The sequence below is a fragment of the Mustela putorius genome, unplaced genomic scaffold, assembly GCF_011764305.1.
Source record: "Mustela putorius furo isolate JIRA1106 unplaced genomic scaffold, ASM1176430v1.1 tig00003858_pilon_pilon_pilon, whole genome shotgun sequence".
In the NCBI taxonomy this organism is placed as follows: Eukaryota; Metazoa; Chordata; class Mammalia; order Carnivora; family Mustelidae; genus Mustela; species Mustela putorius.
In genome coordinates, this window is record NW_025422010.1 from 42474035 (window position 1) to 43038406 (window position 564372).

General features: G+C 47.2%; 5 protein-coding genes, 2 long non-coding RNA genes, 2 other non-coding genes and 1 pseudogene across 48 annotated transcripts; 5 read left to right on the forward strand and 5 right to left on the reverse strand.

The window, feature by feature from the left end:
- Positions 1-82188: 82188 nt before the first annotated feature.
- LOC123387638 lies at positions 82189-88610 on the forward strand. Its single transcript, XR_006602114.1, has 2 exons — positions 82189-82827; positions 88096-88610. It is a non-coding gene; the product is annotated as an uncharacterized LOC123387638 (long non-coding RNA).
- A 4527-nt stretch (positions 88611-93137) lies between these two features.
- ACAA2 (acetyl-CoA acyltransferase 2) lies at positions 93138-123112 on the reverse strand. Of its 3 annotated transcripts, none has more exons than XM_004752179.3 (10): positions 122959-123112; positions 116160-116326; positions 108166-108294; positions 106562-106678; positions 104466-104613; positions 102325-102500; positions 101642-101771; positions 97132-97202; positions 94853-95007; positions 93138-93543 (listed from the first exon to the last, which is right to left on the reverse strand). In XM_004752179.3, exons 1-10 carry the CDS (start codon positions 122972-122974, stop codon positions 93459-93461), a joined length of 1194 nt encoding a protein of 397 aa, XP_004752236.1. In that variant the 5' UTR covers positions 122975-123112; the 3' UTR covers positions 93138-93458. The 3 variants fall into 3 exon arrangements, with proteins under 3 accessions (XP_004752236.1, XP_004752235.1, XP_044921550.1); XM_004752178.3 differs by lacking the exon at positions 122959-123112 and adding an exon at positions 122811-122919; XM_045065615.1 differs by lacking the exon at positions 122959-123112 and adding an exon at positions 117770-117803.
- On the forward strand, positions 108398-115663 carry LOC123387660 (annotated as a pseudogene).
- LOC123387639 lies at positions 122537-139591 on the forward strand. Of its 3 annotated transcripts, none has more exons than XR_006602115.1 (4): positions 122537-122869; positions 126401-126591; positions 136911-138228; positions 139322-139591. It is a non-coding gene; the product is annotated as an uncharacterized LOC123387639 (long non-coding RNA). The 3 variants fall into 3 exon arrangements; XR_006602116.1 differs by having other exon boundaries at positions 122540-122869; positions 137318-138228; XR_006602117.1 differs by lacking the exon at positions 122537-122869 and adding an exon at positions 124745-125728.
- On the forward strand, positions 123658-123800 carry LOC123387699. The gene has a single exon (XR_006602206.1).
- Positions 123878-123960, forward strand: LOC123387696. Its single transcript, XR_006602203.1, has one exon.
- Positions 132372-472836, reverse strand: MYO5B (myosin VB). 2 transcript variants are annotated; one of them, XM_045065614.1, is made up of 39 exons: positions 472331-472836; positions 326647-326757; positions 313895-314066; positions 310353-310497; positions 275338-275494; positions 268959-269102; positions 267544-267625; positions 262759-262866; positions 258669-258778; positions 253083-253348; positions 242781-242862; positions 242140-242280; positions 233403-233525; positions 232102-232185; positions 220196-220351; positions 219233-219330; positions 213432-213518; positions 201131-201242; positions 196870-197081; positions 195681-195837; positions 193444-193683; positions 185774-186007; positions 172893-172977; positions 171571-171716; positions 170341-170460; positions 168220-168360; positions 164704-164769; positions 160916-161155; positions 159788-159888; positions 150850-151048; positions 150496-150589; positions 149227-149370; positions 146968-147119; positions 145292-145381; positions 143361-143511; positions 141748-142033; positions 140980-141154; positions 139134-139214; positions 132372-132727 (listed from the first exon to the last, which is right to left on the reverse strand). In XM_045065614.1, the coding sequence occupies exons 1-39, from the start codon at positions 472355-472357 to the stop codon at positions 132575-132577; spliced, it is 5472 nt and encodes a 1823-aa protein (XP_044921549.1). In that variant the 5' UTR covers positions 472358-472836; the 3' UTR covers positions 132372-132574. The 2 variants fall into 2 exon arrangements, with proteins under 2 accessions (XP_044921549.1, XP_044921548.1); XM_045065613.1 differs by lacking the exon at positions 472331-472836 and adding an exon at positions 361784-361849.
- Positions 472837-498624: 25788 nt separating this feature from the next.
- CFAP53 (cilia and flagella associated protein 53) lies at positions 498625-536668 on the reverse strand. Its single transcript, XM_013048550.2, has 8 exons — positions 535639-536668; positions 531721-531950; positions 530806-530979; positions 513869-514172; positions 510822-511040; positions 503837-504053; positions 501974-502076; positions 498625-499032 (listed from the first exon to the last, which is right to left on the reverse strand). Exons 1-8 carry the CDS (start codon positions 536038-536040, stop codon positions 498804-498806), a joined length of 1878 nt encoding a protein of 625 aa, XP_012904004.2. The 5' UTR covers positions 536041-536668; the 3' UTR covers positions 498625-498803.
- Positions 536669-536807: 139 nt separating this feature from the next.
- Positions 536808-550314, reverse strand: MBD1 (methyl-CpG binding domain protein 1). Of its 34 annotated transcripts, none has more exons than XR_006602118.1 (18): positions 550132-550312; positions 548589-548723; positions 546086-546200; positions 545829-545995; positions 545659-545741; positions 545455-545495; positions 544936-545082; positions 544703-544831; positions 544451-544525; positions 544193-544312; positions 544041-544109; positions 543307-543474; positions 542649-542945; positions 542418-542555; positions 541941-542075; positions 541793-541854; positions 538579-538874; positions 536808-537094 (listed from the first exon to the last, which is right to left on the reverse strand). XR_006602118.1 is itself a non-coding variant. In XM_004777730.3 (18 exons), exons 2-17 carry the CDS (start codon positions 548696-548698, stop codon positions 540571-540573), a joined length of 1896 nt encoding a protein of 631 aa, XP_004777787.1. In that variant the 5' UTR covers positions 548699-548723; positions 550132-550312; the 3' UTR covers positions 538736-538867; positions 540539-540570. The 34 variants fall into 34 exon arrangements, 32 of the variants coding, with proteins under 32 accessions (XP_012903997.1, XP_012904000.1, XP_044921551.1 ...); XM_004777730.3 differs by lacking the exon at positions 536808-537094 and adding an exon at positions 540539-540610 and having other exon boundaries at positions 538736-538867; XM_004777729.3 differs by lacking the exon at positions 536808-537094 and adding an exon at positions 540539-540610 and having other exon boundaries at positions 538742-538874.
- Positions 550315-551363: 1049 nt separating this feature from the next.
- Positions 551364-558155, reverse strand: CXXC1 (CXXC finger protein 1). 2 transcript variants are annotated; one of them, XM_004777717.3, is made up of 15 exons: positions 556831-558154; positions 555866-555984; positions 555665-555765; positions 555137-555372; positions 554869-555045; positions 554433-554459; positions 554110-554355; positions 553832-553939; positions 553474-553658; positions 552972-553179; positions 552783-552893; positions 552605-552654; positions 552362-552458; positions 551892-552044; positions 551364-551808 (listed from the first exon to the last, which is right to left on the reverse strand). In XM_004777717.3, the coding sequence occupies exons 1-15, from the start codon at positions 556831-556833 to the stop codon at positions 551662-551664; spliced, it is 1968 nt and encodes a 655-aa protein (XP_004777774.2). In that variant the 5' UTR covers positions 556834-558154; the 3' UTR covers positions 551364-551661. The 2 variants fall into 2 exon arrangements, with proteins under 2 accessions (XP_004777774.2, XP_004777775.2); XM_004777718.3 differs by lacking the exon at positions 554433-554459 and having other exon boundaries at positions 556831-558155.
- Between the last annotated feature and the right edge of the window lie 6217 nt (positions 558156-564372).

Sequence of the window (564372 nt, forward strand, 5' to 3'; positions counted from 1 at the left end):
AGTCATCTGAAGTTGAGTGGGTTGGGGGGAATCTACTTCCCAGGGGGCTCACCCACATGGCTGGCCAGTTAGTGCTGGCTGTTGGTGAGAGATCTCTCAGTTCCTTATCATGTGGACCTCTCCACAGGTTTGTAAGATGTCTTGAGGACACAGGTTGGAACCCTTCAGAGTGGCATAGCCAAGAGATCAAGGTAGAAGCTACAGAGTCCCCTGTGCCAGCCTCGGACAGTCACACACTATCACTTCTGCTGTGTTCTGCTGGTCCTGCAGAGCTGCATAGAGGTGGGGGCCCAGGAGGTGGAGATCACTGGCGGCATCTTGGAGGCTGCCATGATGCCAGTGTCTCTAGCTGTTGTGCTCTTCCTTCAGTAACTCCAGGGCTAACTTCTGTGTTCCCTTAAGATCTTTGTCCATAATAATCCTTATCAGAGAGGTCTTTACAGACCACCCCTTATAAAATTACACCCCCACCCCTTGACATTCTTATCCTGCTTTGTTTCTCTTCACAGCACTTATGATACCCAAAATGTTTTGTTAGGTCTAGTGTTTGTCTCTTGACGGTAGAATGAACCCCCAGCATGGACACCAGTGTGTGGTGCATGGAAAGTACTTGATATTCTTCATATTAATGAATAACCTCTAATGCATTAAATATTTGTTGAAAGAAGGAAATCTTATCTCTTTAAATAGACTTCCTCACTTCACATCAGGGTATACACGATCAACATGGTTTAGCACTATTGATCTTGACCTTGATCACCTGGCCGAGGTGGGTTTGTCTGGTTTCTCCACTGCAAAGGCCCCAGGTTTTCCCCTTTCCCATTCTGCCCCCATCAGAAGGAGCTCACTATGTGTTGCTCATACATCAGTGTGGGGGAATTATGCTCCCCTCCCTGAGGATGGATGGTCTGCATAATTTATTTGGAATTCTTCTGCCAAGATTTGTCTCTTCTTGTTTATTTAGTTATTCAATCTTTTTTTTTTTTTTTTAATCAGCATGGATTCATGGATATATATTTTATACTTTGGGTTACAATCCAATGATAGTTGATTTTATTGCTCCAACTGCTCCAGCTCTGGCCATAGAGAGCTCTTTCCATTGACTTCTGTATTCCTTGGACATATTCCTATGCACGTGCAAGGGGTTTGTTTTGTTTGTTTTTGTGTTTTATTTATTTATTTTTTAAACATTTCCTTTTTTTTTTGGCACTGCAAGATGCTCTAGACTCCTCTTGTTTATTTCTTGCCCCAGGCATAATGTCTCCAAAGAGCTCTGGTTCCTTTTACTGGAGCCTCGTTATTAGAAACCAAGACGTGCGAGTGTCCTTCGAAGGCTCCTATCATTTCCTCAGGCCTAGTTCTTGCTAGACCACCGGCTCCCTTAGTGGTGCCCTGACCACCACCCACGGTATTGCTTCTACTTTTGCTCTGTCCACCCTTCTCGTTCCTCCCTCAGTAGGCAGCAGCCTTCTACGCCATGCATCTGAGTGCGTAGAGACTTTATCAGACGCCATTGCTCTCAGGTTGAGGTCGGAACTGCTCTGCACGGTGTCAGACTCCCTTTCTGACCTGGCTCCTACCCACCTCCGGGCCTTGTATCTTCCTGTCGCCACAACCTGGAGGCTGCATCCAGGCCAACCAGAGCTTGCTTTCATCTCTGTGTCTTTACTCTCTTCCGCACAGGATTTTCCCATGCCTGGGAGACAAACCCTTAGCCCAGGAAGTGTTTGGTACTATTAAAGCATCTCTCTGTCCTTTCTTTTGTTTGGAATTGAAATATAAAAGGCCCCTATGATATGAAAAGTAAATATTTGGTCTTTTCCCCTGGCTCCTGGCACCCAGCTCCTAAATCCCTTGGAATTTCCTGAGTAATAGGATTGTCTTTTGTTCTAATCAGGCCACTCTTGGTGGGCCCCTGGGTAGCTTCAGGATCAGGGCTGGTCACCAGAAAGACCCAGGCATGATTAGAGGGTTGGAACTTTAAGCACCGCGGCGCCACCTTGCAACTTCTAGGGAGAAAAGAGGGCCAGGAGATTGAATGAATAACTAATGGTCAGCGATTAACTCAATCATGGCTACGTAATGAAACTTCCATAAAAACCCACAAACGGGGTGCCTGACTGGTTCAGTCAGTGGCGTGTGCCACTCTCGATCCTGGGCTTGTAAGTTCGAGCCCCACATTAGGTGTAGAGATTACTTAAAAAAATAAAATCTTTAAAAAAAAACCCCAAACACATAAACAGTGGGATCTGAAGGGCTTCTGGGTTGGTAACATGGTAATACACCATGGTGCTGGGGGTAATGTGCCCAGAAAAGGGGGGCTGGAAGCTCCCATTCCTCGCCCTACTCATCTCTTCCATTTGGCTCTAATAACCTTTATAGGAAACCAGTCAATGTAAGTAAAGTGATCTCCTGAGTTCTGTGTTCTGTTCTAGCAAATTACCGAAACCGAGGAGGGGGTCATAAGGACTCCTGATTCAGCTGCTCAGTCAGAAGCATAGGTGACAACCTGGGATTTGTGGTGCATCTCGGGTGGGGGCAGTCTTGTAGGACCTCGTTCCTTAACCTGCGGGGTCTGCGCTAACTCCGGTAGTCTGTGCCAGAACTGGAAATGAATTGTAGGCCACCCAGCTGCCGTCTCAGGAGCTGGAGAATCAGATGATAGGGGGAAAACTCCCCCGTATTTGTTTCCAGAAGTGTTGAAAGTAAAACCAGTTCACCGCCCTGCTGCTAGTTTGCTGTGGTCCAAACTCCGTGATATGGTCTAGAAACGTGCCTGTGTGTGATTGTGTGCACGTGTGTGTGCATTTGTATGTGCGGCATGTGTGCGTGTGTGCGGTGGGCATGGGGCTGAGCTGGTCTTGCCTCTTATTGTCCTGGACCTGTGTCTCATGAAGGGGGAGACACTTGTAATTCTTATGGTGTCAGCATCTGGGCACGCCCTTGCAACACAGGAGATTGTCAAGTATTTGTTTCTTAAATCATTAGCAGGATGAATAGCTGAACCACAACAACAAAATGATTAAATGTAAGGATGGGTAAATGAACAGATAGATGAACTGGTTGTCTCTTTATTTTCCCTCTGGGTCAAGAGTGGTTTCCAGATACTGATTTTTTTTTTTTTTTTAAGATTTTATTTATTTACTTGACAGAGAGACACAGCGAGAAAGGGAACACAAGCAGGGGAAGTGGGAGAGGGAGAAGCAGGTTTTCCGTTGAGCAGGGAGTCCTACTTGGGGCTTGATCCCGGGACCCGGGGATCATGACTTGAGCTGAAGGCAGATGCTTAACGACGGAGCCACCCAGGAGCCCCTCCAGATGCTGACGTTTTGGACACTGTTCAGGATCGAAGGGAATTTTGAACACCACAGTAGTCCATGGGGGCACATACATGGGCACGAACACTCATGCACTGGTGGGCATCAGCTCCCCTTTCTCCACAGTATACCAGTGGGGAAAGTGGAGTGCAGCATGTGAGAAGCCTGCATTAAGCTCATGCCTGGGGTGGGGGGTGCTTCTTGGGGAAGTGAGGTTTTCTTTGTGGCTTAATTAGAAGCAGCACCTTCAAAGGCCACACAACTTCTCAGATGCTGAGAAGGCATATGGGAGGACTGGGTGGGACTTTGAGGAGGACTGTGAGCAGTGCTGGGATCTGAACAGGTGGAGAGGAACGTGAGCGAGGCTGGGGAGATGGTGGAGCAGGGCCCCAGCAGGGGCGGGAGGCAGGAAGGTGGGGTATTGGGCCCTTTAGGAAAGGGCCTTGAATGCCAGGTGAGGAGCTGAAGTTTTTGCTAGAGAATTCTTTTTTTTTTTTTTTAAATATTTATTTATTTATTTCAGTGCCTGAGATCATGACCTGAGCCAAAATCAAGAGTTAGAAGCCTAAATGACTGAGACACTCAGGCACCTCCTCCCCAGAGAACTCTTTTAATACAGATCATCAACAAAGAAATACACCGTTATTTTTTATTTTAAAGTAATAAATATTAATTGCAAAAATATTGAATGCTATGGGAACGAATAAAGACAAAAAAAATCACACACCAGCGCATCACCCAGAAAAAGCGGTTGTTAACCATTTGATGTTTTTCCCTCCAGTAATTTTTAGATGCAGTCATATGTGTATGGCGGTTTATGACTTATTTTTAAAATGTAATTAATAATTTAAAAAGAAAAACAAAAAAATTTAAAAAATATATAATCAACATACATAAGAAACAACAGGAGTTGGCGAGGCTGTGGAGAGAAAGGAACCGTCTCACGCTGGTGGGAATGTGAAGTCGTACAGCCCCTCTGGCAAACAGTGTGGCATTTCCGCAAAGCTAAAAATAGAGCCACCCTACCGTCCAGTAATTGTCCTACTGGTATTTACCTGAAAAATACAAAAACACTAATTCAAAGGGATACATGCTTTGTTTATAGCAGCATTATTTACAATAGCCAAACTACAGTGACCGCCCAAGTGTCCCTCAATAGGTGAATGGAAAAGAAGATGTGGGTGATGCACGATATACAGTGGGATATGGTTCAGCCGTGAAAAAGAATGAAATCTCGCCAAGCGCGACAGCGTGGATGGAGCCAGAGAGTATAACTGAAATAAGTCAGTCAGAGAAAGACAAATACCATATGGTTTCTTTCCTATGTGAAATTTAAGAAACAAAACAAATAAAAAAGAGAGAGAGAGAAGTAAACCAAGAACAGTGTTTTAACTACAGAGAACGAACTGATGGTTACTAGCGGGGAGGGGGATGGGAGCAGAGGTGATGGGGACTAAGGAGGGCACTTGTTCTGTTTTGTTTCATTTTTTAAAAGATTTTACTTATTTATTTGACAGAGAGATACACAGTGAGAGAGGGAACACAAGTAGGGGGAGTGGAAGAGGGAGAAACAGGCTTCCCGCTGAGCAGGGAGCCCAATACCGGGCTTGATCCCAGAACACTGGGATCATGACCTGAGCCAAAGGCAGACGCTGAATGACTGAGCCACCCCAGCGCCCCTAAGGAGAGCACTTGTGACGAGCACTGGGGGATATATGGAAATGGTGCCTCACTATATCATACACCTGAAATTAATGTAACATCGTATGTTAACTAACTGGAATTAAAATAAAAAATTAAAAAAAAAAGACATGGATGTGTTATTTTTTTTTTTAAGTAATACATTGTGAGCATTTCCTATGAAGCAAACAATCTTTTAAAACGCGATTTTTAAAGGCTGCGTAGGATTCTATCTATAATTTATTTAAATAATGTCCTATTAGTGGTATCTGTCAATTTTTCAAAGTATAAATTATGCTTCAATGGCATTCTTGTATATGCACATCTATGTGCACCTCTGATTATCTCTTAAGGGTAAGTTTCCAGATACAAATCAAAACCACAATGAGAAAAAAAAAAAAAACACAATGAGATAACACCTCACACCAGTCAGAGTGGCTAAAATTAACAAGTCAGGAAATGACAGATGCTGGCGAGGGTGCAGAGAAAGGGGAACCCTCCTACACTGTTGGTGGGAATGCAAGCTGGTGTAACCACTCTGGAAAACAACATGGAGGTTCCTCAAAGAGTTGAAATAGAGCTACCCTACAACCCAGCAATTGCACTACTGGATATTTACCCTAATTACATTACAAATGTAGTGATCCAAAGGGGCACATGCTCCTGAAGGTTTATAGCAGCAATGTCCACTATAGCCAAACTATGGAAAGAACCTAGATGTCCATCAACAGATGAATGGATAAAGAAGATGTGGTATGTATATACAATGGAATACTATGCAGCCATCAAAAGAAATGAAATCTTGCCATTTGCAACCACGTGGATGGAACTAGAGGGTATTAATCTGAGCGAAATAAGTCAATCAGAGACAGACAATTATCACATGACCTCCCTGATATGAGGAAGTTGAGAGGCAGTATGGGGGGATTGGGGGGTAGGAAAGGAGTAAATGAAACAAGATGGGGTCGGGAGGGAGACAAATCATAAGAGACTCTTAATCTCACGAAACAAACAGAGGGTTGCTGGGGGGAGGGGGGTCGGGAGAGGATGGTTTGTTATGGACATTGGGGAAGGTATGTGCTATGGTGAGTGCTGTGAAGTGTATAAATCTGGCAATTCACAGACCTGTACCCCTGGGGCTAATAATACATTATATGTTAATTTTTTAAAAAAGAATAAATTTCTAGAAACAGAAGTACTAGGTCAAAGCTTCTGTTGATTTCAAAGGCCTTTGGTGCCTCAGATCCTGGGGAATGACTGCAAGTTTTTGAGAAGAAGAGTGATCTGGGAAAGGTCTTCTTTTCTTTCCATGTTTGCTGATCACTTTCATCTTTGTGAAAGACAGTCCGGGGGCGGGTCTTCTGCCTGACCTGCACTCTTTTCCAGGAAGGATCCAGTGTCCAGAATGCCCAGGAAGAGGGGCCCTCCCCTTCCTGTTCCTCCTACACATGTCCCCTCCCCCTTCATCCTCCCCATTCCTGGCGCCACAGATGCTACCTCTCTCCCGCCTCGCTGTTCCCATCCCTGACCACACATTTTCTCCCGACCATCCTCCCTGTCCCTGACCATGACCTGTAGGGCCCAGGGGTGGCCAGGTTGGGTAGGGGCTGGGGCCAGGGGAGCTGAGGCTGGGTGGGTAAGCCATGTGCTTGCTGAGCAGCGCTCCCGCCTTCCCCCTGCCCATTAATAAGATCCTCCTTCACCCCATATCCTGGGATGGCAGACGCCCTCCCACAGTGTCTGTGAATCTCCGGGCCTATGTGTCCTTGAGTCACTCTGGCTCCAAATCTTCCCTTTTTTCTGTCCCTTGTCTTTGACCCTCACCACCTACTCTACCACCCAGGGACTCTGAGTGTCTTGTCCTAGAAAATGTAACTGGCAATTCAGGGATTTTTATTTATTTATTTATTTTTAAAGATTTTATTTATTTATTTGACAGAGAGAAATCATAAGTAGATGGAGAGGCAGGCAGAGAGAGAGAGAGGAGGAAGCAGGCTCCCTGCCAAGCAGAGAGCCCGATGCGGGACTCGATCCCAGGACCCTGAGATCATGACCTGAGCCGAAGGCAGCGGCTTAACCCACTGAGCCACCCAGGCGCCCCAATTCAGGGATTTTTAAAAAATTATTTATTTATTTATTTGACAGAGAGAGAGAGAGAGAGAGATCACAAGTAGGCAGAGAGGCAGGCAGAGAGAGAGGAGGAAGCAGGCTCCCTGCCGAGCAGAGAGTCAGATGTATGTGGAGGGGCTTGGTCCCAGGACCCTGAGATCATGACCTGAGCCAAAGGCAGAGGCTTTAACCCACTGAGCCACCCAGGTGCCCCAATTCTGGGATTTTTATATGAGGAGAGTTTTATTGCAGTTTCAGACAGTGATTACATTAAAGCCCAATATTCCTGTCTTTAAAGTCCCCGCCCCTGCCCTCCACTCACTTCCATAGTTCCAGCCCCCACAGACCTGCTCCAGCCACCTCTCTTCCCAGCTCAACTCTCCCTCCCTCCCTCTCTCTCTGTCTCCTTCTCTCCCCTCCTGGTTCTCTCTCCCCCTCCCCCACATGCAGAACAGGCATATGGATAAGGATTCCCACGTCACAGAGGCTGCTGTCCGTCTGCTCACATGCGGACTGGAGGCAGAGGCCACTGGCTTCCCAGCTCACTCGCGGTCTGAGCTGGCCGAGCCGGTGGCCTCCGTCAGAGGAGGAAGACAGCTCTGCGGTGTGTGGCCCTCGGAGGCTGCCAGTTCCAGCTTCGATCACTCTCTTGCCTCGTAACCTCGCTCTCCTCTTTCTTGCCCGCCAAGTGCCCTGTGCACTGGGCAGAGTTGTTCTAAAGACGGGATGAGTAGCGGGTGATGATGATGAATCTTGCAAACTGGGAATAACTTGAGATCTGGTTAGGACTAGTCTTTAAAAGGTCCTTCCAGGGGAGGCTAACTACTAAGCCTGAAACAGTAAGAAACTAAAGCCAAGGTCTGGGTAAGAAGAACTTTAGGAGGATGTAGAGGTGTATCGCACACCGCAAGTTGTATTTCTTGATGACCTGTTGGGATGTGGGTGGTTAGTAGGGTCCGGGCAGTGTGCTTCAAGGGGTCATGGCCTGGACAGCCCCCAGAGCCAGACCCTCTGCTTCAGACCCTAACATCGCCACTCATCAGTCATGTGATCTTGGGTGGGACACTTAGCCTCTCTCCGCCTCCATTCCCTTCCCTGTGACATGGGCCTGATGATACTCATCCCAGAGAAGTAAGTGAATTTATTCATGTGAAGTACTTAAAAGAGTGTCCGGTACTTAATAAGTGCTCAGGAAATGGGCTCTCTCACGATCATCTGACACAGTCGTCCTGGCCTTGTTCTAACTACTTGTGTGATCTTAGGCAGATGATTTCACACTCCTGTGAGGAGAGGACGTGTTGGACTTCTGGCCCAGTGGGCTTCTCAGCATTGGCACCATTGGTATTTTGGGCCAGATAATCCTTTCCTGTGGGTAGTGGTCCTGCTCACGGCCCACTCACTAGATGCAGGGGCCCGGCTGCCCTGGGTCGAGAACACTGGACTAGGAGCAGAGTGCCCGGGCTCGGGGTCCCGACGATGACTTTTGAGGAGTCTGTGAACCTCCTGAATATTGTATATGAACTCGTGTGTGTTGGGGTGTGTGTGTGCGCGCGCGCACATGCCTGCTTGTGTAAGCCACACGAGTAAGCTCATGAGTTCATTTTTCTCAGGAGAGATCCCCGGTTCTTATTGGTGTGCCAAGGCAGTCTGTGACCCCAAAGAAGCCAAAACCACCAGTCTTGAGCCCCATCTAGCTCCGAAGTTATGCTAGTCTATGCTCTGGGGCGAGGCTGGAGAAAAGGAGGTGATTTTTAGAAAAGCACCGCGTTCCTCTGGTCCCTGTGGGAAGCTCAATGGTTTTTCCCTCCGAGGCTTTCTGATAACCCTTTGCCTCCAACCCCCCTTTCTCCTCCACAAAGCTTCTCCTTATGCTCCCATGTCGGTGATTTCAGGGGCTTTTCCTGGAAAGTCTGAGTGTACCCTTCAAAGAGCCAGCTGCTCCATGCCAGCTCTCCCTCTGTGCCCTCTGAGTGGGATCTTCCTGGCAACGGTGGGTGGCAGGGAAGGAGGAGGAATAGGACTGAACAAACATAGGAGGAGGGTGTCCTTGGTCTTAGGCTGGCTTTGTTCATGCCCTTTCCTTGTTGGTGGTCCTATCCTTGTCATCCTGGGTGAAGCCTGGAATGCCAGCAGCTTCTTGCCTGAGACCGCCCTCCTGGAGGACGAGTATTTTTGTTGCGTCTGGGGTGAGGAATGAACGTATTATGTTCTTTGTTCTCAGCCAGGCTCAGCCCTGGACCTCTTCTTGCCATGGCATCAGATTGAATACTCTTGAGTATTCCACTAAGAATTTGGCTCTTACCCAAGGAAACCTGTTCTCCTTTTCCGTAGAATCGGAACCCCCATTTGGAGTGGATCAGGAGTGGAGGAGAGGGAAAGAAGGGCCAGGCACTCAAAAGGTTCCTGGCTTAAACAAGAAAGAGGGGCGCCTGGGTGGCTCAACAGGTGAAAGCCTCAGCCTTGGGCTCAGGTCATGATCCCAGAGTTCTGGGATCGAGCCCTGCATCAAGCCCCGCATCGGGCTCTCTGCTCGGCAGGGAGTCTGCTGCTTTCCCTCTCACTCTCTGCCTACTTGTGATCTCTGTCAAATAAATAAATACAATCTTAAAAAAAAAGAAAGAAAAAAGAAAGATAGAAAATGTTTCTGGCTGTGTCCTAGTTTAAATGAATGAATGGTGAGTAGGATGAGAAGAGCAACTTCATTCAAATACGATCCTGCTGGTGAAGGTCACCTTCTAAGGTGCTGGAGCCCCGCTTCCTGTTCCCACAGGGAGGGAGTGGATGGAAAGCACCTGCCATTGTCAAGGCTCTTGCTCTCCCTTTTCTTCCCACTTTTGCCTTAAGGCATGGCTTAGAAGGACTGGTCCCTCCAGCGGTGAGTCTAAACCTGAAGTATTTACAAGGCATTCAGACCGAAAAAAGGCAGATGTAGAATGGGAAGGCTTGGGTGTCTGTCCGAGGCAGCTGGCCCTGTGATTCTCTGCACTCATTGTTGCTTTAATAATCCAGGGCTCTTCTTTCCACAACACGGTTGGGTCATGTAAGCATGGGGCAATCTGGATTTGCAAAATGGGCGAATAGAGGTGTGATTGTTCACTTCGCAGTTTAACCTTCACTGGTAGGAAAGTAGTTACTAAAAGGTTTTTATTTATTTATTTAGTTGGTTGGTTGGTTGGTTGGTTGGCTCCATGTCCAGTACGGAGCCCAACAATGAGGCTTGAACTCATGATCCTGAGATCATCTGATCAAGAGTCAGATGCTCAACCAACTGAGCCACCCAGGAGCCCTATCATTAAAAGGTGTTTAAAGATTTTATTTATTTATTTGACAGAGAGAAATCACAAGTAGATGGAGAGGCAGGCAGAGAGAGAGAGAGGGAAGCAGGCTCTCCGCTGAGCAGAGAGCCCGATGCGGGACTCGATCCCAGGACTCTGAGATCATGACCTGAGCCGAAGGCAGCGGCCCAACCCACTGAGCCACCCAGGCGCCCTAAAAGGTGTTTAAAGGCAACTCCCTTACATGAACATTTAATAAGGTTTGATGTCCAAGAGTCCCAGTGCACAACATTCTTTACAGTGTGAAGACTCGAGCCACTACAGTTTCCAACAGCATCACCGCCTTCAACCAGGACTTATCAGATGCCCAAGGGATTTCCGAGGCTGGCGCTTCTGGAGTTTTCTGGGTTCACATAATAGGTCTATGGCACCTTACACAGGAGAAGGGAGGGAGCTATGCGGTGTCTGTCAGGCTCCCTTTCCCCTTGCCTGGGAAATTAGGGCAATGTGACAGAGCATGCTCAGAACAGTTGTTAGAATCAAAAGAGACCCTAGACGTGAAAAGAGAGTTTTTCCATGGTGGCGTTCAAGGTGCGGTTAGAATAATACACAGATCGGATGGTACATGGTGTTAACTTATCCAAAAGGCTCAGTGCAACAGAAGAGATGAAGGGAAAAAACAATCATTACAGGGCAGTCAAAATAAGCATATTAAAGCTACGGAATGTTTTTTATGTGAGAGGTGCTATAGATATTTTACATATATATAAATACATATTTACATGAGACAAGGCCTGTACAGACATAATTTCCTTTAATCTCCGTCTGTGACCTAGTCATTACCACTGCCGCTGATGGGAGAGGAAACGAAAGCTTGCATCCAGCTTATAGACAGGCATTCCAGAGCCCACGTGCACGTGCATACGGTTACAGGAACACAGGAATGCCCTCACCGCAGCCTGGATCCCCTCGGTACATTGCTTCCATGGTTCTCACAAGTTGGTAGCTGGGTCTCCAGCGTGCCGCAAACCAGGAGGTGGTGCAGAGCAGGGTGGTTGTGTGGTAAGGAGAGGAGGTCGACAGCCCCACAGGGGGTGCAGGGACAGCAGGTCTAGGAAAACAGGCCTAACAGCCAAAAAGGCAGAGTGATCTGGGCCAGTTAGTGTAGAGAAGAGCCCTATCCCCTTCATGTCATCAGCCCTCAGGGGAGTGCTGTGTCCCTGTGTCCCAGGCCAGCGCGACTGCAGAGGCTCATCACAGATAAGCTAACTTATGCCGAACGCATTTCATTTAACAAGATAAGAGAGTGTGTGCACTCATCGACGAGAGTTCCCAGGAAGCTGGGCTGAACACAGAGGCTGCCGCAAGAGTGAGGGCTTTGGGGCAGGGTTAGGGAGAGGAGTACACTGGAGAAAAGACATAGCAGGGAGAGTCGGGGAGGCGCCTTCCCCAACCCCACCGACAACGAGGCTCTGAGTTTTGCCAAGGGTTCTCCCTGAAGGTTCGATCTCTTGCTCACTTTACCCTCTTGCCTTCTCTTCTGGCTCCTGGATGACTCTGGGCTGTAGGACCTGGCACCATGATGTCTTCAGGCAAAGTCCATTAGTCAACACTTGGGGCTTCCTTGGTTCAGACTGGGATCCCAAGTTATGCTTCCCTTATTCTTCTGCCCCAACGACCTCCATGTCCAGGGAGATCTCTAGGATCAGGCTAGCCCCACTCTTTGTGAACAAAATGACTTACAGGGCCAATATTAAGGTTCTTGTGAGGACAAAATGAGGTGATACATGCAAAGTTTCTAGCACAATATCTGCCATGGAGTAAGCACCCAATAAAAATGAGTTATTATTTTAAGAAAGAATAATTATTATTTCCAGCGGGGCTGAAGACTACAGCACTTGAGACTATACTGAGCAGACATAGCTAATGAGATTGTAACCTCTTCAGAAGTAAAGAAATTGGATAAGCAAGAGAATGTTGTAATAAAATGAGTATTTTCTGACCTCAGACTTAGGGAAGCTGGGGCGGCATCATTTGATGCCTATGACCAGAAAGCAAGGTTTATGTTCTCGTGCCAACCCAGAGATTAATGCCATAGCCTCGAATGAATTAGCCGTATCCCTCTAATCTGGAATCAGAATGATACCATCTACCTCCTTGGGTGGGATGAGAACACGGACTGTCTGGGAATCCAAAGCCTTGAAGATCCAAAGAGAGATTTGTAAAGTAGATATCTCTCCCCTCTGGTCTTGTCCACAACTAGCCCAGACTTGACCTGACACCCAAGAGTGAAGGAGATCCTACTTTAGGTAACCAGCAGAGTCATGAAGACTAACTGAAAAGTACATGGGAGAGCAGGATTTGGGGTAAACGAGAACTTGCATGGGATGAGAGAAGAGCTTTTGGATTAAAATGGTGAATCAGAGGCTTTGGGGGATTAGCTTATTTGACATTTTTGGTAAACCCACCACAACAAGACTCTGGGAGCCCCCATGAAAACAGGAACTAACTATGAATTAGGATTTTCCAGAGAAACCGAAGCAATGGGATGTCTCTATCTCTGTGTCTGTATCTATCTTCTACAGAGGGAGATTTATTTTAAGGGACTGGCTCATGCAGTTGCAGAACCTGGGGAGTCCAAAATCTGCAGGGTAGGCCAGCAGGCTGGAACACCAGTGAAGAGTTTCAGTCTGAGTCCAATTCTGCTGGTAGAATTCATTTTTGCTCAGGAGGGATCAGACCTCGTTTTATTAAGTCTTTCAATTGATAGGATGAAGTCCAATCATCTTATGGAGGGTAATTTGTGTACACAAAGTCTACCAACTTAGTAGTTCATCTCATTCAAAAACCACATTCACAGGAAAATCTAGAATAGTGTTTGACTAACTGGGCATTATGACCCAGCCAAGCTGGCATGTAAAATCCATCATCACAAACTAAAAATGCAAGGCTGAAACTATTGGTCCTTAACTGGTGGTGTAATGCTTGGAGATAGGAGCGTAACCTCTGATGAACTTCCAGAATGCCTCATGTTCATGCTTTCACAGGGTGGGAGGTGGGAGTACATTTCCTGGGTCAGAGTTTAGTCTCCTGCTTCTGGCATGTCCAAGTTCATGTTCTTTCCTCTTGACTTGAGATGAGAAGAGAAACTTGAATCTTCTTAGTGATTTGTCTGTAAAGTTTCCATCTCTTTCCAGAACTTAAAAGGTACAGTCCTAGTGAGGTAACTTGGCCATTTGGCATTGAGATATGTGGAACAGATTTTCTCTGCCAATGCAACACTTGGCAACCATTGTACAATAATTTTATGCTTATGTCCAGCCTAAACTGTGAACAGTGTAGTCAGTGTTATGAATTCATGAATAGAAACCCTGGCGCTTTAACTGCCCAATGCCCAGTTCCCAAGCATGGGAAAAGGAGCCCTTCTTTGGAGCAGACATAGGGGAACATTCTTAGCAATTCTACTCACAGACTTCAGGGTGAAATGTTGTCAGTAGAAGGCAACACCATATGAAGGAGGTTCTCATGACCTTATAGCTCCTGTAGCTGGCTTGGGATGACCTCCCCCAGGGCCGCCTGAGAGTCCTGGGGAGCCAGGCAGGCGATTTCATAGTGAGCAGGTTCCTGGCTAATCAAAAAGTTTCCCAAGAAGGCCAAAAGTTGTGTGTGAGAGACACTGAAGTAACAAGCATCCTATCACTTCAAGAGCTAGTCACGTAGCTGGGAGAAGAGCATCCAGCTGATGGTCTCCCCAGATGGTCATTTCAGTGAACACAGAGACTCAGCTTTGAGCTGAGTCTTTCAGCCTGAAGGTTGCCAGGAAATGAGAGGAACAGCTCCCTTTCCCACCAACACTTCCTCCAAAGCACTCCAAATAGGCTTGGTCAGGCCACTAGGAAGTTCTCCTCCAAGACTGGTGTAGGGGGCAAGCATGCCCCCTGTGTTGATGGGCAATTCTGGTTATATTTGCAGAGTCACAGGTGTCCCGAGGAGCAGGGGATTGTTGTAGCAACATACTGTGTGGAATCAGAAGGTGCACTGCCTATCCCCCGTGCTCACCTCTCATTGTTTTCCGCCTCAGAGGAGAATTTATAGTCCCCGACTGTTACACTCCAAAGGCTGTGTGTTCATCTGGAGCACAGGGAAACAATTCTGCTTCTTACACACAACCTGCTAGGGCCAAGAACTCACACATGCCTTATAAATAAATATAAGTGCGTTTTGCTACTGGTCAGCTAATTCCTTGATTATGAACGTTGGTCAGACAAACTGGCTAACAAAGTCTGCAAAAGGATAGAAAGACATTAGATACTTTGGATCATGAATCCTAACAGACCCAGCATTTGGCCCACAGGAGGAAAAGGGCCTTCAGGTTGGTGTGCTTGGTTACAGGAACATTCTAAATTGGCCATGAAAGAAAATGGCTCTTTTGTTCTTGGGATACCGCATGTTTTAAAGAATTGATCCAGGCCTATCTGGATTTGTTCTGTTTGAATTTGATCTGATTCTGTTCCGTTTGGTGAATTAAATTGTTGGACACCTGCTATTTGGAAGGGACAAAAAGAAAGAAAAGAGAATATGTTCTGTTTCTTTAAGGAGCTGATAGAATTATAAGAGGTACACCATTGACACAGTCAACAGCTACAAAAAGTGCTTGACACCCAGGCGCCCTAATGGTCAAATATTGAATACAAGCAGGAGAAGAGACATATCTTTACAGAAGCATTCCACACAATGGATGTCAATACTCTCACTTTGGGGACAGGGGGTGGGCAGGGAGGAATTTAACCTATTCCTGTCCCTACCCAACTTGTGGACCAGACTTAGGGACTTGCTTCCAAAGACAGAGAGCAGAGAGGGGAAAATAGTAGGTTCACTCAGGGGAAATCTGGTAAACACCACCTGATCAGGTGACCAAAGTTGTGACATCTCTGGTGAAGTTGATGTCATGGGTCCCCCTTTGTATGAGTCAGGCTTTCCAAAGAAATAGAGAAACAGAACCATATAAAATATGAGACAGAGATATTTCTTATAGTAAGGAGATTTATTATTGGCTCACAAGGTTTTGGAGGCCAAGAAATTCCATGATCTGCCATCTGCAAGCTGGGCAAAGCAATGGTGTAATTTGGCTTGAGTCCAAAGGCCCGAGAATCAGGGTCTGTGGTGTGGGTTCCAGTCTGAGACCAAAAGATTGAGAACCAGGAGTGCCAATGTCTGAGGCAGGGGAAGATGGATGTCCCAACTCAAGTAAAAAGCCAATGTGCCCTTCCTCTGCCTTGTTGTTTTATGTGGACCCTCAAAGGAATGGATGAGGCCGACCCACATTGGACAGTGCCATCTGCTTTACTCAGTCTGCTGTTTCAAATGCTAACCTCTTTCAGAAACACCCTCCCAGACATACCCAGAAATCATGTGTTACCAGCTTTTCAGGCATCCCTGCGCCCAGTCAGCTTGACACATAAAATGAAGCATCACACCCGATAGGATAGGATGTGATGGGAAAGACACTTCGCTTCTGTGTATTCTTTTCAAAAAGCCTGTAACCCCAGTCCAGTTGTGAGAAAGCATCAGACAATCCCAAACTGAATGTATTCTGCCAAATACCCGACCGGAACTCCTCAACACTCTCAAGGTCATGAAAAACAAGGAGAGGCTGAGAAATTATCAGAGACCAGAGGACCCGAATGAGACCTAAGAGCTCACACAGTATGGGACCCTGGATTGGCCCTGGAACACAGAAGAAAGCACATTTAATGGAAAAACCAGTGGCTCCCAAACAAAATGTGGAGTTTAGTTAATAGTGATGTGCCATATTGGTTTGTTAGTTTTGACAAATGTATCGGGGGAAGGTGATTCTATTAGGGAAACCAATATGGGGCAAGCAGTGTGTGGGAACTCTGTACTAGCTTACAACTCTTCCATAAATCTAATGCAGTTCCAAGATAAAAAGTTGATTAAGAAAAAGAGGGCATTTTCCGTAGAACTAAGGTTTTGGAACTCTTTAGGTTTGCAGGCTTTTTCCCGTCCATGTGATGATGAGATCGTTGTGTTTGTAGCATCTGTGGGGTGAGCGAATGCAGATCAGCAAACAGCTGGTATAGTGCAAGGCTCCGAGCCTACATACTGGGGCCAAATCCTGTCTCTGCCACCTACCAGCTGTGTGGCCCTGGGCAAGCCACCTAGCTTTTCTGAGTCTCAGTTTCCCGTTAAGTAAAATGGGGATCATAACAGTAATTTAATTGTACTATTCTCCTAGGGCATTGGGGGAGTGAAATGAGTTGATCCATGCAAAGATCCATGTATCTTAAGACAGAGGCTGACAAAGGGGAAATACTATGTACATATTATTGTCACCAAAAAGTCATTCATTTTTTTAAGTGACCTTGCCTTTTAATCATAGCAATATCAACATACATTTAAAATTTAGGTGTGACACGTACTATTTATTCAGTATGTGAGAAATATGGGTCAAGGATTTGTATGTGCAAGGATAGAACCAGGTCTGCATGGTTTTTCAGGGGTTTTTGCAATAAAACTTTGCCTCACCCGACTTGCACCCCTGGGCTAGTCTCCACAGCAGCATGGTGACGTGGTGACATCTCCGGGTAGAGGATGTGGATATCCTGGGTCAGGTGCAGGATAATCCGGGACTTCAGAGAGCATTGGGTCTCAGTGGAGAGGAGGAGGATGCTGGTCAGAGCCTAGAGTGGCTCCCCAAAACAGTACCTGTATATTTGGCAAAGAGAGCCCTAAGAGGTCTGAATGATAAGTACAGGGGAAGAAAGATCAGGGCTCCAGGACCAAGATTTTTTTTTTTTTTTTTAACCACAAAGGAAGACATGGCCACATAAGTCATATATTTTGTCTCACTATGAAATGAACCAAGATCCACCAAGAACCTCTTTTAAAAATTTCAGCTTTTAGCTTTACGTTCGTGGAAACACATTCTCCAACCCCCATGCAAAGATTGCATCAAAAACATAAATGCCTTTCCCTCCTTCTGAGAAGTATGACCTGATCAAAGAGATCATGAGCTCCGGGGATGAATGCCCAAGTGCCATTATTGGCTCTACCGAGGCCTGTGTCCCCTCGGGCAAGTTACTCAACCTCTCTGTGCCTCCATTCCTTCTTCTGGCAATTTAGGCTAATAAACAATAGGACCTTCCTCACAGGGTTGTTTTTGATGAATTGAGATAAGAAGTGAGAAGACCTTAGAATGCTGCCTGCCATGATAAACTTAGGATAAACGCCAGGCAACAGTTCTGAGGGCTGGGGATCGGGTGGGGATAGAAAGCCAGACTGTGGGAGACAGGGCGGTAAGTGAACACACATAGTTCCTTCATATTGTTTGTCTTTAGAAATTTTTTTTTTTCTTTTTTGAGGGGGCTGGAGAGGCAGAGGGAGAGAGAGAATCTTAAGCAGGCTCCACACCCAACATGGAGCTGGACGCCAGGCTCCATCCCAGGAGCCTGAGACCATGATCTGAGCCAAAACGGAGGGTCAGATGCTCAACCAACTTTGCCACCCAGGCGTCCCTTGCCTCTAGAAATTCTCAATTAATCCTCCTTTGAAGTTGGAGTGTTCTTTAGGGCTTCAGAGCACAGGCACACCGGGTGTTCTGGCTTTCTTGTTGATCCTGTAAATCCTTGGTTCTGCCGCCTCTAGGCTTCTCGTTACTTCCGCAGCTAGAGATGCCCAACTCCAGGAAGGGGACCCTGAGGGTCAGAAACTTCCCCACCACCTCCCTTCCTGCCTGGCCAGTTGCCCCAGGGAAACCAGCAGTGGCCTCTCATCCAGCCCCAAGAGCAGGCAGGAAGGTGTTACATCATCTCTTAGCTCATTTTGGTTCGGAACCCTGAGCCTGTCTGGGAAGGCAAAGGGAGCCAGTGGAGGTGGCAGGAAGCAAAGGATATTTTCATCAGGAAGGAGGAAGGGAATGAGGAAAATGAGGCTGTTTTTGTGCCCTGAAAACGAAGCAAACTTTTCTCTCAGAATTCCCCCAGGCTTTAGGGACAGTCCTAGATCTTTCCTGGAACAAACCTCCAGGACCTGGTTGTTTCTCCCCTTGAATGTGGCCGAGTGGTGAACTAAAAACGTGCCACCTGACCTGATTACAGAGGTTTGCAGTGCTGTTTATTTTATTAATTTTTTTTATATTTTATCAATTTTATTTTATTTTTTATTAACATATAATGTTAATAAATGTAATATAAATATAATGTATTATTTGCCCCAGCAGTACAGGTCTGTAACTCATCAGGCTTATTTCACAGCACTCACCATAGCACATACCCTCCCCAATGTCCATAACCCAGCCACTCTCATCCTTCTCCCCTCCAGCAATCCTCTGTCTGTTTCATGAGATTAAGAGTCTCTTATGGTTTGTTTCCCTCCTGATCCCATCTTGTCTCATTTTTTCCTTCCTCACTCCGCATAACCCCCTGCCCTGCCTCTCAAATTCCTCATATCAGGGAGGTCACAGGTTGACTTATTTTGCTCAGCATGATACCCTCTAGTTCTATCCATGTCATTGCAAATGGCAAGATTTCATTTCTTTTGATGGCTGCATAGTATTCCATTGTATCTATATATACCACATCTTCTGTAACCATTCATCTGTTGATGGACATCTAGATTCTTTCCATAGTTTGGTTATTGTGGACATTGCTGCTATAAACATTCAGGTACACGTGCCCCTTCGGATCACTACATTTGTATCTTTAGGGCAAATACCCAGTAGTGCAATTGCTGGATCGTAGGGCAGCTCTATTTTCAACTTTTTGAGGAACCTCCATGCTGTTTTTCAGAGTGGCTGCACCAGCTTCCATTCCCACCAACAGTGTAGGAGCATTCCCCTTTCTCCACATCCTTGCCAGCATCTGTCATCTCCTGACTTATTAATTTTAGCCATTCTGACTGGTGTGAGGTGGATTTAATTGTGGTTCTGATTCGTATTTCCCTGATGCCGAGTGATGTTGAACACTTTTTCATGTGTCTGTTGGCCATTTGGATGTCTTCTTTGCAGAAATGTCTGTTTGTGTCTTCTGCCCCTTTCTTGATGAATGAAAGAGGAGAGATCACAACCAACACCAAAGAAATACAGACAATTATATTATAATTATTCATGAGGATGACCGAATAATTTAACTAGAGTTAGGGTGGACTTGTGTCTCCCGAAATTCATATACTGAAGTCCTAAGCTCCGATCCCTCAAAACGTCACCTTATTTGGAAAAAAAGATGGGAACTGATTGGAACTGATGAACTGATTGGAACCAGGACAATAATCGCTTGAAATTCAAAATGATACAGAAGATGGTGCCACATTAGTCTTGTCAACTGTCCACTTCTCCAAAGTGTATGCTTATGGGACATTCACCATGTCCCAAACTGGGCAAATTCTTGGGCTGCTGACCTGCTTGGGATTTTCCAGGTGTTAATGTGCCTCTCTCATTTGAAACTATCCCACAGAGCAGGCAGGCTGCTGGGCCGGTCTGAGTCTGACCCAGAACCCCTGTCAGAGTCTACAGTGTCTGAGCTGTATGGTCTAAGGTTAGTCAGGTTACCTCTCTGGGCTAGTGTTTTTCTCTGAACCCTGGGGCTTATGATACTTACCTTATGGCTTTTGAAAGGACCAAGGGAGGATCTGATGGAGAAATGCTTAGAGAAGAGTAAGTGCCAGCAAGACGGATGGCTGCCGGCTCTCTGCTCTGTCCGCTTTTCTGCCTCCCATGAGGTGGCTTGGCTGTGGGCAGAGATAAAGCCTGCTGGCTCCCGCCAGGAGCCACCCTGCAAGTCAAAGTTTTGCTGTCATTCCTGAAAACTTAATGACATGGAATAGGACTGTCCTGTTGGAACAAGGATCCCTGGGCACTGTTCTGACTAGGACCTGCCAATCTCCAGGCTGGTATTGTACCTACTGAGAGGGTGTTGGTCACAGAGAAGAATGTGGGTTGGGTAGAACAATTTCAGGGACAAGGGGAAAAACATACCCCTTATTTGGGTCTCCTATCTGGCTTGATAGACTTTGAAAATGCCCACTTAGAAATGCGGTTCTTGGTTTTCACTGAAGCGTAAATCCCCTTGGAAGGAGTAATCGGATACCAGTGTGAACCGTATATGTCAAAGGTAGTGAGTCTGCCAGCTCTCTGCTGGTCCAAGAACCCGAGAGTTGGGGGGGAAGAAAGAACAGGGAAGGGAAGAGGGAGAGAGGGGAAGTGAAATGCAGACCAAGGATAGAGGATAGGATTGTGCAGTTACAGAGGTTAGCACATTTCTGGTCTGAAATAAAGTTTGGGAATTGCCTGTGACTTGAAAATGGCTAAGATCTCCTTTCTCTTTGGCATCCAACAATTTTGAGTTAATTGGATTTATTTTGATGTTTTGCTATTTATCAATTAATAATTTAATTTCCAAGATAAATTTTTATCCATTTAGAGGAAACCTCAGATGCATTTTCTCCTAAACGATCTACATGGCGTGCCTGGATATTGAAGTGGGTTGGTCATCTGACTCTCGGTTTTGGCTCAGGTCATAATTTTAGGGTCATGAAATGGAGCTCTGTGTCCAACTCTGCCCTCTGTGCCGAGTCTGATTAAGATTCTCTCTCCCTCTCCCTCTGCCCCTTCCCTAGCTCGCTCTCTCTAAAATAAATAAATATATCTTTAAAAATAAATAAATGAACTGGGCGCTAGTGGTTGCATGGTGCTTTAGCAAGTATGATAGCATATTGACTCACATTATCACACATTCTGCAATAACTCCCCAATGATTTCTCTGCTTGATCCCCTTGCCAAGTCTTTGTGGGAGTTCTTGTTCTTTTCCTGGAAGGGTGCTTTATAAATAACACATCTTCTATAATTTTTTAAGGTGGTAATGATGATGAGAACGATGGTGCTTTAATGAGCCCACCTCCTCATTTGTTTTCTTAAACAATCTCTGTCTCCTTGACCTTCTTTGGTAGCACACAGCAGGAAAAGAATGGGTCCCCCCCAGCCCTCCCCAAACAGCTTCAATCCATCCAGATTACTTCCTCTCTCTGAGTCTTGGTTCCCTCATGTTAAAATGACACCAGTTTGGATGCTTACAGGGGTAAAGCAAAGCGAGTGAGTGAAACGAGACTGGTGGGGACTGTTGCAGGCTGGAGAGGCTGTTCTTGTGTAAGGGGTGGTGGCTATTGGGTTCCAGATGTTAATTCTTATAAAAATAAAGACCCATTTCTACCACAACACTTTCTCTTTTTCCAAAGAAATTCTGAAAGTCATATTTTTTTTTTTTAAAAACCATCTGATTATTTAAACGTTGGCAATGAATTCAGATTTTTTAAAAAGGGCTGCAAGTCAGACAGAGCTCAAACTGAGAGTCAACAACAGCCTGTTATCTCGGAATGGAACAATTCAGAAGGCCCCCCTCTATAAGCAAGCAGCCTGTGGTTCTTTAGATAATGTTAATGCATGTTAAGAAGGGAGACTCTGATTCCCTTTCTAGTCTTAAAGCTAAAGCTTCCGCAGTTGGAAGGGGCAGAAGTCTCCACCCTGGCTAATTATCAGAGTTACCCAAAGAATTCGAAAAATTACTGATTATGAAGTCCCACTGCAGACCCACTGAGCAGGGATCTCTGGGAGCAGCACCAAGACATTTTTATTTATTTATTTATTTATTTTAAAAAAGATTTTATTTATTTATTTGACAGACAGAGATCACAAGTAGGCAGAGAGGCAGACAGAGAGGGTGGGAGGAGCAGGCCCCCCGCTGAGCAGAGAGCCTGATGCGGGGCTCGATCCCAGGACCCTGAGATCTGACCTGAGCCGAAGGCAGAGGCTTAACCCACTGAGCCACTGAGGTGCCCCTATTTTTATTTTTTAGAAAGATTTATTTGAGAGAAAGGGAGAGCATGAGCAAGTGGGGAGAGGGACGGAGAAGAGACGGAGAGAGACAATCCTTGAGCAGACAGCATACAGCATATTCAGACCACTCTGAGTACGGATCCTGATGTGGCCCTACTCGGGCTCCATTCCGGGACCCTGAGATCATGACCTGAGCCAAAATCAAGAGTCTGATGCTCCACTGACTGAGCCACCCAGATGCCTCAAGGGATTTTTATTTTTAAAAGGCTTCCCAGAGGACCATTGTTATAAGAGGTTCACAGTTTACGTCTTGAGAAAGACTATTTTGGGGACTCTCATACTCTAATAAAATAGGCATGGGGGCGCCTGGGTGGCTCAGTGGGTTAAACCTCTGCCTTCAGCTCGGGTCATGATCTCAGGGTCCTGGAATCAAATCCTGCATCAGGCTCTCTGCTCAGTGCGGAGCCTGCTTCCCCCCTCTCTCTGCCTGCCTCTCTGCCTTCTTGTGATCTCTCTCTGTCAAATAAATAAATAAAATCTTAAAAAAAAAAAGACACCTCATTTTTATTGCGAGAAGGAAGCGAGGAAGGATAGGATCTAGTACGCAGTGTGTCCGTGGACAAGGAGCGCTGTGGAGGGACTGGATGTCTTGGGAAACTCTTCCTCGTGGGTAAAGCAGACTGAGTTCCTATTTAGTTCTAATTGTTGTTTTCCTCTCTCTCGTGAGGTGATTCTATTCTGGAGCTATTCCTGGCGGCGCCCTCCCACTACCTGCAGGTTCAATTAATCTTGCCCCCGTGGTCAGATAATTCTTAGAATCAGTTTTGGAGCCAAACAGCTGAGTGGGCCTGGGGAAGGTTCTTAGTGTCTCTGAGTTTCAGTTTCCTAGTGTGTAAAATGGGGATAATCATACCACGTCGGAGCACTGTGACACAGATTAAGTGCGATAGTGTATATTAAAGAGCCCAATGACACCTTGGCATATGAATATTCAGTGTATGATAAAAGTGACATTTCAAACTACTTGAGCAAAGACCTTTTTAATAAGTGGTGCAGGGGCAACTGAGGAAATACTTGAAACAAATAAAATTAGATCCCTACCTCACTTCATACACAGAAATGACCAGCAGCTGCCAGGTACATGTGGTAGTGGAGCACTTGGAAGTGATTAGACTACTGGGTATTGACCCCAAAAATACAAATGTAGGGATCTGAAGGGGCACCTGCATCCCAATGTTTATAGTAGCAATATCCACAATAACAAACTATGGAAAGAGCCCAGTTGTCCACTGACAGATGAATGGATAAAGAAGATGCAGCACACACACACACACACACACACACAATGGAATATCATGCAGCCATCAAAAAATGAAATCTTACCGTTTACAATGACGTGGCTGGAACTAGAGGGTATTATGATAAGCAAAATAAATCAATCAGAGAAATACAATTATCATGTGCTTTCACTCATATATGAAATTTAAGAAACAAAACAAAGAATCACAGGGAAAGAGAGGAAAAAATAAAACAAGATGAAATCAGAGAGTGAGACAAACCATAAGAGACTCAATCAAAGGAAACAAACTGAGGGTTGCTGGAGGGGAGGAGGAAGGGGAGCAGGAGTAACTGGGTGATGGGCATTCAGGAGGGTGCTTGATATAATGAGCACTGGGTATTATATAAAACTGATAAATCACTGACCTCTACCTTTTAAACTAATAATACATTATATGTTAATTAATTGAATTTAAATTTTAAAAAAGGAAAAGTGATTTGTATGAATTGAGATCTATCATAAGTGTAAAATGCTGGTATAAAAAAAGCAAAATACTGATTACATGTTGAGATGATAATATTTTGGATATACTGGGTTAAATAAAATAGATTATCAAATTAGTTTAATCTGTTTTTTTTTTTTTTAAACATGGAAACTAGAAAGTTCCAAATTACATATGTAGCTGACCTAGTACCTCTACCAGGCAGTACTGTAAAATTTTCCCAAGGCAGATAGTCTTCCATATGCAAAAGTTGCCCAGTGGGCTGTCTTGTGTGGAGTTTTCTGAGAACAAAAACTAGAGCCAAATTTGGTGACAGGGCATGAAGACAATCTTCACTGATTTAAAGAGACTAAGGGTATTAACATCCAATCCTCCATTGGGACAACATGAAGAGGCTTTTCCTTCTTTGGGGATAAACTGAGATAGGTTTTTTACAAGGGCTCGATAAATATTATCAATTATAGTTTTTACTCCTTTAACTTTGAGTCTTGTCATAATATTCCCTAGAAAATACTAGAATCATTTCTCTAAGATTGTTAACAAAGAATGGTCTCCACAACATTCAACATTGTATTAGTTAACCATACAACTAGATGAGAAAAATGAATTATCGGTGTAAGAACTATTTCTTTTTAAGTAAAAGAAATCAATTTTCTTCTTTAAATTTTTAAAAAAAAATATGTTATTTATTTATTGGAGAAAGAGTGAGAGGGAGAGAGCATGAGAGGGGAGAGGATCAGAGGGAGAGGGAGAAGCAGACTCCCTGCTGAGCAGAAAGCTCAACACGGGACTCAATCCTGGGACACCAGGATTGTGACCTGAGCCAAGGGCAGACGCTTAACTGACTGAGCCACCTAGACGCCCCAGAAATCAATTTTCTATTTGCTGAAGATATGCTTTGGTATTTGGAAAACCCTAGAAAATCAATGATAAAACTGACTCAAACAATAAAAGAATTCACTAAGGTGGCAAGGTATAAAACTGATGTACAAAAATCAAGAGATATCATATACACAAATAATTCCTGTTAAACGACATAATGGTAGAGAAAATTCCCTTTATAATAGTGGAAGGGAAACTTAAATATTTTAGGATAGACTTTGTTTATTTTTGCTAGAAGCATACAAAATCTAAATGAGGAAAAGTTTTAAAGACATCTGAAAAACACAAAAATAGACTTTAACAAATGGAAAAGACATTTGTTGTTGTTGGATATGATGACTCAACACAGTAAAGACATCAGTTCTCCCTGTATTAATTTATAGATTTAACACAACCCCCACAAAGACACCAACAAGCTTTTTATGGAGTTAAACAGTTTGATGGTAAAATTAACATTGAAAAGCAAGCATATAAGAGCAGACAGGGAGGGGCACCTGGGTGGCTCAGTGGGTTAAGCCTCTGCCTTTGATTCAGGTCATGATCTCAGGGTCCTGGAATCAAGTCCCACATCAGGCTCTCTGCTCAGCAAGGAGCCTGCTTCCCCCCCTTTCTCTGCCTACCTCTCTGTCTACTTGTGATCTCTCTCTGTCTGTCAAATAAATAAATAAAATCTTAAAAAAAAAAAAAAGAGTAGGCAGGGAAACATTAAAGAAAAACTTTTGAGGAGGATAGGCCCGGGAGGCACTAAAACACAATACAATGTATCCATAATTAAAACCTCATGGTACTGGTGCAGGAATAGATAAGTAAACTAAGAGAAGAGAGCAGAGAGACCATCTAGACCCAAGAACACATACAATTTTAGTATATGAGAGAGGTACATCTCATATTACTAGAGCAATGATCTTTTTCATGTTTTAAAAGATTTATTTATTTATTTATTTATATGAGAGAGAGAGCATGAGTGACAATGGGGCAGAGGGAGAGGCAGTGAGAATCTTAAGCAGACTCTGTGCTCAACGCAGAGCCCAGTGCAGGGCTCAATCTCATGACCCTGAGATCACAACCTGAATTAAAACCAAGAGTAAAATGTTCAACCAACTGTGCCACTAAGGTGCTCCTAGAGTGATGATTTTTTTAAAAAAAAAATTAATGATGCTGGGACAACTAGAAAAAGGTAAAATCAGATCCCTATCTCACTCCACACATGAGAATAAATTCCAAATGGATTTGAGATCAAAATGAAAAATACAACAATGAAAGTACTAGGGGAAAAACGGAGTGAACTCCTCTTAACCTCAGTGAAGAGTTTAACTCAACTTTGAGTCAAAATCCAGAGACAATAAAAGAAAACAGAACAATTTGACTAAAAAAACAAACAACTGCATGGCAAAAGGTTACCATAAACAACTCAAAAGACAACTGACAAGGGGAGAAAATATTTGCAATATATATCACAGATACATGAAGAACTCCTAAAGGGACAAAGGACCAAAAACCTTATGGAAATACGGGGCGAAAGTCACAAACTTTTATATATATATAAAACTATATGCAAACACTGTACTCTAGTTAGTAACTTTATGTCTCATGGGATATGAGATTCGGGTTGGCAATTCCGAAACTACTTTATGTCTGTACTAAGATTGAACAGTAAGTAAATAAATGATGGACAATGATAGCTAGGTTTTTTTGTACTTAAAGAAAAGTTACAAATAAGGGAAGTAGAAGGATAGAATAGAACACACATATGCACAGATAGATGGATACAGAAATAAATAGTGTGGATGCGTGTAGGGTTTCCTAGGTCTGTCTGCAGAGGGGACCTAGAAGAAATGACACCCCATTCACAATGAGAACAGCTAGTGTCAGATCTTGGTCTCTAAATTTCACTCTCAAATAAAAGGAACCCAAGCACACTGGAGAAATGGTTGATTCCAGGCTGGCCCTGGAAAAATACATGAGCTTGAAATGTCTTATGGTCCCACAAAATAAAGAAGTTGAAGAAATTGAAGTTGAAGGAGGAGGAGGAGGAGGACACCAGACTCCACTGGAAGGAGTTCCTAATGCCAAAGGTGGAATAAGTTGAGTAACAATGATAATAATATTATATTATAACCCATGAAGTAAGTAAATATCCATTAGTACATATTGTTATAAATAAACAACAAAATAAAGAAATACTGGAGGAGAAAGGACAACTCTGTCTTAGAGAATTCCAGTTAATATCTGCAAAGGAATAAGGAAAAGAGCAAATCACCAGGGAGGAAACATCACACTAGTAACTGTTAAAAGCAAGATCCGTCAATGGGTGCTTAAATCAGTGGGCAAAAGTGTGATGAGAATCAGAATGTTTGCATAGTCTAGAAGTATCTCCCCATAAGATATCCATTACTTACAAAGCAGAGAAATGGTTACTTCGTAGTGGAGCAACTTATCCCCTTAAACAAGTGGTCAAGGCTAACCTCCCCAGTGATAACATCATATACCCCTGGTACCATGCACAGAGAAAGGCACGGCATCTTTTCTGTGGGGTTCTTGCCCAAAATGCGTGGTCTCTATCTAATCATAAGAAAACACCAAACCCCCAAACTGAGGAACTGTCCCAGACCAGAGGAGACTTCTGTAGGCATGAGGACAGCCTGCTTGTGGGGTTCTGAATGCAGTCCTGGACAGGAGCAAGGACATTAGTGAGAAATGTGTTGAAATCCAACAATAGTGCAATTAATAGTATGGAACTGATGTCAGTTTCATGCTTTTGTTAATAAGAGTGTTTGTCTTATATAAAGTATTCACATCAGGGGAAGCTGGGTGAAGGATATAGGGATAATCCTACATTATTTTTACAAGTTTTCCATCATCTGAAATTACTCAAAATTTTTTTTTGAAAAAAGCCTCCTACGTATTTGCCTGGTCAAAGATCCGGAGTCAGGTACAGACAGATGCCTCATGGCTCCCCTTAGCCCTGTTCCTATCACAGGGTCACTGAGCTACTGCATATTTAGCTCATTTTTTATTATATGTCCAGTCTGTAGTCTCTACAGACCCAATCCTAGAAGACCCAAGTTAAAATACCATCATGCATTGAAAGATTTATCCATGGCAGTGAAAACACCATGGAGGAAAACAGAATAAAAAGCTGGGGAGAAAAATAAAAGTAACTTCTGTTCTAACTTCTTTGAAGGTCAGCATAAAAAGAAAACGTGCTTCTGCATTCCTGGGAGACAGTTGCCTTAGAAAGCAGAAAGAGATGGAGTGAGTAGAACTGAATCCCATCGGAATTATCTGATTCAGCTTGGTTTCCCTACATGTGGTGCGTAACTGATCCCTGCTTCCAGAGCTAAATAATTACTCCACCCCTCACACTCCAGTGAATCTACCAGTTACGTCCCAGGGGAAGCAGCTTTGTCAGAATGAGTTGGCTGTGGCTAGGATGAGAGTAAACTAATGGAAAAAAACAGAGAAAGGGAGAAGGGCGTGGGAGTAAGAACCCGAAGGACCTTAGCTGAGAGCTAATGGTGCCTGGAGACCCACTCCCAGGAACCTGGAGGGGTTTCTGCAGAATTTCTGCAGAAATTCCTTGTGTGGGAGGGATGGCCCCAGAAGGTGTGGGATGGAGGGCTGCCACCAGCTGGTCAAGGGTGTTTCTGAGGCAAACAAAAACGTCAGGAACACATGAGCCTGTTTTTCTAGAGCATTTCTGGTCCGCATTTCATATACCTTTGCTAGTGGCTCCAAAGTCAGACAAACAGAGGGTGTCCGTGTCCTGTCTGGGGATTGCTTTGATACGGAACTGACCCGGGAGCCCTAGAAGGGGAAAAACCACCATGGCTGGGCCACAGAATGAGCTCTAGCCTGAGGGATGCCTCCGTTCTGATGGCAAAGGCAGGTCCCAGCAGCTCAGCCCGAGTCTGTCTCCTAAGACAAGTCAGACCCACCAGCCTGTGCATACGTAGGCAGCCAGCTACATGCTTCTCCTGCTCATTGGGTCCCTGATACTCCACATCACGGCTTTGTCCGTTTGGATTAGTAGTGCATGGATGATGGGTGATGTGTATTATGGGGTGTGAGGTGGCTGAGTCACCTTTCCTTCTAAGAAGTCAATTTTAGTGGGACAGGGGGACAGGATTTCATAGGAATACGGCTACTGTCCCAGGTGAGCATCTTGGGGTGGGGGAGAGCTCTGAAGGGAGAACTGGGACAGCTTGCAGGTAAGCGGGCTTCGAGAAAGAGCTGGGCATCCCTGGACAGGGAGGGAAGTTGCTAACGAGAACAAACCTGGCCCAGGTCTGTGGCAGTGACAATATCAGACTCTGGCAGGCTTTTCCAGCCAGGGGAGTCTGTGGGGCCTTGTGGTGGCATGGCAGCTCCAGAGTCCCAGCGTGGGCAAGGGCAGGAGAAAATGCCTCTCCACTTCAGAGGAACCTCGAGGTTCTGGAACTGGGTGGGCAGAGGTCAACAAACCACAACCCACAGGCTTCTTGTGGCTCACTGCCTGTTTTTGTAGACAGTTCCTCTGGCACACAGTCATACCTATTCTCGGACGTTTTGTCTGTGGCTGCTTTTAGGCTTCAGTGGCTGCCAAGTTGTTGTAACTACCTGAGGCCACACGGCCAGCAGAGGCTCTAATATTTATTATCTGGCCCTTTATAGAAAAGCTGTGCTGACCCCTGATCGAGGGTGTATTGGGTTCTGCCTGTGCTTTCTAAAAAGATAAAACCCTCCTCTAAAGAAAACCCCTCTTATGAAGTACCCCAGATTCTGTTTTGACTGTTTGACCAAATGGCTCTAGTGGCCAAGACCCCACATTTCCTCCCAGCACCTAAGGAAGTCACAGCACTGCTGGGAGCACAGATGCCTTCCTACAGGGGCTGAAAATAGGGTCATCTCTTAGGACACTTTGGGGGATGACGGTCCACAAAGAAAGGAGGAAGAATAAGAGGAGTCGGGCGTAAGGGTTGGAATTCTGTGAAGCAGCCAGTGGATGTGTACTATTTTTAATCTCAAAATAAATGTGTTTTCCCTCCAGAGGGACAACTTTTGCTAACAATAACTCACTGCTGACAGATCCTCGGTGAGAGTGACTTATTTCTGGGGACGCCCAGAGTCCCAGGCAGGAGGTAAAGGCTTTGGGAAGGAAAGTTGGGAGCTGACGTGTGGGGCAGCAGACCTCAGAGTTTCTGAGAGTGCAGAGCTGTGTCATAGTCCCCAAAAGGAATTACACTTCCAAACATTGCAAGCTCTTTCTAAATTAGACCTGGAGTCCCGGACAAAGGGGAATTATTCCAGCCTTAAGTAGCCACTGGGGACTTAGAATGCACATAGTCTTCACAATTTTCCAAAAGCCAATAAGATACACTCACCAGTCCTTGGCTCTAGATGGGGCCTAGGTTGAGCTAGGTATTAATTGGGATCTGAGAAAGTTCTAAGACATCACTTCCTCATCAAGAGACATATAATCTGCATAAGAAGAAAGATACGTGTCCATGAAAAATAACAAAGCATTACTGCATATATTTGGGGTTAAGTTCAGCTATAGGTAACAAAAAACCTCAAGACAGGATAGAAAGTGCCCAGGTATGCCTTCAAGAGCTGGTGGGTAGCTCTGTTCCATGGGCCCCTTAGCCCTGCACCATCTCTAGGCTCTGGCCCCCATCCCCTCCGTCCAAGGCACTGCTGCATTCCAGGCAGCAAGAAAAAGGAAGACAGTAGAAACAAAGATTGTGGCTGTCATCAAAAAGACAAGAAATGACAAAGCATTGGTGAGGACGTGGGGAAAAGGGAACTCGTGGGCTCTGTGAATTACCCTATGATCTCGGAATTCCTCCTCTGGGTACTTATCTGTAGAAAATGAAAACACTGGGCACTTTCTAACACACACAATGACCCGTAGACTAGATAAATGCATGAATACTCCCATTAAGCGCTTTTTTCTGTCTTCACTTCTTTTTCTTTCTACCCCTATTCCCTTTCTGATTCTTTCTTCTTCCTTCTCCACTTGTGCCCGGTGCTTTCTCAGACACAATGGCATTGTATGGTCCTGCTGGGTTTGAAAGATTACTGACCCTCCAAAGCCCAATGACTCGGTATCATAAAATCTAAGTTTTCTCCTTTTCTCTGCCTTTTCAAGAAGTGTGTTCTAATTTCCCTGCAGGAGTGGAAGCGATCAGGACAGTTGAAATGTTTGCACAGGCAACAAGAGAAAAGAAGAGGGGAATTTGAAGGAGTGAAAAAGCAAACCTTCACAGAGGTTCTGACCAGTGGGAGGAAATTCAGCTTGTGTTCAAAGGCAATTTTGCCATTGATTGTAATTGTCATCAAGCAGGGTGCCAAGAAAAAAAAAATTATGCTGATTTTTATTCATCAATTTTAACATCTAAACTCATTAATTCATCAATGAAGTGGGACTTCCTCATTTGCCTGCGAGGGACCTAGAGACGGATGCACAGTTCACTGTTAATTGGAAAATGAATAAAATGTCAACAAATAATTTGTTTTCCCTAAAATATAATATCTAAAGTAGCACAGTGCCCTGATTACCACCCAATACATGCATTCAGGTTGAATGAGCTCAGTTTTAAGCACATGGGTAACAGCTGAGCAAGTGTATTATGTAGCTATTTCGATATTAATAATAGTGACCTCCAGACTTGTCACATCCCAAGAAAAGAAACACACACACACACACACACACACACATACACACACACACGAGACTAGGAAGGGGTCAAGGGTGTAAAATGCCTGTCTCAGGGAAGGTTTCTGATAGCTGCCACGAGATAGTTTTGGTAACATCCCATTCACCCAAACTTAGACCACACCTGGCTGTATGAGAGGCTGGGAAATAGTCTTTCATCTGTATGACCACGTGACTCGCTAGAAATATCAATGACTATGAAAAAAAGTAGCGTGCTTCCTCTTTGTCATGAAAGAGTTGTTTTTATTTTTGTTTTTGTGGGTAAATTCATTTTGTTTTAGGGGCGCCTGGGTGGCTCAGTTGGTTAAGTGTCTGCCTTCGGCTCAGGTCATGGTCCCGGGGTCCTGGGATTGAGTCCCACATTGCTTCGTGCTCCTTGCTTGGCGGAGAGCCTGCTTCTCTCTCTCCCTCTGCCTGCCTGCAGCTCCCCCTGCTTGTGCTCTCTCTCTCTCTCTCTGCATCAAATAAATGAATATTTTAAAAACAAAATAAATAAATTCATTTTGTTTTAATAATAATATTGTTACACTAACAGTCTTTTGATTAACATTTGCATGACATACTCTTTCCATTCCTATCTTTTTCAGCTTTTCTGAATGGATTCATTTAAGCCAAGAATCTTGGCCATAGCACGTAGCTGGATTTTATTTCCTTTTCTATTCAATCTGACAATTCTGTCTTTAAGTAGGTGACTAAATCCACTACCTTTATTGTGTACAATTTTATTTTTGTTTTCTGTTTACTATCCACTTTTTCTTTATTTCCGTCTTTTCCATCTGTCTATGATGGCTGTTGAGTTGAGTAGAGTTGTATAGATCTTTCCATGCCCCCATGCTCAAAGGAATTCAGATTTGGTTGAGGAGCCCATGAAAGTCCCTGGGATGTGCTTATTGGTTCTGATCAATCCATCTAGTGCCACGTGTATACTCCCAAGCCAGTCATCGCCACTGGGATGGGAGTGTGGGTGGTGGTGGTACTCTCCTTGGCCATGCTTGGTCATGAACCAGTTTCAGAGTCAGGTGGAGGGATTAGACTCACCCCATAAGAGAGAAGAGACATGGAGGAGGGGTACTATTACCAAAAGAAGGGGGACTAGATGTCTGCCCAGGAGAATCTATTCTAAGTATACACATACCTAACAACAGAGCTTCAAAATATATGATAGAATTGATAGAGCAGAAGGAGAAATAGACACATTCACAATCTGTTGGAAAATTCACAACTTTATTTTTCCTACAACACTGGAAGACTGGAATAGAATTCATTTTCTCTCACCTGCTTGAACAGTTAAAAGATTAATAGCTCCTTGCCCTCAAGGTAGGGAAATATATTTTTTCTTTTGCTAATTATTCTGCCTTAGAATTTAATGAGCCATGGAGAATGGTTGTAAAAGAAAAAGTGAAAGAAAAGCATGCCTTTGGGATGAAGCAGAGGAGAGAGGGGGATTTTACCCAGAACAAGGTCAAATATGGGAGTAGGTTTGAATCTAAAGCAGAGCGACATCCCATTCAGGGACACAGCCCAAGGAGGCCTCACCTGAATGGCAGTAGGGTGCTGTAGGAAGATGGATCTGCAAGCGCTGAGAGAGGCTTTCCAAGGTTTCCTGCACCCACATGAACAAGTGCTGCCGGAGTAAAGGGAATGTGTGAGCTATGACAGCGGATGTCTAGGCAGTCATTAACGGAGACAGATTGCTTATGAAGGGAGGGGCCTCCTTGATGTCCTGGTGTGGCCTAAGACACCAGAACCTATGCAAAATCAGTAGGAAGTGGGTGGAAATATCTAGTAATGAATGAAACTGGATTCTCATCATAATTCAGTGAGAGCTTAGAATTGAGTTCCTGTATTTCTTCCTTTTCACGGTATCTTTCCCTTTCCTTCCTTCCTTCCTTCCTTATCCCCTCCTTTCTTTCTTCCTCTCTCCCCCACCCTTTCCTTGATGCAGGAAGGACTAGAACTTCCAGTATGATGTTGAATGACAGTAGTGAGAGAAGACATTCTTATCTTATTCTTGCTCTTGAGGAAAAATATTCAATCTTCACCATTAAAAATTATATTTGCTATAAATCTTTTGTACAGACCCTTTCTAAGGTTAAAGAAGTTTTCTACTCACCCCTCTCTCCTCCCCTGCAGTTCCCCCAAGAGCTTGTTATTATGAATGAATGTCAAATTTTGTCAAACCCTTTTTCTGCATCTATTCAGATGACAATATAGTTTTCTTCTGTTAATATGGTGAAATATTTTGGCTGTTTTCAAATGTTGAACCTGCTAATTATTCCTGGACTAAACTTCTCTCAGTCATAATATACTGTCCACTCTGTGTAGTGCAGGATTGTATTTGCTAGTATTTTTGATAACTATTTGCTTCTATGTTTATGATTGATATTGGCTTATATTATTGCAAAGTCTTTGTCTGGATTTGACATTAGGGTAGTACTGACCCCACAAAATGAATTGGGAAGAGTTCTGGGATCCTCTGTTTTCTGGAAAGAGTACATGGAATTGAGTGAATTTTGGTAGTTTGGATCTTCCAAAGAATTGTTTTATTTTTTGTAAAGCTATCAAGTTTTTGAGAATAGAGTTGTTTGTAGAATTCTCTTTTATCCTTTTAATGTCGTTGGGGTCTGTAGTGATGTCCCTTCTTTCATTCCTGATACTGGTTCTTTGTTTCTTCTTGCTAAGTCTGGCTTAAAGTTTAATCAATTTTATTGATCTCTTTTTTTTTTTCAAAGATTTTATTTATTTATTTGACAGAAAGAGATATCACAAGTAGGTGGAGAAGCAGGCAGAGAGAGAGAAGAGGAAGCAGGCTCCTTGCTGAGCAGAGAGCCGGACATGGGACTAGATCCCAGGACCCCGGGATCATGACCTGAGTCGAAGGCAGAGGCTTTAATCCACTGAGCCACCCAGGTGCCCCTATTGATCTCTTTAAAGAACAGCTTTTGGTTTCATTTTGTTTTATTTTCTTTTTGTTTTCATTTTCATTGTGCTCTGATCTTTATTATTTCCTCTTTTTATACTTGCTTTGGGTATAATTTTTTTTTCTCTCCAAGTTTATTAAGATGGAAGCTTAGACTACTAATTTGAGATCTATTGATTTTCTAGTATATGCATTCAGTTTTGTAATTTCCCTGTAACCATGTTGTTAGCTGCATCCTACAAACTGTGATGTTATATTTTCATTTTTATTTACTTCACAATAATTTGTAATTTCCTTTGATACTTTCTCTGTAACTCATGAGTTAGTGAGAAGTGTTTTTTAGTTCAAAAATTTGAGGGATTTTCCAGATGTTTTTCTATTTTTGGCATCTACCTAATTCTGTTATTGTTTGAAACATCTTTTGCATAATTCTAGTCTTTTAAATTTGTTAAAATGTATTCTATGACCCAGAATATGGTCTATTTTGGTGACTGTCCTATGTGCACTTGAAAAGAATGTGCAAGGGCACCTGGGTGGCTCCGTTGGTTGAGATTCTGACTCTTGATTTCAGCTCAGGATTGTAGGATCAAGCCCTGCATTGGGCTCCACATTGGGTGTGGAGCCTTTGAGATTCTTTCTCTCTATTCCTCAGCCCCTTCCCTGGCTCTCTCCTCTCAAAAAAAAAAAAATATATATATATATATATTTTTTTTCTTTATATATATATATACTTATATTTATATATTCTTTATTTTATTTATTTTAATATATATATATGTGTATATATATATATATATATATTTTTTTTTTTTTTTTTTTTTTTTTCCCCTGCTGATGCTGGATGGAGTATTCAAGAAATGTCAGTAGGTCAAGGTGGTTGATAGTGTTGCTCAGGTCTTTAATTTTCTTACTGATTTTCTGTCTTCTTGTCCTTTTGATTACTGATTGAGGAGTACTGGAGTTTTAATTTCTAACTGCAGATTTCTCTATTTTTCCTTTAGTTCTATTAGCCCTTGCCTCATGTTTTACGATTCTGTTTTCTGGTACATATACATTTATTTATAACTCTTTTGTCTTTTTGGAGACTTGGCCTCTTTATTATTATTTAAGTTCTCTTTTTATCCCTGATGTTCTTTGTTCCGAAGTCTTCTTTTTTTGGTATTAATATAGCTATTCTTGTTTTTTTTTGGTTAGTGATGACCAAATTACTATATCTTGTACCTGTGTTTTTATACTTATAGGGAATTTCTTGTGGAAAGCATTTATTTGGGCCTTTCTTTCATGTTCAATTTGGTAGTCTATGTCTTTTAATGAATTATCTAACCATACCAATTAAAAGACAGAAATTGATTATTGATTATTATGTGGTTAGATTAAAATCTACCTTATAGCTCAATGTTTTCTATTTGTTTCTTCTCTTCTTTATTTTTTCCTTTGTAAGTATCCTTTTGGGTTAATTAACTGAACATATTTTATGATTCCATTTTGTCTAATAATGTATTGACATTATTTATACCTTAAAATTTCTTTTTGTGGTTACCTCAGCATTTACAATATACATCTTTAATTAATCAATGCATACCTTCATATAATACTATATTGCTTCATGTGTACTGTAAGGACCTCATAACAATATATTCCTAATTTCCCCCTCTCCTCCTTTGTGCTATTACTGCCATGTATTCCACTTACCCATAAGCTATAAAAATATATTATTTTTGCTTTGGACAAGCCATATATTTTTTACAGTAATTAAACTTAAAAAGATACTTTTATTTCATCATCATTTGTTCCATTTCCTTACTCTGCATTCTTTGTGTAAATCTAAGTTTCAATTTAATAGCACATGCTTGTGCCTGAAGAACTTCTTTCAAAATTTCTTGTAGTATAGGTCTGCTGACAATGAATTCTGTTTTTGTCTGAAAAATTCTTTATTTCTCTTTTATTTTTGAAAAATATTTGTGCCAGAGATAGATCTCTGGGTTTACGATGGGTTTTTTTCCCCTCCTTCCTTTCTGTACTTTATTTATTCATTTCTTAAAAAGATTTATTTATTTACTTGTGTGTCAGAGAGCGAGAGTGCAAGCATACGAATGTATGGGGGGAGAAGCAGAGGGAGAGAATCTTTAAACAGACTCCTCACTGAACATAGAGCTGGATATGGGCTCAATTTCATAACTCATGAGATGATGACCTGAGCTGAAACCAAGAGTTGGACACCCAACCTACTGAGCCACCCAGGCGCCCCTTTTCAGCACTTCATTAAAACTGTCACTTCTTGGGGCACCTGAGTGGTTCAGTCCATTGAGTGTCCAACTCTTGGTTTCAGGTCAAGTCATGGTTTAGGGTCCTAGGATTGAGCCCCACATTGGGGTCCACACTCAGCAGGGGAGTCTGCTTGAAGATTCTCTCTCCCTCTCTTTCCATCCCTCTCCCACTCACATGCATACGTGCTCTCTCTCTCATAAATAAATAAATCTTTAAAAAGACAAAACCTGCCACTCCATTATCTTCTGACTTTGTGGTTTCTGACAAAAAGAAAATAAAAGGAAATAATTTTGCTCACTCATGTTTGTGGACTGAATTTGTAACCCCTGCTCATATAGCATATTGCCATTTGGTTTGTACCATCCTATTAGGTAAGGAATTACTATTCCCATGTACAGATGAGATTCAGAAAGGGTGAGAAGAGGAGGTAGGATTCCATTGGGTCCTACTGAATTGCACGGGACCACCCCCCCGGGGGGCCTTCTGGGACTGTGAGGTGTGAGTGTGAGAATCAGGATCAGGATGTGGCACTGCCCATGCCCTCAGCCTGTACTAAAGAAAGCTTTGAAGGACTGAAGGGGTTGAGGGGAACAGAGGCATTTAGGGTGAGGGGAAAGAACTAGTATGGCTTAGAATGAACGGAGGCGGGGTGGGTGAATCTGGTGGGCTTCCCACGTGGACTCAGTAGGAAGCAGATCTTGGGGGGGAGAGGGGTAATGACTGGAGATGTGTGGCTTTTCTACTTGTTCCCATGTGAGAGGGGGTAGAGTGCTCATAACCTTGGAATGTGGGCCCCAAACCAGGGCAGGGGTGGAGCGTGTCCTGATGTTGAGGAATCCAGGCTCTGGGGACTGGGGGTGAAGGTGTATGAACGGGAAAGTGATGAAGAATGGAGCTGCGGTAACAGCCCCATGACTTCTGCCCACTCAGAACTCACTTCCCTTCTTCAGAGTCACCCCAGCCTGTAACTCCAAGAGGAAAGGATGGGGGGAAGGGAGCTGCACCTCTTTCTTTTACACACATACATGCACACACACCCCTCCACACACAATCCTTTTGTGCCTTCTGGTAGGTTTAATTACATACTCGTTCATTCATTTCTTTATCCATTTCTTTATCAATAGATATTATTGCCACTCCTACCGTGCAAACTGATTTTCCTGAATGTGGGGTGGGGGTGGGCAAAGCATGCTGCTGAGTGGCTCACAGTTCCCAGCTCCCCTCAGAGATGACCCCGAGTAAGATCCGCATGCGAAGCTCAGTTTTCTGGGGGCCCCTGCAGAGAAGTAATGCCCTGGTGGTATCTGGGCAGCTGGCCTGGCACTAGGTCTCTGCTGGGGCATGAGCAAGGTTCACCTTTGAGCCCCCATCTCCATACATGAGAAGTTGCTGTTCTTCGCTATTCAATACATTGAGCGATTTGTCGTAACCCCCTCCCTTCCTCCCCTCCTTCCTCCTCCTCCTCCCTGGGGGACCAGTCTGCTGGACCACCTAGTCCCAAGGCTGGCCTTCCACTTGTAGGCATCCAAGACTTCTTGCCTCTCCACTGCCCATCCACACCACCATGCCCTTCAGAGTCCTCCTTAAAGACCACCTCCTCCAGGAAACCTTCTGGGAATCCCATAACGGAATTCATCACGTTAACCTCTTGGCTCTCATATCAAATTGCTTGTACTTCTGTTCCACTGTTAACCTGGTTTGGTCTATTTTCACTAGCGGCAGGTCCTGGAGAATGGATTATCCCTGTTCTTCCCAAACACCAGGTGTTCTCTACAATGTTGAGACATGACCAGGCCCTTCTTGTAGAAATGCTTGGTGGCCTCCCTTTGCTCTGGAGATCAAGTACGAGTCTGTGAGTGTGATCTGGCCTCCCTCTCCCACCTCATCTGTAAACCCCACAAGAGCAGGGACCAGAGGAGACCACACTGTGTGCCACTTATCCCAAACAGCAGGGCAGACAGAGCTGACGGAGCTCAGCCCCAGTCCCAGCATGGGGCTTCTGGGGGCTCTGCCAGGCTAGAGTGGCCTGGAGGAAAGATCCCCACTTTTCTTGCAAGAGTAGTGAAGTGAGGATGGGTCCCCAGAGAAACCCTCCTCTTGCCACTTCCTGGAGCATGAAAGACACACAGGCATGCTAAGCCCTTCCCCTCCAGCCTTTCCTGGCTCCGACAGAGTCCAGGGTTGCAGAGAATTCTCTGGAAGAACACTCTGCAGCTGTGGAAAGTCCCCTGAGTAATGCTTCCTGACCTCTTGGTCTAAATTGTCTGTGATGTCTGGCTTCGCAGGCTCTAAAAGAGAGGTCCGCATATTTGTGATATGATTCCATCTGATGCTAACCTGATATTTCTAGCAGCTTCCCTCCCCTACCACCCCAGGGAGGTGGAAGTCATGAATTGGAGGAGGATATGGTCACGGCTCTGGAATCCCAGGCTTAGAAAAGCACAAAGACTCAGCATCTAGTTCACCCACCTTGGAAATCGGGCACATTGCAATTTCAGTTTACTTCATCTATAAAATTATGTAGTAACTAATAATAACTGAAAAAACAGCTAGAAGGAGAGTTGGATGTTCCAACTCTTTTCCCATGGCTATGGAAACCTCTTTAAAGAAACGCTGTCAGAGGAAGCGGCCGCATGAGGACATCCTTGGAGCTACAGCTGCATTGGAAATGGGGACAGGGACTTGGTTTCCAAACTCCCTTCCCATTCGAGGGGCTCCTTTGGGCTCTGTTTTACAAAACCATTACTCTGACTCATTCATCCTGCTTCTAGGTATCAAGAGAAATGCAAATAGGTCCACACTTGCACACAAATGTTCATTGCAGCCTTTTTGGGACCAGCTCCAAACAGGAAGCAACCTCAATGTCCATCAGCAGGTGAATGGATAGGAGCAAATAATGCATTCGTCCAACAGAATACCTCTAAGTGAGGACAATGCATGGATGAACTATTGATGTGTGCCAGACCACAAGAAGTATATCCCATACAATGCATTTGTAGGAATTCTAGAAAACACCAAATAATCTGTAGTGATAGAGACTGGGCCAGTGGTTTGTTGCCTGGGGATGGGCAGGGAGGGAGGGGGACCAAAGGGCATGAGGAAGTCTTTAAGGAAATGCTCCATATCTTGATTAAGGAATGGTTTTTAAGTATATATGTTCTATATATGAAGACATATCAATAGTACACTTTAAATGCATACAATTTATTGTATGTTAATTATACCTCAATAAAATTCATAAAAGGGAAAAAAAGGCCACCAGATTGTTGCATCTTAGAAAACTAGCTCAAAAGCCACAAAAATTCTCACCAAATTGCCACTAAAGCTAGTCCTGGGGCCTTGTTCTCCCCAGAGCCCTGTGACCAGTGTTGAACCCAATGTTCATCCCGCTAGTGTTCCCCAGCTGGGGAGAGGCTCTAGAGATTTCCAGGAGGATACATGTGAAGACCTCTTTGTCTTTTTGCTAGCAAAGAACACTAGAACCTGGAGTTTTCGGACTGTGAGCGGCTTCTTACAAGAGTCCCAGAACCTCACTTCCAGCCCTTTCACAGGCAGGCCCAGTCATCTCCCATTGAGAGCGTTTCCAAAAATCCAGGCCCCCAATCTCCTTCACTGCCGAGCTCCATTTTCCATGATCTTCAAACCACCTTCTTGGAAGGAGTTGCTCCCCCAGGGTCTTGCTGAAGACGGGTGTCAGGTTTATGAGGACCTGTCCCCTGGGAGCGGCTTCTCTGGGAAAGGGGTCACCGTGTGGTCAGCATTGGAGTGGGGTGCGGGCTATGGGTTTTCCAAACAGTGGAATGAAATGAGAAAACCCACACTCATGCTACCACAAGGTAGCATGAGAAGAAGTTAAGCAGAGAAGAAGGCAGACATTTATTTATGTCCTCTGCCAAGAGCTTCTCAGGAAAGACTCGGAAACGAAACACAAAAGTACTAACCAAGCAATGGGTGTTTTGGTTTGATTGTTTTAGTCTTTGCTTTTGACTGCTTTCCCGGTACCCGGTAGTGCTGGGAAATGCACGGGAAGCTCAGAAATGAGAGGATGGGTGATCCACTCAGAGATAAGACGGGTGTGAGGAGTGGAAGTGGGGGGGGGTGCGACCGGGGTCATGTGCTACTTTGAGATGACCCCAAACACTTTCCAAATTTCCTTCTGCCTTGAAACTGTTAGGAATTGAAGAAAAGAGAAATTCTTTTGGCCTAGGATTATCAGCAAGGAGGAAAAGGGGTTTAAGGAATAGAATGAAAGAAAACCATGAGGGAGAGAAGAAAGGGTAAGAAAGTCCAATGATAAAGCAAGAAATCAATGTAAAAGAGAGTAGAATTTCATTTGATTGGACACAATGCTGAATATGGCCATAATTATGTGAAGATTAAATAAAACCCAGAAATACATTCATTCATATGTCTCTGTACATCACTGAAAATGCCCACACACCATCTAGAGGGGTATGCTTCAGACCGTAGACAATGGGAGTGTTAGTCAGAGTGTGGGGTAATCAAGCAGGAGTTTTTGTTTATCTCTATTGTTTAAATATTTTATCATTATTCCCAAGACATCTGTGCATTTTTCTTTCATTATCTATTTTTCAACTTTTTTTATGGTGGTAAAATATATGTAACATAAAATTTATCGTCTTAACCACTTCCAGGCACATGGTTCAGTTTCACCACTGTGCATCTATTCTTCTCCAGATCTTTTCCCTCTTCAACCCCAATGGAAACTCTGTAGCCATTAAACAGTAACATCTCCCAGACCCTGGTAACCACCATTCCATTTCCTGTCTCCTTGAAATTTGACTACTCAGGGGCACCTCATGCAAGGGGAAATATACAATTGTCCTTTGGGATCTGCCTTATTTCATGGAGCACAATATTTTCTTTATTTTTTTTAAGGTTATTTATTTATTTACTTATTTGACAGACAGAGACCACAAGTAGGCAGAGAGGGAGGAAGGGAGAGAGAAAGGGAAGCAGCCTCCCTGCTGAGCAGAGAGCCCGATGCAGGGCTTGATCCCAGGACCCCGGGATCATGACCTGAGCCGAAGGCAGAGGCTTTAACCCACTGAGCCACCCAGGGGCCCCTCATGGAGCATAATATTTTCAAAGGCTGTGCATGTCGTAGCACATGTCAGAATTCCATTCCCTTTTAAGATGGAATAATATTACGCCGTATGGATAGACTACATTTTGTTTAGCCATTCATCCATCCATGGACATTGGGGTTGTTGCTGCCTTCTGGCTGTTAGGAAAAATGCTCTGAACATGGGTGTACAAATATCTCTTTGAGACCCTGCTTTCCATTTTTTTTTTAAAGATTTTATTTATTTGAGGGTGAGAGAGTGAAGGGGAGGAGCAGAGAGGGAAGGAGAGTGAGGGGGAGAGAATCTCAAGCAGACTGTGCTGAGCTTGGAGCCCAAGGTGGGGCTCGATCCCATGACCTCGAGATCATGACTGAAGCTGAAACCAAGAGTTGGACACCTAACCAACCAAGCCACACAGATGCCCCCTTTGCTTTCAATTCTTTGGGTGTACACCCAGAAGTGGGATTGCTGGAGCCCACAGTAATCCATGCTTATTTGTGCAAGCAACCACTGTACTCTTCCCCAGCGACTACAGCCTTTTATCCACCAGCTGTGCATAGGAGTTTCAGTATCTCCACTTATTTGCCAACACTTACTTTCTCTTCATTTTTTTGATAACAGCCATCCTAATGGGTATGAAGTGGTAACTCATTATGGTTTTGATGTACATTTTCCTAATGATTAGTGATGGTATCATTTCATGTGGATCTGTGAATTGCTTTTTTTAAGTTTATTTATTTATTTTTAAAAAATATTTTATTTATTTATTTGACAGAGAGAAAGAGAGCACAAGTAGACAGAGAGGCAGGCAGAGAGAGAGGCTCCCTGCTGAGCAGAGAGACCAATGTGGGGCTTGATCCCACGACCCTAAGACCATGACCTGAGCCGAAGGCAGAGGCTTAACCCACTGAGCCACCCAGGCGCCCCTATTTACTTATTTTTAAGTGATGTCTACACCCAACGATCTCAGGAGCCCAACTTCATGACCTTGAGGTCAAGAGTTGCCAGCTCTTCCAAACTGAGCCAGCCAGGTGCCCCATCATGTAAATGTGAGAATTTTTTTAAGTAATAGAATATTCAGAAGATTTCAGCCTGAGATGTGACCTTTCTGCGCTGGATGGAGGCTGCCCTCCTTCTCCACACTGGTAGCTCGACACAGGTGTAAGGGTCCAGGATGTGGGAAATAGGGGCCAGGGGTGTGGGAAGGTCGAGGAGAGAGGGTAGGAAAGTACCCGCGATCAGCATATTAGATAAGGACATTACAGCCCTCCTGAGCAAATACACAGCTATTTCGCTTCTAGATGGGCAGAAACCAGCCCCTAGATAGGGCTGTCCAGCTGCCTTGTGGCTGAAAGGCAGCCTCTGCAAAAGTTAAGGGCAATTTGCTGGTGGGAACAAGCTCATTCCCAAGTTGTGTGGAAGACACAGTCCAGGCAGGGTGCAGATGTGCTTGACCTCTGGAGAGTTTCTGGAAATGCTCAGGTAACAGCTGTTAATTAACCCACACAGTTTAAAGAGATTTTCCGAAAGGGTGGGGCAGCCTGGCTACCGTCACTTTATCGAGAGCTTCCTGTTTGCAGAGTGAGCTCAAGGCTATTTCTCCATGTCCACCCACCTTTCTCTCTGGTCAGCTCTGGTCATACGGGTTTCTGACCTTGGGCGGGGGGGTAGATGGGGGAGCGTTGTGTAAGTGGCAGCCAAAATCAAAGTCAGCAGTAAGACTTTGTGGCTGAGATTTTGTTACCTCTGAGTTCAAAAGCTGAAGGCTTTTCAGTAATACGATTTGTCCTGGGTGTAACACTTTCTTAACAAATATTGCTCAAACCAGAAGTCAAGCTGGGTATTCGTGATTCAAACCCTTTCCTGTCTTACCACATCCAAACCTAATTCAGCTTCCTGGGCTTTTGCAGTGTTTGTTAGTTTAAAAATAAACACCCCCCCCCCCAATAAATAAACAAAATCCCTTTGACATTCCCACAAAGAACAAGTCACTGTAGTGGGAGGTTTGCAGATGGGGAAAGTGACCTAAGAGACGGACTTACTCAAAATCTTGATGTAATTGCAATTCAGTTAAGCTGGAAGGTTCCCCGCTCTGAGGCGCCTGTGCTCTGCCATTCCATCTGGCAAATCAGCCCTCCCACCTGCCATCTTTGTAAAGCCTTTTTCTGCTCGCCTGGGCAGTTAGAAACTCCCTCCTCTGGACTCATTCAGCACCTCGAGGGCACTTAGCACATCCAAGTGGTGCCTCATGTAGATACTTCCTCTCTCCGATTAGCCTAGAACCTTGCGAAGTGTCCAGCACACAATAGGTCTTCTGGAATCTCTGAAGAGCCAAGCCAGCTTCAGCGTGGTGGTCTCTGATTTAGGCAGGAACCAGGCTGGACTAGGCTCCACAGTATTCAACCCCAATTTCTACTGAGCATAGGGGACTGAGGAAGGCCCACCAGCAAAGCCCCTGGTGGGATCCAGGATATTCCTGTTCCCAGTCCTCAGGAGGATGCTGATTCCACAGCCAGCCCCATTGGGCTTCCCATACTCAGGGTGGGGGGGAAGTGTGGGTTTGCTACTGAGAAAAGCCACAAATCAACAGTACTAAGCACTTTTCTAGAAACTTGAGCCTGACCCGAGGACAGCACCCCGCCAAGCTGCTCTGGGCCAGCTCCAGTCTTGGTACTTCCTGGGGAAGTACTCCGGAAAACATGGCTCCTCACTGCCAGTATCAGGCCTTCAGGATCTGGGAACTGCCAAGGGGCTGCAGAGCTGCCCAAGGGTAGGCTCCCTCTCCGCTGAGATAGTGGAGGGGAATGTGAATTGAGGAAATACCCGTTGTGGAATGCCTGCAGGCTGTCTGCTCCCACCTCTGCCCGGTTCCTGTGCTTTGGACCACTGGGAGCCCTTGGTAAGGTTTCTGGGCCAGATGCAGCAGCCCTGGGCTTTTTTGTTTTCTTCTGTCACATTTGCTTTAATATGAAGGACTATGTTCCCCGCCACCCCCCCCCCCCTGCATTTGGAACAGAGACTCAGCAAACACTTTAACACATCCAGGGGAACTTTAAGTAGCTTCGATGTGACTATTATGATTCTTCATATCTTTTGTATAACTTCTTTGTGTCCCTTCCATGCATTTATAATTTTTTTAAGTTACCGAAACAATAGAACTGGACAAGGAAAATTGGAAAGTACCAAAAAAGGGAAAAAAAACTGGTTTACTCAAAATCCCATCATGGAAGCAGCCATTGAGGTGTATATGAGTTCTTTCTCAGGCGAGTGTCTCTGCTTAGCCGAAGTCAGAGTGAACGTGAAAGGCTGTGACTCGTTCTTTCTGTCACATGGAGCTGTGAGCGGCTTTCCCTTGAAACTCTACGTTCACCATAAAGCGTTTTAGTATTTAAAGACTATGAAAGGATGGAATTTCTTCAAAATCGTTCCTTACTTGTTTCTTGAAAAGTTTACTGCTAGCGGTGCCTGAGTGGCTCAGTCGGTCAAGCGTCTGCCTTTGCCTCAGGTGATGATCTCAGGGTCCTGGGTTTGAGGCCCTCATCAGGCTCCACATGGGGTTTCCTGATCAGCTGGAGCCTGCTCCCCCCTCTGCCTGCTCTGCCTGCCGCTCCCCCTGCTTGGGCTCTCTAGCTTGCTCTCTCTCTGTCAAATAAATAAAATCTTAAATAAATAAAATAAATAGGTAAATAATTTTACTTCTAAGGAATTATTCTTTAAAAAAAAAATATGTTGTTGGGGCGCCTGGGTGGCTCAGTGGGTTAAGCCGCTGCCTTCGGCTCAGGTCATGATCTCAGGGTCCTGCGATCGAGTCCCGCATCGGGCTCTCTGCTCAGCGGGGAGCCTGCTTCCTTCTCTCTCTCTCTCTCTGCCTGCCTCTCAGTGTACTTGTAATTTCTCTCTGTCAAATAAATAAATAAAATCTTAAAAAAAAAAATATGTTGGCTTATCGTTGGCAATGCAAGCTGGAACTGGCAACTGCACTGGAAAACAGTATGGAGTTTCCTCAAAAAGTTAAAAACGGAACTACCCTATGATCCAGCAGTTACACTATCAGGCGTTTATCCAAATGATACAAAAATGCTGATTTGAAGGGTACATGCACCCCAATGTTTAAACCAGCGATGTCCACAATAGCCAAACTATGGAAGGAGTACAAATGCCCATCAACTGATGAATGCGTAAAGAAGGTGTGGGATATATGTATATATATGAATACTATGCAGCCACCAAAAAGAAAAAATCTTGCCATTTGCAACAGTGTGGATGGAACTAGAGGGTGTTATGCTAAGCGAAATAAGTCCACCAGAGAAAGACAAATATCATATGATTTCACTCACATGTGGAATTTAAGAAATAGAACAGATGAAAATAGTAGAAGGGAAGGAAAAATAAAGTAAGGTAAAGACAGAGATGGAGATAAACCATAACAGACTGTTAACTGTAGAGAACAAACTGAGGGTTGATGGCGGGAGGTGGGTGGGGGATGGGTGAGATGGGGGATGGGTGAGGAGGGCACTGGTTGGAATAGCACTGGGTGTTTATGGAAGTGATGAATCATTAAATTCGACTCCTGAAATCAATACTACACTATATGTTAACTAACTTGAATTTAAATTTAAAAAAAATAAAAATAAAATAAAATTTTTTAAAAAACACATCTAAAAAAAATGTGTTGGCAGAAATGAACTACTGGGACTTCATCAAGATAAAAAGCTTTTGCACAGCGAGGGAAACAGTCAACAAAACCAAAAGACAACCAACAGAGATGGAGAAGTACATTTGCAAATAACATATCAGATAAAGGGCTACTATCCAAAATCTATAAAGAATTTATCAAACTCAACACCCAAAGAAAAAATAATCCAATCAAGAAATGGGCAGAAGACATAACAGACATTTCTGCAAAGAAGACATCCAAATGGCCAACAGACCCATGAAAAAGTGCTCAACATCACTCGGCATCAGGGAAATGCAAATCAAAACCACAATGAGATACCACCTCACACCAGTCAGAATGGCTAAAATTAACAAGTCAGGAGACGGCAGATGGTGGTGAGGATGTGAAGAAAGGGGAACCCTCCTACACTCTTGGTGGGAATGCAAGCTGGTGCAGCCACTCTGGAAAACAGTATGGATTTTCCTCAAAAAGTTGAAAATAGAGCTACCCTATGACCCAGCAATCGCACTACTGGGTATTTACCCCAAAGATACAAATGTAGTGATTTAAACGGGCACATGCACCCAAATGTTTATAGCAGCATTGTCCACAATAGCCAAACTATGGAAAGAGCCGAGATAACCATCAACAGATGAATGGATAAAGAAGATGTGGTATATATATACAATGGAATATTATGCAACCACCAAAACCATCAAAAACCCAAATATTTCTATTTGGGTTTTTATCCAACAACATGGATAGAACTAGAGGCTACTATGCTAAGTGAAATAAGTCAGTCAGAGAAAGACAATTATATGATCTCACTGATATGAGGAATTTGAGAAACAAGATAGAGGATCATAGGGGAAGGGAGGGAAAAATGAAACAAGATGAAGCCAGAGAGGGAGACGAATGCTAAGAGACTCTTAATCTCAAGAAGCAAACTGAGGGTTCCTGGAAGGGAGAGGGGTAGGAGAGATGGAGTGGCTAGATGATGGACATTGGGGAGGTTATGGGCTATGGTGAGCGCTGTGAATTGTGCAAGACTGATGAATCACAGACCTGTACCTCTGAAACAAATAATACATTATCTATTAATAAAAACAAAACAAAACAAAACAAACAAACAAACAAATGCGTTGGCATTCTCTCCCCATGTCCAGCTCTTGATGTCCCGTTCAGTTGTCTTTGTCTTGGTTTTAGTATCATCTAGGTCCCTGGAGAGTCTACCTCTTCAGGGCTCCTCCTTGTAGCCAGCCTGCCGGGAAGACACAAGCACAAGGAACTGCTGGGACTTCCAACCTGTAGGCCTCCTGCTCTTGTGTCCCCACGCTGAGCAGCGGTAAAGACAGACAGTCAGACCCATGGAATCAACACATGGCCCATTTCACATGGTTCCTGACCAGCGGCAGAGAAAATGTAGCCGGTCTGCATGTGGTCAGGCAGGCAGATTGATGATGATTTTTTGAAGGCCCCTGAAGAAGAAATAAAAGATTAAGTTAAAGGTCCCAGAGCAGCCTTGGCTAACAATTACAGGAACTGACAAAGGGCTGTATACACAATACCACGTGGGAGATAATTTTTGGAAGATTTAAGGGATTTTCAAGGGCAATTTTTATTTGACTTTCTATTTTCACTCTGACTTTTGAACAAGACATGACTCCATGACTGTTGGGGACAACCGAAACTAATTTGGTGGCTTTTCTAACATAGGTCATGTTCTCTCGGTAACCTCCAGGAAGGGAGAAATGATAAAGGTCATTCATCCCCTTCCTCCAACTTCTCCATGTGATTGCATGTAACAACAAAAACAAGTCTTCCGGGGCGCCTGGGTGGCTCAGTGGGTTAAAGCCTCTGCCTTCAACTCTGGTCATGATCCCAGGGTCCTGGGATCGAGGCCCGAATCGGGCTCTCTGCTCAGCAGGGAGTCTGCTTCCTCCTCTCTCCCTGCCTGCCTCTCTGCCTGCTTGTGATCTCTATCTGTCAAATAAATACAATCTTAAAAAAACCCCAAAAAACAAAGAACAAGTCTTCCGCCAAATTCTGCTAAGGGCACACCTGCATAAAAGCAGTCTAGGTAACCAGTTCTTGTAGAGTCAGGGATGGGAGAATCGGCCAGTGTTCTGTGTGTCCAGCAAAAGAGCCCTCCATGACATGGGAGAACCCAGGACCAAATAGAACTCAAGACTTAGGCTGTACTCCTGAGGGGTAAGCCTGGTCTTGCAATGGTGGTGGATCTCCTAAGCTAACCACAGTGAGCAACGTTCACTGACCCAAGAAAAAGTTAAAACTTTCTTCTAACAGCCAGCCCTGGAGTGTGGATTCCTAGTTAGACTGCTTGCATTGTGAGGTGCCGACAAAGGTCGGCTTACACATGGAAACAGCCAAAACATCCACCGACAGGGGATTGCTTTCACAACATTGGGCACAATCCTATAATGAAACCCTCTGCTACTGAAATAAAAAAATAAGGAAACTCTCTGGGAATTGGGGAAGCAAAGCTTCCAGGATGGAGGAATCAGTGGAGAGAGCAACATGCAGATGCACTAGTGGATAATAACCTCCATTTAGTGCACATGGACGTGGAGTGAAATAAGAGCTAATATTTGTACTTGCTTATAATGGCAAAAAGAGTCTCTGGAAGGATCCCCCAGGAACTAATGAGTTACCTCTGGGGATAGGGGTGGGAAACAGGTTTGGAAATGCGGCCAGTAGGCATAGGTGGGAAGCAAGACTTTCCACTGTAATATATTTTATACTGTTTTGATTTTTAACTATGTCAATGTATTACCTCTTCTAAGCAAATAAATATATGACTTAATTTTCACATGCATACATCATACTGTTTCTACCAAAGTATTTTAAAGTAAATTCTGGCACAGGCAATGCGACAGTGGCCATCCGTCCTGGTGTCTCTTTAAGGCGGTGCTTCTCCAGCTAGGGGGCCAGGCACACAAAAACCACAGGACAAGTATCTTGCTGGAAGATCTAGAAGGAAAACAGACGCAGAGGTATTCTGGAATAGAAGGTAGCTCTGCAGGGAACCTCCTGGCTTGCTGCGTATAATCAACTATTGGGCTTCAGTTCTGTGGGGTGATGTGAACAGTAATCGGGGGATCTCTGTGCCCAGCATGGTGTTAGGGTCTGCCCTTGGGAGTTTTCAGCTGTCTGGGGCTTTGAGACTTTCTAAAGCAAATTTCATTTGGTTTCCCCAATGCCTCTGAGAAGTAGTAAATACTATACTTGTTTGACGCAGGAAGAAATAGGGCTCAAAGGCTATGAGATTGGATGAAAGTAATTCGACTACAGTACCTCTCAGATCAGGACTTTTATTCTGACACATGAACCATGGCTCTGCCCTGTTAGGAATTTTACGTATATCTGGATTTTGTCATTTAGGACAAGAGCTATCATTGTCTTGCACTGGGCCTCTGTATTTTGTTTTGTTTTGTTTTTATTTATGTAGTCTATTTTCCTGAGGGTTTCTCCAGGAATGTGTACATGCACACACCAAAGAAGGTCCGGGGACAATGAGAGGACGTAAAAGAACTTGAGGCCATGAGGCTTCCACCCCTGCAGCCGAAGGGTCACTAAAATGGCCTTGACCTTTCTGACGACCATTGCTGAAAGGGAATGCCAGCTACCCGTCCCAGGCTCGGCACCTGGAGGAATGCTGGCAGGCCGTGCAGACCTGTGACAGCCCAAAGACCTAACATCTCTGTCCACAAGTAGAGAGAGAAAACAGAAGTCTGGAAGTGGAGAGGTTCTTCCTTACCCTTGGTCATTCTTATATGAGAAACTCCAGACCTGCTTCCTGGACAGGCTGAGGTATGGGCTGATCTGTGATCACTCACTGCTCCTTATCAGTGTTTCTGACTATGACTCAACCACTGCCAACACTCAGTGCAGAGAGGTTGTCGCCCTGCAAAGGGCAGGGCTAACTAGGGCCACCTCACGGTGCCATTTGCTCTCTGATCTCAATGGCATATTCCTTGATGCTCGTGTAGGAACTAGGACGTGGCATTTCCTCACGTGATTCTGACAGGGGAAGACAGGGGAACGTCAATGCCTTCACTGTAGGAGAAACAAGACCTAGAACAGAGGGTGGAACCAGGCCTCAAATCTGAGTCAGGAAATGCTTGTCTTCCAGCCACGACAAGTGCCAGTGCAAAGAGTCTTGGGATCAGGAGCTGCCTGTGCTCCTGGCCACAAGAGACTGTTCTGGTCTGCTGCTGTGTCTCCAGTGCCAGCCAGAGTGGCAACCTTGGCAGTCACACCGTCATGTGCTCAGAAAGGCCCACACTTGGTTTAATGTTCTGCTGTCACCACCTGGAAATCCCTGATAAATTTTGCCTTTAAAAAAAAAAAAGAAAGAAAATGTATTGTGGTAAGATACACAGAATATAAACTTTGCCATTTTTAAGTGTATAGTTGGTATCATTAAGTACATTCTCAGTGTTACATGGCTATCCTCACTATGCATTTCCCGAATGTTCTCATCGCCCCAACCAGAAGCTCTGAACCCTGTCTCTCCCCATCCCCCTCCCAGCCCTCAGCCTCTAGGCATCCCTATTCCACCTCTGTCTCTATAAATGTTACTATACTAGGAACCTCACATGAGTGGAATCATTCAGGATTTGTCCTTTTGTGTCTGGCTTATTTCACTCCAAATAATCTCTTCAAGTTTCATCCATGTTGTAGCGTGTGTCAGAATGTCCTTCCTTTCTAAGCCAGAATCCTCTTCTGTTGCGTGACTTACCGTATGTCATTTCTCCAGCAGACGTGTGGGTTGCCATTTTGGTTTTGGCTATTGGGCACAACGTCGCTATAAACAGCAGCCTATACGTTGGTTTTCGTTTCTTACTGTTTTAAAAATGGAAGATACTCTAATAAATGTGGAGTGTGGTAGGTTCAAAACCTTCAAAACCCAAAGCCAGTGGGAAGAAAATAGCAAGGATCGTGGGTGGTTAAAATATAGGGAAACTTGCTCAAGGGCAAGTTGTTTCCTGGTTGACTTTCTTCCTTGTTCATTTGCGTCAAGCTGTTTGTCCTTAACCAGGGGTCAGACACCTTGTTGGTTAAATAATAGCTTTGGGTAGGGGGAAACAAACATTAAATTAAATCTACTGACTGTAAATGGATCCCAATTTCAGAAATGCTTCACATGGATAATTATGAAAGCTGGAGGACATTCACCACACTGTGCTTTAACGTCTGAAATTTTAATAAGAAAATAAGAAATGATTTGGAAAATTTAAAAAGTGTATCTTGAAGGAGACCAAAGAGGGTCCATCCTATTTCCCGACTCAGACCACCATTCCTGACGAGTTGGAAGTGTGAGACCTGGTTCCCGTCCGTGGGTCCTGTCTGTGCTGGGTCCCCCCGGAAGGCCTCCCGGGGGCCAGAAGGTTTGTAAGCAAGTTGCCATGGAATTATTCAGCTCCTCTCCACGGCTGGCCCCATACACTGAGCTGAACTGAATTCCAGTGCAATTAGCCTCCTGGATGGAGAAGCAAGAGGAGGAGGGGGAGCCCCCCCCCAGCTTTGCTCTTGGGAAGGGATTCTGTCTCCTGCCACCCCAGGAGGGCCGGGAAGGGTGGAGCTGCCTGGGAGAGGGGGCCCCACACTGTAAACTGATGCTTCCTTCAATCCCCAGCCCCCACCCTTCCTTATATTCGGAATTGTAACAAAAGAAGGAACATTAAACCAGATAGTAATACTCTGCCAGCTTTCTTGTGGTCCGGGAACATCTGCTTGAGAAACTACACATTGTGGGGTGAGTCACTGGGGTCCGGCCTGCTCATTGGCTGAGACAATCTCCTGATGCTGGAGGAAAAACTCGTCTTTCTCCCATTGGAAGGGAACAAACCCAGGGTGTCCTGCAACTGCGTGGCTCGGGTGATGGTATCGTCCACTGCTCCCACTGCTGCCTCTCCGCGTCTCTCCAGCCCCTGACTGTGTGCACGGCCTCCTGAGATCGCTAAGTTTGGAAAAGGCTGGGAAAACAAGAGACGTAGTTGTGATTGAAAACCTGTGATGGCTTCTTAATCCTGCAATAAAAATCCCACTTTCCAAGGGAGCAGCAGCCCGTTCCTGGTTTGGATCTGAGGACACGGGGCTGGCAGGCGGCTCCCCAAGCAGCTCAGCGAGGGCAGGGCTCCAAGACTGGAGTGTGGCTTATTGTGGGAAAGGCAGTGCCGGGCCCTGAGCCGCGTGGCCCTGGGCAGGACACTTCCTCTCTTGGTCCTCAGTGTCCCCATTGGTGAAATGCCTGACTCTGAAGAACTCATCCAGGCGAGAATTTTGGGGAGACAAAGCCAAGACATCGCTGGCACTCTCTCTTCAACCTCTACAAGAACTGCCCCATTCTCTCAGGGAAAAAAAAAAGGGGGGGGGGTGGGAGGAACAAAATGACCCATGGTCATGGAATGGGTCTTTGCTGGTCTGTATCAGGCAGGAACCCTGGCAGAAAGGAACAGCCCTGCGCTGCCCTCTCTCTGCCCTGACCAGCAGTCTTCCAACCTCTCACTTCACATTCTGGCAAAATAGAGTGGGTCGGAGCTTTAGGGGTTCTGAGTTCAGCCCTGGCCGTTGCTGTGCTCAGTCCCCAAGTCTGTCTGAACCCGTGTTCTCACCTGTGAAATGCTGGTGTGTGTGGGGGACGGTGGGGGGGGTGATGAGGGCAGGGGAGGTGGGGCAGAGCGGAGCATTCCTGTGCTAATGGTATTGTGAGAATCAAATATGAAAGCGCTTTTAAAAGGATAAAGTTCCACTCCTGTTTAAAGGATTATTATTTACTTAATTCCTTGAAAGAAGATCACAGTGAGAACTTTCTCTGTTGGGGTTGGGGGGGTGGAGTTTTTCGGGGATAATCTCGACATCATCTGGTGGGACATTTACACCTGGCCTAGCTAGTCAAAACCTTTCCAGGTCAGCTGGATCTTGCTCTTTGCTCAGAATATGGCAGTCTCACAGCTGTCTCAGCTCAAAACTGCCAATGCCAAACTCAAATTTTTACACACCCAACTTCTTAAAATATAACCCAAATAAATAAATTTTTAGCTACTTAGGGCCTACCTATTTTTCATACTCCATGAAACTGCACCCAATGTCTACTCACCACAAATAAGACAAATCCTGTGAAAGATCACCACATCGAGGCTGCCTTCTGGAACTCTCTGACCGGGAGACCACCCCCATTCTTGCCACCTGGGTACATAAGTGTCCTTTCTGCCCCCAGGAGTTTGCACGATCTGGTGACCCTCTTGTGGTTGGCTTCGTGCCTCTGTCTCTGGAAGGTCTTTTGCTGGGATAACCTTTCCTTCTGCTTCCGCATTGTCCGTCCGAGGGCCCTCCAGTGAGGCTTGCTGCGTGTCACTGCTCTGTGGTCCTGTGTCTTCCTTGACCATCCCTGAATTCCTCAGACTTACCACTCACTCAGCCTGTTCCTGAGTCAGAAAACCTCAGACATTTTTCCAGCAGCTCAGCTTCAACGTTTGTGCAAACATCAGCAAACCTCCTTAGTCTGGAAATTCTCCGCTTGGAGCCATGCTCCTCCTCAGTGCTCAGGGCCTTCCGAACTGGCAGCAGCTCCTGAGAAACCAGGGGGCAACACCCCAAACCCAACCCAAACGTCTGGGCTTCAGGCATGCCATGAGACCTGTGATCAGACCCGTGTGCCTGGAGGTGGGCACGACCGCGCTCTGGACAGGGATGGGGTTGGATGGGAACCTGACAGGTAATTTACCCAAAAGACATGACTGAAGAAGGGGGAGCTGGAGCTGGAGGGCGCCAGAGAGAATAAGAACAGCTTCATTTCACAGAAAAGGAAATTGAGGTCTGGGAAGTTGTGTGAGTGACTTGCGTGGCTCACAAACTAATTTCTGGCAGAATGGGGGTGCAGAATCCACGGCTTTTCAACCACATGCAGCTGAATCTTGCACAGAGCCAGGCTGTACCTGTGGGCATGACGTGCCAGGAGAAGGGTGCCTGCAGACAGGCCGTTACCTTCATCTTACAGCTCTAACATCTGAGCATCTCCTTCCCCAGCCCCCGCGACCGGTTCGGGGCGAGAAGCATGCCGGCAGAGCCTACTGTCATCAACATCACTTTTGCTGGAACAGTGGGAAGAGTGCGTGTGTTCTCCTAGCTAGCCACAAACCTGGACAGCATGGGCAAGACCTGCCATCAGCCAACCCTTCTCTCACACACAGACAGCAAAGCAATTCCATCCAGAGAACAAGAGGTAGAGACTGAATCCTGGGGATATTGTTTGCGCACCCGGATGGAGCTTCACCTGAAGTCCTCCTGGGCTCTTTGGTCAAGAAAGACCTGGAGTAACTCTTTCCCACATAACACATTTGAGTCAGCTCTTCTACCCTTCTGAGCTCACACTGGGGTGTCAAATTGGCCATCTCCTTGCAGTTATTTTCTGCAAATATTCTTTGGCCATGGTCCTTCTGAGCACAGTACTCATGCTGGTGCATCTCCTGCCAGAGCCCACCTGAGATGTTCCCAACGCTCAGCTTAGCGCCACAGACGTTTACTGGACTTTCACTGTCCGCCGGGCTGTGTTGTTATGCTTTGGGAGAGAAACAAAGATTAGAATACAGTTAGTGCTTTCAAGAAATTTATATATTCATGGGACGCCTGAGTGGCCCAGTCGGTTAGCACCTGCCTTCCGCTCATGTTGTGATCCCAGCATCCTGGGATTGAGCCCCACATTGGGCTACTTACTCAGCGGGACGCCTGCTTCTCCCTCTCCCTTTGCCTGTCGCTCCCCCTGCTTGTGTTCTCTCTCTTGCTATCTCTGTCAAATAAATAAATAAAATCTTTAAAAAAAAAGAAATGTATAGATTTGGAACTTGTTATTAAGTGAACCACAACACACAGTACTATGTGCACTTAGCCTAAGTCCACGCAAAGCCCAGGTAGAGCATCTAGAGAGAAGGAACTCTGTGTGGGAGGTGGAGGGGGCTATACGAACCGGACTCTGAATGAGGCGATGTCCTTGCGGTGTGGACAGTTGTTCCCCAAAATCAGTTGGCCCTGCAGTGAGGAACTGTAGGTCGCTAGCCCTCATCCTAATGGGCTAGTTCTTTCCAGTGAATGATGCCTTCTGTAGAGAAACTGACACCAAGTTCCTCGGGACTGAGCTAAGGGCCATTTGGCCATGTGAACCACTCCGGGGCTTTCAGGTTGGAGAAGAGATAAATACATTCAAATGTATATTTCGGGAGCTTGAAATTCATATTCGTTTACCTGAGGAATCATCCGTGGAAAATAAGAAAAGAAGAGAAAAGGAAATAAGAAAGCATTGCATTTATTTGAGAGGTCTTAGAAACTGAGACAGGACCAAGTACAGGTAGACTTTACTGGATCTTTTCTTTCTAAGGCCCTGGTGAGCTGCCTCCCCTTCCCTCCTGCCATACCTCCTGCTTCCCTGACCCAGACACATGTGAAGCTTGAGCGGTACTGAACTGCTTCCTGCTTCCAGAAAACACTGATTCCCTTACCTCCACATTGTCCTCTTCCGGGAATGCCTCCTTCTTGGTGACCAGCGTGGGAACTTCTCATTTACTCCCCACCTAGAACCTTCCCACCCCTTCCTGAGACACCTATGTATTCCTTCTCCCCTATTCCCACAACCCACTATACACCCTCTGTGGGGAAAAGGGAAGAAGGGTTGAGACCCTCCAAATCAGGAAGGTGTGAAACTGAGAACATCGCAAGCTCCACAGGGCCGGGATATCTTAGTCAGACAGAACCCGTCTTTGCTCCCCCGCCACTGAGCATCAGCGCTGTCACCCACCCAGGGCTCTACTTAGAATGACATCACCTGTGCCCTGAGATGATGTCAAGGCCCTTCTGGCTTAGGACTTAGCTCAGCTGGACAACCCCTGCCTAACTGCTGAAACCATCCCTAAGCCACCTGTTACCGCAACATCATAGTCATCATTAGATCATGTTATTGGCATCAGGAATGTTCCCCTCTGGATTACAAGATCCTTAGGAGGGGGACTGTGTGTTTTCATCTTTCTGTCCTTGAAACACAGCACAGAACTTAGCTTATAGGCAGCATTCAATACATGAACTAAGAATGAGTCAGTCAGTGAATAACACAGAAATGAATGAATGAGTCTCTCCCGTGGATGGAGACTGGTGATAAAAAGAAGAACAATAGGTCCCAATCAGCCTCACAATGGTTTTTCAAAGCCTTATCTTCCTGACCTGAAAAAATAAGGAGAGTGCACACCCATAGCCATGCTTCAAAATAGCCATTCTAAGAGCACCTAACTTTCTTAGAATGTCAAGTTTCCCCAAGGAAATCTGCGCCTCTTGAAAACCTTTTAGTCTGAGGATTCCTGTCAGAATCCTGCACAGTCTAGAGGATCAAGTGCCGACCCCCCAAACCTTCTTAACGCAAAGGCTCTTTGCATTGGGGGACCCACGCTAGTTAGGGAAGAACTGGACACTCCATCCAGTTCTCTTTCTAGAAGACCACATTGCCCCATTACACTGACGATACCTAGAGGACAGCAGACGTTTGAAATATGCCAAGCAACTCCATAGACATGGGTGCCATTGCCAGCCACAGAGGAGACCGTAACTAGAGGGGATAAGGGAAGTCGGTTGAGCTCCCTGGAGATATAAAACCAAGAGACAGACTACTGGGGCTTCTTGGAACCTGTTTGGGGTGAGAAGTCAGAGAAAGTAAAAAATGAAAATGAAAGAAGAGAAGAGTTTGAAGAGAGGTTATTACTAGAATCTAGCCAGTTGGTTTCCTGCTTGGTTTCCTGCCAGCAGCCATGGCCACGAAGTGGCTGTTGGCTGAGGAGGCTTGCTTGGGGGAGCACAGGGGGATGGGAGGTTGGGCTTGTAGGGCTTGGGGTCATTGCTTTCAAAGTTAAGAGGGCAGGAGGCTATTTCTCCTCGATGTGAACTCCTAAGTCCATTGGACCCTGTTGAAGAACTGGTGGAGGAGGAAGGTGGGCTGCCCTGGAAAGATTCTAACATATGGCAGTGTGCGACAGATGCAGAGTAAGTTTCAGCATCCAAGAGGCCTGCTTTTCCACCTCATGATTGAGACCAGGAGCTGGTCTCAAGAATGCAGAGAACCAGAGAAAAATTTAGTGTCAGATGTTCACTCCAGAAATGGAGGAGTTTAGTTTTCCTGGTTCTGTGACCCCAAGAGATTTTGGTTACAGCGGTATTTTTGAAGGCATGTTTCTGTAGTTAGATGTTAGAATTCCAAGTGCAGAGGTTAAGCATATTTCTTGCAGGCTGCATGTGGCAGACACTATTAATTGGCCATCCCTCAAGGCTCTCCAACCCCCTTTTCCCTTTGTTCTTTCTTGTAGGTGTGGGGGCACATGACCCTGTTCTAGCCCATGAGATATATATGGAAGCCTACAAAGGTAGAAGCTGAGGGGTTCTGAGGAAGCTCAGGATTCTATGATAAACAAAACAAAGAGTCAACCTGGGCTTTTCCCTTCCTCCTTCCTCTCCCTGCTGTAAATACAGATGTGATGGCGAGAGCTGCAGCAGCTAGCATGTAATTGTGAGGGGAGATCAAGAAAATGGCAGTGACATCTGCTCTGGCGTGACCAGTCCACTGAACCGAGGTCACAACCACCTCTCTCCAGGCTTCTTATTTAGAAGAAAAAAAAAAAAAAAAGGCAAAGCCCTGTATTTGAGTTTTCTGCTTTCCTAACGGACCCCCAGGACTTCTCAGTGCAGTTCATATGCCAGTGTGCATTGCAAATCTCCAAGAAGGGAGGAGCACAGGCAGTAATTCCAAATGTATTTAACTGAAGTATTATTTTTTAAAAAAATAATTTTGGTGTGGGACTAGTATTTCTTATTTTTAAAGATTTTATTTATTTATTGGACAGAGTGTGAGAGAGAGGGATCACACGTAGGGGGAGAAGCAGACTTCCCACTGAGCAGGGAGCCCGATGTGGGACTCGATCCCACAACCCCGGACCCCAGGATCATGACCTGAGCTGAAGGCAGCCGCTTAACTGACAGAGCCGCCCAGGCATCCTGGGAGTAGTGTGTCAGGTGTACTCTTTGGGAAACTTTGGGCTCGGCCTGGTGTGACAGACAGACCTGGTGTGATTACAGGCCTGGTGTGACAGACAGACCCTAGGGTCCCTGCGTGTTCATGTCCAGCTTCATCCCCTCCCTTTGGGAGTGGGTGCCACCTGTGACTTGCCTCTAACCAGTAGTCTATGGCAAGTGACGCTCCCACGATGATGTGACAATTACGTAGAGAGGAAGTGTAATTTCTGCTCTCCCTGGAAATCTCACAGGAAGGCCTGTATTTCGAACGTCAAATGAGGACAGAGAAGGATGACAGATAACCAAAACAGCAGGGAACCGGCTTCTCCACTCTGCAGGGTAAAATCTAGTCTTTAAGAACATTGTCTGTACCCTGTAGTGAGAGGACAACCAGTTTGTCTCTCTCCAACCAGAGGAAACATGGAATGAACTGTCCATTTGAGGCGACTTGGCGTTTCTAATGACTCGAAGGTCAGAACAGCATGTGCTTGGAGCTGTTCCATTTGAGGGTTTCTATTTTCACTTTGCTTGCTAGATTAGAACATCTTATTGGAAGAAAAAGTCCTCACAGAGGGACGCCTGGGTGGCTCAGTTGGTTACGCATCTGCCTTCAGCTCAGGCCCTGATCCCAGAGACCCAGGACTGAGCCCTGTGTGGGCCTCCCTGCTCGGTGGGGAGTCTGCTGCTCCCACTGCTTCTCACCCCGCTCATGCTCTCTTTCTCTCAAATAAAGAGATAAAATCTTTAAAAGAAAGAAAAAGGAAATAGCCTCACAGAAAAGTAGGTGAGACCAGGGGAGAGCCCTGGCTTTATCAACCGTAGACCCTGTATGACAGAACCAGCCTACAAGCTGGAGTTTTATCCTGAGAGCTGGCCCTTTCCCAGGTGTGTTTGTTTTCTTGGTAACAGTTAGCATAAATGCAGCATTTATTTTTTTTAAGATTTTATTTGAGAGAGAGAGAGGAGCAGAAAGACAAGCAAACTCTGCACTGAGCAGGGAGCACAACGTGGGGCTCAATCCCAGTACCCTGAAATCATGACCTGAGCCAAAATCGCGTCAGATGCTTGGGACGCCTGGGTGGCTCAGTCGGTTAAGCAGCTGCCTTTGGCTCAGGTTGTGATCCCAGTGTTTTGGGACCAAGTCCAGCATCGGGCTCCTTACTCCACGGGGAGCCTGCTTCTCACTCTGCCTCTGCCTGCCACTCTGCCTGCTTGTGCTCTCTCACTCTAACAAATAAATAAACAAATAAATAAAATCTTTAAAAAAAGTCAGACGCTTAACCGACTGAGTCACTCAGGTGCCCCATGAACACTGCATTTAAAATGACATGCACATTTATGATCTCACAGCTTCCATGGGTGAGAAATCAGTACAGCGCGGCACGTGAGTGGCTCAGTCAGTTCAGCATCTGCCTTGGGCTCAGGTCATGATCCCAGGGTCCAGGGATTGAGCCCCGCATCAGGCTCCCTGCTTGCAGAAAGTCTGCTTCTCCTTCACCCACTCCCCCTGCTTGTTCCCTCTCTCATTGTGTCTCTCTCTGTCAAATAAATAAACTCTTAGAAAGAAAGAAAAAAAGAAAGAAAGAAAAAAAAAGATCCATACAGTTTAGCTGTTCTGCTCTGGGTCGGTGTCCTATGGCAGTAATTAAGTCAGTGGGACGGCTGGCTATGTTTCACCTGCGGACTGGGGTCCTCTTCCAAGCCCATGTGGTTGTTGGCAGAATCCAGTTCCCAGGGCTTGTGGGACGGTGGCCCTCAGCTCCTAGGGCCACCATAGTTCCGGCCATGTGACCCTCTCCATAGGTGCTTCACAAACGGCAGCTTACTTATTCAAGAAGAGCAGGAGACTCTATCCGCTCCTTGTGGTTCAGTCAAGAGACGTTCATGGAGCACGGTCCACGTGGCAATTCGTTCTGGCTCCTCAGGTTAGTCCTAGAGGAACAGAGCCTTCCTGCTTGTGAGTTTCTCTTCCTTGCCTTCCTCAGACAGCGGGATCCCCCATAAACCATTTCTATACTATTATGGACATTTCTGGGCTCTGCCATCACCATGAGGGAGTTTCTCTGACGTCATCCAAGACATTGTGGGTATTTTAAGTTTCAAGATCATTTTACATTCTTCAAGCATAGGAGTAGCTCCAATTAATAATGTCCAATAGCAAGGTAGTAAGCGTCTCTCAAATTGAAATTCCTGAGGCACCTGGGTGGCTCAGTGGGTTAAAGCCTCTGCCTTGGGCTCAGGTCATGATCTCAGGGTCCTGGGATCTAGCTCTCTTCCGGAGCTCTGCTCAGCGGGGAGCCTGCTCCCCCCCACCCACCGCCAACCGCCCCCACCTGCCTCTCTGCCTACTTGTGATCTCTCTCTTCCGGAACCACTCCTGGAATTTCCATGTGTTCAACAATCCAGAATCTCTCTGGACTACTTCATGATGAGGCATGATTGATTAAATCATTCCCCACTGGTGACTAAATTTAACCTCTAGTCCCTTTTAGAATCTCTAAAACAAAGTTTTATTTGAGCTGGAGTAAGGTCAGCTGCCTGTGGGAAACAGGTCCTTCGCAGGGAAGAAAGTGCTCGGGGAAGGAACAGTTTTTTACAGAGTTAAATACTTCTTCCTTCTTGTAAAAACTCAAAAGATTGTAGATTAGCATATCATAAAGGAATGCAGAGAGTGGGAGCATTGATTTATATCTCAAGGACGAGGCGGGTTTCCCTCAGGCTACATACGCCATCACAAGGTGGTTGTACAATGCTTGTGTGGGGCCATAAATCAGGCTTTGGGCTTGAGCAAAGTTTATATACAATTGGGTTGACTTAGAAAGAAATCTAAAATGGCTTCCCTTGAGCAAGCCTTTAGAGAGTTCTTCTGTCATCATAATCAGGAAGCCAAAGATTTAAATCGTGCCCGTGGTTGGGGCCACATTTTATGCAGGTCTTTATTCTTCATATTGAGACCTGGTCACTACATGTTGCCAAGTGGAAAACGGCATGGTCCTACTTACCTCAGACTGCATGTTGTTCATCTATGACGGCATATGGTCTAAGTTATGCCTGAAGAACTTAGAGACAGAGAGAAGGGTTAGAAAGATGGTCACTGTAGCTCCTTCTGGATGGTGGGATTTGGGGTTATCTTGTTCTCACTTATGAAGTCTGAGTGATCAGCCTGTCCTCACCCCATCCGCACACAGCTCCCTGACAATAGCCCCTGGTCCTGCTCTCCTTCAGCTACCTGGCTGACCTGGTTTATGGGGGTATAGCCACATTAGGAAAGAAGGCCATTCAAAGGAGCACAATGGAGATTTTTGCCTATGGAAAGGAAAAGAAGAAAGTCATTCATTTTATTTATTTTTTTAAAGATTGTAGTTATTTATTTGACAGACAGAGATCAGAAGTAGGCAGAGAGGCAGGCAGCGAGAGAGAGAGAGAGAGAGAGAGAGAGGAAAGCAGGCTCCCTTGCTGAGCAGAGAGCCCGATGTGGGGCTCGATCCCAGGACCCTGAGACCATGACCTGAGCTGAAGGCAGAGGCTTTAACCCACTGAGCCACTCAGGTGCCCCAAAAGTCATTCATTTTAATACCAAAGAACCACTACCTTGGAAACTATGAGAAACTCCCTGGACTAGACTACTCTAAGAAGACCAAAGTTAGTCACTTATGTGGATTTTCAATATCTTTTTTTTTTCCTTTTCTTTCTTTCTGGAGCATGTATCCATACCTCCCACTCTCTTAGATTGTGCTTTCAGTCTTTTTTGTTTTTTGGGTTTTTTTTTTTCCCAGAATGAAAATTTTACATGTCCAACTCAACCAAACTATAGGAAGTGTTCTACAAAATGGTGTTTCCTTAGCACAGCACCCTCTACACCACCTGGACCAACCTGGAGGGGTTTGGTGCCCTTGCACATTTGGGAACAGGGAGAGTTTCTTCAACTTTCCATTCTGCTTTCTTGAAACAGCCGGGCTTCCTTAAACTGTGTCTCGATTGGAAAGCTTTATATAAAACAAAAATGAGATTTACTTCAGAATCAGTTTTATGATTTGTTTTCCCTGGACCCAATATTCACTACAAGGGGAAGACTAAAGAAGAAAAAAGAAAGAAAAAAAAAAAAGACATGTGAGTCTTGGGTTTTCTCTCAAGAGAGAAACAACTGATGTTCTAAGGCCTTTCTTCTGCTCAAGGGCTGCAAACCCTTAAGGATGTGGAAATCGGTGGGTGGGGACTCTAGTGAACTAGATCTTTTAAGGGGCAACCTTAGCGAAGAGTCAGGGTAACACCTAATCCCTGGGATTTGAAAGAAGGCTGAGATTAGATTTTCATGTCAAATCTCCTGATATGTAAATATGGGTAATTGATTAGAATATTTAAAAGCTATTGAATGAACCGAAGAAATAGAGCAGGATAAACCCTAGAGATCATTAAATCAATCATTTTGGAGATAGAAATTTGAGGGCAGAAGAAATGACTCACCCGGATGACACCAAGAGTCTATAGACCTACGGAATCATGGTGTACTTTCATCAACGGATGGCTCTTTCGAGTAACAAAAGCCTAGTTAGTTGGGTTAGTTCTTCTTCTCCTGCACCCGCCATGTTTTTTCTCCCTCCCCCTCTCCTCCCTCCTTTTTTTTCCATTCTTCTATCCATTCCTGCCTGAATCGACTTTTTCATTATTTTCTGGACAATTTTAAATTGAAATTCCTCTGATCCAGAAGACATTCAGGAGTGTTTTTAATTCTAAGTACTTAAGACTTGTGAAGGTATGTTTTCTTTCTTTTTTTTTTTTTTTTTAAAGATTTTATCCATTTGACAGACAGAGATCACAAGTAGGCAGAGAGGCAGGCAGAGAGAGGGGGAAGCAGGCTCTCTGCTGAGCAGAGAGCCCGATATGGGGCTCGATCCCAGGACCCTGGGACCATGACCTGAGCTGAAAGTAGAGGCTTTAACCCACTGAGCCACCCAGGTGCTCCTGAAGGTATGCTTTTTCATGTATTTTTAATTTTATTGTTCTAGGTTCAGGAAATTTGTCTTGTAAATCACCATTTTTTATATTTTGTGGAGGTTTTCTTTGGAGCCAAATATGTGATCAATTTTTATAAAGATGCCAAGGGCAAAATAAAATAATGTTTATTTTTCATTAGTGAGACACTGAATTCTATGTATGTACTAAATCAAGCTTGTGGATCATAATATTCAGATACTCTATGTCATTTATTTCTGTTTTACTTGATCTGTCAGATTCAGAAGAAGACATGTTAGAGTATTTCACTACATAAACGTGTGTACGTGTGTGTGCATGCTGTAAATTAAGTCCTTGTATTTTTAGTAGTTTTGTTTTATATATTTTGTAATTATACTGTTGTGAATATCAAAATTTATCACTAGTATGTTTTTATCCAACTGTACCTTTAACCATACTGTAGTATCTTTCATAATTCTGATGGATGTTTTTGACTTTAAATTCCACTTTGTCTAATGTTAATATCTGTTTTTTGAATGTATCTGTTAGATATCTTTGTCCACTTTATTTTCCTTAAATTTGCCATTATTTTAATATAAATGACTCACCTTATATTAAAAAATTTTTTAAGTACAGAAAAGGCAGCACCTGGGTGGCTCAGACGGTTAAGCATCTGCCTTCGGTTCAGGCCACAATCCCAGGGTCCTGGGATCGAGCCCTACATCAGGCTCCCTGCTCTTGGCTTCCTGCCCCAGGCAGGAAGCCTGGATCTCTCTCTCCCTCACCCCTGCTTGTGTTCCCTCTCTCACTGTGTCCCTCTCTGTCAAATTAAAAAAAAAAACTTCTTCAAAAATAAATAAATAAAAAATACAGTTCAGAAAAGTATGAAGAAGAAAGCAACAAATTACTAAAAATTCTACCTAAAAATAACTGATGATGAGCTTTGTTTGACATTATTTCAGACAGTTCCCTATGCAAATACAGAACGAAAGATTTAGAGAAAGACAGAGACTGAGAGACGAAGACAATCGTAAAAGGATGGTATCATTCTATATGTAACATGTTATTTGAAAGATAAATACAGCATTTAATTAATTTTATCTTTTGTATTTATTTTGATTTTTAGTTTAAATTCAATTAATTAACATATAATATTAGTTTCAAAAGTAGAGGTCAGGATTCATCACTCTTATACAATACCTAGTGCCCCTTATATCACGTGCCTTCCCTAAGGCGCACCACCCACTTACCCCATCCCCTCACTCCCTTCCTCTCCAGCAACCCTCGGTTTGTTTCCCATGATTAAGAGTCTCTTATGGTTTGTCTCCCTCTCTGATTTTGTCTTGTTTTATTTTTTCCTCTCTTCCCCTAAGATCCTCTGTTTTGTTTCTTAACTTCCACATATCAGCAAGATCATATGATGACTATCTTTCTCTGATTGACTTATTTCAGTCAGCATAATACCCTATAGTTTCATCTACATCATTGCAAATGGCAAAATTTCTTTTTCTTTTTTTTTCTTTTTTGGCTGAGTAGTGTTCTATTGTATATAGATACCACATCTTCTTTATCCATTCATCTGTCAATGGACATCTGGGCTTTTTCCATAGTTTGGCTATTGTGGACATTGCTGTTACAAACATTGGGGTGCAGGTGTCCCTTCAGATCATCACATTTGTATTTTGGGGGTCAATACCCAGAATGCAATTGCTGGGTCATAGGGTAGCTCTATTTTCAACTTTCTGAGGAACCTCCATACTGCTTTCCAGAGAGTGGCTATACCAGCTTTCATTCCCACCAACAGTGTAGGAGGGTTCCCCTTTCTCCACATTTTTGCCAATATCTGTCATTTCTTGATTTGTTGATTTAAGCCATTCTGACTGGTGTGAGGTGGTATCTCATTGCAATTTTGATTTGTATTTCCCTGATGATGAGTGATAATGAGCATTTTTTCATGCGTCTGTTGGCCATTTGGATGTCTTCTTTGGAGAAATATCTGTTCATGTCTTTTGCCCATTTCTTGATTGGATTCTTTCTTTTTTGGGTATTGATTTGATGGAAGGATAACTTCCAAACATAGAAAGAGTTTGGAAGTTATCCTTCCATTTCTATTTTTAAATTTCCTTGCTGATTATGAGTCTATTCAGGTTTTCTTTTTCTTCCTGGTTCAGTTTTGGTATTCATATGTTTCTAGGAATGCATCCATTTCTTCCAAATTACCTAATTTGTTACCATATAGTTGTTCATATGTTCTTTTTTTTTTTAAGATTTTATTTATTTTTTTATTTGACAGATCACAAGTAGGCAGAGAAGCAGGCGGAGAGAGATGAGGAAGCAGGCTCCCCACTGAGCAGAGAGCCCGATGTGGGGCTCGATCCCAAAACCCTGGGATCATGACCTGAGCTGAAGGCAGAGGCTTTAACCCACTGAGCCACCCAGGTACCCCACTCATATGTTCTTATAATTGTATTTCTTTAGTGGTGGTTATGATCTCTCCTCTTTCATTCATGATTTCATTTATTTGGGTCCCTTCTCTTTTCTTTTGGATAAGTCTGGCAGGGTTTATCAATCTTATTAATTCTTTAAAAGAAACAGCTCCTAGTTTCTTGATCTGTTCTACTGTTCTTTTGGTTTCTATTTCATTGATTTCTGCTCTAATCTTTATTATTTCTCTTTTCCTGTTGTGTTTCGGCTTTATTTGCTGTGCTTTCTCCAGCTTCTTTAGATGTAAGATTAGGTTGTACATTTGAGACCTTTCTTGTTTCTTGAGAAAGGCTTGTGGTGCTATATATTTCCCTCTTAGGATCACCTTTGTTGCACCCCAAAGGTTTTGAGCAGTTGTGTTTTCATTTTCATCTGTTTCCGTGAATTTTTAAATTCTTCTTTAATTTCCAGGTTGCCCCATTCATTCTTTAGTAGGATGCTCTTTGGCTTCCATGCATTTGGGTTCTTTCCAAATTTCCTCTTGTGATTGAGTTCCAGTTTCAAAGCACTGTGGTCTGAAAATATGCAGGAAATGATCCCAGTCTTTTGGTACCAGTTGAAACCTATTTGTGACCCAGTATGTAAACTATTCTGGAGAATGTTCCATGAGCACTCAAGAAGAATGTGTATTCTGTTGCTTTAAGATGGAATGTTCTGAATATATCTGTGAAGCCCATCTGGTCCGGTGTGTCATTCAAAGCCCTTATTTCCTTGTTGATCTTCTGCTTAGATGATCTGTCCATTGCAGTGAGGGGGGTATTAATGTCCTTTATTATTATTATATTATTATTGATGTATTTCTTTAATTTTGTTATTAATTGGCTTATATAATTGACTGCTCCCATGTTAGGGGCCAAAATATTTACAATTTTTAGATCTTTTTGTTGGACAGACCCCTTAATCATGATATAGTGTCATTCCTCATCTCTTAGCACAGTCTTTGGTTTATAATCTGATTTGTCTCATATAAGGATTGTCATCCCACATTTCTTTTGATGTCCATTAGCATGAAAAATTGTTTTCCACCCCTTCATTTTCAACCTGAAAGTGTCTTTGGATCTAAAACGAGTCTCTTGCAGGCAGCATATTGATGGGTCTTGCTTTTTTTAATCCAATCTGATACCCTGTGTCTTTTGATTGGAGCATTTAGCCCATTTAAATTCAGAGTAACTACTGAAAGATATGAATTTAGTGCCATGGTATTATCTATAAAATGACTGTTTCTGTATATTGTCTCTGATCCTTTCTGGTCTATGTAACTTTGGGGCTCTCTCTTTCCTTAAAGGATCCCTTTTAATATATATATTTTTTTTGTGGGGCTGGTTTGGTGAGGACAAATTCTTTTAGTTTCTGTTTGTCCTGGAAGCTTTTTATCACTTCTTCTATTTTGAATAAAAACCTAGCTGGATAAAGTATTCTTGGCTGCATATTTTTCTCATTAGGCACCCTAATACCGCATTTGATTTTAAATTAATTTAACAGAAACACACATGTAAATCAAACTTCTTTAGATAAGGAAAGTAAGTTCCTAAAGGAAGCAACTAAATGTAAGGGAGTTTAAGAAGTTGGAGTCATTGTGGGGTGTTTTTGTTTTTTGTTTTTTTGTAGTTGTTGTTGTTTGTTTGTTTTTTAATGTGAGTTTCTGTATAGACAGGAGTAGCTGATTACTCCTTGGAAAAGATAAAGGTTAATACAGATATATCCTCCATGCTGCCCTCTCCTTCCTCCCAGTGGTGATGATTATATTGCTGTAATTTTGTTGGATTTCACATTTGAATCCTGCAACTATAATTATCTCAGATGTTTAATAGCATTTTTAAATGTCAGTAGAATCTCTGCTTCCACCAGGCCCATCTCCATGGCTTTCTGGCTTCAGAAAAAGAGGCCTCTTTATTTCCACTGAACATTCAGTGAGCAAGATTTCACCAAGTAGCTTTTTCAAAAGGGCTCATAGATGCTGTATTTTCTGGGTCCTTTCATGTCTGAAACGTGAGATCCTGCCTTTCTACTTAAGCTCCAGCTTGGCTGGGTAGACCCTACTTGGATCGTACTCTCTTTTCCTTGTAGACATTTCTCTTTTGTTCTGGCACTCATTGCTGCTGGAAAGACATCTGAAACCTACCTTATTTTTCTTCTTGTATGTGAATTTCTTTTTGTCCTGAATGTGAAAAATATACATACTTTTTATATTCTAAGTTTAATAGTTTAGCCAGAATGTGTCTGAAGTTTTACTGCTATAGCTTTTTTCTATGAAATGACCTGTATTTTCAATCTTGCAGGTTTAGTCTTTATTCTCATGCTCATAGGAGTTCACATTTTAAATATAGCTCTCTCATCTGTTTGGAATTTATTGTGGTGTATGGTATGAGAGATGGGTCCATTGTTATCTTTTTCCTAACAACTATCCAGGTATAGTTCGGGGTATGGATTTGAATTTGAGGTATGGATGGAACATGCAGGTGAAGCTGCCTCTGGAATCAGGCTGGAGGGGGTCCAGGGTCCATTCCCCATTTGAGGGTCATAATAGTGATGTCCAAATGAGAGATGAATGGGATTGACAGGTGTCAAAAATCCAGAGGTCACTAATAAAACCCCACCCATCAATGACCACTACTTAGTTAAGAGTTTACTGTGCATATGAGAACAGTATACCCATGGGAATTTTTGAATTCAGAGATGACATGGTGCTGAGGGGCACGAGGTGAAAATGACAAAGCTATTTAACCTTTCCAATGACCGGTTATTACAGTGGGGGTTTCCAGATGGCAAGGGATTGGTTTAAAGTGGTTATCGCACATCATTTTTACAAAGAGGACATAAGTTTAGAGTTTTGTTTTGTTTTTGTTTTATGATTTTCTGGAAATTACAAGAAGTCACCAAAGTTTACTTTTGTTTGTTTTGCAGAATAAGCTAAATTAAATTTCACTTACATTGCTTAACTGGTTTCCTCCACTTGGGATTTTCAAGTCCACTCTCCATTTTGCGCTTAAGTTTAACAACTCTCCCCTCTGGTCAGTAGGCTGAAAATATGATCAATGAAGTATAGTGTTACTCTCGGTTACCCCTGTTGAAATCAAGCAGAAGAAATCTTCAGTTTGCTGTCTCTGCCAATGGAGTGGACAGGCTCTGGGTCACATAACCACTGTCCCCAACAGCTGCCTGGGCATCATGAATGTGGGGGGCCAGATCGTTGAGATCCTCCAGTTGTCTAATCCTGATGGATAGATCTAGTTGATGTGTGAGTAGCTGCAGAAAGGCATTTAAAACCCTTGAGAGAATACAGCATACTAGAGAGGTTAATAATGACAATTATAAGGACAGTAAAGCACAAGAATTAAAAAATTCCCCAGAGCAGGGGCACCTGGGTGGCTCAGTCAGTTAGGCATGTGCCTTTGGCTCAGGTTGTGATCCTGGGGGTCCCACATGGGAGGGGGTCTTTCTCTGCCCCTCCTCCCAGCTTGTGTTCTGTCTCTCCTGCTCTCTTTCTCTCTCTCAAATGAATAAATAAAATATTTAAAAAATAAAATAAAATTCCACAGAGCAGGGGCACCTGGGGAGACACAGTTGGCTGAGTCAGCAATTCTTGGTTTCAGCTCGGGTTCATGAGCTCAGGGTTGTGAGACCGAGGCCCCACATGGGGTTCTGAGCTCAGGGTGGATTCTGCTCCTGGGTGTCTTTCTCCCTTTCCCTCTGCCCCTCCCCACTACATTCTCTCTCCCTCTCAAATAAATAAAATAAAATCTTAAAAATAAAATAAAAAATAAAAATTCCCAGAGCTGAGATTCCCGGAAGCCAAGATTTAACTTATTAAATGAACCAAATGAGTTATAATCAGATTCAGGCTTTACCTTTCTAAGTCAGTCCACATTTCGGGGGATAGTGTTCAATCGTGTTTCATTTTTTTTTCTGAGTCAGTTACATAGGCCCCACATGTAGTACAAGCAATCATGGGTGTTCCTTGGGACAGACAGGAGGGACACAAGGGTGTTTTATTTCAGGAGGCAGTGTTGTAAGCGAGGCCACCTAATTCAGGTCTCTGCATGATGTGAGCAAGTTAGTAAGAGGCATTTCTATGGAAACAGAAGGAAAACAAAGGTTAGTCATTGGAGCAAATTATAAACATAGTTTCTGAGTTTGGAGAGCAGCCAGTTGAGAAAATTTCTAGATGTGAGTGGAAAGCATCTTTAAATGAAGGAACAGGGATGGCAGTTTCTATGTGATGGGCCTTCCTTGTCTGCATTTTGAACATCTCTGATGATCCCCTTGAATGTTCCAGTGAACTCCCTTAAATGGCCTGACATCATCTTTTGAGGGGGTTTCTCTGAAGCTTACAAGATGACAAAGCCTCAAAGACTGTGGCTAGGAGGAGAATCTGGTTTTCTACTGAAACACAATTTTTTATAGTCATCCCATTTTTACCAAAGATAATTGTAATTATAATGAAGCTAATTTGTTTGTCAAAATAAGTCTAATCTTAGTAAAATTGGCTTGATTGGGGTGCCTGGCTGGTTCAGTCGGTTAAGTGTCTGACTTTGGCTCTGGTCATGATCTTGGGGTCCCGGGATGGACCCCCATATTGGGCTCTGTGCTCAGTGGGGAACCTCCTCCCTCTCCCTCTGCCCCTCCCCCCACTTGTGTGCGTGATCTCTCTGTCTCAAATAAATAAAATCTTGGAATAAAATAAAATTGGTTTGATCATTTATACAATTGTAGTAAGAATAATGATTCTATGTATATTCTCAAAATACGACATTCTAGCCAGAGCTCTGGCGATATCCAAGGGGCTTTATTGGTTCCATCAAGTCAACCTTAGTTTTTCAAAACTCCCTGGTAATTAGGAATCTCAGATTCCGTCTTTAAAAGTTTGTTTAGGCTGGGGCACCTGGGTGGCTCAGTCGGTGAAGCATCAGCCTTTGGCTTAGGTCATCTAGGATTGAGCCCTGCATCACGCTCCCTGCTCAGCTGGGAACCTGCTTCTCCCTCTCCCTCTGCCCTGCCCCTCCCACCTCTCCTTGTGCTCTCTCCTCCTCTCTCTCTCTAAAGTAAATAAATAACTACATAAATAAAATCTTTAAAAAAGTATGTTTTGGCTTAGAAGTCAAGCTAAGGACTTATTCAATTGTGTCCTGTTACAAGAAGATCAGAATCTTAATGAATTTATATAAATACATATATTGTCACGGAGAATAAGAATATTTGAGAATAGTTTCTGAATTCTGGAGGGATCAGATTGGGAGAAAAAGATAAATGTTTCAACTGTAGTTTATAAAAATATGTTTTACTAAATTGCTGTTAAGTTATTGACACCTAAAAAGAGAGGTCTATAGGGAGTTCTTTCATTCTGGAAAACAAGACATTAAAAAACAAGCAGTGTTTTAAATTAAGTCATAAAAATTATAATCACCTTTATCAGTTCTTTCATTCCTATGTAATGAATTCTTGTTTTGCTTGGTTTCTTGTTGCAATTTTATAAATCAATCAGCTTTCCACAGTTTTTGTCAGAATCATTTACATGAATCTCTTTGAAGAAGACATATTTTTACCTGTAGTTGATTGTGAGTGCTTTTAGAGAGGAATGCAAAGTAATATAGTAATTGTCTGTGAATGATGGCAAAAGATTAAAAGTGGCCATAGTTATAGATCTGGTGACGGTTTACTAAAGAAATTTAAAAAGAAAAGAAAAAAGACAATCAATCTATCTGTCTATCTACTTACTTATCTATCTGTAATTGACAAGTAAATTTGGTTATTTCCATGATATATATTATTTTAATAGCTGGAATTATGACTGATAACATTATGCTAGGACATAAAGACTTTTAGGACTTTCATATAATTTCTGAATTACTTATATTAAAAATATGTACTCACATAAGTACAATCCAAGAAAGTTAAACATTACTTTTTAAAAATAATGTTTCCTATGCAATACCAAATAAACCTAAATAAATTAATATTTCTCCTTTTATAAGAAGAGAGAGCCCATCTTTGAGGTTATTCAGAGACCGTCTGGAAAAATCTCCAAGTCAGTTCAAGGTCAAAAAGACTTCAGGGGTACCTCAGTTGGTTAAGCATCTGCCTTCCACTCAGGTCATGATCCCAGCGTCCTGGAATCAAGCCCCGCATTACCTCCCAAGGTTGCTCTAAACTGCTGGGTCCAACCAAGGATGGAAAGTGCCCTGAGGGCAAAGAGGAGTTTGCAAACCACTGAAGACAGGTGTCCCGGTGAGTTGCACCACACCTGCCAGCCCGGCTGGCTTTCAGCAAACCACATAACTAAGAAGAGAGGAGAGCATTTGCTAAGCAGATGAGCTTGTGATCTTCGCCATCATCATGCTTGCTACCCCTCCTGACCCTTGTGTGCCAGCATCGTGCAAACCCTTGATTACACAGTACATCAGCTGGGAGCCTGAAGCCCTTGGACGGGGCCTGCCTGTAATCTGGCCACTGACCACCACCTCGTGGACTCCAGACTCCTTCCCTCTGCCTCCATCACTGCCCTCGAGCCTGAGAGATTCCCCCATGTCTGGAGGATGTCAAGCCTCCCCATGCCCACCCTTCCCTTGCCTTTCCTCCTGCCTGGGAGTCTGCTCCCAGAAATTGCTGTGTCCTGGGCCTGTTCCCAAAACAGTGCTGCCCACTCACCTGGGCTTCTCTCACCTCCTCACCCAGCTGTACTTTTTTCTTAAGCTCATCAATATAGGACACTGGAGCGTGTATCTATTTGTGATGGAGCTGCTTCCCCTGTTAGAACCGGAGTCATTGTCTTCATTTGAAATCCCAATCTTCCTTCCTGTCCCCAATCACTAGGAATTTCCAGAATCTACAAGGATAGAATGGTGATCTCTCTAAGAGCACGTTGGGCTCTCTTTCTCTGCCTTTTAAGCTGTGGTTTTTAATCTGGTGAATTGGGGTTTAAAATCATGTGACTTTGTGCTCTGCTTTGCTGGGATTGGCCTGGCCTAATTCATGACCACTGTCCTGGCTCCCCTCTCACTCTCAGAAGGGTTCCTGTTTGAAAATAAAGTATATGATCACCGTGGCTAAAAGGATTATCAAAGGCTGCCTGAGAGAGGGAAGAAGTCAACCAAGGGCAGTCTAATCTAGGTTTGTCCCACCGTTGGCCTTGGGCAGGCGGATGGATAGGGTCTGCACCCTATGAACTTCCTGTCCCTCATGGAAAGAGCCAGGCCCACCTACTCCAGATCCCACCTGCTGCCTCCCTGAGCCCCTGCTGTCTGCCTGGTCAATCAGCAGCTCTAGTTAGTGCTATCCTGAGGTTGGGTTCTGACTTTGAATTAAATGCAGCTGGAAACACCACACAGTTACTAGAAACAGAAGATCCTTCTGTCTGAGACCTTCTCCTCTTTGGCCTTTCTTGGGGATCATTTTCTCTTCCATCTTGTCTCCCTCTGCTGTGAATTGCTGCAAAGATGAAATAAAGCATTTGGGCGACCAAATCAAGCCAGTGGCTGACCGATGTGTGGTCCTAGACGAGCCAGGTGAAGGGAGGTAAGAATCAATAAACTCGAGAGCTGGAGGCTGATTGGGAGGCCGCCTTGGGACTCGTCTTCAGATGAGGAGGTGACGTTCAGAGAGGTCACTGACCATTCAGCGTCCCTTTGTCAAGTGTCCATTGTGTGCCCGGCGCTGTCTTTAGCAAGGGCGTTTAGCGGTGATGACAGTAAGAGCCTCTGTCCTCCTGGGCCTGACATTCTGGTGAGGCGGCAGGCCAAACCAAGTGCAGAGAAGTTAGAAATAATGCCGACCTTCAGGATATGAGACCTTTCATGACGCAGTGGTTGGTGGCAGGCAGGTGGGTCATGGGTGTTCCTGCCGGCACTCCGAGAAGGAGAAGCCAGCTGGACAAAGAGAGGGCAGCTGTCGGAGATTGGAGCATGTGGCCCCGGGCCCCGGGAGCAACGGCAGCCATGAGGGCAGCCCCAGGCCAGTCTCTCGTGGGCTCCTCACACAGATCTGCCGAGGAGGCAGGGCCGAGGTTACTTAGCCCCTTTTCAGTGAAGGAAGTTGAAGTGCAGGGAGTGATGAAAGGGCTGGTGCAGCTCTGGACCTGGAATCAAATCTGGGCCTTTCCAATCCTGTCCGAGCGCACCCTGAAACCCACGCAGGTCAGAGGATTCGGTTCGAATGGACGTAGTATATGGCTTTGGGCTTCCGGAACTCACTGCACTGAGTTGGCAGCTCTCGGAGGAGGAGGTTACAAGCTTGCATGACCCGTGGCTTCCAGAGGACCTCCCTGACCTTGTGTAGACTGGTGGGTGCAGGGAGACACCCTCATGCTTGAGGGAGCATTCCCCACGGTCCCCATCCAAAACAAGAGCACATTTGCTTAGATTCCCTGGAAGGAAATTACACACACATACACCTTGAAACTAGGCCAGTATGAATGAGCCCTTGGACCCAGCTTCAGAGTTTTTCTGGCAGTCCCCACAAATAGCTGTGTGACTTGCAGAGATCACTTACCCTCTCTGGGCCTCAGTTTCTCGAACCAGCAAATGGCAACAGTGTTTGTCCTGATTCCCACACAAAGCTCTTGTGAGGATCAAATAAAGAAATGGATGTGAAGGAATCCTGCAAACCGTACAATGTAAGGCGTTTTTTCATTACTCAGGTACCAGATGGCACCGAGCCGGAGTTTTCTGATTCTCCCCACCCCCATCTCCACCCCTGCCCCCACCCCCCGCCCCGGTCCCATTAAAACCAACTCAGGATCTCCCACAGGAGGATCTTGCTGCTTATTATCCAGAAGCCTGACTCAATCTTTTCTTCTACTGCCTGATCTGCCGTGTTTATCCAGAATGTAAACCGCCCACAGGCTGTAAGCAAGTTCAAGCTAATCAACAACAAGGGAGAAGGGGGTGGGAGACTGAATTGAGCTTGTTAGGGATATGAGGACCCGAAATCTCGGGAGGTTTATGCCATTCTTACAAAGCTTCCTTCTGCTGCTGGAAACGAAGATGATTTAAACATCCTCCGTTTTGGGCCAGGCTGAATTCTGTCGCTCTAGGAAGTCGTTCTCAACATGGGTTCCCTTGGGATACTCAGCGAGAAAACATTTGCTCCCTGGTCACATCCTTTTGGGAAATGGCTGCCTCTCATCCCCATCCAGGTGACCAGGGAAGCACCCAGCCTCTTTAAGGCTCTGAGAAGCCCTAAGTTTAAGAAACCATATGACTTGAGCTTGCTATTTCCCAAACTTACTTTGCCGTGAACCCTGGCCCGTCTTTCACCTCAAGAGCTGTCGCAGGGGTGAGGGGAAGCATCCGCCGAGGCCATGCAAGCCACCTGCCTGTCCAGGATTGAACAACAGCCCGGCTTATCTAGGATCAGACTTGTCTGGGAAATCCAGACCTTCGAGGCTCAAAGAGCACATGATGGGCTCCAGCTATAAGGAGCTTATGTCTGGCCAGAGACCACTGACCTTCACATCAACTGTGGGGGCCTGTGTCTGGGTGCAGGGAGTCTGCTGGGGGTGGGGGGAGGGCTTGGAGTGCCCGCCCCAGGGGACAGTGTGTCCAGGACTAGGCAGGGGCTGAAGTGGGGTAGGGGGTGTCACTGTGGCAGGTATAAGGGTCTTGGTGGCCAGTCTGGCTGCATAGTTCCAGTCCTGCCTCTTCCACCACGAGCTGTGATGCTGGGCCTGATCTGAAAAATGGGAACGAGGATGATAGTAATAATGATCCCTGCCCCCGAAGGTGGTGGGAGTTTGGAAGGCCTGTCGGAGGCCCCCAGTAAACCTCAGCTGTTACTTACATACGAATCCCTTTTTCTTTCTCTCTTGCCTTTCAAGCTGCCTCCTCCTCAGGCGCCTCCATTACCAAAGTCAGCCCATCTGTGGAGGCTGAGGGAGACGCCATTTTAGAATTAGCGCACAATGTGCTCCCGAGGCGAGTGTGAGGCGAAGGTTACTCGACCTCTTCCCAAACGGCTCCAGCGGCCCCTCGGAAGGCCTCGTTGGTCTGGTTTAGGTCACCTGTGTTGTGCTGAGGTGTTGGCTAAGAAAGAGTTTTGTTGTTGAAAGCGCTTCTCACAGGCTTGAGGGTCAGAGGTGGGGCTGGGGAAGATGGAGCAGCCTTCCCTGGACGGGCTGGCAGAACCCACAGCCCTACCTGGACAGGTTCCACACACACACACACGCTTGCTCGCTTTCTCACTCTTTCCAGGGCCTCCTTTGCTGCCTGTTGACCAGTGGCCTGTGGAGAAGGACGCCAGGAGAATGGCCACAGGGTTCCTCTGTGGTTCTGGCAGCTGGGACGGCCCTGGGCTGAGGCAGGAGGAGCTGAAGAGGCCCAAAGTCTCTGTTGAGCAAAACATTTTCTATCTTTTTTTTTTTTTTAAGATTTTATTTATTTGATTGGTTGAGAGAGAGAGAGAGCATGAGTGGGCGAAGGGGCAGAGGCAGAGGGAGAAGCAGGCTCCCCTCTGAGCAGGGAGCCCCGTCAGGACCCTGGGATCATGCCCTGAGCTGAAAGGCAGACCCGTAACCAACTGAGCCACTCGGGCGCCAACCAAAACATTTTCATGCAAATGCCCGGGATGCCCAGAATTCTACTGTTGAAAGACTCTTTGGATTAAGGCCATTGGGCCTCCAAACAGGCCCTCCGTGTGCTGGTATGTCCCTGAGGCAGAGCTGCAGGCGAGCACATCATCACGGGGACCCAAGAAGTGGTGGTGGTCGGCTCCGAAGAGTCAGAGGTGGTGGAGGCCCAAGAGGACGGAGCTGCTGGAACAGCCTGAGGCCAAGGAAGAGGCTCGGAGGCCCGCATCCTGGTTCCGTTCTTCTGAGGATAAAAACACAACCCTATGGGGCAAACGTGGGAGCCCCTCACAGGTAAACTGAGGCAGCAGTTTAGATTGTCGCCAGGGTCCACCGGTGATTTAGGCCTCACGAAGGACTGTCTGGGTTAACTTCCAGTTTTTCTGGTTCTTTGCTGCCAGAAGCGCCCAGGGTCAGTGAAGCACCACGGTGCCCTGTGGGGGACCGAGGGAAAGAAGCCTCCGAGGCCCTGGAGTCCCTGGCGTTGGGCCCAGTGCCCCCGACCCCCCACTGCCGCCACTGCGAAGCCGTGCCCCTCCTGGTGATGGCTGCGGGGACTCAGGTTTCCCAGGGTGAGCGGGGGCCCGAGGCCCAGCGGCCAATCTCCAAGCGGCTCCCCTCCTGCGCCTCCCCTGCCCTTCTCTAGGCCTGTCCTGCACCCCAGGGCTGGAGGGGAGCCTACCACCCTCCCCTGCTCACCCTCCCCTTCCCGCTCCCACACTCCCCATCCCCCCAGAGCTCCCCACCCCTCCCCTCGTCACTTCAGTTCACCCCACCCCTCCCCTCCTCCCACCCTGTCTGGGAGGTCCCACCCTCCCCCTAACCCCCTACTTGGGCCTGAACAAGATGAAAAAGCTTGGGGAGATTGGGCAGGACATATGGCCACTGTCCGAGAACCTCCCGGCCACCTGTGGGACCCGCCGGCTATCCCAAGGGCCTCTGGGCTGTGCAGGGACAGTAGAGGGGAGTCAGGAGTGGGGGCAGGAGGACATCATCTCCCACCTTTGAAGGAGCAGTGTGCTCAGAGAGGGCCTCTGACTTCAGCCACTTTGCCCCCTCCCGCACAGAGGATGCCCGGGATGGGTGGCGCCTGGGAACCCTCACCTGTGCCCCCCACCCCTCCCTTCAGCACCTCTCCCTCTGCCTCCCTGCTCTCCTTGGCTGCTTTTTCCCTTTGCTCATCTCCCCTGCACCCCCTTCAAGCCAGAAAACCCCAGGCCCAAGGTTTCCCTTACTTGTCCTGCCCTTACATGGGCGATTTCCCGAGTCCCTCCCCAGCTCTGCCCCAGCTGCCCAACAGGGGGGATGGCTGTGGGGTGGGGTTGAGGGGCCTGCTTTGAGAGGCTCTTAACAGAGCTCAGAATGCGACATGCCCTGAGTTAGGGACCACAAAAGAGAAATCCACTTAAGCTTAGGTTTTCCTGTGTTAAATAACAAAAACTCAACTAAGTAAATTAAAGATCTAAGTGGAGTTATTAATGGGTTTATGAATCAGGCAGTATCCCATTTGGCAAGTAAAGGGAGCTCCAACGGGCTGCAAGAAAGGATGTTTCTTAAACGTAGAGAAGGAGCAAGGGGAAAAAAAGGAGATTATTAGCAAAGAAACCGTTATTTTAAGTGGGGTCTATCAGTGCCTAGTGCTGACCAGGAAATTCTCAGGTAGACTGGTTAAATGTTACATTTCAGGGGTTGAAACCGCAGTCAGGTTAGGTCCAGAGTTTTGCTTTACTGACATGGGGTCTCATCCTAAGTGATGCCACTTGGGGTGCTTTTCTTTTTAACATTAAGTTTCGCTGTTTTGATCAGATTCTCAGCTTTACTGAGAGAATCCAAATTTAAGGCCTTGATGCCGCTTTTAGCTGTGCTTCCTAGTTCTTAAGGCTTTTGGTCAGCTTTTCTGTGATACTCACAGGGTATAGCCCCAGGTTCAGAATTTTTAAGTCCGTTGTCCTCTGCTCCTCTTGTGACATTCCGGTCTTAGAGAATCTGCTTAATGGTTCGCAGCTGTGAAAGTGATTTCAGCTTCCGAGAGTGTATCCCGTGCAAGGGGGATTATGATGATTACTCTAAGCAGATCATTCCCGAGGTTCAGAGCATAATCAAAATAAAAAAGTCAAAGAAAGACCCTGCTGAAGGAGTCACTCTTTTAGGCCAAGCAGGCTGCTCAGGGATCTTATGGAATTGGGTTTCGGTGTCCCCAGAATTGTTAATCCAGGAGATAGCAGACGGCGTTGGGTACAGCGGATTCCTCCTGGTTCCCCTACAAGACCATCAAGGGCTATTCCAGTATCAAGAACAACTTCGGCCAGAGAGTCTAAGGGGTCTTAGCTGGGCTGTTATTGCTTAGTTGTGGATCCTGCAATGATTTTAAGGATTCCAGAGAAGTTCCTGATCCTAGCCTCATTTCTGTTTATCCTTAATGAGGGAAATAGGGATCTGCCCAAAGGGGTGGATTCTGAATCCCGAAAGCCCCTGGTGGGTCCTTCCCAGCTCAACCAGGTCCGTGCAGGGGAGTCGACCAATGAGAGGTCTTGCTTTGCTTTTCTCCTAGGCTGACCTAAAACGCTGTTCTGGATTCCAGAGGTCACTCCCCTTTAGCCAGGGCCTGGGAGATGGAGTTGAGGGTGTCATCTTTGCAGGCCAATGCCAGAGGAAAGAAAAGGAAAGGAAAAGCAGGAGAAAGGGTTTCATATTCAGTTAGGGTGAAGTCTCGATCTGTTGCCTTAGGCAGAAGCAGTTTACTTCCTTGTCAGCTCCTTCTCTTCTGATTTGGAGGCTGCCGGCATCTAGAAAGGACCAGGTGTTAGCTGGAGCCATCCTCAGCTGTGTGATGTGTACCCAAAGCCCACTACCTGCCCCTTTTGCAGCAGTGTCAGGGGTCAGGAACACCTGGTAAGATCCCTTCCAATGGGGCTCGAGGGCTGTCTTTGATGACATTTCCAGAATACCTAATTATAAGGCTTTAAACTGTGACCAACAGGATCCTTTGAATTGAGATCAAGAAGCCTTCTTTAACCTGATGATGATGGGTTTGAGCAGAAGACATTAGAGACAGCAGCTGGTCATAGCAGCATGAGACAAAAACTCCAAGAAGTTTGCAAGGTTTTCATTGGGGGTTTTTCTGATTTGCCCAGTGAAGCAGATGCCTTGAGCGCTGGAGACTGTAGAAGGTCTATCCCAGGTGGAAAACACATTTTCTAAAACTTATTTTTTTCTGGGGTACCTGGGTGGCTCAGTCGTTGTGTCTTCCTTTGGCCCAGGTCATGATCCCAAGGTCCACATTGGGACCCCTGTTAAGCAGGAAGCCTGCTTCTCCCTCTCCTACTCCCCCCGCTTGTGTTCCCTTTCTCGCTGTGTCTCTCTCTGTCAAATAAATAAATAAATAATCTTAAAAAAAAAAAAAGATAATTTTTTCCACAGGGAGCAACTTCCACAGGAAGTTTCAACTCATCTAGAAAACATACAATAACAGGGACATCTTAGTAACCTGTACCAAGTGACAGTTGAATAAGGTGTACAAAGGTCCATAAGGAAGAGGTCTGAGGCCCCTGGGAACAAAAACAGGTTTCCCAAGATTGTGGACCTGACAAGGCAGCCACTGCCGATAGACTGTTTTTGCAATGTTATAGAAGTCTCCCCACTAATGTCTATTTATAATTGGAATTGTCTTAAGTGCCCTATGGTGGGTGAAGGAATGTAGAAACCAAAACATGGGGTATGCCAGGGAGTCAGGAAGAACCAAGCAGCCATCTTGGTTTTCCCATAGCCCAGACTTGTTCATTTAATTTACAGCCATGATTTACCCACCTTCCCTTCTGTGATGGCAAAAGTCTGGCGACCAGGGGCCATTTTTGCAGAAGCAAGATGGACTTGATCCACCGTGACACAATCTTATGGATTCAGTTGTGCTGCCTTGACGAAAGCTTGATCACATATTAACGTTTTTTCCCCCACAGATTCCCTTTCCATAAGCCTTCTACAACTTTCTTACATTCAGATTTTGTTCTAAATGTTTCCTTTTTAAATAACCAACCTCCCTTTAGGACAAAATTACTTGCTTTTCCCTCAACAAAAACGTATGTCCCTCCCTCGTGTTTTTCTTACAGCAAACACAGATCCTACTTTTCCTGTACACAGAGTTGTTTCCCTTATGATTTCCAGGAGTCTTAGTTACATTTATTAGAATTCTTAACTCTTAGAAACCTTAGTTTCTCATGAAAGAGAGTAAGTAAGCAGTTGTGAACTGTTACCCTAACATTCTTTAGATTGGCAAATTTAGGAATACATTTCATCATTTCTAGAAACGTGCTTCTTCTTAGCACAGTCTTTCAACAAAGCATAAAACATGTTGACTAACAGACCCAAATTTATCTTTAGTTTCTCTGTAATAAGGAAGCCAAAAGTAGATAAACCTGTGTTCAACAATGAATGCTTCAATATTTTGTCTGATTTGGAGAAGGAAGCCAAAAGTAGATAAACCTGTGTTCAGCAATGAATACTTCAATATTTTGTCTGATTTGGAGGTGATCTACATATCTAATGGCTTTAACTTAACTCATCACTGAGCCTAAGTCAGGAAAAGTTTAAAAAGTTTCAGGTTAGGGGCGCCTGGGTGGCTCAGTGGGTTAAAGCCTCTGCCTTCGGCTCAGGTCATGAGCCCAGGGTCCTGGGATTGAGCCCCACATCGGGCTCTCTGCTCAGCAGGGAGCCTGCTTCCTCCTCTCTCTCTGCCTGCCTCTCTGCCTACTTGTGATCTCTGTCAAATAAGTAAATAAAATCTTTAAAAAAAAAAAAATTTCAGGTTACCAGGAAGATTTGGGAGACACTTTAAAAGTTTGCCCTTGGTGCCCGGCTAGCTCAGTCAGAGCAGGCTCCTCTTGACCTTGGGGTACTGACTTTGAGCTCCATGCCGGATGTAGATATTACTTGAGAAAAGAAGTTTGACTAAAATTTTACTTTTATTTATATCTATTCAATCTACTTGTTTTTAAAAATTATGCTTAATTACCCATAAAAACTTCACAAGACATCAAAGTCAGTCATTCTCCCTAATGATTTTTAAAAAACCTTTTGTAACAAAGAACATCAGCTTGTTTGATTTTAAGTAAACACAGGAGGAATAAAAGTTTAAACTTTAAGGCTGGTAACTTTAAAGACATGTCTATTTTAATTAAACAGAATTGTTCAATTATTTTTCCAGATCACATGAACTTGAAAAAAACATTTGAGTTAGTTTCTATCTTTCTGAGAGTTTTAGAATGCCCTATCCTTTACAAGCACTTGCCTTCAAACCAACTAAATAGAGCTTTCACTAATTTTAGCAATACCATCCAGAGGTAGAAAAATATCTCACTTTGACAACATATACACACAACATACACTATATGTACTTTATACTGCATTACAACATACACCATAATATATATATTTGGACACACACATAAACACGCAGGTATGGAAAGACTCCATAGCCACTAATATTTGTTGAGAAGATTTTTCAGATTTGCATTTGCCCCAGGAAATAATCTTAAGGAAGTTGTACTGGAGTTTGGGTGCAAAGGCTGCCTTCCCTCTTCCGGCCCTTCAATCTAAGGTGATTGTAGGCTGTGTTTACATTTCAATGGCATGATAAGATTTATGACTTCAAGGGTCAGAGAGAGAGATGAAAGTTCAAGTAGGACTTTGGTTTCCTAAGGCGAGAATTGACACCAGACCGTTGGTGCTAAACAGGGGAAATGTGCCGGTAGGTGAACTTTGACCGGCCTTAGAGCTGCCTGTCTCATTTTGCAAAAATTTGTAAGATAAGGATTAGTTAAGTTGCTTTAAGCTCCTCAGAGAATTGGATTGCAAGTTGAAAGACATTATTTTCAATTTGCTTCTTTCCCTCTGGCTACATAGTTCTACTTTTAAATATTTCTGGCAGTATCGAAGAGCCCTCCCACACCCCCCTTGGGTGTAAGAGGGGTCCCCCAAAAGGGTGCAAATGATCCTGACTTAACCTTCCTAAATCTAGAGTCCCTCCCAATGAGAACCAAAAAGAGAACCAACAATGGGCAGGTCCTGGGCAGGCAGAAAGCCCAGTCTGGTTACGCAGGTTACACAACTGGTAAAGCAAGAAGTCATTAGCTGACTGTGGGACAGAAGGGATCAATAGCCAATAGGTCTGGATTTGGAAAGCAAGGGCCAGTGCACAGCTCTCTCTCTTCCTCTCCTCAACTACAGACAGATACTCGGAAGAGCTGACTCTGGTAAGAATTTTCACCCTTTGCTGGTTCTGTGTTCTACCAATTACCCCTTGGCTGTTTAAGGGAATAATGTAGCAGTGTACCAGAAAATTCTTGAGTTTTGTCAGTTCTTTGAAAGTAGATATGAGGGTGGCTGTAAGGCTATCAACTTGGTGGACCTTTGTTGACCGGTGTGCAGTCTTCTCAGAGGGGGAAGCCAGTTCAGCCAGAAGAGTCATAGAACGAGTGCTCAAAGGAGGAAAGAGGAGAGCAGTAGGAGTTATGTCCTGGAGTCTATTGTTTTCGCTACCTCTTGCATCTTGAATTTTTCATTAGCCTTGTACCATAACTCTTTCCATTTTCTGGAAACTGCTTTGGGATTTTGAAACCTTTTGGAGGCTTCAGCTTGCCAACTATAACAGTTACCCTGTTCTGTTTAATCTGGGAAGCCTTGTCTCAAGTCTGTTCTGGAATGATCTTATCTAATTGGAACATTCCCCTTAACCATTGTATTGCTAGGTTATAATCCCCCTGAGGCTGGCACTCGTTTGGGAGGACCCTAGCTACAGAGGGAGTTAACCCACATTTCTGTCCAGCCTTATTTGGGGGCCCCCAGCCTGATAGTCACCAAGCCAAGCTCTTCTGGAGCTCTAGCTCACTAAAACAAGCTTAGAGAGATTTTGCTGTTGCTAGTGAGATACTCGCAACTTCCAAGACTCTAATTCTTAGATGTAAACTAAGCAGAAGGTGGCCTTCTAAATTCTAAATTCTTTAGAATTTAAGGATCCCATTAACAAAGACTTGGGGTTTCTTGGAGCCAGACTAATACCTACAAGGGACTGCCACTGGGTTGGCGATTGTGCCTGTTTTAGGGTGTACCTTGTTGCTCAGAAGTTTTCTCGAGGCTGGCTGGGGACTAGTCTCAGTCCGACCTGTTTCACAACCGTCTTACCCATCAGGAGAGTCTTTGCAAGGTGGTGAGCTCTAAGAGCCTCTAAATACTTGACCAGTGTCTGCCAACTTTTTCAGCTTTCTGGACTCCGAGATTCCCATTAGCAGTAGCCTTTATCTACACAAGATAAGATAAACACGCGTGCCTTAACAAACGGGCAGTAACGGGGAGATGTCGCTGAGTCCTGGCCATAAGAAGGTCTTGTGCACGTGGGTGCCCTTGAGTCTCCTGGAACCTTGGATTGGGGGAGGGATTGAACCAGCAAACCCCAAGGAATGGAGACTGTGGACTGATTCCAAACAATGTGGAGAAATCCAGCTGCCACCAACAGTTCCTAGAGTGGAATCCCAGGACAGAGCTGAGTTTGGGGTTTTCTGTCCCCCAGGAATTGTGGTCTGAAAAGCTGGGGGCTTGGCTCTGGTAGACCTTTCTGCCAGCTCATCAGTGGGGCTCTGGGCAGAGCCCTCTGCCAGTGCACGCTGACATGCTCTGTAAAGGAAGGCCGGTTAGATCGGGATTCTGAAGCAGAAAGAGCGGACCTCAAACTGAGAGGAGCTCACCCACGGCTCTTGGAAATGGCCAGCGAGACCGTGAACTCAGGGAGTTTCACGGGGTACAATTCCCATGTTCTTGTCCCCAAATACCTCCAGGAAATTCATTTTGAATCTCATCACTGCCAACCAATCTGTGAAATAACAAAAACTCAACCAGGTAAACGTTAAAAATCTAATTCACGAATCGGTTAAAATCCCATGTAGAAAGTAGGGAGAGTTTCAAAGGGCTCCAGTAAAGGAGGTTTTTAAAGGTAGAGAGGGAGCAGAAAAAAAGGAAATATTAGTCAAGGATCCATTATTTTAGGCAAGGTCACCCTCCTATGGGGAACTGTCAGGAAAGGGGTCTACCCGTAAATTTCTTAGTGCCGACAGGGACATTTCTATGTCAGCAGGTTAAAGATGACAATCCTGGGGAGTTGTAACTGCAGTTATGCATCAGATCTTAGTTTTCTGACAGGGCCTTAATCTAAATGATGCCATTTAATCAGGTTGACGTCTCTGGACAGAGCAGTATCTGGACAGAGCAGTCTCGCCTAGAAGTAGACAGACCTTTTTAAGGTCCTCATGCCACAAATCCAGAGTTCGCATGTTTTGGGAGAGGGGTGTCCCGGGTCGGAATGTTCTTGGGAGGACGGACGTGGGAAGTTTCAGGAGTGAAGTCTCTGTAGATTCCTTTTAGGAACCTCAGGGGCTGTATTTCAGCATGTTTGGCCCAGCCATAAAAGGCATCCTGGGAGGTCAGCAGATGAGCTTTGAGAATTTACAAAGCAAAAGAGAAGGAGATAAAAACGCCAGGCTGTGTGGGGCTTGACCTTTGGCACGGCATCCAGAGCTGGAGAGAACGACCTGCCTACTGCTGGGGAGTCAGGGCGCATGCCTTCTGCCAGCTCAGCTGGTGATGGGAGCCACGATCTCGGGCAAACCATTTCCCGGCTCTGGGCATCAGGGTCCCCAGATAAGGTGGGGGTTAGGCCTGCAGGCTTCGAATGATGGTATTCCATGTGGACAGTAAGAGGGGGTTCTCCATTGTGCCTCTCCCGGCCAACCCCAACCTCTGCATCTGTGTGCATGGTTTGTCCTCCTTTAGAATTAACTGAACTCATAGGAATGTTACTGATAATTACCCTTCTCTCGGTTTTTATGGTTACTTGAAGATGCTCACTGAGTATTTGGAGAATGAGGCCTGGCAGATGTCCCAGACTTGGAGGGTCAGATTCGATGTTGCACTGAGCCCAGAGCTGGTTTCTTGTGGGATGTTGGTGCCTGCTGTGGGCACTGGGCCTTCCATCACTGGGCCTGTGTGTTACGGAGCCTTCTGCCTCCTCCTAAGGGGCAGGCACTCAAACCATGGGCTTTGCCCCTGGCCTGTGGCTGGGCCGAGGGGCTGCTGAGACCTGTGCGCTGTTCCCATCCTCAGCAGATGGAGCAGCCCAGGGGCTCCAGCCTGAAGGTGCCCAGAGGCAGGGAAGGCTCCAAAAGTGAGGGTGCAATGGATAGAGGGTACAATGGAGGGAGGGTGCACGGAAGGTACACTGGACGGATGGAGAGTGCAGGGGACGGATGGAGGGTGCAGTGCATGGCTCTCTGAGGAGCGCACAGCTGTGGTGTCAGGCGCAGCACCCCAAGCAGAAGATAAAGATTTAATGACCATGGGCATCGGGCACTGCTCTAATCTTTTGAGGCCCATGTCAGAGTCGACCTCCTCTGTGCAAAACTGTGCAACTCAAAAAAAGGAAAAAAAGGGAGGAAAAGCAACCCCTCCCAAGTTCTCAGCTGGAGCTTTCCCCAGACTCACCAAGTCCAGAGCAGCTAACCTGGGATTCTCTACTGTCTTGCATTTAATAATTTCATGGCTTTTTCAGTGGGTTCCCAGAGTGGATATGACCCTTCCAGGGACTTCATGTCCCCTGCCTGCAGGAGAAGCAAGAGAGCCCCTCACAGAAGTACCGAGGGGGGCATGTCTGTGGATTAGGTGATGACACATGTTCACTCCCCATCACCCTCGAGCCCTGAGAGGCCTGACCTGTGTGTCCTGCGCACCCTTCTCCATTCTCTCCCATTTCCACTGTTCCCAGTATGTGCCTTTTCCTTGCGCCACACGCTCAGCTTTTTTTTTTTGCCTCTGGTGGCTTCTTGATGGCAGTTTTCACGCGCAGAGATGTTTCCTCTCCTGCATCTGCTCTGGGAGGAAGCTACTTTCTCTGCCGCCTGCCCTGCTGGAAGGATGCAGAGAGCCCCAGGAGACCACAGAGACTTGGGCGAGCCCACAGGCCTTCAGCGATACTCGAGCTCTCTGAACTCTAAAATTAGAGCCACCCTCGTCCATCCAGGCGCCAAGGCTCCTTCTGGGAGAATCTCTGAAGTGGGGATGTGTCGTCTCTCAGGGGAAGCTGGCTCTTCCAGAGAGGGCTGTGGCCATTTTTTTTTTTTCTTTCAAGATCATATTTAAGTTCAGGTTCATTAACATTGCAGTCCCTTTTGTTGGGCACCTGGGAACCACTTAAAGGTCTGGGCTTCAGGGTTTTGGGTGCCCACGTGGGTGCAGCGCACGGACTGCAGACCCGTGCGGGGCAGAGCGTGAGGTTCACACTTTCAGAGACTTCTTTCCCTTCCCTCCGCCCAGTGACAGGGTTGAGTGGAAAGTGACCGTGTGTCCTTCACCACGAGGCGGGTTCCTGACTTGGCCCCACCTCACGGAGCCCTGGGGTGTCCTGGCTTTACGCCTGTGAGAGGTGCTCCATTATTTCTTTCTCAGGGACCCATGAAACGCTTCTCTAAAGAGTTCCTAGGCAGCTTTGATTTGGAAAAAAATATGGCCTGTGATTTATTAACCTCTGTACTCGTTTGGTGACCTCCAGCATGGCGGTGGTCAGCGGGGATTCTTCTGTGGACTTCCTACACAGCTCACCAGACTTTAGGGGCCAGTCCCAGGCCACCCAGATGTTTTTGAGTCTCCCCAGTGCCGCTGGGCTTGTTGGCTAAGAGCAAGTGCCATCAGACCAGTCGAACAGGGAGTGGCCACACCCGGGCAGCCCCGGCCCCACCCGGACGAGGCTGAGGCCGAGGCGCAGGGGATGGATGGGTCAGCTGCCATCTGTCCGGGAGCGGACACGCCTGGCTCACCTCCAGGGCCGGGGCGTTTCCAGGGTGGTGAGAAAGCTCTGGGAGGGGCCTCCGAAGCCATGCAGTCACCCACCCAGGGGTGGCCCGGCTCATCCTGCTTTCACTTCTCCCTTCCGGCTTTCACGGTCAGGACCTGCTCCCCACGTGGCACCCTGGAAGCAGGAAGTGGACTTGGAGGTCAGTGAGTCACTATCGGTGCAGAGGGTACTGACCGGGCAGCCTGCCCGTGACCTCCCGCCCTCAGAGCCACAGGCCAGTTTACCAATGGCTGCGTTGGCTTTGCCACCTATCTCTGGTCAGTCTGCTGTGGACCTGGGTCACACGCTCTGCAGCGCAGAACCTCCCCTGATCACTTTTCCTCAAGAAGGGCTGGTATCACTGCTCAGGAAATGGCTTCACCCTAAGGTGTAAACCCATGTCCCAGGAGGACTCGTGCGTCACCGTCCCTGGGCATTGTCATCGTTCCTAGGTGCTCTGAGTTGTAACCAGGGATCGAGTTCACCATGTGGACTGTTCATTTTTTAAGTTTTTTTAAATTGAGATGTCATCAACGTATAACATTATGTGAGTTTCAGGCATATAACTCGATATAATGACTCGATATTTGTACAGATGGCAAATGTGCTGTTCTTGTTCAACTCTCCTTTTCTTTGATTTCTTCAGGCCCCTTGGCTGGGAAGCGACACTCCTGTAAATTCTACGGTGCCCACGTCCGCGAGCATCTTCTTCACCATTTTGAAAAATGGCATAAATGGCACCATCATGGATCCGCTGTATCAGGCCCACGATCCACCTAGAACAACGCGACTCCGATGAGGGGTCGCCGTGTATATGCGGGAAGGCCCGCTGGCCACTCCAGCTTCCTCAAATAGTCCTTCATCTACCCTTGGTTCCCTTTAAGCACCCACTCTGTCACAACCCAGTAATTGTAGAGCTCAGTGGATTTTTACATATGTGTATATCTGTGTCACCACCACCCAGATAAAAAGGGAGAACATTCCAGCACCCTAATGCACACCCTTGTGTCCCTCTCAGGAGCGACTCCCTCCAAGGGAAACCACTGTTCTGACCTCTATCATCATGGATTAGTTTCACTTGTCTCTTGAACATCATGTCAATGGAATTATAGAGTATGCATTGCTTTTGGTCTTTTTTCAAAAATATGCTTGTGAGATTCACCTGTATGTCTCAGAGGTTTGTGTCATTGCTACGGAAGGACTTCCGTTGCTGTATTATCTCCCCCCATGCCACCCCCGCCATCTTGGCATGACCACCACTAGCATTTTAATGGAATGACCTATCCATTACATGTCCTCTGCATATATACATACATATATATATATATATATATATATATATATATTTTAAATTTATTTGTGAGAGTGAGTACACAGAAGGGAAGGGGCAGAGGGAGAGAAGCCTTAAGCAGTCCCTACTCTCTGCATTCCCCATTGAGTACAGAGCCTGCCTCAGGGTTCTGTCCCGTGATCCCGAGCTCAGGACCTGAGCTGGAACCAGGAGTTGGACACTTCACCAACTGTGGCACCCAGGTGCCCCTGCCTATGTATTTTAAAACCTAGTTATAAGGCAGTGTGCAATAGTTTACAGTTGACATTTCTGGTCTTAAGTACATTTCACTTTCACCCTCTACCATGTCCTGGAGAAGACTTGCTGGAGTTGCTTTGTCCCCATGTGGAGAGTTCTTCCTCCTATGTGTTCTAGAACTGCCATTTAGAAAGCTCAGCGGGGCTCAAGATGATGGCGTCCTTCGTAACTTGGCTTGTCCTCACTTGGCCGTCATCCCTCCAGCTGGAGATCTTATTCTCTCCGCTGACCACGGGCAGTGGGAACAGAGTGGTGGGTCCAGGCTCATGCCAGGGAGCTCACGCCCAGGATGGGCACCCAGCAGCGTGTGGAACACAAGTCTCCCACCTGGCACGTGGCCCTCACTCAGGGTTGGCTCTCCCTAGAGATGCGGGCCTAGAGCCCTGGGGGACGGTCAGACTGAGGTCCTGGCTCCCCCCATCCCATCGTTTCCCAGCCTCACGCCCATGGTCAGAACTAGACAGATCTAAGGACTGGCTGGGCTAGGAGTCCATGGGCCCCGTGGGCTTCAGCTGCTGGTGACTTTGCTTCTTACTGCCTAGATGTGCAGTAGGACCTGTGTGTGTGTGTGTGTGTGTGTGTGTGTGTGAATAACCAGCACAGCTTGCTCCTTGCTTGCGGTACCGACATGTTCCCTCATTCTGTAGTTTCTGATTTTATCTTGTCTGATACCTGAAAGGCTCCTGAGAAACTGCACATTCAGAGCCCAAGTCTGGCTTTTACTTCCCTCCGAGTTCCTGGTGTCTGCAGTGACTTCGGGCCTCTCGGGCGTGTCTGCAAACACCCCCGCTCCTTAGTCCCCTTTGCTCTGACTTACCAGAACACGGCGCACGGTGGGGAGGGTGGGTGTCACGACACCCACACGGGGGCCTTGTCTCCCGCTCAGGCCACCCTCCCGAAGAGCTTTGCCTCCGTTAGATGCCTGCTCCTCTACTGAGACTCTTACAGCAGAGGCACTGCCGTGTGTAGGGAGTCCAAGGCTGCGCTCCTGTCCCTGGGGAAGCAAGGCCGGGCCCAGGACACACAGCTCCCATGTGTCTTTGCTCCATGTCCCAGCTGCTCCCACAGCCCTCGGGCCACACTGGTTCTGGCCCCATCGGCTGAGATCAAGGGTGGCAGAATGCAAGCAGCTCCCTGAGCCCTTGCTCTGGCGGCAGCCGGGGCCTCTGGACTAAGTAGGGTCTGGAGTGCGGAAGAGGAGCCCCGCAGGTTCCAAGTGTCCCTGAGGGTGCAGGGGGCAGGGACTACCATGGTTGCTGCCTCATCAGCTCTGCTGCTCCAGACTCTGTCCCCAGCCCAGTCTCCCTGTGCCCCCACTGGCAGGGGTGGGGCTGGGGCAGGGTCCAGAGCCTCACAGAGGCTTGACCAGTGGGTATACCCCAGTTAGCTCTGGGGCTTTGCTTCTTGCTGTTTCCACTGTGGAGCGATAAGGGACAGTGTCCTTGGCCAGAGGGACTTCCAGATTCCTGCACTGGGACCCGCACTGCCAGCAGGTGAAAGAGATTTTTGTCCCCCGCCTGCATTCCAAATTTTCTTCACTGCTAGCTCCTTCTCTCCCTCTAGTCCCAGGAGGTGAGGAGGACCCAGAGTGGCCAACTTTGCTGAGAAGCATCATGGAGATGCTGCTGAGAAACGGACCCAGGACAGCACAGACCTGTAGTGCCACCTAGGGGACAAGTGTCCCTGGGCTTCAGGCTGGTGCACACAGACTCCTCATTCAAGTTAACCCAATTTACAAAACCCAGGATTCACTTGAAGAATAAAAAAGGGGGGGGGGGCGGCGCCTGGGTGGCTCAGTGGGTTAAGTCTCTGCCTTCCGCTCTGGTCATGATCTCAGGGTCCTGGGATGGAGCCCCATCGGCTCTCAGCTCAGCAGGGTGCCAGCTTCCCCCTCTCTCTGCCTGCCTCTCTGCCTACTTGTGATCTCTGTCAAATAAATAAAACCTTAAAAAAAAATCATTTCAGTGATTTCTCCTTTACATAGGCACGCCTTTCAGAGCACCTTTAAAAACGTATGCCCCCATCCTACATTTTAAGTGATGATTTAACAAAAAAAAAAAAAATACAGTTTTTTTCCATGAAGGCGGGAAGAGGTGGCACTTACTGTGTGGAGTGAGGAGAAACTAGGAACGCACTGGATCAGTCTTCAGAAAGGCAATGCAGAGATACTTGGTTTTACATATTATTCTCATTCTTCAAGCTTTTCTTTAAGTCATGAAAATGAAAACCAAGGAGTATGTACAGGAGGAAGAACTGTTCCTCCCTTGCTTCGATCCATCCAGGGTAGAGGCCACTCATTCTTGATCACGTCCTATTTAAATGCCAGTGACTTACAGATCTGCCCCCACCACGCGCCAGACTCCTTCCCCCAGGTGCCCGTTCAGCATCTCCGCTGGGATGTCTGAACCCAACTTTCCCCTCCCCGCGGCTAGGAAGCGCAGGAAGCACGGGAGCCATCCTAGACTCTTTTCTCTCCCAACCAACAGCCAAGCCAGGAGGAGATCTCCAGTTTCCATCTTCAGAATATAAGCAGAGCCTGGCAGGTTCTCGCTGCCCGGTTGCCGCCTCTAGGTCCGACACCAGTGCTGTTGCTTGGCCTGGATTGCGGCAGTGCCATCCTGACTGGTCTCCCTGCTCCCCACGCTGTCCTTCCAAGTTCAACCAGGCAGACTGAGGCATCCTTTCTGTAAGTCAGGTGATAGCTCTCCTTGACTCAAAAGCCTACAGTGGGTCTGTTTTACTCAGAATAAAAGCCAAAGTTCTTACAGTGGCTTCTCAGGCCCACGTGATATGCACGCAGCTGCTTCTCTGCCTCCTCTCCCACCCCTCTTCATCTTGCTCCCCCGCGCGTCACGCTGGCTCTTTGCACATGAGGCCACTCCGGCTTTAGGACCTACTCTTCTCCCAGGTGTCTGCAGTGATCACATCCTCTGAGTGTTTGTTCAACTGTCAGGACAGCGAGCTGTCTACCCTGACCAACTCCTTTATAATCATCGAATCCAACAGTCCTACTCTAACAGTATCTGCTCAGCTTTCTTAACCTTGAGGTGGTCACTGACATGCACTTTGGTTAGTTCAAAGTAGGGCGCCTCTATGTCCCCATTTGCCTAGGATATAGTTCCAGGTGACACTTGTTGCCCCACAGTTATAATAATAACAATAGCATCCCCTTCACTTTCCGGTAATAAATATACCATTTATTGGTATCAAGACTTAAGTTCAGTAATTTGCTCCTTGCACATTTATCTCAGAATGAATTCTGAATATCACTTAACAAAGTTAAACTGGTGTTCAAATTAAAAAAAAAAAAGACTACACCAAAAAAGAAACGATTCAACTTAAAAAATGGGAGAAGGACTTAAAATAGACTTTCTTCAAAAAAGATGTAGGGATGGTCAATACGCCTGGGAAAAGATGCTCGACATCACGGATCGTTAAGGAAACGTAACCCTGAACCACAGGGAGGTGCCCCGCACCCCACCAGGATGGCTATTCTCAAAAACAGAAAAGGACAAGTATCTGTGCAGAATGTGGAGAAATTGGAACCCCTTGCGCAAGGTTGGTGAGAGGGTAAAAGGGTGAAGCTGCTATGGAAAACTGTCAAGTCCTAGAAATATTTCTACTTTGGGGAACATGCCCAGAAGAACTGAGGGCAGGGCCATGAAGAGATACTCATCACAAAAGCAACGCAAGTGTCCACGGGTGCATGGAAGGATAGACATCGTCTATACATACAATGGAGTGTTCTTAGAAAAGGTGGCAGTGCAGACACGTGACAGCACGTGACACTGGGTGAGATAACCCAGGCCCAAAAGGACAGCTCCTGTAGGATTCCCTTTCTGTGAGGGGCCTAGAGTAGTCTAAAAGCAGCAGAAAGAATGGTGCTTGCTGGGGGGCAGAGAGGGGGGCTGGGAGTCTGTATTGAATGGGGCAGAATTTCAGCTCTGCAAGACGAAGCAAATCCAGAGGCTACCGGCAGTTGCACAACAGTGGGAATGTATTTGATGCCACTTAAAAATGGTTAAGATGGTAAATTCTATGGTATGTGTATTTTTCCTCAATTAAGAGATTTCTAAAAATCCAAGAAAGACATTAAAGGATCAGAAGTTAGAGCAGTATTTATTCCATTTTCTTGCAATCGTATTATCTAAGGCATTTGTGGTAATTATATGGCAAGAGAATACAATTTCTTTTAAGGCCTCTGTAGTTGGACTTTTGTGCAGAAATATATCATATTTTGTATGCATTTGAGAGAGCTTATTTTATTCATGAGAAATACATCTTTGCCTCATTATCCCTTAATCACACTCAGCCACTTGCAGTAGAGGGCACGTCTCATTTCGTAGCTGCTCCGAAGATCCCCTGCTTTGCTGTGGCCCGGCCCAGACAGTACGAGGGGGCCTCGCTGCATCCCCTGCCCCTCAGGCCATGCTCTCAATGATAACGGCAATGCCTTGGCCACCGCCGATGCAAGCTGACCCAACAGCGTATTTCCCGCCCCGACGCCTAGAAGAGAAAGCAGTGGCTGAAATCTACTCAAATAAAAAACAGAACTCATTAGAAAATTAGAAGAACTAGAATTAATAATGACCACATCTGCATTATTCATCCTCATTCAGCTCAGTGTCTCAATCTTTTCTCCAGGCCTCAATACTGATCTATAGTCACAAGGTAAGGAATTCAGGAAACAGTATTTTTATTAAAAGAAGTTGTTAACAAAGAAGAGAGAAGCTGAAACAGATCTAGAAGCTGAGGTGTGCTCTGAGAAAGGAGAGGGGCCAGGAGGTCACAGAGATGAAAAGGAAGCTGAAGAAGGGCCGGCCTCTGATTTTTATACAGTCCAGATTTTCATGGCACAGGAGAGAAAGGGCAATCAGTGAGGTGTGCCCTTGTGAACGGGTGGGTGATTTAGAAGCATTTCTTGTCCCTTGCATAAAAATTAGATTCCTCTAGACCACGATCTATTCTTGTTCAATCCTAGAGAAACCACCTAGGAACTTTCTGGTGCACATTACTCATTTCGACTCCGTGAATTATTAAATGAGGGGCACCTGGGTGGCTCAGTTGGTTAAGCAATCATGACCTTCAGCTCAGGTCATGATCTCAGGGTCCTGGGATTGAGCTCTCTGCTCAGTGGGGAGTCTGCTTCTCCCTCTCTCCATGACTGCTTGTGCGCTAATAAATAAATTCTTAAAAAAAATAAAAAATAAAATGAAATGAAATGAATCCCATTTACCTTAACCTTACAGGAGCCAGAGTGATTTTTTTTTTTTTTTTGCTTGACTTATTTCGTTTTTTGCTTCTTCCTAATAGAGCAAAATGGCCCAAACTACATAGTACCAGAAGGAGGAGCTCTTGTATTAAAACTGAGAAGTATCATACCCACAGAAGGGCTCTTCTGGAACCCTGGCACTGGTGAAGGAAACACTTAGCTCAGACCCAAACGAGCAGTTTGCTCCGGTTTCTTAAATGACAGCACCTAGCTCAGAATCCTCCCAATATTCTGTTTGTTCTCCTAAAGAACCATATCTCACTCTTGTAACTGGCACGAGAGTGGTAAGCACAAGACGACAAACAAGGCCTCGGCAACACAAGGAAGCGTGCACATCCCAAGTGTAGAGCCCTAACAGGTCAGCTGGGTCATCTACACTGTCAGCCGCAAAGGGTGTGGCCATTATAACACGTTCCTGGTAAGCAGCAGTACATGGGGAAATGAGGACGAATGAAAAATGCCGGACTGTTCTGAAGAAACCCAAATCCATGCATTTTTAACCAAAGATGGCAAATATGAAACGTAACAACTTCTAGCAAATACCTTAATTCGTGAACCAGGTGTGCCATAATTCTCGATCCAGATCCTCCCAGGGGATGACCCAGGGCGATGGCTCCACCATTCACGTTGGTCTTACTTGGGTCAAGACCCAAACTCTTCTCGACTGCTAAGTACTGAGGAGCAAAAGCTTCATTCACCTAAACATAATCAAAACACAGATAAAAATCCTCGCTCATAAGTTGATTTTTAACTGAGAATGTCCAGTCCTACTGATGACTAATTTTGCTTTTTTTCCTATTTAAACTACCTTTTATCTTCAACCACTCTTTGTGAAGATAATCAGGTTTGAAAATGGGTGTAATTTACTAACTGATACTTAAGTCAACTGCATCCCTCGGAGAAAAGCCCTCAGCAATGTTGTAAAAGGATACCTAGTGGAGGCAGTGGGAGATGGCCCACAGGTTTCGGAGCCAGACGGATGGCTCAAATCTTGGCTGTATGCATGTTCTTTAAGCTCTCGACACCGAGGTCCCTTCAACAGTAAAATGTAACTGTAGTGCATCCTAGGAGTTACTGTCAAGGTTAAATGAAATCGTGGGTATTAAGTGTCTGGTGTTATTACCTGACACATACCAACCACTCAGTAGATGGTTTGTCCTATTATTTTTATTACTACTCAGTACTACTAGCCATTCTTCTAAGAATAAACTGACACACAACGAGGATAAACCTGCAGAGCCAGATAAATAGAGGAACTGTTACCGTGTTGGAATCTAGCAGATCTGAGAGGATCATATTGTATTTACTCAGCAAGGTTGGCTATGAGAATTACCTTCCTTCAGGTTCATAGCACTATAGTTTTATATGATCTTAGAAAATTTTATAGGTTAAAAAACTGATTTTAAGAAAGGTAACTTTCACAGAGTCGAAATCAAAATCTAGCCTTGTGCTTTTCCAAGATGGTGTTTTGTTTGTCCTTAGGTCCTGCATTATTTTCCCATTTTATATGGTCATGTTTAAGGTGGTACTAAGGGAAGTGGAATATGAACCAGCGAAACTAGGTTTCTGAATCAAGGTAAAACTACCATGATCATCAAAAGTCCCAAAGACAATCCTATAAAGCTATGTCCTTGAGCACATACATATCTATAAATGATTATGAACAGCTTCGCAGAGCTGACATATTTAAACAGAGCTTTAAGTGTGAAATCTAGAGTCAGAAATCCAGGAATATTATTTGTGAATATGATAATTAAGCAGCCGCCTTGAGGCTTTAAGAATGGAAGAAGAGCTTGAAGGATAAGCTGTTTGTCTAAAACCCTGGTTTCCTGGATGAGAGATGATCACACCTGTGCAGAGTGACAAGCCCCTTCTCTACCAATTTAGAGAGACTTCCTTTGTTATGTTAGTTATTTCCCAAAGTCAAGAAGCAAAGATATTTAATTACCTAAAATTTTCGAATAGTCCCCAAATGTAAAATGTATATAATCCAGCTTTATTTTCTTTTCCACTCTTCCTTTTAATTGTGCTAAATGCTTAAGATGCCTTTGCTCAAAACGAACATTAAAAAAAAAAAAAAAAAAATCGTGGGGCGCCTGAATGGCTCAGTGGGTTAAGCCTCTACCTTTAGCCCAGGTCATGATCTCAGGGTCCTAGGATTGAGCCCCACATCGGGCTCTCTCCTCAGCAGGGAGCCTGCTTTCCCCTCTGCCTACTTATGATCTCTGCCTGTCAAATAAATAAATAAACTCTTTTTAAAAAATCACCATACTTATAATAATAAACTTAAGTTTTCTATGCCAAAAATTATCACACCCCAAATCTAGCCAAAACTATGGTGTAAAAGACAAAGGTAAGTCTGGGGGATGGAGAGTTTTAACTTGGTGCGAGGGCAAGAAACCAAGAAACTTCTAGATTTGGCACCAGATATTAATTTTTCTATTATGTCAATTCTTTGCTTATATATTTTTTCATTTTAATGCATCAGAGGTCGAAGTTATTCTCACCCACCTCATAGAATATTCAATTCAACAAACACACTGGTAGTCTAAAATGAAATATTCTTGTAAGGTCCTAAGACGTTTCTAGGAATTCATATCTTAGTAGGAGAAATCAGGCTATTTTAATTATTTGAATATACGTATTTTAATCAGGTAGAGAAAAGTACCTATTCAAAGCACGTAGTGGAAGTAATACTTGGACACATGTAATCTGGAAAGGCTAATAGCACGGAAACAAAAAAAGCTATAAAATACCAAATTAAAGCCATTCATGCTATACATGTTAGTAGCTTATTCATGTACAATAGTCTTAACACTTACCTCTACCAAATCCATGTCCTTAAGACTCCGTCCTGTTTTCTTCAGTGCCCCGCTGATAGCAGGGACGGGGCCTACATAAGAACAAAATCAGTTCCATCTTATGTGGCAGGTATTAGTAGCCACAAATCTTACCACCTTAGCACATTATGCAATGATGGGACCATAAAAAACCAGAAAACAGAACCAAAGTGAAAAGATGGTTGTGCAAAAGTGCAAATGAGAGGCTCACATGGAGACTTCTGCCAGAAACAGCTTTAAAAGCTCAGACGGGGGACGCCTGGGTGGCTCAGTTGGTTAAGCAGCTGCCTTCAGCTCAGGTCATGGTCCCAGAGTCCTGGGATCGAGTCCCACATTGGGCTCCTTGCTCCGCAGGGAGCCTGCTTCTCCCTCTGATTCTGCCTTCCACTCTGTCTGCGTATGCTCGCTCTCGCTCACTCTCTCTCTGACAAATAAATAAATAAAATCTTTAAAATAAATAAATAAATAAATAAATAAAAATTAAAAAAAAAAAAAAAAAAAAAAAGCTCAGACAGGGGCACCTGGGTGGCTCAGCTGGTTAAGTGTCTGCCTTCGGCTCAGGTCATGATCGATCCCAGGGTCCTGCGATCGAGCCCTGCATTGAGATTCTGCTCAGCAGAGAGCCTTCTTCTCTCTTTCCCTCTGCCTGCCACTCTGCTTACTTGTGCTCTCTGTCAAATAAATAAATAAAATATTAAAAAAAAAAAAAAAAAAAGAGTTCAGACAGCCGAAGGAGATATCTATGGGGTTCTGCAGTCATTGACAGAGTGTGCCTCCTACCGAAGGTCAAGGCAGACTGAGTGCTCTCCTGGGTCACAAGTAATATGCATTCCCAGTAGAGAAGGACTGGGAGAATGGCCACTCTGAATTTTTCAGGTCCATCTGGACGGAAGACAAGAAACGGCAGCTGTATCTCCACGAGGGCACAGCAAGACAGGAAACCACAAGGCACTTCAAAGAAAAGATACCTGAAGCAAAGGAGCGTTTCTATTGCCAGTGGTAGGCAGAGATTTTAAACGAAACCACCCCCATGGCAGAAATGCAAATCTACCTAGTAAGACTTCTGAAACTTTAGCTCCCAGATTACTGATGATCACCAATGACAGTTAGTTTAACGCTGCTCAAGATTTTCAAGTTATACTGGTATTTTCTCCTGAAAGGTAAAAAAGCTGGCTGAAGAAGATTATCTACTTCACTATTCTGAGAGAATGGAATGACCATGTCTAAAAAATGTATGCGTTATGTTCTATTGAGTTAAAGTAGTCAGATACTCTGCAACAAGTGTCATACATGTGCCTAAGGGAATATAGGCAATCGGTCTTCATAAGAAGAGCATGATGCAATCCAAACACAGTGTGCTTTGTTTTGTCACCTAAGTTAAAATGTTCCTTGGACAGTCGTCTGCTTACTGGCAAAGGGCATCGGGTTAGCGCTTTTCAATCTGGCTACCGATATAACATAAAACCTAGTTCTAGATTCTCTTTGAATGTCTAAGGCACAAAAATAGGACAGTCAACAGCGGAGCCAGCAGTTAGCCAGCATGGCCGGGGATAAAGTACTCTTACAGGGGTCAGAGACACACGGAACCAAAAGCTGAGGGGCTAACTCGCTCGACACATCTCCTTGTCCTCATCTCCACAGTAAGCGTGACTCAGTGCATTCTTATTAACTCAGAATCATTACGGTCAATTGTTAAAAATACGCAGGGTCACAGTCTGACTTTTAAAGGACTGTTCCCGTAACACTGTTACTGGACTTCACAGGGACCCAGAAAGTTGTAATAATCTTGTTGGGGAAAGGAGACCTCATTTCTAGTCCTGCCACTAAGCTATGTGACGCTGAGCACCTGTTTTGGGCTGTAAGCTTCTCATCACAAGTGCTCTGAACTGGGTTTTAACCTTCTTTTTAACCACTGGAATCCTCTCTACAAATTAAGCCCAATAAAAGATAAAACCAGAGCTGCTATAGCTGCAGAGGTTCAAGGTTTCCCCCACCACTGCTGCCACGGGGGAGTTCCAGGGAACACTGACTGTCTTTCCGTGTGTGTCCTTCCTGGGAGCCACTGCGAGAGCCAAGTCCCCGCTTTCCTCCCTTTTCTGGGTCAGCAGCTTCTCTGGAAAGGCTAAGGATTGCCTGATGTTGGATAACTACATAACCCAGGGCACCATTCTTAGCAACTGGAGTGATGAATCAATCCCCACCACTCAAAAACCACTCTCCGTTGTTTATTCCTTTGGGGCAATCCGTGCAGTCACCTTGTTTAATCCCGTACAACAACTGACAGACAGCTGTTTAGTGAAGGGACATCTGACACTGGGGCATTTGGCATTTATGGCTCTGCTTAAGCCCTGAGGGAAAAAAGCAATCCTTCCACAATGGTATTCACTGTACTGCAGGCGCCTCACTTAAAAAATACTAGTGCTGGAAGCTTTGTCCTGTCCCGTCTGTACCCTCATACCCCGAAGAAAAGGCTACAAAGAAAAGGCCAGCATCCAGACCCTGGAACACAAGAAAGGAAATCTACATTTTCTTCTTTTTTTCTTTTTCCTTTTTAGATTATTATCTATCTAACAGAGACACAGCGAGAGAGGAACACAAACAGGAGGGGTGAGAGAGGGAGAAGCAGGCTTCCCTCTGAGCAGAGAGCCGGATGTGGGCCTCGACCCCAGGACCCCAGGATCATGACCTGAGCCAAAGGCGGATGCTTAGTGACTGAGCCACCGAGGCGCCCTGGGAAAACGACATTTTCTTCGCTATGTTAATGTACCAGAACCTATCCAGTGATATTAAACTGAAAAGAACTATAAAAGAACTACTTACCTATATCAAATAAATTTGATTGATCATCAAGACGAGCCAGGTACACTTAAACCCCACACTCCCCAGGCTTCACCCTAGAACTACTGAAACAAAATCTTTTGGGGTGGGGTTATGGGTAGATTTTGATGATCATTTGGGGTCTGTTCCAGACACTGAAGTGATAAATACCATACTTTTTAAAGCTACTTTCCATCTCTAAAGCAAAAGCAGTGTTTTGGTGAAAGCAAGGAGCTAAAAGCTAATTAAGCTTTTAAGCCTGAAACATAGAAAAAACTGACTTTTAACAGATGGTCACATAGCTTATGGTTTTGGTTAAAGTAATCTGAAACACAGTGAAAGTGACAAAATATAAACAGATACAGTTGGGTATTTACTATGTCCCCAGTGAGCATAGATGCTATTACTTGAGAAGAACTTTGAGGGACAGACCGAAGGATCTCCGGGAACACAGGTCAGCAACAGGTCGTCCCCCTTCTACCCTGGATCCTACTTCAAAATCCAATTTAGTTGGAAAAGGCCTAACTGCGCTCATAGAAAAACCTCTGGACCCATCGAGAATCTAAATCTAGCCCCAGAGGAGCCTTTTCTTTGGGGTATGAGGGTACAGACGGGACAGGACAAAGCCTCCAGCACTAGTATTTTTAAGTGAGGCGCCTCATCAATTCTGTTTCCTGGAGAATGATGAGAGACATTACTAAAATTCAGCATATCTGAGGTTCCTAGGAGCACATCCAGCAAAAAGCTGTTTCTTTTCCTAATTTGTATCTTTCAAGCCAAAAGGAGCATACAGCAGGCCCTTGAACAGCACAAGTTTGAATGGAGCAGGTCCACTTACGTGCAGATTACAGTACGATGAATGTATTTGCGTACAGTTTTCTTAAGAACATTTCCTTTCCTCTAGTTTACTGTGAGAACACAATTCGTACTCCACGTAACATACAAAGTGTGTGTTAAAAGCTTATGTTACGGGTCAGACTTCTGGGCAACAGGAGGCTCTTAGTGGTTACATTTCATGGGAAGCAACAGGTACTTGGACTCCGGCTGTGTGACGGTTGGCACCCCTTGTGCCCACGTTGTTCAAGGTCAACTATACACACTTGTAGGGAGCTCTCCTCATCTCTGCCAAACTGAGATCCACGGGAATCCTTCATTTCCTATGAAGTGGCAGCTGAGCCAGGTGGGTGTGACTCTGACTTCCGGGACAGCACAGTGGGAAGGGCACTGGAATTAGAGAGGCCCGGTTCCCATCCTGGCTCCATCACTTACCCGTCTGGAACTTGACAAGATAACCTCCCTAAGCCTCCATTTTCTCCCTCACAAAGGGGTTGTGGGAAGAGGAAAGGAGACACACCAGTGGCTGCATGCACGACACCCAGCGTTCAGCCATCTCTGTTTGGCCCCAGGATCCCTCCTTGCCTCGTGTCTCCTGTAGTCAGCACCTTGTAATTCTTCTGTTATATGCTGGGAGCCAGTCTTAAATACAGACAGTGAGATGTGATAACTGCCCACGAGCAGTCTTGGTTTTCCTATTGGGCCCGGCACAGGTTTTCTAGATTTGTTTAAATGACTGATGACCAATCATTTCTCCACAAGTGACCTTGATCTGGCTACTGTTTCAGGTATCTGAAGGCCAAAGACAACTTCTCTCCAGAAACATACACAACAAACTTACCAATACCCATGATGGAGGGATCACATCCAGACACGAAATAGCCCACAATTCTTGCCAGTGGTGTGAAGTTATGTTTTTTAACAGCATCTTCACTAGCTATGATAACAGCTCCAGCACCATCGGATACCCCCTTGGAAACAAAAACAGGAACACTGACTAGATGGCAGAAGGACCCAGTTAATCAAGGTTTGAGCTAATGCGGTAGTGTTAAGATTGTGGTACTATGTAAGAAACAGCATCACAATCTGGGCTACGATGAGGGCTCACAGTGCTCCAGGAACTGTTTTAGGCACAGAATCTAACCTCACCAAGGGAAAACAGGAAACAATGTCCAGGAAAAGATTATGTCCAGATATGGGGAGATGTAAGGAATCTGCTGAGTTGTATACATCAGAAAACCAACAAACCAACCAACGAACCCAGGAAAACTGGAATAATAACCAAGCAGATTTCCTTCTACAGTCCTTGTAATATTTTGAAAAGACTAAGAAACTGGAAGAGTATTATATGCGATTAAAGTATTTTGTTTGGGACTATGAAACCCCCAATTAACCGAATATGAACGCTGCCAGTTGAAGGTAAACAGCTAAAGACTAGCACGAGAAGTCTCCAAAAGACCCCACAGGACTACTTGGCACTGAACACGGCAGCAAGAGTTCAAGGTGAGCTGTGGCGTCACCTACCGAGGCGTTGCCCGCGGTCACGGTTCCCTCTTTCTTGAATACTGGGGGGAGTTTAGTTAACTGCTCCAGGGTCGTCTGGGGCCGAGCGTGCTCGTCTACCTGCATTGTCTGTTTCCCCTTCTTCGTCTTCACCTCAATGGGTGCCATCTCATTATTAAAGTAGCCAGCATCGTTAGCTGAAAGAGGAGCAAGACCATCGTGAGAATGGGAGAAAAAGAAGATACAAGAAACCAAATCAAACACATCCTTCAGTTTCGGCTCTACCCTTTCCTCGCAGCCGACTTTAACATAAGCCTCTGTTACAGGTACAACTTACGCTGCCTCTTGAAGGACTTAATACACTGCCATCAATCTATGCAAATGTATTCTGCCTCTTTTTAAAATTGTAATTTTGATCTTTTTTACTGTAATTTTTTTTTTAACAAGGTTATCACTAGACTACTAGCAGTCCTTGTCTGTTAGCTACAGATAGAATAGCACTAAGTAAACTTAATGTCTCATTTAAACTGTTCTGGGTGAGGTAAGAAGTAAATTGAAAAGTCACCAGGTCGTACAACAATAACGTATTGTACACTTAAAAAAATTTAAGGGGGTAGAGTTTATTTTAAGTGTCTTTACCACAGTAAGAAAAAAGAAGTTGTCTCCAAAAGAAGTTATCGATCTAGGTTACCAAGTAATCTATCACTGAAATTTAATGACAAGCAACCCAAAGAAATTCTACGAGCGATTACCGACACAGTTATGAGTGAAACAGCTGCCCTGCTTCCACCTCCACGGACTACAATGGACCGCAGTACTCTACAGCCTCCAGAAACAGAATACGCCAGGAGTGAGACCACCTTCCTTCTGACAGCCCTTTACAAGGGCAGGCTACACACTTCCCTTATTTGGTTTTCATAACTCTTAGGGGAAAAGGGGAGGCAAATCTTCTTTATCTCAGTTGTACAGACGCCCAGTGAAAAAAATGACTTGGTAGAGGTTGGTTAACTTGTTTATGAGGCAAAGGTAGACACAGAGCTGGTGCCTCCTGGCCTCCGGACCAGCATGCTCCCACTTTAATGTGTAAGAAAAACACAGAGAATGAGCTGGCCGGAATCCGCTCCGTCCCACTTCTCCCTCTGAAGAGCTAAGATGAACTTCATTCTCACTACTCCGAGTACTTAACGCCCCTGAAGAAGAGTTGCTGCTCATTTATAATAGTTTAATTTAAAAAACCTTTTTCAAGAGACTTCAACTCACCATACTGTCATGTTGCCCACCTTGGACTGGTCTGACAGTAGTGAGAAGTGTTATACCAATGGCACCAGAGCTCTGGCCGCAGAGAGTTCTGAGTCTTCAAGTCAGCGCAGCGCGCAACGATTCTCAATTAGGAATGGGAGGAGGAAGGCGCACAATGGGTCCTTTCCAAACATACCATCCCTTCCTCGTGAACAGGATATGCCTCACAGAGGAGAACACCCTCTCTGGGCCCGCAGCTTCCGGGAGCCATTGTCTCTCACAGAGTATCAAAGCCCTCGCAGCAGAGTGTTCTACGTGTTCTACTAACATCAGAACCACGGAGGACAAAATTCAAGTGGCCAGATAAGGTCAATTAGCAATGCCACTTTTTATGTAGCATTACTGTATTTCAAAAGAGAAACTCCCGGTTAATTTTGCAATCATTCACAGAACATCTAGTCATCTAAACGCAAAGGAATGATGAAAAAAAGTGACTTTCAAAAGGTACAATTTTAAATAAATATTATTATATGACCATTATAATCCGAAAACGACCAAAATCTTCTCTATTTTTTTAAACCCAGGTATAACTGATATACAACATTATATTAGTTTCGGGTATACAACCCAACCATTCGTTATCTGTGTATACAGGATTGCATAATGATCACTGCTCTAAATCTAGTTAACATCTGTCCCCATACATAGCTGCACCAATATTTTTTCTTGTGACGAGAACCTTGAAGACCTACTCTACTAGCAACTTCACGCACGCGCTCTACATTGTTATTAACTATGATCACCATGCTGTATGTTACATCCCCAGGACTTACTTTATTTTATAACCTTTGACTCCCTCTGCCCATTTCACCCACCCCCCCAAGTTTTCTTCTGTTGACACTTCCAACATGCATCGCACTGACCAGCTTTCCACCTCTGCTGGGACTGCAGGGCGTACTTGTCACAGTCTTCTCTGCTTATGTTATGTTTTGCAGCAAGATTCTCCGCGGTGATCCCCATGGGGAGCCGGATGTGCTCATCTGTTAATCCTGACCACAAAGCATCTTCCAGCTATTGAAAGACATGAGTAGTAAGGTGATTTGTTAAAGTGTATCTTTTGAAAGTAATATCTCTACATTTAATTAATTGTCCCAATAAATGAAAGTAAAACTATGTTTTCTGATTATTATTATTACTATTACTATTATTATTATTCATCTTTGGTTCTGGGACATTTTAAAAAACAGGCAATGCCATAATCAAATGCACGCATCCTCACTGTTCAGGGAGGGGACACAGGAGATCATCCTACAATCAAAAACGAAATGACCGGGGTACCTGGGTGGCTCGGTTGCTAAGCGTCTGCCTTTGGCTCAGGCCATGATCCTGGAGTCCAGGGATCGTCAGGCTCCCTGTTCAGCAGAGAGTCTGCCTCTCCCTCTCTCACCCCCCTCCCCTCCCGCCGTATACTCGCTCACAAATAAATAAATAAATAAAATCTTAAAAAAGAAAAAAGGGGCACCTGGGTGGCTCAGTGGGTTAAAGCCTCTGCCTTCAGCTCAGGTCATGATCCCAGGGTCCTGGGATCGAGTCCCACATCGGGCTCTCTGCTTAGCAGGGAGCCTGCTTCCTCCTCTCTCTTTCCTTCTGCCTGCCTCTCTGCCCACTTGTGATCTCTGTCTCTCAAATAAATAAATAAAATCTTAAAAAAAAAAAAAAAGAAAGAAAGAAAGAAAGAAAGAGAGAAACCCTCCAGGCTACATTTTTAAGAAATCTAAACCTAACACGGGGTCCTCATGCGATGCTTCCCTGTAGCCACCTATGACCCATGATTCTGCGCTCCGCAGGAGTGTGCCTGAGCTCCTTCAGTGACAGGAACAGCTGGTTCTGTCAGCTACTGGGAGGTGGAAAACCCCACACAGGTTCCTTGAGGAACAGAAAAGTTACTTATTATCCAGTGGGTCAGTCTCTGATAAGGAGGCTCCCTTGTGTCTTCTCCACTGCCCCTCGTCATCTTTGAGTCACTGACCTGTCTTTCCAAAGGTTTTCTTAATGCTTGGTGTCTAAAATACTATTTCATATTTTCTAGGTCTTATTCTTTCCAACTTTCAAAAAGGCCAGGGGATGAACTAGGTGAAGTGTGAACCAATCATTGCTGTTGGAAAATGCTAGCAACAGAGAATGTCATTAGCCCTTTCCCAGGGGAGGGACAGCCCACTAGTGCCCTCTGTCAGTACTGTCATTCCCGTGCCAGAGCTCTCAAAGATGCGAAGGTCAGTTTTTGTCTGACTGACTCAGGACAACATCATCTCTATTCAAAGAGAATCTTTAAAAAAAAAAATTTAAAGAGCAAAATTAAAAAAAAAAAAAATCAATAAAACAGAGTAGGTTTTCTGTGAAGAAGATACCTATTCAATGGAGACTGCTCCAGGAACAAAACTTCCATAAATCATGGTAAAGATTTAATCACTGGGTGTACCATTTATTCAGTAGAGAAATTAATTATTTCAACCTGTGCCGACTTTGTGATCGGCCTCCTCCTTTCCTCTGCCTCCCCAGTGTATTGATTCCATGAGATAAAGTGAGATAAAGTCTATGTGGATTTTTTAAATGCGGGTTAAGACGTCAAAACTAAAACCGGACTGGGGGTTTGAAATAGTTTACAAATTTCAAGTCATTTTTGTATTTTGTCAATCCCCTATTAATGAAACTGGTTTCAAAATCCGTTTTCCCTCTCCCCAAATGGTGTTATTAAAATTATTAGCACAGGGGCGCCTGGGTGGCTCAGTCATTAAGCAGCTGCCTTTGGCTCAGGTCATGATCCCAGGGTCCTGGGATCGAGTCCTACATCAGACTCCATGCTTAGCGGGAAGCCTGCGTCTCCTTTCTCCCACTCCCAACTCTCTGCTTGTGTTCCCTCCCTCACTATCTCTCTGCCAAATAAATAAATAAAATTTTAAAAATATATATTAGCATAAATGCATGACAAATCATTTTTAAACATCTGAATGGTTCCAACCTTGAGATCTGATCCAAACTTGGTTCCAAAGCGCACGTTTCTGACACAGTATGGGGACTGGCTCATGCTTTCAGTTCCTCCACATAAGACAACTTCGGCCTCTTTAACACAAATTTCCTATTGGAAAACGAATGCGCAGCAATAACAATAAAACTTTTATTGTGACAGAGGTTTGTATTAAGCAGTAAACTAACAGTAAATGTAATGGTTTACAGTCTCAAAATGAAATACTTGTCAAATCATGGTAAAGCACATGCCACAGTACCCATCCCCAAGACACAAGGGGAGAAAAACCTAACAGACGTCAATTGTGTGTGCGCAAGTGACAAATTCTACCTATGTTTTGGCAAGGAATGATAATTCTTACCCTGGAAATAAATACTGAAAATCAGCAGAGATATTAATGCCTGGTATAATATATAGATTATCAGCGGAGGATAAAGAATAAATCCTTTAAAAAGGCGGAAGAAGAATTTATCCCATTAATGCAGGAGTCTGCTGCAAGTAACAGACCACACACAAGAACTGAGTTAACTGAGGAGGATCAGAAAAGGAAACCCATTTCTTCCTTCTAACACCTCCCACTATTTGCATTTCTCAGAAAAGAAGCAAGAACAAGCCTCCAAAGCCAGTATTCACAGTGACTGCTGAGAGAATCAGGACCACTGTTTCAGATACATTGTTTCAGAAATAAATTAACATGAAAATTATTCATCACAATATGTCCACGTCCTTCATTCTGTAAGAAAATGAAGATCTGGACAAATAAAATTGGATTTCACTGTATCCCTTTCCCTGTGCTCACGGATCAAATGTATTTGTCCAAGTACCCATCCCTTAAAAAGGAATGCACTTCTTACCATCCCCTAAACCCTCCAACTTTCTTCCTAGCCTATAGTCTTTATTCCGTGTTTCACAGGCCTACGTTCAAGTTCTGTCTCTGTAACTTAGTCACCTTACTGATCAGTTTCCTTGTCTGTTAAATGGGAATAGTGATAGTTCCCGTCTTACCGGTTGTGAAGACTAAGTAAGATACTGAATGTAAATCTAGCATACGTCAGGCACACAGGAAGCACTCGATAAAAGTGAGAGTCATGATTAGCTTTAAAAAAAAAAAATGTGATAAAATATACCTAATTTCAAATTTACCATTGTAACCAATTTTAAGTGTATAGTTCAATACGTGCATTCACAGTGCTGTCTGACCAACCACCACCACTCCTCTCCAGACGTCTTTTCGGCTCTGCAGGCTGAACTCAGTACCTGTTAAACACGAACTCCTCCTTTTCTCCTCCCCCAGCCCCAGCAACCACCATCCTCCTTCCTGTCTCTATGAATCTGACTACTCATATGAGGGAGATCATACAGTATTTGTCTTTTTGTGGCTCATTTGTTCCACTTCGTTTGTCTTCAAAGATCCGTGAACAGCTTTTAAGGAACTGTGGATTCTTGTATTCCTGTGTACTTTTCCAAGAAAAATCAAATACTGACCTTTCCTAACGAAGCACTATAAAACAAAAGCCTACGGTGTTCTACTGAAGTGGGGCATTTTCTCCAACAGCTTTTAGCATTATTTTCAGAGGAGTAATAAAACGTTCCCATACCTGACATCCACTCACAATGGACTGGAAACCAGAGCCACAGAGTCTGTTAACAGTGAGAGCTGGGACCTCTTTTGGGACTCCCACCCGCAAACCAACATGCCGGGCCAAATATGCAGCATCTGAAGAACTCTGGAACAGAGGGAGAAGACAAAGAATGTCCTCTATAAATCTTGGCAACAAGGAGGACAAAATACACAGAAATGTTGGCAATCTATCAAAAATAATAAACTACATGGCTCTAAGGTAGGACACAATGTATACAGGTATAGCATGTATTTTATGTAATACATGTGTTTATTATTTGAATAAAAAACACAATGCGGTCTGCTGGTTTTTAAACACACAAAGTCCGAGAAATCCTTATATTACTATAGTTAAAATAATTCTTGTATTAATAGAAGATAGAAATTGGTAACAATTACAAATGTTTAAAAATAAAATGGGCTATCTTAAAATAGTATGTTCCTTAAAAGAGAAAGTATCCGGGGTGCCTGGGTGGCTCAGTGGGTTAAGCCTCTGCCTTCAGCTCAGGTCACGATCTCAGGGTCCTGGGATCGAGCCCCGTGTCAGGCTCTTTGCTCAGCATGGAGCCTGCTTCCTCGTCTCTTTTTGCCTGCCTCTCTGCCTACTTGTGATCTCAGTCTGTCAAATAAATAAATACAATCTTTAAAAAAAAGAGAGAGAGAGAGAGAAAGTATCCAAAGCTGTAATTTTCAACCTTTGTTGCATACCGGAAAACCAGGACAGCTTGACGTACGAATGCTTAGCGTAACCAAACCAATAAAACCGGAAAAACACAAGCAAGGCAAGGCTATCAGTAGATACTTTTAAAAGCACCCAGGGAGGGGCGCCTGGGTGGTTCAGTGGGTTAAGCCTCCACCTTTAGCTCCCGTCATGGTCTCAGGCTCCTGGGATCCAGCCCTGTCTCGGGCTCTTTGCTCAGGGGAGGCCTGTTTCCCCCTCCCTCTCTGCCTACTTGTAATCTCTGTCAAATAAATAAATAAAATATTAAAAAAATAAATAAATAAAAGCACTCAGGGGATAATGTGAAACTGAGGCTGAGACCTGTTGACCTAGGGAGGAGAGAGTTTAACAAGGACCCCAGGTTCCAAAGCAACAGTGCTGGCCCGGCTCTGGGGTCCCAGAAGAGCAGTGATGGCAGGTGGTCTGCTACAGATTTACCAGCTGGTTACAATCTGCACTTCAGTGTTTTTATAGGTTTCCTACCCTATAATCCCAACCTGTGTATTTGTTCTGTGGTTTTGGTCTCCTGTTTATTTATTTGTTCTTTTTTAAGATTTTATTTATTTTGAGAGAGAGTGCGCACAGAGGGAGATGAAGACTCACCGCTCGAGGAGAGCCTGATACAGGGCTCCATCCAGGACCCTGGGATCATGACCTGAGCTAAAGGCAGACGCTTAACCCACTGGACCACCCGGGTGCCCTTGGTCTCCTGATTAATGGCACACAAGTAATACTACCAGGTAACCAGAACCAGGTGTCAGTGTGTTGAGACTGTACTGTGTTTAGCATGATAGGAAAATTGTGAAAAAACACATACAAAAGATATAGTGGCATAAAATGCAGAGCTGGAAGCGGACTCCCAAGGTGTCAGACTTGGCGTGGGAGTGGGAGCGTGTAACGAGCTTCTCATGCCTGCACGGATGCAATCAGTGTTCTCGGCCTTCGGGAAAAAACTGGTGGAGTGGGTTCAGCCTAGATAAACCTGGTGGAGTGGGTTCAGCCTAGATAAATCGTAAAGGACAAAGGAGTAAATTGATACCATACACAGCAGTGCTAGCTCTGTCTGGATAAACAGAGAAATGGGCTGAGCCACAGAAGTTTAAACCATCTGGTTGTCCCACACAGTAACACAAACCAGGACTTGGATGCACCGTTGTATCTCATGTCTTATGGACTTCCAGGCTTTCCATCCTAGGCACTTTTGGACAAATCTTTGTCCTTGCTCAAGGCTTTATTTTGGGTTTTGTGGGTATTTGCCACATGGCATCCCTCAGCTTTACAGGTAGACAGATGTGATTCAAAACTTGTGTTCAAAGGTGTTCCTTATTGAGGGGTAATTGCTTACTTGTTGAGGAATAAGTCATGCTTCCTCACTAAAGGGGGCATGGGGGTGGTAATGCACAAGACAAGCCATGCCATAAGCTACTAGAAGAACTTCTTGATGGGAAATTTTAGCTTTGCGTTTTGTTGCTTTACTTCCTAAAATAACTTGGACATGTTCCTCACTGGTCCATCTGATGTGGGAAACAAAGGCAGAAGAAAAAAATATTAAATTTCCTTACTACTCACAGCTCACTGACAAGTCCTTGAAACAGACCGACAGTCCTCTAAGAACTCAGCTGCCTTGATGTTAATAGTTTCCCAATGGCAAAAGGCAATCTTAGCCCCATGCCCAGGATCCTGTTAAGCCTACTTCAACATATAAAAATTCCTTTTGCCAGGGTTTTCTGTTTTGGGAGTCACTTCCCTTATAATACTCTAATGTCCAGACTGGCAAAACAGGTTGTTTTATAAAATCAAGCAGTAGTCTGAGGTAATACAAAGATTATTTTTAGGTCAGGAGTCAGATCTGGATTGGAATCTAGACTCTGTCATTCACTAGCAGTGTGAACTTTGGTTTACCTAACTTTCAAGTTCCTCCCATGGGAAGTTATCTGCAAATGGATTCCCAAGTGCCATCTTTGTAAATAAGAGTAGAGTAGTTACGATTGAGTTGTTAAATTCTAGACCAACTGACTGAATAAAGATAGTTTATGGAGATCTCGCTGATGGCATACATACTTACTTGTATGGATATTTTGAATATGGTCCTACCTGATGCTTAGAAACCAGGTATCTTCTACTTTGGCCACTGTATTCCAGAAAGTAACTGATAATTTTTCCTTTTTTTTTTTTTTTGTTACATATTCTCTAAGTGCTCCCAAGAAATGACTCTACGTCCCTTTTAACACCAAGATTTGTGGGAAGAGCTTAGTACAGGTGGAAGAATATTGAACCAGAAGTCAGGAGCATTCCAGCCCAGGACTATTACAGATCACCACTCCGCAACACTGCAACTTCCCTGGAGGTTTCCTCATGTGTTAAGAGAGGCCTGGAGTTCTATAAAATCTCTAGGGTTTCTTCTGACTTTTCAATATTCCATAAATCTTACTTGGAACTTAACCCTTTTTAAAAGTTCCTATTCCTGTTTTATTTTTCAACTGAGGTATAACTGACATAAAACATTAGTTTCAAGTGTACTATGTAATGACTCAGTATTTGTATAGAATGCAAATGATCACAATTAAGTCTAGTTAACATCTGTCATCACATATATGATGAGAGAGCAGAAGGCTAGCTGAAGACAAGACATAAGCTGACACAGGGCAACCTCCCCCTAACCCCCACTCTGGGGTGGGACATGTGGGACATTCTTCCAGTAATCTCCCAATTATGTTAACATTAATGCCTTGCCAGAGGGAAAAACCACCTTAACTTGAGAATGGCAAGGTCTCTGTCTTACAGGTAGGTCTTCTTTAACATGAAAACCCTTTTGAAACTTTCCTTTTCCTTACTTTTCCCAACTTCCCCTATATAATAACCTATATAATTCCTCAAGACTCTGCCCACAGGTCCTGTCCCAGTGCTTTAATAAAACCACCATTTTGCACTGAAGATGTCAAGACTTCTTTCTTGGCTGCAGACTCTGGACCTCGCCCCACCAAAGCTCACCTATCTTCCAAAACCACATTATATAGTTAAACAAAAAAATTTTTTTGAGGACTGATGTGAGGCTGGGAGCAAATGGTCAGAATTCTTGAGACACTTCTGGTGCAAAAAGGTACTTTTATTTAAGCACAGGGACAGGACCCATAGGCAGGAAGAGCTGCACTGGGGCTGTGAGTGATTACATACCTTGTAGTTAGTGGGGGTTACAGACAGCGTAAGTCCCTATGGAATTTGGAAGCAGAGCCTATCCAGGACCTTGAGGGGCTGGCTGCTGCTTAGATAAGGTTCTTTACTTTTGTCTAGTAAAACATGAGTCTCGAGACCTTTCAGGTGTATGTAAGTGGCGTCTGAAAGATGACTGCTCTCTTATCGGCGGAAAGATCAGCGGCAAGTAACAGGAACAAGAACAAAGCTGCAGTGGTAAAGTACTAACCCGTCCTTGATGGGGCGGGAGGGGTGTTAGAATCCCTACCTCAGGAATTCTGTCTGGAGACTACAGCGGCAGCAAAACACAGCCTTTGTTCCTGTTTCTCCCATCAAGGACTTTTAATACTTATTAGCACCTTTCAAATGCCCGGTACAGTATTATTAACTATAGTCATCATGCTGTTTCGTTACAGCCCCAAGACTGACCGACTGACTTAGAACTGGAAGATTATACCTTTTTGACCTCCGTAACTCACGTAATTCTTCTCATATATGAGAGCTGCTAAGGACAGAATACTTTAGTGCCTTTAAAACCTCTCAGAACATTACTTAGTCGATTCCCATTATTCGTAGATTCTATACTCGCGAATTCACCTACGTGTTAAAAATTTCTTTGTATGGGCACCTGGGTGGCTCAGTGGGTTAAAGCCTCTGCCTTCAGCTCAGGTCATGATCCCAGGGTCCTGGGATCGAGCCCCGAATTGGGCTCTCTGCTCAGTGGGGAGCCTGCTTCCATTCCTCTCTCTCTGCCTACTTGAGATCTGTCAAATGAATAAATAAAATCTTTAAAAAAAATTTATTTGTAACCCCAAAAGTAATACCTCCAGCACTTCTGTGGTTATTTCCAGATTATGGGCAGGTTGGAGGAACACTGAGAAAATTTAGTCGCCTAAAATAATATATACTTTCCTAGCTGAGATGAACAAAGGGACACTCAGCCTTCTTGTTTTAGCTCTCATGCTATAAACAAGTGACCTTTTAGGGCGCCTGAGTGGCTCAGTCCATTGAATGTCTGCCTTCCGTTCAGATCATGATCCCAGGGTCCTGGGACTGAGCCTCCTGTGTAGGCTCCCTGCTCAGCAGGGAGTCTGCGTCTCTGTCAGCCCCTCCCCCTTCCCTCCTGCTCTTACACTCTCTCTCTGAAGTAAATAAAATCTTAAAAACAAACAAAAACAAATCTCCTTTTTGTGATCTATTTATTGCAACGTTTTTTGCATTTTTGTGCTTTTTGTTGGAGATTTTGCTGTTCAAAATCGCCGCAGGCATAGTGCCATTGAAGTGCAGTGATCCACAGAGCACACTGCGGAAGCACACACTGGGGACCTCACCTGGACCAAAGGAAACCAAAGGTGGTCCAAGAGGTAACTGCTGCCATCAGGGACATCTTACACAAACACTCCAACAAGTACGAAAGTACCAGTGCCACTCTCGCTGGATGAAGCAGACCCACGAGCAGCTATGATTTGGATCGGGGCAGAGATGAGTTACTGAAGAGCTTCCCAGAGGGTTTTCCTGATGAGCCCAGGTGCAGCTCACTCTGCTGACTGCCACAGCGAAGCTGCTTCTCAAGCAAACACCAGAAACACAGGAACTGCTACAACAAGTCTTGAGTTTGACAACACGGGATTCTGATAAACCTGACCTTCGAGACCAGGGCTATATATTTACTGGTGTCTTCTCTCAACAGACCCTGTCACAGGCAAATTAGTCGTCTTGTGTGAGAAGCCACTGACCCTGAGACAGATCTTATTGTGCTAGCTCTGCTGGATGAGCTCATCTGCCACACCAGTCTTTGGACCTTGGTGTACCATAAGCCTCCCAATGCTTTTGTAGAAGGAAGTCATGGGATCCGTCGCAAACATGAGCCAATACATCATGGGAGCACTGATGTCGATGACAGCCTTTGGCACCACCACTGCCACGATCTTGGAACAGCCTAAGGTTAGCCCCTCTCAAGGTGACCTTCTAGACCTTCTAAACCTTGACCTCAGTCTCCCAGTCAATGTGCTTCAGGTGTCCTCCATACAGATGGGAGCAGCAGATCTCCCTGGAGGAGGACTAGATGGGCCGGCGAGACGGTCTTTCATCCCATCCTCAGGGCCTGTAACCTTCGCTCCTCCACCTGCTCCCACTGGGGTCAGCACTGGTCTGAATGACGTGTCAGCACTCTCCATGGGACAGGCATGGGACCTGCTGGATGGGTGGTGCCTAAGGCTGTCTGGCTGCCTGCAGTAAAAAATAATGGTCTGGAGATTTCCAGGACATTTACTCACTGCCAAGGGCACACCTACACGGAAATGAACTTCACCAACAATGCTTTGCAGCACATGACAGACTTTGCAATCCAGTTAAACAAGAGCAGCTTTGGGGTCATCCCCAGCACTCCTCTGGCCAACCACACACCACAGATGCCAAAGCAGCGTGTGGATGTCTCCCTGCCTCTGAACACCTTAGGTCCTGTCACGAAGATGGAACCTCTGAGTAACTGCAGGTGGCTGTGAAAAACAATGTTTGTCTTCTCCTTCAGCTTCTCACCCCACTCAGGGTGCGCTCTGTAGAAGATTTCAAAATGGTGCGCCAGGTCTTCCTTGCAAGTGGAAGGCCATTCCCAGTGAAAAAGAACTTCAGTTTCAGATTAAGGACTGTCCATTAAATACTGACAGTTTCCAGCAAACTGCAAAACAGCAATGTTTACTGCCTTGCCAAGAGGAATGTGGAAGGGGAGGACATGCTGTACCAATCCTTGAAGCTCAATAATGGCATCTGGAGTTTGGCTAAGCTATGTATCCAGCCAGGAAACCCACACGGCACGGTGTCGCTGAAGTGCAGAGCTCCCGAGGTCTCCTAGGACGTCTGTGAAGTCTACGGCAGCATTTCTGAAAAGCTAATAGACGGGTCTGGTGCCCTTTGGCCATCCTGTGACTGGTGCAAGCCAGGAACTCTTAACTGGAAGAAATCGTTTTGCCACGTAGACTCTGAACCCAAACACGCTGATGCCACACCCCAAGGCAGTGACTGGTCTAAGCTGTGCTGCCATCACGGCACAACCTGCTGCATAGTTTCAGCTTCTCATTAACATCTGTAAGCACCGCTTCAGTCACTTCCCACCTCTTGTCACATACCGCTGCCACCTGTCCTTACTTGTGAGCTTCACCATAGTGTGTCAACAGCTGGAATTTTTGAGCGGTTTGATATTTTGTAACTGAGAGCTCATTTGGAAAGCAGAAAAGGACAAAAATTATTAAAGGAAAAGTGTCACTGAAGAAAAAAAAATGAATGAAGCCCTTCAGACTCCACTGCAAACAAAACTGGTTGTTGCTAGAAGCGAAATCTCTATGAGTCATGGCTCCGGAGCGGAGGTGGGGGGTGGAAATAATTGCACACCCGTTCTGGAGCCTTATCCCTGCCCCAAGAGCTGAGCACGTGGTGGAGGTGGTGGCAGCAGCCTCCAGTCTTCTCGGCCTGTCCCTCCTAGTATGGAACAACCACTTTCTGAGCCAGCAGAACAGTGACAAGGAACTTGCAGTGGCAATGCACTCTGCATGGAGCTTCTGTTAAGCCAAGGGCCAGGAGGAAGAAGGAAGCCCCATCTCTTTGGCAATACTTCAAAGAAATATACAGCTTTCATTATCTATGAAATGATGTGATCTATTTTGTTGACCTCAACATAGCAATATAGAAGGTAAAGGAGTTTCTTATTTCCGTAACAAATACTGACCAAGGTCCTGCTGGTTAAGAAATTATAGGGGATGTCTTACACTGACCAGGTTTTCTACCCTTCTTAGTTGGTAAACAGAGAGAGCCAACTAACTTTAGATAAGTCAAGGAAATGAATCTGACAGAGAAGCAATGAAATGTAACTCCAATGGGATAGATATAGAGCTTCTAGATTATATGGTGGCTTTGATGTATGCCATCACTTCTAGAGTCAAGGATTACTTAAATCATAAATACATTTAACTATTAACTAGTTCACTATTAAGACATATTAAGTTATCTTCTTAATAACACGAAGCAACAAGAATGAATACCGACCTCCCTTCTGCCCTACTGACCTGGATGACATTGCCTACAATGACACTGTCAATGGTCTCAGGTGAGACCTTGCCCGCAGACAAGGCAGCCTTGGCAGCAAATTCAGTCAAGTCGGTAGCCGTGAAGTCCTTCAGAAGACCTCCGTATGCTCCAAAAGGGGTTCGCTTAGCGGCAACAATGAACACACCTGTAAGCAGAGACAGATTCCTCAGTGTCCCGAACATGCTTTAAATAATCTCACTATGAAACCTAGTACTAGGTACTGCTTTCAATTAGAACTTAGACAATTTTTGTCCCAGAACAGTACATGGAACAAGTCCCACTCACAGAAGCAATCTTTTAAGGAAGGGGTATCAGCTGGAGCAGTACCTACATGCTGGCCCCCAGAACTGCACGCTGCAACATAAATCCATCCTGGTAGACAACATTCTTGTCCTCCGGTGAGCTACAAAGCTAGAAACATTTGTTTAAAACTAAAATACTGGGGTGTCTGGGTAGCCCAGTAGGTTAAGCGTCTGTCTTTGCCTTTGACTCAGGTCATGATCCCGGGGATTCCTGGGATCCAGCCCTGCACTGGGCTCCGTGCTCAGCGGGGAGCTTGCTTCTCCCTCTCCAGTTCCTGCTCCCCCTTTCCCCAGCTTATAAGCTCTCTCCCTCTCTCTATCAAATAAATAAAATATTTTTAAAAAATAAAAATAAAAAAAATAAATAAAACAAACGCTGGGACAGCTGGATGCCCAATTGGTTATGTATCTGCCTTTGGATCAGGTCATCATCCCAGGGTCTGGGGATGACATTAAGCTCCCTGCTCAGTAGGGAGCTGCTTCTCCCTCTGCCTGCCGCTCCCTCTGCTTGTGCTCTCTAGCTCCAACAAATAAAATCTTAAAAAAAAAAAAACCAAAAACCAAACACAGGGGCACCTGGGTGGCTCAATGGGTTAAGCTTACTCTGCCTTCGGCTCAGGTCATGGTCTCAGGGTCCTGAGATCCAGCCCCGCATTGGGCTCTCTGCTTGCTTCTCTGCCTACTTGTGATCTCTCTCTCTGTGTCAAGTAAGTAAAATAAAAAATCTTTAAAAAATAAAAAATAAAACAAAAACAAAAACAATGCTTCTTCGATGTGCTGAAGTATATTTCCTAGTCACAGACTCAAAGAATCTCCAAATTAAAAGTTCTCTTGAGGTTTGAGGACAACCACTCACCCCACAGAAAATTCCTGACACAAGAGACAAAAATTCCTCTGCTAGAAAATTTACAGTAAGGCATACTCCACCATGTGAAGCAGTGTGCCTATGAATGGACAACCTAAAGTATGATTTTTTCCTCCTACATAGCTAAGTCAGCTTACCCAGTCTTCCATCTACCAGCTTACCCAAATGTATCCCAAGTCTATTTCTACAGGAAAAAAAAAAAAGGAAAGAAAAACTGTTTCTAGAATTGATAATGTTTTGAATGTGAACTACATATGCCTTTAACTTTGGAGCCATAGGATGACTAAAATACAAATTTCAAATAATATGAACCATTCATTTTACAAAGTGGACTATCTTTTACACAGAGAGCCCCTCCAGATCTAAAGTCAGCTAACCTGTAACACCTCCCATCTCTTAAGTAAATAAAAGGCATTCTTACAAAACTTCTTTGACATCATTTCTGGTTGCTTTCTTCTGAAGACACTCTAGTTTGCCAATATCCTGTTAAAACATGTCTCTTAGAATACAACAAGATTTCCTGATCCAACCACAAAGAATATAGAGGAAATTATCTATACACACAGTAATGTAAATTAAGAGTAAAAAATTATGGTATCACTATTAGTTCAACAGATGTCCCTATGCAAATAAATAAAAATCGCTAACTGAGGCACTCTACCGCCACCTCCACCGAAAAAGGCTACAGAAGTCTCCGATGATGGGAGTGATACTCACTAGAGCTGTATGAGGCAAAACTTGCACATTGGGAAGCAGCACCCAATATAGTCCGTTTCATCCCACTAACATTTATTAGGCACCAACTAAGCATGAGACATTTTATCACTTTTCATTATCTAATCTTCCTAACAATCCTGCAGGTCAAAAGTAAAGTGCGTACAGGAGGCACTCAGTATGGGGTGGACCTCATGCTTGGTGCTTTGCATACATAGGCTTCTCCCAAAACAATCTGAGCTCACATTTCCATGTCCTGCCAAGAAATGATGGGACTTTTAACAATGGGTTTGTGTCAAGATATTAACCTGTAATTGAGACCATACAAATATTATACCACGCTTGGTATTTAAGTACAATTCTCCTGATTACGTTAGTGGAGGCTATCTCTTTTGTGGAACAAACTCAACCTATCCTAAAAAAACCCAAAAAACAGAAACAAAAAAACCCTCCCAGAACCAAAGAAAACAAAAAACTTCAGCTTCTCCTTTCATCCCTACTTTGAGAAACTCACAGTCTAAAAGAATTTTAGGAGAGGCACCTGGATGGCTCAGTCAGTTAGGTTAGGCATCAGGTGGTTAAGCATCTGACTCTTGATTTTGGCTCAGGTCAGAATCTCAGGGTCCTGACATGAAGCCCTGCTATGGAGCCACTCAGAGTCTGCTAGAGATTCTTTCTCTCTCTCTCCCCCTCTGTTCCTCCCCCTGCTCATGCACTCTAATTTTTAAAAATCTTAAACCCCCAAACATTAAAAGATAAAAGAATGCTACTCCTAAAATGCAATTGTAATTTAGAAGAGAACCAATTAATCTTTACAGATACAATATTCAGATATTTACAAGCCCATAAATATTACTTCAGTGCATTACAGATCTTTTGTTCTGATAGATGGGTTTCTCTGTGGCACTATACCTTCCTCAATTTCTGCCAATGTCCTCTAAACTTCCTTGCCTGGGGTGCCTGGGTGGCTGAGTTAAGTGCCTGCCTTTGGCTTAGGTCTCGATCCCAGGGATCGAGCCCCATATTGGGCTCCCTGCTCAGTGCAGAGCCTGCTTCTCCCTCTCCAACTCCCCCATGCTTGTGTTATCGCTCTATCATAAATAAATAAAATCTAAAAAAATAAATAAACCTCCTGGCTTTAATATTTTACCTATTTTTATACTGGTATTTTATTTCGGTTTTCTTTCCCCTTCCTATGTCTTCTTCCTCATTTAATTACAGCCTGATTGTCATCATGGCTCCTATCTGATCACCTCTCCTGCAAATAACAATGATGGTATAGAAAAATGACTACTTGACAGCCTTGGAAAATGAACGAAACTAGACAGGTATGGAGGAGATGTGGAAGAATGGAACAGTACAGGGTGAGTGTTCAATTTATTTATAGCCTCTGACTTTAAGGCAAAGAGTCCACATTACGTGAATGGCTAGAACTCAGAAACTGTCTTACTGGCTTAAAGACTCAGAGAACTGAGTTCATGGCAGTCACAGCCACTGGTAAATAAGAATGAAAGTGGGAAAGGAAAGGACCACAGGCAAGAGCCCAAATCATACACACGAACTCCGCTTAAGTATTTGGCTGGCCCTGTAACCATGATCTACAAACACCTTAGCTAAGGCTAACAGAACTGAACTGAGATTTGAGCTGTTGTCCACTCCCAGGGAAACAGTTTACCGATTCCAAGTTCAGCTGAATTAACTGCCTGCAAATTAAACAGCCAACCAACCAATCAATAAATTAACAGGCTTTGGAAGAACATAACAGAATCGGGCTCTGCAATGTTTCATATGCAACGTTCATGCTACGATCTAAAATTAATGCACATATGAAGAGCCAAGAAAATATGATTTTTTAAATTTTATTTATTTTATTTTTCTTAACATGAAGAATTCTTAAAAGACAGTCAACAGAGACTAACCCCAAGATGACCCAAATGTTAGAATTAGCAGACAAGGATTTTCTAACTATGCTCAAGGATATAAAGCAAAGTAAGCTTATAACAAAGGATAGGCCATCTCAGTAAAGAAACAGAAACTGTTAAAAAAAAAAATCAAAATGGAAATTCCCTTTTTTTTTTCCCCCCAAAATGGAAATTCTAAAACTGAAAGGTATCTGAAATAAAAAATCCACTGAATGGGCCTCACAGAAGAATGGAAATGAGAGATTCAGTGACTTTGAACATATGGACACAGAAATTTTACAATCTGAAGAAGAGAGAACAAAAAAACATGGGCAGAAGCTCAAAGTCTGACAAAGGAACAAAGGTAACTCAATGGAGAGAGGGCAGTCTTTTCAGCAAATGGTGCTGGAGCAACTGGACATGGACATCCATGTGCAAAAATAAAGTAATAAATTAATTAAAAAATAAAATCTAGACGCAGACCTTAAACCTTTCACAACAATTAATTCAAAATGGCTCGCAGACTTAAATGTAAAATGCAAAACTATAAAACTTCTACAGGATAATATAGGATAAAATCTAGGTGACCATGGGCTTGGTGGTAACTTTTTAGATTCAACACCAGAATTTTATCCATGAACGAAAAATGTGGAAAGGTGAATGTCATTAAAATTAAAAAATTCTGCTCTGCAAAAGACCATAGAAGGAAATGAAAGGAACAAGCTACAAACTGAGAATATTTAAAACACACTTATTTGATTAATGACTGGTATTCAATATACACAAATGATGTGGTTTTGGAATATAGGAGAGTTTTGGTGGGGTGAGGTCCAGAGCCAAGAAGTCTTTGGTGCAAAATGGTGGTTTATTAAAGCACAGGGGACAGGGCTCTGTGCAGAACAGCTGCTGTGCCAGTGTCTTAAGGAGTGGCTGATTGGGGCACCTGGGTGGTTCAGTGGGTTAAGCCTCTGCCTTTGGCTCGGGTCAGGATTTCAGGGTCCTTGGATCTCTACTGGGCAAGGAGCCTGCTTCGTCCTCTCTCTGCCTGCCCCTCTGCCTGTTTGTGATCTCTCTCTCTGTCAAATAAATAAATAAAATCTTAAAAAAAAAAAAAAAAAGAATGCCTGATTATCCCCTTGGGAGTTGTAAGGAAGGAATTGGGAGGTTTCAAAAGAACTTTCCTATGCTAAAGAGGACCAACTACAAGGTACCTACAAGATACCACAAGTTCAGGTTGTTTTCCCCTCTAGCAAGATATTAACGAGATGACAGTTGGAAGATTCCTGGAAGAACATCACAAAGGTCCCATCCAAGAGTGGGGGTTGGGTGGAGGTTGCAGGCTGTCAGTGTATGCTTCAGCTAGCTTCAGCTAGCCTTCTGCTCCCTCACCACATATACATCTTAAAATTCAAAAGAAGAAAACCTACAACCCAGTGAAAAAGTGGGTAAGAGAAAAATCTTAACACACCCCACAAAAGATGATATAAAGATGACAAACAGCCGTAAGAAAATATACACAACATCCTACGTCATTAGGGACATACAAATTAAAGTAACGAGAGAGCACTACACAACTATTAGAATAGCTAAAATCCAAAACACTAACACCACCAAATGCTGGGGAGGATGCAGGGCACAAGAAACTCGTTGCCGCTGGTAATGCAAAAGACAAGCACTTTGGAAGACAGTTTGGCTGTTCCTTATAAAACTAAAACAAAACCTACCCTATCCACATGATCTAGGAATCACTGTTCCTATGCATTTATACAAATGAGCCTTAGACTCACGTCCACACAACCTGCACACGAATGTTTACAGCAGCTTTATTCTGAACTGCCAAAACTTGTAAGAATCCAAGATGTCGTTCAATAGGTGAATGGATGCTGCACAGCCATACAACACATATTCAGCAATAAAAATAAATGACCTGTCAAGTCAAGAAAACACACGGAGGAAGCTTAAATGCATACTGGTAAGTGAAAGAAGCCCATCTAAAAGGGCTACAGACTATGATTCCAAGTATATGCCACCTGGAAAGGGCAAAACTATGGAGGCAGTATAAAGATCACTGGTTGCCAAGGGACTTGCAAGGTGTGCTGATGTGACAGCACAGGAAAAAAAATCCCACTAGAATGCAAAACAGGAACACTGCCTTCCTGTCTGTCTCAGAGAAAATATTAACTTAATTAGAGCAATGACACACAACAACCAGAACAAATTAAGGGAAACTGCTGCTACAGCATCCATTTCAGTTTCTAGATTAATTTGGCAGGCACGCCTAGCTGCCTTGAAAGGATATATAAACAATCCCAATAGCCAAACTGCAGTAAGAGAACGATTTCTTGGGTGCAACGGAAAGCATGCTAAAAAAGAAAAGAAAAGAAAACAAAAGCCCCTGGGGTACTACTGTTCTTGTTCCTGAAAATTAAAGTTCTATTGACTGTGACCATTTGTTATGAGACGAGAGTTTGTAATTCTTTTTTTAAAAAGGTAGTAACCCTAAAATTTATGTACTTAGTGTTGCACTTTCCTAGAGTCAACTTAAAGTAATGGAAGGGAAAGGGAATAAGCTGGTCTTCCAACAGAATGCCACGAAGTATGTGGCGGAGCAGGTCACTGGGGCAGAAATTCCCCGGAGACCCCAAGAGACCGTCAGTGCGTCCCCACAAGATTCTGCATCCGAGAACCTGTTTAGAGGCGGGGGCTCCTCTGCGAAGCACCCCCCGCCTCCCAGGCCGCCCGGTGCTTCCGGCGCCGCCCCAGTTTTCTCCAACTGCTGCAAACACCGGGCGCGGGCGGGGTGGTCTGCGCGACGAAGGGAAATGACCTTCAAGGTCAGAAGCAAACCTTGGTTTCGACCCTCAGCTGGCCACTGCATCGGAGTCGCTGTCGCTAGTGCCTTACACGTACGTTTCCTCCTTGACCCGGGAGAATCCTTCGGGTTGGGCTTTCATCAAATCCCTCTCCCCCCATGAGAGACACCACCGACGCTCACCTCTGAGCAGGGACATGGCTGCGAGCGGGGACGAACGCAGGGCTTCCCCTCCAGCGATGAGGAGGGGCCCCTGCCCACCTCCCGGCCTTAAAGCCAGGGGCGGCGACCCGCGAGGCCCCGCCCCCGCCCTTTCACCCACTTCCCGCCTCTCCGGCCGGTCGGGGCTCGTCGCCCCCGGCGAGATGCCACCCTCCGTGTGGGAACCCCAACCCTGCCCGCAGCCGGGCCTTGCAGAAGAGAGCGTTCCTTGCCAGCGCGCTTCCTCCTCACTCTTGTCTTTAAAGACTTTACCTCCCTTTTCCCCAGCGAGACAATGACTTGACCCTGCCCTTGTCCCTCCTGCCCCCGGCCTCTATAACCCGCCCCGGAATCCTGTACTGAACGTCCCCTTTCACCCCGCACCGGATCGCCTTAGTCCCTGGACCAGGCGTCCCGACACCGAGACGCCCCCCACGTGGAAGGGACTCGAGGGGAGGGGGCGCGCGGCCGGAAGTCGGGTGGGCCGGGCGCGAGGTCGCCGCGAGGGGATTGGCTGAGCCTCTGTCGCAGGCTGCGCGGTGCGGCTGCGCGGAGAGGGCGAGGGCGGCGGGGCCCGAGAGGGGCCTGGAGGCCGGGCGCCGGGTGGAGGTGGGGACGGGGCGGACGGGCGAGCGGGGCGGGGGCGATTGCGGCGCGAGGGAGTGCAGCGAGTGTCGGAAGGCAGGGAGTCCCCAGTGTATCCCGCACATGAGCTCGCGGTATTTTCCTTATATGATCGGGCCCCGTTGCTGGCGGCGCCGCTGGCCTGGAGCCCGAGAGGATTATGAAAACGCGTCAGGCGAAGGGTGGCTGGGGACCGGGGCGGGGAGATGAGGGGCAGCGGGCTAGGCTGGAGGGGAGGGAGAGTTAGGGAGGCTTCGGCCGCTGTGACTGTGAGCCCTGGTCGATGATGACGTGACCACTGCGCAATCTGAGTTCTAGGAACCAGGTGATGGAGTGTGTGCTGAGAACGGACTGAGACCGGGCGAGCAGCGCGGCCGTCGGCGCCGGGGCCCGGGGCGGGGTGTGTGTGCTGGGGGCGGTTCCTGTGCCTGCGAAGCTGCGGCGGATCACGTCCAGGTTTTCTGTGAACCCTCAGGGCGTGCCTGCCCTAGACGACTCCTGTAGCCTTCTTGCAAGGTGTTAAGTCCGTCCTTTTCTTTATGAAAACATTTGAACATACAGAGAAGTGGAAACATTTCTGCAGAGAACACCCATACATCCACCACCTGTATTCTGCAGTTGTTAGTTTTGGTGTATTTGTTATATCACATCTAACATCAAACTACCTTATTTTCCTAATGCAGAACTTAATACAGTAGTCTCTGCCCCCCCACCCCTGAATGGGAGGGAGACATGGTCCCAGACCCCTAGGGGATGCCTGAAACCAGATAGTGCCAAGCCCCGTGTTTTTTTCCTGTATGTACATATCAATGATAAAGTTTATGATTCAGGCACAGTAAGAGATTAATAGCAATAATAAGAAAGTAATATACCCTAATAAAAGTTATGTGGGGGGCGCCTTCGTGGCTCAGTCAGTTAAGCCCCTGACTCTTGACTTTGGCGCAGGTCATGATCTGGGAGTGGTAAGATGGGGCCCTGGTTCAGGCTCCATCTAGGGGTGGAACCTGCTTAAGATTCTCTTTCTCTCTCCCTCTCTGCACCTGCCCCCCCTTTCTCTTTCTTTAAAAAAAAAAAAAAAGTGAATGTGGTCTTTATCTTTCTTTTTTTAGGATTTTATTTATTTAAGAGAAAGAGCGAGGGCACAAGCAGAGGGAGGGGCAGAGGGAGAGAGAGAAGCTGAGCAGGGAGCCCTAGGTGGGACTTCATCCTAGGACCCCTGGGGTCATGACCTGAGTGGAAGGCAGATGCTTAACCAACTGAGGCAGAACATTTTTATGAGGATATGAGGTGATAAAAAGCCTACCTGACTTCGTGAAGTGAGGTGAATGCCTTGGTATTGTGACATAGCCTTAAGGCTACTATTGTCCTGACACCTCAGAATAATCCTTGGCTTCCCAGACCCTGCTTAGCGGCAGATGACCTGGGTCACTGAAATGGAGGAAAGTGAAGTGGCAGATGAAAGGGTTAAGTTATACACTTCACTCTGGGAACACTTGGCTTGGGTCCTATTAGATACCAATATTTATTTCTGGTTTTTCTTAAGGCAGAATTTACATGTGGCCATGCGGTGAAAATCTTAAATTGGTTGAATTTCACAAGTGTATACACTCTTGTAACCCATTCTATCATCGGCTATAAAACTATAATTAAAACATGTCCATCGTCACAAAAAATCACTTTATTCCCCTTCCTACCTTCTACCTCCTCGTCACCCATTTTCTTGCGATCTACTGCAATTTGACCCTTAGATTTATTCCTTTTCTCCTTTCTGTCACTTTAAATGGAATGAATGCAGGAAATGGATAGCTGATTTAATATATAGGTAAGCTCTGAGGGTTATTAACTTTTAAAAATATGTAAACTACTTTCCCACAACGAGTATGTATAGTCAATAGAATTCTGACCAAGATCAAAGCTTCTCACCTACCAGATGATTTTTTTTACCTGCATCTTCTGGATGATGAACAGGGAGTAATAATACTGTGTGCCCAGCATTGTGCCAGGGCCTTACATATGGTGTTTATAAATTTTATACCCAGGTGTTATAATAATCCTATAAAATGGAATAATACACAATTCACATATATTGGACAAATCCTGACTGAGGGACAGTTTACAACCCCATGAGGTAGGTGGGGTTTTTTTTTCTCTTCTCATTTTATAAATGATGAAGCTTAGCCTCAGAGAATCCAAAGACCTTGCCAAGGCCTCCAATCTAGAAATTGCTGAATTAGAATTTTGAACATGTGATTCTCAAATGCCCAAGGCCTGTTGTCTTCAGGACTCAGAGGATATGGAAATATAGGAGTGGGGATAGAGAAGCTGACAGGTATCATTAGCTAAGGTCTCTATTACACAAAATGAAAGTAGGTGAATGTTAAGTGAATCTTCCTTGGAGGAAGAAGTAAAAGTACTTGGGAAGAAAGCCTGTTAAGAATGACTTTCTATATTTTCCAGTGTATGGTGGCTTAGGTTCTGAAGATTTATTTCCTTTTTTCTGCATGGGAGGGTCTGTGGTGGGGGGAGTAGGGGAGATAAAATGGTTTCAGGTAGGTGGAGAGGTGAGGCAATGTGTCAGCAGTAAATGTTCACACTTACCCAGCCAGAGTTCCTGCGGGAAACAATATGAGAAACTTTTTTTAAATCCTCTCAAGGACGATACAGAGCACGTACTATTCTAGGTGTAGGAATTAAGTTATTACATTATATTTAATGTATTTGGGTTTGACAGTAACTCAGTTCTAATATTTTTTTTGTCATCATAGTTGCTGTGTTAAATAAAGGCTTATTTTTCCTTTAGGGCTAATTACCAGTTGGGCTGTTTTTGGCTGCAAATAACAGAAGACTTAAAATGGCTTAAACAATAAGGTTTTTTATTGTTCCACATAACAAGAAGCCTCCAAGTATTACCATGTCATCAAGTATCCAGGCTTTTGGTTGCTACAGCTGTAGGCATCGTGTCTGCATGAAACCATGTTCAAATGGGGGAAGGTGGGTACTTATTGATGTGGTTTGGAGTGGTGGGGTGGTGGGGTGGTGGGGTTCAGAGCCCATGGCCAAGAAAGAATTCTTGAGATGTCTTTGGAGTGAAAAGGTGGTTTTATCAAAGCACGAGGACGGGACCCATGGGCAGAAAGAGCAGCAGTGGGGTGTGAGAAGGGACTGTATATGAAGTTTTCTATCTTGTGGACGGGAGGGTGATGTTAGGGAGATTGAGTCTATAGGTTTCTAGAGATTGCTTTTTTCTTGTAAATCCCTAAGACAGTTGCAAACTGTTGGAGACTCATATCCTGCTGACTGATCTCTATCATTTAACCATTTGTTTTCCCCTTTCCTTTATTGGAGGGCAGCCAGGAGTGCCTGGGGAATGTCACATATAGGGGTGTGGAGGGGTAGGGTTCTTTCTGGAAGTAGGGACAATTCTTTGGATGATATAATCCTATCTAGGAGGAGGCAGATCCAAGCTAGACTAACTTGGCTGCTGGTGAGGCTGCTTTCACTCTTATTGGCTGGGAGAGGCTGGGTTGGAATCAAGTGGTTTGCCCGTGGTCTTGTCTCTATACTTAGACAAAACCATCAAGTGGTCTTCAGTCAGATGTTGTCTCATTTCATCATAGGCACAGAGCAGCCTTGCCCGATGTTGGTGTCTTGTGAGATTGGGCACCAGGGGAGGACAGCCTGGCCTGGCTGGGAGGGCCAGTCTAGCTTCTCATACCACAAGTGCCAGACCAGGTCCCTGATGTTGGGCTTCTTTGCTCTCTCAACTCTTAAGTAGTTAAGTGTGTCTTGTATGAAATTTGACTCTTCGTGGACAGTTTTCTTGTGGACGCCTTGATGGTAAGCCTAGACCTCTCTGGGCATGAGGGGAAGGGTTTCCTGAAGAGTGACCTTATTCTTCCATCAGCCACCCAGAAGAGAGGTGAGTCCATCCTTAGGTAGGAGGTTGGGTTTTATTATTTTTTTAAGGCTTTTGAGAGAGAGAGCGCCCGTGTGTGCATGAGCAAGGGGGAGGGGCAGAGGGAGCAGCTGACTCCCTGCTGAGCAGGGAGCCCAATGAGGGGCTCCAGCCCAGGACCCTGAGAATATCACCCGAGCCCAAGGCAGATGCCCAGCTGACTGAGCCACCCAGGCACTCCATGGAGGTTGGTAACTTTTAGAGGTAACTTTTTTTTTTAGAGGCAACTTTTCTCCAACCAGTATTTCTGTATCATGAAGTGTTTCATGGTGGTTCCTAGTGATGACTGTTTAAGGGCACCGTCCCTGGAGAAACCTTAACCTATACCTACTGTTGGGGTTGCTGACCTAAGTTTCAAAGATTTCCAGGTGATTTTGGTGTGTGCTCTTGTAGGTAAGAAACAGCCTACCCGTGTTTCTGTATCTATGTTTAGTTTTTGGGCTCTCTATTCTGTTCCAGAGGATAACTGGTCTGTGCCATTTCTACACATCTCACATCTTAATTACTAAAGTTTTATATTAAGTCTTGGTACTTGTTGGGAAAGTTTTCCCTTTAAGGAAGGTCTTCCTTATCGTTGGGTCTTGGCACTTCCCTATCAATTTTAGAATAAGTTTGTCGATTTCCCCCACAAAAATACTGTTGAGATTTTTTTTTGGTTCTTTGTGTAGATCAACTTGGAGACAACCGACTACAGTTTTGGTATTTAAGTCTTATTATCTGCAAACGTGATATAATTTCTCCAGGCTGTCAATGTTTCACTTATGTTATAAACTCCATACAGATCTTGTAAATATTTTCCCACTATTTTTTTTTTTTTTACACATATGCAAAGCTATACATGTGACTGAGTTTGTCCCTAGGCTCTGTGTCCTGTGCCATTGATCTACTCGTCTTTTCCTCTTCCAAACTACTGTGTTTGAATTCTGTGGCTCTGAGGCAATTGCTCATTAAGTCTGTTATTTTACAGGGAAAGTTTGCTCCCACGCCCTACCTACAGGCAGAAGTGCCAACCCCTGGTTTAAGTGATCATGATCCATGTTTGAATGTAGGCCCCTAGAATCAAGTTTCTCAAGCAGGCATTAAAAATAAGCTTTTCAGCCGATATACAGCTGCAGAGTTCTAAATTTCATTTAGATTTGGCACACCACTTTCTTCAAAAGTATTTATTTCCACAAATTTTTATCCACAGCTGAATATTATAGTAACTAATACAAGCATCTTTTTCTATAAACAAAGGTGTACTTTACAGATTTGTTCAAAATGAAAAAATATTTTTATCAGTAGTATTTCTTCTTACAATGTTAGATTTACTCCGGCATATCATGTGAACCCTCTTCGGAGAAGCAGTCCTTCATCTAAATAATAGTTGCTGGCAAAATGTTATATCCAAATCTGGGTTATTCTGATATAGTATCATCTTAGAAAATAGCTTAAAATCATTTGATTGCTTTATTAGAATTAGAAATTTCTTTAGGAAAACCAATACTTAGTATCAACCTAGTAAGAGGAAAGAACAGTCCTATATTTGTCATTGCCATTCACCTCTAATTTTTCTATACCCCCTAATTCTCTAATTATGGCACCAGTGTGTGCAAAAAAATGAATTTTGGCTATTCGGCTCGTGCAGCAAATTAATTTGAGAAACTGCCTAGGAATACTCTAGGAGAAAAAAGGACAGGGACCTGCCCCCATGCTGTCACACTGTAGTGACTGTCCAGTCCCCTAGGCAGGAGACAAGTGCTTCAATTCCGGATACCCCTGCTGCCTAGAAGGAGGTCCCATGTATGACAACCGTTACCTATATTGTAGGCAGAAGAAATGAATTCTAATTTATTTCCTGTAATCTTGATGCGGTAAGGCTCTAAGAGTGGTGAATTGATGGTAGCAGGGTTAAATTTTTCCTAAGTGTTCCAAGTTCCTAGGTTTCTCTTTTGTCTTGTTTTTTACAAAAGCCTGAAAATTTTGAGTATAGGAAAATCAAGGGAAGGTGCTCCTACGGACATGCCCCATGGAAAGCGGAGAAACAACCTCCATAAACTTTGGGTCTCATCTGCTGCTCAGCTGCCACAGAGCAAACTGCAGCTGTGAAGACCCAGGGAGAACGCAGAGAGGGGCGCGCTTCCCAGCTCCAGCAACAGTGACTGATCTGCATTACTACCGGCAAACAGAGGTCCCCCATGATACTGAAAACACAGGCTGTTTATAAATATTTGATTCTTAAATAATCGTTAAAATGCTCTTAATGTTTCAAGAAACAAAGGAAAACTCCACCATGACGTCCCTCTACAACTCTTGTTTCCGAGAAATAATTGACAAGTCAGTTATCTTAGTAACTGCCCAAGGCATGGGGTGAGAGTGGGTGTGGACTAAATTTTGAATAAAAAGGAGACAGGTATCCAGTGTGGACTGAGGTCAGACCTTGGTGTTGACTTAAATTACACGAAGTCATTGATTTCATGAAGTCGGAAAATGTTTAGCTTTAAAAAAGCAAAGAATAAAAATGCTAATAAGTGATTAAAGTTTCTCTAAAAGTGCTTCTTTTCAGTCTCCAAGTGTTAAGTTAAACAGGGCTGACCCAGGGCTGACCCAAGCATTTTCCAGTCACTGTTATTTCTCTGTTGTTAGTACTCTATTAAGTACAGCTCCAGTGAAATGCCCCTCTCTCCTGGAAAAGGACTATTCATACCCCCCTCCCCCTCCGCTGCCACATTTATTCTAATTGCCAAGCTTTTATTTAATGAGTCCTTGGCACCTATGATTAACGGTGACAGCAGTAGTGACCCATGGAGATGGAGAGAGTGAGGATATAAGACAGAATGTAAGGACAGCAAGCCGTTACATTTATAGAATCACTGCTTTTCAAACTCCTCAACACTCGAAACAAGGCCATTTGGGGTTAACTTGAAGATGAAGGTCAGTCCTTACATGAAAGCTCAGTTTTAAACTGAAGTGCAACATCAGCAAATTATACTTAATAAATGACTTTAAAAAGAGGTAGCCACAGACCCACAGACTGGCCTTCCCAAGGAAGTCACTGTGTGGGCTGAGGGGGTGCATTGTGGGTTTCAGAGGACATAGCTGTACCCGGCGAATGGGGGACAGGTACAGCTCTGCGGATACCTGAGAGCGGCCCGCCATGGTTTCCGTGAACGAGTCGTGCTGGGGTTGTAGATTTGGACGGGATGCTCCAGAGTCTGCCCAGGCGCTGGGCCTTGTGCCCTAGCAGGCCCAAGAATGGCGGAGCAAGTGGAGCCGAATGGACACAGGACCATTCAGGTCTTGGGGTGTGAGGTGTTTCCAGCAGCTTTTGGAGTTGGCTGGCTGATAGACAGGTGGTGCTTACGTGTGTGTAAGTGTGTGCGTGTGCATGCGTGCGCATAGGGGGACGTTCTACCTGCCATTCATGGGGTAATCTTGATGTCATATAGAGGCTCTTCTCAGTTTTGCAAATACCATCTCTTCTGGTCATGGGAGCAACATACTGTTATCTGTTAGAAATACGGGAAAAAAAATCACCAAAAAGTGGGTTTAGAGAATATGCAGGGCTTTCTAATTGAATGCCTACTGTTGAAGAGGCAAGGAAAAAACCTATAAAAGCAGTGAACATAAAATTGGCTGTCATATTTCACTGAAAACTGTTTTAATCCTTTTTTCAAAGCAGAGGTATTTGCCGTGTTTATGTGGTGAATTTAAAAGTTGTTGAAAACGGATGCCTGGGTGGTTCAGTTGGTTAACCATCGGCCTTTGGCTCAGGTCATGATCCCAGGGTCCTGGGATGGAGCCCCACATCGGGCTCCCTCCTCCATGGGAGTCTGCTCCCTCTCCATCTGTTGTTCCCCCTGCTGAATGAATAAAATCTTTAAAAAAATAAATAAAAAATAAATGTTCCAAATAACCTGAAAAGGGAGTGTTGACCTAAGCTACTCTCACTCTTTAAAAAGAACCTACACTTATACAAACATACAAACCCAAAAAGACTTTTGGACGATAATAATCCCTGAACTGAATATTTAGAAAAGTTTTTCAAATAATCGGATTCTCACGTTCATTTTCTTTTACTGTTTCTGGTTACCTGGAATTAACAGTGCATTATGTGATGTTCTTATTGGGAGTTTCATGGCATTAAGGGATTACAGGCTTTCATACTGACTTGTTTGGTTTTTTTATCTGTAAATAAAACCAAAGTTGGTATTCTTTTCTAATATGTAGATTACATAGATTTTTGTGAAAGTTTTGTGGACTCAGGAAGCACATGGACTAGCACTGGAAACAAAGACTCCGTGTGGCTCACACTTTAAGTTTGGGACCGGAGCATTTTAAGCAGGACTCTTCCATAAACCCAAGACTATGCAAAAAGGGTTTAAGCATAGGAGGGACAGAGTCTTCTAATTTTGCTTTAGAAACCTGTCCTCAGAATGTTTGGAGGTTAGTTATACCACTGTCTCTGCATCAGCAGGCTTTCAGGATACTTTCGAAAACTTCTCCGAAGGCCCAAGCCCTGTATTTTTGTTCTCTGAACATCTCCCCACAAACTTATTTGCACTGGTGGTTTGTAGACCTCAGGAGATGGCCCCACTGTGCAACAGCTTCATGTTATTAGTACCATTATTTGTTCAAAGTCATTTGAAGGCAACTTATGTGGCATATTTTCCATATGATTTTACTTTGGGCACCCTCCAGTTACATGCAAAGATCAAAACTGGGCAGTTTCCATTTTAAAGACTGACACCTTTTATATGGGCCATGGGGGCTGCTGGGTGGCGGGAGAGGATTTTAACATGTATTTGTTTACATTGAAATCATATACTTAAAAATCTTCCATACTTCAAGTGTTTTTATTCTGAGCAGTACGTACAAAAAATAATGCCAAATGTGTCTTATTCCGTATCGTTTAGCACTCTGTACGGGCTCTCAGTCTTTTACAGATTTAACAGACCCCTCACTTCACCATACATAAGAGGCTTCCTTCTTGCCCTCACTGGAAATGGAGCCACGGGCAGGGGCGAGGGCTGTGCCTTGTCAGACCTCGCTGAGGAACTCCAGGTTCAGATAGGCCGGGATGTGGATTGAGTCCATGGTCAGCGAGGATGGGTTGAATGGAAACAAGACGGGAAACATGTGCTTGGAGTCTAACAGCAGCTGCTGAGGGTCATTCCGCTCTTGTAGCTGTGCCTGTGAGGGAGACGACAACCACATGAAAGGCCACCCCCAAAAGAGCTGGTTTAGAGGAACTCACAAAAGTGAAGTAGCATGTATCATGGAAACATTTGTTAAGACAATTAGGGTGGGCTTCGGGAGAACGTGGCCTCCCTGTCCCTGTGGCATTCGTCAGGGAGAGGAGCCCTGGTTTCAGCCTGTTGGAATCCAGATGACCTTAAGCTCTCCCCAAATTTTGGCAGTCTTTAAATTTTCCAGCTAAAGGAGAATAGAAAAATACATTTCAGGTGCAAATCGTGTGGAGAGGTACTACAGTGAAGGGCTTAAGACCATGGGCTCTGGAGGCAGACAGCCTGAGCTCTGATCTGGTGGGCAAATTCCTGAACCTATCTGTGCCTTAGTTTCCTCATCTGTAAACCAGAATGGGGAGAGTGACATCACACAAAATGGCAGAGTGAAAGCACTGGGCCTCAGTCCCTCCATTGAAGCAGCCACTGAGCTGGAAAAAGCAATTGCTCTTGGAACTCTAGAACCTGATTAGACACTTAGAACCAGCAGGAGCTGAAGAAGGGGGAGGTTGCTTATCTCTGCAAAGGGAGCAGTCTGTGTGAATTGGCCACTAACCTAAGTCTCCAGCCCCTGTGTAGCTGAGGGACAGAGGCCCACACTCTGGGAGAAGCCAGCCAGTGCAGCAGGCCAGACAGTGGGACCTCGTCCTCCAAAATCTGAGTTCCTGCCCTTGCTCTCATGTTCCCTGATGGATGGGCACAGATGCGTGCCTTGATTTTACCTTCTCTTGGGATACAGTGGCTTCCTCCAAAGGTATCAAGTGGAAGATTTAAAGGGACACAACCCCTCCTTCCCCCCACCTAATTTGGACCCAAACATTTTAGGAAAAGTATAGTAACTCAAATGAAACTTTTCAGTTCACCAAAGGGGTTCAACAGCAGACTTGAGCAGGCAGAAGAAATGATCAGTGAACTTGAAGATAAGGCAATTGAAATTATCCAGTTTGAGGAACAGATAAATAAAATGGATAAAAGTAAACAGAACCTTAGGGACCTGTGGGACACCATAAAGCATACCAACATATACCTCATAGTAGTCCCAGAAGAGGAAAAGAGAAAAGGGCAGCAAAATATTGAAGACATAATGGCCGAAAACATCCAAAATCTAATGAAAAACGTACACCTGTTCCCCCTCCCCAAGAAGGAAAAAAAAAAAAAATCCAAATGGGATAAACACTCACACTGAGACACATTATAGTCAGATTATCAAAGTCCAACAACAAAGAGGGAGAAAGGACTCCTCACTTACAAAGTATCCTCAAGATTATGAACAGATTTTTTTCATCAGAAACCAGAGGCCAGAAGGCATGGGGTAACCTATTTAAAGTCCTAAAAGAAACTCTTAACCAAAAACTCTATACCCAGCAAAACTATCCTTCAGGAATAAAGGAGAAATTAAGTCACTTCCACATCAACAAAAGAAAGTCCTGCAGGGTGCTTGAGTGGCTCAGTCGTTAAGTGTCTGCCTTCAGCTCGAGTCATGATCTCTGGATCCTGGGATTGAGTCCCGCATAGGGCTCCTTGCTCAGTGGGAAGCCTGCCTCTCCCTCTGCCCCTGCTTATGTTCCCTCTCTGTGCCTTAGTTTCCTCATCTGTAAACCAGAATGGGGAGAGTGACATCACACAAAATGGCAGAGTGAAAGCACTGGGCCTCAGTCCCTCCATTGAAGCAGCCACTGAGCTGGAAAAAGCAATTGCTCTTGGAACTCTAGAACCTGATTAGACACTTAGAACCAGTGTGTCTCTGTCAAATAAAACAAAAATAAAATCATAAAAAAAAAACGTCCTGCAGGCTGACATGGAAGGACACTAGACAGTAATTTGAGGCTGTAGGAAGAAATAAAGAACACAGCCAGCATTGTACTTCTGCTTGTAGCTCCTTCTTACATAATTTATGCAGATGCAGAAAACAGTTAAGCATTTCTGTTAGTGGGGACATCATGTACAGCAGATGTGGCAGTAACAACATAGTGGCAGAGACAGGGATAGGGGTATGTATGTAGCAGCAGAACATGTGTACTATTGACCTAAGTTGGGATTATTTATATTAGGTAGTTCCAAGTTTAAGATGTTAGTTGTGATCAGCAGGGTGATAAAAAAAGTACACAAAAAAGGAAAGTAGGGAATCTCAGTGGTACACTACAAAAACTAAACACACACAAAGGCAGTGATGAGTAACACAAAACATAGAAGGCATACAGAAAATAAGTGGTTCCCTAGCAGAGGTCATGAATGATAGAGTTAACTAGGGTAAAGCAGAGAATGGTCTCTGGCACTAGGTGAGTCCCGTGTGGGTGGCTAATGCTCCTTTGTTCCTTCTGTTGGTTCACATCCCATCAACCTCTGAATTAGGAACCCAGGTGGAGACGTCCTTACATGAAGGCCACAGAGACTAGTTAGCTATGAGTGTTGCCCAGAGGAAAATCAATACATCTCGATCTTGTAAAAATACAGGCCATCGACTACTAGCTTAAGCGATCAAAATTTTTTTCCTCCTTAGGAAAACTCACCGCTAGGCAGTGGTAACATTTGGTATGTTGTAACTTTCTAGAAGTTTCATCATTATCCTGTATTAGCCAAGACCAACAAGAGATCTTATATGAACTCATTAAGCCTTTGCAGGTCACAGGCGACTATTACTCATTATAGCTCTGCGTTTCTAAAGCCTTCAAGTGGGGCTGAGGTTAGTAAATAACGCAGGAGCATTTGAAAAGTGCTGGGAAACAGATTTTTAGAACAAAATCTGTGTGAGCATAGGACTGTGAGTCGATTCTATAGTGGCTGTGGAATGCATAAAGGTGAACCTGGATAATAAATGGAAAACTCTTTAAATTTCCAGTTGTCAAGTAAAAAAACCTCCATGTGGTTGGTATCACATGAAACGTGGGCCAAAATTTTATATATATATATATATATTTGGAGGGAGGGGATTGTGTATGTGGAGGGGTGGGGGGGAGGGGCAGAAGGGGAGGGAGAGAATCTCAAGCAGACTCAGTGCTGAGCACGGAGCCCTATGTGGGGCTTGATCTCACAACCCTGAGACCATGCCCAGAGCTGAAATCAAGAATCAGATGCTCAATCCACTGAGCCACCCACATGTCCTGGGCCAAAATTTTGAAGTAATTTTAACAGTTTGAGAAAGTAGCTTGAAATAATGGGAACAGTTTAGCCGAAGAAAGGACATTTAGAGACACATAAGCAACTACTGTTACTAATTTAAGATAAAGATACCAAATAGTGGGTCTGTTGAGAACCTAACAGAATGGTCTCTCCAGGACCACTGAAGTCCAAAAGTGAACTCAGCTTGGTTGTATTTATTATTACAAACCCGGTCACACAGCCTATAAAGGTGTACATAAAATGTGAAAGGGCAAAAGGCTCTTAAAAATTGTTTTGTAGCACTTAAATGTCCTTTTATTTCTCAACCTCAGATCAGCAGGTTCTACTCTTTAAAGGGTTTGAAGAAATTGTAAGGGATTGAGAGGAGGGTATAAAAATTTAGAAAAGTTAATACCTATATTATTTATAATTCAGCAGCAAAAGGTGCACATACTTATTTAAAATTAACAAGGTAGTCATCTTATAGGCATTATCCTGTGAATCCTTCTGTGAGTTTAAGAATCCCCTCAAATTTACGTTTTTAAAGGTCAGCACGTTCTGCCCATATCACCCAAGCAAATGGTTTGCTTTAAGGAGCAAATAGTATTTATCCCACATTAGATGTGTGCAAGTACAGGAAGTCGGCACAAATCATTCCACCCTTTCCTCTGTGTAGCCTCTGTCTCTGGAGACACAGAACATAAAACTACAGCTGGCAAAAACAAAAAACAAACAAACAAAAAAACAAACCAAAAAACAGAACCCCCCCCAAAAAACAAAACAAAACAAACCAACAAACAAACAAAAAAAAGAAAACAAAAACAAAAAAACACCAGACAGAATTTTTTGATAGAGTCACCAGCCACTGAGAGTGGTGGCTGAAGCGACTCAGAACCTGATTCTGGCGCTGCAGAGACGATCTGACCAACCTCTGCTACCTTTTTTCCCTCTGCCCTTAATGCAACGCCAAAGTTTGATGTGGCAAAAATTCTTTGACCTTTGGCTTGACTTCCGACTCTTCTTCTCAACAGCGCCCCTGTCAACCCAGCAGCGGTTCCAACTCTCCCTCTGATGTGTGTGCTAGTATTTAAAACCAAATAAGACTTTCTGAACTTGTACTTTGATTTGTGTAAATTATCAGTGCTCCACAAAAACCCGTGGGGACTCCAGAGAACCCGGTGGCTTTTCTTTGTCATCGAAAGGCTTCCTCTACTTTCAGTAGCAGACTGTGGCTGTGTCCGGACTGGATCTTTTCCATCAGCACCCCGCCTTCTCGAGCTATCTGTGGTGCTCCCTCTCCGCCTGCTTTCCCTGTGCTCCGCATGTCACCGCGTTGCCTTTAGAAGAACGGCCTTCCACCTGACTTGGCATCCTTCCTTTGACCTTCAGCCTCTGGTTTCACCTCAGACACAAGGCTGAAATGTTCATTTGTCCTTAGACACGGCTGACTTTCTCAATCTCTGGATCTCTACGTGGCCACGGTGTAAGGCGCTCGGAAGAGAAATCCCAAGACTGCACTAGAGGAAGAGCGTCTCCTACCCCCTGTGTTCTCCAGGTTTTTGAGTGTCTTTTTGATAAAGCCTCATTTCAATTCCCCTTTTCCTGCCTCCTCTGCTCACTTTCGTCCATTTCTTTTGATCCTGGTTTCCTATGCTGGGATCACAGTGCAGTGGCTGGCTAAGGAGGCTTAGGCAATGAGAAAGTGTTGTATCTCCTCAAGGTGTTCCCCACGGTGGGTAATGGGAGAAACGGTCACCGTCCTTCTGAGTCATCTGGACGTGGCTACAATCACACTTACAATGCTACTATTGCTACACTATTTGGAGCCTGGAAAATTTCCCCACATGTGTTGTTACGACATTACAGTTAACTCCTGCAAGGTCTCCCAATTAATAGGGGACACTTGTGATCCATTAAACATAACCAAGATATCCACTGCTATTTGAAAAAATTGGTAATTGGGGGTCTTATCTAATCTATCACAATTTGGAGCCTAACTTGTTTCATGTTTCTCCTTTTGCATGTGCTGATGCATGTACCATTTGCTGGCCATCGTGCCCCCCTGGAGCCATACTGCAAGCCCCTGGACCGACTCCTGGATTGATTCCAACTGCCTCATAGCCCACCGCCCCATTTCAGCAGGAAGCAGCCAGAGTTGTCATGCTCTGGTCCCTGAAGGCAGTCCTTACTATTCCAGGGGGAGGGAGGAGGGAGGATCAGGTGGGGCTAGGTAGGGAGAGATAGAAAGGGGGCTATGTGATCAGGCTCACAGAAATCCCAAAAAAGTGGAGGTGTGGGGAAACCACAGGGAAGAGGACAAACCGGACCACCCTACCCTAAGGGTGTGAGGTGGGTAGTGTCTCTACAGATAACCACTGTGACCAACAAAGAATAACCAGGCCCTAAAAAGGAAGTAAGCCATGGAAGGTGTTATCAATAGAGATGTTAAAAGGATTTAAGTTCCCTGATTAGCTTTCTAGAAAAGACAAACCCTAAAGGCCCTCATTGGCAACCCAGTTAGGACCCCTCTCACTCTTGAGAGCTTTTTCTGTATCTTCACTTAATAAACTTCTATCACTGTAGTAAAATAAATAAATAAATTATATATATATTTATATATATATATATATATATATATATATATATATATATATATATTTTTTTTTTTTTTTTTTAAAGGCATTCAGCCAAATCACCTAAGGCTCAGCTTTAGGAAGCTCATCTTTTAAAAAAGAAAAAAAAAAAATCCCACAATCTCAAGACAGATTTAAATAATCACTTCCCTAATACATTTTCTTTTCTTTCTTTCAAGCATGTACCTAAGGGCAAATGTTATGAGTCTTAGAGGCAAGACTGAGAGCTCAAATTGTTTTCTTAAAATAATATTTCTTAGTTTAGTTCATGGGTGGGGATGATATTCTGCTGACTTTGTTAATTCCACTTGGCGCTCTAATTCAGTGATGTGCTAGTAGCAAATACGACATCTAAAATCCAAGCAGAGATTCTAAAAGTTCAGTCTTTTGTGTATACAGCTAAGTTATTTATGCGTGATACAGTTAGTATTTACCCAAATGAAAAGCCTTAGGATATAAGGTCTTTTGGCTTAGAATATAACCAGTGATTTATTAATACAGAGAAGCAAAGTTAAACTCTAAACTTTTATTTCCTTTATTAGTTTTAGGTGAGAGCTTTATAAAATTGATTCTAGTTTTGGACCAGGACTTTATAAAATTGATTAATGTTTTAAAACTCACCTGGATTGTTCGTATAAAGGCCACGGTTACCCGTTCTTCAAATTCATTCAGGGGAGTATAAAGGTTTAAAATTTTGACAATCTGTTGGAATAAAAGCAAAAGCTTAGCAAGACCTAAAGGAACATACGACAACTTTTGGATTTCAATGAATATAGGACACTCACAAGAGTATACTCTTCTTTACACAGGACCCATACCTTGGAGCTGGAGTGAAATCAAGGAGAGGAGCCTACAGTTTGTAAACTACAGATCAGAGGCTTCGTCTACTAGACCTGAGCCCTTACTCCTGTCTCCATCATGCCTCCCCACCCCCACTCCTGGCTTAAAAGATAATGGTTCTAAACAGTATGGAGATTCCTCAAGAAATTAAAAGTGGAGCTTTCCTATGACCCTGCAATTGCACTCCTGGGTATTTACCCCAAAGATACAGATGTAGTGAAAAGAAGGGCCATCTGTACCCCAATGTTTATAGCAGCAATGGCCATAGTCGCCAAACTGTGGAAAGAACCAAGATGCCCTTCAACGGACGAATGGATAAGGAAGATGTAGTCCATATACACTATGGAGTATTATGCCTCCATCAGAAAGGATGAATGCCCAACTTTTGTAGCAACATGGACCGGACTGGAAGAGATCATGCTGAGTGAAATAAGTCAAGCAGAGAGAGTCAATTATCATATGGTTTCACTTATTTGTGGAGCATAACAAATAACATGCAGGACAAGGGGAGATGGAGAGGAGAAGGGAGTTGGGAAATTGGAAGGGGAGGTGAACCGTGAGACTATGGACTCTGAAAAACAATCTGAGGGGTTTGAAGGGGCGGGGGGCGGGTGGGAGGTTGGGGGAACCAGGTGGTAGGTATTAGGGAGGGCACGGATCGCAGGGAGCACTGGGTGTGGTGCAAAAACAATGAATACTGTTATGCTGAAAAGAAATTAAAAAAAAAAAAAAAAAGATAATGTTCTAGGAAACCTGCCTGAAACTCTCAGCCTCTTACCTACTAGTCATTTAAAGATTTCTTAAAGAGTACTGGAGATCTTACCTTAGATAATGAAGGTGTCATTTTTACCACACCTCTCTACCTCCTCCCACCCCCAAATCACTTAATAAAAGGAACAATTTTTCCTAATTGAACAGAGAGGATAATCTTCTGTCTGTCTGCCGACTGTTGGGTGGAAGTAGCCTGCCCAAATGCAAAGTGAGGCCAGCTGAACTCTAGAAGTAAACTTCGGAGAGCAAAATATATTTAAAAGGGGGGTAAAGTTGGCAAACTTGCAGTACGTCTGTAGAAAGAAGCAGTTCTCTGAAGAGTTTGTCATTTCATGTTATAGTGGTTAGTGGGGAGGTCAGGAAAGGTATATTTACGACACCGAGTTTGGATTTTGTTCTTTAGGTGCTCGACAGGGAGAAGAAGGTGTATGATCTAACTCAGAAAGTCAGGTTTGGGGGTGCCTGGGTGGCTCAGTGATTAAGTGTCTGCTTTTGGTTCAGGTCATGGTCCTGGGATCAGGTCCTGCATTAGGGTCCCTGCTCATAGCGGAAACTGCTTCTTCCTCTCCCTCTGCCCCTCCCCCTGCTTGCACTTTCTGTTAAATAAATAAATAAATAAATAAAAACTTAAAAAAAAAAAAAAAGAAGAAGAAAGCAAGCCTGATTTCCTTGTGCTGGTCTCATTTTGTGAGGCCGCTTTGTGCTGGCCCATTTCTAAATAGGCATACTCATGGTGGAGGGCAAGCCATCCCAGGTGTGGGCAGGATTTATCTTCTGACAGTCTGGTCACCTCTCTGCAACCGAGTCCTAGTAGGCATACAGTTTGCTGGGGGAGGGCAGGCAGGGCAGGGAGTACCTGCTGCGTGCTGAGAGAGGTGCACAGGGAGCAGATGGCCTCCGCATCCTCCGGGGTTTTCTTCTTTAGCTGCAGAAGCTGGGCTGCTTGGATCAGGGGTTCCATGGTCTGGACAGCTCCGCTCTGGTGAAGGTTCCTTCCCCGAAGCCACTCTTCAAGTTGGCTTATGTTGTACCTTAGACACAGGTCAAAGGGAGCCGAGTTAGGCCGGACTTCTAAGGGCCAGGGGCGAGCACACCTGGCGGCAGTGCCTGTGGTACCACCCGGCTGCAAACAGTGGGATCGTGCTCTTCACCCTCACGAGCTCACACGGAGCAAATCTTGAAGAGCACTTTGCTGAATGAATACAGCAATGAATGGGTGTTTAAAATGAAGCAAAGCTGAGGGACGTGAAGTGTCTGTGTATTCGATCTACCGAACTGAAGTGATTGATACTTCACCTTCACAAACATACTTCTACGTGAGCCTTCTCCAGTCTCTAGCCTCGCTGGAGTTTCCCCCTGACCTACCCACACTGTCTTTACAGTCTTTCGAGTGCGTCAACGTCGTTAAAGCTCTGAACTCATTGGTTTCCCAGGTTACCGCCTCGGTGTGGAGTTCCACCAACAAACGAGCAGGTGATGGAACTGTGTCTCGCACTGACTGTGACAAGGACCGGCAGCTAGGTCTGGATGTCACTGTCAGAGACAAAGGCCCCGGGCTCCGACTCTAGCCAGCGGGGGAGGGCCCCTCCGGCCACGAGGCTCGGGCAGGGCACCCCGCTCCTACCTGAGCTGCATGCCGGTGCTCCACGAGCAGACGTCCTTCCGCAGCAGCAGGTTGTTGAGGGTCACGGCGTTGATCATGTAGAACAGCTGCTTGAACACCTGCAGGATGATCTCAGGGTCCAGGCCCTGTTCTCGCATGACCGTGTGGAAGGAAGTCATCTGGCGGATGACGGCTTCCAGGCAGTAGGAGTTGTCCCCGTCCACCATGCTGGAGGAGCGCTTCCGGTAGCCCGTTGGCTTCACACCAGAGAGACCCTGAATGCTCTCATTTTCCAACATGGCGGAGACTAAAAGAAAAGCATGGTTGGAGAAGCTGGCGTGTTCCCCACAGAAGATCTGTTCTTGGACCACTAAGATCATTCAGCGCCTTGGGCTTTGGCGATGGCACCATCCACCGGCATACGATGTTGATGTGCTCAGAAACTCACAGCATTGAGCATCGGATTGCTAATGTGTTGGAGTCTATGTGGAATGAGGTTTGCCTATAGAAATGTTGGACCAAATTTGTGCTTAAATTCATTATGGGACAAAAATAATGGGCACGTACCAACTCAGTTCTGTACTGGTTTCTGTGCTAAGTACAAAGTTTGAGAACTGAGCAGCTTGGGTATAGTACCGGCCCAGCCCTTGACTTCGTCTTGGACCCTGAGATCATCCTCCTCGTTTTCAAAACGCTCTTTTCCATGAGCCACTGACCATATAAATCTCAGGTTAGCTGGTCTTCTTACACTTTCTACCCAGTGTTTAACTATGTGCCTTTATACTCAGGATTTCTTTCCATCTCCCAACAACCCATTTCCTGGTTACAAAACTGAGGCACACGGAAGTTAAAATTACTTGCCCAAGGTCACACCACTAGGAGTCAGCAGGGCCAGGATTTGAATCCAGGTGTGTCCAACTCCAGAATTGTTGCTATTAGCCATCACGTGATTCGGAATAATGAAGCACTCCCAGTGTTCTCTACGCCCTGTGCCTCATAAGAAGGTTCTCAGGAATAACAATGTGGAATGAACCTTATGCTAGATAAGGTTCTGGATGGCATGGAGTGCTCTGTCCAACTTGGAATCTACAAATAACCTATCTGTGTTGTAAGAACCCAGGGGAAAGCTTTACAACACAGGCACAAGGGACAACTTCCTCCCCAGCCTTCTTGGAGCATCCTGAGTGATATGTGGATGTGTCACTCCTGACTCAAAAAACAACAGGCCTCTCATGTTTAAATTCTGATTTATTGCTAAGTGCCCAAGTCTACTGCTTTGGACAGAGTGTTCTGTAAGTACTTATTGTATGAGTACTTGCCACTGTGTTTCTTCATGTGCCCCTGCTTAATGCTTTTATTTTTTTTCATGAATAAAGTACACATATGGGCATGAGGATTATATTTTTTCCTCTATATGCATTGATAACCTTTTGGATTTATACTTAGTACCTGTGGAAGACCTCCTAGCTCTTCTGAGCACACAGCACACACCTCCTTGCTGCCTTCAGTGGGAAGGTTCTAGTTTTCTGGAAGCCACGCCTAAGGTATGGGCTTCCCTGACAGCAGGCGGTGTCCACCGTCGCTTCTGAGCCCACAATGAGTGGGGAGCTGGAGATCTGCTGCCACCCGCTTACCTATCATAGGCTGCAACACACCCTCGGCGATTTTGATGAGCTGCTGATAGATCTGAATGGAAAGGTCACTCAGCACCTGACGGTATTCGGTGAGGTCGAAGTTCTTAAGACAGTGCTCATTCTGCTTGGGCGTATTCTGAGTCATGAAGCCCTGCAGAGAGAAAGGGCATTTGAAGGAGGCTCGGCAGGACTTCCGGGTCTCCATCTCATCCATGACACCCTATCTGGGGGTTCCACCAGCCTCTGTTAACATGATGGTCCACAAGAGCCTGTCAGTTCCTTGAGGCCTCAGTGGGGGGCCCTTGAATCTGAAGGCAGAGCAAAACCTCAGCATGATAGAGAAGTCGGAGCTGTTTGAATTAAGAGGCCCGAATCACTTAGTCCACATCTTGAGGTGATTTCCCTGCAGCAGCAGACCCAGCTTGGTGTGAGCTCCAGGGAAAGAGGCCTCCGACCTGAGTCTCTGTCCCTCTCTCCTAACAGGCCAGGATACCTTACAGTGTGAAATGCACAGCCGCGGAAGGAGTACGGCCGGGTCAGATGATGCTTTTATAACGGGAAATTTTACATGGATTCTATTGTTGGGCATCAGAATTAATAGACAAACAGAAATGATCTCACAGCTACAGCAGCTTGTCCCCTTAGCTTTCTACGCGAACAAGAGGAAATAATGTGGTCAAGAGTTGCTAGTATCGAGGGGAGTCGGGGGACCAACAGCCCTTTGTATTCAGGCCAAGGTACACCAAGGGCAGCCAGAAAGACCAAGTCTTCCAAAGAGTGACCATCCCCAGCGAAGTCTCTCAAACCAGGTCCTATTACAAAGCATTTTTAAATAAAAACTAAAAAGCAGGTGAAAGAAGGAATCACTGTGACAGCTAAGATACATATTTTTCTCCATCTTTATTTACACTACACTGATCTGGCTATACTGTGCTTCGGGTCTTATGCCCCTGCCCCCATATATTATTTTGAATAAAAGTGAAAAAGGAAGGGCAGAAAGGAAAAGTGGAGGCACCCCCCGCCCAGGGGCCTGGGAGTGGTGTGTGGGGAGAGGTGGAATTTTTACTGGAGAAGCCAGAGTGAGGACATGGCCTGGGTCACCGAGCTATGGGGCTAAATGCAGAGCATGGGCATAGTTCTTTCAGGGACCAGTGTTGGGAATGGTGGGTTCCAGATGAAGCTGGGCTCTCGAGGGCCAGAGCAAGATAGGAAATAATGCAATCAGTTGGGCTGCAGGTCAAGGAATCAAATTTGGTTACAAGTAAGAAGCTGGGCCTCCAGGTCAAGGTGTAAAAATGTGGTCTCATCACATTGTGCCCCTTCTCGGTGTCTGCCTTAAAATGGACAAACTACCGGTTGGCTTAAAAGACAGTCTCACACATGAGACAACTGACCGGGCTTTCTTCCGGCATTCAAGGAAACGGGGCTCTTCCACAGATGCTTCCAAAATTTAAGGTCATAAGGCTCTCCCTGGAGAGTCCCAGGGGTTCTTGGATAAAGGATGGGTCACGTAAACTCATTTCCCCACCAATTCTACTTATTTGATTCCAGGTGCTTTCTGGGACTGCTGGGACTGTCAAGGCCACCTAGAGGAAGGTGTGCTGTGGCCGGCCTATCCCTGAGTCAGGTAGAGGAAGGTGTGCCCTGAGCCCTGCCTATCCCTGAGTCTAGCTACCAGGTAGAGGAAGGTGTGCCCTGAGCCCGAGGTCCCAGAGGGTGCTGGACAGACCTGACATGCTCTCCTCAGGGTAGAACTGCGTTTGGACAGAGCAGGGCTGCCCTCCACGACAGCCCAGTCTCTGAGCTGACATCTGCTCTGAAGCAGGACACACATTGCTCTGTCCAAGGAAGCGAGTCGGTCTGGCAGGGGATCTGGGGTGCTTTAATGGTTTTTGAGTGCCCTTTAGGCGTTGGGTTATCTCAACACGTACCTCATCCCCACTGTACTGCTTCAAGCAGTGAAGGAGGCGGCAGGTGTTGGATAACCAGAATGATGTCATCTCGAAGTCCTCGTTGTGCTTCTGTGGAAAGAAAAAGACCTCTCTCGTTAGTAGGGGCTCCCATCTGGTTAAACACTCACCTGCAACCTGTCTTTCCAGGTTTCTAGAATTACTCAGCATGCCCCAGGCAGACACGATGGCCCATCATGAAGAGGAGATCCACTGTCCAGGGGCTGTGTTACCATTCCTCCACTGCTGGGAGGGGCACAGAGGCCCCCACCCTGGTTCCCTGAGCAGTGGTGCACCTCTGTGCAGCCCTGGGCTGTATGCTGAGCCCTGGGCAGCTGGCCCCGGCAGGCTCCAAACCATCACTGATCCAACCCAGGAGATGGGAGGAGCACGCCAGTGAACATTCTGGCACTCCATTTATTGAGAGAGCAGATGTCCAATGGGTTCAACCCTCTGGAAAATGACTATAAACTGTAACTTGGTGAAAAAGGCTGTTGTACAGCCCAAAGAGCTGAGACACAGCTTCTACCCTAAGGCCGATAACTGCACAGAGTTCGTTTCGTCCAGTAACACTGCCCCTGTTTAAACGTCAGAGATGAGAGCTTCAATGACAATAAAACAAAGGGGTCAGACAGAGAGTGACGGGTAGGGCTGGGCATTCCGGTGGAGCCTGGTGATTAGGGAGGGTTTTCCTGAGGCAGTGACCTCTTAAGTCAGCCTTTGACTTGCCCAGACCAGCACAAGCCTCTGGATGAGCTCGAGTGAGGGGTCGAGGCAGGAGACTCAGCCCCAAGAGTTGGCAGCATGTCTGTTTAGAGCCAGGAGCAGATAAAACTGGGCAGGAGGTGCGGTAACTGAGACACAGCTGGCACGAAGCCAGAAGCTACAGGCTGGTGTGACACACTCCCAGAAGGATAGGGGGGGCAAGTGACAGCGGTCTAGATTCCGTGCTTCTGGGGATGGCTTACGCCACAGAGTGGCAGAGCGGGTGAGAACGGGGGGGCGGTCTCAGAGCAATGCCGCTTGGGGTGGGGGCCTGTGCCGAGTCATAAATCTCTCTTACAGAGGGCTGATCTCCCTCAAAAAGCTTACCTCTCCCCATAGCTTCTATGTGGCCCGGCCTCTCCCCTCCCTGCAGGCCAGCCTCCTTCTGCAGAGGCTGTCACTACACTGGTAAGGGGCCTCATGCCTTTAAGTGGAGTTCCTCCAGTGAGGGCCCCATTAGCAGCCCTGTCCCCGCCCGGGGCCTCCTCACTTCAGAACCTGATAAATGTTTACACCCTTCCTTGGGCCACTGCCCTGCCTGGGCAGCAGGCACCCAGCTCCTTGGAAAGGTCTGGGAGGAAGTCTCTATTCGGGTTGTGTTCCTGCATGGCACTGCAGGGCAGGGTCAGCCTTCCCTGGAGTGGAGCACGGCATTCTCCTGGCACCACAGGCCAAGGCTTTTGAAAGCACCAGGGTTCCCTGGAGGCGTCTGGACAGCAACACTGGATTTCTGGGTGTCCTGCCATTTCTGAGCCTGAGCATCCGGGCTCCGCAGGTGAGCTGCACCTTCAGAGCTGGAGACGCGAGGAAAGCCCAGACAGGGTTGAGCTATGGGGAGCCGTAGGCATCCCTCTGTCCGCTGCCAACCACCACCTCTGGCGCGAGGCACCTACCTTCAGGACTTTCTTAATGCCGTTGATGGTGGAGGTCAGCAAGGAGTGCACCTTGAGGTCATCGTTGACGTAATCGGCGTGCCTGATGCACATGTAGAGGACGTAGGCAGGAAGGCAGGGCACAGTGCCCGCCAGCGTCTGTGGCTTCAGCTCTGACAGCAACAAACGCCAAGAGTTAGACTCTAGCAGATGCCTGGGGTTCTGAGAAGCCTGCTCTGAAATATTTTCTTTCCTCTTTTTTTTTTTTTTAAGATTTTATTTATTTATTTGAGGGAGAGAATGAGCAAGAGGGCACACAAACTGGGGGAGAAACAGAGGGAGAGAGAGACCCGGACTCCTTGCTGAGCAGGGAGCCTGATGCGGGACTTGATCCCAGGACCTTGAGATCATGACCTGAGATGAAGGCAGATGCTTAGCTGACTGAGGCACCTAGGCGGCCCTGAAATACAAGTATTTTCAATATTTTCCTGGAGCTCCTCTAAGAGTAACCTTTCAAGGGGCCCGGCAGCTGGAGGAGGAGTAGGGGAGAAGCACATTCCTCATTGTTTGGCCAGAACAATAAGACAGGCTCCTAATGCCTGGTCCTTAGAACATGAAGGAGAAGAGCCCACAGGTAGCTCTCTGCCAGGTTTCCACACAGAGGGCCCAGGCCCTGGGCCAGCTGCAGGCAGGAGCCGGCTCCCCAGCCAGTGAGAGAGCTCGGGGCGCTTCCTGCTGCAGGCACACCGGACTCTCCCACAGCGGACTGCGAGAGCAGGTTCTGGGAGAAGCTGGCAGACCGCAAATTTCCAAAGCCAGAGCCCATGTGCCGGGGCCCGGAAGGCCACAGGGACCTTTAGCCCACTTAACTGTCCATTTGGAAACTATGTACTTGGCAGCAGCTGCCTAGACCTCCTCAGAGCCAAGAATAGATCAAGTAGGCTGCTGAGTGGCCACGGCCATTCCCCACCCCCCAAGGGCCACACTGTGACACCTGTCTCGCCAGCCTCTCCAATGACGGGTGGCCTAACCTGCGTACAGCTTGTCCTGTCTTGGGCTGTCCTATCGTGACCTGAGTCCCATGTCTATAGACTCACTTGGTCTGCCCAGCTAAGTGTTAGCATTTGGGGCAGGACCAACGGCTCGACACATCTCTATCCTCCACAGCAACCGCTTGTGCCAGGGACCTAGGAGGAGGTCGGATGGTGTTTTGGCATTTGTTTGGATGACTAGAGGGAAGGAGACTGGGTGTGACATGCAGGCAGCTTAGGGGGAGATGGCCTCGTCTGGGGCTGCCTGAGCTGGGACAGTGGGGAGGAGCCACGTCTGCTGGCACAAGCAGTCCCGTTCGTTTCGGACTCTATGGTTGGGAACTTTGACTTTCATTCCCCAGAGATGAAAGGCTCATTCCTAGAAGCCTTAGAATCAGATGCAGCCTGCTGAAGGAAGAGGGGCTTCCCATCAGATTGCTGGGCAGCTCTAGGGGGAATTAGCCTTTAGAAAAAGAGCCAAAGCACTCAGTCGCTAGAAATACCCAACGCAAAGAACGGAGGGAAAAGCTGCCCTAGGCTAGAGTCCACAGCATTTGGCCCTCAGCAAGCTGCTCAGCAGGGTGCAACTCTGGCAAACTCACATTTCTCTAAAACAGCCCTGACCTCCTAGTTGACCATCTCGTGCCCCTGCAAAAAGCAACCATTTCATATTCGTCACACTGAGAAGAGTCTGTGACTTCAGCATAGCACTTTCTCTGGTCATATTTCCCATCTATTGTATTTCCCACGTCCGCATTTTACAGAACATCTAAGGCTCCAAGTAAAGGAGCTTGTAGCTCAGGGTCCAGAGGACCATCTACCCAAGATTCTTCCCTTTTTTTTTTTTACCCAGGACTCTCTCCTCCAAGCCTCTTCCTCCTACTCTGCAGGCAGCTGCTGGACTGGGCTGGTTTGGGCAGAAAGGCAGGCCTGGGGAAGCCAGGTGGAGCAGGACCAGAGGGGAGAGAGCCGGGCCACGTGGCAAACCAGGCTGTGGCTCGGGGTGGCAAGGAGAGCCGCACCCAAGAGCCTGGCATGTGGTCCCCATAGCATCACAGCATGAGCATGGCCTGGGGAGGGGATGTTGTTGGGAGCTGATTAGAGAAGCAGCCATGGGAAGGGAGGGTGACGGAGAGCCAAGGATGGGTGGGAGGTGGCGGGGTGCAGAGTGGGGGGTGGGTTATGCTGGGTTGGCCACGCAGCTGGGGAAGGAGCTGTGTGGGGGTGGGATGCCACAGAGGGTCCCGACCTGTCACCAGGTTCCGAATGAGAAGGGCCTCGTCTTCCTTGTGGTACTCCAGCATGCCCTGGAAGTCCTTCTCCTTCCGTTGGACGGTGACCTGCCTGTTGAGCTCATGTCGCTTCCGCTCACTCTGGGCCAGTGCCTGGGCGGCTGGGCAGGGAAGAGACAGGAAACATGAAGAGAGAGCTCTAGGCTACAGGCCCGAGAGGCGGGGGTGCCTTAGGTCAGTGGTGCTTCGCTCTGGGGATCCAGCATTCCAGGTTCTCTGAGCTCCCACACCCCTCACGTGGTCTGTCCTTGTGGCCCAGACCACACTCCAAGGAGCTTAGCACCAGGCACTGGGGCCCCCGCGGGATAAGAATTCAGAAGAATGAATGACAGGTCTTCAAGACTGAATGAGAGAGAGAAGCCTGAAGCCTGAGAGGCCAGGAGAAGAAGAACTCAAAGAGAGCAGAGAGATTCAGGGATGGAGAGGGGCTGAGCAGAACACGCAGCCTCTCCTCCTAGATCCTCCTCCAAAGCAGCAGGTGGGCATAACCAGCTGAGTAAGCAAATGACACCCGTGCTGGGTGCTGTGCCCAGAGGCACTTGGTATTAGGACGAGAGATGGGACTCAACCCTGGGGACACAGCTCTTGAGAGGAGAGTAAAAGGATGGGGGGGGGGGTCCAGGCGGTGGGGGACCCAGAGAGGATTCCATGCCAGGTGGCATGTGTCAAGGACCGGGGCTGACAGATTTATAGCAAGGAGTCAGAGCAAGCACATTCTGGATGTTTCTGGAAGAAATTTAAAACTGCCTGACCTCTCTGGGCCAGATTCAAGGTTAGAAATTTAAGGATAAAAATCATAGGACTGACCTTGTTCCTTCCTGACTACCCGTCACATGGAGTGAGTGAGGGCTCTGTGGTCGGGGTCTGTGTGTTATGTAGCATTTTCCCCCACACCAAAAAAGCTTCGCCTCCCAGCTCCCTTGAGGGCAGGGCCACAGGGCCACGGTCTCAGTGCAGAGCTCAGAGGAAGCACCCAAACACCTGCCGGGCTGACTTATCTTCATCCAGATTCCAGCCACCTGAGAACGTGTGAGCCTGTGGGATCTGACTTGGTCTATCCCACAGCTGGACTGGGCACAGGCACCAGAGGACGGGGGAAGCAGGAAGAACCTGCAGAGGGAAGCGGCCCTTCTGTTCCCTTCCCTCACTGAGCTCGAGCACACGCAGGCACACACACACACACACACACACACACACACCCTCTCTCTCTCTCTCATGGGCCTTACCTTCTAGGTCCTGGACCTTCTTCATGTAAATTTTCAGTTGTTTCTTGAGCTTCCTCTCATTCTTTTCCAGCTTTTCTACCAGTTCTTTGAGGTCCTAAAATCAGAGGGAAGCAGTGTGAGAACAGACTTAACCCGGCCCCGGAGGGCAGGGGCTAGAATCCTGGGGCCCAGGGTGGCCCTCGGTAGCCACCAACCCCAGTCCTAAACCCTTACTGAAGGGTGGTCTCTAGATTCTGTTCCTGCTCTGGGGCCAAGGATGGAAACCTGGCCCATTTAGCTAAAGGCCATCGCTGGCTCCAACTGTTTCCAGAACGTGACTTTCCAGAGTGTGATCCGATGGGCAACATCACTCACCAGGTTCTCGTTGGTCAGCCGGGAGATCTCCTGCTGGACACCAAACTCCACCTGGGCCTCCGGGGACAGCAGCAGTGTCTGGCAGAAAGTCTGCTGCTGCTTGTCCAACTCCTCCTTCAGGGCTTCCACCTGCGCCTTGAGGCCCTCCACCTCCTCCTCGTGCTCGCGGCTCTGGGCCTGTAGCTGTGCCTCCAGCAGCCTGCACCAGGGGGAGGGGGGCCGGTGACCGTGGGGCTCAGGTCAGCGCCCCATGTGAGGGGCCACAGACGGACACGCCATGGGGAGCAGCCAAGCACACAGCAGCAGCAACTGCACAAACCCAACGGGGAAGACGCCGAGGGGAGCAGTCTGGCAAGCAGCCCAGCCCGTCCCGTCCTGTCCGAGGATGGGAACTCGGGGTCAAATGCGCACCCCTGGTCCAAGGCCTTTTCCTTGCCACCCCCTCCCCCATTCCGTTCCTCATCCTACACAGGCGATTGGTTTCGGATTGAGAGATTGTCTCCGTGTCAAATTGCCACCCACAAAAATAAATTTCTTACAGCACCATTTACAGAAAAGTATCCACATCTGTACCAGCTTCACAAGAATCTCCTTGTTAAGACAAAAGCCTAGTAGACTCAACTAGTGCCTGCGTATTTCCTCTATCCTAGATTATCTGCCTGTCTTAGAAAGGCGAAACCCGAGCGCCCTCCTTTTTCTCGTCACCACCACCTCCACTTTGTCTGCGGCCATAAATACACAAATTCTTCTCTAGTCAAAACAGAAATTAAGACTCCTGGCGAACCATCTGGGGGAAGCTTTCAGATCAGCTGGTGTCATGAACAGAAGCAGAAGAATCTTGAGAAGATCTGGGCAAGGTTGGCAAGAAGTCTCAGAAGACTCTGAGTCTGAAAGCTCCCCCGGCAATTCTGGGAGACGCCTGTTCCATCCGTCATGAGAAGGCAAGGGATTCTCGAAGCTTCCCAAGCAGCTTCCTCCTCCCCGGGAAGCACTAATGGGAACGAGGTGCTACCTTCTTGGGCTCAAGAGCAAATATTCTGATTCAGGGTAGTGAACATCACATGAAAGAAAGGTAGGACGTCTGGATGAAAGGTACGCCAAAAGCTGTCTGACAAGACCCACATGCTCGAAAATTCTCTTCGGTCTCTCCCAGGGGTGTGCCAAGACAGTGACCAGAGCTTAGACTCAGGAACCTGGAAGTGCCTCAGAAATGCCAGTAAGAGTCCCCAGCTGCCCTGGAGACACCTTTTTTGTTTTGTTTTGTTTTACAGTTGTGCTAGTTTGGCCACAAGAGAGGATGGACCAAGTTGCCAAGGGAGCTAGAGATGGGGAGTCTATGCTGTCAACGCCTCCATGGCTGTGCCCATGTCTTCTGTAGCTCAGTCAGCTCCACAGTGACACGGGGAGCAATGCCTGACTCCCAGGGGCTTCTCAACAGATTCATACAAGTGAAGAAATGCTGGAAGACTGACTCACCCACGCCACACGCCGTGTCAATCAGCTGAAAGCACTAATGACGTGAGGATTAGAGGGAAGAGCTCTGTGATTAAATAAGCATTTTAGAGGACACAGGATATTTAGAGAGCATCTTGGCTACAATACACTAAAAGCATCACCAGAAAGTTATAAACATCTCAAGAGAGAACAGAAACCACTAGGTTCTAAGGACTCTCCCTCAGGATTCGGTTCCTGACTTGGGCTGTGAGTTTGTGCCGGTAGCTTTCTTATTCTCCATCTAGACTGTAGTTGGGTGGCTTCAGTTCTGGGCAAGATAGGAGAATCCCTAGACAAGCACCGGGCTCGACACACCTCCTCTGAGGCCAAGAGTTCAGGGGCCTCAGCCAGTGACGGAGCTGGTTCTAGAAGCCGGGTCTCCTGATAGATACGTCTGACCTTTCAGTTTTGTTAATGCATTCATTTGCTTATTAAAAAAAAAAAAAATCCAATCTGCTGATAGAGAGCCACAAGGAATCACCTGGTTTTACATGGGGCTTCCCTCCCCAATAAAACAAACTTCTCGCTGGGGCAGGTCTTACTGAATAATGGCCATTATAACAGAAATATCAGACAACATGGGTCCTATGCTTACTATGCGCCAGGCACATGCCAAAATGCTCCACCTGCCTTAACCCTATTCCTTAGAATGACTCCGTGAGGCAGGTCCCATTCTGATCCACATCAGAGCAGCGAGGGAAGAGACCGAGGTCGCCTTGCTCACAGGCGGTGGGGCCACTTAGCAACCTAGAGCCAGGAGGCACGCTGCCTCGAGGACCAGCTGATCTGGACCTTCTTCTCCCAAGAACAGATTCTTGTTGCTGTAATGGGCCCTCCAGCAGGTCATGGGCAGGGAACACTTTGGAGGTAGTATGGGAGGGCGTCAGGTTCCCACCTGGCCCCATCACCGCCAGGCTGAGGGGCCTGGGCCACCACGGACCCCACCGCCATGGCCTCTTCTGGGACACAAGCCTGTGGACCATTGCTGCTTTGGTTGCTGGGGGGCTCAAATTCACCAAGCTATGCCACAGACCCAAAGGGCCACACGCTGGCAGCCAAAGTGGGACAGGACCATCACATGGTGTCTAACCTCCCTTGGTAAACTGCTCACCCACAGCTCAAGGCCAGTGGCTTATTCAGATTCTGGTACCACGTGGAGGGTTCAGGTTCTAGATCTTCCACTGAAGCGGCAAGTCCCTTGAATCCTAGAAGCATCAGTGAGTGTCCTGACCCCAGGAAGGTTCCCCTGAGCCTTTAGCTGCTGTTGCCTAGACCCCTATGAGCAGCACCCTGGGCCTCATCCACACAGAGCCCGGACACAGATAGCCAGCCAAGTGACCCGAGGGGCAGCCCACGGCACCCCCGAGACTCGGGCCCTGGCCTCCACTCCAGGGGAGAGACAGGTAAGCGTAGACACGAGCAGGCGGGACAGACAGAGCAGGCGCAGGCAGGAAGGCGTATGCGTGACCTGGCAACTTGCTTTAGGCCTTGGTAGGCCAAGCCGAGCTCTCCATCTTCATTCAAATATCCCCAATCCTCAGTCTTGCTAGAAATAAATGACAAAAAACAGGGCATCGAGTGTGGAGGGAAGAGACAGGGAGGCAGAACGTCCAGGAACGTGAGGCCAAGCGGTGGAAACAAAAAAAAAAAAAAAGGAAAAGCTCGAACTCCCAGCTTCCCTTCTTCCTTTGCAATCACCAGCCCCTGAGCACCTAAGAACGTCCCTGTTCCCGAGGCCGGGTCTCAGAAGGGGGTTCGTGCGCTCTCATGGGGGATTGAGGATCACGATGGGAGCCAAAGGCTGCACTTGCCCCAATAAATTCTGTGAACAGCAGTGGTCCTCACCCTCTCCACACCCTCCCCCGGAAGGATTCAGAAAAGGAAAGAGAATGAGGAGACCCGCAACCAGAGCAGGGAGGCGAGGCCTGTGCTCAGTAGAAGCCCCAGAGGGCCTCCGGGGAGGCAGCATCTGCTGTGCTCTGACCGGGGCCACAAGGCTCGGTGACATTGAGGGAGACAGCTCCATGCTGTCTGCTTTTCAAGGCTGTTCTCCACTTTGTCACTAAGGATGCACAAGCATCAGCTCACCTCACCTCCAGCCCTCACGGCAGTTGCATAGTTGCGCATAAACCATGAATAAAGGCCAAGCAGGATGCCTGCGGAACTGTCTCTGCCCCCACCCCAGGGACTGGGTGGCATCTCTCTTATTCACTCAACCTGGAAAGCAGATGGCCAGCTGCCGTCTCCTTGCAAATCCTTTGATCCTCCCCAGGGGCCCAGTGCCTGCCTAGTGCCAGATGAGTCCCTCCTGGAGGTCAGGCGCGTGCCCCCCATACCCCCAGCCATGTACCTCCCTGAGGCACACACAGGAGATCCTCAAGGGCCGGTGGGAGGGGGCTGTAGGCCGAAGACTGAGCCTCTTGAGCCTCTCGCACCTGCCAGGAGGCTGCCCCCGACTTTCTGTGTGGGGATCCTCCTCGTGCTGGTTGGATCCCTATTTTCCTGGCAGGAATCCCGGAGGAGCCGCAGACGGTGTGCCCACTGTGCCCGGATCGGCAACCCCGTCCTCACAGCAGGGAGACCACCTTCCCCCGGAGGAGTGGAGCTGCTGTGTTGCTCCTGCTGGGTGCTGGGTGAGGTCTGGGGGAGTAGCTACCCCGTTACCCCCTCCCCGGAGCGCAGCCTCATGAAGGGCGGCCCCAGGCCTTGGCAGGGCTCACACAAGCTGCTTCTAGAGGGAGGCGGGTCATGCGGCTCCTAGGTCCCACCCTGAGAAGCTTGAAGGAGAGGGAAGGGGCAGGGACCGCTGGGCGCATGCGGGGCTCCACGCCTTCCTTTCAGGGCTGTGCTACCTCCTGCTGGGCAGCGAGCAGATTACTGCCAAGAAGTCCATCGTGGGGGCCTCTCCTCTTTAGGACTCTGGCTTCTCAAATGTCCAGAGCTCTCACGGAGGCCTGGCCTCCCCAGAGACTGTGTTGACTGGAGACTTTGAGCAGTCCCCTTCAGTTCCTAGCACAGAAACCCCCTGTGTGTTCCACTTATCCCAGCAAATCCAAAAGGGACCCTGGCCATGTCAAGTGGGAGCTGGCAAGCTAGTGCCTGTCCCTTCTCAGCTCCTACCACATTTAACTAGGGCGCTCAGTAGCCAGTACTTTGCTCACCAGGAATGCAGGACCTTTTCCGTCACCTTGTTTGCCATGAGTGAAGGGATCCCAAGAGGGAGAGGACCTGCCTGGCCCGGACAGCTGCCCATCCTGGCTGGCCCTCCGGATGCCCAGGCGGAGGGAGGGGGCTGCTGGCTCTGGCCGGGAGGGTCACGGTGTTCCTATAGTTCCCGTGATGGCACATGAAGTCCCACCTCTCACCCTCTGGCGGGTGCCTGTGCGTTGCTGAGTTACACAGAGAGGAAGTTAGCATTAATCCCTGCTCCGAGGGAGATGCTCTCAGAATTCTTAATTCTGGAACAGGCTGGGCATGATGCACAAAGATAAAAGTAGAGACTGTGCGGGCTCAGGAAGTCGGGCACACCGGCTAATGAAAATGCAGTCAGCCAGCTCAGGTCGGAGCCCTTGTTCCTGGATCAAAGAGGACCGGTTCCTCTATGGGGACTCTCTCCCCTTCGTGGGGTCTCATGGGGGGAGGCCTGGGAGGGAGGGCCACCTAGTGGCAGGAGAAGGAAAACCCAAACGCCAGCCTAGGAGAATTTTTTAAAAATAAAGTGCAAGAGGTCAGTGAACAAATCAACAAACATTCAAGGAGGATGGGCTGTGTACACACCACTGTGTCGAGCCCCATTCCCGGTGAGCAACCAGCAGCTAAAGTCTCCAAGTTGCTCCAAGAAGGCAGCAAGACCGCATAGAGGAACCCGGCTGGAGAACCAGGCACCCCAAAGGCGTGGTCGTGGTTCTCGCCTACATGTCCTGCACCTGGTTCATGTGTAAAATGAAAGTGCCCCGCTGACTTATCTGAGGTTCCTTCTAGATCTTTAATGACATAATCTTGTTCACTGTAAAGCTCATGCAGCCGAAAAGGCGTGGGGGAGTCTTTGCTTTCTCTCTGTGGACCCTGTCCAGAGAGCCCCGTGAGGACTTTGACCCAACGGCCATCCCTCTGTCCTGGCTGGAGGCCCTGCCTCCTTGTAAACGGAAACAGGCAAGGTTCCTAAGAGCAGGAAAATGGTCGGTTTCCAGGCTCTAAAAACCTGGAAGATATCCTGCTCCATGGATGTCCTTATTTCTGCAGCTCAGCTGGATGTTCTGCCCGACTGCCCAGGACGATCCCCACAATCTCCGAGAATGGGAGGCCGTAACCCCAGCACCATGAATGAGAGAAATCTGAGCTACAGGCGGGGCCCGGGAAGGTGAATTGTCTCGGGATAAATACGGCCATGCCTCTGAATTACAGCGGACAGGAGCTATGCTGATGGTTTGGGACCCAGTGAATTTTGGGAACCCTTATGAGGGAGTCACCGCCCCACAGAGTTTCCAGCTGGGAACAGTGACAGTGAGGATTCAAGGAAGGGAGCTGGGGAGGCTGAGGCTCAGTCTCAAATGAGCCATGAATGCCAAGCCTATCCTAAGAAATGTGCACACACCCTTTTCTGGTTAAACAGGATCTCCCCTGTCCCCAGCAGGCTCATTGTAATAACCCCGGCTTTGCCTGTCCAACAGGCAAAGCTACCTTTTGTGCCAAGGGCCTCCTGTTGTTTCCTGAAACCTGCCGGGAAGAGGGACGGCGAGGTTTCCTGGGACCCAAGCAGAAGTCCAGTAATGCACTCTAAGTTTCTCTTTGCAGTTCCACAGACTTGAGTGGAAATAGCCAGTGGCCAAAGGTACACTGTTCCCAGAGCTAGACCTGAGCCCTCACCACACTCCTGCCCCTACCTCGCTCTGTGACCTGAGTGCACGCCTGGAGGTGAGCCTAGCCTGTTCTGCTACCCACTTTCCCAGCGCTTCCCCCCCTTCAACCCTCCAGACACCCACCTGTGTCTGCAATAGCCCATCCCCGGGGGCAAGGACGAGCCCTCTCTTTAATTTGATTTTGGCCACAGATGAAATGGTCATAATGTTGCTGATTTCTCTTAGCTCCCAGAACGTGGAAATGAAAGCACTTTCTGGAAGCAGAAGAGCTATCCATCTTCCTGCAGTTCCTTCCCAGAACAGACCCTCATTACTGGCTTCTCTCCCAAAGTGGAGAACAAAGAAAGAGGCACAGTCATAAAGATGAAACAGAACTCTATAAACTCTGGAAGTTAGCACGTGAAAAAAGTTCCAAACTGGGGGACCCTGGACTCTCAGAGGAGCTGTGACTGGGCGTGGGGAGTAGCCCTCCAGAAAGCTAAGCAAAATCCATTGCCTGAGAGTGTAAGCTTTTTCTAGATAGAGGACAGATTTTTGTAACCCCTCCACCCCAAAGCACAAATGCATTCATGCAACTTCTGTTCCAACCAGAACACTCCGTTACAGGGAAATCGCAGGCTGGGTCTTCGGAGCTCTCTTATGGCAGGGGCTGCCCTTGTAAGAATTGATGGCCTCACTACCGGGGCCCGGGAATCGCCGTCTGCACCCCCCTGCCCTGCATGCCCCCCACCACGCTCCTTCCTCACTGCTGCGGTTACCAAACCTCGAGAGGCACAAACCCATCATGGTCTGGTCGGTCACTTTCCAGCTGTGGCAGGCACTGGGGACCGGATTCTACAGGCTTCCCTCCATGAGGCAGCTTTCTGTACCTAACTGGGGGTCACGGGCTGGGGGTCCCCTATTGTACCCCGGGCTTGCTGGGAGTGCAATTCTTTTAAGATATAAGAAAAGCTATTTTTACTTTACCACACCATGATTATTGCTGCAAAGGAAGACAAATCCACAGTAAGTAAGCAGCCTCCGGGACTGGATCCCTGACAAGCACTGGGGTGAGCAAGAAGGCAGCTGACAGCTGCTGAGAGCCACGGTGCAGATCAGAAAGACCCGCACTCGTGCTCCCCCATCAGGGTCCAGCTCGCTTCCTTCCTTCCTTCCTTCTTCCTTTAATTTCAAATACTACACCTGTGGTCTGTTCTCTTATTCAATGCATTTCTTCACTCAAGATACATTTCAAGTGACTAAATCTCGACTCCAGTTTCAGCACCGAGAAGCTTGCCGTCAGTTCCTTCTCTCTCCTTTCGGGGACAGAACCGCAGCGCTCCGGGAACGGACTCTCCTCCTGGGGGCCCGCTAAAAGGCCTTCATCTTGTGATTACCTACACAGTGCGCTGGGAGCAGCCCAGCCCAGGAGTCAGGCCTTCTGGATCGTACCTTGACTCGGTTTCGGGCTGGCTGCATGCCAGAGCCACTCACCCCTTCTGGGCCTCAGTTTCCCTATCTGCAGAAATGGGGCGGGAAGACCTAGAAATCACAGCACTAAGTCTTCAGGTCATTTTGTGACGTTCTCGCTGAAAACATCAGGCTGCATTCTCAGTGACACCTACTGACATTTTCTAGATATGCTTCCGGTTTTCAACAATTCTGTAAAACACTTAGTGACTACTGGGACACTCGGTTGAGGCGAGAGAGAAAGGCAGCCAGGAACAAGGCTGGCTCTGCTCTGACGAGTAACCATAGGGGCACAAAGAGGCAAAGACGTTAATAATGGCAGTCAGTGTTCTCAGTGCACTACACAGACCATCTCACATGGTCTTCTCCATCACCGTGCGTGCTGGGACTGTCCCCAGTTCTGAAGAGGAAACTGAGGCATGGAGCAGTTGCAAGTTACTGAGGGAGTTACTGCATAGCTAGTAAGCGAGTGGAGCCCAGGGTGCACATTTGCCAGGTGCTCTGCCACACTGCCTGGGCGTCTCCTCCGGGCCCTGCCGCCTCCCCTGGTCACACTCTGTTGCCTTAACCTGGGGGAGCTCATCCTTAAGGAGGGACTAGAGGTTGGTTAAGTAAAATTCAGGGAAAACTCATGTTCGCCCATCTGGCAGTGGTTTAATTCTCCCATCCAGCCTCTGGGGTGTCTAGCTTGGGTTCCAGCTCTTAAATGCTGGGCACTGTGGCCTACCAGCAGGATTGAGTCTGGCTAGTATTAAAGCAAAGAGCCGCAGCCGGCCCCTCCCACAACTCTGTTGGGCTCATTTGGCGCAGGCTTCCCCCTCAGTGCAACGAGCCACTCTCACCATCTTCCCCATTCCTCCCGTCAGCACTCCTCCCAGGGAGGGTCCCTTTCCTCAGGCCCGTCAGAGGGTCTACCTTGGAGGCTCCAGCTGGGTTCTTGGAGTCTTGCAGAAGCTAACAAGTGGTTTCCTATGGGATTCAGGGAGTCTGTTCCTTCTTATTTGCCTCCGGTAAAAAGTAAACCCTGATGCTGAAGCACGGGGTCAGTGTCTGAGAAGCAGACATCACACAGCAGCTTGGGGAAGACCCCTTCCCATCACCTCCTCCAGGCCGAGTTACCGTGAGGTGGGACTTACCGGTTTGTCTGGCAGACCCCGTGATAGGCCTCGATGGCGTCTTCCTGATCTACGTGCTTTTCACTGTTAGGCCAACTTGTTCTGGCATTAATGTTCGGCTCCTAGAAGGTCCCAGATTAAAATTACACTGGTAACGTAAACAACTGTCATGAAACAACTTCATAAACTTTACATACAGAGGGATAAAAACAAGTTTTTTGGGTGGTGGGGTGGGGTGCCTGGGTGGCTCAGTCGGTTAAGCGTTCCACTCTTGATCTCAGCTCAGGTCTTGATTTCAGGGTTATGAGTTCAAGCCCTACGTGGGGCTCCCTGCTGGGCCTGGGGACTACTTACAAAGAAAGAAAAAAAAAAAAAACCAAGCTTTTGGGGAAAAAACAAAGGCCTAGGATGACCTCAAATAAGAGCCGTTAAACCCACGCAGGAATGTGACTTCCAAAGGCACAGAATGATAAGGCCTGGCTGTAAAAGACCCTGAATGTGGAATGGTGGTTGGGGGGCCATGGCGGGGGTGACAGTGTCTCTGGAGGTGACAGCACCCCAAATCCAAAGGTCTGTCTCAGCATTGATCCTCCACACTCATGACTACCCAGGACTACCTATGTATCCCCCATGTCACCCCTGGGCCATACCTAGAGAGATCCAGGTCCTCTAGGGTCCCTGTCCCCTCCCCCTCCCAGTCTCCAGTCTGTCCCAGAAGGTGAAACTATAAAGAACAAATCCTAAGCCGGACTTGCCCCACAGGGGAGGGCTGAGAGGAAAGAATTTCTCTACCTCAGAATCAAGGTAAACAGCAAGGGGCAAAGCATGAGGTGAAAAACAAGGCCAAGGGGACTGCTCAGGCCATGGCTCTTGCTTCTCTAATTCTCTGCCTTGTTCTTTTTGAACCTATTCATACGGAGTAACTTCAGAAGATTCCAGAAATTTCCAGCAAAGTTAGCCATGAAAGGTCACGCTGAAAAGGCAGAAAGTATCCTGCTTTGCCCTTAGGGGAGAGACCCCTAGAGCAGAAGAGTTTGCTCTTTTAGGTTTAAGGTTCTCATGGGTAAAGATATGTAAGAAAAACTCCGCCTGTATTACCACCGAGGGTAACCCCCTCACCAGCCCAGCGGGGGGCTGCCAGATTGTTACCGTGCTCTTGCCGGCAAGTCGGCGCTGGTCGGCACTGACGATCTGGGTCCTCAGGATGAGCACCTCCTCCTTGCGAACCTCCAGCTCCTCGTTGGCCAGCTTGAGCTGGTTCAGCAGCAGGTGGTAGCTGTCCGGGGAGCCGTGGGTGGAGTTGTTCTGGGTGGCTTGGTCCGCCACTGCTTTCCTCAGCTCGTTCAGGTCATTCTTCAGCTTCTTGTTCTCCGACTCCAGCTCTTGCCTCTGGAAGACAGCCCAAGTGACACACTCCCTTTCTCCCTGGACCTCGGTTGGGGGTGGGGGTCTCCCCATGCCATCTTCCCCCTCCACCTTCCTTAACCAACCTGCCCTGACTCCCAAGAAGTGAACAGCAGCCTTCTGGTTTTAACAAGAACACGCACTGTAAATGTTATGATTGGCGAAAGGCCAGTAGTTAAAACTGGATTTGAATCCACAGCCCTAAGTTACTGGCGTGAAGCATCGCACACGAGGCCTCTATGATAGCATTCCCTGAAGTGACTGACAGTGTTCATATTTCTAAGTGTACTTGGCCATGAAACCCCTACCTATCCTCGTGGAAATGTCAGCTTAATTTTACAGAACATGCTTTTAACACTGGACTTCCTAGAACCTTAATACACTAATGCACTTGGTGACTTTCCAGAGAGTATATAGACTGCAGGATTTCCTAAACTTATCTCTCAAGAGATCACTGTCCCCCCCCCCCCAATTCTAAGGAGCACCACGTGGACTAAAGTTTTGGAGTATATTTTGGAGTATACCAGGAATACTCTTTTGTTGGTTGGGTCACATGGAAAACCACCAACAGTCAATGCCAGTGGAAGAAAGAAAAACCACTTGTGTATAGAGTAAAAAATACCACTGAAATTCAACTTTAGGATGTATTTTGCGTTTTCTGGGCATAACATTTAACTTGGTGTTGGACAAAGTCAGACCATATATAGTTTGATAATCACACATATTATGCTTTTAAGGTCTTGCTGTATATGGGATTCAAAATTTCCCAACCCCAACTGCCGGCCCCCAACAAGTGGCTAAGTGGGGGACTGGCTGCAGATTACAGAAGCCACAGGACCCCAGAACTAGGAGACCATATAAACAAACAATGTCTTTGTTTTCTGAATGAGGGCAAGAGAACAGAGCTGAGAAGGCTCACAATAAATTTAGAGGCCCTGCCAGGACTAGCACCCAGGATTCCCGATGCCTGGTCCAGGGAGTCTCACCTTCCAGCCCCGCTACATCACATCAGGCCTCCTTGAGCAATGCTCTGCAGGTGTGGTGGGCCTGCGGACCCCTCCAGTCCCTCTCATCTACAGCGGGGGATGTCTAAGCCTGGAGCCCAGTACCCAAATGGTGTGCTTCTAGCCCCTTCATGCACTAGAGAAGGATCGGGACCATTTCTAAAACTCTGGTAGAGGGAATTCAGAGTATCAGCAAAAACCACTACTCGTGGTGGTGGGGGGGTCCTCCTGCAGTTGCCTCATCTCCCCCCCGTGCACTTGTGGGCAGGCTTTTCAAACCTGGTTTGCTGAGGATTGGGTCAGAAAAGATGGCTCAGTGGCCAGGTGTGTAGACTCACCATCTGCTTAGACCTCTGCTCAGGCCAAGTCTACACTCTGAGAGGGCATGGTTGACTTCCCGCCCTCCATTCCCTCGGAAAGCAGTGGCCCGCTAGATATGGGTTGGCAAAAAGCCTCATTTTTCCTCTTTTCCCTCAAGGTCTGGGTCTGTTGAGAAGCTTCGCAGCCAGCCTCCCCAGCATTGGTCTCTTGCAAACCCATGGGTCCCCAGGGCCAGCCTCTGGGACAAAGGGCACAGGTTGAGCCCAGTCTCACCAGAGACAACAAAGGCAAAACCAGGTCTTGTAACCTCAGAACCCTGGCCTAACAGAGCAGAGGGGTCATGGAGCTTCAAGAGTTTGGGACAAGTATTTGTTGAGGTCTCCATGAGCCCAGCCCTGTGCTGGCAGTGAGATGCAGCCTACAGGACCCGAGGGAGCACCTTCCTGAGGGGGCAGCTGAGAGAAGGGGGAGCTTTTGAGCAAATTGGGAGCCCTGCGAGCAGCCCTCTGCGCTGGAGTAGAGCCGTGGTTCTCAGGGTGGTGTGGGTAACAGAAACCTCACGAGGGCAGGTGAAAACCAATGGATATGGCAGGGCTGGGCTGGGCATTTGCCTTTCTAGCATATCTGCAGTGATGCTGTTCCTAGACCACTCCTGGAGACCCACTGGGCTAGACTGTCTTACCGGTTCTAACGCAGCCTAACAAGTTCGCACGCTCGGGGACGGCTGTGGAATAATGGTGTGCGGAAGGCCCGTACCGCAGGCATCTACCACCAACACCCCCGCAGTGCTTTGAAGCTTTTAAGTATCACATGAGAAAAATAGGTCCTATCAATAATTCAGAAAAGAAAGCCCCCACACTTCTGTGGCTCCTGTTGTTCAAAAAGCCATGGGCACGATTCTGGGCTGTTCTCCTGGGGCAATGAAGCTGTTGCCAGAGATTTCCATGGTCCTATGAGTGCAACCAGACTGCCCACAGCAGAATGGATAAATTCCCAATTCCCAAGTCTCTGGGAATGGGAGGGGCGGTGGGGGAGTGCTCTGACGACTCTTTTCTGTACATTCCCTCCCAGCCCCAGAGCCTAGTCCTCCATCATTGTAGTCAACATAGGCCTGCTTGCCCTGGGACCTTCCACTCGCTGACCTCCCAGCTCTCATCAGGCCAGCTCTGAGAGCACGGGGCATCTCTCCATGCAGGTCTAGATCATTTTTCAAAGTGAACTCATCCCACTGGTCACCTACGACTTCAACTGGAACTCTATCAGGTAGGTAAAGACATATGTGACATAACAAATACATATGTGGTTCTGGCCCTGGTTCCTGGCCCAGAGCTTCAAAAACTCTTGTGGTTCCTACTGATAGAGATGAGAGGAACAGCTTTCATTATATTTGATCTCAGGGCCTGGTTCCGGACTCAGGGATGCTAAAATCCTTGGCATTTCTTCTAAGTCCTAACAAGCCCCTTTCAGCCCCACCGAGTTGATGCCAGCCACCAGGGGAACCAGCCCTGAGAGCACTGCAGCTTACCACCCCACCCCAACCAACACCCTGAAAGGGAAAGAGGAGGGCTGGAGATCTAGCTAAACACCCAAGGCCAATAATTTTATCACTGGTGGCTGTGTAATGGAACCTCCACAGAACCCTGAGTAAGGAATTCGGAGGGCTTCGGGTTGGCGAGCATAGGGAGCTGGTGGGGTGTGGGGTACGCGCCTGGAGATGGCCTGTGAGCTCTTGTGCCCCTTCTCATACACCTTGCATCTCTTCCGTTCGGCTGTAGCTGAGTTGTATCCTTTATAATCAACCAATAATGGTACATAAAATGCTATCCTGGGTTCTGTGGGCTGTCCTCACATATGGTCAAACTTGGGAAGGGGATTATGGGATCCTCTGATTTGTAGCCAAGTTAGACAGAAGTGTGGGTCACCTGGGGACCCACCCATCTGATTGGTATCTGAAGTGGTGGCTGTCTTGTGGGACCGAGCCCCTAACCAGTGGGGTCTGTTCTAACTCTAGGAAGCCAACCCCTCATTGGTGTTTCCTATGAGCACAGACTATAGCTGCTTGTGGTGAATATACATTTCCTCCATTTCTGAGAGGAAGAGACCCAAGGGGGCCTGGTGTGCTGATGGCTCCACTCGAGAACAGACTCTGTCATCCATCCTCCCTGCAGCAGGGGAGAGTTCGAGAATCTCCTGTGCTAACAGTCTTACCTTCAGACTATTGTAGGCTAGATCTGCATCCTGGTCCAAGTCTAGGTCATTCTTCGCTTGCTCCCCCTGCACAGATGAGGAGACAGCAGGTGAGCCCGGACCACATGCAGGGTTCTGCAGGCGTGTTTCCACCCCTGGTCCTCGAGCTTGTTTGCACAAGTGTCCATACCCGCTGCCCCTGCCACCCAGCAGGACCACCTCCTTCTCACCTCTAAAACACAGCTTACAGCTCCAGGCCACCAGGAAGCTCTCCACAGATGACCCCTCTGCCGGCCCTCACCCCCTCCATGACTTTATTCATGGGATCCTCATGTATACAAACATGTATACGCTCTGTTGTGGGTTGAATTATGTCCCCACAAAAGAGACGTTGAAGTTCTAACTCTTGGTCCCTGTGACCGTAATGTGATATAAAACGGGGTCGTTGCAGATCAAATCAAATCAAGATGAGGTCATTAGGACAGGCACGAAAGCGTTCTCACAGGAAGAGAGAGGACGTACACATGAGCGCACACACGCCACACGCACGCAGGGAGGAGTGCCGCCTGAAGATGGAGGCAGAGACAGGAGTCATACGGCGCCAAGTCAAGGAACTGGAGCTGAGGCATACCCAGGGTTTCCAGCAACACCAAATGCTCAGAGAGAGAGGCATGGAACAGATTCTCCCGCAAGGCCTTTAAGACAGTATGGCTCTGCTGAAACCTTCATTTTTGACTTCTGGCCTCGAGAAGCATAAGAAAAGAAAGTTCTGTTGTTTTGAGCCATCCAGTTTGTGCGACTTTGTTCCAGCAGCAGGGGAAACCAGCAACATAACACGTATGTACTTAATAAGAAGTTTAATCAATAATTTTGTCCTTATTAATGAGATTCAGGAGTTACTTTGGGGTGTTTTGGGTTTGTGCACAGGTGTGATCTGTTTTCCCAGCTGCTCCCTCCATGTCCCCCTCCAGGAGGGGGTCCAGCAGCTGGCCCCTACAGCGCTCAAATGCTGCCTGATACTAAGTTCCGAAAGATGTGGACAGTGGCACCTGGAATGCTAGCCCATCAGGACTCAAGGAACCCAGGACTCCTATGGTTATTTGGCAGCTATTGGACTTGAACTGTCAATGAGAAGGGGCAGGAACACCCTCATAAAAGGGGTGCTCAGGGCGATTTCAAGCAGCGGGTGACGGTCCTTAAATAAGATAGGTTTGGTAGCTAAAACCTGACAGTGCTTCACTGGACTATCTGTGCGTTAGCAGCCTTAGGTCCAGGCTAAGGCCATCACCAGCCATGCATGGATCAGGTGCACCCAGGCAGAGGGCCCAGGCAGAGCACGCCGAGCACCTCCCGAGGACGCTCCCAGACTCAGGCTTGTGGCGCTGACCACTGGACTCCCTGCCCCCGCAACCTGGGAAAGCCGCTGTCCAGGGTACCAGTCTCTGCCTGGCCTCCCGCCTCAGCACTGGTCTGGGTCTGCTCCTCACAGGCTGCCCAGTAAGAGGCCTGCACTTGCGTTCCATGGAGTGGGGGTATGACGCGTGGCCATGGATCACTGTGGAGTGAGTTTGGTTCTGGGAACATGGAGATCGTCTGCAGTCTGGGGGGAGGCGTTAAGGTGGATTGGTAGTTATGTTTCTAAATGGGCAGCCTGTTGGGATCACCCTGGTGGCAAAGGTGACTGTGTCAGGCCTGGGGAAAGGGAGCTGGATGGACGGGAAGCCCAATACAGGGGCAGCCCAGTGGTCACAGAGGCCCCCTCCTCACAGCAGGCTAGCACTCCCACACTGATGGCACAGGTTATAGACATCTCTGTCCCTCCTCCTCCACAGCATGGCCTCTCTCAAGAGGCCACCCCACGGTGACAAGAGTTGACACCCCGCGGCACGTCTCTCCAGGGAAAAGACCCAGTGGCTTAGGATCCCTCTTGCAACCAAAGGCAGATCCAAGAACATGATCTTGGCAAGTTCAGTTTCAAGGTGCTCTAGAGGGATTCCAGAACTTCCTTCCCCTGCTCCACTCTTGCCTTTCTTACTAAACTCTCAAAAATAAGATCCTTCTCCTTAAAGGAAGACCCTCAATTTACATCCAGGGCTGGGTGGCAAGCCTATGTTCTAACTCTAGTTCAGTGATTGCTTTCAAAGAAATGGATTTTTTTTTTTTAATTTGGTATCAAAGAAAAATCCTAAAGCCAAGATTTTAGAATTATTTGGCATTTCTGTGATGGGTGAAAGTCCGGGGATAGCTGGGTGGGCCAGGGACTTCGAGGTCAGGCACTGTCTGGTGTCGTCGATGTGGCTTTTCAAACATCTGACTTGTGCAGCCTGTCAGGGCGGCTTCTCTTCTAACGGACTGAATCATTGGTAAACCTAAACCTTTTACTCTCCATTAGGAAGCTAATCGACCTTAGAGACTCAAGTCCACCACAAGATTCACCTCCCCACTCAGTGTTCAGAACACCCAAGAACACGCTAGCGATACAGACCAAGGTCTGTATTACCTCTGAAGGGAAAGGAAGCCAGGTGTTACCAAAAGGAGACAGGGTGCAGAGGTAGGAGCGGGGGCAGGGCTGAGATGCGGGAAGGGGGTCAAACCCCATAACGGGAAAATCAGGCCTAAGAACAGAGCACAGGCCTCTGACAAAGCCACCAGGAGGTCAGCTAACGACATGACCCATGTCAGAACGGGTCTTCCGCCCCATCAGAACGGGTCCTTCTACTTCCCAAGACTCGTGCGGCTCCTCCCTCCGTATCACTGCTCACTTCCATGGGCTCTGTCCACTCCCACAGCACCAGTCCACACCCAGCCTTGCATGGGTGTGAGCGCTTCCGATATTATTCTTTCTTTTTCACCCGTGTTATGCCTGGTCCTTCCAACCTGGATCACAAATTCCTCGATGGCTAGGGAGTTTCCTGACATTTTTTTGTGTCCTTTCCTTTCACAAGCATTTTGAAAACCTGCTATGAGCCCAGCGCTGAGTGCTGAGCAGGGGCCGAGCGGGTCCCAGACAGAGAGGGGACTAGATCCGGGGACACTAAGGGTTCAGGCAATACCCTTTCGAGACGCAAGATACGGATGATCATCCGGGCTGAGGCCAGGGGGCAATCATGGGACAGCAGGGTGAGCGCCTGCCAACCTGGGCTTCCTCACCCGAGTGGGGTTAAACTCCAGTCCATGCCAGACTCCACATAAGGGGCGATCACTCTTCTCTGCTAAAATTCAACTGTGGCTTATATTTATACTTGAGTCACACATTCCAGTCCTCTTGGTGAATAGGGGCCAAGGCCACAGCACCTCCCCCACCCCCGGCCCAGCCGCTTTGCCTCTGAAAATCCCTTGCCCTGGGGTACTTGGCAGAGCCTCCTCCTGTCCACCTGGGGTGGTGTGGGGGCACCGGCAGGCAGAGAAACTCAACAGGACATCAACAGGAGAAGCAGCTCTTCCCTGCTCCCCAACACCCGCAGGACCCCAGAGGTCACAGCCTGAGCCCCGGGAGGATGTGGGGCCGCCCTGCAGGCTTGCCGCCCCCGCACGCACCTGCACCTTCCTGCCGTCCAGCTGCTCTCTCTTCTCCAGCTGCACCTGCAGCTTCTTCCGTTCCTGCTCAAGCTCCCGCACTCTCTTCTGCAGCTTCAGGAAGACTGTCATGTCCATGGCCGCCTTTTCCAGGCCAATGTCCTTCGGGGGAACACAGGGAGCCGGGAAAGAGGTTTCAATAGCACCAGTGCCTTAGGGGACATGCAGCCTGCCTCTCTGAGCTGCCTCTCTTGCCTCTCCGCCCAGACATCAATCCACGCCCCAGAGGCAAAGCCAGTGCCAACCAACCATCAGTTCTCCTAGTAAAGTTGGCACTCCAGGCTCATTTTCTGTCTCGATAACATCTGAGTCTTGGCCATTTATATTCCTGTGAGAGCCACTTAAGATAACCGCTCATACATTCCCAGAATAGATAAAGACACAGCCATTTTATTTGGAAGTTAAAAGAGCTCGCTTATGGAAACAGTCTCATACCAGAGAAACAGTAAAATGCAGGCTTTAATGCTCCCTGACTAAGAACCGATGCGGTTACCTGTCCCTGCAAATGTGTTGTCTAAACTCCACTTGATGGCACCTTGAGACAGAACCAACGCTGCCCGGCCACCGGACCTGTTTCTTCCACAGACTGTAGAGTGTTAGTTTCCCAGATATCCCCCTTTTCGATTCAGGCCTGGCTTTGCCCCCTGGGTTCTGTTGTGTGCAGGTGTGTCCGCACGAGCATATCCATGTGGACATTTAAAGTCCACGTGCCCACACGGGGGACAACAGAACTCGTTCCACACGCATGTCAGGAGTGCACGGAGCTCACCGCTCTGGCTCATCCCAGGAACCAGCCTCAGTCTCCTTGAAGAGTGAAGTCCACCGACGGAAGCCCTTATGTCTACCCAGAAAAGGCCACACATACACCTGGGCAGCCCGTCTGGAGCTCAAGTGGCCGAAGCCTCCGGGACCCAGACTTAGGCGATCGCAATGGTAGAACCAGGGGCCCTAGTGAGCATGCTTAGGCACTTGCCAGGCATTCATGGCCAGCAGCCTGTCAGACAGACCGCCTTCTTGTCCCAGGGGCCCCTTTTCCATCCTCCCCACCTTTCCTCTGTCACCCGCCGTCTCTCATCATATGCATCACAGGTACCCGCAGTTATAGTCCAAACTTCCCCTACCACCTGACTGTCCCCTGACTCTGCACCCGACAAGCCCCAAGAGAGGCCGTCTCTGGCTCGGTGACTGCTCCTTCTCCAGGGCTCACCCGCGGTGCGTGGCACCAAGACGTGCTCAGGGCACATTCGTGTTCGTGACTGTCTCTCCTCCAGCTCTCCCGTGTGCTCTGTAAGGTCTCATCTGCTTGTGGATTCTCTTCTCTTTAAATGCCAGAGGAAAAATTGTGTCTATGCACCCCTGACAAAACCACACACAGGTCACCAAGGCCAGTGAGTTGCACCGTATTTAGACAAAGATGTAGTCACTTAGCAAACATGTGTGGCTTCAAATAGTCCAAATAATTCTTCTCTGAGTTTGATCCGCTTCTCGGTCAGAGAAAAAATAAATTCTTGCATATGTATGGATATTCTGTATGTGCTATGATACTAAATAGGGAAGATAATCTCTATTTTAACAACTATGCTATTCCTTCTTCTTTTTTTTTTTAAATTTGAGAGACAGAGAGGCGCACAAGGAGAGGGGAGAACCTCAAGCAGACTCCACGCCCGGCACGGAGCCAGACATGGGGCTTGATCTCACAACGCTGAGATCATGACCTGAGCTGAAATCAGGAGTCAGACGCTTAAATGACTGAGCCCCCAAAGTGCCCCAAAGCTGTTCCTTCTTAAGCCAGCCGCTTTGCCTTTCTGCCACGGGTTCTCAGTTTTATAAGAGCGACAACCAGGGATGTACCTTCTTTCTTTCTTCCTGGATAGTGGGTAAGGTGAACAGTAATGTATCCCTTTTCAGAGTAAATATTAACTCCAGGGTCCTGTAAATGCACTACAGGCCAAGTGACGCCTCCATCAGGAAGAAGCCCCAGCCAGCAGCAGAGGAAGTCCCCGCACAGCTGGTAAACCTCCAACTTTGCCTCCCCCCGCCCCCCGCCCCCTCCCAGCGCAGCCACTGTCCTGCCTTACTCACCTCCACCTGCTGAAGGGTGTCCTCTGTGTCTCCGACCTCAGATGTGGAGATGGAGGGGTAATTGGAGTCAGACTCTAAGCTACTTTGGTTTGATGGGTTCCGCCTGTGGCCTGGGGTTTGCTGTTGAAGGAGGAAAATGGGAGTGCTCATAACGAACGAATGTTAATGAGAACGGCTCCTTTTCAAAGGCCAGTAGATCCCAGAATTGGACTTCTGCCTTATTTGCCTACAAGAGCAGGTATCCCTGTTTCTGGGAACAATGGCTACATGGAGCTATTCCCACACAAACTTCACTGACGTCCATCTAGCCAACAAAATGACCATGAGAAGGGAACCCCGTGGCAGGACGGAACTCCCTAATGAGTCTCCTCATGACATCCAAATCCCTGACACTGGCCGATTTCTCTGAAGGTCCTGTGGAAACAACCCATATCTCCTGGTCTTGCCCTGAAAGTGCAAACACACCGTCCTGTCATCGGTCCCCACCCCCCGCCCTGGAAAAGAATGTTATAGACCTGCCCCCAACTGGCTCATACTGCAACTTGTGCTCCCCCAATTTTATGAAAATAGTAAGCATATTAGAAATAGAGGTTACCATTTATACTGTTCATTTAAAAATACTTTTTCCCCCCTTGCATATGATTTGGCTTTGAGAGTAAAAACTGATCTTGGTCAGAAAATTCTGTATTTATATATGTTCCTATTTAGTTTCTCTTCCTGGTTTCTATGCAATTAACTTATCAATCTTGTCTGAAGACGCATTTTTGGAAGGAATGTTTACGTGAGGTAAAAAAGAATGATAAATCCTGAAATAGGACATTTCTACGTCTACTGCATTTCATCTAAGATTGGGAAAAATAATCAGACCCTGGGGGTCTCTCTGCAGTACACACCATGGACGCAGAGGTCAGAACTCGCCCCCACACCGTCACTGTTTCAACTCAGGAATTCCCCAGAACAGGGAACAAGACAGCATACACCTAGGTAGGATTTTCCTTAGGCTCCTGAGAACTCAATGAGACCGCAAAGCTGGGAAAAGGAGCCATCCCTGGGAAGGATCACCCGGCCCCGTTACTTCCATGCATGGCAACTCTCAGCAGGAAGGGCAAGGGCAGGGGCAGCGTGGTGGCCCGACGGCAGTGCGGGGGCCAGACTGCGCAAGAATGGCATGCAGTGACAGAAGTGGGGCCGGCTTGGGGCTGGGACCGGGGCCAGGACTGCCCTCCTTGCCTTGATGATGCTCATCTCATCCCGGAGATTGTCATATCTCTGCTCCAGCCGCGAATATTCCTTCACGAGGTTCTGGTACCGGGAGCGCTCCTCCTCCAGCTCTCTCTTCATCAGATTCTCCTTGACAGAGTTTTGGGCAAATTCATCTGGAAAGCAAGCACACTAAGCTGCAGTTTGGCTTTCTGAACGGGTTCATCTCACGCGTATTGATTGACTCGTGCTTTCTGATTCATCTCTTTTTAAAAGGCTGCCTGTGATGAGCTAGCTCCTTTTATGGACCCCTGATGCCTTTATCCAGCAACCTCACCCACCGTAGAGCAAAGGGCTGCTGCTTCTGGTGGCGTAAGTCTTCAGAGAAGGGGAGAGCCCACCCTGCTTTCAGGAAAGTGCGGGAGAAGCAGACAACCTACATGACATCCCTTCACTTAACACCAGCTTCTCTCCTGGGAACACGGTCCCGGCAGCGGCTAGCGCTGTCCCTGGGAGAACCCAGGCTTTGTTCCCCAGTTTTGTCCCCATTCCTGATCTTCCGTGTTCTTGAAGTGTAGGGAGACTGAAGAAGAGAAGGCAAATAGATCACATAGAGGGCTTTCCCCCCACCCAAATTTATTATTTATACCAGTAGAAAGAAATCATTTTAAAAGGGAAATTGAAAAGTTTAAGTTTTCAAGGAGATCTCAGGGTTCGGGTTGGGGACAGACCTAAGGATGGGAGAAGGTGGGTGACTTAAGGAGCCCACTGAGCCAGGCAAGGACTGGGGTCTGCGGAAATTCCCCATTTCTCTTAGGCCAGATGGCCCATGGGGGTCAATGGTGGTGTAAGGTTCGCTGGGGTCAGACCCCTGATTTCTCTTTCAGCAACATTAACAGAAGAAATCACAACATGCATTATGGACGTTATAGTTAAAAGAAGCAGTAATGAGCTTTAGGTGCTCATTATGGGTCAAGCATCAAGCTAAGTGCTTCAGACGTCTGAGGTCTGTACTTTTATATCCATTTCGCAGATGAAGCAGAAGACTGCAGTTATTAAGGGACTTGCTCAAAGCCAGGCAGTCATATATGGTAGTCATTCTTCGAGTGCAGGTGCCCTGGGCTCCAAAGCCCATGCACTACTTCGTCCATTATGTGCGCATTTCACTGCATTCAACTCTTGAATCCAAGAGTCATGGCAGCGTCATGAAGACCACCCTTCTTTCATATGCATTAAAGCCTTTCCTCCAGTGCACCATCTTGACCGTGTCCTTGCTAGGAGTCTTTGGGGGAAAAATCAGTGTGGAAAAGAAACTGAACTCCGAAATGAAAAATCAAGCACTTTGTACTTACCTTTCACTTGGCACAGGATTTGGTTGTTAAGCTGTTCTTTCTCATCTTTTAAGAGAGCGTTTTCTTGCTCCAGGACTGCAACTTGCTGAAAGGGAGAACAACAGGAGAAAATGTTTGCCCTGTGCAGCTGGGGCAAAGGAAAGACTCCTTTTGAGAGGTCTGAAGTTCACCTGGTATGTCCAAATGCTCTTTTTAAGAAAATCAAGTCAGCTGATATAAACGGCCAACAGACCCATGAAAAAATGCTCCATATCACTTGTCCTCAGGGAAATACAAATCAAAACCACAATGAAATGCCACCCTACACCAGTTAGAATGGCTAAATTTATCAAGGCAGGAAACAACAAATGTTGGCAAGAATGTGGAGAAAGGGGAACCCTCCTACATTGTTGGTGGGAATGCAAGCTGGTGCAGCCACTCTGGAAAACACTGTGGAGTTCCTCAAGACCTTAAAAACAGAGTTACCCTATGTCCCAGCAATTGCACTACCGGGTATTTACCCCAAAGATACAGATGTAGTGAAAAGAAGGGACACCTGCACCCCAATGTTCATAGCAGCAGTGTCCACAATAGCCAAACTGTGGAAGGAGCCGAGATGTCCTTCAACAGATGAATGAATAAAGATGTGGTCCATATACACAATGGACTATTACTCAGCCGTCAGAAAGGATGAATCCCCACCATTTGCATCGACATGGATGGAACTGGAGGGGATTGTGCTAAGTGAAATAAGTCAAGCAGAGAAACACAGTTATCATATGGTCTCATTCACATGTGAATATAAGGAATAGCACAGAGGATCTCAGGGAAGGGAGGGAAACCTGAATGAGAAGCAATCAGAGAGGGAGACAATCCAGGAGAGACTCTTGACTCTGGGAAACAAACTGAGGGTTACAGAGCGGGGAGATGGTTGGGGGGACAGGGTAACTGAGTGATGGGCATGATGGAGGGCACGTGATGGGATGAACACTGGGTGTTATACACAACTGATGAAATTACTGAACATCACATCTAAAACTAATGATGTACTACATGCTGGCTAATTGAATTTAAATGAAAAAGAAAAAAAGAAAATCAAGTCAGACAAAACTGCTTTCATTTTGAGGGGAAAAACAGACCGAAAGAAAAATCCCATTACAACAAGACAGATGAGCTCCCCACTCTTTATGGTCTTCCAGGGCCCACAAAAACCTCATGAAAAGTCAGCACCACGCTCACATGCCGTGTGCAGGAACTGACGATAATAGGCTTTCACCTCCTGTGTTTGATTGCTTGTCTTGGTAAATTTTGAGCTCTCAAGTCTGAGTGTCAGGAGAGCCCAGAGCTCGCAATGATGCATCATCTCTGGCCTTCATCCCACTTGCCCTTGCCTGTCTCATGGGGCCAGCACACAACCTGGGTGCTGCAGAAGGAAAGGGAACTCTAGTGTTTATCTTCTTCTTGAGACCCCCAAAGGAAGTATGAAGTGAATAGTATTGAAAATGGCACAGGAAGAAGATAGTAATTTAAAGAAAAATCCTCATCTGCTCATAGAATGAAGAATTAAAACCATGTGTGGCAAGCTTTTTAAAAAATGAAAATTTGTGGCTATTCAGGATCGGGGCAAATATTTGTATAGATTTAAAAATGGAACAATGCAGATGTGTTCCAGGAGAACTAGAAATTATTAGTTGTCATTCAGGAGAAGGGGAAAGGGGTCCATCTCTTTGGTACCATGGGCGTTCAAGTGCAATGGCACGACATCTGCATTTTCTCTCAGGACCCCACCCAAGGACCCACTTTGCAAAAGGGCACTGAGTTGTTTTCCCCACCAAGATTGCATCCCCGCCTTCATGACAGAGGCAAGGAGGTAAGAAACTGGACGGGAAGAGGAGGAGGAACACGTGCCCTTATTTCAGGCATCCAGACTTGAGTCCCACTTCCTTGGAGGTCCTCTGAACCACTGCCAAGTCAGCAGAAAAAAGAACGCTGTGATCACACCACCATCAAAGCACAGCAGCTCTGGCCAATGGCAAAGACCAGGAGCTTCTCAGCCACAGAGCACTCCCTCTCCACACCGCGGCCCCCCCTCTGTGACATGGACATGGAAAGGGCATCTGAAGAAACCCATGACATTAGACTTTATGGTGAAACACAGACTGCCTTTTGCATCCATGGTCAGGACAAACACGAGGATGCTTGCTCTCGACGAAACCAGTCAACGCTGTACTAGAGATTCTAGATAGGCAACTGAAGAAGAAAAACAGTTCAATGAGGAGAGAATAGTCTTCTCAACAAATGGCTAGGACAACTGGATGTCCACACACAAAACAAAATTGGACTCCTACCTCACACTATATACAAAAACAAGCTGACGTTGTATCAAAGACCTAAATGTAAGGGTTAAAACTATAAAACTCTTGGCAGAGAATATAGAAGCAAACCCCTGTGACCTGGGATTAGTCAATGGTTTCTTAATACAATGCCAAACACATAAGCAACCAAAGAAAAAAAACATTTAAGTTGGACTTCATCCCAATTGGGAACTTCCATGCTTCAAAGGATACTATCAAAGGCAAAGGGCAACCCAAGTATGAGAGTAGATATTTGTAAATTATTTATCTGAGGTGGGACTTGGACCCTGAATATACAGAGTATTTACAACTCAACAGATAAAAAGAAATCCAATCAAAAAATGGGGGGAAAATTGAATAGACACTTATGTGGTCAATAAGCACGCGACAAAAATGTTCAACGTCATGAGGGAAAGGCAAACCAAGGTCACAATGATTTATCACCTCACGTATACCATGATGTTAGGATACTAAAAGAGAATTACATGTGTTGGTGAGGATGTGGAGAAACCTGAATTCTCGTCTCCCCCTGAGGCAATAGGAACCAGTGCAGCAGCTTTGGAAGCTCCTCGAAAGTTGCATTTTAACTCTAGTAAGACCAACCGTTCCATTCCTAGGTTTCCAGGAGGAAGGAAAACCCATGTCCACACAAGAACATGTACACCGATGGCTGCAGGAGCATTATTCAAGAGGGCCAAAGAGCGGAAATAGTTCAAATGTCCATCAATGAACCAATGAACAAACTATGGCGGGTCCCAGTGATGAAATACTTTTTAGCAATAAAGAGAAATAAAGGCGCACCTGGGTGGCTTGGTCATTAAGCGTCTGCCTTTGGCTCAGGTCTTGATCCTGGGGTCCTGGGATTAAGCCCTGCAATCGCAATTGGGCTCTCTGCTCTCTCCCACTCCCCCTGCTCTCTCCCCCTCCTTCACTATCGATCTCTCTGTGTCAAATAAAATTTTTTTTAAAAAATAAAGAAAGAAAGAAAAATAAAGTACTGGTCCATGCTACAACACAGATTAATCCTGAAAACATGATGCTCAGTGAACAAGGCCAGTCACAAAAGTCACATATGGTATGATTCCATTTATATGCAATTTATATGAAATGTCCAGGACAGGCAGATCCATAGAGACAGAAGATGAGCAGTTGTCTAAGGCTGGGGTGGGGAGTGAGGGGGTTGAAGAGGGTGTGACTGTTAATGGATACAGAGGTTTTTTGGGGGGGGGGTAGGATAAAAATATTCTAAAATTAGACTCTGCAATAGTTGTAAAACTATTTTAAAAATACTGAATCGTACACTTTAAATGGGTAAACAACAGGTTGTGAATTATATTCAATAAAGCTACTAAAAATTGTTCCACAAATAAGCCAATCCACTGAGCACAGTCCCCTGTGCTCAGCATGACGGGAGATGAAACGGGGAGTATCAGACAGCCTCTGAGGGACCAGCTTCTCCACACACAGCCCCAAGACTGGTGAGTGATGCAATGAATGACCTCTTCCCCGGTTCAAGTCCTCGCCTCTGCCATGTTTGGTACATTTCATGATCTACCGGTGGTGGCGGGGGTAGGGGGAGAGGTTAGGACTCCTCCCAGCCTGTGTAGAAAGATATCCTTGGCACAACACCATGTTCACTGTAGCTGAGCCTAGAGGGTGACCTCCAGGGACCATTGTCTAGGAGATAGGTCCCTGATGGACCCGCCTGCATCCCCATCAGATAAACACCTTTCAGACTCTGCCAGAGCCCTGTGGCAGTAGAAGCAAGAAAGGAGGTCCCAGGGATTCTGGCTAAGGGGCAGAAACCTTCCTGATGTCTGAATTTCAACTATTTATGAGTAAATGCTACCCTCCCTTCCCCCCAGTTTGAAGTTCAGCTTAAGGGGCCGGGAGGTGAGGTAAGAGGACAGCTTCGCCCCCCACCTCCCCTGCAATGCTCAGCATGGTGTGGGAAGGGTCAGGAGAGAATTTCAACAAGGCTGGAGTCCAGGAGTGGGGTCCCCTGCCCTCCCACCTCCGTGGGGGCTCGGAAGGCAGCAACTGTCTCAGGTGCGTCTGCTACTCGGGGGGACAGACGGATCCGCAGACGGCTGGCGTCCACGGCTGCAGAGAGAGAACTGCAGATGCACAGCATCTTTGGAGGCTTACAAAAAGCTCCAAGTACTTACTTCATCGACAGTCTTTTTAGACAATCCAGAGCCTTCCAATTTCAGAGTTTTCAACGTCCTTCAACAGGTGGCTAAAAACTCTGTTCCAGGAAGCTGTCCCTTCTCTGCCACACAGTGTTGCTGCTTTTTATTCTCTCTTCATTCAGATGGACTCGGTTTCTAGCATGAGTTCTTCTGCGGATGCAGGGCTCCGAGCTCCAGCAGCGAGGCTCTGCCCACTGCGGGTCACCCTGACCCCGCTCTGGGTGTCTCACAGAGCCCACGCCCACCAGCCAGAGTATGAGCCCTTTCGTGGAGTCAGTGAGACAGGTGTGCTCTGCTGCCCCCCCACCCCCACCCCAGGATTCCCAACGAGAAAAGGCTGGTAAAAAGACTGATGCATGTAACTAACAGCACCACACTCTTCTTCATCAGCCAGTTACTGCCTATTGTGATGAACACAGCTGATGTGTGTGTCTGCGGATACTGCAGCCTCCTCTGCCGGGGAGGGACGGCTCCAGAAGCAGTGGCTCCGAGCGACGCCCTTTACCGATCTGGGCGGCCGCGCACCGAGCCTCGTTCTAGCCCCCCGGGTGGACACACGGCAAAGCCGTCCCTCGTCCATCAGACCCTTCCTGAGATGACTCTCCGTGCCAGGAGCTGGGGAGGCAAAGTGAGCAACACTCCGGGTAGCCGCCTTCTGAGACCGTGTCCCTCGGCAGGAGCGAGGGACAGGTGTGTGGCAGCAGAAAACCAAGAAGGTCCGAGGCAGACTTCTGTCCGTGGGGTTTCTGAGCCGTGGCACCATGGACATGTTAGGCTAGAGAATCTTTGTTGTTGGCTGGGAGTGCTGTCCTGTGAGACACTCTGCGGCGTCTTGGCCTCTACCCACCAGGTCCCGGTGACTCTGCGGCTCCCCTGCCCTCAAGCCAGCTGTGACCGCCGAAGGGTCTCCGGACGTTGCCGAAGGTTCCTTGTGGGCAAGGAACCACTGCTACGAGGGGATTTAGGATAAACGGAGGTCACAAGGAACAGAGGGAGGCCCCAGGAGCTCCCCGGGGAGTTGCAGGTTGTCTCAATCAGACACGCGGGATTTGCAGGGAGCCGAGGGAGCTCTAGGTGGAAAGAGAACCTGGGGCAGAGGGACGGCGGTAGCCATGGTTTGGGAGCAGAACGGCGCTGCGGTGCTGATGTGTGGTTTGGAGGGGGGCTGCGGTGGGTAGCTGAGAAAGGACGAGGCTGGGTGGGGAGAAGTGAGAACTGGAGAATGCTTCACTCCCTTTGTCCTCGGGATAAACTCAACTCCTCCACACGCCTCCCTAAAATGGCCCAAGCAGGGCCCAGCTTCTCCTGGTTCTGGTTTCCACCCAAGTGTGTCCCTACTCCCCCCGCTGAGTTCTCTTCCCCAGCCTTCCTGCGGGGTTTTCTCCTCCTTGTCTAGCTCTGGCCCGTGGTTCATTCTTCCAGGAAGGCCTCCTATCCTGCAGGTGTGGAGCGAGCCCCCCAGCTCCATGCTCAGCTTACAGGGCCTGCCTGTCCCTCCAGAGACCCAGCCAGGCTGCTCTGTAGCCTCACCTACCTGCTCAGCCTGGGCCCAGGTGGCATGTCACACCCGACACGCCCGAGCCCGCGAGGAGCCTGCAGCTCCAGTCAAGGGGCCTGTGCTTTCCTCAGTTGGGAAAAAAAGGTTCCTTTAGTTTTTGTTTGTTTTGTTTTGTTCTCAAATGAATGGGTTTATGGTCGATTAAAACATCTAGAACGCAGGCGCTGCTTAATCAAACGACAAAAGAGAAACACAATCTGGGGGAAAAAAACACACTCCTCGAGCATATCTGATTTCCTCTCACTGAAGACAGCTCACCCCAATAGCACATTTAAGTTAGCTTGGCAAATCCTCAGAATAGCTTCCCATTCCTCAACGCACATGCTGAAAACAGTCCTCAGAAGAAACCACGAGGGGCGTGGCGCGACAAAGAACGCCTGGATGCTGCCTCACGTGAAGCTCCACCTGGCATGTCCGGAGGGCAGGACTCCGGTCACCCTTGGCCAAGGAACGAGGCACAGGGCCGGAGCCTCTGAGTGACCTGGTTGAGTCACCGTGCGTCAGGTCACCAGCCTGCTTCCTGAGACTCACTCCCTGAAAACGCAGATGGCTTCCAGGGCACGTGGCCAGCCGCGCAGGCGTCCCAGCTCCCTCCCCGTCCTCATTCCCCCTTCCTTGGGGCCTCTACAGTCAGTCATCGTCCTTCTGCAAGGGAACACAGAAGTCAGGCAGGCCTGGGCAGGACAGCGTGCCTGCCACCACCACTAGGTGGGACCCCAAATCCCCATTCCTGGGAAGGTAGTCTCAGAACAGTAACTTTATTGCAACCGCTTATGATCAAGGGGGAGACTTGTGGGAACAAGCCACGGTCAACGGCATGTACCCTCTGACTTGTTCTACTGTGCCAGAGTCTCCTTTCTTCCCTCCGTCTCCCTCCAAGGCTTTGAGTCATGCGGGCAGGCCCCTGAGGCCCCCAGCTTTGGTATTCTGAGCCATACATTACAGAGACAACTGGGAGCTTTGCTTTCTTCCTGCCTGCACAACTCTGGAGGTAGGCCCACGCTCCAGCTCTTCAAGCCCACACTCCGCTCCGCACCCGGGGAGGGCAGCGCGAACGCTTCCCCATCACATGTCCCCAGCTACTGGCCACCCCTCCGTCTTCCCAGCCAGCTAGCCCACTCGCAGGCACAGCAGGTGACAAACTTCTGCAGCTAAATGGCCTCCCTTCTGCCAGCGGTCAGGAATGCAGGCTAGAGGGAAAGACACTGAACACAGGACCAGGCAGGTGTGCTCCCTTCAGCATGATAAAGAATACCTTTGCTCGGGTTTGCGACTCAAACATCATTCAGCAGCTCCATTTTCTCTTGGGCTGGGGCAGGGGGCGGAGGCAGGTGGGTCTCCCTGCTTGCAGGGCAGTGTTACCGGGAGGGTTTCTTCTACAAGGTTACTTGGGACAATTCATCAGAACCAATGCTGAGGCTAAATCCCATCACGACGAGGCTAATTTAGTTCCTGCTAAGCTAAATGAAACAAATATCCCAGCTTCATGTTTAAGAACTGTCTTTACTAATTAATCTTCAGGGATATGAATTTATCTCTGAGCTTTTGATTTTGTCTTTTTCCGAGTTAAAATTTAATCTGTAAAAAAGGCCAAGGGCAAGGTTTCTAGTAGAAAACCACGGGAAGAACTGGTTAGATGGCGCCTATCAGAAAAGGTTCTTGGGCCCCAACAATGAGTCGCGAGTCCCTGGTCCTCCCTGCCATGCACGGATCATCTAGTAGAAAGTTACAGGCATGGCCCTTGGAAGGGGCGACACTTCTAATTCTGCAAATTCCTGACAGGGTTTCTGGTCTGTCCTGAGAGGAAGGTAAATGGCAAGCACATTCTAAGTGGGGAGTTATTTGGTCAAAGGGAAGAGGGCCTCAAGAGGGAAGAGAGAGGTGAGGACGAAGAGACCCCCCCAGAGGACTGTGCAGAAACAGAGTGGGAGCTCACCTGGGGCGCACGGCTGTATCAGGCAGGAACACAGCGAGAGAGACGAAGCCACGGGAGGACGCCCTCACTGTTAGAAGGAAGCGGCTGTGCCACCATTCACACAAGAGCCCCATGGAGGCCCCAGCAGAGTCCAGACCCCTGGGCCCTGCATCCTGGGCCTGAGAATGAGGGTGGGGTCCATGCAGGATCAGGTAGGAGAGCACGACCTCCACACGTTACAGGCGAGGGGAGAGTGAACATCTACTGAGCTATTGCTATGTCTCGAGCACAGTTATAAATCGATTTTCTACTTTGATATAGGTACCATCCATGTTTGCTTGTAGGGAAACTAAGGCACAGAAAAGTTAGAGACCTTGTCAAAGGCCACACAGCCAGGCAGGGGGTATAGCTGACCTTTGCCCCAAGCAGTCTGGGTGCAGGCCCCGCAGTGAACTACTATGCTACCATGTGTCCCGACAGTGCAGAAGGCTGGCATACGAAGAATGGTGATGTCAACAGTCTACAACAGGCCGCAGACGACTGGTTCCCATAGAAGAGTGACAGGAAGACACTCAGGGCAGGAGAGAACTAGTGTGCACTCCAGAGCCTAGTGCCTAAGACAGAGCAGTTCTCTGTGGTTGCAGTTCTCTAATGGTGCCCTCAAGGTCAGGAAGTCCTTCAAGGTCCGATGGTCCTTCCCAATCTGTCCTCCTCCTTCCGCATTCACTCTGCCTCTGCCCAGTGGCCTCCTTGTAGATCCTCAAAGCTGTCCAGCCTACTCCTACCTCAGGGCCTAGGCACCTGCTGTTTGCACTTGTTACCTGCCCCTAGAAAGGCTCATGGCTCAGCCTCAGACGGTCTCTGGCCACTAGAAGCAAAACCATACCTCTCCCTGCCCCCACGTCCCGCTCTATCCCCTTCACTAGGCTTTATTTTTCTTTATGGCACATGACAGATAATCTGTATTTGGTTCCTGTCTGTACATTTTCTCATAGCCCCCAATATTTGAGCTCCGTAAGAATGACAAGGACTTTAAAAATATCATTTCCTTTTGCCCTAGTGTGTAGAACAGTCCCTAATACACACAGGCACCCCAAAACTATCTGTTCAGTGAATAAAGGGCCTGGACTTCCAACCTGTCTTCCACAAGGTGATGTCCTTCCACACAGTGGGCGTGGGGTCCACATTCTAACCACCAGCAGCCTCCTTACACACCACAAGCCCTGGAGCTCTGGGAGCACAACTGTGTGTCTCCACTGGCCAGAGAAGTCTTCTCCGCATCTTTAGGGAAAGAAAGACTCAACCCACTGTGAGAATCCCACTATCCCAAGTCAGCTCTCTCCCCTTCTATTGGAAAAACTCAAAACCTTGACCTTGGAACTTCCCAAGGTCCGTAACTAGTGGCCCACAGATCTGGGACAGATGAGGTACAACTTAAGCTCAGCTACTGAGCACCCAGACCTAGACGCTGTTCTCTGCCCCTCCCAAGCATCAGGGACCTTTACTCAGAGCCAGGGCCCGCACACCCGCACTGAGCCCGGCCTTGCTGGCTCCACCAGGCAAGTGCTGGGGCCGATTCTGGATAATGAGTTATAACTGAACATCAAGGATAGCCCTGGGGGCCACGTCTCTGCCATCACGGACACGGAACAGCTCCACCATCCCAGAAAGCACAGCTGCACACGATGGTCAGCACGGGGGTCACGGAGAGCTTTAGAAAATGAACCCATCACACAAGCTAAGAGGAGGGGAGGCTGACAGCCTGGGTGCAACTGCCCTGGGGAGAGGTCCCTAGGGCAGAGACCTTTAGCGGAGAGGGTATGTGTGGACATGTGCCTGGGGTGGGGGCTGCCCCAGGTCTGCAGCCACAGGGGAGGAGGGGCGGGGAGGGGTCCTGCCCTCAGGGAGACCCAGCATCTCCCAGCTGGAGGCAGCATAGCCCTGTGGCCAGACAATGAATATGGTCAGTGGTGGGAAGCCCAAGGTTTTCCAGGCCGCCGGCTCCAATAAAGCATTGGCTGACGGACATATCAAACCCATTAATTAACATCCACCCGCGGTCGGCTCCTCACGGTGCTCTGACTGTCTCATCAATCTTGTTCAGGGCACAGCAGCCTCCAGACAAGCCCGAGAGGAAACCAACTGTCTGGTTATTCAGCATTTGTTAATATTGGACACAGTGCCTTTGATAAATATTAAACCCTGACCAGAGACAAAAGACGAAGGGGGGTGGTGTGGAATAAAAGCTAGCCCCTCTCCCCACCTACTCTCCATGGCCTCCAGAATAGAAAGTTCTGGAAGACCCTGGAGAAGGAGGTCACTTTGCTTCCACTTTCTCTCTTCTTGGAGGGGGTGGACATTGCGCCTCATGAATCATCTGGGGCCGGTTCTCTCTCCTGTTCCCAGCTGAGGATTGGCTCCACATTGTGGAGTCAGAGAAGGTGCTTTTCTTTCTCTGCCTCTGTGCCTGTTCTCCTCCTTCCGGTGTCCTTGAATTGTTTTCTCTTGGCAGTTCCAAGTTCTCATTGTGTTTACGAACTAGCTCAACACACCCCCAGGAAACATTTTTGTAAGGAGAAAATGTTATGCTGTGCCCAGGAACAGTTTCCTATCACAAACCCTTAGGACAAGGCTCGACGCTGACATTTTTAGAGCGCTGAGTCCTCAAGCCGCAGTGCCCAAGAGGAAGCAGGTAGGGAGGCTCGGTGGCTGAGGAGTCGAGGCCTCTCTGTGGCATGGAGACAGGAGATACCCAGGTTTTTGTGGGTTCATTGGGTGAAGACTTCCCACATGCTTCACCTCAAACAGGGGCCCATGCAGGGAACTTGCTTTTGTTTTTCTCCCAGAGTCACTAATCTCAAGGGTTTCCAGTTCTAATCCTGGCTTCTTCTCTGCCTTTGGATTCCCCTGCCTTGTTTTTTCATCACACGGAAGGGTCACTGTCCATTTGTTCCCAGAGCCAGTAGACACAGGGAAGAATTCCACGGTTTGTGGGTTACAGGCTTATAGCTACATTGTAATGGGAGCTTCCTAGTACCACATGCTTTCTCCCAAAGAATGAAGTCCACATCCGGCCTCGTGGTGGGTGCGCAGGCAGGTCTGCCTGGTGACACATGGGGGCCAGAAGCTCCCACTTTCCTTGGCTAGGCTGGCCGCCTGCTCCGGAAAGCCCCACGTGTCACTGTATTCATCACCCAATCCGCACGTGGACCCCGTCTCTGATGCTAGGGAAATCCCCGGGCCCAGGCAAAGCAGTGGCCGGTGGTCGGAAGTTCAGCCTGGGACAGGGAGACTGTGTTAGGCAAGCTCACCACGGGCCGGCCCAACCGCTCTCTGGGATTGCATCCACATGGCAGTCTGCATGCTCCCCAACCGGGCCTGAGGGCTCGGGCCAGGAGAAGGTAACGGGGCAGAGGAAGAGGGATGTTCTATAGAGCAGGTTGGGGTCCTTTCTTCTAGAGCCTTCAAATACCGTCTCATGGAGTTGGCCAGTTAAATGTCCAGAAGAATCCTGAGAGATAATCTACACTTAAAAAAAATAATAAACAGCTGAAGGAACTAAGGCCAGTAAGCTTTCCCATGTGACTTGGTAATGGCAGGACAGGGAGCAGAATCTGGCCATTTCAATGTCTACGCCAGAACACTTTCTGTGGTGGCAGTTAGCCAGCTTTTCTTTTCTTTTCTTTTAAGATTTTATTTGAGAGAGTGAGCATGTGAGAGCAGGGGGAGGGGCAGAGGGAGAGAATCTCAAGCAGACACTGCACTGAGCACAGAGCCTGACACGGGGCTTGATGTCATGACCCCGAGATCATGATCTGAGCCAAAACCAAGAGTCAGACACTCAACCAAGTAAGGCCACCTAGGTGCCTCTTGTCTGCTCTTTTTATGAAATATTTGAGAAAGAGAGAGAGAGCATACACAGGTCGGGGGAGGGGCAGAGGGAAAGAATCTTCAAGCAAACTCCCCATTGAGAATGAAGCCCAGTGTGGGGCTGGATCCCATGACCCATGAAATCATGACCTGAGCTGAAACCAAGAGTGGGATGCTTAACTGACTGAGCCGCCCAGGCGTCCACGGCTCTAATTCTTAAACACTCAAAGTTATTCTGACATTAGAAACACTGAATCCCTCCCCTTCCTTAGTTTCTCAAACCCCATGACTGTCCAGTACTGGAGGCATGGAACAAGTACGCAAGGTGCTATTTGGCCTGTGGGCTGCGGGTCACTGCAGAGACACAGGAGCAGACAGCAGTGGCCTGCGTCCATAGGAGACTCTCCGAAAAGCATGTGGCATTCCCTGGCTTGAACAGTTCACCTAGTTGAGGAGAAGGAAATCTGACTTTTGAGTTGGGGGAGTAGGGATGAATCTTGGGAAGTTCTAATTTATGGAATACAGAGATAACCTAGAGAGCCCCCCAGCCAGAATGCGTGAGGCAGGCTGAGGCTATCCACACAAACTTAAGGCAAATACCCCAAGTAAGATTACTACGAGGTTGCCCTAATTCCTGCGATGTCAAGAAAAGCCAGCAGCTCTGTACCGTGCCTCTTGCTTACGAAAACGCGGGCCACAGAGCTGACTCAGCGGCTAACTCTAGGCTATGAGAAGGATGCTCAAAACTCATACGGGCACTCCTTTCAGGGGATGCCACTGCGTTCAGTTAACGGCAAAATTTGATCAACATGTCTTAGGTGGATGAACACGAGCTCGTGTGGGCTCCCCCAGCACGTGAGCACTTTACGTCTAAATACAGAGAGAAGGTCCATTCCTGGGCACAAGCCCCAGTGAAGCCCAGGGCAATTTTAGAGGAGGAAGAAGAAAACGCCCTGAAGGGGTGCTCTGTTAGCCCGCCCACTGCCACGGCGCTCCCTCCGGCCTTGACATACCTTTTTCAGCTCATCCTTCTCCTTGGTGTGGGTATCCTCCAGGATCTTGCGCTCCGAGTGGGCTCTCTGCAGCTCAGCCCGCAGGCTCTCGACCTCCTCCTGCAGCCTCAGGCTGCTGTCCCCGCTGTGGCCCTGCTGGTAGCGGGCCAGCTCCTTCTTCAGCTTCTCTACCTCCATGGTGTGCGTGGAGGTGACCGCCGACAGCTGCTCCGACAGCGTCCTGAACTCTTTATTCTGTGAGCGCCCCGGCAGAGGAGGAGAGAGGAGAAAGAGCGGAGAGCAAGGTTATAGAGGCAGGCAGAAACCACGAAGGCAATTAAGGAAGGAGCTTCCAACGTGGAATTCGAGTTTGCAATCACAGCACGCTTGAGTGCTCTCCTGGCATCCCCCAGCAGAACTCTGTTGGGAACCTGGAGGCAAGAGAGGGAAAGAAAGAACTCACTGAAGGGACGTTCAAGAAGCGTCCGTGAGCAGTGGCAGAGCTGGAAGCTGGCTGACGGCGGTCAGTCTTGTGTGTGTGGCTGGACAGACCTCACAGCCCATTTTTAAATTGTCGGAACAATTTAATAGCTGGCTTCACAGATCTGCAGCCTTTGCTTTTCAGGTTTTCGTGGTCTTTCACAAGGGGCCCTCCCGCCCTTGGACTCGGGACTCGCTGGCACAAAACACTGCAACCTAATCGCTAGCTCTGAGACAAAGGACCCCTTCAGCATCCCCTCTTCCAAGGAGGCCCTCCATGGGGCCAAGGGATCCTTCTCGCCACCTGTCAGCTTGCCCTGGCGGACTCTGACGCCACACATGGAGGCTCCCGCAGATTCTGCCCGTGCTGTGTCCCCGCGGACTGGACACGCAGACCAACAACAGGCAAGCGAGCAGCCCCCCAGTGTGCCCGGTGCAGATTTGGAAGGGGACAGCACCCCAGATGGGCTCACACAGAGGGAGCACCGAGGACCCAGAACCAGTATCAACAGCTCGTGTCAACACAGGCAAAACCTCATGCTCCAGGAGGCGAGAGGAGCAGCTGAGAGTGGCCAGTGGGGACAGGGAAGAAGGGGTTCTCCAAGTAAGCAACAGATTGTCACTCATTATTCTTCATTGGCTGCTCTCTGGTGAGCTCCTTGTAGACCAGAGCTGTTGGCTGAAACACCAGTAAGCTGGGGCATCAGGAATGAAGCTTCATGGAAAAGCTGTGCAGAGTAGCAGAACAGAGGCTGGCGGACCCCGGAGGGTGCCATGCCTGCTGTGGGACCTCCAGCCCGAGACCTGCTGTGGGAGTTCAAGCAGAGCGTGGCTTGCTTTGAGACTGCAGAGAGAGAGATCCTCATACAGTCCAGGCACACCTTTGGTTACAGCCTGACATCACCCTAGGTCTGTTCTGGCAGCCAGCCTTGCTGGAAGTAATCACAAGAAATCCAGTTAGAGGTCATCTGTTGAGAAAACTCAGTCCTGTCTGTACCTCCCACCCCAACCCTGGCCTGGGTCCCCCACCCCAGAGGCTGAAGGGTCCCTGCCCAAGAAGTGGGTTCAGGGAGAAGACAAGTCAGGTCAACTTTTCCCCACTCGGCCTGGGAGTGGAGTGTCACCTCCAGGTGGCACACTTGGGTCACATCACCAGGAGAGTGGCGCAGAGGACTGGGCGGTGGGTGTTTCTAGCTGGAGCTAGTGTGGGATATGGAAGGAGGCACAAAGTGTGGTGGTGGACAGGAGCACAGGCACAGCCTGCTCCTCTGGAAGAATGTGAGGACGAACTATGTTCTGCAGACAGGCAGATAATGGCAACCTACTATGAACACAGAGGACAACCTAGAACCCCTATGCAAAGAAAATGTGTTCTTCTGGGAGGCTAGCTCTTTGTGGCTTCTGACACCCAGGTGGACACAGGACTCAGGACAGAGTGAGTGGCTGGAGGCAGACAGACCTGTGTTCCTATGCCAGCTCTACCCTAGATCAGCTGTGTCGTCTGATCACGTCCTTCCACCTCTCTGTGCCCCAGCTCCCTTGCGTGTGCAAGGCGGACTGATAGTAAGTCTTTCCTTGGAGTTTTTATCCAGATGCAGGGAGATCTAGTGCTTTGCCGGTGCTTGGCACATAGTAAGTGCCCAAAAAACAGGGGCTGTCGCCTTCACTCAGCTCTGCAGGGAGTCCCGAGCAGAGGAGCTCTGAACACTCTGCTGGCCCCTGGAGGTAGTGGGGAGACTCCTAACAGCAGCACCTGGCCAGCTCCTTAATTCATCAGCAGCATCCAAATATAATCACTGGGGACTCACTGCAGCTGCACAGTTCATGTCCCAGAGGTACGATTTCAGAAAGGAACACCCCAGAAGAGCCCAGCAGATCCCCCTCTTATCACTCCTGATGTCCACGTCATGTGCTCACAGCTATGCAGCTAAGCCTGACACGGCAGGTGGTGTGGTGCACCTTCTCCCTCACAGATCCCAGAAACCCTCCGTGCAATGGCAGGCTGAGCTCCTCAGGGCTGCCTTTGCTGGTGTGACCGGGAGACCTGGTCTGCTGTGTCCTGCAAGTGAGGGCCTGTTCCTAACAGCAGAGCATGGGGATTTCCAGATAGACCCATATTCTTCGGCTTCCTCAAACATCCTCAGAGGATGTTCTCTCTGCCTCTACCACTGAAGGACACAGATCTGTCCTCAACTGCCAACAAGGAACTTGTCTGTTGTTCATTACTTTCTCAAAAGCTCGTATTTTTTTTCCTCTCAAAGATTTGCTTGGTAAGATTTTTTACGCTTGAAATGTTTCCCCACCTGAAGGAGATGGCATTCACCTGTTCCTCTGGTCCATGGTCCTAAGCACTCTGCTGGACCTCTACAGCACTTGTGTATGAACCAGAAAATTCACCACCTCTAGGAGGATGAGCTCCACAGAGCTGCCTCTCTGGGGGAACATGGGCCCAGGGGTGCACAGCTTAGAAAAGTGGACACCTCTTCCTTAGGGTAGCAATGCTCCAGAGCTCATAGCCAGATGAGCAGAGCAGAGGATGGTCTTCGGCTCTATGTGTCCCCACAGCCAACCACACTTGTGCAGTGTACAACCTGCAGAACTGCATGGAAGAGGTTTCAAGTAGTTCCCAATCAATGGCCTACAGACCCCTAGGGAAGGGGGTGAGCGAATCATTGCAAGACTGCATCATGAAAAGTAACATGCTCCACACATGCTACTAGTGCTACCTGGCACTACCTGGCTGGCACTGTACTACATAATTCATATATACACTAACTCATTCACTCCTGAATATCCTAGTTAGTGAGACTGATTAAAATCCCCATTTCAGTTAAGGAAAATGAGGCACTGGAGGTCATAAAGCTGCAAATTATACTATTTTTTCAAATATATTTGGATGCTCTTGTGAATCAAAATATCGACTAATTTTACGTATCTACTGAGTGCATATTAAGCATATTGAGTCAAACCGATTTAAAAGGCTACCAATGGAATCCATAGAATGCTCTCATGATTTTTCTGACAAAATATTTAAATACAGCATTGTACTCATAAAAGTCTAATAAGCTTGACCCTCATTGTAAAAGAAATGGTAGACTCAACTGGCCTGGTCATTCTACATGTTGTGCTTGAGTAAAGCCAGAATGATAGAAAGCCAAGTTCACTGGCTACATCATTTTGGCTGAAACATGTCACAGCCCAGGCCTACATCAGGGGCACCATAAGAAATGGTCCCAGGAACTGTCACTGTATTTATTGTTGAAATATATTATGAAGGATGATGTGTCTTATAAATACACAGATGACGAAAACCGCAGGAAAGATGTCTCAGTACCCGGGACAGCTCCAACCCTCCTAAACTGTTCTCTGACCACTGAAGTGAGACTCTAATTTCCTTTTTTCTGTTTGCTTGGGAACTTGGTGCCAGTTTTGTGTCTTGTCACTTTAGCTAGGTGCACAAAGCCTTAGACATGAATTTTGGTGCACGCTTACCCTGGCTTTATTCTTTAGTTTCCTCCTTTGCTGACCTCTTGGCAGTGGGGACATCTCTTAAAAAAAAACAAACTTCCCCCAGGTAATCCTACAGTGCCGTGCAGCCTGGAGTCAGAAGCACTGCTTTATCCACATCATGGTATCAGTGAATTTTTGAGCTAGAAGTTACTTTAGAAATCTTGGGCCAATCTCTTTGAAAGAACTCAAGGCCCAGGTATAGATCCGGCTGTAATCCCAAGCTGTCCGGTCTTGTTGCAAATATAATGGAGACAGAACTCAGGCTTCCATCCAGCTGGGACTTTGTCCACTACCCCATGCTGTTCTGACAAGTACTTTGGGATGTTTCTGCCTCACCTCTCCTTCTGGCTTAAGAACCTTGCGTGTCAGGAAAGCAGTGAACAGAGTTGTCTCCAAGGCACAACATAACAGAAGAACATTCAATTCCAAATGGCTAGCCCCACCAAGCATCTCTGAGGACCTGGGGCCAGGACCATGCCGGTGATCATGCTGGCGCCTCCTCGCACGACAGAGCACACATCCTTTGACAGTGGATCACACAGCCCTCCGTAAAAGGCCAATCGGGCCAAGGACGACGCCATCTTTATGCGAAGGAACCCAAAACAAAACCAAGCCTTCCTTGGATTGAGGAATTCTCCCATGTCCAGAGAGTCTCCAGATGTGCAGGTAGCCTGCATTTGGTTGGAGGGGCCAGTATGTTCTCTGGAACCAGACCGCCAGGTTTCAATCCCAGCCATGCTACTGCCCAGTGTGTGGGCTTGGGTGGACTGCCTACCTCTGTGCCTCAGTTTAAAGTGGGAGAATTATCATCTCAACAGGCCACGGTGAGGATAAAAGAAATGAACATATGCGGATGGTGCCTGTTGCATATATCCGGGCAATGCGGGGAGGGGTACCAGGAAGCAAGCTCTAATCCCACCCTCCTGCCTCTTCTGCTCACCCTCTGCACAGAGGGCACCCCGCCCGGGGTAGAGAGCACCTGCCACCACTCACAGATGTTTGCCAAGCAGGAAGCTTAAGGCAAAATCTCTTTTTAAAAATAGGCCTTTTAAATCTGCTTCTTTTTGATGTTCTAGCACGTGGGTTGTAAAATATCAGATTTATTTTTAACCTCTCAAGCTAACTTCAGAAGTCAGCAAAGCCAACACAGGGCCCAACGGCTGGAAACCAAGGGCTGCAGCGGCCAGGCAGCGTGTGGGGCTCCTGGCGGGGAGTCCCTCCGACTACACTGCACTGAGTCCCTCCAACTAAACTGGGAAGTTTTGACTCTACAAATATCTTCCATGGTCCTTTGTCAATGGCCACAAAAACAACAATAATAATATACCTAGGTCCTCCCTGGACTTGGCGTTTTTCAAATGGCCAATTCTTCCGGCTCCTGTCCCCTGGGCGTTGTCATCGTGGGATGAGCAGGGGGCCAGGTTCCCAGTGTCTCCCAGCCCCACACTGAGCTTCCCCACTAAGGATCCCAGCCAACAAGACACCCTGTGGAACTCACACAGCGAACACCAACACCCAGGACAGCACTTCTTCCTGGGAAGTCCAGTCTTTCACAAAAGCAGAGATGCAAGAACATTTTACTATGCTCTGGGCACTGCTTCTGGGCTGCTGTCTGGGGCATGTGGTTTAGGTATAAAATGGCTTATTTATGTTCTTGTCCCTACTGGGGTTACGTGAAGCTTCCCAACTGTCTCACCGAGAACAGACGCGATACAATGGCGGGACCTCCGGGGCCATGCCTGCTGACTCTAACTCGAATTCCATCTCCATGCTACGCAGCCTGCTCCCGCATTCTTTGTGCTCTCTCCCTCTCCTTTCCTTTCTCAGGAAGCACCTGAAGCCCTCGAGGGCACTGCAGAAGCCTCCTCCTCTGGTTATCTTGCCACCCTGCATGAGCAAAGTGGCCGTGAGCCTGCTTTCAAGGCTGGGAACCCATCTTGGCAAGGACAAGGCCCAGGGAAGCGCTCACAGTTTAATGATGTTGGGGGTAAAAAACCAAACAAACAAAAAACCCAACCTAGTCATCCTCTTTCTGGCTGTGGGATCAGAGAGAAGGCAGCTGGAATGCTGACTCTAGAATTTTCTAATTCTGTGACCTCAGCCCAGTACTTGATATCCCAGATCCACCATTTCCTCATCTGTGAAGTGACCTCACAAAGCCACTGGGGACCAAAGGAGAGTGAACATAAAATGCCTGTCACAGGGCACGGCATGTGGGGGTACGCAGGATGTCATTGGGGGTGAAGTGCTGTTGGCCACACTGGAAGAAGACTGTCCCCTTGTAACACAGCATCAACGTGCGTCGGACTCATCCTCTGCTTGTCGTGCCTAACAGAGCACCAGCAGTGGTCAAGCACCAGATAAAGTTCCTAAAAGGAGGATGAAGGAAGACTGGCCACTGGAGCCACCAAAGAGTAGGCGTACACACCTGTGTGCACAGAGGCCTGCCTCATCTTTCCAACCTGGTCGTGGGTACCCAGCGTCCTGTGCTTGGTTTGAATTCCCTGCACATACTCCACACTCACAGGGACCTGACCAGTGAGCTGTCACTTGTGTGACTGGTGGAGAAGGTGGCCAGGGTAGGAAAAGGAAGAAGCAGGAACAGAAGAGTGGTAAGCACTTCCTGAGCTCCCCAGGGCAACCAGACCCTTGGTGCATGTTCAATCACTTGCTTGTCTTATAGCCCTAGCAGCCCCATTTTGTGGATAAGAAAACTGAGGCTCAGAGCGGGAAATCAAGTCACTTCACTTTAAAGCAACAGCAGAGCTGAATTTGAATTAGAATCTTTCTGATTCCAAAGCAAGTCTTCTTCCCACCACGCAGCACAACAGAGGCAGAAGAGCAGAGTGTGGGCTTTAGAGCTGGACCGATGGGGTTCGGATCGCAGCCTTGCCACTGTTGCCCAAGTGACCCTCACCTGTAAAGAGAGGAGGATGACACTATTTCCCTTCTGGGGCTGCTGTGAGGATTAAACAGGCTAAGAGAGACGAAGCACTAGGACGGTGCCTGGTGCTCAACGAGCCCTCCCCAAACGTCCACTCACATTACCACCCCAGGCTGCCTCCACCGGGGCAGGAAACCATGACTCTGGGCGAGTGTAGCCACTTGCTCTCGCTGCTGCCACAAATTACCATTAAGTCAGCAATATAAATCTATGGAAACACTACAAACCTTCTGACCTTACAGTTCTGGAGGTCAGAAGTCTCAACGGGTCAAAGCAGGGCTGTGTTCCTCCACGAGGCTCCAGCAGGAAACCCCGGTCCTGCCTGTTCTAGCTCCCAGAGATGCCAGCGTCCTTGGCTCACGGCCCTGCCTCACGCCAACCTCTGCCACCACCTCTCTTCCAAATCTGACCCTCTTGCCTCCCTCCCACAAGCATCCTTGTGAATATATGGGGTCCGCGCAAATAATCGGGGCTCATCTCCCCAACACAAGACCCTTCACTCCATCACCTCTGCTAGGTTCCACTTGCATGTGAGGTCACACAGTCACAGGCCTCGGGGATCACAATGCAAACATCTTGGCGGGGGTGGGCATTACTCTGTCTGCCATAGTCAGTGGCCGTTCTTGCTGACTGAGGTGACACCCTCAGGACATCTGTGCTTCCTCAGGTCCCTGGTGCACGCAGTTCCCTGGGGAGTTCTCTCAAACATGCCCCCCAGGGTGTCCCCCACCCCAGGTAGGGAGCTCCGGCTGCTGACCTGATCATCGATTTTCCGCTGCAGCTGGACCACCTTGTTCTCCATGCCCACGTTGAGGCGTTTCAGGTGCTCTGCGGAGCGGGCCTCGATCTTGAGGGCCTTCAGCTCCTGCTTGGCCTTGAGCATCCGGAAGGCACACTGGATGACGATGGCCGCACCCCGCAGTCGCCGAAAGCGCCTGCGTGCCATCCAGCCCCGCACGTGCTTCTGGAGGACAGTGGCCTTATGCTCCATGAGGACCTGGTGGGGGACAAGCAAACACCTGCTGGGTTTACACGGCAGGAAGAGCGGAGGCTCCTACACGGCCCAGAGGAAGGGAGAGCCAAGGCCGGCCTGGGTTTTAGGAGATAAATAGAAAATACGCCTCCCTAAGACAGAAGGCTTTGGGGGCCATTTGTGGTAAAAACCAGTTTTAATGAAGTTCTGTAGCAGTCCACATACCTGCAGAGAATCAGCTGTTGAACTCTTGTTTTTAGTTTGTTTTCTGTTTTACTGGTCAGGGAACCACAGGGTTAAAAACCCCCAAGCTGGAGGGGCTGAGATGAACCATGATAACTCCCCATTCAGCAGATTCTGATCTCCCACCTGGTAACACTGAGCCAGAGAGACGAATGGGATTCTCTAGTCAGAGCCCATTAATGAGCCACAGACTTAGAGTTAACAAACTTGGCTTGGCAATCTTGTTCCTATGAGGTTAAAGATCGCTCGGAAAGCAAAAGCATCATTGCTGTGTCCACATCGATATGTCAACACAGCATTTTATTTTATTTTACCCCGCAAAATAAATGTTCGTGGCATAAATGAATAAATGAGCAGACATGCCTAGTATGCCGGCTCTAGGGGAGCGCCAGGGTTCAAACCTTGTGCCCCCCACGTGTCGCCTGCCCCTTCCCTGATGACATCACACAGAAGTCACCGATCTCCCAGGAAAGCTCACAGAATGGGCCCCACTGACGAGGGTGTGCCCTACCCTGCTGTCTGACCACGTTTGGTTTTTCATGTTCCCTTCAGTGTTTGAGTTTTATTTAGAAAATCAAGCCTCCTCTGATCACAGAAGAGAGAAATGTTCCTTTTAGGAGCAAAGCGTATTTTTGACATTTCCTTCGAATCCATCGTCCCTCTCAGCTTTGAGCGTCAGCTGTATGGGGGTGAGACGGCAGGATGGATATGCCCTGAATCCTTCAGCTTCACTGGAATAATGGCCTGGCACGGAGGCCAGGGTCCCCCTCCCGTGACCTCACCTCACCAAGCTTAGGCTCCTAACTCATCGAATGAGGGGGTTAAACCTGATGATGCCCACTAAAGCCCCCTGCTCTCACGTCTGAATGAATCCAACACAGGTCACCAGGCTCTGCCACTGGCTGACTGAGTGAGTGCCCTGGGCAGGTGAGAGCTTCCCCAAGCAGCTCAGCTGTTCAAGGGGCACAATGATGTGCACCCATCCTACCCATGATGGTTATGGTCACACCTGGACTTGACTGGTCTCAGGGTGCCCAGATTAAACACTCCTCTGGGTGTGTCTGTGGGGGTGTGTGTAGAGGAGAGGAGCATTTGAGTCAGTGCACTCCCCTCTCCAAGGTGGCAAGGCATCATCTCTCAGGGCCTGAGGAGAACAAAGGGCAGAGGAAGGAGGAATTCGTTCCTTTTCTCCTGCCTCGCTGCTTGAATTAGGACATCTCATCTCATTTTTTCCTGCCCTCGGACGGAGATTCACACCATCCACCTCCCTGGGTCTTAGGTCTTCAGACTTGGACTGTATGACATCACTGGCTTTCCTGGACCTCCAGCTGGTGGACGGCCGACTGTGAGACTTCCCGGCCTCCATAACTGTGGGGAATTTCCTGAGAATCTCCACATATGTACACACATACACACACACACTCGCACGTCTCCTATGGGTTCCATGTCTCTGGAAAACCCTAATACAACACACCTCATGGCTGGAAGCAAAGGTGTGAAATCACTTAGAAGAAAGTTAGGAGCAGCCTACAAATGTTCGTAGTGGTGACAATCTATTTGCTGCTGCTTTAGTTCTCTTTTTAAAAAAGATCTTATTTACGTATTTTTCAGAGTAAGCCAGCAGGAGCATGAGTGGGGAGATGGGCAGAAGGAGCAGCAGACTCCCGGAGGAAGATCCCAGGACCCGGGGGTCAGGACACTTGGCCTCCGAGCCCCCCAGGTGCCTGCGGCGCTGGTCCTCAGCCGACCGCCTGCAAGTCCCCCGGGCGGCTACTCACCTGCCGGTAGCTTCTCCGCACCAGCATGCCGCGGGTGAAGGCCTGGATGATGACAGCGGCCCTGCGCGCCCTCTGGTAGGCCAGGCGGGTCCTCCGCATGCGGTACTGCTTCTGGAACACGATGGCCGCTCGGGTCCTCCGCAGCTGCTCCGCTAGCCTGGGGAGGGAGAGGACGGGCGGGCCCCACTGAGGCAGGCCTCGTGGCCCTTTGAACTCGAGCCTCTCCCCATTCAGCCCCACCAGCTGGAAACACTCTGACAGGATGCAGCAACACCACAGCCCCTGAAGCTCAGGCTCTCGACAGCAGAATGAGCCTCCTCCATGTGGTCTCAGGAGTCGGAGTGTGACCAGCTCCATGATCCCCATCTGCTCCCTCACCTGCCACGAGCCCCTCACTCCAACCTGGGCAGCCCCTGATGACACTTTGTGTTTAGGCTTCTCTCTGTCTCCCATGTCCCCACGAGCCATGAGTTGAAAGCTAGAAAAGCCCTCCAAAATCATCTAGCAGAGATCCCGAGGAGGAAGGAGCTCCCCAGCTGCACCCTGCTTGCTAAAGGGAGTTGGTGCTGGGCCGGGGCGCTGGGTCAGGGCATTGGGCTCGGGCTGGGCCGGGGCATGGGGCTGGGGCACTAGGCTGGGGTGCTGGCCAGGGCACTGGGCTGGGGTACCGGGCTTGGGCTAGGCCGGGCCGCTGGACTGGCATCCAGGCTCCGCCCCTGGGTAGTTGTAGGTGTTCAGACAAGTCACACCCTCAGCACTGGCTCCACTGAACGACTCTTGAACAGGACCTCCAGAGATCTTTCCAGCTCTCATTACTAAATTGGCAAGGTGTGTGGAAACCGGTGCTACAAATCATGATGGAGAGTGGAAGCCATGAAAGGCAGAATTTGTCTCTTTTCCTAAACGATTACCTTGGGATTTAGGCAAAGGGGAAATGGTGGCTTTGTGGCAAGTGCAGCCAGTCCTAGGTGAGTGCTGGCAGGATGGGGACAGACTGGGGAACCAAGAGTCTTGGAACTAGACTTACTCCCTCAGGTGAGAAGGGCACGGGACACAGGTGCCCAGCTCCTGGGAGAAAGCCAGGGTGCAGACAGAACCACTCTAACTAGGCGGAGAGAGGCCAACCAGCTAAGCCTCCCCACCCTCCCTCCCCCACTCTGCTCTCCAGATGTGCCCTCGCTCAGCTCACCTGCGGGCCAGGTGTCCTCGGCAGAACCTCTGCAGAGTTAAGGTAGCCGCCTTCAACCTGCGGTATTTCACCTTCTGTAGCCAGCCGCGGACCGTCTTCTGGATCATGATGGTGGCTGCCCGGAACTTGTCGGCGCGAAGCTTCTCTAGGTAGGCCACCTGGCCTGCCCGGAAGAAGATCTTGGTGCGGCCAAACTGGAACTTGTCGGGATCCTTTACGAGGCAGGGAGGGGAGCACCAGTGAGGCAACACACCCTACCACCCGGGTTCTTCGGGGCAGAATTCCCTGCCAGAGCTCGTGTACCCCTGCTCTTGGATGTGCGCTCACTCTTAGCATCCACTGAGCAGGCTAAGTCCCTTCTGTTAGACTCAGGGTGCTAAGGTGTCCAGGGCGCAGCAGGGAGCAAGAATCCTGCACTTAAGCAACTGACATCATGGTGAGAGCAGAAGACAGCAAAGGCTGAGTAAGTTTTCAGGGAGTAGTGAAGATTACGAGGACAATAAAACTGGGGACTTTATAGGTGGGATGGGGATGTTTAAAAAGGATAATCCAGGAAGGCATTTCTCTGGAAATGATATCTGAACAAAAACCTGAATAAACTCAAGGAGGCAGCCTCAGGAAAATGTAGAAGAAGAAAGTTTCAGAAGATGAGCAAAGCAGATGCAAATGTCCTGTGGCAGCCGAAAGCGAGGTGTGTTTGAGGAACAGGACAGCCGGGGTGGTTAAACGTGGGGGAAATGAGGGAGGCTGGCAGGAGAAGCTAATCGCCAGAGGCCTTGCAGGCCACAGCACACAACTGAGATGCAGAGCCCCTGGTGGTGCTCTGAGCATGGAAATAACCTGCTCGGGTCATTTAAAAAAGATTACCCTCAAACAACCACCCTATTGTATGCATAATTCCAGATTGCAAATAACCTTCCAAATTTTTGATTTCAGACTATTTTGAGATATTTTTGACATATAATTACTGTCTTAATTATATTTATTTAGGTTCAAATTAATTACCCTTCCTCGTGCTCAACCCCATGGATAAGGAATGATGACCCAGCAGTGTGCTCATGCACAAGCCTGGGAGAGGAACCTTGAGAGTTAACCCACTGTAACTTTGTTCCCTTTGTAAATAAACTTCCTACTTTTATTCACTGGCATGAAGACCATAAGCAAGAAGGAGCTGAGGTCTAAAGAAAACACACACACAGGAACATGCTTCAGGTTGACCAATGGCTCTGCACTAATGCTGAATCACTACTCTGTATGGGCTCCTTGCACCAGGACGATGGGGCTGCCTAAGCGGTCTCTGATGGTCAACTTCACAGCCAGGCCGCAGGTGAAGCTGGGAGGGGCGAGGTGTGGACCTGGCTCCCATCCCTGCCTCTGCTCAGGGCCGTGCACCTAAAGGGCCCCAGCAGATGCTGTGAGGAACAGGGCTGTATCAGGGTGGGAAGCCTCCAGGCAGCCAAGGTCCTGCCCTCCTCACTGCCCTGCTGACAGGGCCGCTTCTCTGTGGAGCAGGCTTGGGGAGCAACGGGTGGGCAGCTCCACCCTCACAGTCAGAACAAAGCCTGGCCGCTCAGGCTTCCACTGTGCCAAGGCCGGGAGAGCCTGGTGCACCCTGGGAACCAGAGTACACACGTTTATTTCCTAGTCGGGAAAAGCCACCAGGAAGGGTGTGATCTGGTCGTGAAACCACTGTTTTCACAAATAAGGATCCTTCTGAAAGTTCCACCATGACACCGGTCACCATTAGCCCAATTGCCACGCACGCTCAGTGCCTATGTCCTGAGCACCCGCCCTACCCTGGATCTGCTTGCTCTAACCCCGAGAATGTGCAGACTCCACTACTCATGTACCAGGCCATCAGGGCTTCCCGAGAAGCTTCTCCCACAATCCCAGACTGAAGGAGGAGAAAGGAATCTCAGCAACCGTCCCAAGCCACCCTTTTTATTTCACAGATGGCAAAACCAGCGTCTGCAGTGGTGAAGCGACTTGTTCAAGGTCTCGCCGGAAATACCGAGCCCCAGGAGTCCTGGGCAGCGGTCTCTCATGGTGCTAGGCCCCTTTTGTGACCCAGTCTGGTCTTCACACACTCACGGACAGAGTTCCCTGTGCTCCCGGGGTTCCCTGGAAGTCCTTGCTAGTAAGACTCTGCTCCCCCGTCACGATCAAGCTTCAGGTCCCCACGATCAGATTCCCTCCAGCGAGGTCTACAATGGTCCCGGAGGGCAGGTGCACGCGTTGTGCTCTTCCTCTGGGGGCCTCCCAGCCACCACTCCAAGTCAGAGCACATTTAAGGATGCGATACATCACCAATGGGATTAAAGAACCAACTCACGCTGAGGATGAAGGCTGTTCGCACAGCCCCTGCAGGAGGAGACCAGCCCTCATGAACCACCCCACAAAGCAGTCCCTGGGTCCCCTCCCACGGACGAGGCTGTAGGCACCTGCTGCCCGGCCCCCACACCACCAGCTTCTTTCCTAACAACTGTGTTCTAAAAGGCACTGGCACTTGCTTGGGGCTGGCAGGGGCCCTTCTAGGCTGCCGTGTGGCTTCACCATAGCAGCACTGGTGACTAGAAGACATGGCCCTGAAAAGGGGTGGGGGAAACAGATGAAATATAAGGTCTGTGGAGAAGTCCTGAAGCACTGATCCTGGGTCCTTCTCCAGAAAGGGTAATTACATGCGGTGACATTCATCTCTTAGACTGGCTCAAGGGGCACGGCGACCCAGAGTAGTTTGGGGGGGGGTGTGTGCAGTCTGTGTACGTGTAACACCTTGAGCAATCTTTACCAGCATTTTACTCCTTAGTTCCCTGATCTGTAAAATGGGGGAAATGATGCCTGTATCTTCCTCGTGAGACACCGTGAGGATTAGCTGAGGCAGGTACGTGAAGCAGTCAGGAAAGTGACTCCTGGGTGCTTCATAACCACGAGCCACTACTGTCAGGCGACAGTCATGACGGGCCCACCTAGCGTGTCACCCACAGAGCCACCAGCATGAACGCAGAGCCCCTGTGAGAGCCAGTAATGGCACCAGGAACACACAGACAAGAGGATCCCTGCCATTTCAGGGTTCCCAGTCCAGGGGAACGACAAACTCTTGATTGCAAGACAAGGGGACAGATGCAGGGATAGCACAGAGTGAGCGCTGTTGGCCCATAAAGGTAGGGGTCACTAACTCCACCTGGGAGGTCAGAACCGGCTTCACAGACCAGAAGGCATGCTAAGAGCCCTGCTGGGAAGGAGGGAAGAACCTAGGCAGAGCAACAGAAGAGGGAAGGAGACAGCACACGTTCATGTAATTTTTCATCAGGGAATTCACTTAGTTCTTCCATTCTACAAACGTTCCTTCTGTGTTGGGCTCGGTGCTTCCAGCTAGGGACTGGGGGCATTAACACAAGGATTGTCCTTGGCAATAAAGGATCTACGTGTCTCCAATCAGGGCACCATGCCCCAGGCTTCAGGTGAGCCGTAGGCTACCGGTAGTTCAGCCTCCGGAAGCCCTAAGGTATACGCGGATTTTCTACTGCAGTGGGATGGGGGTAGCGGTACCCCTAATGCCCACATTGTCTGTGGGTGAGCTGTACTGGGAATTCGCCATTTTTTGGATGTAGTTCTCTCCGTTACACGACCTTCTCAAAGGGAAGGAGTTTGTCGTACCCTTTACTGAGACCACCCGGGCCATGCCCTGTGGCAACCCTGGAATACAGTGGAGCTGGTATTTCAGATCTGTCCCGCCAGGAGTCCACAAAGGAGCTCCAGAATCAAGACTCAGGTTTGAGTTCGGGTTGTTGTAACTGCAGCCTTTGCCTTATTTACAACAAGCGTCGGGGGGAAGGTCTGAGGCCAGTTAGGCAGTGAGAAGATAGGAGAAGTGCACCTGTTTTCCCAACCACTGAGGAAAGCTGTGCCTGGGCTACAGACTGGAGCCCCTGGGCAGCTGCGTGGTGTGGGCAGGGGCACAGCGGGCAGATCTACAGAGCCTCGGGCTCTGGAGAAGCCAGAGTCCTGGGCCAGCAGCAAACCCCAAGGGGTTGTACAAACATTTTTTATTTTCTACATGTGCAGAGATGTGAAAAAAGGTAGGAAGTACTCTATACACATGAAGGAACTTCTCTTTTACAGTTGCTGATGTTGGGAAACAGACGAACATCTCAAACATTTTTAAGAGGAAGGATGAAGACCAGAGCAGGCTGTTAAGCCCCCACTTCCCAGTTCTCTTCTGGGCATTCCGGGTAAGCCTCCAGGGGCAAGCCTAGCTCACCTTGATGAGGTTCTCCAGGACAGACCTGCAGATGGCCTTTTTGTCTGTGTTGCCGAGCTCTCTCTTCTTGACCAGCACTCGATACCGGTTGAAGAAGTCATGGTAAGCCCACCTGGAGGGAAAGCAGGTGCATCAGGCACGTGTCCTGCCTCTCAGCCACACAAGGGCCTCCGGCCGTCACAGACCGTGCCCGCCCCATGGGGTCACAACTCCTGGCACAAAGCTGTTCTCAGAGCAAAAAACATTCCAGGGCCTTGTCTTCCTCCAGTCCCTCTGAGAATTTCAGTGTGTGGCTGAATTACACAATCACGAGTGGAAGAAAGGGAGGCTTCTGCAGATCGCTCTGGAAGGACTGACTGGAGGCAGAACAACTTAGAGGGCTTCTGCCCACGCAGACGCAGGGGCGCTCCACTACCCTACTGGAGGAGGAAACTTGCCAGGAAGGCAGCCTGGTTTTTAAATGTTGGTTTTGTCTTACGACATTAATATTTCTCATTGAAAACTTCAAAAAGTGCAGAAAAGTAAACATTAGCTGATAAAAAGCGATATTCTAACCCTAAGCAACAACGCTGTTCACACAGTCTGGCATACCTTAGAAGGAACCCTTTTTCTCCCCAAAGTTATTTCCCTTAGGAGTCCCCATTCATTAGAGAAATATGAACCTGCTGTTAAGGAAATGTTCAGCAACTCACATCAAGAAATAAATAAAAATTGAAGAGCTCTTCTAGTCCCACTACCTTTCAGTAAGTGTGCTCTGGTAGGTTCTGGAAGGGAATCTTCCAGAAGGCCTTAGGTCTGTCCCTTGGCCTCTGAGGAGAACTCTACTTAAACAAATGCAAGCTTTTCAATGAGTGAACTATTTCTAGTTCTAGAAAGGGGTCCAGCCCCTTTCCCTTCATACAGATGTTCACGCTCTCTCTCCTGGCTCCTGACCTGGGGTCGGGGGAGGCTCACAACCGCCTCAGGTCAGCGCACATTCTATTCCCGCACTATGCTGCTCTATGGAGCCTCAGCTCCCAATCCAGACCCCTGTGACGGGGAAGCCGGCCCTCCAGCCCTCCCCTCACCCCGTTCTGCGTCCTCAGCAGAGGTGCCCCATCAGCCCCCGCTCACCCCTTCGGAAGCACCAGGAGGTACGGCACACAGCCTGTCCCCAGGCACACGTGCGGTCCTCGTCGCCCACTTAAAAACCTGTGAGATGCTGCTTCAAGGTTGTGCATCTACCACTTACCATCACCTGGGGCCTCGCAGAGTGACGGTCTCTCATTTTAAAGTACTAACTGGGAGTAAATGGATTGAACCCCTTCTCCCGGAGCACATTTGCCTTTATGGGGGGGGGGTCCTCTAGAAATTTCATCCAAAAAACTAAGCACTGGGGAATATTAGGTAGTCCTGGTGGGGGGGCACACCACGTGCCCGGGAGGCTGGTTCTTCCAGACTGCCTCTCCTTGCGCTCCACAGCCACCCGCCAGTGTGGGCCTCGGGTCCCCCTTCCCTCCCAGGCTGTTCTCAGTGCCCTGCCCACACTGGGCTCCTGCCTCTCTGCCACCTCGGTGACCACTTCCCTTGGTTTGGTGGAAATTTCTAACCTAGCGATGGGTGTCAGAGCGGGGAGCATAAGAGCAAGTGACAAAAAGCATTCCCACTTTTTTCCACAGTGTAAGATGGTTGTTTAGAAGTTATGCTTTCTTTTCTAACCAGCTTTACCGAGATAACTCACATACCATAAAATTGACTTTTAATCTGGAAAACAGACTTTCTATATCTCTAAAGCATGCAACCATACCGAGTACTGCATTCCAGAATATTCTCATAATCCCCCACCAAGCTCCCAAGCCCCATTATCAGTCACTCCCCATTCTCCCCTCAGACCCTGGGGACCACTCATATCCTTTGTTTCTATGCTTCTTACCTTTTAATTAATCCTGTCACACAGGTAATGGCAGCCTCTATTCTGCTCAGAGCTGACTGGGCATTACATGGTCCCGCTCCCAGGCTCCCCGTGATGTGCTCAGGCACCTTCGGGAGGAGGGTAGAGAAGCGCTGGGAGCCCCCAAGGCCTCTGTTCCATGGCCTGGGAAAGAGTCCCTTTACCCACTGTGCTCCTGTGGCTTCCTGCCCCTCCAGTTGTGGGGAGACTATGAACCAAACCCACTGAATTCCCGACCATCTCTAACAGGCAGCTTCAGGAAATGGAAACGTTGAAGGTTATCTGCCCAGCTGAAGGCTGCTTCCATTATTCCAGTCATGTGCGATAAATGTCAAGAAAACTCCTGAGGTTGGACCGTCTTAATTTTGGAGACTTGGGAGCAGAGCGAGAGGTGATAAGCCACACATCAGATGTGTGTTCTGTTTTTAAGGCACGGGAAGGCTACCGGGTTTCTCCAGAGCTCTTTCTGCCCCAACCCCCGAGCCTTAAACACAGGCCATTCTCTCCACTGATACTTCCACATCGGGTAAGATGCAAACAGAATGCCCGACACTGATAAAGGGCTTTGCAGGGTCCAAGCCTTCTCGGTCCTCACGCCCAGCCGTCCACCAGTGGCTCCACCAAGCCACTGTTCCCACCCGCACAGGGAGGCGTGGGCTCTCCCCCGAAGGCCGCTCAGCACTTTCTGGGTGACTTTCTGAGGGCACCTCCCCTCCCTGCAATAGTTATTTGTGTACTTGTCTTACTTCTCCCAACGAGTTTGCAATTTCTCCGGGGGAAATAATCAGAGCAGCATTTAGCTGGGCTAAAAACCTTAAATGGTTCTAATTTGAAGACTTCTTACTGCTGACAGTTCCAGAACTCAGGGAGGTTACGGGCTCAAGGAAACAAGACAGTAGGGAGATGCGACGGCACACATCCAGGCGGGTCCAGAACAAGCTTGGGGTACAGAAGCACGGAGGCCTCCTCCGACACGGCCCGGCCCTGTGACCTCAGGCAAGCCTTGGACTTGTCCCATGTGGAGCTCTCCGAAATGGAGAGACCACCCCCAACCTCACGAAGTACCTCCTGCATGGCGGGGGCTGAGGAGTTCATGCATGTGGAGTGCTTAGAAAGCTCCTCCCCCACCCCCATCCTAGTGACCCTCCCTTCCTGCCTGATCCCCGCCCCTTTGCTTACAAAGGCTTCACTCCTCCTGGGTAGTACTGAGGCAGGAAGGCAGCCACAGAAGCCAAGCCGCCATCCGCTGCGGGGACCGGGGCGGGCTCTCCCTCTGGAGCCACCCAAGGAGCACACGGCCGGCATGGAGTGTCCTTCAGCTGAGGGCCCAGAATCAAATGGGGATTCTCTTTTCTGTGGGCCTCTGTGCAATGAGAGAGAAAGGCCTTGCAGGAAAGGCCCTATCACTTGTGAAGAAAAACCTCCCAAGTGAAGCTAATCAGAGTTTGTGATTGTTTTTCAAAAAAACTGAATTTCTTCACAGAACTTCCTGATTTGGTAGGGATATCTGGATGGAGATTTTTTGTGGCCACGTAAAAATTGGGGAAGACCCCTCTATAGGACCACAACGTGTCCAGGATTCCCCCTGAAAAAATCCACGACCACAAATCTCTCCCTCCCGGAGCATTTTAATGATTCCCGTTTCCCTGTGGGATACAGAGCTTTATGCCTTCTCTAAAAACTAGCTTTAGTACATGTGTTAGCTTCTCTGCTCGACTCTAGCCTCCTCTGGCTGGGCTAGGATATATTTTTAAACTTCTCAGCACCTAACATGGTTTCTTCCTACATAGTTACTTACATTTTAAAAGAATGGGTGTTTTCCTGACCAATAAAGAGGTTGGAATCCCAATGTTAGACCTTTTCATTCTACTAGTGTTTCTCAAAAAGGACACTATTGGCTTTGGGGGAGGACGATCCTTTTGTGCTCCAATGGACAAAGAGCCTCTTCAGACCATTCCTTACCACACCATTCCTTGGGATATGCAAACCTGTTTGCAAATATCTGCAGAATGTTTCCTATAGAACATAGTTCTAGTCCGAAAACCACCATCTTGAGACCAACCAACCATGCCTGCCATCCTCCTCCATAGTCGAAGTCCACTGCTTCTGTTCGTGCTTTCCATTCTCCTCAGGTGGCCCTGGACAGGTCCTCTCCCACTTACACTATGGCTGTGTGATTCTCACTGGCCTGGACAGGTCTTTCAAGCCAGTCCTAGGCCTGGCTGCTCCTCCATTCTGTATCACATTAACAGTGGGAGAAGAGGTCCCATTCTTAGTCTGTTACAGGCCCCAGCTGTGGCCTCAGCCCTGGGCTACATGGAGTCCCAGCGGCCCCAGGGACAGAATGCACTCAGCGCCACTCTCCCTGGATTTGGACTCCCAGGCAAGGGGCTTGGCAGAATGTCCTGGACTTCAGTGCCATGTTTCCTGTGGAAACAAGGCCTGCATGACCCCGGCCAGCTAGGGAGATGTGCCCATCTGGCAGAGTAGTCACAGCTGGGTGTGGGGTAAAAGCCCAGGGCCTAGGATCGCTCCTGGTAAGAATGGGGAGATCAGAGGCAGAGGCGCAAGGTCGGAAAGGTGCTTCCTTACAATAAGCTCCTCAGGCTCGAGACAGCATGTGGTGAGCACAGCTGCTGTGAGTGTGGAGCAAACACAGTAGGGTGATGTTCCAGTCGACTAAGTTGCTATCTAGAGCCCCATAATGGACGTAATCATCTGCATGTAGGAACATTCTAGAGAACATGCCTCCCTGAGCGGTCCTCAGTGGATGGCTGTGAACATATGGAGAACAAAGTGATCGCACTGTGTACTTCCCTTCTCTTGAATAGATTCCTTCATGCAGGATTGGCTGGAAAAACAAACTCTAAGAGTCCCCAGGAAGAACCCTTCAGGATGGCAGGTCAGATTATCACGAGGATGAAAACGGTGAGCATGTTTGCAATCTATCCAATAAGCAACTAGTATCTCGAAAATATAAAAAACTCCTATAGCATCAAAGGGACAAATAACCTGGTTAAAAAAATGGACCAAAAAAAAAAACTGAATACATTTCTTCAAAGAGGATATACAAATAGCCATCAAGCCCACAAAAAGATGCACAACATCATTAATCATCCAGGAAATACAACCAAAATCAAAATGGGATACCACTTGACACCCTCTAGAAGGGCTCTAATGAAACAGACAGACAATAACAAATGTTGGCAAGAATGTATAGAAACAGGAAACCACATCCATTGCTGGTGGAAACAAAATGGTGCAACCACGGGAGTAACTGTCTGGCAGGTCCTCAAAAGGGTAAACAGAGTCACCATGCCAGCCAGCATTCCCACTCCCAGATACATCATCAAGAGAAAGAAAAATACATGTTCACACAAAAATACACACATGGATCTTCAGAACAGCATGATTCATACCTGCCCCAAAGCAGAAATAACCCAAATGTCCATCGATTGATGGATAAAACCCAGTGTATCCTCGCAACAGGATGGTATTAGGCAACATAAAAAAATAAAGTTCTGGTACGTGTTAAAACTGGGATAACACAAAAAGCCACTTATCATAGGCTTCCACTGGTTTGAAATGTCCAGAGTAGACAAATTTATAGAAAGAGAAAGTCCGTGGTTGCCAGGGCTGGGAGAAGAGGGAAAGAGGCCGTGACCACTAACAGGAACAGGGTTCTCTCCCAGGTGATAAAACACTATGCAATTGGTAGTCATGGTTGCACGATGCTGGGAACACAATGAAAACCACTCTAGGATTGCCTACTTTAAAAGAATATTTTTATCGTACATAAATTATATCTCATTTTTTAAAAGTCAGTGTGATGAGCAAATGAGATTTGGGGAGGGCCTTTGTAAGGCAGTGCATGAAACCTGGACTCATCCCCGATCCTGCGGAGGTGTTCCCAGCGCAAACGCGGCAGGGTGTGTGCCCACCATTCACATCACTGCTGATTAGCCTCTACTTGCCTTCCCTGCTGTCCCCACGTACGTCCTGGGAAACACAGCCTCAGAGTCAGAGGTGGCCCCGGTCTGAAGGTCACTAAGCTTTGCTACCGAGGGAGGGAAACCTAATTCTTCCCCACTGGCTCGGAACTGGAACCGAGTTACAAAGTGAGGAGCAGAAATCCTCCGTGTTGGCACTGCCCAGAGACAGCCACGGGGCTGCAGCTGACCCTCGGCCCACAGTCTCCTCCAACGGAGAGTTGCAAGGCAGGGCGCGTGTGCAAGTCAGCTGCCTGGTGGCTGTGACGAGCAGCCCCGCCAAGGACCCCGGGGCAGACTCCAGCCCGAGGGAGAGCGCACCGCCCTCGGGCACAAGAGCCACAATGAAGGGCTGTGAGATCGCACGGCAAGAACGATTTTGCTCCAAAGTAAGCTCTGCGTTACTGGCTTGGTGGGGTTTTTAACAACAAGGCAAGTGACGATGGGTCTTTAGTCCTGACTAAATGGGCAGGTGGACCGAGCAACTTCTCCAGACTCCACCCTCCTTCTACGGTCCTGTGTTTTGTCTACGTGGCGGCCGAGGGATGGAGGCTGGCAAGTGATAAGTTTTTTCCGACCGTGCTGTTGAGTTTTTCTGAGGTAAAGAGGAGAGCATGGAAGATTTAGGCATCTAGTTTTTACATATAAACCTTGCATACTCAAGGCGTCCTCCTACAACATGTGTGTTGTGGTTAAATGGAGTTTGCTTCACAAATCCTCTGGGACACAAAGCTGCGTTGAACACACTCCCCTGTCCCCCACCCCCCACAGGAGACCGAGCATGGCACAGGCACAGAACACAGGGCAGGGGTGCAGCCGGGAGCCGGGTGATGGTGACAGTCACGGTGGCCCAGCGGCTCCTCCCAGACACCGCATTCAGCACGGTGCTTTCTGTGTGTGCTAACGGCCATATTTCTTAGCCACTGCAGCGCATTTCAATTGGAATGATACATTTTCATTTTCAATCAGACTCACAGAGAGCCACAATTCTTAGGCAGATAAAAATAGACAAGCATAGAGCCTGACAGTGGGACGAGGGGTCTCCAGAGAGCTGCCGCTAGCCGGCCAATCTGTGTGCGTCCTCCCGGGCTGGCCGTGCTTGGGGGGCACTGGGCACGTGTTCGCTTCAGAATGGGGCTAAGTGTCCTGCGCCTAGGGCATCAGAGACTGGATGCAGAAACTTGGCCTGAAATCTCGGCTGCAAAGGGCTGGCCTCTGCATGGGTTCCCGGGGAAGCGGCCTCCAGACATTTCATCGTGAGTCCCTAGGATCCCGGGCCATGCATTTTTCCTCTTTGCCATCTTCTTCCCTGGAAAGAGTTGGCATGTGCCCTTTGGCCACTTAAGTTGAAGAAATGTAGAAAAATGTTCTGAGTGGTAGTCCCTCCTCCTCAAAGAAGCCACTCAAGTTTCGTTGGGCAATAGCTCTGCAAAATCGTGTTACTTAACAAGCTAAATCAAGTGAAATCACGTTGCTGTCTGGAGTCCTAGCACCATGGAGGCGAATTCTTTCTGAGATGAGCCCCCAGCCTGCTCAGGCCCATAAGGGCTCCCACAGGTCTCCCAAAGTCAGGCTAACAAAATGGGTGCTCGGCTCTACATTCTGAGGCTACGCTTTTGTTAGCTTTAAAAGCTAACACCTTGATGGGTACAGAGTAGCTGTACCACCTTGTCTGGTTTATCCCCAGATACAGCAGACACCCCAGCCTCCGGGACAAAGCAGTAAGGGAGAGGTTCAAGCGGTGAGCTCCCTCCAAATGGTTACCGTGACTGGCAGGTGCAGACAGGCAATGTGTCACAAGATCACGGGCGAGGTAGCTCTGCTCCCAGCCCTCTCCCCACTGCTCAGTTTTCAAAGAAAGGCCACCCTAGGTGTGTGGCTCTCGGAGAGGGGATTCGCATCAAAATGAAACAATATGGAGGATTTAGCTCTACCACAACACCAACAAAAGTGCCATAAAACTGTGCCGCCTCTTTCCAAAAGAGAACACTTCAAATGGCCATTTGGGGAGGGAATCCTCCCTCTGAGGCCTCGGCAAAATCTGCTAAGACAGCAGAGGTAAGGCAGCACTCTGGACCCAAGCCCAAATGTGTAAATCATAGATAGCATTAGGTAACATTTTCTGTGGATCGGAAAATACCAGGTTTTTTTTTTCCTTCCCTCCCTACACTCGCCACAATACTTGCAATTATGAAAACAAAAGGTCTAGATGCCCTTGTGATTAGGTGCTAGAAAGAGGGGTGAATCGATCAGGGCGGCAGAAGGACACTCATCGGCTGCCCCACAGGACATTGAGTCTGCGGACGCATCAGCCAGCGTTGCCGGCGGTGACGGAGTCAGGTGGAATGCACGGCAGGAAAGGCCATTTCCCATGTAGGTCTAAGGACCTGGAGGCAGTGTGCTCTCTCGGCAGCCAAGGCAGAGGAGGTCTGAATGAGGACACAAGCCAGTCTGGCCCGCTAAAACTAGGAGACGGAACAGGAAGAACGAATGACGACGGACGGGCAGAGAAGGTCTCTTCCCAGATCGCTGGGCAGGAGACGTTATCGTCCGTCCCTTCTGCGCCGGCACGTGGAGCTGCTTCCGGGCTGGTGGAATCCGCCCACTGCCTCCCCGTCCACCCAAAGCCTCCTCCCCTACTTCGAGGTCCATCTCAAACCTCACCTCCTCCAGGAAGCCACATTTCCTTCCAGACTTGGCCTAATTCTATGCTGCTCTGTTTTAGGTTTTTATCCCTTGGCCTGGACTGTGAACTCCTGATAGGCTGAGGTCATGACTTAGATCCTGGATTCCCTCCCGGCCATCGGCACAGAGCCAGAGGCTCCACGGGGAAGGAGTGGAGCAGGTGGCCGGGTTAACAGGAGAGGAGACATGGAGGCAAGAATACTTTCTCATTCTATAGCAGCTCAGGGAACACCATGGGAGTGAAATCCTGTTCCCCTTCCTCTTCCTCCGACAGAGGATTCTGTACCACAGCAACAAACTGGCAAGAATGTGGGTAGGACGTGCGGTCACTGATTTCACAGCGAGGCTGCGAGCAAGTCGGGTGGGTGAGTCCGAGATGACAGAGAGGCCCAGGGACCCTTCCCAGAAGCACAGTCTAGAGCTCATTGCATCAGACCCCGGCTCCTGGCTTTTGCTTGATGGTCTCCAAGACAAGAGGTTCACACCCTCTGCAAAGCACTTGTCTTTCAAACAACTCATTGTGTTCAAAGTTCTTAATAAACAGGGGCTCCTTACATCCCGGGATGGAGCCCCAGGGTCTCAGCTGCCCTAGAATAGCTCATTTTCCCATGCTTCCCTCCTTTCCTCTCCCCTGCCATGGCATGGTCCCAATGTTCAGGCCTCCTGCCTGCCACGCCCCCCAGCAGCATCAGTTAGAGTGAGAGAGAGGAGCACCTGGGCTCCTCCGCTCACCCGGAGTCTCTGTGCTGCGCAGCACAGTTATGGCTGTGAGGACCCATGATCCCCGAGGTTCTTGCACAAGGACCCTCAACAGCTGAACGTGGGACATCTTAGTAATTCTTAGACCAACCTTTTCAATTCCTTGGAGAACTCTGGAAAGCACTTTTGAGGTGACCAGACACAACAGGTTTTCACAAAAATAAAGCTAAACATTTATGGTAAAGGCCTGTTTAACCCCATAACTGTATCCATAAGGATGCAGTTTCTTGCTTGTATCTAAGTGAGTGATAAACACATTATCGAATGGTTAAGTGCCTAGCATGGAGTGGGGGACTTTAGAAGCCTTACTTCACTATGACCACCTGTGATGGAAGTACTCAGTGATAAGGGAACCCAGGCTTGGAGATGGACTCGTTTGAGGTCGCCCAGCCAAGGAGACTGAAGCTCTCTGCACAAGCCATGTCAGACTCCAAAGGCCAAGGGTTCAACCACAGGCTCCTCCGGTTTTGGCCCAGGCCTCGCACCATTGGGCAGTCTGCGCCTCCATGTACCGGCCGGAGCCGGCAGGGTGCAGTCTTACTCCAAGCCTCAGGTCTGGGAGCAGGCAGAAAAGCCTACCCTTGCTCTTCACCCCCCTGATCCCTGTGTGGATGGCACCTTTCACCAATGCGAGCAGTCGGGTGCTCGGCAACAAGCACACAGCTGGGCAGAGGAAGGGGGGTTCTAAGGCCTCACTCCACCACAGTGACCTTGAGCAGTTCACATCCTTCCGTGGGCCTCATCAGCAAAGGCGGGTTTCACACCCTGACGCACCCATGTCTATATATAAAGCTGAAGGGAGGTCGCGCCCCGATGCCTTTTCCCACCGCAAACTGCCGTCTTCAAGGTTCCATGCTGGGTCATTTCACTACATAAACAAGATGCCGCTCATGACCTGTTACGGTCATTTCCTGACCCACTGACGGCTGCAAAGCGGTTCTGAGCACCAGCGGACTGAAGATGGTAGACTAAAGACCCTTTTGTGGGGAGGCCAACAGATAGGTGAGCCAGAGCAGGAGTAGAGCCTGGCTGCCTGGGGAGCACGCTTTATAAAGCAGCGGCCAGACAGCTCCCTAAGGCCCTTGCCACACTTGTAAGTTGTATGAACCACATCTGATCTGAGCGCTGTGTCTGGAGCAGCCATGGAGGGTTGATCCGATTGGCTAGACCACAGTGCCTCGAACTCCAGACAGACCTGCTGCGCCCATGGCCTGAACCCATCCCCTCAGTCAAAACACTGGTGCTGGGCCCGCAGGGCAGACAAAGAGAAGGCAGGCAGAGCCCTCGCCCGGCAAGGGCAAGCAGGGCTCACCTCCTTCATGGAGCCGTCAGCGATCTGTGGTCAGACCCGAGGGTGGGAAAAGGAGATGGAGCCCAGGACACTCCCTGTCTTTCTTCTAAGCGGGGAGAGACATGGTTCAAAGCAAACTGAAGAGTCTTCCTCTGGGGCCAGAGCGCACTGTTGGGAAGGATGCTCCAACCTGCTGGGTGTCGGAAAGCTGCCTGGAGGTTCCAGATCAGTGGTAGATCTTGTACCCTTCGGGTCAAATGCAAACTCCTAATTCCATCACTGAGTCCCTTCCCAGGTCTAGCATTTGGGAGCTGTTGATGGTTAGGTTGTTTCGCGGTCACTACCTGCTGCTAGGAAGGCATTCCTCCACTGCAGTGGCCAAGCTCCTGCTGGAGATGGGCAGGGAGGCCGGAGGGAGGCCTGGCCCACTCGTCTGCCTCCCCGCTTCCGGCTCCCTCCACCTCCTGGCACACACAGGGCTTCCAAGGACAGGGGTTGCTACACTGGCTCTGCTCAGCTCAGCTCCAGCTCACGGCAGAAGACGCCTAGACTGTGAGATGCTCGTATGTGGTACGACCTCACGAGAGCTCGCAGGTCGCCATCCACACCTCCCTCCTACTGCAGGCAAGTCTCTAGAAAGGATCCAGGACTGACATGGCTTCAACAGGCTCTAGGTAGCTTGAGGACTCATCCGCAGTGCAAGTTAGATCTTGAGATAGTGGTTTTTAAATTCAAGACTATACATTCCGGGGCACCTGGGTGGCTCAGTGGGTTAAAGCCTCTGCTTTCAGCTCAGGTCATGATCCCAGGGTCCTGGGATCAAGCTCCACATCGGGCTCTCTGCTCAGTGGGGAGCCTGCTTCCACCTCTCTCTCTCTGCCTACTTGTGATCTCTGTCAAATGAATAAATAAAATCTTAAAAAAAAAAAAAGACTATACGTTCCATCATGGATTTGATTCTATTTTAAAAGGTCTAGGGGTCCATTAACAAACGGACAGATAAACAAAAAGCTGTCTACATGTACAATGGGATAGTATTCAACCTCAGAAAGGAAGGAAATTCTGAGCCATGCTACATGGGGGAGCCTTAAAGACACCAGACTAGGTGAAAGAAGCTGGTCCCCACCACTGCAGGATTCCACACAGACGAGGGCTGCAGATCGTCAAAAACAGAGGCCAAGGAGAATGATGGCTGCCAGCCGCTGGAGGGGGAAGGAATCGGGGATTTAGTGTTTAATGCGCACAGAGTTTCAGTCTTGCAAGATGAAAAGAGTTCTGGAGATGGGTGCACAAATACGAACATACTTACCACCAAACGGTGCACTTCAAAACGGTTCTGACAGGGAATACGTGTATTTAAAAAAAAAAAAAAAAAAAAAAAAGGAAAGGGCACAAGGTGCGAGTAAAGGAGAAATCCCTTTGGCAGCTCTCGCTGGCTCCTCGCCCAGACCGGTGCCAATCTGAAATGGGAAAAGCTTCCCCAGAGGATGCCGCCGTGGACTTCCAGGCTTCTCAGGCCAAAAGGACGTTCTCCCCTCTGTCAGCATCCTGCGTGGGCCCTCATGCAGGATGGGTCTCTGGCTGACAGCGTGTAAACAGGTTCCCTGGGGAGCCAGGCTTGGGTTACCTGGCACAGGAGGGCGTTACCTGGACGGGTAGCCGGCCGCGCTGATTCGGATGGTCTCCAGCACCCCGCACGCCCGGAGCTGCTGCACTGCTCTCTTTGGGTCAAAGCTGCAAACACAGTAAGACAAGCTATGAGTGGCCGTGCTGGCAAAGAAATGGAACTGGAGAGGGACAGACGACTTCTTCCTGCGCAGAGACACAGACCATCATGCACCTCGAGCACAAGGTCGGGGGCCAAGCACTGACTAAAAGGCAATGACTGGCAGGCGCGCGAGCCGTATCAGCACCCCGGTCCTGTGCACATTTGTGTTTTCAGCTGGGATACGTCATCGTCTTTGTGGCGTGACTGAATTCTGACTAGCTTCCAAGCCCCAAGCCTCCTCCCCAGGGTATTCCCTTATTATCTGCACTGATGGGGGTATCTGTGCTCAAAGGCCAAATCACATATACTCGCCACCATGCTGCTGGCCGCCACCAGCAGCATGTGGCTCAGGAGTCAGACATGGTCTGGGTTTGAACCAGGACATGGTCACTCACCGGCTGCGTGGGTCACCTGGGGAAGGCAACGCCACCTCCTCAGGCCTTAGCACCCTCATCTATAAAATAGGGTAATAGTAGAACCCCTTTTTTAGGGTTAGTGCCAAGATGAAACCTAATGGCCCGGGAAAGCAGCTAGCCCAGCAGCAAGGACATCAGCACATGTGCAGGGTCAGCTGCTGTCACAACAGCTGCCCGTTAAGACTCCAAGACTGATCATCCGGTCTTCAGGCACACGAGCCACATCTTCAGCACCTCCTGTCCCCTCAACTGCTTAGCCCTGAAAACCCAGGATGTCCGCCAACATGTACATCAGGTAGCGCACCATACAGTCAGCAGTCAGATATGGTCTAGACTGAGTCCCCCCACCCTGGGAGAGAAGTGTACAGAAGCTCACAAACCCATAGGTGAGAACCACGGTACCAGGGCGGTGAGAAGCCGGGGGAGAGCAGCCGGGGTGGCCACGGCAATCGGGGTGGGGGGCTTCTTGGGGAAAGAACTCAGTTGAACTAGAGTTAATCTCCGTACTTTGCTAAGACCACTGCCCCACTCGAAGAAAGGGTGGAAAGTAAGTGTTCCCTTTCTTTCTGGCTGCTCCTGAGCTCCGTTCCAGCCCAGGGCTATGCGTCTTGTGCTCCTTCCTCTCTGGGAAGTGGGTGGCAGGCGGGGTGGAGGCTCAGATCCTGGGATTCTGGGATCCCACTCGCTGGCTGCAGCACACACCTCAGGCAGCCTGTGGACCCCGTGGAGAGAGATGAGCAGCTTTATTTCCAGGACACCAGGGGGCACCCATGCCTGCTGCCTCGCTAACAACCCTAGGAGTCTTCCCAGCAGCCGGCCCCTCAGGATTCCGCAGGATGGGTCAGGGTTGGAACCTGCCACGCTCAAATCACAGCTCTCCACGGGAGACTTATCCTGCCCTCCCGCCTCTCTGCAGGAGCTGATCGGCTCCTAGTGCCAGCTGCCCTCCTATGCCAAGGACCCAGCAGTCCCTTGAGGCAGATGCACTAGGCCAGTGGGCACCTTCCAGGTGACTGGAGACCACAAGCTGACCTTGAGTCGGGACTCCTCTGCGTTCCAGGTCAGTCTGGGGGCTCAGTGTCCCGGGAGACACCCACACCCTCCTCCAGGCCTGTGCCCCCTCGGCCTTCTGCTACCCCCAAACCTGCCCAAGTCCTGCTACTTTGGATACCCAACTCCTCCAGGAAGTCCTCCTGATTACTCTGGTCCCAAGGCGCCCACAGCTCTCGAGTAAGGGACAACTGAGCACTCAAGTCTGCACAGTCCTGAGCAAGCCAGTTACTTTAGGGGAGTTCATTTCATGTTTTCAGGTAGGCAGAAAGCTCCTCAGCAGAAGGTCTTCCAGGATGAAAGAAAATCAAAGGAGCATGCATGGGGAACCTCCATGGTCCCCTCTGTACTAGTTCTGAGGTGTCACGGGGATGCAGCACTGCTCTGGGGTCCCAGAAAAACTGTAACGCATGTGCAGTGGTACTGAGGAGTTTGAGAACACAGGGCATAAAGGATGCTTTTGACCTGGAATGACCCGAGACAGCCTTCGGGATGCAGGCTCGGCTGCTCTCGTTTTGAAGGCGGCCAGCTGGGCCCCGAGTTCGGAACGCACGGTGGATGTGCTCACGCTTTGGGGAGGGTTTTCCGTGGGCTGCCGACCTCTCCCCTGAGGCTCTCTGCACCTGTGCTCTCCAGGTCTGAGTCAATCTGCTGTGTGTGCCGGGGACGGGCAGCGTGCTTGGCAAGGCTCTGTGACCCCTCGTCCTTCGTGGGCTGCGGTCCCACCCGCGGCCCTCCCCATTCCCCTGCTACACGCGTGCTTTCCTCCGGAGTTGGCCGCATTCTCTTCCGCGCGGGATGGGGGAAGAGAGCAAGGGCAAAGCAGAAAACTGTATGGCCGCTAACAGCCTACACCACTGTGGGCAACACATCCTCTCTCTGGAGCTCCCTTTCCTCATTCATTCAACAGAGGCTGAGAGTATCTGCCCAATCAGAATTCACTGGTTGGTCGTAAGGACTAAGTGGTCGCAAAGAAGAATACTATTAGGAAGAAGTAAGCAGGCGCTCCGCCGAGAAGCTCTCGCCACCCTCTTCCCTGTTCACAGCCCCTGGGGGACGTGTAAGCCAGCCAGCCTCCTGTATTTTAATCTTATCCCTTCAACGGTAAAGAAAGCTGTCACCAGCGTGTCTCTATCAGCCTCCCCGTGCGTGTTACCAGGCGAATCGGAGTGGAAAACCAGCTCCTCCTCGCTAATAAATTTTGGAGGACCACAGTGAGGACCAGTAACACTTAATTCTGGACTGAAAAGTCACCAAAGATCTACAGGGACCGCTGAAACACAGGAGTGCACTTTCTCCTCCAGTCACTGTGCAGACTCAGCAGAGCCCGGAGCCGAGAACCCGGCCCCCTCGGCAGTCCCGCGCCGCTTCCCTGATTTTCGCAGAGGCTGCCAGCTCCCATCACTCTTCAGCACCCCTCTGCGGCGTGCTGCAGTCACATGTGAAGACGCCATGACTCTCAGGGTTGTCCGCATCTGAGCTCAGGGATCCGTCCAGTTCCTCCAACTAGCGAACCCAGGCAGGTCACACTCCCCCAGGCCACCTCTCCCCGGACACTTAAGCACCCCGACCCCAGCAGGCTTCTCTGCTCCTACAGCACTCCCACGTACCCATGGTCGGTCCCTTCTATGCTGCTGTCCATGACTAGTGACCGGCAATACCTTAAGGATGAGGGACATTTTTGTCATTCCACGTGTCCTCACCCAGTGTCCAGTGAACAGTGGGTATGATGGATGTTTTTGGAATAAAGGAAGAAGCAGAGGGAAAAAGACTTTTCTACAAGGGATGCTATCAAAGCATGTAGTGTGGGACAGTGGTCCTCCACAGGGGGTGCAATTGCGTCCTCCAAGAAACATGTGGCAATCACAGAGCACTTCTGGTTGCCACAGTGATGGGGATGCTACCAGCACACTACAGTGGACAGGACAACCCTCACAGTAGCATATTACCTGGCCCACAATGTCAAGGATGTGAAGGTCGCGAAAACAGTTATAGGGGATCAAGGGGAGGCATACAGAACTTTCTTTCTGGAATAATCATATACATATATATATATATTTGTAATAAAATATTTTAAATAATGTTATAGGTTTTACTCATCAACATTGTTGTGCCTCTCACAAATAATCGACACCATCTCTTTGATTTCTTTCATCAGGATGACCTGCTTGAGCTGCCGTTAGCAGATGAAGAAAGGAGGCCAGCGGTACAGGGCTAGCTCGTGGAACAGCCCAACAACTGGGAGTACGGCTCAAGCTAGAATCCAGGTGCTCTCACCTCGTTCACTATTCTCCCCACTTTATTACAGAGATTTTGGTCCTGAAGGCAAAGGAAGGTCTTAGAAACGTGGGCCATTAGGACTAGACAGGCATTCTGAAAGCCTCCAGCATCTCTTTTCATCTGGGACGGGAGCTCCGGGAGAGAATCCGGCAGGTGGCAGGCACCAGGCTCTGAGGAACGAACTGCTCGAGTCGCAGCTGGCACCCAGCCCTTGACTCTCCTCTCCAGGGCCCTGGCACGCTGCCCCTGCCCTTCACACATAATCCAAGTCTTTCACGCATGCTGCCCTTCTAATAGCCTCTCTTCTTCTGGAGTCAGCTGGTAAACAGATGTCACACAGGGGGAATTCCTAACCACTTCTTGGAAATTGGAAGGAAAGGAAAAGAGTCAACAATCAGCAGGCTTCAAAGAAGGCTGACTCGGTGTGGTCTTCCTGACCTTTTCCAGCACAAGGCCCATCTGAGTGCGGGTCAAGCTTTATCAAATAAGAGGAACGGCCAAAGGGAGTTCGGATATTCACTCTGACAGAGTTGCCAAAAGAATTTATTTCCCAGAAAGACGTTATGCTAGGACCAAAAAAGGAAGTCAGAATGCTGGGAATAAAGGGTTTTAAAAATTTAGAAATATATCTCCTCTGACCAGAAGATATAGCCTGTGTGCTGGCTCAGGGCGGTTGGAATAATGGGGTTACAGAGGTAAGTAAGAGACTGTTCTAAAGACTTAGGACAGTATTCCAGGCAAGTAACAGAGTCTCAAACAAGGTGACAGAGGAAGAGAAAAGGGAGACCAAAATAAGACCTTTTCAAGCAGACTCCATGAGACTTTGACAATAACTCGACATTGGGGAGTAAGGACGAGGGAAGAATCAAGGCTTATGCCATCCAATATGGTAGCCATCAGCCAACTACAAGTATGTGAATATAATTAGAATGACAATTCAGTTCCCCAGTCATAGTGGCCACATTCCAAAGCCCACAATAGCCGCACTTGACTTGTGGTTACCGCGCTAGACAATGCAGGTTATAGAACAGTCCCATCCAACACAGAAAGTTCTATTGGATAGCACTGGTTCAGAGCAACTCTCAGGCATGGTCAGTAACGAGCTGTCGGAAGTGGTTATGCCATTTACTACATAAGAGACCAAAGACAGAGGAACCATTTTTGGGGGGGGGGTAGGGACAAGGAGTCTGATTACGGACATTGCTGAATGTAACTCAACCAATGAAAATGCTGGAGGCATTCAGAAACTCCGGAATCTGGCAGAAACTGGAGATGAACAAAGACACTGAAGAGTCACTGCCATACAGACTTGGGTGGGGTCAACCATGTGGGCATGGACGGAGTTGGAAGATGATATCCAAGATAGAGGTAGAAGCAGAATCAGACTAGAGGAGTGGGGTAGGGGAAGATGAGTGGGTAAGAATAAACCCGGAAGCTCAATGGTAGAGGGGATTTGAGACACAGGACCATCTTCATGTCTCCTCACTCAACACGTCGTCTGAGGCCAAGTGTCCCCAGTGGAAGACGTCTTCTCTGACCACTCCAGCTATCCTGCCACCTCTGAATTGAGACCCAGGTACACCTACATTTCATGACACACTTTTATGTGGTTCTCTGATTCAGGTGTGCATACTCCTCAACACCACTGTAAACCCCATGGGACGAGGGAACTGTACCCTCTCATCCTCTTGAATCCTTCTAGACAGCAGACAGGCAGAACCTGGTAAATGTCTGTTGGCTTGTATTCAGCAAGTAAACCATGTGTGAGGTGTGAGATTATTCGTCCTGTTACAGACTTCCCCCCACCACACACACACCTCAAGGCTGTCCTCAGTCTCTTCCACCTGAACTTGTAAGGAAACATGAAGAGACCAGGCTTGATCAGCCTAACCCCAGCCGAGAGGCAGCTGGCCAACGCCCATGGAAGCACTTACTGGAAGGGGAGCTTCTCGTCATTCGGCTTGATGCAGCGCACGTAGTGTGGCGTCGTGGCATTCAGGGTCTCCATGAGCAGATGCAGGGAGGTGCGGAACTGGAGAGACAAGAGTCAGCACCCGGTTATTTTTCTCTAACATGCTGCAGATGTGTAATTAACCAAGAAACTCCTGCAGACTGGTGGGTTGCTGATACGGTTATTGTCGTTATGGATCCAGAAGGACAAGACAAAACACAGAGACCCGGGGTCAGATTCCACCTGACCCTCCTGCCTGCCTTGCTGTAGGTCCAGAATTAAGGCCCTCCCATGTCCTGCCATTAGGGCTGTTCAAACTCAATGGGGGGAGCCCAGTGGCTAACACATCTGACTTAGCACGGTAGATCAAATGAAATAAAAGGTGGGGGGGTCAGTGCTGGGAAATAGGACAGAAGTTATCACAGTGACTGGAGGCTGACAATTGGTAAACCAGAGGTCTGGGAGCCCCAATATCCAGTGCCTGGGCATCCTGGAAGTTGGGACAGTAATGTGAAATGTCCAGAAGAGGCAAGTCCAATACAATGGAAAGGTTAGTGGCTTGGTAGGTCTCAGCAGGCACTCCCTTCTCTTGGGAGAGACACTGGACATAGACTCCCACAAAGACCCACAAAAGGGGCCTCAATTTTCCAAGTCCCCAGGCTTCTTTAACTCAACCTGCAGATTCTAGGACCCTCTTGTTTCTTCTACCAGGTGCCTATGATCCTACCAGGGGAACGAAATGCACTGGGGCTATACTCATCCCCTTTCTCTTTCTGGTCAGTTCTCTCTAGAGACGGTTTCCAGTGTCCTCCTTCAAAGAGCACATATGGGATGAGCTGGGGGCTGAGGCTGCTCTGGCCCCCTCTGACCCTGCAGCCGGCCTTCAACTACAGAGAAGCTGGCCTGGCCACACACATCCTGACCCAGTGTCCTGCCAGAGGCTGACCTGGTGGCCCACGGTTTTCTTGTGCTCCTTATTGGATGCTTTCAGGGGGGGTCTGGCGGAGCGAATGTTGATCTTTGAAGACGAGCCCTTCCCAGATGTAGTAGCAGCGAGAATGGAGTCCTTGTCATCATGAAACAAGTCAGCCACTAGTGGAAACTGGAAGCAAACACAGGAAGAACACTGAACTCAAGATCTCTTGGACTTTCCAAATAGCTTTCTGGTCCATACCCAAGACAGCTAAAAAACAAACATCCATACTCAGACTTGCGCACCAAAGTCCATAACCACATTATTCACAGCAGCCACAAAGTGGGAATAACACAAGTATCAATCAGCAGGTAAATGGACAGAATATGGCCGGCCCGTACCATGGAATACTGCTCAGTGACCTAGAGGAATAAAGTACACAATGCCCCACAGCATGGATGGGATGAATCCTGGAGATACATCAAGTGAAAGAACCCAGACACAAAAGACCATGTTGTGCATGATTCTATTCACATGAAATGTCCGGGGAACAGAAAGTTCAGCGGGAGCCAGGCGCTAGGGGAGAAGAAAGTGGAACGACTGCTAACAAGTATAGAGTCTCTTTGGAGTTATGCACGTTTTCTAGAATTTAGAATTTCTCCTCTCTGGTCATTCCAAGGGGCCCATCTCTCAAGGCCCAGCCCTGCCTCCTCCATGGACTTTCCCTGGTCTTCCTCTCATGTCTCCATCATGCACCCAGGTACCAGCAAAGGTCTGTGCTGGGCCCTGAGCCCCATGCTTGCTGAGCCTACATATGGCCTCCTAGCCTCCCCCTCGATAGAGGAGGAGGAAGGCCTGGGTAAGAATTAAAGGAGAACATCCACGTAAGCATGTAGTAGTGTGCGCAGCACATCACAGACACTTAAATATTGCCCAGTTCTATTATCTTTGCTGGGGGGATATACATGAAAAATCTGTCCACACAGTAGAAATTTTGAGCTACAGAGAAGACTCAGAATCATAGAACTTTAGAGCTGGAATATAAAGCATAAAGATCACCTCTTCACGGGGCAGGTGAGGAAAGAGGAACTCAGGGAGCAGGGACCCTCCAGAATTCTGTTTCTATCTCCATTCCTCCCAGCACTGGCAACGGTGACCAGTATCAGCTCACCAGGGGCTGCTGACTAGTGACTGAGCCAGGGCCTGAACCCCAGCCTCCAATGTCCAGGTCAGAGCCTGTTTTAATAGACAATGGTCTGGTCATTTACACCAGCAGTATGAAGAAACTGGAAATGCACTGGGTTTAAGATACGCTCTCTGAGGCATCTGTTTATCCCACCCATCAGCTCATCATATGGGTTACAAAGCAGTTAAACAACTCTGTATGTGCACACACGGGCATACACGGAGTCAACACACGCTCTGGAAAGTTCCATTCGCACTCTGCACTTTTCGTTGATCACAAACACAGCAGTCATCAGAAGCTCCCAACTTCCATTTTTAAATTTTTTTAAATTTTTTAATAAACATATAATGTTTTATTAGCCCCAGGGGTACAGGTCTGTGAATCGCCAGGTTTATACACTTCACAGCACTCACCATAGCACATACCCTCCCCAATGTCCAAAACCACACCAGCCTCTCCTGTCCCCCTTCCCCCACCCCCCTCAGTTTGTTATGTGACATTAAGAGTCTCTTATGGTTTATCTCCCTCCCGATCCCATCTGGTTTCATTTATTCTTTTCCTATCCCCCAAACCCTCATGTTGCATCTCCATTTCCTCATATCAGGGAGATCATATGATAGCTGTCTTTCTCTGATTGGCTTATTTCATTAAGCATAATACCCTCTAGTTCCATCCACGTCATCGCAAATGGCAAGATTTCATTTCTTTTGGTGGCTGCATAGTATTCCATTGTAGATATATACCACATCTTCTTTATCCATTCATCTGCTGATGGACATCTAGGTTCTTTCCATAGTTTGGCTATTGTGAACATTGCTGCTATAAACATTTGGGTGCACGTGCCCCTTCGAATCACGACGTTTGTATCTTTAGGGTAAATACCCAGTAGTGCGATTGCTGGGTCGTAGGATAGCTCTATTTTTCAACTTTTTGAGGAACCTCCATGCTGTTTTCCAGAGTGGTTGCATTCCCACCAACAGTGTAGGAGGAGGGCTCCCCTTTCTCTGCATCCTTGCCAGCATCTGTCATTTCCTGACTTGTTAATTTTAGCCATTCTGTCTGGTGTGAAGTAGTAGCTCTTTATGGATTTGATTTGTATTTTCCTGATGCTGAGTGATGTGGAGCACTTTTTCATGTGTCTGTTGGCCATCTGGATGTCTTCTTTGCAGAAATGTCTGTTCATGTCCTCTGCCCATTTTTTGATTGGATTATTTGTTCTTTGGGTATTGAGTTTGCTAAGCTCTTTATAGATTTTGGACACTAGCTCTTTATCTGATATGTCATTTGCAAATATCTTCTCCCATTCTGTCAGTTGTCTTTTGGTTTTGTTAACTATTTCTTTTGCTATGCAAAAGCTTTTGGTCTTGATAAAGCCCAATAGTTCATTTTTGCCCTTGCTTCCCCTGCCTTTGGTGATGTTCCTAGGAAAAAGTTGCTGCGGCTGAGGTCAAAGAGGTTGCTGCCTGTGCTCTCCTCAAGGATTTCGATGGATTCCTTTCTCACATTGAGGTCCTTCATCCATTTTGAGTCTATTTTCATGTGTGGTGTAAGGAAATGGTCCAATTTCATTTTTCTGCATGTGGGTGTTCAATTTTCCCAACACTTTTTTTTTTTTTTTTTAAATGCAGTGATCTACATGTAAATAAAGGTGGTAGTGGTTCTTTAACTCCACGGTCTGGGTTTGAAGTTCAGTCTAAAAGCACAGACTAATGACTGTAAGGCCAAGGATCGCCTCGGATAAGCGGCTCAAGCCCACCCTCACTGCTGGCTCCTCGGGGCTGACATTGGCTGGTGACACCACGAAAGCACTAGGAAAATCTACCATATTCCTGAGTAAGACACGCCCCCAAAATCCCTGTTGGAGGCCCTGGTCATCAGCCTGTGGCTTGGGAGGTCACCCAATGAGGTTAAAGACGTCTCCTAGAGGCAAGTGCCAACAGGTGACGATTCGGTTCCTATTTCAGCATTTTGGAAACCAATCAACAACTTCCGTCCACACATGGTATTTCAAAATCATAAATGTTGTCCTTCTCTGGGGGGAAGTAATGTGGCTGTCAGAGGAATAAAGACGACTCAGAGAGGATTTTAAAAATCTATGGCTAAAATGGGCATGTGCCAACATTATAAAAATGATACATTTATCAACTCATCATTTCCATGTACTTTCAAAGAACAGGAAGTAAATATTAGGTCCCTGAATGTCAAGCAACTAGATGGACTTGGTTGCTCATTTACTCAACAACACTTAACTGACTGCCACACATCCCACAGAGAAATACTGTGCTCGGAGCTGGGGACATAAATATGAGCAAAAACAAACAGAGCCTCTTAGGTATCATGGAGTTTATGATCTAGCATGGAAGGTGAACTCTCACCAGTTAACCCCATAATGAAAAGCCAAATGACAAAAGATAATTTCCTCAAGGAAATAAACAGATGCACATGACTGAATGAGGACCCTGGGGTAGCAATCAGGAAAGACTTCTCTTAGGAAGGGATGTTTGAGCTGGTGGGTCATTGGAAGGGGGGCGGTTAGGAAAGCACGTTAGCAAGTATCTGCATCTTCAGGGAGCTAATTTGAAGGCACTACAGCTTTGGTACACACCCTGAGGGGGAAGCATGAAAGCCCAGCTTGTGCAAAATCCTCTTTATCGTAAAGGCAATGTGAAGCCATTAAAGGTGTTTTCGGTGTGCCTGTGTGTGCAGGGCAGGCAGGGGGTGGTTTAAATAATAGCAGCTAACATTTATGGAGCACTTAGAATGCACCAAGTGTAAAATTCATTCAGTTCTCCAAAAGACCACTTGGTAGGCCATCCCCTTTTACAGATGGGGAAACAGAGGCTCAGAGCCCTAGATCACAGAGCTGGTCAGCAGCAAAGCGAAGATTTGCACCCAGACAGCCTGGTCCCACAGCCCATGCAATGGAGGGTCACAGAAGGGAGCAACGACCAGGGATCTTTCAGGGAAGATCGCGCCAGGAGCAGCATGACTGAGCAAAGTCCGCCGCACAGGAAGCTCTGGGATACAGCAGTATAGAAAAGAGCCCGCAACCTAACAGGTCTCTGGAAGGTACGGTGCTACGGGGCCCACACTGAGTGAGGGTCATGAGACATTTTAGATCCAACTCTGCCACTGAATTAGCTGTGTGGCCCGTGGCAAGCTCCTAACCTTACTAGATTTAAAATTTCTCATCTGTAAAAATGAGGGAATTGAGTAAGAGGATTCCTTTAAGTTTGATCTGGACTCCTGCATTTTCTCCTATCTGTAATCGCTCCCTGTTCGTAGATGCCCTCCCTTCAACACACAGCTAGGTTCAAGTTCCTTCCATGCGGGACCACCTCCTGGTCTAGCCGGATCTCCCTGTGCCACGTCCCCCGCCTCCCCACTCCGGCCATCTCAGGCAAGGCGTCCGCGGACACCACCTGGATCAACCCTTCCCGACCCCTCCCGACACAACATGCCATGTTCTGCCCCCACACTGCCTAAACCCGCCCTGAGTGTGCCTTCTGGGGACCAACCCTACTCGCTGGATCCAGTGGCTGCAAGTGGACCAGATTCACTCGCGGTCCAACTTCTGGTTGCTGAAGGACCCAAGTCCCTCCTCAGAGGCCCTCCTCCCCGACCGGGCAGCTCTGCTTCCCTTCCCTCCCACAGCTCTTTCCCGGCCGCTCCCACGGGCCCATCTTCCTGCCCATCTCCCCGCAGTGCTGCTGTCTCCCAGGACAGCATCTTCGCCATGGATCTTTTCTAACCCTTCTTCCCTGCACCGTCTCCTCCACACCTGTGGCTTCCACCACCCCCTTTAAGCCGGTCCCTCTAGTCTTGCTGTTCTTCCATAACCAATGATCTGCTCCGTGCCTTCCTCCCTGTGTGAGTTCCACTGGAATCTCCAAATCTGACACGGCCTACACAGCCCTCACCTCCCAGCTGCCCAAATTTGTATTAGAGAGCCTGCCAACACCCTACTTCTTATCCCTATATCCCCAGGTTCTGCCCATGGTCAAGTTCCAGGAGTCCTGAATCACCAGAACGCCGCTGTCCCAGCTCAGGCCTTCCCGAACTCTCCCAGACCACTGCGTGTACTTAGAACCTGAGGGTCCAACTCCAGACACACCTTCATCCCAATGTAGCCTACGCGCCAGCCAGAGTCTTCTCCAAACACAAACTTATCCAGCCACTCCTTGTGTAAAGAAAGACTCGTGGATCCTCCCGGTGTGGGGCAGAGAGCCACCATCACAAATAGTGAGTGAGAACACGGGGAGCGGCAGAAACAGGAGTGAGTGGGAGGCAGGGAGAGACGGTCCGGGCACAGGAGGGATGGGGGACTGATGGCAGAGGCGCATGCGAGAAGGGTCAAGTGCCCAGACTGCAGCTGAGAAACTCCCCCAGGGGAAGAACCAGAGGCTCAAGGCAGGTTCGCATTTTAAAGACCATGATTCATCCAGTCTGTGGTGTCTAAACACAATGCTGACTAAATTGTAATTCACTTACTTTCTAAAATGGATTTCTAAGACATCTGAGTCAAGGGTAAAAGTTACCACATGCATGATGATACTGTTTCGGGAGTCTAATTTACAGAAATCATTAGTGGTGGCTTCTTCTTTGAAAAATCTATTAACTTCTAAGGTCAAGAGAATGTATTAAAGCCATACACGGAACTTTGAAATCAAGTTCAACTGTAAGACGACTTTTAAATGGAAGCCCCTTTCTCTTGCTTCCATCACACATTCATCCCCGGGCCCCACGCTAGAATGTGGGAAAGAACATGGCCAAGGTGTAGTCTGGAGAACTTGCGTTTTATCTTAGAAGTGAGGTTTTAATTCTAGGTCTTGGCTATTGAGACGGTGTTTGGAAATGGCAGGATGTCTGGGGTGGAGAGGGAGAGGACTTGGTTGAGACCTCACCTCGAAGAAAAGCAGTAAAAAGAACAGTCAGGAAATACTGATGACTGTACCATCCTACCCCCCATCCAGCCACTGGGACATGGCGCCTGGTCTAGACAGGGACCTCCTGGTCTCAGCAGGGTCCCAACCAAAAACTAACCTCAAGTCTCAAGGAAACATAGTCACACCCAGTTCCTGCCGGACTAACAATTCCTGCAGAAGAATGAGCATTCGAGAATGTTTTTTTTTTTTCTTTCACTGACTCCAGTTACGCTTCCAAGGCATTGGGAAGTCTGTCTCTGAGCTGAGGGACCAGGAACGCAACGACTCCAGCTCGTCTGGGGGCAGCATCCCTGGCAAGCAGCATCCACGGGGCCTTTCTGAGAATCTGTCCCCTCCAACCATGAAGACACTCAGACAATACCTCCAGACTAACCAAGCCCTTGCCTGACACCGCTGGTCACGTACTTCCAAGTGTCCAGTGATAATGGCTTTGGTACTCTCTGCTAGTCAGGGCTAGAGCTAAATTTTTAAAAGCCCGAGGCAAACCTATTTGAAGAGGGATTAAGACAAGTATGAAAACGCTTTGTGAAGACCATGCGACAGTTGAAGAGAAATGTCCATTACAGCTGTATACATAGCTGTTACCTTAGAAATCATGCCTGTTCACTTCTGTAGGAATATAAGACACCTTTCCTGTAAAACAGACGCATAAAAGCAAAATAAAGACGTGCTCAAAAAAACCATTTGATTGGAATCTCTTGGCCAGAATCTTATCCATGAAACCTCGCTGCACACCTACTAAAAAATACACTTTCTTTTTGGGGTGGTTTTCACATAAGCACTGCTGCCCTTTGGGGGAAAAAGCTCCAATTTTTAGTTACAAAATATTTTCTTTAAAGGGGTTTAAAATGGGCTTTGGAGGAAAAGTCTCAGCACTTCTTTTTTTTTGTTTCAAATGGGCTTTGGAGGAAAAGTCTCAGCACTTCTTTTTTTGTTGTTAAAGACAAAATTGGACCTTCCCGTACTGGAAAGGGGATGATACAGTTTTATCGACTAAAGAGCTCTCTCTTCCCTACTGACTTCTAAATACAATCAGAAGCTTTTTAACTACCAGCGCCGACTCATCTTAAACAGGAAGCACTTCGAATGCCCTTGAAAGTGTTATGCTGTGTGTCAATTATATCTTCAAGCGGTTCTATGAAAAATAGGTTCAAAAATACTTTTTAAATTGAAGTAGGCTGAACGGCGGCATGTTAGTTTCAGGTGTGCACAATGAGGATTCAACAATTCTACGCGTTACTCAGTGTTCGACATGCTAAGTGTCTCCCCGATCCTCTACTTCTTCCCTCCCCGTGCCCACCCACGGAAGAGAGGGGATATCTGCAAGCGATGGGGAACTCAACATCAAAAATAATCGATTTAAAAAACTTAAAGATTCAGAGAGCTTAAACGGACAACTTCCCAAAGACGATGCACAGATGGTAAAGGGACACATGAAAAGATGCTCAGTATCACCTCTCGTCAGGGAACTGCAAATCAAAACCACAAGGAGGTATACCTCCCGTGAGAATGGCTAAAATAAAAAAACCCAAGAAATAACAAGAGCTGGCGAGGACGACGGCTTGACAAAAGGGAGCCCTCACGGGCTGTTGGAGGGAATGCAAATTGGTGCAGCCACTGTGGAGAACAGTACGGAGGTTCCTCAACAAATTAAAGTTACCACAAGATATAGTCATTCCGCTGCCGAGTATCTACCCATAGAAAATGAAAACATGAATTTGGGAAAAAAAATACTCTTTAAAAAAGCAGATGTATTTGCTCAAAATGGACTGTGTCTGTAACCTGTAAGAAACTTAGGGGTGTGGAAACAGACACATGCACAGTGTCGTTCCCTGAGGAGCGGAGGTCGAGCCAAAGTGGTAGAAAGGAGACCCAGAGCACACAGCCCCGGGCCTTGTCTGACGTACACCACTGCCAACTCTTGAACCTCAGGGATTGCCACGGCCCAGAGTAGGTGGCCTTGGCCCAATATGGTCTCGTTGACCTCTGTACCATATCGGTCTCGAGCTCCCGTCTGCTGGGATGAGTGAGGAGCCCGCCTCGGGACTGCCAGCCTGGGAAACAGCACCCGGGATGGCCCCGGCTGCCCAAGGCTTACAGACAAACCCATCAGTGTGGCTCTGGCACCGGAAATCTTAAATATGTGCTCCTTTAGGATTTTTTTTTAACAAAATATTGTTTCTTTAATAATAAACACTGGGACCGAGAAACCTCCACTTCTAGTACCTAAAACAAATCAGTCTGTTAAGGACTTAAAGTAGTGTTTTAAAGAGGCATTTCCCAAGTCTCTATTTATAGCTCTCCAGTAGCTGAGAAAGCAATTAGCCACATTATAACCTCTTAGGCAGTATAACTGGCTTTACTAATTGCATTCTCATTAACACTGTTTTATTTCACTGCTCTTGGTGGGAGGGCTTTAAACATCCCTCTGACTGGTAGGCTACACGGGAGTCTTCCGGCCCATCCTGCTTAATTATTCATAATGATTTCTTAGTTTCTTATCAGGGGTGCCACACGAAAGAAAAAAGCTAGCAGGTGTCCCATAAATTAAAAATGCTCTAAGTAAAATTATGGATTTACATATGGGATTTGAGATTTATCTACGCTCAGAGAGATGGAAAGTAACACAAGAAATGGGGCACTAACTCCATGCCACAGAGCCTTACATCTCTCGAGGTCTTTATTTTACACGCTCTAACACAGAGTTGGAAACATAAACCTCATAAGACTTCTATAAAAACAAAGTTTTAGAGATGACAGTGGCTCAGGGAACAAAACTTCAACAACGCCACCATGACAGGTACGGCCAGACATGTCCACCTGTCCAGAGAATTTAAAGCACAGGGAGAACCACTCTTTGATGCGTAGCTGCAGTCTGGTCGGGCCCATTTGCAGGTTTATAGGGACCCAGTTTCAAGCTTTGCTTTCTGCCTTCTGGGATGTCCGCAGTGGGCGGATGGCAGAGAGTTCTTAGCCCCCCCCCCCCAGCTAGGGTCTGATAGACCTGGAAGCCCCTCCCAGCTAACCTTGAATGCTGTGAGGTGCTGGGAGGGGGCTGAAGGTTGGCATCAAGGTCACCGGTTCTTTAGAAAGATTAGTTGGTAAAGGGGAAAGCTAGAGTGTAACAGGTGGGTAGGGAAGGATTGTTATCTTTTAAGAGTAGATCCCAGACCTACCTTATACTCCTTATTTGGGAATATCCACAGACTTTGGATGTGCATACTCTTTGAACTATCCACCTCACTTCTAAAAATTTACCTGACTGGTGTAATTGCACAAAGATGTATGCAAAGAGCATTTGTTGAGGCATTATTTCAATGAGCAAAACATCAAATGTTTAAAAAAGAGAAGAGACACATGGTCATGTGGGAAGACAGCAAAGATGTAAGTGGAAAGTCAGAACTGTGTATAATGTGATTCATTTCAGCTGTACCAGTTTGCGTACATATGCAGAATGGCACCTGATGAAAAGGTGGGCCAAGGAATAGCAGAGAATGCTTTCAAGCTATTTAACTGTTGAATGTATACTGCATTTCTAATAAAAACCCAGTCTCCCCAACCTAAAATGACAGCCCCTGTACAGAAAAGAACTAACACAGAAAGCTTGAGACGATTACCCTTGGAAAGGCCTGCTTGTCAGGCTGACCCCTGGCTGGGTTCTGGGGACTTGGATTTGCGGGGGGAGAGGGGGTTCACCACACTCTGGTAAGAATGGGTCACTGGGTCTGAATGGTTTATGGAAACAATTTGGTTTATGTTGAACACCTGCTTCCTTCTGGGAGTCTGGAATTTCGGGACATGCTAGGTAAAGAATACCTGTGTAACTGACTCCCAGTAAAAAGCTCTGAGCCTTAGCTCAGACAAGCTGCCCTGGCTGATATATATCACATGACCACAAACCAGGCGCCACTGGGCAAGGCCTCCTGCAAGCATGGGCCTGGTTTCCCCTGGACTTTACCCCACTCACTGCTCCGTATCCTTTTGGTCTAAGTCATCATAGCCCCAAGTATAACTATCTGCTGAGTTCTGGGGATCGTCTTCTTAAATAATTGAATTTGGGGGTGGCCACGGGAACTCTCAACTAATTTTTTTTTTTATACCACCTTCTTGACCTTCATGGCATTACCAAAATTCATAATTAAACTACCTTTTTCACTGGACTGTAAGAACCATGAGGTTAACTATATGTATTCGTTAACACTACGTAACACATAAACACCCACTAAAGGGGGGAAAATGTCAGTTAATAAAAGATGATCTGCTGGAGAGATGCCTCTTACTTTTCAAGATCCCCGAGAGACACTCAAAACAAAAATCAGTACACCGGCAGAACCCAACTCTGTACTTAAATGGAAAGTACCAGACTCTCTCCCTGCCACCCACCCCTCACTTGTGCTCCTGAGAGAAATGTGAAGTTTCTCAGCCTCTGAGGTCACTGTGTCACTAACAGGAGGCCACAGGGCTCTAAGCCTCTAAGAAGCAATGGCTCAGCGTGCTCCAGGAGCTGGTGCCACCCACTTCTTCTCTCCCTGTGGCTTGTGCCTCCTCGGTCCCTACCTCCCCTTGCAAAGAATGGAAAAGTCCTATAACCCACCATGGATGACAGTGCCACGACTTGGCAACCTGAGAGGTTAATCTTGCATTGAATTTCAAAGTGAGTTTCACATTCATCCAGATTTCCCTCCAGGACGACTCATTCCCAGAGGCTGCAGCTCTCCAGAGGACCCTGGGCAGAGGGGTCTACCCTGAGCCGGTTACGTGTCTATACTGGGCTACACTCACCCTTCTGTCCTTGGGTCTGTTTTGCTGGGTGTATTTTCTCCATTCCGGCACCTTGCCCTGTTACATTCATCTGAAGCTTATCACCGAGAGCCATTAATCTGCAATTTCTAGCGTTATCAGGCCCCTGCAGCCAGTTCAGGGGCAGGAGGTCCAGAGAAAGCCTCCCAAACCCTGGAGAGTCCCTTTCTGGGTTTTCTCCAAAGGGCTGCAGCTGGCCCCTGGGAATCGTGGTGCCCAGACTACCCGCTCCCCAGCTGCCGGGCCCTCTCCCCACGCCTCCTCACTTTTCAGCGACCATGTGATCATGAGCCGCTCACAGCCCACGAGGATGTGAGCACCCGCAGGGGAGAACTGGTCTCATCCACCTTTGAGCGATGCTGGCTGGGTGTGGGGCAGGGCCTCACAACGCAGGCACTTACTCTGTGCCTAGGTCAGTCAGGGCCTCGTGTCCTCTGCCGGGAGAACGGACACAGTACTTGCCATCTTTCTGTTATGCTCGTGAGAAGGAAATGAATTCTAGAGATAAACCGGTTTCGGAATGTCAGCTATTAAGTGTCCCTCACAGCCCACCCTCTGCTCCATTGAACTTTTTGCTTATGGGAGGCCCTGTGGGGACCGCACAGAAACGAAGTGCGTGGAGAGCAGGATTGGAGGCGTCTGAGTTATCCGCCCACCTGCAGGGAAGGGAGGTGACAAATGACACCAGGGCTGCAGGGACGTTTTCCTTGCCGCACCTGCTGCGGTCTCCCCTCCTGACGGTCACCTCACCCCGCGTCCCCCGCCCCTCACGCGTCCTCCTTTCCCAGGCACCCCGTCCTTCACCGTCTTCTGCTCTCTCCCCTCCACTGGGCCAGCCTCAACCGTCTTCAGATGGAAAGAACCCACAAGCCCCCTCACAGGCGCCCTGCCTGGCATCTCTGCCTTGCCCCATGCTCCAGACAGGGGCCGACACCCCGCACGCCCAGGCCTGCTGGGTCCTGCTGTGGGCGCCCCTGCTCCAGCACCCCTGCTCTGGTCCCCTTTACCTTGCTGGCCTTCAGGATGTTGATCTGCTCTTCATACACTGTGTCTCTGTTTTTCTCCAGAAAACCATCTGAGAGGTACTCCACCTGGGGCCCCAGAGGGAAACAGAAACAGGGCTCAAGTGCTTCAGCCTGACCGGGCACCTCCCACAGCTACCTGAGAACAGGAGACATTTCAGCTCACCCCTCCGTGTTTTCTGACGAGTGGTGAGTAGCTGGTAAACCCACAGTTGTTCCCATTTAAAACGCAGACCCAAGACGTGATCAGGATTTATACAGAGGAAGTTGAGTATTCATTTTGTGGAAAAACATTGTTTTAAAAAAGAAAACATTTAAAAAAAAACATTGTTTTAAAAAATTCCCATAAGAGGACCTACGGCCTCCTTTGGGTGTTGAAAGGGCCATCAAATTAGAATCTGCATTTTGGGGGGATGCCTGGGTGGCTCAGTCGGTTAAGCGGCTGCCTTTGGCTCAGGTCATGATCTCAGGGTCCTGAGATTGAGTCCCACATCAGGCTCCTTGCTCCGCAGGGAGCCTGCTTCTCCCTCTGCCTCTACCTGCTATTCTGCCTGCCTGTACTCTCTATTTCTCTGACAAATAAATAAATAAAATCTTTAAAAAAAAAAAAGAATCTGCATTTTGTCTTTGAATAATTTAATTTGAGAGAGTGCACACATGCAAGTGTGTGTACAGAGCGGGAGGCAGATAGAAAATCTCAGAGCCCTCGCTGAGCACAGAGTCTGAGGCGGGGCTCGATATCACAGCCCTGAGATCATGACCTGAGCCAAAACCGTGAGTCAGATGCTTAACCGGCTGAGCCGCCAAGATGCCCCTGGAGTCTGCATTTTAGGGCGACCCCAGTGACTTATGTGCAGATTACTATTTGGAAAGCAAAGGCTAGGGCAAGCAGAACAGAAATCGATGTAGGAAAATTCTGTGTACACCAGGTGTGGGAAAGGAGCCACCCAAAGAAGAGCGCCATTCTGTTTTCATGCCTTCCTTCTCCCTCCGGGGTAGATTCATGACTGTTTTATGGGCTCCTGTCCTCCCAGGAGAGAGACGCTCAATAAATGTTTGTCAGTCACATGGCTGGTGAGCTGCAGTCCCTCCCCTCCAGCACCTGGGGCTCTGCCAATGTAATGACAGTTTGATGTATTACAGAGGGGGCTGGGGAAGGAAAGAGAGGGTAGACAAAGACCCTAAGAGTCTCAGGTCACTTGAATTCAAAAGATCCCACATTCTCTTAGCCTTGAGTCCCTGTAGGGTGGGGCTCACAGCACACCCAAGCCCACGAAGAAACTCACCTTGTCAGCAAAGTGGACGACAATGAAGGCCGTGTTGGACATGCGGGGTTTCTGGAAGTGTTGGCTGCCAGAGTGCCGGTCATAGAGCTTCTGGGCCCAATTCTGGTCAGTTCCTTTGGGGACCTGCAGAAACATGTAAGAGGACAGAGTGCTCTGTGAAGAGGGAAAAGCAAGCAGAGAGCTGTGGCAGAGGGAGATGGGAGTCCACCAGTAAGTCGATCTCACAGGGGCCAGACCCTAGCTGGACAAGGAAATCAAGTTCTGGCCACGAACGCTTTGGATCCCGCATGGCCTTCTCTCAACACGCCAGGTGGGTTGGCTCCAGTGGTGTCCCCAGGAATGCACGTAGCCTCAAAGAATCTTCTGGTCGAGATGCTGATAGGCATAGGGGAGCATCAGTTTGGAGCCCGAGGTCGCAGGAGCAGCGTCAGAACAGTTCTGAAGATGTGGCTTCCCCTAGCTGGGCCAGAGGCCCCAGTGTCATGACAGTGCCATGCCCACCCCTAGCGCTGTGCTCCCGCTCACTCGGCCCAGTGCCTGCAGCAGGAATGCCCGCCCTCTCTGGCTCATCGAACCACCACTGTCTGGGCTCAGCTCAAGCCCGCCCTCCTCTCTGAAGCCTTCCCTGGCTACTCTTGATCTCACCTGGGAATGCCTCACGATTATGCTCTTACACATACACTAATGCAGTCCATCACTGGGTTTTGTGCATCACTTTGTCGCTACAAACTGTAAGCTTGATGGGCTCAAGGAGGGTGCCTTACTGTTTTTTACCTGCCCCTCAAAGCACTTGGAATTGGGTTTCAGGCACACACTGGGTATTAAGATCTAGTAAATGAGCTATGCAACACTTTCTCCACCATCCTCAAGTTTATATATTTTTTAAAGATTTTGTTTATTTGTCAGAGAGAAAGAACAAGCAGGAGAAGCAGCAGGCAGAGGGGGAAGCAGGCTCCCCGCCGAGCAAGGAGCCCGACTGTGGGACTCGATCCCAGGATCATGATCCGAGCCAAAGGCAGATGCCCTACCAACTGAGCCCCCCAGGTGTCCCAAGTTTAAATTCAGAAGTTTCATGACAGTAAGTGTTCTGGGGCAGCCCCTTTCAGTATCTTCCGGGCTGGCTTCAGAATGGAAACAGCATCAGGGTGCCTGTGGGGCTCACAGTCGTTAAGTGTCTATCTTCAGCTCAGGTCATGATCCCAGGGTCCTGGGATCGAGCCCCACATTGGGCTCCCTGCTCGTCAGGAAGCTTGTTTTTCCCTCTCCTACTCTCCCTGCTTGTGTTCTCTCTCTCCCTATGTCTCTCTCTCTGTGAAATAAATAAATAAAATCTTAAAAAAAAAAAAAAAAGTGAAACAATAGCTTGTTTTGTTGAAAATATAACACAGAGTCACTGTAGCCACCATTCGATTGGCCAGGATGATAGGGGGTGGTGTGTCTGCCACTATCATCCCTGAAGGCCACTGTGCACACCCACTCCTCGCTTACAGCTCACAGCTGGGCCTGGCCTCCATTCCTTTACATGGTAAATGTGGGTTGACCCTTACACCAGCCATTTAAAAGGGTTTTATTTAGTAAACTAACAAAATAAGTGGCATAAGAAAAATGCCTACATGCTTAAGCACAAATTTCTTAGATAGTAAGTAAGCAACCAGATTCTTCTCCATATTCAATTTAGTGTGACCATTATTGGATACCCAGTGCCAAGTGCTGTAGGTAATTCAAGAAAAGAAAACCTTCTCTTGATAGAAGCTATTAATTGTGTTGAGCAGACAAAATACATTGGATTTGGCACTTTTAATACACTGTTTTGGGCGCCTGTGTGGCTCAGGGGGTTAAAGCCTCTGTCTTAAGCTCAGGTCATGATCCCAAGGTCCTGGAATCGAGCCCCAGATCGGGCTCTCTGCTCAGCAGGGAGCCTGCTTCCTCTTCTCTCTCTGCCTGCCTCTCTGCCTACTTGAGATCTCTGTCAAATAAATAAATAAAATCTTTAAAAAAAAAATACACTGTCTTATATTGGTCTTCAAGCATCCTGAGTTTAGAAACACCAGGTACAGGGGAAGGAACAGGTCCGCAGAGCAGGGCTACAGGAGGCAAGGCCGAAGGACAGGAACCCAGTGGTCCACAAGTGGCAGGACTGGGACAGACCGAACAGGCAGGGTAAGATGTGAAGACAAGACTCACTTAGGTCAACAAATTTGCCAGCATCAAAATCATCTTGACTTGACAATGAGAAACCGGACTTCCGTTAGTAGACTGACTCTGTAATCCTACATCTTCCCTAATTCAGCTTGGCATGCATCAGTTACCAAAGCAGGAAAACAACATGTTCACACATTTCTTAACCACCACCCTCAATGAAAAGTAAGGGCCAAGAGAATTAACAATTAAGATTCTCAGATAATACCAAGAGTGAATGCCCATGGCACTTACCATTGATCAGTTTTCTATACATTTTAGATGCATAGACTCATTTAATCATCACAAGATTCCTATCAGCTAGGTCCTATGTTTATACAATTTTACAGATGAAGAAATGGACACAGAGAGGTTAGGTAACTTGCCCAAGGTCACACAGCTGGGAAGCAGCAGAGCTGAGGTTCAAACTGGGCCAGGTTGACTCCAGAACAAATGCTTCCCGCTACTGTGCTTTCCTGCCTGACAACAGAGAATCAAAAGCAGCCACGAAGATGGGGTTAGACGGAAGGCACTTATCTCCAAAAAGGATTTGAAACAAGCACAGAAGAAAGCAAATCTTATGTTTTGATAAAATCTGGGTTGTGGGATCAGTAGCTCTGGAATGTTCTGAATCAAATCCTTTAGAAAATACTACATGTGGCTTCATGCAAGTGGCCTTCCTCTCTTCTCAAAATAACATGAAGAGCCTGGATCCTAGATCTGTCCTCCTCTACGTGAGGACAGTCCCTCAGAGACCCAGTCCCCCTGACCTGCAGGGTTGGCCACTGGTCAGATCAAAAGTACAGGTTTGAATGCATAGGAAATGTCCAGAATAGACTAATCTTTAAAGACATTAAATAAATGAGAGTCTGCTTTGGGTGGTGGAGGGAGTCTGGGTGGTGGGGGTTGGGGAAGTGACTATGGGGGAGGGAAGAGTGACTAGCAGTGGGTTCTGCTACTGGGGCACAACTCTTAACAGACTGCCAACCAGAGGTTGTGTATTTTAAATGAGTGAATTTTATGGTATGTTAATTGCATTTCAATAAAGCTGTTAAAATGCATTAATGCATTTAATGATTTTACTCTTTGTTATTGAAACTATAAAATTTTTAAAAATAAGGAAGAGGGAAGAGGGTGAGTCCTCAGGCTCCCCTAGCCCTTCTCCCCCATCAGCCTGCATTTCAAGCCCAGGGGCTAGGGTGCTCGCGGGCAGCTGGGGGCAGAGACAGGCTCCTTCCTCTGCTCCTGGCTGCCATCCCCAGTGCCGGTTCCAGGATTTTACATTTCCATCTTCACAAAATGCCCCTCTGTGTGCTCAGCAAAACACTGAGTTGGGCCGAGTCCACAGGTCAACTCCTCTTTCCTTCAAGTCCTGCTGGGCACTTAGTACCATTCAAAAAAAAAGTACCGTGCCAAATAAATAAATAAATAACCATCCATCACGTTTACTGAGAGATGCTACCTCTGCAGATGAGGACACTGTGCCCAGATAGAACCGGGAGCTGGCCTCAATGACCGCCATCTTTTCATGGTCTTTGACCTTCCCTGTCGGCAGGACAGCCATTCCCCTGCTTCCTGCCCTCTCCGCCAGCCCCCCGGCTGCTGCCTCCTGCACAGGACTCATAATCATCTTCATGGGGAAGCAGAGGAGCCAACCAAGCAGGACCCGGAAACAGAGCATCCACAGGGCCCCGCCCCCCCACCTCCCGTTGGAGGGAGCACTTCTCCCCACCAGGGTCCTGTGCACTCACCGGCTGGCCTCCTGCAGCCATGGCCTGGGGAGGGGGGTGTCAAACTTACTGCCTCTGCTGCCTCACCTCATCCTCCCCACGAAGTCGCAGAAGCCAGGCTGCTGCCCGGACAGCTCCCTGACCAAATTCTCTAACCCACAGGCTTGCTGCCAGAGGCAGGGCCCTGTGACCCTCTCTGTACCCTCCTGCAAGTCTTTTGTCTTCCCCGCCTGGACAAAGGAGAGCAGGATGCCTCCCTGCTCCCCTCTCTCCTGTCTGGCCAGCGACATCCATAAGAAGTGATCACACCTGTCCCTGCCTCCCAGCCCTGCATCCGTAGAGCCTTCAGAGTCCAGTCCAAATGCACTCTCTGGACAGAGCCTCCCATTCTGATCGTTCTCACTTTCCGTGGCACCTGCCACCACCACGGGGTCTGGACAGGTCGGACCACTTCAAGTTCTCCCAATGTGACACTCCTTTGACCCAGAAGGCCACCTCACTCCCGACTTCTCTTCATCATTAGCCCTTTGGGGGCTGCTTCTCCCCACACAGTCACCTCCTCCTGAAAGTTCCCACCCTGTCGCCGTGGTGATGACTGCAGCTCTGGCCTGACTCCTTGAGGTGCTGTGTGAAGGGCAGAGACTCGGTGGCAGGAACAAGGGCTTCACTGGGCAGGTGAATGAGCAGAGGTGGGAAGGCCCCTTCACCTCCCTCCCTCTCGGGTTTTGACCTGTTCGCAAACATGCCGGACAAGGAGAGCTCGGGGGCAACAAAGCACGAACCCTTGAGCTTAACACTGAGCGAGCTCTCCTGAGAGCAGGCTGGCCCCAGGTGAGAAGCAGGGGGCCTTCAGGATGCCATCCCTCCACTGCCTCAACAGGCAGTTACGGAAGATCTGCCCTTTGGCCAGCTTTTTAGGCCAGGCCCCGAAAATGGAAGAACCCTACTCCCCAGAGCAGAGCCTGCTTCTGGCCTCAGGACTGCCCTCGAGTCCCCAGACTGAGTGCCTCTGCGGTGTTACTCGCAAACACTGCTTCCAGGGGTCAAAGCATCACTTTCAGAAAATTCCTGCTGATGCGAGCATGTCACTTACAAGGAAACACGCTTCAACTGACCTGTCCTATCCCATCAGCCCCAACTCATTGCTCCCCCAGAAGAGGGAGGGCAGGGAATGCCGCTCCAAATATGGCCTATATCATGCCCCAAAGCAGCCTTAGAGAGCAGTGGGCACGGGAGAGTTTTAAGAGTAGCCTGGAAAGAAATACCAGCTGCAAGCAGACCCCTGTGTCCTCCCCCCTGGTTACTGATGGAGTGGCCTGGGGCAGACGGACCACAGATCCAGGATTGCAAGAAGGCTCTTCCCCCTGAAGGGGCCCTGGGGGACTTCAGTCACTCCGTGAACACCCCTGTGGCTGCAGGCACCCATCACGGGCTCCGGGGGGAGCCACCCCTGTGCTGCTCCTATAAATCCCCCAATTTCTAATTTAAATGCCAGCCCACTGGCTCTGCCTGCTGCTGTGTGTCTTCTCCAGGAAAAGCGATTTCCCAGTGGCCGCTTTTAGAGCAGGAGTCTAATTCTTCATGTGGCTTTGTGTCCTGTCACATGGGGGTCACGGGGCAATCCCATTCTTTCTCATTCTGTGGCGTGTGTCTGAGCGGCAGTGGAGGGGAGGGACGTGGTCTGAGGCAGCTCCGCTGTTCCACAGGATGGTCCCTGAGGGACGCCGTGTCACTGGGGTGCAGCCAGCTCCGGGGGGACTCCCTCCCCCGCTCAGGCTCACAGCCAGTGGTGCTGCCAAAGGGTGCAGCAGGCCCCCAACCCCTGTTTTGTGGAGTTGGGTGTATGATGGTAGGCTCTCCCTACAGCAAAACACACCCTGTCAAGGCACACGAGGCCCGTGAGTTCTGACAAAGGCACCACCTTTCGGTTCACCCACTGCCTGCTCACGTCAGGCTGCACTGAAGCACTTACCTCAGCAGGGATGGGAGGGGGGAAGCTTTCCACCCTGGGGCTTTGTACTCCTCCTTAAAGAGGTGCTTGTCTTGCCCGCCCTGCTCCTCCCCACCCGTGTCCTCAGCCACCACAGAATTTCACCAAGTCCCGCTGGCAGGAGTGACACCCCTCTCAACACCAGCTGGACCGACCGGAAATCCGGGTTCTCCTCAGACCTGCCCCTCTGAGGAGCCCCGGGCACAGGGAAGCAAGGAGACCTAACAGAACGGCCCTCTTTCTGCATCGCCATCGCCGTTCCCTTCCCTGGATTCTGCTCGGGTCTTGCTCTGTGGCCCTTGGGCTGTGGTCCAAGCCTCTTCCAGCCTGCTCTGGGCCCAGGGGGCACTGGGCCTTGCCCACAGCCCTTCTGCCCCCCACCCCCACCCCCACCCTCAGAGCACAGTCCTGTTCCTCTCCACCCCTACTGGCCAGTACGGAGAACGCTTCCTCCTCTCCTGAGACCTGACAGACGGCAGGCGCATGACACATTCGGGGATGTAACACACATTCGGATGGCAGGGGCAGAATTCAGGCAAATGCAGTCTTCAGCTGAAATCAACTAATTTTTAAGAATCTGACCCAGTCAGAAGGCTCCACAGAACATGAAGGCAGAGATCATCTACCAAGAGAGTTTCCATTAGCTTCTCAAAGTAAAACAGATTCCGCAGGGAGGCCGCAGGTGGTTTGCACTCGGTAAGGAGACGGCACTGGAAATATGCAAGGCTGCAAAGTGTAGGGGTCTGGGCTGTTGAACACGGCTTGCAGCCTGGGCCTCCTGGTGACCACTCTGCTTTTCTGCTAAGGATCTCCCACCACCCTGGGAATCACCGGCTCACCAGGCCCATAGGACTCCAGTTTCCCCTTACTGGCTTAGCTCCCAGCCTTGTGGACAGAGGTCTAAGGTTTCTGCACCTGTGTTCCTATCACCCTGACTTGACCTTCTTGGAACCTGTTCCCTTGGGTAGTGGCACCTTTCAGATCCTCAAACCATAAGCCAGAGCAAACCCACCTCTATCGGTCTTTGTCTGCTAACCGAAGATAAATCACTGGAAATCAATTAGGCAGCTGCTTGATCCAGAGAATCTGTCATCCTGAAGCCTTAGGCGTTTTTCTAGGTGTGTGTACCCAGCAAAGGAGAGACCATGCCCCAGGGCTTTACGTCAGAGCTGTGCATCAAGAATTGCTGGGTAGAGCCACGCAAGGTAAACCACCCACTTCAAGGGTCTTCGCAGAGCCCATGGGTCTTAACCTTCACCCCGGGAGGGCCCTGAAGAGCTGGAGTCCTGGAGCCAGGGCCTGGGGTGGACACAAGGACACGGTGGTGCCTTCGGGGTTGGGGTGTGGGGCAGGAGGAGAAGGTTATGAACAGGAGCACACACCACACTGGAGGAGGGGAGGAGGGTCCCGCTGAGCTTGAAGTGGGAGGGTCCCACTGAGCTGTTGGCAGTGGACACTAAACCCAAGTGAGTGAATGGTGAACAAAGGGCTGGGGGAGGGGAGGAATGACACTTAAGAGTTGGCGCCATGACTTTGGTCATCGAGCCAGTGGCACTCCACACAGGAACAAGTGTCCTATCAGCTTCAGCGCTACCTCCCAAGCTGAGCAGGCCCAGGCACACACCTTACACACTGAGGAATCAGCCCTGCCCAGAGCTGACGTGGGGCAAAGCCCACAGCTCAGAAGAAATGCTGCAAACCATTAGGAGTGAAGATGTGTGAGCTGTGGACTTTGGCATATCTCCCTCCATCTTCCACAATTCCATCAACTACTCCTTTTCATTGTCAGAGACAATGACACTGGGAGCACCCTCCCGGAAGGGGGCTATCTGCCTCCTCTAAACCATCCAGCCATGCCCAATCCTTCACAGGCAAGATGTGGGAGGCCAGGGAGTAAAGGGAACCAGGCATTTTCCTTGCTATCCAAGAATTGTGTGTTTCTACACATTTGGATGAGAGTTTCCACTGCTCGAGGAACGTTACCCTTTTATCAGCACCCATTGAACTGGGTGAAATTCTGAAGATCATCAGATCCAAACCTTCTAATCCACAAAGCAGGAAACCAAAGGCCAAAGCAGTTAGGTGATCAATAAGACCCAGATTCTTGGTGCACCTAGGTGGCTAAGTTAGTTAAATGTCTGCCTTTGGCTCAGATCATGGTCTTGGGGTCCTAGGATCAAGCCCTGCATTGAGCTCCCTGCTTAATAGGGAGCCTGCTTCTCCCTGTGCCCCTCTGCCCCTGCCCAAGCTCCCATACATACAATACATACACACATATGTACATAAATTAAAAATAAAATAAAACCCAGATCCTCCTAAACCACATTTTCAAGGCTGCCTGTCTTTGCCCTTGCTGGCCACTCACGACATTGCTGTCCTACCAAGTAAAAGCCACGAAAAGCTGGATGGGGGACCTATGGACCTCACCTGCCACTAAGCTTGCAGCTCCATCACTCATAATGCATCTGGCCTGACAAACATGCCCCTGGGCTCTTGGCCTTCACTCTCAGAGGATGTCTGGTCTGTCTAGATGTGAGGGTCCTTCTCTCAGTGCCTAGAATATCAGGGGCACCAAATCCATACCACCATTCTATGGTGCCAAACCATACCATCCAGTCTCTGCTAAGAGAGGTACACATTCACCTACACAGTTAGCTTCTAACGTGTAGAGTGGACATCAAGGCTTCTCTCACCACCTTACAGGTGGGCTAAGTGCCCATGAAATCCCCACTCTGAGACCTCACACACTCCCTGCAGCACAGAGTGTGGGCTCTGGCAACCCCCACCCCCACCCACCTCCGGCATCAAACTAACACAATGAGCATGTCATCAGTCTTACCTTACACTCTTCATCCAGCAGATCCAAGATGCCCAGCTTGGCTTCTATGAGGTCAATACAAGGTTGGTTATCATAAAAGTCAATCAAAGTCCAAGGGATCTGCTCCTTCATATACTCTTCTTGCTCTAGTTTGAATACATGCTAGGGTAGGTAAAAGGTCAAGGTTAGTGAGCTGCAGGCACATCCCAACATTCATCTACCCTGAGCTTCAACCACGTGAGCTTGGAGTCCCAGAGAAGGGGGCATGGATGTATACCCATCAGAAAAGGTTTGAGCACTAAGTCACAGTCATGACTGCAGAAAAGGAGCTCAGTTGGGTGATCCCCATTCCCACATGAACCCTTCTCTAGAATATTCTAGTAATCAACTGGCTTGCAATCCAGCAAATACCCCAGAAGCCTAGAATCAGGAGGTGGGGGAGTCAAAACCAAGGGGAGGATCATTTACCTTCTCAACCCATTCTCCTGAGCAGCAGGGAATGCCTTCCCAAAGCTGGGGCACCCCCTACCCAAGACACTAAGAGAAGGCTGGGGCAGAGCTAGAGCCCACTGGCCCTGGATGGAAGAGAAGTGCCCCAGGCTGCTGCTCCCACGGCGAGAGGTCCCCCCACCCGACACCCCGGGTCCAGGAGCCGAGCCTACCGAGTTGAACTGCTGCTGCAACTTCTCGTTTGCATAGTTGATACAGAACTGCTCAAAGCTGTTGACCTCAAATGTCTCAAACCTGCAGAATGGAAAGGGAGGACAAAGGGGCATTCGTCTTACCCAAGGAATCACTGGGACTTCCAATAGGCTACTCTCATCTCCTTTCTCCCCCCATCCAGCTCCATCCTCAACTCTAGCACAGAAGTCCCTCACAAGCCTGGGAGGGGGGCTTTCCAATTCACACAACAGCCCCTCACGGGCTGGCAGGGGCCCCCACCGAACACAAATAAATCGCAATTTAACCAATCCCCTATTAGGCAACGTTTTGTTTCTTTTCCTGATTTTTAGCTGCTATCAATGCTGGGGCAAATGTTGTATATGCATCTTTCATGGTTCTTTCTGTAGGATGCAACCATCTTAGCAGAATCACCGTGTCGGAATATGGTTTCTTTTTTTTTTTTTTTAATTATTTTTAAAGATTTTATTTGAGAGAGAGAGAGAGAGAGAGAGAGAGAGAAGAATATGGTTTCTTAAAAGGTAGAAGGAAATTAACTTCCAGAAAGGTGGAACCAACTCATGCTGTCACCCCTCAACCACCCCAGCCTCCCATGCATCCAACTGTCTGGCTGTCCTAGTACTGATTAAAGTTTTTTTTTTTTAATTCATTTCCATGAAGTTCAAGTTTACACACGATTCAAAGACAATCAGATGTGCAGATTAAAACTAGCAGGAGGGTGGAGAACAGCTGATTTGGGGGAAGCTGTGCAAGACCAGAGGCAGGAAGTCAGTAAGGCAATTATTACTGCAGTAATGATCCCAAAAGACCAATCGGGGCATGACTTAAGCTGGTAGTGACCGAGTAATGATAAAGAATCAAAAGACACTAAGGGAGAGACAAATGAAAGGGCTTCAAGTGACCAATGGGGCACGGAGGCAAGATTCACCCCCACAACCAAACGGACATGGTAAAGCTCGCCAGGCCAGAACGGTCTAGCAGAATCAGCAGCATTAGCTACAAATGAGTGGGGCCATCTTGCACACTGGGTAGCGTCATCGGGCTTAGGCAGTGGCGGGGCAGAAATGTAGGAGGAAGAGGAGCCGTTTTCTCATTCACACCACTGGCTGAGTGAGCGCTCGGCCCCAAATGCTCCAGGAGCTCCTCCTCACTCCATGCCCACAAGGACTCCATGCTACAAGTGGAAGAAATGAAGGCAGGGGAGATGAAATCATCTGGTCCAAATCAGAGTCCGCATGCAGAAGAGCCAGTATGTGAACCCAGGTAGTGATTTCTGAGGCCCCATTCTTAGTTTAAGAAAAGTTTCACTAAGAAAAGGAGGGAAAGACTGGGGAAGGGCAGTGGACAAGGTACTCCCAGAACAGGAGTGGGAGTTATCACAAGGGACATGGGGTGGGGGGTGCACAGGCTTCAGCCTTCCCATAACCTTACACTTTTACCCCCTCATTCTTCAGTATACACAAGTTTCTTAATCTTATATAAAATTATGCCACCCTTCCCCAATGGACTGTACTCCCTAATTACCACTCCCAATTAGAAATGTCAGGGTTGTAGGCTGGTGGTATTGGAGAGGCAGCACCTAAGAGAGAATAAATCCATCAGACAGCCAACAGGGCCACATCGGGGCCCAGAAAACATCAGGCTTCTCGCATCCACCTTCCCCACCCAAAATATAAAACATGGAGAAGTGGAAAGTCCTTCTGAGATCAAAGGAGTCAACTGTTTGGAGACAACCATATTAAAATACAGCCTTCGGTCATGCCCACATAGGAGAAATAATTGTAAGTTAATCAAAGAAGACCAAGGATGGGAGTTGCACTCCCGGCCGTGTGGGGGTGAAGGGGTTCCAGTTCTCCTGCTGCCCTGGGGCCCCTCAGTCCAGGGGATGGCCCTAGACATGGAGTTCTGTCACTTAGAACCTCATTTCCTCCCCCGTCGCAACCGTACCCCAAGACAGGCTGCTGACACTGTCAACCCCCCAGAGGAAACTTAATTAATAAAACCTACACGGAAGATAAAGGAGCCGCCCTAGCAAATGGCCAGAAAATAGCGATCGGGTGTACATGCAGGGCTAACTGAGCTCCACAGAGAAAGGATTTAAGTATCTCCCACTTGTCATTTGTTAAAGGTTTATGTTGGTAGCACTCCATCAAGAAGATTCTCATTAATTTGAGATGGCCTAAAATTAGCTCATAATTCCCCTATTTCTAAGATATGATCTGGTAACAATTCCTCTGCCATCTAGTGTAATTACTGTAATGCCTGCTGTAAGGCCAGAGATGAATGCGGGGTCTGGGTAGCTTGGAAAACGTCTAAGAAAACTGACCTCAGAAAGCCTCAGCCAGGGAGACAGGGCCACTTCTCTACAATAGGAGTCTATCTGTAGCAATTCTTCCCATCAACAGAGATGATTTTTTAAAATAAACACAATGGATCAATTTATAGTTCACAGCATTAAACTGTCACAAAGAAATTTATATCCTAGAGGGAATTGGATTTCTCCTGTATAATCAATGTTGAGAATAGTTAGACCAGAATCCTTGGGTGGGAGGAAGGTCAGAATGCAGAATAAGACTTGATGCTGAGACCCAAGGTCTGAATTCATGGTGGTACAACCATCCCCCCACCTTCACTAGCCTCCTCTTCCTGAAACGTAGAAGAGCACAGAATTTCCTTCTGGTTCTGCTCCAATTTCAGGGTGTGGTAAGGGCCGCAGAGGTCTCTAAAAATAAGGTAGTGTCTGCTGGAAAGTGAAACCACAATGAAAGGACATCCACCAAGCCCTCTGAGTTCATTACTAACCTCCACAAGCCCCTTGGTTCAGAGCAGAGGCCAGGCAGGGCTTTCAAGGCCGGGGAAGACTTCTTCCCCTGGAACGTGGCTCAAACGAACCCAACTTCTTATCTCAGTCTTCTTTCTTTTTACCAAGATCTCGCTCTAGCCTTCTAACAAAGGTTAAAGGAAAAAATATGCATTGTCGGTTGGATATAGAGAGAGGGCTGTCAGGGAATGGTTATTAAAAGTTAGACAAGTCCCCTCAAGGTCTCTTTTCCTCCTGAACCCCAGGAAACCTCACAAGGGCACCCTGTGGTCTGTTCACGACGCCAACTCCTCTGATCTCTTTACTCAACCATCTTGGGATGCTGGCTGTACCCTAGAACACCAGGACTTGAATTCTGTTCCTGTGCTTCTCTGGGCCTACATGTCCCCACACAGGATTTGGCCTTCAGGGAAGGCGCAGTACTAGGCACTGCTCACATCCCAAGGCCAAGAACAGTTATTCTTCTGGAGGACCTAAGTCCCAAGTCCACTTACTTCGCAGTGTGCTCCAATTCCCTGCTCCTCTATGTGCAAGGAACCTCAGTGTGGGACAGAAAAATGCCCACTGTATGGAAACCCTCTCCCAGCCCATCAGTCAACTGCCTCAAGGATTGCAAGGTCTGCAAAAGAGCTCTCAGGAAGACCACAGGAATCTAGTTATACACAGCCTTCCAAGAGATTTGATGCATTTATAGGACTTGAATGGCGGGTGAACTCAGAGGGGTGACAGCAAGGTCAGAGAGAACTGTGACTTTATCTGAACCTTACGAATATGAATGTGTGTCTGCCTCTAGGCACAAGCCCAAGAGCTGTGTAAGAGAAATTCTGGAAGGTTGAGATGGACTTTAGAGCAATCTCAGTTACAAGGTTCTCCTGGGAGACTCAAAGATTCCAAGGCAAACCCAATGGCTTCAGGGTTCTGTTAGATCTGACAATACTGGGGCCAGCCATGCATGTTTACCCTGAGGATGACATGCCCAGGGATTTCCTGAGCTGACCACGTCTGGTCCACTGTTTATAGGCTTGAAGGAAAAGGCCACTGGCTTTTCCCCCTCCATTCACCATGAACCCTTTTCATCAAAGAGGAGCTAGGTAGTCTTCTCTGAATAAATTGGAACTGTAAGACCAACTCCAAGAAAATAAAACATCCGTTAAAATGAAGGCAAACATTGGACCTAAGAAGTTTACTTTAAATAGATCATTAAAGGCAACTTATGTTGGAAGTATTTGCAAATTATATTTCTGATACGGAGTTAATATCCAGAATATACAAAGAGCTCTTACAACTCAACAACAAAAACCAAATAACTCAAAAAATAGGTGAAGGCCTTGAACATTTTTCCAAAGACAATATATGAAATATGACCAACATCACTAAATATTAGAGAAATGCAAATCAAAACCACGAGGAGAGATTACTTCATACCTATCAGGAGAGCTATGACCAAAAACCTCAAAATAACAATCGTCGTCAAGGATGTGGAGAAACCAAAACCCTTGTGTGCTATTGACAGGAATGCAAAATAGTATGGTCACTATGGAAAACAATCTGTAGGTTCTTCAAAAAATTAAAAATAGAATTGTCATATGATCCAGCAACCCCACTTCAGGGCATATGTTGAAAAGAATTAGAAGAGATACTTGCGCACCCTCGTTCCCTGAAGCATTGTTCCCAACAGCCCATGGCTAAAAGAAGCCAGAACATCCATCAGCAGAAGAGTGGGTAAACAAAAGGTGGTGTGTACACACACTAGAGCGTTACTCAGCTTTAAGAAAGGAGATTCTGTCACGGGCTGCAACATGGGGGTCTTAAGGACACTGAGCTAACTCACAGAAGCCAGTCACATAAAGACAAATGTTGTACGATTCCCCTTACATAGGCATCCAACATAGCCCTAAGTCACAGAAACAGTGTAGAGTGGTGGTTTCCAGGGAAAAATGGGAGCTGCTCAATGGGTGTAAAGTTTTAGGCTTCCACCATGAAAGTGCTCCAGAGTTCTGTTGTATAACAATGTGAGTATACCTACCACCACTAAACCGTACATTTAAAAATGGTTAAGATGGCAGGGGCCGGGAGGTGGGTGTACCTGGGTGGCTTAGCCGGTTAAGCGTCTGTCTGCCTTTGGCTCAGGTCATGATCTCAGGGTCTTTGGGGTGGAGCCCCGCGTCAGGCCCCCTGCTCAGCGGCAAGTTTGTTTCTCCCTCTCCCTCTGCCCCTGCTCCCATGCACATTCTCTCTCAAACAAATAAAATCTTAAAAAAAAAAAAAAATGGTTAAGATGCTAAGTTTTATGTTAGGTGCTTTTCGAGCTACAGTTTTAAAAAATTATTTTAAAAAACTGGTATTATTAAAAAGCACTGAGTAGAGATGGGTGCTAGTTTAAAGTCAGGAAATATCACAAGAAATAGAAAATAATGTGAGAGCTGAGGACCGAAAATCCCAGCAAGCATAAAAAATGACTTCTCGAACACTGAAAAGAAATAAAATACAATTAAAAAAAAAAAGAAAGAAAGAAAATCCCAGCAAACCCACTTCCTTCCTCCTGGGTCCTGCCTGCTCCTCTCCACTGGCCCCCCCCACCCCTGCACCCTCTCTTCCACTGTCCCTCTGCATGACGCACACCTCTCCTCCTCCCTCCACAGGTCTCCTAGTACAACTGTCCATGTCAAGAACGGGCCAGCCCCTGGATGCATGGGGGTGGCTCAGTGGGTTAAGCCTCTGCCTTCGGCTCAGGTCATGATCCCAGGGTCCTGGGATCGAGCTCCACATCGGGCTCTCTGCTCAGCGGGGAGCCTGCTTCCCCTTCCTCTCTGACTTGTGATCTCTGTCAAATAAATAAATAAATAAAATCTTAAAAAAAAAAGAAAGAAAAGAGCAGGCTGGCCGCAGCCAAAGCCCCTGCCACCCTGGCATGTCGAAGGCTCAAATCAAAGACAAATAACTAACTGCCTTTTTCCCAAATTGAAAATTGAAGCCATCCATTTCTTTTTGCCGTGAGGAGGGGAGAGGAATGAAGGATTACAGTTACAATTCCTCGAGCCTGGAGAGGCAGGCGCTGGTTAATGTAACATGAAAAGGAAAGCCCGGCCACAAGCTGCCTGGCTCTGTCCTATTCATTTCCATCCCCTGTTTGGTAAGAAACACCCGCAGGCAGGGAGGCCGCCACGTCACGGACCCTCACTGAAGGGACAAGCTGGGCTCGGGTTGGCTAAACTGCTGCATGGGAACTGCTTGCTTTGCACTTTTCGGAGCTGAGGCAGGGGAGCAAGCTGGGGGTGGGGGGGAGCCATCCCTCTTGCCAGGGCACTGGGGGCCTGGGGAACCTGGGGACCTGGCCTCTGAGCAGCGGCTCCCCACCGTTGTGCCCTTTATGTCGGGGTTCACAGCCTTTCCTACCATCCAGACCACCAGTCAGAACACCGTGTTAGTGGCAGGGTGCCTACATATGATGCTGGTCATTGCACTGTTTTCTTACCTACAAAGAAAGGAGTATTTGCTCTGGCAGCGGATTCTGTAGTAACATTTTAAACATTTACGGAAAATTCTGGAGCAGCTCACCCACCCTACAGAACACTTTTCTGTTGTTTCCAGAAGGAGCTTGACTGGTGAGCCAATAACTCCCTGAACAGGGGCTATAGTTCATCTGGGGACAGTTACCCCACTAATTACTAATTAGTGTCTCCCTGTCGGGGAGGGGGTGGCAATCCCACTCTCATTGGCTAGCTTCGCACATTTCTAACCTGATTAAGAGGGAGATAATTCCTTATTCCTTTCTTCTTAACGAACGGGGCTTAATATATTCAGAAGCACATCCCCACCATCCTTCGCATTCTTTCTCGCTTCCACATGCCGCCATTTTTGCTCACCAATGACAAGAAAGAAGATAATCAAAGACTTTAGGTCATCCCAAGGGCATCTTCTACATGCACCATGTCTCCCCCCGCCTAGGGCTGAGACACAATGAGACCATGGAGAGATGCTCTCTCCCTCTCCAGCGTTTGGTGGTCAGGGATTTGGATAGAAAACTCAAAAAATAAAAAAAATCATGCTGGACTTTTCTGAAGTCATGGAGGATGATTGTCCTTAGAATCACTTCCCCTAGGTACATTAGGAACGAAGCATAAAGACAGGAATCAGTTTGGCGGTTGGGGGGGGGGTGTTGGAGAAGACGACAGGTGGAAAAGTGTCAGGTGTGACGTCCGACCCAGAGAACGGGGGGACGGCCACATTAAAAAAAAAAAGATCCAGCGGCTTTCTGTAAGATATCTGAAAGTCCATCGAAAAGGAGACAGATATCAGGATTGCAAAAGGGAGAGGACAGTAAACAGCTCCATTCAAGGTCAGCCCAGACTCCCATCCATCACTGTCATTTCCTTCCAGACAAAGAAATGATGTCTCCGACCAGACAGAGCAGACACAGTACCACCAGTCCAAGTGATCTGCTTGCTGGTGGTGAAGTTTTTGGTTCTAACCTCCTAAGAGTTCATTACATGCCTTCTGGTCAGAGAAGAGAGCCTTGGCCAGCGCAAACTCTTAACAGCAATTTCTCGGCAGACTCGCACTGCTGAGGAGCATGCTTACGGACATTCAGGGAAAGTGTCTAAGTGCTTTCTTGGCAACAGATGGCCCAGACAGCCAGCCAGCTCGCTAACTGTGAGCCTGCCCTAGCTCTAACTTGCCATCTCGCGCTTTGCCTCGAGGGTACAAATGCACCATTCCAAGGAGCATGTGTCCGTGTCCGCCATTGGACCTCTGCGAGAGGAGGGTGCCTCACTGTGCCAACAGGACCGCTTTGCAGCACAGTGTGGAAAACGAAGTGAGCTCCTAAGAACAAGGATTTTAAAAAGAAAACAAGACGGCACAGCATGTCTGAAGGAAGCACGAAGAGTAGGAAACTTCTTAAGTACCTGGCCCGTGGCCCTACCGTGGAACGCCAAGGAAGCCAGGGCCACTCTGTGCCCACTCCTGACGCATGGGTCAGAAGACTGAGTTCTCGGGACCCCCACCTCATCACAGGCTCGATCTCCTCAAACCACAGACAAGCCTTCCCTGAAATCAATTTCTCCCCTCTGGGCAGTCACAGGACCTGAGAAGAACAGACTCAATGATGAAAAAAGTAAACAGCAAATAGAAGCACAAAATCCAGCTTGTCCGAGCCCGGTGGCGTCGCCAGACCCAGCAGCATGACAGGCCAGCATGGAGCAAAGCCTCTCACTGCGGATGCCGGGGAGGGAGGGAAGGCTGTGGTGCCACGAAGACAGCAGGGGACCATGACAGTAGTGAGCAGCGGTAGTACACAAGTCACAATGTTTTGTTTTGCCTTTTTAATGTTCAGTTAGCCAACATAGAGTGTCCATCATTAGTTTTTGATGTAGTGTTCAACAATTCCTTATTTGAAGTCACGATGTTTTCCCATGCTAGTCACAACACTGAGCCTACCTTTTTGTCTCCCCGATCAAAAACACAGTAAATTAGATTTTTACCTAGGTAAAGTCAGGGAATCGGGTCAAATGCTGTGGCCTGGGCTTCTCTGGGTCTTACTTCAGAAGGGAGCATGAAAGGTCAGATTTTCAGGGGAACCCAATTTCCTGAAAATACTCATGGGGAAGAGAATAATGGAATTACTGACAGCAAGGAGGCAGGCTCCCAGGGTAGGAAATGCTCCATGCGCTCCACAGAGAAATGGGAGGGGCTGAGCCCAAAGCAGGCACTCAGTGGCCAGGAGAAATGGTCTGGACCCAGCCACTCAGATGAAATCCTGAACAGCCTGGAGAGGACGCATCCGCCTTCTTCGGGCTCTTGGCGATGCCCCACTGTCGTCTCACCCGCTAGGAGCCTTCCCTGCCACACTTCGCTTTTTCCCAACATCATGACCGTGCTCCCGGGTCCCAAAGCTGCTGCCCCCACCTCCTGTATTTTACTCCCTCCCTTTAAAAGATCCAGTTCAAACCCCACCTTCCACATAAAGCTTTCCCTGACGGTGCCAACGAGCATGCCCTCTCCTGCCTTGACACTCATCCCACACTGAGTGTCCAAACCTTCAAATGGACTCTTCTAGAATTTCTTCGGTTGTCTCTTGTATTATGTGGCTCATGTATGTGCATTAGTTCCTCAGCACGAGGCCTTTGTGATGCCAGAAATCAAGTCTCCTCCTTCCATGTGCTCCACACCCTGCAACACTGTTCGATCAGAAGCCCGACCGTGAACAAGTACAGCAGAGCTCTAACGAGGACAGCCAATCTTCACATGGGGACGTGGCCACTTCTAGGAGGTTCCCTTTGCTCTAGTCTCAACAGAAGTCCATCAGCCCACTAAGCAGTTGTTTCCACCAGAGCAGCCCTGTTCTTACAACTCTACACTTCCAGGGGTCTGAACTTCTATTTTAAGACAGAAGCCATAACCTTCCGTAATATGAACACCCAGGAGGATTCAATCTATTATTAGCTTAAAGAAGGCAAGACGTTGATCATAAAAGATGTGCAAAGGAGGTTGCAGATCAGGATGCAGAACTTCAAAGAACTCTAGAAGGATCTGGAAAGGACCTCAGAGAGACTGTGGCTCAATGCTTTCCCTCCAGCTAGGGAAACAAAGGACCAGAAGGAGGCTGTGAGGTGGGGAGCGAGCTGGGGCCAGCCGTGAGTCACCACCCCTGTCTTCTGACGCCGAGTCAGGGAGATTTTCCGCTGAGCCATGTTGCCTCTCCCTGCAGAAGACGCGGTTATAAATAACAGTCCTTGCCGTTAGGCTAGAATTCTGAAAGGAAGAGAAGCCTCAAGAATGACCGCACACAAGTCTTACAGTGCTGGGCAAAATTATGGTATTATAATAACCATCTTGATGGGGAACACAGTGAATGAGGTCAGATGGTAGATTTGAATAAAACAGCTGAGACACAAAGCCTGAAATTGCGTTCAGAGCAGCTTCCCGTCCAGTTCCGGGAAGACCCTTCGCTCGCCAGGCCTGTTTCCCAGTTGTGAAGACGGATGTGTACAGGGCTTCTCCATGCAGGAGCTACTGGGGTACTGAAAGGGGCCACTCTTCCTTGGAACTGCCTTCCATATTGTCAGACACCTAGCATCCCAAATCTTAGGCCACTAGGTGTCAGTAGAGACCCCAGTCGCTGTGACAACAGAAAATGCTCCCATGTGTCACACTGCCTGGATGAGAACTGGGAAGCAAGGTCCCCTGCCAACTCTGAGATGCTAGCAGGAAGACACAATCAGGGCACCTGGCTGGCTCAGTCAGTTAAGTGTCTGCCTTCGGCTCAGGTCGTGATCCTAGGGTCCTGGGATCGAGCCCCACATCGGGCTCCCTGCTCTGCGGGGTCCCTGCTATTCCCTCTCCCTATCACCACTTGCGTTTCTTTTTTGCTCTCCCTTTAAATGTTTTGCTTGTTTGCTTGTTTAAAAAAAGGACGACACAGCCATCAGGCGGCGGGAGAGGAGGCCAGGAGCAGGCCTACCCGTAGATGTCCAGGACGCCAATGAAGGCGTGCTGCTTGAGGGCGGTGCACAGCGCCTTGTTGACGTGCTCCACAATCCAGCCGAAGAGCTGTGCGTAGATGTGCTTGGCCAGGGCGCTGCGTGCGTTGGCCACCTGCTGTGGGGACATGGTCTTCACGTAGGTCTCAGAGGTGGTGACCAGCTTGCGGTGGCAGAGCCAGTGCACCATCTGGCTGTGCTCCACCCCCAGCAGCCGGCAGAAGTCGTTCAGGTGTGCATCCTGGGGCTGGAAGAGACGCGGAGGAGGGATTCAGGAGGGAGCAGAGGGCAAGCCTGCCACTGTACCCTGCCCGCCACCACCCGGAGCCAAAATGAGCCCCTCCCCCAGCACCGCAGACCCACAACGCCCCTCACCACCCCTTGCCGCAGCACCAGCAGGCTCGCGCACTCCCACACCACTAAGCAGAGGGACAAGCAGGCCCCCAAGCGTGTTGGTGCAGCTGATTGTTACACTGAAGGATGTAAGCTTTGCAAAACAAAAGCTTTCTCAACTTTTCCTCTGCTCTCCTCCATGGCCAGCCGGCTGCCAAGTCACAGCCTAGAGAGAATTTCTTGAGTGAAGGGAGCAGAATGAGAGCTGATAGCTTAGGGACGGATAAATCCATTAGGAATAAGGAGCCAGAAGGCAGCAGGAACCATACAAAGCAGCAGATGCAGAATCACGGTAAATGTACGGTTTCCATCTGCAGAGTCCCGCATGCAGAGCTGAGCCCACAGCCTGGAAAGACGTCCTCACGGGCAAGCATTACCCGATCCTCGGGGCAAGCTGCACCCGATCCGACAGCTGAATGTTCTAGAACGAACACAGAGCTGAGCCAATGGGACATGCTTCCCCACATTAACACTGCAGTGCTCTGAGCAGACTTTCCTGCACCTTAGCCTCAGGGATAGTAAGTAACACACACTTGGTGTTCTACTCTTAGAGCCCTTGCTGCCTGGGGAAAGAACCCACTGATGTGGAAAGTGAGGACAAATAGCAAGAACAGAGAACAAACTTTGACTGGAGAAGAGCCACTTGGAACATTGCAACTTGTAATACCACCCTTTTAGAGCTGGAGAGAAAACCAGGAATTCCACCTCCTGAAAACCCTTCTCTAGAGAGATAAGCAGCACCTTCCGCCCAACATACCCAGCTGCCTCTAATCTCGACCCTCATTTACCCAAAGTACCCATCATACCACCTGGCCTTGCGGTCCCCGGTAAGCACGTCCCCCGCAGGTCTTGTCTTCACTTCACCCCCATGTGTAAGTCACATACTCCTTGCTCTGCACTCAGAGCACCCCAACCCCCCCCCCATTCTTTGCTCTCTCATCTAAATGCCCTCCCCCCACCCGGAAAGCGGATAACCAAACCATGAGCTTGCCAGATTGCTTATTAAGTCTCAAGCAGAAAGGGAATCCTTCAGAACACGATGTTGCCACCTTCTATAATGGCCATAAATTGCCTTTGCCTGTGGGACTCATTTTCTGACGAGGCTGCTGTGGAGGATCTAAATGAGAGTTTGAGCGTTCAATGAAAATTAACGCAAATAACTGTACCATTTCCTCCTTAACACCACTTCCCCAGGCCAGCTTTTTTTTCCTTCTACAGATATTTAAAATCCATCTACCGAAAGCAAACACAATTACAAAATAATAGAAAGTCAGAGTAGGAAAGAACCTCCCAGTAAGGCCAGTGTTCTTCCAAATACGGTCTGTGGAGCAACAGCGACAAAGCACTTTAATGGGCTTTACCTAACAACAGGGGCCCAGGGATGCCACCAGGTTAGACACAGCTGAAATGGTGTATTAACGGACCCTGAGAGCCCCAGGAGACATATTTTATGCAGCATTTCCTGAACTTAATTGACCAAAGAACCCCTAGCTTCTTAAGAAATTGCCTAGGGCTAAGGTTCCCAGGATAATTCCTTGGGAATCATCATTCTAACCTAATCCCTCTCATTTTTCAGGTAAAGAGAATGGGGGGTGGGGAGGTAGCCCTGACTGTGGCCCAGAGCTCCTGATCCAGCTGGGAAAGAGAGTCGGCTTGGACTGGGTGGGGAGGACGAGGCCCTCCATCTTTGCACACAGCAGGCGGGGCTGCCATGGCTCCTTGTCCTGATGGACAGCATTTCTCTTGGTGGCAGCCTGCCTGCACCTGCCCACCTCCCCCTACCATACACCCCTCCCAAGAAAGCCACCCGCAGTGCTGTTAAATGCCTGGGGACTGCCTGGCAGGCAACAGGTTCGGAGGTGGTAAGAGTCCAACTTCTCAATCCGACCTACTTCCAAGGTGTTCTTAATTGCTTGGCATGGCATTACCACTGGATTCCCTGACCTGTAGATGGCCTCCCAGCAGCCGACAGGGCGGTTCGAAGCCTGCCGCCTGGAGCTCTGCCCGCCCCCCCAACCCAGCACCTCCCCGGGGAACGCAGAGGAGACAGAAGCCCATGTCCGGGCACTGTTTGATGCTCGCCTCAGGACAGGCTCCTGGCTGTGCGGTGGCATGGGGCTTGTCCCTCTGTTACCCCCTTCTGACTGTTGATGAAAGGTGCTAACTGCGACTGACTGAACATCACGTAATTACATTAGGCTTAATTAAATGATGCTAAATCCATTAAAAACGGCCAGCATCATAGGTAGATTAGGTTTTGTGGGCCCATATTGCCAAACTCAAGAAACAAATTGCCTCTGGTGCCCAAGTAATTGCACTCTGTTGCCTCTCCAAGGTAACTCTGGCAGTCGCAAACACAGCTTAACGCTTTAATTAAAAATCAAAACTCCAGAGCAGAAGGCATCCTGCGTCTGGACAGACAGCCTTTCCAGCAGAAGGTCCACCCTCTGCACCAGAGGAATAAACCAAAATCCATCCGAGAGAGACTTTCACCAGCAACCGCTTCATGAAGACTTCCTGCGCACACCATGCGCCCAGCTCTGGGCTTGGCACCTGCTGGGGGACCCTGGCCGGGAAAGGTGGCCCAGCTCCAGGATGGCAGTGGTTCGGGGCAAACGGCACTGGCTGGGGCCCGACATGACCATTAATAGTCATTAAGGTCTTTCTGGGCCTTAGTTTTCCCCACCCTGTGAAGTAACAGGGATGTCCACAAGGTCCACTCTGCCGCCAACAAACTGCTGGGGATGAGTCAAGAGCGACGGGGTGCCCCGGGCTCCTGTCATATCGGGGTCATATCAGCCCCCACTCCACAGATGAGGAAGCAGACTTAGAGAGGTTAGCTATCAGGAAGCAGCAGAACCAGGATTTAACCCTTGCTGTCCTGACTCACAATGAGTTCTCTGCACAGCCTCTCATGGGAGAACAACGTGAGGTCAGCCTAAGCGAAGTTCCTGTGCTCAAAGCCCTGACTTCCTGGGGTGTCTGGGTGGATGGGGCCCTGCATCGAGCTCCCTGCTTGCAAGGAGTCTGACTTTCCCTTTCCCCCTGCCCTCCCTTCCACCCATGTACTTGTGCACTCTCTCTCAGGTATATAAAATCTTTAAGAAACAAACAAAAAAACCCCTGACTTCCTGTTATTGAGAGACGGGGCCTGCTGCCCCATTTGGTAACAAAAACTTTACCTGTCAGCTTCCTCCATCTTCTCCCTAAAGCACTACCCGTGCCCTCTGTCCAGTCTTCTCCAATTTGTGTCTTGGTATTCACCTTCATATAGTCTTTCCAGAAACACTGGTGGGTGCTAGTGTCTGTCAGGGTTGGAAGGTCCCCCTGCCAGACCGGGTACGGCCTCCTACACCAGACACACCCTAGAGTTTAGTGGCAAAACTAGTGCTGAGCAAAAATCCACTCATCAGGCACCTACCAGGGGCTGGGCACCGACCGTCCCAGCTCCTGGGTTACAATAATTCACCAACAGTAGCTGCCTTCGTAGATTGTGATGTTTCATGAGGGGAGAGATGTGCAATCCCCCCCCCCATGGAAAATATAAAATTACAACCAAGCGCAGCACCATGGAGAACAGGCACAGGTGTTGTAAGAATCCACAATGTGTGTGGGGGGGGGGGGGGGGGGGAGTGGGATGTTGAGGAAGTTGGAAACCCAGGGAATATGTGTCACCTTTCCTGTATCTCACAGACCCAAACCAGGAGTTTCTCAAAGCACATGTTCTTAATCTCACCTGTCCCTGACACCAGGACATACACGGCTGCCTAAGGAAGCAAGAGGCATTTACTGGGGTACACATGGGGGTTAGGTACCCTTAATATGCCTTCCTCACAAGGAGAAAGACATGGGAGCAATACTTCTCTGGCCCGAAGGCCTCAGAGTCGGTGGGTGGGGGGCATGTGGCCTGCATGGAGGCCCACTTCCCATCCCGTCGGGGTCCAGGATCTCCTCGCACAACAGGGGCTCTCTCTTAATATCGTCACTGCCAATCTCCCTGCCCACCCAACACACACACCCAGCATCGTCTGTGGTCTCCCACACTGCTCAAGCTCCAGCATTCCCTCCTTTCGCACTGGGCCCAGGCACGTGAGCCTCAAAGCTCTCCTCAGGTAGCAGATTCCATGTTGAGGATGCCTTGATGGGCCCAGAGACCCTCTGCCCCCAAGACCATTTCTTTTTCAGGAACAATATAGGGGGCAAGGGTCCTCTCTCTAAAGGCAGGACTGGTTTCAACTTCTGATAAGCCCTAACTCTAGGCAAACAGCAAGAGGTTAATAAATATTTGTTCAATTGAAAAAGCATCAGTTGTGAGTGGCATTGACACAGGCCCACGTTCACATTCCATAGTACTGTCTTGTGTCTTTTCCCAGAGTCCAGGTTTCTAAATTCTAAGTCTTTGGCAACAAGAATCCTCCTTTGGACGTCCCCAGGACGCAGCAACTAAGGGGCACAAGAGAGGTGTCTAGTCAGCAACCGCAGACTCACTTACTCAAGGTGGGAACACCAGGGTGGACCTAGTTGGACACACACAGCAAAGAGCACACTCCAGCCGCTGACTATGGGACCACACATCTCCACCATCTCCCACATCTACCCATTTAGACATTCCGTACCTGGCACATATCTGATGCTACACTGGGCACCAGGAAAGTAACAGTCATTAATTAACTCCATTAATGTGAGCATTAATGGAATCATTCACAATATGCCATACTTTCATAAAGGTGTCTCAATGTTCTGCATCTACTGCCAGAATCTTGCCAAGCAGGGTTGTCTTTTGTCTACCCAATTACACTGCAAGCTCCATGGACACCAAATATGGTGTCCAGCTGTGCAGACCTCAGTGGGGAGCTCAGGAAGTACTCATGGATGGAGAACACTTTGTAGAATTCCATGGACCTCAGGGTCCTTGGAAAAGCAATCCATAAGAAAAAGAATTTATTCAATAGCCACTAAATTCCCTGCCCTTGGTGATAGAAATTTGATGGCAGCTGATTTGAAAAGGACCTGTTCTTTTAAAATATTATCAGCAAGAGAACAGAAACCATTACTGTTAAGAATAAATAACCTACGAGTGTCCTTTGAGTGTAAAGACACATTTCAGTTGTATCAAACTCTAGGAACAGAGTAAATTGTGTATGTTTTATCTTGGGTGCTGGTGTGCGACTTACTGATACGCTACAGGAATCGCCATCACGCTCAGCCTGAATCTCCACGTTTCCAAGGTGCAGGATAGAAGCAATTATCTTAAAAATGCTTATCTGATGGGACTCTCTCACTCCTGGGGGAAAAAAAAAAGGAATGAATGACATTCAGCATCCCTGGTAGGATAGAAAGGACATTTTACCCTTTTTAAAAGGACTTTAAAAAAGTTTGATTTTTCCTTCCTGGGCCAATGACTCCTAAAGTGATCCGGCTCCTCACCCATAATTACTAGTCATAGTAACAGCTCCGAGGGCAAAGGCGCTCCCTGGACTAAAAGGGAAATATCCTCACTCTGATTGTTCTGATCAAACCAGATGGGTTATGCTACCATTTTAACTTCTCCAAGAGCAAAGGAGAAACAGCAATCATGCAGACTCATTTTAAACTTCATTTCAACCAAATACTTTATGGATGTTTTTATGAGTTTAATAAGAATGGTCATTTATCTGCAGTCATTTCTCTCGGAATATAATAACCAGCAAACATCTGTGTCCCACATCCAAAGTGCCGACGGGGGAGGAAGAGGAGGCCCTTCTGGGAGCACTGCTGGAGGAGCTGGACAGCCAGCTGGCTCTTGGCCACCGCTGAGCAGAGCCACCCTCCACACCCCCTCACGGGTCTGGACACATCAAACTTCGAACTGCCAGAGCCAACACCTGATGCCGCACTGACTTGAGCACTGGAGTCATCAATGACATGGACCATCTCTTAAAACTTATGTTTAGGAGCACCTGGGTGGCTCAGTGGGTTAAGGCCTCTGCTTTTGGCTCAGGTCATGATCCCAGGGTCCTGGGATCAAGCCCTACATCAAGCTCTCTGCTCAGCAGGGAGCCTGCTTCCCCCTCTCTCTTTCCCTGCCTCTCTGCCTACTTGTGATCTCTCTGTGAAATAAATAAAATCTTAAAAAAAAAAACAAAAAACTTATGTTTAGCTTTAAAACATAATCATTTCTTTTTGAAGTACAAAAGACCAGACCTACAAAAAAAGGCTGCAGAGTAACAGAACACAAGTCAACCTACCACTCAGTTTAAGAAATAATACAGTGGTCTCCCACATTTCTCTCCAGATGCATTTATTTGAAAGGCAATAATTTACACAGCCTAAAAAAAGTGACACCTATAGTAACTGGGAGGTAAAGACGGACTATGCTGGGATGAAAAACTATCCACAAAGTGGACAACCCAGACATGAACTAGACAGATTCACTCTAGACTTCACCAGTGACAAATGACTATTACACTGTGTAAGTGTCATAGGGGCTGGGATTTACTTTTCATATTTTTTTTAATAAAAAGTTTCAAAATAGACAAAGAAACAGCAATATAATGAATCCCTGTTCTTGCCTTGGCATACAGGTGCTCAGAAACACGAATAACGGAACTGAACTGACGACGGGTACCAAGACGGCAAGTATTCCCAAGTGTCTACAGAGATGTACGAGTCACTGAAATGTCTGGCTTTGTTTAACCTAATTAAAAAGAAAAAAAACAAAAAAAACAAAAAGAGCTGGAGGCCAAAAAATTTAGTGTAACTGAGTAAGGACTGAAAAAAACGAAGACGGGTTAAAGCCAGAGGTTGGTATCCCCAGACAAGATGGGGGCTTGGTGGTGGTTCACCCACACGGGGAGTAAAGTCCTGGGATTTCAATCCGAGCTCGTGCATCCTGCTCTCAACTAGGTCCTACTAGTCAGGAAGTGGGTTTTGGACCATCCCAAGAGGAACAAATCACTTCTCTCCTTCACTCACTCTTGGAAACGAATGCTTTGTCCATTGTCAAAGCCTTCACTGCACAGTCATGGTAGGAATTTAAGTAGTAGGTATTGAAGGACTATTGAATTCTAACAACAGTTAGGATCACTGCACTATACTGACCAGAAAGCCCCTTCTTTATAAACTATCCTAATAAGCGGTACTCCACTATGACAAGCAGAAAACCAAATATCAGAACTGAAGGAGTAAAGCAGGGGCAGCCAAGCTATGGCCCACAGCCCACGGCCCACGAGGTGTTTTTATAAATAAAGTTTTATTAGGAGAGTCATGCCCACTCATTCACGTTCTGTCTATGGCTACTTCCCACAACAGCAGCAGAGCTGAATAGCTGCTTCAAAACACTGCGTGGCTCCAAGAGCCCCAAGTATTTATCATCTTGTCCTTTAAGAAAATGTGTGAGTAAAACAGATGTGTTTATTGAAAAGTAGGGAAGAAAGGCTTATTTCAACAGATTTTCCTGGTGCCATTTTCTTTGCGAACGACAGCACCCAGCCTCCTTGGAGCCTTGGAGGGAGCCGCCTGCTCCTTGGACCCGCGCCCGCCCACTGCTCACAGCAGCCGCCAGCGGTGGCCTCCTGCCACTGGCCAACAGGGCAGACTGGTCTCCTGCTCAGCAAGTCCCCTCCATACCTGCTCCCCAACCGAATAAAGTGATTCTGGACATTGGAGAAGTCAAGGGTGTGAGTCATCGATCTATATCTCTCGGTCTCAAATCCGCCCCGCTTTGGGATACTGGATCGAGACCTGGTGAACTTTTCCCCTTTGCCCACTGACAGAACGGCCAGCTTGCCCAAAGACCTCCACAGTGACCGAGCCATACAACAGCAGCAAGAGGACATGTGGGTTCTCGGTTTTTGTCCACCACCATCGCGGCAGCATAGCCAGGCCCTCAGGCCATGTTCTCTGCATTAGTAGCTGCCTCTGAGAGCTTCTGGTCCCAGCAAGTGCTGTGGCGAATGCAGGCTGCCTTGCAGACCAGCCGTGGTCCACGACCTCCAGCAGGATCCCTCACAGGCAGGCTTCCTGATCCTGCAGCCACACGCTCCCGGAAGGGGCTGGAATGTCCGCCTGGCAACAGTGCCTCTATCTGCTGCTCTTCCTTGCCCTTCTGCACCTGATACTTCTGCATCCCTAAAGTCGTCTTAATCACCTTTTTTATAATCATCAACTACTGCTCTAGCTAACTGATATTGTTCATCGGAATAACGAGCGTGGCTTTTAGGTCATTATTTCGTGGGTACAAAAGACAAAGTACGTCTACCCACCGATTACTTAAAGAGAAGAGAGCTTGCTCTGATTTCAGCCCACAAAGCCCTGCTTCTACCACACAGAGATTAGGGCATGTCCAGTTTGGACAAGTTTTATTTGGACACTGGATGAGACCACCTGGATTCCTACCAAAGGACCTAAGAAATGCAGCTCTGAAGTAGTCACACGACTCAGAAACCAGATGTCTACCTCAGTCACAGAAGGGGCTGGGGGAACACAGGGGCCATCCTGAGCCGTTCCCTGAGCTTCAGGCTGAATTTCCAAGCTCTGTTTTTTTCTGGTTGCAGGTCCCAGGAATTAACTCATTCAATGTCCCCATGAAGAAAGGCTTGCCTTCCACTCTGCCACTCAGGCTCCTCTTCCTCAAAAATGGCAAGGGGAAAAAAAATGGCCGGGGAGAGGAGTTTTCTCTCACGAGTCACTGAAATATCTGGCTTTGAAATATGGCCCTTCATGCCTAGGAGGACACTTGATGTTATTAGCCAAAAGGCCAAGGAGCAATACTAGAAGAACAGAGAGCTCTTAAAGAATTCCACTAAGGCTCTCTATAGAAAAAGTGGTGACAGAACAGCACTGTATAGGAGAGAACACTACCAGACCCTCATGGTCTGCTTCCAGCTTGGATCCCAGGACCGTGGTGCATGGGTTGGTTTGGTCCTAAAGACATGCTCTTTCTGCTAGAACACACGGTCTAACCCCAGACCACGGCACAAGAAGATGTGGTTCTTTTCCATTTTGTTCCACTGGCTTTGGTGGCCTGAGGAAGTGGAAAGGACCATTTTGCAGTGCCTAAGAACATGACTCTCAAATGCTTATTTTTAAGACAGATCAACAAAGGTACAAGTCTTAAACTCTGGAGTGTGAGGGTTGGGATGAATTAAGAGTAGGACAACATTCACCGAGGGCAACAGGGCTCCTCGTGGGCTTACGAAGTTTGGCAAAGTGGGACACTGTCGTGCTTTTCTACTCTCCGTGAAGTCAATCGTCTGGGCCTTTTCCCACTCAGAAGCTGCTTACCCAGGAGTGTGAAGGCTTGTCGCGTCTTCTCAAAGTCCTCAGCATCATCAATGCCCTCGATGTGTGTGTCTCCTCCCTGTGATGTGTAGAAGAAGTCCTCTGCGCATGCTATGAGAGGCGAGGAGGAAAAGCATCAGGCATTGGAAAGAAGCTTGATCCCGGTTTACCCACAGATCATGACCCATGAAGATTTCTACTCACCCCAGACAAAAATTTTATTCCCAGCTGAATGTGCAATCCTTATATCATCTTTACTGACAATGGCAAATGGAGAGAAAACTGGGTAAGGAGACACAGAGCACTACACTAACAGGATGCATTGCTGTGCTTGCATAAAACCAGTACACAAAAACACGTGACCATAAAAAGTCACAGGTGGTTCAGTTTACAGGATTTACCACAGATTTGCCTTTTAAAAGGATCTGGGGGATGCCTGGTTGGCTCTTGGTTTCAGCTCAGGTCATGATCTCAGGCTCGTGGGATTAAGCCCTGCGTTGGGCTCTGTACTCAGTGCAGGGTCTGCCTGAGATGCTCCCTCTGTCTCCTCTCTGCCCCCCCACCCCTGCGCACACTCCATCTCTAAAGTAAATAAATCCTTTTAAAAAGGATCTGATATACACTGAGAGCTACACGCACCCTAGAATCACAGACTTACAGGACCATCGATAAGCTGAGTGTGACAGCCTCATTTGACAGAGAGGCAATGATGTGCCCAAGGTGACATGGTTTTTTGTTCATTTGTTCTACTAAGTTGGGGCACCCCCTGAGCTCTTCAGGCACACGAAGAGATGAACCTTGAGATCCTCGTGTATTTGATCTCACCTCCGGTTCGGCTCTTCTCAGTCAGGCCTCAGAGAGCACCTGGGACACAACTGGTAAGAAGTCCCAGGTCTGCCTGAGAATTCAGAGCCAACCCTCGCAGAGGGCAGTAACTCAATAAGACATGGCAGTATCCACGCAGCAGGCTTGGAGGTTGGCATTTAGGGCAACAAGTGTACCTCATCGAGATTACCCCCCAAATCACATTTTCCACAAAATGCAAAACCTTTGTGTAAAACAACCCTGCCCAGTGTTTGGAATTTCTAAATTTATGGTGTTTGATTTTGACAAGATGCCAAAGCTGGACACTGACTACTGTTCTTCTTCTGTAAAGATGGTGAAATTATCTCCCTTGCATGTGTGTGGTCAAACTCACATCAGCTCAACAGGCTTCAATGCGATTTCACTGCCATGTCCAGTCTTCCTGTGACACCTTGAGCTGCCACTCTGACCCCTTACAAATGTCTTGGGTCTCTTTCCTTGCTCCATTCCGACTACCACTGTCTACATCTGACTTTCTGCACACACCTGTCGTCTGGGGACTGTCGCCAAAGACTAACCCAGTCTCCCCACTCCTGCCCCTTCAAATCCACTTTCACGCTGCTGGTAACTGATCGCACTGCACACGCATTTAAAGCCTTTTAGAAAACTCCCGCTCCCGCCCCAGTGCCCTCAAGCCAGAGGTCAAACACTCTAAAAGAACCTCCTGGGCTCTTTGTGAAGCAACCACAGGCTCCACATGTCCATCCAGACTCAGGGCTCGCCCGTCCTCCCACACGTCTTGTCCCTGATCCACCCCCTTCCTGACGGTTGTTCCTCAGCTCTACCCACCCACGGCCAATCTGGGTCCACGCTGAGCCCACCTACCTCTCCTTTCTGGTCTCTTCCATTTCCCACCACACATCCTCTGCTCCAAGCCATACTCCTCCTCTGAGTCTGAGTATACACTGCCAGGCCCGCTAGGAAGTGGCCCAACTCAGACCCAAACCCTGCCCCACACAATCCAGGCTGGACCATCAGACTACACTGTCCACAGGCATGGAGAGCAGGGTATCAGCCATAGTTTACGAGGGAAAGCTTCCCAGAGAAGTAACCCAAACCCTGATGACTAAAGGCTCTTGTGTGGGAGAGGAAGGACTTCAGCCCCAGGCTTGCAGACAGCCCCAGAAAAGGCAAATGGTTATGGAGGGAGTCACAGCAGGTCTCTGTGGAGGGTGGTAAATTCAGCTCTTTTCTATGGAATCCCCCTGCGAGCTCTGGCACAGAACAGAGGAGTTTCAAAGGCTTAAGAAAAGCATCATTCTTCCTTTCACTCACCTTTCAAAGTACTTCCTTTGATGATTTTTGCAGGGGCATGTTAGGATGACTGAACATATTTATTCCTATTTTTCAGATGGGCAAACTGAGGAACATAGGGCTGGAAGGGATTACCCGGGCTCCCCCAGACTTTGGCCAGCCTGGGAGCCCATTACCTGACCACCCTAATGTGGAGATGGTTGTTTACTATAGGGCTTTCCCATAAACACAACCTAACTCGTTATCGAAATCTATCAGCTGACACATCAGAAAAATACGCAGGACACCAGACCTCTCCGCTGGAGGAAAGGGGGCATTTTCAGTGTCTACTGAGACCCTTTGTTGTCAAAAGCCAGGAGCCCCTTGCTGATGTTCTGACTCAGACTGACCGCCCACCTTCCCTGCTGCTAGTTCCCAACCTCGGGCCCCACAGGGGAACTTCCTCGGGCTGGGGCTCATCCCTGCAGGGCCCACCCGGGGCAATCACAGCTTCACTCTACTAAATGACTGAATCCAATCGAGATGATCATCTCTCAGGCGTGCAATCAGCTCTGTCACTGTCACACTTCAGACCCTCATAAACAGGAGACAGTCCCCTGCCATCAGCTTAGCGGCCCCGGATCCAGGCTCTCCTTTCCAGCCCGTGAAGCCAGTGCTGACCGTCCCGTCCCAGAGCAACAGCTCTCCTCCAGTGTGGGCCTCCCCTTAGTTCACATTTCCAAGGAGAAATACTCCACAAAAGCCCCCAGTAACTGGCTCACCAGATAGACACCGAACCGTGTACAGCCCAGAGGCGGCGTGAGGCCAGTGCTTCGAGAGCAGGGGACCATCAGGGGCCCCGCCGCGGGCTGGTTCACCTGGGAGGCTACACTCCAACTGTGCAAAGCAAGAAGGCTGTTCAGAAGACTCTCCACATACCCATGGAAGAGAAAAATAAAGAATTTATTCCTTACTACTTGAAGGCTCTATGTAAGGAAATAAAAAGCCCATTATACTTCTTTTTACCATGATTTATTTACACTTTGACCCATGATTCATGGGAGTATTGCTTTTTAAAATCTCATCCTCAGGTCACTTTCATGCAGCAGAGCACCATCAACAGAGCAGAGGGAAGTATGGATGGAGTGTCCCTCCGCTCCCCCTCGCTGGGCCAAAGAGTCTCACAGGGACTTCTGCTCAGTTGAGGAGCATGTTCTAGCTGAAGGGAAGGGGGCAGGAGACAAGGCGGTCTGTCCACTAGGAACCCCTGGCTAGTCTTTCATTTACTTCGTGTTTCCAACCCCCAACTGTTATCGTGGAACTGTCAGGCTTCAGAGCTCACAGCCAAGGCATCCATGAGGCCAAACACGGCCTCCCCCTGAGCCTGAGAGCTCATCAACGCAAAGGTCTGCATTCCTGGTCGCTTGTGGCCATAAACCAACACCCGAGCCCGAGCTGCCAGCTCCGGGAGGGACGCATCCAACAAGTCTTGTGCCCGTCCCTCCCAAGGAGTTTACAGCTTCACTGGGGGAGAGGCAGACTTGCAAACACGGAGTCCGGTTCAGCAGAAAAGCAGCGTAGCATGCCCTCCTGGGCTTCCTCCTCTGGTTCTCAATTTCCTTCCCCTGGGAACCTTCCACCCACCTCGGCTCTGCTTCCCTCAGCACAACCTTCCCACCCTGCATGGTCACGGGCCGTGAGCTCGGCGAAGGCAGGCCCCACAATCGGTACACTGAGCGCTCCATCCCCGGAACCTCACACCACGTCTGTAGGCGTCAATGCATGGACCAAGGACCCAGTGCTGACCCGCACGACCCAGGCACCAAATGTGGTAGGAATCCATAAGTAAAGCAGAGAGTTAGGAGGGCAGTTAGACCGAAGTTGGAACTACCTGGTGTGTGTCAGCCTTGAGGGGTATGGGCTGGGGCTGTCAGAGGTCAATCTGGCACTGGGCCCTGAAGACAGCTAGGATCTGGGCCGTGGACAGCCTCAGGGGTCGGTTTCTCTCACAGACACATAAGGGTCAACTGACCCCTGTCTAGACACCCAGATCTTCACACCATCGGCTACCACTGCAGCGTTCCCCCCCCCCCGCCCGGGTGCCACCCAATGCCACCGTGCCCCACCAGCTATGGGGAGGTCTGCACACCCTGGGGCCTAATGCTCAGCAGCCCCTTTCCCCCACCCCCTTGCCCCGGGCCAGCCATCCTCACCCTGCCCCAGCCGCTCACCCCCTCCTTCCCTTCAGCCCTGCCCCAGCCGCTCACCCCCTCCTTCCCTTCAGCTCTATCCTTGAGGAGGACTTACAACTCCCCGGCTACAATGACATGAGCTGCACTGGGTAAATCTCTAGATCCTCATGGTGGGATGGCCTTTTTATGCTGTCTGAAGTGTGATCATTTTTCAAAATAATGCATGGAAATTCTTATGTGCTCTGTAAAATACTATCCCGCCCCCCTCTTTCCCTCTCAAATGGTTTTCTGTGGCAAGCTGCCTGGGGACAATTGGCCAGAGTTTATCGATTGGGTACAGATGCTCAGAGAGGTCTGGACGGGGACATACTCGCATGGGAAGCAGAGCTGGGACAAGAACCCAGGACGGAGGGATCTGTGCAGAGCCCCTCCACCCCCGGGCAGTACCCCATGGCCACACAGCCCCTCCCCGAGGACAGGCACACCCACATTTGCATACTTAGCGCAAGCTCTTTGAATTCTGGAAGGCTGGCAGCAGCACAGAGCTGGTAGAAAATGTGGTAATTCCGCTCACCGTCCGCCTGCAGGAGGAAACAAGCCCAACAGCTTTAGGACAATGACCCCAGCGATCATCCCCTCACTCGCTCTGTGGATGACCGTGGTCAAGACTTGTGCTCACGTCTTCCCTCACAGCTCTGCCACCTTCAACGCCCACCCCTAGATGTTCCATTCACGGTTGTGTTCCTTCTTCGAGCTTGAGGATTTCTAGCTCTCTCCTATTTTCTTCTCGTTCTCTGCTCTTCCACAGGGTGGGCTGCCAACTCCCACACACTCGTATGGATGTCCCTGCTCCCTGGCTCAGGCCGCATAGACTGTCATTGGCCTGCGGTAGGCTCCCTGTCCTCTCTGGGAGGCTGGGAACTAAGTCAGAGCTCTGCCCTTGCCCATCAGGTCAGGCTGGGGCAGCCACGGAAGGTCCTAGACGGAGGGAGGACTCACAGCGGACACTCAGGCTTCACCAGCCTTAAACTGGCAGAGTGGTAGTGGGGAGGGGGGCGGGTGTGGTCAAAGAGTGGCAGGGGGCGGGGCTTTAGGAGGACTGGGCAAAGGAAGAGGAAGGCTTGAGGGGTGTTCAGCAAAGACTCTGGCCAGAGCCACAGGCAGCCCTGACCTCCACCCAGCACAACAGGCTGTTTGCTTTGCTGCTGTGAGATGAGGATTTGGGGCCGTCGAACCAAATTTGGGAGGTGGGGAGAGATCCTGAACAGAAAAACGGAAAAACAAAGCTGATTAAAAAATTCGTTAGACGTTTGTTAAGCATCAGCCTGCAGAGGGACGTCTCTGAGAAGCAGCTGAAGCTGTTCAGGATGTCCCCTCCACAGGCAGTTGAATGTAGGGGTGTGGGGCCACCTCAGACCGGGACGTGTGTCATCTCAAGTCGGGGACAGGACACTAAAAGGGGGCTGGGGGAGGACTGTTTTGGGGCTAAGTAGATGTCCTAGCAGTGAGCTTTCTTTTGTTTGTTTAAATAGGATCTACAAAGTAAGGAGGTTCCTGGGGAAGCTGAAGCCCACAACCTTCCCCTAAGACTCTCAAATCCACAAAGAACAGGACTATCTTGTCCCCGTGTCTCCGGTATCACGCACAGGGCTGGTATGTAACAGGCACTCATTAGGTTTGTTGACTGAATCTAAAAACAATACCAACTTCAAAACAATACCAAGCAGATTTCCAGGCCTGATGTCCATGGTCTTCACATGAATAGTTTTCGACATAAAGAGAGAAAAGCTAAAGGTCAAGTGTATCCTAAAAAGGAGATGCTCTCTCTGGGCATAGGGAGTGGGTGGGTCAGGGAGCAAGTGAGCAATCACTCCTGGGGAAAAAGTACACAAAGGCCCAACTCCTGCCACTCACCTGGAAGACCACTCTGGACTTCTCCAGCAGGTAGGTCCTCATGTTGGCCCCAATGATGTGGTACCGCTTATCAAAGCCGATCTGAATATACTTTCCAAATCGGCTGCTGTTGTCATTGCGAGTGGTTTTGGCATTTCCGATGGCCTGCAGAGATCACACAAAAGGTATGCAAAACCAGGAAAGCTTGCTTGGTTTCTAGGTGGTGTGTGTGCGTGCGCAGCTCTCTCTCCTCTTCCTTACAAAGCCCCCCTCCGCTGCAGGGATGACAATGAGCAGAGCTAAACACAAAACTTCATTCCATGCCTCCTTTACTCCTAAGGATGGCCAGTGAGAGTAAGGAGCTGACTGGTGGACTCTTTCCAGTGATCCCACCTGGAACGTGCATGGTGATGGCTGCAGCTGGAGCAGTCACCTTGGGACCATGAAGAAAAGGTCTGGAGAATCACATGCTGACTGGCTTGAGCTTACCAAACCAATACCAGTCTTTGAGAGCTCTCAGCTTGAAGTGAGAAAGGCAAACTTTCCCGTGCTTTAAACAGATCTCCATGACGAAGCAGGAAAATGTCATTCCTAACTGATAAATGGTATTTCCGAGAAAGAGACCAAGATCCACACCAACCTCATCACTAGATCGTATCAGGAAGCCCTCACCCTCTGGATACCTTTTCTCATGCAGCTGCAGGGGCACAGTTCAAAACACCTGATGAGAATTTAAAAAGTAAGGGACTAAATGGCTTGGCACGATTATTCACTTTCTACAAAGCATCGCATTGCTAATGGATCGGTAATGAATATATTACCATTTTAACTTTAATCCATTTCACACGTTTACATTTTTAGGTGGTTGAAACGCTTGAAAAAGTTGTCTATGAAATTTGAGGGACGGAGAGGCTGAAAGAAGATCCAAACCCAGACTGTGCCTCCGCCCCTTCTCAGCCGGATCCAAGCCACAGAGCCACTAGTGCCTCCCGGTGTTCCAAAACTACACAAGCTCAGCTGGGATCTGTTGTAACAAGGCAAACAGGGCAGCTGAAAGCAAATCCTTGCTTAAAGATCCCAATAACACATCCTCACGAAAATGCCCCATTCCCATTCTTGAGATGAGTCCGGCGAGGCCGTGAGTCATGCAGCTGCTCGCTCACAGAAACCCAAGCCTAGCTCTGCACTACAGAACGCGTCCGGTCTGAGGGCACCTGCACTCTACACACCCACCTCCCATCCAGGTCCCTCTGGTGTGATGGCCCGAACATTTGCCAAAAATCCAACCTTAATTTAATCAAGCTTCTGAATTTTACAGCCCTTTTACAGGAAACACAGAGGACAAAGGAACACGTTAATCAGCATCAGGAAGATACAACCGGCAAAGTCTGGTTTGTGGAACATTCTCAAAGACCATCTAGTTTCAACGAATACAATTCAATGCAAAAATTTCAAAATATTCAAACTCCATAATTCGTAAAATGGCAACAAGAGCCTTTACCAAACCTGACACCACTCCTTGTGATGGCTTAGGGGAAAGCTTGCCCAGGGTCTAGAGATCACAGTTGATCTAGAGAGGTCTAACTTCCTTACCTCACTAGGTTGCTTTGAGAAGTGACAGATCTAGAAGTACTTTAAAAATATGTAATGGCACCCATGAAGAGAAGAGGTTATTATGACCCAACCCATCAACTCTACCCTAGGACTCCTAAATCCTGTGTGTGAAGGACACACGGGCAGTTCTGCATCTTTTAAACGCTTGCTAGATTTTTTCTGATTTCCCACGGACTCAGGAAATGTCTTGATGAGTTATCATAGATGAGAAAAGAAAAACAGGTTTTAACCTTGAGTCCCACAGACCAGGGAAAAAAGCAGACATAACCGAAGTGGTTACAACATGGAAAATGAGCAAATGGTATAAACAGGAAATTCATGGCAGACACTCACAAGATCAAGTGCTGAGAAAAGGTAACCTCACTGGACTTTGGAGAACAGCAAACTCAAATAGGGAGGGGCCAGGACTAGGAACTCGGACACGACAAAACGAGGAGAATGTGAGGAAAGGGAACTCTCCCATGTTGCTGGTTCAAATGGGAACTGGAACCACTGTTCTGAGAAGTCACTGGACCTATCTAGTAAAACGGAACACACATGCACCTCCCAGTTCAGCAAGTCTACTACTAATATGTAGATATTACCTGGAAAAACACGTAGTGCACACGTGAGTAAGCACAGAAATCTCTGGCACAGGTTGTAATTACTAATAAAAAAAATTCATCCTCAATGCCCACTAGTAAGGGAATGCATAACATGTAGTGGATTCACACCACGGGACATTATAAAGCCGGTATAGGCAAACGAGAGCATGATTCGTGGATAAATTTATAAGATGTTGAGGGAGAGTTGCAAAATGACAAAATCCACTACCATTCACACAGTACATAAGAGAACCACCTTCTGTTGTTCATGCACGTGCACAAACATAGGAAGAACAAATGGAGTAGTTTCCGTAGAGCGAGGATTATACAACAACGAGGGACGTATCAACGTGTGGAGGCGCAGAGCAGGGAGCAGTTACCCACGGCCGGCAGAGCGAGTGGCTTGGAGGGGTGTAAGCTGACAAGGGTCTTAAAGCGGGAGTCGAGTTTTGCTAGTGGGGAGGAGGAGGGGTTCCAGTTACGGCCCTGGCCTGGCTCAAGTGTGCACGTGCGGAGCGGCGAGAGTGTGCTGCACGTGAGATAAGAGACGTGCTGCGTGAGTGAGTGTGGGCACAGACGCTTACATGAACCAGCTGCAGGCCTGGTTTCTTTAGCTCAAAAGGAAAAACCTTAAATCCCCGAATTACATAGTAACTGGTCTTAGTTTAGATGATTTTTGCTCACTGTACCCTCACAGTCTCCTCCTTCTCCCGGGATGGGGGCATTCTCTGGCTCCTTGTGTGGTGTAGGCGCTGGGCACCCCAAGAAGCCACGTGACCCCTCCAACCTGGGCTTGGTTCTGCCTCTGCTCTAACAGTCGCTCAGCCAGCGCAGACTTGTGAACAAACCACTCCCGGATGCCGGCAAGCTCACACGGAGCAGGGTCAGAGACCTCTGGCGTCGGGAATGAATCATCCCAACCCACCCTCAAGTCGCCTTTCATTCAAGCCACTGTCACTTCGTGCAGCTCACTGGGGATTCCGTTTCCTTGGACCGTCCTCGACGGTCTCCCTGGGAGGCAGCTGCGGAAAGGAGGAGATGGCGCGGGAGCACGGCGGACTGCTTGGTCGGGACGGGAGCCGGGTCATCAGGAACTGGCTGGCCCCCGGGGAAGATCTGCCTGGTGTTGCCTCCAACCTTCTGAGGAGCCACAGAGCTGACTGGGCTTCCTGACACACGGGCCCGCCTAGACCCCCAAGTTGTGAAGAGGCAGACTTTGGCGCTGCAGAAGCTGCTCTTACTCGGCCCAGAAACACTTTCTGACCCGCCCAGAGTTCTTCTTGGCTATAATGCTTCCTTGCCATGTTTCTGTCCAAGACTTCTCTCAAAGAGATCACTTAAAAACTCAAGGGACAATCTCCATGATGACCAGATTCCATCATCTGACAGAAGGAGCCCTACGGAATTACCCACAGAGTTTCCAAAGTAGCGCCTTGCCACAAGGCAGAAATTGAATGTCGTGAGCCCAAACCACTGCACCGTTCCTTTACGTGACATCAGGCTCAAGGAGGCTGCTCCGTGCACACACTCCTCCTCTAGACCTTAGCAACAGAACCACGTCTTGCATGTTTTGGGGTGTCGTTTTGCTTCCCCACCTCTCCCATGCCAAAGGACCCTGAATCCCCAGCAGTGCACCAGTCCATTCACGATGTAAGAGCTACTGAACATGTTAGGTTGTTTTAGACAGACTCCATCATTTGAAAACCACCCCCAAAGCAGGGACTCATAGGCTTGCATGCCATTGTCCAGTGGCCTTGTTCACACCAGCCAAGAGGTGGAAACCCAAGCAGTTCATGCACAGAGGGATGGATTAACAAAACGTGTTTTTATCCACACAACAAAGTATCATCCAACCATAATAAGGAAGGGGACACTCCTACATTCTGTAATACACATGAACTTTGAAAACATTAAGTAAGCCAGACACAAAAGAACAAATACTGTATGATTCCATGTATATGAAGTGCCTAGAACAGGCAAATTCTTGGAGACGGAGAGTAGAATAGAGGTTACCAGGGCCTGGCGGGGAAGAACAGGGTTATTCTTTAATGGGTACAGTTTGGGATGATTAAGGAGCTCTAGAAATGGATGATGGTGATGGTTGCCCAACGCTACGAATGTCCTTAAGACCCTTCAATTGTTCATTTAAAATAGTGAAAGGGTAAATTTTATGTATGTTTAACCACAATAAATCAATTAAAAAATCCTCTTGTGTCTCATACATGTTTAATAATGGGGTGATCTACCTTCATTAAATTCTCATCTCGACTTAAATTACTTTGTCCAGGCACCGGAGATGTAACAGATTTCTTCCCTTCTCTGTTTTGCCCGGAAAAATTACCTTCTTTATTTCTTAAAAGAGGCAGCACTCTGGGTCTTTGAAACATTACCTTTAAAATGTCCTGAGTTTTGAAACTCAGGGGCAAAGGAGAAGCTGAGAGCCTGTTTGACTCCCATTTGAGATGAAACACGATGCTGATCATAGAGCACAATCTTAACTGCCTCCGTTTAGGTGCATGGATGGTCTCGGGCAGGCCAGGCCATGGTCCACCATCACATTCTGAATTGAGGCCACGGCCAGGCCCCAACCTTGGGCTTAGAATAAATGCTATGAACAAATGGGCTACTAACTAGTTGCAGGTCTGGCAATATTAATATGTTTGCTGCTAAGAAGGCAGTTCATAAAAATCCTCAATGATACGGAGAAAAGGCTTATAATATTCAGTGAAAAGCCTGTAAAGAAACAGACCCAAATGTGCAACAATTATCAGTAGGCTGTAGAAAGACAAACTGGGGGTACCCTACCCAGACCTCCTAAATCAGCAACTCTGGGGGGACTGGGGCCCAACAGTCTGGTTTAACAAGACCTCCAGGTGACTTATATGCACTTGAGTTTAAGAACCATTATAAGAGAATAAAAGTCTTCTTGCTCCTATCTTTTCAGTAAAAATGCCTCCAACTCTACTAACCGTTCTCCAATCCAGGTAAGAATTCCATAGAATTCCAAGTTTCCATGAACTTGCTTTTGTTGAATTGTTAATGATTATGTTATGTCCTGTTAGTCAACAGAGAATCAAAGTTCTCCAGATAATCCAACTGTGTAGGCAGATTACACCCACAAAAAACAATGAATTCCTAGGAATTGAGGCTCAGTCTTTAGTTAAGCACTTGGTAAAGGAAGGGGGTGGGGCGAGAGAGTGATCTAGGAAGGTCCCGGCAAGTTCTCGTTTCCCTCAGCTCCAAAACGACCTGAAAGACTAATCACCTTGGCGACTTGGGTCTTAAATGACCTGGTTCAAGGCACTGCAGAGAATCTGATACTATCTTGGCAGCTTTTGGCCTCAACTCAATCTCTTCTTCCTAAAACAAGGAGCAGCCCTGGGCTGCCGGGGGTCCCACCAGACTGTAACCCAGACAATAACCAAGGGCCTCTACTTCAGAGGCAGGAAATCAAAGCTGGCCCAGGGACTGCATACCCATTTAGATTTACTTTATCAGAATTAAGTTTTTATGGAGGAAAGAGAGAGAAAGAGAGAAATGGAGTTCCAACCCTGACACTGGGGAGTTACAGCAAGACTGAAGTTTTAGGAAACGTCTCTGGCCTTGTACCTGTGCTGACTGCTCTGGGGCTGGGGCGTGGAGGAGAGACAGAAGGCCCCGGCCATTCATGCCATCTAGATAACTGCTTCCCGAGGATCAGCAGGCTCCCTGCTGTCACAGAGCTCTTGGCTCTACCTTTCCCCCTACCCGGCCTCCTGCGCCCGTGCGCACGGCCCTCCTGATCCAGCGGGCCTTCAAAGTCCCGGATGGTTGGGGGGAAGCAGGGACCTGCTGACACACGATGGCTGGTGACAGGGGAGGGAACAGCTACAGAGGCGGAGGCAGGATGGAAGGACGCTCACTCGAGCATCTGCAGAGTCTGGGGACAAGGCTGGCATGAAGAGGACACTCCACTCGGTACTAGGGACCTGAAGGAGGCTGCCAGGAGAGATCACCTCCCAAATAGGTGCTCTCAGGGGCACCCGTGGCGTTCTTTCCTTACTGGGAGACAAGGGGCTCTGCAAGAACGGCAGGAAAGAGGACCCCGTGAGCTGCTTTCACGGACTCTGGCGGGCGACCGCATGAGGCGGGTCACCCGGCTGTCTGGCTGCCGGACAAAGAAGCTCCAGCCAGAAAGGCCAAGTGTGTTTGGAAGGCTTTACCTCCATGATGGGGCTGGACGCCAGGACCTTCTCTTCGATGTTGGTGTCACTGGCTGAGCCACCCACCGTGGCGAAATAGCGCATGGCGTACTTGGCTGACACGGTCTTGCCGGCTCCCGACTCGCCGCTGACTATGATGGACTGGTTCTTCTCATCTCTGGAAGGGAAAAAGCTCCGGTCAGTGGCTGGCTGTGGAAGGGCTCTGTTGCCTTCCATGGACTCTGTGGACAAGGGCCTGAGCTTGATCAAGATCATCTCATCTTCTCTGAAGGAAAAATACGAGGCACAGCGTTAAGACAGTCTGCCCTCCCTCCCATGCTTGCGTAAGATCCCCAAGCAGAAGAAAGGAGAGTTCAGAGAAGGGCTTACAAAAGGCACACGTCCTTCCTAAGGGCCCTCGGCAAGGGGCATGGGGCCAGCTGGTCACACCCGCACTTCCTCTGGGGAGGCAGTACCCCCTCAGCCATTCCTTTATGTGCACGTACACACACACACACACACACACACATCCTGAGAAGTCACACACATGCCTTTGCAGGTACACAGTCTCACTTATGATTCTGTGGCGTGCCCAGCCAGGGCCACCGTGTGAGTTACAACTTTCCAAAAACAAGGATCTTTTCCTCTCGTGTTTCAGCCCAGCATGCCAGCAGATAGTTTCAAATTTCTTGCTCATATGTATATCTCCTAAAAGGCATGCTATTAACCACCAGAGTGATCTTGCTTCAAGTTTATCAGAATTAGATAAAACAGCTATCAATTGCAGTGAGAAGGATTTCAGTAAGACTAAATGGAAGGCAGAAAGAAGATCCTCTCTACCAGATAAAAATGCATCTATATTTATCCCTTTAAAATAGACAGAAGGACAGGCAGGTAATGCAGAGAGCAGCCTATCAGATCTCTAAGGAATGTGCGTGTTCAAGCATGGGGCGAGAACACATGTGGGGGGGCACAGGTTTGGCTAACGAATCGCTCCTAAGGGCTATAGTCAGCCACCTACATCCAGCTCACAGATCCACTGCCGGGAAGGCAGGCCCTCTGTTCTCATCTCCAGTCCTTCTAACAGTGCAGGGACTAACCAGCACCCCCTCCCAGATAAGAAAGCTTCGGAGCATGGAGGTGGGTTTATGACACAGCCCTCCTGGCCCCAGCCCACTACTACTTACACCAGCTCCTGGGGCTTCCTGGACAGAGCAGGCCAGAGCATAATGAACAGAGAAGCCACCACTGGCCGCCTGCCCCACCCTATAATCACCAACACAGGTAGACTGTGGCTTATCAGCACAGGGGAAGGAATGTTGGCCCTGCTTCTGATCTGGGCTGACAGCCAAGACGTAGGAAAGCAGTGTGATGACACTGATGTCAACTAGGCAAGGACCAGAAAGATAGAGAGATCCGGGCTGGGAGTGGGAGCACCGGGCAGAGTCCGCTGGGGTAGCAGGGCTGAAGAACCCCTAACCGAGAGCCACTGTTCAATGTCAGCAAAGGCACTGTGGTCTTAGCTCACACAAACCATTGTCACTAGCTGGGGAGGGATCAGAATAAACACAGGGGGCTAGTTCCCCGTTGAAGATGGGGAAAACACAACGGATCTTCCCAACTGGCTCCACAACCAGTTACCCAAGAACAAAGGCAAATCCTGCCTAGTATCTGGAAGAGTAAGAAGTGGCTTTCTGAGACCCCTTGTTGTTCCAAAAGCCTGTGGACAATGCTTGCATTTCCCAGGTTCACTCGTTTTCATTGTATACATCCACCAGACCATGGAGATCGTGACAGGTGTCACCTCTCAATACTTCATAATCAACTCTCTAGAAAACAGCTCAGAAGCACAGCCCTCCTGAATGACTCAGAGTAACCAGCTGGACCTCCAGCTCTGGACTGTAGACTTCCGAAACAGACCTGCGCCGGATGCCAGCTTCAGAACGCACCCGTAACCACAATAAAGAGAAGTGAATTGAAGGAGCCGCACCCCCAGGTCTGAAGTTTGGCTGCAGGCCCCTACATTCTACCTAAAATCAATCAATAATGAGCACAGCCTGCATCTGTGCCTTACTCCTCAGCAGAGGGTCACATGGAAAGCAAAAGTAGAGACTGTCCAAGGAATTCAAGCAGGCTCTGTGGCAGTACCACAGGGATGCTAGGGGAGTATGAACGGGAGCGGCGGGGGCCAGGGGTGAGCACTGTTCAGTTCCCTGCGGCAGCAGTGCACATGGCAGACTGGCCTAGGCGAACACAGCTGGCACAAATAAGAAGACACAGACCCAGGACACGGGTCACTTTTCACCTGCAGCGTCAAGATGGGAACTGCCCTGTGCATCACTGGGAAGGGACTGCAGAAAGGTCAGGCACTGCGCTCCGGAAGGAGAGCAGCTCCTGCAGGAGGCAGCGAAGTCTGAGGAGAAGCAGGCCATTCTCAGGCAAGCGGTCAGGAATTCAAGAAGCGGGGCTGGCTGACAGGACAACATGTCAGGAACTCAAAAGACAGAGTCAAGGCGGGGAAACGAGACGGGCAGGATGCAGAGGCAAATTCTGATGCTCTGATGAAAATGCATGCACGTGGCCGAGATACTACAAGAGTTATAAATCTCCCCAAGTTTTAACAAGTCTTTACATTCAAGGCTGTTGAGCCTGAGGAAGTGCGGGCTATGGCCAGGAGCGCTAACTGCGGCCTAATTTGATGGCTATTAGAGGTGATGTTGACATGTAGGATAAAATCAGGTAAATTTACCTCTTCTCAGACCAACAAGTACCTTCTGACACCTTCCCTGACTTTGACAATTCTCAAGTATTTTTAACTGGAGAACTTTATGTAGCTTCCCCGCACTTCTGCATACACGGGCCCCTCCCATCCCTAATCTACTGGCGGTCTAGGGGCACAAAGGGTACAGTACACACATACACTGTTTGGTCACAGCCTGTAAGCTGGCATGAGGGATAATGGACAGCAGCACTCCCTTGTTCTATGTATATTAGCTTTGCTTCCAACTCAAATACCTGGCAACCAGAACATGGGCATTAAAAACAAACTGGGACCTCATCAGCAGTAATTAGCTAGCTGACATTGGCCAAGGTCACTCACTAATTTGACCCTTGATTATCTCAGTGCAGTCCCTCATGAGTAGGAGGCTCAACTATGCTCCTGTTTTGTTTTTGTGGCCACCCTGAGGTAGGCACCCAGGCCTCTGATGCATCCCCCTACTCCGGCCTGATTGCGCAAGCTAGCTCACATCAGGTTTCTCCCACTCAAAACAGCAAAAAGCTTATTGTTTATTGAATCAAGTCCGGGCCCCTTCGTTGAGCATTTGCAACCCTCTTCAACGTAGGCCCCAACACAAACCCCTCACAAGGGTGGCAGATGGTGCTACAGATAAAACTGGGCTTTGGGGCACCTGGGTGGTTCAGTGGGTTAAAGCCTCTGCCTTCGGCTCAGGTCATGATCCCGGGGTCCTGGAGTAGAGCCCCACATCTGGCTCTCTGCTCTGCAGGAAGCCTGCTTCCTCCTTTCTCTCTGCCTGCCTCTCTGCCTGCTTATGATCTCTGTCAAATAAATAAATAAAATCTTAAAAATTTTTTTTGTTTAAAAAAAAAACCAATACACTGGGCTTTTAGTCTAAGGATCTGGCCTGAGCCTGGTTCTGCGATCCGTGGGCTCTTGAAAACCTCACACCACGCCGCAGAGCACACGCCCACCTCCCCGACTCACCGCAGGAGACGCTCTCTATACCTTCTGTGGGATGACGGTACTGGAGTTCAGCCCAACAGGACTGCCCGTCAGTCTCTAAAATCGCACGCTTTCCCAGCCCTGCCATGTGTGCTTTCCCTCTACTGACCTCACCTCCACCATGGACCTCATCTCCTAAAACCCTGCTCCACGCGAAGCCCACTCCGTCATGCGTCAGGCAGCCTGGCAGGCCGGTACTCCCCCATCTTCTAAAGCCCACATCGCTGGCTTGGTAGCCTTTTTAAGACTCTATTGCTTTCCATCTTATACTGATATCAGTCCTGGTCATTTTACCATGTGACTTTGGGTCATTTCTTTCTTCTGGGTCTCTTTCATTACTTCTAGAAGTCAGGCTGTGACTAGGGACCCCCCAAGGAATGTCCTCCATCTCGGACACGGGAGGATTCCAACCCCAAAGTCCTCATAGAAAATATGAGTGGGGGAAAGCTCTCTGTTTCAAATTCTGGTTATTTGGGGCTGGTTTGGGGTTAGATGTTTTTAAGTAAGGAATTCTACCCAATATCCTTCAAAGCCATATCCCATATACGGCTCTGTCCAGTCAGCCCAATGACAGGCAGGACTTAGCTGGCAACGTGGGCCAATCCACTTTTCAGTGAATTGTTTCCTCTTAAGTCCAGCAGAATTCTCTTTAGAAAAAGAAAACAATGGCCAAAGGCTTTCATATCCAGCTGTTACTCAGGTGCCAGCTGTCTTTCAGGAAAGTCTGCATTACCCCCAACAGGAAAAGCCCCTCAAAGGCCTGTACCTCGGGCAAGAGCACAGGTTCCTAAGCCTCTAGCCATCCTCCAGCATCCGGGAAGAATGATGACAACCACGAGACAACCAGCCAACACACACACACACGCGTGCACACACACACACACATGCACACACACACACGCATGCACACATGCACACGGCTGCTCCTCCATCTCACACCGGACCCCCTCCTCTGCTAGCCAAGAGGCAGAACGATTGCTAAACCACCTCTTGCAAACATTCCCCACTGAACCCCCACAGGGCTTTCTGCTCCTTGAGCAAGGTGATCCCCAGCCCCTCTCCATTTGGAGCCCCCCCAACAGTCCCCAGGAAGGACAGTGGAGGCAAATGGCTGTTAAGGCACTGGAGGCTGCTCCACTAAAGGAAAGCCCTGCTGATCAGCCAGACACTGTGGGAACTTCAAGAAACCCTGCTGAAATGTTGTCTTGTTTGGGTTTTCTGCAGAGAATGACTGGTCCCCTGTGGCCTCCCAATCAGCAACGTCACACAGAATGCTGTTCCAGGTGAAGATGCCGTTCTGTTCCAGGTGACCCTGATGGAGAGAAGCCCCAGAACAGCTCCAGAGCAACCAGCCCAGCTGTGGCAGGCAATCCCAGGTGCCCCACCCGTGGACCTGTGTGGCACCTCTGTCCTCACACTTGCCCTGTGTTCTAGCAGCCACAGTCCACTCACACACTAGTCACTGAACTGAGGGCCCATGGAGGGCAAGCATTCACTTTAACCTTGAATCCCCAGGGCTCCTAGCACCCAGAGCCTCTCTGTCCCTGTCCCTCCTAGAGAGCCTTCTCCATGTAAGGGGCACCAGCCTCCCCTCGTGATGATAGCCACACACCTCGGAATCATTGTCCCTCACTTTCCTCCAAGCTCCACATTAACAAGTCCTATCGCATTATCTGCCAATGCAGACTGTCCCCTTCTCTGTGCACCTGGCCATCACCACCGGGGACGTGTGTGACAAGGTCTGCCTTCCGACGTCCATGCCCGCCTCCCCTAGCACGCCCTCCTCACGTGATGTCCTGTACAGGAATACTGGCTCACGTCTCTCCTGGCCCTTCAGCCCTCCGGTGCTACCCTCTGCCCTCAGAGAGCCCAGCTCTGCTGTGTTCAAGGCCCAGCTTTATCGCAGTCACTCTGTTTGCTACATTCAAACCACAGAGGGCTTCCTTATCCCCTCCTGCTGTATAGTTGCCTGAAGATTTTCTAGCTCAAACTTCCTTTTATTTGACTTCACAACTCTTAATGCCTGGTACTCAATCAGCCTCTGGCTTTGGCAGCTCTTGCATTACTGCTTCTCCGTGCAATTAATTACTGCCTACTCACATCACGCTCGGGTGGTACGCAAAACCGTTGGCCACACACCCCAGGCTTAGGATTCATAAGTCTACTGGGTGCCAGTCTTCCCATTTTAAAGAAGACGAAGCTAAAGTTTAGAAAAGCCAAGAAATAGGCCCTGAGTACTCAGCTAGGGAGACACCAAGGCCAGACTCAAACACAGGCTTCCACGAGTCTCCTCAATTTCCCAGTGGGCTATGCTGGGACGTTGCTATCATTACACTCTTGTGGGAAAGAGCATTCCTTAAGGACTTCCCCCTGGAACAAATCTAGCCTTAATATAAGAGATCAGACGTGACTTGGCGGAAGCGTGGCTTCTTCAGAAGCTCTTCCCTGACCACCTTGCCTTCAGTGCATTCACTACACAATTTACTAATGGTTTACTCCCCTACCCAGTGCTGGGCTCACCACCACCATCTCTTCCACCAGAACTTAAGTCCCACAATGGCTGACTTCAGATGCAGGGGCCTGGATGGGCAAGCCAGCACCTGGACTGTGTGAGGACCAGAGCCCCAGCAAGGACCATCACGTACAGCGGTCCATACAGGCCATGCTCAGCCACTGGTGCCCCCTAAAGGTGTGCAATTTACTGCTCACAAAACCAAATCTGGTGGTCTCTGCCCTGACTCAGCCTTCCGTGCTCGTCCATGGAAAGGGGACTGCAGGAGACAGTCTCAGGTTCAACTCTTGACCTGACTCAGGCTCTGAGAGAGAAGGAAGAGACGGGAGCAACATGTGCTAAAACTACATCTCCCCCACCCCCCACCAACATAGCACCATCATCGAACGGGACGGGGGAAGCCTGGCTAAGGCACAGTGGGAAGGACACCCTGTCTCTGTACACATCATTAAGCCCCTCCATCGTTTCCTCCTCTAGTGACAAATCATCCAAAAATCTGGGTGTCAGTAGAATGCATTCTGTTCACTAATGGGATAATCAATCTCCTGTTTCTTGCCTGTCGGTCGGGTCTCTATATTTTCCACACCCTCATCGCCACACAGATCACCTACCACTGTTTAAAAAAACAGAACAAAACAAAGCTACACTAGAAAATAGGGATCAAAAAATTTTATAATTAAGAATTTTGATTTGGAGCACCTGGGTGGCTCAGTTAAGCATCTGGCTCTCGGTTTGGGCTCAGATCATGACCTCAGGGTTATGGCATCGAGCCCCACGTCGGGGTCCGCACTCAGCACAGAGTGCTTCTCCCTCTGTCCCTCCCCCCGCTCATATGTGCACGCTCTCTCTAAAATAAATAAAAATCTTAAAGAATTTTTGTTCAGCAAAGATACTGGTATCAGTTCCATGTACGGAGTTTACTAGGAAACAAGCAAAGAAAATTCAAATGAATCTTACAAGCAATGCGGACTAAAAGTATGGCCAGAGTAACATGGCTTACTGTCTTTAGAAGCTCAAATGCAAAAAAAAAAAATCAGTGTTTAGTGCTACACACAATTCTATTAGAACAAAATGACATCAAAATCGTAGAGTGAAGAAGTTAAGTGAAGTCGGGTGAAGGACAGAATCAGGTTGGGGGAACAAAATGGGTTCTGTGCAGAACTGAGAGTAAAGCCGGGGGACAGATACATTCGGACGGAAGTTAGATTAGGCAGGAAGGACACAGAAAATTACAAGGAGGTGGATTTGGACTCAAAACAGAGCCACACACTCTGAGTCCATGGTGAAAGCCTTCCTCCCAAGAGAACATCCTGCTGTGACAAGGGGCTGGCCCAAAAAGCTCCAAGCAAGACATTCTATGAGCCCTCCCACCAAGAAAGCCAAACCTCAATGTGGGAAGGCAGACATCCTGGGCACCTGGAGGGAACACACCTGAGGGGTCCTATAGGCCCAAGGCACCCCTGGTTTCTAGAGTGAGGGGGGCTGACGAGCACCCCTGGGCGCCTCTGCCATCAGGCACAGATTCCTTACACCGCACACCACCCCCTCCTTCAGGCAGGGCTGTGTGCTCCGGTTCCCACTACAACTCAGGCCAAGTCATTCAGGAAGGCTGTCATAAATATTCATGAGAAACCGCTTAGCTCATGTTCAACAGAGTTCTAAGTGTCTCCTTGGAAAGATGAAATTGAACCTTCTGACAGTGTAGGAGGAGTGCTTAGCGCATTTAACATCCAGGTATCACTTCCCCACTCCAGGTTCACAGCAGCCTGCGGGGGCCTGAGATCTATTTATAAACTCCGAGACGAAGCACGACACGGCGCCAAAATGACCCCGTCCCTTCCACTCGCTGGCTGTTCCGGAGAGAAGCGGGCTCCCCTCCCACAGGACAGCATCCCAGAAAGAACTGCAGGGCGCTTAGCCAAGCCCAACCCTTGCTGGCCAGAGAGACCAAAAACCGGGGAGGGGCTCCTCAGGGCAAATGGGAATGTCCCCATGTCTTTGCTCTTAAAATAAGGGGCTGGAAGGGGTTCCCTCAGACCTGCTGCTTCTCCCCCTCACACGGCTGGGCTGCAGATGCGTTCTCCATTAACCACAGTCACCTACGAACGTCAAACATCTTGGAACTCAGGAACCCGGGGCTTAGGGGAGGAAGAGCACCAGAACCAGAGGTTTTCAGCGATTTTATACTTTATAAACTTGTTTTGGTTAAGCGACGTCATTACCTGGGGCGAACGACGATATACACGTGCTTGTGCCCTCTAGTGCCAAGTAAGCATACCTTTCCAAACTCTTTCATTTGGTTCTGGAAACAGGTTCTCAGTGAATACACATACTCTAGTACTAAACTCAGTTACACGGTTTCTCATGGGTCCAGCGGGCCCCGAAGTGGAGCGTGTGTGAGCACCCCAGTCTAGAGCCCTTTCTCTCTATACCGCGCACACACTCGGCCACGCTACCAGGAAGATTCAAGGTCTTTGACTTTACGTAGATGCTGCTTTACTCACTCATCTTGTAGATTTAGGGCACCTGTGGAGGTCCATTTCAGCATCTCCTCTCATTTCTCCAGGCTGCCTCCAAGGCCATCTCTTCCCTTGTGACCCTAACTGCCGCTTGGACACAGCTCCCTACCCAGGTGGCTCTTGCGAGGCCAACACAGACACACACCCCTCCCCACCCCCACTGCCCATGTACACGTGGAGGCTGCACCGGGCTTGGCAGGCCTGTGGGTCCAAAACGCTCTCCAGCTCCCCACGCTGCTGCTGGCATGGAAGTTTGGTGCTCCCCACGGCAACACGCAGCGATCTTAGGAGCGGCCCTTGACTCCTTCCTCTCCTTTGCCCCACCAGGCAAAGCTGGTTATACCGCCTTGATTCTTTCTCTAATTTAGACCCAGATCCTATTTATCATGCCTCACCTCCTGATTCCACCCAAAGCATGGTAGCTGGTCTTATGCTAATTCTACTCCCTCCACTGCCCTCACTGCAGCTGGTAAACTATTTCTAAGAAACTCCTTCGAATGTGCCTAGGCCCTGCTCAGCCCGTTGCAGGAGACACTGCGGCCTGAAGGACACAATCAGCATCTTCAGCATTCCAGGCGCTTCATGATCTGTTCCCAGAGACCATTCCAGGCAGACGCATCAGGCTGTGCAGAAGGTGGAATGCACGATATTCAGGAAAGAGGGGAAGTTTAGGACGATCAGATGCCAATAGGCAAGCCACGATCTTTGGCAACACTTTGCAAAGAACCAACGTTTGTTCACTAACCCTGACTCTTAGAAACACCTGTCCAGCTTATGAACTGACCTCAGCTGAATCCCACACCAAACCAGTCGGGTCACCACCTATGGTGGTGGGGCCTGGGTATTTTTTGGTTTGAATCCACATGTGATTCTCCTCTCAGCTACATTAGTCCTGCTAAGGTTAAGAACCACTGCTACAGATTCAGCAGCTTAATCAAACGGGTCACTATATAAACATGTTCAGGTACTAGCAGCAACTCACATACCCTGTAACTTACATCTATCAATATTAGCCTGATACAGTGTTTAACAGTGAACTAAAAAGAAAGCTTAGTGATCAGAGTCTTAGCCATCCTTCCTGGGGGCAGACAATGGAAGGCTTTACACTTAATGCCGATACTCTGGCAAATGGCTTAGGGTAAGTCACCCAGAAACCACAGCGGCGTCTCCTCGTTAACTGGATTCTTGTTCGAGGAATCAGCTCTGGAGGTTAGATACCTACAAAGCACATGCTGGTGCCTGCTAATGCCTGCAGCGGGGAAGAGCAAACAGTTCCATACCACCTCCTCTGTCGGGGGTTCCTGGCCTGAGCCCCACTACGAAGAATTCAGAGACTCATGAACTTCAATGGACTAAAAACCACATCTTCGGTTTTACTAAATTCTAACAACTTTGACATTTCCTTCAGTTGATACTAGAGCAAGACAGAAGCTTCACAGACCCTGTGGGCTTTGACACCCCATCCCAGCTGCTGCTGCTCAATTTTTACACCCATCACGGCAATAACCATTAGGAGATCAGTCACAAACAGTCATAAACAATCCCTCATGTCTGCTGGATCACAATTCCCCCCAAATATTTTGATAACTTTCAAGATAATCTGTTTCTTCTGTAACTGTATATATAGTCAGTATATTCAAATGCATCATGTGAAATAAAAAAGGTTTAGAACACCTGAACATTATTTCCAGGATTTCCCCCTACCCTCCCAGTGCCCAGTTGCAAAACCAGGCCTTTTTACACAGCACGAGTGACACCAACTTTTAAGGAGACCGTGTTTACATTTCTTTAGATCATTTCCCAAAGGCCGGTCAGAAACATCATTATCTGTACTGGTGGAGGCAGGGTGGGGGGAAGATGTCAGAGAACCCCAGGATATGGGGCAAGGTTCTCCCCACCGGGAAACAGCTTCAGCCATAAAGCTGGTATGTAGACTTCCAGGTCTTGCAACAGAAGCCCACCAGAAGCTAAAGGACACAGTCATATAGTTTGCATCTTATAGCCCTCAGTAGGCTGATAAAGTCCCTTGAGAATGCAAACATTTTCACATGTACTTCCCCACAGTGCTCATCTTGGCACCTTGAGAATCACTGGATGAGATTTCTCCATCCCTGTGCTGCTTTGACATTTCAGGATTCTCTTCCTTGGCCATGAAACCCTAATTCCTGTACTTAAAGCAGAACCTGCCTTGGTTGTTTCAGGGTGTCTACTCTGAAGAGTAAGGGGCTGGCTCAAGAGAGACCCTGCACATTGACCTGGCCCTCCATCCCTGCTCTGGCTCCCACACGCCTCTATTCAGAGAGGCTCCCTGGGTCATGTGTTCACCATAGCCTTTCATTCCTAAACACAAGCAACCCCAGCCTCCTGGCCTAGAGACAGTCTCTTCAACCCTTCAGGTGGGAGCCATTCAGGACAGGGTAGGGGTGGGGATCAGGACAGGTGCTCAGCACTGGGTGATGGTGGGAACTGAAGGCCCTAGGACATAGTGTGGACCAACCAGAGTCTGGCGCCCAGTCGCTCAATAAATATTTCTTGATGAATGAACAGGTATTGTAGGTGAAGAGAGAACTCGGTTTGACTATGGGAAGGTACTGCCCACTGAGGTCACTCATGTCAGCAATGCAGCATTTACACCTCAACTATGTACTTCTGTGATTATGAATATCAATCAACATCTTAGGCTAATTTTGCTGCGGGCTTTATTTGATTACAAAAATAAATGTTCAGCCCTCATAGTTTTGCTTATATAGCTTAAAAAAATTAACTCCTACTTCCAGGCACAAATCCGCAGACCTGAAACACAAGGCAGCTAACGGCCTCAGCAATCTCACAGGCGACTCCATGTTCTGGCCACAGAGGCTGGTACAGGAAGCGGAACCGTGAAGGTGTGAACTTGAAAAATGCATAAGAGCCTAAACAATAATGAAGTCCAATGGCAAAGCTTCTAAGAAAGAGATGTGTTAAGGAAATAAGGGAAGAAAGTATTCACAACTTGATTTCTCTGTCTTCCCGTAACAAACCTGACCAGATCAGAGGCTCCCGCAGATGAATGAAGGCTCTAAGAGATCTCAGATAAGGGATCTGACTGGCGTAGAGGATTCGTGCCTCTCTTGGGGCAGAAGTCCATCGAGAGATGAGTAGCAAACCGTGGAAGGTAGCACAAGGAAGTTCGAAGGTCAATGTCCATGTTCTGGTACTAGATCTGAAAGGTAGGAGTTTAAGTTTCTCCCCTCTTGGGGATACTCACGTTGGCAAGAAGTGTCTGTTCAGGGTTTTTAAAAAACATAGAATTGGAAAACAACAGGCAGCATTTTGCTTTTCAAGCGTGGGTGTTTCTGACATCACGCAGTAAGACAAAAGAGCAGAGTCTCCACAGTAGCCAAGGCACTTGAACCATTTCCACAACGGGCTCTAGGTGACAGAAAAGCAGACTCTTCACGTATCAAGTTCTCCTGACACCGTCCGCTCTTCCAGCTTCTACCGCTTCATCCCCACCGCCCCCCCTCCTGCGTCCAGCTCTTAGTTACCGCACGCACACGGCCCAAGGAGGGTGTATAGAAGCAGGAGGTGAGAGAGAACGAGTCACAGGAAGGCCCTCACTTGACCAAAGCTTTCCCTCAGCTGGTCAAGTCCAGCGGCAACGGGGAGCAGCCAGCCAGCTGCGCTCGAGGTAGAATTCCCACAGAGCTCCACGGACTCGTGCCTCACCAGGGACAGCACTGCGACAGACTTGCCCACACAGGCTTGTGAGAAGTGGGAGCCTAGGAAACCAGGCATTTGAAGCTGCAAAAACTCTGAGACATCCTGGAGGGTGGGGAACCAGCTCAACCCCATGAGCTTCAACCACCACCTGGGCAGAGCGAACACCAAGGGCTGCAAATCACCAAGAATCTGTCGTCAGAGCCACGTGACAAAATCACAGCAGCTCCAGTCCAGTGGGACCGTCCGCGCTCAGCCACACTCAGCCACCCGCTCTTCACCCTCCTTCCTGTCATCTTTCCGTCACACAGAATTCTTCGTCTCTCTCCCTCAAACTCATGTTCAAGTGCCCCCCGCAACCCCATGCCTGTCTGCCCCCACCCCCTCAGCCAGCTGGAAATAGGTGCTCCTACCATTTCCTTTTCCCACGGAGGAAACGGGGCAAAGACACCAGAGGACTTGTTGAAAGCCCCTCCAAGCCGCAGAACCCCTCCTGGGCATGCCGCCCTGGGCTCCTCCCTCCGGCCAGGCCAGGGCCCCCAGACCCATGATACATGCAACCAAAGGAGGGGCTGCTTCGTGGAAACCCCGACTTCAGACTGAAGGTGTCCAAGTGAAAACAAAACCACCCCTAGGACTTCATGGACGATGCGTGTAACCGTTGTGCTCAGCAGATGCATGTTGAACGGAGGACTCTAGTTAGTGATCAATAGCTTTCCTACATTCCCGATTTCTTCTACACAAGGTCCCAAGTCTGGATTCTGAGATAAAAATGAATTATACCCACCAGGTCTCGAAACTCAGACTCACTTGAGTGGGCTGGAAAAGAATAATGGAAAGCCAACCAATCCTTCATCAGGCTGTCAGGAAAACTTGCTGACTCGCAAACATCTCAAGCAAAACTAAAGTTGTAAGGTACTCCTCCCTTCTCTCAACACACAGGCCTCAGAAACGGTCTTAGACGTGCACCATCTGGGAAATCTCACCGATGTTTGTGCGTCAACCCCCTCCTCACAGCATCTGGGCTGAAGTCGGCCAAGTCTTCATCCTCACCTGCACGCACACCTTGAGATTTTAAGCTTGCAAATGGATGAAACCATTTCAATAGATGAAAAGACCATACTTAGGTCAAGCCTTGAACTTCTACAACAGCAGCCTCAGGCCAAAAGCAGACTGCCTTGAGAGATCATAGGATCTTTCATTACTTGGGCTGGGCAAGAGAGAAACGAAGATCTTGGTTCTAACAGACAGTTCCTATTAATCAATAGGAACCTCCCTGCCCCTACCAAGTACCTTTTTATATAGCACAGATATAAGCAGCCAGGAGTTAGCAATAAAATAGAAGACCTAAGTAACATGCATCATCAAAATTCACAGTAATCAATATCAATTCTAGCCTACTACACGGTTGCGTGGGGAAGCTCCGTTTAGCATTCTGCTCGTACTGTGAGGCAGGTCAGATAACACTCCTCCCCCACTCTGCAGGCACAGTAACCAGTACGAAGTAGAAGTGATTTATTTAAAGCCGGGGTTCCCTTCACAGAGGCCAGCATTGCTCCTTCCCCTTCCATGGCCAAGCACAGCAGAGAGCGTGGCACGGAGTACCTTGCATAGGTTACAGCCCCAGCGCCCTTGGGCATGGGTGGTAGGTCAACAAGGACAGAGAACCCAGAAATTAAGTCCAACTTGAGTGCCTACAACCCTCTCCACATCAAGAAGAGAAGGAGAACAGACAAGACAAGGAAGACCCAGTTGCCCACCGGTCTCATGGCGAGTCTTTACTGCCCATCTACATGGGGTAAAATCTTGAGCTTATTTCTAAGTATGTACGTGAAATTACTCCCATGAGGGGCTCACACTCAAGAAAGGACATCTAGCACACCTAAAATAAAAGGCAGGGTTTGTGAAAAAATACCTTTAAAAGACCAACAGCCTAAAGCTGAAGGAAACCTCAGAGGGGGTGGAGATGCCAGGGTAAGACTCCAGAGGGCTGGATTCCACATTGAACTTAACAGCCCTAACCTTGACCTTGACCAAGACTTACAGGTCCAGAGATGGGAATTTGCTGTGCAGTAGGTTTGTGGGACAGGGACCAGAAAGCGGAACAGAAGAGTCAGAGAAGTTTTCTCTGGTCTTTCCTGTCACAGCAACTTGGGGGTACAAATATAATCATGTATGACCTTGTCCTCTGGGTAACAAAGAATCCCTGTCATCACAGACTCTCCCTTTTCTAAAAAATTCAACAATTACTCCCTATGAAACAGGGACTGTTTAATGCAGATGACTGACCACATCTTTGGAAAGACTTGGGGTTCTGAAACTCTGGGGAGGTGGGTAATGTAATTAAAGCATTCCTCGAGTATTCCCAGGGCCAGAATCAGTCCTTCCTGTTTATCTTTAAAGCCTTTTTAGACTTTCCCTTTAAGTCCCTCTTTAGTTGTAAAACCACAAAGCGTTTTTGTTTTGTTTTGTTTTTAGTGCTCAGTGTCACTTAGCAAAATCCACAGTTTTTTATTTCACAGCAAGAAATATTCTCCCGAAGCAGCAGGTATGCCCAGGGTAAGGGACACTGGACCTTGTGGGAGGTACCAGTTCTCTTCCCCGAGAGTACATGAAGTCACACTTCGGTGGATCATCTCCCAGAGCCCTGCTGCTGCAGCTCACAAGGCTCCCCCTCTCTGGGCCACTCACCGAAGAAGACTTCTCCTGCTAAGACCATCAGATCCTCCTAGGTGCTCTCTGCTGTGAGCACTGTGACTGGAGCCCTCCTTGTGCTTGTCTAACACTGATCTGGAACACAGCAAGAATTTTGCTGGTACCCCAAGGGTTCTCCAGTCCTGGTCTCCTGGCATCCCACAGGCTCCAGGGCCGAACTGGGAAGCTATAGTCATCAACCAGCTGAACAACCACAATTTCATGGAGCATTTTGCTGAGCCGTGTTTTGGTTTCCTGACTGGTGAAGAAGGTACAGAGAAAGGGCCCAAGGCAAGGTATCAGGCAGCACACCTGCCTCCAGAACCCAAGAAAGCAAGGTCAGAGAGCTGTGCAGCCTGCCACCCAGTTGCAAAGATTTTTTATTTATTTATTTATTTATTTTTAATTTTTAAGAGTGCATGAGCAGAGGGAAAGAAGAGAGAATCCCTGGCAGGCCTCACGCCCAGCACTGAGCCTGTGCAGAGCCCAACGTGGGGCTCGATCCCACAACCCCTCGACCATAACCTGAGCTGAATCCAAGAGCTGGACACTTAACTGACTGAACTACCCAGGTGCCCTGGAGGTTTTTTCTTTAATCCCATTCTCTTTTTGCTTTATTTCCCTTGTTGTGCTGGACTATCAATGCCACCAGATATATAACGGACCAGACCTAGTCCTAGATGAACCCAAGACCGAAGGGTTCATTTAAATTCTATTCCATTTAAATTCTCACTTCAGATTTAATAACGCTTAAAGATTAGTTATGATTTGGAAATATCCTCTTAAATAATAAGGTAGATACACAGACGTATTGGTTAGCATGTGTGGTTCTGAATTCTTCTCAAGGTAATGCATACCTACGGACACACCAGTCTTCTGTGGGTGAGATTCTTTACAACAGACTCTTCATACCTGCCTCTCTGCCCATATCCCACCTGTCTCAACCCTATTTTATCACTTCGAGGCTCAAAGGATACGATCTAGGAAATGTAGTTCCTGTCTGCCTTCTCTAAAATAGCACCTCTAAATCTGCTACCACTTTGATTATGGGGGTAAGTGAGTTTTATTGCAATGTCACTCAAATACCATATAATTCACCCATTTTGAGCGAACAATGGTGTTTAGTACATTCAGGGTTGGGCACCATCACCCCAATGTCAGAACATTTTCATCACCTCCGAAAGCTGCCCTGGGTGCCATACCAGCCCCTTACAAACTCCCTACCCCATTCGCTAATGTACTTTGTCTCTCTAGATGCCCTAATTCTGACCTTTCATACAGATGCCATCACGTGATCTTTTGACCTGCATTTTCATGAAGCATGATGTATGGCTGAAAAGAGAGTATTTCACCGTACGGATATCCCACTTTTGTTCATCCATTTTTCAGTTGATGGACGTTGGGGTTGTTGCCACTTTCTGGCCATGATGAGTAAATATAAATATTCATGTGCAGGGATTCGTGTGGACATGTTTTAATTTTTCTTAGGTTATAAACAGCTTTGTGAAGCTTGAAGTAAAATGGATTTTCAGTGCCTACCAAAAAGCTATTCCATCAAAAGGTGAGACATAGCCTACTCTTTAGGAAAAATTCCAATCACTTTATTCCCCGCAATAAGCTATGTTTGGTGACATTTTAAAGCAGCCAAGCTAGAATAGAAATCCCCTAACTCAAAGGTATTTTATTGGGCAAAATAAATACCCTCCATTTCAAAGGTTTATCAAATGTTTAAATTGTCATACTCCTTCCTAGTAAACAAATGCATTGGACTTTCCTGATTCCTAGAAATGCCAGTTAACATTACATTTTATTTGCTCAGAGAAATTTTTTAAAAATCCAACCACCCCTCAATAGAGAATCCCATCTGGGGATTTCGTCGTGACTCTTCAGGCATTTTGTTTCTGTTTCTTGGATCTGACCTCGAAGAGGCATTCAGGTTGGCTGGGTAGAGTGTGTCTTCCCTAGTCTCCCATATCCCTTTGCAATGCATGACGCCTATATCCTTTCTACTCTTTCCTTAAACTGTAAAGACCTTCACATTCCTTGGATGTACTATATTTCTCTGCATATTCTGCTTCTTTTAAAAGATACTGAAAACCTATCCACATAAAAATCTGCACAAAGGTGTTTATTAGCAGCTTTATTCATAACTGCCCAAAGTTGGGAGCAACCAAGATGTCCTTCAGCAAGGGGATGGATAAACTTTGGTAAATTGACACAGTATTATTCAGCTCTAAAAGCAAATGAGCCAGCAAGCTATGAAAAGACACAGAGGAACCTTAAATGCCTATCACTAAATCAAAGAAGCCAATCTGAGAAGACTGCAATCCTGTAAAATTCCAAGTATGTGACATCTTAGGGTCAAAACTTTGGAAACCACTAGATGAATGGTTGGGAGGGGTTGGGGGAGGGAGGTGTAAGCAGGCAGAGCACAGAGGGCCTTCGGGGTGGGGGCGGGGGCTACCGTTAGGCTCTCATAATGATGGGCACATGCGATTTATCATACACATTGGCCCAAACGCATAGAATATACAACATCAAGCTTGAACCCGAATGTGAACTACGCATCTGGGGTGATTATGATACGTCCGTAGGTTCATCCACTGTGACAAACGTCCCACCCTTGTGTGGGAATGTCGATCGTGAGGGACGCTACGCAGGTGTGGGAGCCGGGGGCAGGGCACAGATGGGAAATCTCTGTACCATCCGCTCAGTTTAACTGTGAATCTAAACCTGCTCTAAAAAATTAAAGTCTTAATTTAAAAAAATATGTATTTGTATATACATACAAAAGATGTTAAAAATCTTAACTTCGTAGACCGTTCATTCTTTGCATCCTACAGAACTCACTGTAAAAACCTGTGTAAAGACACATTCGAAATCTTTAAAATATCAACGTACTGTTTAAAGATTGGGTCAACCACGGAATGCTTCAAAAAATGTTAGCACCTAATTCTCCTGTAGCACCTCCTGCAAACTGGCACTTTCTGCACGTCCCACAACTGATCCTCGAAACGTTGCCAGGAATAAGGTCCTCTTCTGACCATCCCCATGTTACAGAGGAGGAAACAAACACTGAGCAGAAGGACTCAAGTCACACAGCCACTGAGAGGCAGCGGGAGGCTCGGGCCTTGACAGCTGGCCTCACGGTGGCCTTGGGGACTGGTGGGGTGGGGGGGACCCCTGCGGCAGGGATCCCGATATCACCGGTTTCGTGGGTAACCACTCCAACCACCACTCTCAGGCTAAGAAGTGGTGGGTTTAATAAGTAGTTTCAAATTATTACAAGAAGAGAAGGAAGGAGAAAAGGAGGTAGAAAGGCACCTCAAACTAAAGAGGTGACATGGTCCTCCCGCTGGCTCAGATGTCCTCTACCTCAGCCTGCACTACTGCGCGTGCCTGAGAGAGAAAGGTGCCTGAGAGAGACAGCCATGCTACACTCCAGAGTCATTTATTCTTTACTGGGAGAGGAGGCAGTAAAGCAAGCACACACAGGCTCCCAAATTAAATCCGGTGGACATTTGAAAGAGTTCACAAACACGCTTTTTAAAATACACTATCATCAAGGTGTTAGTGGAGGAACTGTAGCTCAATTATGTAACTGAACATTTTGATGTCACAGTAATAACATTCTCCAGGAGGACTTGTGAAAGATGCACTGGGGGGCTGTTGCTAGCCTACAAAGAGTAGAAACTGCTTGGAGCTCAAATCTGCCTCTCCTACCCTCCTGGCCATCTTTCCAGATCCTTCCAGAGTCCCACTGTATCTGCCCTTCTGTCATGGGCCACTCCCTATTGCCTCGGAAGACGCTACTATCTGCTCTGGAGAGATCCTGCCTTTCTCTGCTCACTTCTCTGGGGTCCTCCCCCTTCGAAGCCAGCATTCAGCCAGCCACTGCTTTGAGGAATGTCTCACAAACCACCTCACTCACTGTGATACCCATCTTGGCCAAGGCACCAGGGGGGTTGGGGCCTGAAGTCTTCATCCTTTTGCATTAAGATACACTGAGCAGAACTATAGGGGTGGGCAGGGGGGATCCTGACTGGGGCCCAGGGAGCTGGCCTTTCTGCTGATGGTTAGGAGAGGAAATGAACCAGGGGGTGGGGGGCAGAGCACCCTGGGGGCCTCAGCACAAATTCAGGGCAGTGCCTAGCAAGTCCTTGCTCTCCCTGTTCACGCCGTTTCCTCCTCCATAAAATAAATGAGCTGAACAAAAATCATCTAGGGATCCTCACAGCTGTCAGTGTTGGGAGCCTCTTACACACTCCACTGCACCTATGACAGGTGCAAGGGAATCCAGGGGAGACACCGGTTCTGGCTGCGGGCCAGGGCAGAGAGGCCAGGTCCATGAGGAGAGCACACCGGTGACTGTCTTCACCATTCCAGCTCCCAAGATCTCCTGCCACAGCATCCTGGCCATCCTCTCCAACACCTGTCCCACAAGAGACACAGCCCCGTCACCTGGTCACCCCTCTGCCTCTGCAGTGACAGTGCACGAGCTCCCGGCTTGCCCCGCACCCTCGGGTGGTCTTCGCCCCAGACACATGTGACTTATTCCCATCCCAGCGATTTTCTGGGGATACTTCCATTGTGAGAGACATTTGAGGAATCCATGCGTGATTCACCCAACCTGTATCTGCCCCCATGCTAAGATGGGAATCCTGCAAATCAAGGGAGAAGACCTGGAACAGCTGGACCTCCTGCCACCACCACACCTCCCAACCTTCGTGCTTCACCAGCATCCGGCTTCCTCTGCCCCTTTAACAGGAGGATCCTGACTTCTCCCAGAGGTAAATTCCACCATCTGAGCCCGAGGTGCCCCTCCCCCATCGCAATCCCCCCCCCCACCCTGCAACTGGTTGTCACCTTGCTTCATTCCCATACTCTGCCCCCCATACCCCCCTCCAAAAACTCCCTCCTCCCTGCCAGCTTTTTAACAACCGGAAACCCTTTACTTTACAGCAAACACACACAAACACCCCTCCTCCCCAGCCGCACACCTGGGAGTGATGAGAAACGTGGTCACGATGAAGACCGGTTCAGAGGCCACAGGAGTGACCCACATGCAGATGAACTCAGGCGCCAGGGACATTTTAATTATTTGACTACCAGGACAGTAAAGATAACTTTGTTGTTTTGTTTCTTTAAACTGTGATGAAAATCAGCTTTATTACTAGCACATTGTCCCACAGATTTTATTTTTTAAGATTTTAATTATTTGAGAGAGAGAATGAGAAAGAGAGAGAGAGCATGAGAGGAGGAAGGGCAGAGGGAGAAGCAGACCCCCTTGCTGAGCAGGGAGCCTGAGGCAGGACTCGCTCCAGGAACTCCAGGATCATGACTTGAGCTGAAGACAGTGGCTCAACCAACTGAGCCAACCAGGCACCCCCATCCCAAGGACTTTAAACAGAACTTCATAATGATCCTCGCAGGGAGACAGATCTTTATTGTATCCTATCATTGTATTTCTTAGGCTTTTCAATGTTGACAATTTAACCAACGATCAGGGAAAATACACCCGATCCGCTGACACACCCTGGTCTTGGACTTCTCAGTCTCCAGCACAGTGAGAAATAAGTGTTATTTATTAAAGACATCTTCAATTAGTTCTAAGAATATTGTCTCATCAGCCCAGCTCAGAGAGAGAGAGGAAACAACCCCAGAAAGCAGGAAAAGCTGGGTGCCAACACAGACACTACCACTCAGCTCGGTGATCTGGATGGGGTGCAGAACACCTCCCAATGGTATTACACCAAACCGTGATTTTCTGGGACTGCAGTGCAGGTAAGAAGCCTTATTAGAGTTCTTTGGCCGACTCATTATCAACCACCCCAGCAAGAAGCTACTGGTAAATTTCTACTAATGCAGCCCCCGAAGATTCAGGTTCTAGGAGAACAGGAGAGGACCCCAGACTCCCCTCCTCTGGTCAGTCAAGATCTGTACTCCTGGCCAGATTACAGATGTCAGAGTTCACGGGGCTATATGTGAAGTCTAGAATCTAGTCCGATGGCAATCAGAATGAGAAGCCACTGCTTGGGGAACGCTAGTCAGACCGGAAGTGCTAGCTGGAGAAGACAAGACTGAATGGGCATTCCCAGACCAGCCTGCTCTGGCAAGCTGCTCTAGGAGGGAAGCCCTAGGGTGAGACTGAGGGGAGACAGATGTCTTACATCTGTCCCACATCCAAGAGTTTCAAACAGTGGAATGGCCGCCCTCTGGGGAGACGAGAAGTTCCTATCCCAGGCTGGGTGTCCTAATCCTAAAGACGCAGAATGAAGAGCCCTGTGATAGACGATTCAACCTCCAGCTTCGAAGAAGAGAAGTTTCCGTCACCCTGTGCATTTCATAAACACCTACTCTGCAAAATAAGATCCAAGGCGCTCTACAAATAAGGGAATAAAATGAGCAGAGTCATGGCAATGACAGCCTCACCCAAACGGGAAGAAAAATCTCTGCCTCGGATCGCTGAGCTAGAGTTCGGACACGTCGGGTTGTCACGACAGATCGATATGGGCAATGACAAATGGGATAAAACTCTAAGAGCCCCGTGACCCAGCGGGGAAGCAGAACTGGAGCGAGCATGTATTGATCCCTAACCCCCTGACGAAGACCGCTGCCACAGATTCAAACCAGCGCAGCTACACTCCAGTTCACCCACCTCTACTAACACAGTCTCCACAGTCTGTCAGCAGCACAAGGGGAGAAGAACAGCTCTTCTTAGCTGGTAAGGCGGCCAGTCAGAGACGTCACCAGGATCACCCCCACACTCCCTCTGCTACTGGGTGCAAGGCATTGTTTGAAAAGACACCCCATAATTCTAAGTACTCGCTCTTCTCAATTAAGGCAGGTCGTCCCTTATGGGCATTTTATTCTCTAATTCTGGGAGTACAGAGGACCTAAATAATCTCCATTATTTTGGGCTATAGGTGCCCCTCCTCTGGCTTCCAAGATCATTGATCTACAACGGGGGCAGGAGCCAGGAAGGCTCAGGAAGAACTTGATTTTAGGTCCGTCCACCGTGCTTCTAAGCGACCTCCACATGCAGCTTCCTCCTGCAGCCTTCCTGCCGCACTCCTCACGCTAGGAAGAGCAAAAACCTCTGCTATTGGCACAGACCGGGCTGAGTTCCTGGTCATACAGGTGGCCCTCAGTGAAGCCCTCAGCCCCGTCTCACACCGACGAGCACCTGCCACACCTAGAAAGTACGGCCACTGGAGCATCGATGGACTCGATTTCTGCGGGCATGGCCGGGCCAGCGGACAACCTCCCAAGGATTCTCACCAGAAGGCAGGGCTGAGCAGCCCGGCAGAAGAGGCCAGACACGTGCCCTGCCCCCGAAGGGTCCTCTACCTTCGACCAGGCTTTCACGTTTTATAACTTCTTTCTTTGATTCAAACCCGCCCTCAGATCCTCAATTCAGGCCGAGATGTCCGAGGTTAAGAAGTGGAGCAGTACTCCTCTGTTCCACAAGGTCCCTAAACACTGGTCCAGAGACTTTGCTCCTTTCTGAATCCCTTGCAGAGCTTTTAAAAAATAAAGGATTTGGTCCCACCTTTGAGATTCTGATTTGGGTGCAGGGCAGCAGTGGAGGAGGTGGGGAAGACAGTGGGATTCTGATACAGAACCATGTAGGGGAACCACTGCTTACCCTACCCATGGGCAAGGAAAGACCCGGGCAGAAAGCAGGATTCAATTCCAACCATGCCCGTGATACAGGGCTTCCCTAAGGCGCTCTTTGAGCCAAAATGCTGTCCGCTGCTGTAGACTTATGTGCTAATGTAATCAAAGAGCTACTTAATCAACCACCTGTCTCTCCTTCCTTCCTTCTCAACACACTGAAAGGAGCCCCACGGGCAGCGGCAGGGGGAACCGGGTTCCTCTGTGGGTCAGGAACTAGTCGACAAGTACTGACTTTAGACATGGGCTTGGATGCTCGAAGCATCTGGACATGTAGCCCTGTCAACAAACAGAACAATGTGTGACTTGCCCTCCGTTACTGGCCCGGACCACACGCCTCGTTAGCGGCACCGGGCGGGCAGGCTCACGACTCCCCCAGCACCACCACCCAAGTGTTTGGTTCCTGCAGCATCATGTAGTTCCTGCCGCGTAAGCTTCCAGACGCCATCGCCAAAATGGAGTTGCCATCTTTCACTCGGCCCTGAAGGTACTGCGTGTTCTCTGAGGCCGACCTACGAAGGGACGACCACTCTGCTCCGAATTCTCCTTCAGATGCCAGGATACACCTCTGCCCCCAGCATGACCGCCATTGCCACCACGATGCCAGATGCTGACCCAACACTTCCTTTGTGCCAGCAGCCATTCTAAGAACTTTCCATTGATCAACTCCTTGACTTCTAACACACTTGGGAGTTAGATGCTGCACTCTTCCCCATTTTAGAGACGCGGGCACCGGTGCAAAGTGAGCTCAACTTAAGGAGTTCACCTAAAGCCACACGGCCAAGTTTCACGAAGCCTGGCAACCCCCGCCCCTGCCCCTGGCCGCCAAACCACCTTGCTTCACAGCCTCTTCCTTCCCTACTCCGCTCCCGTATGTTGGCAGATGGTTTACAGCTGCTCTGTCCTCTGGGATATAAATGTAAAAACACGCAGTTAGAAGTGAAAAAGAAAGAGTGGTTAACACGGCATGAAAGGCATTACTACAATGTAAATAGAAATGCCACCTCATCGTGCTAGGCTTCACATTTTATTAGCTTTCTTACTGGAAATTATTTCAGACACCTTGAAAAATGAAATCTATTCACACGTCACCACCACTAACAATTCCGAAAGAAACCCATGTGAGGTGCTAAGTTTGACTCTGAGAGGAGGAAAAAAATCTACGTAACAAGAAAGGTGTGTAGAAATCGGCAGGAGCTTGGGGCCACTGGGCACTGCCTGGTGCAGAGTCCATGCATGACAGACTGAGAAGGGGAGTACATACATGTGTCCTCTCGTCCCAGCTGAGGAAATCGAGGTGCATTAAGTGTACTTGCCCAGGAAGAGGCATGGGAAGGAAGCAGTGAGGACAGGAGGCTAAGTGGGGTCTGTGAGCTAGCCCACCTCCTCACACGAGAGCATTCCACAAATCACATCCAGCCAACCCACTGTGTGCAGGTTTTAACAAGATTTAAAAATACAGGTAAGTCCGTAAGTACAACTTCAGTTCTCTTAAGTCATTAGTATCTAAACATTCTGGGAGCATTTCTTTGTCAACAGGAATCCACCCAGATTAACTTTTCTCAATCAATGGGAAAGAACAGGTAATCAACTCATTAAATTTGCACATGTGTCAAGCTAAGGAGAACTACCATATCAGATACAAAAATCAGGATTCCAAAGGATCCACCCTCTAGCATGGAATGCAGGTACAATAATGAAATTTCACATCTATAACTGGATTCATGCTCAGGACCTAAGAAATCAATTGTGCAAATTCGGAATGAGGGCAACATATCTTAAAATAAGCTTTAATTTATAGTGACAGAAAGCAGATCAGTTAGCTGGGGGTGGAAAGTTCCAAGGAGCAGTAGGAAACTTCTGGGAGTTAAGGAAATGTTTGTTAACTGAATTGTGATTTTGCTAGTATGCACATATGTCAAAATGTGTCAACTTGTTCATGCGGTTTAATCTGTAACTGTGTTTTTAAATGCATCTACTTCATTGCCAGTCGATTAAATCTAATTAAAGTTGTAATAAAATAGTTCTTGTGCCTGTGTGGGCAGGTGAGGATAATGAGGCATAGAATTTTAGTGGTTTGCAAACTTATTAAAATTCAACAATATGGACTCCAGGAAACAGGGTTTCAGAGGGGAGAGCGTGGGGGGATGGGTGAGCCCCGTGGTGTGTATCAAGGAGGGCATGGATTGCATGGAGCACTGGGTGTCATACAAACACAATGAATCATGGGGCACTGCATCGAAAACTAACGAGGTACTGTACGGTAACTAATAAAAGAAAAAACCTCAACAATATGAAATGGCTGCCAAAAGCCAAAGCAACTCTAGACTCCTCCAACTGAAATTGTGTGTGAAAATTAGCTCTTCATCTCGTTTGGTAGACCACATCCAACGAGCACCAATATCAGAAAGACCGGATGGGATCTAAGGGTGACCACCCCGGGACAGGGTCTGAAAACCACACTGCCCAGGAATGGCTATGGGACCCGGGATCCGGCCCCACACTGGGGAGAGAAGGGACTTCCAGGGACTGCCGCGTGGAAGGAAATGGCCCATCCTTTCCTGTACAGCTTCCTGCAGCTCAGACCCACAGGGAAAAGCAGATGGAGAGCAAGCAGAGCACTGAGCGTTAGAAAAATTTCTGATAATGAAAGCAGTTAAACAAGGGCCACATTCCAGAGACACCTGTACTAGGCACATACAGGCAGAGGACCCACAGTGGGGACACGGGCTCTAGTGTTCTGACAGCACAACCGAGTTCTACCACCCGCACCCCCCCCCAACTACAGGCTCTCTCCTTTCTAACACGCTCGGACAGGAGCCCACATTCCTAAACTGAAAGATCTTAGCTCTATGATTTTTGACACGGGCCTTAACTCACAGAGCACGCTGGGGACACCAGAGACGGACACCTGACAACAGTCATCACCCCTGTGGCATCATGAGACAGACAGAGTCCAGTCCTGTTCTCTAAGCTCCTCAGTTTAAAAGCAGAGGACAGTATACTAACATGCTACCAATTTCTTTTCACACAGGGAGGTTATCAGCCCCATTCAGCACACATTTCAATAACTTCCCATACACTCGGAAATTTAAACAGCTGAACCAGAGTCTTAAACATGACAGATAACAATACAAAGAACTGAAGAAATCTAAAGTTACAAAGGGTCAAAAGGCGCTGCATATCTTAGTGCCATGGTGGCCCCTGGGGAGGGAGATGGGCGTGTGCTGACTGGGCAGGAGGGAACAGAGTCGGCGAGTCGGGGAGGAGGGGCACAGGTGAACAGCGTCCAGACGCCCTGAGCACCTCCCAGAGCTTGTCCTACAGCAGCCTAGTCCTGACTGGTCCCAATTTGAAGCCATAATGAATGAGAAGGAAAACCAAATTTCACCCTTCCACCAGGGTTGACCGAAGTGCTACGTTCAAAATCGACTGTAAAAATTCAAGTCCATGCTCCTCAATTACTGGCCTTCCCGGTGATTCTGTCACTCACCGTATTCAATCAACAACAGCCAGCGAACCTCCACATCCGCATTCCAGCATTTGCAGAGCTCCACAGCACCATTTCTCGCAGGGCCCAATGTTCTTTTACACTGGGAGGATACCGGGAGCTACAGAGGCCCAAGCATCTGTCCCCAGACATGCAGTAGGCGGTAAACCATTACCAGAGGGCAACACACCCCCACATCCCCCCGCCTATAGCACAGAAATCCCTAACAAGCCACCTTACATCATAAAGTAAGGAGAAACGGATGTCACTCTACTTTAAACTCAATCTCAAAGCAAACTGTGGCTTAGATCACTTGTGTATAATTTTTCTAAAGATCCCAGTTCCCGAGTCTGTAGCTGAAGGGATCCTGCAAAGGCCTGTGTCCCTTCTCAGGTACCCAGAGTTCCCCACCCCAATGACCAAGAAGAAAAGTTATCAAGTCTACTGTTTTGACCTCCAGAAACGGAAGACGCAGAGCCGACTTCCTCTCTCGTGCAACACGCACTTCCAGCCTCTCCCTTCTACTCCTACCGTTACCCCTTTAACTCTTCCTTCTTCTTACCTGAAAGGCTTCTAGGTTTCTGGGGCCCTTTCCCCATGGATACTCATCTCCACACTGCATCCACAAAGGCCTTCAGATGCTCTACAAACTCTTTATCCTTCTAGGAGCACACATCCACCAAGATACCCTCTCTAGGGACCCAAGCAAAATTTACAAATTAGATTCCTTCTCCCCACTGAGCACAGGCTTTCTGCTCTCACGGAGCTCCTCCCCATCTCGGGGAAGGCTCCCTGCCCTGAGGTCTGTTTCACTCACCCACTGGCCCCCTGCCAAGAGTGGGCCCACCTGTGCCCCCTCTCCCTGATCCCAGGTAATAATAGTCCCATGTTGCACTATCAGTCACGGCATGGCAACCTGGTAGAGCCAGATGGAATTGTGCACACTCAATTACCTTGGCTATCTGAGCAAAGAAATTTGCTTTGCAGTGTCTCCACTCTTTCAGAAAAATAACACAACTCAAAAAAGGGATCAGACCTGGCCATCCCAATAACAGATCCCACATCCAACTAGAAAGGGCACTGAAACCCCAGTCTCACTGTGAAACCTTAGATGCTTTTGAACTATGAAGGGGAAAGGTCTCCCCTTTGGCTTTTGTGGCGTCCTGAGGACCCAAGTTTGTTCTCCTCTCAAAGACCATCTGGACCAGTCAGTATGCACCACACAGGGAGGCAGTAAGGCTTCTTGGCTATTCAGGGGGCTTCAGGGCAAACTCACCAGGCCTGGCTTCCAGTATCTCCTGTTTACTATCTTCATGGCCTTGGAAGATTATTCAACATCCTCAAGGTCCTATCCTTTTATCCCCACATAGTGGGGATAATAACTGATAATAATAATAACTGATAATAATAATAACTGATCTCAGAGAATATGTTGATTCTCTGACAGTTACTTAGGTTGTTTCCACCTGTTGAATATGTTGATTCTTTCTATTCTCCCTTGAACACCAATTATGGGCCCTATGGCAAACGTTAGTGATTCTAGAACATGACACTATGCCCCAGTGTCTCAGACTTGGTAACTCCTTATCAGTCCCCACATGGAAATCATCTACAACAGACAAGTTATATCCACAAGACCTAAGTTGCTCACAAGATGCTCCCGTCCTCAGAAATAGTATAGGAGGGGCACCTGGACGGCTCAGTGGGTTAAAGCCTCTGCCTTCTGTTCAGGTCATGATCCCAGGGTCCTGGGATCAAGCCCCACGTCGGGCTCTCTGCTCAGCAGGGAGCCTGCTTCCCCTCTCTCTCTCTGCCTACTTGTGATCTCTGTCAAATAAATAAAATTTTTAAAAAAATAGTATAGGAATGTGGAGAAAGAAGATTATGAAATAGGACCCACCAGAGGAAAAATGTTCTTTGAACATTCTTTGCATCCTACTACTTCCTTACCTAATAAGCTTTGAGATGTCTCCATGCTCTAGGCCAGCATTTCCCAAAGAGCGACAGCAGTCCCTTGAGATAATTCCTGTAAATCCTTGTTGTTCTAGGTCTGATCTGCAAACCCAGTCTAATACATCCCCACCTTGGAGACTTGGGGTGCACGTGGACATCACCGCTCTGAGCAGCTCTGGGTTAAAGTTGCTTCATTCTGGATTAACCCAGGATTTCCCAAACCTGTTTGGCCATCTTTACCCCTCTGATAATATCAAGTGCCCCGTTTTCCTAAAGTTGACCCTAGCCTTCATGGGTCTCCATTGCAGCCCCTCATTGTCCAGGCCACAGCCCTACAGACCCTCTCACCATGTAGGTTACACTTACTGGGGTACTGGCCCCTGATCGTACCTTCTGATTTTAATAGCTTGAAATAAAATTCCCAGAACACACAATTCACTATTTGGAAGTATACAATTCAAAGGGTTTTAAGTAAATCTGTTTAATTGTACATCCATCCCCACCACCAATTTTAGAACATTTTTAACTCCTTCCTCCACCCCCCAAAAATACCCATAAGCAATCTCTACCCATTTCACCTCTAACCTCAAGCCCTAGACAAGTAATAACATGTTCTAGTTTTGCTTGTTCTGTACACTCTTAAATGGAGTCACACAATATGTGGTCCTGTGTGCCTGGCTTCTTTTGCTCAGCTGGCTTTCAAGGTTCATCCACATGGTAGCACGTATCAGGCCTTTGTCCCTTTTTGTCCAAACACCAGTATATGGATGTACCAGGTTTCATTTATCCATTTGTCAGCTGACAGTTACTTAGGTTGTTTCCACCTGTTGGCTATTATGAGCAATGCTATTATGAACATTTGCATAGAAGTTTTTCCATGAACTCCGTTCCATTTCTCTTGGGTATATATCCAAGAGTGGAATTGTAGAGTCATGTGGGTAAGTGTGCTTAACCTCTTGAGAAACTGCCGAAGTATTTTCTAAAGCAGCTACACATGTGACGTTCCCACTGGCAGCACAGGAAGATGTTCATTTCTCCACAACTTCACCCACATTGTCACTACGTCTTTTTGATTTGACATCCCAAGGGGCGTGAAGCAGTAGGTCATCGTGGTTTTGTGACCCTGTCTTTGATGGCCCACTTGTGAGGTGATGATCGCTCCATTCCAGGCACCCAGCTGCCTTCTTCTCACTATGCCCTATATCAGTTCGTCAAGACGCAGCTTAAATCCCACAGGTTTCTTGGACCATCTGTGACCACCAGGACTCCAAGCTCGATCCCAGTGACGCCATGCATGTACACATCCTGCAGTGGCAGGTGTTTTGGCTGACTAGGGCTTCTCTCCCCAACCAGACAATGTGCTCCTTCAGAGTCTGGGAACGCTCTTCCGTTTTTCAGTGCTCATTCAGCAAGCCGTCTGTCAGATGGCTGCTAGCACACAAATGCCTGCAGTACAACTGAATGCAGGAGCTGAGGTGGAGGTAGGTAGGCTGGAAGAGTGGGCACTCTGGGTCTTGGACTAGGAGGAAGGAGCAGAAGCAGCAAGTCGTGGAGGTGAGTGCCCTCTCTTAGAGGGAACTACAGGTTCTCGTGCAGAGGCTAGAACTAATGAATGTGAGGTTTCATACAGTTTCTACCTTTATTTTTTACTTGAGAGAGATTTTATTTGAGAGAGAGTATGCATGTGTGACGGGGGTGGGGGAAAGGGGAGGGGGTAGGGCAGGGGGTAGAGGGAGAGGAAGAGAAGGAATCCCAAAGCAGGTTCCCATGCTGAAAGTTGAGCCCAATGCAAAGCTCAAGCTCATGATCCTGACATGACCTGAGCCAAAACCAAGAGTCAGATGCTTGGAGCACCTGGGTGGCTCAGTGGGTTAAGCCTCTGCCTTTGGCTCAGGTCATCATCTCAGGGTCCTGGGATCAAGCCCCACATCAGGCTCTCTGCTCAGCAGGGAGCCTGTATCCCCCCCTCTCTGTCTGCCTCTTTGCCTTCTTGTGATCATTCTGTCAAATAAATAAATAAAATATTTTAAACAACAACAACAGTCAGATCCTTGTCCAACTGAGCCACCCAGGCACCACTAACCTTTTCTTTACTGTGAATCGCCATTTACTCTCAAGTCTAACTCTGCTGAATTCAATAGGGGTAGGGGCAATGACTAGTTGCTGGCTGTATCTATCCCTCTGAGCTTTGACAGGATCCCCCAACCCCCTCAGAGCATCAGGAGCTGGAAAGTCTCTGATGCGAGCCACATCAAGAAAGAAAATCTGTAGGGTCAACTGAGTGTAGACAAAGCAGGAAAGAACAGCCAATGAAAGAAATGTTTCTCCAACAAGTGGTGTTAGAAAAATTGAACAGCAACATAAAGAAACTGGACTACTTTCTTATACCACACACAAAAATAAACTCAGAACAGACAAAAGTTCTAAATGTGAGACAGGAAATCATCAAAATCCTGGAGGAGAACACAGGCAGCAACCTCTTTGACCTCAGCCATAGCAATTTCTTACTAGACACATCACCAGAGGCAAGGGAGATAAAAGCAAACACGAACTATCGGGGGGATCCATCCAGATAAAAAGCTTCTGCACAGACAAGGAAATAGCCAACAAAACTAAAAGGCAGCCCACGGAATGGGAGAAGACATTTGCAAAGGACATATCTGATAAAGGGTTAGTATCCAAAATCTAAAAAGAGCTTATCAAACACAACACCCAAAAGCAAATAATCCAGCTAAGAAATGGGCAGAAGACATGAACACTTTTCCAAAGAAGACATCCAGATGGTCAACAGACACACTAAAGATGCTTAACATTACGTGGCATCAGGGAAATACAGATCAAAACTTCAATGAGATACCACCTCGCACCTGTGAGAATGGCTAAAATCAACACAGGAAAAAACAGATGTTGGCGAGGATGTGGAGAAAGGGGAAGCCTCTTGCACTGTTGGTGGGAATGCAAACTGGTGCAGCTACTCTGAAAAACAGTGTGGATGGAGGCTCCTCAGAAAGCTAAAAATAGAACTACCTTATGATCTAGCAATTGCACCACTAAGTGTTTACTCAAAGGATACAAAAATACAGATCTGAAGGGGCACCAGCACTCCAATGTTTACATCAGGGTTATCAACAATACCAAACTATGGAAAGAGCCTAAGTGTCCATCAACTAGTGAACAGATAAAGAAGATGTGGTATAAATACAAATACACACACACACACACACACACACACACAGGAATATCACTCAGCAATCAAAAAGAATGAACTCAAAAAGAAAAAAAAAAAAGAACAAACTCTTGCTATTTGCAAGGACAAGGATGAAGCTACAGTATATTATACTCAGCAAAATGAGTCAGAGTAAAACAAATACCATGTGATTTCACCCGAGTGGAATTTAACAAAATGAAACAGATGAACATATGGGAAGGGGAACAACAACAACAAAAAAGGAAACAAACCGTAAGAGACTCTTAATAGAGAACAAACTGGGAGTGATGGCGGGAGGTGCGTGGGAGATGGGCTAAACGGGTGGTGGGCATTGACGAGGGCACTTGCCATGAACAGCACCGGGTATTATATATAAGGGATGAATCACTAAATTCTACTCCTGAAGCCAATACTATACTCTATGGTAACTAACTAGAATTTAAATAAAACCTTGAAAGAAAAAAAAGAAAAGAAAATCAAATCCCCAGTGAATCAAGAGATATAACTGCTGAATCCAAGGCCAATGGAGTCACAGTCTCCCAATACCTCAAGTCATTAACTTTGGTTTCTTACACTGATTACTTCACCCAGCTGTTCTGGTGATCAGATGCAAGGCGCACTGTGCTAAGCTGTGGCTACTTGAATCACAACATTATTTCAACAGCTACTGATAAATCAAGGAGGAACTCAACCCAGTCAGGAAGTATTGTTTAATGAATGTGGTCTAGCATCTGGAAATGAGAGACAAGGTCCATACTGGAAATACAGCAAAAACTTTTCTGCCCAACAAAGATTCTGTTGGGGCTTCCAATGTGTCTCTCGAATCAGTAAGAAACCGTAAGCTGCTGACACCAGAACATTCAAAAATAGCTCTCTCCCATGGCCACACATGCTGGACTTAATGCTTCTAATGCGTGTTCATGAGCAAAAATTGCATAAGAATGTCAGCAAAATTATTTGGCTACAACCTAGGACTCAGTGAGTAAAATGAGTATAAACTTTAAAACCCTGAAGGAAGCAATTCCTGGTCTAACTTTAACATCCAAACCCCTTAATTGTGAAATTCACAAACCAAGGGCAAGGCTGTATCATCACCACCCTGTAAAACTGCATCCCCTTCCCTCTAGTGGATGTGAACATGGACCCAAGCAAATGAAATAACCCAAGTATCGAATAACCATGCACCCAGCTCCAGGCATGGAAGGGAGGAATGGGGGCATTTAAGCAGGAGGATCTATGGTGTGAAGAGCTCTGGAGGCTAGGAGGCTATCAGGGCACCCCAAAAAGTCTTCAGTAAAAGAACCCCAGCAACTTCTGATACATCTAAGTGCAACTGGGTAAGAGGAGAATGGGACGGAAAACAATGATAAACGACATCCATCAAGAGACAAGTCAAAGAGCTGCTAGAACTTTTAGTATAGTAGAAAGTCATCAGAAACAAGCCACACTCGTGTGTGTGTGTGTGTGTTTTAAGATTTTAGAAGAGACACAGAGAGAGAGAGAGAGTGTGTGTGTTATGTGCATGCATGCTTTTGAGTAAGGAGAGAGGCAGAGGGAGACAATTTCCAGCAGACTCCCCACTGAGCAAAGAGCCCAATGTGGGGCTCGATCTCACAGCCCATGAGATCATGACCTGAGCCAAAAGCACAAGCCAAACACTCCAATGACTGAGCCACCCGGGCACCCCTCACCTTCTGTTTTATAACCACAAAGAAGACATCCTCCAAAGAAAGGAAGATAGTTGAAGACTCAACGCAAGTGATTCTCCCAAAGCATGGGAGCCTGTCCCAATCCCAGGTCTTTCTCCACTTTGCCATACTCTTGACCTCCCACAGTAACACCTGAGTGGGGCTGCATACTAAAACACCGAAGCACATTAAAACCCATTCTTCTCTCCACATGTCCTGACCATGAACCATGCTTTCTGTCAGGAGGCTTGCGTCAGTAAGTTATCAAGCTAAGTGATTTCTAGTCAAGCCCTGAAGTAGATTAATACAGTATGTGGTCTTCTTTATGGCATTAGAGTTGTCAAAGGTAGAGACCATTTTAGTCCCCCAGGTGCCCACCACACTTTAGAGAAATAAAATGGTTATGGATCATTCTGTTTGTTGAATTGCTCATCCCTCCCATTACTGCTCACATTGAACATGGTCAGTAAATATCCATAAGGAAGCAGAAATTTTTCTACACTGAGTTATACAATCAGCAAGGCAATACTAAATCAGGAGAGAAGTCTACAGAACAGCCTTCTTTCACAGAAACTTTCACAGGGCTGAAAATGATACCCTGAAATCCACTGAAACAGATCATCTGAGATGGGATTCCCCTCTCACGAAATAAGCCAAAGCAACCCTCCTCCCCACAAAGGACTTCCCTAAGTTTGCTAGCTCCATAAGGAGTTCTCCAGAGATGGCAAGAAAGATTTGCTTGGAAAGATCCAGCATGTTAGCATTAATAGGAATATGCATTTCTACCAAAACATCGGTGAATCGATCTAACCCCACCTTATGCCTGAATAGTTCAAGACCATTGGTGTGGTGATTAGTTTTACATGTCAGCTTAGCTTGGCCTAGGACCCCAGTATTTGGTCAAGGTAGTGCTGGTGAAGAGATTAGCATTTCAATTGGCAGGCTATCTTTTTTTTTTTTTTTTTTAAACCCATGACCCTTCATAATGTGGGTGGGCCTCAACCAATCAGATGAAGACCATAAGAACTAAAAAAAAAAAAAGTTTACCTTCCCTGAAGATAGAATTATGACAGCAGACTGGCCTCAGACTTGAAATACAATATTCACTCCTCCGGAGGTCTCCAGCCTGCCAGCCTGCCCAGCAGACTGCACAACCACAGAAAACCATTCCTTAAAATAACCCACAGACTCCTCCCCAAACACACACATTCTCCCTCTCTTTCCCTGCTACTGGTTTGTTTCCCAGCAGAACCCTAATAGAATCACCTTACCCACTTTCCAATGAAACAGACCTGTACCCATCTTTCAGAGCTTAAAAAGGGGGGGGGGGGCAAAACAGAGGAGATTGACTTAAGTCTCTAAAGAGAACTCTAGACCCACTATACATAACCCCGGTTTTGAAATTCCCATTTCAAATGCTTGGTAGCTCAGGAAGTTCTCAGAGTCCTGGTTCCTTCAAAGGAAGCAAGACTTCAGCAGGATCTGTGAAACGCATGGTGAGCTAGCATGGTGAGGCTAGAAAATGAATCTGTTACCCCAGGAGGGGAGGCAAGCAATCTAAAAGGCAGGCAAGGACAGAGGAAATTGCAAGGCATTTGTTTTTGTCATTTCTCAGAAAAACTGAATGAAGTCTTAGGAGCCCCTGCTCCTCAAGGAGAAGTTCAGGTTCACAGGATGACAATGACGACAAGGGGAAAGGCAGAGAGAACTAGAACCTGAGTTGGATCTGTCCCCAGTACTTTCACGCAACCCCAGAATCACCACTCGACCACTGGGCAAAAGCAGCCAAGGAAGGAGACACTTCCCTTTCTGCCCTCCGACTACCCAGGACCGCCGGGCTGAAGTCTTTCTTACCTGGCCATCTGCTTGTAGGCTTCTTCTGCCACAGCAAAGATGTGTGGGTCCATGTCCCCCATGTTTTGGCCGCTGTAGGCATAGATGACATCTTGACCATAGATTGGCAGCTGCTCATAAGGATTAATGGCAACCAGCACGATCCCTGCCAACAGAGAATGCAGTCAGATTGCTGACAGCAAGACGGCCAGCCGGCACAAGTCTTTTAAAGGCCTTGTTTATATACATCAAAACAAAACATGGAGTAGGAGAATGAATCACAACCAATCACTCAACTAAATCAAGATGTGTCTGAGTCTCCACCAGGCACTGTGCTAGGCTTCGGCGGAGAAAAGAAAGCTGGGCTTCCAAATACCCTATAGTGTTGAATAAGCATGTGTGCGTGCACATACACAGATGCTCAGCAAACAGCCCTCCTAAAATACACGTGAAGTGCTGCACAAGCAAATCTTGTCACAACTGGCGTTAACTAGGGGATGCTGGTGAATTACTTAAACTCTAGGTGCCCCAGTTTCCTGGACTATAAAACTGGGAATCCTAATTACCTTCACCTGCTTGTCTTGCAGGTAATGATTAATAAAGAAATCTTGGACCAGCATCTTGCATAGCAAGCACAGAGTGTTAGATTTTTATTAGCTCACATCATTTTATATCATGTATTATTTTTCACTTTTTTAAAAAATGTTTTGTATCTCCTGAAAGTATGTCACAATGACGGACTCAAATACATGTTGCATGAAGAGTCAGCAAACCATCGAATACCCCCGATCTTTCATGGAAAGGCAAGGTAATATTGGAGAACATACAAAGAAAAATGAAATCCCATCTTCAAGAAATTCATGCCTTTTTCTTTCCAATAAGAGCACAGTCTGGATCTCAAGAGAACCACTGACAGAGGTACCAAAAAAATGGGAGCTTTTCCAGTCATGTGGGAAAGTGCAAGAATGGAAAGGTCATTGCCGAGACGGGAGATCTCCTACACGGTGTTCCCCTCTGGTGTTTGAAAAGGTACACGAGTCAAGAAAATGAGAAGAGAATGGGGAAAACATCTGCCCCCAAAAAAGTATCTGATAAAGGAGTAATATCCAAAACCAATAAAAACAACTCTTAAAACTCGAGGATCAGAAAATGATCCATCTGATAGAAAAATGGGCGAAAAATCTAAACAGAGACCTCACCAAGACCCAGAGACGGCAAATAAGCACATCACATTACCACCAGGGAAGTACAGATTACAGCTCTAAGGAGATACCGCCACACACACATTCAAATGGCCAAAACCCACAACACAAGACAACACTGAATGCTGGTGAGGATGTGGAGGAATGAAAGTTCTACTTCGTCGCTGGGGGAGCACAAAATGGTACAGCCACTTTGGTGGCTTCTTACAAAACATGCTGTTACTGCAGAATTCAGCTTTCACACTCCTTGGTATTTATCCAAAGACGGTGAAAACATTCTATGACACTAACACCTGTACATGGATGTTCACGGCGGCTTTGACAACAGCCAAAACTTAGGCAACTACGAGTGCCTTCCACAAGTGACTCAAACTGTGACACACGCAGATAATGGACTGTTAGTGTTATAAAAGGGGGCTTATCAAGGTATGAGAAGACATGGAGGAAACTGAAACGCCTGTTACTAAGTGGAAGAAGCCAATCCAGAAAGGTCACATGATTCCAACCCTACACTAGCCCACAGAAGACAATATGATGGTGGCAGCAGGGAAGATCAGTAGTGGCCAGGGACTGGGGGGGAGGGAGGGATGCACAGGTGAAGGCCAGGGGATCGGAGGGCAGTCAAACTACTGTCAGGGTACCATCATGGTGGATCCATGCCGTCATGCATGTGTTCAAACCCACAGAATGTCCATCCACCACGACTGAACCCAATGGAAATGAGAGACTTTGGGTGATAACGATGTGTCAGCGTGGGTTCTTCGGTTGTAACAAACGTATCGCTCTTGAGCAGAATGTTAACAGGAGGTGAGGCTGAGCATGTGTGGGGGAAGGGGGTGTTATATGGGAAATCTCTCTCTCGTACTCATTTTCGCTGTGAACCTAAACACAGTTGCTTTAAAAAGTCTAATTTAAAAGGAAAAAAACATACCAGAATACTTGGAATCATCTGTGTGCTACATTTCAGGCTAAGGGAGAGAAAGACACCCACCAAGTCTTCAAATGGAAGTCTGTCCAAAAAGACAACCTGGACTGAAAAGTAACACCTAGAACTGATATATTTCTCCTAAAACTAATGACTTGGAGGAGTCTCTCAAAAACAGCCTTAACATGTTGTCCTGCTTGTTAGAGGGCTGTATAAAAGTCTAATTCATGTAGCATTTTGGTATTTCAGTATTATACTCCGAGGTCACATGTTTTCCTAAAATGTCTCAGCCACTTTCAGAGCAGAAGGAAGTGCTTCTTGAGGACTCCATATCCTGTGCCATGTTGGTCACTCTGAACAGTTGACACTGGAGGGGCCAACTCCAATTTGGAGAATTATGTACCAATACCAGGGGCTATTTTAGAAAGGAGGACTTTAAAAAGTGAAGCTGATGGTTTTGTTGTTGTTGTTTGGGGTTATTTATTTATTTATTTATTTATTTTTAAGGCCCAACTTGTTGAAGTCTCTGATAACTGATGGTCTTTTTCAAATAGGCTTCTCACCAGCAATCAGGTTGAAGAAGTATTTGCGAAACTACTTCTCAAGCACTGAAGTCTAGCAGAAAAGCTCAGGGAACTTAGGAGACAACCAACCAATTCCAAACCGAAGTGGAATAATATCACAGTGCAAAAAACCCTGGTCCTGAGGCCTCCCTTGTGATCAACAGAGAAGACCAGGGCTCAAAGCACAGCAGGGACGACCCCCACCACCACCCCACAAAGCAGCCACAGCCTGACTGCTCAGCCAGACCCCAAAATGGTTTGCTCCTCAGACAATCATGGACAGGCCTCTGGTTTTCACCATACCACTTCACACTCCCCAGAAAAGAAAAGAAAAAAAATGGAATGCAGGAAATTGAGAAGTTTCAAGAAAAACAAAAATGGAATTTATGGACTTTTGTTTTAAAGCATTTGTCATGTTTTCTGCTCATGAATTCGACAAATATTCATCATGCACCATGTTTGTACACGGCAAGGGAGAGGTCAGACAAAGACAGACTATCTTAGGCTAGAACAGAAGCCCGTTAGGCATCGGTTTCCGGGGGTGTGCCCGGTGAGGGCACAGACACCCGAGCTAGGACCCTAGAATGCCTCTACTGCTTTCCTACAGACCCCAGACTACGCCGAAGTCAGTCAAGCCACACCGTGTGGTCCATTTCTTTCCTGGTTGAGCTGTGATTAACACCAATCGTCCCACCGAGATGCAAGGTGGCCTAATTAAGCCACATTCTCTGATTGCAAACCCTTCAAGGGTCTCGGATGAGAGGTACTTAGGAGAATGCTAGTAGGATTCCTAACTATTAGAGCTGAACACGTACAGTCTGAAGATCCTAAGTCCTTTCAAACCCATGCAGACAACAGACGCACACCACTTACCACAGTAAGTGTAGATATGGTTCGACTCCAGGAAACGGACCTTTAAATTGTGCAAAACTGCAGGCTCGTGTAGGTAGCTAAGGGCGGTGAGGTCATTTTCTCCCACCAGGATATCTGGATTCCGCAGAAAAGGCAGCTGGTTGCTTTGGACATCAATGGGGTATTCCCGAATCTAAAGAAATGCATGTAATAGACACAAAAAGGCAAGGTTAGGAAGCATGTAGCCTGCATTCGCTGTCCTGTCGGCTAGGGTTACTGCGCTCACATGATCCTGAGTGATGGAGACCAATAACCCATTCTAAAGAAGGGCCAACTGAACGGAATGTTCATCTTGCCATAAGAGATGCCGAAAACTTGCTGGTGACATAATCCCAATGTATTGAGATAAAAAATGAATGACACTAGAGATTTGGAAACACAATGAGATTTAATGACATATTCTACTGGCTTGTCGAGCTCCTCCATAGTGGGTCTTTGGTTGTGGTTGCAATAGGAGTACTGCTCCTTCTCCCAAGCAGCCAACTTTCTTTGCTCTCATTTAAGGCTCTTGCTTTCCTCCCCTCATCAACTGACCCATTCCCTTTTTATTGGGATTGCCTTACAACTAACTGCGCTACATGAATGCCCTCGAGTTGTACATCTGTTGCGCGACAGGCCGGCTGCAAGCTACTCCAGAAAAATCATTTCACTTTGACATGTGTCACCAGGGAGTCTCAAATGCAAGGTGCCATCCTTGTGACCCTAGCGTGACACTTAGATGGGAGTACTCCAAAGATGTTTATTGACAGGACAGACTTATAACTGACTTATGTATATAAATATTCTATGTAATAAAAAGATGATGTTCTTTAGTGTTTAAACAGTAGACTCTTGGCTTGGGTTATCATGTTTTATCTAAGTTTTTTCATGGTGTTATTTAAAATCTAAAAGCTTGTAAAAAAACAGTTTCTCAAACACTACTTATGTGTAGGCAGAGTCTGGGGTGGGACCCAGGAATCTGAAATTAAAAAAAAGAAATCTACAAGTAGCTCTGCAACAGGTGGTCTATAGATATTTTAAGAACCACTCTTATATAAGCCTTTCAGGAAATTCTATGGGCATAGCCTCAATTTACTGGAATAAATTTTTTTTTCCCAAAGAACATAAATATCAATGTTCTCTCTTGCCCCACTTTTAGATGGTCTTGCACAACCAGATCTTAAGGTATACTATAGTCAGCACATATAGGAATGGTGCTAAAATCGGCAGACAGACAAAATCTAATAGCAGATCCAAAAATAAATGCAGACACAGAAGGAAAATTTGTTCATAACACTGAAGTTATTAAAAGGAATTTTCCTTCTAATTGCACCAGGTAAACTTGAAGCTGTTTAGAGAAGAAGAACTGAACTTGTGTTCTAGTCTCATTCCCTCATACAAAGTAAGTTTTAGATAAAACAAAAGAATAAGAGCAAAATGAGAAAGAAAATGTAGTCCGGTAGTTTTAAAACCTTCAGAAGGAAGTACTTTTAAAGAATGATGGGAAAGTCAGAAGTATGTTGCAAATTTTTGTATTTTGACGATCAGTAGAATTTTGAAGCCATCATAAAACACACCACATGTAGACTAAAATGAGAGAGGGGGAAAAGGATCTTGCATTACATAACAGAATTAAACTTAGTAACCGAAGTTTTAAGAAGTCAAACAGAAAACTAATACCCTGGGATACCTGGGTGGCTCAGTCCATTTAAGTGTCTGCCTTTGGCTCAGGTCATGGGAGCCTGCTTCTCCCTCCCACTGCTTGTGCTTTCCTTCTAGCTCTGACAAATAAAATCTTAAAAAAAAAAAAAAAATACCCCAACAGAAAATTATGTATAGGATACAAGCCACAAAAAAAAAAAAAAACCTACAGACCACATGAAAAACTATTCAATGGCCATTAACCAAAGAAATGCAAATAATAGATCAGCAACACCATTATCCACCACATAAGCAAAGGTATAGAAACTGCTAAGACCTTCAATAGAAAGGATGTGGCCACACAGGTGTACTGTGCCCAGGTTCAGATGGACTGACCTTTTATTTTTTTTTTTTAAGATTTTATTTATTTATTTGACAGAGAGAAATCACAAGTAGACGGAGAGGCAGGCAGAGAGAGAGAGAGAGGGAAGCAGGCTCCCTGCTGAGCAGAGAGCCCGATGCGGGACTCGATCCCAGGACCCCGAGATCATGACCTGAGCCGAAGGTAGTGGCTTAACCCACTGAGCCACCCAGGCGCCCCTGGACTGACCTTTTAGAAGGCAGCTGGCAACAGCCCGTCAGACCCTTTCATGAATAGACTCTTTCTTGGCCTCAGGAGACCATCTCGCAAATGGGCAATGATCTCAACAATCTATAAATCGTGAAAGTTAAACCTGACATCCAACTGTGTTTACAGACAAGCAGCTACCCACAGCATCCTGCTGAATTTATGAAGAGAATGAAATACAGCAACATCCCCACAAATTAGCAACAGTTAGCCATGTTAGTGAGGTTTTCTTTGTATACGTTCCTATTGGGTGGGGTTATGTATGTGTTGGTGTGTATCAAGGCTCTTCTTTTTGTGAAAAGGTCTTTTATCAAGTTTACTCCATAGAGGAGAGCAATAAACTAGCTATCACTCCCTAGCAGGATACAGAATTTCTAGAAGATGGGCAACAAGGGGAAATGGAGTTGAGATTTTAAGCTCTAGAGGTGATGGCTCTCCCCCACCCGCCACCCTTTGCCTCTAGCTGGGATCCTAACTGCACCCTCCCTCTTGCTGAGTCTATCTGCAGACCTCCCCGCAGAGATGTCCCCGCCCCTGGAGCGACAGGTCTGCTCTGCATGTCCTGTGTGGCTCCGCACCCCACGCCCAGCCCTGGTACGCAGCCCAGGACATGGCCAAGTACAGAACCACAGGGCTCCCCTAGCCCAACCCCTGGTTGTTCAGATCAGAAAGCAGGGACCTGAGCTCTGAGTCTTTAAATCCTGAGACAGAAATGCTGGCATTTCATTTTTCCTCAGATGGAACACTCCCTCGAAAACTCTCCTCCAAGTGCACAGAGGGAAATGCATATGCAGTTTTGTGAAAATAAGATCCACAAACAAGCCAGTGGTGCCGGTTACAGGAGGACTGGAAAGTCAACATGCCCTGAGCCACAGCAAGGCTGGAGGAGGTGCGAGTTCAGCATCTAACAGAGCAGCGTCTGGGCTGTGAGTGCATCCAGGGGGAAGCAGGGAAAGAGAGACTTAGAATCAAAATCCTATTAAAGAAAACCCCTAACACTGCTGTTAGTATCGAACGTTCATGGCTAACATGGTTTTATTTGAAATCGAAGCGTTCAAGATGTGATCAGGGACCATGACAATTTCCTGGCACAAAAGACCTCACAATGTAGTAAGTGGGGCCATCGGAGGTGAAGAGGCAACCAAACTTTAACACTCGTGACAAGATTTAATTCTCCGTCACCCTCCCATAATGAGCAGGTCTGCTCTGCATGTCCTGTGTGGCTCCACACCCCACCTCACCCCGAGATGAGGAAATGATGGCCATCTCCAGCTGGTCCTCACCTAGCATATTTGGACTAGTAAAAACTTGAGAATATAGAGGAAGAGGTTAGGGGATTAGTCCATACTTGCCCTTTCCAATAGGCCAGCACGTGTGGCTATTGAAATTAAATTCACTGAAATTAAACACAATCAAAACTTCCATTTCTCAGCCCGCACGAGTCCCATTTCAAAGGCCCAGTGGATACCTGTGGCCAGTGACTACCTCACTGGCCAATACAGACAGACCACAGTCCACTGTACCAGAATGTTCTTCTGGAGAACATTGGTCTAGATTGTTTTACACTCTATGGGTCTATGGTTTTAGAATACTTAGTAGATGCTCAAAAATTATTAGCTGAATGGAACACTGGATTTTTTCATGACCTCTCTCATATCAACTCATACCCGTGTTATACAGAATTACATAAAGAGAACATGATCCTAGAAATACCCTTGCGTGACAACTACCAACACAAAGATTTGGGGCTAAGAAGAAGCATGTATGGTAGATAAAGCCAATTTCTTTCTCCTACTCTACCCACAGAACTAGAGATCCAGAGAAAAGGAAGCTAGTACTAATACGGGTAACAGCTGGCAGGGAGTGGGTGTTGACCCTGAAGGGCTACACATAGCGTACTCTGGCACCCAACTAGAGAAGTCAAAATGGGCTCAGAACCATGGTGGAGCTTTTAGGTATGGTGTCTACCACGGTACATGTTCCTGGTTTGAGATGTCGGCAAGAAACTTGGAAGTAGGGGCCCAAGGGGGTTTCAGAAAGAGTGTGCATTTAGGAGGAGTATGAAAGGTACACTGGAGGTAGAGGCCAGTATGTCACCAAGTTGCTAATAGATTTCTAAAGATTCCTGGCCTTGACCTTTTCATTTTCTAAATCCTCTGCTTACATATGTATTAGATTCATTACAAGTTAAACCAAAAGCCCCCACAAGGATACAGACGTGCTGTTTTCACTGCTGTATAACCAGACCCTGGCATATCACAGCGCAACTGCTTTTAATGAATTGTGAATAAATGGTGATACAAGTAATTAAGGGAAGAAAATAGCCATAAAGGAAAACATAAAAGTTATTTTAAACAAAATGACAGCAGCATAAAAATACAGAGTCCAAGTTAATCTTTTGATTCCAAATTAGCCAGAAACACAGCTTTGACATTCTGCTGGAATCGTGGGGTCCTAGTTTGGCTTTTGACTAGGTGGGTCTCAGCAAAGAAAAATCCAGACCACTTCCTCTATTGGCTTAATCCAGGGTTTACTCAACCTCCACACTATTCACATTTAGGATGGGGAGTGGGGGTGTTGCTGGCTGCCCTGGGCATTCTGGGGTGCTTAGCAACATCCCTGTCCTCTACCTGCCAGACGCCAGTAGCAGACCACCCTCCTTAGTTAGGACAACCCAAAACGTATCCAGACAGTGCCCAATGTCCCTGTGCTGGGTGCGGTAGGGAGAGAACAGGGAGCAGAAATCACTGCCTCAACCATCTCTGAGCAAAAACAGCCAGGCAAAATGTCCTAACTGATGGAAAATACAGCAGAGGGATACAGCAGAGGAAAGGGGCAATGGTAACAGGACACAGATCCCTCCAGAGATGGATGCTGGCAGTGATAGCACAGCAGCGTAAGCGCCCTTAATGCCCGTGACGGCACACCTCGGAAAATGGTGAAGACGGTCATTTCTAGGTTACGAGTATTTTACAATAAAAATATTTCCATTGGAAAATTATAGCCTACTTTAGGTAAGATAACTAATTGCATTGGTAACAATATAACTAATAGACCTTTATGCACCATTTGTTCTATAACTTTAAACGTTTTTTGTATATGTACAACACAAACAGAATAAATACAGTCTTCCTCCCATTATCCTTGCCATCTGAACAAAGACAGCCTCAACTGTGGATTATTGAGCTACTGGAGGCAAAAAATTATTAGGTGACCAAACAAATATTAAAAGAACAGAAATAACCAGTAAAATGAAGATCACTTGCACTAAGAAGTTCTACTGGGACAAGCGTATTGACCACTCTGAGCTCTTACTTCACCAGCTGTGCACACAGCTGACATTTCCCTGAACTGCACTGATGAGCCCTGTGGACATTCTCTAGGTGCACAGGTCTGAGTGCGCCAATGGTCAAGCGCAGTGGTCCAGTTCTTCTGCAACATTTGCTTCTTGGCATAAAGAACCAAGCTGGCCATCTCCTGGCTGTAATAGCTTGTGATGTTTGGCACCGTCCTCAGACCTGAGTAAGAGGGCCCCTTCCCTGGGCCCTGCATCTTCAAGGGCTCCATCGTTTTAAACACAAAACAGAAGCTTATGAAAGAATACATGGTCACTCTGCCCCTTGGCATCAGGCTTCGGTGCTGACGCAGTGAGATCTGCAGCCCTCGGCACACTGGGACTAAGCCATTCGGCCCCAGGGAAACGCTCCTGCACACCTCTTGCTCCACGTTGTCAGGTAAGACAATGGCCGCCAGGTCCTAGCAGGCCTGTGGACTCTAACACTGCCAACACCAGAGACAGATACCGCTTCCAGGCGTGGGGAGGAGCCGGGCAGTCAAGATGCTTAGAGTAAATAAAGCAAAGGCAAATTAAATTAGCACATTAATCCTGCCTTTCGGAGGCACAACTGCAAAGAAAATTCACACATGGAAATACCAATACCAGGCCCAGTGTCAGGTCCCCACTTCCCTAGAGGCTCGGGGCTCCAGAGGCCCTCACAATTAGTACAGTGTTTGTAATCATGGCAACACGTCAAGAAGGAGATGTTGCAATACCCCATAATTCATGTTCCTCTGCAGTTTCTTTACATACAGGTACAAGCACAACCTGCTTAAAGACAACAGTTATTTACACGGCAGCCAGATGGAGATGGAAGAGTAGAGAGTCGCAAACATGTTTTTAATATATTAGATGTTTTCGTTTTCAAAAATCAGCAATGTGGGTTTCACGTGCCTGTTGATGAAGCATGTCTTTACTGGCAGAGGCAGGCTCACACCCACCTGCTTGCCTTGGCCCCACCAATGTTCAAGGGCTCGGGTATGTGGAGACACAGGTAGGATACAAACACTGAATACGAACTCCAGGCAGGAGACACGCAGAGATGGAACATACCCAACACCATAAAGGCCATGTGTGAAACAGCCACAGCTAATGTCATCCTTAACAGGAAAACCAGAGCTTTTCCCCGACAGTCAGGAACAAGACAGGGATACCCACCCTAACCATTACTATTTAACATAGTACTGGCAGTCCTAGCCTCAGTAATCGGGCAACAAGAGGAATAAAAGGCATCCAAATCAGCAAGAAAGAGGTCAAACTTTCACAGACAACATTCTATTTAGAAAACTAGAAAGCACCAAAAAATTGCTCAAATATATGAATTCAGCAAACTTGCAGGACATAAAAATCGACATATAGATATCTGTTGCATTTCTATACACTAACAATGAAGCAGAAGAAATCAAGGAATCAATTCCATTTGCAACTGCACAAAACACCATAAGATACCTAGGAATAAACCTAACGAAAGAGGTTAAAAAAAAAAAAATCTGTACTCTGAAAATGATAGAACACTATGGAAGAAACTGAAAAAGACATAAGGAAATCAAAAAACATTAGATGCTCATGGATCAGAATAATATACATTGTTAAAATGTCTATGTTATCCAAAGTAATCTACAAATTTAATGTAATCCCTACAAAATACCACCAGCACGAATGGATAAGGAAGATGTGGTCCATATACACTATGGAGTATTATGCCTCCATCAGAAAGGATGAATACCCAACTTCTGTAGCAATACGGACAGGACTGGAAGAGATTATGCTGAGTGAAATAAGCATAGAGAGCAGAGATAGAGCCAATTATCATAAGCAGAGAGAGCCAATTATCATATGGTTTCACTTATTTGTGGAGCATAACAAATAGCATGGAGGACAAGGGGAGAGGGAGAGGAGAAAGGAGTTGAGGGAAATTGGAAGGGGAGGTGAACCATGAGACACTATGGATACTGAAAAACAACCTGAGGGTTTTGAAGGGGCGGGGGGTGGGGGGTTGGGGGAACCAGGTGGTGGGTATTGGGGAGGGCATGTACTGCATGGAGCACTGGGTGTGGTGCAAAAACAATGAATACTGTTACGCTGAAAAGAAATTTTAAAAAATAAATAAAAAGACAAATGTATATTGAGGGAAAAAAAAAATACCACCAGCATTTTTCACAGAACTAGAACAAACAATTCTAAAATTTGTATGGAACCACAAAAGACCCCAGATAGTCAAAACAATCCTGAAAAAGAAAGGCAAAGCTGGAGTTACCAGGAAAGTATGGTACCGTCATATAGATCAGACACACAGATCAATGGAACAGAACAGAGAACGCAGAAATGGACCCACAACTCTCTGGTCAACTAATCTTTGACAAAGCAGGAAAGAACATCCAAGGGGAAAAAAGAGTCTCTTCAAAAAATGGTGTTGGGAAAACTGGACAACACGCACAAGAATGAAACTGGAATGAAACTTTCTTACAGTACAAAGGTTAATTCAAAATGGAGGAAAGACCTAAATGTGAGACAGGAAACCAAAATCCTAGAGACAAACATAGACAGCAACCTCTTTGACCTCAGCCACAGCAACTTCTCGCTATACACATTGCCAGAAGCAAGGGAAACAAAAGCAAACGTGAACTACTGGGACCTCATAAGATAAAAAGCTTCTGCACAGTGAAGGAAACAGTCAACAAAACTAACAGGCAGCCCACGGAATGGGAGAAGACATTTGCAAAGGACATATCTGATGATGGGTTAGCATCCAAAATCTATAAAGGGCTTATCAAACTCCACACCCAAAAAGCAAATAATCCAGTTAAGAAATGGGCAGAAGACCTAGACACTTTTCCAAAGAAGACATCCAGATGGCCAACAGACACATGAAAAGATGCTCAGCATCGTTCATCATCAGGGAAATGTGAATCAAAATCACAAGGGGATACCACCTCACACCTGTCAGAATAGCTAAAATTAACAAGTCAGGAAATGACAGATGCTGGTGAGGATCCAGAGAAAGGGGAATCCTCTTACACTGTTGGTGGGAATGCAAGCTAGTGCAGCCACGCTGGAAAACAGTGTGGAGGTTCCTAAAAAGTTAAAAATAGAGTTACCCTATCACTCAGCAATTGCACTACTAGGTATTTACCAAAGGATACAAAAATACAGATTTGAAAGGGCACAGGCACCCTGATGTTTACAGCAGCATTACCTACAATAGCCAAACTATGGAAAGGGCCCACGTGTCTACCAACTGACGAATGGAAAGAGATAAATATACAATGGAATATTATTCTGCCATCAAAAAGAATATTTTACTATTTACAACAACATGGACGGAGCTTAAGTGTATTATGCTTAGTAAAATAAATCACTTAGAGAATAATAAACTTCAGGGCACCTGGGTGGCTCAGTCAGTTAAGCATCTGCCTTTGGCTCAGGTCATAATCTAAGGATCCTGGGGTCAGCCCTGTGTTGGGGTTGGTGGGTGGTCCGTGCTCAGCAGGGAGTCTGTTTCTCCTTCTCCCTGTCCCCCACCCCCACCCCACCACCCCTTGGGCTCTCTCTCAAATAAAATCTTAAAAAAAAAAAAAAAAAGACAAATTCCATATGATTTCACTCATACATGGAATTTTGTTTTAAGTAGGCTCCACACCCAGTGTGGGGCTTGAACTCTTGACCCTGAGATCAAAACCTGATCTGACATCAAGTGTTGGCTGCTTAACCGACTGAACCCCCAGGCACACCACCATATGTGGAATTTAGGGAACAAAATATATGAACTAATTACGGGAGGAGGAGGAAAAGAGAGGGAAGCAAACCATAAGAGGCTTAATAGAGAACAGACTGAGTCTTGATGGAGGGAGGCAGGCAGGGGGATGGCTACACGGGTGCTGGGCATTAAGGAGGGCACCTCCCATGATAAGCACCGGGTGTTGTATGTAAGTAATGAATCACTGAACTCTACTCCTGAAACCAAGATTGCAATGCTCACTAGAATTTAAATTTAAAAAAAAAAAAAAATTAAATGCAAAACCATGGAAAGGGTGAATTTCCCCTGCCACTAGAGGGCAGGAGTTACAAGGGAGGTGGAGGCAAGATCCAAGGGCTGCCAGGTTCAGCTCTGCTGCAAGCAAACAAGGAGGGAACTTGGCATCAGCACAGTCTGCCAACTGGCACAGAGATGCCCGACCCCGTTTAGAAGCAGCACAGCGGTAAGGGTGGGCACACCTGGCTACTCGGCACCCATCACAGCCGCGGGGAGACAGAGAGGACACTCTCCTTTTCCAAGAAGTTTCCCGTTGGCTTAAATAGAAAGTATCTTACATTGTGCTCAGGAAAACAAGCCAGGTAGAACCCAGAGCCATCAAACTCAGACCCCGACAGTGTTAGCAGTACCTGCAGGGAGGAGTGGGGAGTTAGCACTGAATGGAGACAGAGTTTCCGTTTTGCAAGATCAAGAGTTCTGGACGAGGATGGAGGTACAACAAAGTCGAAGTACTTTACGTCACTGAACTGTGCATTTAAAAATAGCTAACGTGGCCAGTTTGATGTTTTGTGTATTTGACCACAACTAAAATGATAAGCGACGATGAAGAAGAAACATCTCAGAGGAACACTCAGAAGCCGGACCACCTTAAGCTGAACACACAAGCAAGCATAAAGTAGAAGCTTGGGGGGGAGGGGGGAGGACACTGTTGTTCCAGAAAAGAACGAACGTATCTTCGCCCTTCGCCACCACAGGGAAACCCGCACTCTTGGACTGAGGTGGTGGAAGGATGTGGAGCACTGCAGCTGGATTCCGGCCAGCCTGACACACGAGGACACTCTCAGCTACAGAGCAGAGGCTCTTCAAGCTCACAGAGGCCAGTCCTCCAACTTCTGCCCTCCTGCCTCTGGGCCACCGCTCGCTCAGCTTCGTCGCTCCCAGTGACCACTTGGTCCAACAGTGGCCAAACCACACTCTGCAAGTGACCTGGACAGAGCTGGAGGTTCAGAGGCCATTATTTCTCCAGGGCTGCTGATGTGCACCCCCGGCATCCCTTCTGATCACACGCTGACTGGCCACATAGCAGGTGGGGGGGGGGGGTCCGGGGCAGCTGCCAGGATTAGTCACACTGGGCAGATTCTCAGCTGGGGAGGCAAGCATCTGCTGTTTTAGCAGCGCGGCAGGTCATTCCTCACTACCTCTGTACAAACCTTTAAAAATACCCACCCACTTAAAAGATCATCTAAAATGAGATATGTTGGAAGAGAAGTTACACCACTCAAGTGGGTGAACTAATTTTATTTTGTTTGGGGCGTGGGGTGGGAAGTTATTCCACAGAGTAAACATGATTCCATCTGTCAGGAATTTAGATTCGCGCCTCAAAAGCAAGAGGAGGCGAGCCATGTCCACCTGCCGAGAAGGGGAAGGTGAGGCGTGCACACCTTGGTGTGAACGTGTAGCTCAGTGTCCCAGTTTTACCGAGTGATGGGCTTGAGGGGATGCAGACAGAGGTTAGTAAGCGGAACTGTCCCATCTTGCTGCCGACCCAGGAGTTAATCGCCAACCACGGTATATACTATGTGAGCAAAGACTAAGACAAGGTCCATTTCTCAAGTAGGTCATTGCTAATGAGAAAGACAAGATCAAGATGCTTGAAGGAAGGAGGAACAACAAGACAGTCAATGATCAAAGGCTAACTGGTGTGGTCCCAACTTTGAGAGCTACTGCAATCTCGGGGGGAGGCCGGGAGCTCCCCGGCCTTCCCTCCACCCAACTCCTGCCCCACGGCAGCCCCTCCAACATAACCCACCCTGAGGCCAATGCTTGCTTTCCTCCTGCCACTTCCCTCAAAACCTGTTTCTCAATATGGAATCGAGAAAGGGAAAAAAAAAAAAAGTCATTTCCCGTGGCATTCATCTTTTTCAGGAGGACTTATTTCACGGAGCCCAATACCCACATAGCACAAGGCCTAACCTTGTCGAATCTCTGTGCTATGTGCCTGAAACTCATGTAACACCGTGTGTCAAATGCCCTCCTGCAATGCCTGTTTCTCTCGCAGTCACCCCCCACCATAAGGCCTGCCCACATGACGTGTGCCTGTGTCCTCAGGCCACCTCTCTGACCCCTTCTTCAGAAGGTGCCTCGGGGCACAGGCCTCCTTTCCTTCAACATGCAAAAGGACCACCGTGTAGCCTCAGAGCTTTGTCACACACATCCACCCCTGCCTGGGACACTCAGCACACGCATTCCGCCACCCTGAGTCCTCAATGGCCAGCTCCCTTCCACGACCCCTGCAACTCCCTCAGCACCTTCCCCTCCTCAGCCTGTCTTTTCTGTCCTATTCCTTATCCACCCACCTGTGCCTCATGCAATGGGTCACAGCACTCTGCTGTCCCTCTGTGCTCCCCACAATGGCGGGGCCGCGTACACCCCCAAGACCCCACACAGTGCGAGCATTCAAATATTTGTGAAACGCACACTTCACAGGGAAGGCTAGTCACAAAAGCTCGTGGGGAAAAAAAAAATCCGATGGTGCCAGAGGAAGAGTTCAGGGTTGACTACTTTGTCTTCCCTTTGACTGAAGACACTTGAAGGGCAGCTATAAAGCCATCTCGCTACAGTAGCCCACGCACAGGGAGGGCTCACATACTGGGCACTGTTCTAAGCACATGTCACATAGCAACTCCTTTTTTTCTCAAAAGAACCCCAGACAAACCATCACTCAAGCGGAACAGATGAAGTAACTGGTACAGAAGGACACAAACTTGCCCAAGGGCACAGAGCTAGCAATGGCTGGGGGTCCCAATCCCCACACAGGCTAGGTCCAGAGCCAGGGCTTCAACCACTCTCCCATGTGCTGTCTCTCCTGGCACCTCCTGCCTCTCCTCCCAATGATGCCTCAGCCCCACGAAGGGAACCCTCCCTTCCCTTCCAAGAAGATCCTTGCTGTGGTCACGAGAGATCTCTCGGTGGCCAACACCAGTGGGCGTGGATTTCTTATGCTTTACCACTTTCACATACATGATCGTCAGCAGGAACAAAAAGATGCCAGGGGCTCAAGCAGCTCTCCTCTGCGGGGGGAAACTCCAGCCCGCAGCAGACCACCCTGCCCGGGCTGGCAGACCCCCATGTGCCCCCGCACGGCCCGCACTTACTGTCCCATCTTCCAGTCTGAGCTGGAGGCTCTTCTCTCCCTCTTTGTAGTCCTTGGTTAATTCAGCTGAGCGCCACACTTCATCAGGGTCAGGGATCCAGACCCTTGTGTACTGGAAGATTAAAATGAGAAAGTCAGAAATAAAGCTTTCACATGTCTACACGGGTATTGCTATCTCGGAGGGGCCCTCTGGAGAATTTATAAAGCCGTCTTGACACATCTTCCTCCCTTCTCATTTCAAAGCACAAGGTGATCTAAAACCCTGACAAGTGAGTAACTCAGAGGACTGGGGACAGAGGGCACTTTCCAGATCCTAAGAGAATGCCACAGATCAATGTAATTATAATTCTGCCAGCAAGATCGCCAAGCCTGCGTCTGCTGATGTCCACCAGAGCTGCGTACCATCGTCTCAAGGGTGGGACAGAAGAGCAGTGTTGGTGGGAACATCTAGTGAGCTAGGATGAGGAACAAAACCACACATGCCAAAGCTGAGACAGAAGAGACCATCCTCAAATCTTGGGAACCTCTGCTCTGACATGCTGCATTCAGGGACAAAGCCATTTTCTTGCAGAAGCGAAAGAAAGTATAAGCAAATTGAAAGTGTATTTACATATTCCTGAACTGCCAGCAACCTCAATTTACTTGTGCATTCTTTAAGCCCAAACACGCACCCAAATCCTGCTCAAGCTCTCCCAGCTGCTATGGGATTTGCATGGTCAGGAAGCCGGCCAACCCCTAGCAAGGAAGAACACAGCCCTGGGGAAGTAAGGCCTCCCGCTCTAGCTGGGGGCTGTCGGCCAGGACTGCATACTGTCCTCACCTGAGAACGTGACAACACAGAGACTGAGTTGCACCTCAGCCCGACTCAGAATCTGAGGGGACAGAAGAGCTCCCACGGCGAGTGTAATGTACAGCTGGGAACCCGCAGCTCAGGGGCACGGACCAGCAGCATGGGGCCGGCGGGCCGGGGCTCTGAGCGCTCTCGGCAGCGTGCCTTCCTTCTGTCCGACACACTTCTGCATTTTATAGGTGTGTGATGGGCACGGGGCCTGTTTGCCTTAGAACCTGGCTCTGTGGGCACACGCGCGCTCACACCTGGTTTCACGGCCACAGAACATCCTCAGCAAACCTGAGACTAACAGCTCTTACGACCAGAAGGCCAGCCGGGACACGAGTCTGGGTCCATAGAACCGACCTGCCGCTCCAAGTCCAGAGCTGGCAGCCCATCCTCGGCCTGCGCCCAAGCAGCCAGCGGGCTTTATTGTGGTCTTGCCTTTTCACAACGCTCTCTTCCAGATGGTCACTGCCCCTTTAAAAAGCAAGCCCCTGGCCCTTACTGCACCGGCCTCGAATTCACCAGCAAGAGGAGTAAGTTGTGAGGCAACAGACTCACGACGCTCATTTCCACCCCAATTTGCGCCCCTGGCACCCCTGATATCCCAGCCCAGGATACGCCGCCAACGTCGTCTTTTGCATTCTGAAAAACCAAGTTCACAGGATCACCTCCCTCCCTCTGAGCTGCTGTAATGATCGTATCTTCCGATACGATCTCGATTCTCGACAGCTTCACAGCGCCTCAGCACTTCGGCATAGACATTAAACGCTCTGAGTCACCTCCGGAGAAAGCTCTGAGCCTCTGCCAACCGGAACTGTCAATGTGGCTTCTCCCCTCGGGTGCCCCTCCTCCACTGTCCTGTAAACCGACCTTCCATCAGCTGCAAGGACTTTTCAGATCTTGTCCCCATGCCTCAGGTGAGGGACCTTTCCTCAGCGACACAACAGTTGTCATCCCTCCGAGCTCACTCCTGGGATCTCCCGTCCAGGCCGAGGGAGCACGGCCTACCCAAGAAATTGTACACAAAGTCTCCACGCTGTGTAAATGGGGTTGGAATGGCTCCAGGGAAAAGGGACAAAAAGAGTAAGGGAAGTCCCAAGAGGAACAGAGTGAAGAGAAGGATGGTATGCGGTCATCGTCATGATGCTGGACATCCTGGAAGCCCCTGGGCCCAGTCCTGGCTCACCCGGGGGCTCCTCTGGGCAGAATCCTGTAGTCCACGTCCCACTCACTGACCTGTTAACTGCCCCAGCACCGGAAAACCTCACTGCCCGGCACTAGCTGCTTACTTCTTATTCCGTGAGAGTCCATCTATCTGCTTAAATCAGTCTCTTATCTCTCAATAGACTGAAAACAGTTACTGGCAGGAAACAGTCTCTATTCTCCCACAGAACTAAGCACAGCATCAGAGCAGTTCTTTGCTGCTCCAACTGAGGAGCCGAGGCTCACCATTACCTGCGAGCGTGTTAGGAGCAGAGAGCCCCTGCCTCCACCTGCACCCACCGAATCAGGGCTTCCCCAAGTACTTGCTCTTCTGCTGCTTCAGTACGTGCTCATTCTTCTCTCTGTGCACGGCTCAGCAAACCAGAGCCCTGAGCCAAGTCTAGTGTGCCCCTTGCTTTTGTGCAACCCAGGACGTAAGTATGATCTTCAAGTGTTTAAATGGCTATGGGGGAGAAAGAATGATATCCAGACGACAACATGTCAATTACAGGAAAGTCAAACTTTGGTGTCCGTGAAGTTGTTGGAACACAAGCTCACACTCCGCTCACATACAGTCTACAGCTGCCCTGCTCTCGGATGATGGTTGTGTCGTTGTGACACCCCGTGGCACTGAAAGCCTGAAAGGTTTACTATCTGCCCATTACAGTGAAGCTTTGTTGCCTTTCCCTTTGTACACGCTATTTCAGCAGCTCAGAACACCCTTCCCTCACTTGTCCATGTGGGAAGAGTCGGAGTCCCAGGCTCCTGTCCTCACTGAACCCTGACCTTCCCTGTGCCCTCCCGAGTTAGCCCTTACTAACTCTGAGTGGCAGGAACCCCTTCTATGATTAACTTCACGGTTTTGCATGCATTTCTCTTTTTTTTTTTAAGATTTTATTTGACAGAGATCACAAGTAGGCAGAGAGTCAGGCAGAGAGAGAGGAAAGCAGGCTCCCTGCTGAGCAGAGAGCCCGATGAGGGGCTCGATCCCAGGACCCTGAGATCGTGACCTGAGCCAAAGGCAGAGGCTTTAACCCACTGAGCCACCCAGGCGCCCCGGCAGGCATTTCTTTCACATCCATGTCACCCCACTATCATCAGGTCTTTCAGATACGCTATTGCTCAGTCTCCCTGGCATACAGATGCTCAATAAATGTTTTCTGAGACAGGAATCCGTAAACAATGCATTTATGAGGCATCAGGTTTCCAGGTAAAAAACACTATGATATGTACCATGTAATCAGGTAAAACATGGAGACTAATCACCTGACTTTATGTCAGTTAGGTGGGCAATTCACATAAAAATACACTCTAAGGAGTGATGGGACCAATTCCTACGGACAGTAACAGCGATTCAGCAGGGACAGGCAAGTCAAGAAAAGGGAAGGCGGCAACAATTGATGCCAACTGAGGACACAGATGGCCAAAGGTTCCCATCATGTTTTAAAGGACACTGTGTATTCCACACCTGGTCAAGCAAGTTCTAGATTCCAATCAAGGAGACATTTCAGCACCTACTATGGGCCCACCGTGCTAGACGCTGTCCTGTTTTCTCCAACCCCACCATAAAGACACAGGTGGACATGTGCTGAGATCAGAGCAGTTCACACTTAGAGCAGCACTAAGTGAATCCTGCATTGTGATGATATGGGATGGGGGACATCTGCAGGTAGGCCTCCCCGCAGCATTCTGCTTCCCCATCTTTATCTTATTTCATGGATTCTCAGCTTAAAGTGTCTACAAATTACCGAGCAGAGCTGTTTACCCAATGTCATGCACGCACAGTTGATGAGCAATGGGCAGGACTGCCAAGGGCAATTTTAACCATGATCAAATTTTGCTTTACATGCTGACTTAGCCAGCAGCCCACCTTCCCTTCCCTCCCCAGAGCTACCCACCCAAGGAAGATCCATTGCCTCTGTAATCCCAAACAAGGCAGGACATGATCGATGCAGAGTAAACAGCCAAGGAAACAGGCTAAGCAGGGAGAGGGGAGCCCCACAGTAGCCAGCAAAGACTGGAGGCAGGCAGGCAGATCGGAGCTGGGGAGACTCGCAGGATTTGGAGGGAGGTTTCCTTTGGATTGTGAAAATGATCTGTAACTAGACAGAGATGGTGGTTGCACAGCACTGTGAATGCATTAAATGCCACCAAGCAGTTGACTTTAAGTAGCTAATTTTATGTTACGTGACTTTCACCTCAATTCAACAAAAATTGTTTTGGTTTGCAGAGGATGCAAACAGCACTGTATACTCCACTAGCATGGGTTCTCCTAATATCTGAGGAAACAGTGAAGTATATTCTTTTTAACAGAAAGCTATCAGTTCTACAGGCCAGATAGAAACTCTCTAGAACCAAGGTTCCATGTTGCCTCTCCTTCAAGGAGTATCTTCTAACAAATCCGACCTCTACACCAGCTTTCCTTGGAGGGAGATTATAGGAAAGACAAGCCTGACCCATATAACCCAATCACAGAGCCACTCATCTTGTCACCCACACCCCCCTTAACAGCGCTTAACTCCATCCTATCTAAGGAGATCCAAGTCTGACTTGGTTATCAAAGAACTTGTGATTTGTCATTTGGAAAGAGCCCTGTGTAGTATCCGGAGAAGGCAGGTCTTTGTGAACAGAGACGCATCAGTATCAAGAACTACTCTTGAGCCCCCAACCTCCAGGGGCCTCTCCTCCCTGTCTGCAAGAGCCTGCAAAGGCAGTTCTCCACTGGAGGGAGTGGCTGCCCAGGGCGGGAACGCTCAACCCTGGCTGCAGGTTAGAACCACCTGGGGAGGCTTTAGCTTCCCCATGCCACGTAATGCATAATGCAGCACACCTATCACATCAATCCCCAGGGCCTGGACCAGGCAGTTCTGTAGCTGTACCCAAGTGCAAGCTCATCTGGAAGACAGCAAGCTTGTTGTTTCACCTGGTAACTGACTGGCAGGCACCGTAGACTTTTACTGCCTATGGCTTGGCATGAAATTCCAGCCTGAATAGCCTTGATCCTGAGCTAAAAGCATAACCTCCAGAAAGCCCTTGCACTAAAATGTCAATGTTGTATCAAAAAGGGGGCAACATTTGCCTATTTGCACTCACCACCATGCAGCAGAGTGTGTGGCTGAGCCCATGGGCTCTAGAGTCAGGCAGCCTGGGTCAGAATTCACACCACCACTTACTAGCCTGGGTAAGCTGATGAGTAAGGTTCTGAGCCTCTGTTTCTTCAGCTCTACAACATGAGTAAAAGTCAGATGTGTCTCACAGGCAGTCCCCCCAGAATGCCATGCAATCCCACATCATCAGAGCACCGTAAGCATCAGACAACGGTGACGACTGCGGGCACGGTGTAACCTCGGAGGCAGGATCCGATGGGATCTTGCAGAGAATCAGCAAATGGAAAAATCAAAAGCCTAAGGCATTTGTAGGTTCCTGGGATCCTTTCAATGTCCTGCAAATCGTTGTTCACAGATAGCCATGCCTTGCCCAAAAATCAATATTTGGATCTAGCCTACTTTCACTTCAAAACGCTGAGAGAAGGGATTGTTAATGCTGGCTGGCATTTAAGAATTATCTGCAGATCTTAAAAAAGGAAAACAAAAACAAAACCAAAACCAATGCCCATGTCCCACACTTGAGTAATTAAGATGAAATCTGAGTGGGGCCCAAAGACTGTTTTTTTTTTTTCTTTTTAAGCTTCAGATCAATGTGCAAGACTTAAAAAAAGAAAAAAGAAAAAAAAAATCCCTGTTTCAAGAAGAAGCCTCAGAATCAAAATGGACTCTAGACAAAGGAGAACAGGGACACTGGAAACATTCAATTCCTTGAATAATTGAGAGTGTCACCTCCACACCTTAGACTAAAATAAGTAACTTCAAATACTTTAATCATTTCATCTTAGTTTAAAACTCAAGTTAAGATGAACAGGGTTTTCACTAATCCATCACAGAGAAGAACACTGAGGGTAGAAGGACACGGAACAATTTGCCCAAGTTCACAGTAAGGGTCAGAGCCATGACCAGACAAAGGATCTGTGACCTCAAGTCCTTGCTGTCTCCCCTTCGTGGAGAAACATGAACTTCATTACAGCAGCCCAGGACCCGCTGAGTGTGTATTTTACACAGGTAAAGGGTCTCATAAGCACACATGGAAAAAAGGGTCAATTGCCACTTACAATGACAAGCCAAACAAAGCGACTAGGTACTGTAAGAATCAGGCCGACTGAAGACTGGGTTGCACCATCGTCTTGACCTAAAGCACTGTCCAGGCATTGTCCCCTGGGAATGGACGAGAGGGGAGCCTGCAGCCTGACTTGGTGGCACACTCCATAAATGGCCCGTCCATTCCTCCCCAAGGTAGGGCGCGAACAGAAGGCCCACAGTCCACCTTGTTCACAGACGTACCCTTAGCATTACCATGATGCTGCGGTTCGGTGGGCACTGAGATCTTCTCTCCATAACTGAAAAATCAGGGCTCTGGTTCCAGGGTACAAGAGGAGCCCCTTTCACTACAACTGACAAAGCAGGCAAATAGCATCTCTCAGGACATGAATTATGTGCTAGAACTCGAGATCCAGTATCACGTTGGTTAGCTTCTACCCTACAGGCAAGACAGAAGCCACTGAATTTCCCCATCCAAACCAGACCATGATCAGTCAGAGAGAGCAGCATCAACAAACAGTCGGTGACCAGCAGTGAAGTAAGTGGACAGGCTGTGAGTACCAAAGGGAAACAATTGTTAAAAGGCAGGGAGGGAAGACGTGGGACACAGATGTCACCTGAAGCAGAAAGGATCACACCAGCCTAGGACAGCAAGCGGCTTCCCCAGCCCTGCCTGCAGCCCAAGCATAACGTGCCAAGACGGTAAGCGGAGGACTAGAGCCAGGAGACTAGGGACCTCTCCAGGCCGGAAACATGTGCACCCCTTGTCAAACACACCGCGGTATTCACAGCTCAGTTCTTTAAATGGGACTCAGAAAACACAAACACTTTGCAAAGATGTCCTCCGTTTGGTGTAAAGGTCCATTCTGAAGCAATACTTTTATGGATGGGAAGAAAAACACTTCCAAACTCAGCCGGCAGTTTCTTCCCAGCACCACCAGAGTAGTCATTCCCAGTGCGTGGTACTTGGCAAGCACGGCCAAGTTGTAGAAACCACGGGGACATCTTAGCTAACTGCCCTTACAGTAGGAAGGAGGTCACGTTTCGTTCTTCTGCATAATGCAGTCTGGAGGACAAAGACTAGATATTTTTGCTCATCTAAGCAGGAGTACCCACTATTCTCTCCACATGTGAAGCCTGAAGCTCACATTCATGGGCCCAGACACAAGCTGGATCCTAAAACCCTGCGCTGATGATCAGTCTCCCGAACTGGGAGTGGGGGTGGGGTGGGGGGGTGGAGTAGCTAAATAAAGGCTATCCCCACCAGTATGCAGCTGGTCACCTTCTCTTCCTTTGTCCTGGGCTGGAAAGCAAGGAAGTTAAGCTATCTGAGGGGTTAATATCCAAAATATATGAAGAACTTATAGAACACTTAAAAGAGGATTTAAAAATGGACAGAGGGCCTGAGTAGTTTTCCAAGAAGACATCCAGGTGGCCAACAGACAGCTGAAAAGATGCTCAACATCACTCATCAGGGAAATGCAAATGCAGACAACAAAGAGATGACCTGACACCTGTCGGCGTGGCTATAACCAAAAAGACATCAAATAAAAGGGTTGGTGAGAATGTGGAGAAGGAGGACCCGACACAGTAAGTGCCACCCGACACAGTAAGGGCTCAGCAGTCACCGTCAAGTGCAGCAGGAAATGGGGCCCAGGGCATGAAGGAGACATGGAGACACCCCTCTCTGGGGGAGCACGGACACAACCGAGGAATCCCAACAGAAGCATGGGCACACAACACATCACGGGAACACACACCGACCCCTCTGATTGCTGTCCTGAATTTAACTCCTCCTCCAGCAACAAGTCCTGCTTCCTGGTTTCCCTGTTTGTTTGTCCTATGAAAGGCTTCCCAGACCCGTAATAACCTTCCCATTCCCCCAAATGCTCTTCACTGGGAAGCTCTCCGTAACTTACATTCTGTGTGTCCAGGGCTGACAAGTAACTTAAAATCCACGTATATGCTGGGCCGTCATAATTCCTGAGCCCCAACCCAGATGTCTGCTGAACTTGTTCCATGCTCTTTCCTCACTGAGAGAACCAAGCTAATCCGGACACCAGGAAGAAATTTCAACTTCATGCATAGAGATTGGGATAGGAAAAAAGCCACTTGGCATCCGTGGAGTAAAGGACGTGGGAGGAAAAAACGGCGAAGAAGTGAGCTTCATTCTGGAGTAGCAAAGGGACCATAAAATCTAATATTTCCTGTTATTTAAATGAAATAAAAGTCAAATGTCAAAACAGGAGATGTATCTATACCTGGCTCGGGCCATCACAATCCCATTTTTGACATCTGCTTTCTGACATGCTTGTAGTACCTCATCTAAATCCAGCCGTTTGACCAAAGACTCGACTCGAAAACCTGATCACGTCATCAGTCACAATTCCGTCTTCTACATGCACTATCTGTGTTTGAAGCTAATGAAGAACCAAGTCGCCGTGTGACTGGTGAAGGCAAACTTTACCTGCCTCCTGCCCTACAGATATTCATAGATAAGTATGCTTCCCTCAAGTGACAAACCGACACCAAGATGGCGAGTGCCTGGCATTCGGGAACTCTGCTGAGCTATTTCATCCAGCAGTGCGCTCGACAGGAACTGCAATTACACCGGAAGCTTAGAAATGGTTATAAAGGGACACCTGGGTGGCTCAGTCGTTAAGCATCTGCCTTCGGCTTGGGTCATGATCCCTCAGGATCCTAGGATCAAGAGCCCGCATCAGGCTCCCTGCTCAGCGGAAGCCTGCTTCTCCGTCTGGACTCTCCCTGCTTATGTTTCCTCTCTCACTGTCTCTATCAAATAAATACATAAAATCTTGAAAAGAAAAGAAATGATTATAAAGTAATGTGTTCTTGTTGAAGTTTTGGAAAGATCGCAAAGTCCTGGGTGTGGCTGGCCAGTTGGGGTTGTAAGACTGCAACATCACACCCATTTAACCTGTTGCTGAAGAGGCTAAGAAAGGTTTGCTCAAAGCTAGTACCTTTCACCCAGTTAAATACATGCCTAGACCCTGCCAAGCAGCTGAAGCTTTGTTAAAATCCTACTCCCAGCAACATGACTACGGCTCCAGGAACAGGAACTCTCCCTGTACAGAGAACCAACTATGTGAATTAAGCAATCCAGTCACCCCACACATTTAAGTCATTTGAGACGGTCTGAGTACATCTTCGTTTCCACCTAAGCTCTCTGAAACACTCCTTTTCAATTCCCTATGTGACATCATCGCTGGAGAGCTGCTTTCCTCTTTTGTTGTATAAATATATACTCTTGATCGCTAGCACAAGACTAGCACAGTACTCGCCCCAGAGAACGAGTCTTAATTTATAATCACCATCACAGTTATTAGAAAGTCACAGCCCTAGACCAAGTCAAGAATAAGTCTGTTTGCTTCCCTCTTAATTTAAAACCTGCTCCACTCTATGACCTCTGTAAACAACTAAAGCCAGCACTGAAGTCATTTCGAGCTAAGTTCTCTCCTGCTAACAGAAGTTGCTGATCTACTGAGAAAATGTCCAGGAACAACCACTCTTTTCTGGAGAAAATTTGGGGAAAGGCCCCCAACATATGAGTACATTGAGCTGTTCTTGCTTTGCATGTAAGAGATCATCTTAGAACTAAATGCCTGACACACTTGCCTTTGGGACTGAAGCCAGCTCTCAGTCTTCATTTCATAGGACAAAGCATGCTGGCCTCCCCTTCCTCCCAGTATACAAACACGCCTTGAGACTGTTCAACAAATATTCAACTGCTGCATGTTAGCTAAAATAACTTTAAGCTCCATAAGCTAAAAGTCCTGTTAGCAGGAAAATGGCCTCTAGTTCATTCATTCATCCATGAGTATTTACGGAACACTAGGCAAGGTGCTGGGACACAGAAGGTGGGCAGGGAGGGGGGGGGACACGCCCTTATCTTCAAGGATCCCCAACCACATCATGCAATCAATCCTGTTTCAATGGTCGTAAGTTCTTTAGCAGCACAGACACCCCTAGCACACAACAGGGGACCTCACCTAATCCAGGCCATTGGGAAAGGCTTCACTGAAAAACACGATCCCAGGGCGCCTGGGTGGCTCAGTGGGTTAAGCCACTACCTTCAGCTCAGGTCATGATCTCAGGGTCCTGGGGTCGAGTCCCACATCAGGCTCTCTGCTCAGCAGGGGGCCTGCTTCCCTTCCTCTCTCTCTGCCTGCCTCTCTGCCTGCTTGTGATCTCTCTCTGTCAAATAAATAAATAAAATCTTTAAAAAAAAAAAAAAAAAAAAAAAAACACACGATCCCAGGTGAAACCTACAAGAACAAGGGGTTGGCTAGGCACAGAGGGGAGAGAGGAGGGGTCTGGGCTGAGAGGTTAGCTGAGAGGGAACCTCAAAGCCATGCCCCTGATTTCCATCCTGGGGCAGAGAGGAATCATGGGGTGGCCATCAGCAATAATGCATCCTGCCTACTTGTCTAGCTGTAGACAAGTCTGGGGCAGGCAGGAGTAATGCTCACTGGAGAGCTGAAAGCCAGGCAGTCCACAGTGGGGATGGACTCAGTGGGAGACAAGCAGGAGGTTCTTGGGAGCCTCCTTACGGGTTGTTCATTTTATTCCACACCCAACGGAAAACTGTACATGGGTTTTAAACATGAAGAGGGAGATGATCTAACTGCAGAATCAAAAGATTGGTACTTACACCTGCAGATGGCCAACAAACACATGAAAAGATGCTCAACATCACTAATCATTAGGGAAATGCACATCAAAACCACAATGAGAGGTCACCTTAAACTTCTCAGAATGAATAAATAGGGAAAAAACAACAAGTGTTGGCAAGGATGTGGAGAAAATGGAACCCTGCTTCAATGGTCGTAAGTTCTTTAGCAGCACAGATACCCCTAGAAGGCTTGTGCACTGTTGGTGTGAATGCCAGCTGGTGCAGCCACTTGGGAAAAACAGTATGGAGGTTCCTCAAAAACTTAAAAATAGAAATACCATATGATCCAATAGTTCCACCACTGGGTACCTACCCAAAGAAAACAAAAACACTAATTCGAAAGGATACATGCATCCCTAGGTTTACTGCAACATTATTTGCAATAGCCAAGATGTGGAAGCAACTTCAGTGTCCATTAACAAATGAACGGATAAAGAAGATGCGGCGTCCACACGTGGGAGTGTCACACAGCCACAGGAAAGAATGAGATCTTGCCATTTGTGACAACACAGAGGGACTTAAGAGGGTGTTATGCTAAGTGAAATAAGTCCAAGAAAGAGAAATACCGTATGATTCCACTCATAAGTAAAATCTTTTTTAAAATGAACAAAAAGCAGAATCAGACTCAGGAATACAGAGAACTGACGGTTACCAGAGGGGAGAGGAGTAGGGGGTCCAGCAAAATGGGTGAAAGGGAATAGGATGGACAGGCTTCTGGTTGTGGAATGAGTAAGTCATGGAGTAAAAGGCACAGAAGGAATACAGTCAGGGACAGCGATGTCCCAGGACAGGAGCCGGCAACGCTTGTGGTGAGCACAGCATGACAGAGAAACTTGTGAGATCACTATGCTGTACGCCTGAAACTCAGGTAACTGTGTGTCAGCTCTGCTCAGAAGAGGTCCACCCTTACGGACTGACACTATAAACGACAACAAAGCCTTCCAGAGCAGCACGGTGAGACCTTCTCTCAGGCATCCTTCCTGGCTGTCCTCGCGGGAGCACTCACGGGACAAACGCAATCAGATAATAAATAAATAAAAATAAAATAAAAACTTAAAAAATTAAAAATCACACAATAAACATTGTTTATTCTGTCCCCGCCCTTGAAAAAACAGTGTTTGAAATACTTCTCCTGACTATTCCTCCTACTGCCTCATTTAGTCGGTACTTTGCCATTCCAGACCACTGATACCCCATTTCCACAATACTTCAGTGCTCCTCATAGGGCTTCTGAGTCCTCTTAACTCGTATAGTTCATCCTTATCCAGCTCTTCCAACGCTCTTCTATATTTTTCCAATATGGAGCTTAGCTATGGTTTTAGAGAGCAGAGAAGTTTGACTCTGGAACGTTTTGTCTGCATCCATCAGCAAATAGGCACAATTGCATCTTTACTGCTGGGACCTTGGGGGATAGGGGGGAAATGTTCCAACCAACACACACACTCTGGCTGAGTAGCAGCCATGAAATGGACTCTGACTTCCGAGTCAAGAAGGTAGATGGGTGTCTGCTGCCTAAAATCACCATTAACCAAGGACCTCGAAGTGATGTCCCTGATTTCCATCCGGGGGCGGAGAGGAATCGTGGGGTGGCCATCAGCAATAATGCATCCTGCCTACTTGGAACTGCACCATTTTTTCAATAGTAATGCGAGATAGAACGCTCCAACCAAATCTGCTGTCAGATGGCCACAGATGGTCTAGGATGATCAGAGCTAGCTCACGTCCTCTATGCCAAGTGATTGTGTTTTAGAGACCGATTTAGATGTGGTATCATGCGGAAATGTCACTTCAGGTCCAGCTGAAAAGTGGGAGTGCAGCTTGGAAGAAGAGCTGACCTGAAACTGTGTGGCCACCCAGCAAAGACTCAAGAGGTTCAGAAAAAGGAAGAAGGATAGACGAGATTGGTGGGAAACCCTCCAAAAGATTATGGGGTCGGGGAGGAGGGTGGTTCATCTCCATGGGAAGAGCTAAAAGGAGAGAATGTAGGTTCATCTTCTCCATCTAAAACTGCCCTCCCCCACCCCCGAGCAGGCAGCACAGAAAACCATTTGAGGAGGAAGAACGAAATGAGGGGATCAACGGTGCTTCCTGTTCAAAGTAGCAGGTTACCTAACGCATTGCTGGACCTCATTCCGGACAGGCTGGTGGGAGTCTCTGCTGCCCCTTCAGTTCACCCGAGCAGCGCGAACACACCGTCCCCATAAGTCCTGCTGCTCTGGAAGGCGATCTTTCAGGGTCTGAGTGATCAATAACCATCCAGTCTTGGGCTTTTCCTTACCAAGTATCCAAGCATGTTCTACAAATCTTATGTACACAATGCCTTTGATCTGGAAAGATTTCAGATTCAGAGTTGCTCTGAAATGAGGACGATTAACTGCAATTCCTCAACAAATTCCCACCTTAGGCAAATGCCTTACACATTAGATAACTGGTAGGCTTTGAGCAAATGCATTGGTTGGTGAGTGGAGGATGCATGCATCTTTAACAGGTGCATATCCCAGGTACACCTACAAAATGTTCAGTCATTCAGGTTCTGGACGAAGCCTGAATCACGTTTATTCTACCCATGTCCACTTAGGTGTTAACACAGGGATACACCCAGGTCTACGGCCCTTATCACTTCCCTGGGTCCAGCACAGCACAGACAACAGCCTGGGGAAACACCACAACAGAATGACCACAACACCTCCAACAAAGGTAAGTGATCCAAGCAGTTACCACTTCAATAATCAAAGTGCACAGAAGGAAAGAAAAGCTGTGCCCAGCTCTGGACACAGGTTGAGGCATATTTACTCTTTTCAAGATGACTGAAAAACGTGGAGCTGGAAATACTCAGCCAAAGGCAACCACGTCTTGGTGTGGAATATGTGTTGGTCTGGAAGGCAGGTTATCAAGGGGGTGCAGACCTCCCTTGGCACCCGAAGAGAACTTTCCTGGACAAATCACTCAAATTCCCCGGGCCTCGGTTTTCCCAGTGAGCAGGCTGGACTAAAGGAAGTTCCAATACGGTGCCTGCATCCATCATTCAACCATCTCCTTGCTTCCCAAGAGAGCTACCCTGTGGCACGGATCTTCTTGCACTGATCCGTAACACATCCATAGAAAGAGACTCGTTGGCGGCTCATCAGAAAGGCCTCCCCTCTGACCCCAGGCCTTCCCCTTTAGGTGAGGGAAACAAGACCCCCTCCCCACAAAAAATCAGTGCCTCACCCAAGGCTCTCTAGAGTCAAAAAAAGTATCCCGGGAAACGGATGAAAGGAGAATGTTCTCCGGGGGAAAATAATCGGATGTTTAAAATAGCCCACTTCTTGGCCATTCCCTCTCCTGCTGGATCCACCATCTGCTTGTGTTTAACACGGCACCTTCAGATTTTGGTCGACGCTGAGCTCTAGAGTCTGGTTTTACTGCTGACAGAAGGACGGAGAGCAGCATCGTGTTGTGACAGAGACCCACCCCTCACGGCGGAGACGTGAAGCATCACAACACCAGCAGATCTCTCCCTGCCAAGTCCCAACGTCCCCTCCCCACGTTCAAGGGCTTCATGAGCGGAGCGTTGTCCGGCCTCATCGTCCGCAGGCCCGCAGCTGGAGGCGGCGCACGGCGCACAGTCTTCCTTCTCCGTTTATGTCTTGCATATGCTCGTCCCCCTGCCCTCACTCCTAAGTGCTGCACAGCCAAAAAGCACGATTCATTTAGGAAGCTTACAACCGTTTTCAACCCACAACCTGCAACCCTAGAATTCTGTGGGACGGAAAGAATAGATTTCTCATATATTTGGTCTTTGTCCACAGTTCCTGGCTTACAGCTCCTAAAACCCTTGAAATTTAAGTAATAAGAGGATAAAGGTGTCTCTTATGTTAGTGAGGTGGTCTGTGCACACCACCTAAGGATGGGGCCTTGTGCCCACGAAGACCCACCATGGGATTAGAAGGTTTAAACTTTCAGCCCCAGCCCTAACATCAGGGAGGGGAGAGGGGCTGGAAGTTGAATTAGCCAATGGCCAGTAACTCAGAAGCCTCCATAAAAATCTCAGAGAACAGCTTTTTGGCTTTTTGTTGGCAAGTTTGCCTGCTTGCAGAACCCTAATGCTCCCGTACGTGGCACCAAGCCAGGACCCAAGCTCCTCTAGGACAGAAGCTCTTTTGTTTGGGATCCTGCCCTATGTTTCTCTTTGTCTGGCTGTTGATTCGTGTATTTCGTCATACCCTCTGATAAACTCAGTGTCCCTGATGTTTCTTCAAGTTCTGTGAACCACTGCAGCAAGTCAATGGAACCTGAGGCGGCGGCCACCGGAACCCCCTGTCTGCGGCAGGCAGGCAGAAGCACAGGTAACAGCCCGGGTCTTGCAGCCGGCACCCTGAGTCTCGTATGACTGAGCCCTTGATCAGTGAGATTCGTGGCTGACTCTGAGTTCTTAGACACCCTCATGGTGTCTGAGCATTGCTTAGTGTTGTGTGGAAGGCTGGAATTGGGTCCAAGAACACTTTAAAAGACAAGCATTTTGTTTAAGACAGCTATCCTTATAGACACACTGCATATGTGAAGGGCCCGGAGATCCGGCCAAGTTAAGGGACTTGGCCAACTCAGGCCCCCAAAAAAGAATGGACCCAGAAACAGAACTTACTCCCTGTCTAGTGCTCCTTCCATCCCTCCAAGCCCTATCCAATATTCATAGCCTCCTCACCCAAGGGTTGCAGTCAGTCACCAACACAGACTCGGCCACACTTATTCAGGTGCCTGGAACATGTTGGAGACAGCTGGCCCTTCCCCTGGAATTAGAATCTCTTCTCGATTCCTGCTCTGCTGTCTTAGTTCAGGACTTCCTTTGTGTCAAGTATGACAAGCAGTTCTGAATTGGACTTCTCTCCAGTTTCTTCTTACTGACTGATTTTTTCCAGACTGCTCACTTCTGGAACAGCGCTCACTGGGAGGGTGGGTGGCAGCAGAGCAGGGAGAATGGACAAAGTAGTCCCCAGGGGACATGTGACAATGTCTTGATACCTTTTTGGTGTCCCAGCTGGGTGCGGATGGTGGCGGGGAGGCGCGCTATGGGCCTCCAGTAAGGAGAGGTCAATGATGCTGCCGCACGTTATACCACACACAGAAGAGCCCCCATGACAGATTATCGAGCTCCAAGTATCAATAGCGTCAGGGTTGAAGAGCGTTGTTCTAGAGTTAACATCCAAAACACGACGACAGCCAAGAACAGAAAACAAAGCCTCATCCCTCATGAAGTCATTCCCCTGCTTAAAAACATCCATGCTGTTCCAAGATAAAGTTCATACAAGACTTCACAGTTAGGCCCAGGTAACTTTTCTGGCCACATCCCTGGCCCCTTCCATTCCTCCTATTTTTCCAAAATACCTCAGGAGCTTTCCTGTCTGTTGCCCATGCACATGTTTCTTCCTCTGCCTCAAACATCTTCCTCCTTCTTCCCACTGCCCCACTGCCAGTCACCTGCTAAGGTCCAGGTGAAATGCCGCTTTTTTGCTTGAGCTTTCCTATTTCCGCTGGCCCAAGCGGCCCCCCTCCCCCATTTTCACTAGAATACCTTTCAATTGCACTATGTTCCCTTGTATAGAGGAATCCCTAGGGTAGGAATAAAATACTGGTATTTAGGTCCCATGCATGTAGAATAGGGCCTGCCAAGTGTTTCAGGGTGTGTTGGTTTAGCGGGTGAACAGGCACGGGCAGACTCCAACACTGTAGATTCTTGCTTCTCCCAGCGCACAACTGCAGCCTCTCCCCCGCCAGAGCTGCTAAATATAGTACCATCTAGAGAGCTCACCAGCACAGGGCTGTCACCAGCTTGGGAACATCTGGGCAAGAGGAGGAGCAGCTTTGTCTTTGAACTCCTGCACAGAGGTCTGACGATGCTGCATTTCTATGGAGTTAGCACACCCAGAGCTCATCTTATCGGCCAGAACTCCTGGTTCTTTTGGATTTCTGGATCCTAAAAACTCAAACTTGGATGGCAAAGGTGTGTTAAATGTGGTGTTTTGTGCTTCTCTAAAGCTAAAAGGAAGAAGGCCCAGGGCAAGATCCTTAGCATAGGGGTAGCAATCATAAGGGAGTATCCACCAAGACTTTCCACCAAGTCCTGTCAACAAGGGGGAGCTCAGCAGCTGTCTTCCAGAATGTTCTGTGTCACACAGACCATCCATTTTCCATCACTAGGAACAAGCAACTTCTACAAGACTTAGGCTAAAGGCAAACAGAAGGACCTAGTCAACACTGAGGTTTCCTTGGCATGACCAGGCCATGTTAATTCTGCAGGAATACCTCTCTGTGGCCTCCAGAAAACACTGATCTCAGCCTTGTGGGAACTCCTTGCCATGAAGGAAGGGAGGAGGCAATTGCCTAGGCAAAAATTAGCCAGAATACATTTGTAGCTTACAGAACCAGAAACCAATAAAACAAAACAACAACAAAAAAGGGTAAAAGATTACTTCTAGTATCTGCCTGTAACCTGTGAGGATCCCATCCAAAGTCTACCATGCATCTTTGCAGGTACAAAGGTAGGAGAAAATAGCCAACAGCGAATGGTTTATGTGTTCAGTAACTCTAGTCTGAGGGAAAGTTGGAAACCGGGGGGCTGGTGGTCTGAATGTTGGTCCCAGCCTTGTCCACAACCGCTATGTGACTCGGGACAAACCACATCCTCACTTCTTTCCTCAGCTTCCTTGTTTGTGGGAACTGCCTGTCTTACCTCCCAAGGGCATCAAAGGACAGTAACTCCACCCAGACGGTAAACCCCTCGCCAGGAGCCCAGAGGACACTGCCAGGCACCATGGTGGGATGCAAGTCTTCTAAGACAGATTTGCCCTTGGAGAGCTAACAGCACAGTTAAGAAAAAAAGAAAAATAAACATTCGTCACCAATTAAAAGAAAGAGGCAGGAGCGGAGTTCCCAGAGATGAGCACGGGACTCAGTCTGCAGAGCGCTCCCTGCCTTGGGAGATGCTGAAATGTGAGCTCGAGCTCGCTGCAGCTTGCAGTCCAGGAGGAATGAATCCCACAGAGAACCTGGCCCTTGTGACCAGACACGGGTGTGAAACCAGGGCGGCTGTTCCAGGCAGGAAAGCCAGGGGCGCAAGGGTTTTTGCGGGGAGAGGGAAGTGCAAAAAGACAGGCTGGAGTCGCATCCCAGCAGAGGACACAATTCCTAGCGAAGGGGGTTCTCACCTCGTCCTTCCGCCAGGAGAAGGCCAGCAAGTCCGAGTAGCTGAGCGGGGAGTGTACAAGAGAGGCCAAGTGCAGCCTCCGGGCATTGTGCGAAGGCTAATTGTTATCATTGCTATTCCTGGCACCTAGGGCTGAAGCCCGGCATCCTGCACAGGGTGCCCAAATGGCAGAATAAAAACATTAAGACACAAGACAGGCCAGTGAATAATTTATATCAATTTAATCACTTCACAATACTCTGTACCCGGATGGAACTGGCAAGATAAGCCGAAGATCTCTGGAGGCTGAGCAACCGAAATCCAACCAACACGAGCTTAGAAGGAAGAATCTTCCTCTACACAGATGTGCGGGCACAAGCCAGCTTTCCGAGACATCTTGGCTTGCTTGACGGCAGTCCTGCTCGTCTTCCTTTCCCGGCTCTCTCCATCCAGCCATAAGTGACGGAGCGGCCCCGGCTTCTCATGTAGCTCTCTGCCCACCGCCACATGTAAAGCATACACACCCCCCAGTGGGATCATGGGATGAACTCCCATATGCAGAACAGTTCTGACCTATCCACTGAGACCTAGACCCATAGCTCCGACTTCAGGTCTTTGACACCGAGTGTGTATTAAAAGTTGAAAAGGCGTAACAGAACTCTGGGATCCTATCCTACCCCTGTTTCTTCCCTAAGTCCTTTCCATCTCCAAAAACACCACCTCAATAATCTATTGGACTGCTCAGGCCGAAAGCCTTGAGGTTGTCCTGGCTTCCTTTTCTCCCATCAGATCCACACCCAACCCAGCAGCACGACCCACAGCCCTACCTCCAGAAGGGAGTGTGGGTCAGGCACGTCCCCACTCACCGTACTACTTTCCCTTCTCTCCTGGGCTCTTCCTAAACCTTTACCTGGTCTCTCCTTCTACATTCAACTTCTAACAATCATTCTCTCAACAGCAAAATACAGATCATGTCACTTCCTTCCTTAAAAGCGTCCACTGCATCAAGACTAAAACACAAACCCCTCATTAAAGCTGTCAAACTCTGCCTGTTTCCTCCCCACCATCCGCGCCGCATTGCCCAACACACAGCACTCCAGCCATACACGCCTCCTCTCTTTCCTGGGACTTTTGAATTTGCAACGCTTCCCCTTCCTCCATGGCTCTGCCTGGTCATCCACCCCAGCTTAAAGAGGCCCTTCCTGAAGAACCTTCCCTAACTTCCGATTGGCTCTTTCCTATCACTTTCTACCATACCCCTGATGGTATTTTCTTCTTTGTGTTTATCTGAAATGATTGTGTTCACCTCTTGCCTGCTTCCAGTTCATAAATAGAAGTTCTAATAGGTTAGAGACCTGTTTGGTTCCTTGTTACATCCCCAGGGCCTGGTATTTGACAGGTGGTCAAATATTTGCAGAGGGACCAAAGCTGAAACGATGCTTCACCTGTGCAGGAAGCAGCCACATTCCAGCTGTTTCTGCCACAGTGCTAAGGTTCAGAAGAGCCAGGCGCCTCTGGATTCCATGGGTCTGGGGAGCTTCACAGGGAGGAGGCAGGATGGAGAATGAGATCTCAGGTGCATGCCCAGACACTGAGGAACCCCAGTTTTAAGCACCTACTGGATAGTGAAGAGGAGGAATGGGGAGGGAGACTGACACACAGGAGCACCATTAACTTTACAGCATGGATTAGTCTACATTTCCCTTCTTCCGATTTTTCTAAGGGAACTTCTGAGCACCATAGTCATCACACCAAGTATTTTCTATTCATGGTCATTTAATCCTCTTAACCCTTCCCATGAAGCACTACGTTCCCCAGTTCTATAAACGTGGGGGCTACAGCCCGTAGAAGGCATGCAGCAAAGGCAGAGATCCTGGGATGTCTGAGGTCCTGCCTTTCCAACCACACTACACTGCGTTCCCCACAAGACAGACCAAAAGCTCTAGTCTTTTGGATTCAGAAAAGTGGCACCAAAAAGGAGATGACCACAGGGCAGGGAAGACCGAGTCCACTGTAAACAAGCTGTTACACTCAGTTTGGCTATAGGAGTGACAAGCTTTTATCCATAACATGAGCATGGGGCCAGAAACCCAAGCCAAAGTCTTCCAGCTCTCTACACTCCTTCCTGCCACTACTACATGTTTCCAAAGATAAATATCCATGCCACTGTGTGGCTCTACCAGGAAATGCACACCAGGCCAGGGCATGCCACACTGCAGAATCATCAGGACTGGACTTTGGTTCAGCACGTCTGAATGTTCACTGCAATCCGCATCCAAGAGGGCCTCAACCCTGATAACCCCCCACTGCCCTCTCCTGGATGATCGCGTTTGAGAACCAGTCCCAAGTGCAGCCACAGCGGGGAGGGCAGCAGGAGGCAGGTTTGACAGGATGTTTCTTTTCTTTAATTGCCAAAGATGTGCCAAACAGCAGCCCTTAGCCAGCAGCAGAGCTCATTTCTGCTAAGATGCTAAGACTCACTGCTAGGGTCCTTCCTTGAGCTGTGGGAAGTGAACAGAAAGTAAGGCCAGTTATGAGCTTGTGCCCTTACGGCGGCAGCAGTGGGTATCATCCCACGTTCCCTTCCGACCCCTGGACAGTGAGGGGCTCTAAGTACCGCAGAATAGGACCTGCCTCAGAACAATGGAGGCAAGAAGAGGAAGGAGGGAAGGGAGTAGAAGGAGGGGAAAAAAGGGAAGAGGAGTAAAAGCAGGGGAAATTACATGAACTCCACGCAACAGCGTACTAACCAGAGGTACCCTCCCCCTTTCTCTTCAGAAGTGAAAACCATGGGTCAAGACTACAGTGAGCTACCTCAGCCACCCCTTTACTTGGGTGTGAACAGCCTCTGCAGTAAGCAAACAAGCACTAAGGAGAGGAAGAAAAAAATCAAGGGTAGGCAATGACCCAACCCAGGATACATTCAGTTCTAATGCATGTCTGTCTACACGGCCAATTTTGTAAACCACCCATGGGGAAAAGGAAAGTATTAGGCACACACACGTGCAGTCAAGGCTCCCAAGCTTCTCAAAACTCTGACCTTGTCTGGACACACCAGACACCTGCTCTACCCTTCCCATCCCCATACAACACAGCCATAAGCTACTCATGTTCCTCGAAGTAAATAAAGTGGAATTCGATAGGTGGTCCAAATAAAACATTTCCAAAAGTTGGCCATGATATGACGCTCACGCAGTGTGGTACTCTTTTCCTACCAACTGGCGTGAGCAGGAGTGTCTGGCTAGCTTGAACCACAGTACTCCACAGCCCAACATCTGTGCCATTGTCCCTGCCAAATCCTCCAAGAACAATCCGATAAGCAGTCAGAAGCTACTCGGATTTGATTTTCAAAGTTCATCCAGAATATTCCCAATTAAATAAGTAGCTTGGCAATAACTGTGATAGAACCAGTCAGGACATTAATGTCTCACTTTGTAGTACACTGCAAAATAAAGCAGCCCAAATGGAGAAAACTCACGTTAAAAAAAATAATAATACAAGATAATACCACAAAATAATATTTTGGTCATTCTTATTCATTAGAAGCATTCTTAAAATACTCCATTCCTATGCCTATAAGGATGCCAACTGTCTTTATATGTGAGGGGCTACTCTCTATGTAGAGATTATATCCCTAATGAAGTGTCTTTTAAAGAAAAAAAATGGAGACAGTCAATGGCAGTAGGATCTCGTTTGTTACAGTTAGTTTATCTTGGCCAAGTTGAAACTACCACTCTACACTAGTGACTGCCACTCTTGTCATCCATTTGTTCTGAGTTTTTTATGGTTTTTACTCATTATGAAATGCAGTCTGGGGACCATTCTTCTATGGGTAAGGTTTATAACTTCTTCTTACCCATTCTTCTGTGGGTAAGGTTATAGCTCAAAGCATAAGTAGGGTTCTAGGGGTGCCTGAGTGGCTCAGTGGGTTAAGCCTCTGCCTTCACCTCAGGTCATGATCTTAGGGTACTGGGATGGAGCCCCACATAGGGCTCTCTGCTCAGCAGGGAGCCTCCTTCCCCCTATCCTCGCCTGCCTCTCCACCTACTTGTGATCTCTGTCAAATAAATAAAATCTTTACCCCCCACAAAAAGTAGGATTCTAGAAACCAGAGAGGTTTGTTACTTTACTGCATGCCTAACTACAACTAGGGAACTATTTTCCAAGAGAAATGAACCTATAAACTCGAAGTGGTCCTGGATCCAGCCCCTTACCTCATGTAAACTGTGAGGTGCTAACAGGTAATCAAGAATATGAAGTAAAAGGTTCAATGGTCAAACACGCCAGGAATATTGCATGTCCCACTTATTTAAAATAGATTCATAATGTTCATCTGCATGTTAAAGGTTCAACAATTTACAAAAATCTGTTTAATCAGAATTCTCAATTGTACCTAAAAAGATGGATTTAAAGGAATGCAAAACCCTAAAAAATAGTCCAGTAAAGAAATGGGCAGAAGACAAGAACAGACACTTCTCCAAAGACATACAAATGGCTAACAGACACATGAAAAAATATCCAACATCACTAGCCATCAGAGAAAAACAAAACCACAATGAGATAGTGCTTTACACCAGCTAGAATAGCAAAAATAAACAAGACAAGAAGCAAATTGTTGGCGAGGATATGGAGAAAGGGGAACCTTCTTACATTGTTGGTGTGAATGCAGGCTGTTACAGCCAATCTGGAAAACACTATGGAGCTTCCTAAAGATGTTAAAAATAGAGCTACCATATGACCTAGCAATTGAAGTACTAGATATTTACCCCACAGATGCAGACATAGTGAAAAAAAGGGGCACATGCACCCCATTGTTCATAGCAGCAAAGTCCACGTTAGCCAAACTACTGTGGAAGAAGCCGAGATGCCCTTCAACAGAGGAATGGATAAAGATGATGTGGTTCACATATACAATGGAAGATTACTCAGCCATCAGAAAGCATTAATAATTACCATTTACATTGGCATGGATAGAAGTGGAGAGTATTATGCTAAGTGAAATAAGTCAAACAGAGAAAGGCAATTATCATATGGTTCCACTGATATGTGGAACGTTGGGAATAGCATGGAGGACCAGGCGTGAGAGACTCCGGTCTCCGGGAACCAAACTGAGGGTTACAGAAGGGAGGGCTGTGGGGGGTGGGATAACCAGGTAATGGGTATTAAGGAAAGCATGTGACATGATGAGCACTGGGTGTTATACACAACTAATGAATTGTTGAACACACTATGTCAAAAACTAATGATGTCCAATTGAATGTTTAAAAAAAAAAAACACAACCTCTGGAGAAAGATCCCTGTTTCATGAAATACATTTTGGGAACAAATACATGGAGGGAAGAGAAATTCAACAAAAGTCAAGTATCCTCTCTACCACCTATTTGCTCTGTGACCCCCAACCCCCACCCTAAGTTTTCACATTCCTACCTCTATGTTTCCTCTTAGGACTACTTTGCTGGTCCCTACATGTTACAGTAACACAGCTATTGTTCTCCAGTCAACACACACAGAACTGGAAATTCCCATGACAACCACATACAGGACTGGACAGGAAAAGCCGTGCTCACGGTAGCACAGAAGGTGCCATGGCCTGGACTTACAGGGAGAGAAAAAGAGAACCAAGGTAAAAACATGGGAGCTTGGCCAATAATGAAGTTTTAGACAAAGTGGGAGCAGTCCCTTTACCCTAAGTCAATCCATGTCTTCATGGTCAAGGGAGGCTATGCCAGAGTTTCCAAGCTCAAGTATCTGGTTCCTATCAAACTTCAAATCCTGCAGGAGGAGGTCCTACGGGTAGATAGCATTGATGAATGCTTGGTAGCTTCTGAAAAGTGACTTTCAGGTCCCTGAGCATCTTGGGAAGCAAGTTTCCCTCCGGGTCCCTTTGCATCACACTAGGCACATCCGCCCGTGCCATTCCGTCTCATTACACCGGACTGACAAAAGTGTGAAAGCATGCTTTGGTAGGTGTAAAAAGGTGTACACCGGACTGACAAAAGTGTGAAAGCATGCTTTGGTAGGTGTAAAAAGGTGAACATTTCTATTTCATGTCCCAGAATGGGATTACAGTGTAGGTGCACACTACTGGCCCATTAGTATTCTGATGGACCTATCCACCTCTATATCACATAAGAACTTGAAAGAAGGCCCAACTTTAGTCATCAGGGAAATGCAAATTAAAAACACAAATTAAAAGCACTCTCCTCCACCAGGATATACACAGAGCAGAACAGCTAAAACAAAAGCAACAAGCACTGCCAAGGATGTGAAGCAATCAGAGTTCTCATACACTGTTCCTGGAAGTGTAAACAGGCACCACCACTTTGGAAATGTATTTGGTAGAATCTATGGCTGAACAGGACAGCCCCTAGCACACAGCAATTCCACTCCTAGACAGGTACCCTAACATGCATACATACAATTACCAAGACAGGTACAAGATTATTCCCCATGGCATTTAACTGCCACCAATTGGAAGTAACCCAAATATCCTTCATTTGAAGGGGCAAATAAATTCTAATATATTTACCTTATAGTATGCCATATGGCTACAGTAATTAACAAACTACAACTAAATGCAGCAAAGATAAATCCCAAATATAAGGTTGAGTAAAAGGTAGCAGATATACAAATATATACTCAATTATTCCATTTATATAAATGTCAAGAACAGGCTAAGGCAAGCAGTGGTGTCAGAAGTGAAGACACACTCGCTCTAGGGAAGGGTAGAGTGACTGCAGAGGCAGCAAGGAATTCTGGGTGTACTGCTAAGTCTCGGTCTCCATCAGCACTGATCATAGGTGGGTTCAGTAGGTCACTGTCATTAAGCTGTACTCTAACGTGTGTTTTCCTTAATAGGTGTTTTCATTAAAAGCTTCATAAAAGCAGCTAGTAAATTTTGCATCTGTTTTAAAACCTCTTCAATATTTGTGTCTCGAATATTTCAGTCCCCCCTCCCAAATATCTAAGATTCATGTTCCAGGAAAACATGCCAAACTTAGCCTACAGCCGTTCTTCCTCCCCAGGATTCTGTCACATACCCCCAGGGCAGAGCAGGTGGTAGCAGAATATACCTGTGGGCCACCCCCACCCCAGACCAATCACAGTCTTCCTACCTCCACTTGAAAGTTAGCTCTGCCTGATGAAAACCCTCTTCATCCCTTCCCTCTGGGCAGAGCTTCTTCTCCAGCCCCAGGATGGAGCAATCTCATTCTCTTTTAGACACCTGCCAATCTTCCCTCCAAAGCCCACTAACGGATACCACTTAAATGCCTGCCACCTCTTCTCTAAGGACATTTGTCACTCATCCAGGTCCCTAGAGAAACCTGGCCAAGAGGAGGCGTGGGATAGGCATGAGCTTCTGTTCGGGCATAATGAGACTGTGTGGGGCAGAGCACCTGCTATTTCACCCTTGGGAAAAGGCCCAGCTGGGGAGTCTCCAAGGGCATGCCTGCTTTTCATTCTGTGTCGTCTGTGTTGGGGCAGACAATCCTAGAGAGAAAGAGTACAGGGCCGTGTCCCAACCAGCTCTTGAAGTAGCTCAACACTATAATGATTTGATACCAATGATTAGGTTAACGACCCACAGTTAAGTGCCTACTAGAGACCGAATGTTTGTGTCCCCCAAAATTCACGTTAAGTCCTAATACCCAATACGATGGTATTTGGAGGTGGGGCCTTTGGAAGGTGATCAGGTCATGAGACTCCGCGCATGAGATGTGTGTCCTGACCCTAACGGAGCTTCCTTGGCCCTTCCTCCACAGGACATTACAGCAAGAAGACTGCCAATTAGGAAAAAGGCCCTCACCAGCCACCAAATCCTGGCTCCTTCATTCTGGACTTACCAGTCTCCAGAACTGTGATAAATCAATGTTAATCACATTGATAAGCCGAGTCTAGGATATGGTTACAGCAGCCTGAAAGGGTGAAGACACGACCCTTTCTCAAAGGCCCTGCATCTAGGTGTAAGGGGAAAATGTGAAGGAAGAGGCGGCGAACACACGATCTCCTCCCGGAGAGCCCCTCCAGGCCCTTACCTTCACCCAAGCAAATGGAACACGGAGCCCCTCCTCACTGCTACACCCATTTTCCCACCTGTCTCTTGAGCCAGTCTCAAGGGCTCTTGAGCCACAGCTTGCTCCCAAGCAGACATTTTTATCAAGTATGGCAGGGCAGGCAGAGACCCAGGGTAACTTGTCCCACAGCTGCCCCCGAGAGTCATGGTTGATAAGAGGCCCCCAGCCCCCAGCGTGCCTTCAGAGGCCAGCCACATTCAGAGGGAGCCTCCTGAAGGAGCAGGTGCTAGATTAAGACCATGGGCAGAAAGAGAAGCTGAAAAAAATACTTCACGCTTGGAGTCGTGCTAAAGATAACAAACTGTGGAATATTTGTTACCTACAGAGCCCCACCCAGGTACTAGAGTGAGCCACATTCTCGGGCTAAGTGGCCTGAGCAGGTGCAGAGGCACAGCTCTCCTGCCCAGCATGTCGGAGTGTGTCTGCGGCCCAGAGAGGGTCTCTGATGGGGACCTGGCAATTTGAGTCCACTGTCTGCCCATCCCATTCTGTCCAAGGGCCTGCATTTCATTTCCTAGCTAGGGGCTAGGAAAATCTTTTTCAGGACTCTAGGAGGCAAGCCGAACTTGGAAGAAAGCGAGGAGTCAGCTGAGGTTCAGTCATGCCTTCCAAGGAAGCATCTCCTGTGTTCTCAAGTGGCTCTGCCAGTACTCCCTTCATCCTCCACCTTTCAACACACTGACAAGGCCTGCATTGACGTCAGCCTTTCCAGTGGTTCCCCTCCCTTGACTGGGGTCAGCAGCCCTGGGGATAAACTATCCTGACCCATGGTCATCAGCGGATCGGTGGGCAATGCTGGGTGAAGACGCCCCATCCCCAGAGCCCAAGGGACGGTCTAGCCCATTCTCCCACATAGGAGGATCCTGAACCCTTGGGAAAACAAAGATCTATTTTTAACTAACTTGCTAACAGCCAACAAAAGCTAACTGATGGCTCAGGCGGCTGCTAGTTTTTCACATTCTCTACACACAGGTGATTCATCCACAAGTGACTGGAAAGGTGGTGGGAAAGGGGCGAAAACACCATGAGAGAAGAACATCCACATTGTCAAAGTGTACAAACCCTGTACTGTGACAGAGAAAGCACTCTCCAAAACAAACTTATCCTACTCGGAGGCTGGTTTAGGAGTTTGGAAGGGGTCAATCAGGTACCCTGAGATACAAAAGACTTACATAGAAAAAAAGTCTTATTTCTGGGAAATGTTCTCAGTGCAACTCACACTTGCTATTGTGGTTCACATATGCAGGCTTCTCCATCCTCCCTCCATTTAACCTCTGTTGGGGGAAGGAGGGGAACCAACCTGGATTCCAGAAATTTTCTGTTTTCTACTGAGAAGCAGCCACAGAAGGAAGAAGTGTTTATGGCTAGTCAGCGGCTCTTCCTGCCCCATCGACACCTACTTCAGGTTCCCCAAAGTCTTGGTTAGAGAGCTTGAACTTTTACCAGAAGGTGATGTGTTTAGTTTAGCAATACTCCCTACTAAAAATGCAAATACACCTCTATGAATGTGGTATGCTGGCAATTCACATCCTTACAACAAATCTGTTTATGGCTATTTGGAGGGAAACAGAACAGTTGAGAGCAGCTGCTCAGAGGAAACGTCTTTAACATGGTCAAGCCAACCTCAAAAGTGATGAAGCTCTGGGCCTATGAAGGAACCAAGGGCCGGAGGAGGTTTGAAGAGAGGGCAAACGTAACAGGAAGCAGGCAAAATGCTAGATAGCACCATCCCCTCTAAACCACAAAACACACCCTATAGTCAGTCTCCAAGACCCAGGTGTCACTCAGCCTCACAGAGGAAAAGTATTATAGCTCAGGTGCACAACAGACCAAACAGGTTGACCAAGAAAGAACCCCCTAAAGATTTCTAGTAGATAATCCCAAATACATGGTTAAAATTTTTTGTGAACACTTATCAATATTATTAGAGGTCTCTTACACTTAAAATGCATTCTTAAAAACTCACACTAATTCAAGATCAAGAGCCTCGCTCTGGACTCGGCTTAACGCTAGAACTGTAAGCCAACAGATGAAATACACAACTTCTAGATCACCGATCCTTTCTACCTAAGAGACACTGTCTGGCCTTGTCACTGTAGGAGTGGAACCTAAATTTCACCCAGATCCCCTCCCCAACTGCTTTGCCTCCTACGAGCTCAGCCCTAACTCATGGATACGCATTTCAGTTTGGATATGGAACTCAAAGCTACACCCCACCAATATCATAAAGACTCAGATTGGAGGAAGAAGGTGGCAGCTTAGCAAGCAGGTTACTGAGGACACAGGAACACCAGAGAACCAAAGATATGAAGACAAAGTGGAGAATTCATTCTTTGTTTGGGGACATGAACTTCACTTTCAATCACACCCTGGAAGGCTTTCCTCCATCTGGCCAACCATTCTGAAAATGTATGACTCAATTACAAGGTTGCTCCCCAAGACCAGATATCCCTGATGGTGAGATGGGAGTACCCCTCTGTGCAAGCATCACCCCCCCTCGACCCACAGAGATCAGCAGCAGTCTCTAACTCTTCCATCCTCGGGCACCCCGCTCCAGTCCACTAAAAGGGTGATTTGCAATGTGAAGCGAATTACAGAATAGGACTCTGTCATTTCCCTGAACAACTGCCACAGAAGTGTCACAGCAAAATGACTTCAGAGCCAGACTGTCTGCCTCTTTGCTGTGTGGCTCAGGCTGGTTACATAACCTCCCTGGGCCTCTGTCTATCATCAGGTCCCTCCGGTGCTGTCGATGGGAGGAGACCAGGTCATAGAGTGCAGCGTCCTTAGAACAATGCTTGGCATCGCTTAGCTAACACCTAGTGGCGAATTTCATCCACTCGAGCCTCTGTTCCCTCCTTTGTAAAGGGAGAAGGCGGGGGGGGGGGGTGGCGCACAGAATGCCTCTGTCCCCTCTTAGTCCTTCATCCAGGATGAATTCTATGTCAGTTCCAACAGAGCAGAATAGTTGTCCTCTGTTAGCTTTTCCTTTCTGGGTTATACTCTTTTTTTTTTTTTTTAACCTCCACGTTAAGCATTTTTGTCGTCATCTCTGGACCATTCTGTTATCTGTCCCTCACAGTGGATTGGTTGATAGAAAAATGTGTTCACCGGAAATCTAAAACCCACCATTTGAGACGGGGACAGGACCCGGAGAAGGAACCGCCAACTCCATTTCCAAATCCATTTTTTTAAAAATCTCTGGCCGAAAGAGGATGATTGGTTTGGGCTTACATACCCTCAAGGCTGGGGAACTCATCACTCACAGCTGGTCTGGCTGGAGGCTTCCAGAGTTCTCTGCTCTACCTTCTGGGAACTTGTGGCCGGATCCATACTACCAGAGGACCTAGATGCTTGCTGCGATGGACTGACAACAGAACTAACTGGCTTACGGTTCAGAGGACCTTAAATCTTCCCCTGGCTTGAACAACCCCTCTAAGCAGTAAGTGGGGGTAAATATCATTCCATCTCCAGCAAAAGGAAGGGACCGAGGAAGCAGGACTCTGCAAGTTTAAGGGACAGGCTCACTTGTCCTGTGCAACTGCAGGATCAGGGCTAGAACCTGTATTTTCAAACTCACTCCAGGCAGGGACTGGAAACTCACTTTCCAGTCATTTCCACCGCCCCCACACCACCCAGTTCAGAGCCACGGCATGCCCACACAACCCCTGACATGATGAGAAACATCACGGTCCTCCCAGCCCCTCCTGCTTCTTCCATCTGCAGCATTCATCACGAGTGGTCAGCGGCTGCTTCCCAGCACATGAGCAATGCAACGTTAGTTAGTTTAATTAGAAAAACAAAAAGTGTGTCAGGAAAAGCATGCACACATATTTTTTAGAACTTCATAAAACCCCAGTCTGTAACACCTAGAGTCCTCACTAGCTAGTGACCAGCCCATGTCCACTCCCAGGCTGAACAAAGACCACTTTATCCACATCCTTTTCCAAAGTGGTACCAGCCACTCACCCATCACCGCCATCTTAAAATTACGCATCCTGTGACACTGAGATAACCAAACTGGTTGAAGCTTTAAGTTACAGGGCGATGTAATCACCCGCTAAAGTGCTAAGATCATTTAACACGCGCCGGCCGGCCGTGACATAGCCGTGGCCCCCGGGCAAGGACAACCCCTCACAAAACAGACCCCCGCCTCGCTGGAAGCTCCGGAGAAGCCGTATTTCCCATCTCAGCTTGGAGCCTCATAACAGTTAACACAGGCATGGCAAATGGTCAGAGGACACAACTATCGCCTCTCCTACCCCACAAATTGCCATGTCTCCGGAAATGTCTCCATCCCCCTTCTGTGCGCACAGAGTCCCCTTCACTTGCCCCAGGTTTTGGGACGCTGCCGTCTGAGCTGACCCTGAAGCACTTGCCATCACGGTGGAGCGGGTGAAGGCGGGGGGAGCCCAGGGTCAAGTGTTCCTAACGGTGCAAGGAGAGAGGTTGTGGCCACCTGCCCTGGAAAGATGAGGAAAGCAGCCACGCATTAGCACCAGCACACGGGGCTCTGATCAGAACTTCAAGGTCTCCCACCAAGGAACCTCCCCAGCTGCTCCCAGGAAAACTCCTTCCAGGTGGAAGGTTTCTTTCCAGGATCTTCGTTATTGCTTTTGAAAACTTAATAGATCCTTTTTAACTCTCAGCATACAGGGAGAAAGTCTCGTCCCCATCCTGATTAACAACGCCACATTAATAAAACATTCTTGGATCCATTAGCTGGAATAAATATTTAAGCACTCATGAGGCAGGTGCCAGGACAGCCGCGTGGACGATTAAGACAGTCCAGGCACCAGTCCAGTGGACCGGGCCTTCCCAGGGCTTGGCCAGGTCTTCTCAGCCCTCTGGGGTCACGCAGTAGTCTCTTTGGCGGGGATGCCTGTTCAACAACGTCGGGGCAAGTCCCCAGCCTTACAGCGAAGCCAACAGAGATTCTCCTTCCAGAAAGGTAAGGACACTGCACTAGGCCCCAAGCATCTTCTTGTTGTATGCCCCAAAGAGAGCCTAATGAACACATACCATAGGCAGCCACCCCCGATGTGACTGGAAAGTTGTCAATTGTACAAAACTTTCTAAGTTTGAGTATAACGTAATGACATGGGAAAGCGGAAAAACGAGTCAGGTGAGAGCCAGGTCATCGAGGGGAGGGGGCAGGGGGTTCTGATCTCTGGCACAGAAACGTGACCCATCAAATCCCGACTACTCATTGAGCCTCACTATGTTTACTGTTGTGAACCTCTAGCATATAATGGTTTTTAAAAAAAAATTTTTTTAATAGGGTGCCTGTGTGGTTCAGATGTTTAAGCCTTTGCCTTCGGCTCAGGTCATGATCCCAGAGTCCTGGGATCGAGTCCCACATCGGGCTCCCTGCTCCTTGGGGAGCCTGCTTCTCCCTATGCCTCTCTCTCTCTCTCTCTCATGAATAAATGAAATCTTTAAAAAAAAAATTTAGATGGGGTGCCTGGGTGGCTTAGTTGTTGGACATCTGCCTTCAGCTCAGATCGTGGTCTTGGGGTCCTGGGATTGGGCCCTGCATCGGGCCCCCTGCTCTGGGGGAAGCCTGCTTCTCTTCTCCCACTCCCTGTGCTTGTGTTCCCTCTCTCGCGGTCTATCAAAAAAAAAATTTGTTTTTTAATTTTAGATATAAAATATTGTAGATTTTTATTGTAGATATTTGTAGAGGAGTTAGAGAAGACATCCATATTCCCAACATACGGTTCTTACATTTTACAGCCTATGCCTACTCATTAGCCAACTGAGCCACCCAGGTGCCCCTAGTAGGGGTTGTTTTGTTTTGTTGTTATTTTTTTTGGTTTTTTGTTTGAGGGAGGGTGTGCACGCATGAGCGAGCAGGGAGTGGGGAGGAGGACAGAGAGAGAATCCCAAGCAGGTGCCCAATACGGGGCTCGATATCATGACCCTGAGATCATGACCTGAGCCAATATCAAGAGTCAGAGCCTTAACTGACTGAGCCACCCAGGTGTCCCCATTCGGTTTTTAAAAACAAACAGGAAGTTACGGTGTAGGGTTCTCTCCTCATCCCAGTGCCCTCCCTCTACCCAGAAGATCACCATGACCTTGACAGTGGACTGACTCCCTCACATCCGTGTCAGTGCACCATGACTGCACACATACCCATAAATGCACACTACAGGTTGGCTGTGTACTTGAGACAAATGGTAGCATAGAGGATACAGTCCGTATTCTGTCCACTCACCACCGAGATCGCCCTTGTTACACAGGAACCTGAGGCAGTCGTCTCAGTAGTCCACTGGATCTGTGCGCGCCACGAGTTATCCAGCTCTCCGACTGCTGAGCCTGGACGATATCCCAACATTACTCAGAACCTACCATGTATGCCACACACTGTGCAGGTATTGAAGACCTAAGAAAAGAAATTCTGTAACACTTGCCTGTGGACTAAAAAGAAAGAGGGCCCTTGTGGAAATGCCAGTGTTGGAGGAATCGTGCTGACCACGTCAGCAGCCGTGGGTCTTTATGTGTAGAGCTCAGGAAGGAACAAGGCTTAGGAAAGGAGCCTAGAGGTCTCATGTGGATAGGTGGAGGCCCAAGACACAAGCACAGAGAAGCAGGCCAACGTAGCGTGTGACGAGTCAGTCCACAGCAACACGAAACCTAAACATCGTTTTATGCCACTAAATGGAGCAGTTGGTATACAGCAACAGAGAACCAGAATAGAACTCTATAACATCCCCAGATCAGACCAGCCGGGAGTGATGGTCCTCTCCAGCAAGTCCTGCAAGAGATCCGCAACCGTGGCAGGTCTAGTGTGTCTGACAGCTGTGAACGTAAGCACAGTTCATTGCCAAACACCTTAACTGCATGTGGCCAGTGATGCAGCTGGGATTTCAGCCTTCTCCCAGCATCCTAAGGGCGCCTTTCTGAGGCTACAGCCGGGTAGGATTCTGAGGTTTGCCAGCAGCTGCCTGTTCATACCCGAGATGCTCTGGGAAAATGACCTTGCATCGAACAGGTGGTTGTAAAGCAGCCAAAGGATAATAGAATTCTGTCGTGCTCGTCTGCATGTGTCCTTCAGCTCTGCAGACCTCAGTGAAAACCATCACGTGAGCACGTGAGACCAGCCACAAAGAGGCGCAGGTGTGTCCCAGGGCAGGCGGAAGGGCCGGGGAATGACGCACAGAGTACCCAGCCCAGGTGGCTAGCTCAGCCCAAGGAGGTGCCTTTTGCAGCAAGGAAGGCCTTTTGTGAGGAAAACAGATGCGATGCTAGGTGCACGAAAACCAAGCACCCGCTTTATAGCAGGGAGGAGGGAGAACTTCCACGTAAACCCACCAAGGAGAAAGTACCGAGGGCCCCAGGAACATAGGTGACGGCGTCACCGACTCAGACAGCGATTCCACCAGCTGGAGAGGAAGAGCAGCTCTGATGAAAAAGTAACGCTGGAGGCAAGCTTGAAAGGGCCTGCCAGGACAGGAAACGGGCGTCCTGGGAGGGGAGGCTCACGCAGGACACACAGCAGCCAGGCTGCGGCGGATGGGCCCGCCTGAAGGCCACTGTTGGTTCCGTGTACAAAGGACAGTAGGCCTCAGTCCGAATCCTAGTGGACCGGGGAGGACGCTGAGTGCCACGCCGAGAACGAGGACTTCACACCCTACACAGCTCCTCGGCATCTGAGCCAGATAAAGGGGCAAGCAGAACGGAGCCTCCGGAAGCTTCACGTGGCAGGTGTCTGTGCGAAGAGCTACCAGACACACATGCGACGCACATTCCTTTTGTCACCACCCCAGGCAGCTTCAACAGAGGTGGCAACAGTAGGGAAACCAGAGGCAAAGGATGTCAGGCAGCTTGAACATCCGTCTAACAAAAAGCAATGGTGTTGTTCTCTGTTTAACTCCAGGTTAGTTCATGAGGAATAGAAGAGACAGCAACGAAATTCCTTTTAAAAAGCTACATTTTGACACATCCTCTTGCACAACCCCTCCTCCTGCCCTCTTTCAAGCTCAAGCCTGTACTTCAGAAATTGTTCAGTTTCCCTAATTACCTGGGTTACACGTTTGAGCACATGGTCATTTAAAATGTATGCATTCGTGGATGTATAATTTATACTCCCCAGCTTCCAAAAAGGACTTGTGGCAAAGCAATTCATTTCATACTGTCTTTGCCAGTCACTGTTCCGCATATGCACCTCATCTACCCATCTCCAGAATAAACTTCTTGGGAAGGGTAGTGTACTATACCTCTTTGGTTTCTCCCAAATGCTCACCAACAGACTCTGGTAGATTGATTTCTCTTGCCTCGGTAATCGCGACTGGGGAAAAAGTGTCTATTATGTCCATTATTCCTGGCCAGTCACCTGGCCTTCCAGAGGCAAGTCAGCTTTCTTTTTAAGTATCATTTCTTCAAATTCATCTGAAGCTCACATTGTAGGAACTCTTCTTTAGGGGTTCGAAATATGAAAAAACAACCAACACTTCCTCTGAGGAAAACTTATTTGTCCCACCCAATTATGTTGAAACTTAATCCCCAGTGGGATGGTGTTTGGAGGTGGGACCTTTGGAAGGGCATCAGGTCCCGAGTGAAGCCCTTACGCAGGTCTAAAAAGACCAGAATTATCCCCCTCCTGCTACATGAGAAAGCAGGGAGAAGACTGTCTGGTCTGGGCCTTAGCAGACTCTTGGACTCCCCCGCCTCCAGAATTTGGAGTTTACAAGCCAACTCAATTTGTGGGATTCTGTTACAGCAGCCTAAATGGACAGAAACAGAGGGATTCCAGGAAACACTATCTATAGGATGTTGACTAACATCCCTCATCCATCTAGAACTCAACAAGCAACTTCCATATGCTCTACAAGCTGCATTTACATTGAACTGGGCAATCACCATGACCCCATCATAGGGGGGTTTTCTGCTGTACTCCTGGCTCCCTTTTTAAAAATCTTTGTTGTTATTTTAAACCAAGATTTCAAAAAAATTTTTAAATGAAAGCAGAGAAGCCTCCTAGCATTTTATGTACCAAAGTCTTCCTACAACTGACCTGGCATGTGTTACAATGCAACACCAGGGAGTTACTACCTCTTGGATCCATTCAGAAAGAACCACATTGTCTCACCACTTCCCCTACAACACAGTCCCACATCCTTCTACAGCGTTAAGTGAGGTTTTCTTTATCAACATGCAAATAAGCTGGTTCTAAGTTCTAAATGTGGAACTCAGAATTCACTTTTGCCATAGAAACCATCCTAGAAGAAATAGGTTCCCAGGACAGCCCACACAACCTACACACCCCAAACAGAGTAAGCCTGCTTCTGCAAAGAAGGGGATGTCCAATCAGCCCACAGCAGATACGAGCCTGGGGACTCTTGTGCCACCTGCATAAGGAAATGGTCCTAAGAGAGGGCCCTGCCTGAAAACATGGAAGGGCGCCAGCCCCACATCTGCCGATGGAAGCACTGCAGCCACTCGTCCCTGGCCAAAGGCAACAGGCCTGAGTCCTCTAGTACCACTCAGAACTGGCGGTTTGAAGACGAGTTGCTAACTATCTGGCAGCGCCCCTCATGGCAGCTCTGATTCACCAGGGAGCATTTGGCGAATGTATGGTGCGTGTCCCCCCCCCCCCCCCGACCCTCCCGCTACACCAGGTCACGGTTCTGTAGCACTCCATCGGCTCAGTCCCCTAGGGCATTTACAAACATATGTGTTCAACTTATTCCCATACCTGCCCTTTTATTCTCAAGTTCAATTCCCACAAATATGAAAAGCTATCACTACCATTTACAGATGGCACTTTCATAGTACTCAACGTACACTCATCCCTTAATTCCCACGACCATCCCGCAAAGTAGGTATACTCAGATTAAGGGATGCCTCTGCAACAGAAGGCGACTGGTAGCCCCAAACTTCAGCCCAAATCTAGCTGCTATTCTGTCGTCTTTCTAGGGGTACAGGCTGTGGCTTTCCTGGTACAGGAGGCCCTCAGGGTCCACAGGCCACCATTTGTTTGTCAAATTAGCCACAGGCCCAGAGTCTCCTGGCTCACTGCCACACCCTGTGCTGCGGGGCTCAGGAGCCCCCAGACTGGTGTTCGGTGTCTGCTCGCAGCCTCTCCCCATTCAAACTCCATTTACATACAGGTTTGTACTAAAAAGCTCCCAAAACTTCAAACACACTAAAAGGGAAAAAGGGAGGAAATTAGACAAGGAAAAGCAAAGGTCTGGCTAAGGGGAGGATGCGCTTGAGCCATCCTCAAGCGCCTGAGAAACAAGAGACCCAGTCAGGGCCGCCCCCCACGGGTGCGGCACAGCGGAGCCTGCCACCAGGAGCCTGGGGCTATTTCGAGCCCGTGACTTCATGAGGCTCCAGCATCTGTGATGCTTCTGCAGGTTTCTAATTTCAGCTGCAGAGACAGAGTCCAGGAAATGAGGCAGACATATCTTAGGGCCTGCAGAAACAGAAGAATCCGAATGAATAACCAACGGCCTGCCCTGAAGGGGTTTCAAATAAGAGGCTCGAAAGATGGGAAGAAAAGATGCGCAGAGGAAGTGGTAGGCAAGGAGCCCGGAGGGGCGGACACAGCCCGGAGCCGAGACCCTGAAGAAGCATGAAGCCAAAGTCACAGTGACGGGCGAGGCAGGAGAAGGCATCACTGGGCCTTCCGTCTGAGAAATGAGAGAAAAGACACAAAGAGCTTCAGTGACACGCCGGGGATTCACACAGTGTAATGGAGAAGGGAGAGTAGAGAGCAGAGCTCCTGCTTCTGGTCATTGTTCAAGCCTACCTGAGTAGAGCAGGTGCGTTTGAAGCCCATGGTTTGGGCCCAGAGTTAACAAAAAAGCACCCAGTCTGCTCAAAGAGCTCTAGAAAGGTTATAAGGTGCCATAGAAACTGTGGAGTTCCTGGAAGGAGTTGGTAAAATGCTTAGCTAGACCCTAACTTTGAGCTTTCCAACAGGGCAATATTCAATTTTGTAAAAAGCCACCACTGTGAATGAATGCCAGTGACATGCTGGAGCTCAAACTGAAATTAAGGGGGTAGGAAAGGATACTGGAGTCAGTAGGAACAGAACACATTAAGCAGACACTCTAATATTAGTTGACTTACTGAATCACTGAATAAATGTCAGGACTGTTAGGCTCCAAAAATACTTTACTTTCAAGAATTTGAAAGCCTAAGCATGACATAAAATTCAGAATCCATTAAGGAAAAAGACTGACATATTTGACAGCATTCATTATTTTTTAAAGATTTCTTTTAGATAGTGCATGTGAGCAGGGTGGCAGGGGAGGGGGAGAGAAGAGAGACAATCACAGGCAGACTCCCCAGTGAGTGCACAGCCTGGCACGGGGCTCCATCTCATGCCCCTGAGATCAGTACCTGACCCAAAACCAACATTCAACCCACTGAGCCACCCAGGCACCCCGACAACATATTTTTTTTAAAGACTCTCCACAAACAGTTTTAAGATCAAATGGCAGAAGAAACATTCACCAACTGACAAAGGTTTACTATCCATTATTTTTTAAAAGATCCTTCAAATCAGGTACAAATTATGAGCAACCTAGAAAGAGATGACACCAGGAACTACAAAGAGCCAGTCAACGTACTAAAAGATACCCCACCTCCACCATGATTCAAGAAATGACCATCAAAGTGGTGCCTGGGTGGCTCAGTGGGTTAAGCGGCTGCCTTCGGCTCAGGTCATGATCCGAGGGTCCTGAGATTGAGCCCCTCATCCAGCTCCCTGCTCAGCAGGGAGCCTGCTTCTCCCTCTCTTACTCCCCCTGCCCATGTTCTTCTCTCTTGCTGTGTCTCTACCAAATAAATAAATAAAATCTTTAAAAAAAAAAAAAAGAAATGATCATTAAAGATGCTGTTTTTTAACCTATGCATTTGGCCAAAAAAATTTAAAAGCTGATGATACCAAGAGGTGAGGAAATAGGAACACGCCCCCAGCTGACAGAACCGTAAGAGGACACCGGGACAGCCGGCAGCACCTGTACAGGATGGAGTCCGCGGGGGTGTGGCCCGCAGCATGGTCTGTTGTTGTAAAACTGGAGAACTGACCTAAGTCTCTATCAACAGTGAGGCAGGGGCTTGGGGTTTAAGAGCATTCATGCAGTCATCCCTGTGAGTCTCATAGTCCTGAATAGTAGAGAAGTACATGTGATTTGAAAAGATAATAGAAGTATATTAAATGGAAGATGTAAGTTAAAAACATATGGAGTATGATCCTTGTTTTAAAAAAAGACACCTATGGAGACATGGTCTGTGTATGCAAAGGGCTGGTCTGGGAAGTGTATCCCAAAACTTGAATTTCTCTCTGAGCAGGTGGGGTTAGAGGGGAAAAGTGCTGAAAAGGAGGGGAAGGTTAATGAGGACACTCATTTGGTTTTCTGCATCTTTCCCGTTGTCTATCATACTCCTGAACTCTCTTGGAAGGAATTCAATCAAAATATTAAAGATTCCATAATGAAACATCCAGAAAATGGTGGTTCACCGTGAAGGGAAGGAATAAGCCATCCAGGGGAGACTTGCAGAGATGACCCCCCCACCACCACCATATACTCTTTCCTCATGACAACACTTTGTGCAAAAAAGGAAAAAACTACCAACAGATCATTGTTGATTTTATCAAATATTTAACACAGACCAAATACTCCGGTGTCCTTAGACTTCTTCACCCATGCACCTGTACGGAACACATGATGCCGCTTGATGCAGTACTAACTGTTAGTATTGACAGTTAACTATTAGACCAACAAAAACTGAAGCCAGGGCTCGCTTCCTATGAACCTGCCCAGCAACAGACTGACCTACAGGTTTTAAACATTTCCTGCACAGCCTCTCCCACAGCGGGTCCCTCTTCAGCACACCCATTTCAAGAATAAAAATTAAAATGTACTCTCACTAAACTAACTTCTGCTGTCATAGTCTGCCTGTCAAAGCCATTTATCCTCTGAGGACTGATGCCTTGGCACAGCCAACAATTCGGCCCATGAAACAGAAGTGAGAGGAATTACTTGCATATTTCCCTCTTCAGCACACCGTGGCCTACATTTAACCCATGAAGTCAGGGGACTGAAGTAAGACCTTTTTAGTATCATGACTAAAAACAGCTTGGGGTGCCTGGGTGGCTCAGTCATTGGGTTTCTGCCTTCAGCTCAGGTCGTGATCCCAGGGTCCTGCAATGGAGCCCTGTGTCGGGCTCTCTGCTCAGTGGTGGGCCTGTTTCTCCCTCTCCCACTACCCCCTGCTTCTGCTCTTTCTCACTGTCTCTGTCAAATAAATAAATAAAATCTTTATAAAAAAAAAAAAGACTAAAAACAGCTTTATTCCAGTGGCATTTCTGCTTCTCCACTGGATACAGAATGAATCAGGCAGGCATACACACAGGGCTCCATGAGTGAGGACAGGTGTCCTCACTGAGCCACAGACACGCCCATGTCTAGCCTCCTTTGCTATTAAGGCAACCATCTGTGAGGCTGGCTGACTTCTTCCGAAAGGATCTACGATCATCTAAGAGACAAAGTTAAAAGAATGAACCCCGTGGCCTTGGCTGACAAGCTACTTGCTCTAACCACCTCCGAGGAATGTTCCTCGGTACAGAGGGCCTTACATCAACAGAGCCACCCGAACTCACACGCCCCGAAGTGAGTCGTGCCATTCAAAGCAGTTTTCCAAAAGCCCAAATGATGGCTGCTACAGCTCCTAAAAAAACCTTCAGAGGCATTATTCTTGAGTATATCCCTCAGGGGTAAAAATGTTGTCTCTTTAGTGACAGTGGAGTCATGTGGAGGTGTGAGTAAGTCCCAAGGTAGGTCCCACCCACCTCTGAATCCTCAATACTCCTAATACCATCCATTCTCCTGGTCACCAAGCTCAGAACCTTGGAAAGGACTTTCCTATGCCTCCATACTCAACAACTAGATGATCAAGTCATGTTCTGTCCGAACATCTGAGAATGAAGGGAAGCATTAGGTTGAACCATAAGAAATAGCCCCCACTTGGCCATTTCTGACCTACAGAAAGGCAGCTTTCCAGGACTCACCTACACCAGGTCAATATGCATACAGTAGGCATTTCTGGGACCAAAAAGGACCTGCGGTCACCCAGCATCAAAGCCATCACCAAATCCTTTCCCACTTGCCTCCCCCACCACCTCTCCCCTGTCCCATGGGAATCTTCTTGGTCCAAACATTTGCTCTGTTCCTTTCAATATAGATTAGTGGACTGGCCCAGTCTCTCTCTAACCAGTCCTACCGGCAGCTAGTAGATCTACCTTCTTCAAACACCCACCTGGTGTTGCCAAGGTTCAGGAAGGATCAGTGCTCCCAGAGTCCCTTTGAGACCAAACATCCTAGGCTGCTGTTCAAGGCCTTCTGGACTCAGACTCTCCACTGGCCATGGTTTCTTTTCTCTCAGCCTGACCTTTAAGCCCTCGGTCACTGGCCTGGGCACACTGAATAGCCTTCAGGAAAAAAAAACGGAAACGAAGAAAAAATTCCAATCCCCTCCCCACGCTGCCTTGCCTTCCTGCTCCTGCCGGGGCCCAGCACTGCACTCTATCCTAGTTCCTCGGCATGCCGCAATATACCGACAGTCAGACACCGTCGGCTCTCTGCTCCTCTGGGAAGCCCCACGGAGCCAGCAGACCCTGTGGCCTCACCTGGCACCCACCCACAGGGCCAGTGTGACCAGGCACTGTCATTGCCCGATGTAGTTAAGAGAATCAAATCAAATTACTCAATTTCCTGGACAAGCCAAGTAAATTTCAAAATCCTGCTGCTGATATGGTTCCCTCTTCCTGGAATGTTCCTATCCCTCCCCCATCTCATCCTCTTGAAATCCTCCCCATCTTTCTTAAGCCTTCTGACTTTCCTCCCACACCCATTCCCCACAGATGAACCTTGCAAACCCATCCTGCCTATCTTGGGGCATGCCAACGCATCTGGCTGGACCCAGAGCTATTAATACTCTTGTCTCAACCCAACTGAAGGCCCCAGGAAAGTAACCCTAACCACTCTTTTGATTTCCAAGCTAGGACACTACCTAGCCCAACCAAAACATTCAATAAAGACTGAGTGATACAGCTGAAACATGTCCGGTCCATGTGCAGCTTGTAAAATGTTTGGAACACAATCCAAAGAGAATTTCCAAAACTTAAGCAATAGCAGTGTGGTGAGAATATTCCTAAAGTTACTTAATGCAACAATAAAACGTATCTAGACATGCAAGTTCTGATCTGTTAACAATTCCATCGCTGTACAGTAACAGAACGTGGGGCTTATTTCTCAGGCAATGAGCACAATGGCTATGTAGACAGAATAGGCAAAAATTCTTGGTTCCCCATAATGTATCATCAAATGACACAAGCCAGGTATCAGAGGAGAATCAACATCTAACACAGGTCCCAAGACTTCACAAGGCCTAGAGGCAAACCCATGACAGCTCATGAAGCAGGTACAACTGTCAGAGGACCAGGTGCCAACAAAGAAGCCAGGGCAACAGACCACAAACCCTGGGGAAACTAACATTCAAGAGGCACAGAGAGGGCACAGTGACAGCAACAGGAAAGGAGACAGTAGGACTTGGGATGGCAAAGGGACATCATGAGCCAAGAAATAGATATGCAACCTTAAACAAAGGGGAAACTCCATACTGTTTGTGCCAAAGAGGTTAGTAGTGTGAGCCAAGAAAGGCAAAACTGACCAGCTTCCAACAAGTCCAAGGAAGAGACCACCTCTCAAGATCAGAGTCAATGACTCGCTGCAGTGAAGATATTTCACACTCCCCCACAGTGTAATTTGCTTGTATCTAACGTTCTCCATCAAGCAAGACAATTTGTTTGTTTACTAAGGACTATCCTTTGAGTTAATACTCAGATTCATGGAGAGAAATGGACTTCAAGCAGTGTACTAGCTCATAGGTGCTCTGCTCGAACGGTTTCAGGACCAAGGTGGCCACTGGGAATTACTGCTTCAGAGCTACAGGCTGCAAACCCAGGCGCCATGTTCTCTGGATTCCAATCAAAGCCGAACATTGATGTTAGATGTCCCAGTCAAAATCAATGGTGATACAACCACCAAGTACCAAACTAGTCGTCATGAACCCAGAGACGAGAGACACACGAGCCTCACTCCAAGTAGCCTGTAAACCACAACTTAGCTTCAGAAACACGGGACTATTCAACTGCGTGGCAAAGACTGGAAGTGTGATAGCACAGGTGTGTGGCACAGGCTGCCACAGGTGGCAGGACTTGAACTGAAGGAACAGGCAACAAAAGGCTTAGAAACAGGAAGGAACTAATGTCGATGACTACACAGTAAGTGCTCCCGGAGGATCCAAGCAGGGAGTGACAACCGCCTGCTCTTGGGCCACAGGTAACTGAGGTACGAACAGAAGACCATGGAGGGGTGGCTCGTGGAGGAGGGCAGGTCAGGCCCTGCACCTTGGACTCCCAGACCAACTCCTGCCATTCAAGCAAGCCCCGAAAGTGCCAAGGCCATCTGCTCCCTCTCCCAGCACCCAGCTCTTCGTCCATATTGCCCGTCTTCACCCTCCCCGGAAGGAGAGAGAGCAGCGGCCTCTGTAGGAGCAACCCCAGCGTGGCGCGAAGAGCAGACTGCTCTCTGGCTTCAGTACAAGGTCCCCGTTTCATGTCCATGTAACCCATCTTCTCTGACAATCCACAATCCCAGCACGTCTCAGTCCGGAGTTCCTTAATGAGGTGTGAAGCCACGCATTTCCAACTTAAGACCCACTTTTGTCCATCTTTGTACCTGCTGCTCTGAATAAAAACTCAAAAGGTGCGGGGTGGTGGTGGGGGGGACCCTACCTCAAGCCAAAAATGCATGTCAAGCAATCGTGGGAAATGGGTTTGGACAGAAAATATGGAGGCTTCTCAACACAGGACAGCGTTAGTGGTTCCAGAGCAGGTCAGGGACACGTGAAGACTCTGTTTCAAGACACTTTGTCCAGCAACAGTGGCACACACAGGAGAGCCCTGAGAGAACACAAGTCAAACACGGTGCCCCACTTCCTTCCACTCCCCAAGGTCTGGTCTGGCTGCAGAGCTTCCTGCCATGCCTCTTAGCAAAATGAAACGAAGCCAGCTCTTGGGACGCTCGCCGCCAAGTGCTCACACCTGGAACACAGCAACCGCGCTAGAAGTGAGAGGTTCTCAGCCAGAGATGATCTTGACCAGGAGACGGTGAGCAAGGTCAAGACATTTTTGGCTGAGCTGTGAGCGGCTGTTAAGCAGAAGGGATGGAGCTGTACATCCTTTCAGTAACTGTCCCCAAGAGCCTTCACAGAAGGGGCAGCTGAGGAACACGAGGTATCTCCAGTTACTTCTCCCTGCAAATCCAGTTGGCTTCATGGATACTAAGAGACATCAACTTTAGACAGGGTATCCTACCCTCTACTGAAAGGACTAACGAGGAACGGTACTCAATAGCCATATGTGCCTGCCATGAGCTTATATGCTCGCTGAAAACACTGGACACAGAGGCAAGCCTCCCTAGTCCACACGAGCATCCTAAAACCACCTTCAGAAATTTACCTCCCACAACCCGTTTGTCATCTTCCAAGCTCAGAGCCACGATTCACAGCCCAGGTGTTTCCTCATAGCCGCCTTCGAGCTGCTAGAAGAGTAAAAACACCACATGCAGGGGTGGTCCAATGACAGCAGAGAGCTGATTTTCTATCTCGCACATCTGTTTGGATGTTCACTAGAGTAAATTCTTAAATGACTAATTCACAGTTTCACTTTGTCATGGTTAAAGCGAAGTATTTTCCGTGACATCTGCTTCTGCTAAATCAGGATCTTTTTTTCCTCCTGAGTTGTCACACTAAAGACGCTCAGTGTGATGCCTCACCCTGGCTCTGTTGCTCGAGCGAGGTGGGGAGAGTGCACCCTTTCAGGCCTGGGAATCCCAGCTTCGCTGAGCATCTAGGAAGTATCTACTCCTATAGCAATAGGCCCACTACTACCAACAAAACCCCAGATCCCCGAGCAACAGAGCTATCCTAGTCAAAAATGGCCGGCATGCTCTGAAGGGTACCAATCACCCTCCAGTTCATGCCTTATTCTTCCCCCAAAGCATGGGACACTGACTGGTTAGACTCCAGGATACAGACTACGACCAGGGAGGGCATGGCCACTGGAGTCCACAGCTCACACACAGTGCTCTTCCCTGCTCTCCGCCTTGTCTTCCAGGTCTAGAAATCCTAAACTCAACCCGAGCTAGAGGCTTCTCAGTGCCGGGCCCTTCCTGCTCTCCTGTCTATGGACAAGCCAGAGTGCGGGAAGAAACCTCAATAAGGATGTGGCCTGGGGGAAGCTGGGGCCAATTGAGGCCCCATCAAATGATTGCTCCAAACCCAGAACTCCGCTTTGGAAGCCAAGGCCCTCAGGCTCATAGATGTAATGGAACTTTGTTCACTGTGTGGCAACTGTTCTTTGGGAAGACAGGTACTTAGTGAGCAGTACTCAGGTACCCTTAGGTCCTTATCTATCATCTCTGTACCGTGTAATCTTCACCTGAAGTCCTAAGGCAATCTTCATTGCCATATAATAAGGTTTAAAAAAAAAAAACAAAACAAAAAACAAAAAAAAAAAAACCCTGAGTATTAACCCCGGGGAAAGGAGATAACTCAGAGCAGGACTGCAGCCCAGCTAGAGAAAAGCCAGGTAACAACCTTCCCCAATAACCCAGCATTACACAGACCCACCAAGAAGCTGGAGGAGAAGGGTGGCAGCAAATCAGGAACAGTAAGGCAGAGGAAGAGTCTGCAATTAGCAAACACCCCTGATCCAGGGAAGAAGCTGCTCCAGCCCAGTCCAGCATGGCCAGCAGGAAGGATCTGAACCCAACTCTTCCAAGTAGAGTCCAAAGACTAGGAACAGCACTGGCCCCTAGGAGCTGGTCTGAAATGCAGAATCTCCCATCCCAATGTAGGAGGATCTCCAAATAAAAATGTCCCCAGATGTTCTGCATGTGTATTAATATCTACTCAGCTCCCCAAACCACCAGGGCAAAAGGATTACATGAACCTATGACAGCCAGAGTTTCTCAAATTCCTTTCTTCCCCCTCCCCATTTTCTGTTTCAGCTCCTAAGAGACTCTTCTGCCCTCTCCAGAGAGTAAGGAAGTAGTTTTTGGCATATGCCCAGAAACTCATTTCCCCCCACCAGAACAGCAGCATCCAATCCAGTGCCCTGGAGGTTATCAGCAGGTGTAGTGATCATGCACTCAAAACAGGCTCTGTCTTGTCCTTTCCTTCCTCTCCCAGCCCACCCCTTCCTCCTTGCTCTGCCTGGGCTCAGGGTTGCAGGCTTACCCTGGGCTTCCAGCCTCTTCCAGTTCCCAGACTTGCCAGCCCGCTTTTTGGCATAGAGCCAACTTGGCATTTCAACAAAGCCATGACCTCAATTGACCCAAAGGGCCTGAGTTTCACAGAGAAAGGGTGCCGTCTAGCCATTCCCTAAGCCACTAACACCTTGGTCCCCCACCCCCATTTCTAACTCGTTTGCATGGATACTTTGTCAACCCAAACCACGGAGGCAGAGAATGGCCAAAGACCCTCCACAGTCCAACCCTGCCTGGAAGTTACATCAACATCTCACAATCTTATCCTGTTTAAATCCCTTAGTGTGGTCTAAATACCAATCTTTTTTTTTTTTCTTTTTTTTTTCTTTTTTTTTAAAATTTTTTATTTTTTATAAACATATATTTTTATCCCCAGGGGTACAGGTCTGTGAATCACCAGGTTTACACACTTCACAGCACTCAAAGTACATACCCTCCCCAATGTCCATAATCCCACCCCCTTCTCCCAAACCCCCTCCCTCCAGCAACCCTCAGTTTGTTTTGTGAGATTAAGAGTCACTTATGGTTTGTCTCCCTCCCAATCCCATCTTGTTTCATTGATTCTTCTCCTACCCACTTAAGCCCCCATGTTGCATCACCACTTCCTCATATCAGGGAGATCATATGATAGTTGTCTTTCTCTGCTTGACTTATTTCGCTAAGCATGATACGCTCTAGTTCCATCCATGTTGTCGCAAATGGCAAGATTTCATTTCTTTTGATGGCTGCATAGTATTCCAAGGGCAAAAATGAACTATTGGGATTTCATCAAGATCAAAAGCTTTTGCACAGCAAAGGAAACAGTTAACAAAATCAAAAGACAACTGACAGAATGGGAGAAGATATTTGCAAACGACATATCAGATAAAGGACTAGTGTCCAGAATCTATAAAGAACTTAGCAAACTCAACACCCAAAGAACAAATAATCCAATCAAGAAATGGGCAGAGGACATGAACAGACATCTCTGCAAAGAAGACATCCAGATGGCCAACAGACACATGGAAAAGTGCTCCATATCACTCGGCATCAGGGAAATACAAATCAAAACCACAATGAGATATCACCTCACACCAGTCAGAATGGCTAAAATCAACAAGTCAGGAAATGACAGATGATGGCAAGGATGCGGAGAAAGGGGAACCCTCCTACACTGTTGGTGGGAATGCAAGCTGGTGCAGCCACTCTGGAAAACAGCATGGAGGTTCCTCAAAATGTTGAAAATAGAACTGCCCTATGACCCAGCAATTGCACTATTGGGTATTTACCCTAAAGATACAAATGTAGTGATCCAAAGGGGCACATGCACCCGAATGTTTATAGCAGCAATGTCCACAATAGCCAAACTATGGAAAGAACCTAGATGTCCATCAACAGATGAATGGATCAAGAAGATGTGGTATATAAATACCAATCTTTTTTTTCTTTATAAAGATTCCGGTAAGTAGCACCTGGGTGGCTCAGTGGGTTAAAGCCTCTGCCTTCGGTTCAGGTCATGATCCCAGGGTCCTGGGATCGAGCCCCACGTCAGGCTCTCTGCTCTGCGGGGAGCCTACTTCCTCCTCCCTCTCTCTCTGCATGCCTCTCTGCCTACTTGTGATTTCTGTCAAAAAAATAAAATATTTAAAAAAAAAAAAGATTCCAGTCAAATCCCTAACAACTTTTTCTAACATTATGTCAGACCTTTTTGAGATTTAATCGATCCTAATAATTTGCCATCAAGAGCATGGAGTTCCAAATGAGTAGAACAACCAGGAAGCATCATTCTGGAACAGGGTTTACACGTTATGCAAAATGTACTGACAATCTCCTTGAAAGTACCCATTTTGGGGGGAGGGGGAATGCTTTGACTTCATTTAGGTCACCACTTCAAAAGGTTATATAATTCCGTTGTTCATATCTTCGTGGTGGTTATTAGCTTTCTTTGGGATTAAGAACAATGCTCAAGTAGTGTAGGCATCAAGACCAAAAGATATTTTGGGGGTGTTTAACAATGGAACCACTTCCTCCCTAATATCATTAATACTACTAACAATGAACTTCTGACCATGCTCTTGTAAGCTACAGCTAAGTCAATATAAATCTCTGTAGCCTTTCCCAAAGTTTGAAAATGACAAACACTTCTCATCCTTTGATACTCAACTTATTTGTGTAGCATTAGCATTTTGGTCTTTTTACCTGGCTCCCCATGAACATATTCCAAGGATCCTCTCCACTGAGTGGGTATCTGTGAGCAGGCACATACAGACACCCTTCAACTGCTAGGACATCCCCAGGTCTCCAGCTGTGTGGAACCATCACAAGCAAGTCTAGAACTTCCGAGGCGGCGAGGAGCAATGGAGAGATTCTTCTTCCTTCCTTGCCTCTCTTCTCAATCCCAGTCCACTTGCTTTTGCACTCTGCAATTACTTAATAACCTTGATTCCTGGATTCCCTGGAAACCAGCTTACAACCAGAGAAAATGTTAGGGGTGTAAAAGTATTTGACATTTCTGAAGAGAGGCTGCAGGTTCCTTCCATACACCTCAGAGGGCCACACTCAGGAAAACAGCGTCTGAGAACAGAGGTGGGCAGTGGCAAGCCACCAGACCCTAGTAGGAGAGCCAAGAGGCTTTCCCACATGAAGCTGTTACTCTGGAGTCACTAGCTTGAGCAGCAGCACCTCCAAGAGACTGCATCTGTGGAGTCCAATCCTGACTCTTCCCAACAGCGGCACAGGCCTGAGGAGTTGCCCATTGCGGAAACAGGTGGCACCCTAAGGACCCGGGACTTGCAGAAGGAGGAACGGAATGAAGGTACTTGACTCTTCTGGACAGCTAGGATTTGCAAAAAGACAGCAAAAAGGCAACCCAGATGACACGCCGTGTTTGAATCCTATACCTGTCAGTGGAGATGGTGCTTTTTGGTGCCAAGAGGTGCGGCCTGAAAACCAAGCCAATACGGTGACAGCCTGTCATGTCATCAGCACACCAGGCCTCTGCAGGGCCCTTGGGGTCAATTCTTACTCAGAGACTGCACAGATGTGGACTCTGCAAGTGCCATCTAGCCTTGTTAATCTTCAAGCTGGCAGAATGTGGCCCAGCACGCCGCCGGAATGCACAGTCAGCTCGAGCAATCACAAAAGCCAGAGCCACGCCACCTGCGGGCAGGCTGGGACCCGCTGGAAGAAACAAAATGGAGCCCTCTGCCACCACCACAGGAGGACTCAAGAAGGGGTCCTCAAGGATATCTGGTAACAAGAAGTAAGACTCCCTTCCCTTCTGGCGTTTAGGAGAACTGTTGCATTGCAGAGTAAGGATACAAAAAGGCCATTACGGTAAGAATGCAGACCAGGATGAGGCTGTTGGAGCCAAGAAGACAAAGACCAGTCACTAGCAGTTGGGCATAAGCACGGTGAGAAGCAGCAAACAGCTGCTGGTCCCAAGGCAGAGACTGAAGCGGGGTGGACAGCCAGGAGGGCAGAATTCAGAGGGACTCTCAACTGCAAAGATCAGACAAAAGTGGAAGTCAGAACATCATTGCGGTCTCAGCCCTTGAGCAATTACTTTCCCTGAAAACAGTGTGACCATGAACCACAGTCTCCTTAACCTGAACACTCTGGACCAGTTACACCAAATCTAAGAAATATGGGGAAACTTACACCTTAGTCCACCTCAACAAGTTGCAGGATTCCCCCCACCTTTTTTTTTTTTTTTTTTAAAGGTTTTGAGAACAAGGGAGTGCAACAGCGTGAGCAAGCAGCAGCAGCAGAAGAAGCAGAGAGAGAAACAGACTCCTTGCCGGGCAGGCTTCCGGGCTCGATCCCAGGACCCTGGAACCATGACCTGAGCCCAAGGCAGATGCTTAGCAGAAGATGCTCAGCAGACTGAGCCACCCAGGTGCCCCTGCAGGGTTCCATTCTTACAACATTCTTGAAAAGGCAAAACTATAGCGATGGAGAACGGATAAGAGGCTGCCAGGTTAAGTAAGATCATTACAAGCGACTGTGTTTGCAGTACGCATTTTTCTGAAGGAAAAACGGTTCCATCCAATTTTGAAGCAATATGTAACCCCCCAAAATGGTTAAGAAAAACCACGGTGTTAGAATAATGAAGGCACAGGGCCTCACATAGGCCACTCTGATACGGAGCCCTGTGGGGCCCATCAGTTAAGGGCAAGCACCACCGGAGGCCTCCCGTGTCGGCTTGTCCTGGCGATCCTGGTAGAACAGAGCTCCCGGCTGCCTCCTTAACTGGCCTCATTGCCACCCTCTCCAGCTTTTGTTCACAGAACCAACGGCAGAGGTAAACCACCATCCTGTTTTCTCAAAATACTCTCTGGCTTCTCTTTATCACTCGGCCACTTACATAAGGAACATCTGAACGACCAGGCTGAGCTTTGTCTATAATTGAACTTCATGAAGTTCGCACTGTTTTTGCATCTTGCCACTTTTCCTCTGCATAAATGGTGATCTGTTCATGGCACTGTGTGTAGGTCAATTTGTTCATTTCAGCCGTTGTGAGCTAGTCCCTTGTATAAATACAGTGTTTTGATCTACTTTAAATATTGAAGGCTACTTCACCCATGTTTTAACAACATTGAATCAACCGAGTCCACCCATTAGGGTTGTAATGAAAATATGTGCACCAAAGACAGAAACTGACAACTCCTCTAAGCAGCCTTCACTAGCTTGATGTTTCTAAAAAGCTCAGAAATGACAAACTGTGCAGATGGGCCTCCTACTAACATGAATCTTCAATAACCCACCACACTGCTTTAGTGGGCATATAGCAATCGTCTAGGGTCCTAAAAATAGTCTTGCTCTTTGCTAATAATCTGAATCAGTACTGCTAATGATACTAAATATGTCAACAGAATACCTTCCCCCTAATTAGCTCTGAATTATTCAAGTCTAACATGAAGCTACACATGTTGCCTCTAGGAGAGCTGAGCTGTGGGGTAAAACACTGTCCTCTCATGCAATACAGTTCCTGACTTTCAATGGTCCCATATGCTAGGACTTTGGCCTTTCTGACCAAGGCTCCATGAAGAATAAAATCACTGGGCTGATGAGCCTGAATGTTGCTACATGCCCCAAGGCTAACAGATTACTAGCGCTAGGAAGACCCTAGAAATCTGGTTCGCCCCTCGGGCTCCCAATCCACAGCTTTCTCTATGCTGTAAGAACAATGAGAAAGTTCCTAAGGCCAATACCCTAAGGGAGGGCACTTGACAGCCCCATCACAGTCAAATGATAGACCACAGACCTGCTCCACAGAAGCAGAACTTATTACAGAAGAGAGAGAGAGAGAGAGAAAGAGAGAGAACCATGAATGCTAAGCTGGACAGCCAAATAGGGAGAGGAAGAGCCATAAATTTTTGAAAACTGTCCCCTAAGAGTTGAGAAGTCCTGTATACCATGCGCCCCAGATCACTAGCTGGCCAGCCTCGCCCACGCCTCTCTACTGATAGGGACTCGGGCAGAGGTGGTAGTGCTCCCGGGACAGAAGTGGCAGTGCTCCAGGGACAGAAGCACGGGTCCCTACTCCTACCAGTGCTAACGTTGCAGAGAATTGTGTCAGAGCACCTGCTGCATGTCACATGCCCTCCACACACCAATGTCAATCCCTGGAAGGTTCTCAGAGGCATCGGAAAATTAGAACAGGTAGTGTCATAGTCCTGCTCACAATTTTCCACTGGCTCCTGTCCAATAAGTCTAACACCCTGCGGTAGCCTCCACAGCCCTGCACAGTCTGGCCCCCTCTAACCAGCCCCTGACATCCTACTCCCTTCAGCTCAGCTCCCGCCGCAGCCTTCCTGTGTTCCTCACAACTGCCAGGCCTCCCCTGACCCCTCAAGCCTGGGCACTTGCTCCCTCTGTCTAGAAATGTCCTTCTGCCAGAAGCACAGCCATGCTGCTTGCTCCCTCACCTGCTTCAAGGGTTCAAGCCTTTGCCCAGAAGTCAACTTGTCCACACAGCCTGAACTACTACCATCACCCGCTTCCCACACTCCGAATTTCCCCTTCTCTGCTTCAGTTTTTCCTCCCAGCACTCCACAGAGCTCCCCCCCCCCCAATAAAGACTATCTTGTTGGTCTCCTTCACTATTCCTTCTAGGAGCTCTGTATGGGCTAGAGCCAGCCCCCACCATCTGCTCTAGGCACCCCCAGCAGCTGGTACGTACCCAAGTATCAGAGAATAATAGTGCTTCCTCTCATTTTACCCAAGTGGGGGTACTTACATGGCAAGATGAAGCACTTCTGCTGACCACACGTTACTGAAGATTTCCAGAGCCGGGATTTGATCCTAGATCTGTGGGACTCCAAAGCAGTGTTCTGAATGCACTCAGCCTCTCAGGACAGTTAAACGTTCTGGGTTTTTAAAAATTTTTTGTAAGGTTTTTATTTTGTTTCAAAGATTTTATTTTTATGTCATCTCTACACCCATTATGGGCCTCAAACTTACAAACCTGAGATTAAGAGTTCTATGTTCTATGGACTGAGCCAGCAGGCGTCCTGTGAAGTTTTTAATTCCAGTTAGTTAACATACAGTAGAATATTAATTTCAGGTGGACAATATTGTGACTCGATACTTCCATACAACCCCGTGTTCATCACAAGTGCACTCCTTGATCCCCATCCCCTATTTCTCTCTCTCTCTCTCTCTCTCTCTCTCTCTCTCACACACACACACACACACACACACACACACACACACACACACCCCACCCCTCCGTTCTCTATAGTGAACAGTCTGCTTCTTGGTGTCTCTCTCTTCTTTCCTCTGCTCATTTGTTTCTTAAGTTCCAAATATAAGTGAAATCTTATGGTACTTGCCTTTCTCTGACTTATTTCACTCTAGCTCCACACAGGTCACTGCAATGGCAAGCCCAAGTATCCATCAGTCAACGGGTAAAGATGTGGTATATATATATGTGGTGGAAGATTATGAAGCCATAAGAAGAATGAGCTCCTGCCTTGAGAAATGTTTTCTTATCTGTAAACATGTGTCCCTCAAACGATCACACACTATAAATGCAGAACTCTCAAATACAGAGTCCAGAAGATGGAAGGAACCGAGCTCTTACTCCATTAGGCAAGAATTTCCAAAAAGATATTTGTAGCACGGATTGAGGAGAGTAAGTTTGTTTTAGGGCTATTAACCACCTGAAAGATCTTAGTGTAGAATACAGATCAAAAAATATATATGAACAACACAGTTAACAGGCAAAAGGTAAAAACATAAAACCAAACACGAGTTCAGATGAGAAAATGTCTTACTAAACACAAACATCAGAAAAAGATCCTACATGATAGTGCGCTATAAACAGAATCAGAGCAGATATGAGAGCTACTTTAAAATGGTCACAGTAATGAGATTTCTTTTTCAGGATTATGTTACATTCCCTCTGGAAAGGTTCTGTTAACGTTTTCATTCTTTGGCAGTGATCACTACTGAAATGGTGGGGAAATAAAGCATAAGAAAAGAAATACTGCTCAAATTTGATGAGCTCCACGATTTCTAAAGTAGAAGTCAAGGCTGTGCCTTCTGTTCTCCACATTGTTGACCCCGGGGTTTAACTGCTACCAATTCATGAGTCTGTCCTGAGGCCACCGCTAAAGGTGTCACTAGTGCCATTTATAATCAGGAGCATTTCTTGCTGGAGAAGTCCAGTAAGTTCAACTGATTCTCTTACTGAGGCAAATTCTATTCACAAAACTGCCAAGTTCCTCTTCTACAAAAGGCACTGAGCAGTTAATTGTTAGTCACAGACCAAAACAGGTATGTACCCAACTTCAAGATCATGATTCAAATCAGTAGGCAGAAGACCAGACCCTTCTGGGTCTCATTCTCTTTGCACACTCCAAACAGTTCTCCAGACAGAATTCCACTTTCTCTCAAATATAGGTTCTCTAGATGAATCTAGTTAAGCCAGAACTCGAAAGAACCAGAGACCGGCTGAGAACCTGATCTTCCTTCAGGGGTCAGTCCTAAGATCTAGAAAAAGGCCATGATGGTTCCTTCCATTGCCACCTGTCTCACACCATATGGCCATTACCACCAGTAATTAAGGTTCTGCAGTTTGTGTTAATCAAGTTAGCTCATGAAGGTCAAACCAAGTTTACACACTGAGCATAGGATGTTGGCATCGAAGTCTCAGCCTTCTAGGTCATCCCTAATCTTCTCAAAGCCTGCCTCCTACCAACTCATCCCCACTTCCTAAAGGGCAACCTGAGCACACACAAGAGTCATTTGGAGACATGTTTATGTAGCACCGACTATATGCTGGGCAGGCCCCAGGCACTGGGGTTGCAGCAGAGGAAGAGTCAAGGTCACTGCACTCATGGAACTCATGAATGGTCAAGGTGACAGACAAAATTAGACACAGGAACCTGCTGCAAAGAAAAGAAAAGTGTGTGGGTTGGAAGCAACCCAAGAAGGGGAACCCAGACTGGGGCTTTAGAGTAGTCAAAGGAGGCCTCTCTGAAGGGTGACCCCTGAGAAACAACGGAAGTGAGGAAGCAAGGCCTGTAAATATTGAGTGGGGGAAAGCTTAACAACAAAAAGATTGGAAGCTCTTCTCTAGGAGAACTGGGATGGGTCTAGGAATCCACGTTTTTAATAAACCACCAACACAACTGTATCACAGGTGGTTTCAGAGCCTCATGTTGAGAAATCCTGCTACAGAATAAACATGGAGTTCTCTGTACACAGTGATGACAATATTGACCCAAATTATAGTACAAACACAGAGACATCCCATCAAGAGGTAAAGACAGGGCTCCTACGAAGCCCACCATCCACCCAACACCCACCAAACCAGGTTCCACAGGCAGACACATGGTAGGGGCACCCATGGCCCTCAGCTTGGAAACTCCATGCTGCCTGAGCAGCCAGCCACCACCAGCCAGGTCTTCCTTTGAGCACCCACTACGCGTGGTACCTGACATGGTGGATCCCCCTTGTGAAAATCTCTCTCTGCCCCACATAACCTCAGGCGCTTTAGGTCCCAATATACCCTGTGTCTATCTTCCATTATGGCAATTAACACCTTCATACACGCACGCATCCACACACTGAAGGTTTCTAAGCTAGCACAAAGTAGGAGCCCAGTAACTTTTTGTAATAAATAACAATGACTAATGAGGATCTTAGAATCCCTTGTTGGAAAGACTTATGAAAATGAAGCAATTTCCAACACCCTCCAGTGTAGCGACTTCCTACTTCCACTACCATAAAGTTGTATTAAAACAAACTGGGTCATTTATTTCAATGAGACATTCATTAATGCAAGACGATCATCAAATCTCCAACACCCAATCCTATCACCAACATTAAACTTTCAAATAGTTTAATTAAGGTTACATGGAATCTCAGTGACTGCTTATGAATAATGTACCACTAGAGCCTTTTCCCATCACCAGGATTCAATGGTCTCCCCCGCCCCAAAGACAGAGGAAACGGATTCAGAGGTCCTGTTCGCCCCCTCCCCAACCATCCACACTGAATATAAGTAGGCATTTTTGAAAGCTCCCATCTACAGTCTCCAAAAAAAAATCTGCTCACCTCTGGTCAGCCTTATTCTAAATACTGGGCATGAACAGGGCACACAAAAACACCTGTCCTTGGAAAATTTACCATTCTAGAGCATTTTTAAGAGGTACTTTGACCTAAAACCAGAAGCCTGATCTGCTCTCCCACAAGTACCTGATGCCTCCCTGCTAGGACTTTTTTTTTTTTCCCCCCCTTTTTTACCAACTTTACCATGGGACTCACCATGATTTGGAGGCAGATAACTACGTTTCATGTTTGTGCTAAAGATTAGGGACAAGTGAACAGAGACAAGCTCATCGCCGGGCCATGGTTTAATTATTCAAGTCAGAGAGCTGCTATTTCCTTTTCTTTATGTCTGGACATCAAGTGTGGCCTTGCAATCAGGCTCAGATGGGGAATTATAATTTGTTTCTGTACATTACAGAGTGTCGGAAAGAGGGGCACCTGGCTGGTTCATTCAGTAGAACGTGCAACGCCTGATCTCGGGGTAAGGAGTTTGAGCCCCACATTGGGGGTTAGAGCTTTCTTTAAAAAAAAAAGAAAAAAGAAAAAAGAAAAAAAATTAAAGAAGATTCAAAGATTGTCCAAAAAAGCACCGACTACCCAGAGGTAGGTACCTTGGGGCCTGTGCGGGCAGAATCTGTGCAGGGCTTCGCTCACGGCTGAGTCCTTCAGAGAGCACCTCCTAAAGGCCCCTCCTGCCCCCACTTCCCTTCCAGGCTTTCTCCATTATCCTCCGCAGGAGCAACTCAGGCTGCTCTTATCTCCCAGGCATCTCAAATGCTATTTTAGCTTCAAGCACATGAGAGTTTAGCTTTTGTCCAAAGCCTAAAGAGCTGCGAACACCAATGAGAAAGAGAACACGCAATTAACTCCTTTTATCGATTTCCCCAGTTAAGTCCCAAGACCGAACAAATGGGATCAGATTGCAAAAGATTAAACTTCCACCTCATGGCCCCGTTTCTCTCATCAAGATCTGTGCGCCACCTGAGCTGGATCTCATGGTCCTTTGCCTCCTGTTTGAGGCATCCAGCTTGCGAGGCTGACTTCATCTGGCTTGAGGTCAGCCTGACAAAAAAAGGGCAGGAGGCAAGTGTTACCACCATGTTACCAATGAATAAGCTGAGGCATAGGTAGGAGGAGAAGAGGACAGAGTTCGGTTTTCTTTTAAAAACATTATATTAAAAAAAAAAAAAAGAAAAATCAGTAGGACGCCTGAGTGGCTCAGTGGGTTGCCTTCGGCTCAGGTCATGATCCTAGGGTCCTGGGGTCGAGTCCCACATCGGGGTCCTTGCTCAGTGGGGAACCTGCTTCTCTCCCTGCCTCTGCCTGCTTATGCACGCTCTCTGTGACAAAATCTTTTTAAAAAATCACTATATTTTAATACTGAATTTGTGTTAAAATTTGGACAAGACACAAAACATCGAGTCAGAGCTGCCCAAAGAGAAAGGAAAGCCCGTGTCTCAACTAGGGCCCAGGAGCTCAGCTAACGGACTCCCAGGCAGCCTTTACACCCATCCTGCCATAGCCCTGGGCAGGTCCAGCCTGACATGCCACACACGGACAGAGGGGAGGAGCCCGTTGAGGCATCAGGAGGCGGGAAGGAAGAGTGTGACAACTGCTATCTTTAAGAGATGGGCACTGGCAACTATAAAATTCATTCCCTCGGTGGATTATTTTCCCCAAAACCCTCGTGCTTGGCACAAGGGATTACATTGTGACCATGAAAAATAACGTGTTCAGTAAGAATTCATGCCAGCTGCTGTCATTTAGACCGAAAAATAGTCCTCCGGCTGTAGCACATTCCATGAGCACAAGCCAGAGAGGCAGAGAGGGAAGAGGAAGACCCAAGAGCACCAGACGGACACCCCTCCACCCAGGGGGTGCAGCGCAGGGCGGGGCCCCAGCCCAGGGCCCGGAACAGAGCTGCTCACCAGGCTGCTGTCCTCCTCCCAAACAGGCTCTGGATGCTGAACCCCACAGCGGTTTGAGCAGGCCAGGCTCTGAAGGTGGCAGACCTGAGGTCAAGCGCCGGCTCCCCTACGTCCTGCCCATCTGACTCTGGGGGAGGGAAGAGCCCTGGGGCCCAGACTCTGCATCTGTACAACAGAGATCCCAGATCACTCGGGCACTGCCCTCTCAGGGGCACTGGAAGTGACTAAATGTTTAAAGTGGTCAGCAGAAAGCCTAACACGGAACATGAGCTTTCCGTGTTAACTATTTTTTGTCTAAAGATTTTATTTATTTGACAGAGAGACAAATAGGCGGAGCAGCAGGCAGAGAGAGGGGGAAGCAGGCTCTCTGTTGAGCAGAGAGCCAGATGTGGGGTTCGATCCCAGGACCCCGAGATCATGACCTGAGCCGAAGGCAGAGGCTTAACACACTGAGCAACCCAGGTGCCCTTTAACTATTATTACTAAACAGAATAAGGCTTTGGAGGACTTCTACCTTCTCTAACTATCCCTGGTAAAGGATATTAAATTTCCAAACTATCACAAATCAATGATTTTGGAAAACAGTAAGAATAAAACAATCCCCAGAAAACAAACAGAAAACAATCCCCAGAAAAATTGTGTGCTTGACAGGCCAAGCAACGTCAAATTTATTTCTCACGTAACTTCCAAAGCTGCTCTAGTTCTCCGAGGTCCCCAGGACAGCACTTAGAAAGCTCACCGTGTGAAAGGTACCCACGTAATCCTCAAAGAGCCCAGAGGGGCAGACAGGCTTCCAAGGGCTGCTGGCTTCTAATTAAGGGGTAACTGAGGCCTCAGGGAGAATCAGGTTTATGTAATAAAATTATATAACCCCGTTCCCAATTCAGACATTTGTCTGAGCTGGTCAAGCATGTTCAAGTGTCAGCTGATTCCTTCAGAAGCTTCAACTCACACTGCCCTAGAGGGAATTTGGCAAAGACATGAAGGACCAGAACAGAACAAAGAGCTCATCCTTCTACTCAAGGGCTGGTGCCACCACACCTGAGAGCAAAAATGCAGTGGTCGTAGAAGGGTAGGAGGCGTTAGGAGACCAAGGCTGGCATTAGGTCAACAGGGGGAGGGTGTGCTTCGGTGGTTGTCTCTACAGTGAAGCCCATGGGGGGCTTCCCGAGATCTCGTTTATGTAGAAAACCTGCCTTTGCAGAAGAAACCTGCCCACACCTTTCCTCATACCCAGGAAGCTCCCAGACACTCCACACAGTATTCTCGAAGTCTCAGATGTAGCCAAGAAAGAACGGGAAAGCCCTGAAGACAGACGGATCTGGGTTCTTCTCTTGGCTCTGCGGGTAACAGGCAGTTCAGTCTCAAACAAGTCCCATTCCTGCTCAGAGTCTCTGATTCCTCACAGTACAAAAGGGAGCAAAGCGGAAATCCCTGTCCCACCCCAGCTCCATGATTTGCTGGCCCACTCAAGTGCACCTTTGTTTGCCCTTGGCATTCACAGACACCTGACTCTCCACACCTGCACATGTGTCCTTTGCTCAGTCATTCCTGCCCTATTAGTGACCATGGGTCACCATTGATCCTGCCCCGCAAGCTGGGGTAACAGCCTGACAGCTAGCTCTGGCTGCATCTCAGCATCTCACTTACCCTGCAAGGTTTTCCCCACCCCCGCCCCCACACACATACACATCTCACAATACTCAGACAGGAGCAGGCCCTTGGCTTATCTTCCAGAAAAATTTCTTTGGAAAGGAGTCTTAAGGCTAGACTCAGTTAGTCTTAAGTAAGTAGGCCTACAGTTATGTAACTTCTACTTGAACTTACCTTCCCAAGTTACCCAATATATATAGGGCACCTACCATGGCCAGGCCCTAAAAGTGTCCCCCAAATCATCCCTGTCCTCAGCTGATGGTTTACTACTTACTCATTAAGTCCACTTAGTATAAGAGGTCTAATCATTAGCATGGCTTCAAAATCAGCTTCAAAATCTTACAGAACAGTCTAGAAACAATACTTTTTTTTTTTTTTTTAAGATTTTATTTGTCAGAGAGAGAGAACGAGTGAGCGCAAGCACACAAACAGGCAGAGTGGCAGGCAGAGGTGGAGAGAGAAGCAGGCTCCCTGCTGAGCAAGGAGCCCTATGTGGGACTCGATCCCAGGACCCTGGGATCATGACCTGAGCCGAAGGCAGTGGCTTAACCAAATGAGCCACGCAGGTGTCCCAACATTACATGTTTAAAGCCCCATGATCAAATATCTGTACTTGTAACATGTTGGGGGATTTTTAGGAGCAGTGAGTGAATATTCCTCTCTTGAGAGATGTAACTATGTGAGGTTTTGGGGGTTCTACTACTTTTTAAAGGTAACGTTTAACTGTTTCCCTGTCACTTTTGAAACAAGTGGCTTGGAATGTTTCCAGCTACAACTAATCATAGATGATAAGACAAAGAAACAAGTAACAGCATTACTCCTCCTTCCATCTACCCAGTCCTATCCAGCTTCCCCATTTGTCCAGGACTTAGACACTGAATTAAAATACAGTCATTTTCCGGGGCACCTGGGTGGCTCAGTGGGTTAAAGCCTCTGCCTTCGGCTCAGGTCGTGATCCCAGGGTCCTGGGATCAAGCCCCACATCCGGCTCTCTGCTCAGCAGGAAGCCTGCCTCCTCCTCTCTCTGCCAACTTGATTTCTGTCAAATAAATAAATAAAATCTTTGAAAAAAAAATACAGTGATTTTCCAGTTAAATGGCTACTTTCTTTAAAGATTCAAATAGCTTAAATTTAAGAAATCGTGAAGAGTCCAGGATAGACTCCCTCAAATAATCATGCCCTATGTCACTTTGCTCCCAGAAGATCAAAGCTCTTAGCTATAGGATGCAGCAATTACCCTCACTCCGAAGATGTAGCTACTTTTCTTTTACTCTCGATCCTCCCAAGTAACATGTGGAGAGATTTATCCCCTTACCAGCCTTCTCCTGGCTGCTCAGATGGAGAACTGCAGGTGCACAGTTCATAAGTTTCATAAGTTTATGAAGTGCACACTTCATAAGTTTCTCGTCAGCAGCCATCATCTAGGGGCTCACCAAGAGTCTCCAGAAGAAAAGTTCGCTGCTATTAAGTGAGTAAATGTGCAACAGGATGCTGGTTTCTGAAAATCCAAGAGAAAAGCTCAGACAGGAACCACGTCCTTTGGGCAATAAAGGACCCATGCTGGAATTGGGTCACTTTTGTAGCAAGAGGCAGCTTCAGCTCCAACTCCCCAAAAAGACTTGAAGCATTTATTGGGTTCACTAGCATGTCAAGTTCTTGATTAGTACAGCGGGAGACAAAGGCAAACAAGCCAGTCCCAGACCTCAGGGAACTTAACCATTAGTCCAGTTAGAACAGTGGTTCTCAAAGTGTGGTCCCTGGATCTGGAGCATCTTCTTCACCTGGGAGCCTATGACAAGTGCACAGCCTCAGATGCCATCGTGGACCAGCCAGATCAGAAGCTCTGGGGCAGGACTTGGGAATCTGTTTAACAAGCCTTCTGGGCAATTCTGGGACACACCAAAGTCTGAGAACCGAGGTACCAAAAATAGAACATACAAAGTCAATGACAGATAGCATCAGTATCTGTGATGTCCTTTAGATACAAACACATCTCATACATAATCCCCAACCTGACAGTAACACATCTGACTGCTACAAGCATTTACGTGTTAAGCCCAGCAATTTGACAGGAAAGACAGCATTAGTCTTGTTCTCTTTGAGAACAAGCAATCTCTGAATATTCATTTGTGTATTTGGAAACTCTTTTTTTTTTTTTTAATATTTTATTTATTTGACAGAGAGAGATCACAAGTAGGCAGAGAGGCAGGCAGAGAGAGAGGAGGAAGCAGGCTCCCTGCTGAGCAGAGAGCCCGATGTGGGACTCGATCCCAGGACCCTGAGATCATGACCTGAGCCGAAGGCAGCGGCTTAACCCACTGAGCCACCCAGGCGCCCCTGGAAACTCATTTCAAAATGCCCTCCGTTAGACTGTAACAAGAGATAAAGAAGAACACTATATATTAATAAAAGTGACAACCCAAGAAGATAGAAGAGTTGTAATATTTATGCATGTAGCATGGGAGCACCCAAATGCATCAATTTAAAGAAAAACAAAAGAACTAATTGATAATACATTAATAGTAGGATTTTAGCACTTCACTTGTACCAAAGGACAGATCATCTAAACAGAGGAATCACTGGCTTTGAATGACCCACTGGAACACTTAAATTAACAATCACACTGGAACAGATAAATTAACAGATGAATCCAGAACACTTCATCCTGAAACAGGAGAACCCATTCTTTTCAAGTGCACATGGAACACTGTCCACATGCATCACACATCAGGCCACAAGACAGGCCTCAACAAATTCAAGAAAATCGAAGTCCTACCATGCACGTTTTCTGACTACAACTCAATGAAACTAAGTCAACCACAAGAAAAAATCTAGAAAACCATCAATACATGGAGGTTAAATAACATGTTACTAAACAATGAATGTGTCAACCAGGACATAACATAAAAAAACAAATGGGAACAAATTAAAATGAAAACACAACAGTCCAAAATGTTTGGGATGAACCAAGTGCATCCTAAGAGGGAAGTTTATAAATACAGGCCTTCCTCAAAAGGCAAGAAGAATCTCCAACATCCTAACCTCACACCTAAAGGAGCCAGAAAAACAAATGAAGCCTAAAGCCAGCAAAAGAAAGGAAATAAAGTTTAGACTAGAAATAAATGCTATAGAAACTTAAAAAAAATTAGATCAGTGAAACCAGGAGCTGTTCTTTGAAAAAATAAGATTAATAAACATTTAGCCAGACTTATCAAAAAGAGAAAAGGACCCAAATAAAATCACAGATAAGAGAGAATAACCAACACCACAGAAATACAGGTTATAAGAGATTATAGGAAACTGAACACCCACAAATTGGACAACCTAAATGAAATGGATAAATTCCTAGAAGCATCAACCTGAAATAGGAAGAAATAGAAAACTTGGACCACTGACCAGCAAAGAAATTAAATCAGTAATCAAAAAACTCCCAACAAACAGAAGACTAGGACCACTAGGTGGCTTCATGGGGGAATTCTACCAGTCAAAGAAAGGTTAATACTCCATTCTTCTAAAGCTGTTCTAAAAAAAAAAAAAGAAAGAAAGAAAGAAAAAGGAAAACTTCTTAATTCATTCTATGAGGCCAGCATTACCCTGATACCAAAACTAGATAAAGATACCACCCCACCTCTCCCCCTCAAAAAACAAAAAACACCTTACAGGCCAATAGCTGATGAACCTAGATAAAAAAATCCTCAACAAAATACTAGCAAGCTTAATTCAACAATACATTAAAAGAATGATTCACGAGGCGCCTGGGTGGCTCAGTGGGTTAAAGCCCCTGCCTTCGGCTCAGGTCATGGTCTCAGGGTCCTGGGATTGAGCCCCACATCAGGCGCTCTGCTCAGTGGGAAGCCTGTTTCCCCTCTCTCTCTGCCTGTGTCTCTGCCTACTTGTGATCTCTGTCTGTCAAATAAATAAAATCTTTTAAAAAAAAAAATCATTCACCACAATCAAGTGCGACTTACTCTTGGATTGCAAGAGAGGTTCAATATTCAAGTCAATCAACATGATACATTAACAACAGAAAGGATAAGAACCGTATCATTTCAACAGATGAAGAAAAAGCATTTGACAAAGTACAACATCCATTCATGTTAAAGCCCTCAACAAAGTGGGTTCAGAGAGATAACGCCCAATCTAATAAAGGCCATATACAAAAAACCCACAGATATCATCATTCTAAATGGAGAAAAACAAAGCTTTTCTTCTATGGCCAGGAAAAGACAGGGCTGTCCACTCTTACCAATTCATTCAATATAGTACTAGAAGTCCTAGCCCCAGCAATCAGACAACAAAAAAGGAAAGGCAGGGGCGCCTGCCACTGAGGTGGCTCAGTGGTTAAAGCCTCTGCCTTCGGCTCAGGTCATGATCTCAGGGTCCTCACATCGGGCTCTCTGCTCAGCAGGGAGCCTGCCTCCTCCTCCTCTCTCTCTCTCTGCCTACTTGTGATCTGTCAAATAAATTAAAATCTTTAAAAAAAAAAAAAAAAAGGAAAGGCATATGAATCAGCAAGGAAGAAGGCAAACTTTATTTACAGATGACATGATGCTATATATAGAAAACCTCAAGGACTCCATCAAAACAAAACAAAAAACCAGAATACACATATTCAGTAAAGTCACAGGATATAAAAATCAATGTCCAGGAATCTGTTGCATTTCTATATACCAGTAATAAAGCAGCAGAAACAGAAATTAAAGAATTAATCCCATTTGCAATGTACAGAAAACCCTAAGATACCCAGGAATGAACTTAACCAAAGAGTGAGAGACCTGTACTGTGAAAACTGTAAAACAATGATAAAAGACACTGAAGACGACACAAAGAAATGGAAAGACATTCCATGCTCACAGACTGGAAGAACAAATGTTGTTAAAATGGCTATACTACTCAAAGCAATCTACACATTTAAGGCAATCCATACCAAAACACCACCAGCATTTTTCACAGAGCTAGAACAATCCTAAGCTTTGTATGGAACCACAAAGGGCCCCGAATAGCCAAAGCAATCCTGAAAAAGAAAAGCAAAGCAGAGGCATCACAATTACAAACCTCAAGTTTGTTATAAAGTTGTAATAATCGAAACAGCACGGTAGTGGCACAAAAATAGATATAGTTCAAAAGAACAGAAAACCCAATATATATACAATGGAATACTATGCAGCCATCAAAAGAAATGAAATCTTGCCATTTGCAATGACGTGGATGGAACTAAAGGCTATTATGCTGAGCGAAATAAGTCAGAGAAAGACAATTATCATATGATCTCCCTGATATGAGGAAGTGGATAGGCAACGTGGCGGGTTTGTGGGGTAGGAAAAGAATAAAGGAAACAAGATGGGATTGGGAGGGAGACAAACCCTAAGTGACTCTTACTCTCACAAAACAAACTGAGGATTGCTAGGGGAAGTGGGGGAGGGAGAGGGTGGTTGGGTTATGGACATTTGGGAAGGTATGTGCTATGGTGAGTGCTGTGAAGGGTATAAACCTGGCGATTCATAGACCTGTACCCCTACGGCTAATAATACATTATATGTTAACAAAAAAATAAAAAATTTAAAAAAAATAGAAAACCCAGAAATGAACCCACAATTGTATGAGCAGTTAATTTTTGGACAAAGCAGGATTGAAGGGAAAAAACAGTCTCTTTAACAAATGGTGTTGGGGAAACTGGACAGCAACATGCAGAAGAATGAAACTGGACCACTCTTTCACCCTACACAAAAATAAATTCAGAATGGATTAATGAACCTAAATGTGAAACTTGAAACCATAAGTCTTTGAAGAAAGCACAAGCAGTAATTTCTCTGACATCGGCTGGAGCAACTTCTTTCTAGACAGGTCTCCCGAGGCAAGGCAATCAAAAATCAACTGTTGTGACGACGTCAAAATAAAAAGCTTCTGCACAGTGAAAGAAACAATCAACAAAATTAAGGCAACCCACAGAATGGGAGAAGACACTTACAAATGATGTATGAGATAAAGGTTAGCAACCAAAATCTATCAAGAACTTACACTATGCAGAGTGCTGTGATTTGTGTAAGACTGATGACTCACAGACCTGTACCCCTGAAACAAGTACATTATATGTTCATTAAAAAAAAAAAACTTACCTCCACACTCAACAAATAACCTAATTAAAAATGGGCAAAAGACAAAGATATTTTTCCGAAGAAGACACAGATGGCCAACAGACACATGGAAAGATGTTCCACATCACTGATCTTCAAGGAAATACAAAATCAAAACTACAGTGAAACATCACCCCCCACACCTGACAGAATGACTAAGATCAACCACATGGGAAGATGCTGGAGAAGGATGTGGCCAAAGGGGAGCCCTCCTGCACTGCTGGTGGGAATGCCACTCTGGAAAACAGTAGGGAGGGTCCTCAAAGCGCTAAAAATAGAACTATCTTACAACCCAGCAACTGCATTATCAAGTATTTACAGGAAAATACAAAAACAGTAACTCAAAGGGATACATGGACCCCTATGTTTATAGCAGCATTTACTTAAAATAGCTAAATTATGTGACCTTAAGTGACCATCCAACTGATGAATGGAGAAGATATGATACAGAGGAATATTACTCAGCCATAAAGAATGAAATCTTGCCATTTGCAATGACGAGGATGGATCTAGAGAGTATTATGCTAAGTGAAATAAATCAGAAAAATATACCATACGATTTCATTCATATATGGAATTTAAGAAACATGAGCAAAGGGGAAAAGGCAGAACCAAGAAACAGACTGTTAACTATAGAGAACTGATGGTTACCAGGAGACCAGGAGGGAGGAGGGTGGGGGATGGGTTAAATAGGAGATGGGGATTAAGGAGTGCACCTCTGAGGATGAGGACCGGGTGCCATACGGAAGTATTGAATCACTATTATACTGTAGTTAACTAGTATTATACTGTATGCTAAAGAACTGGAATTTAAGTAACTTTTTTTAAATGCCCTTTGTTAAGGCATGATCGAATACATTGTTTGGTCCCAATTTGGGAGTGAAAAAAAAGGACTTAAATGAGGATGGTTGTGAACAAGTTCCTATAAAAAGCCAGCAGTTAATTTCTACAATTAAGTCCAGGGAAAACCTCAAGCTCCCCAAGACCACCCATGAATCGTAAGCTCTGAGCTTTTCCAGCACAGTCTTTCCAGAAGAGCCAACATCCTACACCTCCCCCTGAAGCCAGTCTCCGAAGGCCTGGGAAAGCACTTCCAGCCCCACTGCCTGACCAAGAACAGGTCTCCATGAGCTCTAAGCACATACATGAAAGTCTAGAAGACATCAGTTAAACATTTTTTAAGGTTTATTTATTCGACAGAGAGAGCAAGAGCACGCACAAGCAGGGGGAGAGGCACGGGGAGAAGGAGAAGCAGGCTCTCCACCGAGCAGGGTGCCCACTGGGGCTCAAGCCCAGGATCGGAACCTGAGCCAAAGGCAGATGCTTAACTGACTAAACCACCCAGGCACCCCCCTTTAAACACTTTAAGACTAACTGTGAATTATATAATTCTACACACCATACCATTGCCCCTTTTCTCCCTGGGAGTCTGGTTTTCTTCCTTTCTAGAACTAAAACCTATATTCTGGAAAATAGGAGAATTAATACCTAAGTGCTCCTTACAAGCTCTGGGAAGTACAGACAAAGGAAGTGCATAAAGAAACAAGGCCATTATTTTCTGTCTGCAGGGCCCAGCACTGCCCAGCTGAGCAGGAGAAGGAAAAGCTACACTTCAACAATGCCCAAAGAGCTTCCCAGCTTCAGCTCCTGAGCAGGGCCAATTCTATTGCTAAAAAATCCCCTCCTCTTTCAGACTACCTCTGCTGCCTGGGGACTGAGCCCACAGACCAGTCTCTGGCTTATGTAACTTCCCTACCACGTGGCACACAACAGGCCTTGCATCCAAGGGGCTCACCATTCAGTACCCTAACCATTTACTGTACAAAGGAGCAAAAATTAGGCCTGCCCATCCCATCTCCTCCTGCAGTGCCAGGTTTCACGTGGAGAAGAAAAGGGTAATGGATTCAAGTGGATGACAGCCATACATTACCCTACACTTAATGAAAATGGCCTTTTCATTACTGCCTAGCCTCCTACACTCAGTACAATCAAGAAAATGTTTGTCAAATGATTGTAACTCAATAGAATATAATCAACCTTTAAAAAAAAAAAAAAAAAAATCCTGAGACCAGCCAGGAGGACCAACCGTCTCATTTTGTCCAAGACTTTTCCAATTCAACACTTGAAGTCCCTGGTCTGGAGAAACCACAGTCCTAGGCATCTCAGGACCATCATTCATCCCCAGACCATCAGATCCTGTGACTATAGGGAAAATGTGCAGGCAGCACCATGTTTCCAAATATGAATCCCAACCAATCTCAGAAGGAGATTGAGCACCTTAGAATGAACAGCTCCGGGTGTGAGGAAAATGCAGCTAAGAGCTGGGAGCCAAGGCTCCTGGCTCACACCATGGCCATATTTGAGAATCCCCTAGACGGCTTGCTAAACATATCCTCTCCCCCAAGATTCTGAGCCATAGGCCTGGCACACATGCATGTGCATTTCTGACAAGCTCCCAGGTGCCCCTGGTGCTGGTCACAGACCACACTAGAAACCGTGATTGTGTAGCCCACCGCTCATCCTTTAACTTGCCAACAAAGCTCGAGTCAAGTAGGGACCTCCCTGATCATCCTTCAGGGTACTCAGTCCCTAAGCTCTCCTCAAATGCTGGGTTTTCTCAATCTCTCAATTCTAGCATGAAGAACCACCTGGAAGGCTTGTTAGAACAGACCTTCTGGGCTCTCGCCCACTTATTTTAATCCGGCAGGTCTGAGGCAGGCCCAGGGAGGTGGGTTCCGGCAAGCTCTGGAAGCGTGCGGATGCTGAGAGCGCCGCTCGCCAAGCCATGGGGTCCCCCGGACAGCGTTCAGATCCACTGCGAGCATGGAGCCAAGGAGCAATTATGCTACAGGCTCTTCACATCTTTCAGCTTAGTATTTTTTTAATCCTCAAATTCTATTTTCTCTCCTGACTCATTACACCAACAGCTGCATTCCATCTCCCCAAACTTTTTGTCTGCGGATTCGCAGATTGCTGTCGCTGCAGATACAGTCTAATCCCCCGGGGCTGGAGAAGTTCTGTACTCAGTGGGCTGCCCAGTTCCCACGGCAGGGCCAGAGAGAAAAGTCTGGCAGTAAAGGACGGTCTCTGCCCTCTAAAGAGGAGACGCAGAGATGCAGGAGTTTGCAGGAAGTTCCAGAGTCAGCGAAAAGAACTGGTGCTCTTCATCTGCAGCAGAAAGTATGTATAATGTGTCCCCCTCCCTCACTCAAGGGAGGATGCGAGGAAACAAAACCCACGAACATAAACCAACCCAAGTTGTTCAAGGCAGGCACAGTTCTACTCCCGACCTGTGTAAAGATTTCCTTCCAGGGCTTCACAGAAAATTTGTAGAAGAAAATACGATTAGCTGGAAGGGATCTTCTAACAAGAAAATTTTTTTCTAGTTGCTTTGGATACCTTCTAATACATACAAACATCCTAAAATGAGATGGTTAACTAGACTCTGCCCCCACAGTAGCCTAAGAAGAAGGAAGCCTGGGGGGAGTGGGCAGGGAGACAGGAGGTAACAGCTTTCTCATAACTCTGAATGTTGGGTTTGCCAAGAAGAGTATTCTTAAAATATTTACCTTCCAAGCTCAATGGGACATTCAGGAAGGTATTAAACAAGAAATGCCACTATGTACTCCACAAACAGAATACTATACACACACACACACACACACACACACACACACACACTTGCTAAATCTCAAGAATTTAAGCAATCCACTTCAGCTTTTAGGATATTGGGAAAAAACAAGGATTCATTGAATGGTACTTCTGTCGTTTCCCTTGGGGACAGAGTACCATGTCTGACGCTGGTCAGCTTCCCCACCTTCGTGGTACATGTTTCTTCTTGAGGGAGCCCTCAGAGTCTAAAAGGTGGAAAACACTTGAGTGAGGTTGAAAGCTAGGTCTGTTCAAGACTAGCTTCACACAGAGCCCACGCTCCATGGGGTCACACGGCCGGCTACCAGAAAGTCCCTCCTCAGCCAAAAAGCGAGAGGATTCCTGAGTCCATTTCCCGAAACCCTTCCCTAACTCATGGAGAGGCAAGCAGAAGATGGGAGCAGCAGCAGGGAGAGCCCTCACTTCTCTGGGCAGCATTATTCTGTTGCGGGGACCCACAGAACCCTAGGAGGTCCCAACCAGTCCCCACCTAAGCAAGGACTCCTAGAAAATGGAGCCATCAAAGCTGCCAGGAGCCCTGCTCCCCGCCAGGGGAGCAGGTGTGCCGGCCTCGCTGGGTCTAGCCATGGCCCTCCTCCACAGAAGCTGTCCTCCCGCAAGCAAGCCACTCTGCACTGGGGCCTTCATTTCTTCTCATGTGAGGCGGAGAGAATCCCTGCTTGGTGTGGTGTTGGGAGGACGCTTTGCACCAGGGTCAGGGGTTGTCCTTGCTCCCGGGGTGTAGGGGGCACAGGGGGGCCCACCCTGCCAGTTTACACCTTGCTGCTGGTCTCCCTTCGCCTTCAGAAGTAGTTTCTGAGCACTGCTGCCTCCTGGGTAGCTGGAAGTGGTGAAATCATACCCACACCCTGCTTAGAAGTCCTCACACATTCCAGGAGCTTCTCAGGCCAGACTCCACAAGGGATCGCTCTGGTCTACCTCCAACCTGCCGTCCAGCCAAAAAGCCAGCCAAGTCCAGCAACTTACTGGCAATTCAGCTGCACTTTCCTCTGAGCCTCTGCCTACACTGCTCCCCATACCTGAAATAGTTTCCCTTCTCCTAGCTTTTCAAATTCTTCCAGGCCTTGTTTGAGTCGTCCTCTGCCAAGTCTTTCTCCTGAGCTCCTTCCCTCCAAGCAGCTTCATGAAGCTTTCTGTCAACTCCTCCCGAGGGACCATAAACCCCAGTATGCACACCCCTACAATACCTACATGGTCTTCTATAGTTTGCCTATCTGTCCCTCCTTCCAGATTTAGAAGTTTGGGGGTATTTTGGGGGGGGGGGGTGGTTAAGATTTGAGAGAGAAAGAGAACAGAGGGATAGAGAGGTGGAAAGGGGAGAAGCAGGCTCCCCACTGAGGAGCGAGCCCAATGTAGGGCTCGATCCCAGTACCCTGAGACATGACCCGAGCCAAAGGTAGACACTTAACCAACTGAGCCACCCAGTCGCCCCCCAGATTTAGAAGCTTCTTGAGGCCTCAGTTACTTCTTCATCTTATCAATTTCCAATTTCCATCTTGTCAACTTCTTCATCTTGTTTCTTAATAAACAGTGAGAGAATACAAGAACTGATCTCTATACAATAAGAGTTATAGACAGTATCACTGATTTTAAGTAGATTTCCAATGCTGGTACATCTCACACTAAACTAACCTAATACGGGAAAGCAGAGGGTTATGTAGAACAGAATTCATCAAAGGACTTTTAATCAGGTTACTGTGCAATTAGAAGATTCAGTCTGGTTTTTTTTCCAGAATTTCTACCCAATTTGGTTCAGCCAATATTTACTGAGAACCAACTTGTATCACTAACAGAAGGTGTTCTTCAAAATTCACTATAGCTGGGGGTCGCCCTGTGTGCTTCCTCCACCTCATCATCCTTTAATGCAATTAGAAAGTCTTTACTTCAACACTGGGACAAGAAAGAGACCATGGGGTGCCCCCAGCAGGAGGCGGCACTTTGTTCCAGAGCCGCCAGCCTGGGGAGGCACCGGCTGCTGAGGCCTGCTCACAGGCGTAGCAGCAGACACCTCAAGCCTCCAGGACCTGAGAGGAGTGCCAACACCTGCCCTTCTCCATCACCATCTGGGAAGGCTTTGCTTTTTTACTAAAATATTCTAAATGGACAGGTTTCTTTTTCCCTGCTGCCAAGATTCAAACTCCCCAAGGAAAGAGCATGGGCTTTTGGGGGCTTTTGCAGTCAGATGAGTGGCCCTGAACGGAACCCCAGGGGTGCTGGCTGACAGCCACACAACCTTACATATGTCATTTAGCCACTCCAGGTTCTGTTTCCACACAGAGAAAACGCAGAGTGGTTGGAGAACGTAACACACAGAAAACTCTAGAAACACTGGTACAGAGAAATTGTCCCTCACAGACAATTTATCACCATACACCTGCCTCCTGATCCTACACATTTCACTTCAAAGTCACTCCCTCCAGGAAGTCTGCCATTAGGAAAAACAAAGTTGTTCTTGGTGTTGCCTAAAGACAAGTCCTCAATGGCAAATCAGATCCACAGTGATATCCTGCTTTGCACCCACGAGAACGGCTAGAATCCAAACAGAAAACAAGAGCCAGCAAGGACGTGAAGAGATGATTACCCTCACCCATTCCAGTTCGGATGTCAAGTGGTGCACCGCTGTGGAAAACAGCTCAGTGTTGCCTGACACGGCTAAGCACAGAAACACCATGATTCAGCAATTCTACTCCTAGGCATGTACCCGAGGGCACGGAGAACAGGTACCCAAATACTTTCCCACATATGTTCATAGCCGCACTATTCACAATGGCTAAAAAGCCAGAAAGGCAGAAATTACCCGAGTACCGATCAGCTGCAGAACAGATTAACACAATGTGGTAAATCCAACACACTGGACTAGTACTCAGCCACAAAAAGAAATGAAGTTCTGGCATGTGCTAGAATGCAGGTGAAAACGCCGTGCTTTATTAAAGGAGCTAGACAGGAAAGGTCACATCTTCTAGGATTCTATTCGGGCGAAATATCCAGAATAGGCCAATCTATAGAGACAAGAAGCCGCCTAGTGGTTACCAGGTCCAGAGGGAGGGAGAAATGGGTAACGGGGCTTCCTTTGCAGGTGGTAGAAAATTCTGGAACCAGAGTAGTCGATGCACAAGAGGGCCAATGCACGGAGTGGCACTCATTGTACACTTTGTGAAGGTCAGTGGTATGTTATGTAAACTTCACCTCGAGGTTTTTTTTTTTTTTTTTTTTTTTTTTTAATTTATTTGACAGAGATCACAAGTAGGCAGAGACAGGGGGAGGCAGGCTCCCTGCTGAGCAGAGAGCTCAATGCAGGGCTTGACCCCAGGACTCTGAGATCATGACCTGATCCTAAGGCAGAGGCTTTAACCCACTGAGCCACCCAGGTACCCTCGAGTTGTTTTTAATGGGCTCTACAAGCGACTGTAAGACAGCCGTCTTCAGACAGTGAGGGGCAAACGCGTTCTGTTATTGCTCACAAACCCACTGGAAGCCTGCTCTGTGCTTCCTGCTGATCCTTGCCCTCAGGTAGCTTATCACCGAATGGACAGCAGAGACCTCGAATAGGGTTTGTTTGTGCATATCCACAACACACAGACCCACACCATGCACACAGCAGGTGGTTCCTCCAAGCAGTCCTGCGAGTCCCTAACAGGCCCACGAGCTACACAGAGTCCACTTCTACCATCGCACGGACCCTGTGCTCGTGCTCTCATTAGATTGGATGGAATTGCCACCCAGAAAGTCAGCAAAACCACCCTTTAACCTATGATTAACAGGAAATTTCCTTCTACTGTGTCTGCAAATAGCAGACATGCCCTCTGCTAACACTGCTTGCCCTGGGTTTTGAGTTAGGAGCTGCGTGCTAGCTACTACAGTGCTATTCTCCAAGCTTTGCCGACTTCACCATAAAACCACCAGGTTCTTTAAGAGTTTTCCAACACCGGCGAAAACATCTTCATGATGTGCTTTCTTTAGTTGAATAGACACATTCCGACGGGGGAGATTGGTTGATCTTGTCCCGAGCCTCCGGGTCCTTCGCACGCCCTCAGTCACGGGTAGTGCCATTCCCCCATAGCAGCCATCATCGTGCTCTCTCTTCTGTTTTATTAAAAGCCTTAGGGGAAGTGCACATTTTTTTCCTCAGTTCTCCTTTCAAGTCAACATTAAAGAAGAAGAAAAAGATTCTTTCAAAGAATAGGAATACCACAGAACCAGAAAATGCTTTGGAACCAGAAGATACAGATGTATGAACTACACTGAATCCTTGTACAAATGTCCAGTATAGAAAATGCATAAAGCCACGACCTGAGCTTCAAAACTTTACCACAGCCTCCTTCCCACTGTTAACTCCACGGCACTGCTTCAGGATCTCTCTTCTGCTCCTCAGGAATTGAGTAGTACATGCTATTTTTTTTTATTATTTTATTTATTTGACAGAGAGATCACAAGTAGGCAGAGAGGCAGGCAGAGAGAGAGGAGAAAGCAGGCTCCCTGCGGAGCAGAGCCCGATGCGGGGCTCGATTCCAGGACCCGGGGATCATGACCTGAGCTGAAGGCAGAGGCTTTAACCCACTGAGCCACCCAGGCACCCCAGTACATGCTATTTTTTAAGGCAAACTTCAATATTAAGTATAACCGAAAATGTTATAATAACCCCCCTCCCCCCCGATAAACTGCAGACATCCAAGAAAGCATGGAGAGAGTCTTACTTTAACTTGCCCAGACAGAACAGACAGAGGCATCACCATAAATAAAGAGATCGCAGCAATGGAAATCAGACTCCAATGAAGGAGTAGTGAGCGGCAGCAGGAACAGAAGTCTCCAGCAGCTGTGCCCCCACCCTGACCACTGCCCTGAGGCTGCAGGTGTCTGCCAGAGAGGTGTCCCCACGGATGTAGGGCCCAGGGATGTTCAGCCATTGGAGTGGGGCCAGAATGGAGCCCGAAGCTACCTTTAGAGCTCCCCTTTCTCAAGGAGTACTAGGCCATACACTAAATATTAAACTAAATATTAAAAATTAGATATTAAACAATATCTAAATATTAAACTAAAAAGAAGTGGTCTGAATTGAGGAGTCCGTTGACACAAAGACGCCTCGAGTTTTATTTTTACTTACCAAGTATCTAGTGTTTGCTATGTACCAGGAACTGCGGAAAGGGTTTTGCAAGGACCAGGCTACTTAACCTCTAGGATTATTCAGCATCTATAAGTATATACCCAAAGGAATTAACAGCAGTTTTTCAAAGATACTTGCACACCGAAATGCACAGCAGCCTCAGTCACCAAAGCCAAAAGGTGGAAACAATCCAAAATGTTCATGGACGAATGAATAGGTAAACAGCGAGTGGTCTACACATACAATGGAAAATTATCCTAACTTAAAAAGGAAGGAAATGCTGACACAGGCTCTACTCTAGGCAAGTCTTGAAGACATTATGCTAAGATAAATAAGCCAACCCGAAAGGACCAATACATATTCCATTTACATAAGGGACCTAAAGAGGCAAATTCAGAGAGAAAAGGCAGAATGATGGCTGCCGGAGGAAGCGGAGGTGACAATGAGGAGTCAGCGTCTAACGGGCAGAGAGTCTTCCTTCAGGAAGCTGAGACTGGAGACAGAGGCCGGTGATGTTTGCACAACAAGGTGAAGGTCTTTAATGCCACAGAACTGTACAGTGAAAAATGCTTCAAATACTGTTAAAATAGTAAGTTTCCTTTCGTGTATTTTACCACAATAAAAACTATTACATAGGTCCAACATTGTCCTGCTCAGGCCTCAGGTGTGGGCCCCCTGGCCAGAGGCCACACCGGGCAAGAGGGACAAACAGTGAACCAAACCGCCTCTGCCCCTACCCTCAAAGCGTCTACACTCCACAGAGCATACTACCACCAATGATCGTGTAGTTATAGCACAGGCCACAAAGGTGATGACCTGAGCTAAAAAGGCAAATCACAGGGAAGCTGAAGGAGGGCCTGTCTGGGAAACACACTCCTCGGTTGTCTGAAATGTGGGTAGTGAATGCAGCATGTCACTCTGGTTAGCAAAGGCACTGACAAGGGCTGCTGTACACATTCCTGCTTTCAGCTTATATGCCGTCCAGGCCTGGCAAACTCCCCAGGGAACTGCAGTCATGCATTAGCCTCTGAAGGGCCTGCTCACATGGGTCTTAGCCAGAGTTTGCCAAGCTTCCAATACCCTTCCCACACAATCTTACAGCACAATCAATGGTTCAGAGTGTGCATTGTGCAGCCAGCCCTCCCGGGTTGGAAAGAGCCAGCCCTGCTACTCTGACTTTATTAAGGCTCTCTGAACTTCAGTTGCCAAATCAGAAAATACATACTTCAAAGAGCTATAGAAATTAAATGAGTTGACATGTGAAAAGTGTTTTAAGAACAGTGTCTGCCATATATAAAAATAAAGTTAGCTATTATCACTTAATCCCACCTTCACAAGACCCAAGAGGCATATAGGGCAGGGCCAGCTCGCTCCATCAAAAAGATGTGCAGCAAAACAGGAGAGCAAGTAGCTGGAGATTACACAACTAGCCAGAGTCCACTGCTCTCTCCACCATGCCGGGGAACCTCAAACAATCCAACAGCATTTGATGAAAATGTCAAGCATCTTGACAACACTTGGGCACTTACTGTACACCAAATACTGGCTTACCCCTTCTCTGGCTGCCTGTAGGAAACAAGACCCCGGGTTCTCCAAAGCCATCACCTGGTCTGTAATCCCAGGAGCCACATTCGTTATCCTTCATTTTATCCACTGAGAAACTGAGCTAAGAAAAGATCTTATTGATCCAGCACTCTATCCCATGGGAGAGGGAAAAATGGTGGAAGTCGTGTTATCGGTCCTTCAAACCTAGCAGGGGAGGCAACAGGTACTTGGTGAGAGTAGTTGGAGAACAATGGAGGGACAATACCATGAAGCGCTGAGCTCTGGTAGAACCTCCAAGTTTAAGAAGAATGCAGCTAGGCGGAGTCCCACGCAAGCTGATGTAGTCCAGAAAAACACTGGGACAAGTGGGATTTAAATGGGGCTTTAAGGATCTCTGCCGGTCATAGTTAATGTGTGTGCCGACTTTACAGAGTGCCCAGATGTCTGGTCAAACTTTCTGCTCTGCCTCTGAGGAGGCTTCTGGGGGAGATTAACATTGGAATGGTAGAGTGAGGAGGACAGCTCCCCTATTACCGGTGGGTCTTGTTCAATCAGCCTGTTCAATCTTCTGCCCGCCTGCAGGCATTCAAATTCCGCCCTTAGATTCAAATTCAAACAGGGCTTCTTCTGGAGTCTCAGCTTCGTACCCTGACTGCAACCCATGAGCTTTCCCGGGTCTCCAGCTTGCAGACAAGAGTCATGGCAGTGCTCAGCCTCCAGAGTCCCACAGGCTAGTTACACATGTGTACACAAATACCATACACACACACACACACACACACACGCCCTCCAACCCAGTTTTACTTCTCTGGAGAACACAGACTAATACACTACTATTGGCTTGGCAAAAAGGAAAGGGGGAAGTTAGATCCTAGAAGTCTAAGAAATAGAATGAAGAGACACCAAGTGGGCAACAAATGAATGAATAAGGCCATGAGCAAGTGGCTGTGAAAGGGGAAAGAGAACCAATAGAAGAATAAGGATAGTGAGGTAGACCGGGTCATCGGAGGTCCACTGGTGGCTTCTGAATGTGACCCTTCCTGCAGGCAGCCAGCCAGAGAACCTGGTCTGCGAATCACACAAAAACAGAATTTTAGGAAAAAGAATCCTACGTGATAGGAGTAGAAAAGGCCGGAGCAACGAGGTTACTGTCCCTGTTCGGGCAGGAGACTGGTGTCTGTGTGTAAGAGGGCAGCGGAGGGACACATTACCAGGAAACCTCCTGCTCCTCAGACAGCAGTGCGTGCCAACAACGCACCCCACCCCCAACTCAGTCAGCAGCTCAGGGACAGCTCGACATCCTGGCGGTACAAATGGCAAACAGCTTAGGGAGAAGGCCACATCCCAGCACCTGAGAAGCTGAGATCTTTAACATTTCCTAAGCCCCTCACTTAAGCCCTCAGTTTCCCTGTCTGAGAAATGGAGAACCATGATGTTTACCTCACAAGGACTGTGTGGATACCATGTCAAATCACACTAAAGCAGGAGTGGCCCCATGACAAGGTAGGCCCCAGTAGAAATGGCCTTAGTGTGAAACCTGAAAGTACCCAGTCAGGCTGCAGTCCACTGGAAAAACAGGCTTTCCACTTACAAACGCTGCAGAGGATTGCTTCCATAAAATATGCCCGGAGCCTAATTAAAGTCACAGTAAGACAATTTGCTACGTTGCAGTGATGAATCACTACAGAACACCACCACCCTCTGCACCAAAGGAGGAGAGGTCCTAGCCAGCTCCCACGGCCGGACCAAACGCCCAGGTCTGGCCCGCGGTGGTGGAGGTGGAGACTGAGGAACGGGAGGGCATGGGAGCCTGAGCCAGCGCAGGATTCTGGAGAAGCCAAGACCTCCACACACTTAGGGCCCCTTGGTTACAGACCTCCCCGCCCCGCCCCCAGCTGCCCACATCACGCATACCAGCTCACACATGGCAAACCCAGGGCACCCCTTCCCGTTCCGGTCACTGTCATGGGCAGCCGTCAGCCTCCACCAGTGCTGCCACGCGCCACCACTGTGACAGAGACCCCACCGGACGACCCTTGCTGGAAAGCCAAGGGAGACAGGAAAGCCTCACCAGGAAAGCACAAATATCCTGACTGGAGCCATCATCCTCCGTTTGACAGGAGGGAAAGCAGACAAAGGACCCAGAAGCAGGTTAATGTTGCCAAGGTGGTAACAGCTGCACTCTGAGCTTGCTGGGTCCAGTCCCATCTCCTCGTGCCCTTCGTGTTGTCGCCTTCGTGACCACACAGCCCCAGGAGAGATCCGCTCTGCTCCGTGCGGAAGCACGCGGAGGGGAAGGCAGTCGCCCCAGGTCACCAGGACTAACAGAGCTACCACTCGAGCTCAGGCAGGAGTCTGGCTCCGAAGTCTTTGCCCTTTTGATCGTGCTCACGTACGGCCTAATACTGACTACCTTCCACCTCTAAAGGGCAAAGAATGGGGCTACCGGTACGAGAGACTCCACATGGCAAGAAAGGTCACGAGAGTGGCTTTGTTTGGTCTCCTGACTTCGGAGTTTCCTAAAATGAACACGATGTGCTTCTTTCAGCACAAAGAACAAAAACCAAACCAAACCGTTTTTTTTTTTTTTTTTTTTTTTGATGATCGTCCCCCAAGACACCCCTCCCCGGCAGCCCCCAGGAGATAAGCAGCAGTTTCCCAGCCCACCTGAACTCTCTGTCTGTCCACAGCAGCTTCCATGAACTCACTCCTGACAAAGAATACGCCCGTGCAAACACAGCGAGGCTGAGGGCCAGCTACCTAGTGAGCCGGTTAACGAGGGTTGGTTAATACTGGGAGTGCAGTTAAAAATACATCAGCCCCCATCTAAAGCAAAAGCAAACAAAACAAAACAAAAAAACCTCTAGTGACTTTTTCTAAGAACTTACTCAACAAAGTAGAAAGTTCTGCTGGTTAATGATTAGCCAGCAGAAGGCACTTGGAGTGGTAATTAAGTCTTTTTTGGAAAAGGAGAAAACTTCCAGGCTGCCCGATAGAATTTGCTGGATTAGAGTCAGGTGGCTTATGCCTGAAAACATCCTTAGCATTTCCAGAGGAGGGACGGACATCCTCCAGGGAAGTTACCCTGGGTAAGGGCACACATGGTCCATTTGTGTGACTGCTACAGAAGGTCTTAACTGGCCATGGGCAAACCCTCCTTTAAAGGACACAGGAGGGGTCCCTGGGGGCTCAGTTGGTTGGGCAACTGCCTTCGGCTCGGGTCATGTTCCTTGAGTGCAGGGATCAAGCCCCACATGGGGCTCCCCGCACGGCAGGGAATCTGCTTCTCCCTCTGACCCACCCCCCATCTCATGCTCTCAAATAAATAAAATCTTTAAAAAAAAAAAAAAAAAGACACAGGAATGGAAACCAGTAGTGTCCAAATGGTGGGCATGGGTATAGAAATCATACAATAAGCACCCTCAGTGGCTTGTGATAAATCGTGAATGCCTAGGAGGGCACATCTGTCCTAGGAAAGCACACACAGTGTGTTACCCTCCTACCCAACTTGTGAAAATATTCTGTGCCAGTAAGAAAAGGGGTACAGAAGACCGTCATCTACATAGCATGCCACCAACTCCTCCCTGGACAGGACCTACACGGGAATGCAAACCGTTGGCTCGGGGAGCTTACGTGATGTGCTCTGCACTCTAACGCGCTCCAGAAATCCCGACTGAGTTCATCTGTAGGAGGGTTGAATGTAGCTTCTCCAGGGCTCCTGAGCCCTGACCAGGCTCCTCTGCACATGCCCCTTTGCCCACTACACCTGATTCTGGTGGCCCTGACAGCCCTTGCCCCCTGACGCCTTAAACTCCAGGCATCACTTCTCCCATGCAGAGCAGTTCCATGGCAGAAAGAGCTATGGTCCAGACATCAGCAGCACTGGACTGGCTCTCAGAGGCACCTGGCTGGCTCAGTGGGAAGAACATGTGACTCTCACTCTCCAGGTTGTGAGTTCAAGCCCCATGTAGGGTGTAGAATTACTTAAATAAAATAACAACAACAAAAAGCACTGGGCTCTGGCCTGAGGCCTATCCTGTCCCATCTGTGGAGTATGGGGCAAACCTCTTCCTCCAACCCTCAGTCCTTTCACTTGGCCCAGAACCATGTTCTGCTCTGGTCACAGGACTTTTTGTAAGAATCCAATGGTATGACATATGGCAAGGCACTTTAAAAACATCAAAGCCCTACAGGAGGCAGTATTTGTCATTAATTGCCCTGAATCATGGAATGGAGTTAATTGAAACTTAGATTCCAAGGGAGTCCTAATGCTAACGTCATTTACTAATTACAGCTCGGGCTGCAGGAGACAGAGACGGTCTCACCAAACAAAATCCAACAGCACTGGATGAAGTCAGAGGAGCCTGTCTAGGGCCAATGTTTATAAGGGTTATGAAGGGGTTTTAGGTACCATCCCTCTATGATGACCTCCACCTTCACCTGCAGACAGGGTAATGTCAGGAACACCACTGCCAACGTTTATCCAACATTCTGGATAAAATGACCCCATGTCCTACTGGGTAACAGGCATGCCAGGATTTATCCTCAGTGCCAAGGACTGGACATGAAATCAGGCTTTCTACACTTGCCTGTGACAAACCCTAAGAAGTAGGAAAGGCATGCAATGTTGTCTTTCTGTAAAATACTTAAAAGTTACAAAACAGAGTACTTATTCATGACCCCTGAAAAGATCCCAGTGTTTAAGCCATTCATATGTTACATGAAGATATGGTCAACCAGTTGATATGTTGCTGTTAACTGATTAGACCCTTCTCTAAAGGACACCCCGCTGCTCAGCCTGGGCAATGATGCCCAGTCCTCTCATACTGACCCAGGGGAGGTCACCTCTATTTAAAAAGGAATTGGGGGGAGCCTGGGTGGCTCAGTGGGTTGAGCCTCCGCCTTTGGATCAGGTCATGGTCTCAGGGTCCTGGGATCAAGGCCTGCATTGGGTTCTGCTCAGCCGGGAGCGTGCTTCCCTCCCTCTCTCTGCCTCTCTGCCTACTTGTGATCTCTTTCTCTGTGTCAAATAAATGAAATCTTTATAAATAAATAAATAAAGGAATTGGAATGCACTGGATTATTCCAGGCTCCATCCTCTTCCCGCCTCCCACTGGCTCCAGCCCACCTCCGCTCAGGCTGACTTGTTTCCCTATTCCTCCAGCCAGTGATACACTGATGGCCTCCTCCTCCTAGTGTCCCCTGGAGCTGCTGGAGGATTTCCTTGAGGCCTCATTACTTCCCAACTCCATACCACAGGAGCAGAAACAGGAATACAAGACAATGAAGGTGAGAGGAGAGAGCCCTAGTCCGCAGGCCAGCCTGGGTTCCCATCCCAGCACGGACATTAGGCAGCTCTGTGATGTGGGGCAGGTCCCCAATCCTCCAGCTGCAGTGCCCCTATGTCTAAGAGGGATTGGTAAGCTAACTCCTACAGTTCTTTCCAGCTCCCACATCACAGAGCTCCGAGTCTGGAAATCCTCACTCTTGTTTCTGTCTAGATTCTCAACATGTTGGAGTTCCACAGTCAAGGTCATTATTCCATATTTAAAAACCAATCCCCCCGAGAGGAAAGTGCTCCCAACAATCAGTAGCAGGTCAGCCCTCAGTGAGGACTGCTGTAGGGGCTGCGGCCAGATCAAGAAATCTCGGCAAATCCCTGTCAGACAGTATCTTCATCCCTAAGAGGGCCCTCAGGTAGAGCTCATCAGGCACAAAGGCCATAGATACACAGCACCACGTGAGACCACCCCAAAACCACACTTTGAGCTTTTTTGTTTTCCATCCTGTCTTCGTCTGCGCCGTGAATTCTTATTTCCTCTTGGCCAGCCAAGAAGAGCGAGGTGAGCGGAAGATAACTGTTCTGAAAACTCCAATAGGATCAGGATAACGGTCAGTCCTCTGCTAGACATCAGGGCAAACAAACTCCAGGCACTGTCAGAAGGTCCTTCGTGGCAGGCGAATCCACTCTCTACTCCCTGCCCCACAAAATCCCAAACACCCTATGCCCTGAACCGAGTCCAAACCCTTTCATTCCCAGCCTGTTGATGGGGTAGTGAGACTTCACCCTGGACCTCAGGGTCAACTTTGATTCACTGGCTCACTTAGTCAGTTGCCACGATCTGCTTGACGTGCTCATCTCATTACCAACCTCAACCATAAGCCTTTCTGGAGGCTTTACGCTCTGGAGGTCCAACTGGGTCTTGGCTCAGACACATCTGCAGGGACTCTCTACCTGCTCCCTATGCCCCTACACACTTCCTACCCTGTAGCCTCCTAGAGGACCCTAAGGGAGAAAGGAAAGATGCCTACTTTCCCTCTTGGTATCAGGGTGAGGTAGAGCCCCAGCATCCTTGTACTCTACCTGCTTCCCACCGTTTTCTAGTGACCAAAATTTAGAGTTTCATGTGTGACTATTTACAACTGATTACTGAGTCCCCAGAGTGAGACAAGACTGAACACAACTTCTTTACAGCAGTGCCCCAACTCTCCTCCACCCCAGACAGCTCAATGTCAGTGAGGTTCACAGCTTCATGGGCATGACACTCTTGCAGGCACTGCCAACGTAGCGAGAGCGAAAATCCCAGTCATGACTTTAATGCTATTCCATCCCCAATGTCTCAGAAGAGCATACTAAAATGTACATGAGTATAATGTTAGAGGGAGGACACTGGAACTACAATACCGAGACAAGAAAAAAGGTATCACTGTATTAAGCAATTACCTGAGCCATTCCTCACCACTGATCACAATACATTAATGTTAAAAATCTTTTCCAACATGAAAAAAATCTTTTCCACACAGAAAACTCAAAAGACACCACCAAAAAATTGCTAGAACTGATACAGAATTCAGCAAAGTCGCAGGATATAAAAATAAATGCACAGAAGTCAGTGGCATTTCTGTACACTAACAATGAAGCCGCAGAAAGAGAAATCAAAAAATCAATTCTATTTACAACTGCACCAAACGCCGTAAGATCCCTAGGAATAAACCTAATCAAAGAAGTAAACGATCTATACACTGGAAACTATAGAAGACACATGAAAGAAGTTGAGGAAGACACAAAGAAATGGGAAAGCATTCCATACTCATGGATTAGAAGTATTATGGTCAAAACGCCTGCACTATCCAAAGCAATCTACGCATTTAATGCAATCCTTATCAAAATACAAACAGCGTACTTCACAGCTGGAACAAACAACTCCAAAACTTGTATGGAACCAGACAAGACCCCAAATGGCCAAAGGAATGTTGAAAAAGAAAACAAAATCTGGGAGCATCACAATGCCTGATTTCAAGCTCTGTTACAAAACCGTGATCATCAACACAGTATGGTACTGGCCCAGGAACAGGCATAGATCAACAGAACAGAATAGAGAGCCCAGAAATGGACACTCTACGGTCAACTGACCTTTGACAAAACAGGAAAGAATGTCCAATGGAAAAATCTCGTCAACAAATGGTGTTGGGAAAATATACACACACGCACACACACACAAAGGAATATTATTCAGCCATCAAAAAGAATGAAATTTTGGGACGCCTGGGTGGCTCAGTTGGTTAAGCAGCTGCCTTCGGCTCAGGTCATGATCCCAGCGTCCTGGGATTGAGTCCCATATCGGGCTCCTTGCTCCGCAGGGAGCCTGCTTCTCCGTCTGACTCTGCCTTCCAATCTGTCTGCCTGTGCTCGCTCTCGCTCGCTCTCTCTGACAAATAAATAAAATCTTTAAAAAAAAAAAAAAAAAAAAAGAATGAAATTTTGCTATTTGCAGCAACATGGATGGAACTAGAGAGTCTTATGCTAAGTAAAATAAGTCCAATACATGATTTTGCTCATGTGGAATTTAAGAAGCAAAACAGATGTACATAGGACAAGAGAAGGAAAAATAAGAAAAACAGAGGGAGGCAAACCGTAAGACACTGAACCCTAGGAAACAGAGGGTTGCTGAAGGGGAGGTGGGAAGATGGGGTAACGGGGTGACGGGCATTAAGGAGGGCACGTGATGTAATGAGCACTGGGTGTTACACGCAACTGATGAAGCACTAAATTCTACCCCTGAAATAACACACTCTATGTTGACTAAATTTAAATAAATTAAAAATAAAATAATAAATAAATAAATAAAAGTTAAATTAAAAAAAATCTTGTTTTTTCATGCTCCAACCCCCCCTGGGTTAACTGCCTCCCTATCATTTCCAGGCCTGGACTGTATTTCACTCTGCTCAAGCACACTCTGTACCAGGAATCTTTGAACAAGTCAGCAGGACTGTAAGAGAGGCAGCCAAGGCCCTGTCGGAAGTGGCCTTAAACCACATCTACAATCAGAGTCAATAGAACAGCGGTAGGTACAGAGCCCCCTGCCCACCTGCCACTTCCTACAAACACCCAGGACACAGCCCTTTCTGACACCGGTGCAAGCATTTACATACTGCGTGGCACTTGGCACAGCGCTCCACTCCCTGGAGCGGAATCAGCATCATCATTGTTACTCTTTGATTGCAAGGTAGGCTGAGCAGAGCGTTAGAAGCATTTGTAGCTTGAAAACCTATGGCGCAACAGGCAGTTTGAAAGCATTTAGCTGGATTCAGAGATCAGTGCAAAAGCCTATTTGTCACCGTGACAGGAGGTGATAATGGGACATTTCACAAGTTTCAAAACAGCAGGGGAAAGCTTTGCCCTCTATTATTTGGGGCAGTGCTGGACTTCCAAGCACACTCTCTGCATGAACCCGAAATCACTCTAATTATTCAGCAGGCTGAACGGCACACCAACCATGGCCCGCCGTCCGATCTGTACTCAACTTTTTGTGAAGAGAACGTTTCTAGCTTTTGTACCTGCAGTCTCCCCCATCACTAGCATTTCCCTCCACAAAGAATCTGCAGAACTCCGTACGGAGAGGGGTGCCCGCTTCCACACTGGGCACTGGCAAGACATACCGCATCTAGTTTCTCCCCTTCCCAAGCATGCCAGTACGTCCTCTCTGCACTTCAAGAACAAAATCAGAGACTATCAACCCCCAAAGCACCCTCATCCACTCTCTGCAGTGGCCACCATGCTCCTTTAAGGAGCTCCCAGAAATGTAAGGACAAGGGACCTCAAAACACGCCTGCTGGAACAGAGTAGTGTTCACGTATCCTGCGGCTCACATCCTGGTCTGCGGCTTCCTAGCCGTGTGAGCTCATCCAAGTTACTAAACCGGCGGCCTGGGCCTCCCATTATGTAAAGAATAAACTTTCCTTCCATAGTTCTAAGGAGTATGAAGCTGGCATATGTGTCAGGGACTGTGATAGGATTTACGTCACGATGGTCCCACGTTAGTAACTAACTCTTCCCGAGACTAAATATTAATGGTCATTCACTGTACCCCAGGGAGACACTCCTCTATGGTGAGCTCTACCCGCCCCAACCTTCTCTACCATCTTTGTTCTTGGGACTAGGGGGGCCTGCCCCGAGTCCATCTGGTGACCAGTTAGGGTGGCTGGCATCAAGTAAATGGCAAGAGCAACCCAGCACTAGTTTAAGTTCCAATGTTAAGAAGCAGGGGCATGAAATTCAGAAACTTTAAGTACCTCAGCAGAAACCTGAAAGGCAAGTAAATTCTATACATACCTTTTAATATCATATTGCCTATCAGCTACAAAAGAGATCCGTTTAGTAAAAAAGGCAACTTCAAAGATCCAAAGGACTTCTGAGACCCTAAGTCTAAAAACACCTGATGACCAGAAAGCACCATGTTTCCTTCGCACCCGATGCCAGGCCCACCCCACGCTCCGCACAGAGGTGTCTCCAGTGTCTGCTCAAGGCCAGGAGCCCCTCGGAGCTGCAGGGCCGGTGTGCGCCGTGCTAACCTGCCACGGCACACCCCACCGGAAACCTGGACTAGTCACTCGGGACGGACCAAGTGCTCCGCTTCAGCAAAGTCCCAACACTTCTGCATTTTAGGTACATTCCCCAAGTTTCCCATACTCCTTAAATAACGGTTTCTGCCTTTTTCTATCTTCTAGTTCCTACAAGCCACACCAAAGAACCCATTTGGGCAAGGGCAACCATTCCCTCTGAACCCTGCCCGGGGCATGGCCGCACAGGCAGTGGGACCGACGCTGCTGAGAAAGGCAGACTGAAGGACGGAAGCAGGGAGGAGGGGTGGAAAGAGGCAAGAGACACCAACGCACATGCTGTGCGCTGCAGACCCACAACCCAGAAGCAAAGACAGGTGCAAACACAACTGTAAAAACTGCCAAGGAATGGTGTCACTTGCCCTGCTCCTCAGAACCAAGAACCAAGGAAATCTGCACGAATTAACGCGTCCCTCCAGCCCTCCCTACCGCTGCCCTGGTGTGGGACACCGCAGCTTCAGAATTTTTCCAAAACCTTCCATCACCAAGGGCTGGGTACTTCGTCCAGCAAAGCCACAAGACGGTATACCATAGAGCAGGGGCTCTCCACTCTGGGTCTTCGCAGAATCAGTGGGCAACGTGATCAAAAGGCCCAGGGCCTGTCCTGACCCAAGAAGCTGGAGTCTCTGTGTCCTCTACCAGATCCCCAGGTGACTCCACACACAACGTTTAAGGAGCACTGCCACATAACCATAAAAACAAATTCTTTATGGGGCACCTGGGTGGCTCAGTGGGTTAGGCCTCTGCCTTCAGTTCGGATCCTGATCTCAGGGTCCTGGGACCAAGCCCCAAATCTGGCTCTCTGCTCAAGGGGAGCCTACTTCCCCCTCTCTCTCTGCCTGCCTCTTTGCCTACTTGTGATCTGTCAAGTAAATAAAAAATCTTTAAAACAAACAAGTTCTTTTTTTTTTTTTTAAGATTTTATTTATTTACTTGAGAGAGAGACAGTGAGAGAGAGCATGAACAAGGAGAAGGTCAGAGGGAGAAGCAGACTCCCCATGGAGCTGGGAGTCCGATGCGGGACTCGATCCCGGGACTCCAGGATCATGACCTGAGCCGAAGGCAGTCGTCCAACCAACTGAGCCACCCAGGCGTCCCACAAACAAGTTCTTTAAACAACGAAAGGAAATGATCTTCAAGGTAAGTTGTTACAGAAGAGCAAAATGTGTTTAGCATGCTGCCAAGTGCAGAAGATGGGGGAGAGAGTAGGGAAAAAAGGGGGAGAGGGGCACCTGGGTGGCTCAGTGGGTTAAGCCTCTGCCTTCCATTCAGGTCATAATCCCAGAGTCCTAGGATCGAGCCCCACATCGGGCTCTCTGCTCAGCAGGTAGCCTGCTTCCTCCTCTCTCTCTGCCTACTTGTGATCTGTCAAATAAATAAACAAAATTAAAAAAAAAAAAGATTCCCTCTCCCTCTCTCTCCACTGCCACATGACTGTGCTTTCTCTTTAAAATAAAAGGCGGCGGGGGGGGGGGGGAGTGAGGTTAGTAAGACCAGCAAATAAGTCATTATCTGTCATACCCCCGTATCCCCACTTCCCCCACACTTCTGCAGGGTGGCACCCATCCATGGACAAAAGGGCCTTTTGGGGAGCTGTGGGACCCAGCAGCATACACCAGGGGACCTGGGAGTGGTCTCACCCTACCCACACCCTGGGGAACAGGCCCACAGATCGTGGTTCTGGCTGCGGATCCTACCTAGCCTGTGAACTAGCTCCAGCCCCTCATAGCTACAGTCCAGAAGTCCCTGGAGAACATGGAGTTAGACTATTACCCAGAGAAGAGTGCTTCTGTGGAAGCAGAGAAGCTCTAACATACCATTGGAGGGGAAGGCGGGGGAAGAGTTTGGACACCTTGGAGAGGGTTAAAAGGAACAGTTTGACTTTACTAGCATCATCTTCCCTTGGGGGCCACAGTTCAAGCCAAGAGACCTTCTCAGTTCATGATTTCTCTTGTGGGGAAGAAGCAGAGACTGAGAGCCCAGGAGAGCACAGCTGGCTCCCTAAGCTGTGCAGGACAATGCCCAGGAGGCTCATGTGGCTCCTCCCCCACCGAGAGTTCTGTGTCATGGGCTGCACAGCTGGGGGCAAGAAGAGGCAGGAAGAGCTGCAGATAGGATTGCTCAGAGGGCATTACAGGAACACAGACTCCAAGTAGCCCAGTCCCAAGTTTCTGAGGACGCTACCTGTGGATCCCGCCTGGCCCATGAGCACCCCGAGCACTGCACTATCCTGGCCCATACTCCCCCCTACCCCCACCCCACAGCTAGCTCCGTGAGCACCCCCAACAACAGCAAGAGTGAGCTGTGGTAGATGGCTGGTGAGCACCCTCAGTGAACCAGCCAGAATCTGCAAGCCAGAGACAGACCACAACCTTAGGCTCTAGCACCACTCCTGGGAAAGCAAAAAGGAACCCCCCCACCGCCACCACACCCCGCCATCCTGGTGTATTGCAGATCAGAGGGAAGATGTACAAGCTTAAGAATTCTGCCATAAGAGAAAATACAGAACATGTGTATCCACAGGTCTGAAAAAGCCTCAATCCCTACAGGACTGATAGAAGGTATTCATCTATGGATGTCAGGAAAGACAGGAGGAGGGGAGTGCTACTTGGAATGCAAAGACAGTAACTTAAACTTCAAGTAATGGGGGTGGGAGGGATGGCGCGGGACAGGACACCAGCAAAAGATAATAATCCTCCAGTAACCAACCCCAAAGACATGAGTGTCTAGTTTGCCTAATAAAGAATTCAAAATGACAGTTTCAAGATGTTCAGAGAGCTCCAAAAAACAGTCGAGGCAACGACATCAGAATATCAATACATGAAAATGAAAAGCATATGAGCCAGAACCAAAGAACCACAAAAGAATTCTAGAGCTGAAGAATAAAATGAAATAAATGCAATAGAGAGCATGAACATCAGAGTAGATTAAGCAGAAGAAATAAGTACAAGAATGAACCTGTAAAACTGTCCAGTCAGGGGAGAACAAAGAATGAAAAAAGAGAATGAAGAAAGCCTGTGTGGACTGCTGGGTTATACCATCAAGAGAAGTCGTCTAAGATACTGAAGTCCCAGAAGGAGAGGAAAGGACGAAGGGGACCAAGTTTACTTAAAGTAATCATGGCTGAAAACTTCCAAATCTGGAAAGTGATCTGAACATCAAAGTTCATGAAACTCTTAATTTCCCAAATTCAATCCAAAGAGATCTTTGCCAATACACACTGTAATAAAACTGTCAAAATCAAAGACAAAGACTATTAAAAGCTGCAAGAAAAAAGAAGCTTATCACTTTACAAAGGAATTCCCATAATGCTATCAGAGGATTTCTCAGCAGAAATCTTATAAGCCAGAAAAAAGTGGGAGGATGTATTTCAAAGGGCTCAAACAAAAATCTGTCAACCAAAAATACTTTATTCAGCAAAGTTATCCTTCAGAAATGAAGAAAGATGTTCCCTGACAAAGAGAAACAGAGTTCATCACCACTGGACCTGCCTTACAAGAAACGGTGCTATAGGAATCAAAACACTGTAGTACTAGCCTTAAACAAACCCATCAATAAACAGAACTGAGAGTCCAGAAATAAGCCCTTGAACATACAGTCAACTGATACTTGACCAAGGAGCATAAAGTCAGTAGGTAAAGGAGAGTTTATTCAAGTGCATTGGGAAAACTAGATAACTAGAAAGCAAAGAATGAAATGGACTTCTATTACACCACTCACAAAACACAGCTCACAATGGATTCGAGACTTCAAGACCTGCAACTATAAAACATTTGATAGAAAACCTGAAAGGCCAGTCCCTTGACATTGGTCTTGGCAACAATTTTTGGATGGGACACCGAAAACAAGCCAAGAAAGCGGGGCTACATCAAACTAAAAAGCTCTGTACAGCTTTAAAAAAAAATGAAGAGGCACCTATGAAACAAGACAAAGTATTTATAAAATATCAGTTAAGAGGTCAGTATTCAAAATAAAAGGAATTCATACAGCTCAAAAGAAAAAGGTCCATAATCCAACTTATAAAATGGGTAGAGAAGAGAATAGATGTTTTTCCAAAGATGACATCCAGATAGATGGCCAACAGGTACGTGAAAAAGTTACCATTAATCATCAGGGAAATGCAAATCAAAACCACCATGCGAAACTGCCTCACATCCATTAGAATGAAAGGCTATTACCAAAAAGATAAGAAAAGTGTTCTCAAGATGTGGAGAAAGGGGTTTTCCTGTGCACTGGTGAGGGCAGGTAAATTGGTACAGCCATTACAATAAGCAATATTCATGTCCCCCAAATTAAAAATAGGACTATCATAGGATTCAGCACTCCCACTTCCGAGTGTAGATCCCAAAGAAATGAAATCAGGATCCCTAAGAGCGGTTTGTACTCTCCTGTGTTTGCTGCAGCATTATTCACCATGACCAAGATATGGAAACAACCCAAGTGTCCCTCAAGGGAGGACTGGATAAAGACAAAGTGGTCTATACACACAATGGACTAACATTCAGCCCTAAGAAGGAAACTATGCCATTTGCAACATATGGATGGACCTTGGTGGCATAATTTGAAGTGACATATACCGTATCATTTATGTGTGGATCTAAAAAAGTGTGAAACTCAAAAACAGTGGTAGTTACCAGGGCTGGCGGTTGAAAGGAATGGGGAGATGCTGGTCAAAGGGTGCCAGCTTCCAGTTACAAACAAATCCTTTCTGAGGATCCAACATGTGACATGATGACTACAGTTACTACCCTGTTATATATGTGAGCGCTGCTGAGAGAATAGATCTTAAATAGCCTCCGCATACAAAACAATTACGTGAAGTGATGAAGGTACTCGTTTGTCAGTATCTAAGCACCTCAGCTCATTTTGTACACTTTCAACTGTCCTGTTAAATGTTGGCGGTCAATTAGATCTCAAAACTTGGGAAAAGGGAAAAAAAATTTAAGGATGGGGTGAGGGAGATATAAACATGCAGTTGTACACATATAAATATCCATATATACATAGACCTACATCATCCATATTTTATGAGCAATATAGAAAATAGACCTATATGATGTACATATTTTATCTATATATAACATCTAAATCCACAAAAAGTGGATAATACCAGTTGCTTCCAGAGAATGTAAATGCCTGATTGGAGATAAAGGTAGAAGGGAAACCTATTACAATTATTTTAATCTCTCGAATTTTGAGATAGGTCATTACCAAAGAAATTTGTTAGCGTAGTTTAAAGAGGATTTGAGCTGAAGAGACGGAAAGACATTAGCAAAAACAGTGATTCACGCTCCGTTGCACACCTGCAACTAATATTACTTACACTATATGTTAACTAACTGGAATTTAAATAAAAACTTAAAAAAAAAAAACAGAGTAGGGGATAACCCAACACAGCAGCTTCCAGGGTTTTCAGACTTTTCTGCACACAAGCTCCCTTCACTTGGGCCCCGGGTCCTCTGGTCCAGTGCCTGGGGATGCCGCATGGGCTCCACAAGTCAAGATGGGGACAATCCCACCGCCGGTAAGGGGAACAGCAGCCTGGAAGCTGCTCCAGAGGCACCTCTCATTGCCCTTGTCCTGAGTTTTGTCTCCCACGTCAACAGTAAACTCTCCCAGTCAAGACCGTTCCTCACCTCAATGTCTCCATCAATGGTTTGAATCAATTCTTCAGTGCATACAGCACCGCCTGCCTAGACATTTTTGCAGGAGATAAGACAGCCACTTAGAGACAGACCTGCAGCTTTGGAATTAAGCTCTGAAGGCTGCTTCGAATAACTCGCCTGATTCTAAGATATACATTCCTCTAAGACAACAAAGCCCGCCCCCTTCTTCTCGATCTACATATCTGGACCAAATGTACAATCTACATGCTGGACCAAAGAGAACAACAGTCTTTACTCCTCATGACCAAATTTTCAGCAAAACTCGGGCCCATATTCCTGAAACAAATTGCAGAGTCTCATTCTTCTACTCCACGGGGAGATCAAAATGACCATGTTTCCTCCCAATTTCACTCCTCTCCTTTCAAGAAAGCCTGTGGAGATTTTTCAAGGCAAACTAGTTGATAGGTGGGTCCAGAAGATCACCTACAAAGTACAGGGGAAGGTCAAAATCAGTTGTGTAATGATGAAAAGGTAACAGATAATCCAACAAACCAAGAGTTATGATCAACTCTTTGCCAAACTCAAAAATCTTTAAAGCTGACCTCATTCCATCTGCATCACACACACACCTTTCCCTCAACAGCCTGGCACCCACCAGGTGAAAGGATTCTAGGCTGCCCCAAAGCCACCTCTCTGCACTTGACAGCTTTAACCATTAAATTTGGATCGATCATTCCCACCTAGTAGAGAATGTCTATATTTGAACTGCTTGCGGACTTAGGTTTCAGGAATAAACAGAAAATTCCCCAAGGGGGAGTGTTAAAGATAATGGAGATTCCTTGGACTCTCAGTCTCACTACTGTCAAAAACAAGTTTCTGAAGGTCTTGATCCTGTCGGAGTATTAGGAACTGCTAGTTAATCACCTGGACACCTTGTCCATGAACTTGGAGGGAAATGCTGCACGGTGCTAGGTGCACCATCTGCACAGGCTATAAGCAGTCAGTTTGATAGTGATGTTAGAATTTACAGGGAGACTTTCAGGTCTTTACATCCCCACAACACCCCCCTGGGACAGATAATGCTCATTATCTCATTTGATGGGTGAGAAATCCAGAAGTGAAGTAACTTGCCCAGAGTCACTCAACTTGAAAGCAGTAGACGCTCAGCATCCACGCAAAGATTTCTGCACCACAACACGCAGCCTCTCGGGGATAGAGCTTTGGAGCCCTGGGAGCTTACAGGAACACGAATTCAGGAACTATCACAGAGGATGACATTCTAAGTCGGGGATGCTGCCAAGGTCACAGAGCACATCCACGGAGAAGCCTTCCTATGATCTTGCCATTTAACTAGAGTAACCACTTCGACTGGAACACCAAATTCAGGGACCGAGAAAGCTTTATGGCCCCATTATCATCTTCAGAGTCTGCTTTCAGACTCTGAAAGGACAACTAGGTCTCGTATTGTGGCATCTATGCAAATCCAGGAGAAAGAATCCGATGAGGCTGGGACTGTAACATTGGCAAGAGACACACGGAGGCCAGCGAAGCATCTGCACTGACTTCCCCACCCCCACTAAGAAGGGTTTTGACCCAATTTCCATGTGTTCCAATCTAAATCATACCCCAAAGGTTGAGCTTGAAATGGAGTTCCAGAAGGCCAGCATGGGCACATGAGGGCAGTGCAGTTCCAGGTACAACCAAAGTAGGTAGGGCCCAAAACAGAGCCTCAGACATCAGAGTTCAAATCCCAACCTTGCCTCTTAGTGACTCTTTGGAAAAGTAGTATCCTCATTTCAATTCTAATGTCAATAAGAAGGCAACTTCTTACCTTGAATTATAGCAAATATCAAAGGAGCTAAAGGCCTCAGACCCCAGTACAGTGCCTGGCACATAGGAGATATTCGGTATTTTACTATTAGCTCCATTAACCGTCTAACTAACCAACTCCACCATGATCTCTCTATCTTCAATTGCCAAAATAGTCAGAGCCCCCATCAGAAGCGTTCATATTACAGTGACTGGTGTCAACAGCTTATCTGCCCAAATACATAAAACCCTTTGGGAGGAAGGCTAATTCTTACTTTTATGTTTCCCACAGCTTCTTGTTAGATGCTGCTGACCATAATAAAGGCTCCAATATTTCTGAATGAGCTAATTCAAAGTAACAGTTTTCAAGCAATTATAAAACACAGTGGCCACAAGCCCAGTTCATCAGTCAAAAGCTTTTGCACATATACACACCACTGATAATGGAGGATTCTCAGTCCCATCTCCCATAAGGGAAAATCCACGCTGCTGTTCTCAAATGTTCTTTCAGCGCCTGCTGAATGACAGAACTGTGCAAGGCACCAGGGTCCCCAAGATAACTAAGACAGAGACCCCACCTTTGGAGCAGCCCAGCATAATGGAATGACCTCAACTAATAAGGCCTTGTTCTGTCTACCCATCTCCATCAGAGCCTCCACTAACTCAGCTAGAAATGAAGTTGAATAGAAGTCACCTCCAGAGACATGAAAAACGAATGCACATTTCTAAACACGACTTAGGAATATGTAACTATTAAAAACAAGGTTTTCCATAATGAAGCTGAAGGACTGTCCCTTCAAACCGCACAACAAAGAGATCGGAATCATCGGGATTCCTGCCATCTTTCCCACCCAGGAAACAAAGTGATCATGGCAAGGAGCTGTGGGTGAAAAGGAACATGTGAAATATACTCACAAGGAGAGATGGGGGTGCGGGGTGGGGGCACCCAGCATGAGCCACACAGAAACACAGCCTGCAGCAGTGGGCAGTTTGGGAAAGAGGAAATTAAAGAATGGCCCATGAACAGAGTGCTATACTACTCTGGTTCCATTTAAAAAGGGGAACCGGTGCCTGGATGGCTCAGTTGGTTAAGCGACTGCCTTCGGCTCGGGTCATGATCCCAGGGTCCTGGGATCGAGCCCTGCATCGGGCTCACCTGCTCAGCGGGGAACCTGCTTCTCCCTCTCCCTCTGCTGCTCTGCCTGCTTGTGCTCTTCCTTTGTCAAATAAACAAATACAATCTTTTTTTAAAAGTCTAAAAAAAAATTTTTAAAGAGAATTTTAAAAAATAAATAAAAAGGGGGAAAAAAGGCCCAGCCCATCCTCAGACCCTGGTGGAATCCCATAACAGACCACACTGAATTACTAGTTTTTTGGTGACTCCCAGGTCTAAGAAAATACAGTGGAATTACATTCACTAGCCTCTATTTGAGAGATCCTCCAAAAATCATTTATGAAGCACTTTGGTGCTTACACAATTAAACCATCAGCTATCTGCAAAAAGAACCTATTCCTCTGAGTCACCAGGAAGCAGAACCAAAATTTCCCTATATTTGATATGTTTGATAAATTGGGTATCAGTGCCCAGCCATCCTCCCTTGGAGATGAACACTCATGGGCCTGGGAGGTCCATTCTGAGCAGTAAGAACCAGGGTCTCCTGGGAAGGGGGCCTTAGGCCACTATCCCCATGACACAAGGGCCATGCAAGTTGGACCCACAGTTCTCACCTTCAATAGGTACCACCCATTTCCATTTTCCCAGGGCTCTGTTCTCCACCAATAAACAAGCTAATGCAAGCTAATAAATTCCTAGTAACCCTGCCCAAGCAGCTGGTCTAGAATAATGTGCAAACATTCAGCTGACCTGAGGAATGTCAGCAGCACTTGGGCGGGCCAGAGTACAGGAGGTATTTAGATCCAGGGGCCGTTAGGAAACCCATTCTCAGAATCCCGGTGCTCCTGCCATCTCCTTACTCCCAGGGGCAGTGCTAGTCTCAAGGGTACACAGCACACAGAGGGATCACCGCTGTAGCCCGCACTCTTCCCTCACTTTGCACAGTGTGCAGCAGGGGACATACCACACTAGAGGAGGTGGCTCAATTGCAACCAGCGTGGGGGAAAAAACCAATCCCTTGGTCTGAGCCTTAGCAGGGCAGAGGCTCCTGCCCTAGGTTCCCCCACAGTGCTCGGTGAACACCAAAATACAGGATTTCCAACGTTCCTTTTGTTCTAATGACTAAGAAATTCTAAATAGAATTGGACGCAAACCTCGGCTTTCACGTTACTGGCATTTTCAGCACTGGTCTCCTTCCTGGTCCTGATCTGGGAACAACCAAGACACAGGCTGTCCGTGCAGACGTAGGTGAGGGACGGAAGCGCCTCTGAGAACAGTGGTGCCAGCATTTTCTGTCCACAGGCACCATCAGTAACAGGGGCCTCAGATTTAATTGCAGAACCACGCCAGTCCCATCCACGCAAGCATCCTCACTCCGTTTCCTAAGACGCAGCCAGCAGCTTCAGGCAAGTGAGAGGCTCCGCATAAGGCCCACTGCTCCCCACATCCACCACTCACCCCCACCTTGACTTGACCCATTGTCATCACAGCTCCTTCAACTGGTTGCATCAGTGTATCATATAAACAAGTTTAATACATTAAACACCATAGTCGATCAGCACGAATTCTTCAGCTTCTCCATTAGAAAAGCAAACTCAGCAAGTTCCATTTATTAAAGTTCGAACCACCCTTTGGGCAGGGGGAACCTAAAAAACTAATCAGCTTGACTAGTAAAGAGGCACCAACATTCATTGGATGCATAATTTCACACTTCTATCGTTTGCTATGTGTGACATTTAGGTCATTCTTTAAATCTCACTATAATTGGAAGAGATCCAACAATTTCATGTTCGGGTCTAGACAGAGGATTTAAGATGACTCATGCTGCTTGCCCTGGACTATCTTTGTTAGTGTCCATTTTGGGAAAAATCAGCACTGCTGGCTTGCTATCGCACCATACCCAAGAAAAACACCACATGTGATCTCTTTCAAATTAAAAGACAGCAACTCTCCCCAAACACGGGGCAAAGTGGGTGAATAGAGAAGAAAACCAAAGGGATGCCTCTGTGCACAGGAATTTCTGACTGGCTGGAGATAGAAGTTTCCAGTTATTGGGGCTGTTGAGCAACATGGAGGGAAATTTTCCCAAACGGGGCTGATGGTTCCACAGAAGACCGGGAGTTGTGGGATGTCTATTCACATGCCTACTGTAGGATGGAAATCCTCCAAGCCCACAAAAAATTATTCAGTCCTTCATCTCCTGCATTTATGACCAAAGTGGCAAGCAGCCTTCAAAGGAACGGCAACCATTTCTTACCATTCAGCAGAGAAGTAGGAAGAGGATCTAATGAACTCAAGAGTCATGAAGGGGAAGGGGGTGGTGCTAGGAGGTAAGGCTAACTGTCCGGTGCAGGGCACACAGTCCACTTGACACACTCACTTCGGAGGACAGTCCCAAGCTCAAGGGTCCTCAGGTTCAGGAAGTCACTAGCAGAACCCACTGCAAGCTGGGATCCTCGCTGCTAGGTTCCTACCAGTGAGAACACACAGTAAGATCAGCCAAAGGAAGAGACCTGGGCAGAGTTCAGAGAAATACTAGCCGCGCCACATTCCTGGTATCAGTGTGTGACAAGACATCCTGGATAGTCACCAGGGAAGCTCATCCAAGCCTCAGCTTTCAGGGTTTTTATTGGGGCTCATTAAGTATGATGGACTTCTCTGAAGTTGGTTTCTGCCCCTAGTACCTGATACTTGGTCTTTGACCCTGGTTCTGGACACAAAGCTCCAAAACTCAGATTCCACAGCAGTGTCTTGACACAGATCCTTAATACAATTTTTTTTTTTTAAACTAATGAGGGGATTCTTGATGGGATGCTGGATGGGAGCTGGTGGATGAAACGACCAAGCCATGATTAGAAGCTTGGAACTTTCGCCCCATCTTCCGTTCTGCGTCTGGGGTTGGGGGAAGGAATGGAATTACACCTACATGATGAAGCCTCCATAAAAACCCATAAAGCACAGGGTTCGAAGAGTGTCCAGGTTGATGAACACATTCAAGTGCTGAAGGGTGATGCAGCCCAACGGTGAGGACAGAAGCCCCTGTGCTCTGGAACCCCCCAGACTGTACTCTATGTCTCTATCTAGCTGTTGGTCTGTACCCTTTATTATATCCTAACAAAACAGTGAATGTTCCCCTAAGGTCAATGATACCTTCTAACAAATTATCAAACCCAAAGAAGGGGTCATGGAAACCCCAACTGATAACTAGTCAAAAGTTTAGAAGACAACCTGAGACCTGTGATTTGAGTCTGAAATGGGGGCAGTCTGGGGGGACTGAGCCCTTACTTGTGGGGTCTGAGACTAACTCCAGGTAGATGGTACCAGAATTGCATCACAGGACATCAAACTGGTATCTGAAAACCGGTTAGTATGAGAGGAAAAAACCTACGTGTCTGTTGTCAGAAGTGTTGAGTGTACTAGTAGGAGAGGAAAGGAAACTTTGACAACTGCAGACCAGGCTGGTCCTTATCTCCTTCCCAGGCACGGCCCGCACCCCCACATTACAACGGTTACCTCTCTAGCAGCGTCCACTCCATCCCGCAGTGTGGCCAGCTCCTACCCTAAACCACACTGTTAGCCTGTGATGAGACTAGACCTTTCCATGGGCAAGTGGACTTTTTTTTTTTAAATACACAGGAGGTGAAGGATGACACCAAGCATCATTACATAGGATCTGCTGGCCCATTAACACAGAGCCAAGGTCAGCCAGCCTCCCAGAGCTACAGCCAGCCCATTCCCCTCTACGGCATCTCTTTAAAGATTATAAAAAGGCAATGACAAGGGGTTGGAAGTCTAAAGAAAAAGATAAAGTCCACATACAATTTCTTCTTTAAATAGAGGATAACTTCTCTGTAGGAAATCTGTGTTTCCAGGACCCATGGGACTTCATTTGCTCCAATTCCACCAAATAATTCCCAGCTAATCCCTTCTGGGTTCAGGCTCCTACTCCTGCAACAGTCCAGATGACCACAGTGGGGTGGTGGGGGGAAGCTTGGCAAAATCTGTGCCATCTGAAAGGTCACAAATGACTTCCATTCATATCTCCTTGGCCAAACCAAACCTTCTGGTCATGGCCAAGTTCAGCAATGCTACAGGTGGCCAGAGGATGAGGACCAGCAGACACTGGTGAGCAGTCAGACCCCTGCCACACCCATGTCCCCCAAAACAACAGAGCAGTCTCTTCATGTGCCTGATGGGAGATGAAAGGCTTCTAATGAGGGATTTAGGGGTTTGTGCTTAGTCCCCAAAACTAAGGTACAACGTAGGAAAGCTACAGAATAAAGGCTTTCAGTTTTACACATCTGCCATGCTTGGCAGTGAGCACCAAAGCCCCACGCCCCCAAAAGACCTTTCCAACCTAACAGCCACAGCTGGACCAAGAGCTTAAAGGGTAATCTGGGTTTAACAGGCAAAGATGAGGGGCACTTAGGTTCACCTTCACCTGCAATACCAAGTATATAGATTTCCCACATCCAATCACAGCATCCCTTCTAGCTATAAGAAAACACAGTGGAGATGAGTGTTATTAAGACAAGATAGGTGGGCACCTGGGTGGCTCAGTTGGTTAAGCATCTACCTTTGGCTCAGGTCATGATCCCAGGGTCCAGAGATTGAGCACCGCATCAGGCTCCCTGCTTGGAGGGAAGCCTGCTTCTTCCTCCACCACTCCTCCTGCTTGTGTTCCCTCTCTCCCTGTCTCTATCAAATAAATAAAATCTTTAAAAAAAAAAAAAAAAAAAAAAAGACAGCATAGGAAAACTTTCTCAAGAATGAAAGAGTCATGGACACTCCTGAGAAATTACCAACTCAGTTCAGTAGGAGCTCAATGAAAACCCCATCAGTTCTTCAGACTTCTGTCCAGCCCACGGGAATTTGGAAATTGCATTACTGTTTTAACTTAAATGGAGCATTTAACATTTATATTAAGTTTCATCTTGCCTGTTCCGATTCATCAAGGTAACAGCATCTAGCCCTGAGCGCTACCCATTAAGGTTATTGACAAACTAGCAAGTACTCACAGGAGGAAAAGAATAATAAAGGGACTGTTAAATGAGCAATAGCACTGGGACACAGACATGGCTATTTAGCTTAGAGGCCCTGGGAAAGTTGTGTTAACATCTGAAGGGCTGTCCTGTAGAATACAATAGGTTTTTCTCAACACTGGAGGGCAGAAGCAGAGTCAGTGGGTTGAATTCTGGAGAAAACCCTCCATTATTGAGAGCAGAAACACCTTGTAACAACGGGGGTGTTCCTTGGGCTTAGAAACGAAGGCCTTCTGCCATTGGGAGGGGTCAGTCAGTACCCGGCTAACATCAGGGGAGTGAAGCCATTGACCTCTATAGGTCTAAAGAGTCTAGGTGATTACACTGATATTTATCTGGACACATGAAAGTTGGGAATAAGAATTAAAAAGTTGTAGAATATTAGCACAAGATCCAGAAAGCTTTTGAAAGCCGTCTTAGAGGGGAAGATCCTCTTCTGATGGGCACCAGGGGAACGACACAATGCAAAGTCAGAGCCCAGCGTGCCAGGAAGAGAACCTGCTTCCCATGCAGCCAGCTTCATCCGTCTGGTCTACCTAGTACACTCTGCCCTTTCACTGCTCTCATAAAGGTCCTGCTTTGGGCTGAGCACACAGTAGGTGCTCAACCCTACAGTCAGATGGTATCACCTTCTCTTCTAGTCTTTGGGGTTTACAGTGAGGAAGCAGACAAAGGGGCCTAGCTGTCATGAAAACTCAGACCCTTGTAACAGATGTTTTTCATTCTCCCATCCAGAAACCGGACTTAAGTGGAAAATAGAAGCTTCCAGAAGATGCTCTCCATGAACTATATACATGGAGGATAGTAGCAAATAAACCCAGAAATGGCCCTCAAAAGACCCGAGAGAAAGATAAATTTATTCTTTGGGGAGACAAAGCACTGTTTAGGAGCACTGCTGGTATTCCAACCAAATGAAGATACCAGCATGGGTCTACAGAGAAGACATGGGTTATAAATTCTTGAAGCTCCCCGTCTCACGGAGGACAGCGTGTAACAGATGCACATGGCTCATCTCAACCCCACCCACCCACCCTCTCCTCCCTGCTATGCATATGTCCAGGCTGTCTGAGTCCGAGCCCCAGGAAGAATTTCTCGCAGGACTCCTACACTTCCTTAAACCCCTCAGTGTGTCAGGGACACATTCAAGTTCAATTCAGAACTTTCCATTAATCTGCTAGGTACCCTGGAACAGGGGACTCCAAGAGAGACAGCAGTAAAACACCTCCTGTCAGGACAGCGCACAGATTTTTCGGGTCTTTCTCAGCAAAAGGAAGCTGAAGCTACTGCCCGGACGTTGAAATTAGAATTCCTACAAAGTGACCTACTTCCAGGTGTCTTTAAAAGTTCTAAGAGCAGCAATCCCCTCAGGATCACCCCAAAAAAGGTGAAGTATTTAAATAAAAAATGCTGATGGAAAATACTTTAAAAATGTTTCATTCACCATAAATTATTTTCCATTAGTTTAAAAAATATATATTTCCAACAACAAAATCTTTGAAAAGATTATCCAACCAGCATAACTCAAAGTCCTATGAGGTTAGAATTCAACTTAACTCCAGTAGCCCAGAAAAGATTTCTACAAACAAGGAAAAAAAGTCATCTGAAGGAGACGGTATTGTTTTCCATTAAGTTGGTGTTTTAGGAACTCAAAAGCCCTAACTAAATTTGCAGACTTGTTACACCAACGGCCTTCACTGGTGCCTGTGACATTGATGGAAGAAAACATTTACCAAAAAGTGATACACTTCAAAGCACTTTCTATTTTCATTTTTTAACTTTTTGTTTTGTAAATTAAAGGGGCAGCCTTTCCCAATACACAAATTACCACACCATTTCCCTAGACGGTAGAAAAGGTGGCTAAGATAGCAGCTCAGTTTAATTATGATTTGAGGGTGAATCCTAGAGCATGAGGTCTTTTTTAAAATTTCTTTTTCAGTGTCCCAAAATTCATTGTTTATGCACCACACCCAGTGTTCCATACAATACGTGCCCTCCATAATACCCACCATCAGGCTCTCCCTACTCCCACACCCCTGCCCTCCAAAAGCCTGTTTGTTTCTCCCAGTCCAGTTTCTCATGGTCCATCTCCCCCTCCAATTTCCCCCAACTCCCTTCTCCTCTCCATGTCCTCCATGTTATTTGTTACGCTCCACAAGTAAGTGAAACCATATGATAATTGACTCTCTGCTTGACTTATTTCACTCAGCATAATCTGTTCCAGTCCCATCCATGTTGATACTAAAGTTGGGTATTCATCCTTTCTGATGGGGGCATAATACTCCATTGTGTACATGGACCATATCTTCTTTATCCATTCGTCTGTTGAAGGGCATCTTGATTCTTTCCATAGTTTGGTGACTCTGGCCATTGCTGCTATGAACATTGGGGTACACATGGCCCTTCTTTTCACTACATCTGTATCTTTGGGGTAAATACCCAATTGTGCAATTGCAGGGTCATAGGGAAGCTCTATTTTTAATTTCTTAAGGAAACTCCACACTGTTTTCCAAAGTGGCTACACCAAATGAAGTCTCTTTTCAATAGACCTTCATGTTTTATCTTCAATCTAACCCCTCACAGGTACTTGGGCCAGGTATCATGAAATATTTCTGGCATAGTCCAGGCTCCTCCTTTTGCAGATGGGAACAAAAGCCCAGAGAGATGAAGTCATCTATACAAGGTCGCACAGCCAGTGAATGGTACAGACTTACCCAGCCAGGTAGGAGGACCTTGAAAACCCTCTCCTCACAAGGGATACCTGTGGCTAGAGGCAGGCCAACCTGGAGCCTGTTCTCAAAGGACCTTACTGCGTCTGGAGTCCTGCTGCACCAGCCAGCTTCGGTTGAGCACAGCCAGGAGACCAGGCTTGCCTGTTCAACCTCAGTGAAGAGATACATACCACGAGACTAGCAGCAGGTAAGAAGGAACCAGGGAGCAGAAGGCTATACTCTCTACCCCGTGTCCATTTAAGTTCAGTAAAGATGCACAGACACCAGATAACCTAACCCTTACCATTTTGAATAATGATTTTTAAATTCTGTACTTTAATCAAGAGCTGTTAAATATGCATTCAGTCCCAACACTATATCTGTATTTTTATAGGATCTCTTTAGGTGTTTTTCTACATGAATCATTTATGTTTATCATTGAAGGGGATGTTCTAGAAGCCAAATGCATCTGGGTAAAAGTGAGATGCATATGTATTTAGGCTTATTGAAACACACAAACCTGCTAGAAGGATATAGGATAAAATGTTTTCTGCTGCTGCCCCTGGGGAGGTAGGAGGAAGGAAAGGGAAGGGGCAGACTTGACTTCACACAATTCTGTACATTTGCATTTAAACAAGAGCATGTTTTACTTGCCCTCCATTCCCTGCACAACTTCTCTGCTCCTGGTGCCTTAAGCGTCATCATTTCAGAGGCTTCCATCGGGGGCCGCCATCTTGTTTCCTATATACCCAAAGAACTGACAGCTTACAGTTTTCATTTCTACCTGATCCCCAATGAACTTCTACATCCCCATTTCCAACCTGGAATGCCTTTTTGGGTTCCAGAACTCTATGTCCAAAAATTCATAGGCCAACACTACCAGCTGTTCCACAGACTTTTTTTTCTGAACCCAACTTGCCCCTAACGGAACTCACCATCCTTCCTTCTTCCTCACCCAGGGTTCTTCTCTCCTTCAAAGCATCCACGTCATCCTCCATCCTTTCCCTTCACTAGCCACACATGGGGAGACTGTAGGTATTCCCAGAAGCTCTCAAAGCAGGTCTCTCCTCTACTGGGCACGATAGTGCTCTCCCGATTCACCTGCATCACTCTAGTCACCTCCTGATTAGCACTCCTGCTTCTGGTACTTCCCACCTTCAATCCACCATGCAACACATGCATAGATTCAATACACAAAGCTGATAAAATTCATGCAGTCTTCGCTGAGCAAAGAGTGTTGGCCAGACACCATTCTAGGCCCTGAGGATACCAGCTGTCAGGCCAACATGGTCCCCATGCTCACAGACATTTCATTCCATTCTAGTGATGAAGTTGCAGTTAAGAACCAGTTAGGACTCCCCAGTGCTTCAGGTAAAATCCAAACATTGCAGGTAGCACACAAGGCCTCTCCTGAACCCAGCCCCAACAACTGTCACCACCCCTCCCCCAACCTGCTACCACCCTTACTATTTGTTGCTCCCCACCCCCCAAGACTCCAGACATTTTGGCACACTTCTGGTTTCCTGAACACACAGTGCTTTCTCCCACTTCTGCATATGTTCCCACCGCCCAGCATGCACTTCCCTTCTCTACATCTCTAAGTGGCACCTCCTCCAGGAAGCCTTGCCTGACCTGATTTACCGGAGTCCCTGCATAAGCCTCTGTCACAACACTTCACACAGTCCTGTATTTGTGGACTGAATAGCAGAAACTTCTTTGTAAGAAGGCCCTACTCTCTCAACTCTACAATGCCTGGCACACTGATAAATATGAAATATTAAGAGATCTGCTAAGAATCTCAGTAACTATGTTTCCAAATCCTAGGATCCCACAAGGATGACGAAAGGCAGGAATGGTTACCAGCATTGACAAATAGGACAAGTCAGGCACAGCCACGTAACCAAAGGTGAAACTACATGGACACTTCTACACCGACGGTCCCCTGCACCTTCCTTCAGGTGTTCTCCAATATACCGCACACACACGGCATAGTGACGGTCCCTAGCATGCTCACAGCCATTAGCCAACACACCCATCAGATTTTTCATTTTTCAAGTCCAGGTTTCAAGAGCGTGCCCTGCAGCCCAGGATACAGGATGCCTACTTGGATGCCATCTCTTAGAACAAGCTCCTGGTCCTCCCTGAGTGTGGTTCAGAGACCTTAGCTCTCTTCTGACTTCAGGGTTAAGTTTTGCTTTTGTCTTATTCTTTCTAGTCTCCTCACCTTCCTCCCAACCCACCATACTCCTAGCTCGCAGTGAAAAACACTCCGAAAAATAAGTGTGCCAGTTTCCTAGTTCGGGGTTAGCATGCCAGCCTCCTCCTCCAGTGACAAAGAATTTCCATCCTACTCTGAACCACCAGGAATTGTTCCTAGGACCGGTGGGCTGGGCAGGCTCTTCCCCAGCTTCATGACCATCTTGGAGAGGATACATCACCTTGGGGACCTCAGCGCCCCTCAGGAAGGGTCAAAACTCCAAGGATCACAATTCTAAGAACAGGATCTTCAAATTCTATTATCCAGCCCTCCTGGAATCTAGTGCATTCTGAAGTCAGATCTAGTTTTAAACACAGGCTGCATGCTTGAGTGACCTCTGTGCTGCTGTTCCACGTGCAGATCACACTCTGAACACCTCCTGGATCTACTCTTTAAGTGTTTTAGTGTGTGGCTTTTCCTTTTTGCATGATGTGACTTAAGACTATTAGTTTTCCTTTTTGTACAGTGTGTTTGTTGATTTAGTTATCTTTCACTGTCGCAACTGTATATGAAGTCTGTGAAAAGATTTTCACTATCATAAATAAATGAATACAGGCTCCCCCTCATTTGTAAAAGTGAGAAAAACTCCAGGACATTGTCATGTGAGTTAAGTAGGACCATGCAGAAAAGACACTTGGGTCTAGTAAAATTCTAATACACACTAGCTTTTCTTCTACAACCTTGATTTGTTTAAAAAGCCGGGACACAGCTAGGATTGGATTGTATCAGAAAATCATTCGGGGCCGCTGGAGTACATGCTTTTATTTTCAAGTGACAACATGGGGGGGGTAGGGGATCAGCCCTCTGACGTGTCACTCGGTGGCATGATGACTTGTCCGGTTTCTCCAGGGGAAAGGTCCACCCTGAGATCCTGCCTCCTGAGTTCCAGCTTTCTCACTCTACCATTCAGTTCCAGGGGTGCAGAAGTCCAGCAACCCAGAGAGCTGCGTCCCCGGGGAACACCCACCCAGCTCAGAGCCTCCCTTGCCTCTCTTCTCAGATAGCTGGGGACCTAGCCAGAGCAGTAACTGGAACAAAGAACTATGCAAACAGAGTGCAGAGTCATCACAAAGAGGAAATCCTCTCCAGACCACAGTTCCTCAGCTCAAGACCAATGCGTTATACAGCAGCTCAACTTCCAGGACTTCATGGAAAGCAGAGTCTGCCCATCCCGCATCCAATTGATCCCCAGTGTTTCCTGCTGAGGTGGCAGGCAGGTAATGAAAGCCACCAGCCTAATCCTACAGCCTAAGCAGCTTCAGGGTTTCAGAGCCTTCCCTGGGTGTTTAGGGGCTTAACCCACAGGCAGGGCACTTCCTGGTGGGATGTGAGTAGAGCCTTCAGGGGTGAGGAGTTTGGGTTAAGGCACTGAAGGCATGCCTCCTATAGTAAGACCGATGAAAGAGGACCAATGTATCCTAGCAAGGGAAGTACCACAGCTTTCAATAGGATTCTAAGCACAACTTCCTGGTAATTTTTATTCCAGAATTTACTAAAGCACTAAGCAGTGGGATCTTTAAAACCTACTCCATTATCCTGATCACATACAAGATCGACCACGGGTATTGACATCTCAACCTTCTCCAGGGAAGAACTAGAATAGGAGCAGGTATCAGTTCACAAAACCACCCTCAAGCCTAAATGACCAAGGAAACCTGCCTAAGAGGTTTTAGAATTTATATGTTAAAACTCAGAAATGCTAATATAATCATTTCCTTGGTTCTGACACTGGGGTTCTTAAAACCTACATAGAGTGGTGGGACAAGACTATCGAATATTATTTGATGTTCATCAAAAGAAAAATGTGTTCTAAAAAACTAAAGTAGTATTATACCAAAAAATAACTCATAGCCCTTGTTCACACCTTTGTGAATTCTGGATTCTATCCTTGGACAAGCAGCAGCCAAACTTTTCCCTATGAAAAATGCAGAAAACCAAACTTGAGTCACTGCTAGTGGCATACTCATGCAGAGTTAAAGTGGCTGTCCCCAGACACCCACGTGGCTCAGTGGGTTAAGCCTCTGCCTTCGGCTTAGGTCCTTGGTTCCAAGGTCCTGGGATGGAGTCCTGCATCAGTGAGCCTGCTTCTCCCTCTCCCTCTGCCTGCTACTCCCCCGCTTGTGCTCTGTCAAATAAATAAAATCTTTAAAAAAATAATAATAATAAAGTGGTTGTCCCACTGTTGTGGCTATAATTTGTTTTCAGTTAGGTCTTTTACAAGAATACTCATGTCCTAGGACATAAATTCATCACCCAAGTCAGAGGTCAGCTTACCCAGTAGGATGGCACAGCACATTTGCACTTTCTACACTCCAGGTACAGTGAGAATTAGGGTCCTGGTCAACAGCTAGGAGACTAACAGGAGGTCTTGTGTAAGGTACAACACAGGGCTCCAAAATCGCGACTCCCGGGCTACAGGAGGGGCCTGTGAAGGAGGACAGAGCCCATCTTAGCAGTAACACAGGGCTTAGCACCTAAGGCACACCTATCAGGAGGTGTATATCCTGGCAACTTAGGAGCAAAGCAGCAGGAGAACTGGAAGAAAGATTTCATTTTTCCTGTAAAAATAAGAACAGGGTAGCCCATGACTGGGACTTGAGTAAAACTGGTGTCCAAAACCACAATGGCCTTAACCTCCGGGGCCTCAGAAGACATCTCCTGGACCACCTGCAGTTGTCAGCCGTTGTCAGGATGCATGAGATCAGCTAGCACAGCAGGAGGTCAAGGAGGCCCAGGACCCCGTGCGGACACACACAGGAGCAGGGTCCTGCAAGCACAGAGGAGGCTTCCCAGTCATGGCCGGGCCTCGATGGGTGTGTGGTCATCTCACAGAGGGCCTTCCCCACTCTGCACTTGTATATAGACCCTCTGTGCCTCGAGAAAGTGAAAGTGGCTACCTCCGACAAAGGGAAAAGAATGAGAAAGGTGGGATAAAGGAATGGCGACTTTCGCTGCTAATCTAGAGATCAATACTCCTAGCAATCCTGTGAATTTGAAGCTTACCAAAGTAGTCAACCAGAAGAAACATCTGACAATCCAGTCCACGCAACACAGAAGTCTCAAGAGTCTCCTCTATCGTACACTAAGCTGGGCTCTTTTCATCCTAAAAAGCCCAATGGTCGGTGGCCCACCACCATGCCACCTTTGGTCAGTAAAAGCGATAGAAGCCCAAGAGCACATCGGGGAGGGGCAGGTAGGGCTTCCTGGGTGAAGTCGGAAGAGCTGGGGCCAACAGCCCTCAGTCTTCTTAGTCCCTGAAGTTTCTGGCCCACAGCAGCCTCTGGAGTTCTTGTTTGTTACCTATCATCTGGAAGCACCATGAGGAGGCTTCTTCGCACAGGATTAGCAAGTAGAAATACAGATGAGTCACTGGCTTGTTCAACAAGCACCGATCACTGCGACCCGCCACACGGAGGCAGGAGTGATTAGACTTAGTCGTCAGGAAGCCTTTGCACAAGCGCCATCAAGGCCCTGGGGTGAATGGCCAGGGGAGGGTGCTGAAGCCGCCTTCTCCTAAATCCCCTTACAATCAGGTAGATTCTCAAGTGTCCAAGGCAGTTCTACTGGAGCCCTGCCTGGCGGCGGCTGCTACACCACAGAGGCAGGCTTACAAGCCTTGCGCTCCCACCTGCCTTCCAGGTACTTGCGTGTAACAGAATAAAAAGGGAGCAGAGCGGATTAAAAAAGGTCCGCTGTAGAGCACAGACTTTAATCCCAATTGCAACCCTTTTAAGTGGCTTTAACTCTCAGACTACCCCCCCCCAAAATATAAGTTAAACTTGTTTTCTGAATTTATAGATCCACATGGGTAAGGTTTCCTGCACAAGAGAAGCTGCAGAAACAGCAGCTGTAATCAGTCCAGGCAGGAAGCAATCACGTGGCACAGGCGACACCCCATTTCAGGTAGGTACAGGGAACTATGACTCATTTTTCTCCATTAGAGTATGTCTTTAAAAGAGTTCATTGATAAAGCTTCACTTGAACCAGTCATCTTACCACCATCTTTAGAAAAAGATAGTTTTTAAGACTCACATTAGGGTAACATTGCAAAAACTTACAATGCTTATCATCAACTAGCTACACATCTCGGCAATCCCTGAGTGGAAGATTTCATCTCATCCCCGATGTTTTGAGTTAAAAAATCCTCCTCACGTCCGTACACCCATCCCTGCAAATCACCTTCACGCAGTTAGTCTACATGCTGATGAAAGAGCCTCCCAACTCCCCAGTCCGTCAGAGAAGTCAGTAAGGCGCTTCGCCCAGCGCTCCCCACCAGCACACGGGGAGTTCTACCACAACAAATGTAAAAAGAAGAATAAGCAAAGTGTGCTTACCTAACACTTGGGAACTGTTGTTTTGTTTTGCTTTTTTCTCATCAGGAAAGTTGATCCTCTGAGTCGCTTTTGAGAACAGGAATTTCTGGGTATTAAAAAGCTCAATAAACACTAAAAACTAGGGACGCCTGGGTGGCTCAGTGGGTTAAAGCCTCTGCCTTCAGCTCAGGTCATGATCTCACAGTCCTGGGATCAAGCCCCACACTGGGCTCTGCTCAGCAGGGAGCCTGCTTTCTTTCCTCTCTCTGCCTGCCTCTCTGCCTACTTGTGATCTCTGTCTCTGTCAAATAAATAAATAAAATCTTTAAAAAAAAAAAAACCACTACAAACTAAGATATAAAAATACATTATAAAAATAAAGAAGATCAGGGTGCCTGCATGGCTTAGCCCATTAAGCATCTGCCTTCAGCTCAGGTCATGATCTCCGAGTCCTAAGATCAAGCCCCATGATGGACTCCGTGAGCATACTTGCTCACACCCTCACACTCCCTCAAATGAAGAAAATCTTTAAAAAAAAAAAAAAATACAGAAGATCAGCATCAAAGAGGCCTTTCAACGTCAGTTTAAGGTCTTTCGAAACATTAACGTCCTTTAATGCTAGTAGGTCAAAGACGTGAGCTAGAATCTCTTGTTCCAGTTCTAGGATCTTAAGGAGAAAAATGGCACTCACTCTGGTCATGTGCAAGGAGGTCCCAGTGAGAGCTCCCGCCTTCTCTGGGGCCACTAACTCTAAGAGCCTTCTGATGGTTCCAGGTGAAAGTCAAATCTCAACCAGGACCCAACTAACCAGAACCAGTGCAGTGGCCTTCATGAAATATGGATTAAAATATATTCCTACTTAAAATCAGCTTCTAGGGGACTAACATCAGTACTCATTCAATAATCTCCTATTCCTTCCCCCGGCCCCCCGCTGCCGCTTTTTGTAGACGTCTAGAGTTTTACATTTACAGCAAAAAATTGAGCAGAAAGTAGAGTTCCCATATGCCCCCACCCCATGTCTCCCCCCGCCGATTACCATCCCTCTCCAGAGGAGTACATGTGTTATAACCCATGTCCCCCGACATGTTACTCCAAGTCCACAATTGACATTAGGGTTCATTCTCGCTGTTGTGCAGTTCAGATTCTGAGAAGTAGGAGAGCACTTTCTCCCATCACTGTATTCGCATACACAATGGTTTCACGACCTTAAAATCCATCCCCTAACCCTCGCAGCCAATGCTCTTTGTACTCCCTCCATAGTTTTGTCTTTTCCAGAATATCATGAAGTTGGAATCACAAAATACAGAGGTTTTTCAGATTAGGTTCTTCCACTTAGAAATACACACTTAAGGTTCTTGCTGGTCCTGGCATGGACTGGTAGCTCATTTCTAAGCCCTGGATATTATTCCACTGGGTGGATGCACTACAGTTTGTATCCATTCACCCACAGAAGGACATTTTGGTTGCTCCCAAGTTTGGGCCATTAAGAAATAAACCAGAGGACGTCCACCCTAGCGAGCAGGTTTACGTAGGTTCTCACTGCCTTTGGGCAAATACCAAGGAGCACAACTGATGGCGAAAGTATATTGCATTTTATTTAAAAACAAACAAACAACAACAACAAAAAAAAAAAAAAAAACCAGCCCACATGGCCAAACACCTGTCATCTACAGAAGTAGTATGGTAAATTTTGCTGTTTCGTGATGCAAAGACCCACAGGCACTAAGTCCTGTCTTTAGCTCTACTTATCTAGGTATAGAAGTCGTAGCAAATGTATTATTCTAGGAATCTCACCATCATAGCTCAGCACATGGCATTCCCACTTTCATATGGAGCCTAAAGCTACGAGCAAACTGGCACACCCCTCCCGTCACCTCCCCAGCACACCTCCACGTTCTAGCACTTCCACTGAAGTCCACAACACCTAAGCCAAAAGTCTCCCCAAACCGATCTCTCCACCTCAACTCCTGTCCCCCAAACCATTTGTCCTCCACATGGTAGCCAACATCATTAGACCTAAGTTCAGTTGTGTCACTTCGCTGTTTAAAAATCCAACAGTTGATTGCCTTAAATTTAGGATAAAATCCAAAATTCTTGCCTCATCAAAAGGCCCTGTGTGACCCTGGCCTACCCCTCTATCCTGCTCTCAAAGATTATTATTTATATAATATAGGGGATTTATTCCCCTAATATTTACACTTCTGACCTTTATTGTGTAGTTCTTCTAACCATACATACATCTTTTCTTGCCCCTGGACCTTTGCACTGGTTTTTCCCTCTGCTGGAAACAGACTTTTCTCCCCAACTCCAATCAAAACCTTTCCCCTAACTTCGTATCTTTCACTTTCTCCAAAAACTCATGCTGATCTCAAATCTAAAATTATTTTTCACCACCTGTTCTGTTTCACTGTAGCACCTTTCCAACTGCTCACCTCACCTTTATCTTGCAGTGATTTAGTATTGGCCTCTCCCACTACAGCAGGAACTCTGAGGGCAGAAATCATGTATGTTTTGTTTACAAATGCATACCTAGTGCCCGGTATAAAGCACGCCCTTAAATAGTGATGGAATTACACAACAGACTGAATAAATACAATGCTATTTTCATAGGTGGAAACAGGACAGTAGGAGGAGATCTCGTGGAAAGGGGCACTGAAAGCCATTTCCCGGAGAACAGGAGTTGGTAATAGGGATCACCGAGTAATGAGGTCAAAGACATCAATATGCAAGTCATATTAGTTTTATATAAGGTCTTCTTGGGGTCATGCGTCTAAAGCACAGTGTCTGGCGTATTACAGATACTCAAATATTTATATCACAAAAAAGGAGAGGAAAGATTCCTGAACCTGCCAGTTAATGCTTTTCAGCACTAAGGACAGCCTCAGCCCCCTCAACCACATCTGCCCCTTTTCTACACCTAACCCCTCCATTGGGCAGGTGAGCCCTGACTCCCTATTTTTATACAGATAGACTTTTCAGTTCCCTTTCTATCTTCTTGGCAAAGCTGTTTCTGGCCATTAGGACCTGCAAGTACTTTCTCCTGGTGTGAATTACTAGCTGTTACCATCTGGACTGTTCAGGGACTTACAGTTACAATAAGGCCTCTTACATGGACAATCACAACCCTCCAATATGGAGGTAGCTAGAAGACCCCCTCAAGGTCATCTTGTCCAAACGCCTCATTTCCAAGGGAAAATCCTGAGGCCCAGGGAGGGATCAGAGTCCACTGGTGAGAGCACCGAAGAGGAAATGCCAGTTCCCTGGCTCCTGAGGTAAACCCTGTCTGGTCGCGGTCTCCCTGGGACATTCTGAGGACCCAACTCTGGTGAGCGGCTTCTTGGCAGCTGGGAAGTTGGTTGACTATTTGGTGATGGAGTAAGAATGGTGATGCGTGTGAGTTGCTGGCAAGTTCCCAGGTTAAACACAAACCCGCCCCTGGCACCACCACAGCACGATGTTTACTGTTATTGTTCTTAGTGGGCATTTCCAAAGGACAGGTGGCTGCACAAAGTCCTGGAAATTCTACTGCTCCTCTCATGCATGAAGACTAACAACTGTGAAAGGAAGAAGCTGGAAACTCCTTACCCTTGGTAGACTCCCAGAGAAGTCAGACAGGTTTGTCTACAGCTGTCAGAGTCTTCTAAAAATCAACAGACTCTAGCAGAGAAAGTACAGTCTCACCCCCAGGTTAACCAGACCCGCACAGCTAACCCCCAACAGATTCTCCCGAGACCGAAGAAATCAGGCCCAAGTTTCGGTAGGACACCGGTTTACCCCACCTCCCTGTGAGATCAAAGGAAGGAAGTTTTCCTCCACTTTCTGACTAATGTTTACAGAAAGCTTTCCATATGGACCAACCCGCTGGTATTGACAGGGTGCTTTTCCATGTTTGTTATCTTCTTTGATGATCAACCCCCTTCCACGGCTGGGCCCAAACTTACAACCCAGGAGACTCAAGCTGAGAGCTGCTGTGACCTGCCCAGTCACCCGGCCAGAGAGGCGAAGAGCCAGGTTGCCGGCTCCTGGGCTCTCAGCTCCCCAGACCATCACACCCCCTGGCTTCTCACGCTCAGTGGCTCCTCTGCCCCATCACGTCAACAACCACCTTCACCTCCCCTACTCAGACATCTCCTGAATCTTCTACTCCAAGGACAAGTCCCTGCACTGTCCTCTGTCTCAGGCCTCCGTGTTGCTCCATACTTCCTAAACCTTCTCCCACTGTCCATTTTTCAAGGTCTTCCAAGTCTGTTTAGAATACTCCAGGTCATAATGGCCATACCTCCAGCATCCTCCTCAGCCCTCACTCACCTACTCCATATTCCATCTGCCTCTATCTATATGGCCACCCTAATTCAAGGCTGAGCTTCAGATGGTGGAACTCTTCTGCTCAGCCCTCACGCCAAGCCGCCTCCCACCCCCAACACCCCACCTCCCACCCCCGCCACCCCTTATAGAACTAGGACAAGCCAGCAGGTGAGTGAATGAATGTAATGATTCATGGAGCACCACAAAGCGAATGGAATTCATGGAGCACCAGCATGGACAGGAGTAAGGGCTCCACACATCCACGGGACACATTTTTGCAAGCACAACATGCCAAGGTCAACAATTTCTAATTAAGGAGGAAAGGGCAGGCATGGAAGGAGAAGCAACAGCGGGATCTGCCAGGGGTACACCGACATCCCTAACTTGGGATCAATGCACAATAATTGCTCTCCTGAATTCCACTTTATAGAAGTTGTGGCTTTTTGTTTTATTTTTAAAGTTCAGCAGCTATCTACAGAGGGCAAGGCTATGTGGCGGGCTGTGTAAGCATTACCTGTTCAGAGTCATAGGTCCCTAAGTGTGGAAAGGGGCCTTATAGGTAGGTCTTGGGTAACAACCTTTTTCTCTTAAAGAATCTATAGACTGGCTAATTTTACTTCACTTTTACTTCACTTAGGCCATGACCAGCATTCTCCAAGAAAAGACATTGCAGGGGCACCTGGGTGGCTCAGTCGGCTAGGTATCTGCCTTCAGTTCGGGTCATGATCCCAGGCTGGGATCGAGCCCCACACTGGGCTCTCTGCTCAGTGGGGAGTCTGCTTCTCCCTCTCCCTGCTGCTCCCCCTGCTTGTGGTATGGGTGTGTCAAATAAAATCTTTAAAAATAGATATTTTAATCTCCCCCAAAGTAAACACTACCTCAGGAAAGAATGGCCCTTTAACAACACATTCCTGTGGCCAGGCCACGGAGCAGGCACACTCCCCATGAAAGGTCCAGCAGTGGGAGCTTATGGGAGCAACTCAGCGGACCATCCTAGGCCACTGAAAGTTGGGTCTCTAGACTGGGATGGAATCGCTTCTGGAGAGGTTCACCCACCTATCATACCTGTGACCTCAGGGAGAGGAAACAACAGAACTGAAAGATGAGCACAAAAGTAAATCCTCAGTGACATCAACTCCGTCTCTCCCCACTCAGTTCTGTAACACCGAACTCACAACTGTGTGGAGACAGTGTTCACGTCCACTGCCCACCCTCCGAATACGATTAAACCATATCTGAACACTTCCCTGGGAAAAGCCTCTGAAACATTTCCCCCATTTCTCTCGTGTTCTGGTTTTCTGCCTCCCTCAAGCTATCCCTTAGTCTGTGTCCTTCGAGCATAGAACCCCTCCTTGTTGAGCACAAAGCACAGAAAGTCATGGTTGTCCCTCATGGAGCTCACAGTCCAGCTCCCATTAAGCTGAGAGGAAACCCCTTGTCCCAAAACACCTCACAGCATGGATTTCTGGGAGGAGACCACAGACAGTGAAGGGATTTGGAAGGGATGATAGTAAGGGCTGGGGCTCCAGAAACAGGAGAGGCGCGCTCTTGTCATAGTCCACCTTCCCCTCGAGAGGGGAAGTTGTAGAACAAACCTGAGCCCAATGTCGGTTTCCCACAGCCCAAGATAGGGACCTGGGTGACTCCATAAAGCATCCTTACAGACAACCAAGTTCTAGACAATCTTCAGTGTGGGACAATAGGAGGCTAGGGCCAAGTGTCCTAAAGGTCCTGAGCAATCATACAGTTCAAGGTGCAGAAGTCCACACCCCATTGCCAAGCCAAAGGCAGAGGTAGAGAGTTTCTAGAGGAAAAACAGGATGAGGTGGATTTTGAGGTGACTGGGTTTTTAAAAATTCAATTATGCCTCAAATCAGGAAGCTGGGAGGCTAAGAAACCTAACCATGGGTAGGGCCACCAGCTATTGTCTAAACCAGTCTAGGGTTTGGTTTGCTTTTTGGTTTATGAAAATTACTACATGCTAGGTCACCTGAATGCAGTGCAGGTGGCCAACAAACCACTCTTTTAATGGTCGTATTTCCTAGTACACAGAAGTCGCCCTTCCTGCAAAGGAGGTTTCACTACATTCTCGAATTCCTCTATGCTTTGATCTTGCAGGAAAAGGGCTATTTCTAAAACTGTTCTGTTTGGCCCAAATTCTTTCTCTGAATCAGGTTCTAAAATTTATTTCTGCATGTTAGCATTCTTCAACAGCAACAACACGAGAAAAGTAACCTTCAGAACATTCCCCTCACCTCCCTACCACCCAAGTAAGCTCCTACCAAATGCTAGCATACAGCTAAAATGTCATTACCACTCAAAATAGGAATCCCTGCACCCAGTTTTTGACACCACAAGGATAGAAGAATGTCTCATGTGTTGTTAAACAATGTAGAAAGATTGTGCTGCTCTACTAGGGACATCAGGCCTTCCATAAAAGACATTTGCCTTTTAAAAGCATATTTTCTATAAGATTGACAACACTATTCAGACAGTTCCAACACAGCTTCATGGAACCAAGGAAAGGAGGTAATGCCAGAATGTCAGATCATCAGGAAATCTGTGGCATGTTCTAGAAGCGAACTCAGGACCAGCCCTGAGCTCTCTACCACATCACATTAACTCCTTACACACATTCTACCACCACCACCCCCACCGCCACCAATGGGCTGATAGTAAAGGCCAGGAGGTCAGGTTACGAAGTGTCCACAGACTCCTAGGTCCTCTACCATGCCAACCTTTCCCAGGCAATGTCATCTGCAGCCCCAAGGTCAGCACGGCACAGCCTGACTGGAAGATGTAGCTTTCAGCATCTCTCCACTGACCCGATCCCATCCATGCTGGCCCTATCACAGCAGCTTCTCTGGTTCACATTTTGTGGCCATAATGAGCAAAATAGAGTGCCCTTGGCAGAGACCTCCTTTTACAAACTCAGAGGCAACCACGTTTTACATTTGTGGGGGTTTTGTTGGGTGATCACGCAACTGTAACAAACAAAAATGATTCATGGAACCCAGTGCAATCAGCAGATCTTCTGAAATGAATTTCAATCAAGGCTGTCCACTTTCCAAGACAACAGGACTTAAGACCTTGTGGAAAGAGACCGCCAGTGAGTCAGTCCAACCAGGCCCGCCTGTATGTACCCCTCACCCCGCCGCAGCTCATCCACTCCTCCACAAGAGGGGAGGGGTCATGGATAGAAATGAATCCCTCCTGGGCGCCTGGGTGGCTCAGTGGGTTAAGCTTCAGCCTTTGGCTCAGGTCATGATCCCACAGTCCTGGGATAGAGCCCTGCATCAGGCTCTCTGCTCATCAAGGAGCCTGCTTCCTCCTCTCTGCCTACTTGTGATCTCTATCCAATAAATAAAAGAAAAATAAATGAATTCCTCCTGATGCCAAACTTGCAGTGGGTACAGAGACCAGCTCCACTCCTTTCAGGGTAGTCTTTCTCCTCCAGAAACCAGTTAAGGAGGGCCCGTTCCCCATTGCCACAACATAGGCCCAGCAACATTTTGTTGGCAAGGCCATTTTGCTTTTTCTGCCTGTCAACTTAAGGGACAAGGCAGGAACCCCCAGCAGCAGCTCTAGGCAGAAACAGAAACACTCTCCCGCGACAGGTCAGCTTAGCTTCTCCTCCTTTCCTATTTCATTAACTTCAGCCATCACCAGCAGCACAGGTGCCTTGTGCCATAGGAAACACCTTGCGTTGCATTTGATAGAGATGGGAACACCTTCCAAATGAAGAGAGGTCTCAGGTCCAGTCAGCAGCTCCCAAAGGCTAACTGGGGAAACACGGCTCCATTCAGCAGGGACCAGGCGCCCCCGAGACCATGCTACCCCAACAAGCTGCAGCAGGATGAACGAGTGACTCGCTGAGCTGGCCCTCCCGGGCCCAGCTGGACTCCCGAGGAGGGCTTTGCCCCTGTAAGAGAGGTGGGTGGCACAGTCGTGACACTCTGATCTGCTCCGAGATCCCAAAAGATGGACCTCGAACATCCCTTCACAAAATTCACATCAGCCGCACAGGCAGGAGCAGAATCCTATTTTTACCACAAGTGGCATCACAGAATAGTTCAAGCCTGTGGAGATGCAACATTCCAGGCAACGGAAAATTCAAGGAAACGAAGGGTCTCTCTTCTGCCTGAAAAGGCAAACTAGTTGCCTGTGATGGGTTGAGGCAAGGCAGTCCGAGATTCGGACTCCAAAACCACAGAAGCCGGCCCATACCCAGCTTGGAGTTCAGGGTATCTGGTAACTCGCCACTAACCCAGGGCCCCCATCATGTCACACTTGCATTCCCAGGATTTTTACATAGTTCCTTAAGCCTGAAACAGGGTGAAAAAAGACCTCAAACATGTCCTTTAAGTCCACACATTATGGGTGGTACGCTCTTCACCTAGAGCCTAACAGGCCAGCCTGACCCAGGGCACCACTGTCCTGGCCATCACACCGCCTCTGCCGTCAGTGAGGGTCTGAGGAAAGCAGGTGGCATAAGGCCACTGTGAGGGGAACCCCCTCTGGCAGTCATTGAAGGAAAGGTCTCCCTGATCAGGTACTCACATACATCATATACTGGGTCTGTGACCCTAGGCCTCCTACAGGATTAAGTCTACTGAATTCAAGGTATTCAGATTTTTTTTAAAGGACTTTCTACCCAGAAATCCATTCCTTCCTGTTGAAGCCATGGCAGAGTTAGGAAGTGTTGAGACTGGGAGTCGACTTGGCATTGACCAATCATGAACTGCATACGGCTTTGTGGGGGTCCTCCCCCCTCCCTTCTAGCAGAAGGGTCCGGCTCCCTCATCTGTTTCCAGGGCGCTGGGCATGATCCCCACCTTGCAGGGGTTGGCTGCAGGGTTGAAGACCCAGGGAGCTACCTGGTGACCAACTCAGGGAGAGACCAGCATCTACCAGACCACCACTAATAAGCGTTTATAGTTACGTGGCTGGGAGCCAGGGCCAGGTTCTCCATCACAGGTGTCCACTCAGTAACAATACTGCTCGATGGAAGGTGTCGGATAGTTCCCTCACGATACAAGGCTGAGGGAGGGCCTTCCTCCCTCCCAAGGTCTCGATGTTTCATTCACCATCAAGCATTTGCTCTCTCCCAAAATGGAGAAACCCCCGCTTGTCCCTGTCCTCTTCCCAGTTACTGGAAGAGTTGTTACCCTATGCCAGTGACCAGGTAGAACGCCACTCCGGTCGTCCTGAGTGCGCACACTGGCCTCAAGACTTACTGCCACACACAGGGTGTTACTGAGTTCACCTAACTGACAGGTAATATTGGTGAGACAAGCCCAAATTATTTCTCAAATGGCCACGTTTACTTTATGGTTAAGCCGCAGAAAGTACAGGCATGAACAGATTAAGTCTTTAGCTTAAACATCAGGTCAAAAAAACAACAAACCCGGTGCATGTCAGTTACAGGCTGTACAAAGCTTCAAGCAGTTTACTCCCATTTGTTGGGACTTTAAGAGCTACAAGCTCATTGCAAAACAACAACAAAACCACCACCAAAAAAAACTTCTATACACAAATCTAAGGTTTCCTAACTCTTACTTCCTGTCCCCATCCTGTCCCCATGAAAAATCACGGCCAGTTCAGAGTTTTAAGAGTCCTCATCAGGAGATTAGGCTGAGGGAAGGGTGTCCCATGAAGACACCACTGATAGGGACTCGATGCAGGACTTCAATTTGGGTCTGGGGTTGGGGGGTGGTCTTAGCAGCCTGACTACCCTGTGTTCTACCTGCAAATGGACCTGGAGAGCTTGTTTGGAGGCTCTAGCAGGGAAGGGCAGCTCCTCAAATGTGCTTGACCAAAGAACATCCTCCATCAGGGAAGGTGGTCCTCCCCCACCGAGTGCACAGCTCTGGGAGGGACACACCCAGGACTGTGAAGAGGGGGACACTGTCACCCCCCGATCAATGGGTTGACATGTCATGACCAGATCACCCTCATGTACTCAAAGCATGGCGGGGGGCCAGGGAGATGTTCAACACTGCAGCTTTCTCCCCAGTGTGACTTACTGCATTTCCATTTTCAGGAAAGCCAAGTGCAAGTATATATTTTATGAAGAGCAGTCTTAGAGATCCATTTTTATTTCATTTGGAAAGAGTTGTCACTCTTGAACACATATACTAAATCCATGGTTTCAATCCTATAAGTGGCTAAAAGGTCAGAAAGTTTTAAAGAATCCCCTGGAAAAGATATTGAAGACTTACACAAGTTAACTGAATCCCCCAAGAATATATATATTTAAGGTTTTATTTGAGAGAAAGAGAGAACATGAGAGGGGAGAAGGTCAGAGGGAGAAGCAGACTCCCCGCAGAGCTGGAAGCCCGATGTGGGACTCGATCCTGGGACTCTAAGATCATGACCTGAGCCGAAGGCAGTTGCTTAACCAACTGAGCCACCAGGCGCGTATCCCACCCCCGTGCCCTCCCATCATCCCAGCGCCAAGAGTATCTTATCAGTACCATCCAGGCAAGCACACCCTAGTTGGAGCCGTTTGGACAAACATCAGAGTCTCTCCCGTAATTCCTAAGGAAAACCCTCGCTGTGCACCACACGAGGTTCCCGGTTTTTGCCTCCTTGCACGCATTCACAATTCGGAAGTTCAAAGACCTCACTAAGCACCTCCTGTCTGAGGCAACGTCCATGGATGTCTTCACTGATGCCACATGTCTCCAGGCACTGAAGATGGTTGTTTTTAAACGCAGGAGGTGATGACTGACCCCCAAAAGGACAGGACCAGTTACACAGGGGGTGGGCTTAACCTTCTGACTCTGGCTTCCTTCATCCTCCCACAGCTCCACACCATTCAACCTCCCGCTGCAGCCTGGAGATTTACCACTGGTCCGGCCTCGATGTGGTGACCAGATCTCCAGCAGAAGAGAACAAAGTCACAGGAAGGAATGGCGGTGGCGATCAGAACTGGATTACCCCATGAACAGTCACGATTTCCCTCCTTGCTGTCCTCTGGCCCACATCCCATTGGCTCAAAGATCTGGTTTAAGGCCCATCACCCTCCGTGAAGCCCCTTCATTCCCTCCCTTCCCAGCTGAGACCGGCAATGATCTGTAGTTGAGAAATGATGTCTGATGCCTAGGGCTCCTTTTGCCAATTTTTTAAAGCTATATGTGTAACCTGAATGTTCAAATCTCCAAAATAAATAAGCCCAAGCCCATCTGCCATCTGGCCCCACGTGCGAGGCAAACACACTTTATCATCATGCATAGAAACCTGTGTATTCAGCATAAAGGCCACTGCTGCCTTGGGGGCCTACAGTCTAGTTACCCAACTACTCCGAAATAACAGGCCATTTGAGAAAGTTGTAAAATTTTACATAGGGCAAGGTTCTGGGCTATTTATATTGTACTTATAAGAAGTACCACATGGGGCCTTGGCTGGCTTTTTGTTAATTCTAAATTATTCAGCACCACAGTGATAGATTGCTAATTAAAATGCTAACCCCTAAGGCAAGGGCCCAACAGGGAACAATTCTCTGGGCTTCACTAACCCCCTCTCACTGCATCCGAGGCAGACCTCTCTCCCTTTGCCTCCCTCCCCTCAAACAGCCAAAGCACACCAAAGGGCCTTCATCCTTACAAGTCAAACATGTTAAACAGCTAAGAAAGTAAAGTGGAAAATCTAGTGACAAGGTGATTTATTGAGCTCCTTTCAGAAGCCTGCAGTTTCAGAAGACTCAGGACAGTTCTGACAACTGGCATTTTAGAAAATGGGCTGTCTCTTCCTTGAATATGCCTGAATTCCCTTTGTCTCTTGTGCTGGAAGGCCCATGTCCCCGATTCTCCTTCCCACCACAGTACCCGAGACAACCCAGGGCGTCCCTGTCACTGCTCCCCAAGCCTCACCGGTGCCATCTGGAATACCAGTAAAAACCAAGGAAATAGGGATAGAGTATGGATGTTCACTAAGACTGTGCTCATATTATGAGACTGTGGACTCAGAAACAAACTGAGGGGGTTTGGGGGGGTGTTTAGGGGGTTAGGGGAGCCTGGTGGTGGGTATTATGGAGGGCACGTATTGCATGGAGCACTGGGTGTGGTGCAGAAACAATGAGCCTTGGAACACTGAAAAAATAAATTAAAAGAATGTGCTCATATCGGTTTAACACATGCAGCATACTAATAAGTTAACAGGAGAAAGTGGGAACAGGGATGTGGTAACTGTACAACCAGGTTTTCTGTCACTCCGTTTTTCTGTAAACTTCTAAAGTTAGAAGTTTTTTAAGAAAATAATGACAAAATGCTGAGGGGTATGGAAACATGAGATCACTCATACACTGGACAGTTCCTTAAAAACTAAATATGAACAGTAAGACCAAGCTTCTGCACTTCTGGGCATTGATCTCTGAGAAATGAAACCATATTCCTACAAAAGCCTATACACCAAAGTTTACAGCACCTTTTCCATGACAGCCACGAGCCGGAAGCAACAGACAAGTGGTCAAACTGTGGTACAGCTGCCCCATGGAATCCTGCACAGCAATAAGGCATGTGTTACCATGCAACAGCCGAAGCTGATTTCCAAATTATGTGCACGAGAAAAGTCAATTCCAGAAGGTTACGTACTGTATGACTCTGTATGTGTAACAACTCTGATGAAATTCTATAAATGGAGAGCCAATTAGTGGTTGTCAGAGGTTAAAGAGGGGGTGGGGATGGGTGTAGCATAGGAGAGGTAAGAGATCCTGGAGACAGAAATGTCTGGGTCTTAACCGCGTCAGTGACAAAATCCTGGTTGTGACATTCTGCTGTAGCTTGGTAAGGTCTTACAACTGGGAGAAACAGTAAAAGGCCTCTGGGATTGTTTCCATATTGTTTCCACACTGTTTGTCACAACTGCATGTGAATCTACAATTCTCTCAAAGAGATGGTATTTTAAAGCCAGCAGGTGGCCTGGAGGAATGGGTGGGGAGACCCAAACACAAGTGGGATGCGAGTCCACCAGTGAAGGTGGGAGACCCAAAACACGGCACTGAGACCACGGAAGCCAAGCCCTCAGAGCATAAACGTGGAGGAGGGAGGCTGGCCTGAATTAGAAGGTATTGACGTGAACTTGTATTTCTTTAATACAAGCATATATTTATGTGTACAAGTACAGGTCTATACACAATCATTTCCTAGCTCTGTCCACTCAAAGAGCTTGAGGGCAACAACACTCCAGGGGCAACCAGTAACTTAATGCCCAGAAACTGGTTTTCAAGTACCTCTCCACTAGAAAGAATCGGGGCTCCTTAGGAGAAACGGATTCTGGGCTGGGGCAGAGAAATACAAGACGCATCTGGAACGCTGTGTCAGGGTCGAAAATGAGCTCATGTCAAGAGGGCATAGAAGTCCACTGAAAGGGTACGCACCAACCTGATCTGGGACAGTTTGACCGTCACATATTATAACTCATTGAGCAGAACTCCTGAGCTCACATGGGTAAGCGAATGGCTATGCGTGGGGAAGAGAAGGCACTTCCCTGCGAGAGAAGTAAACAGAGCAAGCGACGGTGACCAGTCACCCTGTGGCTATCGCCGTATTAAAACCAAATCTAGGTACGAAAACATCAGAGGATGCTTCAATTAGATGAGAAGTCAGGTGAGAAGTAGAAATTTAGATCCTCAAAGTATCTCCCTACAAAATATTGCAAAGAAGAGATAAAAAAGCAACTTCGCAGAGGAGAAATCTGGCAGACACGCCTGAAATGAGCCACGTCGCCCCCACCCCCAACAGGCCGATGAGGCATCACTGGCCTTCCCACAGATGGCAACGATCATCACAGCGTCCGGCCAAAAACTCACCACCCAAATGGAGAGCCTTTCTAACAGTGCCGGGGCTAGAAACTTCAGAAGTGGCCGCGTCAGCGAACTCCTGAAAAGACCAAGGCATTGCTGCAAACCTAAGGAAACTAGAGCCAGGCCAGGCCAGCGGCAGGTGGCACCGTGAACCAGAGCCTTTCCGACCACGACCACAGACAGCTCACGAACAGCTAAGCGCAATTCGAGGAAATGCAAATCCCTTCAATGATTCTTGCAACTCTCTTAAGCTGGAAACAGTTTCAAGATGTTTTAAATAGACCATTTTTGCTGTTCACGCTTCTACCACCTTTCTGCCTGGAATGCAGGCGCCGACATGGGGATGAGGTTGCAAGGTAAAGCTGGCAGGACAGCCAAATAGGGGCTGCAGCCCGGTCCCATCATCCAGAAAGGCCCCCCTCAACCATCCTCTTTCCGTGGAGGGAAAGCAGCCCCCTTGATGGTGTCCGGGCCCTACAGTGGGGCTTCTGGTCACGCATGACCAAAGCGATCATAACATTATGATGTAGGCAGAATCCTGCATTCCGGGTTGTCATTACCAACAGAGAAACCCACCAAAACCGGAGCACAGGCTTGCTCCAGGGCCAAGGTGGCAAAGGAGTGGTAGGTTTTGTGACGTGGTGGCTGTTAAAGAAAAAAAAAAGAAAAGCATCTGGCCAGAAACATGAGCAGGTCCCTCTCCACTGAGACTCCAGGGGCTCCCTGTGGCAGGGGACGAGGAGGAACAGGAGACAGGCCACCGGTGGACCGCTCCTTGAAGGGAGAGAAGTGTTCAGCGGCATCTTCCCAGAGCAGCAGGACCTGCTCAGGACACGAGAGCAGTTAGACCCTCTCTCGGGTGTGTTCCCACCGCAGCACCACTTAGAGCAGTCTCCAGGAGAAAGATTCTCAATGCCAGCAGATACGGATTCAAGGTCTGTTGTGTCCTCCTGGTTCCTGTTGAAAGCCTAACCCCCAGAGCGACAGCATTAGCAATCAGGGCCTTCGGGAAGTGAGTAGGTGAGGAGGGTGAAGCCCTCAGGAATGGGATCATGTCCTCATAAAAAGAACCCTGGTGGGGCATATGGGTGGCTCTATCAGTTGAGAGGCTGACTATGGATTTTGGCTTGGGTCGTGATCCAGGGGATCCTGGGATCAAGCCCTGTGCTCAGCGGGGAGTCTGCTTGAGATTCTCTCCCCACTTCCCTCTGCCCCTCCTCCCCTGCATGATCCAAGATAAATCTTTAAATAAGTAAGAGAAAGGGAACCTGGGTGGCCCAGTCAGTTAAGCCAGTTCCTTCGGCTCAGGTCATGATCCCAGGGTCATGGGATCAAGTCTGGCATCGAGCTCCTTGCTCAGTGGGGAGCCTGCTTCTCTCTGCCTCTGCCTGCCACTCTGCCTGCTTGTGCACTCACACTTTCTGACAGATAAAAATCTTTAAAAATAAAGAGAGAGCTACCCTGGAGAGTTCTTTGGCCCTCTCTGCTGTTTGAGGAAGCAAAGAGAAGACCCCCAACTACAACCTCAGCAGAACCGAACCACGGTGACGCCCTGACCCTGGACTTCCAGCCTCCAGAACCGTGAGAAAGGAGTGTGCTGGGCATAAGCCCCCTCGTCTGTGGCACCCTGTGACAGCAGCCCACTCTGAAAGTGGGACTTTCAGAGTACAACCAGTCGGTAACCTGGGGGCTGCCAGAAACCATGCTTTCGTTCCTAGGTCTACACTTTCTTAGGCAACTTTTCTCATCACGATGCATTTGTATTGGAACCCTTCGGGTTCCTCCCCACTCTTCCAAGCTTCTTTCGCACCATTACGTTCATTCTCACTCTGAACGGTACTATGAGGTAAATCCAGTTGTTTCTATTTAACATGAGAGAAAACCGCTGAAGAAATTCAGCCACTCACCCAAGTCCTCACAGCAAGGAAACGGTATCAGGGGACCAGAATTCTGAGCTCCCAGTCCTGCAGGCTTGTGCCTCAGCCACCTAGAATATCCTTCCTAGCATTGTCAATGTTTAACCTTTCCGTCCCTGCTTTAAGATTAGTGTATTCTACATCCATGGCTGGAACACAAGATCAGAAAACAGTGAACAGGAGGAAAGACGTGTTTTACCTGACCTAGAAGAACAGGCAGGAAATTCAGCATTCCATCTTTCTCTACTTGCTTGCATTTTTTTTGTTTCTAAAATGTAAAATGTGGTTGCCTGTAACATCCCCTCAGTATTTTCCAGGCCCTTCAAAAGTTCTGAGATGGGGCGCCTGGGTGGCTTAGTGGGTTGAGCCTCTGCCTTCAGCTCAGGTCATGATCTCAGGGTCCTGGGATCGAGCCCCACATCAGACTCTCTGCTCAGCGGGGATCCTGCTTCCCCCCACCTCTGCCTGCCTCTCTGCCTACTTGTGATCTGTCAAATAAATAAAATCTTAAAAAAAAAAAGTTCTTAGATAACCAGACTCTCAACTGTTCAGACCAGCAAGTATCAAATATCTATGATGTCATACTCACTGGGCTCTTGGCAAGGTCTCTGCCCTCGTTGTGGAGCTCAAGAGATAAGGCGAGCATGTAGAGCATTAAGCCATCACCTGCAACATTAGTAACAGTACAGACCATAACTGACACAAAGGCATAAGGGGAGAGGAACAAATGCTGAGACCAAGTAATGTGTGGACAGGACCTACAATAACTGCTTCAGAGTATGAAAATGGATTTCCCTAGGCTGAGGTAGTCAGGGAGGGTCTATGGAAAAAGCTAACACTTAGCCTTGGGAATGAACTTAAGAGAAAGAAAATATTCTAGGTAGAAGCAGCATGGGCACAGAAAAGCTCAAGGCACACCAGTAGAGGAGTGGACATTCCACCAGTGGGGGAAGAGTCGGTCACACGAGATTGTCATCAGCTGATAATCGAACGGAGCCATCCTGACACTTCGGCCAGAAGAGAGCTTCAAGCTGGTATCCACAAAAGGAGTCCTTCTCGCTCACGTGACAATAAGCTGAGAAGACTCCTGAGTTCTAGAGTTTCAGCCTGAGACACATGGTGCACAGGAGGGTGTCCTGTCAAAAACTTAGGAAGGAGCAGATGGTCCTGAATGGGGAACGCACCACCACACACGGTCACCTTCTAGTGACTGCGGAGCCACGCGCGGTCGCATCTAGTTCACCCTGAAAACAAACCTGGGGGAAGGCACACAGCCAGCAGGGCCCCCTGCTCTGATAACCAATTCCAAAACCAGCTTTGGAAATGCAGCAACAGGTCTTCCTCCCTGTGCTTATTTACCAAAAAAATACTTTTGTGTCCTCGAAGGAATCTAGCCAGAGTGGCTAGTCTATATGTTTAAAGAAAAAAAAATTAGTGGAGACCTTCGTTCTAATGACCACTGGGGACGATGTTCACCAAAGTGTAACTGTGCAAGGGCATTCCCCAACACGTGAGCGTGAATGAGACCATCCAGACCATTTTGTCTGATAGGATGACCCAGGAGAGAAAGCACACCGACCCCCAGGCCTAGGGAATCAGAATTCCCAATAGGTTCCTGGTTCAGGGAGTCCTATGGTGGTGAACTCTGGCCAGGCTCAACCAAGACTCTCCTACTCAGTGACAGGGTGTAACTCCCTCATTCTAAAGTTAAACATCTAAAATGCGGAGGGGAGCCTCTCCATACCCACTCTATCCGCAAGCCCTGTTGAGTCATCTTCCACATACACCCATCTTTGCTTCTTGCTGGGCTCCCTCCTCTGATCCAACCAGCTCAGCCTCCGGCTGGCTAATGGCAAGTCTCCTGAGTAGCTTTCCTGCTCCTTCCCTTGTCCCCTTCCAGTTTCTTCTCATGGCAGCCACATCAGTCCCGGAAGGTGCTCATTGGATTCTGTCACTCCTCTGCTTGAAACCATCCAGGGGCTGCTCTTTGCTTTTGGAAGAACACCCAAACCTGCGACAGGCCACTAGGACCCCATGTAAGCTGGCCCGTGCTGACCCTGACCCGTTAGTATCCCTGTTTTCCTCACTTGCTGGCTGCTTCCTTGCTTATGCCGGGAACCTGCTTCTCCCTCTCCCACTCCCCCCTGCTTATGTTCCTCCTCTTGCTATCTCTCTCCATCAAGTAAATAAATAAAACCTTAAAATCAATCGATCCTGGATCTTGCTCTTACTAAATCAGGAATGGGGAGAAGGTGGGGAGAAGTATGGAGAACATTTTGTCTAAAAAACTTTTGCAGTGAGGCGGCGCCTTCTGGCAACGGGCGCACCTTCACACTGACCTACCTCACTCTACACAGTGAGACCACAAAGACCAGAGAGAAGCAGCTTTACTCTTTTTTTGACACACATTGTGACTCACATTAAGTGCCACTTTTATAGAATCAGAAGGACCGAGGGACCTGGTCCTACTCCTTCCAGGAAATGAAGAAATGGAGGCCCAGAGAGATCCAAGGGCTCGGCCAAGGTAGTTAGCATCTCAACTGTCAAACTTAGATTTATAGATTATAATCCAAGTCTCTAAGCAGAGAACTCCCGTGCTCTTTCCATCAGCTCACACTCATTCTAGGCCACTTCTAGGTACAGCAAGTTCCTGGACATCTGCGAGTCAGCCCGCATAGACCGACAGACAGGAAGCTGGGAAAGTAAGTGCAGTAAAGAACTAGAGACATGTCACTTCACTCTTTTAGCTACAGGAAAGCTACTGAGTATCCAGGAAAACATACACCCATGGCAGCAAAACCACAGGAGATGGGACTCCCCCACCTCCACCATCCCAGAGTCCCCAGGAAGGGGCCACCAGGATGCCGTGTGCTGGAGCCCCACCTGCAGCCTGGAGTCGCCCACTTCCCAGAGTGAGTCTGAGCACATCACTTTACAATTCGGAGTTTCAGCTTCTTTATCTTCCCTACCTCAGAGGGCACTAGTGAACCAAAATGAAAAAGACAACTAGGAAGGTGCACAACTTGGAAAACACACAGTATGTAGGAGAGATTGCTGTTAATAAAGAACTGATATTTTCTGAAGGGGAAAAGCTGAAGCCAACCCCCTGTGGATTCCTTCAAGGTCACCTCTCCCCTCCCACGTGGCTGGAATTAGGGGATTGTGGCAGGAGTAATATACCCTTAGAGACTGATGCTGTGTGTGAAGTAGAAAAGGTCTTGTTTTTCTTCCATTTGGTTAAACAAATGCCTCACAGAGTGCTAAGGAATCCCCTGACGGGTGGGTCACAACTTCAGAAAACATCAGACCTCAAACATCAGGCCCTGCTCCTAGAACACAGCCCATGGCAGGGCTCCCATCAAGTGACAGAGCGGGGGCGGGGCAGGGGTTAACAGAGCACAGCCAACCACACCAGGACATCAGCCCCTCTTGGATATATCGCAGTTAGATGCTTGATCTAGAGCTAAGTTCAGCTTCCAGGGCATTATGGGAAGCAGATATCTTAGGGGCAGGGAGCCAAACCGGGTCCCAACCAGCCCTCAGGGGATCTGATCCCACTTCATTGCAGAAGCCTTTCTTCTAGGGCTGAACCAAGTAACATTCTGTGCTAGTGGGTCCAAACCAGCAGCAGAGCCCCCATCCTGCCTCCCTACCTTTGTACTTTCTGTCTCCTCTATCTGAACTGCCCCTTCTCCCTCATTCCTTTTCTGCCTGCATCCAATCTTGCAACCTATACATACTTTCATCCTAAAGGATCTTAAACTCAGCTGAGGTAGAAACATTTTTCTAAGAGAAACCATAAACCAATTTAAACATACTTTTATAGATAAACATAATCTCCAAAATTCTTCCTTACTTCCCTTACCATTTGAAGTTATTCCTTTTCATATTATTTTTTTCCCTTCCTGGTAGTCCTTTTTAGCCAATTCTCAGGTGGGTGAGCAGTTTAAATCATGGGGGTCAAATTCCCTTTCTGAGGCACTGCCCTGCAGCATGCTTGCTAGAACGTGCCCAGCCTGCTCCAACACCTGCAGAGCTCATTCAGCACTAGGCAGCCCAACTTGGGGCAGGAACACCCTCACCAGCCATGAGTTCCTGTGCACCAAGCTAAAGGTGCCCCCCTGAACATATGCCCACTGTTGAGCACTCTGACCTTTGGAAGAACTCAGAGGAGACACACAGTCCTGCAGTACTTTGGGATTATGGTTTTTTTTTTTTTTTTAAGATTTTATTTATTTGACAGACAGATCACAAGTAGGCAGAGAGGCAGGCAGAGAGAGAGAGAGGAGGAAGCAGGCTCCCCACTGAGCAGAGAGCCCGATGTAGGGCTCGATCCCAGGACCCCAGGATCATGACCTGAGCCAAAGGCAGAGGCTTTAACCCACTGAGCCACCCAGGAGCCCCATGGTTCCTTTTCTTTGACTTGTAAGCCCTGTGTCCCCCAGCTGTTCTGGATGCTGGATGCTGAAGACTGTTGGATGCTACAGTCTTCAGTCATCTACCTCTGGATGAGCTCCATTTACTGAGATCCCTCAAAGTAGATCATCAATATCAGAACATAGTTGAACAAAATCAGGGGTGCCTGTGTGGCTTAGTGGGTTAAAAGCCTCTGCCTTTGGCTCAGGTCATGGTCTCAGGGTCCTAGGATGGAGCCCTGCATCGGGCTCTCTGCTCAGCAGGGAGCCTGCTTCCTCCACTCTCTCTCTCTGCCTGCCTCTCTGACTACGTGTAATCTCTATCAAATAAATAAAATCTTAAAAAAAAAAAAAAAGAACATAGTTGAACAAAATCATATTGGGGGGGTGTCAATCCTAAAATCAATAATACAGTAAAAGTCATGGAGCACCAAAATTACCTCTGAAAATCCCTTATGCTGCTCCCATGACAGATGCTCTCACTCCCACAGGCTCCAAACTGCCTAAGCAAATAGATTTCCCCTCCCACCGCACCCTTGCCATGGGGCACAGCCTCACTAAGCACGGCAGCTAACACCCTAAGCTGTTTTGGTGGGGTTCCGTGGTTGTCTCCTAGAGACTGCTTGCTCTCACCAGCACAGCCAACTGCATTCTCCACCTTTCAGTGCATCCGTCCAGGAGCCAGGCCAGCTGAGGAACAGCACCACTGCTCATGCTCTTCAAAGAGCATCGCTCCTCTTTGGGTCAAATTCAGCCTCCACCCACTCCAGCCGCACCTCAGTCTGGGTCAACACTTCACAAGAACCAAAGAGCTGCCACTGGGCAGAATTCACCTGAGAACTTTGCAAAACTTCCATTTTGAAGTCAGTTTTGCAAAGCATGCTCTGGATACAATAGAGGTCACAAGGAGGTTCATGTGATAGCAATCTCACTATAATACATAAAATCACCTGTAAGACAACTGTATGATTATTGTCATTTATCATCCCAAGTGAAAGTAAATGGCACAGGCTACTTGCCTGTGTGTTTTCCTGGTTGTATTTGAAGTCACCAGAAGTCACGTTAGCACAGCACTAGACAAAACATCTGTAACACCTATTTAGAATAAAAAGTGATACTTTAAGGCAAATTCTGAACACTGGGTTTCACAGAAAAACTTCCTAGGACCCCCTGTTTAAAACAAAGTTGAAATGGTAAAGCTAAAACAATTATGTAAGTTAAGATAATCCTAATTGTACGGAAACAAAGCTATCTTCAAAAAAAAAAAAAAAAGTTGGTACTAATTCAGGTTTATCCTCTAGAATAAGCTTCAACATCTGCCTTCGGCTCCAGTCATGATCCCTGTGTCCTGGGATCAAGTCCCGCATCGGGCTCCCCACTCAGCGGGAAGCCTGCTCTTCTCCCTCTCCTACTTCCCCCTTACCCGTGCTTGCGTTCCCTTGCTCTGTGTCTCTGCCAAATAAATAAAATCTTAAAAAAATAAAAGAATAAGCTTCAACAAAGGACTGCATGGTAAGATTAGAGGCCCAGCTCAGTGCACTGGAGGTCGCCTTGCAAAGACTCAGGCAGATGATTTTTCATGCTTTGCGGGCATTGCTGTATTCGCTAGAGGACTATTTTTTCTGGAGTACTTTTTAAAAGGGTATAGTAAATCAATTCCCATAGCCACTTACAGTCATTGTTTAGAGTTTTATATGTTCCCATCTTTGACAAGAATCTTTCATAACCTTACCTGACGTCAGTCTTAAAGGGCAATGCAAACAAAACTTCAGCCCCATCCCGCCCTACCCACCAAAGTTGTGAACCCTACATCCCACTCCCAGTCTTGGAACTTGGGGCTGGAGAGAAAAGCAGTTTTCTGGACAAAAAAAAGGCAGGGCTCCCTTTCTAGTGAGCTCCTGTGAACAGCTCAGAGGAAGAAACCACTCTGGAGGCCGGAAGCTCCCAGGCGACAGGATTCTGCTCATCCCCATGCGTGAACGTGTCGTTCTAGACGGGGCACCAACCCTCCTCAACCCTCGCAGGCAGGAGAGAAGGGCACACTGAGGGACCAACAAGGAGCGAGAGGTGAGACTTCCTCTCAAACCCCCATCTTCAAGGCAGTCACGAAAGCCAAGGAACCTCAACTTCCCATTGAGCAGGAACCACACTCCACCACAGCTGTGGTCTCGGTATAATGCCTCCTTGATATACTATTCTCAGACACCCCACTGAGTTCAACTGTTAACTCCTTATTAAGGAGGACTAGCTCTTAGGCACCTGTTATGCTCTTCCCTGTGCTGGATTAAGAGTCTTAAATATTTGCATCTGCTACACAGCTGTCCAGCCCGCGGAGACGAAGACTGGAAGACATCGCAGGTGTGAGCCAGGGCAGCACGGTGAGCTGATAACAAACATCTCTACAGAACGTTTCAGACTCACCATGCAGTTCACAGCCCAACCAGGTACAAAGGAGAATCAAGACCACTGTCCACCTGCATAACACTGGTCAGGCAGGACTGGAAACCACCAGCTTCCCCAGTTCAGCGCCGCAAGCTAGCTCAAATACTAGCCATGGTTTACCACCGTGAATTAGTACTATGTGAAAAATTACCACTTCTGAAGATGTCTACTTGCACAGTAATTTAACAGGAAAGATACTCGCAATGCATAAGCCTCGCTCAGCAAATGTGTGCTACCACAGAGCCCCGGCAAAGCCCACGCAGCTAAGGCAGAGTTCAAAGTCCAGCACCAAGGGGACTGAGTGAGTGAGATGAAGTGGAAGACACTTCCAGCTGGACTAGCTGGTGGGCTAGCGCTCAGCTACAGCACCGTGGACATGAGTGACGCTCCAGGGCTGCCGGGGTGCTCACCACCCTGGACGCGGCAGTCTCCGGCCAGCATTTCGGCAGTTTCTGATTTGAGACGGCTCACACTGCAGCCCAAGCTCGGTTCAGACGGACACCCTGAGCGTGTGCCCCACTCAGTAAGAGCGCACTCCCCCGCTGCGGGCTGCATAACCCCAAGGGCCCACAGAGCACAATTCTGTTCCAGGCTGCCAGTCAGATGCCAGGGCTGTGAACAGTAGGGGACCCCTGGAGCCTTTATTAAGGATGGATTAAGGTTAAGGACTGGGAGGTGAGGAAGTAGAGGGAGACGCAGGAGGAGAGCCTTAAAACACTTCAGTAGAGGAGATGGATGAAATCCAAGAAGAAAACAGTTACCATGGGACTATTTATAATAGGTGTTAAGACCCACATCCCAGCACTGTTTTTAGGGTTTCCTAACAGGTTAGCTGTGGAAGCAGCATCAGAATCCAAGGCAGGGGCTGCTAATCAGAAAACCCGATTACGAACTCAAAAGAGGCAAGTACCATGGACAGCCAGAATCTAGCACGAAAGGAATCCAAGCACCAGACCGATCTCCCAAGTCCTGTTCTACAGGCTGAGATGCAGCAGCTCTATTTTCACTGGCTCTCGGGTCTCTGTTACACTCTAGGTAAGAAAACTCTGCTCTAGTAGCTGCGACACCCACACCCTCTTCGGAGGTGTTCCCGGGGACCACCATCTTTGAAAGCTCCCTGGGCATACAAGGCCAAAGCCCCCTGGGCCAGGCACCTGCCCCAAACAGCCACTCAAGGGGCCCCTTTCTAGGAAAGCTTCCGAGCTCCTGTCGTTAGCGACAGAGCCAATCTGCGGCAGCCGTCACCACCAATCTCAACTGGGATTGAAGATTCAGAAAGGGGTACTTAATCCAACCCAGAGAGGAAATGACAAAAAAAAAAAAAAAAAAAAAAGAGCCAAGAGTAATGGAGTCCTGTTGATGGCATCAGTGTGGCAAAAAAAGCAGGCCTGCCATCACGGACAGGATAACCTAGTCCCTAAAGCCTCAAAGGTCACGGCCATCTTTCTGGCCCCCCGAATCCTACACTGCCATGTTAAACTAGGACACGCAGACCAGCTAAATCCAACTCTAAAGACAGCATCCTTTAGGACAGAGGCAACATCTTGAAGTACCCTGCAAAGAGGCAAATATGCCAAGTGCCAGCGAGGGCTGAGACAGGCATAAGTACCCTGTTAGCAGGTCAGGGTGGGGTGCTCTTCTCCGTACAATCTGGGCCAAGCCCCACCATCATAAGCTACAGAACCAGTTAGGTCTGGCCCTTTAGGGTTGAGAGGATAGGTGGTCTTCAAAACTAAGACCTCCGGGCTCCTTTTGTTCCCTCCCCACACCTGAAAAAGATGCCGCAGAGACATAGCCCTAGTGCCTGTCCAATGCCAGGGTTTTGCGAGTTTAGGACCCACTTCAAGGCTGGCTGCCCCCTTCAGAGGAATGGGAGCCAGAGAATCTGCACCACAAGTATCCTGTAAGCCCTCCCACACCCACCCCTACATTGCCCTGAACTGCAGCTTTCCAGAAGACAAGACCTTCTCCTAGCAACTATTACCGTTCACGTGTTCTCACGGTGTCTCAGTAGCAAGTTTCTGAGGGTGGTTCTAGCTTCTTACCCATGTCACAGGTGACAAGCCTAGAGGTTGACCAGTTGCCAGAGGTCACACAGCTGGCAAACAGTAAACCAGGGCTCAAACCCGGGTCTAGCCAGTCCAACCTCTATGTTCCCTCTTACTGCCCCCAATCTGACCGTGGTATAATACCTAGGAAATTTACCACCTCCACCTTTAAGTGTACGGTCGGGTAATGTTAAGTGCATTCACACTGCCATACAGCCATAACCACCGTGCAGCTCCAGAACTTCCCATCTTGTAAAACTCAACCTCTGTACCAATAAAACCACCCACCTGGACTCTCCCCTCCCTCCTGCAACCGCCGTTCTCCGTGGTCTCTGAATTCGCTTCATCCAGGTACCGCTCACATAAGTGGACTCCTAAAGTCCATTGGTCATGCCCTTGAGGTTCATCTGTGATAAAGCACGTATCAGAACCTCCTTAAAGCTGAAAACGACTTTATTGTCTGGATATACCAGTCCCTCATCCATTCATCCAGGATGGACACTGGCTTGTTCTTATCTTTTGAGCATTATGAATAATGCTAACCGCCCCCTCCTTTCTAATACCAAGTGTCCAACATCCTGCCTGATGCTAAGCAGTGGGAAAGACACAACAAAGAGCATTTTGGGAAATTAGGTGGAATAGGCTTTACACTTTTCAATCAACAGATAATGCTAGTACACTTGTCCTAACATTGAGGCAATTATGCCCATGTATGGGTTATATTAATATACATATATTTAAGAGGGACTATAAGTCAGTATAACTACAAAATCCAATGAGACTTCAGGGTTTTTTTGTTGTTTTTAAGTAGGGCTCCACACCCAGCACAGAGTCCTATACAGGACTTGAACTCACAATCAGATCAAGGCTGTAGCCGAGACCAAGAGTCAGATGCTCAACTGACTGAGCCACCCAGGTACCCTGAGCCTTTAAATTTTTTTTTTTTTTTTTTTTAAAGATTTTGAGAGACAGAGATCACAAGTAGGCAGAGAGGGGGGGGGGGGGGGGGGAGCAGGCTCCCTGCTGATCAGAGAGCCCGATGTAGAGCTCAATCCCAGGACCCTGAGATCATGACCTGAGCTGAAAGCAGAGGCTTTAACCCACTGAGCCACCCAGGCACACCCTGATCCTTTAAAGTTTTAACCAGACAGACCAGATGCAGAATGGAATGGCTCCATTCAAAGGAGTCTTTCATTGACAGCCATGGAAGCTCTCTGCCGACCCACTGAGATCATTCCAAGGCCAACACTAACCCTGGAGGATGACAGCAGGAGGCAGCCACATAAAACAGACATCAGTACCTTCAAGTCACTTAGTCTGTAACAGAAATGCAGCTCAGAGAACACCTACCTTACTCAACCAAACCAGTTCTTTGAGGAACTCCTGGATATAACCAGAAAGGCCTACCTCCCAGGCGTCAGGAGATTGCCACCATACAAGGGGAAACGAACACATCAGATCTGAAGTCAGTTTCAGGAGAGGCGTTGAGGAGCTCCAGCTTCCTGGTGCCTCAGCAGAGAGACCACACCCAGCAGCAAAAAGCACTCGTTTGCCTAGATCAACTGTGACCTGCAGCCAGGTCCTATCACATCGTAAAGGCATTCTCCTCACTCTGGTGTGCAGTTTGTATGTGACACAGTCACACACATGTATACACACACAAAACGACAAAGGAACAAGCAGCTCGACAGCAAAGAAACTCGTTCCTGGCTGAGGAAACACTCATTTTCCTCATTTTATAAGCAAACATTAGCCCTCATTAGCCAGTATAGGCAAATCGAAAATGATTAAATGTGATGAGACAAAGCAATTTATCTTTTTTTTTTTTAACATACTAATATCTTCAAGCCTATTCATACAAGAAATGAACCACTAGACTGGGAGAACCCAAGGTCAAAAGACACTTTTGCAGGGATGGGCTGTGACTATATCCCGGCAGGTAGAAGATACCCTGAACACTTGCTGGCTTAGTGATCAATCCAAAGGGATCAATCTTTAGATGAAGACGGAGGACCACCTGTGTGAGGGAAGACTCCAGAAACCAACTCAGTTGGATTTTTCTTTCCTGACTTAGCAAGTCTCTCCTGCAAGCCACTGGCTTTGTCTGAGCTCACACGAAGGATGGAGATCAGGATTTGTCCCCAATCCCCGTAAGGACTCACGGGCATCTGCCTGAGACAGTTAATCAAGTTGAATTGGGAATAAACAGGAGATTAGGCTTTTAATGTAAGTGACAACCTTAGGAAAGGCAAAAAAAAAAAAAAAAAATCTGATCATAATTGTTAGGATATTATAGGCTATGATATAGGACATCATGATAGGTTAGGCTACTCAAAACTAAGGCAGTTATAGGAGCTTTCCATGTCCACAAACATTACTTTGCTGTTATTCCACATTCACACCTTGTGCTGAGCCTTCAGGCACAGTAATAAGAAAAACAACGTTTAATTATCTCCTGACAGGGGCTCCACATTCATAGGTTGAGGCAAGTGCCAGAAGAAACAGATGGGCCTTCCACTGGGTACCCAAAGCCAAAAGCCAAAATGACAGGAGAAAACGTTACAGTAAAGCTGGCTCCTTAGTGGAAAAAAGGCCTTTCCTCGAAGTGCCATGATCTGGAAACAGGAGGGCAGTGTAAGAGGCGTTAAACCGATCCAACACCATTCACGGAATTGCCACAGTATGCAAGAACTGTGACTTGGGAACGAAGGGATGGGAGAAGATCCAACCCACACCTTGAATGAGAGGAACCGTGCAGATATGCACACTCAACCATCAACTACACACGCGTAAGACATCCAGGCTATGTCAGAGGTTCATAAAAGGACTTTGAAAACATCCCATTTTCAGCAGAAACAGTTGGATAGGTCACTGGTGAAGCAGAGTAACAAAAACCTGTGAACTCACCATGCGATCTAGCAGTCTGCTGACAGCCCCACCATCCCCCAGGTCACCACTATTCTGGTCCCCCCCGCCCCACTCAGTTTCATTATATACATACGTCCTCCAATAACATGGTCCATTTTGCCAATCAGAAACTCCTAGCTGGTGGTAGCATTCTGTCTGCATTCTCTAAAGCACTCAACACGACTAGTGGCACCTAAACTGGAGATAATAATATAAGCATGCAGCCTGTCATCGGCAAGACTGTACTAGGCCCCAGTGGCCAGTTATCAAGAGAGAACTAGAGTCCCCAGTGAATGACCAGGGCACACAAATAAGTAGCCGAATATAGTACATTTTACCAGTTCAAGGATCTTTACCTTGTCATCTTCCCCCAAAATGACCAGTTCCGAGGTCAGAATACAAATGGAACTGGAATTCTGCCCAGTAGCTTTACCTATAGAGGCTGGTCTCTAAGCCGGGGGAGCGGAATTTGGTGCAGAGAACACTGGAAGGGAAGTGTTTGAATTCCACGCAGAAAGCATCCGATGTTTTTGTTCACTTAGGATTTCACACCACCACACATTTTAGCAAAAGCTCTCTGGGAAAAATCATTAACTTTCCCTGATGAGCCTCTTCATTCCTTCCCCAAACTTCAGCCAAGGAGAGAAAAGCCTCCAGGGTCCACGTCAGTATCAGAGTCACTCAAACGAGGGCAGGAACTTATGAGCCAGTGAATAAACGTTAAGAGGAGCATTATGAGCTATTAACTTGGACCTCAGATTTAGAGCCTTCATCATTCCCACAGCAAATCAGCAAGACAGCACCAGCACTCACCCCCTCCAGAATCCAGACAACGTGAGGACCTCCCTCCTGTCCCACCTACAATGCGCCTGCTTGCATGGGGCTGCTGAACCGCTTGGACAAAGTCCCGGTGAAGCCCCTACAGTTACAGTCCTGGCTATCCCTCTGGAAGGTGCCCTCCTCAGATGCCGAAGAGAAACCTTGTGTAAGAGACCCCGGACTAAATGAGCAGATGGAAAAGGGCTTCCCAGAGGACCGTGCCTGCTCTCCACTCGTTCTTAGAACAAGAGGCTCACTAGATACCAAGTGTGGCAAGAAAGATGATGTTCTTGCTGTGCTATTGGGGGAATGCGGGACAGAGCCAGGCAAAGCGTCTGAAAAGGAGTCAAAATGGTTACATTTCCAGTCCCCCAGGTTGACACTGCTTGAGTGTCTTACATCTTCTATGTTTGGATCTTCAAGAGGTGAACTGTTTTGGGGGCCATGGAAAGCTAAGGAAAGCCAAAGACCATTTTGCCTGCATTTGGGACAGTGTGACAAGGCACCAGGATGCCCGTGGGGTTGAGGGTTGTGGCGGCAGAAGGATGAAAAGCACTAAGTTCCTAAAGAAAGGAACTCTAGGGTCTGACCATCTGCCCACCTTTCTGTATTCAGACCATCCTTCCTTCCTCCTTTGTCCTCCGGGAGGATCCTCTGCTGCTGGGGGACAGGGCAGCACTAGGTAGAAAGCAACCTCCATGTACCAGACTCTTCTGTACAGATGTTCTACCATCAATGGAACAAATCTTCGTGGAAGGCAGAAGCCAGCCCCTGACCAGACACCTGGAGGTCCTACTTCCTTGGTAAGAGAAGTACATCTTCTGGCCAGTCCATAAGCCGAGCTCCTCCAGTTGTAATGGGAAGGAGTTACTATTAAGTGAATTAATACACAGCACTTAGAAATAACCTGGCTCAAAAAAGACTCCGTGAATGACAGCTATCTTAGCTCCCTGAATCAGGGTTTTCATTTCTTTGGGTAAATACGCAGTATTGGGATTACTGGATCATATGGTATTTTTTGAGGGACCTCCATAGGTTTTCCATAGTGGCTGCACCAATAGTGCAGAAGGGTTCCTGCCTTCCACACCCTCTATCTTGTTAATCGTGCTTCCATTAAAAGAGTTAGCTATTGGGCACCTGGGTGGCTCAGTCCATTAAGTGTCTGCCCGGATACAGGTAATAGAAGGAAACCTACAAATGAACACATTAAACATATGAAGAGATGCTCAATCCTACAAGGGAAACCAACTTTAAGTCAAAAATGAACCTGGTAGTGTAAGTTTAAGAGGAGCAAAAACGGCCGGTGCCAGGGAAAGGTGAAGAAAGTTTTTTGGAGGCTACTGGTCGTATTGAGGACAGCTAAACATACATGTCAACAATCCTACCCTTAGGAATATATCCTAAGTGAATAACTGGAAAGAGGTTCCAAGAATGTTCTACAACATTTTCCACACACACTAAATTATAGCAATTCAATGTTCATCAAAATTGGAATAGTTATGGGCACCTGGGTGGCTCAGTGGGTTAAGGCCTCTGCCTTCGGCTCGGGTCATGATCCCAGGGTCCTGGGATTGAGCCCCACATCGGACTCTCTGCTCAGCAGGGAGCCTGCTTCCTCCTCTCTCTCTCTCTCTGCCTGCCTGCCTCTCTGCCTACTTGTGATCTCGATCTGTCAAATAAAATGAAATCTTAAAAAAAATTGGAATAGTTAGCATTATGGTAAATCCATAATATGCCATTTTATATGGCCATTAAATGGTAAAAATTACCTTTATACGCCAGAGTTAGGGGGGGCACAGTAGCTTAAGATCTGGAATAGTATCTATGGCATGATCCCATTTTTAAGTATATTATACTGGGGCACCCAGGTGGTTCAGATGGTTAGGTATCTGCCTTCAGCTCATAATCTCCAGGTCCTAGGATCCAGACCCACATCAGGCTCCTTGCTCAGTGGGGGTGACTGCTTCTCCCTCCCCCTCCCTCTGTTTGCGTGCTTGGTCTCCCTCTCGAATACATAAAATCTAAGTGTATATTGAACCATGCATCAATAAAGCAGTGCTGCCTAACAAACTACATACGGAGTCTTAAATTTTTTTAGTAGCCATGTTAAAAATAGGTGAATCAAACACTTTAGCCCAATATATCCAAAGTATTTCGACATTTAATCAAGAATAGCAGGAGGTATTTTACATTCATCTTTTGTACAAAATCTTTAAAATCTGAGTTGGGTTTTTAGGGGGGTTTTTTGTCCTTGTTTTTGTTTGGTTTTGTCTTTAACACCTCCAGCTCCTCTCCACTAAGTGCTTAGGAACACCCTATTGAACAACACAGGTCTGGAAGCTATACGTAAGTGATTAACAGCAGCAGTTTCTGGGAATGAGATTAGAGCCTTTGCCCTTCCCACATTGTAGGAATGGTTTCAATAATCATTTGTATTAACAAAAAAAAAAAAAAAAGCATTGTGAAAAGTGTTTAGATTTCCCTTAAGAACTCCCATGAAAGGCCAGAAAGCACAGCTTTAATTGAAAACTTCCTTCAAACTGCTCTTGCCCATTCCCCAGGCGGGCAGTGGGAGAGTGGAACCTCCAAGGCCACCCACCACACAGCACGATGACTCCAGGGGGAGAAAAGCAGATCACCAGTTAAGCTCGTGCAGTGCACAAGACACTTCACAGGTTAAAGCACGTGATCCTCCAGGCTCTTAAGACGCAGGTACCGTCCCAGTTTCAGATGAAAAAAAAAAATTAAAAATTAAAAAAAAAATCAATCCACTTATTCCAAAGCGTCAGAGCAGAGCATTTAACCATATACCCAGGACAGTCCTTACCAAGATCATGACCAGAGGCCAGGACTGCCCACACCAAGGTCATGATCTGATCTTTATTAAAATCATGTTCTAAGACTGGCATTCTTTAGAGAAAATCCTACCCATAATTTTTATTTGCAAGAACCCCCAGATCCTAACATTTCTCCTTTAAGCTCATATATCCTCAAACATCAGTTTATATAAGTGGAAAGTATCACCCCAAACTGAACAGGTTAAAAAAAAGAAAAAAGTACTGAGTATTCCTTGCCCTAGTCCAACTTTTCTGTCCACCCTCAAGCTGGAAACTTCAAGGTTGTATTTGATGACTCCTGCCCTTGTTGAATTTTAGGCTCAATAATCCCTAAGTGGCTAAAAAACAAAACAACAACAACAAAAAACAGTGAAAGTGGGCTCCTGGGTGGCTCAGTCAAGCATGTCTTTGGGTCATGTCAGGATCCCAGGATCCTGGGACTGATCCCCACATCTCCCTCTGCAGCTGTCTCTCGTGAATAAATCTTTAAAAATGATACTTAGCACCCCATATCTTGGTATGTAAATACCCCTCAATAAAAGGAAACAGACATCACTTTAACCAAAGGATCGAAGGCATACCATCAGAAATGGGACACGATGATAGCACTGATCTCTTGATATGGTGCCCTAAGAGCAATTGATTTCTCCTGATGTTTTCTTAGCCAAAATTCATAAATGCCATGTAAGCAGAATACACCAGGGTTATCCAAACTGAAGACGTGTCTACAAGATAATGGACCCATACTCATATTGCCAATGTTATAAAAGAGAAGAAACGGAGAAACAGCCCCTAACTGGAAATCAAAGGTGCAAAGATGCTAAACAATGTGGAATCCTAGAAGGAACCCTGACCCAGAGAAAGGTCATTAGTGGAAACACTGATTAGCGTCAGTAAGGTTCACAGACCAGTTAGTTCCACATGAAGCTTAATTTCCCCATTTCAACAACTGGGCCATGCTTACAGATGGCATGAACACTGGGGGTATTTGGAATAACACACAACTCCATGTTTTGTTTTGTTTTTTGCAACTGTTCCAGAAGTCTAAAATTTCATGATCCAAGAGCAAGAGCTAAGCTATTACTACGGCTGCCATCCCCAGTTCAGTCTCGCTCATCCCTCCCCCCCTCCATGCTTCCCAGCCCTCTCCCATCGCCTCCTGATAATGCCCTTCCCCTTGCATCCTCCATGTCTATTTAAATCCTATTCATTCAAGGCCCAGTCACAGCCCACCACTGCTAAAGGAAGTCCTTCCCCACCCCTTGTCACCCCCCCACCACCCCCCACCACAGCACACCCAACTCCTGCTTCCACAAAACACCCGCAATTAAGTATCTGGGCTCCTCCGGTGACACAAGAGTAATGTTGTATCGTTAAGGACACACGGGTACGGCTGTATTGTTAACTCCGTGCACTTCAGGTTCTACTGCCCAGTGACAATGCAAAATATGTTTGTGCAGACAAGCCCATCTGAACAGACGTTCCACTCTTAAATGAACTGCTTTTTAATGCTGTTTCTGGGGAGCCTACTGAAATGTATGATGGGCCAACTATTTCAACTAATACAAGTCTACCTTGGAAACTATGTATAGTGAAATACACTATCACTCAGGGAAGGCTGTATTCGGACTTAAAGGTTTTTAGCCGTATACCTTATAGCTGACCATTACAACACAAAATATTTAGGAATAACAAAAATCTGCCAGGTCATAGAAAATGTATTTTTTATTTAGAGGTGCCTCGGCCCTCCAACCAGCAAGTGGATGCCATCTCTCTGAACAATGTAAGTACAACGGTATATGGAGAGACTCTGACCAGACCTGGAGTGGTCAAGAAGCCTCTCCCCGGGGGTGGGTACCTTGCAGTCAACTGAACTATTCAAAGCACATTAACCAGAAGGAAACTGGAAGAAACTAGCAGCCAGAATGCAAGCTTTCCCAAGAGGCCCGAGTGGGGAGACATGGGGTCAGCAAAGAGCTATAAGAAAGTTCCAGGAGGAATTTGGGCAGGAGGATTTGGGGGGGTGGATGCGGGGACAAGCTCGTAAGCATCTCTTCAGTACAAGGCACAATGCTAAACACACCGGAGGCTCCAAAAAAGGTTTGCGGTGTTGTCTGTTCTCTAGGTGTGCTCGGCCTGGGGGAAGGGGGTGGAAGGATGGGACAAGAACTACTGACAAGGGGGTGGGGGCGGGGCACGCTCACTCAGTGCACACCTGTAAGAGGCAGAGAACATGCCCGGAACTGGGGACAAGAAGGGAGGGATGGGGGCACACTAATGGCCTCTGTGTGGCTAACCTAGCTTCAAAGGACCACAAGGAAGCCAGAGCCCTTCAGTTTCTCAACATCCCCTCGGCCAAGCCACCATAGTTCCCAGAATCAGATCCCAAGATGAAGATTCCTGTTTAAGTGACCTGTTGGGTGGTGCTCCCAAGACCGGGGGAGTGGGACAGGGGAGAAGGCGGCAAGCAGGGGTGGGATATCCAGCAAAATCCAAGAAGTGAAACTTGGGCTCAACTTGCACAGCTCTGGAAAGAGCAGGGGCCTCACCCTAGGGCAGTCCGGTTCCCAAGGCTGAAGAGTGTGGAAGGTACTTTATAACTAAAGGAGTTATACTCCCTTTAGTTAAAGGACTGTCCCGGGGGCAGGGGTGTGTGCTCAGGCTGCAAGAACCCTGGACAGAAACAGGTGCCATCGGGAGTGAACAAGCACCAGAGAAGAGTCAAGGGCCCACAGGAGCACTGCCAGCATCTGCTACCACTTACGGCTCTACCGGCACCAATTTTCTGAAATATCCCTTGGGAACCAAAAGTAGGAGTGAATCCTTAATGCTTCCAAGGGTGGCACGTGGGGACAAGAGGCAGGCGGCTCCTGCTGCTTTCCAGACAGACACCCAGGAGACACCTGCATACCCGATGCATAAGGAAAGCAGAGGACAAAGCCTCCATTAACACACACGGGTGGGCGGGGGGGGGGGGCTCCACCAGTAAATCAGCAGCAAACAATCCCGACTAGGACACCATTTATCAATTACGGGGGGGGGGGGGGGGGGGGGGGGGGGGGGGGAAATCAACCAGAAAATTGTTTGAAGGTACTTGTTTCAGTCTGCGACTTCTGTCACTCTGCTGGCTAAAATCCAAACAGCCTCCTGAAAGACTCCTCTGAAAAAACAGTATTTATAAGGAGGGTTATTCTGAGGAAAAACTTAAAGTCAGACTATTTTCTGCAGTTATCACAAATTGTATTTCTAATGCTTACGCATGCTCAGGTCTCTTCCTGGGACCTGTGCGAATCAAGTTAGCCCATACCTCCAACCCACAGGAAAAGCAGGACTAATCGCCACATACATGCACTTTGGGACACGACCGCTGCTTGTCAGCTCCAGGTTCCTGTTAAGAGTAGAAGAGGCTGTGGCACCTTGACATGACCCTTAAAGTGCCTGGCATGGACTCTAATTCTCTTCCCTCCAAGAAAAGTCTCACTAGAGAGCAATTTCTCAAAGATGAGGTGTTGGGTCTTCTGAAAACAGACATTCCCTTGTTGATGGGAAGCTGGGAAGTGACCATCATCAAGGACTAAAAACTCAAAAAAAAATTTTTTTTTCCACATAGCATGAGAGCATCCAGTTGGAGTACAGCTGCTAGAAAACAGTAATGTGGCAGAGGAGGAGAAAAAAAAAACAATTCTTCTAGAATAAGTAGAAATAGAATAATATATGTTTTTACCTGAAACTGCACTTTCAGATTAATTTATGTACTTACAGTTCTCCTTCCAATAATATCTTCCAACTAGGTCACTAAAGCAACAGGTATAGTCCTAAAGGGCTTTAATATTTCCAACCCACTTATAAATGCTGTTGACATAATGGATAATTATTTCCATCATGCATAATACATTACAGTGCATGCCTGTATCCAGCATTCATCACATTAAACTAGTCTAGCAAGTTAAAAGGGAGAACATGAACTGTTTTAACACACTGAAATGAACAAATCATCTCCCCAAGAAAATGAATCCGAGTAGCAGGCACGGTTTCTCTAAGTAATTTGTGATTCATATGCATACTGAGAATCCAGCCTAGCAAGTAGGGTAATAATGGTAACAATGTACCAGCTTCTCATAATAAAGCTTAAGTCTAACTCCAACAACAACTGCTCAAAATTCAATCTGGAAGCTACTTGGTGAGCCACAGAAAGTCTCAAATTTCAGATTCATCTACCTAAAAGTGATTAAGAACTAGAAACCCCCCTAACACCATCAGGTCAAGTCCCTCAGCCCTGCAAAGGCATTCTGAAACCCTGAGTTGTATCAAACCCTCAATATCCATGAAGCCAATTTAAGTGACCTGGGTGTTCCCTCAAGACCCTTTTCTTAGGATAGTTTTGTCCTTACCACAAACCCAGAAAATTACTTTCAAACTTTGGACCGAACTGCCACTACGGTCCATTTCTAATAATTAACATGCAATTCACTCACTTATAACACATAATATACTCGTTTCTAAGGAGAAAAATCGAGTGTTTTCCCCTGGAAGTGTGGTCCAGGAAAAGCAATCCAATCTTGTTTTAAGATCAGGGCTTCAAAATTACAGGTTTATTCAGTTATCCATTAGCTTCATTCACATAGTAACCACAGTGACCTGATGAAGGACTTTGTGATACATGGCAGGCATGGGCCATTGAGGCACTCGTTTTATTTGGCAGTCGAGTAGTGTCTCCGTGCACTTCTGAGTGTTAACAGAACTTCAAGTCTTTACATTCCAGTTCAGGCGTCTCCACCCCCCGGGGTTCCAGCTCTAGTCCAAGTGCCTGACAACCCGCTTCGCGGAAAAACTGAAAGCCAAGGCTTTGAGGGCTCCTCCCAAGACGCACAGGGGTAAAGCGTGGGGCACTTTTCAAAGCCAGGCACGCCAGAGATTTTCACCGAACCGCTCTCCCCCAGCCTTCCCCCTTTCCCGAAGCTGTCACCCACGCGCAACCCGGGCCGGGAGCCCTAGTGTGGGTGGAGGAGGTGTTCGAGACTGCGGTGACCCCACCCTCTACAGCCACCTCTGGAGTGTCCTCCCAGCTCGGCTCGCTCTCTTCCCAGGAGAAATTAGAAAATCCGTCCAACGATGCAGCCAGCCCACCCCGCCGCAGAGCTCGCCCACGCACGGGACAGCGGAGAGCAAGAGCCAGGTGAGGACGCGGAAGTAGCTCTTCCTCCCCGCCTAGACCTGTTGGCCGGGGCAGGTCTCCTGCAAATCGCACACCCACGCGCGCGCACCCTTCCCCGGGCCCCACGCGCGCACACCCACCCGTGCACGTACACGGACGCACGAGCCACTGTCAAACGGGTCACAGCCCCGGAAAAGACGGAGCGTGCAAGCCTCTAAAACTTACTGAAGGGGGGAGGGGCACATGCTTACAGGCCCGGGCCCGTCGCGGTCTCCTGCCAAGCTGAAACCCGAGCGGGGCGCGGCGGCGGCTGAGCGGCCGTAGACGCTCGGGGAGGCGGCGGCTGGTCCCGAACTTTAAACAACTGCCGCGGAAGCAGGGCGTCTCCACCCAGCCGCACCTGTTCCCGACCGTGGGGGCCGAGCCCCGCACATCCCTGCTGACCTTGACAACATCCCGGAAATCCAAACTCCACCCCCAGGTCAGCGTTCCTCCGATCCCCTTCCCATCGGTAACTGAAGCCTTCCTGGTACCCACGCAGAGGGGCCGCTTCCAGCCCCCCCTCCCCGCAAATTAAGAACGCGCTTCCCTGGGGTCTCTGCAGATCCTTCGAGCATCTCACTTCCCCCGTTGCTTATCTCCCCTTGCCCACCCTAGCCATCAGCCCCTTACAGCAGGTTGGGTCCCCTTCTCTCCATCCCGAGAGTGCTAACATCCCCTAAGTGCGGGCTTCCCCCACTGGTGCGCTGGAGCTAAAGGAAGCCTTAGAGGAACGCCCTTGCGAGCTGCTTTGCAGAGCGGCTGGAGCGGGGTCCACGGGCAGGAGAGGGGGCGGCAGCGGGGCTGTCCCCCACGCCCCGGGCCCCACACTGGCAGCAACCATCCCCGCCCCCACAACGGACCGGAAAACTCCGCAGAACCAGGCGAGGAAAGCGACAGCAGGGCGTCGGTGAGGGGGCGACAAGCCCTGGCCGGAGGCAGAGCTGCCGAGCGGACGCCACCGGGCCGCCGGGAGTCGCGGCCGGTCCGCGCAGGACGCTCCGGGAGCAGCCAAACTTTCTCTGCCTCCCGAAGTTCTGGGCGCCGGGGAGCTAGCAGGGGGAGGCTACCAGGCGGCTCCCGGGCCCCCGCCCGCCTCCAGGGACCGCAGAAGAGGGCGCCCCCGAGGGCCGCGGCGGCCGGCAGCGCGCCGCCCTCGCCCTCACCTGGGCCGCCGGGACCGCGGCGCGCGGCCCGCACTCACCTGGCTGTAGAGCTCGCCGACCGACATGACCCCGCGGGCCGGCCCGCGCCGGGGCACCGCGCCTGGCGTGCGGCCCTCGCCCGTGCCCCGCCGCGCGGCGGGTCCCGACTCCTCTCCGCCCGCGGGCTCTCAGTCCACCGCCGGCCCTCCTGGCGCCATCTTCCCGGGCCGGCCGAGAGTTTCCTGGTGTCTCACCGCTCGCCCCTGAACCTGTCCCGCCGGCTTCCTGGAGGCGCCGCGGCCGGCTCGCCCTCGGCCGGCGCGACCTTTACTCCCGCGGTGGCGGCGCAGCTGCGGCCGGGCAGGAGTGGCGGGCGGGGGAGGAGGCGGCGCGGCGCCGCTCCCCGCTCAGGTATGGGAGGAGGTGCGGGCGCCCGAGGGGGAGGGCCAAAGGCGGGGAGGGAGGGCCGCGGAGTTGGCAGCGGGTGCCGTGCGGCCGCCGCCTTTGAGCCCTGCGGGGGCCAGGCTGGACGCGCCCTCCCGCGCCCCCGCTGCAGCGGGGTCCACGGGGCCGGGGGCGGGGCCGGGCGCGGAGCTGGCGCGGGCCGCCCCCTGCTGGCCGCCAAGGGCACGCCGGCACAGGTGCGCGCGGGTGCTGCACCTGCCGCGCCACGCTCCCCGTGCCCTCGGGAGAAGCCGGGCAGGGAGAGTGGAAACAAGACGGAGAAGCAACAGACGGCGAGGCGGAGGGAGAGAGGAAATAGAGGAATGGAAGTCTATGCCTGAAACCTCCCATCATTTCCCCCGAACTTCACGTGGCTGCGTTCAACATTCTCATTAAAATTCAGTTGTCATGGGAGGTTATAAAAGGGGACTTAGCTAGACCAACGACGGTCTCCGTCAAACTGAGCTCCCTGGCCCAAAGTCCTTGCTAAAGAAGTGCATTCGTAGCTTCTCTACTTGTTTTGCCTGTTTCACCCACGACTTCCAATTAGGCTCCTAACCGCCGTCACCCCCACTAGAGGATTATAGTTAGCTTTTGCGGAAAGTCTTGCATGTTCTTCTCTCTTACATGCGCACTCTCCATTTTTCTGCCACTTGCTACCTCATTTTTGTCCCGTCCCCCCCGCCCCCCCTCCCCGCTAATAGCATTTGGCTGCCTGCAGTAGCTTCTGTCCTCTTTCTACCTGTAGTGGAAAAGTAAACTTCAGCCCAAAGGAAGGTAGTTGGCAGGAGGTGGCGGACGGAGAGCAAATACTGTAGAAGAAAAGGACCTTGAGTTTATCTGAAGGTGGCATTTGTCCCTAAATGTGGAACAGCCTCTGAGGGTAGTTCTCAACTGCAGTGTGTGTCCATCCCCGCTGCCGAAATAGTTCTGGAACCTCAGACGCTGGAAGGGGCTTCTTAAACTCTCTGCATTTAAGACCTTCCCACGTGGAATCCAGGACCTCCATTTAATTCACCTGCCCAGCCTTTCCCAACTGTGCCTCCTCAATGAGAATGGCCTAGGGAGCTTTACCAGATCCAAGGAAGGAACCCTACCCTCAGGAATTCTGATTGGTGAACAGTGGGACCCTAGTGTCTGAATCTTTAAGCTCCTCCATAATTCTAAAAGATGGTACTTCCGAGGTTAACAAATGCAGTGACCAAGTGATCCCAGGACCCTAAGATCACAAAGCTTGGAGAGCTCTCCTTGGATCTGAAATGGAGCTCTTCACATCACCGGCTGGAATAGAAAGGAAATGGCTCCACCACTTATCTCTCACTCAAAAATCTGTCTGCCTGGTTTCCTTTCCTGTTTTCCAGTAGTTCTCCAAGTGCAACCCAGGGCTCTCAGCATCACCTGGGAAGTTTAGAGCTACAGATTGTCAGGCTTCAGACTTGCTGTATCTGAAAGGCTGGGAGTGGAGCCAGCACCCTGTTTTCACACCTAAGGGATTCTCCCCTTTTGGATAAAGAAACCCCCTTGCTACAGCTTAGTCCCCATGTCTGCTTTGGACATTGGCTTCACCACCATTCTCCATCAGGGGTCTGGTCTGTACCAGCAACTCTTTCTCTATTCTCCTTTCCTGCTAAACTTCAGGTAGTAGCTTGTACCAGTTGGCTCCACTTAAACACAGTCCCCCCTCCCCATAATTCACAGGTTCTCAACATTTTCTACACCTTTATAAAAACAAATGCCTGATGTCCACTCCCAGAAATTCTGATTTAACTTGTCTGGGGTGCTGCCTGGGTAAAAGGATTTTTAAGAGCTCCCAGGTCATTCTAATGACAGCCAAGGTTAAGAATTGCTGCTTTAGTCCCTTCCTAAGTGACGGCTCACCCTGCATCCTACTGAAATTGTTTTCTTCCTCTGAAGCATGGGGTAGTAAATGACTCTCCCCACTCAGGCTCAACCATCTTCTTCTTAGCACCTCTCATTTTTCTCCTCTTGTTTTCCCAGCCTCTCTAAACATACCCTCGTGGTGTCATTTTCTTTCTTTCTTCTTTAAGATTTTATTTATTTATTTGATAGAGAAAGATCACAAGCAGGCAGAGAGGCAGGCAGAGAGAGGGAGGAAGAAGGCTCCCCACTGAGGAGAGAGCCTGACGTGGGGCTCGATCCCAGGACCCTAAGATCACCACCTGAGCCGCAGGCAGAGGCTTTAACCCACTGAGCCACCCAGGTGCCCCATGATTGCCTTTTCTAACTCTGTTTGCTGGTTCTTCAATAAAACTGTGGCCCATTTCCTAAATCTCTTCGCATCCACAGTCCCCATTTTGCCTCTCACTGCATTGTTAACGCTCAAATCTAATTCTAACGTTACTATAGACCCACCTTTCCATCTGCCTGGTAGACAACACTCGCAGTCCCACCAGGACCCAGCATTAACCGGAAACTCATTTGTTTCCATCCTTCCTCCCCATCCCCTCCCTGCCTCCAGCCTTCTAGCTTCCATCATACCTGGCACAGACTAAAAGCTCAGTGCATGCTGACTGAACCAAATTACCTCCCTGAGGAGAATCCTACTCTTGGCCAGGGCTTTGTGAATTTCTAATCTCACAATCAGATATGGTCTTTCCCTCTTTGAATAATAATACAGATTTTTTAAAACTCACTTTGTGCCAGGAAACTTGCCAACTGCTTTCCTTCTGGGATCTTGTCTGAGCCTCAGTACAGCCCTATAAAGGAAGTTTAAATAATGAATCTATTTCACAGATGAGAAAGGTGAGGCTGGTGCAGGGAACATTCTAGAGCAGGCCTTCAACTACACTCTGTCTCACTCTAAGCCCTTGTTTTTGCGCTGGGGGTTCTTTACCGTTAATGTGTACCCGGCCGATGGGGTACCAGGTGGTGCTAATTCTGTTGGTCCATGTGTGGTCCACGAATCTGCATGTTTAATAAGTACCCCAGCTGGCGTAGGGTCAGTTCAAACTGAATTCTCCCAATAGGTGAATGAGTGAGAGTGGAAGTGGATTCCTTGCTAGTTGAGCCTCCAGACGGGACTTGAAGACCAGAGCCCCAGCTGACATTTTGATTGTAGCCACATGAAACACCCTCAAACAGAGGATTCAGAAGCGCTGTGTCTCAGTTAAAGAAACATAATAAAGTCTAGGGACCTGCAGAAACTGTAGGATAATAAATAAGTGTGGTTTGAAACCCCTGATCTTTGGAGTGTTTTGTGATGTACCAAAAGATGACTAATAAAATCACATACAGAAAGTGTACTGTGATTGGCTTACTGGTAGGAACTTCATCCCCACAATTTCCTCTCATCCCCTTCGTGGCGGATTGCTTTCCCGAATGTTCCACCAACAAGGCAGCCATCTTCTTACTGGGGTGGGGGGTCCACCAGTGTATGCCAAGACATTTCAAGGAGTTCTAGTCCATAATCTGTTTTAAGGGAGTCGGTGTCCAGATCCTCAATCTCCATTCACCCTGGCAAATCTCAACACTGATTTGCCGACAGGACGGCAGTAAAGGGGAGGGTGTGTGTGTCTCGTTATCAGATCTCCCTCCTTACTGCTCAGAAGAAAGATGCTTTGTTTGGGGAGCAAGGGCCTCCAGAAAACCAAACAGAAAGACAGAAACTTTGGTCTTGATAATGGGAGTGACTCTCCTGAAGGGGCCATGTACCCTGTGCAGGACAGGTAGATTCCAATTCTTTTAGCAACAAAATTGAAGGAGGACCCAAACCCGCTGTCAGCCAGCAGATTATTGTCTTTAAAAGATTTGTGCATGTGATAGGGGTGAGGGGGTAGTGAGGAGCAGAGGGAGAGGGAGAGAGAAGCAGATTCTGCTGAGCACTAACTCAAGGGAGCTTGGTCCTAGGACGCTGAGATCATGACCAGAGCCAAGATCAAGAGTCAGACACGTAACCCACTGAGCCACCCAGACACCCCTGTCAGCTGACAGATTATTAAAAATAATCTTCTGATGAATCACTATGCGGTTTTTGGCAACTCTGAAGGAATTCAAAGAATGGAGGGACATTGTTCTATTAGAACTTCCTTTCCCATCTACTAATGTATGTAAACAAATATAGCATCTATGTCTAGAATGAAAATCAGAATAGATTTTGAAGTTGCATAAAAACATCTTTTGTTCAGGATAATGTTAATACTAGACCACTAGAAATGGTTTAAATTTTGTTAGTCTATGTACATACTTTTGTTATACGTAAGTATTGTAGGGTGGTGGTTTAAAGAGTTTCTAGCATAAAAATGGACTAAAATTCTGTAGAGAAAATGGAATGGAACTTCAAACTGAAGAAAAAAAACGAATGTTTAAAGAACTCATTTGCGTGTTCTCTTAACGAGCAACAGAGGGTATCAAATTGCTGTGGCAGTGAGAACCCATTGAATCCATTTAAAAGAGTTTGAGCTTTATTTTAAGCTGACAATATGTACAACACGCCAAAAATTGCATCTGTTGCAACTATCAAAACTTATGAAAATTTTAGTTATTAAACTAAAATGTGGGGAGACATAACATGGTTTTTCAAAATCCCTTTGGAGAGCCTGAAAGCAAGAAAGCCCATTAGAGCAAAGGGCAGCCTCTTGCACAAACTACCAAATTAAGACTTTATTAGGAATTTAGGATTTAAAATGGCATTAACGGGGGCACCTGGCGGGCTCAATCCATAGAGCACGGGACTCCTGCTTTCCGAGTGGTGAGTTCAAGCCCCACGTGCCTGGGCTTCGAGCTTACTTAATGATGATGATGATGATGATGGTGATGGTGATAGGAGTCACCTGGGTGACTCAGTTGATTAAGCGATTAAGCGTCTGCCTTCCACCCACTCAGGTCATGATCCCAGTGTCCTAGGATGGAGCCCCCAATCAGGTTCCCTGCTAAGTGGGGTGTCGGCTTCTCCCTCCCCCTCTGCTGCTGCCTCTGCTCATGCTTTCCCTCTCTCTCTCTCTCTCAAATTAAAATTAATTAATTAATTAATTTTAAAAATGGCATTAACAGCCTTGGTGCTGTGGAATGCTTTCAGCTTTGTGGTTTCTTCAGGGACATCTCTGAGTCTTTTCTGAGGGCAATGCAGATTTATTTTTCCCCTATTCTGTTTTTGTTTTTGTTTTTTTTTAAAAGACTTTATTTGTTTGACAAAGAGAGACAGCAAGAGCAGGAGCACAAGCTGGGGAAGTGTGAGAGGGAGAAGCAGACTCCCCACCGAGCAGGGAGCCGGATGCCCCAAGACGTCTAATGGCTGAGCCACCCAGGCGCCCTTTTCCCCATTCTAAGTTAGCGCTCAGCCGGTGAGGTCTTCAGCAGTGAATTCTGTTACCCTCTATATGGAGGAGGCCCTGACACCGAACCCAACCTGGATTCCTGCACCGCCGGGTGGTGAGGAGTGGTTGAAGATGCTGGTAGAGGGAGGTGGAGGAGAGAAAGGATGCAGGGAGGGCCCTGAGGAATGTGGGGGGCTGGGCACAGTTATGGGACGGCATAACTGTTTTCAAATACTTGAAAATCTGTCATGCGAAAGACCGATTAGGCTGGTCCTGCCTCAGGGAGGCCAGACTCAGACCACAGGGAGGAAGTTAGAGGACAACCACAAAGATCAAGTACATTCTAAGCAGGAAAACTGCTTAAGAGAGAAACTGGCCTCTCATGAGGAAGTGAGTGTGCTGTCCTGGGAGAAATTCAAGCAGAGGCTGGATTATGACTGTCAAGGTTGCTGTAGGTTCTGTGACCGGGTGCAGGTGCGAGGCTGGACTGTACCAGCCCCGGGCGGCAGGGCGTAGGCTCTGGTGGCTGTCCTCCATCTACCTCGCTCCTGAGGCCAAGGAGAGTCTAGATGTGTTGTTGCAAATGTTATATTGAGAACCTCATGGGAAGGAAAGCCCCATCTCAAAGCTGGCTCCTGGGAAAGTTTGGTATCCGTTCTTTGCAACCGGTAAGACTATAAATCCTTTGTTCTCTTCAGTGGGGGTTTCATTTAAAGCTTGGCTTTAATCCCAAATGGAATGAAGGGTTTTGCTTCCTACGAGGCACCCTGACTGCAGCAAAAGGGTTAGATTCTTTTCTTGGGGGAAGAGCCAGAGGAAAAAGTGGAATTTACACTTACCCAGAACCCCCAAAATCTCTGCTCACAAACTGTTCGCAGGACCCATTATTCTATAGGACAGTTATTCTATAAATAACTGTAATGACCCCCAGAAAGGACCGGCATAGCTACTGGAGCTTGGAGAAAAGGGAGCTAAAAAAATAAACTGCTTCACAAAGGGAGCTAAAAAAATAAACTTTACCTTGCAAAGAAAATGCAAGGTAAGAGCCTCCATGCCACAATCTACACATCCTGCAAAAGTGACTCTGACTCCCCCGGCCCAGGTACCTGCACCCCACCCCCACCCTCTGATCACTGCCCTTGACGGAAGGCTGCTCTCAGGGAACCAGAGGCAGGATCCCTTTGCAGAGAATGGCCAGGACCCCAGCTAATTCTATCCCCAGGATCTTGCGCCCTCTTCTGGACACCTTTCTCAGCAGCCATATTTATTTTTGCTTTTTCTCTCATTTTCCGTGTTCCATAATTCCCTGATCTTTGAAAGTCATAACTGGAAGGGCCTCAAGGAGATCAGCGTCCAACCTTCTCACGTGACAAGTGGGAGCACTGACGCTCAGAGAGGAGGTGGGACCTGTCCAGGGCCACAGAACTGGTTGGCGGCCCAGCGGCTCTTGGCCTGGACGTTTCTGGGAAGAACTAAGAAGTGGAGGCCCACAAGCCCTTCCTGAGGGACAGAGAAATTCACTCACAATCTCTCCCCCACTTGCCTTGCTCAAAAAGCACACCCTTCTGTCCATGTCACCCATTAAGAAATCAAATCTGAACCATCAAACAGACCTCTTGTTGTGGGACCCAAGTTTCTCCCTGATTCCAGATGAGACTTTTCTCACATCCTGAGATAAAATAAGGGCCCTTCAGAGCTAGAGGCTGGATTTCAGGGCTTCTGTTAATTATACAGTCTAGTCAATTAATACACACTGCCTGGAAAATGCTGTTTCCAAATCCCAACCATCCTTTAAGGCCGTGATTCTCTGTCTTGGTGACACATACAAGTGACCTGGGAATTGCTTCACAAAGCCTGACCTCTGTGTCTCCACTCAGAAGCCCCAATTCACCTGTTTTGGGGTGTGGTCTTTAAACACGCCCCAGGTAATTCTAGAGCGGAGCCAAGGTCAAGAACCTTGCGTTAGAACTACCCCTGTGTCCCACCTCCTCCAGGAAGCCTTCTGGCACCACATGGATATGTTCCTATTCTATTTGGTACCAGAGATTGATGATATTTATAATACACTTTGGAATACTTCAGTGTACAGTTAGTTTGAGCTTTAATTCTAGGGGTGGCCGGGTAACCTCCTATTAGGAATTTACATTCCAGGGTGGCTGGGCAGCTCAGTGGGTTAAGCAACTGCCTTCAGCTCAGGTCATGATCCCAGGGTCCTGGGATCAAGTCCCAGCATCAGGCTCTTTGCTCAGCAGGGAGCCTACTTCTCCCTCTGCCTGCCACTCCCCCTGCTTCTGCACCCCTCTGCTTATAGGCGTGCACTTGTTCTCTCTCTCTGACAGATAAATAACTCTTTAAAAAAAAATAAATAAACACCCACTATGTTTCAAGAACCCTGAAAGAGACTAGACATTTCGAAATAAATACAAACGTGCTGTGGGGACTCAGCTCGAGCGTGCAGCTCCTTCTTTAATTTTCCACACGCATGTCTTAAGATATCTCCGACTTACCTGCCTGAAACAAAAGCCTTGATTTCCACCTGCCACACATGTTCTTCCCCAAATCTTAGCCATATGGATGTAAAGTACCACTGCTGAGTCATGAAGAGTTTGAAACCACAGCACAAATGCAGCCCCTATATGCATGCTCTCGTGTATATATATGTACATATGCATATAAATATATATATTTTTTTTATTTATTTGACAGAGAAAGAGAGCACCAGCAGGAGAGAAGCAGGCTCTTCACTGAGCAGGGAGCCCAATGTGGGACTCGATCTCAGGACCCTGGGTTCATGACCGGAGCCATAGGCAGATGCTTAACTGACTGAGCCACACAGGTGTCCTCTCATATATTTTTTAAAGGTTATTTTTTCCCCCAGAACATGAAAGGAGTGGGTAAGGATTGAAAAATCATAAAGTACATGTATTAAAACTCACATCATTTTATGTTTAAATCTCTTACTTATGCTGGGATGAGGGCTCTCCCAAGACCACCTTCAGGTTTGGTTCTTCCCCGGAAGGACTCACAAGGACTCAGTGGAGCTGTTATATTGTTCATGGTTTGGGTGTATTACAGTGTAAGGATACAAAGTAAAATCAGCAAAGGAAAGAGGTGCGTAGGGTGATGTCCAGGAGAAGGCTAGCACAAGCTTCCGGTTGTCCTCACCAGTACACTCAAAAGGGCAGTTCCTACTTCTCTCAGCAAGGATGTGTGACAACATGACATTCCCTGTCCCTGTTTGGCAATAGCGAAGCCCACCCAAGCCTCCCGGGTTTTTATTGGAGGTCAGTCATCCAGACGTGAGTCCCCACTGACCAACCCTAATTACCCAGTCCTGCTCCTTCCACCCCCAAAGTGAAACTGGCAGAGCACGGTGGGTCCCAGGTGACTAAAAAAAGGCCATCAACACAAATCACATTGACAGTATAAACTCTCTGGTGTGGCCCTAAGCCCAAGGCAGGGAAAGACACTCCTAGGGAGGATCCCAAAGACTTACAGGGTAACTCCGAGAAGGTGATCAAGAACCAATTCTTTCTTTGGAATGCAAAGGATTTTAACTCCCCATGTTTGCTGAATGAACCCTTTACAATCCAATCCTCCAAACAGAATGTAGGACCATTTTATGTATTTGCTTTAATGAAGCAAATGCTATCATCAGTAACATTTCCAAAATCAATTTCTGGGCAAAGTTAACCTAAAGAAACACACTAAAATATATAAACAGGGACACACATTTTTTTCCGTTGGCCTAAGTGTCTGATATGACCCATCACAGCTCTTGCCAGATCCTGCTTTTATTTAAATTCTGGATGTTTTGTTCCTCAGATGTTGGGTGTGAATTTTTATTTTTTACCCATATTTTTTATCTTGATTACTTAGTTTTTGGTACCCCCTAAAGTTTTGCACCCAAGGCTAGTGCCTCACTCGCTTCCACTAGTTCTGGTCATGAACCTGCTTCTCAGTTTCCTAACCTCAAATAGCACCTAATCAGAGGGATTTCCTTCATCCCCCTGCTTATGATTTCACTCTCATTTCTCTCTCCATTCTGTCACATCACACTCTGAAATCCCTTATTCATGTTCCTGTTATTTCCTGTCTAGCCCTTCTTCCAACCACTCTAAGCTCCAGAGAATCAGAGCCCTTGTCTCTCTTGTCTGTTCTTGTTCATTAGGGAACTTCCAGATCTGAGGAGATGCTCAATAAATGTTAGTTTAGCTGCGTTGAGCCTCTTCCTAGAGACTGAAGCCCATGTGCGGGTCTAGACACCACGAGCAGGCACGCGGTGAAATTGCTTCTGGTATAGTTCATTGCCAAGCTCTGCTCTGTGGCTGCGGAGGGGGTAAGGGGGTCCTAAGGCAAGACCAGCAGACACAAACCCAGATAGAGTACTAGAGTTGAAGGAAGCTGCTAGCTAGCCCTAATTTTTCCGATTTCACAAGAGCTAGTTACAGAGAGTAGAAAAGTCAGAGTGCAGAAAATTCCTTGCATATTCAAACTTGGCCTAATTCAGATTAGCTACCTTGAAACTCTCCAGCCTGTCAGAAAACACCCGCTTACCACTGCCTCTGAGCTTATTAAGAGATATTTTGGGGGTACCTAGGTGGCTCAGTAGGTTAAGCCTCTGCTTTAGGCTCAGGTCATGATCTCAGGGTCCTGGGATCGAGCCCCGCATCAGGCTCTCTGCTCATCAGGGAGCCTGCTTCCCTCTCTCTCTCTGCCTGCGTCTCTGCCTACTTGTGATCTCTGTCAAATGAATAAATAAAATCTTTTAAAAAAAAAGAGATACTTTGGCCTATGGCTCTGATCTGTTTTGGGAAATTGATTCATTCTTTTTCAGTGGCCATGTATACTTGTAGGCATCTGTCATTCAAACACTAACACCCCTAAAGAGAAAACACATGGGCAAAGTCATCAGATATAATGGTTTTATCTTAGCACCTTTCTTCTAAGTCTTACATTGTTTTCTTGTTCCTGCCCAGTCATAACCATCCATTCTCCCCGGAGCCTGAGTGCTCACTGGTGTGGCCCCCATTCTTCAGCTCCGGCCCCAGCCCCCCACCCCATACCCATGCTTCCTAACTCCACAAACATTTCACTGTCTAGGATGTCTTTTTCCCATTCCCTAGATGCTCCCGTGGATGAACGTCTGAGGTCCTCTGTCTCCTTCAGCCAAAGTCCTTGCAGTGGCTTCAGCTCCACTCCCTGCACGTACTCCACTCCACTGGCATCTCGGGTCCCTCACACACCCCCAGGCCAGTCCCCAGGGGGCCTTTACCTTGGCTCCGAGATGTCCTCCCCCTCACCTCCTCAGGGCTTTTCTCCCTGTGGCTTTCCCTGCCTAACTCACTGGAAGTCACATCTCTTCCTGTAGTTCCGTGTTCCTAGTCCCCTCTGTTTTCCCCATGCCATTATCACTGTCTAGCATAGTCTATCTTTTCCTTACTTATCTATGTATTTTTCCCTCCCCTTGTGAGAACATAAGCAATTTGGTTCTCTAATTCTTAAGGCTGTCATCATCACAAGCATAATTCTTTCCAGCAGGAAGTAGGGGCTTGGGTGATATATTAATTCTCTGGGGCTGCCACAACAAAGAAACACAAACTGGGTGGCTTAAGACCACAGAAATTCATATACCATGGTTCAGGAGGCTGGCAGCCCAAAACCAAGGTGTCTGAAGGCCATACTCCTCCCCGCGTCTCTAGGCAAAGCTCTTCCTTGCCTCTTCCAGCTTCCAGTGGTGGCCGGCAATGCTTGGGGTCCCTTGGCTTAAAGCCGTGTCACTCCACTCTCTGCCTTCGTCGTCACACAGCATTCTCCCAGGGCATTTGTGTCTCTCTGTGTCCTCTCCCCTTTCTATACACCAGTCATACTGGATTACGGGCTCACCCAGTCCATCCAGTATGACCCATCTTGTCTCATTACATTTGCAATGAACCTATTTCCAAATAAGGTTACATTCTGAAGCACTGGGGATTAGACTTCAACGTGTCTTTTTGGAGACACATGATTCAATTCAGTATAGGTGACATCTCAGGATGTCCTTGTCCGGTGACAATTCTGTCCCACCAGAAGAAAAATATGGGGCTGGAGCTGCTATTGTTTATGCAAAACAAAGTCTTCCTTCTTATCTTCACCTATTTGCTCAACACTCTTTTACAAGAGCTGGGCATTTCCTAGGCACTCGAGGTAACAAAGTGACAGGCAAGCCCTCTACCCCAGGGAGAGCCAAGCTCCTGCTCCGGCAGCGCGTGGTTGGTACTGTACCTGCGCATGCGCCAAGGAGGCTCCTCCCCTCCAGGCCATCTATTAGCAGCCACCTAATGGTGCCCCAATAATGTTTGCATCCGCTGTCTTGGATCGTGGGGAGGCATATCATTTAGCATTTTATTTTTGTGCTCTAACCGAAAGTTTATGGTCAGCTTCTATTTCAACATGTGTTACTCCATAAATCAGGCTGTAAAATTCTCACAAAGTTGTCTTTTACCTCAAGCGTTTGGCCGTTCCTGCTCCAGCTGGTGTTAAAGCTCGTTCCACAGGTGGTCCGGGCGGTAATGGTACAGCCCCCGGCTCCCCACTGCTCACACCTCCAGTACCACCCACAAGGAAGCTCCCCCTCCCTGGGCTGCAACCAGTTTTAAGCCCAAAGTCAGTCCACTGCCCACATGGGTTTTGATGCTTCTTTGCCCTGAACCCCAGTTCCAGTCACTGGGATCCTGCTTTACTCCTTGCAACCATGTTTAAAGACATGGTCACGTCTGGCTATAGGACCTGAACCACCCTCTTGTCCTGGTGCCCTCCTCTCTGTCCTATGCCCAGTGGCATACCCAGATTTTTCTGGGAAAAGCCTCGGCCACCCCACCATAGTCTTCCCACTGGTCTCTGGTCCCATCTGTGAGCCCAGGTCTCACGCCTTCGACCCAATTTTTGCAGCACTTCTTCCCAGATGCCTGGAACTGCCTGTATCTTGCTTCAGATTCTCAGTGCTGTGATCTACTAACCTGTCAGGATCCCTGGGACCCACTGCTGGGACCCACCACTGGGACCTCCCCAGGCTTCGTGCTACCGCCAGGAGATCTGTTTGGTTGGAGGTCAGTGGATCTTAATAGCCATGAACGGTCACAACTGGACCGCCAAACTATGATTACAAGGTAACATTTATTTGGGGTATGACAGGGGACACAAGCTTTGATGAATAGAATGTCCTTCGCTTTGATGGAGAGGTAAGAAATGGGGGACCCCATTTGCTGGCACATTTCGGGCTGAGAGAGTAGGTGGCACAGTCAAGCGGTCTGTCCACAGGCAGGGCATCAGCGCCTTGGGCCAGCCTGGGGGCTCGTCCAGACCACACAGGGTGCTGAGCTGTTGCAGGAACGTCATATTGTGATCACCTCTGACTCGGTCTGGCTTCATTCATTGCAATCCTTTCAGATGTGCCAACAAGTTTTCTGATATTTGCCATGTGACTTGAAACATACACAAAACAGTTGAAGCAACCTAACGGGGGTGTTCACCTTCCCAGCACTGACCTGCAGCCCTCCATCAGCCCCTTCTTTTCTGAAGCTGATCAGTAGCCTCAATGAGGATATCGCTGCCTGCTTGACAATTGTGCTCAAACATTAAAATGCACACTCCCATTGCCCCAGAAATTCCACTTTGGTGAGAGTTGAAATAACAAAAGCCCGGAAGCCACCTAAAACTCCATCCCCAGGAGTCTCCCGGTGGTAGGAAGCCCCAAGCAGATTGTCCCATGAAGATGTTGGCTCACACCAGGCTCATAGCGGTGTCAGAGATTAAATTTCCTGAACATTCTCTGGTGAGGGCTGGGTGTTGCACACATCAAGAAGAGATGAGTTGGAGTCAGAAAAGAGAGGAGAACCTGCTGTGGGTGGGGGAGGAGGGAAAACCATGTGTCTTCATGGGAGAAAAAGGCCTGAGAGATGGGGAAGTCATGGAGGGGAGTCCTGGTCACTGTGTGCTGGGCTGGGAGGAGAGAGAGAGACGACTGTCACAAGATGGAGACTGGGGGTCTGGACGGAGACACAAGAACTACCAGAGATAGAACCTGATTTTTATATTTTTTACCATTGTAACCTGCGTGGCTTGGATGACTCTCTTACAGGAAACGTAATTTCTCTGCTAAGCAGTAGAAGAGTCTCCCTTCTCCTTGACAGTGCGGACACCTCATTTAGCACATGTTGTTGGGAAAGCACCTTCAACCTGAAGGATTACCTCCTTTGCCTTTTTACTGCACATAAATTTCTCTGGCTCTTGGCCCCAGACTTGGGATTTGATTTGCAGCATTTACGATGAAATGATTTGTTGTTTTGTGTCGTTGCTCTAAATCCTTGTCAGGATCTAGTTCTCCCACCCCAGTTTTCCCCATATCACCATGACCTGTCTCCAGCGTCTCTCCCCAAGTCAGGGTCCAGAGCAAGGCTGCTTCCTGGGCGGCAACAAGACCAGCAGTTGGTCCTTTGGAGAAAGAGCTAGAGAGGCCACAACTGGTTCCTGATTGGCCCTGGAAGCTGGGGGCCCACAGGAACTGAGCACTGTGCCTCAGTTTCCAGTGTAGGGAGAGGTGCCTATATGCATAACAGGGCTTCCAGATGTCATTATGATTAGTCACATGGTAAATTTAAACACACACACACACACACACACACACACACACACACACCCTGAACCAGCCAACTACAGGCAGACCACTCTTTAGGGAAAGAGTGGTACTTCTCTCTCCCCCAGCCTTGCTCAGGCTGTAGCTATAAACACTGAAAGTTGAGAACTGAATCCATAACCTCAGGACTCCTTCCATATGAACCAGGACCACTAACCATTTATTCAAAGCATACCGCGGGCGTGGCATTCGCTCTGAGTCCATAACTCATTTTCAAGTGAGAATTCCCAAGAGCTTAAGGTTTTTATTTTTGCTTTTGTTTTTTGGTTTTGTTTGAACTACTTATTTTCTTCAAGTGATTTAAGATACTGTAAGTCATGTAGTTCAAAGTTCTGAAACCTAAAAAAAAAAGCTTCGAAAGTGGTTTGCCTCACAATGTAGGTTAGAAAGGGCTCTGGATTGGGAGGCAGATGACTCAATTCAAATTCTGACCTTCCAGCAGCCTGACCTGAGGACCTAAGGGACTAAGTCACTTTGGTCCTGGATTCCTTCATTTGCAAATTTTGTTTAATAATCCCTGCCTAGGGTGCCTGGGTGGCTCAGTGGGTTAAGCCTCTGCCTTTGGCTCAGGTCATGGTCTCAGGGTCCTGGGATCCAGCCCCACATCAGGCTCTCTGCTCAGTGGGGAGCCTGCTTCCCCCTCTCTCTCTGCCTGCCTCTCTGCCTACTTGTGATCTCTCTCTCTGTCAAATGAGTAAATAAATTCTTTAAAGAAAATAATAATAATCCCTGCCTAGAAGAGAATGGATAAGAAAGTTCTGGTATGTTCATTCAGTGGAATACAGCCCAGCAGTAATAAAAACCAAACTCCTGACATAGGCCACAACGTGGACAAATCACATTAACATTATGTTGAGGGGAAGAGACCGGTCACAGAAAAACAGAAGATACGTTCTTTCTTTTTTTCCTTAGAAAGAGTGTGTGAGGTGGAGGGGAGTCCAAGGCGGGGCACGATCTCATGACCTTGAGATCATGACCTGAGCCAAAATTGAGAGTCAGACACTCAACCAACTAAGTCACCCAGGAGCCCCACAGAAGACTACATTTGGCGTGAGACTCCATTTCTGTGATGCTCCAGATCAGGCAAAACGAATAGGGTGTGCTCCATGTCATAGCAGTGGTCACTGCTGAGGGGCAGTGGCGGGGAGGGGGCACAATGCTGGCGATGAGCCAGGCATGGGCCGGTGCGCTTATACAGGAGCAAACACAAAAATTCACCACACTGTGCACTTCACACATTTTACTGTGAGAATGTTGTACCTCAGAGGTGAACAGAAAAGTTTTCCTAGATTGGGGCGCCTGGGTGGCTCAGTGGGTTAAAGCCTCTGCCTTCGGCTCAGGTCATGATCCCAGGGTCCTGGGATCGAGCCCCGCGTTGGGCTCTCTGCTCAGTGGGGAGCCTGCTTCCTCCTCCCTGTCTCTCTGCCTGCTTGTGATCTCTGTCTGTCAAATAAATAAATAAAATCTTTAAAAAAATTTTTTTTCCTAGATAGACTCATCCATAATAAACTTCTCCCTTTTCCAGAAACCCAGAGCAGCAGTGGCGTGGCTCCAAAAGGTGACTTGGGCGGTATCCCCCTCCTCCCACTCACCAGAAGACCCTCTGCCAAGTACTCTAAAGAAACACAAAATCTTAGGCGCCTGAGTGGCTCAGGGAGTTAAACATCTGCCTTCAGCTCAGGTCATGATCTCAGGGTCTTAGGACTGAGTCTGCATCGGGCTCCCTGCTCAGCGGGAGTCTGCTTGTCCCTCTCCCTCTGCCCGCTCCCCTGCTCATGCTCTCTGGTTCCTGCTCTCTCCCTCTCCCTCTCTCAAATGAATAGATTTTAAAAATCTTTTTAAAAAATAAACACAAAATCTAAACAGAAACTGTGTGCCACCACTCCATGCACCTTCAAAACATGCTCTCTATACCTGACTTCCAACTTGGAAGCCTCCTCCTGGAGGCTTCATGGAAACTCTGTAGCCTTTAAAAGAAAGCTAGGCAGGAAGTCTGTCCTACACACTTGATTATATTTAACACAGCACTATTATACGCTGCCTTGTGTTCTTCACATTTCTTTCTTTCCCCCGGTCTTGCTCTTGGACAAGGCTAACCTCCCCAACGGAAGACGCCATATCAGGCTTCTTTATCCATTGGGTCTCACAGGGGTTTAACGTAGCCGAGAGAGCACTAGTCACCAAAGACGTGGAGTGTTCTGCGAAAAACAGACTCAACTCTGTACATTCAGCAAGTTAACTTTATCCTATTATTTATAGGAGTGTGCCTGCTAGTCATACAGAATAATCGTGGGTGCTCTTGTAATTGCATTTTTATTGATTTCTCCAGTTGTTAAAGGCAATTTATAAAAAGCCAATTGGACTGTAAACCCTACCACTGCTGTTTTCCACGGTAATACTGTACTTTCTCATTACTTCTTTAAAAACTGTACTCAGCACATTTTCTAGGCTGAGGAAATCAACTTCTCGTCTGGAGCATGTATATCAATAAACATGTTTTAATTCCAATCACACATCTCCCCAGCGTAGGATTAAGTTATTTCTTATTCTGTTCAAATGGCAATTGCGGTTTATTTATATACCAGATAATTAGTGTTTGCCCTGGTCTTCCTGAGGTTGACAGCTGTGGGGTTGGGATTAACCCCTGATGCAGCACGAGGCCACAATCCTTTATCCAAAATCCTCCGGGCCACATATGGGTTGCTGGAGTTTTTTGTGTGTGTGTGTGTTTTTTTAAGATTTTATTTATTTTTCAGCAAGAGAGAGCACAAGCAGGGGGAGCAGCCAGCAGAGGGGGAAGCAGGGTCCCCACTGAGCAGGAAGCCAGAGACGTGGGGCTCGATCCCAGGACCCCAGGATCATGACCCAAGCTGAAGGCAAACACTTAACCCACAGAGCCACCCAGACGTCCCAGTTTTGGAATTCTACATCTTTTGGAGTTCAGTAAGGTAAGTAGATTCCTTTTTTTTTTTTTTTTTTAAGATTTTACTTATTTATATGACATGCAGAGATCACAAGTAGGCGGAGAGGCAGGCAGAGAGAGAGAAGAGGAAGCAGGCTCTCTGCAGAGGAGAGCCCCCGAGGTGGGGCTCGATCCCAGGACCCTGGGATCATGACCTGAGCCGAAGGCAGAGGCTTTAATCCACTGAGCCACCCAGGCCCTCCAAGGTAAGTAGATTCCTAAGCTACAGGTTTTATAATACTCTCAGTGGGAGAGTTCCCAGTAATCAAAAGCAGTAGTCGTTCTGAGGTAAAACATAGTGAGATCATCTTAAGTAGTTTTACACTAGTGTGGGTCGGGTTTGGTTTTTTTTTTTTCCCCCATTAGTTTTTTTTTTTTTTTCAGCATAACAGTATTCATTATTTTTTGCACCACACCCAGTGCTCCATGCAATCCTGCCCTCTCTAATACCCACCACCTGGCTCCCCCAACCGCTCACGCCCTGCTGCTTCAAAACCCTCAGGTTGTTTTTCAGAGTCCATAGTCTCTCACGGTTCACCTCCCCTTCCAATTTCCCCCAACTCCCTTCTCCTCTCCATCTCCCCTTGTCCTCCATGCTATTTGTTATGCTCCACAAATGAGTGAAACCATATGATAATTGGCTCTCTCTGCTTGACTTATTTCACTCAGTATAATCTCTTCCAGTCCGGTCCATGTTGCTACAAAAGTTGGGTATTCGTCCTTTCTGATGGAGGCATAGTACTCCATAGTGTATATGGACCACATCTGTGTGGGTCAGGTTTTGTTGCTAATGAGGTTTAGCACCAGGCCTGATTTGCAAGCTTTTCAGGTGGGGTGCAGTTGGAGAGGAGTGCTGGTGGGCTGCTCGGTCTCTACCATGTTCCTTGAGCAAGCCACGGGGTCTGTGAGAGCATCCAGACCCTGGGCACCCTCGGCCCCGTGCATCACTCATTCATTCACATGTTGCGCTTCCGATCCCCAAACACCTGTTGAGGAATTGCGACGGGTCAGGCACCATCCTACGTGCTGTGGGAGATCCTCAGGGGAGTAAGAGGACTCCGTATCACTCTGCCTGGGCAGTCTTTGCGAAGTACCACGGGCTGTACTGCTTGAACCACAGACATTTATTTTCTCACAGATCTGGAGGCTGGAAGTCCACGATCAAGGTGTCCACCGGCTACTGGGTTCTGGGGAAGCCCAGGGGCCCCCTTTGGGCCTGAAGAGCATCACCTCCCCACATCGTCACGGGCTGCCTCTTTGCATGACGAGAGCCGGTGAGCTCTGCTGTCTCCTCCTCTTCTTATCAGGACTCCAGTCTTATCTGAGGAGGCCCACACTTGTGCCCTCATTAAACTTAATTGCCTCATAAAGGTCCCATCTCTCCATAGTCACACTGGGGGTCAGGGCTTTAGCACAGGCTAGGGGGACGGGGACACAACTCAGTTCCTAGCTGGGTCCTTCCCCCAGAGAGCTCATAGTCTTGTGGTGGGAGATAGCCCAAAACAACTGTGACTGAGTGAAGCCCTGGGGACGTGTGTGGAGCTGGATGGCATCTCTTTAGGGACGAGGGATCCCTGACGATTAGTTCTGTGTAGCTGGGTTCTTGGTGCTCGGAGAGTTAGAGGAAAAGAGCCGAAGGTGGCCTCTGGGTATTGGCCCCTGGGCTGTTTCTTTCTACAGGGAAGGCTGAGAGACCTCTCAGTTCAAAAGCCATCCCACGTGAAACTCAAATCTTCCCACATCCCATTATATTAAAAATAGTCCAAACAATGGGGGCGCCTGAGTGGCTCAGTGGTTAAAGCCTCTGCCTTGGGCTCAGGTCATGATCTCAGGGTCCTGGGATCAAGCCCCACATGGGCTCTCTGCTTAGCGGGGAGCCTGCTTCCTCTTCTCTCTGCCTGTCTCTCCATCTACCTGTGATCTCTCTCTCTCAAATAAATAAATAAAATCTTAAAAAAAAAAAAAAAAAGAGCCCAAACACACAAAAGCTTAGGCAATTAGAGACCTCCTGCTTTGCTTACCGCACGACACCCCCCACCCCCACCACCATATGCTGTTACTGAGATAGGGCCTTGGTCAGGCCCCACACTGCCAGAGCCCCTTTAGAGTTCTCTGACCCAGAGGCTTCCCACTGGGCTCCTGAGCAACATCACCGAGACCTGCCAGTCCCTACCTGATGGCCCTCTCCCCCAGGGCTTCCCTTGTCCTTCACCTTTTCTGGACGGTGACAGCCTGACCTCCCTGCTGTCTGGGTCTCCTGCCGTGAGGGATGGGCCTTTCCTGCAACCCCAGCCAAGCCGCGCCCCACCGAAGCTTGGGTGTGCTCCTGCCATCTCGAGGTCCTATCTTCTTTCCTTGCGCAGGCCGAATCCGCTGAACCCCCACAGAGAGAAGCCTACCATCGGAGGCGGGACCTTTACTGTGTAACCAGAGACACAAAGTGGCAAAACGCCTTTTATTTCCACCCCACACTCCCCACATCCATCTGGCTGACCTGACCCTGGGTAGTCCCTCAGCGGAAAGCCCGCGTCTGGAAACGTGACAGAGCAGACCTGTGCCAGGATCAAGATGTGAGTCTGTGAACATTCTAGCTCCCCCGGTGAGCAGAGGGAGTGCAAACCTCTTCCACAGCCTCCGGGAGCCCTTTACCTGCTCTCTGCCAAAGGCTGTGGCTACCGGAAGCTTCAGGACATTTCCTAGTCCAGATCTGGGAGCTGTAGAATCCTCAGGCCTTGCTACCTCTGATGGCCTCTCCCGGCTCAATGACCGGCCCGGCTGCCAGCCTGCTTCTGGCCTTGGCCGCTTCACGTCAGGGCTCTCTGCCTCCTGTTGGCTCCAGCCGGCTGCTGGCCCTGCCAGGGCTCCTCTGGGGCTTGTCTCTCTCAGCCGAGCTTCATCCCATGGCAGCCTGCTTGGCCCTCTTAGGTCTGGGTGGAAGAATCAGACAGAAGGCTCCACGGTCACCCTGTCACTCTGCTCACTGATCCTCCCTTTCTTACCCAAGAAGAAATGAGGAAATATTTTCTGAAGACTTGCTCTGTGCAAAATCTCATGCTGAAAGCTTGGGATCATTGGAGCTGTCTAAGATTGGTACCTGCTTCAAGCAACTCGCTTGATGAATAAAACCAGATTCCAGCAATGGTTCCATCTGGGGCTCCAGCAAACACCTCGGAGGCATCCCCCACATGACTCTGCTTTGTCACCCAGGGCCTTCCCACAGCCTCGTTAGCCTCCCAGCCACCGCAGGGGCAGCCCTCAACGAAGGGGCCAGAGAGGGGCGAGAAGTGCCCCAGCTGCCACCTTGGGCAATACATACCTGCGAGGCTTTCTACACGGTTCCTCAGAGGCCCCCAGGTGGAAAGGGGACCCAGTGACCAGCAGTAGTGACCACCCCGTAGCACGTTCTCACACTGGCTGCTCCTTGCTACTCTGCCCATCCCCAGCTTCTTCCCTGATCAGCTACCAAATAGCCTAACAGCAGCCAAGTCCTCATAGTGCGGGTCTCTCTCTCAGCTCTACCGTGAAGGGTTTGGTCTAAATATTCCTTCAGGACCCTTCCAGCTAGAAACACCTCGGTTTTTAAAGTTGTTTTTATTTTTAAGATTTTACTTATTTATTTGAGAGAGAGAGAATGAACGAGCATGAGAGGAGAGAGGGTCAGTGGGAGAAGCCGACTCCCTGCTGAGCAGGGAGCCCGATGTGGGACTCGATCTTGGGACTCTAGGATCATGACCTGAGCCGAAGGCAGTTGCTTAACCAACTGAGCCACCCAGGCGCCCCAGCACCTTGGTTTTTAGACAAGAAAAGGACATCCCATATAGTCCCCCCAGAAGTCACGCTGCTGATTAATGACACACGGGGCAAGAACCCAACATGAAACTGTCTCGTTATGTCAGCTTTCCCAGAACCTCATCTATAAAGTCATTTCAAATAAAAGTCCCCCATCACAATGCTTGGAAATAGTAAGTAAAGCCAGACTCTATCCAAAACACACATCTTAGAACTTTAGAGTTTATATCCAGGGGAAATTTTTGACTCTAGAGCTCTCTCCAGCCAACCGCTTCTCCGGAGGCATAAACAGAATCACATCTCTTTATTGTGATTTTTTCCTGTTATCTCAGGGATGTCCCTATATAGGACTCTATTCTTTTTATTAAATGAAGTTCTCATCTATATTCTGATTCTGTTTGCCCAGTTTATATAAGGTAATCAAAGTATCAGAAGGATGCTTTATAAAAAGGAAAATAATCATGCCTGTTTGTAATTTATGGAGTGTGTGTGCATAAGTATTCTTGATGGATTTACACCCAAATGCTGTTAGCCCACGTAAGGTGTGGATATAGGCCACAGCATGATAGAAATAGAGTGAAAAGAGCCTCATGCTCTGTATTGCCCCGACAGTAAGCCGGGAAGGGCATCCTGGTTGATTAAGAGTGCTCTGATAAATTGGGTCTTGGTAACAAATCATGATGTTATATGAAGAAAAGTGCTGAGCCAAGAGACAGGAGACTTGGAGGGGGGTTTCTGTTCTACCATTTCCAAAATAAAGAAAACTAAAATATTCGTGATGGATTCTTACGCTGTACAAGTCTGTCCTTGATTGATTTTGCCGGTACCACCTGTTGTGGGGAGGCAGCGAACCAAAGAAACAGGAAGTGCAGACTCCGTATTCCGTCAATGTTCAAATGCCAGGACCACCCCCCCTGGCTAACTGGGGGGTTTCCCCAACACCAACAACCAATTCTGTGATTCTCCGACCACCGATGTTGAACAGTTCAGTTCTGTGCTGACAGTCATTATCCGGAGTTAGTGCAGATCTCACAGACTAAAAGCTCAGTCCCACAGGACTGCCCCCACCCCATTTCTGAGGCCAGTCACAAATCCTGGAACACCTAGACTTCTGACCGACCGGCTACGAATTGGGAATTCCTACCATCCCTCCTCCTCAGGTTCAATAATTGGCTAGAAGAGCTCACGGAAGTCAGGAACACTCTGTATTTACATTTACAGCTTAGTTATAAAGGATATAATTCAGAAACAGCTGAGCAGAGGAGCCGGGGAGGGCAAGGTATGGGGGAGACGAGCGTCCGTCCCCGCTCTGGGTGTGTCTCCCTCCCAGGTCCTCCTTGAGTTCACCAACCAGGGCTCCCTGAGCACCCAACATCGTTAGTCATGGGTTTATATGCAGCTTGTTTATAACAAGCAGGTAGGGCCTGCCAAGGACAAGACAATTGTGCCTACATTTTTCCAATTGAGTTTGGATGGTGGGTGCCCAACCGTGAACTGCATTAAATGAAGTATAATGCAGCGATTAAAGGAAGTGGTGGTCCCACTGTATCCGGCTCTGCAGACCTTTTCTGGGCTGCTTTTATCTGGTTCTGAGCATCCTGTTTTAATACAATTCTGGGAAAATGACCAGTGACCACTAGAGGGCAAGGTGATGATGAAGGGTCTGCAGTGCACGGACCAATGAGACATTTTGACCCGGAGAATAAATGGCAAGACACATGATAGTGGCCTCCAAATATTAGTTTGTAAAGATCCAGAAACCAGCATCATTACCAATGGTAGCTATTTCAGAAAGGTTGATTTTTTTTTTAACTTAGTGGGAGACGAATACACATAGAGAAAACTGCACAGATCTTAAGATCTGCACATTTAAATGTGCAGCTTGAAGAATTTTCTCGAGGTGCACACACTGAGTCACCACCACTCAAATCAAGAAACACAATTTTAATACCCAGAAGTCCTTCTCCAGGAACTCTCCTCCAAAATGGTAATCACCTGATTTCTAATACCAAAAGTTAGTTCTGCCTGCTTCTGGGCTTTTCATAAGTGGAATGTCATAGCACATCTGACTTATTTTGCTCATCATCATGTCCATAGGTCTCATTGATGCTGTTTCATGCAACAAAGTTCATTCAGTATCATTGTGTACAGTGTTTTCCATTCTACTCTGGATGGGCATTTGGGCAGCTTCTGGTTTGGGCTATTATGAACGGTGCTGCTATGAACAATGTCATATATGGCATTCACCGCATATGTGGATGCATGGGGTCAATACCGAAGAGAGGAATTTCTGGATTACAGGGTACGTATATTTTTAGCTTTAGCAAATACTGCCTCATAGTATCCCAAAATGATTTTTAAAATTTATATTCTTAGCGTCAGTGTAAGAGAGGTCCAGTGGCTCATGATCTTCCCGATACTTGCTGGCCTATCTTTCTCAGTTTACCCATTTCCTGGAGTGTGTAAAGTTATTCGTGGTAGTTTTAATTTCACTTCTTTGGTGAGCAATCACACCATCTGTGAGCACCCCATCTGCTTATCGCCCATTTTCTTATTCTCTTTTGTGAAGTGTCAGCACAAGACTTTTGTCCATTTTTCTACTGAGTTACCCTTTTTCTTATTTATTGTACCAGCTGTTTATATATTCTGGAAATGAGTCCTTTGTTGAATATATGTTCTGCCAACACCTAGAAGACATAGATTTCAGTCTTATGTAAAGAACCTCTTTATTAATAGAAGAGTCCAAAGAGAACACAGGTGGCCACAAATTAAAGATATTGAGGAGAGAACCCTGCACTGGGAGTATGGGCCACATACTAATGCCCGCATATGGGTAACATTCTATAGTTAATCAAATCATGTACAAATTCCAGACTTCATTTGAACCTTTATACAACCCGAGGAGATAACACTGATACCTGCTCATTTTAAAAATTCCTGTTTTAGGGGAGCCTGGGTGGCTCAGTCATTAAGTGTCTGCCTTTGATCTGCCATGATCTCAGGGTCCTGGGATTGAGTTCCACATCAGGCGCCCTGCTCAGCGGGATGCCTGCTTCTCCCTCTCCCACTCCCCCTGTTTATGTTCCCTCTCTCACTGTGTCGCTCTCTGTCAAATAAATAAAATCTTCAAAAAAAAATTCCTTTTTTAGGGCGATGGGTATTAAGGAGGGCATGTGTGGTGATGGGCAATGGGTGTTATATGCAACTAATGAATTGTTGAACACTACGTCAAAAACTAATGATGCGGGATGCCTGGGTGGCTCAGCAAGTTAAGCCTCTGCCTTTGGCTCAGGTCATGATCTCAGGGTCCTGGGTTCGAGCCCTGCAATGGGCTCTCTGCTCAGCAAGGAGCCTGCCCCTCCCCAACAGCCTGCATCTCTGCCTACTTGTGATCTCTCTCTCTGTCAAATAAATAAAGTCTTTTTAAAAAAACTAATGATGCATTATATGTCAGTTGATTGACCATAATAAAAAATAAAAATAAAATAAAATTCCTGTTTTATTTTTAAGGCTGGCTGGCTTCCTTGGGCTGGCCCTCTGTCCTTACGGTGTGTGCTCAGTGAGTGAAGAAGCTGGTAAGGCTTCTACCTTTTGCTGTGGATCTGTGTGAGGCTTGGGGAACACATTCAAAATTTAGGCCAAATCTGCCCCAGCTTTGACTTTCTGTATGTGCAAGCCCTCACATTTGACCAAGGATCAGTAGACTGCTAGGACCTGTCCATTGTCTTTTATGAACAAGCATGTAGCTGTCTGTCCACACAGCCTTCCTGAGTACCAAGAATATGTGGAAGCCCATTCAAATACCAAAGCCCATTAAGACTGTCATGTTCCCCAGATCTTCCTGTAAATTCTGGCTGTTCTGCTGCTTGTCCCAATCAGTATCACCACCTCAGGCTAGTTGTGATGTTGCCCTTCTCTGACTGCCAGAGAAACCACTATTATTTTGACAATGCCCCAAGCACGTATTTTTCCAAATGCTGCTCCCATTCAAGTCTGCCTCCCCTGGCGGTGATGTAGCAGGTCCTCACAGCCTGCCTTGCCCGGTGGAACTGTTGTTCGATGTAGCTGAGGGGGATGTGGCAGCAGCTCCTGGCCAGGAGGCCATAGATTCCCACCATTCTCACCAAGGTTTTGTAGATTTTCTTGAATAAATGCTTCTCCATCTGTTCCATGCCTTTGGTCAATTTCCAGTGCTGAAATGGCTGTTTTTGACAGTTTCCCATTTTATTATTGCCCTTTGGGGAGAGGATTTCCAGAGCTCCTTACCCGCAAGTTCCCAAAGTTCCCTCCCTGCCATTTTTGAGGAGGCTCTCTAGAAGACGCTAGAATAAGGGGGTATCACACAGGGCAGCCATGGTTGAGGGTGGCAGGGGACTGCACAGGGACGGACATACGGGGAGAGGATCACAGGGACTGTCGTGGGGGCTGGCTGCCATGCTATCCTCACCTCTCACCTGGGCTACTATGATCGTTCCTTAACTGAGTCTGTTTTTGTCTTCCCCAAAATCTGTTCTCGGCCTTTGTCTGCAGCCAGCAACCCTCTTACATCTAATGTCACTCTTCTGCTCAAAATTCTGTAACAGCTTTTCATAGTCATGGGAAAAGCTAGTCTTCACCATGGCTCCAAGGCCTTAAATCATTTAGCCCTCACTGCCTTTCTGATTAATCTTTTACCACTTTGTTCCTCACTCACTCTACTCTGCACAAATACTATGCCTCAAACACACTAAACAGACTTCTGCCCCAGGCCCCTTGCACTGGCTCTTTCCTCTGGCTGGGATGTTTCTGCCCAGATAACCATATTGTTGGTTCATTCGAGTACCACCTGCTCAAACTGATCTTCTAGTACTCTTGCCATTTCCTGCTTTATAGTATTTAATACGTTATCTGATTTCCTCTCCCAGGACATAAGCTCCACAAAAGCAAGGGGTTTGCCCTGTTCTTGCCAAAGTCACATGCAAGGAAAATATTTACGTAATAATTAAATAAGTGGGCTAATGAAAGTGGCTGTTAGGCCCAGCTCTGCCCTGTTGACAGGGTGATTTACATATACGAGACAAGGCAATTATGTATATGAGACAAAGGCTAAAGAAAATGGGCACTTGAGTAGAGGGGTGGAGAAACTGTAGCTATTAATAAATGAGCAAGAAAGGGAGGTGTGGGGGTAAGTCAGGAAAATAACTATATGATATGAAATAAATCACTCACATATGTAAGTCTATGAAGTCTAAAAAAAGGCATGAAGTTTAATTTGAAGGAATAACATTATGTAGAATTATGGAAACTCAGAGAAATAAAGGAAGTTTATCCATGAGTTGAAAAGAACAGACCAGTATACTATAGTTAAAGACATGAAAAGACTGTGAAAAAATATATTAATGTCTATGAAACTACGGTGGGAGCTTATCAGAGCATGCCCTCCGCATGGGATGAATGTTTCGGGGCAGCACTCGATGGAAAGACAGGATCTCCCTGATCTTGTCTTGGCAAATCTTGTTTGCTGCTACCCCTGCTTCAAACTCTCGGCGTTCCTCCTCCTTCTGTGCTTCCCGGGCCTGCCGCTGGTAGGACATTTGCATCTGAAGCTGCTTTCTGTACTCCTGGGCCAAACTGGAGCGCCTGCGGTATTAAAAATGTCAAAGTACAAAATTGTAAAAGCAAGCACTTGGATTCATTTAGGGCATCATAATTAAAATGTAACTTTTGAAGTCAAATTAAAATCCCATTAAAATCAGGGTGATATAGGAAAAAAGAGATGGAAAATTCAATAATGTGTTTATTTAAACAATAATAATTAAGATAAACAGAACAAATATTGATTTTAGGGAGGGAATACTTCTGGCCCCCACACAACATTTCCTGCTATCTGGAGTGAGTCCTTGGCCTCTCTGCAGCCCCCTCCCACTTTTCTCTGAGAAGGAATGACTTCTCTACTGGTCAAACCAGGAACAGACTAGTCTGCAGGTTTTCCACTCTGCTGTCAAAGGGCCACTGGCCTGCGGGAGAGAGCCGGAGCAGGCTGGCATTGCTGGGGCCTGGCGGGGTGAGTGGGCCTCATTCTGTTCAGCATGAACTAGACGATTTCCTCCGCACGTAAGCCACATGTTAAACATATAAACCACATTTTAAATTTTATAGTGTGTTGTTTCATTTTGTTTTGTTTTTACTGTGGTAAAAAAAACACACAACGTAAAATTGACCACCACTGAACGATTTTTAAGTGTCTAGTTCAGTAGCGTCAGTACATTCACGTTGCCTTACATCGTTCTCCGGGACATGTTCATCTTGTAAACTTGAAACACTCCACCCATTAAACAAGAGCTCCCTTTTCCCCCTCCCCCCAGTCTCTGGCAACCACCATTCTATTTGTTGTGTCTATGAATTTGACTACTCTAGGGATCTTGTATAAGTGAAATCATACAGTACTTGTCTTTTTGTGACTGGCTTATTCCACTTAGCATAATGCCCTCAAGGTTCATGCATGAGGAGGCATCTGACAGGATTTTCTTCCATTTTAAGGCTAATATTCCATTGTACGTATATAACATATTTGGTTTATCCATTCATGTGTTAATGGACACCTGGGTTATTTCCACCTCCTGGTTATTGTGAACAGTGCTGCTATGAACATGGCTGTGTCAATATCTCTTCAACATCTTGCTTTCGATTATTTTGAATATACACCCAGAAGTCTGATTGATGGATGACATGGTAGTTCCAGTTTTAATTTTTTTTTTTAAGATTTTATTTATTTGTTTGAGAGAGAGCCAGAGAGAGCACAAGCAGGAGGAGAGGCAGAGGGAAAGGGAGAAGCAGACTCCCTACTGAAGCAGGGAGCCCCAAAGCGGGGCTTTATGACCCGAGCTGAGGGCAGACTCCCAACCAACTGAGCCACCCAGGCGCCCCTATTTTTAATTTTTTGAGGAAACTTCATACTGTTCTCCATAGTGGTCAGCCATTTTATAATCTATAAGCTGCATTTTATAAATATCAGCTTTTATCAGAAAAGAATGCACACGCCTCTGTGGCAGAGTCCATTTTCTAAAGATGGTCACAGCAGCATCTCCCTCGCATGCGCTCTCCTGCAACGTGGACCTCTATTCCCCTCATCAAGAGGTGGAGCTTCTGTCTCCATCTCTTGAATCTGGATAGCCCTGGTGACTATTTTCATGACCAACAGATTATGACAAGTGATGCTATGCTGGTCCTAGGGGCAGCCCTTCACTGGCCTGGCAGCTTCCCCATCCTGTCTATTGGACCTCTCCCTGTCAGAACGGGCCACCACACTGTGAGAAGGCCCAGCACATAGAAAGGCCACATGAAGTTGTTCTGGGGGCAACACCGGATGAGTCCCCATCTACAGTCCGCACACGCTGCCAGCTACATGAGTAGGTATCTTAGGTGTCCAGGACGGTTGAGCCCTCAGATGAATGTAGCCCTGGCTAACACCTGACCTGAACCACATGAGGGACGGCAAGGAAGAATCACCCAAGGGAGCCCTGTCAACCAGAGAACCATCAGAGATAATCATAACTCACCTAAAGGCACACATCGTGGGGGTTTCTATTATGTACCGATAGGTAGCTATGATACCTTCCACACATACTGTTTTCCTTCTCTCAGTTGATTCAGAAGTTGGGCAGGGAAGCCTATTGCTATTTATCAGGTCCCCCTCACATGTCCAACAATAAACTTCAAAAGTGAGAAGGAAAGACCTCCAGAGCAGAGGCAATAGCAGGAAATCAGTAGGGTAAGCCAGAAATTATTGTTAGTCCCCCGAAACACTAGGCTCACACTAGGCTCAGGTACATAAACCCAACTCTTCTCTAGAATGAAAAGAACTTATGTCTATGTACCATGTATGTCATGGGACAGGGCCAAGGGACAGGAAAGAGGAGCAGCAATTAGAGGAACCAAGTCACCTTCCTCCACCACACTGGTCATCTGAATTGGGTATCTTGGTCATCGTGGGAAAGGGGTGCTATGGTCCAAGAAATGCTGCCAGGACGGATCTGCCTATTTCGTCCTCCAGAGCCTGGCGGTGGCTCTCAGAGGGGCCTTGTCAGAGGAAGGCAGTGGTATTTCCCAAAATACCTAGAACATTTCAGTTTTCCAGCCCCGTGAGGCTACAAAAATTCTCCTGAGGACATTTTGTATGGACTCCCATTTTCAGAAGCCATTTCTGCTACTCCAACTAATCAAGCCACACTGAGTTTCAGGGTTCATTTCGTATGAAAGAATAGTCTTCTTGTTATTTCATTAGGATTTAATGTTGGAGCCTGTTTTAAAAAAATCATTTTAACTTACTTTATTTTTTAAAGTATCCATTCATTTTAATACCTAATGTCTATAACCAGAATGTACACAATAACAATAAAATTTAATTTTACCAAGATGTTTGGTGTTTATTTTTATATGGGATTTTGTAATGTGACTGGAGCTTTTAGGACAAATGTAATACTGATGTAAAAGATGTCAGTAATGCATGAGTGATGGCACATTGTCCTCTCCCTTCCCCCCTTTTAGGCAGTAAACAATAATAAAGGAAACAAAACCATACCTTGCAAAATTCTCCTTCTCTGCATGGTTAAGCTCTTTCAGGCCTTCATTTATGCGTTCCTGTTCCATAGCACGTTCTTCCTGTTCTTTTGCCTTTCGTTGTACTTAAGAAAAACAAAAGTAATTTTTGGTAAATGACTTTCTTCAGACAAGGCTTGCTGGCAATCCCTCTGGGCATCAGGGTCATCCTGTCTTTAGAGAGGCAGAGCGTATAATCACTGGACTGTGTGTGTCTAAGGTCGATAGGGTAAAAGCAGTCCTCTCCATCAAGGGAAGAAGAGGATTTAGGTTTGAATGTGTGTGATCTACACAGATTTTACTCTCAACGATTTTTCACTGAAAATCTATGATCAGCCTTTTTCAAGCCAGATTATCACTATTAGAACACTTCTTACCTTTCTCATCTCGAGAACAAAAAGTTCTGTTATCATTTATGTTAAAAAGAATTTATGACAAAATAATTAGAAAAGGCATTAATAAATTAAAATTTAAAAACATAAGCATCCAGGAAGTGTGAAAAAATAACAAAGAAACCAGAGTTCACAAAAGAATAAATACAGTCAGCAAAAACACAACTGAAATGTACAACTTTGGCCCCCACATCCATTTATAGGAACTTTTCTTAAATAATCATATATAAGCCAAGAAGAACTATGTACAGAGATAGTAACCTGCAATTCTAAAATAGTAGTAAAAAGATTAAAGACAATCTGTAGGTCCATTAGTTGTGTTTAGATGAAATAAATCATGGTCCATTTTTATAACAGATTTCTAGGCAGCATTACAAATTTTATAATTGAAAAAAAAAAAGGTGACCTAGAAAAATGTTTATGGTAAGTGGCAAAGGCAGGCTGTAAAACAATACTTTCAACATAAATCCTAATTTGCTATATACATAGTAAAAATACTAGAAGGAAATAGATGAAGCTGTGAGTAGTAGCTATTTCTGGGTGGTAGAATTACGGTTGATTTTGTTCCTTTGTTTAAAAATGGCCCCAAATACTTAAATTTTCCATGTTGTATCAATATATTTTAAAATATTTATCAGGGGTAAACAGAAATATTTTAGTTTATAGACTTTTTTTCTCATTTTCTTACAACTCCACCCAATACAGGCTTACCAATTTTCAATGGCTGTCATAATTCCTGGAGTAGAGAATACATGAGTTTCTCTTGCAAAGACAACTAGAGTGAAGTCTAATAGTACCTGAATGGTAAATGTGTCTATCTATTGCCTTTCTGGTCCACTGGGCTGGACATGGAGCAGTGGAAATCTGAAGGTGACAGTTCACCCTCTCAACAAATATTTCCTTTCATAACCAAGCACGGTTTGGAGCTGAGGGCATACAATAGTGTACTAAGACAGGGATGTGAGCAAGCCACAGTGAGAGTCCTGGAAAGAGGATTTATTAAGAATGAGGGACAAATTTGAGGAATGAGACATCTGAGCTGGCCTTGAAGGATCTCCAGGATTTCTCAGGATCAAAAGCATCATAAGCAGAGAAAACTACCCAAGTAAAGGTATGGAGGTATGGAAACACCTGTGGAAAGAAAAGAGGGACAGATAAAAGGGAGGAGGGAGGTGTGCGTTGTGCTCTACCTTCTCACTTCCCTTTTATAGTCACTAAGGTGCACAGACCAGTCAACGCACATGATTCCTCAGAATCTACTAGGATATGAAACTCTTTGTAAGTTTAGACTCGAAGGATTAAATTAGGTAAATTCTGCAAGGCAGGGGTCTTGCCTTAATCCTTTTTACATCCCTCATATCATTTTACACATAATACCTACTTATAAATATTTTGGTTACTAATTAAGTTGAATTAAGGCCCAACTATATTATTATTATAATTCATGTCCTTACATTTTTCTTGAACTTGAAGTTTTCTTGTACACATGACCTCATTCACAAGTTGTCTCCTTGCCTCCTTTTCAAGTCTCAGCTCCTTGTCCTTCTCCGCCAACTTCTTTTCCTTCTCTGCCTCTAATATTCTGTCCAGTTCTTTCTCCTGAGCTCTCTCCTCCTCACGCCGCTGTGCCACATACTGAAGATATATCTCCTGTTCTCTTGCCATCTCTTCCTACAAACAGAAGAATTACCTCACGTTGTTAAAATTGTAGGTGTGATAATGGTATGGAGGATAAGTTTTAAAACAATCTTTTAGAGCTGCAATCCCAATTTTTTAGAACTACATAATGAGACACTTATGGATGAAATATTCTCTCTCAGGTTTAGTTCAAAATATTCAAGAGTGGTGGTAGGGAATGGGTGGGGCACACACATAATGCAGAGAAGCCGTTAGCTGGTGGCTGTTGAAGCTAAGTAAAGGACATATGGGCATTTACTGTGCTATTCTTTGTACCTGCGCTTTGTAATACATTTTTGAATAAGTTACTTCAAACACTTTCCCAAACTGTTTTTCAAAGCAGTGTCTGGATAATTTTCAATTATACAGCTTTATCTTCATTTATTTCCATTTAGATAGGTTATGATAAACAAAGTCAGTTATTACTACTACGACAGCACTGCTTCTGACTACAAGATGGTCACTTGATACTTCGATAACAGACATTCTCAGTCTTAGCTATACTCTGGAATCACCTGGGAGCTTTAAAAAGCACCAAGGGCTGAATCTCACCCTGAGAGTCCGTTCTAAGGAACAGTGTTTAAGTTCACCAAGTGATTTCAATGTGCAGCTAAGATTGTGAACTGGGCTTTGCAATGCTGATATCTCTGTTGTTCACGGTATTATACTTGTGCCGTTCCATCCGATCTCTGTTCTGACTGCTTTTGAGAATATCATAAATCTGGCGGGGGGACTGACAAGGTCTGAACTGTACCCTCAGAATAACTTGCATTCATAGTCTCATCCATGGGGATAAATTTAACAAAAGAAGTGTAAAACGTATACTCTGAAAACTAAGAAACTGAAAAAATAAGTGGAAAAACATCCTATATTCATGATCAGAAGACAATACCGGTAAAATGGCAACTGTCTACATTTGGTCTACAGATTCAAAACAATCCCTATCAAAATCCAAAAAGGTTTCTATGCATAAATCCACAAGCAGATTCCAGATTCATATGGAAATGCAAGAGAGCCAGAAAAGCCAAAACAATCTGAAAAGAACAAAGTTGGAAGATTCACATTTCCTGATTTCAAATTTACTGCAGAACTACAGTGATCAAGGCATATATATATGTGCTACTGGCCTAAGGACGGACATAGATTAATGGAAAGGAATTCAGAGTCCAGAGCTAAGCCCTCACATTCACCATCAACTGATTCTGACAAGTGTACCAAGACAATCCTATAGGGGAAGAACCATCTCTTCAACAATGGTGCTGGGACAACTGGGTATCTACGTGCAAAAGAATGAAGTTAGACCTCTACCTCACAACATACACAAAAGTCAACTCAAAATGGATCAAACGCCTAAATGGGAGAACTAAACCTATAAAACTTTAAGAAGAAAACATAGGACCACCATCTTCTTGACCTTGGGGTAGGAACTGATGTTTAGATATAACACTAAAAGCACAAGCAACAAAACAAAATGTAGATACATTGGACTTTATCAAAATTAAAACTTTTGTACTTTAAGGGATACCATTAATAAAGTGAAAAGACAACCCACAGGATGAAAAAAATATATTTGCACAGAGTTTATGGGTAAGGGACTTGTATCTAGAACATATAAAGAACTATTACAACTCAGTAATAAAGTCAAATAATCCAATTAAGAATTGGAAAAAGGATTGGAATATATTTCTTGAAGTTTTGAAAGGTTCAGATAGATTTCTCCAAAGAAGATATACAGATGGTTGATAGACACAGAAAAAGAAGCTCAAGATCATTACTCATTACGGAATGCAAATCAAAACCTCAATAACAGATCACTTCAGACACACTTCAGGATGGTTAAAATAAAAGAGACAAACAATAACAACTGCTAAAAAGTGTGCAAGTGTGTGGAGAAATCAAAACCTGCGACACTGCTAGTGAGAACATAAAATGGTGAAACCACTTTGGAAAACAATTTGGCAAGTACTCAAAAACTTAGGGTTACCTTAGGACTCATTAATTCTACTCCTAGGTATATGCCCAAGAGAAGCAAAAACCTATGTCCAAACAAAAATTTATATGAGAATATTCACGTAGCATTATTTACAATAGCCAAAAAATGCAAACAAATCAAATATCCATAGGCTGACAATGAAACATGGTGCATTGGTACAGTGAAGAATTATTCAGGGGCGCCTGGGTGGCTCAGTGGGTTAAAGCCTCTGCCTTTGGCTCAGGTCATGATCTTAGGGTCCTGAGATCCAGCCCCAAGTTGGGCTCCCTACTCAGTAGAGAATCTGCTGCTTCTTCTCCCTTTGTCCTATCCCCCACTTGTGTGCATTCTCCAACCCTCCCTCTCTCTCTCAAATAAATAAATAAATCTGAAAAAAAAAAAAAAAAAGAATGGGGGCAAGGCGTGGGGAAGAGGGAAGAGTGAGATAATAAAAAGTTCTAAAATTGACTGTGGTGATGGTTGCATACTTATGTGAATATACCAAAAAGCCACTGAATATATATTTGAAATGGGAAAATTGTATGAATTATACCTTAATGAAGCTGTTAAAAAATAAAATGATCTAACGGAGAACAAAAAACTCAATAACAAAAAAAAAAGAAAGAAAAAAAAGAATCCAATTAGAAAATGGGAAAGAAATATGAGAAAACATTTCACTGAAGAAGATATACATATAGCAAATAAACACATGAAAAATTGATCAACATCATTGGTTATTATGTAAACGTAAAATAAACAATGAGATATCACTCTACATCTCTCAGTAGAGCTAAAGTAAAGAAGAGTGCCACCACCAAATGTTGGTGAGGATGTGGAGAAACTCAATCATCTATTCATTGTTTGTAGGAATGTACCAATACTGATCACATTTGGTAAAGCTACTGTGAAAAACAGCTTGGCAGTTTTCTTTAAAAACAAAACAAAACAAGACAAACAAGCAAACAAAAAACCAAACATGCAATCACAACTAACCTTCAAGGCCTTTTTCCCATAGAAACAAAAATTTGTGTTCACACAAAAACCTGTACACAGGTAAATGGTAAAAACAGACCGTGGTACAGTCTTACCATGAACACTACTAGACAATAAAAATAAACACTACTGATACATTCAATAACATGGGTAAATCTCCAGAGTGACGCTGAATGAAAATGTCAATCCCAAAAGGTTACATACTATATGATTCCATTTATAGAACACTCTTGAAATGACAAAATTGTGGAATGGAGAACAGGTAAGCGGTTGCCAAGGATTAAGAAGGGGATGATGACAAGAGGGAAGTGGATGTGGCCAAAAAAGGATTCTTCAGAATCCTTGTGATGGGAATGGGAATGTTCTGTATCTTGACAGTTCAATGTCAATATCCTGGCTCTGATATTATACTATAGTTATTCAAGACATCATAGAGAAAAACTGAATGAAAGGTCCATTGCATCTCTTTGTATTATCTCTTCGTATTATTTCTTTCAACTGCATGTGAATCTATAATTATCTGTAATTATCCCAAAATAAAAAACTTAATAAAAAAAAATAGAAGATTCCTGGTTTCCAATCTGGTAATATAAGGAGCTTAGAAGGTGCCACTCTGGCATTCTAACAACAAGCAAAAAGCTTAATAAATCAGCTTTTAATTTTAATGTAATAAATTAACAATCTTGGGGCACCTGGGTGGTGCAGGCTGTTAAGCGTCTTGGTTTCGATTCAGATCGTGATCTCAGGGTCATGAGACCAAGCCTTGTGTTAGGCTCAGTGCTCAGCCTGTTCTCTCTCTCTTTCTCTCTCAGAAATAAAAAATAAAAAAATCAATCTTACAAAATAATCAACAATCTTGGTTCCATATGAGAAGTGAGGTCACAGGGCAAACCACTGCCCCCAGATTGGAGAGACAGACAGGTAAATACAGACAATCACAAATTACCATAGTGGAAACCCATGAGCAGAAACTTCTATGGGAACCAGTGCTGGGATAGGAAAACCTGCAACTGATGAATTGCTAGAGGTTCAGTGCAGAAACATCTAAGAGTTAAAAGCTCTAAGGGGACCCAGTGATGAAACGTGGAGGAGAGCAGACTTTTGGGAGTTTTACCTCCTGAAGCTCTACCAAGTTCTCACAGTGAATATCAGAGAAAAAGCCCTTCATGCTTCCCGCAGCAGAAGAAATGGAATCATTTTGAAATACACCACCAGAACATGCTGTTCTTAGGTTTGCTCTCAGGAGCAAATATTTAACCAGAGCCTAACCTGCTGCAGTTTTTATCTGAGCCTAACTGACCTGAGAGGTGGGAATCCCAACTCCAGGACCCTTGTAGCCTTCCATGTGGGAAAACGGAAACACCATAATCAAGGATTCCAATGACGACGGAGAGTCCAGACCCAAAGGCACCAGCTCTGAAGACAGAGGGAGAATCCTTTCCTCCGCTTGCCTGGATTTTTATGGCTTGGAGCTGACCTCACCCTTCTATTGTAGTTATTACCACAAAGGCTCAAAGCTAGCAGAACACACTAGATGAGGCCTGAGTCCTCTGTAACACTGGTGTGGTCCAATGGGTCTATCACGTCTCTGAACATAGCAACCCAGAGGACCCAGATTTTATCTCCAGTCTTGAAGAGGCCCCAATTGTCCATAAATCCAGATAATTCTTCTTATAGACAAACCCCCTCCCAAATTAATAGGGCCATGTGCCTCCACTTTGTGGGGACCTCCCATACTATTCAGCAGGCACTGGAAGAAGTAAACTTGATGGTACCCCATGAAAGAGACACTTAACTAGACTCCCAGATTTTATAATACCAAGGCAGCCCACAAGCCCAAGGCTAGCTTTCAGGTGCCAAGCCTGCAACCCACCCTGTAGAGCAACCTTCCTGTCTCCTGGTCCTGGAGCTCCCAAGCCAAATCTGTCAGGAAGCAATGTCTGAGACATTTTAAATAGCAGGGAGCCTTGTACTAGCAGCTCTACCAGTTGGGGGTGCCTAGCAATTTTATATTGAGACAAATATGAAGTAAGCTCCTCTCTTTAAAACAAGTGATTACCTCACTACAGAGCCTAATGTTAATGTCTCAGAGGCCTTCAGAGATCCCAAGGCTCCCTCTCTCCCAAACAACACCCCTGACGGCAGGCTTAACAGTCTCCCAGAAAATGACCCTAGGGATTTGGCAGTTCCTCAGAGCTTGTCCCATCTGCACAATTGTCCACTTACGACTCTGGTGGCCCGGTGGGACAAAGGCAATCACCAGACATTCCTGGCTCTATTAGACACAGAAGCCCAAGTCACAGTGATTCTAAACTCAGTCATGGACACCATGCATTCGTTTCCAAGGTGCACCCCTGGCAACTCCACAGAGCTCACTGAGATCACTCAACTAGCAATAGAGCCCATACCTGGAGTTCTACCCTAAGCCAGGCCTCTAGTATGTACGGTTGACACTGACTGTGGAAATGCAAAATGCTACAGCCACTTTGGAAAACAATTTGGCAGTTTCTTAGAAAACTAAACGTACTCTTACCATATGACCCAGCAACTACACTCCTTGGCATTTACCCAAATGATCTGAAAACATACAGCCACACAAAAGCCTGCACACAAATGTGTATAATAGCTTTAGTCATAATCACTAAAACCGGAAGCAGCCCAGGATATCCTTCAGTAGGTGGCTGGATAGTCTGTGCTCCATCCACACAATGGAACATTATTAAGAGTGAAAAGGAAATGAGCTGCAGAGTCAGGAAAAGGTATGGAGGAAACTTAAATGCACAGTACTTGGTGAAATAAGTGAATCTAAAAAGGCATCATACTGTATGATTCCAACTTGATGACATCCTAGAAAAGATGAAACTGTAGAGACAGTAAGAAGATATGCAGTTTCTATGGGTTTGGAGTCAGGGAAGAGGAATGAACCAGGGGAGCACAGAAGATTTTAGGATAGTGAAATTACTGTATGATACTTTCATGGTGGCTACATGTCATCTTACATTCATTCAAACCCATTGAATGTACAACACCAAGAGTAAACCTTCACGTAAACTATGGACTCTGGGTGATAAGGACATGTCGATGTGGCTTCTTCAGTGGTAACAAATATCCACTCTGGTTGGGGGATATTGGTAGCACGGGAGGCTACGTCCTATGTAGGGGCAGGGGGTACATGGGAAATCTCTGGATCTTTCACTTAATTTTGCTCTGAACCGAGAACTGCTCTAAAAAATAAAGTTTATTTTTAAAAAGAAACAAAACAAACAAACAAAAAAAAGTAGTACCTACGGGAAAGGCACAACGACCTCAAGATTTCAATACAAATTTCAAAAGAACAGATAACAGAATACATACCCAACGCTTTTCTCTACTCTCTGCCTGACAAAACTTTACATATCTTTCAAGGTCCAACTCGAATACCACTTCTTCAGTGACATTTTTGCCAGCTTCACGGCATACTTAGTCACCCACTTCCTTCTCTCCCATCCTGCTATCACAATGCCAACTCCACCTTATAGGAGGGCTCCAAATTCAATGGGCATCAGAATCCCCTGGGGGAGCTTGTTGAAACAGATTTCTTGCCCCTGCCAAGATTTTGATTTGGAGACTCTGATTCTGGAGGCTATGAATTTCTACTTCTAACATCCTTCCAGATGATGCTGACGTTGCGGGTTCGTGGACTACACTTAAGAGTAGCATAGTATGGTTCACATGTGGCTGGCTCCTGTAAGACTGAAAGCTGAGCGAGCTATCTTGTTCAGCACATAGTAGTAACATATTTTGAACAAACACCTTACTCTTTTTTGCTTCTTTTTATCAGCATCTTCCTGTAAGTCTTGAAGGGCCCTTTGCACGAGCTTCATGTCCAAATCCTGTTCTTCTCTATATTCCTGCTGAATATGTTCTATCTTCTCTTGGAGGGCTTTCTGCAAAGCAGCCCTAATTTCCTGTTTTGCCTTCTGTTTCTTTAGCTTATCCTGTTCAATCTCGAGTTTCACCTGTGCTTTGTCATTTTCCTAAGGCAAAACAATAATGAAGATTATGCATTGGTACAGCTGGACAAAACAAAACAAAATGTAAATCATTTCACTTAAGAGACTGAGAATCAAGTGTCTCTTGGAGATACACACACCTGAATTTAGAGGGACTATAAGATGGAAAACTTGACTTTTCATTGCCGAGTCAGGAATAGCACTTTGTGCTGTGCATGATTATGAAATAATAAATGGTTGTGGAGTTCAAAATACAGAAAAGTATAGAGAGAAATCACCTTTAATCCTAGTACCCACCACCCACTACCACACTCAACATTTCAGTGTATTGGCCTTCTAGACGTTACTCTTCTATGTACACCTGCAACATCCAGATATGGACACATTATTAAGGAGCTATGGGAGCCCCAAATTGGAAATGTGCCATCAGCTACATATACAAAATTAAATTGTATGCATTTTGTCTTTTAAAAGCATTACCCCATTCCTTTCATTTTCTTATCTTTCTGATCCTCTGAGGTGGCTTAACTGCCTGGCCAATCAAGCAGTTTTAACTAGGGCACCAATATTGTCAGGCATTGTGGGTTTGCTAGAAAATCTGGTAACAGTATAAACTGCAGCATTAGTCCTTGTTCCAGAGGCAGCTGAGCAGTAGTCCTGGAAGGAAAAGTACTTGCCCAGCTGGGACAAGAGATGACATGGCAATAGTGAGGATGGTATACAATTCCCAGTGTGATTTAACTGAGATTCACAACAGCCACAGTCATCACGATCACTGGTTTGTGAGAAGACAGTTACGTGCTAGACTTTCCTATTAATGTCATGAATAGTAAATCCTGAATTGTGAGGGTCAAAAGAAAACGCGAAAATCGTCTGCTACATCTAAGGGAAAGCAATGGCTACCAAAAATGAAAGTCAGTATAATAGCAGGCCACATTTTTTTTTTAAGTAAGCCTGACTACACCAGGACGAAGCAATCAGGCAAATCCCCGTTGTGAGACTTGGGGGAGATAGGATAGGACAGGAGAGAAGTGTTCAAGATTAAGAGACCTAAAAGCAGTTGATCATGTCTTGATTTCTCTGGGGTAGTTCTGACTGTGCGCCTGTTATGCTAATGTAATAAATTTATGGCATCCCTTTCAACCTCAATTGTGCCTTACTTTGAATAAGATAGAGTCCCCCTTTCTAGAGAGACTATAAGAACATGTTTGATTCTGATTTAAATATCTAATAGTTCAGACAATGACAGAAATTTGGTATTGATTTTAGATCATAAAAAGGAATCACAGTTAATTTTTTTAGGTCTGATATTGGCATGTATAAGAAAATGTCCTTAATGGTGTCATTGAGACACACACTTGACATGTATTTGTACATGTCTTTTGTACCCTCATGTAATGACTGGTGGTGGGAACCCCTACATAACTTCAGGTTGGGGCTGGTAACCAGAAAGGCCAAACCATATGATTAGAGGGTTAAAACTTTCAGTTCTAGATACCCCTCTACCCCCAGAGAAGAGAGCGGCCAGAAATTGAGTCCAATCATCAATGGTAAATGATTCAATTAATCATGCCTATATAAGAAAACCTCCATTAAAATGCCAAATAATAGGGTTGGTGAACACATGGAGGTATTGGGAACACAGTATGCCCAGAGAGGGTGTGCAAGCTCTGTGTGCTGCCCACCATACCTTGTCCTATGCATCTCTTCCATTTGCCTGTTTCTGAATTGTACCTTTTACAATAAACCATTATATAGCAAGCAAAGCACTTTCTGGAGGAGTCTGAGTTATTTTAGTGAATTATCAAACTTAAGGAGAGCTAAGAGAAACTCTGATTTTGTAGTCAAGTTGGACAGAGGTGTGGGTACCCTAAGGGCCTACCACTTATGACTGGTCTCTGGAGTCCAAGCAGTCTTCTGGGACGGAGCCCTTAAACCTGTGGAGTCTAATGCTATCACTGGTAGCTAGTGTCAGAATCCAAACAAACTGTAGGTCACCTAGTTGGTAGGGCCCATGGAGAATTATAGAATTCTTTGGTGTGAGGAAAAACCCATACATTTGGTGTCAGAAGTATTGTGAGTAAAAATGACTCACTAGGTATCTTACAACAGAAGTAATTTGGGGGCCACCATTTCAATTTTCTTAGAGAAGCTAAAATAGTTAGACATCTTCAAACTCTCCAAAAGAAAATAGTCTCAAACCCAGGAAGATTTTTAGGGCTCTGAAGTATCTTACCTTTAGCATTTCTTATGGTTCTAAATTTCAATACTTGGGACTTCCCAGGAAAATAAACATTTTTCCTAAATTTGGTTGCATTGAAGTACTAGTTGCTGGAAGCTTTATATACATATAGAATTGCTTCTTTTTTTAGTGCTTTCATACATTTCCAGTGACAGTTCTAATTTCTCTATAGTAGGGGCAATGACCTTGTTGGAACAAAATGATTGATTTTGGTGGCTGGGGCAGAGGGGCCACTGTAGCTGTTGCATAGCACTTTACATAGGATTTGGAAACTGTCATTTATCTGTATCAAAGAATGGGGGGATGTTGCCAAACTGCCACCAGCCCTTCATAGTACTGCCCACTATTATCACATTCATCCTCACAACAAAGACAAGTGCCTTTTGCCTCATTTTTTAAGAGAAAGAGACCAAGTCGCAGTAGTGAAGTAACTTGCCCTGTGCAATGGGATGGCACTGTTGACTGGGCCTTGGAATCCAAGGCTTTGACCTTAGTCGTTGCCCGGGGAACTATCCAGGCCATGAGGGAAAGGGCATGGTAGCAGGCCTACAAACTGCGTACTATGCCCATTGAGTGGATCATCCCACAAAAAGCATCATAAAAGGCCCACCACAAAGCGTGCCTCCTCTTCCTTCAGCTGCTGTTCGGCCTGCCTCTGCGCTTTGATGCTCGTGATCTGGGCATTAAGGCCCAGGCGTGTGTTCTCCACCAGCTCTTTCTGCCTCCTCGCCTCTTCAGCTTCTCGCTTTTCCTTGGTTAATCGGTCTTCCTCCCAGAGCTTTGAGAACATCTGCTCTTCCACCCGTTTTTGCCTTTTCAACTCTTCATTGAAAGCTACCTGTGCTTTCCGCTCCTCGCTCACTTTCTTCTCATGGATACAAAACAATTCAGCACGGAGCTCCTCACACCGTTCTCTGAAAGGAGAATTTTTAAGAGGCAAAATCCAGCCTCTTATGAGACACTGCTCTATTTAAGCACACATCTGCCCAGACACTGAAGTATGAAAAGTGAAAGACCTAAAGGTAGGCCACCAGAGCCGAGAAGACATGTGAGGGGCAGCAGGGAGACCAGAATGAGGGCATAGACAAAATACAGGAACCGAAGTCTGGCCAAGCAGACTTTGAAACCATGATCTGACATTTCTATGTGACCGTGGATCAAAAACTCGACCTATCCGAGCCTGTTTCTTTATTTGTAAAACAATTCTCTTTCAAGGTTCTGGTAAGGATCAGAGAAAATGGATGAAATTATCTGGTAGATAACAGAAGCTAAATAAATGGTAACTATTATTATGATTGCCAAGGAAACAGAAGAGGCATGGGTCCCTGTAATATTACACATAGATTAAGGCTTTGCTAGGAAGAGGCCCTGAAAACCTAGAAAAGAGCTAAGGGACAGCATAGCATGGTAAAGCTGCCCCAGTTCCCCTGGATTCCTGGTGGGACCTATGTCACTGATGGGGTTTCTGCCAGAGCTGGGAAAATAGCCCAAATGCTACCTTTTCATATCTAGGCTTATGTCACCATTCCAGAAGAAATGCTCTCTCTGTAAGTGTTTAGGCCTCATCCTTCCGTTCAGTCTTAGCAATTCAAATTTCCTCAGAAGTTCTTTCTTGAGCCTGTTTTTAGTTTAAGGGCTATGATATTCAATACTGTCCACACTTTAGAATTACTTAGAGGTATCTTTAAAATCCCACTCTCCACTTCTTCCCTCTGCTACTCCCAGTCCAGACTAGTTAAATCAGAATATCTGGGGGCAGAATCTAAGCACCTATATTTTTTCAGAGCGGCTTAGAAACTTCAGGCATATAGTCAAGTTTGAGAACCTCTGATTCAAAGTAATGCTTATAAAACACCAAGTTTTCCTAGTTTCATCAAGTTCAGCACCAAGAAGCTAAAATTTGAGAATTGGCTTAATAAAGAACTTCAAAGAATTTTAGTTGCTAAGGTTGAAAGAAAGGCTGATGTCTAAAACTACAAGCATGGTCAAAACACAGAAATTGACATTTATCGGATATGGTTAAGTATTACTCAACATTTGATGAGGACTAGTCTCATTTCCCTGACTAAAGGGGAATCTCTGTGAGGGCTGGGACTCAGGAACATATTTCAGGAATATATTCCCTATACTACCTACTCAATGTCCATTAAATAATTATTTGTTAAATTGATATACAGTTATGCTTATTAGCAAAATAATGGTAACTGGCAGTTATCTATATTCTGTGGAAAGCTCAAAAAGATTACAGAAGCAGAAATTGCTAGGTTATCAAAAACAAACAAACAAAAAATCCATTTTAACACTGAAAAATAAATTTATCAGTGAAATTCTATTAGAATTGGCCATGACAACAAATTAAAGTTTTTCCTAATCCTATGACTTATACTCTGGAAAAGTTATTCAGCTAATGAAAAACTGAAGCCTAAGAACAATAAGCATGGCTTATGATATTAAAAAAAAAAAAAAAAACTTTCTGGGGTGCAAGGGTGGCTCAGTTGTTAAGCATCTGCCTTTGACTTTGGTCATGATTCCAGGGTCCTGGGATCAAGCCCTTCCTCAGCAACCTGCTTAGTGGAGGGCCTGCTTCTCTCTCTCCCTCTGCCTGCCGCTCTGCTTACTTGTGTTCTCTCTCTGTCAAATAAATAAATAAAATCTTTTTTTTAAAAAAACTTTCTAATTACAAAACTAATACATGCAGAAAAACTGGAAAATACAGAAAAGAATGAAAACAATAAAAATATGCTTAATCCCTCTCCCCAGAGATAACTGCTTTTACCATGTTAGTGTATTTCATTCTAGTCTTGTATGTGTGCATTTTTATTAGCATTGGGGTCATTTTGTATATCTATGTACTTATATTGATATCTCCTTATATCTTAATTTTTCCACCTAACATTATTTTGGGAATGTCTCTTCATGGAATCTTCTTAAAACACCTAACCTCAAAACTTTATTATAGTTTACTAAACTATGTAATAGAGGCTAGAGCCTTTAAATATATCAATTTGCTTAAATATTTCCTTGTTTGATGTATGTATAGGTTACTTCTGACATTTACAATAATGTTGCAATGAATATTTATAAATGTAGCTCTTTCTGCTTATCTCTGATGATTACCTAAGGTATTCCTTTCCTTAATAGAAAATCAGAGTACAGGAGTACCTGGGTGGCTCAGTGGGTTAAAGCCTCTGCCTTCAGCCCAGGTCATGATCTCAGGGTCCTGGAATCAAGCCCCACATTGGGCTCTCTGCTCAGTGGGGAGCCTGCTTCCCTTCCTCTCTCTCTGCCTGCCTCTCTGCCTACTTGTGATCTCTGTCTGTCAAATGAATAAATTAAAAAATATATATATTAAAAAAAAATCAGAACACAAAAATGTTGTCAGGCACCTGATGATGTACTTACATTGATATCGCCTTAGAACTCAGAAAGCCTGAATTAACACTGTATGAAGGTGTCCATATCAAGTATTTCTTTAGATCAGTAAAACTTCAAACTTTGATTAGGTATTCTTTTCAGTTAAAAAAAAAAATTCTAAGCACCCACAAACAGGTAGGATTATTATTTATAAACTGTATGCAATTATTACTATATTACTATATCACCTAAATTATTAAATATAGCAAAAACAAAAACCAAAGACAGATGAGATTTAAATAAAAAGCATCAACTATTTCCTCCCTACATCCTAGTGATTCACCTATTCACTTAACCTTGAGAACACTTGACTCAGGGAAGCTCATTTTTATCTACAGATACAAGTGTATCTCTCTATTTTAATTATAATAATCATTGATAAGAGGAAAACCTTGTGTTTGTGAGTGTTTTAAATAGTACTTTCACAGTAAAATCTTATTTTATCCTCACATGTGTCTTATAACTTAGATGGAGCAGCAAGTATTACTCCCATTTTGGAGTTACAGCAATTGAAACTCAGGAAACCTTAATGTGTTCCCAAGCCACATGGCCAGTAGTTGTAATATTATTAGCAACAGTTACTAAGTGCTTATTATTTGCCAGGTGCTGTTCTGAGCAGTTGACATGTTATGAACTCTTGTAATATTCATAACAACCAATGTTGCAACATCACTCCAAGATCATTCTTATTATTATCTCCAGGTTAGATAAAATGGAAGCACAGAGAAGTTAAGCATCATGGGTAAGTTCATACATTTCATATGTGCTAGAGCTGAGACGGAAGACCTGGTAGTCTGGCCCTGGAATCTGGATTCTTTGGTACTTCATTCTATGACCTCTATCAGTAATTAACAGAGGCAAGACAATTCTCAAGTGATCTGACAACACATCTTAGGGTAGTCCTTTAATAAAAACACAAAAACAAAATAAAGCCAAAAACTGTTTACTTTAATCTGAGGCCTAATCACTAATTGCATATAAATATAGGACACTTAAAAACTAATTTCAGGGGATGTCTGGGTAGCTCAGTGGGTTAAGCCTCTGCCTTCAGCTCAGGTCATGATCTCAGGGTCCTGGGATGGAGCCCCGCATTGGGCTCTCTGCTCAGTGGGGAGCCTGCTTCCCCCTCTCTCTCTGCCTACTTGTGATCTCTGTCAGATAAATAAATAAAATTAAAAAACAACAACAACAACAACAAAAAGCTCTAGCTGCCATCTTGAGTCCCTGCGTGTGTGCGTATAATCTCAGATGGTCTGACAGAGACCACCTAAACGCCAACCCTACTCCCCCTGGGGCAGTACCATTTCTGCTCCAACAAGATTGATGAAAGAAACTATCACCCACCAGGAGAAACTCACCTAACTGCAAGCACAAGTGCACATTGGTGGGAAAGGAACTGCTCACCAAAAGAAGGTGGTTCACAGAAGAGCTATAGCCAATGATAAAAACCTGCAGTTCTCCTTAAAGAAGTTAGGGGTACACAATACCTCTGGTATTGAAGAAGTGAATAGTTCACAAACCAAGGAACAGTGATGTACTTTAACAACCCCAAAGTTCAGGCATTGCTGGTAGCAAACACTTTCACCATTACAGGCCATGCTGACACAAAGCAGCTGATGGAAAAGCTAGCCGGTATCTTAAGCCCACTTGGTGCCTACAGTCTGACCAGTTGAAGAACACTGGCTGAAGCTCTGCTCAATCTGTGGATGGAAAAGCCCCACTTGCTACCAGAGAGGAGGAGGAGGATGAAGTTCCAGATCTTATAGAGAATTTTGATGAAGCTTCCAAGAATAAGCAAACTGAATTGAGTCAATTTCTGAAGAAGATAAAACTTGAAGAAATTACTGGGAGCTGTTATTTTTATTATGATTGCTTTTTAAAAATTTTATCCCTGAATCTGGTAAAATCTAGATCTCTAATATTTTTAAGCCCAAGCCATTGGACACTGCAGCTCTTTTCAGTTTTTGCTTATGCACAATTCATTCTTGGCAGCTAATTAAGCTGAAGAAGCCTGGGAATAAAGTTTGAAATAAGGTTAATATAGTTCTTTGCCTAGGATACAATTTTATTTTTATTTCACTGACACTGATTTGTACACAGAAAGCAAAGTTGTTTGTAGGAAGCTAATCCTGGCATGTAATATGGCCAGTAATCTTTGATAAAATTTGATTAAAGATTTTTAAATGGCCATATAATAAAAAAAATTCACGATGTATCCAAAGCATGATCCATAAAAGAAATATTGATAAACTGGATTTCATCAAACTTAAAAACTTTCTCTCTGTGAAAGACCCTATTAAGAGGAAAACAAACAAACTATAGACTAAGAAGAAAAATGTTTCCAAACCACTTATCCCATACAAAGGACTCATTTCTAGAATATATATAAAGAACAGGGGCACTTGGGTGGCTCAGTCAGGTAAGTGTCTGCCTTTGGCTCAAGTCATGATCCCAGGGTCCTGGGATCAAGCTCCCTGGCTCATCTGGCTCCCTGGTCAATGGGGAGCCTGCTTCTCCCTCTCCTTCTGCCTGCTACTCCCCCTGCTTGCACTCACGAGTTCTCTCTCTGTCAAATAAATAAATTAAATCTTTTTTAAAAAATAGAATATACAAGAACTCTAAAAACTTAATAGCTAATCCAAATAGAAAATGGGCAAAAGACATGAAGAGACATTTCACCAAAGAGGATATACAGAGAGCAAATAAGCACATAATAGTAGTTCAACATCACCAGCCATTAGGGAAATACTGATTAAAACCTTGATGAGATATCAGGGGTGCCTGGGTGGCTCAGTGGGTTGAAGCCTCTGCCTTCGACTCAGGTCATGGTCCCAGAGTCCTGGGATCAGGCCCCACATCGGGCTCTCTGCTCAGCAGGGAGCCTGCTTTCTCCTCTCTCTCTGCCTGCTTCTCTGCCTACTTGTGATCTTTGACTGTCAAATAAATAAATAAAATCTTAAAAAAAAAAAGACCTTGATGAGATAATCAATACGTACAATACTTCTGTTCAAATAGTGACAATACAAAAATCTGGCAAGACTATGGAAAAACTTGGTCTATTATACATTACTAGTGCAAATGTAATATGGGACAGCCATGCTGGAAAACACTTTGGCAGTTTCTCTAAAAATGAAATACCTGGCAATAGCCCAGGACAATGGTCCTAGAGAAATGAAAATTTACAATCACACAAAAATCTGTATACAAATGTTCACATTAGATTTATTTATATAATAGCTAAAAACTAGAAACAACCAAAATGTTCTTCAGTAGTGAATGGTTTGCACAAACCTAAGTACATTCATACAAGGGACTATAAAGGACCAACTATTGACACACACAGCAACTGGGATGGACCTCAAAAGCACTATGTTGTGTAACATAGTGCATCTCAAAACCTCATATGTTGTTTGTAACACTCTTGACATGGCAAAATGACGGAAATGGAGAAGAGATTAGCGGTTAGCAGAGATTGGAAATGGTGGGGATGCGAGGAGTGGGTTGGACCATAAAGGGGTGGTATGAGGGACATCTTTGTGGTATGGAAGAGTTCTGTACCATGATTGTGGTGGCAAGTTACATAGATCTACACATGATAAAATGACACAGAACTGTGCACACATGTGCCACTGTCAATTTTCTTCATATTGTGCTATAGTTATATTAAGATATAACCATGGTGAGAAACTGGGATAAGGGTACATGGCACCTCTACTATCTTGACAATTTCTGTGAATGTGTAATTATTTTAAAATTTAAAATAAGAGAAGTCATTGGCTGTCTTGTTATTATTATTCATTTCATTTCATTATTACTGAAAATAATTTTTCTGTTTAGAGGAATGGAACATTAAAAATGACCCATTCCAGTCATCAAATATTCTAGGTACCTAACAGAAATGAAAGCATGTAGCTACCAAAAGACACATACAGGCATGTTTACAGCAGCTGCAGTCATAGGAGTCCCAAATCAGAAATGACTGGAATGCCTATCATCTGGGAAGGGAATAAATTGTGGCATATTCATACAGGGGAATACAAAAAGGAGGAGGAGGAGATAGCAGAGGAGGAGGAACAGCAATTTCATCTTGCTCTACATATGTATTAAAGCTCCAGTTATATTTTCGATAGTGGGGCCTTATTCATTCAGTCATTTATTTATTTATTTATTTACTGCTGAACTAGCAAGATAATAATCAAAAAGATTATTTGTTTATTTATTTGAAAAAGAGGCAGAGAACATGCAAGCGGGAAAAGGGGCAGGTGGAGAGGAAGAATTCTCAATCAGACTTCATGCTAAGCCAAACATCAGGGCTCAATCCCAGGACCCTGAGATAATGACCTGAACTGAAATCAAGAGTCAGACACTTGACTGACTGAGACACCCAGTGCCCCAAAGGGGCCTGATTTAGCATCGTTGGTCAAAATTTAATCCTCATCCTTCACTCTCATAAAGAATTACAACTATGTGTGATGCTCTGTATGGAAGAATTGGCAATATTACATTAAAAATACTAAAACAATTTGTTTTTAGATGAATTATAACACTGTAGGATACAACTGTTTCTTCAAAAGCCTAATAATTTATCTACTTAGTAAGCTATACAACTTCTCTATGAAGCTGTGTTGAACGACATTTATCAGGGAGTGGAAAATATATGAATGGTCATTGAAATTCCCTTGCCAGTGTCCCCGCGGTCCCTCCCTGCATCTTCTCCTCCAGCACCCAGTAGAGAGTGTCTGAGTCCTACCAAGGACAGTGGTGAGGTTACACTTTACATAGGCTAGAAAATCCAAGTGTAATTCTGTCTTGGTTACTACAAGCTTTTAAGACTCAGGAAAAGTAATACCTGTGGAACTCAAGTTACCCATTTGCTAGATGAAAAAAGTGACGAGTCCCTTCTGGCCCTATGCATTGCTACTCTGGTTTTCTTCACTGCCCTGCTTCAGCAGTTCCCCAAGCCCTGGAACTTTCCATTCCCTCAGTTTGAGCACTCTAATTTACTGCTAGCTCAGCTGTATCTGTAATTTGTACACACTACTCATTGAAATAGCTTACTTGTCCTCTGGGCCTCTACTAGGAGGATTTAGGGCAGTCTATATGATTAATAACAACTTCATAGCAGAGAGAGAGGAGGTGGCAAAAGCTCTGCCTTTGAAACCATATCTTAATCCTCTACACGCCTGGCTTTGCTGCTTCCTTGAACCTGTTGACCTTTAGATTTCTCATCTGCTCAAATTTTGCATGCTGTATAAAATGAACTCTGTATTCCTTCTGAATTGTGCTAGACTTTTAACTCAGGGTTTAAAAAAGCCCGAGAGAGATGTTCTGAACAAGTTCAAGATTTTACCAAATGTTGCAAGGACTCTGGAATCCTTATGGTAGTAAAATGCCGGAAAGAAAATTCTGCATTGAAAGAATGCCTAACTTCTCATTATAATGATCCAGCCTTTTATGAAGAATGCAAAATGGAATACCTGAAGGAAAGGGAAAAATTCAGAAAAACTGGAAGAAAAACTGGTAGCCTTTCCTACCAAGAAAAGGCTACAGAAGGGCGCCTGGGTGGCTCAGTGGGTTAAGCCGCTGCCTTCGGCTCAGGTCATGATCTCAGGGTCCTGGGATCGAGTCCCGCATGGGGCTCTCTGCTCAGCAGGGAGCTTGCTTCCTCCTCTCTCTCTCTCTCTGCCTGCCTCTCCAACTACTTGTGATTTCTCTCTGTCAAATAAATAAATAAAATCTTAAAAAAAAAAAAAAGGCTACAGAAGCTTCTCACAAGCATGTAGGCAAATGTTCAGATACTTAGATGCTCTGATACTCACGGAAATCATTATCACCTAAAATAATGGACTCAAGGAAGTGTTTGCTTTAACCTAAATTATGGAAATACTAATTTTATCTGAAATAAAGTTTTTTTTTTAAAAAGAAACATTTACTTTGTTATGTTACTTTGTTACATTATTCTGTTTATGAATCCAGAATAACATAATATATAACATGCCTGGCTCACATTTGGTGACCTGATAGCCTAAGTGACACTCATTTGTTGTTGTTGTTGTTGTTAAGCCAATCAACCTATATTTAATCACAGAATCTGGCACAAAGTAGGTGTTCAGAAATATTTATTTAATTATTGAATGATAATGGCTATGCTTTAAGCATTTGCAGGTAATATTGGAACTTTAAAGATCCCTTCTGAAGATAAAAATTTTAATAAGTTACTCCAAAATTAAGACACCGATAAAGTGGATAATCTGGAGCATTGCATGGGTTACATCATGTGATCATCACTACATTAAGAAACATGAATGAGGGGCACCTGGGTGGCTCAGTTGTTAAGCATCTGCCTTTGGCTCAGATCATCCCAGGGTCCAGGGATGGAGCCCCGCATCAGGGACCCTGCTTGATAGGAAGCCTGCCTCTCCCTCTCTCACTTTCCCTGCTTATGTTCCCTTTCTCGCTGTGTCTCTTTCTGTCAAATAAATAAATATAATTTTTTTAAAAAATTAAAAAAATAAAAGAAACATGAGTGAAAAGAGGAGGCAAAATTAACATATCATCCTGAGACATATAATAGTAATTCTTGATGTTCACACTTTTATAAGGCATTATTAGAGGCACTGGAAATATAACTGAGGAATTACATATATAATGAAATTATAAATATGTAAGTATGTCCTTGCTCTAAGAGCTGAACTATTCCCAAAGTTATCAGAAGAAAGGAAATAGCAAAGATTAGAGCAGAAATAAATAAAATAGAGACTAGAAAAATGAGAAAAACTGAGACTTTTTTAGTATACCTTTGCTTTAGAGGTAATGCATTTCTCAGTTTGTGAAATTAAAAGCCTTTGCCAAGCTCTTCGTGATACAAATCATCTCAGAAGATCACCCTCAGGTACTTCCATGCATATCTTCCTTCTCATAAGTACAGGGTATTGGATTGAAATGAAAGCATAGACTCAGGGTATCCCAAGATGGGAAAGGCAAAACAAAACGGATTGATGGAGACAAACAAAGAACTGGACTGAAGACCAGGGATCTGAAAACTGAGAGTCACTGTGGTTGAGTCAGGAAGTGGATCAAAAGTTAAGGTGATCAGACTCCAAGGACCAAGAGACCAGGCAAGGAAACAGTAAAGAAGAGGGAACCAAGAACGTGTTCTGCACAGGTGGAGAAGACAGCACTAGGGACAGCGAGGAAAATTCAACTCTACCAAAGACTTCCTGTGACAGGAACTTCCTGCCAACAGTAAGTCTGAGGTGAATATCTAAAATTCAGTAACAGAGGGGCGCCTGGGTGGCTCAGTGGGTTAAAGCCTCTGCCTTTGGCTCAGATCATGATCCCAGGGTCCTGGGATCGAGCCCCACATCGGGCTCTTTGCTCAGTGGGGAGCCTGCTTCTCCCCCCACCCCCGCCTCTGCCGGCCTCTCTGCCTACTTGTGATCTCTGTCTGTCAAATAAATAAATAAAAATTAAAAAAATAAAATAAAATTCAGTAACAGAATCTCACCTGGTACTTCCATTCTAATTGGGAGACAAGCACAGAACACTAGAGCACAGAACTTTCACAAACTCCATACCTGCATGAATGGACATGAGCAATGTGGTAGACTATGAGTTTTCTACCATTATCCTCCCATAGAATCAATATTGATAGTTGCCCACAGATGAGAGTACCTTTGTGGGAGTCTAGGAATACCATGGGGAAGGCACACCACAAGAGCCAAAAACCCAATAATAGACACATTGAACGAGTAAGAACAGCTTCATTTTTATCCATGTCACCTCTCCCCTTAGGTGGCAAAATTAGTGCCAAGAAAGATGTCCCTCAGTCCATGATTTCTCTCAAGGGAGAAAGTGAAAGCATGTAAGTAAGCATTTAACTTCTTCCAAAAGGTCCTGCTTCTTTCTCACCCCACCCAAAATACTGAGGTGCATGGCTGAAGGGTTGGAAGAGGCAGTGAACATAACAACCAGGGCCTGGAACTCATCAAGGGATATGTATCCTCCTAACTGCCACATGAACTCCATCAGAAAGCCTGCTTGTAAGCCACTGGTGACATCTTGCCTGCTGACACACCCTATGAACACCCCTGTTACTCCATGGCACACGCCCTGTGGCAGCTCCCTTCATGTGTTCCACTAGACGACGAGTGTGAGCCTTTGCAGATGGCAAGCCAGCATACACAGAAAGCCAGTCCGACCCTGTGAGACTGAGAGAAAGTACACAAATTTAAGCATTTTGGGGCACCATATTAGGGAAAACAAAGGCTCACAGCATCTGGCCTGGCTTTTCAGGATTGAGAGAAGGCATACAATCTTAAAAATCCTCTCCCTGAAAATAAAGAACAAGAAGTGAGGAGCAGGGACAACTGTAAAAAGGTCTGAGAAGGCCGCAGAATCCCTAGCTAGGCTGAAGCAATCCAGTAAAGACTAGAGGAGGTAACTGCTTCTTCAAATGTGAAGAGAGCAATACAAGACTTCAAGGAACACAAAAAAAATCAGGAAAATATGATGCTACCAAAGGGACACAATAATTTTCCAGTAACCAATCCTAAAGAATTCAAAACAATTGTTCTAAAGAAGCTCTGTGGGAGATGCCCAGGAGGCTCAGTTGGTTAAGCATCTGCCCCTGGCTCAGGTCATGATCCCAGGGTTCTGGGATCAAGCCCCATGCTGGGCTCCCTGCTTAGCGGGGAGCCTGCTTCTCCCTCTATCTCTGCCTGCTATTCCCACTGCTTGTGCTCTCTCTCTGTCAAATGAATGAATGAATGAATGAATGAATGAATAAATAAATAAATAAATAAAATCTTAAAAGAAGAAGCCCAGTGAGCTACAAGAGAACATAGACAAACAAAATCAGGAAAGTAATACATGAACTAAGTGAGAGTTTCAGGTGAAATGAAAAATGCAAGAGAGGGTATCACCACCAGATTTGATCAAATAGAATAAAAAATCCAAGAATCAAAGATAGGAAATTTGAAAGTATCCACAGTGGCTGAACAGAAAAAAAAAAACAAAAAACAAAAAACAAGATTCAACTATACACTGCTTGCAAGACATTCACTTCAGCTTTAAGGACATATAAAGCCTGAAAAGTGAAGGGATGGAAAAAGTCCATGCAAATAGAAAGCAAATGAGAAGGGGTAGCTAAACTTAAATCAGACAAAACAGATTTTAACTCAAAAGCTATTAAAAAAAAAAAAAAGACAAAGTAGGTCCCTATGTAATTATAAAGGATCAATTCATCAAAAGAATATAATAATTATATGTATATATATCTAACACCTAAATATATTAGGCAAATATTAACGGAGTTGAAGGGAGATATTGCAGCAATGCAGTAATAGCAGGGGATTTCAATACTCCACTTTGAACAGGAAATAGATCATCCAGAAAGAAAATCAATAAGGAAACACAGAACTTGAAGTACACTTTTAGAGTGGAACTCACAGACATATACAGAACATTTTATCCACCAGCAGCAGAAAACACATTCTTCTCAAGCACCTGTGGAGCATTCTTTAGGATACATTATATTCTAGGTCACAAAAAATGTCTTAACAAATTAAAGAAGATTAAAATCTTATCAAGTATCTTTTCTGACCACAATGGTATGTAACTAGAAATTAATAACGGGAAGAAAGCTGGAAAACTAACAAATAATGTGGAAACTAAAAAACACACTTCTGGACAACCAGTGGGCCAAAGAAGAAATCAAAAGGGAAATCAGAAAATATCTTGAAACAAATGAAAATGGAAACACGACATACCATACTTACAGGATGCAGCAAAAGCTGTTTTAATATGGAATTTTATAGCAATAAACACCTATATTAAGAAAAAAGAAAAACCTCAAGTGAACAACTAACTTTACTTCAAGGAACTAGAAAAAGGACAAACTATTCCCAAAGTTAGAAGAAAGGAAATAGCAAAGATCAGAGCAGAAATAAATAAAATAGAGACTAGCAAAATGATAGGAAAAAATCAATGAAAGTAAGAACTTGTTTCTGGAAAAAATTAAGAAAATAGACAAACCTTTAGCTGGACTAAGAAAAAAGAGAGAAGACTCAAATAAATAAAATCAGAAATGAAAGAGGAGACATTACAACTGCCAATTCAAAAACATAAAGGATCATAGAAGACTACTATGAATAATTATAAGCCAACAAATTAAATAGCCTGGGAGAAATGGATAGATTCCTGGACATATATAACCTATCAAGACTGAACCATGGGGCACCTGGGTGGCTTAGTGGGTTAAGCCTCTGCCTTCAGCTTAGGTCATGGTCTCAGGGTTCTGGGATCAAGCCCCACACTGGGTTCTCTGCCTAGCAGGGAGCCTGCTTCCCCCGCACTCTCTCTTGCCTGCCTCTCTGCCTACTTGTGACCGCTCTCTCAAATAAATAAATATCTTTTTTTAAAAAGACTGAATCATGAGATACAAAAATAGAAAATACAGAAATACAAAATTTGAAAAGACCAATAATGAGTCAGGAGATTGAATCACTAATCAAAAAATCTCTCAATAAAGAAAATCCCAGGACTACGGTGGCTTCATTGGTGAGTTCTGCCAAACATTTTAAGAATAATTAATGCCAATCCCTCTCAAAAACTTCCAAAAACTGAAGAAGACAAAACACTTCTAAACGCATTTCATGAGGCCAGCACTATCCTGCTACCAAAGCCAGAAACGGACATACAAGAAAAGGAAATTTCAGGTCAATATCCCTGATGAACATCAATGCAAAAATTCTCAACAAAATACTAGTAAACCAAATTTAACAGCATTTTAAAAGGATCATACGCCAAGATCAAACGGAATTTATCCCTGGGATGCAAGGATGGTTTAATATATACAAATCAATAAACATGATACACTAACAAAATGAAGGCTAAAAATTGTAAGGTCATGGCTATAGAGGCAGAAAAAAAAAAAAATCTGACAAAATTTAACATAGTTCCATGATAAAAACTCTCAACAAACTAGGTACAGAAGGAATGTGGCGCAACACAGTAAGGGCCATATATGAGAAGCTCCCAGCTCACATCATGTTCAGAGGTAGAAAGTTGAAGGCTCTTCCTCAGAAATCAGGAACAAGATATGAGTGTCCATTCTTGCCTCTTTTATTCAGTATAGAGCTGGAGATCTTAGCTAGAGCAATTAGCCAAGAAAAGGAAATAGAAAGTGTTTAAAATGGAAAAGAAGCAAAACTGTCTGCACATGAAAGATCTTATATATAGAAAACCCTAAAGACTCCACCAAAAAAATAGTTAGAACTTATCAATAAATTCAGTAAAGCTGCAGGATATGAAAACAACATATGGAACTCAGTTGCATTTCTATACACAAAAAATGAACTATCTGAAAGAGAAATTAAAAAAACAATCCCATTTGGAAGAGCATCAGAAACAATAATATATTTAGGAAAATACTTAATCAAGGACGTGAAAGATTAATGCACTGAAAACTGATGAAAGAAACTGAAGACACAAATAAATGGAAATGAATCTTTTGTTCTTGGATTGAAAGAATCAATATTGTTGTTGTTTTTTTAATATTTTATTCATTTATTTGAGAGATCACAAGTAGGAAGAGAGGCAGGCAGGTGGCGGGGGCGGAGGTGGAGGGAGCAGGCTCCCTGCTGAGCAGAGAGCCCAAGCAGGACTTGATCCCAGGACCCTGAGATCATGACCTGAGCTGAAGGTAGAGGCTTAACCCATTGAGCCACCTAGGCGCCCCAAGAATCAATATTGTTTTATTTTTTTTTTAAGATTTTATTTATTTATTTGACAGCGAGAGAAATCACAAGTAGGCAGAGAGGCAGGCAGAGAGAGAGGCAAGGGAAGCAGGCTCCCCACTGAGCAGAGAGCCAGATGCGGGCCATCCCAGGACCCTTAGATCATGACCCAAGCTGAAGGCAGTGGCTCAACCCACTGAGCCACCCAGGCGACCCAAGAATCAATATTGTTAAAATGTCCATACTATGCAGTAATCTACACAGTTAGTGCAATATCCACCAAAATTCCAATGAAATTGGAATTCCAATGGCATTTTTCACAGAAATAGAAAAAACAATCCTAAAATTCAGATGGAACCACAAAAGAGCCAAAGCAATCTTGGTTAAAAAAAAGAAGAAGAACAATGCTCGAAGCATCACACACTTGATTTCAAACTATATTCCAAAGTTATAGTAATTAAAACAATATAGTACTGGCATAAAAATAAGATATATAGATCAATGAAACAGAATAGAGGGCCCAGAAATAAATCCGAACATACATAGTCAACCAATCTCATACCAGGAGGCAAAGAACACAAAATGGGGAATAATCTCTTCAATAAGTAGTATTGGGGAAACTGGATATCCACATGAAAAAGAATGAAATTGGAGTACTATATATACCACTCATAAAAGTTTACTCAAAACAGATTAAACACTTGAACACAAAAGCAGAAACTGTAAAACACATAGGCAAAAACAGGGAAAAATCTCTTTGACATTGGTCTTGACATTATTTTTCGGATATAACACCAAAAGGAAAGGCAACAAAAGCAAAAATAAACAAGTAGGACCCCATCAAATTAAAAAGTTCTGCACAGCAAAGGAATCAGTCAACAACATGGAAAAGGCAATCATGGGATAACTTAACAGATAACTATGTATCTGTTAAGGGGTTAATATAAAAATATATAAGGAACTCATACAACTCAGTAGCCCCAAAAAATAGGATTAAAAAATGAACAAAGGACCTGAATAGACATTTTTCCAGGGAAGACATACAAGTGGCCAAAAGGCATGTGAAAAAGCACTCGACGTCCCTAATCACCAGGGAAATGCAAATCAATAACACAGTGAGATATTAACTCACACTTGCTAGGATGGCTATTATCAAAAAGACAAGAGATGACAATTGTTGGCCAGGATGTAGAGAAAAGGAAACCTCTGTATGCCATTGTTATGAGAAACAGAATGGAGATTCCTAAAAAAACTAAATATAGAAATACCATATGATCCTACAATCCCACGTCTGAGCATATAGCAAAGGAAATGGAATCAGTACCTTGTTATCCACAATCTCATGTTCGTTCCAACATTATTCACAATAGTCAAGATATGGAAACATTCTAAGTACCTAATGTTATGTGAATGGATAAAGAAAATGTGTGATACATATACCATGTATATACACACATCTATGTACACATGTGTGAGAAATGGAATATTAGTCAATATAAAAAAGAAGGAAATCCTGTCACTTGAGACAACATGGATGAACCTAGAAGACATTATACTAAGTGGGTTAAGACAGACAGAGAAAGACTGTACTCTCACTTAAAAAAAAAAAAAAAAGGTTGAATATATGGAGACAGAGAGTAGAATGGTGGTTTCCAGGGACTGTGGGTAGGAAAAATGAGGAGATGTTGGTGAAAGGACACAAATTTTCAGTTATAAGATGAATAAATAAGTTATGGGGATCTAACAGAATATGGTGACTATAGACAATAACACTATATTGCATATTTAAAATTTGTTAACACAGTATGTCTGAAGCATTCTCACTACAAAACAACAGCAAACCAATTGTGTAAGACTGATGGTTCACAGACCTACCTGTACCCTTGAAGCAAATAATACATTATATGTTAATTTAAAAAAAAAACTCCAATAACTGAAAAGCCAGGCAGGTAACACAAATGTGCAAAGTCAGTTGGAGGCACACTGTGATTAAAACAAAACAAAACAAAACAAAACAAGGGTGCCTGGGTGACTCAGTGTGTTAAGCCTCTGCCTTCAGCTTGGGTCATGATCTCAGGGTCCTGGGATCAAGGCCCACGTCGGGCTCTCTGCTCAGCGGGGAGCTTGCTTCCCCTCTCTTTCTGCCTGCCTCTCTGCCTACTTGTGATCTCTCTCTGTCAAATAAATAAATAAATAATCTTTAAAAAACAAACAAAACAAAACCAGCAAACCTTCAGTGCCTGCATTATCCAATGATGTGTATAATTACTAAGACTTAGAGGCACAACTACTGGGAATACCATCTCAAGGCCATAATTTCCTATAAATTAGTATTCCTACATCATTTTTTCACATATCAACTTCAGATTCTGTGTGCTTTTCCTGATATCATTACCTGAATTGCTGGTCTAGTTTTTCAGCCACAAGATCTTGTCTCTCTTTTTCTTTCTTCTCTTTCAATAATCTGGTTTTATCTCTCATTCTATCTTTTTTCTCCTTAATTGTTTCTTCTTTCAACTGCATTTCAGTTAAATACCCACTTTCTTCTGATGCTAAAAGTTCACGTAGCCTGAAAATAATTACAAAAAAATTAAAACCGTTATGCCACATGGACCATTTTACTGTTTTTTATTTACTTTTATTTATTTAATTAGCACGTTTATTTTTATGTTTATTTTTATTTTTTAAAAAGATTTTATTTATTTGAGAGAAAGTGCGAGCACATGTGCATGGGCGTGGTGGAGTGGGCGCAAAGGGAGAAGCAGACCTACTGAGCGGGGAGCCGGACCCAGTTGGGGGGCGGGGGATGTGGGCTCAATCCCAGGACCCTTAGATCATGACCTGAGCCAAAGGCAGACGCAACTGACTGAGGTTTCCAGGTGCCCCCAAATCATAAATTTTGCAAGGAAAAAAAATCATAAATTTTGCAAGGAAAAAAAAATCACTGCAGTCTTCTATAAAATAAGTTTAGTCCTCATTTAAAGCAACAGAAACTGATGTGCCATATTTTATTTGATTTCATACAAATTAGATAATGTACATCTTCAGCAAAAGAATATGAACAGATTTTAACTAAAGTAACAAAATACTAAACAATAAAAAAAAATACTAAACAATATATTCCTTAGCTTTCTATCAAATGTGGGTTATCACAAGTGAAAATACAAACAAACAGTAGCTACTGATTTGGTAAGGGTATGAATATCTTGGCTGTGATCCTTGCTATAAAAATTCACTTGATTTTTGGTCAATCTCACATCAGGATCTTGGGAATGTTTTATAATCTGAAGCACCAGTTTGTGAAGCTTACTTATTTCGTCTTTCTTCAGTGTTGATGATGAAACCTTGCATGGCATCCTTGATTCTTGCTTTCACAAGACTGTCCACAAACTTGCGATCATTGTGCTGGTCCCACTCAACTTTCAAGCAATCTCTCTCCTTTGACTTAATAGAAGCCAAAATAGCATGATGTTTCTGATGGCTACGTTTGATTCTTTCCAGTTGTTGCTCGGCCCCGTGAACTTTGGGAGGCTTGGCTCTCTGAAAACAAATAATTATCACTTACAATCGATCCAAAATCGATTGCATATTTTCAAGTAATCATAACCTCCACCAATACTAAATAGCATTGGTTGTATCAAAGTAATACATCCTGCTACAAAACTGCAGATAGCTGAAGTGCCTGAGGTTTAACATGTTTGATTCTTTGAGCCTATACTTAAGATGTCATCAAATAAGTCTCAAATATTTAAGTGCCATTTGAGTAAAAGTGCATGGAATTATAAAGTTTGAGCATGACTCTAGTGATTATTTAGTCAAACTCAGAAACAGCAAGTGATTTGTCCAAGGTGCTTCCAATAGTCAGGGCAAAACTGTATAGAAAAATTAGAGGTCTTCTAATTCCTGACCTTCATCTTGTCCCCACATTTGCCTCTTAGGGGTAGACAACACAGTTACCATCAAAATACTTTCAAATAGACGAGGCTACTCTCTAAGTATATAGGATATATATAAGGAGCTGTGACAATTAAAAAAAAAAAAACCCTATACTGAGAAGGAAGGGAGAGGGTTTGAAAGGGAAAAAAGGAAAAGGAAAAAGGAGAAAAAACTGATAGTAATGTTTTCTTCTTATTTTTCTTGTGCCCAGTTTAATGCAAGGGCAGTACTCCTGACATTTTGGGGTAATGAATTTCTAAATTTTTTTAGACAAACTTCCACTAAAAAGTTAGAAACACACAATTTTGAATACATATTGACACATCTAATAAAATCATGTGAACAGTCTTTCTCATTTCTGTATTCTTAGCATTGAAGAATAATGCCTTACCACTGTTGGTTCTCAGTGTGAAGGAAAGAAAGAAGGGAAGGGGGTAGAGAGGAAAGGGGGAAGAAGGAAACATTTCTGGGTAGGCTTGACGCAATTTCTACTCCTCCCGGGGCCATCATGAAATCTGTGGTCTCGAGCTTTGATTTCAGCCAATTTTATCAAGTCAACCTTAGGTGAATAGGGAGACTCCAGAATGCTGATTTACAAGTAATAAAATTCTTAACTCATATGGCAGAAAGTCAATCTGATAATTTACACTTCTAACATTATACTAACATCACTGTAAGGATTACCAAAATACTAGTGTTAGGTCTTGGTAAAGTAGTCTTCTAGGGAAAGAAAAATCAACATTTTCAGATAGCTTGATGAAAAGATTCAAGGTACGCAAAAAGGTACTTTGAATTTTAGTTGAACAAGACAGGGCTGAAGTGGGTTGGAGACAAGATGATGCCGAGGGTTATATGGTAGGTAGATAATCCGTATCATAACCATTTAGAGCCTAGAGCCACTTAATTAACAAACTACTATCTCTAATATGTATGGCATTTTATGAATGAAGACTCAATGATAATGAAGTGGAAAAGGGTCAACACTACACCTTGTTCAGGATACACACAGGAATTCAGGTTCTCAGTAGACTTATGGCTGAGAACCAAACACCAAGGTCATCAAGAATCAACTGTCTTGAGTTGTCAGAGCAGGAACCTGGTTCTGAGATACATTTTGATTGAAAAGGTGAATGAGGATAAAGGGTAGTGACAAACACCCTGAGCAGTAGCCAGGGGTCAGGAGCCCCTTCAAAGCTTGGGGCATACTGTACATGACTCTGTGGTCAGGAAAGAACAAGGGTCCGAAGGAGTAAAATATGAACTGGAGTTCTCTAATAATAAGGTGATACCAATCCATGCATAGTTTCAGTATTACTCAAAATTCACACTGTTTGACATGAATATAATGTAAAATAGATCCATACTTTAACATTTTCTAGTAGCTGCATTTTAGAAAGTAAAAAGAAACAGGAAGTTAATTTTAATAATATTTTATTTAACCAATATATTCAAAATATTGTCATTTCAGCATGTGACTCTAGGCACATTTCAAGTGCTCAAAAGCCATGTATGGCTAGTGGCTACCATATTGGACACTGCAACTCTAAACCATGCTAAAGGCAGGAAAACATAGGATTTAATCATAACCTTGTGTTTCCAAGGTCATTGAAGGGTCTGTCACTGTAACATGTTAAATTACAGTTTCTAATGATTGAGTTTACAGTTTATATGTCTTAAAGAACATAGGTTTGATTCTGGCTCTACCCATTACAACTATGTGATTTTAAACAAGGTACTTAATCTCTTTGAATCTCAGTTTTCTTACCTGTCAAAATGAGCAAAATAAATGTGCACCTAAAAAACTATTTTAAGAATTAAATAACTGGGTCCCCAAGCAGCACTCACCATGTAACTGTTCCTTTACTTCAGACGTTACATCATTTATTGCTTTCTCCTGGAGAAATGCTTTAGCTTCAAGTCTCATCCCTGGTGGCTTTAATTCTTCCCCCACCACAAGTGTGATCTCTAACATCCATACTTCTTATCACACTCTGATTTCTGAGATATACAACACTGACTTTTCCCTTTTCCTCTTTATTCTTCTATAAGCTCAAAGTATTCAATTGGCCTGCTTCTCTGGTTCGGTGGTATTTTTTTTTTTTCATGTTCTTTATTGGTTCCCAACACAAGCAATGGCACAATAGCCCAGTCCCTGAGCTCTGTGTTGGGATACAGAACCCAACGTAGATCAGTTTCTATCCCTTATGAAACCCTGAATTCTACAGTCTGTAGAGGCCTCCAATCCACTGATTTTCAGACCCAGAACCTACAGTCCTTGGACCCAGAAAAGAGGGAGCTGGTCTGTAAGTGGACTGAGAATTGCTGTGTGTACTGTGGTGCATAATAAAACCGTATCCTTCATTATTGCTGGTATTTCTGCCATAAAATACCATCACAGACAGTATAGCACATGATTATCTACCATGTTAGCCTTTAATGGTTTTACGCATGAACAAACTATTTCTGCAATTAGAGAATAAGCAACAGGAAGGCAGGGATCAGACATTTAATGAAAAATAAACCTCTCAGAGTCAGTTTTTACCCCCATATCTCCCAAAGTGCTGTGGACACAGCAGGGGCTCAAATAATATCTCTATCATTGTCTAATTACACATGAAGGCTTTCTAGCCTATAGAAACTAACTTGTAGGAACAAAGGTATCTAGGTGCATAAACCAAGTGTCTAGGGTTCTGAGCAAGACCCATCACAAATTCTGCAGCACACAGCATTCTCCTGGCCTCCTACCACCACCCCTCCCTTAGAGGCAACCAACCACCCTATTGCCAGGCCTGCAGGGACACTTCTGTTACAGCTGAGTTGACACAGGAAGGGCAGTGTAACTGCTCACAACCCCTCACAGCCCAATCCTCCTTCCTCATACATTTTCCCTGGAATGCAGGACCAGCCCAAGATCATACAGCTGAATCACCAGCAGCCCAGACCCGATATCCTGCCCTGCCTGGGCCCAGCACTCTTTTTGTAACAGCCATGCCACATCACAAGGGGACAGACTTCTTGGGAGTCTTGGAGACTGAAAACTCTCAGTATCCCAAGGGGAGATTCTACAGATACAGAATCTAAATATAACTGGTGCGCGGTGGGGGACTGAGGAACAGAGTACAGGAACTAAGTGAATGGCCTTCTCGCTCCTTCTTTCAAAATTCAAACCACTGCACAAGACACCTACTCCCCTTGAGAGAGCCACCGCTTGGGCCAGGTTGGGCTCGGCTAGGCCCGGAGTGCTGGGAGATGCAGAAAGCAGTAGGGTCCCGCACACACATCCCGTGCTTACCACAATCACCACTTTGGGAGTGGGGCCCTTAACCTCCCGCTGTACGATGCCAAATCGCTGGCTGTACATTTTCCAGTCCCTCGGGATGGGGGTGGCGGCCGCCGCGGTATGCCAACGGCGAAGACCTGCGGGACCCGCTTCCGCAGTGCAGAAGTCTGGTTGCCATGGTGCACCCAGCAGTGTGAGGGGCAGGTGGGAGGGGCCGAAGTCGGTCCCGTCACCATGGTGACCATAGACGCCGGTGCTCCCAACTTCCTCCCGGAGCCGAGGCGCTGAGTCTGCGCAGTCCTCACCCCGCCCTTCGCCATGCCTCCAGCGACCTCGCTCCCTTCCTCTAGGGTTCATCAGAATAGCAGAAATAAGCCTCCTTAACTTGAAGTGAAGGCGAAGATCTAATTGCATCCAATTGACTTTGCTATTTATATCCTGTAATCAGCCTAAAAGCATGAGGAAAGTTAGTGGATATTCTGTGGGAAGGTTAAGTTTTGTGGGCATTTCTAGGTAAATATTGATGATAATATATAATCATCACAGGACAACCACCCTACATTAGTGTAGTACTTTAAGGTAATTTGCTAGGTATTTTCACACATAAAGCCTTTGGGCCTCACAACTATCTTAGAGCGTTGATGGACAGCAGGTATTCTCATCTTCCAGCTAAGACAAGGCCTAAAGAGCCTGTCTTGTCAGCCCACCCAAACCAGTAATGATAAATTTGTTAGTAATAAGATCTTCCTATTGCACTGGACAGAAACCAGAGCTGACTCAGGGAACCCCAGGATGGGGGACAAATCAGATGGGCTAAGAGGGCAACGGCATGACCTGGCTGGGCAAAGTAAAGACCAAGAGTCTGAGGTACCGTTCACAGTAAACCAGGGTCAGGGCATGGATGGGAAGCGCAGGTAATGAGGCCCTAAGAATCCGTATCTGAGGAGGTGAAGAGGCAACACAGCTCCGGGAACCTAGAAAGAGCCTTAGGCACAGGTGTAGCCAGGGCTGTACTACTGGCCAAGAGCGAGGTGGTAGTAACTAAAAGCCAATTAAGAATGACGCCTTGGTACTCTCCTTCTCAAGTGCAGCGAGCCGCACAGAACACTAGACCACAGAAGAAAATCAGAACCTAGTCAGTCACTGACATCTAACAATAACCAAAGTACAACTGCTGTGTATACCGTCGTAAGGCCGCAATTTACTGTAAATTAGCGTTCCTTAATCATTTGTAATCCACCCACTTCGGATTTTGTATGCGGTACATTTCTAGATTTGGATTCCATTTCCTGAAATGCTGGTTCAGCTTTTCAGCCACAAAATAATGTCTCTTTTTTTCTTTTTATAATCTCTTTTAATAATTCTCATTTTGTCTTTTTTTTTTTTTTTTCTCTCCTATAATGCTTCTTCTTTCAATTGCAGTTCGGTAAAATACTCATTTTCATTTACTGCTAAGAGTTTACGTAGCCTGAAACAAACAAAAAGAAAGAAATTAGAGGTCGTCTCGGTTCCCTGGGCAGAGTCCTGAGGGTCAGTTCCTTGATCTTCATGTCCCATGGGCGAGTGGCCCACCGGGACACTGGGTGGAACCACACCTCACACCACACCCTTGGGAAAGAAGGGAGGCAATGAAAAGGCCCTCACTCAGGCGCTGGGTTTGGGAAAAGCAGCAGATACAAGAGAGTGCGTCGGACACCCCAGAGGTCGTACAGCCCGTAGGATCCTGTCGAAACGAGTTCTGCGACGGGGAAGCCGACCCCTGGTGACACTCTGCTGTCCTCAAACGTCCCAGCGTCGGTGGTGAGCTCGTCCTGCTGCACCCTCCCCTGGGCGCATCCCGTTAACTTAACTCCGGTTGTTTTTGACCGACCGTTTCTACCACTAGTGAAGAAGCGGCTTTCTTCCCAGCCTGGCCAAGGATTTTTTTGTCTCGGCCGGGCGGAGGCCACGCCCCCGGGCCGCCCTGGCCAGGGGTGAGGGGCTGCGTCTTCCCACTTCCCAGAGCAGTGGTGGGATGACCGCGGCCCCGGCGCCCCCTGGCGGGGGCCTATTAAGAGGATGGAAGGGCGGGACCGGGACCAGCGGTGAGCCTCCGCCTTCAGCCAAGCCCCAAGGCCTAGAGAAGTGGTTGGCCCAAGGTCCTTCGACAGAACCTGACCTTGATCTTGCCACCCACCATCCCACTTTCTCAGAGTCAACACGGTTACACCATCAAGACACTCCCCAAAGAAACACTAAATATATGAAACAGTAAACGGGACAATAAAAATCATTTTAAAATAATTTTTTAAAATAGAACAGCTCAGAGATAGAAACTATTTATATTATTTCCAATTCCTATTGTGCCCCAAGGTTCACGCAAGGGCTTTCCTCCCGACAGTTTCCTGAATTCTATATTTTCACCATTAAATTCCATGATAAAGTTGGATATCCATTCACCATTTGTAATACATACTTATGTTATTTAATAAAATTGCATGGACTGTATCTTTTTCATTCCTGTATCCCAGTATCAAGTACAGTGCCTACCATGGGCCCGGTTCTCATTACTTGAATGAATGACACAAAAATAGCCGAGACCAGCCAGTTTTTTTTCTGGGTGGGCTTGACAGTATTTCTGTACTTGCTGGGGTCACCATGAAATCCATGGTCTTCAGCTTTGCATTTCCAGCAACGTAGCTTTATCAAGTTATCCTCAGGTGAGCAGTGAGACCCTTGGGAGCTGATTCATGGCAGGGTGGCTTTGTAATGTGTCACCTTGACTAGGCTACGTTTCCCAGAACTCCCTTCCCTGTATGCTTCCGGTTAGGATGGGCCACAAGAGACAGTTTGCATGGTAACTGGAGGACAGAAGTGAAGCAGCAGCATACTGTTTTTACACTCGGAAGGTTGGTGCAGGCGCACCAGGCACTGTTGCAGTTCACACATGTTGTCACTTATCTGCTGGCTCACCTCGTTGGTGTGGGACAGCAGTCAGGCCCTGCAGCCAGGCCTGCAGCTGCTCCACTTTCCCTGGGATCTTCCTTCTGCTTCTCTAATTCCTGGGCCAGAAGAGTATTTAACTCTGTGATGAAGGGCACCAGCTTCTTCTGCAGGACACCCACATTATCGCAGTTGGAGATGGTGAGACACTGACAGGGGTTCTAGGCCATCCTCGCCGGTTCCAGCTCTTGCTCGTGCACGCCAAAGTGTCCTCCGTCTCCCACACTTTACATCCATCTTCCCTTCCCGATTGCCTGCCCTGCAGACTTCAAGCTCCAGCATTAGATGCAAAGACAACAGCCTTAGAGACTGTTTAATCAGCTCCCACTACTGTATAAGCTCAAATCCCTATTAAGTCCCTTAAAATATACATATATATAATATATATATATATACATACACACACATATATATACATATATATATAATATTTACATTAGTGGTACTGCTTTTCTGATTGTATTGTGACTCACACTGTAATCAGACTCTTACAAGTCTGAATGCCAATCAAATTTCACTTTAGACATTACAATACTAGGGTGAGATGCCTGGGTCCTGGGAGGAACAAAACAATACCAGAAAATTAGCCAGTCTTGTTTCTGGCTCAAGAAGGTAAAGCAAACGAAGGGGCAAAGAAGGGTAGCAGAAAGGGTTAAGAGCAGGGAAATGTCTAATCTACATCTGAGTTATCTAAAGCTGCAGGGCTGGGACTAGAATAAGGCAGGGGAGATACAAAGGCTACAAAATTTAAGGAGGCATGCACCCTGTCACAGCCCTATAAAGCTGGCTATGTAATGAAGGACAGGTCTAAACTTTTTGGCACTTTAAGAAGAACGGGGAAGTGAGGCAGGTCTGAGTCAAGACTGGCCCTTATGCAGGACTTGAGGCAGGAATTTGGACTCCTCATAGAGAGGGACCAAGGACAAACTAAGCAGAGAAGCCATCAAGGGACAGGGGAGGCAAGCTATAAGCAAAGATGAGCCAGCCTGGCAGCTTTACTTCTGAAGACTGCTTTGGCTGAGCAGAATGAGGGCAACAAGCAAAATGGACAGTGAACCCTGGAGAAGGATGTCCGTTAGTGTTTGAGGAGTATTATGCAACACCCAAGGCCTCAGAAGAACCCAGTCTCTTGAATGCATGGGTGCTGTGACAAGGTGACCAAATCCACGCAGCCTTGGCACTCCCTAAACCACGCTAGAGGCAGCAGTGTAAACAATTTGTTGTGTTTAGGGCAATCCACCTTGTTTTCAAGGTCACTGGAAACTTACTATAATATTATACATTATCGGATATAGGATTACAACTTACAGTTCGGTGGCTTAAAGAACAAGGTTTTTACAACCCGGTTTTTTTTTCTCCTAGGCTTACTGATACTAGCTGCCTGTCGGACACTGGACAAGTTATTTTATTTCTTTGAGTCTGTTTTCCCATATGCAAAAATGGGCAAAAATCATTGTTTCCCTAAAAAGATTGGAGGACTAAATAGATCAGTAGGAAGAACTAACCAAATAGTTCCTTTCCTCATTTTTTCACATTACGATTTTCCAATGCTGTTTCTCTGAGGAAATGGAAATGTTCAGAAACACTGCCAGGTCTCATCCAGAAGCCACTGAAAAATTATTCACGAAGATGGCTTGTACAGGCTGTTTTGTGGCGGCTTTTACAGCCTCTCTCCACCCCAGATCTCCCACCACAGCTTATCACAGTCAAGCACCTGGATTTGCACCAGTGGGAGCAAATGCAACAACTTTCTTTTTCTTCCTTTCCTGCTTACTTCCTCTTTAAGCTCATTGTACTGAATAGGCCTGCTTCTCTGGTTTGGTGGTAGGTTTTTCCAGTTCCTACTGAATCCTACATAAGCCCCTCGGTCTACCGTCCAAGCCTCTGAGTAGATCAGTGTTCTCTCATAAAGCCAGTCTGTAAATATCACCTTGAATCCTACAGTCTGCAGAAGCCTCCAGTCTACTGTTTTCTAGCTCCAGGTTTTTTAAGGTCCTTGGACCTAGAGAAGAGGGAGCAGGTCTGTATGTTGAATGAAGTTCGCTCTTTGCAAAATGGAGCATTACAAAACCATTTCCTAGTATTCTGTGCACACCACCCATTTCCCCATAATTATCCCTTCTCTCTCTTCTCGCTTTCAAAATACTCCATTACAAACGAGATAACACATCATTACCTTCTCCATTAACACGTACTGATTTCATACATAGGGAAACTGTTTCCTCACTTAGATGGTAAGTTTCCTGAAGGCAGGAATCCGTGTGTCTCCTGAAGGATAAGCCTTCCAGGGTCATTGTATTCCCCACTGGAGCTTTCACACTGCAGTGCACCCAGCAGGTACTCAATCAGTACCTCTGTCATCGCCCAAGGCAGATGAAGGAGTTTCTGGCCTGCAGAAACTAGTTGGTGGGAACAAAGGAATCCAGGTGCCTAGGCTAACAGTTTATGTTGCCTTTGTCTGGAGCTGTATGGTACAGCCTGTGAACATCCTGCAGGAGGCAGCATTCCCTTGTCCTCTTCCTGCCAGCCCTGTCCTCAGGGGCAGTCATCCTTCATCCTATTGCCAGGCCTGCAGGGACAGTTCTTTGGAGCAGCTAAAATTGTATTAATAACCTCAACAGGCTCAGGAGAGGCTCAAGAAACACAGCCCGACTCCATCCACAAAGGATGTTCTAGGAGGTGAAAGACAGCCTGAGATTCAGCAGTTGCACGTGGCCCCAGATCAGAGCTATCTCAGGGCCCAGACCTGCCCACCCAGCACTGTCCAGCCCACCTGTCAACTCCAGAGGCCTTCAAGACCCCAAATAAAGATTCTCTGAATAAAAATTTATATATTAAACCTGACCCCTTCTGGATTTCCTAAAGAAGATATGGACCAGGCTTTTATATTTTTCCTTCAAATCTCATTGCAGGGCATTAAGTCCTTAACCTCCATTGACCCCTGTCCCTCCACACCCCTCCCCCCGCCCCGCAACATACACACACCCAAGGAAAACCCTGACCTGAACCTCAGGAGAAATCTCTAACGTCCTGCACATAACCCCTCACTGATCATAATCAACAAAGTGATATGAGCCTTTACCTCCCACTGCACCACACCAAATTACTGACTCTACTTTTAAAACTCAGGGCCCACATCTGACCAGCACCAACCCCATACCATCCCTCACTGTGCGGGGCACACCTTGGCAACCAGACCGCTGTGTCCCGGAGGCGGGTTCCACCCAGGCTGAAAATCTCCGTGATCTGGGGAAGAATTAATATCATGGGTCATCATGGCCAATGGGGCTAAAGCAGGGTCAAGGCAGGGTTAAATGTCCCCCAGCACTGACCACGGGTGTGCCAGCCCCTCCTGCCTCCTCCTCTGGGGCCAAGTCGGAGGCGGAGTCTTCCTTGCTCTCTTCCTCCTTGTCCTCCTCAGGGTCCAATGGCTCTTGCTTCACAGGTGGCAGGCCTGCATCTACGGCCTGGGAGAGGTGGGAAATAGGCATCAGTCAGAAGGGCAAGGCTGGCCTAAGGCAAGAGTCTCTTACCAACCAACCTGTCAGTGTGCTGACAAATCTCACTTCCAACACACTTCAGCCCAGAAAACTCATCTCTCAACCTACAAACCTTTCCCCTTCCTCAGAGAATTCCTTTTTTCTGTTAGCTGGACAGCAAAGCAGGCAAAGTTAGTTGCCTGGGGAAGGTGGGGCATTTGTCAGACAGGTAGGGAAACTTTATGGTGAGGCTGCGATCAGCACATCTATTGCTCTGCTCAAAAAAACCACCATCATTCTGCTTACAGACCACCCATCACTGACCCCCACCTTGCTGGGGCAGCCAGACAGCAATACAGGAGAAGTCAGGATGGCTGTGCCCGGTGTCCAGTCTTCCTGGGCATCCACCTTCTCTTGCTTCACCTGGGGTAAGGCCACAACCCAACTCAGGCCTGGGCACTGGGCCTCCTGTGTGAAGGAGGATTGCGGCAGACTTGGTCCCAGCTTCCTGGCACAAGGCTGGATAGGGCTGGGGAGGGCAGGGTAAGATGGGACCCTCACCTGCAACAGGGCTTCTGTGGAAGCTGTAGCAGGGCCAGGCACCTGCACAGGACTGCTTGCACCTTCCCGTAAGAACACAAGGTCAGTGCCAGGTGGGGGTAGCACAAAGCCACTGCCCGTTTCCTGTTTCATTGGAGTTTGGGCACGGCCTGATCTGACTGTGGGTGTGGTCAAGGTCTTCAGTATCTGGCCCAGACGTGGCCGTCGAGTAGAGCCAGGTCTCTTTCGACGAGAGTACGGTGGGGGCGGCCCTGCTCCATCCTCAGATCCTGCCCAGACACTAGGCAGCAGCCGCTTCTGAATAAAGACAAGGTATTACGGCCATGTGGCAGTGACCAACTCCAATATCCACCACCCTGCCCTGATCACTGTGCCTGCTAATCCCAATTAGTTCTAGCACAGAACCTCACAAAGGAGGCCCTCACCATTGAACCTGCTGGTCTCCTATTAGCAATGCCAGCACCACTCAGATTCTTCATTTGCCCCAACACAATATTTGGTAATCTTTGGCTGAACCCACTGCCCTGCCCACTCCTCTGAAGATGCACAGCCCATCTGGCCTGTGCCACCCACCTACCAGGCCTTTCCCACTACTCCCAGGCACTGGGGGCCCTGGATCAACTTATCCCACCCACCTGATCCTTCCTGCCCCACCCACCATGGCAAACTGCAGGCACTGGCGCCAACGACACTTCTGGCGCTTCTGATTGCTGCCCCCAAATTTCGGCTTGTCACAGCAGAAGTCGCAACGACCACAGTCCATCCGGCGCAAGCAAGCTGCACAGGTCCCACACTTACGGTTCTGCCGACGGTTCGTGTAAGGCTGCTGGGGGATAGGCAAGAAGAAGATGCTATTACGGGCACTATTCCAATGCTGCTCCTTTACTAGCCTCAGCAGAGGGAACCAGCTGTGCACTGGTCCTGGATCACACCTCAGCACCTGCTAGTCCAACACCAGGCACTATCACTGCAGTGGACAGTGCCCAATACCATCAGAATTGTGGCTACTCCAACGCCTATCCATCGTGTCATCTGCTAGACCAGTGGCTACCAAGGTCTTCGGCCCCCACCTCAAGCAGAATTTTGCTGAGCCTCCACTATGACGCTCCACTGCACCTGCTGAATCTGCTCAACCTATGTGAACTCCCTTCACTATGCCGACTTTTCCTCTATCAGCCCCACCAGAGCACCGGTTCACCTGACATTAGCAACTGCTGCTGCCCCTGTTGATCCCATGTTGGTCCCTCCCCCATTCTTTGCTCACCCCATACTAGTACCCATTACTGTGTCTTGCTGTTTCCCTATTAGGCCCATTGCAGCAGCTGCTTCTTTGGGCTTAACCAAGTACCCTGGGAGGGTCTAGGTTTGTCCAAGTAGGGTGGAGCCACTCACTAGCTCGTCCTCGTCTACACAGTAATAGATGAATTCGGCAGGTGGCGAGGGGGCCAGGGCTCTGGGTTGCTGCAGAGGCAAATGGGCTGGGGTCAGGGCAAGTGCTGGGTAAGATTAGGGTTGTTCCTTCCCCCGGCCCACCAGGGCCTCACCAGCTCTGGGGACGCTGGAGGCTGTGACGGGGTAACTGGAGGCAGTGGCTGGGTTCGTGGGGGGCGCCGCCGGGCAGCCATCTTGGAGTCACAGCCTCCTCTGCGGCGGCTACGTTTACCCTGGGAGAAAGCCAGAAGAGTAGTTTAGGCTTGATGGCACCAAGCAGATACAGAATCCCAACCCTCATGCCCACCCCCAAGAAAAGTGCAGAAAGCATGCATGGGACAGGCAGGCAGAGTGTGGGGTGCAGCACTCACAGCAGGGGGAGCCACAGCTAGGGGAGGGCGTCGTTGACATCGCTGATGGTGGCGACGGAGACGGTGGGCAAGGTGCTGGCAGATAGGGGCAAGTAGGTGGGACCAGGGAGTTGAGCATGGGGCGAGGGAGAAAAGAAGACATGAGGTGGGCAAGACTGGGAGGAAGCAGCAGCAGCAGTAGCAACTTTAACAGCAGATGAGTTCTGCCCCAGCCCTGGCCCCAACAGCGCTGGCCCCTCCAGCCTAACTCACCCGTAAGCAGCGCCGCTGGACACACCTCCATTGGCGCCTGAGACCAGGGCGGGGAGGGCGAAGGCAAACTCGACAACGGCCACAGTCCTCTCGGGTCTGACAGCCCCTGCACACTCCACACCCTCGGCTCTGTTGGGGGGATGGGAGGGAGCACAAGCATGATGCATGTGGCCAGAGCTATGAGAGCCAGGGGCTAGGGTAAGCCTTTGGCCCACCCCACCTGCCCAGCTCACCCTTTCCACAATCCGGAGGCACCGTCTCCGCTCACACTTGCAGAACAGCCCCGAGGCCACATCATGGGGCAACTGCAGAAGGCATGTGGAGCAGGCCCCGCAGTCCTCGGTTACCTGGCAGGCTGCGCACTCCCCGCAGCCCACACGCTGCCAGGAATGGGTGGGGCGAGGTCATAGGCCCAGACAGAGTAGCTCCAGGTGCACTGCCCCTTACGTGTCTATTATTATTAGCCCCCACTGCCACGTCTAGTAGTCTACCACTTGCCTCATCACTGTACCTGACAACTATTGATTAGCGGCCATCAGAGGCTATCCCCAAGGTCTACCAGTGCCCTGTTAACCTCATTGCTGAAACTGCTGATACCCCAATGACCCATTACTGTCTGCTGCTGGTAGCTAGCTCCCTACAAAATGACTCTGACACACTGAATCCATCACCATTCCTTCAGACCCTCCACAAGCCCCCATCACATCCTGCTCCCACCACACAATTGTGAGGAGGAGGCAGGTCGTGCTTACCTTAAACATCCTTTGCTCCCGGTTGAAAGCAATCCTCTGTGCTGCAGAGGGAAAAGCAGAAGTTAACAAGAAGCATCAGATATCTACCCTCACGCACTGCCGCTCCCCTGACGTCCACCATTCAACCTCCAGCCTGAGAGTGCTGTCCTAACCTAACATCAGACCTGCTTCACTTCTGTGTCCCAGGGCCTGGGGGCCACTCACCTCTGCAGTCCTTGCATAATGTCTTGAGCCGCTGTCTTCGGGTACCATCCCCTGAGAAGCTGATTCCACAGTTCTCACAGCACCTGGGATGGGAAACATGGGTGTGGGGCTCTAAGTGTACCCTCAACCGCAACCCTCACCCTCTTGGCTCACTTTAGGTCAACACTCACCCAGGAGCAGGCAGTGAAGCTGGGGCTGTGTCAGCATCAGCCTTGGTCTCATCCCCTGGGGCATCCTTCCTGACCTCACCCTTCTGGGGTCCAACCTGACGTTTCCGAGTCTTGGCTGGCCGTGAAGGCTTCTTCCGCTTTTTGCTAGGGACAGGTAAGGACTGGGGCTGCAGATGAGAGGAAAAGAAGGAAGGGATCAGTGGGTGGGTGTTAGATGGCTCAGTCATCCCTGCTGGGTACCCCACACTGTGTAGTACCTTGGGGGCTGGATAACACAGAATGCCTTGTTTGAAGTCGAAGAGGGAGAGGTCACACGCAGGGCCCAGGTATCGGGTCAGCTCAACTTTGCTTCGGATCCTGTCTCCTGTGGGGCTAAGGATGAGCCAGGATGGGTTGGTACCTGGGTGAAGTCATGGCCACTCCACCCACACAACCCTCCTACTGGACTGGTGAACAGGCCTGTAAGGCTGGCAGGGGATACAGGAAGTAGCTTGGGATTGGCATGTAAACCCTGACCAGATCGTACCCCAACTAAGCCTGCAGAGCAGAAATATAAAATGTGTACAAATAGCCACGCATATGCATATATAAGTAAATAATATAAACGTAGATATGTATGTATTTATGTCACATGTTACTACTTAGTCTATACAGTCAAGAGTACCAATCCCAATCTGTTAAGTAATGTCTAAGTGTGTTAATATTACATACTAAATATTTAAAAAATAAATAAAATAAACACCTGCTTAAAAACATACACACAAATGAACAAGCACATAAATGTATATGCAAATGCATGCATAAACATACAAACGCAACTACATACAAAACAAAGCAGGAATAAGCAATACCGAAAGAGAATACTCCAGGGGTCTCCAGCATTTTTGCATGTCTTGCAAGAGAGGCACTGATAGTCCTTTGTTATGAACTATCTCTTCAAGGATGTTTGTACAGCAAACAGCCTTGGAAGATAAGAGATAAGTTCTCCTTCCAGAGCAGAGGAAAGGCATCCTTACTATCCTAACATAAAAGACTAGATTCCTGAAGCTCAAGTAGCTCCTTTCCTACAACCCAATGCATGGGCAGATGCTAGATAGCCATCTTCAGGTCATGATGTGGGAACTGGCATTTGGGGAACTGACAGGAAAATAAAGACATTCTGAATACCGCTATAACTGTGAGTAATAAACTGTCTTTCATCTCTGACCCAGGAGTGTTGTATATCCTACACCAGCATCCACAAAATTGTGACATACTTGTTATCTTGCCCTAATTAGGACAAAACCTCTAGTCTTTTACAGTTCTTGATGACAACACTTAAAAATATAAATTGTGACAGTTTCAGATGCGTTATATGTGGATAAATATACAACTAAGTGTGAATGAACAATTATATTTATGATTTTACTATATTCCTCCAGGAAAACAGCAAATTAGATACCAAAAAAGTTCAGAAAGAGTGAACTTCAGGAAGTTCAGGAAGAGTAAATTCAATAACTGCATCACTAATAGATCCTGAAACACCTTAGATCCTTAAATGCAAATAGCACACAAACATGTATATTCATGTATTAATGGCCAATTATCATTCGTGCTTTGTTGTATAAAGTCACATTAAACACTGAATTAGTGAACATAGAACCTCTGGTCCTAGGGAACCACAGGATAGCTTCCTGCGAGCCTCAGATGATCAATGTGTAACCTCTTTTAATGTATGGCCTTTGAATGATTTAAAGCCAGGAGCTCTGGAGTATTGTTATATAGGTACTTTTACCAAGGCCCTTGTAAAACAAGCCAGCCTTGCCAGTATTGAAAACCTGGTCTTCTACGTGACACATTTCCCATGTAACACTTAACGGCTATTTTAAAAATTCCTCTCTAAACTCTTGATCTGCAGACCTACCTTGTATGCAAATTTAACATTTTTTACAATATGTCACCTTCTGAAACACATAAGCCAGTCAGCACTAAGATAGATTCAACATTTTCCTAAACAGAGGTAACACAACCATCAAGTCCTTGGCATTCGGCCTCTCCCGATGCCCACTACGCTTTACTTTACTGGTCATATTACGGATCTTTATTTAGACTTAGCCCTTTTCCCATCTTCTCCTTAGGTTCAGCGTAACTTTAGCATTTTCCAGAAATTGAAGTTGGACAAATTGGAAATTTTCCTTCTCTTTTTCTAGATGTACCACATTTTTGATTCACTGACATTGCACTCACTCCTAACAGCTCTATAACTCACACCTGAAATTTATTTAATATGTATTTTCTCCTTGCAGCACATCACGTTTTTCTCCTTGTAGCCCATCAGACTTCTTACACTTAGAACACTAGATAGCAACTTCAGCACTATGCTGAGGGCCATTCTAAATACTAAAATCACCAATAAAAAGTACAAAAATGTGAAAAACATGGCACTAAGTAGGCCATGAAAAAGACACATGATTACAGTAAAAGAACTGAAATAAGAAAGTCACATTCAACCTCAGCTGGGAATGCGTGTATCAGGCAACTTAAGTTTTTTGCTGTTCTGTGCATGTCTATGAAAGACCATGAAAGTACAAGGAATATCAACTTTAAGAAAACAAATTCTAGCAAGCAAACAAATTAGCAAATATGAAATACACAAGTAATAAGAATGGACTATATATGCATAATTTTAATCCACCCACAAAATTAAACACACCCCCTGATTTCACCCTGCTCAACCAGACTCAGCCTTACCCATGACCCTGTCCACAACCCACCCAGTACCTCTGGTAATAGGTGTCTGAGCGTCCACAGGTGGCACCTGACTTTCGAAAGACCTCACGACGTTTCCAGCCAGGGCCCAAGGCTGGGCACTCCAGCCAGTCCTCAGCCATGGAAGCCACGGGAAGGAGCAGCGGCCTGCAACACGAAGTGTGTAATGACGAAAACTGAGGGACTAGGAGAGGACGTGTTGTACCCTAGTCCCCCAAACTGCTAGTATGCTTGTTCGAGACTTGGTACCTCCCACAGCCAACTGGCCAACACAAGAGAAAATCTTTCCCAACTCATTCTTCCCTGTCCTGAGCCCAGAAGCTTGTCATTCCTACCCCTTCCTGACCTGGAAGCCCAATCTTCAACTTAAGGGTCCCAATCTTCAACCCAAAGATCCCCATTCCTTACTCAATGTCCTGATTCCCACTTCCTCCCTTTCCTCAGCCTGAGAACACATCACTTCTCCCCTCTGCCAGCCTAAGAATCTCTTTCCTTCCAGGAGACGCTGTCTTTAACCTACTGGTCTCCACGCCGTCCCTTTGTCACCCTGAAACCTCCGTACACCCCATTCCCCGAACTGAGAGGCCCTATTCCTCCCATCATCAGCCCAAGAGGCCCCCATTCTGCTCATCCTCAGACCAAGGTCCCAGTACTCTATCTACCTCAGTGTTCTGAACTCCCACTCACTTTCATCATTGACCCAGGAGTCCTCAATTTCTCTTTCAGTCTTTTAACCCTCCCACTCCTTCCCTTTATGATGTCCTCTTATCATGCTACCTCAGTGCTACTGCCTCAGTTTCCTCCGTGTCCTTGCCAGAGAGCCCCCAGCTTCTGCATCTCTTTACCCTGAACAGCCCCTCACTCCTGCTCCTCAGCCTGAAAGCCTCCTCCTCCCTTGTTTTCCCTGTCAGTGCTCTGAGACACAAGTCTTCACCAATATCAGTCCCCAAACCTTATTCCTCTCATCTTCAGCTACAAAGTTTCTTCATGCCTTCTCTTCAGTGTCTCTTATTCTCCATTCCCCTCATCACCCTGAGATAGCCTGCTTTCCCCCCTCAACATTCTGAACCCACCCCTCAATCCTCCCCGTTTTAGTCCCAAGATCATGCCATCCCTAACTCAGCATTCGGAGCCCCTATTCCTTCTCTTCTCCATAGGAGTCCCCGCCGCTCCTTTTCAGCCTCCCAATGGCTCCATTTCTTCCCGTCATCAACCTGAGACCCCTCTTCATTTCTCCCTCTCAGCGTTCTGAACCCTCATTTCTCTCCTCAACCTGAGAGGCACCAAGGTCTCCCCTCGGGGTTCGGATCCTTCCCCAACCCTCTCCGTCCTCGTCCAGACTCCCAACACGTCCACCTGTCAGCGCTCTGAGCCCCAATACTCCCCGTCCTCAGGCAAAACCTTCCCATTCCTCCCCTTCAGTATTCCGACGCCGCCATTCCTCCCACTCATCGGCCTGAGGGCCCTTCATTCCTCTCCGTCAGGGTTCTGAGCCTCGTTTCTTCCCCATCCTACGCCCGAGCGCTCTCCATTTCCACCCCCACAACTGTCTCACCAGCTCGGCACCAGGCCGGTAGCTTCCGCCGCTCTAGGTCCGCGGACCCATGGCGAGGGTCCCGCCTGTGACTCCCGCCTTGCCCTGCTCTTCTTCCTCCTCCGCAGACGCTTCCTCTGAAGCGGTAGCTGTCGCTGCCGCGGCCGTTCGTTGCTCCCGGAACCGGAAACCCGCTGGCCCCCTCTAGGGCCCCGCCCCCGGCAAGACGCCTGCGCTCTAATGCTCCTCCGGCGTTTGCCCTTAGTAGGGAGGACCCCCCGCGCCTGCGTGCTCGGTCCCACAGCAGCGCGCGCCTCTTGCCCGGAACCTACTGCGCCTGCACCGTGACGTCCAAGTACGGCTCGCACCCCTATCGGAGACTTGCAGCGCCGGAGCCCCTCTCTTCCCCAACCGGCGCTCTCCCCGCTCCGCCCACCTGGCTTGCGCCTGCGCTCTCCCAACCTAAGGGGGCGTGGAGGGTTGGGGTTGGCCCTACGCTGTTCCCCAGGCGGTCTTCACCAGCGGTTACCGGGAGGGAGGGGTGCTCAGGGCTGAGGTTGTGTCGGAGGGGTCCTCTCCCACCTCTCGTCTACGTCGCGCCTGTGCCGTGCGGTTTCCCGAACATCTTCCCCAGGACTATTGCGTCTAGCTCTCTCCGCTCCGCCGAACAGTTGCAGGAGCGCGCGGGGACTAGTCCGGCCGCACGCTAACCCCAGTACTTTCCACGGGAACTGGAGAAGGGGGCGGTGCCGCGCTGCAGGTAAACGGAAGGGCCGTGCAACGGAGACCGACGGGGCCCGTCCTGGAAAGGCTGTGCTGTGGGGGACCAGTAGCCCCGACGACAGGGTGGGACGGGGTTCCCGGACTTCTGTTAACACGCGTGTCGCAAAAGAGAGGTTTGAGGGAGAACGAGACCTTGTGTCCATCATCGAATACATTTCTAGTCCGGAGAATGTCAATGCTGACACAGGGGTGGTAAGTCAATCACAATACTGAATTAGTGCCAACTGTATACCCATTGTTTCAAGATGAAATGCTGAGAATGTAGGCCACTGGGCTCTTCTTTGGCAAGGCATATGCCACCACCCGTGGGGCGGGGGCCTCCTGCAGAACACAGAGTAGGTGCCAACTGTATACTTAAAGCTGTGTACTGCAACCCCTTCTGAATACAGGTGTGTGCCACAGCTCATCTACCCATGGGGTTTGGGAATGCGGTTGCAGCTGGATAAATGTGAAAACCTTCAGTAGTAATCTTTCTTGATTCTTCAAAATTTTATTAACAAAACCAGGATAGGGGAGCCAAGAGTGAGCAGACTCCACAGTCCCACCCAGGCACAGAGAATGGAGAGACAGAGGGACAGACAAGGACAGGAGAAGATTCTGAGACCCTCTGGTAACGGCAGCTGGGTAGTCAGATGGTGGATGGGCACAGGGAAAAACTCAGGGACCATTTGGAGAAACATATGAATGGCAGAACAGACAAATGGGAGATTCAGGGCAGCTCCTTGGCCTGGAATGCAGGGTGTGAAGACTTCTGGGCCAGTGTGAGGTTCAGCGGTCAGCACTGGAGCGCAGGTCGGTAGTGAGCGGGTCATGTTGGATCGTTTGGTGCAGCATCAGGGCCAATAATCCTGCCCTGTTAGTCATGGCTGTGCGTACATTTCGCTCCTGCTCAAACAGCTCATCCAGCTTGTACCACTGCCAGGGAAGCAGAAAAGAGCCGTGAGGAGGAGCTCTAGAAGCCCCACCTGACCCCAGCCACATTCAGCATCAAAACCTACCACGCGCACACGCTCCAGGTCCACTTCAGCACGCCGCAACTTCTCCCAGCAGTAATGGCGGTTACACTGGCGTTTGGGCAGGCGGCAGAAGTCACCCGTGAGCTCAAAGACATCACGTACAAGAGGGCACCCACATACCTCATCTGCTGGCACCTGCAAGGACAGCAGGGGTCAGGGATGAATGGCGGCGGTGAGGGAGAAAAGAGGACAGGAATGGGGAGTGGTCAGAGAGAGAGAAAGGAAGGAATAGAGTTCAGGGAGTAGAAAGGAATGGAAAAGGAGAGGAACCGGAGACAATGAGACAGGAGAAAGGAAAGGAATGAAGAGTGATAAGGCAGGCAAAGCGAGACTTACGGAAGCAGCCATGTAGGGAAAAGGGAAGGCAGGGGGGCAAAAGCAGCGGCAAGGGATGGATGTGGGCAGTGAGGAGGAGGAAAGGACAGAACGGGGGAGCTGAGGGCAAAACTTACTTTGGGGTCCCGTGAGTGCTCAGGGCACAGCACCTGGAGCCGCTTACAATAGGTCTTGCTCTGAGGATTGTAGACATCACAGAAGAGTCGTGTAGCTCTGGAGGTTTACAGTAGAGACAAGGCAGTGAAGGGAGAGAAGGGGCACCCATCTGTTCTTGTCCACGCCCGTATCCTGCCCCAACATGCCACTTCCAACCCAGCCTTCACCTCCCTGCTCTAACTGCACGGAGCGCCCACACTCACCCCTCAATGCGTGTGGGGTACATGGACCCAAAGGACGTCTGGCTCTCATACTGGAGGGATGAGCACAAATGGAGGGAACGGTGGATGTGCGCTGCATGCCCGCCTGAGACAACCCCCAGACAACACATCTGTCCCCCCGTGGACCCACGGATACTCCCCCTCAGGGTGACACCCTGACCTTGGCATAGCAGCGCTCCATGTGGCGCAAGGCAACACGTGGGTTGATAGGGTGCCCGCAGGACACGCAGAAGATCTGCAGGTCTGTGTCATCACTGTCCCCCTCATTGCTCTGTGTGGAGTAGAAGAAACGATGAGGCCCGGCAGGACCAGGCACGGCGTCCTGTGCCGCTGGGCCTTGCTTGCTCACCTCCTCATCCTCGCGGACAGCCTGCTGCTTGGCACGAAGAATGATGGCCTCGAGCTCATGGAATCGGCGTTCCATTTCCTGAAGGCGGGTGCGGGCGCTCTGCTGCTCACGGCGAATACGTTCGAGCAACTTCTTCCCGTGCTCCTCAGCAATACAGGGACTCTGCTGCCACTGCTGGATGCGCTGAGGGAGGATCTCGTAGATGCGGCTGCAGGGAGGCAGTGGGTTAGGTGCAGGCAGGAAAGGTGGCAGACAACAGAAAAAGTGGGGTGATCCGCGATTGGCAGAACAGATGGCCGACCAAATGGCAAAAAGGATAACTGAGTGAGTGGAAGATAAATAAGCGGATGAGCACTTGAATGGTACGTGGATGAGGGATGGGTAGATGGTGCTTTGTGGACTGACGAGTGGACAGATGACTGATGGGAAGACATACAGAGAGCTTTGGCCACACCCTATCCCGTATTCCCTGATTCCCTTAAACCTTTCAGGAATGACTCACTTGGCTGCCAGCTTCATGCCACAGTCATCGGAGCAATACTTGGAGCCAGGCTGAGCAGGGCGTACACAGCCGGGTCCCAGGCACTGCGGTAGTGATGCAGGGTCCTTGGCATCGGCACGCTCTGGGTGTTTCCATTTGTCCTTGTGCTTCTGTTTCTGCCGATGCCGCTTGTATCTCTCTTCCTTCTGTGGGACGACGCAGGTTAGGTGAGGTTAGGGCAGAGTTAAAGTCAGCCCAAGATCCGTGTCCCCCGTATCCCACCCCCTTCTGGCTCTTGTCCCATCCAGCTCCTGACCTGTGCCTCTCCCTCCTCTCCCTGCCCGCTGCCTTCCCACAACCATTCCACCCTCTCCATCACCTTCTTCTCGGATTTCTTCTCCCGACGCTTTACATGCTTCACTTTCACTGCCCTCTTCCGCAGCGCAGGGTCCAGGAATGGAGACTCCTCTGTGTCACTCATCCAGGGCTGCAAGTGAGACAGACACTGCCCCACCTGCCGCACTCGTGACTGCCCCGCCACGACTCAGTGCCCCCGTCAGCCTTCCATACTCTGCCTCATCTTCCATCTCTCCTTATCATGGGAACTCAGCTTCTGTAACTTCTACCCTTCCACCGTGGGACGCTCTGGCTGCTCACCAGGCCATGGTCATCAAAGGCCCCCGCACAGAAGTCCTGGTAGAGGTCAGGGTCCAGCGGCAGGTCCTCATCTGAGAGTGGCTCAGGTGTGGCCGTAGCCTCAGGTGGCTCCTTGACTGCTGATGATGCCACTGCCCCCTCGTCCTCACGGATGCGCCCCAGCTTCTGTGATGGCTGTGGCTGCTGCTGGGTGGGCAGTGGCCTTCGAGGCCGCGGCAGGGACTCTGAGGGCGTCACTGGCGAGAGCTGCAGGGCAGAATCTCAGGACTGGCCCTGACCGCCCTGCCCGCATGCCCCGCCCCGCCCTGGGGGGCTGGACTCACCGAGGAAGGGAAGTACTTGTACGATTCCTGTGCCGGCAGGAGGAAGGCCCAGGTCAGCCCCAGGTGGATGGAGGGTGGCCCTGCCCTAACCCCTCCCACAAGAGCCTAGCCCCGCCAACTGGCCCCGCTTTGCCTCCCCAGACAGACCCACTACCCTCACTTCTCAGAACCAGGACATGCTCAGTCCCATCCCACCGGCCCCGACATGCCTGGCCGCCTTGAAACATCTGGCTGTACACTGCCCACCTAGGGTTTGAGGCACCCCTGCTAGCCCCGCACACCTGATCGTGCCCCATTCATCTGGACAGGCTCCTTCCCACCTGTCTGCAGGCAATCAGGCCCCACCTCACCTGGCCCACCCCTCCTGGCCTGAGTGAGCCCTTCCTGGACATACTGACACCCCCACCTGGCCCTGCCCAGCTCTACCCGTGCTCACCCGGGCCCGCAGCTGGCACTGACGCAGCCGGCACTTCTGCCGGATCTTGTTGGGGCCCCCAAACTTCTTCATGTCCCGACAGAAGTCGCAGTGGCCACAGTCCTCAGTGCGCCGGCAGGCCTCGCACTCGCCACACATGCGGGCTGACCGTTTGATCTGCTGCTGCTGCTGGTGATGCTGAGGAGAGGGGCCCAGAACAAAACTCAGGAACTCAAGTTGGGCCCGAAATGGGATCCCCTTACCCACCCCAACCATGGCAGCCACTCACCTGGCTGGGTGTGGCCACCAAGGGCTGTGGAGAGGATTTGTGGGGCGAAGCAGAGCCCCGAGCAAGCATCGCCCCAACCCCTGTCCCTGACCCCGCCCGACGCTGCAGGTCTGGATCCGGGGCAGGCCTCTTGCGCCCTCCACCCTCATCCCGGGGCTCACTGCCGTCTCGCTCATTGCTGTCCCGCTCCCGTGACTTCTTGTGCCGATAACGGATTTCCAGCTTGGGGTCTTTCTCTGTGGGGCCAAGGCGGGTGGACACTGAGAAATTTGGATGATCCCAGAACTCCTTCCTCTTTTTTTCTATCCCAGCCACCTTCTCTGTCCCCATACTCCAGAGCAGAGCGACCCCATCTGGTGGGACCCTGTATTTGGGCTCACAGTGGAGTCTCCACTCCAGCTCACCACAAACCAATAATCACCCACAGACACATACCACCACTTCCCACGACCCACCCTCCCTTCATGGCTTCTCCTCCCTCGAGGCAGATGGATCTGCCTGCCCTGTCCAGGCCACCCACCCCCTCACCTCGGCACTCCCGACAGTACCACTCCCGGATGGCCTTGGCCATCTTCTCAGTGATCCGGATGCAGTCCCCATGGAACCACTCATTGCAGTTGTCACACCCGCTGCAGAGGATGGGGTGAGTGGTGCAGATGTGAGGGGCCGGACCCATCAGCCTCACCCAACCTTGCAAGTGTCTGCCCCGCCCGCCTCTCCCCGGCTCACATCATGAAGCAGTTGATGTCTGGTTTGCGGCAGATGCAGTAGATGGGCGCATTCTCCCCATTCTCCGACTTGCTGTCCTCCCCAGCATCTGGAGGCTCCAGGTCTGAACCATCACCCTCCTGTGGGATTCCCCCCACCATCACGGTTCCTTAGAGAACCCCCATCGTAGTGCCTCATCCCTTATTACAGCTCCACCAGGGCTCACCACAAACCCCAACATTCTGCCCACAGACTTTCCATCAGAGCCCCTCATAAATCTTTCCATCACAATCCCCACAAGCCCCCCACCACTCACCCCTGACATCCCAGTACCACACTTACAAATCCCATCACTCTGTCTCAGAGTTGCCATCACTTAGTCCGCTAACACTCTATCACTCAATCCACACACTTAGAACTTAGTTCACTCGACCGTTCATCTCCTGCTGCTCCCATCGTGACTCCTCACAGGACCCCCTCACTTCTCACAGACACCACAGAGTAGATTCCGGAGACGGAACATGTATTTGCATTACGGTTCCCCGCAGATGCCCCGTTATCAACCCCACAGACAACGCACCCCCATCACCTTTCCCCACCGGTCCTTTGACACTGACTCGTCGCGGCTCACCACATACTAACCAGCACCGCTCATCGCAAACCCCGTATCACTCTGCCCAAACAATTTCCCATTCGGACCCCCGCGGAACTACCGAAAGGGATCGCCACCAAACTTCCATTACGGACCCCCACAATGGCTCATCACAAAACTCCCAGACGGCTCACTCATCAAAAAAAATTCAGAACATCAGACCCCCAACATTCTACCCACAGACCCCTGTTAAGGCTCACCACAGGCCCCCACCATACTGCCCTCAGTCTCCTTACGGTTCACCACAGACCCCCAAGAGTCTGCCCACGGACCACACCACTACCACCACCCCGCTGACCTCTACCGCCGACCCCCTCCCCGGACCCGTACTCACCATCTCTCCGCTCTCGGCGCACCCCTCCGCAATCCCCGCCAGCGACCCGCGAATCCGTACAGACCTCTCGGTGGCGTCCGCGGCCGTTGTAAAGGCGCCCGAAACTACTTCCGCTTTGGTCGCGCCTCCCGGGCACCGTACTCTTATTGCGCAGGCCTAATGCGTCGGCTCCGCAGCATACAAGTAGATCCGCCGTCTAGAGCCTCTACGGTCTCTCAGGCGCCACCATCTTGATTACTGAGACCGTACGGCCGCCAAATCCGTAAGTTTGCAGGAAACATGGCCGCACCTATACGGCTGCTTTCCCGAGGGCACCGCCACCTTGTGAGCTAAGTCCGTACGGTGACCGCTTGTACGGACACAACCTTGCAGGAACTATGGCCGCGCCTGTGCGCAACTTCCACTCAGATGCCGTCATCTTGGAATCTGATTCCGTAAGATGGCCGAGTCCGTACGTTCACAGGCAATACATGGCAGCGTCCTAATCGCGGATTCCAGGATGGCGCCGCCATTTTGGCCATCGATTCCGTACGCCAGCGGTTTGCACTGCGTAGAAGTTCAAAGAAAGAGTGGCTCCTCCCGAAACACTACCTGTATCAAGTTACACTCACTCTTCCATTCGGTTACTTTCCCCTTCCACATGTATTAATTGGGCGCCAGCAGACTGTGTGTTTTAGCGCTGCGAAGGAAACCTTTCCCCCTGTTATGTCGCCGATGTCACCGTCCACCACTCTTTCCCGCCCTCATTCTTCCTTCCAGTTCCTCAGCCAGCCCTGGCACGGTTCATGGAAACAACCATGGAAGGCTATAAACGGTGGTGAACTGACCGCCTCTGGTGAGAAGTGGCCGAAACAAGGCAGATTTCGAAATCCGAGACAGCTGGCTTCACCAAGTCTTCCTCTGACCTCCGGCCACCGCCAGAATGTGGATTTGCAGGGTTCCTGGTGACGTCCATTTCAGTTCTCTGGTTTCATACATATTCAATTCTCTCCTATAAAGTTAATTGTAACATTTTAAAAATTAGATCATGTACAATAAAAAAAATTTTTTGATCGATCAGAGAGGTAGACGTCCCGTTAGGGTAATGATCTAACTCGGGCAACCACCAAATCAAATGAGAAACTGCGAATCAGTGCCCCCACCAGCCCAAACGCCACCCAATGCGCGAGTCTTGGTCGTGGTAAATGTCCACATGTCCACATTCAGAATCAGAACGACTTGATTCGGGTTGAGGAGAGAGGCCTGAAGAAAAAGAAACTTTTTCCCCTTTGCTGATAATTCTGGATTTTTTGGCTCCCGACATGATAGCAACTTGTTTGCTACTGATGATTCTCCTGCCGGTGGTTTCGGAAGTCTGGTTTTTGTTTTCGTTTTCTCCACCTTCTCTAAACATTTTTACTTCTGGCCCCTCCACACCATCACAAACAACTGAAGACACAGGAACTGCAACAGGGATTCAATGACCCTCTCTTCCTAAAACCTGTTTTTAATCCACAAAGCGGACCTTCCGGTCCAGACTTGCCTCCTTTTTCTAATTCATGTTGAATTAATCTTAATTTGATTGTAATTTATTTAAATTAGCATAATTTAATTCTTCAAATTTAGTTGTTCATTTCTTGTATTAAGTTAATTTTAGTTAGTATAAATGAATATGTACGTGTTGGTAAGGTACTGATAAATTTACTTTAACATCAATTAATGAATTTCATATTATTCAATTTAATTTAATTACAATTTGATGTAGGAAAATAAGTTTAAGGGAATATAATTCAAGTTTAACTTAAATTTACTCAAATTTAATTTAACATTACTGACTTGATTTACTAAATTTAATTTGGTTTAAAATAATTTAATATTAAGTCAATTTATTCATTTCAATGTTGTGTATCATTTAATTTCAATTTAATATTGTTTCCTTTGTTATATTACATTTTATTTAATATTATTTCAACTTAATACACTTAAATTTTAATTCAAATTCACCTAATTCATTACCTTTTAAAGTTACATAACTAAGTTGAATTAATTAAATGTATATTCAATTACTGTAATTTTAATATATAACTTATTAAATATGATTTATTCAATTGAGAAAAAACAGTGGGAAAACAAATTACTCACCTCTTGAACGCAAAAAGAGCCATCAGTACAGATCTCACAGACATTAAAAAGAGAATTTTTCACACGTTTATACCAGTCTAATGCAATATCTTTGACTACTTAGATAAAATGGACAAATTCGCTGAAAAAGACAACTTCCCAAAACTAACACATGAAGAAATAGAAATTTTGAGTAGCCAAGCAGCTATAAAATTATTTGAATTTCTAATTAAAAACTTCCCCCAAAGAAAACTCCAAGCCCAAATAGCTTCACTAATAAATTCCATCAAATATTTAAGGAGGACAAAAGATCAATCCTATACAAAGTGTTTGAGATAATAGAGGAGGAAAGAACACTTTCCAATTCATTTTCATAATCATTTCCCTGCTACCAAACTAGACAAAGGCATTACAAGAAAAGAAAATGACAACCCATGTGTCTGATCACAGTTTCTATCCCTTCAAGAGAGCATGATACTGTGTGACTTGAAGTTCTCACCCTAAGTCACATTGTTAGACTATCCAGTGACTAAAGACCCCCAGGCAAAGACACTTCAGTCAGGAATGACATTAAAGGGCTTAGAGATAGCTCCCAGAAATCAAGGAGACCAAAAGCCAGACCTCTCTTTGGGCAAAGTTAAATTCTTTGCTACACAGATGTAAAGTCATTAACAAAATATAAGCAAATTGCATCTAGCAATTTGTAAAAATGGTGATATATTATAAACAAATGTATTTATGCCAGGAATGATCTTCAAAATGCAAGATTAGTTTCATATTTGAAATATTGTATTGCCTTACACATCTCCACAGAGGCCAAGTAGGAAAGACTTAACTGCCATCTGAGTCTTGGTGGAATGCCCTGGATTTCCCCCCTTATGACGAATAGCCAAAAGACCATGTCTCATTCAGCTCCACAGCTGCAGCTGAGCACAAGACTTACCACTTCACCTCTCCTTCAGGCCACTGGTTATAGAAGCACTTGACTGAAGTTTAGAACTGATCATTGAGCAGATAAGCGACCACCACCAGTACTGCCCATTTGACCCCTCTGATTGCGCGTTATGTTTGTGAGATTGGGATGCAGGAAATTGATACCATGATGATCTTGCTAAATATAATAAGCAGTCTGAATGTTTTTCAGCTTGTTGTCTCCTCACCAAGTGAGTCTGTGGAGGCATGGCAAGCCATGCTAAACAGGGGTAGTAGTGAAACCTGTCGCCTTTTTAGCCACCACGCCACTGCTCAGGGACTGCTTGGCCACCTGACAGTTTGAAGCAATGAACATGAAAACTCCCTGGGATTCAGTATCAAATGTTCTTGCCGAGGTGGTGGGTGCTGGTGGAATACAGGTTCCGCATTGTCCAACCTATTCATAGATGATCACCCATTGGTTGGCAATGTCAAAGCCTCAGTATCAATGACCTAAAACATTATGATACTCTGCCCAAAGGACTGACTGATAAACCACCTCCCAAATTTAGGGGCCTATTTGCTAATTTTTTTGGTTTTATGTGCTCATGCTGTATAATTATTATGGCAGTCAAGAAAAACAACTATTGGGGCACCTGGGTGGCTCAGTGGGTTAAGCCTCTGCCTTTGGTTCAGTTCATGATCCCAGGGTCCTGGGATCAAGCCCCACATCGGGCTCTCTGCTCAGCAGGAAGTGTGCTTTCCCCTCTCTCTCTCTGCCTGCCTCTCTGCCTACTTGTGATCTCTCTCTCTCTCTCTCTCTGTCAAATAAATAAATAAAATCTTAAAAGAAGAGAAAAGAAATGTGTTCCTTTAAAAAAGAAAGAAAAACAAAAACAAAAACTGTTCTTTCTTCCCCAGAAAGAATGTGCCTTACTAGACAGGTCTGGCTGAATGCAATTGACCTAGCCCTATGGCCATCCTGGTTTTGCATGATAGGATACACTATAGCTCTTAAAACCTCATTGTTGTGTTCCTGGGTGGCTCAGTGGGTTGAGCATCTGCCTTCAGCTCAGGTCAGATCCTAGAGTCCTGGGATGGAGTTCTGCATCATGTTCCTTGCTCAGTGGGGACCGTTGTTTCTCACTCTGCCTGCTGCTCCCCCTGCTTGTGTGCTTTCACACTCTCTCTCTCTCTCTCTGTCTCTCTCTGGCAAATAAATAAGTAAAATCTTAGAAAAGAAAACAAACAAAAACTCACTGTCAGCTACAAATCAAAAGCAGTTGTGATTGCTGTGCTATGTGGGAAGAAGCCATTTCATAGCCCCAGCCAATACACCCTTTCATGAATCTGTGTTTTTTTTTTGGTTGGTTGGCTGGTTTTATTAATTCGTGGGCTGTTTGGTCTGCCACTTTCAGAGTATAACAGTATCCTGAGACCAAAAATTTAAAAACTCCCTTCTTGAAATGTACTAATTACAGTTGACCTTTGAACAACCTGGCGGTAAGTAAGGGGCTTCAGGCCCTGTGCAGTTGAAAATTGACATGTAACTTCTTTGACTCTCCTGCAACCTCACTACTAATAACCAACTGTTGACTGGAAGCCTTACCAATAACATGGTCTATTAACACATATTTTGTGTGTTTATATGACTCACACACTGTATTCTTACAATAAAGCTGGAAAAGAGAAAATATTATTAAGGAAATTCTAAGGAAGAAAAAAATATATTTTCAGTACTGTACTATTACAGTACTGTACTGAGAGAGAGACAGAGAGAAAGAGAAAGCACAAAAAGGGGGAGCTGCAGGCAGAGGGAGAAGCAGCTCACTGCTGAGCAAGGAGCCTGATGTGAGACTCAATCCCAGGACATTGGGAGTGACCCGAGCCAAAGCCAACGCTTAACCAGCTGAGCCACCCCCGCATCCCAAGTATTGTACTATTTTTTTATTTTTAAAAAATCTGCATGTAAGTTGAAAGACGTGTTGTTCTAGGGTCAACAGTATAGTTTAGAGAAACTGCCTAGATTTATGCTAAAGCGTCTTCAATTTTACCAACCATTGCTTTTACCCCATTGGTGCAACTATGAATGCAGTGAGGAATGGGAGGGGAGCCTTAGTATTATGAAAAAGTTTGATCTCGCCTGCCTAAAATCATCTCAGGAATCCCCAGAGGTCCATAGACAACACTTTGGGAACCAATTTTCTAGACCATAAAGATTAGTATTAATCAAATACTGTTGAGTGTTGCTGATTGATTGACGTGCATTACTCTCATTGCACTAATTAAACTGGAACCTGTTTGAAGTCAGAGATATAAGGTTTTTACTTTTTTTGGCATACAGTACTCTATCTACTTGGTGACTCGTAGATAACTGTCAGTTAATTGATACAATAAGCATGCTTGTTAAGATCTTAAAAATAATCAGCAGTCACCTGTCTTTCTGTAGATGACACAGGAAGAGAACACCCAAAGTTGCTAGATAACAACAAAAAAAGTTTTTAAATGAGAAGAGAAATTCTTTGAAATGCACCAGGTTGAGGGAGTGGATAACAGAAAAAGAAATACACCAGTGAAATCCTGTCAGAAGAGGCACAGTAACTTTCCAAGTTGTTGTTGTTTTAAGATTTTGTTTATTTGTTTGAGAGAGAGCACAAGCAGGGTGAAGGGCAGAGGGAGAAGCAGACTCCCTGCTAGCTGGGATCCTGATATGGACTCGATCCCAGGACTCCAAGACCATGACCTGAGCTGAAGGCAGACGCCCAACCAACTGAGCCACCCACGTGTCCAAAGTCTTTCTAATCTAAATTTTTATTGTAGCAAACATAGTGCGTAGTAAAGCCCTAAAATTTACAAGGAAAAGAAAGTATGATTTATGATATTTTTCCTTTACCTTTCTCCTAATTATAATACTAATCCACTGCAGAAAAACTAGAAACTCTAGAAATATGTGAAACAAACCCCAAAACAATTCTACCTTTGGGAGAAGCACTGTTAACTTGCTAACATATTTATATATGTACATACAGGTGCATGAACATTAAAAAACATATTTGGGGTTACATGAATTATTTCCAGGCCTATGTTATAATCTTTCAATCTAATATTTTTTGAGAAATATTTTGCCATATCTGTAAATATTTTTTAAATAATTCTTTTTTTTGTATTTTATTTGTGTATTTGACAGAAAGATAGAAAGAGAGCACAAGTAGGCAGGTGGAGGGAGAGGGAGAAGCAAGCTCCCCACTGAGCAGAGAGCCCAACATGGGGCTCGATCCCAGGACCCTGGTATCATGACCTGAACTGAAGGCAGCTGCTTAACTGACTGAACCACCCAGGTGACCCTAAAATAATTCTTAAACTAATTTGAAAGTATTTTTTTAGGTCCCTGAAAGTTAGGATTGTTATCCCCACTTTACAGTGAAAGCAATCCAGACTCAGGGAGCCTAAGTCTCTTGTCAGATCACACAGTCAGTAATAATAAATCCGATATTGTTAGTAACAACTTTCCCCCTTTTAAAAAATTTTTATTTATTTATTTGACAGAGAAAGAGTTCACAAGTAGGCATAGAGGCAGGCAAAGAGAGAGAGGGGGAAGCAGGCTCCCTGCTGAACAGAGAGCCTGGTGCAGGTCTCAATCCCAGGACCCTGAGATCATGACCTGAGCAGAAAGCAGAGGCTTAACCCTCTGAGCCACCCAGGTGCCCCACAATTTTCCCCTTTGAGTGCTGCCCAGTGGGTTGAAATCAGGGCATAGACTGAGGGAACCCCAGTATGGGAACAGCCAAATGAAAAGGCTGTTGGGACAGCCACAGAATGGAGCAGGTTCTGAAGTCTGAGGATCACAGTAGGCCTATGTCAGAGAATGGATCAGTAGTCCAGGTAATCAGACTCCAGGGATCAGGATCTTAGTCAGGAAACCAGCAACATGGAATGAAGAGTAGCAGTCTCTGCATGTCAACACACTTCATGACCTGTTGGTGTCAGGATCATCAAAAACAATGTGACTATTGGTTAAAACAATGCTCTAGTCACACAGAGAAGGTACAAAAGGAGATCAGCTACACCAGTAAGCCTTGGTTTCCCATAGCCAGTGGGACTTTTACTACATTGAGTATGAAGTACTTAATTTCCCATTCAATGTGTACTCCTTTGTTCTGCTTAAGCATGTACATCATAGAGCACCTAGATAACTCCACTACTATATCCCACCAGGAATGCTGCACAAGATGGGTGCTTGTAGTCCATTACCTGCTAAGGATAAACAGGTTTATTGAGTATATAACTAAGAACACGATTGTTGGGTCATATAACTCTATGTTTGACTATTTGAAGAAATTGCCAGACTGTTTTCCAAAATAGCTTCACCACTTTCTATTCCCACCAGCAGGTTCTAATTTCTCCAACTCCTCAAGTAACATTTGCTATCTCTCTTTTGGATTATAGCCGTGCTAGTGGGTGTGAAGTGGTGTTACATTCTGGGCTTGATTTGCATTTCTGTAATGGTTAATGATGTTGTGCATATTTTTG

Bases quoted from the DNA above. Each gene is read 5' to 3' on its own strand.
- ACAA2 (XM_004752178.3), bottom strand. From the start codon at position 122,841: ATGCAGTGGCCAGCTGAGGGTCGAAACCAAG. The intron at 101,772-102,324 runs GTAGGTGACGCC...TTTGTTTCCAAG, and splicing joins TGACCGCGGGCAACGCCTCG to GGGGTATCCGATGGTGCTGG. The intron at 93,544-94,852 runs GTATTTGCTAGA...TTTCTCTTCTAG, and splicing joins CACCTGGTTCACGAATTAAG to GCGTCGGGGCGGGAAATACG.
- MYO5B (XM_045065613.1), bottom strand. From the start codon at position 361,834: ATGGATCCAAGAGGTAGTAACTCCCTGGTGTTGCATTGTAACACATGC. The intron at 195,838-196,869 runs GTGAGCTGAGCG...CTCCCTCCCCAG, and splicing joins CGAGGACACCTGGCCCGCAG to GCTAGCGGAGCAGCTGCGGA. The intron at 132,728-139,133 runs GTGAGTTTTAAA...TCTCCCTCACAG, and splicing joins CCTTTATACGAACAATCCAG to GCACAGCTACAAGAGCGGAA.
- CFAP53 (XM_013048550.2), bottom strand. From the start codon at position 536,040: ATGCAATTAGATCTTCGCCTTCACTTCAAGTTAAGGAGGCTTATTTCT. The intron at 530,980-531,720 runs GTAAGCTTCACA...AATTATTTTCAG, and splicing joins ACTGAAGAAAGACGAAATAA to GCTACGTGAACTTTTAGCAT. The intron at 514,173-530,805 runs GTAATGATATCA...TTCTCCTTTCAG, and splicing joins AAACTAGACCAGCAATTCAG to AGAACGGTGTGAGGAGCTCC.
- MBD1 (XM_004777720.3), bottom strand. From the start codon at position 548,698: ATGGCTGAGGACTGGCTGGAGTGCCCAGCCTTGGGCCCTGGCTGGAAA. The intron at 546,201-548,588 runs GTACTGGGTGGG...GCTCATCCTTAG, and splicing joins TCAGACACCTATTACCAGAG to CCCCACAGGAGACAGGATCC. The intron at 544,526-544,702 runs GTGAGTTAGGCT...CCTATCTGCCAG, and splicing joins TCCAGCGGCGCTGCTTACGG to CACCTTGCCCACCGTCTCCG.
- CXXC1 (XM_004777717.3), bottom strand. The intron at 552,045-552,361 runs GTAAGTTTTGCC...CTGTCCTTGCAG, and splicing joins AGCACTCACGGGACCCCAAA to GTGCCAGCAGATGAGGTATG. The intron at 551,809-551,891 runs GTAGGTTTTGAT...CTTCCCTGGCAG, and splicing joins ACCTGGAGCGTGTGCGCGTG to TGGTACAAGCTGGATGAGCT.